This window comes from Cavia porcellus, unplaced genomic scaffold (genome assembly GCF_034190915.1).
Source record: "Cavia porcellus strain 051 isolate PalLab524CR breed Dunkin Hartley unplaced genomic scaffold, mCavPor4.1 scaffold_4, whole genome shotgun sequence".
NCBI lineage: Eukaryota > Metazoa > Chordata > Mammalia > Rodentia > Caviidae > Cavia > Cavia porcellus.
Window position 1 is genome coordinate 103,036,634 of NW_026947487.1, and position 576,716 is coordinate 103,613,349.

The 576,716-nt window shown below is 42.6% G+C and overlaps 1 protein-coding gene, 4 long non-coding RNA genes and 1 pseudogene across 13 annotated transcripts; 2 read left to right on the top strand and 4 right to left on the bottom strand.

Annotated features, from left to right (window-relative positions):
* Positions 1-79,876: 79,876 nt before the first annotated feature.
* On the bottom strand, positions 79,877-88,614 carry LOC111757427 (uncharacterized). Its single transcript, XR_010047020.1, has 2 exons — positions 88,477-88,614; positions 79,877-85,551 (listed from the first exon to the last, which is right to left on the bottom strand). It is a non-coding gene; the product is annotated as an uncharacterized LOC111757427 (long non-coding RNA).
* On the top strand, positions 87,584-90,265 carry LOC111757426 (uncharacterized). Its single transcript, XR_002791774.2, has 2 exons — positions 87,584-87,968; positions 88,528-90,265. It is a non-coding gene; the product is annotated as an uncharacterized LOC111757426 (long non-coding RNA).
* Positions 90,266-229,688: 139,423 nt separating this feature from the next.
* On the bottom strand, positions 229,689-236,158 carry LOC134475782 (uncharacterized). Its single transcript, XR_010047024.1, has 2 exons — positions 233,971-236,158; positions 229,689-229,994 (listed from the first exon to the last, which is right to left on the bottom strand). It is a non-coding gene; the product is annotated as an uncharacterized LOC134475782 (long non-coding RNA).
* Positions 236,159-236,651: 493 nt separating this feature from the next.
* On the top strand, positions 236,652-478,712 carry Zfhx3 (zinc finger homeobox 3). Of its 8 annotated transcripts, none has more exons than XM_063247592.1 (11): positions 247,374-247,716; positions 266,803-266,864; positions 321,845-324,639; positions 329,949-330,445; positions 382,587-382,818; positions 435,347-435,454; positions 451,850-451,983; positions 452,126-452,326; positions 462,242-462,344; positions 463,650-469,121; positions 472,789-478,712. In XM_063247592.1, exons 3-11 carry the CDS (start codon positions 321,891-321,893, stop codon positions 474,468-474,470), a joined length of 11,178 nt encoding a protein of 3,725 aa, XP_063103662.1. In that variant the 5' UTR covers positions 247,374-247,716; positions 266,803-266,864; positions 321,845-321,890; the 3' UTR covers positions 474,471-478,712. The 8 variants fall into 8 exon arrangements, 7 of the variants coding, with proteins under 7 accessions (XP_063103660.1, XP_063103666.1, XP_063103664.1 ...); XR_010047021.1 differs by lacking the exon at positions 266,803-266,864 and adding an exon at positions 470,379-470,515 and having other exon boundaries at positions 247,375-247,716; positions 472,789-473,051; XM_063247590.1 differs by lacking the exons at positions 247,374-247,716; positions 266,803-266,864 and adding an exon at positions 236,652-237,034.
* LOC134475781 (uncharacterized) lies at positions 316,275-323,358 on the bottom strand. Of its 2 annotated transcripts, none has more exons than XR_010047023.1 (3): positions 323,171-323,358; positions 322,656-322,847; positions 316,275-319,649 (listed from the first exon to the last, which is right to left on the bottom strand). It is a non-coding gene; the product is annotated as an uncharacterized LOC134475781 (long non-coding RNA). The 2 variants fall into 2 exon arrangements; XR_010047022.1 differs by having other exon boundaries at positions 316,275-319,652.
* A 90,758-nt stretch (positions 478,713-569,470) lies between the features above and the next one.
* LOC100722549 (large ribosomal subunit protein eL43-like) lies at positions 569,471-569,768 on the bottom strand (annotated as a pseudogene).
* Between the last annotated feature and the right edge of the window lie 6,948 nt (positions 569,769-576,716).

The following is a 576,716-nucleotide window of genomic DNA, read 5'->3' on the forward strand; positions in this document are numbered from 1 at the left end:
TTGAGTTAATCCATGCCAAATCCATAACACATATTGTAGACTCTTAAAAATGGTGGCAGCTATTACCGTTTTGTGGAACATGCTCTTAAGTGGTGATGTTTTACTAACCAAACACAGGGAACACTATCTCTTGTAATTGACCAGATTTACATACATATACATTCCATTAGACATACAAGGAAGACTTTTTAAAGTGGGTTACTACGCAACCACTAGCTCTCCTGTTTCTGCTGTTTCTACACTCCCCATCAAAGATCCGTACCGTCAATTACTAATAATATGCACTACAGATGAACCTGAGGCTCTATTTTCTGTTTTAAATAATTTATTAAGGTACCATTGTTAAAAAGACCCTGAGGCACTCTGCCTTTAAAAATAAAAAAAGAGCACAGGAAAACGGTAACATGGGCTCAACATTCCAGTGAGTTCTGAGCTGAGAGGTTGATGATGGGTAGAGGAACTTAGATGCTGTGTCTGTGCTCATCCTCGCCCTGCACAGACTGTTTCTTTGGAGTTTATAAACCTGTGGAGAGTTAGGGCATTCTGTTCTAGCCAGTCGGGTCCTGAAAGTCCCCCAGGGGAAAATCACAGAAAGGAAACTGTCCATCCTGCACAAAATTCAGCTAAATTTCACATGGAAAATATGTGAGATTGCACTGGTAATCAACCATGAAGATTCTATTCCAGGGCAACTCAGCATTTGACACACCAGACATAAAGGCAGCGTTCTTGCATAATAAGGCAAGACCCTTGCTGAATCCTGTTACTCTTTTTGAGGTGTTCTGAAAGAGGAAGTCCGATGTAGGTGCCCTTTGGAGCATCATTGATTCATCTGCCAGGTGGCACCCTCAGAAGGCACTGTGATGATAAACTTGGCTGTCATAGAAGGAATAGGAAGCCTGTGGTTTGATCTATCCATGGGTCATCAATGTTTTCAAATAGGTGGGTTCAGGGCTACATCTGGGGAAGCTGAGAGGAAATAGGAGAGGGTTGGTTGGCTGGTTGAACACTGAGTTTTGGAGGTACGGGGGTGTACCTAGGGAGTGAACCACTGTATGTGGTATCAGGGGTAGTTGGGACAGTAGATAGCAATCACTGGAGTGGACAGTGGAATGTATCAGTGGAGACCAGGCTACCTGGACCCTCAGTTGAGCTGCAAGCCATTTTTGTTTCCCTACACCAACCAGGTAAGAGGAACACAGAGCACGCAAGAACAAGTAATCCAAAGTCTTATTAAAACATGACCCGGGCAAGAAATGAAAACCAAGCATCATTTAAGCATCAAGACCCCAAGGAGACAAGGGCATACTATAACACGGAAGAGCCTTGAAAACATTGTTAAGGGAAAGGATCCAGTTGTAAATGACCATGTTTTGTCCAGGTTTCTTGCCAAATGTTCTGTTTTATATTATTTAAACAAAACCTTTTCCAAGCCTTGATAAGACAGGATTTCCTCAGGAGTGGGACTTCTCTTTTCCCTTACAAATCTCACTACAGCTCTTCAGAACCACAAATATATGGTAATAAACTAAGATCTCAAAATATAGACTTGTTAGCTAGACAAAGGCATCAGTTGCATCATTACCAAAGTCTATTGGATTTAGGGGTTTCAATATGTTCATTAACATGCTACAATCACAGGTGATTCCATATACCTTTAGTTTTTGTTAATAACTGTTAAAATATAATTCCTATACCATAAAATTGACTCAACTAAAGTATGTAATTCAAGAGTGTTGAATATATTCACAGGTATGTGATTATCACCGTATCTAAGTTAAAAATATTTTTGTCACTCCAGAATGAAACCCTATATTTATTAGCAGTCTTTCTCCATTCTCACCCCCTAATTCTGTCTAAATAGATCTGTCTTTTCTGGGCATTTTACATAAATGGAATCAAACAACATGCGGTCTCTTGTACCTGGCTTATTTCACATAACAGTGTTTCCGATCTCCAATTACCTCCATAGCCTCAAGAATCAAATGCAAGGTTCTTACCATAATTGTATGACGTTCTCACAATATGGTCTCAGGTCAGCTCTTCAGCGCCCTGTCCCCTAGGTATTTGTTGTATGGAGCAAGCTCCCTAATTCTGTGACATACGCATCTGTCTAAGCTGTTCCTTCTGCCTCGTGTGTCCCCCTCATTTTCTTTTTCATCTTTTCAGCCCTTGCTCACATGTCTACTCCCCTGTGGAAGGCTTCTCTAGATTCCCCAGGCAGAGTCACAAGATTCACTTCCAGCTCGGAGAACATCCAGTTCATATTTTAGTGAAAGCCATTATCCCGTTTGCCACAGTTATTTGCTTACACACTGGCTCAGCACTGCCCACACCACAGTTTGACAATATTAATAGACAGCATTCCTAAGCATGCAAAGCCTAACACCACAGTAAATCCAAATAAGTTTGCTATACTTATAAATTAACTAGTTTGGTGACCTGACATCAAAATAACCTTCCATGTCTCCCCATCCTAGATAGAGCCGCCCTGGTATATCTCCCCTGGCCTGTCCCTCACTCCCTGTCCTATTTTCTCCTACACTTAATCTATTCATTCTCCACCCAGCAGCCAGAGAGGTTGGGAAAAAGTCAAATGAGACCTACTAAAAATGAAGGAGATTTACAAATTCCAAAAGCACTACACAAATATAAATTTTTAGTTGTTTAACTTTGTGCCTTTCTGATTTTGATTTTGGAATAAAAGTGATCAAGATAAAGAGAAAACGTGGCATTCATTGAGATCATTGGAAGCACTCTGAGCTGTCACAGAACTGAGGCTGAGAAGCACAGGACTCATGATTGCTTTCTCAAGCCAACGCTCCACACCCAGTGTCTGAGACTGTAACTGCCGCGCTCCAGTCCTTGTGAGTGTCTGCTCCAGAAAGCCCATGATTCTGTCCAGAATCTGAAATCATGGAGTTCAGGTAAAGCTACACAGACCTCTGTATTCCTGAATCCTCAAACTCTCTACCAATAGCCTCCTCCACAGTACATAATGTTGATAATAGTGACCGATGGCACACCCACCCTGAAGCCACTGGGCCAGCTTCTTTCCACCCATCACTGCCCACCCATCTCTCCTCTTCCATATGCCACAAGAAGGCTCATAGGACCTTTTTAATTTGTCCAGTTTCCTTTATGGAAGTGACCATATCATTATCTCCATCCATGACCTTCCCACAGAACTGACCTTATCCTTTCTTCTGCCAAAATTCTGGTGTCTTCTCATGATAAACACTGTAAATAGGAGTATGAAATTGCCAATCTACTTGCCACTCTAACATTTATAGCTGCCCCAGGAAAAAGCTGATGGAATCAAAACACCCAAATCCATTTGCTTCTCTTCAACCTAGATTGAGGAACCAACCTCTCTCTTGCCCACACTTCTGCAAATGTCTCCCTGATTCTTTCCCCCACTCCTGCACCTCACTCTCTACACACAAATTGCAGTGACATCTTAAAAACAAATTCAGTCTGATTTTATAATTCCCTTGCTGAAAATTGCATGTTCCCGTGCCTTATAAAAAGGAGTCAAGAATCTTGAACCCAGCCTATGACACTATGTGACTTGCCTTTAGCCTGAGCGCCTACTCATTTTCATCCCTCCCCCAGGCCAAGCTCCCCCAAGATTCTGTGCTGGTCCTTACATCTTTTCCTTCCAGACTGCCCAACTCCCAGTGCCTGCTTGCTCTTCAACTCCCAAATGTCATCACTTCAGAGAGCTCATCTGTGTCACCTGCCTCAATGATTCTACTATATTGGTTAGGATGAGTAAGTTTGTGCTGTGGCAACAAGCAAGCCAAACAGCCTGGTGGCTTAAAGGAAAAAAGTTTGTTCCCTGTGTGATTTTACTAGGGTTATCATAAAATAATACCCCAAGCTGGGGACTTCACAATACAAACCTGGAGAACAATAGTTCTGGAGGCTGGAAATCTAAGACTAAGGTGCCAGCAAATTTGAATTCTCCTAAGGCCTGTGCCCCTGGCTTGAAGATGGTGTCTCTCAAATGTCCTCACATGTGGTTTGCACACAATCATAGTATCTCTTTGTGTACAGGGATCTTCTTACCATATGGACACCCATCACACCGGATTAGGGTCTATTTTGACTGGTTTTTAACATAATCACCTTTTTAAAGGCTCTATCTATGAAGGTTTAGGCCTTCAATAAATGAATCAGAATGAGGGAAGCAGTTCAGTTAATAGCATCTTCCTCCCTCTGCTGAGGGTCCAGGTAGCTGGGCTATTTTCCTCTGTACTTAGCAATCCTGGCTGATGCATTCAACATAGGCCTCCATGACTGCCGCAGCAGGATCAGAGACCTCCAGAGGGTCTCACGTTGAAAATTAAACAATGCAACATGAAAGGGATGTGGTCTGCATCCATTTTTAATTTGACCAATCAAATCACACCTTCCTTCAGGAGAGGAGGCAACGTATCTGGAAGTATAAGAGAATGCATAGTGGCGAATTATGACAATGCCTGCCACTCTTTAAGATCAATGCAGCAAGCCTATGATGAAAACAGAACACTGTTTTGTTCTGTTTTGATCCATGATCAAAAATAAGCCAAGTGTTTTGACCTCCAAGAATGATACTGATATGGAAAAAAAACAAAACAAGCTTATCAACCCCTAATGCTTCAGTGAATTTCAACAAGCCCCCTGACTCACTGGCTGCCATGAGTGTTAGTTCCCTCCTTCCTACCGGCCTGTTAAGTCCAGTCTGGCCCCATGCAGCTCTTGACAGCCACGTCAGTCTTTGCACAGTTTAGGTGCTCCTGTCTGTGGGAATTCCTGCTGGGTCAGCATCAACCTGAGCCACCTCTATCACACACAGGCCCTCCCTGTAGAGGAAGTCACCAAGGTAAACACACATGGCCTTCCACAAACGGATGCTGTGACACTCAAAGAGCCTGTGTATTTACTTACTTATCCTCTGATCTTTGGACTGGCCTATCACATCTGCTGTGAGCTGATGACCTTGATGAGATGAAGGGGACTTTTCAGGACACACTCCCTGGCTCACCTGTTTCTCTGCCCAAAACGTCTCCTTGGTCTCTGAGTCTTCGCTGGGATTAGATGCACAAGATGAACCTCCTTCCTCATATCCTGGTTCCCTCGATCCTCTGTCCCTCTCTATCAATCCTTTTTCATCCTAAGACATACTCCATAATACGAACCTGGCAAACTCTACTCAGCCTAGCTATTTATTCAAATTACCAACCTGTGCCTCTTCTTTTTTTCCCTCAAAGAGATGGTCCATAAGCTACATCCCCAGAATTTTCTATATTTTATTTCAAAATATGGCCTCACTAAATTGCCCAGAATTTATGATCCTCCTGCTTCAGCCTCCCAAGTAGCTGAGATTGTAGATATGTGCCATCATAGCTGGTAGAATTGTATTCTATTTCTTCCTTTACCAACACACTCTTGTTCCACTGAATGATGCCACTGGCCACCTCCTTACGTCTTTACTCCTTGAAAACTGACTTCTTCCTTGGCTTTAGGAATCTCGCACTTAAATTTGCCTCCTGCCTCTCTGACATTCTTTCCGTCACTGGTATGGGATGAAAGGGGCTGTGCTCACCAGGTGGCTCATCTGGTCTTAACCAGCAGAAAGACTATCTCTCTCTTGTCAGAGCTACTTCTCCAACCAAGAATGTCTCCTCCACTCCTCCAAGTGTGTCCACTTCCCTCCAGGCCCTGCTGAATGGCCACATTTTCCATTGTCTTGTTATGGTCACTCCCAGCCACCACACCCACTTTCCTTCTGTACTGAGAACAACCAGAAGAGGATTTTGCAAACCCTACTGGTCTAGGGCTAAAGGGCAACTATTCTCAGCAGGACACACAGTCTCACTTGCAACTACACATGCCTGTCCTTACAGGGAGAAGGCATCCTAGGCAATGAAAGTGTCCCAATATACTGTTTATAAAACCTACTGACAGTGCAGTGTTGGTTCAAGGCTGAGGTTTTCCAGCCTCTGATCTAGACCGTTTGGGGTCTTTTCCTCTTAAATAGATAACTCTTCACATATGGATATCAAATTTTCCAATTAGACTATAAACGCCTTGAAAGTAGAACATCTTTTTCTTCCCTCTTAGTGCTCTGAAATGTGCTTAATGAGATTCTATAGCTATGAGTAGGCATTCAGGAAAGAGAAGGAACGAGTGAGAGACACACTTTATGAGGGTCCACGTAGCAGGATGCTTTGTGATCGGATCTCCCAGGAATGCCCTTGGCACATGTGAAAAGTGTCATATATTATGTTGTGCTTTTTCCTAAAAAGCATGACCCATATTAAAAGCTATTGGGGAAGACTGGAAGCCAGGAAATACTCATGCTCTCGCTATGCGTCAGCCGCAGCAGAGCCTCCTTTTCTAAGTTACCTATTCAGGTCTCAATATCTCAACAGAGTCTCTTTCTGTCATCATGCCACCTGATGGGACCGTGCATCCAGACATGCTGCACAGCCTTATTATTCTGTGGCACATGTAAATGGGAAAGTTTCTTTAAACCAAGCTGCATTCGCCATTAAATGTGTGAAAAGTACATCATAAGCTGCAAAAACTAGTCATGAGGATTCAAATGCCTTCTTTCTCTTCAGCGTGTTCTGGCTGGTTTCAGCTGCGCCCGGGCTCCTCCATACCCCATGTCTTTATTATGCCTACTAGGCTGGTGGCCATGCCAGGCAGGGCTCAGAGCTGTGTGTGTAGGACTAATACTGCCTGCTTACCTAGTAGTGTCATTGCTAGTGGAGGGAAGCAAATGAACTGTGAGGGCTGAGCTTTGATGCCTTTTGGTTGGGAAATCATGGGTTTTATTCTCAGCCTCTACCTCCGGGATTTTTATGTGCTTAATGATTTTGTACACTTTGTAGTTATTTTGGTCCTCAGGAGGAAACAGGAGTGCTACTGTCATGGAAAGTGGAGAGATACCAGGAATTTCTCTCTCTCTCTCTCTCTCTCTCTCTCTCTCTCTCTCTCTCTCTCTCTCTTTCTCTCTCTCTCTCTCTCTCTCCTTATATAGTTTACCATAGCTAGGAGGAGAAGCTCACCCACTACAGGAGAGACAAGGACAAAACATTGTCAGAAGTCAAAATATATATATAAAGGATAAGCACATAGCAGAAGAAGGTAACTTGAACTGTATGCCAAGCTTGTATCTCCGCAGCATCTAGGAAAGAAATTTTAGAATAAACGCATTCGAGCTGTGTCCTGCCCTGAACTCTTTAAACATAAGGACAAAGACCATTGGCCTGTTGTTGAAGAGCTTATTATCAGAAGATGATGCTTTTCCCTATGGCTAAAATTGCCATGGAAGTTACTTTGCCTGTCACTGAATGGCAATGTCCATGGGGAATAACAATTAATAAAATGTAAATATTCTGGATTGAGTATATACATTTCCAATGATTACTTCATTTATTTCTCCCAATAGTCCAATGAGATAAGATACCGCTATACCCTCACTTTGCACATCAGAAAATAGTCTCAACGAGTCACCCAGCTAACCCTGACAAAGCCAGTCTCTATGTCAAAGGTCAGCTGTCCTGCCTCTCCTCACTGGGTTTTATAAGGCAGACAAAGCTTGTGAATTTTGAAGATACCAGAGATCCATGCTCTACAGCCTCAGACTTAAAAGAAACATGAGGTTGGAGTGGAGCAAAGATGATTTACTAGTGGTGTTTGGCCTTGCTCTCTGCCTTGGTCTTCCATCCCTTCTCCTGGTCTCAGTACTTGGTGTCCCATCTTCTGTGCCAGTACAGGGGCTGCAGGAATGCAGATCCTTCTGCTAACACCTGTGCATTTGGAGCGGTCAGCATGTAGAATGGAACCCTCTGATGCTGAGTAATTGTCATCAAAAGCCAAACTGATGCCAAACTCATCTTCTACTATGTCTCGGCCAGGAGACATTGGTAGCTTGCATGGGCTTCCCTTTGCTTTATGGTAATGAGATTTTCCAATAAAGCACAGCCAGCCATAGAGAGGTGGGAGGGGGAGAGGGCAGAAAGTTGGGGTAAGCAGGAACTTTAAGGGTGGGGTATCCCCCAGATGGTTTGCAGTATCGATTGGAGCCTATGGTAGGATCATATAGCCCTGTAATTCCCAGCTGTCTCTTATGTATGCCACAGGAGTGCCTAAACAACAGAAAGAAATCTGGCATGGGTAGAAAGGGAGGGGTGTTGGGATAATATCTGCAGAATTATCACCAGCCTCTCAATGTCAGGAGGAGGAAAAATTGTCACTATATTAAAGGAAACATGAAACCAGATTGCCAAAGGAAATGCTCCCCACCGGCTCTAATGTGATATGATGTGCCTCTGTGGCTGTCAGTGGACTTTTATATTCAATAAATAAATGCTGTGTAATTTGCCACCCTCTTTGTTATTAGAGTATTTTATTTAAGTGGCGGTCATTCGGTTATTTGTTACAGCGGCAGCTCATAGGTTGGGTTTACTGTGGATGCTTTCTAAAGCTAAGATATAACAAGTTCCCTTGGAATATGTTTTTTAAGCAAAGAGTCATTAGCCCACTGGACTGATTTGGATAGTGAATCCCATAGCAAACAAAACTCTTTGCCCATATTCTGAATCTCAGGCCCCAGATTGAGATATAGAGCAGAGGATCTTTCTTTTCAGAGTTACTGTATCCTTGTGATTTTTCCCGCAGACCTCCAACCTTTTCCTCCTCCTCCTTTACTCCCTCATTTGTACTGTATGCTAGTCTCTGTCCAGTGCTCTCTGGAGATAAAGACTCGCTTTAGCATACAGCACACTCTCCTTAATGCAACCGAGTTCACTCTCATCATTTTAATAGTGGACCTAAGGTATGTTGCCATGTGAACAAGCCATCATGTCACCATAGCAACCAGCCAGATTACAGCACACCAGTCTGAGGACTGGACCTCCCCCCAACCTCTCTCTCTCTCTCTCTCTCTCTCTCTCTCTCCTCTCGTCCTCGCTTGGGCTCTTTCTTTTGTTAAATTTACTGAAGTGCTCACAATAGGAAGATTCGCTCTGCTTTTTCAAGCGAGGTTTCATTTAAACCTGTAAATTGTTGTATAAACAGAAAGGCCAGCATGGCACTAGACTTACTTTCAAAGACGACTTGATGAGGACTTTGAATGTGGACCCCACCCCCACTCTCTGCCATGCCTTACAGTTTGATCAAAAAGGAGACGATCACACGTATTGGTGGCATTTGGACTTAGCCAGCCCCCCGCCCCTGAGTTTCTTCTTAGCTTCCCCCAGCGGGACTCCGTGACTCTCCCATCTGGGCCTGGTGACCACAGCTAGCCCTCAATGATGCTCAGAGGCCCTTTACAGTTTCTGAGCTCTGTAGGACCCGAATTAGACCCAATTAAAGATGTGGCTTCTTCTTCTCCATTTCCTATTGCCAAGTACCCTGCGCTGGTTCCAATTCCAACCGCTTGGGGAGAGTAGGATGTTGAAAGGACGAATGATAAAGGGACATGTATCGTGTCCGCCTGCCCATATTCATCAACGATGCTTGGCCTTTGATGCTCCTAACCTTCTCATCTTTGTTCAGGGAAGCATAAAGAATCATTCTTCCAGGCCCTCACATCTTTTCCCATTTGATTCCCTGCTCTCTTGCACATGGTGCATCTATTACCTGCTCTGGTCCATGTGTGTCCCCTGCCCCCACCTGCCCCAACTCTCGTCGCCGTCAGCTCATGGCCCTTCCGTGCCACTTACTGCTGAGCTGGTCCTAACAAGTGCACAGCCGGGCCACGTTGCGTGCAGGCTCAGCTGCAGGCATGCACTGGGTGGGGTGAAGTGCCCTCCACGGGCAGGAAGGACCAGTTCAGCTTTGTGCATAAAATTACAGCAAACAAGCTTCAAACAATGCAGGACACTTTCATAATTGATTTATGCAGGGGCGCTGAAAGTTCTATTACCTTTTGTTTAGCTCAGGGGGCCTGACTCCGTGCAATCCATTGCTGAAACTAATTACAAGATATAATTAAACTGTGACACAAAGATATTATACCGTTAGTTTACTAATGACACCGCAAAGCTGTACCACCAGCACAGGACAGTGATTACGCTTCATTTATTATTTATCCTTTTGCTAAATGAGACGCTGACATTTTCAAAAATTACTTTGAGGTTTCTTAATTGTCGGCAGCAGGATGGACCAGAAGGAGATCTCCTTCCTCTTAGTTACTTATCCAAACCTCAAAAGCATTATTAGCCAAAAGAAAAAAGAATAAAGAAAAAAAACAGTCACCCAATAGTAATAAGTAAAGCATAATTGCATCTTTGGACATTTTTGAATTTTTTCAAACTGCACTCAATAGCCAAATGGGTCAACTGACCTGGGGTTTAGGTGTAAGAGAGAGAAGCTACGTCATGAGATTAAAGGTGACTCTTACTCTGTCACTTGGACAAGCGCAGTTGGCCCTGGATATGTGTGGGAAGAGGCTGAGGCTGTGAATGGCTGGAAGGCAGCTGACCCCAAGGTTCCAGCTTTTCCCAGGAGCCCATTTCCACAAGCAGAAAACAGGTAGGGCTCTGATCTTCTCCTCTTACTGGGCCTTTGCATCTTTCGCTGTTATCCATTTCCCCAAACAAAAAGAACTTGCTAGCAGTAGCGATACGGAAAGTTTTGCATGCAAGATGAGTGCAGGCTGTGTTGGTAGTGAACAGGGCTGGACTGTGCCTCGGGGTTGGCCTTCTCATGTACATCTCCTGTAGACAGGCAGATTCCCGGTAAAGACTCGCAAACTCCCGATGGATGCATTTACTTTGCTGTAAAGATTTCCTTCTGCTTTTCCTTAATTGTCACTACCATTCAGGCTACTGGCAGAAGTGCTCTGGAAAAAACTTGGGGATGGGAATACCCCCTATCCAGCTTTTAGAACCAGAATCTTCTAGGTCCATTCATTTACTACCCTGACATCTCCATGCATGAACCTTGCTTTATTACCCATTCATTTATCACATTCTCAGAACAATAAAAGATTCATTTACTGGCTGCCGTTTGATGAGTTCTTGATGCTGTGAATGTGTGTGCGCACGAGTGGGTCTCCTTACAGCTCATCTGGGTCAGGCATCTTACATGGTACCACTGGCCCCAAATGGCCACTAACCTCCCCGTAACCCCAGCAGTGATGCAATCACAACAACCGCTGGTTGGCTTGAGACAGGGTTTAATTTCTTCTGAGTGTAATGGCATCCGGCATCTATAATTATGCTATTTTCTCTCCTGTGCTGATTAAATACGATTTACCCAGAGAGCTAAATGATGAATATTTGAGTGGAGTGTGTTGAGCCAATAGCTGGTAAAATAGCCACAATAAATAAACTTGGAGGGAGGAGGGGCTTGGCCATGGCTGCCAGGTAGCATTAGCAGGTGCAAGTGGAAAAAAAGCAAGATTAACACTGAAGCAGAACAATACCCCCCAGCTTCTGTGGAAAGGAAAATCTATGCTGACACCTAAGAGTTTCTTCTGGGAACTTATCAAACCTCGGCAGTAGTAATTCAACCAGACTCCGCCCCCTTGTCAATATCACCGGTGGGTGTTCTCTCCAGACCCACCCACCCCAAACCTAACCTCCTAACGTACAGCTGAGAAATGAAATTCTGTATCAACTCTTCCCATCCTCTGGTCCTGCTCATCTCATGTCTCCTGCGTTTATTAAAAAGAGTCCTGTTTCATCTCAGTGTTCTCCTGCCTTTAGGTAAGATTCTCACTGCTCGAGTAAAATGTCTTTGCACATCTCATGAAAGAGCCAGGTACCAAAACCAGCCAGGGAACTCTAGCACTCATTTCTGTATCTTAGTTCAAGAAAATGAATCAAGGATTTTGAGCAATAACAATTTCTGGGTCCCTCATAGCATAATGTTTATGCAGGATGATGCCTTGGGTATTTGTGTTGTCTGATCAGGAATGCATATCCCCAAGTATGGTACCTTTTGGGGAGTGGAGGCGGGGACGTGACAAAGATCAGGCAGTTTCATCAGTAAGAACTTGTGGAGATCACCAAAGTTCTAGATCCTAGTGAGGATAAAGCATCTCCAACAAGGCTATGACAACATACTTTCTTTCAAGGCACAGAGCATTATTTTGTAGAAAAGAGCTAGATACATAAAGCCACTGAAAAAGAATGCCACATAGTTCTCTAGTAAGTACTGGGCAGAGTACCTAAGCCATGGGAGGTCAGAGAAGGAACAGGGCATTGAGAGTTTGATGCGACAGACAAGAGCCGCTACAGGGAATAACTTCAAGGTGAATAGTCAAGAATGTGGAGGTTATGGGCAGAAGCAGATCTAGGGAGAAAGAATGAAGGACCTGGACCTCAAGCCAGGGAGACAACCAGTGCATGTAAGCAAAGTCCAGTGTTCTGTTGCCTTCAGCTTTATCCCTCGAGACCTGTCTTTTTTTTTTTTTTTTTTTTTTCATATCCAGCTCACTGTTCATCAATGGCATTCACTGACCTCAGGGTTTCACTGCAAGAAATGGGTCTGCAATGGCAGGTATCCCTGAGCTGGAAGACCTACTGTCTTTTATAGAGCAGCTTGGATTTGCTTAGACCAAAAGCCTAAGGACTTGTTTTTCCCTTGAAACATGTCTTGTTTGTCATGAAACAACCAAGAAATGAGGAGGCTGTGCTCTGAGAGTTTCTCACAGTGAACTGATGATCACTGTGGCCAGCTGTTCGTGCCCTCTGTAGGAGGTCAGGGAAGGCCAGAGCAGGCAGAGGTGTGGATGGTGGCTGAGGCCGAGCTTGAGGCTGTGTCTTGTGCACCCTTGACTTTGAGGCCAAGCATCTCCCTTAACAGCAACACCTTCCTCCTTGCCCCTCCCAACAGGGCTGCAAATGGATTTAAAAGCTTCTCTTATCCAGAAGTGTAAGCAGGAAGTGGGTGGGCTGTGACACCCTCGCAGGGAAATATCCTTTGAGCACATATTGATGCATACAAAGGAAACATCATTTCCTTAGGCACTCTGCGTTTGTTAGGCATTTTGCTTACTTCCCTGTCTTGCTAACCTTGTTTTCTTCCTTTCTTTTCTTTTCTTTTCTTTTTTTTTTTTCTTTGCAACTGAAAGCTCATATAATAAAACCATTGTGTTTCTGTTTGGGTCTGTTTCAATGCCTTTTTTTTTTCAATACCTGGTCCCATGGCATGTTTTTGTGCTGCTTTTGTCTGTGTTGTCATTTTGTTTGGAAATTATGTGAGAGATGAACCACCAAAAGTGAATATACTGTGGATGGTCCAAAGAGATACTGGCATTCAAAGAAATCTGGTGAAAGTGAAATTAGATAGAGAGGAAGAAGACTTTTCCTATCAGGGAAAGGTTTAGTCATTTAAAAGGGAGAAAGTTTACCATAGGAATTGCTGAAATCAGAGCAGGACTTCAAACCTTTGGAAAAACAACAATGCGTGTTACTTATGCACTTTTACCAGGTAAGAAAAGCCCAGAAGAGACTTCATGTAGTTCAGTTACTTTCAACATTTTATATTTGAAGCACAAATTATCTGATGCGGGTAGAGCACAGGGGTGGTTCAAGAGCGGCCTCTAACTTATGGGAACGTGAAAAGTGCTTGATAAACCCTTTGCAGTCAAATTGAATGTTATTGGGAAGAAGAAAAGGTGTCAGATCTTCTTGCCTTTGATCTGTGAAATATTAAGAAATGTCTTCTATTTGGGAAGAAAAGTAAATGGCCATTTGATATGGGGAGGAGACCAGAGATGGCACTCGTTGTCTGCAGCTGGTAATTTCTGCCTCGCAAGTATATCTCTGTTAGTTCCCTAATTTTGGATCTCTGAACTATAAGATATGCAGCAGGGGAAAACCCTAAGAGCTCTAAATAACGTCATGTAAGAGAACAGCCTATAAAGCCAGATGGTTGAACTTGTCATCCTAACCCCTTACTAGCTGTGTGGCATTGAACCACCCATCTGGTTTTTTTTTTCCTGTTTAAGGTGATGATAATTATCATACCTACCTGTATGCATCAGGGTTCTCCAGAAAAATGGAGCCAATATCTTGTGCATAGAGAGAGGAGATTTATTACAAGGAATTGGTTTGTGCGATTACAGAAGGTGGCAAGTCCAAACTTAGCAAGGTCGGCTGGCAGGCTTTATTCCCAGGAGAGCCAGTGGTGCAAATAGAGACCAAAATACGGTCTAATGGGAAATTCTCTCTTGCTCAGGAAAACTGATCTTTCTATTCTGTTCATGCCTTCAACTGGTTAGATGAAGCCCACCTACACTTGGAAGAGTAATGTGCTAACTCAGAGTTCATCAATTTAAATACTAATCTCATCCAAAACTATATTCCACACTGACACTTAAAATTAATCTCATACAAACTTAGAGAGCTGTGATGCTTGCCTGACACATAGTATGGGCATCATAAGGATCTGTGTCATTAGTATGACTCTGAAAATAACAATAATGACAGTAAGGACTATTAGTACCACTATGGAATCTGAAACAAAGTTTCAAACCCAATTCTACCACTTTCTTAGCTATGTGACCTTGATCAGGGTCTTCAAGTTCCCTGAGTTCACATTTCCTCATCTGTAAAATAGGTAACAAGTAGCTATAATTATAATGGTGATGATGATGACTACTGTCATTGGCGTCACTATAGAATTTAACACAATTTTGGCCTTGGGAACATCCCCAAATCTTACGTGTTAAACGGAGATATGTGTTCGATTTTATTTGACACATAGGAGGCATTATGCAATCCTTTGCTGCTACAGTCATGGTGATGATGATGACTACTATTACTAACATTACAGAACCTGATATGTTTCCTAGCTATTGACCTTGTACTTCTGCACCAGCCTCAGTGTCTGCATTTCCTCATCTGACAAATGGGGCCAAGGCACAATAGTAGCTTCTTTACAAAGTGACTGTGAGGAATAAGTTAGACCCAGCTTGTGAAGCCTGAGCACCATTCCCGGCCCAGGGCCTATGAACAGTGCTGGGTCAATGTTGATTGCTTGCAATTGTTCTCAAGCTGAGCACTTGGGACCACGGGTGCCCAACAGCAGGAACATTTCTTTTTCCCCTGCCCATCCACTGTCCTTTCCATCCCGGCCATGACATGCTGTCAGTGATAGGAACCCTACGACTTCCCGAGTTAGACACCAACTTTTGGCCAACTCTTTGATTCAGACAAGTTTTCTCTTTTTGTTTGGTAATGATGTGAAAGCAGATGAGTTCTCAGTTGATATCAGTGATTGGTGCTAGCTCTGTGGTCTGGGCCCGTGCAGAACACATCTGTCCCTCTCCCACGGGACAGCCTGCAAAAATCTGAAGTCAGCTCTCACGTTTCTCCTAAGCATTTTTCTCATCAGACTAAACATCTCCAGCTCCTTCACCCTCTGTCACACAGCACGATTCCCAGACCCCTCACCGCCTGGGTTGCTCTCATCTGGACCGATTCCAAGTTGTCAGTAGCCTTCCTTTAAACTGTGTCACACAGTTTAGCAGTCCAGATGGATGAACTGGTCCCCCAGAAGACTGCTGTATACCTCATCCTGGTACCATTATTGATTCAGGGATCCTAAGATCCCAGTAGCAGCGCCTGCTGGTGTCTTCAGTTTCATTTGGAGCTTCAGATGACTCATGCCCTTTGCACATTAATTGCTCATAAGCAAAACCATCTTCCTCCTGCCTTTGACAACTAAAAGCCTCTTAGTCCAGTTATGTTACATTTTAGGTGTATGCTATGTTTCAAATCATGGAGGGCTTTTGAAAAACACATTTTTAATGTTTTTATTAGAAAATTAATTCATGCTTAGAGTGAAAGTATTTCAGAAATATAGAAAAGTCCAGAGATAACTATTGTTAGCATTTTGGTGAGTTCTTCCCAGTCCTGTTTCTTTTGGGATAGTTTGTGATATGCTGTATGTTTGCAAGGTTTCATTGTTACAAAACTGGAGTTGAGTTCTATCTACAGTTTTGATTTTTTAACTTAATATTATCCTACAAGCAATTGCCTATATTATTAAATTATATTGGAAAACATGACTGCAGAGTGCATCCTATGGTCATAAGGATAGTCCATAATTTAACTATTTCTCTTTTGCTGGAAATGAAGATTACTGTATTTCTAAAATTTTGCTATCAGAAATAATGCAAATAAGCATCTTTGTCTACGCCAGAGTTTCTCAACCTCAATACTATTGACATTTTGGCTGGATAACCCTTGGTGGGGGGCTGCCCAGTGTATTGTTAGATACTTACAGCATGCCTGGCCTCTATCCACAAGATGCCAGGAGCATCATCCCCACCCCAGTTATGATAAACAAACAACTTTTGAGATACCACTGTTCTTCATCTCTTTGGTTATATATGTGGGAAGACATTAGTGGCAGTCACCCCAAATGCAGAGAATAAGGGAATCCATTGTTGGTAGTGAATTTTAAAACAATAATGTAACCAACTATAATGGTAGATTTTCGGTATCATTATGAGTCAATAATAAAATTCTCCTTCCTGTTCTGATAGAATGTCCCCATTCCACCATCACGACAACTGCTCCTCCAGTGGTTGCTCTTGTCTCTTTCAGAAAGAATTCCACAGCGTGCTCTGTATGTCCTCCAAACTTTCATAGAATTTTGGCAAAACAGCTCTCTTGGTAAGTTTTGTCTATTTTTTATTTTTTCTTAGTGTCCTGATCCTCACAGGGGACAAGGCCAGGAGACCACTGCAATTTTTCCTCTATTAAACCTTATTTTCCTATGGGCCACGTGCACAGGGTGTAGTTCCTGCAGCCCAGGTTCTTGGATCACGTGCTTGCGGGTGCAGGACCCCTTCCCTTGTTGGCTGAAACTTATTCTCATTATATTACTTCTCTGCTTGACAAGTCATAGTGTCTTCACTCACTGCTAATAAAGTGGCAACACCACCCTAACCCACCCCTCCTAGACCATCATACTTGACCTCCAGCAATTCCAATAGGCACAGTCCAGTGCTCTGGGCCATCTCCTTGAAAGCCCAAGACCACGCACTGAAATTCATGGCTTCACAGATACTGTCCTGCCTCCTCAGAATGCCCTTCCTAAATTTCTATACAATTTCTGGCAGTGAGAAGCATTTTTTGAGTTTTAGGCCCTATATCCCTAGTCTGCTTCTCTGAAGTCTTGATGCTGTGATCTGGATCATGTCATGTCGCATCACTTTCCACCTACCTGTCTGTGTATTTCTAATTGTTTTAGTAACGTAATCCCATCTATCTGTGTATCTCTGATTGTTTTAGTAACATAGTTCCATCTTGACAATTAAAACATAAATTTCCTGCAGGCAGAGATATCTCATACTTGTATACCTTCCCAGAAATGAATCTATAAATAATTTCTGTACCATTACTTACTTGCCTCAATTCCTAGTTTATCTCTGTAAAATTTAGTACAAGAAATAAAAAATATGTCTGTGTGCAGTTAATATAGCTTAAAATTAACCAGCTACACATCCAAACCTAAATCTCAAAAAAATATAGCAGATTTTTCCATGACTCATTTATCTAGGAAGTATTTTCTGCAGGAATCAAATATCAGTAACTTTCTCGAACAGTTGCCCCTGGTTAGTTATTTCTATACCTCAGTATTCCAGCTGAGCCACCATTTATGGGTCACAGGAGTCCTGGGAGCTGGCAGATGTAGAAGTGGGTGCTGATTCTACAGAACCCAGGAGCCTCCTGAACTTTCTGTTCCGTGTGCCTCTAAAGGTAATCGCTAATCTTCAAAGTACCTAGTGCTCGCTTCCAAATGTCACCCCACCATTCACTTAAGCTGAAAATAATGTCTAAGACTTTTGTGCTATCCTCCAATTTTTCAAATTCTGAACTTTTAGGAAATTATCCTAATCACGCTGTAGGTACAAAATCTGACATAAAATTTAAATCATGAATCTTTAACAACCAAGGATACTATGAATTCCAGAAGATGTCATAAGTGGAAGAAAGATGGCCAAGAGTGAGAAAGGAAAGGAAGGAAAACCCCGCAGCTAGGTTTCCCTTGAGCATCCGCAGATGGCCCTTAGGTCTCCAGCATGGTCAGAGGAGAGCTCAAGAAAGACACCAAAACAAAACGAAGTTAACTTTGACCAGGCTACTGGCACGAGGGAATCAAAGGGCTGTCCTACAATGAACCAGATTCTCTTCCGAGAATATAGTTTGCAGAAAGAAGCAGTTTTTTTTTCCCAGTTTCAGGGAAACAAGAGAGTTCTTTCAAGCCCGGCCTCCAAAAGCTCCTTGACCAACAACCTTCGATGCTCACTGTCCTCATGGGGTCAGCCCAGATTGATTTAGTGATTAACTCCAACATTTTTCTGGCTCTTCCACTCCACCAGCACATTTCAGGTTGCTAAATATAGGTCAGCCCAGGCAATTAGGAGAGAGCTTCTGTTTTTGAAAGGTATTCAGCAGGCAGAGAGCCCAGTTTACAAACGAGTGATCATGTTTGGCCTCCAACAGCTTGACTGATAGGAACTGCTGTATACTCAGCTGCTTTATTTCAACATGTTGAGATATAACTAGAAGCTTCTGCTCCCTTTACTTCAAAGATTATATTAACCGTGAATAACTGTAATTTGTCATCAAAAAATACATTTGTCAATGACCTTATTGATTGCCCCCATTTGGGTTGCCATTGTTATGGTCTGGGCCATTCTTGTATTGAGATGAGCTGGCTTGGATATGTTGAATCATCCCATGTTTCTACTTATGGGGATCCCTACCTGGCCATCAGTGATGGTTTCCACTTTGTCTTCACCTAGCATCACCCCCTTTTCTCGGGAAGGTCGGCATGGGTCACATTGCCCCGGAAGGCTAGAAATGGTGATATGGCATTGACTGTGAGTAGGACCTTATTTAGGAGGCCACCACTCAAGGCTGACATTCTGCATAAGCAACCTGATTCCCTTTGGGTGGAGCCTCACAATTTATCACCGCTGGACCGAAAGGTCAGTTGTTCCAGATTGTACACTCACAGGGAATCTCAAATACAGACTCTTCCTGTGGCCTCTAAATTAGATGTGGGGGCCATATGTTGAAACTACCACAGTTTTTAGAAGTGTTTGTTTTTTGGTACCAGGGATTGAACTCACAATCTCATGCTTGCCAGGCAGGCACTTATACCACTAAGCTAAATCCCCAGCCCTAAGTGTTTTGATATTTATTGTCTTTATAATCTGTAAATAATTGGAGATGCAAGATATAGGGCAAAGGAACAGACTAGCCCCCATATCCACTTTAGAGCAAAGAAGTATCATGCACATTAGGACCTTAGGAGAACCTGAAACCTTGTTCCTCCACATCTGGACCAATAACTCTAGCAGCATCCGCTGCCCCTGGGATCTTGTGAGAGATGAAACCTTGCAGGCCACACCCTAGGCCAGCTGAACCAAGATCTGCATCGTAAGATCCCCTGTGCCCTTGATTCCAATGCACATCACAATGAGGCTTTAATTTAGAAGTCTGCTAAATTTCTGGGCTCAGTTATCAGTCTAAGCTTGTGTGAATCTCAGTGCACACAGAAACCAGGCCTGGGCATTGTTCCTGGCAGGCTGCTGAATTTTATTCTGTCCAAAGAGGAAGTCGCATATAAAATGAAATCATCTACCATCGTGCAATCTTAACATATCAAAGCCATCTTTGCGTTCTTCCTTTCCTGCACTCTCTCCTACTGTAATGGATATAGCTGGCAAGTTATTAATGCAGAAACTTCCCGGGACTTGGAGAATTTCAAAGAAGCGGAAATTCTTGGGCATCACAGTGGTGAATGTTGTCTTCCGCACTACTAGGCGATCTCGAGTTCCAGAGATGGTAACTAGGAAAACATACACGACCTTTTGGATTTTCATTTTAGCTCAGCAGACACATGCAAGTCAGTAAAATCTGGGAAGAAACTTGATTGCTATTCCTAAACTATAGTACTGTTTTTCCTCCTCACCTCCAGCTTCCAGAACACATGACTCACCTTGGACGTCACCTCCAGGCTATTTCTGAATTCATTGTCTTCTTTTTATGGGCCAATTGCCTAACTGTAATTGTGAACCTTTTAGAGCTTTCAGTGATACGAACTGCCACTGCAGCACATGTGCCAGAGGTTTGCCTAGAATCTTCCCAGAATAATGATAACTTAACTGATGTTTGAAAATATTTCTCTTGTTCTCTTTTATAATGGGTTCTTGACCCCCAACTTGAGCTTTCCTGTTACCCAACAACTTTACCTGATAGAAAATCCCTTTCCCCATCTTTCCCTGATGAATTGCCCATGCCCAGCCTTCTTGTCACCCAACCAGTGCCATCAGATTGGTGGCTCACTCTCTGTTACAAGGTGAATGTAATTCTCTTCCTCTGGTCTTGGGCCATTTTTCCTAGGCTGATTTTTAAAAATATTTTATATTTTATTTTATTTTATTTTATTTTATTTTATTTTATTTGTGGTCTCAGTCATTCTGTCAGGGCAAAGGGGGTAAAGAGATCTGACACTAAGTGCAGGGAAATGCTGAATCTGGAATCTATCTTCCAGACGGCACAAGAATAAAAATTCATGGCAGGACAGCCACTGCTGACACATCCCAAAGACATATTGCAGGTAGCATTATTTATTGTGGCAAGGAGTTCATAGAAGTGCTACCTCAAAGCACCCTGAGAGATCCTAAAAAGCCCATCTCCCATCAGGTGAGGCAGATTTATGGAGGCTGCTCTGGAGAGGTCAGGCAGCGCAGCTCAGGAAGCAGGCTCCTTACAGAAAGCCTGGATTCCCTTAACATATTCAGTGCAATGTGATTGGTTCAAAGGAGGGCTTGAGTCTGTAATGTTGACCATAAAATTGCAGTGACACGCTGCTTTAGATAAGAGGGCTGGAGGAAGGGGGCAGGGATGCTGCAGGCGCAGAAGCAGCCAACACATTCAAGACCAGAGCATGCGCTCATATTTTAGGTTAATGTGCAGGGAGAGGATGGGGGATGGGACCAGGCAGACAAATGTTCACACAAAGGAAAGCTGAACCCACCAGCCTAGATGCCACAGACACACTGTGCCGCATCTGTGCATGTAAAGCCAGGTGCACATAAACACACGGAGACATGCAGGGACCTGGAGATGCACGCAGAACATCCAGATAGAAAAGCATACTAAAGCCAGGCCCCCTGTGTGACCTCGCCTTTGTCTTGGAGTCACTCAGAAAAAGGACTACTTTCCTGCATGATTCCTGCCAATTCAATCAGGTGTCTCCCGGGCTCTTCATCAGCCCCATTTATATGATGTCATTCCCTGCTTGGATGACTCACTAGCCTTAGATGCAAAAGTTCCAACTCCACAACCATCACCCACGCGTGGCCCAGTGAGGCTCTTCTTTGGGAGCCAAGGCAATCAGATACGATATTGAATGCCTTGCCCACCTTGGCCCTCAACAACACAGGCGGTCTAGGATGTATCCATAGGACCATGACCTTCATACTGGGTCCAGAGTTTCTGAACCTTGGTCAGATGGAGGAGGGCGTCACTAACCAAGTCAGACCTGTGTCTTCTGTGTGAATTTCGCCTGGCCAGTTTCCACTGACCACATTTCTGGGGACATGTCGTTTGTCCTGCAAATTGGTGGCCTCCTGTGTGTGGCTTGGTTGAGAGACTTAATGGCTGTCAACTTTCTACGTCTGAGTTAGAGAGATGGAATAAATGAGGGGATGAGATGGTCATCTAAATAATTGAGGTGATTATCTTTTTCTGAATTATTCAGCTAGGACCTAAATTGTCCTATGAATTTAGAGAAAGGTAGGTTTTTGGTTTGAATTATACAGATAATAGCTTTAATTCTTCACTTCACTCAGGCTGTGGGTCCAGCTTTAAATTGACTCCTTTTTTGTGGAAACTGACATCATTTAGCTCTTTGGCTCCACCTGGTTTTAAAGACCCATCCCAGTCAGGTCGCTAGTATGTGAGGTATTGCAATGGCTCCTCGGATGTGAGACAGGAGGTGAGAATGAGGGGGCGTGTGAACCCACTGCAGTGAACTCTCGAGCTACACTTGTCGAGGTGAAGACGCCTCCACTGCTTCTTGCTTCTTCAGAAGTCTGTCCATTTAGAGTGTCTCCTGAATTTATTTGTATATTCTTATTATCTCTCATAGTCATGGATTTCTAAAATATAAATACCTGCTGCTGTTTAATGCTACCAACCACCACAGAGAGTCCGAGGCACAATTGTTTCTGTTTCACGTCCAGATCTCCCCTCCCTGCTGGCTCCATCCTGAGGGATGTAGTCACTGTCCGCCAAACCCAGAAAGATGCTCAGAGCTCTGAGTACCACTGTTCAGATGGTCATTCTTGCCCGTTGGCCTCCTCAGTCGTTCCTCTGAGTACCACTGTTGACCCCCTGAGGTCCACCGCTTGACCTCATTAATACAAAAGGGGACTGAGCTAAGTGAATGTTTTCCCCTTCTCCCTTTTCTCCAGGCCACCTGGAGGTGAGCCGGGCCAGAGGCTGCTCTCCAGTTCATAAACCTGTTAGGGTATTCGGAGTCATGATTCCCTTATTCAACTGTCTGTGCTTTTCCTTGGGACAACTAATCCCTCAGCGTGACTGGTGGAAGCCGCGGTATTGATTTCTGTGTCTCTCTAAACCTCAGTTGTGTTCAACGCTTGTTAGACATCTGAAGGAGTATCCAGTGGGCTCTGGGGGCAATTTGAGAGAGTGGCTCAATAGGCTCCTCTCGAGAGAAGTTTCTGTAAGGTTGCCAGGCAAGCCAATCGAATAGATTTTAAAATGAGGGAGAGAGAGGAGAAAGCAAAGGGAAGGAGGAAATGGAGAAGTGAGAGAGAAGGAAATGATCAAAGAATGAGAGAAGCAGGAGAGGGGGAATAATAACAAAGGAAAGAAAGGAAAAGAGAAAGGTAACTTTCTTTTCTGCTAATGACAATCTTGAATATTTTCATCCTTATGCTTCTTCAGTCTCTAATTTCCCTTTGTTAATAAAGGAGCATTTTTTTTTAATTTTCTGGTCGATAATGACTGACCTGAGCAAAGGGCATCCGTGCGTGTGTCTGGGGAACAGGTCGGGGGTGCCTGTGGGATTCTGTGGGTCATGCGGACTCTCCTGAGCCTGCTGGCACACATCAGATTCAAAACAGGTGTCGCACATTGCTCTCTGCCTCAGACTGAAGCCATGAAAATGGTCAATGCAAACTGTAACTGTTCAGAGTCTTCCTTATCACAACAACAAAAATAACACGCTGAAATAAAGGTGTTTTTTTCCCCACAGAATAGAATAGCGAGGTGTAAGACAACTCATTGCAATAATCCATCAGGGAGTTGGCAGTGACTTTTCTCTGTTTCTGTGCAACCCTTTGAGATGCTCAGGCCTCTACACCTGTCTAAACTAGCAGTTCTCAACTGTGGGCAAATTGGGACCCCACCCTAAGGATCTTTGGCAGTATCTGGAAATATTTCTGATTGCCATGACTAACAGAGGTGCTACTGGCGATTCGGTGGGTAGAAGCCAGGGAAGCTGCCGCACATCCTATGATACAAAGAGCAGCTCCCGCGACAAAGAAAGATCAGATCTGAAATGTCAGCAGGGCCAGGGTTGAGTAACCCTGCTCTAGGCTATAAAAAAATGTATTATTTCCCATTTTTTCTGTCTTATTTTCTTTCCATTTGCACGGAAAACCCTCAGTCACAAGTATGTGATAGCCCCTCTAGGGCATTTTTTAAAAAATAAAAGGAAAGATAAAGACATGTTTATGTCCAAGCCACACTAGGTCATCACTCTAGCCTCTCTAAGGGTGAGCCCTACAATGTATATTTTGAAGTTTTCAGGTGTCTCCTGCACCATCGGATTTGTGACTCCTAGAGAAATATGTGGTCCTTTCAACATGTTGACAGTATAAAGTGCATGTCCAGATGTTTTCTACCAGAGGAATCTATTTCCCAGGTTCTAGAACTGAGGACGGGGTCACCAGTCTGGACAGGGAATGCAGTTCCATCCTAGACGCTCTGGTATTATGGCTCATTTCTCCATTAAAGAGTGGATACTCTGCTCCAGCATGAGTGCATCAAACTCTTCCCAACATCATACTTTCCTGGATAAGCCCAAACATTGGTCTGCAAACTCAAAGAGAACACTTGACTGTTAGAACTCTTGTGCCATGGAGTCACCCAAAGGCCATAGCTACAAGGACATCACTGACCTTCATGTCCTCCAGGTAGAGTCCAGAGAGACCTGCTCAGATCCCCTGTGCTATTTGGAGAAATCACCATGGGTGGCCTCCTGAAGTCTTTGTTTCTTTTTCTACAGTGGGGCATCTTGAGGAATCTTTTACCAAATGACCTTTGAGACTTATTTAGGAAAGGATCATAGTCAAGGAACCACACCAAACTGGACTGGAAAAAGGCAGAACACACTGTGATAGTATGAGTCACAGTCAAAATCAAACAGAGCAGGTTTGTGAAATCTCTCTTTTTTATTCCTGCTAAGACAGAACAGATGGATGGAAGTTGGTAGATGATGAGGATTTTGAGACCACCCCGATTGCTTTTGAAAATGTCATAGTTCTGTGTTGTGCTAGCCCTGTGGAGAGCTGATTCAGAGCATAGATGCTTCTCAGCGCTCCTCTTTCCTTCCTGCAGATTCTGCAGACATGGTTGGCCCTACAGCATGCTCAGTGGAAGACAGGACATCCTGTAAGGGTAGGAGCACATGGTCGGCCCTTTCTGTGCCCAGGCCTCAGACTGCTCCTCCCAAGCTGGGCATCCTATTGATTTTCCTCTTCATCTGCGGCATGAGCTCTTGCCCCTCCTCATTATCATTACCTTTCCTGAGACTCTAGTTTGCCCCTCATCAAGATTTATAGTGCCACATTCATTAGGTGATGCAATACTGTCAACAGAATCAGCAGTGGCAGCGGTGGCCTCATTATCTCCGTGGTTAACCCCTGCCTCCCCAGTGCTGGTCCCTGTCAGAGATTTTAAATTCAAATTAAATTTTAATGCAGTGGCTTTGATGTTCGAGGTAGAACTGCCTAGTCAAGAGGTGACGGGGGATAGAGATTCTATTGTTAGGTTACTTTATCCTCTTATGAACTCCAAGCAGAATGTCCCCAGAAAACACTTTTCCTCTTCCAAGGACTGAACAGCAGCATTCTCATACTGTAACTTATTTCATTTTCTGGTTGGATTAATAAGTTAAGGGACATATATTTCAAATGTGTACATCATACCAGATTATTTAAGGAATGAAGCATTTGGGTCCACATGCTGTATGTGACCCTAGGGGCTCACTGAGAGATTCTGGATCACAAAATAATCATCACCATAATTTATATTTAGAGAAGAAATTAGTCACTTTAGAGACTTTTTGACATTAAAAAAAAATGTATCCTTTTGTGTACCTTTATCTCTTTGTAGCTCTCCCTGTGGGGATGGATGTTGATGTTTGAAATATTAAAAAATGCATCGTTTTCATTTTATGCATTTATAAACTTCAGTAAAATTTTCTCAGCCCTATTCAGAGGTCTGCAAAGTAGAGACCTTGTCCTATTTCAAGCATCACTGCAAAGTAATGGAATAAATTTCAGCTACATAATTGGCACCCAATAGATACTTACTAAGAGTGAGTTTCTCCTCACTTACATCTCCTTCACCTGCCCACATCTTATCAGACATGATCCATCATAAAACTTGTCCACCAATACAGCTTAGCCTTTTTCAATCCTTTGACCTTGGCAGCTAATTGCATCACAGTTGACCACTTCAATCCCACACAAAGGCCCAGAAGCTTAAAATATATTCTGTGAGCTTTCTACCTAATTACCCTCTGCAACAATCAACATCAGACTCTTAAAACTACAAGAGGAGAAAATAACATAAGTAAAACACAGCCTAATATTAATTGTGCTCTCATTCTGCACCAGGTTTTGTGCTAAATGCTGTCTCATCTCTGCTACCAACAAGATAATGTTGTTATCACCAAGACATTTTTCAGAGGAAAAAATGGAGGATCATAGAGATGCTGTTGTAACTTACCCAAGGTCACATAGTAAAAGAACAAGTTTTGAACTTGGTCTCCCCAACCCCAAAGCCTGCATGCATTCTCCCTCTATTGTGGCTCATTTCTCTTTGAAAATGAGAAATACTCAAAGTATCAAAGCTACATCTGCCCTATTTGACTCCTCCATGCTAAATGAAGCAGGTTACAGAAGTTAAAGAAGTTACAGAAGGTAGTTTACCTCCACTTTTAATAGTTTATCTTCTATTTACCTGATTCTACTTACAACACGTTATAAATAAGGACAAAAGAGGGGTCATTTCCATATAAAAGGACGCGGTTACCAGTGTCTGGTATGGATGAGGAGAATGGGGAAATGATGGTGCCCCTGAATGCAAACAGAATTGTCCCAAGGTTGGTACCCACATCACCAGGACCCTGAAAGCATTCTTTGTCAAACATATAAACTCAGATAGTTAGATTTGCATTCTGATTCCACTGCTTGCTAGCTCAGTGATGTTAGGCAATTATTTAACCTTTCTTAAGCTCAGTTTCCATATCTAAAAAATAGCTAGTAATTCCATGTTTCATGTGACCTTTGTAAAATTACATGAGATGATGCATAGAAAGTATTTTGAACAGTACATGATAGATGTTTATTATCATTATCATCATATCAGTAGTAGTAGTAGTATTTTGTTTTAGACAAGTCAACACCAAGAATCTACCCATAATCAAGATCTAATACTGATATTCCCCAATTTACAATGGGATTATGTCCCAATAAAACCGCCATAAGACAGAAATGCATCTGATCTACCTGAACTACTGGAGATCATAGCCTACCCTGATTTAAACATGCTCAGAATTCTTACATCAGCCTACAGTTGGGCAAAATCATCTCTCACAAAGTCTATTTTATATTAAAGTGCTGGCATCTTGTTTAGTTTACAGTACTGAAGGTAAAAAATAAATTGGCTGTCTGGATATGTTTTCACAATATTATAAAGTCAAAAAAAATTCAAAGTGGAGCCATGATTAAGTTGTGGACCATCAGTATAAAACTGTCTGTCTTGGGTAACTGATAACTGATCCAGGGCATGAATTCTATTTCTACAGCTTTCTGAATATGGGATTGGGGAATAGAGAAGTGGAAAGCAGGAAGGAAACAATTAACAGAATAGTTGTCTGGTAAATTTGTTATTGCTTTCTAATGTACCAGTCGATCTTGAACATGCTAAATGAAAGTAATTTCCAATTGGACTCATCTATATTGTCTTCACATTAGGACTGTACTGTCTGTCCTTGGGTATGTTTTTGAAATGAAGTCTAGAAATATAGATGCGTAGTGTTAATTTCCCACATTGAAAGCATGGGAGGCCCATTAAAGATCTCTCATCTTTGCTTCCCAGGTTTTATTTCCACAATCTTCATAATTCAGTTGTAACATTGCACTTACACATTATCATACAAGGCCTTTGCTTGTAGTGATGTTTTTAAATGAGAGAGTTTGGACATTTTTATGTCATTTTCAGTTATGTCTCTTAAAATGAAATTTCCTAAGCATTTAACGGGTAATAGGAACCAGTTGCCTCAGTTATTTCCAAAGGTTGGGGTCCAATGGCTTGAAACATACACACACACACACACACACACACACACACACACACACACACGGAGAGAGAGGGGATTGTAAAGAAAGGGCTGGAACTGCAAGCCCCTCTGAGGATGATGAATGAACCATGGCTGAACCATACAACCCCATTCCAGGTGGCCAGGGTGCCATTCTTGCTGCCAGTGCGATTACAAATGGGGAGGGAACAATGGGTGACAATGTCCTGCCATGTTTGAAGAAAGTTACTTCCTGCCAAGGAGGTCCCTGCGGGGAAGCGTCCAGGCACAGCATTGTGCCTCTTCCTCTCCACACATCTTGCTCGTGCATTTCTCCCTCCCAACAGCCCCTCCCAGGCCCCGGCCAAGGTGCAAAGAGGCAGCTTCTGCCTTAGTCCCGCAGATCTCTTACGAACCCAGTCTAGCCCCTCACTGGCTCTCAGTAACCCCCTCCACCCCTCTGCAGAACTCCTGTCTCTGTCATTAATAAAATTTGCCAAAAGCAAATGGATTTGCTGACATCCTAAATGTTATCAACTTCTTCTGGAAATGGTAGCCCTAAGAACATTACAGACTGTTCAGAAAGAATTTCTAACACTGTGAGGCGAAAAATGGTTGCAGAAGTTTGAAAACTGTACTGAAACTCAATTATATAGTCAGAGCTTAATTCTTTTTTTAATTTTTTATTAGAGAAGTACATAATGATTACATGTATTGTGGGGAATTTATACATGTACATAACACATCTTAGTTCTTTTTTTCTGTCCCCTTCCCCTCTCATGCTTTCCTGCTTCCTCTAACTCTTCCCCTTCCCATTTGTAAAAGATAGATAACAGGAAATAGGGAGATCTTTTTCAAGTGGGAAGGAAAGAGAAGGGGAAAGGAGGTGGGGGGAAGGAAGGGAAAAGGAATTTTGAGAGAGAGAGAGAGAACAAATGGAAATAGAGTTTTTGCAAATCAGAGCTTAATTCTCAAAGCCAATAAGAAAGACTTAATAAATACACTACTTAGACCTATTGGAAAATTCACACCTTTCTCCAGATGCTTCCATCAAACCAGCAGGCACGCAGACAAAACCAAGTTTTGTTTTCTGTTGTTTCCTCAATCACTGGTTAGCTTAAGTGCTAAACAGCCAGGAAACAATAGAAGAAGAGAGCCCTTCCCTACCCTCAAATTGAAAGTAAGATACACAGAAGACTGTGGCTGTGGATGCCAAGATGAATACCCATCCACAAGGCCACTCGTAGGAACACATCCCTGCCCTTTGCGTGGTGACTGTGAGATCTGATCTCTTGTATGGGTTCCTTGGTCCCGAGCCTGCTCTCTGTCTGCCCAGCCCAAAGCAAAGAGCACATTGCCCAACCCCTGGCCTTCGAGTTTTAAGGGTGCTTGCTGTTATTTGTAGAAAGTGAAGTCTGAGAACACCTCAACACCAGGAGAGGAAAGACTGCTTAACTGGGAAAGGCTTTGAGGCTCATGGTATGACATTTGTCACCTGAATGATTTTCAGCCTTCTGAGGTAGCAAGACTGATGATGACAGTGACTCCCACATTCCAGGAATGAGCCCACCTCTTTTGAAGGATAAACTCCCTTAGTCAAATTTGTGAAATAAAATAAAGGTAGCATACAAATTTACAACTTAAAAAAGAAGATAATTCATTGTAATAAATACCAACACATCACATCTAGCTCTTTCTGCCATTTAAAGAATGCTACATGGAAACCCAAATCATTATCAAACTGTAAATATATTCATCAACACTAAGTCACAGCTATTCCAGAAACTTGAATTTTGCCAAATTTTTAACAACAGACTTTATTCTTCTAGGCATATTTACTTAGAAAATCGAGGAGTAATCCAGGTTTTCTAGAGAACATTGAATCTGATTAAAATAAAGACTATGAAGCAAATATATAATGCATAGTCTTACCAATGGTTGCAAATCCTCAAAATCTCTTGGCCAGCACTTAGTGATCCATATTCACAATAGCTTTGCCAAAACAAAAAAAAGCAAACAAATAAACTCCAATAATGTTCTAGCTCTAATGAATAATTTCTACTAGGCATTGCCAAGTTGGCCTCCATAAGCCACCCTTCTCTGCTGCTGTGGACTGGCCACTTTTTTCCTGATGGACGTGTTTTCCTGCTGTATATGTTGGCACACCCAGTAACCATGGCCATGCTAGCTAGCACATCAGTCTGTGTCTTTGGATTGACTCTATGCACAAAGAGTTAAACTTGAGAATCAACACTTTAATTCCTTTCCTTTACTCCAATGTCCTCTAGGGAATATTCTCACCATCACTTTCATGTGCCAATAACAAAAAATAGAAAATGAGATATAGTTAGTTAAACTATAGGGACATGAAAGGCACCAAAACCTTAAAAGTACCATGTTGGGGGCTGGGGATTTAGCTCAGCGGCATAAGCACCTGCCTTGCAAGCAAGCAGTCATGAGTGCAATCCCTGGTACCGATAAAAACGAAAAAGACCAAAAAAAAAAAAAAAAAAGTACTATGTGGGATCATTCTTGCCTTTTCTTTAAGTTCATAATATGCTTCCTGAAAAATTCCAGTGGAAATTCCTGCTTCTACTCCTGAAAATCCATCCATCTTTACCTGTTTGGTGTTAGACCTTTGCTACACATGTAGATAAAACATTATGAAAACTAAGCAAAAAGCCTGAAGATTATCAGCACCATAAACTTTTCCCAAAGTAGATGGCATACTCAAAGCCAGCACAGAACCAGGCTAAGGCCATGTAGACCATCCATGAGAAATGATCAAAATCATCTTCAAAAGTACCTCCACAGAAGCCTGTTGTGCTCTCTTAAAATGGCCATGAAGGCTGGTAATGGGTTCTGCTCAGAACAAATGGTTAAATGTACCCATCTATTCCTTTGAGTCCAACATACCTGTCCCCCAGGTACACAGGCCTCTTTGGGTGACTGTCCATTACAGAGACGAGATTAGTAGATGCCATCCCCATTTTGAGCCTTCCAGTCAGGAGTAAACAGATGTTTTCCTGAACGACTCCGTGTTGAGATGTCACTAATGTAAAAATTAGTGTTTTTCTCCTTTTGCCAGGATGCAGGATTTACATGATCCCTCACACATCTCTTTGGAGGCCTGCAGTATAATCTCATAATCGCAAAGGGCCAATAAACCTTCATTCCAGAGAAAATTCAAGTGCCAGAAAATTCAGAACACTTTATTTCACCGGTAGCTTCTCAAAGGCCTCCACCTGCCCTGAGGAGCCCCATTCCTTTTTGAGGTGTGTCTCTCACTCCAGCCTGCAGTCTCTTATCTTCCCCTCTGAGGGAAGTTGTGGGGACAGCTGTGCACCTGGTATGTTGTGATGGCAGGAGAGACAGTCCTGGGGTTAGGCCTGGTCTAAGTGGACATATGCAGAGCTGTGTAGGACCATCAAGGAGAATGGACTAATCCAACAGCACCCTATCGGGCAGCTGGACATCCAGTGGATGTGCTGTATGTGTTGTGGGTGTGTTGTGGCCAGAGAGATCAACCAGATGGACTGGGCAATCCTTCCAATGGCCTTGCAGTTTCCAAACTCTTAGTAGAAGTCACCGGTCTTGATCAGCCAGTTATTCAGGTGCTATTTCCACATTTCTCTTCTTACCCTCCACATTCAGAGTTTTTCATTGATGGTTCTCCTGGGTTTTCTTTGAATGGGCATTTATTCCACTAATTAGAGGTCCTTAACTCTGCTCCCAGGCACACAGCTAAGTCCCAGGTTTGTCTGGTAACTTGGAAAGCAGAGGCTGAGAGCCTGGTGACTCTGTAAAAACCCTTTGTACTTCCTTCCTCTTCTAGCCACCCTGACCTACTCCCTAGTCCCCAAAACAGGCAAGGGGTAGGCCACTGTCATAGAGCAATGAAGCATGCCCCTGGTAAGAGGCCAGTACCTAAGGAAAGCCAGCCACCCTCATAGTGATGTGTAATATGAATATGATGGGGAAAGCCTGTCTCGCCATCAGTCCCATGCTGAGTGCAGGGCCAGATGAAACTTCTTTCCTAAACGGACAAGTGAAATTCCAAGCCTGGAACATTTGTAAATGACATAAAGCCCTATGTTGTCCTTGTTCCCTTGTATGCATCTCCTGGCCTCTGCAGGGCTTTTGCATGAGCTCTCCCTTCTGCCTGGAATTGCTTTTCATCTGCATCATTCCAACTCATCTTTTCCCCTCTCAGCTTCTCCATGCTTCCTTAGAGAACTCTTCTTAACTGCTCAGAAGAGCTCCAATCTCCTGTCAGATTCTCACATGGTTTTATACTCACTCCATTGTGTGATTGGAGGCTTCCCTCTACTGTAATCTCCTTAGAGTAGACTCAGAGTGCAGTTGGGTGGGCATACAATAAATACATGCCAAACCCTTGTGCTTTACAGGAATGAGTTTTCCTTAGTTTATATAGAAGTATGCATATGTCCTTTGGTATCTGCAGGGGATTTGTTCCAGGACCCTCTACAAATACCAAATACCTGTGAGAGCCTGGTGACTCAAGTCACCAGGAAACTCAAGTCCCTTATGGAAAGTGGTGTAGCTTTTGCTTATAACCTACACACATCCTCCAATAGAAATCACCTCGAGGTTATTTATAATCCCTAACATGGTGCAAATGTTATGGGGTTAGTTATACTGTATTTTGTTTTTACTTCTTATTTATTTTTATTTTAATATTTTTGTTGAATTTTTTTCCAAATATTTTTGATCCATGGGTAGTAGAATCCACCAATGAGGAACCCACAGTCATGGAGAGCAACGTGTATCCGGGTTTGTGTGCGTGTGTGTGTGTGTTTACACTGTTTTAAATGTATGGCTCTTTTTTATCACTTCCATCCTATAATTAGTGATCATAGTAGTCATGAGCCAAGGACAGAGTATCCCAAAGTATCCTGGGTAATGTGATGGGATGGTGAGACTTTCTAAAAAGCCTCTCTCCATCAGACTCCCCATTATATTCCCGGTTCACATCCGTATCTGGATTCATCTGGGAGGGCTTGTGCTCCTTCTGATGCTCCCTACGATGGCAAGTGAGTGGCTGGTTGCCCCTTCAGTCTCCACCAACAGGAGATGGACTGGCCTGGTTTTAAGAGAGAATATAGAAAAAGATGTCTGTGACTTCTGCCTCAGGATGGTCTTCGAGGTGACAGGACCTTGCTAACCAGCCTTAGACCGCACTGTGGATACAAGAGCAGCACATGCAAGCCACTGAATAGTGCTTCCTGTGTCCAATACCCTTCCTGCCACCACCTTGGTTAGAGACAAATATCTGGAGCATACAAGGGAGCCACATGCCTCCCCCTCTTGGCCCTCTCTCTGAAGATCTTCAGTGGGAACATACCCATAATCGGGACAGAGGAGCTTTCAGTCACCAACTCAAACTTCACACTTCATTTGTTTCCCCTTTGCAGGGGTGTTCAACCAGACACCCCAGTCTTCCTCCTGACCACATGGCCCTTTGAATATACCACTTCAAAGGGGACCAGGCCAGCAGTCAGACACCTCTCTCCCTCCCATTGTAGGAGAGGAGCCCCTATTCAGTCCTTCCTTCTGTTCATCCCCCGTGTGCTTCCTTTTTGAAGGAGTAGGGTTGATTCAGTACTTTTGGGACTTGGTGACATTAATGTATCTGTTTTATGTAACACAAAGTAGTTATTAACAGCATCCTAGATCATAAAAAAGGTATAACAAGAGACAAGGAGGATTTTTTCCCCCTTGAAGATAATAGCAGTCGGGCTGAATAAGAGAGGGGTCGCGGAGCTGTGCTCTGATTGGTGGCTCTCACCCCGCATTGACATTTCTGCAGTTTCATCAGAAATTCTAAATAATCCATGTGAAAACGGGCGGTTATTTACTGAAGATATACGCACTGCATGGGCCCATAATGCACTGAAGACATAATCTTGGCTCTGGCGCTGCCTTTTGTGCATGGTGGAGGCAGCAGCTACTATAAAAGCTTCGGAGGAGGCAGTCCAACACATTTGCGGGGAAAACTGAGTTAGTGGGTGACAAAGTATGAGCGTTTGATAACACGAACGCTGAAGAAATCCATCTCCTCTGCCGACAGCAGGCTGAGTAACTACGTACACACATCTGGTCAGCAGCTTCCACAAGACCAGGCACAGAGCCTACACCCAGTGCTTTTTTTGTGTTTTCAAGCTGGTTCCCATTTTCCATAGGTGAGGAAAAGCAGCTTCAGCCGTCAGTGCAGGTGTGGATCGATGGGATTTTGTCAGTGCACATCAGCAGGGGCTTGGCACCTGGGTTCATTTTTCCTTCTTATGCTAATAGGCAGGATGAAGGAACTGGATCCCACCGTGGGCTGCTGAATCCAGCTTCTGTCTGGGACCGGGAGCTCTGCATTCCTCTCAATGATTCACACTGGGGAAATAATCTGGGATGCTCCCCCAGGCTGCTCTTCTGTCTCCCTGCCTCTCCACCTGGCCAGCATGGCTGCCCATCTCCTGCTCCTTCTGTGATGTGGCATGCTGGAGAGCTGATAGCCATGCATAAAAAAGCCAGACCCCTGGACCTCCTCCTCCTCATCTCCCCACTGAGACTGAAAGTCTAAGAACAAATGTGCAGGGTCAGAGCCTTAATGGGGGCACAGGCAGTCCATCTCTGCCAGCGCAGAGGCTCCGTGGACCATTCTGGGTCCTGAGAAAGCAAGGGAGAGAACTGCAAGGCTACTCAGAACAGGACTTGTGGTGAATGAGGACGTCTGTTTCCCCAGGATGTGTGTAAGCAGAGCCGGGTGCACTTACACACCCAAACACCAACCCACCCAGCTGTATGAAGGTGATGTCTGGAACACCCCTGCTGGGCACTGAATGCACAGTTTGATTTCACATGCAACTCTTGTCCTCGGGGTCACAATCTGGGGAACGGGAACTCATCTCACAAGGGTTCAGGGTCATTTCCTAATTTTTGGTAACCCAATATGTAGAGTTCTGAATTGCTGTTTTGAACAGGTTTATTTGGTCTAATGATTACTGTGTGGCTTTAAAAATAAGATTTATTCCTAACAGGGTATTCTTCTGGGGCTGTGATTTCATGACGTGTTTTTATTATATTTCCATGGGTGTGACACACAGGAGGGAAAGAGAAAAAAGGGGATGTGTGAGAGAAAGAGAGAGAGAGAAAGAGAAAGAAAGAAAGAAAGAAAGAAAGAAAGAAAGAAAGAAAGAAAGAAAGAAAGATGAAGCCATTCGACCATGGGGGCTGCAAAGGAACAACTGGTTGGCTCCATCTAAAGAATTTGTCCCTTCCAGAAATGTGCTCTCATGACAGACTGTCTCAGACCCAGCAAGACAGAGGCGGCTTTTCCAGTACATATTATGAATTCCAAAATGTATAATAAATACACATTTTACAAAAGCAATATGTGTTTTAAAATATAATATATGCAAACAATCTTATAAATCACTAGGCTTGACACGAGTCAGCCGAAGAGGCTTCTGGGGAAATGGAGTCGTGAGTGTGCGTGTGTTTTTAATAATGTAAAAATATGTGTAATATGTTTGAAAAACAACAGCCAAAAACCCCTTCTACCTGCCAACTTTACAATACTTATTTCCCCAGAGCCTGCTGTATTCTACATACTCAGGAAAATAGCAGGGGGCTTACACAAAAAGTATAAATATGAATAAGATGTGAGAGCCCCACCCTTCTCTGTATATATTTCCCTGATGGACTTGACCAGCCCAGGTCATGCGTCAAAATATATGAATTTTATGGTCTCCATGCAAAGGTTTCTGTAATATTAGTGCATGAGGCAGAGCCACAGACAGCAAAGGAGCATTCTTCAGGGTCCCTGATCTGACACACCCCATGGAGCCTGGTGCTGTCATGGTGTGTTAAGGGCTAAATGTCAACCCGCACTATGAATGTTGTGCCCTTTGTTGGCTGGCGACACACTGTGGATTTTTTTTCAGGCCCATTTTTAATATTTAGTGGTTTAATGGAGCTCTCCTGATGTTAGGTGTGATGATCACAAGGGAATTGCTGGCTCTCACAATTACCCTTCACTGGATACCTTAATCTCTTCTAGGAGCTACGTGGGTCTCATCTCCTAGTGATACTGTATCCCAAAGCATCCAAGTCCTAATTCTAATCCAGACCTGATGCCTCCATCACCTTCCACACAACCCAAACTAGCAAAAGGAACCAGAATTTCTTGTGTGGCAACCTAATTTTCAATATAAAAATTCTACAAATGCCAAGACAAAGTCAAATATATTTATAAAGAACAATTCTATGACAAAGAGCACAGAAAAAAAAGAGAATGTACACCAGCATTTAATTGAAAGGATAGTCAGGTCAGTGTTGTTCATAATGACCAGAAAAATAGAAGTAAATTCTCAATACTTAGAGATTCAATAATTATGGTACATCTGTGCAATGGAATACTATGCAACCACTACAAAACAAAAACAAAAACACTTAGAGATCTGAGAAAGTTTCCATAATATATTAGTAAACACAAAAAGCAGGTTGCAATTTAAGAACATTCCTATCTGGTATGTTTGTATTATGTAATACTTTCTGAGGGCTGTGGTATGCTAGATATTCAAAATGAGACCATTTTAATGTTTTATTACATAATAATACACTTAATGTATGTTAATATTTGAAATAGACTTGTATTTATAGGAAATTATTTGGGAGAGTGTAACTCAAAATGTTAATAATGGTTATCTCAGAAGGAAGGATTAAGAACCATTTTTATTTTCTTCCCTTTGTCTATCTGCCTTTGTTTCTGCATTGAATAAGAACCAGCTGTTTAGTAAGAGTTTTAAAACGTGTTTTTCAAGCGTTTCGTGGCCTAAGAAAATAAGCAGACACTTCGCTAACTGAAATTGTGCCTTGTGTGGAAAAGAAACCAGGAAATAGAAGAAATACCAAGTCAGCAAGTATCATTACAGCGCCTCTGGCCTCCTACTCCTCAGGGGAATGTTTTTGGTGTGTGGATTCTCTCTTTCTCTGGGCCTCCCATTAATTGCTAAGGCACCCTCCGTAGCAGGCCTGGTGAATTACAGGAAGAGTCCTGTACTGAATTCCAATCTTTAAGCCCTTTTACATGGACAACCAGAAATAAATCATGACCAGAAGTATCTAAAATGTCCTCTGCTCCTTGGTCTCCAAATAATTCTGAGTGAAGGGCAAGGACTCTGTACATGTGGAACCCACCTATTGTATGTTTGTTTTGTTTTGTTTTTGTTTTTGTTCTTGTTTTTGCTTTCCAGCCTTTCTTGCAGGTTGATTATCAGTTTCTCTTTTCTTCCCTCAGCCACTCATGACCTTAGGCCTCCTTGTGATTTAGCTACGCAAAACACCCTCAGGAAGCGATCCCAAAGAGAGGGCAAGGTTGACATCAGAAAATAATTGTCTTAACCAGATTCTGGCAAGGTTTTATTGGAACACAGCAGCACTTACTCATTTATTTTTATTTATGGCCACTTTTGTATGACAAGGGCAGAGCTGTGTAGTTGAGACAAGAAACCATACCATTGACAAGCCCAAAATATTTACTACCTGACTCTTAAGGGAGTCAGTTTTGCTTGACTTGTGATTATGTATTTGTTTAGTTGTTGTCTGACTTCTATCTCTGGGATGTAACACTTATGAATGCAAGAATTTGGTTTCCCTACTGGATCTTACCTTAGCATTAACAATAGGATTCAGCCCATGGTAGATACTCACTAAATTTATGTTACATGAATGGGACTGAAGAGAAAAATGACCAATGAAGGATGATTGGAAGAAAACACAAGCCAAGGGAAAGAAGACAATCCTATGTAACTATACTGCATTTCTGAAGGAATGACATATTTTAAAGAGTAAATATCATAGAACAATAAAAAAGATTAAAAGGAGATTATAAAGTTAAAGCGAGAAACTGAAGATTAAATCAATACTGTTAGAACTCAGAATAAGGGGGCTCATCAGCATAAGTGCCTGCCTTGCAAGCATGCAGTCATGAGTTCTATCTCTGGTACCGATTTAAAAAAAAAACTCAGAATATGTGGACTCAAAAAAGATGGCAGATAGATAACAGCAAGCTACAGAGGCTCCCTGAGATAGTCAACTTAGATTCCAAAAATAATATAGTGTGGGGAGTCCCAAACAGAGGTAGATAGACCCTCCCGACCCAGGAACAAACTAAGCTGAGAGAAACCAATTAAAAATATAGTCCCAGTGCTACTATTTGAACAGCTACAGTCTCGGTACTGCCACTTGAACTTGCTGCCACTGCTGTGCTTGAACCTGTGCAGCGGAAACTTACCAAGCTACTAGAAAGCCTGCCAGTTTCAACTCACTGGAGACACATTCGCACTAAGGACAGGAATCAGTGAACCGAACTGAGAGCCAAGCTAGTGGGGAACCCTGCATCAACCTGTGGTGAGTGACAGGAATAAACACCCTTCTATAGACAAAGAGGCTCCAACAGATGACATTCTGGGACAGGGCAGACTGGACAGAACAAGGGGCTGCAGTGACTTCAGTCAGCTACTCCCTTCTCAAGCAGGATTGGTGGGGAGCACTTGACCTGGCTCATGTCCCGGACTGAGACCCAATAGGCTAGCCCAACCCAAGTCCCTACACCTGGCAGTGCACCCTAACACAATGAAGCCCTCAGCAGTTTGACTGACCCAGAGGGGCAGGCCCAGCATAGGCTGCCCTGGTCTGTAACTCCTAGTACATTGCAGTGAGTGGGAACACCTAGTCAGCACCCTTCAGACAAACTGTAACCAACAAAGAAAGAAGCTGGGCCTCCTATATACACACCTGTATGGAAGGAACAAAAAATATGAGAAGAGGAAGCAACAAGAAAGGGTCCCCAAGAAAGGGTCCTGAGAACACTGGTCCAAGAAAGGTAATGCAATATCAGACACAGCACCAGTAAACATAAAGCAATATATTCAGGATTCATAGACGATTTCAAAAGTGAAGTATGTAACCAAGTAAAGCAAGATATAAATAGAATAATTAAAGAAATACTAAGCACATCTCAAGAAAAAAACAGATGGAAGAAGGGAAGAACACAAAAAAGAGGAGAACTGTTTGATGAAGAAAATAGAGAAAACAGAATCTCTTCAAAGAGATTACCAGGAAGTTAAAAACTCCATTTAAAGCTGGCAAAACTGCTTGAAAGAAACTAAGGATAGATTATCTGAACTAGAGGACAAGTTTGCAATGTGGGATCATGAAAGGAAAAATTTCTTAAAAATAACGAGGAAACAAGCAGTACCAATACAAAGGCTAGGAGACGACAAGAGGATCTATAACTTAAGAATAAAGAATGTGAATGAAGAAGCAGGGGTGCAAACAAAGGTACTAAAAAGGCTATTCACAGAAGTAATTAAGGAAAACTTCCCAAACATAGGGAAAGGAAAAGATATTCAGATGTATGAGGCATACAGAACTCCAGCCACCTACAACCAAAACAGAACTACACTCAGGCATATAATAACCAAAATCCCAGAAATCCAATATAAGAACAGAATATTAAAAGCTGTCAGAGACAAGAAACTGATTACCTAAAAGGGAAAGCCCATCAGAATTAAGGCAGACTTCTCAGCACAAATCATCAAATCGAGAAGAGAGTGGAGCAAAGTATTCTAAGTCCTGAAAGAAAATAAGCTTCAACCAAGATTGATATACCCTGCTAAACTGTCTCTAGAAATTAATGGAGAAACAAGATGCTTCCAAGACAAAGAGGAACTGGGGGAATTCGTTATCACCAATCCAGCTCTACAGAGAATACTGCAGGACATTCTAAAGAAAGAGAGAAAAGCACCAGGATTTCAGGAATAGTGGCAGAGAGGTCCCAGTGAATGTAGCAAAAAGTGAAATGAAGAAGACAAACAACTAATGATGGAAAAAGAGCACAACTTAGAAATGAGGCAGAGAAGGTTGGGTATAATTTCTAATATAGATGGCCTAGATACACTAACTTAGGGGGAAAAGAGAGAAAATCACAGGCAGAGTGGATCAAGTGGTAGGATCCACTGAGATGTTCTTTATAGGAAATATAATTAACCTGAAGAAGGGTACATGGACCAAAATCAAATATGAGAAAACAGAACTCTATGTGATAGGGAACCAGAGAGTAATAGGGGCAACTGGACCAGTATTTATGGATAGGTTGGAAAGACAGGCTTTAATAAGTAAAGAAATACAACTAGAGATCAAGTCCAGGAATGAGAAAGTTTGGAAACACTTAGGTAAATAGCAGGTTGTCCCCCAATATAAAACTGAGGGTGTTGAGGAGACCCAAAAATACTCAGTACAGGCTGGGGGAGTGGATGGGGAGGAATAGTCTTTAAAAAGACAGCAGAAGATATTGCTAATAGTGTATCATGAATTAAAACCCATATTACTCGCCCCATTCTGCTTAGATAGAACTTATTCTGTCCCAGTTTATATATAAGCACTAGATCTGAGGGCACAGACAGCTATCCCAGAATTATCAGGATATAGCACAGTAATCATCTTTAATTTCCTATTAACTTAATCTGGACCCCTGTATAACTTATACTGTTATATCATGATTGATCTTAGTTAAATCTGATTTGTTTGATTGTTGCTTGTTATTGACAGGTTTTATTCAAAACTGTTAGGTTGATAGTATCAAGTCAGAGAGTATAGACAACTATACTGAAAATGACAATGATGCACTACGATACTCATTCTGATTTGATTACTACCTATTTTTGTAGTTCTACACTATCTACAAAGTTGTATTTCTATTAATACTGTTATGTACTGATATATTCAATTATTATTTATCTGATGATATAGCCAAGTCTATTGATAATAACAGACAACACAGTAACCATGATAGAATGCCTTATACAGCAGTTTTATATGTCTTTTTAGTTTTAAGTGTCAATAGGAATATGTTTTGTTCTGTCCTGCTTTGTTCTGTTTCTCCCTCTAATTTAGAAAGGATAGAAATACATGTTAAAACTAATGCTTGCATAAAACCTATCAACAGTTTACAAGAACTGATCTGATGACACATGATGAAATGAATAAATGCTTTGAAGGAAAAAAAAAGGCACTACAGTACCCAGTGCTGATTCCAGAGTGTCATGATGTGAAATCCAGCAATACTATTAATCTTTGTTCAGAGCGATTTTAGTCTGCTTTAGTTTATTTAATCTCAACATAAATGAAGATATGGATAAATGCATACATGTTTAAGTGTATAGGACTAATAGCCATATTACTAAGTTTTTATTAGATAGTTGAACAGAACTATTTGCCGTCTCCCTGCTTGATTTTCCATTTATATATTCCACTTTTGTATCTTGAACAATTATTTGTAAGAGGACAATATGTAAACATCAACAAATGATTTATTACTGTTTATTTTTTTCTTTGAAAGTATATACTATTTCTACCCATTTTCCATTTTGTTTTGTCTTTCTTTAATAAAACAAAGAACTCATAGAATTGTAAAGACCAAAATGTGACCAGTTACAATAAAATTCTAATATTTTATAAGAGGCTTAATCTAATGGAGGTGAGCACAGAAAAGAAGAGATAGAAGAGGAAAGGTAATCGTTGTGTAAGAAAGTCAAAAAGGAACCCAACAGAGGTTTGCTGAGGTTTCTGAAGTAGAGAACCCACCATTAAAAGTGTTTCAAACATAGATTAGTCAGCAGAATTCCCTATAATAAATAACAGATTATAAATTAAATCTTGACTATTAGAGAAACATTAATTTTGAACTGTAGTTTAGTTAAAAATATTTAACCTTAAAAGCCAATGAAAAATTATTTAGATTTAGAGATAGAATGTGCAGGTTGCCAGCAAGGGAGATAAGGTGGGAACCAGGAAGCCTTTTGGCTTTGCCAAAGTAGCACACACTGGCAGATCTGGGAGTGAAAGAATTGGTACGGAAGAAAGAAATGTGATTTGGGGATAGGGAGAAAAAATGCAAATGGAAAAAATTACAGCTTCATAAGCAAACATCTAGAAAAAATAAAAGAGGCACACAGAGTCTGTGGACTTCAGAATTGTCTTTTAGAGCTGGTTTCATGTTAGATGTTCATTTTGTTGTATCTGCTGGGTTTTCTTAAGGTACTACTGTGTCAGGTATGGCCTGGAGTCTCATCTGTTTGTCTCTGTAGTGCACTTCTCCAACTCTGACCCCAAATCAGGCCAAGTAATCAGCACCTCTCCAACTCTCTCATGGTTATGGCTTGAGTCTAGATGTCCCCCCAAAACTTCATGTGGTTATACATGGGACTTTTTGGAGATGGTTGGGTCCACAATGTTTGATGCTGGGGTTAAAGTATACTGCTAGGATTGATTCACAGTACAATGCTAAGGTTAAGGGTGTGAATATCACCCTCCCTAAAGGCAGGTAGCCTGATAAAACATAAGGTACAAAAAGAGGGCTGCTGTTGTTGTTGCTTGTTGCTTGTCACTTGTTTGCTGTTTCATCAGCTTCTGCCTGCCAGGAACTATTTCTCCTCTACATGGTCCCTTTGTCATGCCACCTTCTTTGCAGCCAGCCAACTATAAACTGAAACCTCTACAAACTGTGAGCCAAATAAACCTTTCCTCTTTTAACTTTGGTGTTGGGTATTTTGTCTCAGCGATGAGAAAACTAAGACACTCATGCTGTGATAGTTTTTGATTAGTGTATGTTCCACAAGCTTTTCTTTTTATTTTAAAATCAAGTTGATATGTTGTGCATATACAATAATTGTTTCTCAACGAGTTTGGAGATGAGTATACACACATGAGACCATCACCACCAAGTCCATAAACATAGCTGTCACGTCCTGGTTTCTTTTTGCCCCCTTAGCATTATTGCTGTTTTGTTTTGTTTTGTTTTGTTAAGAGTACTCAACATAAGACGTACCCTCTTAGCAACTTTATGTAAGCACAATATTGCTAGTTTTCTCTCAGCAACTGTAAGTACATAATACAGTGTTGTTGGCAATAGGCTCTATGCTGAAACTTTGTTCCCTTAAACCATCACCTCCACATTTCCCTCTCACCCCTGGCAAACACTGCTCTACTCTCCACTTCTATGAGTTTGAAATTGGATTCCAAATAGAAATTAAATCATACAGCATTTGTCTTTCTGTGTCTGTTTAGCATAATTCTCACAAAAAAACAGAATTTCCTTCTTTTGTATGGCTGAGTAAAACTCTGCTGTATGTATGTACCACAAATTTCTCTGCTTATTTATCTGTAGATATCTGAGTTGCATCCATACTATAGCTATTGAGAGTGATGCCACAATGAATTTAGGAATGCAAACGTCTCTCCCATGTGTTGATTTCAAATTCTTTGAATATATACTGAGAAATAAGTAGCCCAGATCACAGCTCTATCTTTAACTTCTTGAGAACCTTCCATGTGTAGTTTATATTCCCCCCAGTGGTGAAGAGGGGTTCCTTTATCTTCTTATCTTTACCAAGACTTTTTCTTTTGAATGTGAGTCAACCTAAGATGTGACTTCTCATTGTGGTTTCGATTTGAACTTCACTGATGACTAGTGATGTTGAGCTCCTTTTCAGGTATTCCTTGAGCCTCTCGGCATGGCCAATGTAAAAGTGTCTACTCACATCCCTTGGCTATTTTTTAAATTTGATTATTCAGGGTTTTAAAATTTTCAGTTGCAGGAACTGTGTGTTTTGAATGTTAATCCTTTATCAGATATAACATTTGCAAATATTTCTTCTGATTCCATAGGTTACTTGGTCATTTCCTTTGCTATACAGAAGTTTTTAGTTTAATATAGTCTTGCTTGTTTACATTTAGGCCTTATGCCTGGTGTGTGTGTGTGTGTGTGTGTGTGTGTGTGTGTGTGTGTGTGTGCACGTGCGCACACACATGTGTGTTTTAAAAATCATTGCTAAACTTGTTTTCCTAATTTTTCTTCTAGGAGTTTTATGGCTTCAGGCTTTGCATGTAAATCTTTAACCCATTTATGTGTATAGCACACGGGTCCCACTTTTTATGCAGAGATAACCAGTTTTCCCAGCATCAGTAATTCAAAAATCCATCCTTTCACATTTGAATTCTTGATGCCCTTGTTGGAACTTGGCTGATCTTTATACACAGGATCAAGTCTGGTCTCCTGATGCTGTCCTATTGGTCTGAATGTATTTCTCTAACATGCCAGTTCTTATCATCAGATTACAGGAGCATTTAGATACTTTTTAATTTGTTGCCCTATCTCACTGGTGGATGTAGTGATTGCTGTCTTAGCTCAGCTGTAGGAGGAGTAGGTTAGGGTCACATGGAACTTTTTCCAAGCTGTCACTGTCATGTCCTAGAGCCTGTTCTGTTTGAGAGATAGTTTCTAGAAGTTGCCAAGCTTCTAAGTACAAGGAATCACACCATTGTTGAGAAAATTGAAAACTACATAAATGAAAAGAACTTTGTTGTTTTTACTGTCCCATGTGTGATCATAGACGCATAACACCAAAGGAGACCGTAGTACTACCTTAGAGAGAGAGCTCACTTGCAATTTCCACTGAGTCACTGATTTTAACTGAAGATTGAACGAAGACCCTTTGCACTGAACCATCTCTTGATCCCCCCACTTTTTTTGAGACACTTTTTTTTTAGTGACCCACTAAGTCCCTAAATTGCCTCAAATGGACTTAAACTTACAATTCTTCTGCCTCTGCCTCCCAGAGTGCTGGAATTACAGGCATGTACCATCATGCCTGGCTACCTTAAAAGTAATTTAAAATTTTAAAAATTAAGGCTCTCCATGAGTTCAAGGCAGCCTAGGCTGCATAGTGAGTTCAAGGTCAACCTGAATATAAAGCAAGAGCCCTAAGACCAAATACAGACAGACAGATGTAAATTTAAAATTATAATTTTAAATTTATTTCTTCAATATGAAAATCTTTTTCCTCATAATCATAACATGATATATCACTTTGAGATCCCTAATACATGCAACTCTAACTACAGTACATTTAATAGGCTGACCTCTAGTAGAATAAAATACTGAGTGGATTTATTTATGGCAGATATATGTCTGGTAGTAAAAACCTGATTACTGTCTGATATTTTCATTTAAGGAAAAAACCAATACCTTTGGCTGCATTGTTGGAGTCTCTTATCTTAAATCATACAAAATAAATTAATAATCAATCAATCAATTAATTAATTAATTCTAAGATGAGAAATATCTGTAAGGTAAGATCATCTTAACTTGTAAAGGTTTTAGTTAGGATGCACAGACAAGGAAGTTAGGACTTCAAAGAATATTGTATTATGCTCTCGTGAGCTGAAAAGTGTGAGTTTTGCCCTCAACTTCGGAGGAGAAGAGCGAAATTCTTTGGAACTGCCCCTTGAGCAAGCAATTGAGACTCTTTTCTCCATCATTACAAGTATATTGCCCAAACAAAACAAGCTACTGGGGTCAGCTCACTCTACTGACTGTTTTAGATAATAATTCTAACATGATAATGAAAAAGATGCTTAGCAGGAGATTCACTAACCACCACCAGCAGCAACTACAACTTTATGTCACGAGTACAATATCAAGGTCCACGTTTTTATAATTGAATGGTTTGAGAAACTGCTTCCTAAGGCTTAAATGATCATTCCCTAGATTAATACAAAAGAACGAGAGACCCAAGAATGTTTCCTTTTAGACACACAAAAAAATTGAAGGATATCTCTCTTTCCACTGTAAGCAAGACAGATGAATTAATTCAAAGGCAGTGAATCAAAAAATTACCAGTGACTTAGCCCCCAGCTTTTATGAGGTGCACTGGTGACCTACAGACAGAAATGTTTTCACTACGAAGTCATAAAAATTTAATTCATCCTACAATTTGGGAACTTATTCTCTTCCAGAAATAATGGATTGTAAGGAAAACACTTTGATAGTTTGGGTTTTCATAAAGGTTTCCTGTGCTTGATAAGAAAGACAAATAAACTGATATCTAGAGTGAAAATCCAGAGCAAGTGGCCTTACTCTGGGACTCTGGGGCCACAGTGCTGCCCTTGAGGATAATTCATCATCCTAGGCAAGGTTGGTATTAAGCAAAGCTGGGATGACATTCAGTTCATTCTGAAAATTAAATATTTTCATTAGCTAGAAAACAAGGACATCAACATGCACTTTGTCAGCCTTGAGATTTGTCATGATTAAAAGGCTGAGATTGTGCCAACGGTGTTTTGTAAATCAATTTAGCAAGTGTTTGTCAAACCCTTTGCAAGTCCTTGCAAGAAAAAGCAAAAATTGTGAAGCATAAGCACCCATCTGAAGGCACTTGCTGTTAGAGTCAATAAAAGCAATTCAAGATACCAAAAGACATTATTAATTTAACCAGCTTCTCAGTTTTTAGAGAACACATCCTTTTAGAACCTCAGTAGTTTGTGCATTTTGGACCCATTTTAATGACCTAGAAATTTACTGATTTGAAACTTACTTGAAATCTTATGTGGAAGAAAGGAAGACAGCAGCTCACAGCTCTAAGAACTTCCCATTTTCTGAGGTAGATTTCTTTAGCCCTCCTAACAGGGTGACCTGCTAGACCCAAAATATCCTTTCCCCTCAAAGAAACAAAGACTTTCTATGTTCATGGGAATTTGGCATGTGCCTTAAATGATTCCCCTGTGAGGATATAAAAAAATTCTTTTGAAAAAAAAATAGCCATACCAGGAATATGACAAGATTACTTCATATTTAAGAACTAAAGAAACCATTTTACTCTGAATCAGTACATCAAAACCTTACGTTGCACATCTTAAAATATATATCAAAAAGGGAAAATATGCAACAAAAAGAATCAAAGAAATGGGAGTATAATTTCTTTTCATTTTATTGATTTCAATATTAAGCAAACCTGCATCATGTGAATAATAAGAATATAAGAAATACAATATGGAAAAACAATTACTACTCCAGTTCCTGATTTCTTAAATCAAACAGTACAACTAAATAGGTCGGAGAATATATATTACACAATCTGCTACATTAGACCAAAAAAAAAAAAATCACTTAACAAATATGACCCGGAAGCTCCATCATCTAAGCCTCCAGTATAATCTTTCCCTGTCCCCAATCCTTCCTCTCTGCCATCACTAACTCCAGTGCTAGGTATGGAGCAAAGAATATTGCCTACAAATTAAAGGCTCCCAAAGTCTCACTATATTGCTGAGCAAAAGCATGAAGGAAAAGTCTTGAGTACACATTGGGAGTTTAACAAATCGAAGTTTCTAGAGATGACCAGGTGAACTTGTTTCTGAAAACCAACAAACCATAACCACCTGAAACTTTGACGAATGATAAGGGTTTTTTAAAATTCTGAGAATCGCCCTTTAAAAACATAATTGGGAGCTACACACACACACACACACACACACACACACACACACACAGATTTCCTATGAAGATGTCATAACCTGGGAAATTCACACACTGACTTAGCCTCTTCTGCTTCAATATATAAAATATCAGAAGAGACAGCATTTAATGTATAGCTGGTTTTAAAGCATGATAGATAAACCCCATGGAAATACAAAGTAACAGGTGAAACGAAAGCCATGGACCTACAAGACTCTCCTTTCAGAAGCAGTGACAGCCTGGAATTGAGCTCCCATGGGGCACTGGAGACAAAACGTGCTTCCTGCGGGACGGGAAAGTAATAGGTACTTCATTTCCGTGGGCTTGAATCCAGAGAGTACAACACAGTTGAAAAGAAGGGGAAATTGCCCAGCCAGGTGCAGGGGTATACACCTGAATCCTAGCACTTCAGGAGACACAGGCAGGAGGACAGTAGGCTCGAGTCCAGCCCAGAAAACTTAATAAATTAGCAAGACCCTGTTTCAAAAAATACAAAGGGCTGGGGATGTAGCTCAAGGCCACCACACCAAAAAATGGAGGAGGCAGGTTACAAATCAAAGCCCTGCCTGCATACTACCTGGAAATACAGCTTCGTAGGGAATTAGTAGAGGATAAAGCAAAGCTTCAAAAGAAGCAGTGTCCGCAGTGTATGCCTGCAGTTGTGGTATTCCCAGGATTGCAATGGGGCAAAAGCCCTGACTGCCATTACTGTGACATCTTGTATGTGGCCTGATGGCCCCAGGCCTTTCTCAATAGAAAGTTATAAGATTAAATAGAAAGGTAACGTTAAAGTGATAGGAAATCCCAAACCTTGTATTCAAAATGAACCTGCAGACCAAATTCCTCAGACCATGAAAAAATATGAAATAATAAAGATAGGAAACAAAATCTACAAGGGCAGTATAGGAATGCACTCTGAAGTTAATATTCTGAAAGAGTCTGAAGAATTTTAGTGTGTTTAAGGTGTTCGAAAATTAACAAAGGATCACAGCCATTAAAAATGAATAAGAAAAAATATTGTAAGCTGAATCTAAACTATTATTTGGAAATAGGCATAATGTGGGAAACAGTTGAATATGAACAAAAACAGAAATCTTGAAAATTAAAAGTCAAGAAGTCATTATCAGCATCTCTACACTTGATGTGGATAGTACACACCCATTAATGATTTCTAAAGATAGTGTGAGATACTAATCTACATGAATTTCATAAAAAGAAAATAGATCAATGATGAATTTTATAGAATTAAAATTTTAATTTCTTTGCAAATTAAAACAACACTGAGTTTCCATCTTATCCCAGAAAGAATGACTATCATCAAGAAATCAACCAGGTGATAAGTGTTGGAAGTGTTGGAAGGACTATGGAGAAAAAGGAACCCTTCTCCATTATCCGTGGGTGTGTAGACTGGTACAACCCCTGAGGAAATCAGTGTGAAGAGTTCTTAAAAAGCTAGGATTAACGGTCCCATTTGATTCAGCTATTCCCTGTCTGGATATTTTCCCAGAATAATTAAAAACATCATACCACAGTGATATATGTGCATCTTATGTTTATAGCAGCACAATTTGTAATAGCTAAGTCTTGGAAACAATCCAAATGCTCAAATCAACTGCAGAGTGGATAAAAAAGATGTGGTATTTTTATGCAATGAAATACTACTCAGCTATAAAGAAGGATAAACTCAAGGCTTTTATAGGTAAATGGATGCAACCAGAGACCATACTCATAAGTGAAATAAATCAGATTTACATGTGTAAACATCATATTGTCTCCCTCATATAAAAAAACTGAAGGATTAAATAAGGTCCAGTAGGTACCACAAACCTTGTGGAAGACAATGAGACTGTGCAAAAGAAAGAACAACTGGGATGGGGAAATACAGAAAAGAATAAAGGGAAATACATACATATACATATATATATATGTATATTCATACACAAGATAGTTAAGATAGTTGTACTGTTGATCCTATTAGTTCTGGGAAAGGAGCTGTGATTGCTTGTATTGCTTGATCTATTTTGCATGCCTGTATCTTGCAATCTGAGCAACTATTTGAAGATAACAGTGTATAATAAAATGATTATTGTTAATTTCCTACCAACTTGTTTTGAAATCCTATATAAGTTCTATTGTTTTGTTTTGTTTTCTTTTCTTAATCACTTTTTAAAAAAATTTTAGAGACAACCAGGGGCTAGCTTCACGTGAGTCCTGGACAGGCCCAGGCACCTTCCCCAGGTGTGTTCAAAAATAAAAAAATTTTTAACTTTTATTTCTTATATCCAAACACTTTAAATATAAAGGAAGCTGGATAAAATAGCTTTCCAATAGTGATAATAATGAAATCACCAAAAAATGCAAAGCTGTTGGAGAACAAGACAAATCATTTTTAAAGAAAAAATAACAATAGCTGCCCAAGACAAATGATCACAGGACTAAAAAAAATAACTGTCAACATATTTCTAATACCCAGTGAAGCTATTGTGTTTTTTTTGAGACAGGGTCTTATTTGTAGTTCAGGCTGGCCTTGAACTCAGTCCCCCGTCTCAGTCTCCTAAATAGTGGGATTACAGTCCTGTGTCAAGATGAGAAAAATAAAGTTATTTAAAGATATATATGTGTATATATATATTTAATGGTCTCAGAGTCACTAAAAACTGTTATAACTAAAGGGTGTCAAAAACCTACTAAGAAAAAAAAGTAAAATATGTCAATAAATTTAGTTAACCATTTACATTTCAAAATAATTTTGTGCTTTAAAATAAAAATGCTAAGCAAATAATGTCAATATGGAAAAATGAAGATTTCTAAGGATGAAATATGTATTGTTCCAAGCTCAGAAACATGATAGAAATACTATATATTTAGTTTTTAAAAATCTGTAAATAGTTTGCATACTTAAGAAGGAAGGATCATCTCTAAAATAATAAACATATAATCTACTGTTTGAAACCAGTGCAAATCAAGACAGCCAAAAGCTATTGTTTGAAAACTAGGAAAGGTGGGCACGAAGACACAGGCCTGTAATCCCACTATTCGGGAGGCTGAGATGGGGGATTGAGTTCAAGGCCAGCCTGAACTACAAATAAGACCGTGTCTCAAAAAAAATAAATAAATAAATAAAAGGAAAGCAAGAAAACTAGGAAATAAAAAGATAAATCTTTATATAAATCTTATATTTATATAAAATATAAATCTTTATATAACCAGGAGTAAAAATTTGAAAAAAAAGTTAGAAACAAAAAAGAACTTATCTATAAATAAATTTAATACTTTAATGGTTATAATTTTTTGTCCAAAATTGTGAAACATGGTAGAAATTCTTGGTGATCTAGGAAGATGTACAGTCTTCAGAGGGGGGGGAAATGTTAACTATTTAAAAGTCAAATACAGAATCAAACTTCCCACCACAAAAGACAATACTTTAGAAAGTATTACACATGTCTGTGAAACTGTAGGGAACTGAAATCTCTTAACAACTTATTTCAGAGAACAAAAAAAGAGAAATGTTGCCCAATTCATGTTATGAGGATCCAGTATCGTTCCCCCAATCTGACAAGACTAAAATAGAAAAGAAACGTAGAACTCAAACTCATTTACTGATCTAGATGCAAGAGACCAGAACAAACAAACACAAGACTGGTAAGTCAAATTCAGTGGAGAGCAGAATGTACAAATGTGTATTAAGAAGGAAAAATTAAGGAGCTGGGGGTTTAGCTCAGCGGCATAAGCACCTGCCTTGAAAGCAGGCAGTCGTGAGTTCGATCCCCGGTACCGATAAAAAGGAAAAAGACAAAAAAAAAAAAAGAAGGAAAAATTAATTTCAGGAACCCAGAACTGGTTCAAATTCAGAAGCTGAATATTATATGCTATCACATTAACAGATAAAAATAATAATATAATATGGCCATCTCAAGTGATGAAGAAAAAGTATTCAATTAAGTAAATTCTTACTCGATGTAAAGCAACCTAGAAACCTAGAAAAAGGAAGAGGCTTAAACCAATAAAGGAAATTTCTTGAAACCATAAAGGATAATGTATCAAAAAGATTCAGCAGCATCATACTTACAGCATTACATTACAGACATTTTTAGTGGAGAAAATTAAGAAAATGATATTGGTAATTATTGTGACATAAATATGTAATTGCTAGGAAATTCCAGGGGAGGGAGGAGAGAAGAGGAATGGGGTGAATTATCCCTATCGGATTATCAAAACAGATTAAGAAGCAACAATAATTAAGACAGTTTGGTTCTGCTGAAGAAACAGACAGAGAAATAGCATCAAGACAAATTCCAGAAATAGACCTAAATGTGAAATAAAGATACTATTCCAGGTAAATAAAGACAAGATGGATTACTTAATGAATAGTGTGAAACACCTGGCTAAACCTTTAAAAAGAAACAATAATGTGGTGTCAATAAACTCAAATAAATCCCAGATGGATTAAAGACTTTAAAAGAACAAAAGCATTAAAGTTACAGGAAATATGAACTTAGACTTCTGAAGTGAGCATACTTTCTAAAATGTATATAAAGACCAGAGCCCAAAGCAAAAGACTGATACATTTGATTTTATACAAACCAATAAACCTGAACAACCTCACTACAGAAATTAAGCAATGTAATATCAAAAGTCAATGCTAAATTGGCAAGAAATGCAAACATTTGTGTGTATAAATTCTTGCCAAGGTATTACACCATCATTCTTTATAGAAGTATAAATAACAATATTTTGAAAGACAATTTCCTAATAACTAAAAAAATTTAATTTTTTGTCAGTGTTGGGGTTCAAGCTCAGGGCATTGCAGATGACAGACAGTGTTCTACCACTGAGCTATCCCAGCAGCCCGTACATATGTATATCCTTTTATACAGCACTTCATGGACAGAAATTTATACTCATGACTCAAAACTACATCACTACATATATGCATTAAAGTCTTGAATAGCTGGCAAATTAGGCACTGCTTTAAAAAGTATAGTGTGTCCTCTGATGGAATACTAAGTGGCTTTTAAAAAGAAGGGGAGAAATGTGGATGAACGATTAAAAATCATGCTCAGGATGTGTGATTAAGGGGAACGCTGCCGAAAAGTGCACTTTACCAGGGCTGCTTTGAGGAAATGAAGAAAAACATGGGTGGATTATGTACAGTGTATGAACTGTAGTTTATATATCAATTTTCAGGTGTATACATGGAATGCGTTTCTGAGCAGATACGTGGAGATGGCCTACAGACAATATTAGGATTTATTTTCATTTTTGGCTTCTGTTTTTAAGTTCAAGTTTGTTTGTTTTCAGGTTTGTTTATTTCATTAAGACAAAGTCTTGCTACTTATTTTAGACCAATATTGAACTCACTGTGTAGCCCTGGCTGGCCTTGAACTTGTAGCAAGCATTTTTTTCAAAGAAAATAATTTTTATTGGTACGTTTTAGTTATGCATAGTGATCACACTCATCATTGGGAATCTGTACCTGTACCTGATTAACTTGATTTACCCTACCCTCCTGCAACCCCTCTTCTACTCCTAATTTACAAAAACTTTGTTTCCATATTTTCCTTTTGTTCTCATCTTTTTTAAATATTCCCTTTCTTCTCCCCACCACCCTGTTCCCCTTCCCAAACATTTTCACAGTATCTATTATACATTTTGGTCTTTATTACACTTTTGGTTTCTCACACCAAAGAAACAAGGCAGTATTTACACAGATGCGTGTGATTTATTTCACCTAAGAGTATGGTCTCAAGGTGCACCCGCGTATCTGGGAACATCTCAAGCTTATCCTTCTTTATGGCAGAGAAGTACTCCATTCTATAAAAATCCACATCTTCATCCATTCATCAGCTGATGGGCATTTGGGCTGTTTCCAAGATTTGTCTATTACAAACTGTGCCATTATAAACATGGCTGTGCATACATCGCTGAGGTATGATGCTTTTAATTCTTTTAGGAAATATCAAGAAGAGAAATATCTGGATTGAATGGGACCTCTAATCCTAGTTTTTTTTTAACAACCTCCAAGTGATTTCCATTCTGGTTTCACCAGTCTATACTCTAATCATTAGTGGAAAGGGCTCCTTTTCCCCCACAGCCCCACTAGTATTTGTTATTGGTTGATTTCTTGACAATTCCTTTCTTTGTGGGATGAGATGGAATCTCAACATTGTTTTTATATGCATTTCACAAACGATGAATGATTTGAATTTGCCATTTGTATTTCTTCATCTGAGAAGTGTCTATTCATTTCAGATGCTCATTTTGGATTGGATCTTTAAATTTAGGGGACTCTGTTTTGTTTTGTTTTGTCTTGATTTCTTCATATATTCTAGACAGTAATCCTTTGTCTGAGAAACAGCTGTCAAACATTTTTCCCAGGGTGTGGGTTGTCTCTTCACTCTGTTGGTGGTTTTTCTTGCTGTGCAAAAGCTTTTTAGTAAGATGAGATTCCAGTACTTGATTGTTTGTGACAGTTCCTGTACAGTCAGGGTTTCGTTCATAAAGTCTTTGCCTACAACATCCTCAAGAGTTCTATTTATTCTATCTTCCAGCAGATTTAATGTTTCTGTTTTAATATTTAGATCTTTGATTCATTTTGATTTTAGTTAAGTGCGTGGTGAAAGATCTGAGTCTAATTTTAATCTTTGACAGGTGGAAAGCCAGTTTTTCCAGCACCATTTATTACAGAGGCCATCTTTATTCTAATGACTGTGTTTGGTATCTTTGTCAAAGGTAAGGTGGCTATGTATGTCTGGAACTGTTTCTGCGTCTTCTAATTGGTTCCATTGATCCTCGGGTCTGCTTTTCTTGTTTTTTTGTTTGTTTTCGGTTTTGGGGGGGGGTTGTTTGTTTGCCAGTACCATGCTGTTTTTATCACAGTAGCTTTGTAGTATAATTTCAAGTCAGGAATTGTGATGCCCAGTAAATTGCCTTTATTGCCCTGAATTACCTTTGCTAGTTCTAGGTCTCTTCTTGTTCCAAATGAATTTTAGGATTGTTTTCTCTAATCCTGTGAACTATGCTGTTGGAATTTAGATAAGGATTGCATTAAATCTGTATAACATTTTTTAAAGTGTTGCCATTTTCTCTAGATTGGTTCTTCTTACCCGAGAACAAGGGATGTCTTTCCATTTCTGTTGTCCTCTTCGATCTCTTTTTTCAGAGTACTGTAGTTTTCAATGTAGAGGTCTTTTACTCCCTTCATGAGATTGATTCCTAGGTATTTCATTGTTGTGGATGCTATATTGAAAGGTGTCATTTCCCTAATTTCTCTCTCAATGGGGTTATTATTTGGGTGCAGTAATGTGTTTGATTTTTGAGTGTTAACTTTGTAGCCAGGTATGCTACTGGAATAGGTTATTAAATCTAGAAGTTTTTTGGTGGAGTATTTGGGATCCTCTATGTAGAGTATCATTTCATCTTTGAATAATGATAATTTAACTTTTTTTTCCTATTCTTATTTCTTTTATATTGTTCTCTTATCTAGTTTCTCTGGCTTATGTTTCCAGAATTATACTAAATATGAGTGGTGACGATGGACATCCTTGTCTTGTTCCTCATTTTAGAGTGAAAGCTTTCACTTTTTGTCCAGTCAGTGTAATGTTTTGGCTGTTGGTTAGTCATAGATGACTTTTTATCAGATTGAGATAAAGATCATCTATTCCTATTTTATGTAAGTTTTTTATCATGAATGGTGTTGGATTTTGTCAAATGTTTTTTATGCATCTATTGAGATAATCATATGGTTTTTGTCCCTGACTCTGTTAGTATGGTATATTACATTTATAGATTTGCATATGTTGGACCATTCCTATATCCCTGGAATAAAACTTATTTGGTTATGGTGCATAATCTTATTGATAATTTGCTGCATTCTGTTTACTAGTAGCTTATGAGGATTTTCATCTTTCTGCTCATTAGGGAGATGGGCCTGTAGTTCTCTTTCTTAGCTGGGTCTTTCTGTGACTTTGGTATCAGGGTAATGCTTGCATCTAGGAATGAATTTGGTATTGAATCTCTTTCAACTTCATTGAAGAGTTTGAGAAGTAGTGGTCTTAGGTCTTCTCGAAATTTCTTATAGAATTCAGCAGAGAATTCATCAGAGCTCAGGCTTTTATTTGTTGGTAGGTTTTTAAATACATCTTCAATTTCATTGACTAATATTGGTTTATTTAGGGGTTTTTTGGTAATTCTTATTTTAAAAAGAATAAAGCCAAGCAAAATAAAACAGTGTAAGTGATACAGGACTTCAAAACAACATAATAGGAAATCAACAATAGTTATAATGCCTCTTATTATCTTCAAAATAGCTGCCCATAACTGCAGAGACAGTAAAAATCAAACAAAACAGAATAGAATAGAACTTTAAAAAGCAAAACAATGAACACAATAAAGGACTTCAAAACAAGGTAATAGTAAATCCAAGATGGCTACCATAATATATCTTGTTGTCTTTGAAATAACTGCCCATGCCATTGGTTATAATAAAATCAAACATGACAAAACAGAATAAAATCCAACCCATTAAAACAATGAAAATAATACAGACTTCAAAATGAGATAATAGGGAACTACCAGTGGCTACCACCTTCAGAAGGAGATCCCCATAGATGCTACATTGCATATTGTTATCCTCTGAATAGATGATCAGACTACCAGTTTTAGACCTGCAAAGTCAGCAAAACACTAAACACTATAAGCATTTAGTTGTATTTTACCTCAATAGCTATTATCACAGCCTGTGTTTCTCCATATCAGCTTGGTGGCTTTGGGGGGAAAGGGGAGGATGTTGGCTCTTCTTGTCTCCCAGCCCATGTGCTAGAAGGAGCTGGCATCTGGTTCTCCCCCCACCAGCCTGCATATATTCCTGACTCACAGCGAGGGCTTGGCTTCTTGTTGGCTTCTTGTTCTCCTCCCCACAGTCAGTAAATGGCATCATCTCATGGGAAAAGGCTGACATCGGGCTCTCCTTGTGTCCCACACATAGTGCCAACTCACAGGGAGAGCTTGGCTTCTTATTGGCTTCTCTATTTAGATTGTTATATCTTCTTGATATAAAAGTTTATATGTAACCAGGAATCTGTCCATTTGCTCTGTATTTTCCTCATTATTATAAAGTTTCTCAAAGTAAGTATAGATGATCTTTGGATTTCTATAGGATCTCTTCATTCCATCTTTTTTTTGTATCCTGGAACTCAAACTCAGGACCTCATGCTTGCCACGCAGGTGCTGTGCTGCTGAACTGTATTCCTGACCATTTCCATTTCCATCGATTTGAGTCTCTTTCTTTCTTTTTTTCTTTCTTTCTTTCTTTTTCTGTTTTCATAAGGTTGGCTAAGGATTTGTTGATTTTATTTATTCTTTCAAAGAACAAACTCTTTGATTCATTAATTCATTGTACTGTTTTCTTAGTCTCCATTGCATTAATTTCTGCTCTATTCTTTATAATTTCTTTCTTTGTGTGAGCATGGGGTTCGATTTGCTCTTCTTTTTCTAGAAGCTTGAAGTTCAGCACTAAGTTGTGTATTTAAACTCACTCTGTTTTCCTGATTTGAGTATTCAGTGCTATAAATTTCCCTTGTAGGGCTGCTTTCATTGTGTCATATAAGTTCTTGTATGTTGTATTGGGCTTATCACATAATTGTAGAAACTGCCTGAGTTCTTTAATTTTACCTATGACCCACTTGATGTTCAGGAAGTCATTATTTAATGTCCATGTGTTTATAAAGTTCTTATGGTTTCTTTCTCCATGGATTTGCAATTTCAATGCACTATGGTCTGATAATATGCATGGGATAATTTCATTTCCTTTGCATTTATTTAAGCATGTTCTATGAGCTAGTATGTAGTTTATTTTGGAGAACGTCTAATGTGCCAGTAAGAAGTTATATGTTTTGGTTTAGAACACTCTGTAGACATTTATTAAGTCCATTTGTTCAAAAGTTTGGTTCAGTTCTCATATTTCATTGTTGATTTTTTTTTGTCTTGTTGATCAGTCTATGTGTGACAATGGGGTATTCTGATCCCCAACACAATTGTTAGTGCTTATTTGATTCTTCATATCCATTAATATTTGTTTTATTTAGTTGGGTGCCCTGGTATTTGGTGCATATTATTTATGTTTGTTATCTCTTCTTCTTGGATTGTTTTCTTTACAAGGATGTAGTGATCTTTGTTGTCTCTCTTAATCAGTCTTGGCTTGAAATCTACTTTGTCTGCAAATAGAATAGCTACTTTTGCTTTTTTCCAGGTTCCTGTTCTATGGAATATTGTTTTCCATCTTTTGACTTTCAGTCTATGAATTTCTTTTTGAATTAAATGTGTTTCTTAGTGCTCTAAACATTATAACTGCATGTATATTTAAGTGTATAAGATAGACAATGATATTACTGAGTTTTGTTGGATCATTGAACAGAACTGTTTGCAGTCACTGTTTGAATGTCCACTTCATATGCTTTAATTTTGTAACTTGAATAAATATTTCTAAGATGACAATATATAATCCATTAACTAGTGATTCCTACTGTTTATTTTTTTTCTGAAATTCTGTATAACTTGTACCCTTTTTCTGCTTTTTTTCCCTTTTTCTCCTTAAATAAAATTTAAAAAATAAAATAAAATAAATGTGTTTCTTATACTGTTGGACCTTGTTTCTTGATCCATTCTGTCAGTTTGTTTCTTTCAATTGGTGAATTGAGACCATTAACATTGATGATTACAATGATATACATTGATTTATTTTTGTCCTGCTATTTTCCTGTTGTTAATTCCCTTTACTCCACTCTATTTACTTGTTTGCCTTGTCTGGTAGGTTCATTTTGGTGGACTTCATGGAGTTTTAGTCCTTGTTATCTCTTTCTAGAATGTCCTTCAGATTGTTTTTATGTCTGGTTTGGTGTTCATGAATTTTCTCCAATGTTCTTTGTCATGGGAGTATCTTATTTCTCAGTCAACTTTGAAAGATAATTTTTCAAGGTATATCAATCTGGGTTGGAGGTTGTTTCCTTTTTTTAAGGTTTGAAATACTTCACTCCAAGCTCTCCTTGATGTGAAGGTTTGTATTGAGAAGTCAGCTGGGATTCTGATGGGCTTTCCTTTATAGACAATTTGCTAAGTTGAATTTTCTAACCATAAAATACTTTTTATTTTTATATCTAACTGAGATAATTTAGATAGTAGGTTTGTATAGTATACATAGTCTTCATATATCAATGAATGCTTTTCACATGGTCCATAACCTTTATATATTTGGTGGCTTTTTGTGAGAAATTCTGACTTTCTGTACTTTCTCATTTTCATATATGAACACCACCCCTAATTATGACCAGGTGAGGATTAGAGCACCCTGTGAGCTGCAATAGATAAATGGATCCATTGCAAGGGTATTATACCCTTTCTAGTGACATTTTTTTCCTCCAGGTATCAAAAGACACTAGGAGCAAATATTGGTATTGTTTGAGTATTTTGATCATAAACCACTAAATTAATGTTGTCAGCAGACATGTTTCTATTTTTCCCAAACTGGCTGTTGAAAATGATGTTAAACTCCTTGAGGACAATGGCTGCATTTTATTTGTTTCATGCCCTCAAATGCCAGCACATGCTGAGCACCAACTGGATACTCAATAAATATTGGAAGAAATTTAATTAAAAGAAGAAGAAGGATGTTATATTCCTTTCTTCGGTTGCAGAATATTTGCATCAGAAGCTGAAGTGCCATATATATCAATTAACAAATACAGAGTATCATTTCATATGGAACTGCTTTGGTTACAGACCCTAGAGGTTTTTCACCTTAAAACCAATAAAATGCCACCAAAAAAATAGGAGAGACTATTACAGGATACTCCATATTTTATTTCTGCAATCTACATTTAACCTTCCCCCAGATAGAAAGGTTATAGTCTCAGAATAAATGCTATCCCTTTAAGTGGATTAGCTTGCTCACTGTTCTCATTTTGCCTTAGACTGGTTAAGACTTTATCACAAAGGAACGTTATCCCATGGGCTCTGTATCTCTGGCTGGTTGCTCATCATTTCTGAGATGCAAGTTGATTGTCTGTAAAACAGACACTCATAAATGTTGGGTATCGTTATTTTTGTGGATTATAATATTGTTGTTGCCTTGGAACTGTAATTTACAGACCAAAGGGAAGTAAGAAAAGAAGACAGGGATGAGAAAAGGACTCAAGCCATGTGGTCAGTTGAAGGGCAGTGGGAGTGAGGCCAGGAGGAGGGGAGAGGAGAAGGACAAAGGGACCCACGGAGATGCTGGTCTGAATCAGCCATGCTGGAATTCCACTTTCGTCAGGCACTTATAGTGCATCTGCTCTACATCCGGCACCTCAAAATCATTGCAATCCATCTTTATTTAAAAACTATGTTCCTCTTGTCCTTCTCTTGTTAGAGATGAAAGAAACTGAGGCCCAGGAAGTTATCTAATATGCCAAGGTCACAAAGCTGCTGGTCAGTGGCAGAGGAGGAACTGTGATCTGGTTCTCTCTGACTCAAAAACCATGCTGCAGTATAGACTCAGGCATCTGCCCTGTGCCCTTTCCAGCTGTCCACACTGCTCCTACCGAGCAGTCTGGGCTGAGCCAGTTAACCTGGAGAAGGCACCAAGGAGCAGTGAATAGGTGTGACCTACTGTGGAGGTGGCATAGGATGTGACAGGCATATGCAAACACTGAGCTAAAAGCAAGATGGCTGATTTAGAGGGGAAAAAAGGAGGTCTATCTGGTTGAAGGGTTGATGCTTAAAATGACAAGAGCTCACAGGTACCTGATTCCTGGCTTAGAGCCCATGTCTGATCATTAAGTTACACTCCATAGTTGTGTGGCTCAAGCCTGGGGACACTCCACTCAATGCCAAGGTCTACAAAATGCCAGAACCTGGACCACACCCCAGACAAATTAAATCACAGCCTCTAGGGTGAAGGCCAGTGGGAACGGATCCAGATTTTGAGAGACCTTTTTAATGAAAAACAGAACAACAAAAAAAATCACCACCGACAAGAAATGAAAAAAATCTCATGTTTAGTATTTCTTAAAATGAGAAATCAGATTACCAAAATCCAGGTCCCTTGCTTCTGAGACATCACTGAGTATCTTCATTGCAGCCTGGCTTCCTGTGCCTCCCACCTGGAACTCCCAATCCTTCCCAGCACTCAGGGCACCCTGCAAGCTGGAGTCTGATTAGTTTCCAGGTAAACTCTCCTCTAGTCCTGAGCATGTACATTTTATAAACTCCTATCTGGTTCTAATGAGGAGCATTTTGAGGGTCGTTGGTATCTATGTGGCTTTCATGACCTCCACTAGGTAAAAACTTTTAAGTAATCTATCAACCCTCTCTGTGTTTGACATCTTACACCACACATGCATATTCTCTAGTCATGTTGTCTTGGAACACAGGTGGCCTTCTTGCTTCAGTCAATGATCAAATATCTAAACACCATCTGCGATGTGTTTGACCTTGAGCTGGCTGCTATGGGATCTGTGAAGAATCAGTTCCTGCCCCGAGCTGAGTCCCACATGGAATAAAGGTAGCTGAGCGCATTTCCTCTGCACATCCCTGACTGCTGCCGCTTTTAGGCACAGAGCAGGGATTTGGCAAATCCCTATTAAAATAAGTTGAATGAGAACCTTGTTCTCAAGTTCAACAAGAACTTGAACAAGAGGAGATTCAAAGTGACTTTGAGTAAACTGTAACATGAAAAAATGAAATCTAACACAAAAAAATCCATGAAATCCTTGTAGAGACTTAGAAGGACTAAAATTTCACAACTCACAATATCAAATGTTGGCGAGGTAGTGGCACTGCTGTCATTTACATGCTTGCTGATGGCATGCAAAATGGCATGCCCACTTCAGACAGTATTTGAGTAGCTTCTAATGGAGCCAAACACACGACCAAGGACCAAGCAATCCCACACCTAGAAATCTACTCAAGAAAACTAAAAATATATTCCCAAAAGACAGGTGTAAATGAACGCTTGTCACAGTATTATCTGTATTAGGAACACAGTAGAAGTAAAAAGCTGTGTCCAGGCTTGCCAGGAACTTGCTGCTAGTACTCAGGACATCGTGGCTGGATTTGTCTCAGTGACGGAAGCAATGACAACAAATACTTAATGACTGGTTCATTTATGTGACATTCTAGAAAAAGCAGAATCACAGAGATGAAAGTCAGAGCAGTCATTTCCTGGGCTAGAGGAGAAGGAAAGGGCCAGGAGGAAGGGTTAGAGACCGTAGTGTTGCTCTGTACCTTGATGGCGGTGATGGTTATGTGACACCTGTTACAAGACCCTGAACCATACACCTCAAAGCGAGAACTGGGCTGACTGTAAATGATACCTTAACCAGTCTGGCTTTAAAACATTCAAATGAATAAACAATAAATACCCCACTAGGACAAATGAGTGCTTTCTTGGAATCAGAGCAGGTGCCAGGCTTAAAAGAACAGTAAGAAAAGAAGCTTTCAGCCCACTGGTGGGGCAGGCCTAGTTCTTCTTCTCCCACACATGGTGTCCATGATGGCTCTTGGAGGGTGCTGCTGTAGATGGGCTTCTGCACGTCAGTAGAGGATCCCCCAGGCTCACCTTGTGTGCCAGTACCCCACTGTGAGTAGCTGCTTTGGTTGCCTGCTGCCCGTAGTCCTCCTTGGCAGCCAGCTTGTCTTCAGGGATAGCAACCAGGCACCTGTCCAGGCCTCCCCTGGGTCTCCATGGTTATCCCTAACCAAGAGGAGAATTTCAGTGTTTCAGGTTGCACCAACCCTCATTTTAAAACAAAAGCCTGATGAAAGGGCAGGTGTGCCCAGAGCCCTCTGTGATTAGCTGTAATTCTGGCCGAGTGCGACATGCTTATTCTTCTGAATTAGCACAAGCACAAGACATTTACCACGGTGCTAATTGCTATTGGATGAAAACAAGCAGTCCCAGTATGTGGGCATGAGGCTCGACAAAAACAGATGCCAAAGCCATTCAGAGCTATACATACCCTGTGTCTGGAGCTACGCTGGTGGCTGGGAGCAAGTTTGTCTAAATGTCAGTCTCCCATAGTAGGGTCCGGGGAGTGATTCTAGTTGTGTAAGTGAGCAACCATACACCTCCTGCACTACGCTGGTACCCCATTCCCTACTGTTCTCTATACCTATGTAGAGTTGGACAAGGAAATACTATGCTGCATCTTAAAGCTGCGGCCCTAGAATTCTCCTATGCAGAGCATCCCCTGGGGGAATGAATATGCTCCAGCAAAGCCATCCATAGGCCAAGTTTAGCTCAGACCACCGTACTTTCTAAGACACACAAATCTAGAGCCAGACACAGTGATGCTTGCCTATAATCCCAGCACCCAAGAGGCTTAGATAGAGAATCACAAGTTCAAGGCCAGCCTGGACTACATAGCAAGATCTGTCTCAAAACTCCAGGACAGGAAGGGAAGAAGGAAAGACAGAAGGGAAGCAGGGAAAAAGAAAGGAAGAAAGCACAATTCTATAGGAAAAAAATAAGATTCCATTCATTCACTGTGGCAAAAAAAAAAAAAAAGATTTATCTACTTCTTACTTTGTTTCTTCTCTCTTCAAACCATCAGCATAGACCACACATAAAGACCTAGCAAATGCCAAGTCTTTGGAACTGTGCAAGTATAATAAAGAGGGCCATAATAGTGCTGGTATTTAATAGTGATAATAGTACTAGTAACTGTACATTTTTATAACAGATACACTCGGGGTGGTGACGAGAGGGTTTCAGAAAATGAAAAAAAATAAATACATACCCTTCCTCGGGGATTTTAATTCTCCTTGCATTCAAAATAAAATTACAGAAACAAAATGAGGGAAAGGTCTGCTTGTTAGTGTAAAGACAGGAAACAGCGATGCCGAGTCTCCCAAACCTGGTGGGGAACCCGAGTGTGCTCGTAGGAGTCCAGGCTCACTGCTGCTCAAGGCCAGTTCAGGCTGGACCACGTCTGCTGATGGGGGCTTTGGCAGGCAAAGGGGTTGTAGGGATGGAAAGTTTTCATGGTAGGAAGTCATGGCTCAAAAGGAAACGGTATCCTGCAGCAATGAGTCCATCACCTGATGTTATCTAGATGTGTCCCCTTTGTCTAACTTTCCCCATGACCCACTGACTGTTTCTCTTTAAGTCCGGGTTACCAAATAAATATAGATTTGAGCCTGGTTAGTCATCACCAGAGACCGCCCAAATCATTTCTCCCAGACTTAGACATAGTCTCCCCACCGACACCCAGCTGCCCCATCACAGATGAAGTGGTTGTGTGAAAGCAGTGTTGACCCCCAAGACTCTGTGTCCCAGACTCATGATGGAGTCACAAAGAGAGCAGATATTTTCCCAAGAACCAAAGAGTGAGATAATTAAAGTATTTGCTTGATTTCAGCTGGAGTATGCTGGAGGTTAGAATTCACTGGTGTCAAGACAACATGGACTCAACTCTCTTTTCAGCCACTTATAAACCAAGTAATCATGCCCCAACCCCTTAAATGTTTGGGGTCTGCTTCCAATCTTTGAAATGGGTACATGCTGATGAGTTTGTTATCCCTTCATAAAAGCACCATGAAGATTCTTGGTCACCATACTTTTTATGGTATTTGGCAATGTAGTTGTTGATTTATTTCTTGATTCTAGAAGGCGAAGTATAGTTATTATCTTGTATGTAAGTTTGCTTCCAAATATGTAATTTGTAGTTACACTCTAAAATCTATACCAGTCACCCACCTCCAAAAAATAATGCAAAATTTGTTGTGCTATGTCTTTGTCAATTTTTTTCATTGCTGAGACAAAATATTCAACGCCCAGCAACAAAAGGGAAAGATTTATTTGGCATACAGTTTGTAGAGGTTGCAGTCCATAACCAACTGGCTCTGAAGCAATGTGACGTGGCAGACAGGCATCACAAAGGAGAAACACTTTATGGTCAGTAGGAGGTAGCAAAGCAAACAAAAAGGGGGACTTAACCGCATCTTTCTGCCCCTTTTTATTGTATCCAGGCTACCAATCAGTGGACTAATTTAGTAATCACTCATCCTTAATTCTAGCACCTTTAATCCTAGCATTGCTCCATGAATCAATCACACATTCTAGACCAAGTCACCCCTGAAAAGGCCTCACCTAGAATTGCATGAGGCTTTGGGGATATATCTAGACACAAGCCATAACATGCTAGGTTTTCAAAATGTTGGAACTCAGAAAAGAATTCAACCCAAACAGCCTACTGTGTTTGGGGCTAGGAGCCCCAGCTATGTCCCTGGAGCCTAAAAGTCACATTTGCATTCAGAATCAGTGTCCTGCTACATATTGATGAAGCATAGAGCAGCTAGATCCTTCCCTTGAAAATCTTCAGTTCCTTTGCTATAAAGAGTAAGTGGTTTGTTTTCAAAGTTAACTACTTAATTGCCACATTGCTTCTCCTCTCTATTAGCAATGGAAAAAGACAACAGGTCTGGGAAATTCCAGCAGGAAGATGGAATGGCTCATGTGACACCCACACCCAGCAGCTGTTTATAACTTCATTATTGTGCTTGGGAATTGTAGCTTTTCCCCCCAGAACACTTTGCACTTTGGTCAGCAAACTTCAATGGCCCTGTCAGGAGAACCTAAACAATCTTCCTCCTCAATCACCAGTTATAGTGCTACCAATTGCTGTCGCCATTTTTATATAAATGCCCAGAAACTTCAATGAAGTGGATGAACACCACTGGGAACAATATAGAGACCAGGGAAATTCCAGAGGGACTGTTGAGGTCATGGGCCAGAGTTTCCAGGTGATGACACAGACTTCCTCATCCCCCTCCTAAAGCACCTCTTGAAAGTACCAAATAATACCCAGTGGCTCATGGAGATGGTCAAAGCTGCTTTCCTCTGAACCGTGTGGTCAGAGTCCCTTACCTTATTTCAAGAATCCTATGACAAAACTTGACATCAAATTCATTTTGAAGTTTAAGGATGATGAATTCTAAAAACTGAGTCCAACATAAAGTTAGGCAGGAATGGAGGTAGTCATGGGGGAAAGGAAACAACCAAAGAACTAATCCCAGCTCACTTCCACCCATCATTAGCCCTGCATGCCCTGCTGACCATCTGAACTTCTGCATGCCCAGCCAACTCCACTCTTGTCTCCAAAGTCAGGTTGTCCCTTTGCCCATGTGCCCTTGGCCGCCAAGCAATAGAGGTCCCGGAACATACAGAGATTTGGATTGAGAGAGTTTGGGGAGTTCTTTCAGGGGCCTGCCATTTCTAGAATCACCTATGTGAGTGTAATTAGGAATAAAGCATAAAGGAGAAACATGAACAAAACCTAATCTTGAGGGGAAGAATTAGTAGAGGATACAAGAGGATGAAGTTTGATGGGAACCAAGAAAGCATTTATTTCTGGAAATGGCTATAGGTACCCTGAAGGGACAGGAGGGGAGCCATTAATGAAAGCCAAGAAAAAGGCAAACCCACAGAGAGAGGGAGGACAGGAGTGAAAAACTGGGACTCTGGGACTCAGGAAACTCAATCCCTGATGTCATTTTATAAGATGTGTATATTGGTCTGTGTTTGTTGATGGCACCAAATGCTTGACACCCACAGTTTAAAAGATGATATGATTTATTTAGCTCACAGTTTCAGGGGACTCAGTTCAGAGCCAGCTGGCAGGAACAGAAGAACGCTGCCCACCTCATGGTAGCTGGGAAACAGAGCAGAGACGGCACCCAAGAGTTAGGACCAGCTAATCAACTGACTGTTCTTCTTCATTGTTCTTCCCCTGTTCCCCAGCACCTTCCACTCGGTACCAGACAAGCACATTCCCTTTGGGTCCCACAGAAATAATTTAACAACAATAACTGAACACAACAAATTTGTGTGATCCGTTCCAGGGATCTAGGGACTGGGAAGTAAGAGGTGGGGTAGAGGGCTTCTAACCAAGCCCTGCACAAATCTCTCTTGCTGCTCCTCAGCTGCTGAAAAACCCTGATGTGGGACTCTGAAAGACATGGATCGCTCCTCCCCTCCCCTCCCCTCTCCTCTCCGCTCCTCTCTTCTCTTCTCCTTCCCCTTCTCCTCCTCCTATTTTTCTTCCTCTTCCCCCTAACCTTCTGCATTTGTGGGATCCTAGGCAGAGGCAAGGAATGTTTCTCAGAGCACAGGGATTGGAAATAGGCAGTACGTGGACAGAAGAAACTGTCAGTCCAAGAGAAGAATTGGTCAATCACCACAATTTCTTAGAGATAAACTGTAAATATGGTCTCATTGAAGCAAGGCCAACATTAAATTTGTCACCAACCTTCCTTTGCTACTGAACATCTCCAAAATTTGGGCAACACTTTGTCTCCTCAGGCTCTCTTTACCTCTTTCATCATCTGCAAAGTAAAATACATGGGTTAGATAATCTCTGAAAACCTCCTCAGTCTAAAATTTAATGAATTTAGACCACGTATTTGTTGAGTGATTGTCCCGGCCAGCACAATTCTAAATACTTCCCATGACATCCTTACAACCATCCTTAAAATAGCGTTTTACAGGAGAGAAAACTAAGCAACTTGGCCATAAATCACTTGACCCAGATCATGTGACTAGTTTAGCAAGACCAAAATACAAACGTAAGATCCTAGACTCCAAAACGCATGGTCTCAACTGCAAGGCTGTTTTGTTGCCTTATAGTATTACAATTTATACACAAAATTTAGATATTAAATAAGAAAATGCACTAATTATGAACCGTCCACATTCAGGCTATTCTTTCTATTTATTCCTGTACTTTTGAGGTTCTTTTCCTGACACTCAAATGACAAAATATAGTTCTTCTATCTTACTTTCTCATAATTTACCCATCCAACCACCCATCCATTCTTTCACTCTAAAATATTTATTCCATTGCTACAAAGGTGAAGATATAGCATTTTTAACAGTCCCAGTAGTCTGACACTTTGTATTTTCAGATGGTGTCACTCACTACCCGTAGTCAATTTAATTTTTCTCTGGCTTATAATAGGTCAGTGATTATGGTCAGTCAACAAAACTCAAGAGACTGTGTGTCATTATGCCGAGGGGAAGTGACTGCCACCTTGGGTGCAGTTCATCCTCTAAAGGTTCTTGTGTGGCCATTTGAGAGGTACGGTGGAGCCACTAAGAGCCAGGGCCTAGAGAGAGGCCTCTGGGCCATCATGGTCACTGCCCTGGAAGAATTAAGGGACCTCATAACCTCTGAGAGAGTGAGTTGTTACGAAACCCAACTGCCCACTGCCCAGGATCTCTCTGGCTTCCTGTCGCTCGGTGTGATCTCACCCTGCCACGCATGCTGATGCCACTCCCCGTGTGCCCCTCACTGGAGCCAAGCCAATGGCAGCCCCATGGCCTCGAACCTCCAGAACTGTGAGCTACAAAACTTTTCTGTCAAAATACTTAGCTCCAGTATTTCATTATAGTAGCAGAAAATGGAAAAATACCGTGACCAAATCTCAGTTATTTTTAGTAAGCCAACTGTCTCAGAAAACAAGCTTATATATATATATATATATATATATATATATATATATATATATTTTATTAGTGTGTATTAATTTTACAAAATATTGGGCTTGATTATGATATTTTAATACATGAATTTCACATACTTGGAATTTATCAATTCCTCCTCAGAAAATAGATTTTTTCTTCTGATATTTTAATTAACAGTTAATATCTTAGATTAAAGATTATTTTGTTTTGTAGAATTTTAATATTTGTTATTTCATATAGTTCCCAGTTTAGGTATTATACAAAATTTGATGCACTAAATAAAAGTCTTTTCCCCTCTGCTCCTCTGGTCTCCCAATTCTCCACCCCACACATAATTAGTACTTTTGGTTTCTTTTGCATTTTTCCAGAGATATTGTACAAATTTTATCAAACAACATAACTTTTTGTATATTTCTAACTTTTATTCTTATTATAAACAATAACATACCAGACCCACAGTTGTATATTTTTATTTTTAACAGCATGATTTGCAAAATAATTTTTAATCTTTTATAGATGTTTGGCATTCTACCATATGAATTTCAAAATTTATTTAGTCTGCCACTGATGGATCTATAGCCTATGTCTAATCTGTCAGTCTACATAATTCTGCAGTTAATAACATTGTACATAATTCTTTGTTTTATAAATTGTGAGTATATCTATTGAAGGGAAATTGCTGCTGAAAGAGAAATTGCTAGGTGAAACCTTAGGTGTACCAGTATCAAAGAACATATGTAATACCTAAATCATGGTTTCCAAATACCATTTTCTGCTTAAAGAACCCAGGGGTCCTTGGAAAATGGCTGATTTCAGCATGGGTGTGAGAATGTCAGAAGATGAACCTAGAAGACTCCACTGTGCCAGAAAGTAAGAAAGTAAGAAAGTGCTTATAGAAAAATGGGAACACATCCAACAACTGCAAAGAGCTTCTGCTGTAACGTGTGGGCAAATGTGTGTACAAAAATAAATAATGATAGTCACACAGTGTAACCCATGAAATCCCTAAGTCCATACTCATGTGAAAAGACATTTCCATAGTCTCAGTGTATTTCTCCCCAAAGATACTTACCAATTACAAGAGAAAAAGTGAAACCTGGCAGAGAACTCCATAACCAAGCGATGGAAGTAGCACCAGCAGTCATAGGATACACGATGTACTAAGAAGGACACAAAGGTCCTGCTGTGGTATTTTTGCCAAAAATGCAAACGCTGAGTCTAATCCTGAGGACATCAAACAAAACAAAAATGAGAGCTATTCTACCAAATAATCTAGTCAATTCTCTTCAAAAGCACCAGATCCTAAAAGACTGAAAAATTATCCCATAATAAAAGATTAAAGATATGGCAAACCAAGTGCATGGAATTATTGGATTCAATCCCGGTAGAGAAAAACTTTTAGTTTGCTATGAAAGGCATTAGGAGGACAATAGATAAGTTTGAATTAGATAAGTAGGCTATAATGTTAGACTGGTGGCAATTTACTGGTTTGAGCAAATTTTCTGTGTTTATATAGCAGAATGCCTGATTTTTAGAACATTTTCAGAGATAAAATCATTGAACAACTAATGTGTGTGCACACATACATGTGTATAAATGCAGATTACAGAAGAGGAGGGAGAGGGAGAATTCTAGTGCAAATGCAATAAAAATAACATTTAGGCAATCTGAATGTACAGGATTTATTTTCACTACTTTTGAAATTATTTTGAAGTTCAAAGAAAATACATGTACATTTGAAATTTTAATAGATTGCCTGCTACAGAAACTGCATGTATCCATTTTCTCTCCCAACACCAGCAGCATACAGAAGTGGCACTTCATATTTACAAAATGCATTGCACTTTATACAGAAGACTTTATTACTGCTCCAAGAAATAGACAAAGGTATCTTCTCCATTTTACATAAATGAAGCTCCAAGAAATGTAGACAGGAGGAGTAGTGGTTAAGAACACAGTCTTTTGAAAGAGTAATTATACGCTGTTTCACCCCAGTCAGACTGGCAAACGTTATAAAGTTTGAAAATACTTAGCGTTGGCAAAGATGTGAAGAAACGAATGATCTTATAGTGTGTTGGAGGGAGTATAATTTAGCACAGTCATTTTGGAGGGCAATTTGGCAATAGCTAATACAAGTTGAAGATGTGCCTGTCTTACAACCTGGGAATCCCACATAGGGCTCTGCTTCCTGGAGAAATGCTTGTGCGTGTGAGCAGACTCCCAACACACGGTGCCACCTTTCCTGCCATGCAACCTGTGACACTGAAAAATGGGAGACACTCTATGTGTCCACCGGAAGGAAAATGGTTGAATACATTGTGGTCAATTTGTTGAGCACAGCAATTGAAGTAAAAGAACCAAGACTGTGGTTCTGACATTGAAAAAACTCAAAGATTTAATATTGAATAAAGAAAGCGAATCACTGAAGGATGTGTTCTCAGGGCTCAGGGTGGGGCTTGGCTCTTGGTGTACAGGGAACTAGGGGTAGAAGCCAGGGATGCTGCTGAATATTCTACAACACACAAGACAGCCCCAGTGCACATGCAAACACACACACACACACACACACACACACACACACCCCAAAGAATTATTTGCCCCCAAATCTCAATAGTGTTGAAGTTGAGAAGCTGACCTACAGTCCAAGATCACAGAAACCTGGCCCTGAGCTCCTGAGTCCCACAGAAGTGCTCATGCCCTTAAAGCGTATCAGATTATTAGACTCTGGCCTTTCTACAAAGCAGCTAGGTAACTTTTGTGTCATTTAACTTTCTTCCCAACAGTCAGCTTCATGCTTGGTAACACTTAATGTCATACTGAATCGAACAGCTACCAAGCACATAGCATTTTCATAAATCTTTCTTGCATAAAGGAATGAATTATCAACCAACCAATGAGTGCCAACTCTTAGATCGCAAAGATCTCGTCTTTATTCCTGGCGTGACCTCTCTGAATTTTCACTCATCTGACACGAAGGCCTGTTTGGTTTTCACTGTCTTGTCCAAACAGCCCATAAGGGCCACATCTGGAAATTATAAATACACAAACATCTTTGGGTTAAACCGACAATGGTCACACAATGTTAAATGAGTTATTGTCCTAAAAATAATGACATTTTCAGCTGATCTGATTCTAGCACAACTTGTGGAAAACATTCCCTATTCTTTTAGTGTGGTGTTGGGAATATGCACATTTACTTTTGTTTTGTTTTATTATAGACACTGATTTGGTGAAGGCAGCATCGCACATTCAGAGAACGACTTTGAATCTCTGCTATTATCTTCTTCGCTGTTGGGAGAAGGTAGGAAGAGCTCCTTTCTGGACTCTCTTTTTCTAATGTTTGTTTTGGCAACACAGGTTCTCACCATTTGTCTCGAGGGATATAAAAATGATAAAAATTATTGTAATTATAATTTGTATTATAGTTATTATACCATTAGATTTAATCCATACAAGTTCTAGTTTGCACTTATACGTATATATTGTCCAGCAGGATCAAGGAGAGGAAAGCCACCAAACAAAACAGTCTAAGAAGTGCAAAAGCCAGGGTGACTACCTGCAGCTTCTAGTTCTAACTTGCACTTGTAACTGAGCAAATGACCGTGAGAGTTACTGGCCTCTCAGTTTCACATGCAAAATGAGGAATTTGGGCTGGATTATTTTAAAGGCATTTTCCTGAACTTTCTAAAATTGTCACCCTTGTGAAAGTTAAAACACACTGATTTAAAAGCAATGATTTCCAAAATATGGTGGACTCACTCAGTGGGATGACAGAGGGAGAGTTCATCAGACTTCTCAAAGGGTGATTCATTTTTATCACTGTAGGGCTTGCTAAAACTATAATCTCCCAGTCCTCATTCCAGACCCATCCCGTTGAAATCCCTGAGGTTGGAACGCATAAATGTGCCTTTTTAATGCACTCCTGCAGGTGTTTGGGATACCTAATTGTGTTTGCAAACTCCCTTCTTAACCATAGGCAGCACCATTCTGCTCTCAGGAGCACTCAGTGCTATCAGATATGATGAGCTAGGTCTGTATCAAACAGAAACCATCCGGACTTGCCTCACACTCGTAGAAGAATTATCAAGATCAGCATCTGTTTTATCTTTTGGTTCATGTCTCTGCCTGTCCCCTTCAGTATATTATTCCACTCAATACTTTATTTGCCAGATCTGGGTGTCTAATGTAGGCTTCTTGGCTCTCTTCCCTTTGGCTGCCATTGAATGAGAGTGAAATTCTTTTGGAAATAACTATAAAAGGATGGCATCTCTTCGATGTCACTTCCGAATGTGGATCATGTCAGTCCATGTCACTCCCTGCAATGTCTTAGTCACCACCCTTAACCTGCAGTCTACTCCGCTGTCAGTCTTTTTGGTTTGGAGGCTCTGGTTTTGCTCCCAAAGTCATCACTATGAAATGACTCTGAGGATATGGAATCAGGTAAATCATGTTTGTATAGACAGAGCCAAGATGGTAGATTCCTAGAGAAAAGGAACCATGTACAGAGATCCCAAAACATGCAGCACCAAACCACGGCCAGAGTTCTGGACTGAAAACCAGAAAACCACTCAGACTGTACTGTTATATATTTATGTTGCCAATTCAGGATTATGTGGCATTTCAGGCTTTCTAGGTTGTGTGCCCTAAACCCTTAAGGAATCACAAGGACCCCCAAAGAGACTTACATCTTACAGGAAAACTAAATGCTGGCTTTGAAATACAAACAGTGATTCCCAGTACTGCCTACAGAGCCCCCCTGCCAGGATCAGGCTAATTGCTCTGTGGGGTGACTGTTACTCTTCTCCAGAGCTTCAGCAGATACGATTTTCTGGCATCAAATAAAGGGAAATGGAGCCTTAAGAATATAGTGTCACTGTTGTCTGCTTGTGGATTGGATATAAAACTGTTCTCCCAAATCACAGGCAAGGCATTATGTGTGATCTGTCAAGTAAAATACTAACAAGTGCCCCTTCATGAAAGAGCCACTCACCCTTAAAGAGCATTCCAGACACCACCCAGTGCTGGCTAGAGACGGATGTGGGCTTTATTTGATTTGGAGTTGATTTATTTGTTTGTCTTGCATCTAGAACAGCATAACTTGGATTTAATGTCTCGAATACTGAATCCAATACTTCTGGGTTCACTGACTTGTTTATTATTTAGCATTTATGAAGTATATGTCAATGCACTTGGCACTTTACAATGACTCATAAAAGGCAGGATGCTGGCCGTTGAACATAAGGCTGCTATCAGTTGAATTACTGCCAGTGTGGAAGTGAGCACAGGACAGATCAAGATATCTTTTTCTCCCCAAAAGCAACTCTACATCCCAGTTCCTTCTTGCATTTGACCCCAAAAAGAGATGTGGGAGCTGCCACTGCCATCTGGACATCAATATTTCAAAGTTATATATTTAGTGCATATTTCCTGGCACTTAGGAAAAGCTGAGCAAGCAGGGATGGATAGAGGATGAATGGATGGATAACTCTCTCTTCAGTGAACATCACCCATTTTCTATTTGATCTGCACTCAAAGCTTTATTTATGTACCTTACAAACCATGTGATTATGGAGCTGGCTGACTTAGAAAAGGATTGATACTTAAGTGGCTTTTTGCAATGAATGTGAGATCAATATATCTATGAGGTGGACAGAGACATAATGAGAAACTGCACATATCAGCAATATTGTATCAATGTCCATTTCTTAGTTTTAACATTGTCCTAGAATTATGTAAGATGTTACCATTGGAGGAAGCTGGATGAAGGGTCCAGAAGACGGACTCTTTGCACTATTATTTTTATTTTTGTGAATCTGTAATTATTGCAGAAAAAAATCTCATGAACTTTAGCTTCACATATTCATAATCACATCTCACTGCCGACGCCTTCCAATCCCCAGCCCCTCTACAGATAATAGCAATACAGGCCACATCAGTTCAGGACCCCCAACACAGCAAGGGCCAAAACAGAGCTAAATGTACAAGGGGCTTATGTGAGGAAAACGCTTGTAAAGTCTAAAGTGAGAGAGAGGGAACAGGGGTGCCTGAAAAGTGCCATGCATTCCAACACCAATAAAAAGAACCCAGGAAGAAAGGATTATACAGAAGGAAGAGCCTCAGACCATACATAGTGAGAGAAATTCCAGCCAAAGCCAATAAGGAATCCCCAGCAAATGTCCCACGGCGGAGGAGTCTCACAGTGGACTAGGGGATCAATAGCTCAGTCATCGGTTGGAGCATCTTGGCTGATGTTCCAGATCCTGCATGAATTCAAAAATGGGAAGACAACTGGAAAATGTCAGCAGCCATGCTTCTAGAGTAGGTTCTCTTAAGAGAGACCTGAATAGACACCTCCAGGTCCACCGCACTGAGCACGTTTTCAGCCCTTTCACTGCTCATCCAGTCTTCCAGTGACGTTAACTCCTTGTCCCGCGTATTAACAGCTCTCAAACCAGAGTGAGCTCCATCTCTGCTTCCTCTACGTGTCTACTCCCTGCCTACCCAGAGCAGCATAAAGAAAGTCATTGAACCACGACAGGTGGTCAATCATCAGTGTATGTCGCTCAATTTCTGGTGGCCCTCACTCCGCCTCCATACGTTTCACACTTTGTCTCCTCTTGATTCTGTCTTACTTCTCACTGTGTTCATTGCAATCTGTTCTCTCATCAAGTTTCCACACTGTGCACACTCTGGCTGTTTTCTGCAGTCTTCCTGGCCTCATGGGTCCCCAAGTATTCCTCATCTGTCCTGCACATCTGTAGCTGTGCTCATCTCCTCTCCTTCCTTCTTTAAATGTTGGAGAACAGTCATCCTCCCCTCAGTCCTCCTGCTGGTCTCTCGGTTGCCTCCTGCCAGCCCGCATTGATTACACTGGTCATTCCTTTTCCATGCACGCTCTTCCTCTCTCTGCTCTCCTGGATTCTTCTCCTAGCTTCTGAATATTAGCTCCTCTATGGAAAGCTAAAGTTTCTCTTTGTGCTTCCTCCCCTTTGAGCTATCCTTACATATCTCTCTTTCCTCTTCAACACATCATTTGACACATTTTTGCGCTTGCTGCTTGCTCTCCTGTCTCACCCAACATTTGCCCCTTGCCTGTCTTTCCCTCCACGCTACTGAAGCCCCTTCCTCATGGTCCCTATGGCTGAATCCTGCTCCTCCCCTCGAGTCTCATCTTCTGTGACCCCTCATCTCATCTCTCACCTCCCTCACTCTCCAAATCCTGTTCTTCCTCAGCTTCCAGGCCATGCTGCTCTTGGCTCTCCACCTGTCTCTCTCCCCTTATCTTTTCTGACTTCTTAGCTTTGTGTCTAAATATACATGTCTGTCCAGGTTCTGTGTTCCCCACTCTTTGATTCGGCTACATTCCCATTCTCATCCGTCTTCATGATGGTGACTTTTGGTGCTCTGCAAGACATCTTCATCCCAACTTTGATTTCCCCTTTAAATTCCCAGACAATGCCCTAGTGCACTTTACCAGAGAGTCATCTTCTGGGCTTCACCCCTTCCATAGTGTCTTCTCCACCTAGTATTTCTGCTTGTCTTAATGAGACTCCTCAGCCTGTCATTGAGGCTGGCATCTTGCAGCCAGTGTGAATGCCGTATCCATTGTCCTGGTCATCCTTCTCCTCTCCAGCATCTCTCCCAGTTTCTGTTGCCAGGGCCACTACCCCAGCCCCAGCCCTCACCACCTGACCTATGGCTTCCTTTAGACACTTCTCCATTAGACTCCTTCCAGACATCATACTCGGTGGTGGCAGTTTTACTTAACCTAAAAGCATAAGCATTCAGTAACATCCATTTTATGTTGAAAACTTTTGATGGATCTACATTGTATATTCAACTCCTTCCTGCCCAGCAGCTAAAAATAATCTCCAAGCTAAATGGACATTTTTTCCTAAATGTTTTCTGTTAGCATTTATTACCAACGGGCTAATTTTCCTAGCCCTGTCCCTACTCTATCCGTCACTGACCCTCAAATAAAGATGAGGGTTTAGGTGTGTTTCCCTCTTGCTACTGACCTGCTCCTATCTGTTTTCACTTGAGATAATCATCTCCTCAGAAGGACGCAGAAGTACAACATCCTGCTGAGTTCTATTCTTAAACACAGGTCATGGTGTAACAACTACGAGTGAGGGTCTGAGATTACCCCGCCTGGATTCCAATGTCAGAGGCTTAGACACATAATTTCCTTCTCCGAACCTTAGTTTGTTTGTCTAATTTTAGAGACTAACTGTATGTATGCCATTATGTCGACTAAATGAGGTACTAGGCGTAACACATGTGGAGACAAGCAGGGTGTCTAAGTGCGCCATGCTGGCCGTGGTTATCACCATCATCAACACTGCTTTTTCACACTTGCAGCATGACATATCCACATCTTTGTGATTCACTCTTTGGCAGGAGAGACTAACTTGGGAATTCTACACAACTAGTGAATTAATATCCTGAGTACTTCCACTAAGACTTCAGGCCAATAATTTTTGGTACGTTAGATGGCCTATGAGAGATCCCAGAGGATTCTGAAGCCAAGAGTCTCTAATTTCCTAGTATAAAAAGACTTTTTAAAAACCTTTAGCTGTCTACAATTAAGCACAGTAGTTTCTACTAGTGGATTAAAGAGAGCCAAAATGAAGGAAAGAAAGTCTTGTTGACTCGGAAATGGCCCCCCCATGCACATGTGATATTATATGCAACTCAGATTATAAATGACACCAAAGATCTGTCAAAGATAGTAAAAGGTAAAATATAGAGAGGAGGAAGAGATTAAAAATGGACATAGAAAAGGAAACAAAATTTGGAATTAAAAAATTGATTCCAACAAAAACATTAAAATAAGAGTTAAAACTGGACATCTAGATGACATTTAATTTAATCAATATCAAATTGTACATTTAAAATAAAGTGGAATTTTGTGTCATATAAATTTTACGTGAAAAATAAACACATGTACCCAAAACATGGACAGCTAGAAGTAAAAAACTGCACTATTTTATTTCAGAAATGTTTTATGATGTGAAAGATATGCTTGTGTCAATGTAACATCTATTGAGCACCTACTGTATACAAGTATTATGCCCGTACATCATACATGATATGTAGCTACGTATGATTTTCCTGTTCATCAGTACTCAGTTGGTCATCACTGCTGAGGAAAGAATGATACTACATGTGAAAGGGAATGTGACTGTCAGTGTATTCATCCCACAGGCTTGTGGAAAAAGTAGGATTGTCTTATTAAAAGCAAGCACAGATAACACTGCAGTACAAGCCAGCTCGCATCAGCAGTGTATGAAATTCCAATATTCTGTTCCATCCATGCCAACACTTGCTACTGTCAAATTGTAATATTTGCCAAGTTGTTGGTTATGGAAGTGATTTCTCATTATGCTTGAATTTGAGCACTAATTATTGGCCATTTAGGTTTTTTTTACTAACATGCCTGTTCAAGTTTTTTGCCCATTTTTCTGATTGAATCATCTTTCTTTTTTATATATTAGTACCATTTATTTAAAAGGCCATAAAAGAATTTTAATTAAATCTAAATAAATCTTAACATAGTTGGGCAGCATCTCCATGAAGAGAGCAAGAGAAAAGTACAAAGACAATTCTTTACATAGCCTCTCTTTGCAAATGGCTCCAAAGAAAATTAGTTAAAGTTTTTTTCTCTGAACAAGTCAATAACTGCAGAGAGAAATGCATGTAGGAAAATCTCTGCATTCCTCGTGCATTCACTGAAAATGTGACTGCAAGCCCAAGTCCATCTTTAAATGGCAATAATGTACCTGAAATAGATCATTTAGGGAGTGGAAACTCATTATTGGAGCCAACGTGGCCATCGACACTTGTTAGCTTGTCTTTGAAGAACAAAATACTGAGAAACAAGTGCTTAAAATGAATGAAATTGTATCAAATTCTTGATGTAATGAAAATGCTTGGGGCTCTGGGCCAGAGCATAGATTTGGACCATGCATTGGACTTCTTTCCAGGGTCTTAAATTTAAACGACTAGAATTATTTTTAAAGCACCATCCTACACAGCCTTTTGGAATAAAAGCATGATTTTTAACTTTTACAAAACTTAATACTACATAAAGAAATACACCTTCTTTGACCTCATTCATGTGATACAGAAAAGAAGACAGCACATCGTAGTGTATACACAGCATGTAGTAAAGACATCTCTTACAGCCTCCTTGATCCACAACACACATATGCACACACTCCAGGCACATGTGCAGAGACACATTATATATACACGTACAATATACACATATACACACAGGCGCATATACATAAATACACATATATGCACTATACATGCATTCATACACAATACATATGCACGTATATAGAAATATAATATATACATGATATATATAATGTATACAAATATATATTTGTATATATATGCACAGAAAATATACACACTATACATACATGCACACAAATATACATATATACAGGCATATGCACACATGTGTATAGACATATTACATGTACATACATACACACACAACTGACACTTGCCTAAAAAACCCAAAGGAAATATACATATTTATCAAGTACTATAAAGGTATTTACCTTCACCTCTAAAGACACTAAATATACTATGAAACTTCTAAACCTTTAGTTTCTCCACCAAAGTACCTACACCCTATGATGAATAAAATCATTATGTATAGCAAACATATACTAACAAAAAGGGCTTAGAAAATAAAAGAACAAAGGAACCATTTTAGAACTACTAGTATGTGTAAAATTTAATTATCTAGAAATTGAAGTCAGTTGCAGTTTTCAAAGTATAAAAGTAGACTTCAAATTATTATTTATTTTAAGAACATCACACATCTAAAAATAGACTTATATCAAGATAAAAGCATTTAGGAGGAAAATATGTCAGGACTCTCGCTGGTTTTAAATAAACAAATGTCACTAACAGTAAGAGAGTCACTATGAGATCCATACAACTAGGAAAGACTCCTTTCCAAAGAAGCAGAATTAAGTTGCCTTCAAAGCCCAGCCCAGTCAGCTCCTCAGGGCTCCATGAATGTCAGTGACCAGCTGCTTAGGGATGCAGCCACTCTGGAGTCTGCATTTCTAGACATTTACCCATAAGCCCTGTGCCCACAGCTCCAAATCTGAATGGGGAGGTAACACCTGCAAATACAGACTTCTCAGTTCTGTGACCAAGTCCCATCATCATTGGCCAAGCCCCATTGGTCCAAGATCCTGGTCATGAGGAAGAACCCAGCACCAGCAATCATCAGTCACTGCCAGGAGCACCTGGTGTTTAGGATACTTGCTTTCGGGGGATCACTTTTATTTCTGTGTTACTCTCCTTGCATCAGCCTGTATGACAAACCTTCTCTTGTGATTTTGATTTAGAATATCCCATCATTTGCCAACAGTACACAAAAATACTCCCAGCAGATCTTCCCCATGGCATGGAAATCCTTGAAGATGCTGCTATTACATTCTCAGGCTCTGCTCTTGTGACAGTGTTGTTGTAGACAATGTTTCCCAGAATTCTTTGGGTCTCTTCCATGCTTGTCCTCCGTTTCTCAATTCAGATATTCTTGTGGAGCCTCTAATAAGCAGCAACTGACAAAGGGGAGTCTCTAGTGACCAAGAAGAATTGTAGATCCCAAAGTACCTTCTACTGGAGCCATGTTACCATTTGCAAGCACAGTGTAACCTCCGGAGTATCCCAGACAAATAGAGATCAAAGAGCCCAAATCCTGCTTTCACAACTCTTGCTTTCAAGGGAAGGAAGCCTAGAATGGGGCAATTACCTTGCAACAGCTTCTGGCCACCAGCGAACAATTTAAAGCTTATGGTTATAATGAGCCTGGATCCAACTGGGAGTGCATGTGTGGGGCATTCTCTGCTGTCTCTGAACTTCAGTGATGTCACATCAGTGACCACTTTGCTAGTTTTTTAGAGGGCTTTTATCATCATCATCATGATCTCCAAATAAGTGATATAACTGCTGAGTACAAACCCAAATTAATTAAGCATTAAACAAACTACAAAAAAAGTTAGTTGCTTGTGTGCATTTCTTAGGATATTTTTCTGTACCTATAGGATAATGACACAATTGAAGCAAAACCATAATGAAAGATATTCACAATTTAGCAGTTAGTGTTACACGGGAATGTTCATTCCATCTACCAAGAAGAGCATTCCACATATGTTCAGTGTAAATTGTGACTATGAGGTTAGTGGGTTTAGCTGAATCCCATTAGCTTATGTGGATCATCAATCTCACTATGAGTTGGATGAAAACAACAGTGTGGGGGGAAGACACAGCCCCAGAGAAACAGGATTTGACTAGCACCTCCTAAACTATCTAGTACCCACTGAGAAATAAGATTAATTGCTCATGCATGAGCTATTTGTAGCCAAGATTTTTCTGTCTGATAAGATAGACAAAGGTCTACCTATCCCACCAGGCCTGAAAGCCATTTCCACGGCTTTATCCCTGCTCTTATAACCTAACCCAACTGAGCAGAAATGGGCCCCACCTGAGCCATGGGCTTACTCCCAATTTTGGTGCTTCCCCAGCACTCAGCTCTCTTTGTTACAGTCCATAGCACAGACTACTCTCTCGTTTGACCTCTGCCCAGACTCTGACCCGTGCTTCAGCCTGCTATGAACATCTTACTTGACTTGCTAGCACCCGTCTTTATGGATACAACTTCTTGCCTGAAGTCCACATGATCCATCATCCCATGGCACCACCTGTTTCTTAAAAAGGTTCCCCCAGGACTGCCTTTCTCATCCATCACCCCAAACTCATAACTGAAAACAACAGCACTGGCATCTTGGAACAGCCCACTTTAAGCCTGTACTGCACTCTATAGAAGCTTGGTGGAAGTTAACCAGCCTCACCTCAGTTTGTGCGGCACAATCCTCTGGTCCCTTTATTGTATGACAGCTCGTAAGCTCTGGGAAGGATGTTATATAGCCAGCAGCATTTTCCTTTGGGCTTTTCCAAGACAGCATCTTGTAAATAGCTACAGAGAACTGCAGAAATAGTTGATCCCTTTTTAAAAAATAAAAAAGAGCATTCCTAGCAAGCACAGTAGCACACCCCAATGGTCCCAGCACTCTAGGGGACTGAGGCAGAAGGACTGCAACTTTGAGTCCAGCCCCGGCAACTCAGCAATTTAATAAGATCCTGTCTCACAATTTAAAAGACGTTTTTTAAAGACTGATAATATAACTTATTACAAAGGTCTTGGGTTCAATAACTAGCCCCTCAAAAATTAAATAGGCATTTTTCTGTGGCTTCCATGATCCTTCTGGATTTGTCCAACATTTATATGGTATGAATATTATCTGCCCATAGCTATTTATATGTACAGTCAAGAGGTATGAAGATGCTGTGCTCAGTGGATCCTGCTCTTAAAAGTTCTACTTGGCAGATGCAATTAGCACCAAGTCTTCCTGCCAATGTGATAGTGACCCACTGAGCAGAGGTCACCTGGCTGTTGAGGTGGGCGTGCAATTAACGGGCAGTTAATAGTTGTGGACAGAGGATCTGAAAGGGAATTCTAATTGCACAGCAGTTTTATAGTTATGAACTGGCCACAGGGAGCTGGGCTCCCCTTTTGCTCCTGCCCTAACTTACATGATGTCACACTGCCTGGATCCTATGCAGTTTATTTTTTCCCCAACATAAGGAGAAAGTTAACCCTGCAGTCTCTTCTCTCTTCACCCCAAATCTTCCATGTTTTCATAAATGTGCATGACTCAGAAATCAGATAGCTGCTTAGGAATTGGAAAAATTCTAACACAGGCAACAATTACCAACTGCTGCTTCCATAGAATTTTCTGCTGGACTTAGACATGCATTATCTCAGCATCTGAATTCACTATGTCATTCAGTCATCACAGTCTTTCCAAGAACTTGATATATTGGTCTCATTTCACAGAGGAGGGGAAAGTTCTCAGAGAAGTTAACTGACTTTGTTAGGATCATAGCACTAATAAATAACAGAGCAGAGACTTCATTCCAAACAGGACAGAACCAAACGTACTCCAACAAAAACAAAATAAGAAGCTTTGGAACCTCCTCTTATAATCCTCAGTATCCAAATCTTTGCATGTGTCCCCTCCCTGCTCACTCTCCTTTCCCAATTTGCCCCCTTTTCTGTTTTTTAAAATCCATGTGGCACTGTGCCTTTGGCTTGTATGAGAGGTCAGTGTCTTGTTTTATAGTTCCGCATCCAGCCTTTGCAACAAGATGAGAGTCAATAATTTTTAAAAAGCACATATGCATTACTTAGCAGCTGCTCACAACATGAAAGGTAAGTGAAGAAATGACTCAAAGAGGGCAAGATTTGGCTTAAAAGAGTGACTTTGTAAGACAATCATATATAATCCTCCGTACCCAGACACACACACCTAATGTGAGTCATCTATAATTTTGCTGAGGTCACCTTTGTGTCCCAAGGGCTTCTTCTGGCTTGCAGCAGTATCTACCTCATCACTCAGCCTTTGGGTGATGCTCTCATGGAAGCAAAACAGTTTTATTTCTTTGAGAAAAAAAAAGTGCTATTACTACCCAATAGATAACTTCAAATGAGTGGCAGTTATATATGTGGCAAGTTCTAAGAAAGTAGATTTTTTTTACAAATTAGAGAATGTTCCAGTTCAGAATCATTCCATGAGCATGGCCATCATATTCTGTGTTTGAAAATAATACAGGTAGTACACTCAATCCTCATCACTCGCATATTCCATAATTGTGAAATAGTCTACTCATGAAATTCAGTTGTAACTCCAAATCAGTACTTGTGACACTTTTGTGGCTATTCACCAACACCTGTGTAGAGAAGAGTTTGAGTGCCTGACATGCACGTTCCCAGCTGAGGTTGAATAAGGCGATTCTCGCTTCTTGTTTGATTTCTCATGCTATAAGTAAGTGTTCCTTCCACAGTGCCACAGTTTTCATATTGTGTGCTTTGGGTTGGTGAAGTTATCACTTAATATTCCACAGCAGCAAAACACTTTCTTGTGTTTCTAAGTACAAGACTGCTCTGATGGGCCTTTCTTCAGGGTTGAGTTATAGTGCTGTTGGCCACGAGTTCGATGTTAAGGAAATAACAATATACTTAATAAGGAGTCTTTAAACAAGAACACATATAAAACAAGGCTGTGTATTGATCAGTTGAGGAAAATGGTAAGAGGCTTGCAGGAACCTATGGCCCTATTTCTTCTAGGACCAGTGGCTCAGTGTTCACTAATTTGGTGTCCGTAGTGACTTTATGAAGCATAACTACTGCGACAATGAAAACCAATGTACTTCCAAATATAACAATTCCTAATAATGCCTTGAGACATTTCTTGGGACTTCCAGGGAGGTCTGGCACTGCTGACCTCAGGCCATTTTCTGCATGAAAGATGAGAACTTACAAAACCATCCTCATCCCTGTGCTGTCATGGGCAGATTTTCCCTATATTTAGTTCCACTGGGTAATCATGGAGCTTCCAAGGTCTCCTCCTGCTGGGAGATGGTCGGAGAAGATCTCCTTGATCTCAAGAGTGTCCACCTTTATTGAAATGACCCACCTTAAGGTAACAAGTGTGCCCAGATCAAAAGGAAAACACCTTAGAATTGGCAGAGAGGAGAACAAGCTCCCTATGGCATAGCTTAAGGGAAACAGGCCACTTTTCTAATAACAACCTTGAACTGTTAATTTTGTGTTTCCTCCCAGAAATTCCACAAAGGAAGTTCAGCTTTAGCCAGAGCTGCTAATTAACTCTAAAGTTTCTACCGCATCAGCAAACACCTAAAGACCACCCTAGTGCTTGTCTCTCTCCTGACAGAAGTCAAAAACTGATGTAGGTGAGAATTGCACCATAGGAAATCCCTTGTTCTCTATGGGAAATGGTTGCTATATTTCCCTCAGCTTGATTATTTTGGAGACCTTGTGATCTTACACCTGAAAAAACATTATTTATGATAGTATAAAAATAGTAATGTTAATTTATTAAGGACCCAATTCATGTCAGGACTTTGCTGGATACCAGGAACACAGGTATAAAAGGCACTCTCCCTCTGAGCATCTCAAGTTCAAATGGGAAAATTTGGTCATTGTAAAAGAGGGATAAAAACTGTGAGGAAAGGAAAGGGGAGAAGGTTTGTGGCCACACAGAATACAGAGTGGAGGCTGGGAAGAGGGTGTGCTTTTTGCTTGAACAGAATGCTGAAGGTGGAGAGGAATTCCCAGAATGATGTAAGTAAACCAGGCATGATGGCTCACACCTACAATCCCATCATTTGGAAGGCTGAGGCATGAGAACTGCAAGGTCAGGACCTGCCTGGGCTGCACAGCAAGTTCAAGTCTGGTCTGGACTACATCGTAAGACCTGTGTGGAAAAAAACAAATGAAGGAAGTAGAGTTGAACAGCCTTCAAGTTGGGACCATGGTATGAAACCTTAGAGCACTGGTGGCAAACCTATGGAATGGGTGCGTCAGCGGGCTGTTTGCTATCACTGAATGCTCTAAAAGGTTTCCTACAGATATGGATGAGTTCCAAGACATCTGTGATGCAGAGCATAGAGTGGAAAGTGCAAGTTACGAGAAGGAAGACTAGAGAGCGGCAAGAGCAACTGCAAGTATCCTGGAAGGCCAAGCAGGAAAGTGGACTCCTCTGAAGGATCTAACAGGGGCCAGCAGGGCAGGCCATCATATCTAGATCAGTTAAAGTAGTACAGTGAATGCATCCCAGGCCAGGCACCTCTGAGAATGAAGATAACCAGTAAGCTTTTGGAAAAGCCACCAGGAAAATAAACCAAGGGAGGAGAAGAAAGAACACAAATCATGTATAATCCTCTGTATCTAGATACAGAACCTAATGGGAATCATCTATAATTTTGCTGAGTCACCTTTAAATCCTAGGCTCTGGAGGCCTGGCAATTTGACTTACTCCAGCTTCCAGCAGCATCTAACTCATCACCAGCCAGTACAAACTCCTGGGTTGAGTTCAGGAGAGTGGTTTGGGCTAGAGGTGATGACTTGATGACTTGATAATACATGTTTTGATGACCATGGACGCCAATGGCTTGTGTTACACAAAGCAAAGTGTGTACAATTGAGAAGAGAAGACAGCCACAGAAATCCTGTGCAGGAACACTAACATTTGAGGGATTAAGAGAGGAAGAGCGGTCTGAGATGAAGCCTGAATACAAGTAGCCAGAAATGGATAGAGAATGCAATAGTGTCAGGTAAAGCCAAGATGAGTTTTATGAAGGAGGATGAGATCAACAAAACACAATGATGCATCAGGGAAGGGAAGCCCAGTTTAATGGAGTACGCCATGCCTTGTGGAGTTTTTAGAGGGGAAGCAGGAAAGAAAGCAGATTGCCTGGAGCAGAGATACAATGAGGAATGAAGAAGTAAATGTAGGCAGCATATGAGTAAGTTTGAGCTTCAGAGGAGCAGAGAGGAGAAGCAAGTGGAGGAGGATGGAAAGGTGGGAAGAGTTACCTCTGCACTGCTGGGGGGAACAAGCTCAGCTGCTGCCAGGACACAAGGAGCATGTTCAAATGGTACAAGCTACAAATGGAAAAGGTCACATGATGGGAAACTCCTCGTGAGGAAGTGAGGGGTATGAAAGAGACTCAAGACTCAAGGAGGCTTTGGGTGAGGACTTCTAAAAAGGATCTCTCTGGTAAGGACCTAGGGAGAATAATAACATGGCATCAGATTAAGATCCAGACCACCTATGACTTCCTCTCACTAGCTTTTCACCTGAGGCAGGGCCTCTCTCAGAGCCTGAGTATTCTCATCTGTAAAGTAAGGCAAATACTGTCTGTATCCCCCGTATCGCTGGCTATAGTGAGAATTAAACAGCATAATACGTGTGAAGAGCACCTTGGAAATTTGAAAGCTCGTACGGCTGTGAGACGTTGCTGGGTGAGAAGAGGGGCCTTCTAGCTGCCCCTGCCACTGGCTGAAGTGCCATTTTCTGTTGAAGTTATTTCAGGCACCACGGAAAGCCTTTCTTCCAAACTGCAGGCAGGATCTCTTCCGGGGACTCCTATCTTTCCCTTTATCCGCTCAAGAGGGAGAGTTCTGTGGATGCAGAAAAGACAGTAAAAAAAAACTTAAAATAGCTCCAGTTGCTAATCACTTTTACAATGACAGAAATATGCATGAAAACTGGACAAACATTATTTTCTAGATATTTACTCTTCCCTATTATAACCCTTTGGCAAAAAATCTTTGTAAGGTCACTATCTTAGAGAAAAGATGATGTGACACCATATCTGCTGACATGGCAGTATCACAGAGTAAACAAGTTATATAGATATCTATGTTCCTCCTTTTTATTATTTTAAATTAATACTTCCCTCCTAGCCCAATAAAATGTATACTTTCATGATGTTTCCATGTTGTTGCTAGCATCTCTATTTTTAATTAAAACACCTGTACTAGATAATTTAGACTAAAAACAGATATTGCAAACTGGCATTTTGCAGGTCAAGACTGTCTTTGCAAATTTGTTTTATTTAACCCATAGATTTTTTTAAGTTGATGCTTTATATTTAAACACACCACTCTCTACCACCTATTAAAATGTTGGAAGCTCAGAAAACACAAGATAGGGAGCCTATTCCCAAAACCCCAGGTGACCAGAGCTGAGGGGCTCTGTTCTCAAGACCCCCACTCCTCCTCTACAGACTCCTCAAGCTGGTTCCCACAGTTCCTAGAGATTTCCAAGGACCCAACCCTAATTTGAAACCAAACCAGTAAAGCACAATGGAAGGGAAGCAGTGTGTTTCTGAGTATAGAGTGGTTAAAATAAAGAAAAAGCAAGAAAAATTTCACCAGCCCAAATACTTCATGTACAGTGCTTGGCTCTCAGCTCCAAGACATCATTCTGCCCACCCCAGTAAGGGACGCTACAGGAGTGGAAGTCAGATAGTTTCCACTGTGTGCTTCCTCGTGTGATAGAGATCAAAACAAATGAAGCTATTGCCTTTGCAGAAGACCTGATGCATAGCCCAAAAAGACAGATTTTTTTTAATTACTTCAAAGGCAGAGGCAGTTTACCCAAAGATTCCAGAATGCTCTTCCTACCCTTACAGGGTCAAGAAACTGATAACCTGTGCCTGAGTGGCAAGACATCTGGTAGACCACACTTCTCTTTTGGAGTTAGGAAAATAAAGCTCATTCCAGGTTTATTGATACAGACCTACTGGTCACGGCCGGCCTGTGCCACAGAGAAGAAATATTCCCAAGCAGTGCATTCTTTGGCTCTTGTCAAGTGGTCTGTTGTCTGTGGAATTTCCTATTCTCCGGTCTCAAAGCAGAAAGCAGTCTGCCCCCACCCCTCCCGTTTTGGCCGTCATGAGGCTTAAAGAGGATCATTTGTTTTCATTACAGCCCTTGAAACCCTTCCTTCCCTCCTCATTAATGAATTTCCAGTCTTTCATCAAAAAACAAAAACAAAAAAACAAACACAAAAAAGGATCTGGCAGAGGACGCAGTTAAGTGGCTGGCGCGCATGGCTGTGCCGGCTGTAGGAGAGGAGACGGCCATTTACTGATCGCAAGGAGGGGTTGACATCCTTGGTTAGTATGCTAATTTCATCTCCTGCATTTAACATTCAGATCAGGTCTGTACAGGCCCTCCAGAGCCGCAGAGTCCAGGGATGGGTGGCTGTCTGCCTTGCAGCATTGAACATGCTCTGCATGAATTACCTAAATACCCAAACATTCTGTCTGTGCGGGCTTCGCTCTTTCCCTCCCTCTCGGAGAGACACACAGATGACACAGAGCGGCGCACATGCAAGCACACACTCCACATCATGCCAACACATGCATGCACAGATGCTACAGACACAGGTCTCTGTGTCTGCATGACTGATGACTGAATGTAGTCACCCTCGTCTGGCTTAATTTCCCCTCCTTTGGGTCTCCTAGGCTTGCTTCTGCAGGATGAATTTCTCCTGCTCAGGAAACTTGGACTGTACTGGGGACTCCAAACTAAGAAAGGAACATGAAGATAAAAACCCATTCAGAAGAAAGATATCTTATCTATTTGACCTTCCAGTTCCAGAAATTCTAAAACAGCCCAGTTCCACTCATGAGAAAGAGATCCACAGAGTTCAGTTAACTGAACACCCAAAAGAAGGAGAATCCAGTTCGCTCGATTCCTTAGGGGCTCCACTTGTGTGGGACAGTACTAAAAGAGTCCTTTTGTGGTTAGTTTTGGACTCACCAAGCCACGGCTGGGTGACAACAGAAGAGGAATCACAAATATTATCCAAATGGCAAAGACGATTGCCTGGCACACTTGCCAGCAGCCCAGCCAATGGAAATCTGAATTTCCTTAACCTCCTTTTCTCCAACCTATTTCTGTAACATCGCGGCAGCTTCCTGGAGACAGCCAGAGAATCCACAGCTCCTAGTATCAGAAGGCACAGGTAGGGGTGGCTTTGAGCAATTTTGAGCAAGCCGAAGGCTCCAATTAAAAGGAAAGGACAGGTTGGTTTTTACTGTTTTGGTTTGGCTGGCTTGGGGGCTCGGGTTTTATTTGTTTATTTTTTCTCAATGTATGCTATAACATGTAAGCTGGCATGCTGTGACTCCTTCCCCTGGATACTCCGCGGGTCCTGTCCTCTTGTGCCCACACAATATCCCATGTTCATCTGAGGAACTCCGGGCAATCCCTATCAGAGCCTCCCACCTCAGCGATGGGTGTTTTTTTCTGAGCTACAGACTTGATTTGCCTTGATTTTTTTTTTTTTTTGGCTCTGGTCCAAGATGTTTTCCAGTCATCATTTCACTGTCTTTTCCCGTAATCCCTTTTTTAAACATTGCCAACAATTAGTCGATTTATCTCCACCACCAACCACCACCTCCCACCCCCATATGCACGCAAACACACACTCCACTGAGCCCCCATCACTGTCTTGTTTTGCCTTGAAGTATAAGAAATTACAGCTTCTCATTAGCTGGAGAGCACGTTTGGAAGGGCTTTGTGTTTACTCACTTAGTAAGTGATGCTGGCCTTTTTAATTATTCTCCCTCCGCGTGCCATCAGAGAGCGGCAAGCTGTTCAAGTCAAACCGAATGACTGCATATCCTCCGCGAGGCAGTTGGAAGGAATCGTGTTTTACCTCACTACTGCTGCGCTCCTCCTCGCCTGTCAGCCAGCCAAGGGATCCCCCAAAGCTCTTACGTAGGAGATACCAAATCTGTGAGTCACTTTGCAATCCCAGAGCAGAGCAAGTCCACTGTATTTTGCACGCAACCACAGAGCCAAGATGGGGGTTTCCTCGGAGTCATCAAGATGAGGTCTCGGGACCCAGATGCCCAGCCAGCCCTGGCTTCTTGTTTCTTGCTGTTGCTCCCTCTTTCTCTTCCTCCTTGACCATGCCTTCACCTGGAAGCGTTCTGCTGTGTTCCTCTTCCTCTCTGTGCTGCTGACAGCCACAGACCCAGCCAGAGCTGGGTCCCTCTCGCCTTCTGTTAGTTTTCTTCCCCTGCAGCAGCCTTTGGCTGCTACCTCTGCGAGCTGGATCACCAAAGACACACGACTCACTCACAATGAATAATCAATACGGATATTGATCTGGGGAAAATGTTTGTAAATTCCTGAAAGGGAATCAGGAGCAGGGGCCAGGGAGGCTCGTGGGGGACGACGCTGCAGTGCTCAGGGCGCCAGGAGGCAGAACCGCTCTTGGATCCCCAGGTTTTGCTGGCTCCAAGGTGACGGTACCGGAATGCGTGCGGATGGACGAGGGCGCGCGCGTGTGAGCACAGTGCTGCCTTCTCATTTCTCTACAGCTGCTTCCCCCGAAGAATCAAGAGCCAAATGGTCGGGAGCCCCCGTCAGCGCCATGTCTTGGCTGCGGGCCAGCACTGTTTTGTTTTCATTATCACACGCTACTTTGCAATTTGCATAAATACAGGGTTATTTTTTATCGTGTCGCCCAAAAGATAGGAAAAAAAAAAAAAAATAGAAGTCTTTGTTGTGTGCAAGGGGGGCTTGCTGCCTACTCATCGGGACTGAAGATTTACCTCCCAGGCAGGGCTTTGGAGCCGGTGTAGAGGGCTTCAGGAGAAATAGGGCAAAAAAGTGATAATCACAGAGAAAATGAATGCAGGAGAGAAAGAAAGAATTTAATGAAAGCTGCAGGGCACTCAGCTCGGTCGGGGAAACCAAGTGTTAAGGACCCACTTTCCTTGGTGGAGAAGTGGTAGGGTCTTAGACAAGGAGGGAGAGGTCTCTGGCCAGGGGCCTGGTGAGAGGCACTACGGATTGTGTGGGAATGAACCGTGGTGCATGAGGCGAGAGCCACGTACCCCAGAGAGCACGCGCTGGCTTTAGCCCCATGGCCATCCAAGATGCGGAAACCTGAGCACAGATGGAGCCGGGTCTCTCAGCTGATGGCTTTCCCGTAGCTCAGAGCTTTTACTCCTGGTCATTTTCTTTACCTTCCCTGCAGTAGTTCAGTTACACTCCCTGAATTGTACCCAGCCAAGCTTTGAATGGAATTTGCCACCTCCCCTTAGCTCTCTTGCCCTCAGAAGAGTGGGCACAGCGCATGATAAGCCGTGGCTTTGTCCTGCATACTCCTCTTGGCTGTGGCCATGAGGCCTCAGACTCCCGAAGTCGTGCCCCAAAGCAGTACAGGACGTGCTCACCGCAGGAAAACCTTCCGGCTCTCTTGGCCTTTGGGTGATCGGCATCCCCCCGACTGTGCCCTCTGGTCCTTTCTTCTCTCCCTCCTCACTCTGTTTTTGCAATCTGGTAATAAAATGTCTCTTTGGAATCATTCTACCTTTTCTCCAATTGCTCTATCTCCTCCTGACCCGGGACAGAAGGGATGTGTCACCTTTGAGATAACCGTCTGGTGTAAGACCTCCACATGGAGATTCAATGCCAATACCTTGTCCTAAAAGCCAGTACCAGCAGCAGGAGCACTAGGGGGTTTCCCTCCTTTCTGGCTTCTGATTAGCTCCTGCAATCCAATTAGCAGACAAATTTATAGCACCCAGGCTGAGGTGCCCCTGCTCATCACAGCAGCTCAAACTGGCCCCTAAATTCTGCGGGTACTGTAATTACAGCGGCAGGCCTTCTTGAAGAGCTCTCCCATGAAGGTATAATTGAATATCAAAATTAAAGAAGAGGCCAACCAAGGTGTCACTTGTGTATTATCAGGGAGGCGGGAAACAGGCCGAGGACAGTCCCTGTCAGCTCCCTCTCTGCATTCACACATGGTTCTAGTGGCGTCCATGAGGCCAGGTAGGCTAGAACTGAGCCTCACGGAGAACTCAGAAATGGCCAAATCATGGCACACCCATGAATTTTTTTTCATATCCCTGAATCATTTATTGTGAACTTCCAGGCTCTCAGAGACTAATTTCATGGCTCTACTCCATATGCCCCCCAAATAATTAAAATGTTTTAAAATCTCCATGAAGAGAAATGTCATTATCTTCTTGGCGTTCCATTCCAGTTGGGCACAGCCATGATACTGTCATATCTTTGCATCTATCTACAATTTCATTCTAAATTTACCCTTACATTCATCAATCTCTAGTGACTATCTCTCCATTCATTTAGCCACATTCATTTATATATCAACTATTTATTCTGCTTCCCAGTTGTCTATTCATCCATGTGCATTTCAGTATCCATTTTCTAACCATGTATTGATCTATGAATATCTTTCTATTATCTGTCATCTACTTGTCTATCCATTTGTGTCTCTTTTAATTCATTCGTCTCTATTACCCATCTATCTGTTTTTCTATCTATTCATTAATCTACTCATGTATCTATCCATTCAATCATCTATCATTTGCTGATCAGTTACCAATCTCTTTTCATTTTGTGCCTTTTGTTAGCTGTGATCTTAACAGAATTTCAAATTCACATTCTCAACCATTTTTTAAGCTTAAACAACACCCAATTTCCAAATGAAGTCTGTAAGAGCTATATACCTGGCCATCTCGTCTCTGGCTTAAAAGAATGAGCCAAAGAAGTAACTCAGTAAAGCCACATGATTTTAAATGAGTTAGAAATTACAAAAACAATATTTTATCCTAGAATCCTGGAGCATTTTTCTTGTTTAATAGAAATATACATTTCTACTCTCTTTTAACATACCTTTAGAAGAGGGGCATTTTAGATAATATGTACACATTAATCTCAGTCTGCGATATCTAACACTGAGCGACCTTCATGCAAATGATCCATTCCAATCAGAGGTAACTTGAGATTACTTTTATCATAAATAAAACGCATTCATCTAAGATGGCAGAGAAGATACGTTTTTTGGGGTTTCTCCTGTATCCAGATAATGAGTCAAGAAGCAATTGAGAAATAAAAATAGGTTTTCCTCTCATTATTTTTATCCAAAATATATTTAAAAGTCTGGGATGAAACTGATGATTGAGAACCTCAGAATGACACCTACTCTTTTAGCTCCAAAAAAGATGTCCAGCAAAGCATCACTGCTTGAGGAAAGATGTGAATGAATGAACCTCACGTATGTTTATAATAGAAACTCCAGCTTCTTGCTGTGATCCAGGAGGACTGAGTGCAGGCCATGGCTCAGTTTTATCTGTATTTCTAAGAAATCATTTCCCAAACTGTACTCCAGGTCAGAATCCTAATTGTGCCACAAATCTTTTCACCATCACTAATATTCTTAGTTTTCAGGCAGTATTATCACTTAAGGAATCAAGGTTTTTGGTCTTTGTTTGTTTCGAATTAAAGCTTTGGAAGTACAGGCAATACTTTATACCAAAGGGCTTCGTGTCCCTGGATTCAACTACCCTCCGATTAAAAACATTTCAAAAAGAAATTTTGCAACTGTACTGATATGTACGGACGTTTTTGCCATTATTTCCTGTGCAATATCACAACTATTTACATAGAATCTACACTGAAATGACATTATAAATAAGCTAGAAATGATTTAAATATATGCAAGGATGTACATAGGTTATATTCAAACAGCTACACCATTGTATATCGGAGGCCTGAGCATCCTTGGATTTTGGTGGTTGAGGGGATCCTGGAACTAACCCTTTGCAGGCAACCAGAAAAAGACTATAACCAATAAGGCTTAGAGTTGTAAGGAAAAAGCAAGGACCCAAACTATGATATCCTAAAGGGAAAAAAAAAAAAGAAGAAAAAGGGGTAGATGAAAAACTACCTGATTCTTCTTCTTACGTTATTTTCAAGGAGTCTGTTGTAATCATAAATGAGATTGCATGGACTCATGTAGGTATAATAGACACAATGCCTAGAACCCACACACTTTTAGGAGCCCAGGGAAGTATTTTAATTTCCTTTCAAAACATTTTTTTAAAAAAATAAACCTTTGGGTCAGAAAAATTTTCTAACATACAAGAGTAATATTGTTCACATTCATCTTTATACTAACATGATCCTAAAATATGCCTTAATAATTTTCACAGAAAGAGAGAGGCCCTTATAGGCAAAAGCACACAGGCCCCATTAAAGCCACACATAATGTGGCTCTGACATCACCCAGATTACCTACAATTTAGTTGCTGTGCCCAAAAGAGCGTCTTTGGTTAAAGATCCATTCAAGAGCCAGGGTCCAAACCCTGATGCCACTGCTTGCCAAAGTCACTGAACTTGATTCTCACTTTGCCTCCCTATAATAACTTGGAGGTAATAACAGTAACAGAAGCATAGGGATATTGTGAAGATTAAGTCAAAGTATGCATGTCAGGTCCTTAGCATCGAGCTCACACATAATGAGGGCTCAAAAAAATTTGTTACAATAATTGCCCTTATTGTTATTGTTTTAACTTTGATGTGTTGGCTACAAATACCTAGCTCTTTGTGATCCAGCAAGTATGACTACATCAATTTTTCACTTTAAAAAATTATATTATGTTTTAGTCACCAAGGAAGTAAGAAAAAGGTGGTAGCTGAAGTTTTGCTCTACTCTAGAAATCTGAAAATTTTCTCTCCAAAAAGTAATAAATTCTGTACTCTCCACCTGGAGTCAGGTCTTTATTCCATATTGTAAAACTCCTTTAATAAATCAGCATCATCTCTCTTGATCAAATATTTGATTGTTCCCTCACCTAAAACAATTCTGCAAAAACCTTATTAAGAACCACAGGTTAAAAAGAGTATTGTCAAAACTTTCTCTCTCCTTTTCTCTCTTTACTTTATTATCTCCTCATTTTTTTTCTCATTTAACTCCAATTATGAGATGCTAAGTGCTTTTGGAAATTTCATTGTTAATATCTTCTTACAGTGCTATTAACGTAAATCAAGTTTAATAGTGTCCCAGCAAGTGTAAAAGCAATCAAAAATTCAGTACTCACGAATCATTCTGTAATTTCAGCATAAAATGTTAATAGAAATAATATCTAATACCATAAAATATCGGTAAATTCAACTTTAAATATAGGTGATGAATTACTTCACTATCCTATAGCATTTGTAGAATATTCTAGTATGAAGTCCTTAATTGGTGGAGCCAGACCTCAGTCATTCTCGGGCTGCCAAAGTCTCCTCTTACCAGCCAATCCCAACAGAGTTCACAGTTAACACAAGGTATTTCTTCATCCCTAACACCCTGAGTTCTTTGGTGATCAGGAAAAATGACTCAGGATCAAAGTGGGAAGTACAATTTGAAGGGATTGAAATGAATGCAAAACATTGTGGTTCAATTCTAAGAACACTGATCACTTGCTGCAAGGCCTTGTGTCCCATGCCACCACCAAAAATGACTAAGAGACAGGCTAGTTCTGTGGATCTCATGTCTCATGGGACAAACCAAGGCCAAGACTGTACAGTTAACAATATTACAAGCAGAGTGATGAAAATACAGTTAGTTTTACATGTGCCCATAGGAAACTTCCTAGCTAGGAGTTGGCCACTTAATTTTTAAAACTGACCAAAATAGGGACACACACAGAAGAAAGTTGTTTTAAATATTTTAACTTTAAACAACATGTTCATTCATTTGCCAACCCATAGGGCAAAGCCATTTCGTTGAGCAAGCTCCTTAGAGAGATCATACTGTCTTTCAGTATGAACCACTGTCATATTGCTTGTCTATAGTTTCTAGTTTCTGTCACTTCGAAGTGGAGGGAGAAGGGAAGACACTCAGGAAGCAAACAGAGTGCAGAATTTTCCAGGTGTAGTTGTCCTTCCTGTGTGGCAATTTTTAGTGACTTACCTGTGTTTATAGAAGTAGAACAGTTGTCATAGCTACATCTCTTTTTTTAGCCATACATTCCCCCAGAGTAATATTTTATTTAATTAAACCATGAGCATCACGGTATTGTGGGAAGCAGAAGCAGAAATTTCACAAGTTTGAGCCTCATTTGGACAACTTAGTGACTTAGTAAGATTCTGTCTCAAAATACAGAAAGGGCTGGGAATGCAGGTAACTCAGTGAAAAGGCCCTGGGTTCAATCCGCAGTACCGTCACCACCAAAAAAATAGATACATAAACTTCAACAAGAATAACTTCCCCTAAGAGGTAGATGAAGAAATACAATTGATTCCTACGAAGGAATTGATTCAATTGTATTGAAATACAATTGATTCCTACAGCTCACATGGTAGGGCCAGGATTACTCAGGTGCTGGAGACCTGGACCAACTGCAGTACAATAGGCATCCATCAGTGTTCAAAGGGAACAGAAAATGACCATCAGTCCAGATAACTAGTTGGAGTGGAAGTTGTATAAGGAGCCAGAAATAAATGAAGTAATATTGAGTCAGAACAAGAACCCACTGGAATCAATATTCAGCCCATGCTTAGATCTTACTACGAAGAACTCAGTTTGCATGGGCCAGGACAACAGGAAATCAGAGAGTACCTCCCATACCGCTAACTGAACACGTTACCATGGATCTGACCTCCAGATATTTATTCAAATCTTCTTAAACTTGGCTTTATTTATAACCTAAAGGCTATTAAAAAAAAAAGCCCACTTCTTATCTATTGTAGCTATACTTTCTGTTTTTGTCCAAAAAAGAGCTTTTGTTAAACCAGTACTTCTGCAATTGTGTAATGCATGTCCATGATGATGTGGAAGACTGGTTTAATAATACATTAATAATTTTTTAATTTTAACATTTATCTATATTTCAATATATGTAACCAATATATAATGTCATGATTTCACAGATGTTATATCTAAGGATGAGGTCAAATCTTTTTTTTCCTTTCATTACTGAGAAATAAACTTGAGACCTTTACACTGAGCTACATCCATGGCCTGTTTGTTTGCTTTTAAGACAGGGTCTCACCAAATCACTAAATTGCGTAAGGTTGGCCCAAACTTACAGTCTTCCTGCCTCAGCCTTCCAGAATGCTGGGATTATAGGTGTACACCACCACACTCACCTAAATCTATTTTAGTGAATTGTGTGAGTCCATCAAAAAAAATAGTAAATCACAACAGTGGTGGTATAGATTAAAAAAAAACTCATAAAGATGATTGCAGTAAAATTATTGAAGTTTGAAGAAACAACAGTTTAAGCTTTCAGAGATATCTCCAATTTAGAATATTCTGCAGGGGCTGGGGATTTAGCATAAATGCCTGCCTTGCAAGCGCGCAGTCGTGAGTTCAATCTCCGGGTACAAAAAAAAAAAAAAAATATTCTGCAATTAAGCTACCACAATCAGGCTTTTCAAACAGAAAGTCCTGGAAGGTAGTCTGTGTTCACTTTTTGATTTTATGTCACTTTCTGTTGTGCCCTTACTATCTTCGTCCATCTGGTTGAAATTTTCAAGCTTCTATTCATAGGCTTGTGTTTTAAAAAGACTCCTGAGAGAACCTCTTTTTAGTGCTTGAAGGTGGCTGGTGTAGCTTTTCATCAATCTGGTGACAATGGAGTCCTTTATCGTACAAATGAAACTCTCTTGGCCACGTTTCTGTGAAATCTCTTCTTTACAGGCTGCAGCTAGACAGATGATAGCAAGCCCTAGGAAACAGTCCTTGAGGAATCCTGACTTGTTCGGCTTGACTTCTCCTGGTTAAGTGAGCCCCATCTGCTCTCCAGAATGCTGTCCTTGGAAGTTCCTTGTCAAACACATCAGTGCAACCACAGAGGAGTGCCCCTACTGTACGGCTGGCTGCAACAAGAAAAATTTTCAACTGTTACATGTACACTGTGCTGTTAAATTCACCTTTTTAAGTAGGCTTTATTTTTTAGGACAGGTTATCTCTGCCCCTACACATACACAGCCTGCCCTGTTGTCACCTTCCCATTCTAGAGTGGTACATTTCTTCCAATTGATGAACCTCTGTTGACCTAACAATATCACCCAAAGTCCATTGTTTACATTGGGGTTCCTTCTTGGTATTATATCTTCCATGTGCTAAAACAAGTTCCTAAAGAGATATATCTACCATTGTAGTATCAAACCACCCTAGAACACCCCCATATTTTGCCTCTTCAATCCTCCCCTACCAATCCCTGGCAACCACCAATCTTTTTACTATCTGAATTTTTGTTTTACTTTGTTTTTTCTTTTTTTCCAGAATGTTACATAGTTGAAATCATACAATATATAACCTTTTCACTGTCCTCTTTCACTTAGTAATATACATTTAAGATTCATCCCTGTCTTTTCATGGCTTGACAGTTCGTTTCCTTTTACCATTGAATAGAATTTCTTTCTCTGATTGTACCACATTTTATTCATCCACCTACTGAAAGACATATCATTGGTTTACAAATTTTGGCAATTGTATATAAAGTTTCCTTAAAAATATGTCTGCAAATATTTGTATGGACATATTTTCAACTCATTTTGAGTAAATACCAATGAGGAAGTCTGCTGGCTTATCTGGAAGAACAGTTTTGTAACAAACTGTCAAACTTTCTTCCAAACGTGTCTGCACTATTTTGCATTCCACCTGCAATGAATGGGAGTTCGTCTTGCTCCAAATCTTCACAACATCTGATTTGATTTTGTCACTCTCCCAGATTTGGGCTATTCTGATATGCTGGTAGTGGAATCCTACTGATGTTTTAATTTGAGTTTGCGTACCAACATGGTGAAAAACAGTTTCTCATATACTTATTTGACATCTGTATGTTTTCCTCACTGAGCTATCTGTTAAGGTCTTTGGTGACTTTTTAATTAGATTGCTTGTTTTCTTATTGTTGAACTTTGAGAGTTCTTTATATAATTTGAGCAACAATCCTAAATGAGTTATGTCATTTACAAATATTTCTCCTATTTTGTGGGTTGTTTTTTATCTTCTTGAGAGTATCTTTCACAAAGCAAAGATTTTTTTTTTATTTTAGTCACATTCAACTTACCAATTTTATCTATGGAACTTACCTTTCATGTTGGATCTTAAAAAGTCATCCCCAAACCCTAAGTCTTCTAGATTTTCTCCTATGTTTTCTTCTAGGAGTTTTATAGTTTTTGTTTAACTAAGACTGCAATTTATTTTGAGTTAACTATTGTGAAGGGCATGATGTCTGTGTCTAGATTCAGTTTTGCATTAGATGTCCAGCTGTTCTGGCTCCAGTTGTTGAAGAGACTATTCTTTTCTCCACTGTAGTCTTTGCTTCTTTTTTCAAACATCTGTTGACTATCCTCATGTGAGTCTACTTCAGGCTGTCTGTTCTGTTCCATTTATCCATTTGTCACGCTTCTCACCCATAGTACACAGCTTCAATCACTGTAGCTCTAGAGTAAGTCTTGAAGTCAAGTAGTGTTAATCCTCCAACTTTATTCTTCTCATTTAATCTTATGTTGAGCATTTGGGATTCTTTGTATCTCCATATAAGCTTTGGAACCAGCTTGCCAATAACCACAAAATAACTTTGTGAAGTTTCAACTGAGATTTCATTGAATCTATAAATCAAGTTGAGAAGAACTGACATCTTGCTAATAGTGCGCCTTCCAATCCATGAACATGCAATATCTCTCCATTTATTTCTTTGATTTCTTGCATCAAAGTTTTCCATATATATTCTGCACATAATTAGTTAGATTTATACACATATATTTCATTTTTGATGGCTCTATTGTAAATAGCATTGTATTTTCAACTTTACATTCTACTTTTTTGTTGCTGGTATGTAGGAAAGCTGTTGACTTTGATATAATTCCCTTGAAGTCTATAATCTTACTATGATCACTTAATTCCAGGAAGTTTTTCATCATTTCTTTCATATTTTCTACGTAGACCATTATGGCTTCTGGGAATAAAAATTTATGATTAAAGAGAAAGTAGTAATACTTTAAAGCCAAGAAGTTTAAACATGTATTTTTGTAGTATATGAACCTTACTATATAAGGAGAGATTATTCAGTAAGTATATTGTTCATCCTTTGGAAATAACTATAGCCAGCAGTGAATATTTTAGATAATGAACTATTATAAAAGTGTAAGAAAATGGAACAAGAGATTACTAGGAAACAATTAGAGATGTGTAAAAAGTAAAGTTCATCACTGACTTATGGGTAATAGGTAAACATTTTCAGTATCCTAAGTATCCAAAACTAAGGGATATGTTAAAGAAAACATAGCATTTCATACAGTAATATATGTGTTGCTATGCTGTAAAGTGATACTTAAGATATGGAAAGTATATATAGCACATCAAAAAGGGATTTTACAAAATAATGTAGATAAGAGGTACCAATTTTATTTTTAAATCTATAAAAGTATACATCTTTTAAAATAAAATATATTCATATATAAATAATCTATAAAAATATATTTATATATATAAGTATATAAAATATATATACCAAAATTGTCACTGTGAATAGAGGTATTATACAGTGGTTTTCATATTCTTTTTTGTATTTTTTACATTTTCCAAATTTTCTACAATGGGTCTATACAGCATTTGTAAGCAAAAATATATGTAAGTATAGATATGTATATTTATTACAAAGCATGACACAACAGTTTGACATACAGATTTAGTTTTATTTATGAACCATTTGGCTTTAATGCTACCAATTTTTTAATTCTAGAAGCAGATTTATTTAGTAAACCCTGTTTTCTATTATGATCATGGCCATAGATTGAGAAGTTATGATTAGCCGCATTCTCCTCTTGGAAGTATCCCATATGGAGTTGGGTCTTCCCAGAATCTGAATATAAATATACAAGACTAAGACAGTATCAAAATAATTTAATCATCCTGAGTTGATTTAGAAGGAATCTCATAATCCCTTAATGCTCCAGTGTTTTCATTTCCAACAACAATGACCCTGCACAGAAAAAGCACAGAGGTGAGAGTGAACAGATGTGTCCACATCACTGCCCAGCTGAGCTCTCCCGAGCACTTCCTGACCCTATCCTCTCTCTAATACCCCTCTCTCTTCAAATTTGGGGGCATTTAGAGTATGTACCTCATCCTTTGAAATTCACCAGCTCCTTCCCCTTCCTCCAGTCTTCCAGAAGTTCATTCTGAATTTCCTAAGTCCTTCCCACAGTCCTGACCAAAGAAGAAAGTTCGTGCTCAAGCTCAGTCTTCGAGGAAACAAGTTCAGTGCAGGCATTCAAATATGCAACAATCGGGTTCTCTTGCATTTTCCAAGAGTTTTTGTCCCTAAGGAACTCCATGGTGCATCACCCACAGGGATGAACATGGGGTTCCCTTGCTCTCATCACAGGGCTTCTGCCTAGGTTTAGAGCTTGCCCCATACAGGATATGTCTAAAAATCCCCTGGGGTGATGTTATCCTGAATATACCTTCTCTCACACACACACAAACACATCCATCACCAGTGTGCCACCAAAGAGAATTCAGGGACTGCATATCATACAGAGCATCTTTGTGAAAATTATAAAATAGGGACTGTTTTTGGGGAAAAAAAACTTGAAATCACAACCCTCCTCAGCACACTTGGCCCCACAGACCTTTGTCTTGGCAAGCAGAGTGCAGTGAACATACATTTTGCCTCCCACTGACCTTCTTGACCAAGTACCTCTTTGTAGCAAAGGATTGATTCTATACTCAAAGAATTTTAGAAAATTCTGCATACCAATCTGTCCTTACATATCATAATATTGGGGTATTAAAGGCTCTGAGACTATCTGTCTACCAAGATCCATGTGATTTCCTTTAATCTAGCAATCCTCTTGGAAATCATTCCTTTTTTTTTAATTGATTTATACTTTACCTAGGTTTCCCCAGTCATATTTATAAAAGAAGTCTTGCCCCAGTTTTTTGGGATTCTAACTTCCTGGAAGAGGCAGCCTTGGACTTTCACCAACCTGGATTCCTAGACAGGATCAATCCAGCAGTAGCTATCACAGCATTCCACTCACTGCCTTGAAGGCCATCCCCTTATTTCAGGACCTCTCACTGCCAATTATTTGTCAAAACAGTGACGATGAATTGCAAAATTTCCTCATCGACTGTCTAGGCATGTGTCAGAATCTAGCCTTCCCTGGTCAGCAGCTCTTACACAGAGTCTCAGCCCCCTCCTGCCCTGCTATTTGATTCATTCGTAGACTGCCTTCCATAACTATTCACCCTAATTCTTTGTTTCTAGTCTGTTTAACTGGAGCTTTTGGAGGATAGGATATGGACACATCAAATGGTATTGATCAAGAGTTTTGCTCTTGCCTATTGATGGGTAATTGAAAGTATATACTGTTAATAACATGCCTTGTAAAAACAACCACAATGCTAGGTTAATATGATGTTTATATGAATTTTGGTTACCATGAAGAGAATCCAAAACTATACAAAGAGTAATCACACTATACAATGTTTAAGTTTTTAAAAATCAATTATAGTAGAAAACACACTGCCATTAATCACTCTAAAAATACTTCCCTTCAAACACATTTATCCGATCATTACTGCCACTTTCTGAAACAGTTCTGGAAATTCTCTTTCATGAGTGTCTTTAGGAGTTATGATTTTTTAAAATATGGTAAAACTATTGCTAGCCACCATCCAATTAAAGGTAGTCTTGTAAAAATATGACAGTGTCCTCATCTGTCTTATTCAGCAGATCTGGAACCATATGATGTTTGACTTTTCCCCAAAGTCAAAAGGACCATGAAAAATAAATGTTTTTGATCAATTTGGGAACACTGAGGGAGTCACAACAGCACAATTGAAGACACTTATGAAAGAGGACTTACAGAACTTCTTCAGAAAGTGGCAAAAATGTTGGGATAAATGTGTACAAAGCAAGAGGGAATTTTTGAAGGGGGTTAATTTCAACGTTTCTTTTCCTGTAATCAATTTTTAAATAGTCACCATATTTTTGTATTATACCTCATATCTGAGAAAGTAAATGTCCATCAACAGATGAATGGATTAACAAATGTGATATATCTGTACGATAGAATACTAGCCATAAATTAGGAATGAGTTTCTAGTATATTCTACCACATGAAAGAACTTTGGAGACATGAAGTGAAAGGAGCCAGACACTAAGGCCACATATCAGATGATTCTATTTATATGAAATATCCAGAAGAAAGCAAATCCAGACACAAACAGCAGATCTGTGGTTCTAGGAGGTAGGAAGAGGAAGGATTCTGGCAATGACTCCTAACAGCTATGAGTTTTCCATTTGAGTAATGAAAAGGTTTCATAATTTGATGGTAGTATTTATAGAATATCATGAATGTACTTAATGCCACTGAATTATACACTTTAAAGTGGTAAATTTTATGTTGCACGTATTTATTATGAGTTTTTTAAAGATCAAACATCCTGCAGAAGCTATAGGCTACACAAAAGTGTTTGAAAAAGCTAGTTGATTTATCCCTGTACTCAGTTGATGATTATCCTCATTGTACTGTTTCTTCACCCAAAATGTCACTGGACAGACTAATCATGCCATCTGTGTTGTCAGACCTGAAAACCAGAATTCCTTTGCATCACACAAGCAAAGCCATCACCTTCTTCCTTGGGCATGATATTTCATCCTCTTGTTCAGGCATGATAAGAGCAAGCTTCAGAATCTCTTGGTCTGCTATCTCTGGCCTCCTAAAGTGTGTAAGTATGGGAAAGGCCACACAAGTGTCGTGCTCCATCCTAGCTACCCATTTCAGGATGGGCAGTCTTGTTCTGTTCTAAATAAGGAGGGGCAGAAGGCCAGGTGGGTTGGTGGAAGAGGAAGAACTGAGATGTAAAAGCTTTCACTCCCAGAATAAAACTAAAAGAAATGATAATCTCTACACTCTAGAAATAACATGTGGATGATATGTCTTATCTTTTTGTTGTTGTTGTTGTTTAAATCCTAACTTTGACAGGCAGGTTAAAAGATTTCATTTTTTAGATTAAATAGCCACCAGCAGGAGGTAGTATGCAAAGGGAAGTCTGGACCATCCTTGGGGCCCCAAAATGTCCTGGGTGCCTCTGTATACAGGAAGCTTCTTTTATGCCTTCAGTAAGGGAGAAAAAATAGCCCTATTGTGAGGCTGTGAGAGAAACAACCTTTAATCCTTGCAAAGCCCAATAATATTATGTATATTGACTGAAACCCCGTGGAGTGGGCCTGGCGGGGTTTTTTCATTACCAGGGTACATTGTAACCTAGCTACCTTTGAAAAGTAACCAACATCGAGAGGCACTTGACATTTGCAAAGTATTATGGGTGTCCTCTCTATGTCTTCTCAAGTTCCCAAATTTACAATGGTCTTAATTTAAAAGTTAAGCCAGGGGATCAATTGCTTAGTGTAGGGCCAGGCTGCCCTTTTTAAAACAAAACAAAAAATACCAAACCCCTGTGGGCCAGTGTGACCTGACTGGCTCATTCAGCTCAGGTTTTGGTGAGTCTCACGTTGTCCTGTGTTTAATTTCAAAGGAAGGTGTCTGTGCTCAAATCTGACGGTCAAGTTCCACTACTCCAGGTGTTTCTGTGACATACGAAGGCCGCAGCAGCTGGTAATGAGTTGGTGAAAATGAGAAAGGAACATAAGTAGCTTCTTTAGCAAATCCCCTGGAAATGACACAGAGCCTTGAGGATCGATACCATCGATCCATCCTGGGGCGACCGCCCCGCTCCATCTGACTCATCCACAACAGTCACAGCCCAGAGAAAACAGCAACGTTATTTCAGGCAAAACTGTGACCAAATCAGGTCCAGCCTGCTTTCAGCTCCTTCTATTTGGGCAATGGCCATGGGTCAACATTAGAGCAAGGATCAGGCTGAAATCCCAAAGGAGAACTTAAGTGGGCTGCAGTCTTGTTGTCGAACATAGCGTTGTGACCTTCAGTGGTGTTAGTGCCTCTGTCTAGCTCCTACTGAAATTCAGGTCACTGTGCAAACCAAGACTCCTGAATTAGGAAACTGGAGAGTCTGCAGAATTTTCTGGAAAATTCTCAGGTAGTATTCATCACTGTTGTGGTCAAATGGTCAATCAGTGTCTCCTATCAAAATCAGGCTGGCCATAGTCATCACTAAGTAAATTCCAGCTGCTTACCAGAGGCTGGTACTGAGACTTCAAAGACAAATGAGCTGACTCCTGACCCTGGAGTTCAAAGTCTTCACAGACATAATACTGATCATAGCCAATGTGATAGTTATGGTTACAGCATACCAGTGGGATCAAATAGGTTCAACTGGGGGAAGTTTTGCAGAGAAATTGATCCTTAAACTAGATCTGGGTTGTGAAAGCTTTCGGTGACATGGCAAAGAGTTTGGATTTGTCCTGTAAGCCCTAGAAGGGCTCCAGGTTTCAGGAAGCATTCCAGTCAGATATAAATGTTCTCCTAATCTTTCCAAACTAGTCACCATCCAGCACCCACAGCGTGTAAGCACAGCATATAAGCATGAACAGACAAATGTATTCTTGGTTATATTCTTGGTCTCAGTCTAGAACCAGCAAATGCATTCTATTGGCCAAATGAAGTCATACAACTCAGCCACACACCAATGCGATGAGGAAATTCACTACCCCTTTAATGGGAAGGACCACAAAAGCACAAGCCCAAGGCTGTAGACTTGTAATTCTCATGTGCAGAGGGCATGAAGAATTGTGAATAGTGATTCATTCTACCACACCAGGGAGAGGACAAGCTGGAGGTGGAGAAACCACAGGCAGCCTATGATATGTTGAGCATGGATCCATGTTAAACAGAAGGAAACAATCCGTTGCACAACACATAGAGCTCCTCTGAAACTGCAGAGGCCAACCAAGCTGGCCTCGCTCATATATTTAGAACAGGGAGAAAACTCCAGCTAGAACATTATTAAATGGCTGGTTGAAACATTTAGGAATTCCCGGTTGAGTTATAGCCCTGGCAGCAGCTGCTTTCCAGATCCATCTGGTTTGAATTGGCAAAAGTGCAGCTGTGCTTGTTGGTATGGGTGAGCCTTTCCCTTGAGTAACGGGCCTGCATGCAAGGGGTGGAGAAAGGATGGAACTGTTGTCATGAAAAATGGGTAGAGAAAACTACAGAGCTACTACTGTTTCACTTGGCCGAGCAGAAGTGGGCCTGTGCTTCTGGGCTGAGGACAGATTCTCGCAGCATTACTGGGTCCTCCCTGCTTCTCCCGAGTTGTCATACCCAGCAGATGCTGTCACATCACATACTTGGGTTATGAATTGATTGTTTTGCTTTTATGGGACTGGTATAATTAGTTTCACATTTTTAATTTATAGCATCAGCTAAGCTTTTTAATCCGTTATTTATGGCAAAGAACTAAGAACTAAATTGCCTCCTGCCCCTTAACAGAAAGCACTTCAGTTCCATAGTTTGTGATCAGTTGTTTGGCTAAGCCTGTGGCCTTCATAAAGGAGAACTTTTCTCACACAGGACTTGCTGCAGATTCTCTGGATTTCCTCCTCCATGAATCCTGGAAACTCTGTAAAAAAAAAAAAATAGTAAAATAAAAAAACTCAAACATTCATATAAAGTTTCTGGGAAGCTCTGCTTTACAAGAAAACGAAGCTAGTGGGGATGAGAAACTCATGTCAGAAAATTTCCATTTAAATAAAGGCCCTGTGTTTGTTGTACTTTCTTACTTTGGCCTCACTCTGAAGTATTCTGGTGTATCATTATTGTCCTGAAACAATTTAGAGATCTTTAGCGTTTGAGATGCGATGTCCAGGAACTCAAATATATGCACAGAGATTTGTGTTGTGAACCAAGGGTGTTGGAAATGGGACACGTTCAAGGGCAATGCAGAATGACAGACTCCGAAAGTATCCTGACAGACATCTAGGTAAAGTTAACAGGTTCAGGATGCCTCTGATCTGGCCTGATCAACAGCAGCTGAGAGGTTTTTGGAATCTTCCTTCTTTCAATGAATTGCACCGACAGCTGCATCCTAAGTCACTGACAGAAATCCCAGTCACACTGACAGGTCTGCAAAGACAGGATGCCCCATGCCTCTCGCTGAGGCACTGTTGCTGAGGTGGCACAAGGAAAGTGGGGCCCGCATCCAGAATGGTAGCCCCAGTGGCAGCACGAGCTGTAAGCCGCGGTTGGGGCTTCAATCCAACTTTGATTCTTTGCCCAAGGCCATTTGAGCTGGAGTGTTGAAGGTTAAAGATGCAGCACATGGCATGCAGGAGCACTTCCCAAAGGACAAAGAGGACACTGGTGCTGAGCTGGGGTCCTGCCCCTTCCTCACCCCATCTCTGCTGAGACATCTCGGTGTTTAGTGCATGTTAAGTAAATACCAACTGAATCGTATGTTAAATGAGGTGTATCCAACATGTAATAAGATACATATCTATTAAATAGTTATGAAATCTCAGTAAATATGTTCTTAATAATAAAGGGCGCAGATGGCTTACAGATTGGACCAAAGAACAAAGACTAAAGGAGCTTATGGAGGGAATAGAAGAGGCATCTTCTGAAAGCTGAGAAGACAGCTGATTTCCAGCCAGAATCTGATACACGTATCTGCATTTGCCTAAGGCCAAAACGAGACCCAGGTCTATAATGAAGACCCTATAAACTTCAAAACCCAAAGAGGAGGAGAAATAGCGACCAAAATGAAAGACAGAAAAATGGTTCCTCACAGAATATGTCGCCAATGCTATAAACAGACTTTCCAGTTTTAGTGAGTACAATTCTCACTAGGCATATCACTTCTTGAGTGTCCCCAAACTGCAGGGATTCACCAAGCTTTAGAAAACAAGAGTCACATGATATGTAGACAAGGATTTTTAACTTGTTTTCCTGTCTCCAAAAAGTGATAATTATCATATTATATTGCAATACGCTGTTGAAGTTACCTCTGACAACCACCACTGAAAACCGATCCCTTTCTCTTGGCCTTTGGAGATTGAGCTCAGAATCTGGTTAGACATGATTGTTTGCTAGGTAAGTAGGTGGCACTCAGGGTTGATGACAAAGAAGGAGAAAGCAAAATTTGCAGAGGACAAAATGTCTTAGAGTGAAATCTGAAGGAAGCACAAGCAAAGCTCAGGACAGTGCTTCCCAGCCTTGTTCAAATCATGGCAAAGAAAATGATTCTTTTTGTCCAGCACACTGGGATAATCAAAGGCCAGGTGCTCCTGGCCCATCTTGAGGGCAAAAGAATCCCTCTTTCATCACAGTCTTTGGGGAGCACATCCTGTCCCACTCAGAGAGATGCAGAGCTTTGGAAACTCAAAGGTCATATTCCATCCTTCAGATCACAAGCCACCCCAGCTTAAACACTGTCAAAAAGCACAAAGATGTGATTTACATTTTTATTACCTCTCAGGTACCTGACATTGTCCTAAGCCTTGATACGTATTAACTTACTTAAACAGCACTGCAACTATGAGGTAGATATTACTCCTACCTCCACTTAAGGCATGGGGACACTGAGGGGCCCCAGGACCCCTCAGCTGTCAGATGGTGGCACTGAGATTCAAAGTCAGCTGGTCTGGCTGCCAGGGCGTATGTGTACCTCCCACTCCATATTAATGCTCTGCAAGAATTTTAGAGTCATGAGTCACATAGAGAAGCACACTTTTAGAGTATATCAGGATAGACACTGGGGGCAACTCACAGCCCCATGTGACAAGGATATAAGTTGGGAACAGATCCGTAGATGATTGGGGAGGCTCCATGTAGCCAAATGCCTGCCTCTCACCTGCATTCTAGCAGCACGTCAGAGTGTAGCAGTTCACCAGTGCCGCTCTGTAGATTCAGGATATTCATAGCACAGTTGTCTATAACAGCGGGACAGATGCCTTACAACAGGCACTAGACAAGCTAGATGTGTGGTAGCTACGGATGAAGTTCTAGACAGTTGCTTCCCAGGGAGCCTTTATAATATATGATGTGAAGATATGTTCATTGGCATGGAAAAATGTTCTTAATATAATGTATTTTAAAAAATCAAGTAACAGAACAGTATGTAGATGTTCCGATCTCATTTTTTAAAAAATAACAAAAAAAAGCCAGGTGTGGTGGTGCATACCTGTAGTACCAGAACTTTGGAGGGTGAGGAGGGAGGATAATAGGTATGAGTCTCATGTGGGAAACTTAGCATGACTCTGGCTCAAAAAAACGTTCTAGGTATATAGCTCAGTACAGAGGCCCTGGGTTCAATCCCAAAGAGAGACAGAGAGAAAGACCATAAAGAGACCATTCAAGGCTAGACTGAACTGCATAGTGAAACCTTGTCTCAAACAGAGAAGAAAGGAAAGTCACACTAATAGAATAACAGAATAGTCACCAAATAGTTGTAACTATGATCTCAGAGCAATGGAATTACAGACTGTTATGTTTTATTTTTGTTTGTTTTTGCTATATTTTTATATAATGAGAACAGATAACTTGAAACTTTTTAAAAGGAGAAGTTACCTGCTGAATTCCTATAGAAGAATTCTTAATGTTCAGAGTCCATTTCAGTCTAAATATAGTTTCCCCAGCCTGGTGACTTGCAACCTTTCATTGTTATTGTTTTTAGCAACCGAATTCTTTCCTAATAAAATCTTACTCATAGCCTCAATATATAAAAACAGATCACATAGGGTTTGTGATGGAAGCCAGGTGTGAAGCCCAGAGCCCTCCACCCAGTTATGGCCCCAATCACCATCCTATTCCCAAGCTCCTGGGTCACAGAGCACACCCCCACACCCAATATTACCTACAGAGGAATCACTGTACCCCAGAAACACTCTAAAGGAGTAAATTATTTAAATAAAATAATGACAATCAAGAGAAATAGAAGAAAACTCAATTGTTTTTAAAAAGCAGATTCTCTTGGATTTGAATGTAAGTGCAGGGACTTCCCTAGGTTCTGCTCTGGGGTGCACAGCAGGCATCTCCAGATAGTTTCCTGGTTTATTTCTAACATGGTGCCTCTAACAGGGACACAGGTAAACTTCCTCTTGCTTTCTACATTTATTTATCTGTTTCATTTCAGCTCATTGCTTTGTTGCCCTATATTTTTTATTGGACAAATTTCTCTTGATAAATGAGGGTGTGTAATGACTTAATAACTACTCTTCAGCGTCTTTGGTCATTGACTTCAAGAACAGTCCAAAAGGGGCTGGGGATTTAGCTCAGCAGCATAAGCACCTGCTTTGCAAGCAGGCGGTCATGAGTTTGATCCCCGGTACCAATAAAAAGAAAAAACAAAACAAACAAACAAAAAAAGAACAGTCCAGAAGAAGCCCAGTTCACAGAAATGTTTTTACTGAAGCTAGCTTTCCTAATGTTTACTTACCTCACAAAAAGGCAAGTCAGTTATAATCAGTAGAAAATTATTCTGAGGAAACTGGTTTTTCCCTCTGCAAACTGATCCCCATCAACCAATATTTGTAGCTGACAATGTATGACAGATTGAATTCTTTCTGGTGTGGTCTTTGAATCTAAAGCCAGGGACCAGGGGCTCCTGCCTATATTTCCCTAGAATGAACCTGATGGTCAACCAAAGAGATGCCTTTCTGCTTATATTTATTATTTAGTCTCAAGGAGAAAGCTGAATAGAGTCATAATAAAGTAATACATCAATTCATGAAAGCTTCTGTTGATAAACAATTCACTTCATCAACAGAAGTATTTGGAAAATTTTGATTCCAGTGCTGAACTTGACATCAGTGATGAACACAGCAGCCGCCATCTTCCCCAGCTCTGACATGTGGTCATAACTTCCTGTAGTTAAGATGGCGGTTGCAGACAGAACTGCGCATACTTGCTCTGAACCAATTTCATGTGTGTTTTAGCACCTATAGTACCGTACAGTGTTATTCAGTCTAGCACAGCTCCAAAGAAGGTGCAAAGCAAGCATGGTGGTTAAAAGAAAGTGCAGAGTGGTAATGCAGGTGACAAGAATGTGCAGGGCCATAAGCAAGGTTAGTGTTCTCTCTCTTCCTACCATTCTGTACTGTGCTTCGTTCCATATTTTTGGAGTTCAAAAAAACACATATGCTTCAAAACATATTACCTTATTTACACTGAATCTTATGCCGAAATTTGACTCTGCAACCAAATTCTGTTTGTGACCAGAACCCTAGAACAGAGATCCGGCTGTAAATAAGAATTTGGTGCATCATCATCCCATCCTTAGACGGCTATGGTTTATCTGTGCCTCCCAGCTGCTTAGTAAACAACTATGATACTTGGGAAAATCCTTCAGAACAGAAGCTCAGATGTTCCTCCCTCTTTCTTCTTTCCAGGGTTTTCTTGATTTTCTTGCCTACATCTGTGTTGTTCCCCAGCGTGAGAGTAGCCTCCTGGCTTTTAGAAAGGATTAATTGTGACACTGTAAGCTCAGCTTTACTGAGCTGAAACCTTGTTCTGTATGCTACAGGTTATTAGGGTTAGCTGAAAGAATGTGCATTTATTTACTGAAGGTACTTTATAAATCAATACCTTGTTTTTGAATTCAGGTCAATAGGAATAACTCTGAAACACAACCAACAACTCCAGCAACCCTAAAACAGCACTTTCAACTTATTGATTTTTAGAAAAGTATCTTTTCCTGGCATTATTCACACACCCTTGATAAGCAACTCAATGCAATCAAAAAATTTAATGGATTTTTTATCCCCAAAATATATTTTTATATTTTTTCAACATGTCTTTGAATTGTAGCCAGTTAAGTTCTTTGGAAAAGGTAAGTTTGGCCAAAAAAAAAAAAAAAAGTGAAAGAGAGAATTTGTACTTATTCTTTGCTCTCAGTGTTAGAACTCAGTTAACCAGATGCAACAACTACATACCATTTAATTTTATTCAGCATTTTGGTGACGTTAGGTACAGCATTTCTCTAATTTTGCTGGAATTCAGTTTTTTTTCCATGCAGCAGTAATTATCAAGCTCCTTAGCAAAGCATAGTTTTGACCTAGGGACTTCAGAATTCATCATCAGACTAATTCTTAGTTTCCTTTTAGACCACATATCCCTAGACTTCAATTAGTGAACCATTGAAGTTATACAAATTCACTTCTGTGTGTATACATATGTGTACATGCTCATCTGTTACAGAAGGGAGACCATGCATGGCTTTTGGAGGAAACGTGACCCTGAAAAGGTACCCATTACTGTAGAACATTGGTTCTCAGAGTATACTCTGGGTAGCCCGGGGTTTCCTAAGGTCAAAACAACTGACGTATTGATATAAGGAGGTCGTTTGCCTTTTTCACTTTCATTCTGTCACAAGTGTACTGTAGAGTTCATAGGATGTAGCGGTTTCAGTCCATAATCAGCTGGCTCCGAGGAAGAGAGACATGGCGGAGGGGCAGCCATTCATAGGGATGGAAGACAACAATTATGCCCATTTTATACTCTTTCCAGGCTGCTAGGAGTAGGGCAGTGCCAAAATAACCAGGGCACTAGTTAATATTCCATCCTTTAATTCCACCATCACACACTCACCTCTGAAACCCCCCCACACACACACTGTGACTGCATGAGGCCTTGGGGTGACATCAAAATGCAAACCATAACACTTGGAAGAAGAGACTGGGCTCTCACTTGGCACCAGACCAGCCAGCATCTCACTCGTTGGTGTCTGAGCCTCCAGAACTATGCAAAATAGATTTCTATTGTTTATAAATTACCCAGTTTGTGATTCTCTATTACAGCATCACCAAGAGATCCAAGGTAATGCCACCCTTTTCACTAAATTATTTCAGTTTGGGAAATATGATTTATCTTCATTAAAATGTGCTGATTATATTAATTAGTACTGTGTACTAATTAATTAGTAATTAACACTGAGTAATGGGTCAATTATTTTATTTTCAAATGAACTGATAAATGTATTCTAATTTTTCCATTTTCATCTCTAGTATTATCAATAACCCTGACAAACAAAAGCTTGTTGGCATCCTTTATAAGTTTTGGACAGGCCCAGCGGGACCAAAAAAATGAGAATTGTCACTCTAGAAAACATAGGGCTTTTTTCTGAACAACACAAGCAGTCAAAAGTAAAAATAAAAATAGTAAAGTAAAAGAGAAAAAAATAAAAATAGTAAAATAAAGGTAAATATAAAAATAGACCATGTGGTAATTAATTTATAAGCAGAAGTATAGTAATTAATTTTGCAGTCGATGATTGTGTTGTTCTGCATAGACTGCTATGAACCATATGACATTGTCAATACTTGACCATAACTCACTTATGAAATGATCATTTCATTTGTAAAACCCAATGCAAAGATACTGGTATGGCTTGTATCTAGATGTTCACCCAAAGCTTCACGCCGTCATAGGTGGCGAGTTTGGAAGGTGGCTGGATTCTGATGTGTGGATATAGATTAAACGTGTGATACTGAGATTAAGGCTGTGGACAACGGAAGCCCCATCCTGGATATGGGTGGCAATAGGCTGATAGCCTGCAGGCTTGCTGCTTCTGCTTGTTGCTGGCTGCCTTCGGCCTGCTGTGCCATCAAATGTTTCTCCTCAGTGATGCCCCTCTACCAGGCAGACTCTGGGCTGAAATCTCTGCAAACTGTGAGCTGAAGTAACCCTTCCCTCCTTAACTTGTGGGTACTGGGTATTTTATCTCAGCAGCAAGAAAAGTAACTAAGACAGATGCTATTCATCCTCCAGATGAATTGCTTTTACTTTGGTATATTGCAAAACTATTTGTTGATGTATTGGTAAGAGTTTCACCCACCATTTTATCTACATTTTTATGCTGATTCTTTTTGTATAACAATGTTTTCTTTCCCAAGTATTTTATTCACTATTTTTTAATTATAAAAGTAGTCTGTGATTTAAAGAAAATACAGAAAAGCAGTGTATTGGCATTTATAGCCCCACAATCCAGAGATAGCTAACTCTGTAAGATTCTCAGCAATATATTTCTTTCACTCCATGTTCTAGGCAAATTTTATCTCGATGAGCATACTGTACTTTTTAATCTTGAGTCCCACTTTTGTCACTTAACAGTATTATATAGATATTTTTCATTGTATTTAAATTGCCTTCTGAAACCTATGTAAATATTTTTCTAATTATAAAAATTAATGTTTTTTTAATCTTTGAAAATACAGAGAACTATGAATAATTAAATCCTTCTTAATGTCAGCATCTAGAATAATCGTGCCTATGATTTCAGGATAAATTTCTTTGTCTGTACATACTGTTTGATACCATTTATATATTGTTATGAACATCTTTAGACAAACAAAACTCTCTTCCTCTACCAGATGATTTTCTTACCCAGTCTCTCATAGAGAATCACCTCACTCACTCTCTGAGGCATCTGTCACACAAACATGCCACCAACAGTGGTAAAATACAGGAAATAGTGGGAAGAACACTGTGGAGGAAAGAAGCTGTCTCCAGGATTCTGTAGGATAGATTCCTCCAAGTAGAGCTAATAAGACAAGGAGCACAGGGTTGGGCTCTTTATTGCCAAATTGTTTTCCAAAGAGTTGTCCCAACTTACATCACTACCTGCTATGTCATGTTTCCATGACAGGTTCTCTGTCTCTCATTCTCTCTTATCTCTTACAACTTCTCTTCTATTTTCCAAACTGACTTAACACGCAAATCGTTACTCGGTTTCAGTTTCTGTAACTTTGATTTTTCCTGATGTGGAAATTGTTTCCCCAGATATTCTTTGCCGGCCACTGGCCTAGCCTCTGTAGTGACTCACTTCCGTTTTCAAGATGGCTGACTCACATTGGCACCAAACTTAATATCCAGTCTGTAGTTATGAAACTGGTAAAGCCAACTGGCCCACAGGGTACTGAACTCCCTCTTTTGGCTTCATTATTACCTATTTGCTAACCAGATGAACTATCCAGCCACTGTTAGAAATTTTCTGGCTAGAAATACAAAATGTCAAAACCACAAGTAACCTTCTTATTATACCCTACACTGGTAAACACTCTCCTACAGTCTAATTTTGTGCCCTATAATTTAAAAAGGAAAGTGAATAACTTATACTTCAAAAAATAACAGAAACAGAAGAATAAACTTGAAATCGGCCTTATTTACTTGGTTAGGAAGCCTTAAACTTGAGAAACACAGTGACTAAAGCCTAAACTTATGAGCTATGCTGGCTCTTTCCTTTGGGTTAAGTTTCTTGCACGTTCTCAACTGATTTTCTCGGTCTGTATGCACCAACATATTGAGACAGTAAATCCTGGAAGACAGAGACCGTGTCTAATTTTCTTTTTACAGTTTGTACCAATAAAAACTTTTAAAGCATTCTGTTTGGTTGCTTGGTTTCCAAGGAGGACTGGTTCTAGGCGTCCTGCAGCTGCCAAAATCTGAGAATGTTTAAGGCCTTTATCTAACATGGTATCTGCATAGAACTTACGCATATCCTTGTCTACACTTTAAATCATCTCTACATTGCTTATAATACCTAATATAATGCAAATAGTATTTTAATAGTTGTTATACTTTATTGTTGAGGAAATAATGTCAACAAAAAGTTTGTACACATTCAGTACAGATGCAATTATACATATCTGGTTGATATGTACAATTGTGAAACCTCAGTTGTGAAACCTGTCGATATACGGATCTTCTGACTGTGAGATTAGTGCTTGTGTTACGGCAGGGAGGGAAAATTGTGGTAAACATACTTAATAAAGAAACATGGAATATATGATAATGAAAGAGAAGGTTACAGATGGCCGTGAGAGTCTCTGAGTGAAAAACATCATAATACGCTCCTATGACATAACCAAGCTCTGGCCTGGATAAGAAAGGAATAGGGAGTATAGGCTTCCCCAGGGAAAGAAGGGATCAAATTGAAAGGGAAATACCCTGACATAAAAGTCTAAAAACAGCAGGCTCCTTGTTTTTCCTGTGTTCTGCTGACCAGATCTCTTCATTAGCTATCTCCCAAGCCTCACCAATGTCAATAGTGGCTCATAATAATGACCTGAGGGCACAGCAAGATCTCGAAGTGCCCTCTGATTCATCAAAGAAATATTAAATTAAATGTATTTTGTTGTGGCCTAATTCTTTTAAAATTGGTAATCCATGTGTGGTATGTATGATAATTCCCTATTAATCCAATATTTGATTCAGCCAGAGCTATATTTGAGTAATCCATTTCCCAACCAGAGTGAGGAGTTGAGGTTCATTTTGGAAATGTCATGGAGCGCGCATCAATTGCGCCTCTATGGTATGTTGCTCCAGGAATTTACATAAGCACAGCTGAACATCGGTTGTTTTCTTGCTCTGTGATAAAAGTTCATTTTTAAAGCCTCAAATTGCAATTTGTCAAAGTCCATTTGCCACTTCTTTAACAATTTCAGCCAAATTGTAAATTGTATAACTGTCTTTGTCATTTGCATACATAATCATGTCAGAGTGATGGCATAATCTAGGCACATCATTTATGAGAACAGAGAACAATAACAGCCAGCTTCCAAGTCTTGGGATACGCAGAGTAATTTATTACATGGCTGTTTTCTTTCTAATTTTCATGAAATGATCTCTTTTAGGATGATGAGCAGTAAGGACTATTGTCCCCTGAGCATTATCTTTAACTGCTTTCCTAATCTTGAGAGCCAACATGGGTAGTGTGTTACCTATCTGCATCTCACACACACACACACACACACACACACACAGTAATTTCAGTCCAAATCATAGCACAATAGTTCAGTGAAACCTCCTCTTCAGACAATGCCCCTGTGTTAAATTAATTTAATCTCTGGATCTAGTTATTGAGTATTCTTTTCTGTGCATTGACAATTTGCCAATTGCTCGCTTCCTATTTCTAATCAATCTTGCAGATAATTTACCAGCCAACTAAATCGTTTTACTGGCCTATCATACTCTTCTACCCGACAGAGAGCAAAAGTAAATACAATCAGTCTTGTGTTGCACCATCAGAAATTTATGATGACCCCAGGCAAGTAGCTTTCTGCAAGACTAATTTATATATAGTCACATCTGTCACTGTGTCACTTGGACATATTGTGGGCTTTTTTATTAGTTATTCCTGGTAACAACTCAGTGAGATCACAAGGTGGGTCAGATAAAGCCCCGCTCAAGAGGCCTCTGAAATTGCATTATAGGCCTATGTTTTAGGCTTCAGACCTCTACACAGGAGTATGATCTACACTCAAGACCATAGGGCACTATCACCTCAAGTCCCAGGACTCAGAACCCCAGTGACACCCGAATTTGCATCCCACTCATTAACTTCTTTTCCCACAATAAACGCTGCTGTCCAAAAGAGGAAATCACTTTCTTGGCATCATAAAACAATTGAGTAGTAGTAAGATTAGGCTGACCTTTATGTTGACGAGTAACAGACTCAGACACACCTGGGTTCCTATTCTGGCTCAGCCATTTACTTACAGTCCAGCTTTGGGAGCATTACCTGCCTTTTTTTTTTTTTTTTTTTTTTTTGCAGCCCTATCAACCTCTTTAAGATGAGGAGAACAATACCTACTCTCTTGAAGTTTTTGTGAGGACTGGACCTGTATAATAGCTCCTGTGTAATTAATTGTTCACTGGGCTACATTCTCTCTGTATTTACTCTGTATTATGGCCTTGGAAGGTAGGGGATGGAGGGGGTACCTACTGTGAGGGGCATAGAGTTCCTGGTGCAGAATCTATATGCATCCTTTGGGAAACACTAGCACTGCTATTAGGGTACCCTGCAGAAGACAAAATATTCTTAGTTATTATCTTTTCCTTTCTAAAAGCATACTGTTTATTTATTGAAAACATCTTAAAACTCAAAGAGGAATTTTTTTCAGTTCAAGGTGTAAAACTCACAGGTTAATGGAATTTAAAATAATTTTGGTTTAAATTCTCAAGTGTGGGCAGAGAGCAATTGATGAGGCTCTCTGCTAACCCTCAGAACAAATCCATATAATCTCAGCTTTCATATTCAAGCCCAAAATACCAGAACCAACTCTCTCCCCTGAGTTTCAGGTGTGCAGTTATTACTGCAGAAGTGGAAGCTGTGCTGAGGTCCACTGAGTGCTAGCAAATGGTAGTCTGAGGCAAAAAAAAAGATGCCCAAAACAGCCCATGTCCTGTAGTAAGCCCTCCTGGGCCTTAGCAAGTATTACTACTCTGAGCTTCCTCCACACCCACTCTACTTTCTAGTTAGGTTTGTAGCTCAGCTGTTTTAATTTCCAAAACCAGGAAGGTTCTCCTGTCCAGGTCAAGTTTTGTTTAAGTGGCTTTCATATTATTCTGACCTCATAAGATCATATAAATTTCCTGAAATGTTTATGGAACAGAAACAAATGGGCACCCACTATGGACATGGCATCTCTAGAGCTATAAAGATGAAAGATGAAACCCTGACCTCAGAGAGCTTATACTCTGTAGCAGGAGAGGGCTAGGGCCTTTCCATAAAGCAAACCAAACTGTGGGAATGTTTAAATCATATGTATCATAATACAAAAGGTCTGGAGGGATCATAGAACTTTCCAGAAGAAGTGACATGAGGGCAGGGCCTTGAAGGATTAAATCATCCTTCCAGCCATTTATTTGCCCACCTACACTTCCTGCTGAGCACCACACTGTGCAACAGAAATACACAGCCAGCTGCTTTGTGGCCTCCACCCTCAAGGCCATTGCAAGCATATGGAAGAGATCTGCAGGCGGGTCCCTGAGGCTGGGCGGGGGAGCAGTCATGAGAGCTCCAGGAGCATGGACAAGGATCATCTATGCTTGGATGAGACACCAGGGAAGGCTTTCAGGAGGAGGTGATTAGAAAAAGAGATTAGGGGGGCTGGAGGTTTAGCTCAGTGGCATAAGCGCCTGCCTTGCAAACAGGCAGTCGTGAGTTCGATCCCCGGTACCGATAAAAAGGAAAAAGACAAAAAAAAAAAAGAAAGAAAGAAAAAGAGATTAGGAAGATCCAGGAGAAGGTACAAGACAGGGAAAAAGAAAGAAAAAATAAAAACTCTGTGAAAGCATGGAAGTGAAAAAAATAAAAAAGCAGGCTGGTGTGTGACGGCACCCAGGTAGCTGAGAGCACGCATGAGGGCTGGGAATGAAAGCACAGAGAAGTGGGTGGGATGCTGAGGGCTTTGATGGGGTGAAGGAGAGCAAAGGAGGTGGTCATGCCAGACAGAAGGACCAGCATAATCAAAGGCACGGAGTTGTGAGGAGCACAGTGCATGAAAGCAAGACTGGCAAGCAACCACCATAGCTGGAACGCAGGGGCACAGACAGATGAGTCTGGAAAGGTAAAATGGGGCGGAAGTCCCTCTTCCTGCTGTGGGATTCCTGTCTGGTCCCCCACAGCACCTGGCTGGCCCACTTCTCAGAACGACTGTGCAGTCTTTCTAAGCCCAGCAGCCCACCCGTCTTCCCCTGCCATAGCCATGGTTTTACGACTTTGATTTTGACGCGGAGCCACGCTGCCATATGGACGAGCTGCCATAGTAGAGAAACTCTTTGAGCCTTTTGCCTGTGCAGTGTTTGCGCTTTCTCCTCTGGCTTCTGATCTCTCTCGCCCATGTGGCTTTCGAGTGGGCTTCCTATTTGGGCCAACAGTTAGTGTCAGAAAAAGACAGTTAGAAATACATACCTAAGAGATAGTCCATTCAGAATGAATGTGCTCTTTTAATGGTGCTCATCCTAGAGGATTCCAACAGTGGAGAAATCCTGGGTGTAGCCCAACTTTTGGCCACATCTGTGAATTCAAACAAGGTTAGTATTCTCACATGTTGTCTGAGGGAAGAAATAGGTAGTTGACTCCTGCAGCCTTAGAGTGAATAAAGTGAGCTTAGATCTTTGCATTTAAATGCCTTTTTGTAGAAGGTGATTATGTCAGTCACACATTAAAAAGAAGACTGTTCCCGCTGATTTATGTTCTTGGTGTTTTCTGGGAATTTTGTCAATCTTCAGAGAACAGTCTGATCATTTTTAGATTGCTTTAAATTTCTCAGAAACAGTGGCATGCCATAAGTGCCTTTCATTCCCTAATATATAAATAAGCATTAATAACTGACAGCAATTCTTTCTAACAAGCTTAGTCAAATAAGTTCCTACAGCACACTCAGATCTTTGTTTGGTATTGTAGACGCCAGTGAAACACAGTGCTTAAGGAGATCTCATATAATTCCTATACCTAAAACAAACAAAACAAACGTAGCAAACCTTCTTCTCTTATTTGTTATTCTCATTGTTATTTTTAAGAAAAAAATTTTTTTTGACATCTCCTTTCTTGCTGTCATCTGAAGATGGTTTCTAGCTCAGTTCGAAGATGTTTTAGCTGCAGCTTCTTCTCAGGTGGACAACAAAATCATTAAATTTCTTTTAATTATGTGAACCTGCCTAAACATGCCAGATGCATTTCAGAACAAAAGAAATCCACTGGAAACATGCAGATTGTTCAAACACAAAATTACCCTGCATAGTCAGGGTACTTTTGATTGAAACTAACTGGAACCAAATTCAGAGCAGCACAAGTTGAGTGAGAATGTACTAATTCATATACTAAAAAACCTGGGGTAGAAATCTTCAGCTGGCTTCAGCATCTCAAACAGCAAAACATGGCATACTCTTCAGTTTTGTCCACACTGACTCTGGCTTTATTTTCCTCTCTATTTGCCTCATTTTCAGTGGACTACTTGCCCAAAATAGCTTCTGGCAACTGCAGGCTCACATTCAATCCTCATTCTCCACAAGGGGAGAGACATCCCCTCTCCCCATAACCGATGGTTTTAGCAAGAGTCCTGGGATGCGCTCTCATTGTCTCGGCCTGGACCCATTACTGTGGACAAAGTAAGGAGGTGTTCAGTTTAATTCTAGCCAGGACTAGAGGATAGGTCTGCCCTCATCAAACCAAGAAAACTGAGAGGAGCCTCCCAAGAAAAAGGAAACACAGAGCACATTTTGCAAAAGAGATACAAGGCAGGTGACAGCCACCACTGATTACAATTCCCTCGCTAAATCCCCATGTACCGGAAAATTGAGTGGTCCAAGTCAGGTGATGTACATGTGACAATATTACTAATAATAAATGGAATAAGTAATAGATAATCAAGAAGTAGAGCGTCATATTTTACAATAGGTTGTTTCTTTTTACCTTCAAGGGCCAAATAGCTCCTTTAATTGGATTGTTTAACTGATTGCAGCAAATTAAACAGTAATTAAAGCACATGCTTCCTAAACTCACTTCAAGAAAATATGCAAGAAAAATTCTCTGGCTGGGGGTTTAGCTCAGCAGTGTAAGTGCCTTCCTGGCAAGCACAAGGTGGTAAGTTCAGTACCCAGCACCAGAAAAAAAAAAGGGAAAAGAAAAATTCTCTGATTAGTTAGGTTCATTCTTTTGGAACCATCAGGGCATAGAGTTAGATAAGCTACCTTACCCAAGACTGTGTAAACAGTCTGATATGTACCAGTTTTTTCAACCAATGTCTTCTCCACAAGGCCAATGCAAAAGCCTCCCCTTCAAAGGAATTTGTAATCATTTTATAGAAGCAGCAAAGAGAGAATCCAACCCTACCTTTAGATAAAAACAATCACATCATTTTTCTGAAGATTATTTAACAATATTAATTTTTACTTTCACATTCATCAATCCCATTGTCACCCCAACTACTACATAAACTAAATATTCATCAAGGGATTTTATGGGTTAAACAAACAGATCTTCTAGAAGTATATAACAAAATAGCTGAATAGATTTTTAAATGTTTATTCTTCATTAAATTTACTTGTTAAGTTATACATAAAAACACAAAAACTGTATCTATTAATGGACTACCTGAGACCTTTTTTTTCCAGTGATAGGGATGGAACCCAGGGCCTCATGTAAGCTAGGCAAGCACTGTACCATTGAGCTATATCCCCAGCTCTGTGATATTTTGATCCAGATATACACTGTGTAACCAAGTTAAACTTATCTGTCTCTTCGAATATATATCACTTCTTTATGGCAAGGCGTTTTTAAAACATTAAAAATCTTTTCTTCTAGCTTTTTGGGATACACAGTGCCCAGTCACTATCTGTAGTGGCCCTACTATGTAATAATAGCATCAAGAACTCCTTACCCCTTTGCCCTGCAACTTAGCATCTATGGATCTTCATCCCTTCCTCCTGGCTACTCTTCCCCAGTCATGTAAAAAATGAGTGTACTTTTAAAATTATAAACTTTTAAAAGCAAAAAAGAATGAAGTCTGGCTATGAGACTTGGTAAACAGACCAGTTTAATTTATTACTATAAATCTAAATTATAGGTTTCTGAAATATACATATAATTCCTAGATTATTTTCCTCTTTATGACACTATGGTTTTATCCAAACAAGAGCTCTCCAGAAGACATTTAAAACTTTATTCTATTTGTTTCCAATCATGCCAACATTTTCCTTTCCTTCCACTTATTTTTTCCATTTGGAACCTCAATTACAACAAAGGCAAACATATATTTTGCAAAATTGATGACAGTGGTGATTAATTTTTTGAGAGATCATAATAAACCAGCCTTACCAGCTTTAGTCTCATTCCTTAGGCTTTCTTCCCTTCTTTCTTTCTTCTTTCATTGCTGTCAGCCTACAAAACCCTCCTGATTTCCATGCGGAAGCAGAAGTCCCATGACGCTCTGTGCACAGAGGAAGTAACAACCTCTGGTCTGGGGCGAGCCCCGAATGTCCACTCACAGCAGCTGAACTGAACCATAGCGATGTTCCCCTTGTCCACCATGGCCTCCCAAAGGTACTTATTTGAGCAATGAGATTCACCAGTTTTTCATCATTGCAGGAAAGCTAGCAGCCGATTCTCTCTGCAGTGGACTCAGTGATCTTACCTGGAGGTGTTAAGGATTGCTAAGGGCTGTAAGGACCTGTGTAAATTACAGCCATGCAGAGAGGCGTTCAAAAATCAATAAGTAATGAAATAGTACTGCAGTGAAGTAGCCAAGAGAGCAATGGGTGGGAAACTCCCAAGGATGCAGTTTCATTTTGTCAAAAGGTAAAAGAAGATGTTCTGATGTGTTTCTATAAAACGGGTTTCCTGAGAACTAAGAAGCTTGTGGCACAGGGAGCAGAGTGTCACTCCAGTGTGCTGCAAGAACGCAATGGACTAAGCACTTCTGGGTATTCTGGTTTTATTTTAAATTATTGAAAGTTTCTATCCCAGGAAAGTGAGCACGTTGGCCTTTTCTTCAGCGCTGCAGGTATTTCTCCTTACCTGGCTTCCTGGATTCTTGTTGCTCACTATATCCTAGAAAGGGCCACCCATACTGCCCACACAAACCTCCTCCAGTCTTTCTGGTCATATGTTAGCAGTGCTCCCCAAGAGCGGGATGGGCGGTTGAACCTGGGTGTCTCCCAAGGGCCCCCAGTGGTTCACAGATGCCTCTGGGAATGTGCACCCTGCTGGCTGCAACTCTGAACCCAGTAGCCAAAAGGCTTCGTGTTTACGGCAGCATTCATGACCACGAGAGTCCCTGGGCTGATAGGTAAATCTGCTAATTTTTTTATTTGAAATTACAACCAAGGTCCAGATGTTCAGGATTTGTTCTAACACTGTGGAATGGATTTTTATACATATTGTGGAATATTTGAATATAACCATGAATTTGGTAGGGGAGAGAAATTCAGTGATTTGGACAACCTGCTTCCCTCCTGCTTCTGGGCAAAGGTCTCCCTTTGTCACCTGCCCGGTGGCTGCTGATGGCTTTTGCTCCTTTTTTATGGAAAATTTTAAAAAATTTTATAACAAATTATTAAGAGAATAACAACAATTAATACACTGTGCATCATTATCTTTTTTTTTTTTTTTTTTTTTTTGTCTTTTTCCTTTTTATCGGTACCAGGGATCGAACTCATGACTGCCTGCTTACAAGGCAGGCGCGTATGCCACTGAGCTAAATCCCCAGCCCCGCATCATTATCTTTAAAGGAGTCACTCAGGGCCAGGAGTTTAGCTCAGTGGCATAAGCACCTGCCTGGCAAGCACAAGGTTCAGTCCCCAATACCAAAAAAAAAAAAGTCACTCAGATCTTGGCTGTTCACGTGTTCATTTGAAGCACACATGAAGCTTCTACATGAAGGATGGGCCACGTCCTAAACACAGAGGTCTGGATCAAAAGTAGGGGAACCACAAAGATTTGGAAATACATTTGCCTCTGTGTATGTGTGTGTGTGTAGTGTCTGATCTTTCTCAATAGACCAATAAAGACCAGAGAATGTCCCAAGCTTTCTTTTGTTTCAGATGGTATTTCTCCAACTGTAGGAGGTTGCAACTTAAAAAAAAAAAATACCAACGTGGAGAGGAAGAAAATAATCACTGCTGTTTGTGCAATTAAAAGACTTTATAGTCTTTGTGAGACTGTGATTTGAGTCTTAAAACACCAACTAACGCACTCTATCTCCACTGCGTTACTGACACCCAAGTACATTTGGCACACTGACAAGAAAAATCTTTTATACTTGATAAAACAGGGTAATAACCATAAACTGGAGAGCATTGGGATTTGAACCAACTGCCGGCCCATTTAGTCTATGTCAAGTATGTTTCCTGATAATTAATGAACTAGCTTTAATTATTGTTTTTGACTCTCCGGCTGTGTCTTCCTGTATTGGAAATGAAGACAGGTGTGTACGATTCAAATCCTCCTCCTACCAAAAAAAGCAACTTTTTTCCTGATATATCTAGATAGATAACAGGGGAGGGTTTAGGGAGCTTGAATCATCTGTTTAATTGGACTTTCCTTACTCGAATTGCTTAGAGATCTAATTGCTTGCTTTGTTTGTATCCCTTATAAGCACTAGTTTCTGGACAAGGGTACCCAGGTGAAAACTCTGACAGATGACAGGCGTGGTACCTGTGCCCTCATCCTACCACTGGGCTTGCTTGTTCTCTACTCAGTGTGCTCCTCGTTCCGTGCTGCCCATGGATACAGCAATACCTGCCTCCTCCACCACCCATCCTCTGATGCCATTATCCATTGTTTATGACATCCCAACCACAGTAATAAATTGATATGTCTTGATCTTTGAAATGCTTAGACGAGAGGCCACACATTATAAGAAAAAACCCATGTCAAGACTCAGTTGTATTCGGCAGGAGTTGGAAATGGATATTGTGCAGAAATGCATTAAAGTTGAAGAGGGTTTTGCTTAACATGATGGTTTTAATGACGTAAATAATCATGATGGTCAATAACTCCTTCAGTCAGAAGACTGTGGGGAGGCCCTACTTAGGACAGGGTGCTGGTGTGATTCCAAGTCGTGCTACCACCACGAAACACTAGGGGTCACCATATTAATACCAGTGCCCCAGTTCCACTACCCTCCAGGAAAACCTACCATCATTACCATTGGGGAGGTCTTAGCTCCTTGTTTATTCAAGAAATGTTACTCCAGGCCTATTGTTCAAGATGTGTGGCCATTTGCAATTATGTCAAACACCACTGAAATAGTAGGGCAGAATTCTCTCTAAGCCTCTTTCTGGTGCATGAAATATTTTAAGGGCCACCTACACGTATCAATCCATTTCTTTGGATTAGATGTAATTATTAGGGTATACAAACCAGTTACCCAAATGCGGGCCATTTTCATTCAAAAGCTATGTGGAATTCCAACTCAGTATTCTACTAATGTCTGATTCCATCACACCAGGATAACACTTTTTCTCTAGCCAGAAATAATACTTCTGTTGAGTGTTGATTTTAAAAATTAATGTATTTTCTTTCTTTCACAACTCCATGTTCTCATTCTCCCAATTCAGAATTATTTTCCAAAGAAGTTTAAGTAATTATCTATAATTCACAAGTATATAGTCTAAAGGCTCTATTCATGGCTCCAAACATCAAGATGGTAACTGGGGACCGAGGTCTACAGAGGCTCCGAACCCCTAAAGGATAGGATTGTACATAGTCCTGTTAGAATCTTAAGGGTACTCATCCCCACACCCACACTGACACCCCAAGCAGAGAGTTTTAGTTATCTCATTTGGGGAAGAACTTCTGAAGCCCAAGATTAAAGCAGATGAAGATTTGTACAACAAAAAGCTTTTAAAAAGCAGTCCTTCAAGGAATCCGATAGCAGCTGATAATAATAAGATTACAGCCTACATAAAGTATGTTTCTAAATCCAAATTAATTTCAAAGCCTCTGGTACTTTACACATTCTCTTTGTTTCTGTTTCATTGATCTGTTGAGTGCCTAATATGTTTAAGTCATATGTGTTGGGTAGTGAGGGACATGCAAAGAAATATAAGTGGAAAGAAAACAGTAATTACTGTGTTTTCTTCCCTCTCCTCCACATGTGCCCCGTGCCTTCCCCAAACATCCCTCCTCCACCCACCGCCTTCCTGCCACAGAGAAAAGATCTTGTCTTCCTCCCTCCTGTCCTGGACCATTTTTCTCTTAGCTCTTCCATTCTGTTTTCTCTTTCGAACTCTTTTTACAGAATATAATGGTAAAGACACTCAACTATATTTTGCAGTTTTGTGATCTTCTCTGTACTTAATTTTTTAAAGAAGTATTTCTCCCCCCCCCCCAAGAAAATACTAAATCACTTTGACTTTTGTCTATAGCCTTACCCAGGTTTTCCTATGAGTTAACAGGCCTTGATAGGAAAAAAAAAAAACCAAAAAAAAGGCATCCCTTCTTTCTTCCTCTCCCAAACCATACCCCTGGCTTGGTAGAAAAGTGATTTAAGGTGTTGCTGTGTAGCAAATTAATTTTGCAAAGCCAATGGTATACAGAAGTAGAGAAATAAATCAAGAAGGTGGAAAAGGTGGTATTTGTTAACTAGGTATATCAGAAGGCTTGAAATATGCTTCTGTCTAACCTGAAAATTAAACTCTTATGGGCCCAACCCTTACTTCCTACCAAATACCAATGAAGTTATCCAGGGTATAATCATATCAAAGGGTATATTTGCTATTATTTGTTTGTTAAATTCTCCCAAACCCCAGATTTAAACACTAGTTTCATATAACTTGAAATTTAAAAAAAAAAAAAGTTGTTAATTGAGGTTCATGACTTTGGCCTTCTGTTTCTCCAGAATAGGGGATTCTTAACAAGGTAACCCTTGACTATTTTTGTAGTTGCCATGGGAAAAAGGGCAGAGAAAACATTTCTTCAAGGTTCTTTTTGAGCAGGTTGCATTGGGTGCAGACAAAAATTGCAATGGCGTGCATCAAGGGCATCAAGAGATTTATAGAGTCTGCTTGGGTTCAATTACACCATACATTTTCTTTTCTTTGTGGACCTCTACTTGATAACCATAATAAAATTTTCTGGTCAGATATTTATCCTTACTACATCCAAAGCTGCACCTGAATCGTTCTAGTGATCTAGGAAATAAGAAGACAGTAACATTAAAGTTCCTCATCAGGTTCCAAGGACTCTGCTGCACATGATAGCACGTCTGTAATCCCAGCACTCGGGAGAATGAGGCAGGAGGACTTCAGCAAGTTTGAGACCAGCCTGGGCTACATAATGAGTTCAAGGTCAGCCTGAACTACACAGTGAGGCCCTGTCTAAAAAAAAAAAAAAAAAAAAAAAAAAAAAAAAAAAAACAACTAAAAAATCTAGCACTCTGATGATTCTATAAATGCCCTGAAAATATAAGTGAAATTTGGGGCATATGTTAACATTGCTGCAGAGGTTCGACCACATTAATTATCTCTTTCAGCAAGTCGTGAACCCTAGAAACTTAAGACCCCAGTGAACAAGAGGATTTTCAAGACTGAATCAGGAATCCCTTGGTCGGGCTTCCTGACTGAATGGATCAGAAAATTCTGACTAGTAATAATAATATTTGCTGAGTATTTTGCTTTGTTCCAGGGCTCTCTTCTAATTATATGATGTGTGTTCACTTAATCCTCCTTAGATGGGGACTCTTATCATCACCATTGGACAAATGAGAATGCTGAGGCAAAGAGGCAGGCAGCTTCCCAAGCACACAGGTGCAAATGTAAATGTGACACAGTTTGGGTGTGACTGGGGTCTGGTCCCGCATGCCACGGCTTTAACTAACCATTTGCTCTCAATGCTATGCTGTCCCTTGACTAAAGAATAGGATTTGTTCCTTTCAAAATAAAAAAGACCAGACAGTCCAAGGAAATGTGAACTAAAGACTGAATGAGAAAATAAATGTGAGCTTGGCCCACTCCCATCTCACTCCCAGGATGCTGGGAGGTGGGGGGATTCCCAGGTGCTCCTTGGAGCCAGGACAGCAGACGTGCTCCAAGGGCACAAGTGGTGAGTTGGTCTTGAGACCTCAGGATCTTCACACCTCACATTTTCCACTCAGCAGTTCCCAGCCTTTCCTCTCCTTTCACTTGGTGCTCCCCAAAGGACAGCGATGCAGGAATCACAGAGATTACTGTACAGATGAGAACACGGAGGGAGGCCCAGGGAACTTGCTTTGCTTGGGTGTGCCTTGGGTGTCTTCCAAAAGCCCATCAATGGGGCAGGCTTGATCCCCTGGGAGGTGCTGCTGAGAGATGGTGGAAGCTAAATTTAGAGGCAGGGTCTAGAATTTCATGTGCAGCCAACTCTGCATGCAGGGGGCATTTTTTTTTTTTTTTTTTTTTGGACTGCAGTATGACACCCTGAGCTTCTCAGATGCTAGGTAAGCATTCTAGCACTGAGATACATCCCCAGCACTTGCTATTTTTTATTTTGCAACACAGTCTTACTAAGTTGCCCAAACTGGCCTTGAACTTGTGGCCTACTGTTTTAGCTTTCTTCCTGAATATCTGGGATTATGGGCATATACCACTAGAGCCAGCTAGGGGGTTTCTTTCCATTCAGGGACCTATCATAGGCATGACCCCAGGACTACCCTGAGCAAGTACAAAACACTTTCTTTCCATTATCTCACTTTATCCTCAAAAGAACCCAACAAAGCAGCTATTACTTCTTATTGGCACAGTGAGGGGAACCGGTCTCATAGCATTGTTAATTTCAGAATACGGACTTCAGCCCGAGATGAGTCTGCTCCCCCAACATTTTCTTGTTGCCACTGGGCGATGCTACCATCCAAGGAGACAGGAAAAAGCAGAGGAGGAGGAAATGAGTAGCCCTGTTCCTATGATGAGCAATGCTTTCTACCTTCAGGACGGGCACAAACGGAAATCTGCTGTTTGAAGTACTCGCGCATGAGGTTAAAATTAAAGAGGACAATTAGGAACGATTAGTCACTGGAGCGGGCTCCATGGGCGTCTTCAAAAATAGGATCAGCTCTCACTCCTTGGACCTGGTACAGAGGAGCTGTCAAAGAGCTCTTTTCTGGGCCTGAGATTGTGCGATTAACTCTTCTAAAGGAGCCAGACTGCGCAAACTCATTAGAAACAATGACCCATTTCTCAAGGGATGTGGAGTCAAGCAGGTCCCAGGGAAATTTCTTTGGCACCCAGCGATCAGATCATGAAATTAACACCCCCACGACTGGCATTGGATCAGTCTTCTCTGTTGGGTCCTCTGAAAAGGAGTAGTCACTCAATCTTTTTTGTATTGAATGCCCAGGAAGCCAGGCATCGGGTGGTTTGAGTTTCAACACCTTTGAATGCATCATTTCAAAAAGTCACTACTGATAAATTTTAATTCATTTTGAGGTCCTAAGAGAAGCCCTGTGAGTAGACACAGAGGGGCTGCAAAGGTTTTGAAAGAGTGGCGGAATAAGGTGTTTGGGGAGCAGATCCGGGAGATCTGAGCCCAGGGAGCAGCATACTCCAAGCTGAAGGGAAGGTAACACGGTGGCTCATGCAGCCGAGTGGAGCGGGGCTGGGTGTAAGGGGCCCCGTCTCTTTCCAAGCCCCCGGGAACAAGAAGGAAGGCGACCCGAGTGAAAACTATGAGGGGTTTTGCATGGATCCCTATCACTAAGAGCCAGCCATTTCAACTGAGTCTCAGCCAGCAGCACCCTCGAAGGAGAAGGAGCGCCCAGGGGTGCTGCCGCTTTAATGTGCTCAGTGGGTAAGAGTCCTCTTTGAAAAACCTTCCCTCTGTGTCCATAATGTGACATCTGCTAAAGAGCATTTCATGGTGAAAGAAGACCTAGCCCCAGCATGGCTTCAAGCCAGGGAGGCCATCAGACTTCTCCCCTTCCTGACATTCAAGGGTCCCCTGGGGTCCTCTCTGTAGCCCTACGCAGATATCTGACCTCAGACCCCAGAGAATTTGGGTTTCTCCTCCAGCTGCAAAAAAAAAAAAAAAAAAAAAAATATATATATATATATATATATATATATATATCCACGGTTGTCTCTGAAAGAGCCATGGGTGGGAGAGTGGGAGAGAGCAAAAGATCTGGCTTCTGGCCACTGGAAAAGAAAAGCCGAGAAGCTGGGATCTCAAGGAATCAAGTAGGGTGGAGGCGGCTAAAGGAAGGAAGTTTTCTTATTTTCTTCTGCAGCCGTCTCTTTTGGAGATCTAAAATCTGCAAGTGTTACGTCAAAGCTTCCTCCAGATGATTTGATGAGGGCTTTTTGTTGTTGGGTTGCTGCACTCCCGGGACTCATTGGGATGGCAGGATAAAAATTAATTAGAGGCTGTTTGGAGGGGGCTTTGCAAGACAGCCCGAGGCTACGCTTCAGTCTGGTTGTTAGAAGCAATATCATCACCGCCTCCTCGCCCAGCAAACAGGCCTGCACCAGGGCGGCCGAGGGGAGCCACGGATCGTTCAACACAGACATCAGAGCCAAGACTTCCTCCCAGAGAGATTACTTACCATGAACCAGTGGATCTACCTGCTGACAACCTCAGAAATATGTCTTGTTTCATTTTCCGATTTTTAAGAGGGGATTCATACGAGGCTTGCAGAATCCTGATGAAACTGTTTGCGCAGGAGGGGGTCCTTGCCTCTCCACACCTCTGACTATGACATTCAGGCTGGGTTGGAGCCACCAGGCAGCCATGAAGGAGACTGGATTCTTTCCCAGCCATGGATCGAGCTCCCTTGGAAGGATGACAGGCTAAAACTAGGGCTCTAGGAAAGTGGCACCACTTGTGCTGGACAGTGATTATTTCAACTCAAACCCTTCACAAAAAGTCCAAATCCAGATCGTCTTCACTACAGTCTTTATCTTGCTCTGTCCTTAGCTCCTCATCCCTCTTGCATCCCTCTAATCCTTCTTTACCTGTTACACTAGTTCCATGAGTGACCATGGTATTTGATTCATTAGGAACTGGCCCCTTATGTCTGGATAAAACAGTTCAAAGCAAGCTGTTAGTCCTGGAGTTTTGTCAGCAACAAGTAACTTTTCTGTCTCTTTCACCCTGGGAATGGAGAATGCAAAGTAGACAGACACCTGGGTCTCCTTCTTAGGTGTACTTTTAACCGTTGTGAAAGATTCTTTGCACTGCTATAATATGGTTTGTCTCCAGACCGCCATAAAATCTTAGCTGGTTCATTCTCATAACATTTTCTGTGATGCAAGCAGTAACTAAGATCCCTGTTTTATAGATGGAAAAACTGAGATTGTTCTTATTTCCCACATCCAAAAAAAGGCAATCAATGGGTAAACTCAAAGAAAACTTGGAAACTCCTAGGATCCATCCCCTGTCTCTAAATAAAGCTGTGTCTTTTTTATTGCCTATAATCGTCTCCTTGCGTCATGATGGGAGTGGGAGTTGGGGGGACCGATGGGAACAATTACCAAAAGAAAAGCAGTGAGTTCCCCCAAAGAGCCATTTCCAAAATGAACTCAACAGTTGTGTGATACGAAATCACATCATCACACAAGAGGTCAACAACTTCGTGGGGAGGGCACAGGTGAATTCTTTGAGGTGAACCTCATTTCCTTGACCTCAGATCTACCTGGTGATGGTCATGAATGCTTTTCACATCTTATCAAGAAGTAGAAAGATTTCTTCCCATAATGAGTTTCCACTGATCCAAATGCCAGGCTTATTTCAGAGAAGACACAAGATGGTAGTGAGCCCACTTCCATCCTTCCATGCCTCTTTAATTCATCCCACACCAGGGGCCCAGCAAGATCCCCCAGAGCATGGGGACAAGCGTATACAGTACCTAGTTAGAGCGCTTAGGGAAGAAGCCCAATACAGCCATTTATTCATCCACTTTCTGCCTTGAGGAGGTGAAAGGAAACATTGGAGGGTTGCTCCCAGAAATTGGGTACCTCCTGAAGTGTAAGTCAAGGCACACAGCTATAGGAAGCAAAATCTTCTCCCATTACACACTTTCAACGCTAACTAGTTTGCCTGAGAATCAACCTGACACTTTATAAGGAGCCAGCATATTTAGAACCATGAAAATTAATGATAGAAAAGACTTATTAAAACTTCTAGATCATTCCCTAGGGCCCAGTATAGGTTCATTCCCTGTAGTCTATCTGTTAGTGCTATGTCAGACTTAATTTCAAGTTTCTCAATGAATATAAGGGAAGTAGAGTCTGGGGCATCTACCCACCCCATTGAACAGCAATCATGTGATTAGAACTCCTCTAGCTGCTCACTGGCCTTTACTATGGCCAGAAAGCTTTGGAGCCCCCAGCTGGCCCAGAAGAAACCAGAAACTTCTAGAAGATACAGACATTTGAGAATATCTTCTTCCCTGTTTCATATATGACCTCCAAACTTCAAATTACAGGACACTTGATTGTTTGTTTATTTGTTTGTTTGTTTTACTGAGACAGGGTCTGACTATGTAGTCTAGGTTGGCCTTGAACTCACTGTGTAACCCAGGCTGGCCCCCGAACTCTCAGGGCTCCTCCCTAGCACTGGGATTATGGCATCCACCACCGCACCTGGCTCCCTTGGCTCCCTTTCTATTCAGCAGAGTAATACACTGCCTTCTGGAAGCTTCCAGGGACTGCACTTCTCTGTAAAGAGATAGCCATTGAGAAGAGAAGAGGAGGGGAGGGGAGGGGAGGGGAGAGGACAGGAGAGGAGAGGAGAGGAGAGGAGAGGAGAGGAGAGGAGAGGAGAGGAGAGGAGAGGAGAGGAGAGGAGAGGAGAAGGGAGGAGAGAAAGGAGAGGAGAGGAGAGGAGAAAAACCAGGTGTTTAGGAACTCATTTTGAAGCTTAATAAACCTTACTCTCAGGGGTCCAACAATTTCTCTTTAAAATTTTCTTCTGGGTTGGCTAGAAATCAACGAACCATGTTTCCAACCAGCAGCAAAATGGTGGAAACGTGTTCAAAGATGTCAGGACTTCATTCAAGAACATGCAGGACCAAATGATACAAAAATAAAGACTGATAGCTTCACAATAGTGTAGACCAAGTTTTCTAGAAAACTATCTTTATCTCTGTTCCCAACTATACGAGAGGCAAGACAAATTCATAGTTTCAGGTGGGAGAGTCCCTTCATGAGGATAAAGAGAAGTTAAAACTCATAGAATTCAGAAAGTAAAGGGGCCCTCCACAGTGCAGGCAGTGTGTTTTTCTTTTTTCTACCTGTAAATGATGGGGAAAGTCCTGCTAGATAGTCCTGATAAAACTTCCAGATACAGGCATCGTAAAATCTGCTTGGTTGCACCACATGGATGAGGCAAAAACAGACTTTGTGGGCCAACGCAGAAAACACACAACCATTTTTCTATACCAAGAATCATGAAAACATCCCAACTTCATATTCACAGGATCATCCAAAGAGGACAGATAGCTGTCACCCAAACAGAATCACACTGTCTGTTACTGGTCTAAAGGAAGAGGCCTATTTTCTTTATTGGATCCTTTAAACAAAACTGAACTTTTAAAAGCCTGAAGTTTGACTCACAGGCCAACAATACATCCACTGCTGAAGCCCCCCAGCCCCCACACTTCCCATCATAGCCTTTTTCTCTCCCTCTAAAACATTATCTCATCTCAACATTGAAGCGTTTTTAAGTTCAATGTCAATAGCTAGTTAGGAGAGGGCAGTGGGTCAGGGATTAGGACTCCAAACTGTCCTTGACGTTTCTCTGTAGGCTGGTTTGCTGTTTGCATCTGCCCAATAAAAAAAAGAAAAAAAGAAAAAAAATCCCTCTTTACTATCTGAGAAAAGATCAGCACAGGAAAATGTCAGTTTGAGAGCTGACAGAATTCAGATAAGAATGAACTAGAAATGAGAGAGAAAAAGGAAGAAATGCTGTCACTCTAAGAAGTTTGTAATTTAATGTTTTTAGACAAATGCATTTCCCACTGAGTGTGTACGTGTTTTTCACACACAACATGGCCATCCCTCCCCGTCTTTTCCAAACGTGCTTCCTGAGAGAAAGGCTGTCTGTTTTGACTTGATTTGATCTGATGTCTACGGTCTCTCCACACCAGGCAGAGATCTGGAAGGGTCAGCCCGGCTGGCCTGAAAGCTGTGAGCACATTCACGCCCATAGAATTTCTTCTAAGCCCTGAAATAGTTTCCACTTTCAAAAGTATCTATACATATTTTTAGAGTTAGAGAGATAATTTAAATTCTCAGGCTTAATTGAACCGACAGACTGGAGAATCGCTACAGATGGAAATATTTTCCAAGTGTGACGACCTTTGAGTTCACATTTAATACCTACATAATACAGGCTTGAAGATAATATAATGGGCATTGTTCCTCACATTTTTTTTAACTTATGTAGCAACTCTGTCACCAGAGGAAATGGCTGGTGTTTTGAAATACAGGCTACATGGAACATCAAAAAGTAATCCCTATTAAATGATATCTTTTTCATGAAGAAAAGACAAACTCTTTGAATCAAATACTCAATAGGAGTTAAGTGTTCTTCTAAATTTTTTTTAAATTTTTCTGGAAACAAAGCATTTATTGAGCACTTATCGTATGCTTAGCACTTTTATCAGGCGCTTATATCATTTCAGTTAATCTTGTAATAAGTGTACAAAGACATATTATTGTCCACCAATTGCAATCAAGAAGAGACAGGATACGAGGGAGGGGCGATTGCCCAGGGCTGCATCACCGTGGTGTGAAGACCTGATGTGCTCAACAGGTGGGGCCGATGGACACACTGTGTGCCTGTCATGTCCCACCTTAAGGGTTTTGTCCTGTGTGCTTGTTTATCTTGTTAGGATGCTTTAAATACCCCGTACTTAGCTACTTTCAATGTTACAAAAATTCATTAGAGCAGCTTTTCTAGTTTAACTGGACTTTGCTCATGACACTTGCTTAATAATCCTTGATGAAACATAGCTATTATGGGCTGGGGATTTAGCTCAGTAGCATAAGCACCTGCCTTGCAAATGTGCGGTCATGAGTTTGATCCCCAATACCGATTAAAAAAAATTTTTTTTAAAACATAGCTATTGGGGCTGGGGATTTAGCTCAGCGGCATAAGTGCCTGCTTTGCAAGCAGGCAGTCGTGAGTTCAATCCCTGGTACCGATAAAAACGAAAAAGACAAAAAATAAAATTAAAAAAAAAAAACATAGCTATTGGGTTCACTCTAGTTACAAGTGTGGGCTCTTGAGTCAGTTCAGTGTGGGTTCAAATCCTTGCTCTGCTCCTTGCAGGCTCTGTGACCTGGGCAAGTATCTCAACCTCTCTGAGCCCCATCTACAAAATGAGGATGAGATTTATTAATCGTAGAGAATGATCCATAGGGTTGTGTGGAGATTCTAAAGGTGACTAAGTGTATTGAAACAATCAGCCTCATTTCCGGCACATAGAAGATGTTCAAAATGTGTCAGCAATCAGCTCTGCCCTCAATTTCATTTGAATATGGTCTCTCTAAAGCACAGGTCTCCCAGGTTACTCCCTTGCCACCAAACAGTAACCGGCTATGAGAGATAGTATAAATTCCTTAATTTTGTATCTGAGTACTAACCCTGACAAACTTGCCAGCCTTGTTTCCTGCAACTACACATAGCAGATAATCAAACAGTGCTTGTCAAGAAAACCTGTTGAATATCTGAATGTGATTCAAAAAGCAGCAATATGTTTAGCTTGAATTCTTTTTCTCCCAAGAATGATTCACAGATGTTGAATCCTTGGGCTTCCTCATCCTTACAAGTGGATTTCCCTTTTTAATAAAAATATCAGATAGTTTGGGGTGTTTGGGGGTCCTACAAGAAAGGACTCCCTCACCTGAGTGGCCAGAAAGCTAGGAAAAGTATCCCCTATAGAGTCCTGTGTAGACTCTGCCCCACCAGCCCCCAGGCTCAGCCTCTGCTCCTCCCTTCCACCGAGTCCATTTGAGCTCCATCTTCCTCTGAAGAGAAGAGAAGGCACCACCTAGTCAAGAAGTAGCAGGGTCATAACACGAGAAGGAATTTTACTTGGTTCTTCCTTCGCTTGCTTTTGGATTGTTTGGTATTTCCACTATCTCCTCCTGTTAGTGCAAAAGCCATGGGTTCAATTCCTAGTAACACAAAAAAAAAAGAAAGAACAGGTATATAGAACTGATACTTGGTTCTTTAGGCTTGGATTCTTAGTATCTGCAAAGATCTTATTGTTCACTCTTCTTGCTGATGAGACTTGTTGATCACTCTGAAAGTTTTGGCCACTGACCTTAAATGTCCATTGCTGGCCAGGAAGAACACCAGGCTCTTGCTGGTGGCCCTGCTGAGCATGCAGCAAATCCAAGACTCCTAGGAGGTGAGACAAGGCCTAGGTTCAGCCACAAGAAGAGCCCACGTTCCACCAAGAGAAACAAAAAGCCATAGGCCAAAGGCCCTGTGGTCGCAGCCACAAACACAAACCAGGCCTCTTCACAGACACATGGCCTGCATCCCCAAGGCCCTGCTGCTTATGGACTTGTGTGCTGGCATCAAGTCTAAATTGCTGCCAGTTTCATAACTGGTTTTCATCGGAAAGTTCCAGGCCACGATAGTCCAGGGCAAAGAAAGACTTTTCAGTAAGGGAAGAACAACATAGCATCAGTAGTTTGCAGGAGCCATCCTCACCTTCCCAGCTCTGGAAATTGTGACAAATGTCTCCTACCCACAATGGGGACTTCCACTGGGAGATCAGGGCACACTCTGGAAATCACTCAGAGGAGGTTCACGACAGGCAGAGAGGCAAGTACAGCTATAAACATAACATTCTTTAAGGAACAAATAATAAAAGGACAGCGCAGAGTTTTCCAGAACTTAAAATGGTATGTGACATCTGCCCTGTCATCTCCACTATCTCTAGGGTATGATAGCAAGAGATGGGCTCAGTGACATCTTGCACAAGGAATTCACCCAGGCAGGGAATTCATGATGTGCTCCTTCATGGAGGAAAAACAAAGGCCCACACCTCACTTCGCAGGTAACCCAGTGGAAAGAACCAAGAGCAAACCAGGGTAATTATGCAGGCACTTTGTTACGCACAGCTGCCTTTCAACAGGCAAAGTGTGAACTTCTAGATGCTCTTGGAATCTTCTTCTTCTTCTTCTTCTTCCCCTGTTTGTCCCAACTCCTAGGAAAAGGTCAGTTTATCCCATGCCATGGTGCCATTGAAAAATAGACACTGTGCTGGGGTGTAGCTCAGAGGCAGAGTACTTGGTATTTTTGTTCAATTGCTGTCAGATGATGATTCCATTATTCTTAGCCAAGAGCATAAAAGGAGAGAAAAAAGAATTTAGATTACAAAGGTAAAAACGTAACTCCAAGACCACTCCTTGGTAACAGAGTTGGTAGTAATGTGACACAGCCTACTGCAGGCGGAACTCTGCCACACTTAAGCTCATTCTGTTCCTTATCCGAGTGGCGTAATGGTCCCAGTCCTCCAGGCAGATCTGGCAAAAGGAAATTCCCAGGGCTTCAAGAACTATAACTGCAACCTTGCTTCTAATGCCTTCCACATACAAATTCTTGTAGACATGCCCCAAAAGTCTTTCTCTTGCTCAAGAAAAATTCTATATAACAAAGCAGAAGGATAGTAACCATGCAGTGCCCCTGAAGAGACCAGGATGGCAGGGCATCCATCTTTGGTTCCCCCAGGAACACCAATGTGAGCATGCCAAAAGGCTGGACAAGGCGGGATGGCATGCAAAGCTTGTGGGGAATAGTTACAAACCCCCAACCTCACACAAGGTGGAAACTTCATGCCCGCTCAGGACACCTATATCTAGCCTTCAGCATCTGCTGTCTCAGGCCAGGTATGAAGAGGAGGCATTCTGGATCCTTCAACTGAGTCTAGATCAGGCTTGAGAGGAAAAAGAAGAGGAACAAGAAGAATGAAATAAGAGGTTCCCCTGTGAATGGATCTGGGTCCTGAATTTCTTCCCAACGTGCCTTTAAATTTTCCCTACAAATGTTTGGATCAGTGTCTAGCAAGTCTGAATTCTATGCAGAAACTTGCGCTCTCTGTGACCCCTGGGTCCACCAGTTGGCTGGAAACAGAAAAAACTGGCCAGAGTCTGGATAGATTCGGCTGGGCTCAGTCCCTGCAGGCTTTGTTCTTCAATCTGTTTATACGGTTTCCCGTAGGAGTCTGTAATTTTAATCAGTAAATATCTACCTTGATTTATCACCTTCTATTGACATAGTGGTAATTCAAGCAGTGGAACTAACTCTGGGCCGGCTGTGTTTTTTCCCCTCATTGTGCCGGGCTTCTATTTGATTTTTCTCAGCCCTCTTAGGTAATTGGGCCGCCTCTGACACCGTCTGTATGACAAGACTGTGGTCAGGGGTCAGTGGGTTCCCCCTTCTGAAGGCAGAATGCTCTAACCAATCACAAAACAATCCCATCTCGAGTTTGCTAAAACCAGAGCAGACAAACCACAGACTGATAGGACCCAGTGGATTTCATTTAAAAAGTAGAAATCCAAGATGCTTATAAAGGACACTGGAATGTTCTCTAACCTCAAAGACAGACTGGAGACTTAATCCACTGATTTAGTGTCTCTGTGCTGAGCAGGGAGACCCTCCCTAAACCTTCTAGTGTGGCCGGTTCCATTTCATGTTAGTAGATGGAGTCCTCTGCAAACACGGTTTGGATAAGGCCTGGTACTCGGTTCTGATTTCTATTAATGCACTTTAATATTGATACCAGTAAACTGATAACATCCTTTGGGCTACCCATTTGGCCAAAAACTTTTATGAGCTCTGTATCCCCGGTTCTGTGCTAGCTACCTGTGTTACTTGCAAGTTCAGAATTTAAAAAAAGAATGGCTTGATGTTGCAGGACAGGGTCTAGATGCTCACATCTCAATGAACTCAAATAATAGACCGAAACTTCAGAAGATAAAGTCCATGTAAGTACCAAGATTTGATTCCAAAATTCAAATACCTCTAGCCATCAAACCAGGGCAATCTGTACATTCTATGAGAATATGTTAGAAGTTTAGGTGTTCAAAAGTTTAGTACATGATTATAGTATAACCCATGGCTGCTAAAAATATTAATGAAACCTTGGTCTATATTGCTGTGAGGATGATTCTCTCCAACCATTACCTCAGTAGACCTCCGTCTCACAGAAATTTTTCATTGTTTTATCCCCTATTTTTTTTTTTTTGTCTTTTTCCTTTTTATTGGTACCAGGGATCGAACTCATGACTGCCCGCTTACAAGGCAGGCACTTATGCCGCTGAGCTAAATCCCCAGTCCCCAATTAGAACAGTGCCTCGTATCACAGAAGCTTATTTAAGTAACGGAAGGATGGATGAATGGGTGGATGGATAGATGGATGAATGGATGAATAGACAAGCAGATAGAAAAATAAACAATGAATGAATGGACAACAAAGGAAAAACCTGACTTGCTGACCAACATATACTTAGTATATTGTGTTGAATTTTCAACATCAGACTTAAGGAGGAGCTTGAGTAAGGCGGATTCTGTCAAAAGAACACCCTCAGAGTGAAGGATTTCAGACTCATACCATGGGTGAACGAGTTAAAGGAAGTGATCCTTCGACTCTGACATAGGAGATGGCAAAGGAGTCTTTTGCGGAGGGACACTGGGAAAGGGGGGAGATTCCACCTAGACTTAGAATTGTAGAGGTTGGTATATGTGGAGGGATTAATACTGACATTGATTCAGAGGGTGAAGCTAGATGCACAAGGTAGCAGCTACAGATGGCAGAATGGCCCTCTGAATAAGAAAGAAGTTCCCATCATTAAGAAGAGTTTCCTGGTGCCTCAAGGGAAGACCCTACTTCTGCCCATGGTTCTTTCCCTTTCTCACCTAAGGCTGTCGTGGGTATCTGCCCTCCATAGCAGCTCTTCTCGTGCCTCTGTAAGTAGCTGCCAACACATCTCACTCAGGACTATATTTAATAGTGCTTTACATTAAAGTTGGTTTATACGTCTGTCTCCTCCACTAAGTTGTAAATTCCTTGAGAACAAGGCCCCAGCTTTTCTTATTCTTTATATACACTAGACACTCAATCAACGTTTGCTTTGCTTGCTGTGTAAGATAGAATTTGGCTGCCTCTTTGATTCAAGTCTAACAACAAAAAATTAGTTTGGTCTAGTCTGAGACCTGTGGAGACAAGGGAACGCTGGCATGGTCATGCAGCAGGGTTGGCACTATGCCACTGTTTTGGAGGGGAAGATCACATCTGTGAATCCATTCTTTCCATCTTTAAAGCAAGGGTGCCTGCACTCTTGATGTTCACCATGTTGTATACTGAGTATGTCACATGTTTTCAAACAAAGGTAATCTCCAAATGGAAGGTGCCATAATGATGATATATATATCACATTAAAGAAACACTTTTTCCTTCACCTTTAAAATTGGCACTCTCTTTCTTACCCTGACTTTCCACTATGAAATTTTAGAAAATTCATTTCAATAAAACCCACTGAAATGCCACCCACTTAATATCTACAAACCAGAAGAGTCTCTTTTGTGTTAGTGATGGATAAGATCTTTTCTTCTTTTTGAAGGAATTAATGATTAATTGGACTTTTCCTAAAAACTCAAATCATTGAACACTGTAACCAGGGAGATACACAGATCTCACCTTCCGATCACATTATGGGACCTAGGGCCTCAAATGTGCCATGAGATAGATTTGCTTCCATGACTTAGTCACGTTGATGGCACAAATCCAGGTGGGCACAAAAATGAAATGACAAAGGCAGCTGTCTTTATGCTTGTTCTGTGGCTGAAAGGAATTGCTCTGCCACCGGCCTCTTGCCATTACCCATCACCTCCAGAGTGATTTGGGGTGGCAGGGAGGGGCTGACCCAGCCTGTCAGTGTGAAGCCCTTTCTAGATGCTCAGTGGCTGTCAGGCCCACGTTCTAGCACACTGCCACATTCCTTCCCAGAGGTGGCAGCATTCTGGTGAATGGGAAAGCGAAATGATTTCCAGAGAAGTAATTAGCAAAGTGCATGGAGGCTTAAGGGGGAAAAAAGGGCTATCAATCAATAAATAATAAAAAATTCAGTCGAGGGCATTTTCCATCTTGGTGTTCTTGGCTATGAGACTGAGGAAGAGAACAGGAGCAAAAGATTCATGAGGACAGGACCAATTATCCTTCCTCGCGCACTCTGCTCAGCTTCAGCGTAATACAAATGAGCACACATAATGGGTGGTGATATGGATAAAAAGTGGGGACTGTGATTTCCTCTTCCACCTGAGTTCCTACATCACTTTAGTCTTTCGGGGAGAGCTGTAAGATACCTGTTCTTGGATATTCACAGAGTAATTGCATAGACATTGATCTCTTAATGGGAGATGATGAGTTAATTCATCCCCAAACTCTTCTAACTTGGCAGATGAGGAATTATTAGTCATTGAGCTCACTCTGGACTTTACATATTCTATTATTTATCATTTACATATAAATGAAAGTGTGAGCCTCTCAAAGGAGAAGCTGGCATATGAGCAAGAAAGCAGAATAGAGGAGTAGGCAAGTGATAGGGACAGCGCCTGGATGATTTAGATTTTCCATTGCCAGGAGATCAGGGTCAATAATGGCAAAAGGATGAGAGAATAAATAAACACAGGATCTGGCGAAAAGCAAATGACGTAGACAAGGTGGGTTAGGGAAAGAGGGGAGGTAAGGAATTATAGTCCCTCTTGCATGCAATCATTCCATAAATATTTCTTGTGCTAGATGAGGACATTAGATGCAGCCCTGCTCCCAGGTTAACAAATAATATGTCATCACTGGATGGAAAAACTGCTATGGAAGAAATAAATAGGTCATTATAGAAGAAAATAATGGGACTGAGCATTAAAAGGTTAGGGATCTGTTTGATAGACTAGTCAGAGGAGAATTCAAATGGGTTACCGTTTAAACTTGAAGGAAAAGAAAGAGACAGTCATACAGAAAGGCAAAGAGAACTGACAGGGGCCTTTGTGAGACCTTGAAGCAAGAAAGTCCTTGTGAAATTCAAGGAAGTTAATGTTAGTGGCACTTTCATTTATTGAGGGCCTATCACAGGTAGATGCTGGTCAAGGTACCTCATGTGTGTTTATGCATTGACCTCTCCCACCCCCGTGGAAGACACTGTTACCATCCGCACTCTCATGATTAGGCAAATGAGGCTAGCACGGCTGGAATAGAAAAGGCAGGAAAAAAGTGACTCAGTATCAAGTGGGAGAAACAGCCAAGCTTTCAGCAGGGACGTGGGCTTAATCTGATTTGGGTGTTTGAAGAGTCTCTGTGGCCACACATTTACTGGTAGACTACATGCAGTGGGATCAGAGGAAGTGGAGAGGCCACAGGGAAGGAAGGCATCGTGGGTCCCTAAGAAGAGCCTTGGTGACTGGGCCAGGAAGGTTAAGGCAGAAAAGATAGCAGAAATGGTGAGTGAGCAGCCTGTTTTGCCTAGGCTGAGATTTGAATAGCAGCCAGTGCATGAGGACACAGACAAAAAACACGTGGACTTCTACCTAATCCTGGTTCTCACCTGCCATTAAAGAGAGGAAAAGAGGAGAGATTTGTGAACTTGTCTCTTTGAAATGGGAAGATTTGCAGACACCTCACCCAGATCCTCCTACCCTGTCAATATGAGCCTCACATACCCAATGCCTGTGTTTTATGGTCCAGCTCCCTTTGTTCTCCTGTATTTTTTGTTGTTGTTAAGTGGATGGACACACACACACACACACACACACACACACACACACGCAGCCCTCTGCTGATCTGCTAAGCACTTTGACTCAATAGTTGTAGATTCTTCCTATGACCAGAGAAGTCTCCATGCAAGGAAAACAGCCCTGCTGCCCTACAGTTAGACAAAAGAAACAACAGACCCACATGTATAAGGACAAAGAAGCAAATCACCTGAGCAACACAGGTCCAGCCAGCCTCAAACCAACCAACCACCCTTCCCAAGGTCTTGAGGACACTCGCACACAGCCCAGAAACAAAAAGAAAAGTTTATTTTCAGAACAAGACCCAAAGAAGGAAGCAAAAACTAAAGAGGGTGCTCATGTTTGCATTATTTAAATAATAAAATTATTTAAATAACATCGCCCCAACGCCATTCTCAAATCTTAAAGGAGTGAAGGTCAGGGAGGAGTTTTGCAGGAGCAAAACTTTCCTTATGACTAGAAGTGTAACCACGTACCCCCACTTCCTTACTGGGTACATCTGGGCATACCTGTGGCCATTTTATGGCTTTGGCCAAACCTAGGCATTGGGGCCTGGTGAGTTTTCCGGGCTGCTGTGGTCGGTTTCAGAACAGTAGCCACAGCGTGCTCCTTGGGGACTGCCTCTGCGTTTCATGAATACAGTTGTTCATCTGGGCTTTAGAGAGAACAGGGGTCTTGGCCTTGCAGTGAAGAGAGCAGAGCCTTGTTGGTAAAGTGTCCAGGAAAAACTTTAAGGAAAAGGAATGTGGTGGGGAAAGAGAAGCTGGGATGGGCCAATGGAATACGGGCGGGCGGCCGTCATCACATCTAGGACCAAACACACTCCCTGGGTGTGGCCTTTAGAGGAGCAAAATCAACTCCAGATATCTCGGGGAGGGCACACAGAGAGGCAAACGTGTCGAGGGGAAAAATAACTGCTAATATGATCAAATGCAAGTGGATACGACAAGCCGTGGCCCATCAAAGATCTCAGGAGACGAAGCTCAAAAAGTACAAAAGTCCTTCAGTGTGAGGTAATGAGGCGCATCTAATTATATTTCAGAAAGAACCAGTGAGAACTACTCCAAAAGCCTTCCCCCTTTCCTTCCTTCAAACTGAAGCCAAATCCCAAACAGAGAGACAACCATTATTTCAGAGAAAGCGAGGGGTTTTAGAGAGCATCGCAGGAAACAAGGTTGTCATTTTCCCAGAACTGAGAAAAACTATCACAGGAACCCTTCTCTGCCTCTTGTCTCTTGTCTCCCCACTCCCCAGAAAAAAGTCCCACCAGGAAACAGTGGAAGGGGAGCGAAAAAAAAGTCACACAGGCAGCCCCACCATGAGAAATAAAGGCATTCAAAATGACATTTGACACCACCAGGCCACAGCTGAAGAACAAGGGAAAAGTTTTAGGGCGACTGTCATTGACCCATAGTCCTTCACTCCTAACCTTGCTCTCCAACATATGTTTCTCATTTCCTTGCTTATAGCTGGTCCAAGCTAATGATATGTGTTTTGGCCGGGATCCCGTGCTCGGCATACAGCCGGTCTTGTTCTCATTGTCCGGGCTACTTACAGAAACCTCTTTCTCTGTCTCTTTCTCTCTCTCAAAAAAACTGGCTTTAAAGAACAGTAAATATGCAAAACAGCCCCCGCACTCTATACAGCTACCATTTTGAACATGGCCCCCGCCACCCTAACACACCCCATCAATAAAGGCCTGAAGAGACTGCCCACGGGTGAGGGGTAAGTTCAACACAAAAGCAGTGGAAATTCAAACAAATTGGCCCATTAGAGTCTCACACGGCTATAAATACAACCCGGCGCAGGCTATTTTGAGGGACGGTGGCATGGGAAAGTTCGGCCTGGAATCTTGAGTCTGTCAGAGGAGATAGATCTCTCCCAAGACATGGGAAGAGGATGAAGCAGGCAGGAGGAAAGCAGGCAGGAGGAAAGCACGCAGGGCAAGGTGAAAAGTGGGCGAGGAGATGCATTCAGGCCTCAGCCCTGTGCTCCATGGTGGCTGGCCTTCCTCGCAGTGAGAGGCTCTCCTTGCTGTGGTGTCACTCAGGGAGAGCGCAACCTCTAAAAAAGCTGGACATGCCCTTTTGCCCCTCAAAGGTCAGTGGACCATTTCACTCTTCCTGAAGCACCCATCAGGCAAAGGAGGAGGGGTGGGAACCAGCATGGCCTGAGGAGTCCAGTCAGGGCAGGCCCCAGTCTGCAGCCAGCCTCTCTGACTGACCCAGAATGGAATTCTGAGGAGACCATTTTCGCCTGTCAGATCCTAAAGAATAGTGACCATATATGTATAAGTTATGAAATGTGGGGCGCTACCGCAGGAGCTTGAGGAAGTGGGGGAACCATAAATGAGAGGCAGCAAAATTTGTTGCCAAAGAATGCATATGCAAATGTGGCGAAGTGCTCAACATTTCCCTGGGGGGCATGTCAACAGATGGCAATTAACTGCTAACAGTTGGGAATGAGTAAGCACAGAATACACACACACTTGGGCACTGTGTACCTGCCTGCTTTCCTTTGTCTGGTAAGGGAATTGAACCCAGGGCCTTTGCAATGAGTTACATCTCCTTCCTTTATTTATTTATTTGTTCATTCATTCATTTTTATTTTTGAGACAGGATCTCACTTAGTTGCTTACATACACAAAGTGGTTCCAAACTTGTGATCCTCCTGTCTCAGCTTCCCAGAATGGTGGGATTACAAATATATGCCTCCAAGACCAGTTCCTGCCTACCTTTTACAATTCCTCAATGTATTTCCATGCTGTCTGTAAAGATGTTTGTTCTGCCTTCCCTGTTTTCTGTTCAGAAAATTTACCCAGGACAACCCCAGATTTCACTCAGGGATTAAGTTTGAGCATTTACTGTCTACCAAGCACTGTCTGAAGTATGAGGGTTTCTCAGCCCTAGTCCTGGCCTCCTAGGACACACAGCCCAGTAGATGCATTTGATCTGCCCTGACCTCACAACTTTCCTGACTGTGCATCCCAATTTGCTGGGAACAGCCCCGTTTATATCTTTTGTCCTAGTGTAATTATTAATAGCCTTTCTTTTCACTCTCCAATGTGTCCCAGTTTGGATGATAAATTATATTGCTACTGTATCTAAAGTCCCTTTTTTTAAACTCCTTTTTTGTTATAAAAATCTAATACCAAGAGATAAAAAGTACAAAACTATAACATCCTCTATTTTAGAGGCTCTTTGTAACTTGCCAAAGTCAAGAGAGGGCTCCCAAATTATCAAGAAAATGGCTTTAGCAGATTAAATTTTAATTAGTTCAGGAACAGGCTTCACTGCATTCTGGGCTGGAGTCCTTGCCGCATGCTGTAGTTGGTTCTGTAATCGCAGACATTTTCCATGATGCATCTGACTGCTCTGTTCCACCAGCGGGGGCACATGAGGGCACTTGTCCCAGTACAGCCTGGAGGGAGAAGAGCCAACTCAGGTTACCATGACAACACCCTTTCCTGAAAATCTCTGACTGACACTTCCTGGGGAGACAGGAAGTGAAGACAGGAAGACACCGAGGTCACTCTCTGCCCAAATCCAGCTTTTCCCACCTCCCAGACTCATCTAATATTGACCTCTTCTAGCTCAGCATTTCTTCTCCCATTCCCACCAGCAAAGCTATCCTGGGGGCAAAAGCAACCAGCTGCTTCTGCCCCCTCTCTTTCTAGCAGTCCAGTAGAAAACAAAAATTATTCTAGTCAGAAGCTATATAGACACAGTTAATGAGGGACTGAACCTTCAAAGAACTACACAGCTGATTCCAAAGTAAAAATAAATGCTTAACAGATCTTCAGCACTTTTGCAATCAACATCGCAACACTGAAAATCCTTCAGCAAATGTTACTGAGTGCTGATAATGTGCCCGGCACCGTGCTGGCGACTGGGTACGGAGTGTTGAACAAAATGAACATGGTGGTCCCTGCTTTCGTGGAGCTTACCATGTCCCAAGGGAAAGAGACATTCAAGAGATACTTTTGCAAAATAAATAAGTAAAAAGTGTACCATTATCAATTGTAGTAAGTGCTATAAAGGAAAAGCCCAGGGTATAAATGGAGCTGCCGAGTGGAGTTCTTTGTGCAGTGCTTCAGTAGAGGAAATGTTCAGAGCTTGCTGTGCATCTTCCTGTGACTATTTTAGCCAACACAATCTCTCATTGTCTGAATTCTCAGCACCTAAAATACTTCCAAATATCATTACCATGTCATCGCTTTACGTATTAAGTGCTCACTGTACATTGAATGAATGAAAGAGTTGGGGAACAAATGAACTTTTGTCATCTTCTGTGGACCCCATTCTGTGCTAGTTATGTTTGCAAATATCCTCCAAATTCAACAGCGTGAAATCGTCACATCTTCATCAAGGCTGGCACTCTAGTGTGCTGAACTAAACAGTGGCTCGGAAAATAAGTATAAAATATAATTCAAGTGAACTTTGGCATAGCCAATACGGGCAAAAATACATGTTTTTGGAGCATTTCTGAATAGAAAGGGAAGATGTGCATGAACAGAATGAAAGGGTTCAGACACTCTATAGAGTCGTAGAAGTAGGACAAAGAACAGGCTTTGAGAGGAGGAGGGTGAGGAGAAAGATGGGCAGCGTTTCTAAAGCCCAGAGGAGCATTCGGAGAACATGAAACGATCCACAGAATGGTTTTGTGGACGGAATGATGCAGTTGGTTTCTATCATCCTTGGGGCAAGTACTAGATACAGCCTGAAATTCTTGAGGGGCTGGGTCCAAGGCTGGAGAAGAGAATTTGGGCTTAGTGAGATGTTTAAGTACAAAACTACTTCCAAAACAGTGATGTTTGAAGGCTGGCATTTATAGGGTAAGTGGTTATAGGGAAGTTTTTCTAAAATGTAATGGAAAGAAGTATGAATTCAAAAGTAGTTCCAAAGCTCATTGGTTTAAGAAAGAATATGAGATAAGGAAGGAAACTAAGAGGATGACTTTTTTAACAAGAGGTTCCTTGTTGTGAACAATTTAGAGAAAAGAAAGTTTAACACAGGAGTTTTATTTCATTAAAGATGGCGGTGGGAAGCATCACACTATGTTAGGGTCAGAAATCGCTACGTTTTAAAACCATTCATGTTAGGCTGAGGATAAATAGAAAAGAGAAATGTCTGAAAAGGTTCAAGGGAATAGGGAAAAAATACCCTGAAAGCAAAAATTATTGTCCCTGGTAAGGAGCGCTGATATACAGGATTTTCTTCAGAAACAGACATGGGTATAAATTCACTGCTCCTTGGTTGAATCCCTGGAGTTTCCTAAGATGGCGACAAGTCCCATAATTGTCCTACGTTTATTGTTTTTCTCCACAAACCTATTTGTGAAAGTGCCATAAAATTGTCTTACCCAACCCTCTCAGTTTTAAGAAATATGATACGCAGCAGATTGGGAGAAAAAAGACTTTTTTTCCCCTTATTTTACAGCCTCTTGGCACAAGTTCAGCCCTGAAATGGTTAAAATATCAGCACATTTCACTGGTCTTGAGTTACTCATAAACATTCAGCAAAGCAATTTCAGTCAATCGCACATATTAACTGCTTAAGTTCTTCTCTCTGAGGATGTGGACTGTTATTTTATGCCAAAAGTCCCGTAATTAAGTTTGACATAAGCGCATGGATTAAATATGTGGTTGGGGCAGGGGGATGGGTGCAGAATGGAAGATTTTTTGTCCCCTTGCGTTCTTGCCATATGGAGACTGTAACCAAATCATGTGCCAAAAATTGTAAGAGATTTTCCAATCTTATTACTCAGTGTTGTTTATCAGGTAAGACTCAAGGCCAATATAATTACAAAACCGGTTTTTCTTTTCCCCAATTTAGCATTAAGAACAACAAAACAGTAGGCCTAAGACCTCCCGGTGCAATCTTTATAAAGCAGAGTATGGAACAGGTATTGAACGCCCTTCCGATGGGCATGGGACTGTGGTTACAGTTCGGAGCTAATTTATTAAACTGTTCTGATTCATGGACTTTTTTTTAAACACTGAAATCGCGATGAGGGTATTGTACCTTGTGTTTGTTTGTCAGTTTCATTAGGATACCTGGCACCCTAACGCCTGGCCTTCTGATGCCACTTTGATCTCATGGAGATTTCACTCCTCTGAAGGCTTCTCAGGTGACCCCAAAAGGCCCAGATCACTTAAGCAGCAAATTTACTTTCAATTTCTGGCCATATTTATGAAGGTTTCTTGTGGTTTGAGAGAGGAATGCTCTTGTTCCTCCCTTCCTAAAAAACAGCTGAAAATAGCTTTTTCAAATATTTCAAAGAGAAAACATCTTTGACTTTCCCCCTAGTCAGAGGAACCCTCAGGAAATTAACTCTAAAAAGAAAGTCAGGCACCATAGCACCATCCGTGGACACCCCCCCCAACCCACCCACTTCATAGTGCTCCAATCCAAGCCCAGAGCTTTGTGGCTCCTCTCTGGTTTAGCTGAGATGACAATTCTCTTGGGTGTCTGCCCCCTTCTCCCTGTAACTTCCTGAGGGCATCAAGAAAGCTTACCCCGATTCAGCCAGCCTTGAGTTTGTTACACTTAGCCATCAATCTACAAATGCTCAATACAACGACTCCCCGACACCTTCTGCTGTGTCTCTTTCTCTGGGCTCAACTCTGAAGCGTTTCCTTCAAGGGCCATGCAGCAGGCTGCTCCCAGCACGGGCTAGGAAGCCCCGTACGCATCCATGTCACACTGACTTCTGGCATGGGTTTCTGACCATTTAAACCGTGCTGACCTTCGTTTTCTAACAGGAGGCTCAAAACAGAGTGTAATGTTGAGATACAGCCTTAAAATTTGCTACCTGGGAGTGAGAATAACTCATTTAGGCTCAATGAAACCTTCTCCATTCCCCATAATTTGGGGGTGTATCTGCCAAATCTCTGAAAATATCATCCTGAGCCCTGCAGGAATAGTCCTGTTTCTTAGTTTATCTTCCTGGCTTTATAATTTATATTTGTGCTCATTAAATTACATAAGCCTGTTATTAGGCCCACGGTCTTAATGTATTCCAGGCATTCTGAATTGAACTGTACTCGTCTATATTATTTCTCAATTTAGTACAAAATACAATTACCTCCAACTCCACTATCCACGTTATTGTTGGGAATTGGCTGGTTCTCTTGTGTGGCTTTCCCTTACTCATAGCTTCATTTTCTTTGATATCTCAAGTAGGTTTTTTAATTTTCAAGACTTCCTCTTAGGATTGGAGATCTTGCTCAGTTATAGAGCACTTGCCTTACATATCTAAGATTGTGGGTTCCAGGACCATCACCACTAAAAACAAAAAAAAAAAGAACAAACAAAAACTTAACTCTTTAGAGAAGCTGATTAGGAAAATTTTCCCAAATGAGATTATTAAATTCATATGGCTACCCCATATGAATGGCAGGGTTCTTGCTCTGGTCATTGAGGAGCGAGGGAAAACTCAGTGTTTCCCATTCTCTGAGTGACTTAAAAATAATGCGCTGAGTCGTGCCACTCTGGGAGAGGTGCTTCACCCCTGTACAGTTGCTTCAACTTGCACTTTTCATGGACCCATGTCTGCCATTTTTTCTGTCAAAGTCCAATCTTTACAACTCCAGAAAGAAGCCAAAGCAAAGATACGTGTTGCCGCAGGTTAGGCGCCAGGAGAGTGCGACTGGGTTTGCATGTTGCTCATGAAAGTAGGGTAAAGTGTGGTATGCTGGGAATCCAGAGGCTTCAGCATAGTTGTGCAGACCTTCCTGGAGGCCTCTGGAGACCTTTCTGCATTTAAGCCTTCCCACCTTTGTCCCCAGATAAGAATTTAGATCCATTTGTCATCTGAGATGTTACCACGTCTTGCCTCTAGGCTGGGGTAATTCCAGTTTGGACCTTGCATTCCTCCTCCTTTTCCTGTCTTCCCTCAGAGATATCTGCAGGACAGAGAAACTGTTAGGCTCTTTTGAGGTCTGTGTTCACAGTCTTCTAAATCTGCCACTAGCCACACTGAAAAGTATGGTCATTTTCCATGCTATTCCTTGGGTCCAATCTTCTTGAGTATGATTCAGTTTCATAAATTCCTGCTTATCAGTAGTATAGTGGACAAAAATCCATGCTCTGAAGACTAACTATCTAGATTCAAATCCAGACTCAGTTATCTGACCTCCAGCATTTTTACTTAACCCCTGTTATGGTTTATACATTGTGTCAACTCGAGAAGTCTAGAAGCTTAACTAAGTGATTTAGTGACTGATTTGCCTCATCGGCACAATAGAGATACAATAGTACTTACCTCTTGGGGACATTGTAGATTTCAGTAAATGTGGGCCAAGTAGATAGTAAATCTTCTACAGAGTGTCAGCCATATTGTTTTTGAGATGAACTGGTCCCTCAAAGATCTAAGATATACAATCTCTCAAGATGATTATAAGCACATCCACATCTTCAGCTTGAACTTCAGTTGGCAGGATTTAAACAAAACCAACTTCAAAACTAATAGTCTATTCACATATTACACAACCTCTCACAGTCTACTATTATTTAAGGACATGGAAATTCAGGTAGCATTGGTGTAAAAGTTAATTAAAAATGTTTAAATTCAGAATTGTTATTCTTTCTTTTTGGCATATAAAAATGACAGTATTCTAGGGGCTGGGGATTTAGCTCAGCGGCATACGCACCTGCCTTGCAAGCAGGCAGTCGTGAGTTTGATGCCCGGTACCGATAAAAAGGAAAAAAACAAACAAACAAAAAAAATTACAGCATTCTCATGAGCTCCCTGTAAAAGCCAGAACTTTGCTAGAGGTGCAGGGTGGGCTCAGCAGTTCTAAAACCTCCAACAATGCCCTCCTATGACCTCTTTGACCTTTATCACCAAATTGGAGTAATTCACCACCGTGCTGAATTTATAAGACTGTGGCGAGCAAGAAAGTAAAAGTGGGGCCAAGCGTGGTAGTGCTTATCACTTCAGCACGTGGGCGGCTGGGGCAGGAGGATGGAGAGTCCGAGGCCAGCCTCAGCTACGTGGCAAATTCAATGCTGGTCTGGACTACACCGTAAGACTCTATCTGAAATATTGATTGTGAATATATGAACTCTGGCAATCAAGCCAGGCACAATCTCCTAAAGAGTTAAATCAGGAAAAAAGTTGTGCTGTCCCCATTAAATGAGAGACAGCCATCTGTGTGTCAAAGACTTGAGTGCAGAAGAACATTGCCCACCAATCACTGTCAAATCCTGGGGGGAAGCTATGGAAAACACCTGAAGACCACATGTTCCTGGAATCTGAGCTCTGAGCATGAGTCACACCAAGTAAGTTCAGGAACATGGGTAGCCTGACTTCTTCCTAAGCACACCACTACAACTCTGAATTCACAAAGAACCTTTATTTTTTTAGAGGCAACTCTTTCATCATTATCCATGAATTTAGAATATTATTTCCCAGTTAGATTAATCTGAAAATGAATAGTTTTATCAATAGAAAATGACATTCAAGGGGCAGATAGAATAATATCTAAGAGCAGCAAGGCCTGGAGTTAAATGTAAATTCCAAATTTGGCACTCTCTTTAAGCCTCAGCCTTCACTTCTATGAAATGGGAATTTTATGAGGGATAAATGAGACCGTGTGTGTGTGTGTGTGTGTGTGTGTGTGTATGAATAACTCAGTCTAAGGCTCAAGATAAAATGTCCCACAGTTATTAGCATACAATATTAGCAGTAGTAGTCAAGTCATAGAAGTAAAAGCTATGGCCTTAATCATAGACGTAACATATGCCTCAGAATTCTACTATTAGATATATATCAACAAAACACGGAAATCTACATTTACACAGAAGCTTATATACAGAAGTTCATAGCAACATTATTCATAATAACCAAAAATAGAAACAAACCAAATATCCAACAAATTTGGAATATGAACAAGCAAACTATAGTACATGGTCACACAGCGGAATATTGTTCAGCCATAAAAAGCAGTGAAATACTCGTGTGTGCTATAACATGGGTTATACGTGAAAGAAGGCAGACACACAAAACTGTATTATATTAGACCATTTATAGGAAATTTCTAGAATAGGTAAATACATAGATTTAGACAGTAAAATTAATGCTTGCGGGCAGCTGAAAAGACGTAGAAAAAAATGAGGAATTATTGTTCATATCCACAGAGTTTCTTTGGGAGGTGATAAAAATGTTCTGATAGTTGATAATAGTTGCCCAACTCTATGAAATATTAGAATCCACTGAGTTGTATATTTTTAAAGAATAAATTTTCTGGTACTGAAACTATTATTTTTTATAACATTTCCTTTTTAAAAAAGCAAATTAACTCAACCATCCCTATCAAAACTTAACCTATCATATATGTGTGTTTTTAGGTTGATATGAACTAGAAATGTATAGTTTAGGAATTACACAAAATGTGCAGATGGCCCTTGAGAGCAGATTAGTTATCAGTTAAATTCATGTGTCCATAAAGTTTAAGTCTATTTACTGGGATTATGCATATATAACCTTATTTTAGAAACTCCAAATAATTGTAAGAGTTATTCTGATTTAAAAATACATGTTGAGGCCCAAACATATGCTTGAAGGTCTACCGTGTACTGCACTTTGCCTCGTGTGTGAGGTATATAGGAAAGAATAAGGTCACCCAGTTGTGAGGCCCGTCATTCATCAGTTCTTTGGACTTCACATCAACTGAGATTTGGTCATGCTTGACTTTTTTATAGTATGTATATTTTAGTTTGCACTCTGTAAATTTGTATATTGTAGTTTGATTTATATTTGGGAATAGTCCCCATAAGAACAATGTGAGGCTGTTCTCAAACATGAACCATATTATTATTATCTTAAATCTGCCTTTTCAAACCCTTCTCCCCAGAAGCACATTGACAGTTGAAAATCACAGCTCTGGATTCTAGAAGCTTCCATATCTAGGATCTCAAGGTTTTGCATGAAAGAGTTCTGCCCAGCCAGTTAAGGTTTCATTTAATCTCTTGAGGACCTGTAGTAAAAGGGGGACTCTCAAATTTTTACTAACCTAAGAGTCAACTGGGGTGCTGGTCTACTGTGCAGATTCCAGAGTCTTCCCAGAAGAAAGGCAGATTCAGTAGATCTAAGGAACAGCTCGGGGAAAGGTGGTTAACAAGCACCCCAGGTGATGCTCATACAGGAACTAGAGAAGCACACTGAGAAACATGGCTCTCAAAGATTGGAGACCAAGGCTCTGCCAGGTGTTCATTAAGTACCACCCTGATACATGACACTCTGCTAGGCACTTTGGGTAATGTGAAGGGAAGTTCCTCCTGTAAGGAGTACATTATCAAGTCTGGAAGACTTGCAAAGCATGACAATAACTGACCATGTGGGCAAGATTTGACCAATAACAAAAGGGCAACTGAGAGTGCAGGGGATTCAGAAAACCAGAACAACCTCCTGAGAGGTGATTGGGGAAGAGTTCATGAAATACGGGGGTAGCCTAGGCCTAACCTTAGACGATGACTATGCCACAAAATAGAAGACTCTGGAGCAGTGAAGAAGATCTGTCTGACAGTAGCTGGCTATGGTCTGTGTTCTGGGAAATAAGAAACCCAACTGGAGAAGCAGAATCTGGCCAAATTGTGGGCAGTCCTCAATGGCTGACAAGAGACTAAAACTTTCTAGATATGGGGAGCCACTGAGAACTTTTGAGCATGGTAGGTCAGAGGTCAGAGCTGCAAACAGATTAATCTGGTAATAAGTCACAGTGAGCATTTTCGTAATGAGGTGACACATACATAATGGGATAAGAACATAACAGAAGTAGAATCAAGAGTAGTCTGGAAGACCAGAGTTATGGTTAACATTTGATAGGCCTAGAATTGTCCCTCTCAAAAGCCTTCCCTCCAAAGGAATAAGCCTTTCAGGACAACGCAATCCTAATAACTCTTCTTTCTTACACTCATGATAAAAGAGACGCTAACTTAAAAGAAGGCATTAAGGAAGGAGATTGTGATAGCAGGAATAGAGGACATGCAGATGAAAGAAAGGATTTACTCGGGCTCAGAGATGAGAAGAAAGACTCTGGAGTAGGGAAGAGAGAAAGAGGGTAGAAAGCCACACCTGCCAATCTCTGTTTGTAGTCTCTTCCGGAGGACTATCCCCAGGACAGTTGGAATGGAGCACTGCTTCCTGGGAACTTACAGCCACAGATACATCAGAAGCAGTATTTGCAAATGACCACACTGACTACTCAGGATGCTTGGTAACATTCCCAACCAGAAAGGGGTGGTTGCGATTGTACAACACTTTATAATCAGATATCCAAAGATAACACTGGTCATCGAGTTAAAGGAGAAAAACAGTAAGTTTTGGTTATGGTTTGTTATGCAACTTTTGCCACATCACGAACCACCCCAAAATGTAGTCACTTAAAACAATAAATCAGTTTTCGCAGTCTTGTGGAGGAAGCTGCACGATTCCGTTGAGTTAGCCAGGCTGAGCCGGGTAAACAAGAATGGCGTCACTTTCTTAGCTCACATCGTGTTCCAGGTCAGCTGAGGTGGTTGTCATCCTTCACGTGGTGGCTCAGGGTTCCGAAGGACTGTAAGCCACAAAGCCAGAACACCTTTCCAATTTTGGCTTGTGTCACATACGCTATTGTTCCACTGGCCAAAGAAAATCCCATGGCCAGATCAGTGTCCCTGAGAAGACACTGGCCAAGAGTAGAGATAAAAAGAGGGGGAAACGGGTGACCATTTTTCATCCCTCAGCCGTGTATACCTGAAGTAGTGTGTCCCTTCAAAGGAACTGGCAATTTTTTGCTCAGTTCTGCTTAAAGCATTTAGAAGGACAGGGTTAGTGTTGGGCTTCTGTCATACATGTCTGAATGTGAACGCTGGAAGAACATTGCGAGAAATCCACAAATGTATTTAACTGATGGAAATTTTTTCAAAGAAGGAGAGAGATGGAAGAAGAGAAAGAAGGGAAGGAGACACGGCAAGAAGCTTTTCTTGGCATATCCAGTTTGGTCGTCACAACGGCAGAACACTACCAGCCTTATTAAGATCCTGAACTATTTGGTTGTCATTATTTGACTTATAAAGTAGCACCCTATCTCCTGGGCTCCTGCCTGGGACAGATTTGAACTCTGCAGAGGGGCTCACAGTGTGTGTCCAGGAGCCCAAGTTTCCAGTCCACAGGGCAGGGAAATGCTTGGATGACTAGCCAGCACTGGAAAGACCCAAGATGCAATCCTGCAACGCCCCATTCTTGGGACGTAATTAATGTGCTGTTAATTTTTTTTCATCAACAAAGGATTACCGAAATACCGCATGATTTCCTTAAAAAATGTGACCCTCCCTTTCCTGTCTCACTTTTCTTTTCCTGGATCTGGACATGATTTCCATTGGCCTCACAAAAACAGTTATTTCTGCTCATTTTCCTCAACTCGTCTCAGTTGCTTGATCTCCAGGAGTCCAGAAAGACTGATGTGAGTTATTAGGGGGAATTTAAGGGGCTGCTTCTCCCATTCTGGGGCAGCTCTGCTCTAAAACACTTCCCCTCCTTGTGAGGCCAGTGGCTTCCTCTGCAGCCCACAGCAAACCTCATGGAGTTATAAAAACCCAACTAACTAAATAATGCCATAGGAATCTTAATGACTAGGGTCATTTGGACAACAACATTACACAGTTTTTTCCTCTCTGAATTCAAAATTACAAATATCCCATCCAAATCAGATTTAATTACCACTGTTCAAATTTTGAGAGCTTTCTCCATTTCAATTATGTAAAAATGGGAAACAAAGATCTCCTGCTAAGGGATGGTGAATCAACTCCTTTTTTTAAAGAGGAGCAGGAAAGTGGTGTAATTGTTATCTCTTCCTGATAAAATCTCTGTTGTGGACTGGCCGTTTCTTTACCAAACATTCCTAAATCACCCAGGACAGTTTGTCCACATTTATCATCACCAAGAATAAAATTAACCTGTGATGAGTGCTGGCGTCTAAGCCAGTCAGACCCCAGTTCCCACGGCGAAAGTCCTTCCTTGTCTGATAGCTGGGCAGATGCAAGGGACAACTATCACGGAAACCCAGGACTTAACAATCTTCAGGCTAATCTGTATCATCTGTCAAATGGGGAAAGAGAACAAGAAGGACCCCGCACACATCTTGGGACTTCCAAGTGCTCCCTCTCACAACTTACCCCGGGACACAGGGCACATCTGACCCCATTAGGACCTAACCACTGAGAAGCAGGGCCAGAAATGGAGGTTCCTTCCAGAAAGCCTTACTTATTTGGGAGATGTCTCCTTAAAAGAATGGCAGACTTATGGTAGCAGTTCTCTAAAAATCCATTTCAGGGTACCTTGCTATCTAGTCTATCTTTAATTTAAAAAAAAAAATACAATTTTCCTTTAGTGCCCCCAAATCATTTTGTTGATGAGGAATTACTCACCTTCCTACGTGGTAGCCCTTATAATGAGCCAAAATTTTGTGTTGCCAAAAACAAGCTTAGCACCAGAAGGGTTTTGGATTTCAGATTTTTTTTTTTTTACCAATTTTAGAATATCTGTATAAACATAATGAGATATGTCGAGGGTGAAATTCAGGTCTAAATATGAACCTTTTTAATGTTTTATATACACATTATACACATTATACACATAGCCTAAAGGTGCTTTTATACAATATTTTTGGCATACCTGCATTTTTGACTGCAACCTATCCCATAAGATCAGGTGTGGAATTTTCTGCCCACAGCATCAGGTTGGTGCTCAGAAAGCTTTGGAATGGAGATGCAGCTAAGTGGTAGTGTTTGCCTAGCATGTGTAAGGCCCTGTGTTCTATTCTCAATGCTGAAAATAAATAATAATAATAAGGCTTTGGATTTCAAATTTCAGATATTTGATTAGAAATGTTCAGTGTGTGTCTGTGTGTCTGTGCTTGTGCAGTATCTGAGATTGATTCTAAGACTCCATTCAGATACTAAATCTAGAGATGCTCAATCCCTTCATATAAAATGGCATAGCATTTGCATATAACCTAGGTATATCCTCCTATGTGTTTAAATCATCTCTTGATTACATATAATATATAATATAGTGTTGTTATACTAAAGCTTTTAGGGAATAATAATAAGAAAAAAGACTTCACATATTCAGTGCAAATGCAATTTTATTTTAATATTTTTATACTCCACTTTTTTTGGAGGTGGAGCTACCAGGAATCAAACTTACAACCTTGCGCTTGCCAGGCAGATGCTTTTATGCCACTAAGTTATATCTCCAGCCCCTTTGAATATTTTTAATGTACTGTTGGTTGACTCTACCGAATGAGGAAACCACAGACAGGGAAGACTCATCTATATAATTGTGTGTCTATAGCTACACACATGTACATAAGCATGTGTACTATATAACATGAAATATTCCTAAAATATGTTTGTGAATAGTGATATAAATTGCATTAGACTACTGATATCCAGTTCAAATGTGCTGAGTCTTGTCACCACGGACAGCTTTGTTTGCATGGAAAGCTGAGACCCTGTAAAGGGCTTCCTCTTTGATAACAAAAGCGGTGGTGTCTGGGAGATGCCCCCAGTTTTATGTAGAACAACATCCTTTAGTTTGACCATGAATGCCTAGCATCTTGACTGTATTTACTGTTAATTATATACTATTTTGGCTTTGTGGATGACATAGAACAGTTTTTAAGGATATATGCGACAACTTAAGAAAAAAATCCTTTATTTTCATGTTGGAATCCAATTCATGCTTCATAATGTCTATAGTCTTAGGTTTTGCTTTTAACAAATATGGGGATTTAGCTCAGTGGCACCAGTGCCTACCTGGCAAGCATGAAATCATGAGTTTAATCTCTGATGCTAAAAATATAAATAAATAAAATAATAGCCTTAGTATGCACATCTGCCCCATTCTTCACCCATTATTACTAGTGCTGTGAGGTTTCCTGGAAGTTGAATATTTTATGTCTGACCTACAGCTGTACATATTTCTATTTGCCAAAATCTCAATCAAGAGTCCCTAAAATGTATGTAGATTTTTCTGTACCCCACCTACTTCAGAGTCATCACAAATGGCCCCAGAGATTATAAAAGCATCACATCCTGAAAAAGAGTCACCAACCCCCAGCCATTCGGTTCTTTGCATTCTTGGGCATCTTGGGGGCAACCTACCAGGGTCACTCAGTCATCAGTACAGACTCATGTTATTTTGCTGGCAGTATCTGTCCAGGGGCTGTGTGAGCCTGGTCAGTGGCGCAGGAGGGAGAAGAGGAAGTGCTGAAAAACGGAACAGGAAACAGATGGGAGACAGGATCTTTCTCGACTCCAAAATTCTCAAAAACCTCAGACCAGCCTGGTTGCTGGAAGATTAGGACAAAACTGAGATCTGTGTATTTACCAAATAGAGACCAGCTGAGAAATCATGTCACATGGATGCCAGGCCCTAGCGTGGGCTGTAGGTCAGCACAGCCGAAGGGAAGTGAAAACATACGACAGTCACTAAGTAGGTTCAGGGCCAAAATAAGAGAATGATGACATCCACGCTGTGATTGCCGCAGTGCTAAAGTCACAGCTGAAATCTCTAAGGTCATGTGAGTCTGGGTGGAGAATGCTTCTTTCTTTGCTAAGAACTGAGAGGTCTTCAGGGTCTCTATTCACAAAGACTCACACTCATAATGGTGAGCAAGGAAAAAGACTCAACTTCCTCATCTGCAGCCTTTAGGGCTCATGTAAGGGAAAAGAAGGGGACAGAATCTGGAATCAATGTACTGGGGCCATTTTCGATGACCTCCAACCCAGACACATCAAAGAATCCAAATGGCTTCATTAAAATTCACCCCAGAGTAAATAAAAATTATTCTTCTGCCTGAATTCAGAGCTCTGGGAGAAACTTTGCAGGTGGAATGAAATCCAGGCTTGATTTTCCCCACCACCACTGCTTTGCAGGTTTGGCTTGTGGGGAGGAGGGTGGAATGATTCCCTAACAACCAGAACATTGAACCTACTTCCTGAGGAGATGCTAAAATCTGACCATCCAGCTGACCTCCCCCTAACAAAGCCAGATAGCAAAGCCATCCAAAAATCTCAAGACACCCCTCCCCCTTCCCAGCAACTGCATTTCACTTGTGACCTTGCTCAGCCTGTGGTCAGGAAAGAGCCTTTGAACACATCTCCAGAGCTGCAGCGATTAGAAGGGCTTTGATTACCCAGCTCAGCTGGCCCTCCCTTCTCTCTCCTGCTCTTGTCCCCTCCCCCAGGCCCTTCACGTGCCTCCTCTTCTGGTAGCTCAAGCAGTTTAAAAAAAATTTTTTTTCTCCCTCTCTTTTCATTTTCGTATAGCATCCTAAACCCCAAGATACGGTTAACACTAATCCTGATTTGTTTAGGGTTTATCTACATTATTAATTCCAATCATGCGAAGGAAAAAAAAAGAAGTGCACAGGATCCAGTTTGTATACAAAGTTTGGGTGTCTGTGAAAGGAGCCAGCAATCCCTGAGAAACATATTTTCTTTAGCTATCTTTTAAATCCAAACAACTTTCTTCTCCTCTAAGTCTGAAAATATTCCTCGAGATGAGACCCATCCTTAACCATTTCATTTATTATTACTTCTCCCCAGTCAATATCCTTTGAAGCTGCTTCCTGCATTAATCTGGACTTAATATGGATTTAAACATTTACAATGGAAAATAATTTGGGTTAAAAAATAATCTTCCTTGATAAAACTAGACACCCCCCCCAAACTGTCACCATCTCTGACAGCTAGGAATGGAATGAGATTCTTGAATATGCATATTGAAGAAAACCAAAAGCAAAGCCCAGCAGCATAGATGTTATATTTTATATTTGTCAGCTGTTATGACTGACTGGAGTTGAGTGATATTCCAGGGTCTTGACTTGTTGTTTGAACGAATTCATCATCATTCGGGACATATGAATAGTTACTTGGGGCCCAGGGTGTACTAAAAATACCTTCTCTTGGGGTGAGGGAAAGCTGTCTTTCAGGGGGAGCAGCCTGTATCTATCCCTCACAGAGGGGCTTTTCAGTAACTAACAGGGCTGAAGAAGGCTGAGGTTCCGGCCCCCTTCCCTTCTCTCTATTCTGCCCCTCTCCCTTTTTGCATTCTTCTGTCTCCTAACTGGCATAATGCTGGAAATAGAAAGTTCACATTTCTTTGGTTTGGCCCCCCGGGCAAGGCCAGCGTTATCAAATGAACTGGAGCATGTGGGGATTGGAATACATTCATGGGAATTTAGAAGAATTTAGATTAGACTTTCAAGTCTACTTTGTCAAACCTCAGCATGAAAACCAGACCTAAATATGTTTTGATTTCTTGGTGATTTAGAGAATGGAACCAGGCTGAACACAAGTAAAGCCCCTCCCAGGGTGAAAAGTATGTGGTATGATGTCGTCTCCCCACCCTTATGCTCCATGGCAGACATCACTAATCAATTGCCACATTCCTTCCCATTGAGCAGGAGGCAGTCTGTATCTTAATATAAGACTCCATGGTTCCCACATTGCCTCCAGGTTTTCTTCCAGCCTGCCTGTAATTGATTCACCTTGTGCATCCTTCCAAAAGTGATGTGTGAGCGCCCTGCTTTTTGGGCCATTGGACATTCTCCACATGTGACTTTTTTTCTCCACCAGGAAGATCTTCCTAGTCATTTCCCCTCTGAGATACCTACTCTAATTAACCGTCTCCTACCTTCACTTTTTGTTGGTGCTGTGCATTTTATTTTAATACCATTTATCTCTTTCCTAAGTAATATTAATTCACTGTGAAATTTTATCAAATACAGATATACAAAAAATAGAAAATTTAAAAATCACTTTTGGTCTCCTTAGGATATACACATTGATATACACCTTCCCCACTCTTTTAATGAAATATTTCTAGTTTTTTATTGTAAGATATATATGTATATAAATACACTTAAAGTGAGTAAAATATTAAGTTTTTGTGTGTAAATTATACCTCAAAATAATCATCTCTCTATAGACTTTTTAGAAAAGAGGATTAGAGGGGCTGGGGATTTAGCTCAGGGGCATAAGCACCTGCCTTGCAAGCAGGTGGCCGTGAGTTTGATCCCCGGTACCGATAAAAAGCAAAAAGACAAAAAAAGAAAGAGGATTAGAGTATGAACTTCAACTTTATATGTATTTTTAAGCGAAAGTACAAATTTCATATTTTATATACTTTCTAAAATGTCTGAAAACTTCACAGTCAGTAAAATTGTAGATCGTAAAGTATGTGTTTGAATAGTCTTGGAGCATTTACCTGTACTTCCATTGTTACAAAGAAATCTTAATGTGTTTGCCTTTTGTAATATAAATTATTAATAGCTTTACTGAGATATAATTTACCTACCAAGGAATCCATCCATTTAGAGTGTACAATTCAATAGTTTATTTACAGAATTCTGCAACCATCCTCCTATCAATAGTCAAATGTTTATATCACCACAAACAGAAATCCCAATCTCATCTCCTTCCAAAGCCCCTCAGCTCTGGGCAATCACTAATCTACTTTAAGTCTACAAATTTTTGTGGTGAGAATTTCATAGAAATGGACTGTTCAATATGTGTTCTTTTGTGACTAGCTTCCTTCAGTTAGCCTATAGTTTTCAAAGTCATCCACATTTTAGCATTATTTCATTCCTTTTTATTGCCAAATAATACTTCATTGCTTTTGTCTATTTTATGTCAACATTTCTGTTTATTTTTGTAATGTTGATTGCATTACTTTACTGGTTTGGGCAGCACACATGTCTCCCATCTGTGTACACTTTAGTTGTCCCAAGGATTATTTTTGTAGAATCGTGCTGAATTTATGAAGACATCCAGGTTAGTTCATCAGACACGTACTGAATGTTGAAATGTGTAGTCTCTGTCATCCAGGAGTTTACAATCTATTTACATCAAGTCACGAAAGCAAATCACAGCGATGACTCACTTTGATATCTTAGCTTTTAATTAATCTTTTCACTTACCTTATCTAGGTGTAGATGGATAGATAACTTTCAAGTTTGCTTCATGTATTTTTATGTTATGCTATTCCTTGAGCCAGCCAAAAACAGGAAATGTGAGTTCTACTTCTTTTCTAGTATGATAATACAGGGAAAATTACAGCAACTATCATTTAGTATGCATTTTATTTTTTGATATACAAAACTGTAAGGCAGTTACTCTTATTTTCACTTATTGATGAGGAAACTGGGACACCTTGTGAGGTATAATGTGAACCCAGGGATGTTTTGTTTTAAAGCTCACATAGGTACTTGACCACTGGGCCATAGCAGCCCCCAACTATGAGGGGGACATTCTTAACAGACAGTAATGATCTTGTCCATCTGTCACTCTGGCTAGTAGCTTGGCATCTTAGTCTGACCTGAACCAGTCTTTGGGGCAGGAAGATGAACTCAAAGAGACCTCAAGCCTTCATCAGTGGCATTTATGGCTGTGTTCATTGTGATAGGACATTGACAATGATAGAAAACATAACTTCCTAAAAAGCTTCCTCCACTTGGTCCAAAAAAATTACAAGACATCATCTTTGAAAGCACCACCACTCTGGCATCAAATATAGAAAATACACTTAGAGATGACAAATTAGGAATCACTTGACCAAAATGTGCCATCTGACAGCAACATATCAGAGGGCAGCCTTTGAGAACTTGGGCTCCTAAAACTGTCCAACCACTTTCCTAAGACTTACTTGACTATTCTATGCTGTCACTTTCAACAATAGGGCAGGTTGCATCTGCAAATCTACCTATCACAATGAAGACATTTAATAAATATTAAATGATAATTATTGTTTCTTTCACATTCACTGACAGGATAAAAATACTGGCAAAGAGCCTTTAAAGTCTAATTACCTCGTAGGCACTGAAACCAAGCTGATAGTTGAAATTTTAATTGTGGAGCAGCCTCAGATGGAGCACTGGGAAGTTGTTTTGAGCAGAGGTGTCACTCTGAACTCAGTAAAAGACATAGAGCAATAAACACCAATGCAAACTACCAAAAGGACTGCACCAGGGGAGGTCAGCTGTACAGCTGCTGGCCAACGGGCTTCTGCTCAGTGACCTGTGCATTGAATGAGTGACCAACTGAAGTTAGTGACTAATAAGCATAAACATTGCCAGGGATGTTTAGAACAATTCACAGATGATCTCTGCAATGCAAATGAAGGTTCAAAATATTAATAATAGTTACAAGATTATCAATATCTATATTAATATTAATGTGTTGTATTAATGTAATTAGTATGAAATAGTATTGATATTAATATTCTTAATGAAATTTTATAATAATTTATGGTACTAATAGCTGTGTGGGTAATGTATTAATGTAAGTATCGCCATTACCAATATTTCCTGAGCGCTATGAACCAGGCCTTATACTGAGAGAGATATATAAAGATATAGACATCTCATTTAATCTTTTCAATAAATTGTAAAATAAATACTACTACCCTCATTTCCATAAATGAGGAGATAGGAACATAGGAAGGTTAAGAAACCTACTCAACTTCTATACTTAGTAGAGATAAAAACCTTGAGATTTTCCAGGAGTAGGTAGGTTTGCTATGTCATTTATGTAATCTCTTAAGAGATCACTGAGTTTCTGGCACCTTGAAGAAGTAGCCGAAGGTGATCCAGTCTTGCTATGGTTGGTATACTGTGTCAACTTGAGAAGTTTAGCAGTTTAACTGAGAGACTCAGCAGGGAGCCAGGGTTCTTACTTTGTAAATATCCTCACTCTGTTCAAAGGAGGGCAAGGAAATTTTGTGAGTGCTACACCTGCCCCAAAGGAAGAATATAAGAGAATATATTGTAGAATATAAGAGAATTTGTAGAATATAAGAGAAGAGGCTTGTTCCTCACACCCCTTTTTGTTCTGGCTACTGCCTCGAAGTGTTGACCCAGTGCTATGCCACCCTGCCTTGGAGCCAGCTAAATATGAACTGAAACTTCCACAAACTATAAGCTAAATACACCTATTCTTCTCTAATTTTGGGCATCAGGTATTTTATCTGAGCAAAGAGAGAAAACCAAGACAAGACTATAGTTCTCAAGTTTCTCTCTGGAACTGTGGAAGTTGATTCAGAAGTTCTCCCATTCATAAAAATATTTGTGCCAACCAGGGAAAAATTTGCATCCCTGGGAAAGTATTTGTCGTTCTTACCTGCTTTACATATTGGATTTTCTTGTAAGATTTTACTTTTAAATAAAGGGGAGAAAGTGTTTGGCTGGCCTAGGCCCAAAGTGGCAAATGTTTTTATAAAGATAGTAAATATTTGAGGTCTTGCGGGCCATACTGTCTGTCATAACTTAACAGTGCTGATGTGATACAAAAGGAGGTGTGGAAAATAGGCATGAATGAATGTGGCTGTGTTCCAACAAAGCTTTATTTATAAAACTAAGAAATAAACAGATTTAACCTGCAGGCCCAGACCTAGTGCTTGCTCACCAAGAGAAAACATATCATCCCCATATTTATTAGCACCCCTCATCAGAAAACCCATGCCATGGTTTAGGGGAAAAGGAGACAAATGTGTATTTTGAATGTAAACTTTGAACCAGGTACTTCGCTAACAAATAGTGCTACACCTGAATTAATCCCCATTGCAACAGCATTGAATAAATGGCATGAAACAAAGGATTAAAGAGGGGAAGTGGTATCTAGAGTAAAGAAGTAAAACCAAAGTCTCACCACGTGCTATCATACTGTCCTGACATGGCCAAAGCCACCTTGCTTGTCCTACCAATAGTCTGAAGGATGATCATTGACATCACCCTTAGTCTATTCTTCTCTAGGACAAAAACAAGTTCACTGCATAGTCTCCCTTTTCTCCTCCAGGATGCTTCATTTGCTCTGTTAAACTGGAGGAGTTAAGCCCTAGTACTACCATTTCTACATAAGAGTTCCAAGTTATAACACAAGAGGCAGTAACCTTGCAATTTCAATAAACTATTTTCTCCTTTATGATTTCTAGGTATTTCTTGTTTGTCTTAGTAGGCTGCTCTAGGGGGTCGTGTTTATTGGTGATCCACCATGATCCATATGACTTTTATAAATATCATTTTTCTCTCTATACATTGTCTTCTATCTACTGCTTTTCAGTTCGGTTTGGTTTGGTTTGGTTTGGTTTGGTTTGGTTTGGTTTAGACAGGGTCTTACTATGCAGCTTAGGCTGATCTTGAACTCACTGTGTAGACCAAGCTAGCTTCAAACTCACAGCAATGCTCCTGCCTCAGCCTCCTGAGTATTGGGACTATAGGTATGCATTACCATGCCCAGCTCTAACCTCTTGTTTTTTGTCTTTCTTGAATTCATACTATGTTTGAAAACTGTAGAATTCTAAGTCTTCGGTAACCTCCTTTTCTTCAAATATTTAATGTTACCCCTGGCCTGGTTATATGCCACTAATGGACAGAGAAATCTGATTTCTTTCTCCTGCATCAGATAGGCTAGAAACTCAAGGTTGGGACATTGATCATCAGGATACTAAGTCTTTTCTAGAGTGCACTGCTTTCTTTCATGTTCATACAAATGCCTTGAACTTGATGGACATCTTACATCTATTTTCAATTCACTTTAGACTGGCTTTCTTTTAAGAACCAATGAGCCCCATTTGACTGGCAACAGGAAATTGGTGCCATCCCAGGAGTCAGTGACAACATCACCTTAGCAGCTGTCAATTCCGGAATAATCTATGTCCCAGAGCCACCACAGTCCACCTCTACAACTGAGTGGTAATCCAGCTGTGTGTGACTCAGAAGACAAATCCATCATATGTGGAAAACTCAGCCATCAATAAGCAGCTCCACAGGCCTTGCCGTTGAAGACCAACCACAGAACTGGCTCTCCATCAACAATCAAACAGTCTTTAGCTGTGATCAGCCACTTCTATCACCTCTGGAGACTGGCAGTTTTCCAATAAAGCCAATAGCCCCCTCCCCCAGGGTAAGGTCATCAGCAGGAGGCAGCCATTGTCTTTTAGCCCAGCAATTTGACAACAGCGTTAGCTTACACTCTATTAGCCAGCCGCTACACCCTGACCCCTGACCCTGACATTGACCTCCCATGGCCCTCTCCCGAGGTAGACTCTGATCTTTTGAGGTGGCCCACCCTGTTGGTTAGCACAAGAGAAGGCCTGTCAGGACTGCACAGGGATCTCTGGTCACCCCTGCTCCCAACAAGATGCTTAAGGCTCAAAGTACAGAAACAAGCCAGAGGTGAACCCATGATGCCAGAGGTGAAAGTTCAGGAGCACATCCATCAGCAGCCTGTCACAAAGGACGATGTAAGAACTATGGAAGCTTTCAGCGCAGGGATAGCCATTGTCTCCAGACAGTTCTGTGACTTAATGGAAAAGACATATCAAAATATGGCTTGCAAAATACAAAATAATGGACTGAGATGTATATTATATGAGGGTGTTAGATTGCAATGTACTTTACAGTGGGGGAATTAGATTGAAGTGTTATGCCAGGGTAGTTAGGTTGAAATATGGATAATCCTAGGAATGTTAGCTTGAGATGTGCTTTATAACACAGTTGTTAAATTAAGATGTGCTCTGCAATACAGACATTAGCCTGAGATGGGCATTATAGCAAAGTTGTTAGTGGAAGATGTGGATTCCACTTGGGAAAGGGGGTGGGTAGGAGAGAGGAAAAACACCTTGGGTTGGATATTATTCAGGGTTATGGGACGTCTCCTACATTAGATGGATTTCAGGGTTTTAAATGTAGGGAGTAGAAAAGAATATGGAGTATAATGTTTTTCCCTTCTTTCTTTCCAGCCAAACAATCTGCCACTTTCCCCACTTTTCCTGTTAGGGCCTTAAAGGCCTCCCCCCATCAATAAAAACATTAGCTCACTAAACAGCCTGATGGCTTTTCCTTCCCTGGCTTAACCCTTCGGGAGCTGGGGTTTCCTTTGGATTTGTAAAGATATTGATTCCAGATAATGTTTGCCTTTCTAACTCTCTCTTCCTTAGACTTGATGGATAGGTTCAGGGCTCCATCTCGGCAGCCAACTCACCGCAGCTACCCAGGGAAAGGGGATAGAGAGTGAGCAAACGTTCAGTAGTTAACGCTGTTTGAATCCTTTTGCTGGGATGGACAGGCAGAGATGTCGTGGCTGGGGAGAAATGTGGAGGCTACAGTCACTTTAAATCAACACTGGATTTCACTTTCAGGCTGCCTCATTCTTCTCTTGATTCTTCTACCAATATTTCTTCAGTTCATCTTAGAGCATTCTATAATTTCTAATCAATAACAGATGCCATCTTGGAGCTGGCTGCCCTGAGTTGCATCCTTAAAAACTCCTTTTCTGGTTGAAGATTGTGCTTTTCTACAGTGTTAGTAGCACACATGACTACAGGTAACTGTGGCAACTTGCTGGCGATACAGGCCAACATGGGAAGGACTTGAATAAATTCTCACCCTAGATAGAAATCTTACCCAAGGAAAATAAGGAGAATGGGACGATCATCTCCCACTCAGCCTACAAATGTCCACCAAACACCTTCCCAATAGTGTTTTTGTCCTTTCTATTCTTCCTTAGCTTGGAAGATACAATTTACAGCCTCTAGAAGTCTAGCCTTGCATGACTGGATGGTGTCCAGATTCACCAGAATCAGAGAGGTGAGTTCCAGCTCTTTTGTTTCTCAATGAAAGAAAATGTTATACCAGGTGAGTTAACATAGCCAAAAAGACTAACCTACCAGACAAGGATACCAGGCAAAATCCAATAGTTCAAAGGAAATTGCAGTTACTAGACACCTCCACATTATGCCTGAGGTACCCAGCAAGAGCAAACAGGTGTTTCTGTGCTTGTGGGGCCATATTTCCTTGGTTAGAAAGGTGAGTTTGCTGTAGGACCTATGCCTTTTCCTTTTGTGGCTGAGCTTTCTGTGGGAAAAACACAGTGGATGTGACAAGAAGATGCCATCCAGGTTAGAACAAAACAGCAGATCTACCTCGCCTCATCTGTCCAGTGTTACCTCTATTCACACTCCTCATCTTTGAGCATTTCCTGCTATACGTTCTCTTCTCTTCGTGGTGTCCATTTCTGCCTCATTTTCTGACATCACATTTTCCTTAAAAATAGGCTAGGCGAGCTATTTCTAATCTCCATCAAGGGATCTGTCTGACCAGACTCCCACGGGACGTGGGAATGAACTTAAAATCAATCCTGGAAGAAAAAAAAAAAGGTTGGCTTGTTCCCAGACTGTTTTTAAACAAATCTACTGTTGGGTCAAGGGAATTCTTTGGGACCCCTCCCTGGGAGAGGAATTACATTGTGGTTCTCTTTAAACATCACCCCAAACCTCTTTGCTAACAGAATCATGGCACAATCATGGCAGCCTTATGGTTCCAAGCAAATTTGGAGTCTGTACCAGCCCCATCCCTTTGTGAATGTGAGACCTCTCCCAACCTCCATCAATGGAATTAACCATAGTACCTGCCCTACAGCTTATTATGAATATCAAACTAGCTAATTCATACACCGTGTTTAGTTTGGAGTACTACCCAAACTACCCATGGAGTACTCATTGGACTGTCACTATTAACTTTTTGATTTTGTCACCGTACCAACAACTAGCAGGGAAAATGTTTCAACTCACCATGAGCTCTTGCAATATTTATTCATTACACACCCATGCACAATTAACACATCTGGTTTTAGGAACTTCTGTATCTCTCAGCCTTGCTCCTTATCCTTGTTTATAGGGACTTTTCTCTGCACAGGAAAAAGGACGGCCCTGCTAATGAGGGGAGAGAGATTACAAGGGCCTCACTGATAGAATATAATCCCCTCTCTATACTCACTGGGAACTAGTCATGATTGTATTTCAAAGATAACATTTCATCTCCATCATGAGTATTGGTGTGCAGTCCATAAATAGACCCTAATGTGACCCGACAGGCCTGATTTCTCTAGATATGTATTAAAACAACATAGCCAGTGCTGTGGCTCAAAGGTCCTGACCTTTAACAAGGACTTGTGACGTAAGGCAACCTGCCCAGGAGGACAAGCAGGCAGAGGCCAGAGGGACAAGGTCATTGGCTAATGAAGTGGTCAGCATTGAGTTTCTGTCACTCCACTGGTTAAGACGAAGCTGAGAGGGAAGTTTTCAAAAACTGGGAACATTTAAGCAATGCAGGGAAGGACTGCATTTGAGCCAATACTCCAGACACAAATTGATATTGTCTGAGCCCTCGCTGTAGCCTTGTGCAGTGTGACAAGCTGAGCACTGGCTGGTCGAAAGAGCATTTGCAAGACGCTAACTCAGTATAAATTCTAAGTTAGAATAAAAATAAGCAGGTACTCAACCACCCTCCCCTTTGGTTGAATTCTGCTCCAGACTACCTCCAAGACAGAGTCAAGAGCACAGGCACAAAAGTGGATTCCAGACCAACTTTCTCTATGCGTGGGCTAACTCCCTCCTGAACCACGGAGCCATCACCTAGAAAACTGGAATGATAACAGGATCTGACTCTAAGGGGGCTGGTAGAATTAAATGAGAAAATTTATCTGGGTGGATTATCATAGTGCTTGGCACAAAATGATAGTGCAAATGTCACTGATTATTATTGTTATACTACATACTCTAACCATTTTAGAAAGTGTGAGGGGCTTTAAGATGCATAATAAATTATGTATTATAGAGTAAGAACACATTTCTAATTGATGGATGGTTTCACCATGGCCATCTCTAATGTTTTTTGTTGGTAGGGTAATTTGAATTTTTGACCCATCAGCAAACATTCAATCAAGAAACATTGAAAGCTACTGTGTTAGGTACTGCACATGGCACTGGGTTAAACCAGAATCATTTTTAATTTTGTTCTTCACAGCTTTGCTAGAGAAATAGAAACATGGAGACAGAACAGGAGTAATAAGTTTAACTCAGCAGCGTAAGTGCTTGCCCCACAAGCACACGAGATTGCCTGTTCAATCCCTGGTACCAAAAAAAAGAACAGGAGTAACAGAATGTTATAAGAATACGTTCTAATTGGAGTAACCAAGCCTTCTTGAAAGATCAGGAAGATTTGTAGCACTGATGCTACAAATGTGCTGGGACAGGTAAAGCTGAGGTTTCTCCCCTGTGCATGTTATGTATAAAAAGATGGAGGCCCATCTGGGTAGCCCATGCCTCTGTTTGTAGCAGTTAACAATAGAGCTGAGACCGTGTCCCAACCTGCCAGCTTCACCAGGGACCTTCTCAGCTGCAGCACCAGGAGGAACCTAGACCACTGGTGACCTTCCTAGTCCAAAAACTTTCCTCTTGGTGAGCGCTTTCTTCAGATGTGGATTAGAAACCAACTCTTAAATATCCCAAATCACAAAAATGAGAAGGCTTTATATTCATTTCTTGAGTTATTACCATGGTTCTTCTTAACTCTTCTCTGTCTTACTTCTACAAAAGAAGCACTATGGGTGAGTAGAAGAGGAACTGAGGAGGGATCAAGGTCCAGCACACGGGTCTCAGCAGTACGGTGTCTCTCTTGAGTTCCACAGTCTCTCATCTCTGGTGCCCTGATAAGCAATCTTGGCTCCATATTCTATCTCTGCCTTACAAAAGTGATATGAGAATACACTGAAAGCATTGATCCGAAGGAAAGTGTGCCAGTGGAGACAGCTATCAAATTGCACTGCTGCCACCTGGGAAATGAGCATGAGTGGGGCAGCCCGTTCCCTATTCCCACCATGACCTCACCAAACTGCTCTCCGGGATTCAGTGCCTTGTGACATTGTGGGGCTGAAAGGCTCCAAAAATACAGCACAACTTAAATACCATTGCCCAAGACTGTTCTTTTTGCTTTCAAATATAAACCTAGCTTTAAGCTTTTATTCTGATTGCAAAGATAACACACAATGTCTTGAAGAATGTAAGCAGTTTATGAAAGTATAAAGATAATTAAAATCACTCAAGATTCTACCACCCAGAAGGAAATACTGTGAACCTGGACTTCATCCTATCAGACGCCTTTCATCTATACAAACCCATGTAAGTGTCTTATTTGATGTCAGCAGTACACATGTTATCCACAACTTGCACTGTCAGCGAATCGTAGAATTCCATGTCCTTTTTCTGTGACTGCCTTGCATTCCAGTGTTGGTTGTACCACATTTATTTAACCCCCTATTGGTGGGCAGTAATAGCACAGACAATGCTCCAGGGAACATCTTGGCATGAGACACAGTTGTCCAGTTGTCTTCTTCAAATAAATTCCTGTTAGAATTGCTGAAGACACCGCCCCCTTCAATCAATGGAGTACTAAAAGAATAAAAGGGCAATTAGCAGTCAAGCCGAAGAGTCCCAACAAATCTAGAGACCTGGGACAGTTTCAGGAAATCTTATCTATTCATCAATGGAGTAGAGGGGAGAAGAGGGATTTTATATACGGAGATTAACCCACCACCCTGATGTAGTAGAACTAGATGTTAGTTTTCTCTCACTTCCCCTCCCCATCCATCTACTGCCCTACTCTATAAAGCCCAAGCCCTCGCACCACATACAGGCCACTCTGCAGCTAAAGAAGGCACGCCTCATGCCATGACCCACAGCCCACAGGCAGATGCATTCTGCCTTCTCTTGAATGACTTTTCTTCCTGGTTGCTTACCTCAGTATGGGGCCCAAAGGTTGATGGATTCCTTTGGGTAAATGTAGGCACTGGGGCCAGCCAAGCAGCGAGTTGAATTGGGTGATTACATCGCAACGTTTTAATTTGTCTTTGGACAAATTCTCATAAGCTTTCACGAGAAAATCTCCCATTAGATGTAGTCATTTAATTTAAGAACAGTTGGGAGAGGACGATGAGCTAAGATGACAGATGGAGGAATGCAGATATACGTCTTAGAGGGACTTGAGAGCACTCTGAGGATTTTGCATCAGGGGAACACAATATCAGCTGCCACTGCTTGTGTCTATGGACATGAGAAATTATCAAGAAAATAAAAGGATATGCTCAGGTGACAGATTTCATTCATTTTGCCTGTCTGTAAAATCATAGCAAGGTCAGCTGAATAACGGGATACTTCCACATATCCCAAATCCAGTAACCACAAAATTTGAGCAACCTTATAGGAAGGCAAAACAAAGCCAAAAAATAATAACAAGGCTGTTGTTAGAAATTTCCTTTGTTCATATTGCCACAAAGATAACTTTTTAACTTTCATGCTCACTCTGGCTTCCTTCACACAGATGTTCTGGACATCCTAATTTGGCGTTTGTATAATTAAACATCTATTATTGTTTTAGTACCATGGTTATTATTTTAATTATAATTTAGGGCTGCCTAATATACCCAAAGGTCACCGGGCTCCTAAAAGAAATAAATACAAACAACTTGCCATTTTTAAAAGGAGCATGTTTATTTGGGAGTCCCAAGAGCCACTCAACCAAGACATCATAAAACCTTCAAATAAACTGAAACGGAAACAAAATAAAATGCCTGTTCTTAATTCCTTAGAAGGCAAGTACAGTGAACCGAGTGCTGGCATGAGAACCCTGGGGATGATTCATTGCTGAGCTCGGGAACCACACTGTATATCTCAGTGGCCTTACTCCACAATGCAACTTGCCCCTTTTCTGGCTTTCCAGTCCCTGTGCCTTGGTGGGAAGCTTTAGTCAATGAGGGAATAGTGTAATAATGAGTTTAGTATAGAAAAACGGGAAGGCAGACTGGTGCCTTGGAAATGCCTATCTGCTGCCTTACAGTTTCTGGCAGGCTTTGGCTGGCTCTCTCCTGAGAGGGTGTCAGCAAGGCGTACATAGGTCTCATTAGCTCTGGTATTTTAGGATGTACAATTGCTGAGCTATCTAGTGATTTTACATTTAGAAAGACAAAGGAATTTCAAAACAGTTCCATAATTTTCCTACATGTGAATTTCTGTAAGAGAAAACAATAAAATCATTTTCAAATCATTTACAGCTAGGACTCTCCATATAATCAAAGATGTTATGGTTTGTTAAGCAACAGAATTATCTAGTGGGCAGGAGGCTTATGCAGCTCCAAGACCTTCTAGCTACACAAGGATGCAAATTTGTCTCATTGAATCCATTGGACAAACATAGATAAGATTCTCAAAGGAAAGCATCTATTTCCTCCAGTCTCAGACTATCACAGTTTACAGTTGCTCTCTTTGGAACCTGAAGAACTAGCTTGTCAAATTAGGGTCACTCCAAATACTAAGAACAAGGCTGAGTGATGTTCCCAGAGTGGCAAAGAGTTGGCTCCAAAGAAAATGCCTTCCTTCTATGGGATAAATAAGGAGACAAAGAGAAGGAGAGGAGAAGAATGTTGAGAAATGGGGCACAAGGGAGGAAGAGGAGGAGGAGGAGAAAGGGAAAGAAGGAAAGCAGGTTAGAAAGACAGAAGTTACTAAATCCCAGGCTGGCAAACTCATACAGCTACGTGGATTAAACAAAGAATATAAGTAAGTGAGGCGGGCCGAGCAGGGAGAGACAGATCTATGGCAAACATGCCCAGTTTAGGGGCAGCTGCTGCTCAACTCAGTTGATGATCCCCAAGCCCAGAATAATCAAGACTTGCAATTTCACAAGAAAAGACTAAAATACTCATTTTTTATGTGAAATAGCTCAAAATTCAACATTGACAGTTAATTTGATCTAAACACCTGTACTAAGAATAGTGTTACGGGGCTGGGGATTTAGCTCAGCGGCATAAGCGCCTGCCTTGCAAGCAGGTAGTCGTGAGTTCGATCCCTGGTACCGATAAAAACGAAAAAGACCAAAAAAAAATTTTTTTTTAAATTAAAAAAAAAAAAAAAAAGAATAGTGTTACGTTTAGAATAGACCAAATGACAGTCTTCAACAAGCCACATTAAACTCATAGGGAATGAGTTTCAAACCTTTAGGAGACACAAATGAGTATCTGGGAACTAAAAGTACCCACATGGAAAAAAGCATGGAATAGATAATATGCATTGTTACTTTTCTCCTCGTGGAGACAAAATATTCAACACAAGGTTAGAAAAGAAAGGTTTATTGTAGCTCACAGTTTGTAGAGATTTCAATTCATAGTTGGTTGGCTCCAAGGCAGGAATGCAATTCATAGGTGGGAATTGCAGAGGAAAAACAGTTTCTGGCAGGCAGAAGGCAGAAAAGTAGGTAGCAAGCAGTGATAAGCAACAACCCTCTTTCTGTCCCTTACATCCTTCCCAGGTTAACCACCCTTGGGTAGCACTCAAATCAGGGTGGGGGCAGCCTTAATCCCAGCATTACCCCTGGATCAATCCCAGCATCACATCCTTGATTCCAGCATTATATCCTACATCCAGCCATGTCTAAAAAGTTCTACCTATGACCACATGACCCTTTGGGGGATATCTAAACACAAGCCATAACACTGCGAAGGTCTAATCCAACCTGAACAACACATTCTTTTTCCTGTTCCAGACTATCCAGTCTCTCAAACCCTAAAATAAATTTTAGTATGCTCCAGCCTTTTTTACTGGTTTTCTGTTTAAGTATTGGCCTGATGAGCAAACTCTGGGGATACTGAGCTAGGCAAATACTTGCATTCTCTGGGGGATGGATAGATACATAAAATGTATTTGCAGAAGGTAGAAATCTGTTTTGAAAGATTGGTTGGATTAAACTATATGGTAGTTGATGGGTTATTTAGGATGTTCTTATTAATTATTTAAAGACATTATCCTTACAGTATTCCTGGTATTTCAGATTAAATATATTGACATCCAAAGAGAATGTCAGTCAGTTTTTACTAAGTAATGATGCAATACCAAACAACTGTTAAATCTCAACGGCTTTCAACAAAGATATACTTTCCATTAGCGGGTTGCTTATATCTCTCTTCCACTTTATCTCTACAGTTTCTGAGACCTGGACAGGGGAACACCCAGCAGTGCCTTCAAAATATTCTCACACTGGAAGGGTGAAGAGAATACACACAATGGTTTTTCAAGCTCCTACTCAAAAATAGTGTACATCACTTCCTCTCTCATTCTATTGGCAGCCAGAGCAAGTCACACAGCTATGTCTGACACTGATGAGCAACATAATAAGCCCTCTATGGGGGCCTCCTCATCTGCAGATTTAACCAATCACGGATTAAAAATATTCAGGGAAAAAAGGCATCTGAACTAAATACATGCAGAAGTAGTTCCTAAACAATATAGTGTAGCAATTGTTTGTAGACCATTTGCATTCTATTCAGTATTATACGTGATTTACAAATGATTTAAAGTGTACGGGAGGATTTCCTAGGTTATATGCAAAATACTACACTATTTTCTGTGAAACTTCTATCGAGGGATGACTATATTTAGGAACAGTAAAATGTTGTGCAGAAGGCACTGTGTTGGGGATGTGAACAACAAAAATTGCTGAAAAGTGGTCCCAATAGCTACTGTTAGAAAAACAAAGCTACCTCTAAGCTGTTCTGATCTTAGCAGGTACCACTGAGGCTTTTTGAGTGGTAAACAGATAATCACATAGTGTCTGGATTCAGATTTCCTGAGTTCAAATTCTAGCTCTAACATTTACTGTCTGTAAGGTCTTGGACATGATACTCAACTCTTCTGTGCCTCAGTTTCCTCGTATAAGCACACCTCCTAAAGATGTTGAGAAGAGTCAGGAAATGAAAATAGGAACAGAGATAGCAACAACACACTACTTAGAACAGAGTTTGGCACATAATAAATAGTGACTCTTACTACAATGATGGTGTTTAGAAGTGCATTTCATTTACGTTCTCAGTGGGAAAAATCTAGCTTTAAAAATTCCACTGAAAACACAGGTCCTTCTGAAAAGACCAAAACTGTATGTCCTCATCAGTTCATATTTTAAAAATAAACTCCAGCAGGAACAGATGCAGGAGAAGATTGTGAAGAGAAAGAATGCAGAAACTGGAAGAGATGGGTCCCCCAAATAAACCTCTCACAGCTAAAGCTTTTGCCATTAGCTACTTCATGGCCGACCAACGATTCCCATCCTGGATGTGTCATTTGTTCACACTGTCATAACAAAGCACCACAGACTCAGTGAATTAATAACAAAGTTTATTTTCTCATGGTTCTGGAGGCTGAAAATCCAACGTGTCCACATTGGCAGGGTTGGTTTCTTTTAAGAAACCTCTCTCCTTGGCTTATAGATGACTGTCTTCTTCCAATGCCATCACTTGGTTTTCATATGTGACAATTTCCTTTTAGGGACACCAGTCATATTGGATTAGGGTCCACCCATATGATCTCATTTTACTTTAATTTACCTCTTTAATTCCCATCTCCAAAAATAGTCACATTCTGAGCTATAGGGGCTTAGGACTTCAACATATGAATTTGGGGCAGCCATAACACAACACAAAAATACTTGACTTCATAGTAAAATCCTCAGGCACCCAGACCTTGCTCACACCAATGGCATCTGAGTCTCTCTGCGTGAGATGCAGAATTGGAGTCTCTTTAATGTCCTTCCACCCTACAATGGCCAAGCTTGATCAGCATCAGAGTAGCCTGACCACCACTTGGAGCACCAAAGGTTCTCTTTCTTGATACCAGTTTTGCTCCACCATGAGTCTTCCTGAGCCCTGGGATGACCACAACAGCAACACACTTGCTGACAAAAAAAGAGGAGATATGGCCAACACGGAGCATTTGTCTTTTCTCTCTCCCTGATTGATCACTTTATACAATAATAAAACTTTTAAAAGGTTGAACCTGAACTGAGGCTGTGACTATGACACAATTAATCAAACTCTTGAAGAATCATGTTACACTATGTGCTTCAAGCATTGATCCACTTCACTAAAAGTTGGCCTAAAATACAACCGAGACACAGGATATTGGATCCATAAGAAAGGGCCAGGATGCTGGCGATTGCTTTGTGTCTCCATGTGGTATGTGGCCCTGTAGCAGACTGGACCATAAAGCAAGACAAACACCGTCTCTTGAGAGAGGACACCAACCAGCCCCGAAGTTGCCCCAAATTGCTAGGAGTGGAAGTAGGGAGAAGACAAGGCTGATTACGGTGTGTTCCTCAAACCTGCTATCATGAACCTAGATAATGATATACTGCTCATCCACACAGCTCCCAAGCTCTTCACCTGTTCTTGAATTGATTACAGACAATACTAGGATCCCTGGCACCATGAACTCTTCCCTAGGGAGGCACATTATGGGGTCATCACTAAATCTGCTTTATGGAATCCAGTGTACACCCCTGTAACTCACAGATACACAGCAAGTCAACAATATGTTGCATCTCTGTGTGAGGTGTTCCGGTTAACCAAGCACTTAAAACATCCTCAGACTAATCCAATTGAGCTTCACAACAGCCCCATGAGGCTGTGAGCCAGGATTTACGATCCCCATTTTAAAGAAGGGGAAACCTGCTTCCAAAGTAACATGAGTTGCCAAAGTTGTGGAATTCAAGGTAGAACTGGAATACCTGGTTTTAGGACTGGGTCCTGTGGCTTCCAGCAACTCTGCCCCAGGCAACTGGGAGGCCACAAAGGAAATCAGATCTTGTGCTGGCTTTATACAAAAATCCCACTAGGGACAGAGCTCCCTTGATGCTTTTTCTCACCCCACTGCCAGTCTTCCTCCTCCCTGCCAGGCATCCACCGAACCTGTGCCTCCCATTACCTAGTCAGCCTACACTTTGACTACATCTCTAGGACTGGGAGTCTCTGCACTCCACTCATAACTGTGCTGGTATAGCTGGCTCAGTAGAAAGAATGGGACTCACATGCCCTCAAAGTCCAGCTGACCTGTGAGACATACTTGCATGACTTTTAGCAGGTTCCATTGTTCTTTTGAGTTTTTGCCTCTGTAAAATGGATCCTTTTTACTAGAACCTACTTCTTTTTTTTTTTCTTTTTTTTTTTTTTTTTTTTTTTTTTTTTTTTTTTTTTTGTCTTTTTCCTTTTTGTCAGTACCAGGGATCGAACTCACGACTGCCTGCTTGCAAGGCAGGTGCTTATGCTGCTGAGCTAAATCCCTAGGCCTAGAACCTACTTCTTAGGAGTGTATGAAAGCTTATTATGAGTCAAGGTACAAAAAGCAGTTGGACAGACCAAGTTTGACATTTATTAGGTTGTTTTAAAAATCATTTCTATTTAGTCATAATGACATATTACAGATATAATAGCTACATTTTTCAAGACCTACTCTGTGATGCCTTGTTCTCAACACTTCTTGTGTATTCTTTCACTCATGACAATCATGGGGAATAAGCACTATTATTACTCCTACTTTCCAGATGGAAAAACCGAGGCAAAGAGGTTCATTAGAGAGAAGGGGCCAGAACCTCTATTGGAACCTAGATAGTCTAACTTCAGAACTGGCACTTTTAGCTCAGGCACAAAGCTCCAGTTAGAGAAGGAAGGCTAACAAGCATTTAATACTACACCCTGCCATTTGCATTTTTAAATAAGAATCTCTTTGAAAGAAATATCTGAAGCATAAAATACTTATAATGTCCAGATCTACAACAGTGAAAAATCAAGCGTTAAGCAAACAGCACAAGCAATGTGTAACTCCAAATGCCTCTAAGATTAGATCACAAATGTATTTTTTAAATTTATGCGGGGAATGATCAAAAAATGTTAGCAGTAATAATTTTGGAGAGGACAAAAAACTATTATACACTAGATAAAGATAGTACGATTTTTCATTTTGCATTTTTCTGTGTTATAGTAGACCCCCGCCTGCAATCAAGGTCCCACCAGTTGCCCAGCCTGGGTTCAAACTTGCAATCCACCTACCTCAACTTCCCAAAGTGCTGGGAGTCCAGGCATGTGCCACCGTACCCAGCCACTGTGCCTGATTTATAAGTCAAACTTTATCAGAAGTATTTATGTCTAGGAAAACACATAATGGAAATGCAGTTTGTACTATCCAAGTTTTAGGGAAGTCTCGGAACATACCTCTCCCCTCAGATGGAGGGGACCTACCTTAATTAACTTTTCAAAACCACCTCCAATCTGAAGTATAAAACTCTATTGTTTTAATTGGTATTTTCTTTTGTTTTGGGGTTTTGGTTTGTTTTGTTTTGTTTTGTTTTTGTATTTTCTTCCTTACATGGTTTGCACTAAAATGAATGACCATAATGTTTAAAAATGACACTATAAAGCCAACTTTTCAGTCTATTCCAACATCACAGTCCCTGCCCGCAAGTTGCTTATCATCTTGATGCACAGTTAAGCTCAAAAAGATAAAAGAAGCCGAGTGCAGAGCAAGATAGAATATAATTAAGTACCCAGGAACACAGACTGTCTCTGGAGACTGCAGGAGTCCAGCTCTCTTCCCAAACATGGTATTTTCCCTGAAGGTTTTTTCCCCTTCCACCAGGAATTTTCCACTTTAATTATGTGGGTTAAGTTTGAGGAGCTCACCTTCAGAAGTTACACGCACTAACAGCTAATCCATTCCATAAGAAACATTTCTGGAACTGTCCGAGATAAATGTTTACAGCCTGTGCGGGAAGAAGACAACCTGTGAAATACAAAGGGATTGAAGCACGACATGTCCATGGCCTGAGAAACAGCGGAGGGAGAGCCCTCGCTCTGGGTCCTGGAATCCTGGCCTTTGTCCTTAGAAACGCTGGAGCTGCTGGCACTGCTCATAGGTTAGATGTTTTGCTTTCTTCTCCTGGTTTTGCCTTAAACATGAAGAGGACAGTAATTAAAACCATACTTAAAATATTAAGCCTACTACCTAAAAGAATGAGGTTTATTAAAGTTGCCAAGCGTTAAGCACAAAACCTCAAAATAGTCTGAGAACTGCCCTCAGCACATACCCAGAATATTGGCTGAGGAAAGCCTGAGCATAGAGATGTGTCCACACACATGTGTGCATGTGTACTGACATCAATACATCAACATATCAATAAATAGGATGCATTTCTTATTAACGAGCATTCAACAAGCAGAGCGCACCAAGGGCTCCCTAGGAAGGGACTTTGAAGAAGGGCTGTTACTCAGCACAACTGTGCATTGGTCTCAAAAGGGCTCAGAGGAAACCTGGATCAACACTAGATGTCACTTAAGGCCTCAGTTTCCTCATCTGTCAGCTGGGTCCATGATAACCGCTTTGGAAGTAGTAGGTGGGGAAGATGTGAGAGGGTACCTAGCACAGTGCAGGCATGAACAGGTGTTTTGCCAGCACCACACCCTTTTATTTCCTAAAGATCTCACAGAGGTTCCAGGGATGAGCACCCTTTCTCCTCCCCAGAGGGCCGGATGGAAGCTACAAGACAGGCCCAGGTAAATTCTAATCATGGTCAAGGAGAAACATCTTCCTCCCATACCTAAGGTCATAAGGAATACACAGCAAGGTACAGAGCCCAAAAGCTCAGTCTTAGGTCTAAGCCAGCTTTCAACATGGAACAACTCATGTCCCATGCACCAACCCACCCTGAGGGTCCTTAGGAAGACTCGATGTGATTATGACTGATCCCCCTGCTCCAAGGGTTCCTGTCACACAGAGGATGCTCCCAGATGTCCAGGTCACCAGCAGCTGATGTGGGGCTAAGGTGCCTTTCAGGAGGACTGAGACTCTGCTAGCAAACTCCCAGCACAGTGAGCTGAGAGCAGTTCCCTACACCCTCCCTGAATTCAGTCTAAGATTCCCTAGCTAGGTGCTTTCTAAGGATTCAGCACTGCAGGCAGTCCACAAATATCTTAAAAAGCAGCATGGACAAGATACGATTTCCTTCTGTGTTTGTTTTCCAGCGTCCCTAAAGAATTCCTTAAAGAATCCTTGGAAAACACCCCTTCTGCATTGTAGATGCTCAATCCACGTTTATAAATGAATTAAAACAAGTATTCTCATTTACTGAGCCACTGTTTACTATTATGTGCCAGGTTGTGCTGCAAAAAAAAAAAAATCTTAAGTTTGCTATTCAGGAGGAACAGAATCGGATAGATAAGAAAAAAATTTTTGAAGTCATAGTTTGAACTACTTCCCACCATTTTTTCTAGCTGGGTGACTTACAGAAATATGTTTAAATTCTCTGAGCTTCAGTTTTCTCTTTCATATTATCTGTCTACATCTGTACATAAAAATCACAAATCATCATGCCTAGATCCTAGCAAGTGCTGCTTTAAAAAATGTAAAATATCCACTATAACAAGCCAGTGAGGTGGGTGTTATTATGCCCATTTTGTACTCGAAAAATTCCTCAAAACAATTTCTCTGACAACCTCTTCCAGTAACAAGGAAGCCCCTTGCTTGGATCACAATGAATTGAAAATCAATCTGAAACATTAGAAATAACCGGGATTAGGAGACTACTTAGAGAAGAACAGTCCAGATAGGCTCATACTCTACAGAGGATGGTAAGGGGTGGAGGGAGTACAAAATGGTAAAACGTCCAAAGGAATTCTAGCCACATTTCTCTTTTCCTCCCTTATAATGCGTTTGGGTGTGAGCCCTCTAGAGAATTTATTCTCAATGCAATACTAGAACACTAGAAGAACTGTTATTTATGAAGTATCTAAGTGGAACCAATATGGGAAAATGGTTAAGAAAAATACTCTAAATTTGATTGGTCTGCGTTTTAATTCCTGCTTGTCATGTAAATGCTGTGTGACTGAGGGAAATGCTTTCGAATTCTCTGAACTTCAAGTTCCACTTTTATAGAATGGACATAATAAGGTCTTTGTAGGGTTGCTTTGAGAATTACACATTAATGTGTAAAGAGCCATTGCAATGCCTACACATTATAAGCTTTCAATATAAGGTAATTTTTACTGTTGTTGCTGTTTTTATATGCTTTATGTATATTAGATGATAAAAAATGGTTAGTGATGGGACTGGGGATTTAGCTCAACGGCATAAGTGCCTGCCTTATAAGCAGGCAGTCGTGAGTTCAATCCCTGGTACTGATTTAAAAAAAATGGTTAGTGTTTAAATAAAAATTTTAAATTTACTACAAATATATATAGATACATATGCCTCTATTAATCTCCCTCAAAATGCTCTTCCTTGCTTCAAAAAAAGTTATCCCACCACTCTTGCAACTTTCTGAAGCATTTCTAGAAGTTCTCTTTAGTGAGTGTCTTTTTGTAGCTACCTCAGTATCCTGAATTAATTCAAAATGGTTACAGAAAGTTCTTTCAAATAAAAACATTACAGTATGTCCTCATCCATCTTATTCACTGAATATGGCACCATGTGACTTCTGGGTCTTACCCAGAGTCAAAATGACCATGAGGGGCTGGGGATTTAGCTCAGCGGCATAAGCGCCGGCCTTGCAAGCAGGCAGTCATGAGTTTGATTCCCGGTACCGATAAAAAGGAAAAAGACAAAAAAAATGACCATGAAAGGTAGATGTTTTGAATAGATGCAAAACATTGTGGCAGCCACAACAGTGCACCTAAAGACACAAAAGATCTTCAGAACTGCTTCAGGAAATAGCAAGAACTACGGGATATGGGCATTCAAAGCATGGGGGACTGTTTTGAAAGACATTAATGACAATGTGTGTTTTACTGCACTTTTTAAAAATGTGAGCATTCACCATGGTTAATTATACATCATAGATAACCAAGATGTGCATGTATTGAGCAATGGGATAAATTACCCAAGTACTAGTAACTGATGCAGACAAGATTCTAAAACCCAGTCCCCTTGTATCAGTCCACAAAATTTCCATTATTCTGATTAACAAATAAGCCCCAAAAGGCAGAAATGTCACACCATAAAAGTTTATTCACCACTCACACAAAATTCACTTCTTTGCATAAACATAATATTCCAGAAGATTTCACTCCTCTTTATTAGCACAAGTACCATGAGCAATGGTACACACTTGTGATCCCAGCACTCAGGAGCCTAAGGCAAGAGGATCACCATGAGCTCAAGCCAACGTGGCTACATAGTGAGTTCAAGCCTTGCCTGATCTATGTGGTGAGACTATCTCAAAAGAAATTTCGTTGAGATCAGTAAATTTGTACACCAGCAATGAAATGCACCTATCCAAAAGGCACACTATTGTAGATGGGTTTACAAGGGAAAAGATTTAATACAGAACACATAATTTATAGAATTATTTTATAACATTCACCCAAAAAGTCAAATGTGGAAGAGTGCAGGAGATCTGTCCACACTCTAGAGACCCAAAGAATCCAGCTGAGGGCCTGGATCCCACAGCAATGTCTTGCATGAGTCCAGCTGAAGACCTGTAGCCCATGGCAACATCCTCCACGAGTCCCACTGGAGGCCTAGAGCCACAACAATGGCTCATGCAAGTCTGAATCAAGGATCTGCACTGGGAAGGCCCAAAGGTCAGTATTGGAAGCTAGAAAAATCTGTGCCAGAAGAATGAAGGGTCTGCACCAGCAAGCTGAGGATCTGCACTGGAGCCAGGAAATGACATTTAAGATAAGGACCAGAACTCTCTCAAAGAGAACCACAGCCATCCTCAGCAGCAGCAGCAACGTCCCGAGCTCAATGATGAGAACAGCTGAGTTCATATCAGGAAAGCCAGCGTGACAGACTTCTCCAGGAGAACCAACAGCACACCATCTTTCCCTCAATTGTACTTTTATGCCATTGGCAACAACCCTCCTTCAGATGGGCCTTCCACACTCAGCACCAGGCTGATTCAGGTCAGCTGAGTGTTCCAAGGTGACCATTAGTTAATCTGCCACACACCTCCCTTCTTAAATTTCACTGATCAGCAAAATTACCTGGCCATACTTAATTCAAGAAAGAGAATTCCAGTCCTGACAAATGCATAGAAATTCAGGAAATAAACTGTGATGAAGCTGAAGCTGACATCACAATTTTATACTCTGGTATGTAGCATGTGGGTAAGTTTCACAGAGGTTTAGAGGTAGGGTTAGGGTTAGGGTTACCCCCAAAGCCAGTCCCTTAATATCCTTGTATGGCATTTGTTCAGCTTCTCTGTGTATGATAAATCCACTGTGCTAGTCAAAATCTATAACTGTAAAAAGTACTTGAGCTAAAACAACTTCAAATGAAGACAAAAAAAGGCTTGTTTTGGAGGTTTTAGCCCACCGGTCACTTGCTTTCTTTGCTTTGGGGTCTGCGGCCAGGCAGCATATTATGGCAGGATCATATGGGAAAGAAAGCTATTCACCTTATAGTGGCCAGGATGCAAACAGAGACAGGAGGCCAAGGTACCTAAACGCCCTTCAAGGACACACCCCCAGTGGCCTAACTTCCTTCCACTAGTCCCCACCTCCCAGAGATGTTACAGGCTGGGAAAGAAGCTTTTAATACATGGGCCTCTGGAAGACATTCAAGATCCGATCTACAGCATCTCCATCATTCAGTTTTCCATGCAGAAGTTCATTTCAACAGTGCTTACTTACAAATGGAAGTTTGGAAAGAACTAATTAATCAGAGACTGTGTCATGGATTCCAGCCTATTCCTTGTCTCTTGCCTGCACTCCATGGTCACAGATTGCCCTCGTCAGCCCAGCTGAGGCCAGAGCCACCTACTCCTCCAGCCAGGATTCCCCTTTTCCTGCAGCCATGGCTGAGGCCTGAGATCTCACCTGTCAATGCCCCATGCTGGCTTGATGTCTCAGTTCCGGAACAGAGATGCTCCAGCTGCTACCTGGGAAGGCTCTGGCCCCAAAATATTTAGTTAGCAGCCATTCAGTTAAGTGGAATTGACTTTTTATCGGCTTTCCTCTGTACGGCTGCCACCAGCGAAGGCTGTTTCCTCCTTCCCTCTTCTCTGCCTGTCAGTTCACTCCACATTCCTATCGGCAGCCCTTGGCTCTGATCAATACTAACCGCTGTGTAACAGCTCACGCACGGCTGTTCTGGTTTGCATCGATCAGACCCTTCTTCCAACAGGTAGTCAGCTATTTGAGGCAATGACTTGAGATAAACACCTACTTTTACTTCAGGCTAATTCATTTCAGGTGGGTTTCAAGGCGTCTCACACCCCCATCTCTTAGACAAGCTGAAAACCGTGTGTCAAGATCAACTCCTCCTGTGCTTAAGATCCAGAGATCTTTCTTCTTCCCCCACCTTTTTTGCCTTGTATTTTGGAAGTGCCACTTATAAATAAGCTACCAGGACTTAAGACACTGAAAACGCCACTTCAGAAACTGTGTCAGCCATCCATCTGCTTTCCTTTTAATGAGATGCACCCAGGATTGTGGGAAACCCCAGGCTGCTGTGGAGGCAGCACTGTCACCGGGCAACCAAACATCCTTCCAGCTCTTCCAGAACTAAGCTCGCAGGATCCTCAACACTTGTCCTCTCAGCACCCTGGGGGACAGTCCTTGAATTCGCCCCATCCTGTTCCAGACTCACAAGTGAATCTGCCAGGAGCAGATTGTGAAATGTGTTGTTATTTTGCAACTGATTCTAGTATACGGAGGTGATGCAACTTCATGGTATTTGTGCTGTAACTGGAACGCACACACCTTTCTGTTTTACAACACGCACATTAAGCGTGGCTGAATGTATATCTGATGCAATTACTCACCTGTCACCGGGACCCTATATTACTTGTCAAGTTTCTCTTTGTCCAGCCACCCTTGACAGCCCACCTGATCAGTCCCCAAGTCCTGTGGAGCATCCCCTAATAGTGCAATTCCGGCGCCCCTCACCTCCATCTCAGTTGCTGTCATCGTCACCGAAGCCTTTATTGCATGGTGCTTGGACCCCTGCAGTATCCTCTAGCTGGTTGCCTGGCTTCCACCTGTTCCCTGCTTTGTCAGTCTCATCCTGCACACAGATTAATTTCCTGGCACTCTGCTGTGACTGCTTTTGTCTTCTCTGAAATCCTCAGTAGCACCCCATTGCTTGTCAGAATTGGGGCCAAATTCCTCAGCCTATCATTCTGGGCTTCAAATATCTTGTCTTCAGCTTTCAAGACTGTCTCCTGTTGCTCTCAAGCTAAAATCCCACACTCTAGCCCATCTAGATGATTCACCTCTTCCTCTACGTGTTTGTTTCAGCTCTGTACCTAAAAAATAAATACAGGTACCCATGGCCCCTTAAAAAAGATCACAAGTGTGAGCCCCTGCTGGGCAACCTAGGGACTTGACAAAGCCCTGTCTCAAAAGAAAAAATTAAAAAGCATGTGAATGTAGCTCAGTGTGACAGCCAGTTCAATCCCCAATACTTCCAAGAAAAAATTAGCTCAAATTTTGATTATTTTACTTATAACCTGCTTTACTTCAGCTGAATTATCTTCTTTCTATCTCAATTTCTTACATATAAAATGGAAAAATAATTGTATCTACTCTTAGTAAGTATGAGAATTAACCAAATATATATATATATGGCAGTCAGAATGGTACCTGCACATTGTAAACCCCATGTCAGTATTTGTTCTTACTGATATTATTTCCCCCCCACTGCTCCAAGCCACACTCAAAGCACACCTTCTCTATGAATATTCTGAAGTTCACCCTGCCAAAAATATTAATGTCCTCTCCTGCCACCTCCAGCCATTGGTGTCTTCCACTACTAATAATTTTAGCAAGTAATTACTGGATGTTATGTACCTGCACAGTGTTTTCTTCTGCATGACAGTCCTTTGGCTGGATGCTTTCCATTACCCCCTCTGCTCTCCTCTTTCTCCACATTGCTTTTTTTTTTTTTTTTTTTTTTTTTTTTTTGTCTTTTTCGTTTTTATTGGTACCAGGGAGCGAACTCTCGACCTCACACTTGCAAGGCAGGCGCTTATGCCGCTGAGCTAAATCCCCAGCCCCTCTCCACGTTGCTTTTTACCATAGGAGGTTAATCTACCTGTCCAGTGGTTTCCAATCGATTTAGGCTGGTGATGAGCACTGGCGAGAACTAGGTGAAAAGAAGTCGTTAGGTCAGAGTTTTGCTCCTTCCCAGCCACATCTCTATGGAACAGCTTCTTTTCTCCATGCAAGGTCTTGGCTCCTGTCAAGCAGCCTTCTGGACCACACCTGCTCCATGTCCCCTTGTCCCATGTCCCCTTGCTTCTTCACACCTGGCAGTCACATGGCCCCAGGGCACTGCACTCTCCCTGTGGTTCCCGGAACCCTGGCCACAGCTTTGAAAATTCAGTAGTCTCTAGATAAATACCTCCAGCATCCTAATTCAGGTGTGCTTTCCTAGCAGATGTAGTTCTCACTGCAAAACATATCATGTCATGTGACCAAAAATGCCCAAGATCACTCCAAGTGAGTGGTGGGATTTCATCCAGCTGGCTCCAAAGCCCGTACTCAGGATCCCTCAGTGGTGTGGTTTGAATGTTGAGACTTAATCCTCAACATGATGACAGTAGAAGATGAAACTTTTGGGAGGTGATTGGATCCCTATAAATGGGATTAGTGCCCTTTTAAAACCAGAGAACTAACCCCGTCCTTCTGCCACATGGAGACACAGCAAAGAGGCACCATCTATGAACTAGAAAGCAGCCTCTCATCAGAGACCAAATCTGCCAAATTCTGAAAAGATAGACTAGAACAGTCAACGACTGTAGCTCTCCTCTTTTAAATTGTAAAGTGACTCTGTCTACGTAGATTCCTTTACTTCTTAGACTGTATGAGTGGAAGGATTTTGCCCATCTCTTAGTCCATCCAAGGATGCTACAAAAATATTATAAAATAAGTACTTAAGAGCAACAGAAAGTTGCTTTTTGGGGGGCTGGAAAACCCAAGATCAAGGCATCAATAAATTCAATATCTGGCAAGGCCCATTTCTCGTACACAGCATCGTCTTGCTTGTCCTCACCTGGTCAAAAGGGCAAACAAGCTCTTTCGGGTTTCTTTTATAAATGCATTACAGTCCTTGTGCCAGATGCCTTCCATTGGCCCTTTCCAGCTCCCTCCAGGAGTGCAAAGCTCTCCTGAGCTAACTACTTCCCAGAATCCCTCTCTCTTAATATCACCATGTGAGGAAATTCCTTTTTGATATATAAATTCTAGGGGGAACAATCAAACCACAATGCCACATTAAGAATATACTCCAAAGGAGGTTTATGTTTTGTGATTTTTTTATTGTCGTTGTTGTTGTTTGTTTGTTTTTTAGTGAAAGCACTTGCTTATTTAAAACTGCCAAAGAATATGTTTAGCAATACGCCCAGTTTTCTTTGTTGTTGTAATTTTTGTTTGTTTTTGTTTTTGGTATGGAAGATCGAACTCACAATCTTGCACTTGCCAGGCAGGCACTTACACCACTGAGCTAACTCCCCCGCCCAAACAATTCAAATACCTCTTTTTTGCTTTGTTTTGTTTTGTTTGTTTGTTTGTTTTAGTACCAGGGATTGAATTCAAACTTTCAAAGCAGGTGCTTATGCCACTGAGCTAAATCCCCAGCCTCTTAGTATGCCCAGTTTTAAAGGTGTAAGCAAGACAAAATAAATTATGAAAGGAAGTGTAACTGAAAACTACAGTGATAAGTCTTCCACTTTTTATAGAACTTTTGAGCATACAACTATGCAAATATTTTAATTTTTATTAATGTGCACAGTAGAACTGTGATAAGTTTTCAGTGGACTATCACCCTTGGCCAAAAATATCTTCTTTTTTTATGTAATATCAGAATTTTTATTTTGTGGAAAAAATGAAATATGGGGGCTGGGGATTTAGCTCAGCAGCATAACTACCTGCCTTGCAAGCATGCAGTTGTGAGTTCGATCCCGGTACTGATAAAAAAAAATTAAATATGTAACAATGAAGCTTTTTAGCAAGACTTCAAAATCTGAAATTTTTGTGTGAAATAAGGTTAAAAAAATTTTTAAAGAAAATATATATACCTGAAAACATAGATACTTAAGACAATGATCATTTATTAGCTCCCCTTCCTGGAGGCTGGCAAATTGGGTTGGGCTCAGCTGAGAAGTTCTGTTAGGCTCACCAACCTTGTAACTACAGTCAGCTACAGGTTTAGCTTAAGCCTGGAGATCCTGACTGATGTCACTTAAAGGTCTAGCAGCTGAAGGGACTCTCAAGGGTGACCAGACCAGCCTTTTCTAGCAAGTTAACCTAGCCTGGCTGGATCCCAAAGTCAGCAAAAGAAAGCAAACCCAGTATCTAAGGACTTTTCAAGCTTTGCCAGTGTTTTATAGGTATAACTAGATTCAGGAGCTGCCAAAATGGACCCACATCTCTTGATGGCAGAAGCTGCAAAAGACGGTAGCCATTTTTTAAATCTACTCCATAGTGCATATCTTTCCAGAAAGATCTGTGCCTTGGCAGCTTCACATCCTGTATTCTCGTAAGCCAGGACAGGAAGGCAAGATGGGTCACTCCTGTGTTTTAGGGGCTGGGGACTATCCTCTTTTAGCATAGTGAGTTCCTGCCTGCTACCATGAGAGTGAAAATAATTCTGACAGGGTAGTCTCTTAAAATTTAGCATGAGGGAGTGGAATTTTTTTTAATTAGGCTTCAGCAGGATTTTTAAAAGAAACTTGCTTTTCTTCAGCTGCCTCTCCCTTGTTATAAATTTTAACTCCACCCAGTGGCACACCGCAGAGAGCCAGCTTGCCCTTCCCACTCTTCCGCAGCACTGTTTGCTTGGCTGCCATGCTGGGTTCACATTGCTCAGAAGCTGAGGGAGAAGTCTTGCTTCCCTTTCTCCTCACTTCCTCCCTTCTCCCTCCCACTCCTCCTAGAGCTTACCTTCGTCTGCTCGCTCCCGATCTGTGACCCTCTGGTGGTCTTCTGGGGGCAGAATGTGAGAAAGAACTGAAAGGTTTACCTGGAGGGTTGCATTGCACAACACTGGAGGTTGGGTACTGCACATGACAGTCTAGAGATATAGCTAGGAGACTGGACTTCCAGGAACCCATAAGGCCAAAAATTAATCTAGAAAATAATTGTATGTGAAATTATATTTAAAAAGCGTTGTGAACTTATGTGACTAGCCACTGATTAATTCATTTCACAAGCGTTTATGAAGTACTATGTGCCATGCCCAGTGAGAAATTTGTGGCCTAGTGGGAGAGACACACAAGAAGAGAATGTCAGTTAATTATGTAAGGTATTAGGAAGCCACTATGTGTAGCCTCAATGACTCAGAAAGACTTTCTCAAGAAAATATTAAGCCTAATAGTGTATTTCACTCAACCCAATAAGCTCAAGATATTACTATTTCACTATGCAATCAATATAAAAATTATTAATGAGATATTCGACATTCTTTTTATTGTACTAAGTCTTTGAAATCCAGTAACATATTTTACACTTACAGCACATCTCAATTTGGATGCCAAATTTTTAACAATTAAAGTAAAATGTAGTCCCATCAAAGCAATTAAGTTGTGTTTAACGGAAACATATTTTATATTACTCCAGTTTAAAATTCATAATTGAAATTAAATAAAGTAGAAAATCCAGGTGCTTACCAGCACTAGTCACATTGCAAGTGCTCAATATCTTTGTGTGGCTAGTGCCCACTATATTTGGGAGCAGAGATACAAAAGGATGAATAGATACAAATCAAAGAAAGTAGAGGGGATAGGACAGAGAAATAAAACCCCAATAAGGCACATAAATTTGCAGGGTTTAGAATTCGAAGCAGTTTAATATTCCTGAAGTATAGTGGCCAAAACTAGTGATGTAAAAGGAATCAAAGGTAGGCAAGGGACAGCCCTTGAGAAACTTAAGTGCTCTAGAAGAACCAAAAGTCATATATAAGTCTTCCCATGAATGAATGAATGAATGAATGTAATCAGGAAAATAAAATCTGCTGCCTGGCTGAAGACTTTCAGGGATATAGCTGGAACAGCCCACAAGGCCCATGGGTTACATGGAGATACAATTACTTGAAGGAAAATCCAGACATGCTACAATGGGGGAAGGGAACCTGGGTATTGGTTGAAACCAACGAATATCAACTACAGTCCACCCCTTTGGCTACTCAGCATTCATTCATGCTTATCTTCCATAGAAACACTTTCACAAATGCCCATGACCCCATAAAAATGCATGCAATTCAAATGGAAAAAACCTAAAGGCTTGTGTAATTACAACATTCTGTGAAATCCTTCTTGAAATCCAGGGGTAATTCCTCATGGCCCACTAACCTGAGATTAAATGATGTTATCTATCCCAGTACACCCAATGCAGCAGATAAAGCACAGGTTGTGTACAATAAAAACTGGGAAAATGGAAAATAGAACACATCAAACCCTAGAGATCAAGGATACTGTAATTAAGACTCCTGGCAGTAAAAAGAATTCTCAGCATCCAATAAAGACCATGAAAAATCACCCTTATCCATTGTACTCTCCAGAATATCTTAAAGAAGCACTGGAAGGATGTGATGTGCTCTCTGAAACCTTGGTACTCTAGCTGATTGCCACTGTCTGGTGAAAGTTTGGGGGGTTCTCAGTCTGTTCAAGCTGCTGATTGAGTGGCTTATAAACAGCAGGGATTTATTTCACAATTTTGGAGCAAAAACTGCCAGGAGATTTGGTGTCTGGCAGAGCCTGACTTCTGGTTTACAGGTGACCACTGTTTCACTGTGTACTCATATGGCAGAAGAGGCAAGGCATTCTCTCAGGCCTCCTTTATAGAAGCATTAATTCAATTCATGGAAGTCTTTGTCATCCACTAATCATCCCTGAAAGGCCCCGCCTCCTAACACCCTCACATGAGGGATTAGGATTTCAACATATGAATTTTAGCAGGACGCGTCCAGTCTATAGAAAATCTGATCTAATATTTGGGCAATCTCAGACTGTCCTCGCTCTTTCTTGGAGTTTCTTTGGCAATAAACATCTTACAAAATGTTAATTAATTTTTCGTCTTCTTGCTTCTAGGCAGTTCTATTGAGGAGTAACCTAAACCAGAGATTTTGCTTGGCTATTCCTTTTAAAACTGGCCCTAAACGTCTAAGCTTTGTTATCTGCTTAGACTACTACCTTCAAATGTTTTGGCCATGACCCATAATGAGAAATTAATTTTATTTCATGATCCAGTATGTAATTATTCATGTGTATGTATTAACATATACTTATGTATAACCAAATCTCACATAATTAGCATTTACCCTCAGTGCATGTGGTACATGCTGTTATTTTCTGTTTTATTGCATTTTCTAAAAAGAATTAAAGAAAGTAACGGAAAAACAAAGCAGTCACAATCCACTAAATTGACTTACAACCCTCTAATGGGTCACACCCAGACTTTGAAAGCACTATCCTGAATTTAGGCCTCTCCCTTCCTTTTAGCCTCTCCTTGAAGGGAATAAAGACAATTGCCTTGAGTGGAGAGAATTTTATAATTTCGTATCACCCTTAGACTGCTCCCAGATCCAACTTCACCAAGCACATACATATCCCATAATTGTATAATTTCACATACAATTATTTCTTAGAGAATGTTTAACAAGACAAGAGAGCTGAAGAGGAAGTGGGTCTATCTTTTTCCGTGTTCCAATCTTATCTTTGTATTAATTTTGGTTTGAAACAGAAAATGTGGCTTTCCCAGCCCTGCAGGTCCTTGGATCAGGACTTCCATCCTGATCACAGGTCACAGTGAAGAGAACATGTCTTATCAAAGCCTTGGTTCCTTCTCTTAATGCTAGAACACAGGCCACCTTCAGCCTGCCTCTGATAGCACTTTATTGAAGACTGCCAGAAGGACCCAGCCCATACCAGCATCCTGAATTCTTCCTTCCAAATTAATCTTTGATAGGCACTTGGTCTGCATCCCTAGGTACAGAAGGTCACAGTTGTAGCCTCTGCAAGAGGTGGCTAGCACCTTCCCAGTCTGGGCCTGGCACCATTGTTGACCACTCCAGAAATTCCACATTTCAACAAATATTTCTTACAACTCTTTCAGGTCCAAACTTTCATTTCTCATTCTGAGATTTAGCTTCACTTCTCTGAGCTTTTATTGTCAAATTCATGAAAGTGTAATCACCAAGACTCTCAGAACATCAGGAGTGAAGTACAATAGTGAAGAGGAGGGCAAAAACAAATCTTTTGAAGCCAGGCAGCCCTGGATTTGAGAACTAGCTTTATCTCAAATGCTATGAACTTAAAGAAGTTATCTCTGTAAGCTTTGGTTTCCTCATCTGTAAAATTATATGCAAAAATGCCCCCTATGCTTGTGAGGACTAAATGAAAGATACAATGCATCTGGCACTCTATTTGACACAGGAAGGTTCCCTCCCCATAAAACTGTACATATTCCATTCTAGCTGAAAGGAAGTGGCAGGAATTGGGAGTTGCTAAAGGAAACCAGGTATGGCTAATGGGCTCTCTGGAGGTGTGGCAGGGGTAGACCTTAGGTCCTGGAGTCACATCCAGTTGTCTCCCTCAGAGAGACTTAGAGATAAGGGGAAGCCAAGATCAAGGCCTGGTTCCTTCAGCGGTTGGCCCTGATCCTCTAGGTCTTGGCTACCTGAAGGAAAAGACCCACTCCAAACTTAAGGTCAACAAAAAGGGCCTAGAGAGAGAGGCTGAAGGCATCTCCTTCTGTGAGATGGGACTCTTCTGGAATAGTTAGAGCAGGACCTAGAATCCCAGAACAGAAACAGCAGTGACCCTTTGCCTGTGAGTTGTCCCATGACCAAAGACAGGTCATCCATTCATCACGTGAGTTGTCAAAACTTAGATCCTTACAGAAAATCACCAGATAAGCCTCTCTAATAAGCCTCTATAATATCTTAGAGATGATTAATGAAGAATACCAAAAATGCAACTTTGACTAATTAAATCTTAACTTTCCTTTCACCACAGTATGAAACCATCACCCAAATAGCCTCAGAAAATGAATATCACATGTAAAATCTATTGCTCTGAAAGTATCTAAAAAAGAGTCCTGGTTATAGAGACAATTACTTGCTTTAAAACATCTACCCTTAAAATACAAAAAGGCACACATTCTACTCCATGAAGAGGAACTAAGACTTCCCTTTCTTGTTTGAGTCCACTTCCTGTTATCTCTTCTAGAACATTCTTTCCTGTGCATTTGTGGCAGTGCTCACCTCCTTGCCTCTTCCAGTTATTTCATGTAGTGGGTGTATGTGATTATAGCCTGTGGTGGTTCTTGCTTAATTATAATTACTCACATTAAAGCAACGCCTCATTCTACAGGCTATCATGTGAACATGGGTGTGGGTAGATGTCGGCCATGTATATCATGGCTTGTGATTTTTAATTTCTGAGAGGCAGCTTGTTGGAAACTGGCAGAAGATTTTGTACTTCCTCAGGCCTATTGCTAACCCTCAATTAGACCTTGTTCTTAATTTCCCAGCCTCGTTCATTGACCTTCAGGATATGGTGAAATAGTGTATGTTATTTCTCCCTTGGAGTACAAAATGCTTTGGTCTGCCCTTCCTTCTTGTCTTTCCACCAGCTCCCTGGCCTCCTGGCCTTGCTTCTTCTCCCCTCTTTCTTGTCACCTTTGCTCTCCTCCCTTGCTACCCTCCTCCTTTGTGCTCTTCTCTTTCTCTCTTTTCTTTTTCCCTGCTTCTTGCTCCGTCCTTCCTTCCTCTCTTCTTGCTCATCTCCTCTCCCTCCTCCCCTCACCCTTGCTCCTGTACTGCTGCGGCTGGTTGCTCCTCCCATTGTACACATTTGTTTAATTCTTTGGAACATGAACCCAGGGACTTTCAGATGACGAGCTAAATGATAAACCCTGAGATAGTGCTAGCCAAGGTGCAGGGTCACAGTGGGAGCCTATGTCTGAGTATGCAGGTGGGCCTAGCTCAAGGGGGGCTGTAGACCCCTCGCCTGGTCAGTCGGGCCCTCTGGCAGCAGCTAAGGAACCTCCACCAGTACCCCCAGTGCACAGGAAAGTGAGTGATGTCTGGGAGCTTCTCCTCTATCCATCCTTCCCTGATCACTCTTCTTCCCACACCACTGGGAAAAATACTTATTTAAAAATAAAAGTAGTGGGGCTGGGGATTTAGCTCAGCGGCATAAGCGCCTGCCTTGCAAGCAGCCAGTCGTGAGTTCGATCCCCGGTACCGATAAAAACGAAAAAGACCAAAAAAAAAAATAATAATAAAAAATAAATAAATAAATAAAAGTAGTAGATCTGGAGATGGTTGGAAGGAAGAAAGGATGCGAGGCAGAGGAAAAACAAATCTTTCCTGAATGCTTCATTGTCATCTTTTTACTGAGATGAAAACTCCCATAGCTCACTGGCTCACAGCCCTCCCCTTCCCTTTCTTCTCCCCACCTTTTCTGTCTCTTCCTATTTTATGGGCCCCTCTGTGGTCCCCACTTGAGGGGACCTCCTCTCCTTCTCTTCTTCCCTGGCACTATTCCTTATTTTCTTCTCTCTTATCTCTCTTAAGATGGGAAAGAATGGAACACACTGGGGAGAAGTCAAACATGTCCAGCACATTTTCCCAGGTTGTTTTTCTACAGTGCTCCTAAAAATGTGGGGGAAAGATAACGAGGCATCCAGGCACACATTTGAGATATTGCAACTGGAAGTCTATTCTCCAGCCCCTCCCAAGTGAGTTCTCGGACAGTCAGTGGGCTTGTCAGTCAGGCAGGACCATGTCTGGATCCAGACTCCTTGAGACAGTACATTGCACAAGTATGTTAAACGTATTTCTGAGTCTTGGTTTTCCTTCTGCTTCAATGGGTGATGGTAACTGCTGTGGCTTAGTTATGATTTAATTTACCTTTGGAGGTTCTACATGCTACAGGCTTGGTCCCTGGTGTGGCAGGATCAAAGAGCCAGGGAGGGCCTGGTGGAAGATGATTCCTTCATGAGGACACCATCCTTGGGAATCTATTTTCCAAGAGTAGATTCATTGTCTTGAGAAAGAATGGTTATACAGCAAGTTTGGCTGACTCAGCTTGCTTGCTCTCTCTATCTATCTATCTCTGTCTCTCTGTGTGACTCTCTGTCTGTCTCTGTCTCTCTGTCTCTGCCTCTCTCTCTCTCTCTTTCTCTCAATGTAATTCTCATACATGCACTCCTCCCATCATGATGTTGTCCACCACAGGGCCCTCACCAAAGCCAAGCATCTTAGATACTGGTACTTGCCCTTGAACTTCTGAGCTAAATAAACCTCTTTTCTTTATAAGTTACTCACCCTTAGGTATTTTCTTCTAGCAACACAAAATGAACTAATACATTAACACTTTTTAGAAACTACAGAACTAAATGAAGTAGCAAGTGTGACACATATTTGGAATGTGTTAGACACACGGTGAATATTAACTTCCTCTTCCTCCCAGAGAATCTGTGAAGATTTAGGATAAATAACCAAGCTTGGCAGGCAACGCTTATGAAAGCATAATATTTCATACATTGGTTTCTGTATAGGTTGGTGCTGTGGATGGCAAGAACCCCAGGTCAATTTTCATTCTGGATGTGCTGTAGTAACTGCATTTGATTCTTTAATGTTTAAATAGTGCCTGCTTTCTCTTAGCTGGCGTGATTGTTAGACTTCCCATTAGTGTGCTTATTTATTTATTTTTAATTTCACTAGCAATGCATGAAAGCATTCCCAGGAGGGGAAAAAGCAAAATCAAACAAGATAACATAAAACGAAAATGCCCTTGACCACCCCCAGAAACCCTAACCCTTCCCAGAGGTAAGGATTTGATGTGTCCTTTTCACATCTTCATTCACATGCATATGAATGTGTAGATTAATTTTGTGATTTTTAAACATAAAATGCACCCCTACTGTTCCTGTGGTACAACTTGGCCATTTGTTTCTTTAGTAGTTTAAAAAGCTCTGGAGGTCTTTTCTTGTCATAATGACAAGTGCTCCATCTTTTCGTGTCATTATGAAAATGCTCCATCTCATTTTTTCTGTCTGTATCCGTATAATCCGTAACCCTCCCACTACACCATAAACCCAGGGACGATAGGGATGTTATCTTTTTCATGTCTTTATCCTTCGAGCCTCTACCATAACATGTTAGGTGCCTTCTTACTAAGTTATCAGTTATAAATGTCCCTTAAATGTTAAATATGGATATTCACATGTATTTTTAATCATTCCCCGATTTATGGACAACTAGATTATTTCTTCCCCTATTCACCCACTACAATAACTTGCAGTCAGCATCCTATGCCTGTCTGGTTGTGCACACGCGCATGCATGTCTCTAGTGAAACTCCTCAGAAGCGAATTGCTGGGGCAAAGAGGACTCCTTTATCTAAATAATCTTCAACATCGCCAAAATGTCTTCCAAAGACTGGGGCACCAGCTCACTAACAATAATACCTCTCTTATGTGTCTTTTTGACAGTATGTTCCCAAAATAATCATATATAGCTTTTGTTTTCTTTTCTTTTGATTTCAAGGAAAGAGAAGCAAAGGTGATAATTACAGAGAAATAAAGGGAGGTGCAAAAACTCATTCATTGATTCATACTTCATTCATTCATTTCTCCAGTCATTCTGTGCCTTACTCTAAGTGCTGGGCATATGGAGACAAATGGCACATGCTATAAACCCTGGAAAATTTCATGGTCTAGATGTAATACCTAAACTCCTTATGGATGTACATATGCGGCACTGGGGATTGAATCCTGGGCACTCTACCACTGGATTACATCTCCACCCTTTTCTTTTTTCATGTTGGGACAAGGATTTTACTATTCTTCCTAGGCTGGCCTCAAACTTTCCATCCTTCTGCCTCATCTCCTGAGTAATTGGGGCTGCCAACATGTGCCACCATGTCTGGCTTTAAACCTAAAGTCTTAATTCTTATATTGCAATATTGTAAAGAGACTAATTGTAAGGTTGGAGCCTAGATTTAATCCTGGACTAGAAAAAGCAATAGCTATAAAAGAAATTTTTGAGTTATTTAATGAAATTCAAATGTGGTCTGTGGGTTACATGAAATATTGAGGTTAAATTTCCTGATCTAGATTATTTTTCTGTGATTATGCAAGGGAATGTTTTTATTCTTAGGAAGTATGCACTGAAGCATTTGTGAGCACATGGACACATTTTCTCCAAGTGACTCTTAAATGGTTCAAAAACTGTGCATCTGTATAACTCAGAGTTGTTCAGGGAACTTTCTGAGATTGTGGACTTGTCCTCTAACTGCCCTGACAATATGGCAGCCAGTCACCACAAATGACAGCTAAGCACTTGAAATAATGGAAAATGTGACTGAGGAACTGAATTATTCACTGTACCCTATTTTAATTTAAATAACCACAGATGGCTGGGGGCCACCAGGTTGGACCGCACAAATGTAAACACAATAAGAGGGAAAAGATAATGAAAAATGTGATGACATATAAAGAACCAGTGAACTTATATAAAAGTGAACTTATATATGGAAAGTGTTTGGGTTGTTACAATTTTAAGTTTTAATTATATATTTTTTAAAATTATATAATAAGTGCAATATCATGACAGGGAAATTCAAAATAAAGTAGTGCTAAAATATCTTTCATTACAATTAAATTATCACAAATAAATAAATTATACTTCCTCCTGGGGTTTGGCTCAGTATTAGAGCTCATGCCTACCATGCACTAGTCTCTGGGTTCAATCTCCAACACCACAATTAATCAGTCAACAAACAATCCAGGGACTAAGGAAAGGGTCTATTTAGACCCTACTCTTGCTGTGCAAATAGGCATAATCTTCTTGCATGTGACCCCTTGCAGAAATACTTTGCCAAAGTACATGAGGAAATGTATCAGGCCATGCACTGCACATTTACTTGTAACACCAAGACATTGAAGATGTTCAAAAACAGTACAACAGGAGAATGGTTAAATGTATTTTGCTTTGTTCTTATTCCGGATTACTATAAAGCTCTTCAACAGATTGAGGTAAATATACACTGACATGGAAAGATGTCCAAGATAGATTGTCAGGTGAAAGAAAAAGAGCAGTTTGCAGAACAAAATGTTTACAGATGTCCTCTGATTTAAAGATGGTTAAACAATGCTTTTCCAGCTTCACGGCCGTGCAAACACGGACCCTTACAGCCATTCTGTTTTTCACATGTAGTACATTGTTCATTAATTTACATGAGCTATTCAGCACTTTACTAAAAAATAGGCTTTGTGTTAGATGATTTTGCCCAACTGCAGCTAATGTGTTTGGAGCATGTTTAATGTAGATTACACTAAGTGATATTCGTAGCTTGAGTGTATTAAATGAACCTTCAACTTACAATATTTTCCATTTTCAATGGGTTTATTGGGATATAGCTCCACAGCAAGTCAAGGGGCATTTGCAGCATGATTGTAATAAACAGACTAAAATTGCACACACCCATGGTCACACATTTGTACATGCAGAGGAAATAGCTTTAAAAAGTACACATGAAACAGCATACTCTTGTCTAGAAATTCCTGGTGTCTTACAGGAAGACCGTCGGCTCCATCCCTCCATGGTCAGGCTAGCTGTGGAGGGTCCACCTGGAGGCGCCTAGTGCTGGAACGGCAGAGCCTCTGGCCAGCCCCAATCCCCAACTGGTGCCCAGAAGCTTACTTGCTGCACCTTGGCGCCTACGCCACCAAGTCTTGGGAAATGCTCCTCATGTGGCCTGCTCTCTCTAGTCCCATGTAATGGCCAGTACCCCTCTCCGTGGCCACCAGATCTACCGGGCAGCCAGGGTCATTACGGACTTCCATTGTAGGGAGTGTTTATTATTGTTGTTGGTTTGATACCGATCCCAAAAGGACCTAATCAACAGGTAATAAGACCTCCTGGGAGTGATTAGAAACCTCAGCTTTAACTGTGTTATAACCACAGCAGAGCAGGCAAGCATTGCTACAGTGTGCCAGCCGGAATTCTGCAGGGGCTGTGGGGTGGAGAGAGCTAGAGAGTTACTGGGGGGTGAGGGGAGCGGGCTGAGGAAGGAGTCTGCAGGGGGGCTAGGGAGGGGGGTCCAAAATTCACCTTAACCATTTATAATCATCTTCCTCATCCTCATCCTTTTCCTCCTTTTCATCATGCTTAATTGAAACCCATGCTAGGCATATGGGGTTCAAAAATACACAAGCCTTGAGCTCAAGAGGTTCACAACCTGGCAATAAAGAGACTCACATTGCAGCAGGAGTAGAACAGGGCATCTAGGGAAGAGAATGGGCACCCCTGTTAGGTCAGTCAGGGAAAGGAAACCCACCCCAGGGAAGTGCCCACTTACAGTATGTAGATGTAACGACATATGAAACATGGCCATAAAGGGTTGCATTTCAATGGCTCCCTCTTGTCTTTGAAGCTGCCTTGATCTTTTATTCCTTTTTTAGTAAGGTTGGATACAAATATGTGAAATGAAAGAGTAACTAATTTTTTAAAAATACTAAAATACTTGCTTTTTATGGTACTACAAGTGACTCACCTTCCAACCAGTTTGATGGAAAGTTAGTCTCATCCATTAACAAAACTTAATAATGCCTGGTAAGATAACAGTGTCACGACCCATTTCTCATTACCCACACTGCAACCAAGTGTGTTATTACATAATTACTGCATGAGAACACTGTTGGGCCTGGACCTATTAACTCTGCACAGGCATACAGTCATTGTTGTGGATGGAGAGTTGATAAATACTTTGATTACTTAAACTTTCCAAGGCAGGGCAATGTGACAAATGGCGGGAACTGGGAGACAAAGTCACATCTACCCTGGCCAACTTCGCCCTTCCTTTTTTCTGCCTTGCAGAGAATTGCAACAGCCTCTCTAGTTGTTGTTGTGCAACACTTTGCATCTTGCATAAAAGTAGTTGCAAATGTCATGTCAGCTGGGTCAACTGATTTAATCAGACCCAAGAGCACAATAAAGATAGTGAAATTGGATGGCGACACTGCAGTCATCTCGTGGGTCCGCCTTTTATATGCTTTGAAGAACATTGCCCTGAGAGGAGGAGAGAGTACATTTCCAACTTGCTTCATCCTTGGTTCTCATCTTTCTAGAACAAAAGTCCTGGAAATCAAAACTGACACTGTACAAAAACCAGAGCTAATAAAGAGCTTCAACTTCATTAAATTAAAATTAAAAATCAAATTTAAAAGGAATGTTAAATGCTACATGTCTTTATTTCATCCAGCCACCTAGAACCTGCCACTACGCTAAGCAGGGGAGGGGTGGTGTCAAGACAAGATACTTGACCCTCATAGATTATTCTCTTGTTGGAGAAAAATAAAAACCACTGGATATCCCAGCATGCTAGGAGACTGAGACTGGAGGGTCACAAGTTAAAGCCTAACCTGGGCAATTTAGTGAGACCTTGTGAAAAGAAAAAAAGAAAAGAACTAAACAGAGAAGAGAAAAAGGAAAAGCCAGCCAGACAGGTATGGTGGCACATGTCTGTGAACCCACCACTTGGGAGGCTGTGGTAGGAGGGATCACTGTAAGTTCAAGACCAGCCTAGACTATGTAGCAAGACCCTGTCTCAAAAAACACTAAAAAGGAAGGAAAGAATGAACAAGAAAGGAAGGAACAAAGGAAAGCAGGAGGAAGGAATGAAGGAAAGAACAAAGGAGAAAGGGAGGGAAGGACCACTGGAACACCATGAGAACGATCAGGCAGTAGCAAAGACTTAGGGGGCTAAGAGGAAAAGCCCCAACGCATGATAGGGTCAGGGGCTGAGGAGGCTTCTGTGTGACATCGGAGCTTATTTTTATGATGAACAAGATTACCTGGACCTGGGCCTGGTGTTCAAAGCTAAAGCATTGAGGTGGGAGATGGTAGGTCTGTATGCCTCTGTGGGAAGTTAGGGATGTAGAGGCAGAGAAAAGGCTGACTCTAGAGATGTCTCAATCATAAAGACCTTGAAGGCCATGAAACAAATCTTGACTATAGAAATGTAAATTTTTAAATTAACAACAAAAAAAAGTGACTGTTGAAAAAGAAAAAGGATATATTTGAGTAAGAGTATATTTGAGTAAGTATTTGCCCAAGGATATATTTGAGTAAGAGTTCACGTCATGGAACACAATGAATAGCTAGGAATAATGACAGATACTTCACACTCCCATTCCTTCCGAGGATGCTTGTATCATCTCATGCCCTCTCAGAATGGTCCAGTGACAGGCGGTGTGACAGCTCCCCACCTGCAGGGAGTTCATGGTCAAGTAAGGGACAGGCTTGTGTTTGACCACTCAACCATACAATGATGGAAGCAAACACAATGCATTGTGGGAGTACATGGAGGTCGGGGGGTGGGGGCACAGATGGATGAGGCTGAACTGGTAGCCAAAGAAGCTTTCTAAAGTAAGTGACAACTGAGCTGTACACTGACAGCCAGGTGAAGAGGACACACAGTCAGGTCTACCCCTGAAGTCAGCGGAGGCCCAGGAGTTTTCTCTAGAGACCTTTTATTTTGTTCCCATTATTTTTATATAGCTAAGCCTGTGACCTCTGAGTTGGCATTGCCTTAATTAGTGAGTATTCTTCCAGTTCTCTCGAAAAGAAAGTGTTCTCAGTCTTTCCCTGAGTGATTTATTCAAATGACCCTATTTGTGTCAATAGGTGACACCCAGTTCCAAACATGAAAACTAAACTATTGTGTTGCCTAGTTATTATGACAGTGGTCTCAATCTTGTTCTTCTGGAGGTCTTCTAACACAACAGATGGGGACAGATGCATTTCATAACCTAATATACCATTTATTTTGCTGCAAGGGGTCTTGGCCAGTTCTTTCTCCAAGACCACCATCCCTAGTCTTCCATGGGAAGCCTTGAGCCATGAGCCAAGGAGACGGATATGAGGAATCGGGATTCTTCAGTTAGCTTGGAACTTTGGCCAAATCACTCAACTCCTTGCTTTGGTTTCTACATTTTTTTTCACAGTATCTGCCAAAAGCAACCCTACTTTCTTCAGAAGATCCAGAAAGATGATCAGTGCACAAAAATATCCCTGTAGAGAGGTCTACATATAGCAGGAGTTGTTATTTTATTAAGCCCAGAAAACATTCATTGAAATCAGAGTTTTCCAGACAATATGATTGGCACAGAAAGAAACATGAGGCATAATCCACACCCTGAGGAGTTTGTGGACTCACAGAGGAGTTTGGATAAAAAAACAAATTAACTGTAATACAATATGAAAAGTGCTATAACCAAGGGAGGCTCAAAGAGCTATGAAATGTGGAAGAGGAAGTGATTAATTCTCAGCAAGTATCTTTGTGTGGACCATTAAGGAGCAGAGGCACTCCAGGGCCAGGGAACACCCAAAGAACAGGCCCAGGAATCTGAGGGCACAAGTTTTATGTGACCAGAAGAAAGAGTCTGGTTGGGGGTGCTTGATTGTGGGTAGTGCTGGGAAATGGGGCTAGGCACCTGTCACACTCTCAGCCCAGGATTCTAAATCTCATCTAGACCCAGCAGAGATCTTCACAAAGACATCAGTGTAGCAACACCAAGGCCCTACAGTTATCATTTATTGAGTATCTAACCGGTTCTTGGAACCACATTCAGTATTTACATGCGTTTTCTCTCTTGAACTTTGAAACAACCAGTGAGAGAAATACTATCATCAGTCACCTCTTACGGCACATGAAAACGAGACATGGAGTGGTTGGAAATTTGCCCAAGAACCTCCAGTAACTGATAGAGCTGGAGTCTGACCTCAAACTTAGGCTGTCTTTTGTTTTATTTATTTATTTCAGTTTGACAAAACAGATAAATTGAAAGGCAGAAATACCAAGCAGAGAAAGGTTAGCTGTGCTTACAATTGCAAAAGTGCTTTGGAAGATTGAAAAATGTATATAAACATCACAACATGTCAGCAGTTGGCCTATGATGAAGAAATTCACCTGTTCAATTCAACAAACATTTGGAAGCACCAACATTATGCAAGATTCTAGGTTAGAGAAAAGCATAGGTGACTTAAAACAAAGATACACACTCCTGAGAGCTTCAAGTTCAGTGGAAGAAATGTTTAGATTTATTCCAAAAACTAGACTGAAAGTAAGAGCTGGAAAGCAAAAGGTGGAGAAGAGCAGCATTGGAGATGAACCTCAAGGTGAGCTCAATGGATGACTTGGAATTCAGGACTAGAGGTGTGGAAGTAAGAATGGAAGAGGCCCACTGGAGAGGCAGCACCCCACTAATGAGGGGCACATCGAGAGAGTGAGAACAGCTGGAGGGGTGAGGGGTGAGGGGTGAAGCCTGGGGACTGTGAAGCAGCAGTGTCATGAAAAAGGTTGAGAATGTCAGGAAGCCAACCTGAACTTGAAATTGCATTTGGAAGACTATTCACCGCTGAGATGGAAGTAGGGGAATAGTTCTCGGTCAGGGAAGATTTTACCCGCTGGATCACATTTGGCAATGTCTGAAGACTTCCTTTGTTTTCTACTTTTTTGGTTGTCACATCTAGGGCCAGAGATGCTAGTGGTCCCTGGTAGGGTAAAGGCCACAGGCAGCCCTATGGTGCATGGGAGAGGCCTCACAACAAAGGAATATCTGGTGAACATGTCTGTAGTGCCAACATTGATAGACCCTGACCAAGAGCATCTCCCAAACATCCCAGAGAACTTTGTTAAAGGACTCCAGAATGCTCATCTACAATGACTACAGTCTAGGTGCCCAGTTTTCTAATACCACTTTGCCTAAATTCTTTCTCCTGTCAACACGAAGGGGAGGGAGCTGTCGTCTTCCAAGTCCCCCCATTTTTGTGCCTTGACTTCACACACTTCAGGAAAGAAGTCTCTCAGAATTGCACTCATAATAGCCATACAATAGAACACTTTCCTATTAACACTGTAAACATCTTACTCATGCCAAAAGTCGATGTTGTGAGTGCTTCTGCAGAGTCCAGACCCCCAGAGAAATTCTGATCCAGTAGATCTTGGACAAGTCCCATACATTAATATTTTTAACTAATACTCTCAGAAATCCTGGACCATGTTGAGAAAGCCTTGCTGTAATGGCACACACGGAAAAGAAGAAGCAGAGCACACAGAGCAGAGGAGCTCATATCAGATTGGCCATGGGGAGGGGCAGGCGGGGTTCTGAGTGATGGGATTCAGAACAGATGGAATTTGATGGATAGGAAGTTAATATAGGGGTAAGAAAGGTCAAAAGTGCTGGAGGACGGACAAGGTGGATCCTAAGAATGGATAAAGAGCAACAGGCAGATGCTATGAGCCAGCTGTTTGCTGGTATTTTCTCTCCCACATCCTTGAGTCCTGGAAATTAATCTATAAGCTGGAAATGTGGGAGATGTTTTAAATGGAACGAAAGAACTCTGTCCCACTCTACTGCTTCTTCATACTTTTGAAGACAAAATTCTGCCAAAGTTAATCAAACTCAACAAACTTAGACAAGACCAAAGAGAAAGAAGAATGCACACACATTAGTCAAATTATGTCAGCTCATGAGTATCTAGTGGCTGATGTTGACTTGTTCATTTGATAAATATTTGGGGGATACCTACCATGGGCTATAGACTTTCCTAGAATGTAAATGATATGCAACAGTCATCCATTCTATCCTTTCCTTCTCTGCTCACCAACACAACTCTCAGAAAAAAACAGAAAGGAAAAAAGGAAATGGACAGAGACAAAAAAAAAACTGAGCAAAACTCAGTTTGGCCACGTGCTAATGGTCTATGTGAGCAGTTACATGGCGGAGACCTAGAGATGGTCAAAGTGAAAACTGCAGCTTCTCCTGGAGCATTCTGTGCCTAAGTTCCCCTGGTCCCCACCCTCAGATGGCTTCTGTGATGAGATGGTGAACATATAAAGGCATCCCAAGTCCTCAAAACGGTGTTCCAGGAATGGGATTGCACCAAGAGGGCCCAGGTAGCCAGAAACAGAAGGTCCACTGGGATAATACCAAGGCATGGTAGACACTAATGGAGGAGTGGATGCCTTCCTTACACAATTCCATCTGTCATTGCTGATAGCAGGACACACAAAGTTCATCTTTTTGTTGTGGTTGTTCACTTGTTCTTGTTCTTCTCATTCTCATTCTCATTCTTGTCTGAGCACTGAGGATCAAACCCAGGGCCTTCTATGTTCTAGCCAAGTGCTCTACCACACAGCTACCTCCTCAGCGCCCCAAGTTCACCTTTTAATATTTCCAAATATTGCTGTGTTAAAAGCTTCATTGTCTGGTATGTAACCAAAAAAAAAAAAAAAAAAAAAAACTTTGACAACAAAAATTACTATTCAAAGTAATGTATTATTTTAGGATGACATTATTTTTTAAATTCACATTTTTCATTTGTTATAACTTGTAGCGTTCTGTGAACACACAGATAAGAGGCTACAATAGATATTTGACAGTGTAGTTCTCAGAATATTTGCATATCCAAGAGATTATTTCAGCAAGTATACTTAGACTGACCCTATTAACCATTCACAATATTTTGTCTTGAATCCAATTCACACTCTATAGACATGTCCAATTCGCATTTCAGCTCTTACACTGTTTTCCCTTTTAGACTTTATATTAGGAAATAAATCCATGACATCAAATTTCATGACAACTTCTGCTCTGGCTGACATGATTGAAAAGGAATTTCACTCACCCTTGGTTTTTCTGTTTCCTAATTTGTTCTTTAGCATACCTGAGAAACAGCCTGCCTTTATCAAGTCCAGTGTAGAGAGTGGAGGCTACAGGTGCAGAATTCACAACAGGGATCAGCCTTGGCAATGCTGAAGGGTGAATGCAAGAATTTCTCAGGTGAGATGGTGTGGACAGGATGGCTGGAGAGGAATTCCCAGGCAAAAAATAGCTTTGCCACTGTGTCCATATCAGCTTTGCCAAGTGAGCAAGTGGAGCACTCAAGATACATTATATAATGTGCAATGACCTTTTTTGAAAAAAAATATGATGGTCAAAATACAAGAGGGACTCATCTCCTTGTACATCCATGTTTATAAGCACCATTATTTAGCTAGAAATAATACAAGTGCCCGTCAACAAATGAATGGATAAATAATGTATATACACATAGTGGAATACTATTTAGTATAAAGAAACCAAGGTCTGATATATGCGTTAACATGAATGAATGTCAAAAACATTGTGATAAGTGAAGCAAACCAGACACCAAAGGACATGAAATGTCCAGAATGGCAAATACGTAGAGACAGAAAGTAGATCAGAGATTTTTAGGGGCTGGGACCTGAGGGATTGAGGAAGAAGGAAGAACTTATTACTTAATGACTGTACAGTTCCTCTTAGAATGATGAAAACTTTTGGAAACAGTCATCCCAGAGGCTGACTGCACAACATTGCAAATGTGATTATTGCCACCAAATTGTACACATAAAAATGGTTTAAATGATTAATTTTATGTTGTAAATATTTTCCCACAGTGAATAATTAAAGAATTTTAAATAGACCTATAAACCCAGGCAAAATGTGAAACCAGATAATCCAATTAAAATCAGTCATGAAGGTCAGCCGCGGTAGTACATATCTGTAATCCCAGCTGTTCAAGAGGCTGAGGCAGGAGGTCTGTAAGTTAGCAAGACGGTGTCTCAAAATAAAACATAAAATAAAATAAAAAGTACTGGGGATATAGCTCAGTGCTCCCTGGGCTCAATCTCTAATACTGGGATGGGAAAAAGAGAGAGAAAAAAAAACTATAAATAGGAAATCTAAAAAGAGGAAAGTAGACAAGACCAAGACCATTAGTGGGAATTCCAGACCGACTCTGTTCTAATCATCCCAGAAAGAAACAGATCTCTGCTGTTGCTTTTGCCTGGAAGCCCCTATAGATGTGGGTGTTTGTTTATAGCGCATACTTGTGGCTGCATTTCAAGATCTATGTCCGGGACAAAGGTACCATTCTTCTTTGGCTGAGTCTCCCTTCTGCCAAGGGGCATGCTTGCAATGAGCTTCCGGAGGCAAGCTTGCTCCCGGGCACACCTCTACCTCCAGGGACAGTTTAACCTGGTGACATGTTTCCTGCTTTCTCCTGCCCTTCCCTCCCACCGCCAGAATATTGTCTTCCACTACTACAGACTAGGAATCCCATGTTTTCATTGGTTAAAAAACATGAAAGGATCCTGGGAGAGAGCCTATGGGACATAAGAAGGTCGCCTGAGGCTGAGGGCCATAAAGGACTGGTTCACTTCTCCATTTCCAGCTCCTACTCCTTGCCCTAGGAGAAAAAGCGACTTTCTGGAACCGTTTTGGGGAACCCAAAGCCAGCACACGCAGCAGGAGCCGGCAGGCAGGCAGTAAAGAGTTTCCAGGTCCCCAGGGGACTGTAATCACATTCCCCATCCAGGTGCTGGGACTAAGGCTAGTGAAGTCCAAACTGCTTGGCCCAGGGCCAGTGTTTCCAGGCCTCCCTCCACCCCTCAGCTCCTTCCCATCATCTTTCCAACCAGAAGCTTGTTAACTGTTTTCCTGTGCTTTTATTCAGATTTCAAGGCACCCTCTGTGTGTTAAACTTCAAAGCAAGTTTGCTGCCGTAAGTGCAACGCTTAACAAGTGGGCGCTCCAAATGGCTGTTGAAAATGGTTCGTTCAAATGAAGGGGCCAGGATACTCTTTTATTCCCTGCCCCCCCGCTTCTACTTTCAAATGAAATTTCATTTGTGTCTAGAATTAAGTTGCCCAGTATCAATCCTGAAATTTTTAAAGATGAAAAGCAGAGACGCAGCACAATATTGCAAATGTAAAGTGATTACAAATGGCACCCGGCCAATGTTTATGAATCATTGAATATGATCATAAAATCATAAAAAATAATCACCAAAAGGTAAATAAATTACCCAGCTTACTGCTTATTTTCACGTAGGGTCTGACACAAAAGCTGCAGCCATGAATGATTTATACCTGTTTTAACAATAATACTCATTTTACTGAAAGATGGTCAGTACTTGTGCTGCTGTGGGCAACATGCCAGTTGTCAAAAGGTTAATGTTTCAGCAGCAATACATTAAATTATGAATAATACTGGTCCCAAAATGGAAGGTTATTAGCTCAGTATGCTTAATTAGCCCAGCTAGAACTTTGCCATCAAGTAGCAGTGCCCATTACTTGGCAGTAGCTCTGATGGGGGATGGCATCTTTGGGATTCTAATGTCAGCACCAGTTCGGGGAGAGGTAGGAGGTATGTGGGCGTGTATTTGACTTCCTTTTCTTTCCATGTAACATTATGAGAGGCACCTCAGAAGCTGGCTTTCAGGATTTTGAACTTCCCTCTGGTTAATTTGTGAACCCTTTCCAGAAAAAAAAGAGCAAACATTGTTTGGGAGGAGCTTGGTGTTCAGTATCTCAAACCCATCTCAGCCTGGTTCCATACCTCTCTAAGTTGCTGGTAGGCTTGGGCCCTACCAAAGTAAGATACGGTACATGTACAGGCCAGCAGACCATCAGCCTCCCACTGCACTGGTATTCATTGAACGGCGACTAGGTGTCCACCATTTACAAAGTAGGTAACAAGACAGAGTCATTTCTTGGTCCAACCAAGGGAATGACAACCAAGTGAATAAACTATGTGGTTATTGCATTGGTTGCAGTTATATGTGTGACTGCCGTGAAGAAAGGTTTAGAACGGGCTGGGGATTTAGCTCAGCGGCATAAGCAATTGCCTTGCAAGCAGGCGGTCATGAGTTCGATCCCCGGTACTGATTAAAACAAAAAAAAAGGTTTAGAAGGTCAGCACACAGACTGGAGTCAGGGCAGGAGCAAGCCTCCATTTGCTCTTTATCTCAAGCATGCAGATGTGAATTTTAAAGAAAAATTCTTGCAGGGAGACAACACCTAAACTACACCATGTCTGTAAGAAGAATCGCACTTGAGAAAATCAGGCATTGCTAAAGGAACCATTGGAAGAGCACTGGCTTGCCAGGGATGTAAGAAAGCTACTGAGAACCTAGCTCTGTGTGCATGTGCATGTGTGAGTGTGAACTCACTCCTATGCTCACACTCAAACCCACAACTCTCTCCCCTTTCACCCCATCCCGGCACTACCCTGCCAGGTGCCCATTTTAAACTGGAAGTTTACAGCCAGGTGGAGCAGGGGGACTCACCCATGCCAGCTCCATCCTCTAGAGCTGAGCTGACTACACTGCCACCCAGCCCTACTTAGTACTATTAGTAGCTTGTTTTTCTAAGGCCTAAAATTCATTTTCTTTTCCCGCCTCACTTCCAGAAAAATAAATAAAAGTGAACACATCACTCATTTAAGACGAGGAATGGAATTTAGGTTGCGTTTTTCTTTCTATTTTTATGATTAGTTAGAATTTTCCTGGGAACACGGCCAGGAGGGCATTATGGTGAGATAATGTCCTGTATTTAATCAGTGCTGCAATGGCGAACTACGTTCTATGGGAAGAGGCTGAGTTAACGCATCCTTCTCTGTCTTGTCTGTTTTCAGGAGATGGTGAGTGCTTGGCCCAAGATGAAGAAAAGACTGAGATGTGGCAGGGTTCCAGGCCGGTGCGATGGCCCACAAAGGGATGGGGTGTGGCTGTGACTCCATCTCTTCTCGCAAGACCTTTCAGCCCTGAAAACCCCAAAGAAGCTGAGTGAAAAGGGCCTGCAAATTGACCCAGGTGGTCAGCTTTAGTTCCACTGGACCCTCGCAGTGGCTTCCTCTGCAGCTCTCCGACACCTGCTGGTTGAGCCTCAGTCCTGGCTTCCCTGTGTGCGTCTTCCCCCTGGGCAACCCCAGCACAATGGGCGAGGGGAAGCCCAAGGCCTTTAAGTGAACCTGGAAGTCAGCACCAGGTAGGACCGGATGACCTCCTGCACTCTGTGTGTGCCTGCATCCAGTTTCCAGACAGTCGCTGCTGGAGGCCCGAGCTGCTGGTTCTACAGCCTTTGGAGTTGTTCTTGTTTCCAGAATTGTTTCATTCATTGCTGGCTGCTGGAGGAGGATCCCTGGGAGTGGTAAAATAGAATAGGGTGTCTCAGAGAGATGTCCTAGAGAGATGTCTAGAAGAAAGGAAGAAGACAGGGTCCAGGGAAAAAGGAGAAGGGCTTTAACATAGAGGAAAGGAGCACAGAGAATAGGCAGACGGTGAAGACTGACCTTTCCCTGCAAACAGCAGGGTGGTCAGGAAAGCACGAGCGTGTGGGGCAGATTTACTGTTGTCCCCATTAACTCTGGGTCTGCGGGAGCCGTCTGTTCAGGTAAGGGCAACAGAGAGAACAGGATGCCCCAAGCAACCCATAAATAGCAGGGTGAAGACAAAGTGTTTATTACTTAGCCTCATGAAGCCCATATAAGTGCTCTCCCAGGGCGCGCAGGAGCAGGAGTGCGTGTGAGCCGGCCCACGTGTGTGTCCCGGGAGTGGGAGCCCCAGACACAGCGTTCGCGCTTGGCTTGACTCTGTGAAGGCGTCTATTTGATGGAACCGTTCATAGCCAGCCCAGCAAACCTTGTGTGGAGACAGAGCTCGCTTTTTCTCTTTCCTTTTCCTGTTTGCAGTGAGAATAAGGCCTTTCTCTTCTCGGCCCTTTGCTTTCCCCAAAGTTGTCTCACGAGGTCATTGCCAGATGACAGGCTTCCTTTCAGTACAAGGTTGGGATGGAAACAATACTCTGTTTTCTGGGGGGCTAGTGAAGCTCTGGCCCTGACCAGCCTGCCCTAAATTTAAATAGGATATTGTTTTAGTAGGATGCAATGGTTTCTTCAGACAACTCAGTTCAATGGTTTGCAAGACTTTATTTTACCATCAATACAGAGCAGCAGAAAGGTGGCCTAAGATTATCAAGCTTGTTTTTAAATCAAGTTGGATGCTTACTACCTGTGTACCCAAGTTCACAAGTTGCTAAGTAATTCAGACTGGTGTGTCTCTAAGATACCTTCTGTTTCAAACACTCTTTGACTCTGTGATTGTAAGATACTGCGTTACCAAATTCACCAATGAGTTTAAAAACACCTTCTTTGAATAGTTCGTCTATTGGTGAACCAATTTATGAGAACAGTTAAGATTATGTGCTGAATGTTTTACTGAGTATCTTGAAGTCTGAATTTATTGGTTTGTTAAGGCAGGCGGAAAGTAGAAGAGATTTGGGTCGTCAAGTTTGTTGTTGTTGTTTTGTTTTGTTTTCAAGTCTTTGCATCTTGTAAAGTATTCATGGATCTTCTCGTGGTTTTCAGCTACAGCAATCTTTGCTGCCACTGGATAGTATTTTGAAAATGAAGCAGAATTTTGAAAAGCTATATATTGGAATTTCCAAATGAAGAACCTTTCTCTGTAGGCTCTTTTGTCTGATGAGGATCATCAAATAGATAAAAGCAATTCACCAAAACTAACATTAACTATTTGGGGTCATTAGTAGTAATTATCAAATATCACCCTATCACAGCTCAAAGCCACAGAGGAAACTGACAGGGCTCTAACAGGACTAAGCAAGGCCCAGGTCTGGGATGCTAGCAGCCCTCTGGCGTGGCCTCCCTCAGGCTGGTGCTAGCTGGCTCTGTAGAAGCATGGCCCTCACAACCATGTGATGACATTCCAAGAAGGTTTGATACTGACTGGTCCAAGAAAGCGGGATTCCCTAGGGTTCCACCAATAAGTGCAGGAAGGGTCAGCCCTGAAGCCATTGGATGACCATTGCCAACTCCTTTGTAGATCTCCAGAGCTGGCTGCCCAGACTGGCTGGCCAATGACTTTTTTGAAAAGCTTGACTCTAAAAACAAAAAAAAGGAAAAAAAAAAAAAGCCTGACTCTGCTATCTGCCTGGTTAGTGGTCTTCACTGCCTCTCTCCCCTCCTATTATATTCCTCCTTCCACAAACACATATTGAAGATATACTGTGTGGCAGGTACTTTGCTAGACACAAAGTACTTGTCTCCCTAAACAGATAATCCCTGAGCTCAAAGCACCTTCTACCTCCTAAGAAAGCCAATCAAAAAGACAAACAACCACAACCACAAGCATTATTTAAATAGAGTTATTACACCGAGGAGGAAGAAAATAACTGGCCTTCAATGGAATTTCAGAAGAGGAGTTTCAGGATATTGATGGAGAGGGGATGAGGCATTCCCAGCAGAGAAGACACAGCCTATTTGAGAAACTCAGCTAGGCATTTTGTGTATTGCATGTAGATTGAGGGAGGAATCAAGGCTGGAGATGAGATTGGGGACCACCTGCCTCCATGCAAGCACAGCTTGAGTTTAGGACTATGTACCCATCTCTATATGCTGAATACAATAGCCCAGGCCTGGACAATGGCATGTGGGGAAGGGAGGCTCCCTCTCCAAATCTTGCCAGTCAGTATAAAGATGTTCGGTGGCTGGGTGTGATGGCGTGTGCCTGTAATCCTGGCACCCTGGGAAACTGAGGCAGTTTGAGCCCAGCCTGAGCAATTTAGTGACTTAGTGAAACCCCGTCAAAAAATATAAAATAAAAAGGGTTGGGAATGTAACTCAGTGTGAAGGCTCTGGGTTCAATCCCTCATACTGGAGGAGAAAAAAAAAGAAAAGAAAAACCTTAGTGACCACTGTTAAAGCCTGCAAGTCAATCTCCCACCACACATGGGGCCTCCGGCTCTGTGTGGGTGAAGATGAGAACCCTGTCTAGTCCATCCACCTTATCAAGGAATGAATCCCGAATCCCAGGCCTTCTGCTGTCAGTACTGCCCAAATTCATGCCATCAATGGAGAAGGTTCAATGGAGAGTTCTGACACCACTCTCACACAGAGAAGTCCCTGATGTGACTTGCATTAGACCCTGGTTAGTGATACAGTTGACTTCGTGTTGGTCCAGCCCTCTCCTGTTTGATTTCTTTTGGTAAAAGATATGCCTAGATTAGAGGATGCATTATCTGAGGATGTAGCACTGTCCTTGCCTTTGGATATGGATGTTTGTCTAGGCACAGGGCTACACAGCCTCCGACTACAGGAGCACGGTCCAATTCTAAGGCCTTCACAGAGGTATGCTCTTCTGCTTCCTGGTCTCTCTGGCCCCATCCTGCCCCTGATCCCCTACCATGGATATGATGTAACGCATCTTCATTTTCAGGCCCTAAGTAGGACCAAGACTCTCCAGTGGGTAGCCAGCAAGGCAGCAGTGCAGAAACGGAACAACTAGCCTCTCTGAGACCCACTGAGTTCCTATTACTGTTTATGCCTTCTGATACCAGTGACTCAGTCTCCTAGATCTCCTAAGTGTGCGCATGTGACTGCCTTAAACTTCAGCACCTACCTAATGGTGTTTTTGGAGACCACCCTTATCATTTGGCTACTCCAACTATTTATTCTGACCTGCCATACTGACCTGATCCCCAAGCCTTGTCTGAGTATGGCTTCCAAATCCTCATTTTACCCCACTCATTCCTGCCTAATTCTCCATACCTATATTTGACACCGAGATTGAATTTGTTTAGGTGACTCCTCTTAGGCTATATATTATCATGAAGAGGATAAGTATGGCATATTTATTGAAATGAAAATCTGACTTAGCTTATAAATATTTTTGACCTTCAGGAATAGTGGTGCATACCTGTAATCCTAACAATTGGGAAGCTGAGGCAGGAGGATTTGCTGTGAGTTTGAGGTCAGGCATGGCTTCACAGTGAGTTCAAGGTCAGCCTGAACTGCATAGTAAAACCCTGTCTCAAAAAATTTTTTTTTCTGTCTCTTACAATTTAAAACATTTTCTGATTGCTGAATCACATTAAAACTCATAATAAATTAGAGTTTGGAAACACCAGTCTTTACTACCAAAAGAGCCCAAACCAACATGAACAAAGGAATCTTCTCCAGGATGGAAGATGTACAAATGCCACTTACTTATAGAAGCCCATGGGGTTCTCTTCTGTCATCCCCCATTTTTAATTAGAGCTATAATCATGTCTCGGGGGTGTCTGGGGGCTTCATTAAATTTATTTCACTCTGACATAGAAAACTGTTCATATTTAAAATCTTGGTCATATCAAAAATGACAACAATTGGGAGGAAATAGATCTGTCATCCAGGGGTTTCACCTAGAGTGAGACCTTGCTCCTCCTTTAGGATGAACTCTCTGGGATCAGCAGAAAAGCAGCACCCATTCCAGTTGGTACATTTATTTCATGCCTGAACCCTTACATTCCTGAGTCCTCACAGTCTCAAGTTACATCTTAGAAGCTGTCACTCAGGGCCCATTCATGACCAAGAGCATGGGTCACTGATGCTTCTTACAAGACACTACCAGATTCCTCCTTCTGTGGAGTAGGAGACTGCCCCTCCACTGGAGCTCACCAAGTGCCTATCCAATCAGCCTGTATGATACAAGCATATACATGTTATGGGCATTCCAGAACTTTCTATTTCCATTCATGCTGCCATCCTATGGTCCACTGGTTGAGCTTTCGGGCTTGGTACTCCCACCTCACCTCACCATAGAACCGCAAAGTATCCTATAATGCTTGTCACCTGAGAGTTATGTTACAGACTCACAACAGATAGTTACATGACTTTTTGAGACAAACCAGAATTTCTAGGTGGAGCTAGAACCATAGTCCTAGGCCAGGGATTATCAGTAGTTCCAGTACTTGATACTTTTTAATTAAAAATATTTATTGAGATAATTACTATTGGTAATATGAGCCAGATAATGCTTTTGGGGGGGAAGGAGTATGACTTGCGTACTGTAGGATATTTATTAGCACCTCTGGCTTTCACCAACTAGATGCCACTTGAATATGTCACCAGACTTCCAAGCCACCCACAGTTGAGAACACTGCCTTAGACCTCATGTGAAACGGGTAATATGAAGTTGTAGTGGCATGGCTTTTCTACTAAGTCATGTTCTGGAGTATTTGTGGAATATTTTCTGGCCTAAGAGAAATAAGAAAAATGTGATCATAAAGGACATTTTTGACCCATGGAAACCGCAGTCTTTTCTACCATTCCTTTTTGGTTGCTCATTCTTTCTATCGTCTATATCAGAGTATTACTCAGATGTGTTAGCAGTTGTAATTTGGAAGCAGCAGTGAGGCAGAGGGATGCTAGATTTCCTCATCTGGCTATCTCACACCCTACTGTTACACTTTGTCTGTATCACCACAAAGTCTCTCATTAGAACAAAGCCCATAAAAAAAACTTACTCGCATGTTGTGCTGACTCCATTTGCCCCACTGAGGCAGATTTTTGGTGTTTGTTTTGAAATGCCTTCTGTCTGTCTATCTTGGCCTTTACCATGGATCGAGCAAAGTCATCATGTTTCCAGGACTGTGTCATCATTTCTCAGCGTTTTCATCACACTGCATTTCAAAGAATGCTTTGATTTTAATGAGCTCATTTATATGAGCAGTGACTAAGAGAAATCATCAGAACAGGGGAGATCTGTCCAGGCACACCACTTCCCTCCTGCCTGAGTAGCACAGTCTTCCAGTTTTCATTGCAGAACCCACTTTCATCTTATACCAAATAATAATAATAATAATAATAATAGGAATAAAATGTAAAATTCATTCAAAAAGGGTTGTTCAGTAGGATACTATGCTACTTACCAGGTACCATTTAAAGGTACCTAAGACAGGACCTGGGGAGAGCTCTTTTTCTAGTGAGTAGTAAACTCAATGTGGGGACAAGAACACTTATAATGATGAGTGGAGGGCTCCTGTCACCTACATTCCATAGGTATTCAAAACAAAGTCACTAAAAAGTTGAGGTATGCATACTATTGTCCATTTCCTGATCACAAATTGTAGACTACATGTGGAAATGACCTGTAAGAACACTTAATTTCCTTCTTGGACAAGATTGGCAAAAGCCATTAGATCGAGGAAATGTCAAAGACAAAGAATAGCTAAGCTTTAGGGAAGTATTTGATAATATAACAAATGGGAATTTGCCCATTTCTCTCATAGGAAAGAAGACAGAAGTATGGGTTCATTAGTAATTAGCTAAACATAATTGGTCTCGACACAGAGGACTTTCCTAGTTCTGTGACACTAAGGTGTTTGGTCTTAAGCTATGGGTGATTGCCATGAACTCCTATTTTGCAGTATAAATACCTCAGAAGAAATACCTGGTAGACCAAGGCAGTACACCCAATCCAATGAGATGAAATATACCAAGAAAATGGAAGCTCTTGTTCTTAGACTTTAAAACTATTTGCAGGGCTGGAGGTGTAACTCAGTGGTTGAATGGTTGCCTAGCATGAGTGAGGCCTTGGGTTCCATCACACATGCTACAGTAAACAAACAAATCCACAAACACAAGCAGAAAGGACCAAGTGTGGAAACAGGTACTGGGAAAATCTCCGAGTATATCTGTTTTTAGACTTTATGTGCATTTAAGAAATGCCTACTATATTGTTTAAAGTGTGAACTCCCAGATACTACTCCAGATTGTCAGATTCAACAAACTTAAGAATATGCATTTGTTAAAGAATCTTAGCTTGGGATGCTATAACAAAATATCAAACTAGATGACTACACAAAGATATTCCTTCATAGTTCCGAAGACTGGGAAGTTCAAGGTTAAAATGCTTAGAGAAAAAAATAAATAAATAAAAAGTTAAAAAAAAGGGCTGGGGATTTAGCTCAGCGGCATAAGCACCTGCCTGGCAACTTTTGCAAGGTTGTGAGTTCAATCCTCGGTACCAATAAAATAAAATAAAATAAAATAAAATGCTTAGGGAACTGGGTCCTGGTGCAGTTCCTTGATTTGGGGCATGCAAAACATTTATTCCAAGGCCTAAAGCTTCCTGGGTCTTTCTGAAGTAAAAGTCCAATCAACTACACTTTATTGACTGCTGTTTTAAAGGTTCAAGGGAGGTGTATTCCACAATTGTATTAAGCAAAGTATAATGGAAGAAAAGATGTGAGAATCCCACTGTCCTGAGGTAGATAATTTAGTTTAACCTTGGGTCATGACTCTTGCAGAAGAGTCAAAATAGGAACAGGAAGGTGAAGGAACTTAGAACGAGGTCACGTGGAGAACAGTTAAAGGAAGTGGCAGTTCTTTGTTCGGAAAGATCAGAGAGAAGGACAGGACAAGAGAGAGTCATCTACATCAGGGAATTCAATGTGCTCTGTGTAACCTCACAAGACGACACTGGGATCGCTGGATGGAAGCAACAGAGGAATCAGTTTGGGTTCAAAAAATCACCATCCTTCTCCAATAGAGACATTTCTAGCACCAGAGGTCTTAGGAGTGGAGAACATGTTTAACTGATTCTTCATCGGGCTCAGTGTGTGGTTCATCCCCCGGACCAAAACCCTGAACAAAATAAAAATAAATGGTTGTTCAGTAATTTGGGCGACGAAGCAGAGGGGGATGGTAGAATAGAGGGAGGGGTTGTTGCTTGCAGTGCTGAGGGTTGACCCAGGCTTTCAGGCGTGCTATGCAAGCACTGTACCACTAAGTTACATCCCCAGAAATGTTGTTGTGTAATAGAACAAAATACAGTGTATGTAGGTTTCCAAGTAGAAATAAGTTAAAGAAAAATATGAATGATGAACATAGGTGTTCCTAGCAAAGGAGCAGGACAACAAAGGTATAGGAGCAGGGATTAAAAAGATCTGGAAGGGTTGGTTCTGTAGCCTAGGAAAGGTCCACAATGGAATTGAGACAAAATAGGAGAAAGAAAGTAACTGTTAAGGATTCAAAGATATGTGTGGCAGACAGGAGGGTCCAATACAAGGTAGTTTAAAGCAGTGTGATGAGGAAGTTAATGACCTCTAGTCCAACTATGGTATTAAGTAGCAAGGAGTTAAAATCTTCTCCTCAGAGCTCAGAAAAGGTGCAGTTAGTGGAGGCTTGCATAGTGGAGAAAAGGTAAGCAGTCGCAGGTCTAGTGAATCTCTTAAGGACTCAAAGACCATCCATGACTAGATGTTGCTTTGTAGAAGTGTGTTTAGAGGTCAGTCAACTCCCATTCTTTATATATCCAGTGCAGATGAGCAATTCAGATGGCAAGCCAGAGAGCATGTGGCTTGGAGTAAAGTGGGGTGGGGCTTGTCATGGTGGACCCAAGAAAGATTAAAGGAACACATTTCAGGTTTACAAAGACTGATCAATACATTACTAAACTGTCACCTGCAAGTGCAATGTGTGTTGTTTGCTCCGTCATCTGTATTTTAATTTTTCTAGTTTAATCCTTCTATATCTTGAGACAAGGCCTCAATGGATTGCCTAGGCTGGCGTTAAACTCTTGGGCTCAAATTATCTTCCAACCCAGACCCTGAGGACCTGGGACTACTGTCATGTACCACCTTATCTGGTTTGTTCCAGAACCTTTAAATAAGTATCTATCCATTAAAACTAGAAACTTCAAACTTAGAGATATCCAAAAGTACCCAAGATACCAGAGATGTCACTTCAAGGATGTCCTTGTAGGTTGGGCTCTCTTGATTGTTTTAGTTACCTTCTGTCATTGCTGAGATAAAATGCCTGATGCCCAAAATTATAGGAGGAAAGGTTTAATTTGGTTCACAGTTTGTGGAGATGTCACTCCATAGTTAGCTGGTTCCAAGGCAGGATGGCACAGAGGAGGGGCATCACAGAGGAAAAACAGTCCATGGCAGATCAGGCAAGCAACAGCAAACAGTGAACCTACCTTCTTTTCTGTCCCTTTATATTCTATTCAGGCTATGAGCCTATTGGTTGGTGCCACTCACACTCAGAGTGGGCCTTCCATTATCCACATCCAGAACTATGTTAAACCAATTTAGTTATCACACACCCATAATCCCAATATCACACACTCAAGATCTAGTCAACTCACAAAACCGCCGCCTACAGCACATGAAGCTTTGGGGAGATATCTAAATACCATGCAAACCAGAGCAGTGATCATCACAGAGTTGGGTCTTTTCTGACCTTGAAGTTATCTGTATTTAGTGTATGTTGTGGAAATTTGAGAGTTGTATAAAGCCCTGAGATTTCAGGAACTGTGTAGCTCCTATAGCCACCGTAATTTATGTTAAAAGATAAAAGCTCTGAGATTTTTCATATATTCTCATTTTTCTCATCTATTTTCTAGTGAGTTTTCAATATGTGTATGGAAAACAATGACTTTGACCTGCATGAACTTTAAAAGATTGATACAATCTGAAAGTTCACCATATCTGTCTTTGACCTTGAACCCATTTAATTCAGAAATCTCTTCAGATAATATAAATTTATGGGAGATATCTGGAAATAAGGTTTCTAAAATAGCTCTCATATACTTTGGCCATTTGCTTTCTTACTGTTTTTGCATGACCAACTCTTAAAATAATCTTTTTAAAAAATGTTATTTTTGGGGCTGGGGATTTAGCTCAGCGGCATAAGTACCTGCCTTGTAAGCAGGCAGTCGTGAGTTCGATCCCCGGTACCAATAAAAAGGAAAAAGACAAAAAAAAAATGTTATTGTTACATTTTAGATATGAATAATGATAACATTCATTATATGGAATTTATATCTGCACATGACATATCTTGCTTCTTCTTTTCCCTCATCCCTCCTTTAATCCCTCCTCCCTTAAGTAATTCTTAAACACCAGTAGAAAGACTTCTATAAAGCAAAACATTTTCAGGGTGGATCTATTTATAAGACAATCCTTTATTATTGGCTAAAATCATAGGAGAGCTGCTTCATATTAAGAACTTGGAAAGTCTGAAAGAAGGAAAATCTTAGGCTTCTCTTTGTAAAAAAGAAAAAGGAAAATCTGTAATGTCCTAGTCTTGAACTTTACCTGGAAAAAAATGATCACCAAATCATTTCCAGAATAATTTGTAGTGAATGTAGGGTTGGGAACTTTTATCACTTGACAGAGCAAGTCCTTTCAAACTGATTCATTTCCCTCCATGAAAGAGTAACAAGATTTTAGTAGATTGAAAGGGAATGATAAATGTAATCTGTGTTTTATTTAGCAAGATGCTTGAACCTACACCATCTAGCATTTTGGTCAATAAGTTCTGAAAATTTGGAGATTGGCTTGAGATGTGCAGAGGGCATTTGGCCACTTCTCTCTGAAGTTTAGATTTAATAACATCTTTTTTGAGAGGCCCAACATCAGAGGACAAGTTAACTGACCTGCCATAAGAAGAATAAATAGTGGTGGCTTCCTTCGGAGGAGCCTGTGAGACCCAACAAATGTATGCAATGTGTTTGTCATTTTATGATTTTGATTATTCAGTTATGCTTGGAAGATCAGTTATGAATGTATATTTTACAAAACAAAATAAATGCTGGCTGCTCACAGTCATTCACATACTGTGCTTGCACATCCTTCTGAAAATTCCCCAAGAAATTTCCTGACAGGATTGGTTCTCAGGCTTCTCTATCACCAAAGAGAGGAGGCAAATAAAAGGAAACAATAACACTGAAAGCAACTGAGATGTGTGGAAATAAATCTGTCACACTCTGTAATTCCAAAAGGGAAAAATACTTCTGGAAATTCTATTCTGGTTTAGGAAAGGGTCTGTTGCTAGTACCAGCGATGGTATTGCTTTATGATTATTCCTTGGATTTACATATCCCTCTGTTCAATAACTCTTGCATCTTTCTAAACTATTAATCTTCACAGCACCCCTGCTGAGGATATCTGGTAGGTACCTACTTGCATTCCTCATATTTCAGTAACTTTATGGCTGAAATTATGTATGTATGGAAGGGAGGAAGCGTGTCCTTGATTACAATCTTTATCTCATTGCCCCATATCCCAGTACTAACAGATTTAACCCAGAGCCCAATAATACCTACAAAGAACATCTTCTATTTGTTTAGACTTTGTCTTCACATTCCCACCCTACAGTGCCGGCAGCTAAGTGCTATCATGACTTTACCAATCACTATCAAACACCTGCTCTGTGCCAGGCACTGTGCTGGACACCTTATATATGCCATCTCATTTAACCCTCAGACGACACAGTGGGATATGTACTGTTATCCCCATTTTACAAGGAGAAAACATGCTCTCAGGATTAAATGGCTTGCTGGGGTCCACCCAGCTTTTAGTGGTAGAGTTGGGGCTAGACCCCAAGGTTTTGATGATTTTTTTCCTAACTCCTTTAAGTTTTGTTTTTTTTTTAAAAAAAAGAAAATGGACTTAGGGGATATGATGGTAGACACCTGAAATCCCAAAACTTGGGAAGTTGAGATAGAAGAATTGTAAGTTCAAGGCCAGCTTTGGCTATGTAACGAGTTCAAGAGCCACCTGAATGTGCATAGTGAGACCTAAAAAGAAAAAAATAAAAGACCAGGCCAGACTTTGATTCTTCCAGGGAGTGCTTTCCACTTCTGGCTTCTTAGTCCTCTATGCAATGTTTTGGTTTTTTTCTTCAGTACTGGGGATTGAATCCAGGACCTGTGCATGCCAAACTACAGCCCCAGCCCTTTTAAAATATTGTTTTGAAGGCCGGAGGATTAGCTTAGTAGCACAAGTGCCTGCCTGGCAAGTGCAAGGTTGTGAGTTCAATTCCTGCTACCAAATTAATAAATATAAATAAATTTTGTTTTGAAACAAGATCTTGCTAATTGCTAAAGCTAGCCTTGAACTTGTCCTCCTGCCCCAGACTTCCAATAACTGGGGTCACAGACATGTGCCACTGTGCCTGGCTACTTTCTTAGTGCTCTAACTGTAAGGTGCATATATCCTAAGGTGCCACACAGACTTTCTGGTGTAGCCATTTACCTTGAGAAAGAGAGAGAGAGTAGTGGGTAAGAAAATCAAATTTTAAAAAATACACCCATGATGAAAATGATTATTGAGCCATTTTGTGTTATAGTTATTTTTAGCAGCTGACATTTTTTTTTTTTCAGTAAGAGGTAATAAAGGGGTTTTTGTTTGTTTTCAGTACTAGGGATCGAACTCAGTACCCTCACCCTTAGCTAAATCCCTAGCATTTTTTTTTTCCTTTGAGACAGGATCTTGCTAAGTCTCTGAGTTGCCCAGACTGTATTTGAACTTGCAATCCTACTGCTTTAGCCTCCCGGAATGCTGGGATTAAAGGTTTATGCCACTATAGCCATCTTAACAATGAGTAATTATGCTTTTAAAGAATAAAGAACCAGATCTCAAATACTCAACAGAGATCCTAAACTTTATTCATCTGTTCATTCATTCTTTGTTAAGCACCTCTCCATGCCCAGAACTGTCTTGATCCTAGAATCATTATTTGCAATTCAGTGTCATCATCATCATCATCATCATTGTCATTATCATTATCCTGAGTACCAATTAGCACTGTGGACATTTATGGAGACGTGTACTGTGTATACTCCATATGGTGCCTGTCCTTGGGGAAGCGGGTGGGGTTAACCATAACATGAATACAAATCCATTCACAAATGCATGTGCATTTCCATATCATCACGGGTATTGAGTAGTGAAGCCAATGGATATTGTTGCCAGTATTCTGGCGCTATATAATTATAAACTAATCCAGGAAGCCCTCCCCCTCTGGCTCAAGAGCTAAACATGAGAAGCTTGGTGAAGTCTACTCTAATACTAGGCTGGAACGGGATAAGGAAGTATCCCAGATTCCAGGATAGGAAAAGAGCTCCCTCCAGGATGGGGAAAGAGCTCCCTGCAGGACTCCCCCAGGTCCCTCTAAAGTTGAAAGGTACCAGAGTAAAAGACTCAGAACTATTTTTACCCTGTTTTCACTTTGCATAATTCCCTCGACCCCCTAGCATATTTTTCTAACTTCCGTTTCACAACAAATGATGAGTACTGGATAGTGCAGGATCCATCTCACACCCACAGCGTGAGTTTGGAATTTGTGCTCCCCTTCATTGTCTATTTTTCTGATCTAGCTACAGGATCCGTCCTACCCCACAAATGATGAGAAAGAAATGACAGCAATGATATAATACTCTCCAACACCACTCTTCTTTGGGCTTCAAAACCTGCAAAAATCATTTAACTGACCATCAGAGCTAAACGGAAAAGAACATGTCCTTGGCCTGTAACAGACATTTGAAAGTTTAAAGTTAGAGCTTCTATAAAATATTTAAAGTTTGTAGAAAGTTCTAGATTCCTGGCACATCTGAAGAGGGTTAGATCCTGACAAGTTTGATCACATCAATGGCTGACCTCCTCAGTCAGACTATCTCTTAAGAGGCAGCCTCATCATACTCAAATCTCAGTATTACTGTCTCCTGACTGACTGCCAGGGCCACCTAACTGGAACAGTACTGGAAATGTCTCTTGAGAAACCAGTGCCCCAAGACTCCAAAACACACTCCTATCATCCCAACAGCTTGGGAGGTTGAAGCAGGAGAACTGAAAATTTGAGCCTAGGCTGGGCAACAAAGCAATACAATTTCTCAAGATAAAAAATTTTAAAAGGCTGAGATATAGCTCAGAGCAAAGTTCCTGGGTTCAATCTCCAGTATACCCAAACGAAAGCAAACAAACCAGAAAGGCGCCCAAACATAGTGATGACTACTACGTGGAGTTCCATCTCTAGAACTTTCTAGGGTTTTCAAAAGGATGCTGTATTTATGAATTGTTTTTAACAACTCATGGGTAAATGTGTCCATTAAAATACTTATGCCCTCCTAGTAGAATCCCACCTTTACAAGTGCTAGGGATTAAGAGCTCACACTTAAGCAGTAATTACTTGACAATCTCACTCTTCCGTGTGACTTTCCCAGGCCTCCCTTTCCCACTCCCAACCTAAGAGGTAGAGGAACCCAGGAAACAGCCAGGGAAGGAAGCCGAAAGCAAAAAAAATCAGAACACCGTTGGCAGTGTGCCCTGGCCTGGAAGAGTTGGTCCTTTTGATTTCTCCTCTTGCTTTACCCTCCGGCCTCACTACCTTGCTGTCTGCTTTCAAAGCAGTTTTCAGGGCCACCCTATCTCCATGTTTCCATGAGAACAAACACACTGAGGTTCCCGTACCTTTATTAAACATTTCCTTCAAACTACATTCTTTTTTTGGTGCCCATCACACACCAAAAACGCTCTCAGGGAGCAGCTGTGGCCTAGTCCTGCCACACAGGTGCTCTTCTAAGTGGCCTTTTGAATAAGGGGGCACCTGCATTGATCACTGTCACCTCTCCTCCCTGGCCCCCTGGGGTTGCTCTCTAGCTCCCTGCATCCCCAAGCTGGGAGGTTGCTGGAGAATCCTTCTTGGCCCATCCCAGAAAGGACCAGCAGCCACAGCAGCACAGAACAGACTGGCTCTTGCTCGCCCTGCCTCTGGGACCAATGGTCTGGCTGGGGGAAGGAAGGGCGCCCCTGGCTGCCAGCAGGGATGAAAATGTGCAACTGCAGTCTACAAGAGGAAAGGCTGACTATAAATAAATAAATAGGGCACGTTCGACCAAATCCCCATCCTCTAAATCTTGAAGACCACTGGAGCAGGAAATTGAGTGGCTGGACCTAGAACCCTTGCTTTGCCCTCCCCCCACCCTGGGCTTGGAAGGTTTGCTAGGCCCTGTAATTTTTTTTTTTAATTTAGAAATTTCGAATCTATATAGAAGAAATGTTCTTAAGCTGGAGTGAAGACTCACTGGTCCCAGATCTGAAAGACAGAGACAGCGACAGAGACAGCAACAGAGACAAGGCTTCTTGGAGAAGAGACAGGAAGAAGGTCCCCAAATGCGCGTGTGCACCTATGTGCGCATGCAAGACAGAGAGAAAGCCGAAGAGGAAAAGGAAAACAAAGGAAAGTGTGGCACGAGAAAGGCTGAGAAACGAGTGGTAGAGGCAGGCGTGCGAGCTGGGGGAGGAGAGGGGAGGGGAGGGGCGGGGCGGGAGGGACCCGGAGGATGGATGCCGGAATGCAGGCAGAGCCGGCTGGAGGCGGGCACACATGTGTGTGAGAGACAATGATGTCAGCATTTCCTTCTGGGGTGGTCACGTGGTGCTTGCCAGGTAAACAGACTGGAAATAGACTCCATAAAGGCAGCGCCTGCTGGGGGAGGCGGCAGGCCGAGGCGATCAGCTTCACCCTTTCCTCTCTGCAGAGGCCTCCTGAAGCAGGTTTTCCCCCCAGTCTTTGACAATGGCGGTCTCCGAGTGGAACTGCGTTTTTACAAGCCAAGGAATATGAGTCAAGGAGGAAGAGCCATTTGCTTTTATAATTAGCTCAAGGAGTTTACAGATATTTTGCTTTAAAAAAAAAAAAGAAAAGAGAGGGATGAGTGTAAATCTAAGCCCAGGGACTGCTTATCCTGCTGAGTCTCCTCGGAAAGGCCGTCAGATGGATCTAGATTAAGGATGGATTGGAAGCTGCAGTTTAGAGTGAAAGGATCAGATGCTGGCATTATCAACATTAGGAAAGAGAAATTGCTATCAGACCCAGAGAGACCTGACTAAAGGAATATAAGATTGTCCAGCATTTGGCCACTGTCAAGGGGAGGGACTGAGGCCCTAGGAAAGGGACAAAGTGAGACAAATTGCAATGACTTCTAAGCAGAATATGAATTTTATATATATATATATATATATATATATATATATGTTCAGGTCATTTTAAAATGAGAAGAGCATAGACTGAAGCTTTACCCAAAAAGCGAAGAAGCTGGAGTGGGTTATGTTTCTACCTGGAAAGTTGTAGGATTCAGAATGGTGGTCAGGAGAGAGAGGTTCCAAATGTATGACAGTTTCCTCAAATTCCTGGAAATAAGGCCTTTGCATCTTAGATCATTCTTTAAATAATTTTGGATTGAAAGGATACACCTTATTTTGGTTATAATTTTCTGCCCTCGTGGAAATTTGGCAAAGCCCTTAAGAAAGAGAATCACCAACTGGCTCCACTTTCCAAGACTGAGTAGCTCCTGGCATGCAATTGTAAATCTGGGAGAGTATTAAGCAAATTGGGACTAGAGAGTATCCCTAGAGAGAGGACAAGAGGCTTGGTCTTACAGTTAGAGAGATAAGATAATTCATTGCTTCTGGTTCTACCAAAAAGCAAAACATAAAAGCCTGTCACTATTTCTCTCATTTCTTTCTCTCTCTCTCTATCCCTCATTTCCCCCTCTAACCCTCCCAGATCAGTTTATGGCAGGGAGCACTGCAGGACTAATTTGGGCACATGTGTCTCTGTAGATGGAATATAGATAAATCGAACAGCTGGCTTTAGTTGTACCTGGGAAGAATAAGAGGGGAGGGAAAAATGCATCCCTATAGCTTGTCCTGCCCAACCCCAAGCCCCATTAACTTCTTATACTGGGGAGAGTGTCCAATCAGTGCACACAAGTGCATTTTGAGCCGTTGGGTTAAAAGACAGACATTTGATACCTGTCTCTGTTAACAACATACGTCACCCTGACCCGGCTCCCAGGCCAGAGTTATTTTTGCAGCATTATGTAATTAGATTGCCAAGTCAGAAGTACTTTCTTAACAAGCCTTTCAGCAACCCCTCGGTGTAGGCCTGGCCAGTCCTGTCCAGTCACACATGCTCACACTTGCGTAGTTACAGGCCAAGTCAGCCCGGCTAAAGCCAGTGAAAGGAGACCAGCCCACGAGATCACACATTCTGCTGAACCACCCGGGGGTGATCCTGGGCCTGGTGGTACAGGACACCAGAGTTGGCAGAAGACTCTCATGTGGCCAAAACTCAGTATGGGCAAAGCAGGATTTGCAGGACTGCTGCCTGTCTACTTTTCTCTGCCCTGGGGCCTGCAAAAACTGAGCACTCATGTGCCCAAGAGGCCTGCCGTTTGGATGCTGCTGCCCTCTCTCTTTCCCAGTTTACTGGATCTCCTAATATTTTTATATGAGCGGTTGGTCATTTGATCATCCCTTCCTGTTAGCCCTGCTGACTCACAGAAGTAAGGAACATGTCTCAGCTTCAGACAGAGTGAGAACATTTACAAAGAAAAACAAGAAGCTGAGTAGGAGGTGCAGTGGGCAGTCATTTCGGGTTGTGCCACATGGATGTCATCCTGAGATTTTGTTCATTCTCTTTCCTTTCAGTGAACATCTTTAGTGCTGGTCAGTGACTTGTGTCCTAGCCTTGACTGTCATCCTGAAACCATAGGAAACCAGACAGTCCTTCCTGAATACTTCTGTCTCCCTCCCCTCAGCCAATCTGTACTGCACAGCTATCATTTCTCTTTTGTATTTCCTTGTTTTCTTGACCTGGCAAGAGGCAGCAAGTGTATCAGAAATAACTGTAAAGCTTCACTGACCTGGGTTCCATTTGAAGCTAAGCCTCCTAAAAGCTGTGTGACCTTAAGTGAGTGGCTGAATCTCTCTGAATATAATAATACCAGTTTCCCTGGGCTGCTGGGAAAACCGAATGCACAGGTGAAGTGCCTGTTAAGGGAGCTAACACATAGTAGGTGCTCAACAAATATGAGGTCTGGGCTGGGGATTTAGCTCAGCAGCATAAGCACCTGCCTTGCAAGCAGGCTGTTGTGAGTTCAATCCCTGGTAACCAAAAAAACAAACAAACAAACAAACAAATATGAGGTCTGCAGGGAGGGACAGCAAATACAGCCCTTGCCTGGCTTCTGAGAGCAAAGCCCCACCCCTACTGATCTCCTACTGGAACAGACATTTTAAGAAACCTAAATGGAATCTCATTGTCATTGGGGGTGGGGTCACCAAGGGAAGGAGGAGAGATGTCTTTGCTTCTAAGCTGCCAGCACAGGGTCCCTGGGATATAGACCCCCCTGAGAAAGCTTCTCACCTGAAACTAGCCCCTCACCTGTCATTTTAGTTTCTTTGCTGACCCTCCAAAGACCAGGCATTAAGTTCAATGTGTTAGCTTTGGTTTTACCTGTGCAGAGTTGTAAGGGTCACTGAGTGCCCAGAACAAAGGGGACAGGGGATGACTGTGGTTTCTCCCAAAGTGTGCGACTGTGAGCCCTCCACACCAGGAATTGGTAGGAACCCGCTGGGCAGAGATCTCAAGGGTAAAGCCAGATACAAACAGCCACAGGTGAAACCTTGGCCTGGAGGAGAACCAGGAAGGAGAGGTTCCCTGGAGATGGAGATGTGGGCAAGAGCCAGCGCTCTGGGCTCTTGTACCTGAAATACACAAACACCAAAGATCTGTGAGGCTGGCTGTACCTGCAGGGGGCCTGGGTGGGGTGGCAAGGGCCTGTGGCAGTGCCCACCACTATTCCAGCTGCAGGAAGCCCTTCCCGAAGATTGTAAGTTTAACCTTTAGCATTCAAGTGTCGTTATGAGCAATTCTTCCTGCCGCAGCGTTCCCAGACTGCGGAAAGAGGGGCCAGGGCAAATCCGCCTGCTTTCCTTTTCTTCCCAGACAAAACGAGAGGGAGGGAGATGTGCAGAAGCAAACACGCAGACACAGGCTCCCGTCGAGTTGGCCTTTCGCTAACCTAAACATCCTCTCCCACCTCCGTGGCCAGTCGGGCTTCTGGTCAGCCTCAGTGGTGAGCAGGGCCCCAGGGGTTCTGCACTTGCAGCTGGGCTCCTGGGGCCGAGGGGTACAAAGCCGCCCCCCTTCCCCGGGCCTCGGCTAGGAGGGGCTGCTGGACTCCCGCCCCGGGGCCCAGTGTCCTGCAGCACTCAGATCCCGCCACATCTGGGCACCTCCACCTCCACGTCCTGCGGGGCAGGGGGTGGAGCACTTGTAGCCAGAAAGTCGACTGGGAAATCGGGCTGCAAGGGTCTCAGAAAAGCAACGGAACAAGCGGCCGAGCTGGGGAGTCGGAGAGAAGGGGAGCCAGGCGCGGGCCGGGGCGAACGTGCGCCCGCTGCTGCGCGCTGTCCTTCCCGGGCTGCTGCTGGGACCCGGGCCCGGGCCTAGTGGCTTTTCTGGGGGCCCAGAGGGGAGCAGAAGGGTGGGCCAGTTGCTCCTTCCCGGCGCGTGCGCCAGGGTCCTGCGTGGGGCGCCACGGTCCCCAGCCCAGGTTCTGCGCCGGCCTCTGCGCACCAGCGGTGTCCCCTGGGGTCAGGGCGCCCCGGCTTCTTCTCGGGATCCCACGCCGGTAGGAGGAAAGGGGTCCTGAAATGGGGCTAGGTGTGTCACACATCAGGGATGCGCGGTCTGACCCAGTGAAGTGGGCTCCGCACCTTAAGAAACTGTCGGGATTCTTAAGTTTTGGTTCTTGGGGACCGGGAAGGGAGAAATGGACTGCGCCAGGACTCTAGTTCGCCCAGCCGGGGGGAGCCTGACAGCAGATGAAAAGGGTGCGTCCTGCACCTGGGCCACGGGAAACTGGCGTCCAGCGCCCCTGCTACCCTGCTGAGCTCCGGAGTTTAACAAGGAGGCGGCTGCCAGGGCGCGCCCCAAGCCCACAGGCTCCAGAGCCCTGCCCGGTGCCTTGACACTGGCTGGGCCTGAAGGTTGCCCGTGGGGAGCAAGCTGGCCCCAGCTCTGGACTCCTCCGGGACCGCGGGATGACACCCTACCCTCCACCCCTCAGACTCAACCAAGCGCGGCCCCAAATTTCGTGCCATCCGCGCGAGAAGATTGGTTTTGCCTTTTTTCTATTTCTAAGAACGGGAAACAAACGAATCGGAAAAATTTTGTGTTGGAAAAGTATCTGTTCGATGTCATTTGATGTTGAAATTGTCCTTAGAATTTTTTTTCAACTTCATTTGAAAAAGAGAAAGTTGATGCGCTCCCAAACCTTGTTTCCCATTAAACCGTCCCCTTAGACGTGCAGTCCCTTACGCAGAGGTTTTCTGGGGCGAAGAGAGTGAAATGCAATGAGAGAGAGGACGAGGACTGGGAATCTCTCATTTTAAATCCCATTACTGGCTTAGAGGAGAGGCACTAAAAAAAAAAAAAAAATTAGGAAAAGCTAGTTCGTCCCCCACAGATTTCCTTCACTTCAAAGATTTTCCTCGCCCCTTAAATCAGAAATATTATGGTGCTAGGTATTTCTCAAGAAAAAAAAACTCACATTTTTTCAGAATATATACAAAATATATGTTCCTTTTTACATGTCTCAAGGAAAAAAAAGGGGGTGTGTGTTATGAGGCACTCAATTCCCTGGCCATTAAACAAGCCAAGCCTGCATCTTTTTTTTTTTTTTTTTTTTTTTTCAGGCATGGGGGAGATTGCTGAGCCCCGTATCCCTCCCTTAGCGCAAGCCTGCGTGTCTGCCTGTCAACAATGCACGTGCACCAAGGGCACTGTCTCCCCAGGCCAGCGCTGGTCAGCTAAGTGCAGGGAGCCAGGTCTCAGTTGCCCACTCCCAGCCCTGCCCCCCAGCCTGCCCCCCTGCACTCTTTGCAGGGCTGTCTTTTTTGTGCCTCCGGCTGGCAAGCATGGATCATTCCCCATGTTATGCCTCTGGAAATCCCTAAAGTGAACACAGCCCAACCGAGGGTCTCTTGCCCTCCAGTAGTTCACTTTGTTGCATTGCGATGAGGTTGGTTCTTTCTCTTCCTCTCCGCCCTAGGCTTCAGAGGTGGTGCAAACTTCTAGTAAGCAGGGCACCAAAAACGGAAGCCGTGCGTGCAGAACCTGGGAGAGCCACTGGCTCTGCGCCTCCCAGCCCCAGGTTGGATTTCAGATTTCCCTTGCAAAGGACTGGAGGAAGCTGGGAATCTGAGTCAAACCCTGGAACTAACTAATTGCCCTGCATTTCCACAATGCGCTATGTATTGGAAATGAAGGACAGGCTTTATCATTTGGAACTCTTTCAAGGACCCGGGCACTCCAAGTTTGGGGCTAATTCTTTAAAGGTTTTACTTCTGAGAAATAGGAAAAAAAGAAAGAAAGAATGAAACATACCCACAATCCGTGTACTGGGGATGACACTCCAGAGTGGGTTGTGGTCTCTTTTGAATCGAGAGTTCAAAAGAAAATGAAGCAGGGAAAAAAAGCTTGTTCCCTCCCCCTTGCCCCAGGGATGAAACCTCTCTAGATTGGAGCGGCCAATTTGGTTTGATTTCCGTGGTTTGGAGGCTCTGGCAAGGTTAGGGGCAGCAGCGGGGCTGGACAGACGGACCTCAGCTGCCTTCTGGACCAGCTGGTCTGCTCTTGGCCCTCTGCGCAGAGGCTGAAATCGGGGTGATTCACCCTCACCCTGGTAGCTGGAGGGAGCATTGGTGGAGCATGTCCTGCAGTACCCTTGGCTGTGCTCTACACAGTCTGTCCCTGGACTTTGTCACTCAGCCTCCTTATCTTCCCTCTGCACCCCCACCTGCCTCTTGCCCCCTCCCCCATCTAGTTCTCCTTTCTCTGTCATTTTGGGATGGTTCTTTCTCCCACCAAAAGGTCCTCTTTCTTGCAGTAACTTTCCAAAACAGCTGTACTTTGTACTAAATACCCAGCCTTACAGAGATGGATTTGGGGAGCTCAGTGAAAGCCCCTTTTGTGGGCACCACTGGTTGGCACTCTTAGATACCCCAAGACATCACCTGCAGCACTGAGACCCACAACCTGGCAGTCCCAACACTGTACCAAGACAAAAGACAACTTCAGACAGTTAGGAGGGTCCCCCCCCCTTTAGTAAAACCCCTCAGAAACAAATCTGAATTTGGTTTTTGGTTATTTTTAAGCGGTGGAAGAATTTTGCCAAAAGTATCCTCCAGACTGCCTGAGCTCTTGATGGAGAATGTGGGCAGAGCAAGAAGCCTGCATGTGATGGACACCACTGTGTACCTCTGCCCAGCGCCGTGGGAGGGGAGCGTGAGTGGAGTAGTGGGGGCCGGTGCACTATCCCAATTCTTTCACCTTGCCAGGGGCACCCTGGGTTTGACTTTATTTTATTTTATTTTATTTTTGCCATCAGGGAGCAATGTTTACCCACAGGCAGCTGCTTACTCCCTGGCACACTGAGAGCAAACTTCCTGATTTGGTGGTTGAGGCTCCGGGCACAGTGGTTTAAAGATAGGGCAGAGCCGAGCCTGGAATAATTCGGGAAGTTCAGAAGCACCCCACCCAGCACCCCTAGTAGAAAAGGGAACTGTCTCATTTGTCTGGGGGTCAAGGGGTGGGTTGGGACAAGGGCGGTGGGGTGGATGGAGCGCCACGTGCTGCGCCTGGCTGCAGCCCTGTAGCCTGTTCCTCCCTCCCTGCCTCATCTTCTGCCATTTCCAGAGGCAGGAGAAAGGTGATCTCGGACGTGACCCCTAAATCACAGCTGCCGGTGGCTGCACCTCGCTCCAGGATGAGCGCAGCCCCTTCGCCCGGCTCAAGCAGCTTAACCCTTTCCTCCCTGCGAGCTTGGAGGCCGCCGGCGGCTGCGCCTCCGACCACCGCACTGCCAGCAGCCTGCCTCTTAGCGCCTAGGCAGTAACTTGGATCCTGGGCAGGGGCCACAAAAGGGCAAGAATGCAGGGCGCTGTCAGCCTGGGGCGCAGGCCGTCCAGCCCAGAGCGCTGCCGAGGTGCCCAAGAAAGCCGGAGTTAGCGGAACAAGGAGGGATGTTTGGATCGTGTTAACTACCCAGACAGATGCACTTCGGCATGTCTGCATTTATGGAATCCATATGTCGTCGTGGCAAATGAAAGGACAGCAACACGTACATACAATAGACTTAGAATAACAATACACATTCAAAAAGGGACCCGTGCATTCTTCACCCTCCAACCTTTCTCTTAGATCTAGCGCTTGAGTTGTACAGAGAGACGTCCTTTCAACCTCCCCTGCCTCCAGTCGAGGTTTTCTTTTTTCTTCTCTTTCCTCTTTTTTTTCTCTTTCCCCCTCTTTTCTGTGTCCCAAGTTCCCTGTAGAAGAAAACCTAGGGCCCAGAGCTAGGCTTTCTCGAAGTGCGATCTCCTAATACCCCCTTCACCTTTTCTTTCCCCTTAAGCCTGGCCCATCACATCTTTAGCCCTTGGACCAAAGAACAGCTGCTCACATTACAGCCCTATATTCTGAAAATTGCAGGGGAGCAGATTCTTACTCAAATTCACCATCCACATCTTCATCATTAAACCAACACTGCCATGGTATATTTGCAAAGAAGTGGCTTCAAACAGATCTGGAAACACAACCCCCCAGCGAGAGAGCACTTGAATAGCTCTGTACAGTACCTCCATTTATGTACACCTCGTACATTTGTGTGCAGACATAGATGCATGCACAGTCACAGATGCAAAGGCATCTGAAGTTATTCAAATGTATATTTATGTACCCTATATGCATTTATCTTTGTGTTTATATATCTATAGATCCATTCATTTGAGTGAGAGGCACAGGAAGGTATATATCAAGGCAGTATTGCCGCTCTACTCCACTTTCTCTTCCCATTGTAAATGCCTGGAGAACAAGATGGTCTAAAATTCTTACCCGCTTGCCAGCTAACTGAAGGATTCAGAATCTGAATTTCTTGGCTCTTTTTTTTTTCCATTTTGAACATAAAATAATCCATATAGATGTTGGATTACCGTCTAAGCATTATTCAATCATATAAGCTTGGTACCTCTCCTCCTTATAACGAATTCACTCAGTAAAATTAGCATAAGTATTTACCAGATTAAGCTGACATTTTCCTATATTGCAACATGAAATACATTTATATCCAGAATTTCTCTCAATAGCTTATACCATTGGAGGTATTACTTGCTCCGCATAGTTTTATGTAAGAAACAAGCCACAAGTTCACTTCTACTACTATTTACATTTTAAAAGAAAATAAATACATAGTATTTAAGTGATTTTTAAAAAGGTTTACAAGGAGAAATTGAATTCTACTATATCTTTTAAAAAGAAACTAACTGATTTATGAAGATTCATGAAGACAGATAAAATAGGAGGCAAATATACTCCTGAGGGTCTGAACAATTTTCCTTACCTGCTGTATTATGGAAAAATTCAGAATTTACCAGTCTTCTTTCAGCCAGCTACATTTTACACTGACCTGCACTTTGGACTGAAAGGGAAAAAAAAAAAAAGATTAATTGTTGCCAATAAAAATTTAAAATAATAATCAGAAACCGGACAACCTGAAGGTAAAAATATACAATGCCTACAATAAAGATAAATATTTATTTAATCAAAGTAGAGGTTGTATTTGGACTGTAGGAATGTTTCATCCTTTCCTTAAAAAAAAAAAAAAAAAAAAAAAAAAGGCAAGAAAGAAAAAAGCCAGAGTCTTTGCAAGCTCCTGGAGGGTTCCCATTGTCCAGGGCTATCGAGAGCCTAGAATGGCATTAACCTCACAAAAGACACATTGTGCAGGGGACAAAAAAAGCCCCTTCTTCTACAATAACTTTTAGCTTTTTTATTTTTAGAAAATGACAAAGGTTTTGCAAGCACTGACTGGTGAAACCTGTAGCAAGCCAGGCTGGACTTGGCTTTATTGATCAGCTGTCCCGCATGGAAAAGCAGCCAGGAAAAGTTTGAATGGCAATCCAGATTTGGCTCAGAGAGAGGAAACCCCCGATTTTGCTAAATGTATTTTCTTTTTCTTTTTTCCTCTAAATAAAACAGCATTATTTCCAGAGTGAATTCAGAAGGATTAGATGAGGTAACTCTGCAAAATCCTAAACCGGTTTTCTCCCCCTGGTCTTGACTAAGAAGCTGCATGCTCTTAAGAGCATTGGAAAATCTCTCAAAATGAAGAATTACTTTCTAATCAAACAGATTTTCTGATTAATCCCCAAATTCCTTCTCTGATAAATAATCTTGGTTGGCTGGGGCAAGAATTTTTTTTTTTTTAGAAAAAATAAGTTTTAGCGCTCTGTCTCTTCTTGATGTTACAGGGTTTACTAATAATGCCTTGAAAAACAAGTTTTAAATTTGTTTGCAGATCAGTTAAAGTACAGATTGCGTTTTATTTCAGACATTGCAATTTCAATGGTAGCAGCTCATACTTATAACTTATATAAATACATACTTGTCATTAAAAAATCTATTCAGTAGCAGTGATGCTGAGGCTAGGAGAGAGAGAGAGAGAGAGAGAGAGAGAGAGAGAGAGAGAGAGAGAGAAAGAGAGAGAGAGAGACTTGTTCTTCCTGCGATTGTTTGCTTGATTTTTGGAGGTACCTTGCACCAGCCTAAGTGCTGGCTTTGATGTACTGGGTACCCTTACAGTAGCAGGGTCCCTGGCTGCTGTCTTTGATTCCAGGGATCTCCTTTGGGCTCTGGTGGGATGTACTGCTCCCAGTCTTTATCTGAAATCCATCCTCTCATTTCAAGCCCTTTGGCTTCGAGACTGCTCCAAACTCTTGGAGGTAGCTGTTAAGACTTTTTTTTTTTTTTTTGGCATTAGGGAAGGGGTATGTAATCTCCCCCCCTTTCTACACTCTAGATCTTTCCTCGCTATTTAAATATATTGGATTTCTTTCTTACGAATTCAGTGTGAAATTATTTTTCACTGCCTTTATTACATCCCTGCTTTTGATGGCAAAGCAGCTTCCTGTGTTTTGAAAACATCTGCTTTCCAGGTTTTACACGAGAAAACTGATTTTACTTTTTCTCTTAAGTCCAAAAAGGTAGAAAGTTGGACTTGTTTCCAAATGCAACTTTTCCTTTTCTTGTCTCTCCTAAAGTTGCTCTTTCAGTTCTGATTCAGTTTCCCCCTTTATTTCTTCTAGTCATTGCTCCCCTCTTCCCCTCTCCTTCTAAAGAACCAGAGATGATTGATTGCATCTGATTTCAGAAGACAAAATTAACACATTATTTTTTTTTTTTTTGCCTAGTCTATGGTACGTGTTAAAGTTTTCTCAATATTGTTCTTCAATCGTTCGTGATTTGGGGGGAGGTCATTTTCCTCCGTTCAAAATTCTCAGATTTGCAATTTAAAGTGGCCTCTATTCTACGCCTCTGGTCTTTCACTTAAACCTTGGCTTTAAGCTGTCCCCCTCCATTAGTGCCCCCCTCGCTTTGAAGATGTTCTTTTCCTATTTAAGCATAGTTGCATTTGTTTAAAAAAAGAAAGGGAAGAAAAAGAAAAGGAAAAAGAAATTACAAGAAAGAAAGAAAAGAGAAAAAAGAAGAAAGGAAAGAAAAAAATCTTTAAAAATTCTTAGCCAGGTCTCTATTGTTGCTTCTCTGCATTTTACTTCGCGGTGCATGTGTGCGTGCGTGTGTGTGGTGTGTGTGTGTGTGTGTGTGTGTGTGTGGTGTGTATGTGTTTTTAATACATGCATAAACTTTTGGTGCCTCTCTCCCTCTTCCTAGGCTCTTCTCCTATCCTCTCTTCCTGCTCTCCTTGCCCTGCTCATCACTTTCCCCTGGTTTTTTTTTTTTTTCCTCCCTTCCTCCCCTCTGCCTCCCTCCACCTCCCCCTTTTCTTTTTTGCTGAATCTTATTGATCCAGAAGGTGGCTAATTAGCCCTTCCCGTCGTGCCTGGGTAATGAAGCACATGCGCACTGAATTAATCACAGCCATTTTTTGCAGGAAACTAATTAGCAGAATAAAGATCCAAAGACTTTTTTTTCTTTTCACTCATCAGCTCCCACTTCCAGCGCGTCCCCTCCGACCGCTGCAGCCGCCGTCGCCGCCGCCTCCTCCTCCTCCTCCTCCCGGCCGCCGCCGCCGCCGCCGCCGCCTGCTTTGCATCCCAATTACAGCCTAGAGCCGCTGCCGCCGCCGCCGCCGCTTCTCCTCCGTGGCCCCTGCCCGCTCCGGGGGCTGTAAACTCCCCGCCAACCATGCTGCTCGGCGGCAGCAGCGGCGGCGGCGGCTCCCCGGCTGCGGCCGCCTCCCGCCCCGGGCTCCGCCGCGCGCGCTCCAGCTCCACCGCCGCCGCCGCCGCCGCCGCCGCCGCCCGCCGCGCGTCCTCCGCCGCCGCCCCCCGCCAGCCGCCGCTGCTGCCTTGATGGGCTCCGCGGCCCGAGCGCCTCTTTTCGGGATTAAAAGCGCCGCCAGCTCCCGCCGCTGCAGCAGCCGCCGCCGCCGGAGAAGCAACCGCGTAAGTGGCAACTTTTCCCTCTTTTTTTTTCCCGCCGCCGCCGCCGCTGCCGCCGCTGCCGCCGCCGCCTGCTCCTCCTCCTTCTCCTCCCGCCGCCGCCGCCGCCGCCGCCGCCCGGACGCGGGGCTCCTCGGGGCGCCCGGGCTGCTTTGCATGGGGCTCATCCTGCCCCCTCCCGGCTCCCGCGCCCGGCCGCCGCCCGCGCTCCCCGCGCCCGCGCCCTGCTCGCTCGCTCGCTGGCTGCGTCCCGCTCGCCTTCCCCCTGCGCCAAACTTTCTCTTTCTCTTTTTCTTCCTCCTCCTCCTCCTCCTCCCGCTGCTGCCGCCGCCGCCGCCGCCGCCGTCGCCGCCGAGCCCGGGCCGCCCCCTCCTCCCCGGCCCCCGCGCCGCCCTCCGCCGCCGCCGCCGCCGCCGGCGACCCCCGGGAGGGTGGAGGCGCCCGGGGCGAGGCCCGCGCGGCGAGTTTGCAGACGCCGCCGGGCAGGGCCGGCCGGGGCGCGGGCCGAGGGCGGGAGGGCGGCCGGGGTCCCCGCGCCGAGACAAAGGCGGCGACCGGCGGGGAGGGGGGTCCGCGGGGCCGAGCGCCCCCGCCCTCGCCACCCCGGCCCCCAACTTTGCCCCACCCCGAGCGGCGCCGGGGCTCCGGGCTGAGCCGCCGCGCGGGGCGCGCACCCGGCCGGGAGCAGCTGCTGCCGCCGCCGCCGCCGCCGCCGCCGAGCGGACGGGCGGGCGGACGAGCGCCTTCCGCGCCGGGGCCGGACTTGCCGGGGCTGCGGGAGCTCGATCGCAGCTCCGGAGCCCGGAAGGGGGCGAGGCGGCCGCGCCGTCCTCCACCTGAGCGCTCCCCCCCGGCCCCACTGGCAGCGGCGCGAGCGCGCAGAGGGGTCTTTGCCCTGGACACTAGGGGCTCCCAGGGGCTCGGGCTGCGCAGCTGGCCAGGGCCAGAGCTAGCCTGGCCGGCCTTTCCTGACCAGCTGAGTTGAGAGACACCAGATCGGAGGATTCTTTCTCTCTTTTTCTTTTCTCTCTCTCTCTCTCTTTTTTTTTTTTTTCTTTTGCTCATGCGAGCCTGGGATTGTTTACGTTGGGTTCCCCACTCTAACCTCTCTCCAGGCTTCAGTAGATACTAAAAACCACGTTCCTGCGTTTTATATTATGCATTTTAAAGTACATCCTTTTGCCTATCTATTGGAAAGTAGACCTAGTGTATTTTATGCAGCGTATTTAGGTTGTGTATGGACTCAATGCTCCTCGGTTTCTCATGGAGCTATTAAAATATATATCTGAATCTGTATTTTACTCCATGAGTTAGTCTGTTGCTCAGAATCTGACTTTTGTGAAATGTGTGCAATTCCTTCGACTGTGGCAAATTCTTTGATTGCAAGTGCTTTAAAAAATCACGCACTCTTAACTTTTTCCCCTCGTCGCTTTGAAGTAGGGTAAATATGACAATTTTTATTGGTCTCAATTATTGAAACTTGATCTAAGGACTGTGTTGAAGAAGGAGGCTGATTGCCTTTTTCTGGCCTCCAGTAGTAGTGACTTCTAAAAGGGGGTTTGTTAAGTACCTTTGAAGAATATGACAATCGGTGATCGCTTGGCTGTAATGCAAATTACAGAGCATAAATTCACTTTGGAATTAAAAGAAGACTCTTAGTGAGGACAATTGAGGGTTTATTATGTTTTTTTTTAATATTAGTTTTTTTTCCCCATTACTTTGGGCAAATAGCTAGTTACAGATCAACTTATTTGGAGGTCCTTGGAAAGAAGCTTGGGAAATAGGAGAGAGAAGATTGATCACAATCTGCATAATCAATAGAGCATCGTGCTGCAATCCTGTACCTACATTTACTGTAAATTTCTACGATATCTGCAGCGTGAGTGTTCCAGTGCCTCACTCGTCTTCTTCCAGCAGACTTAGAGGCAGAACAACCAGAATTTACTGCCCAGCCTTCCGGAACAATATGGGGGAAGTCCACTGCCTTGTAGCTCATTTTTAAAACTCTTTCATTTTATTGAACTGTGTGTGTGTGTGTGTGAATCTGTTTACATATGAGGTCTTCGGATGCTGAACCCTAAAGTGTAGGTATCTTAGGAGCTGGAGGAGAGTGGGAAGTATTCCGGGGCTCTAGGAGGGTGGGAATTCGCTTATTCAATTACTACTTCGGAGGCCTTCTTTTCATGGTATTGTGTTAGATTACTTTGACTAGTGCAAGAAAATTAGAGATAGGGTTATAAGAAAGTAATACAATTACTTGATTGAAGCAATGTTAAAAGTAAGAGTTGAGGTTTGTGTGTGTAAGAAAGAGAGAATACTGAGAGTTGTCCTATAGTCAGTGTTGAGAGCTTGGTGGTGGGTGAATCCATATTTGGAGATGATTTTGGAATAGTCTAGCAAATGGTGTACAACAGTATTTCATAAAAAGTGTACACGGAGTCAGTTTTGAAAGGACTGCGGTTTGGGAAGATGAGGTGTGGGCAGGAAATCCCACTGGAGGCCAGCAGCCTTCCCTGTGTCTGTCTCCTCCCTTCCCCCTCCCTGGGTTTTAGTTTTTAATTACTTAATGCTGAAACGCACAGGGCTTATATAAATATTTGCAAATGCTCTTTCCTATTGATTTCTCTGAATAAACTGCCCCGCTCTGGTGCAGAGAGGAGGCGATTCAGATCTGTGGACTTTTTAAACATATAAAGTCTCTGGAGGAGTGTTTGTGCATGTGTATGTTCACGGGCAGAGTTGTAGGCATTAAGATTGTGAGGGGCGCACAAGGAGAGTTGGGGCTCTTAGTGGTGTGGCTGAGAAAGCTGGGCTGGAGCTGCCCCCATGGCCTGGCAGTCCTGACAGATGTGTGTGTGTCCATGTGCATACATCCACACTGTGTGGGTGTCTACACTGGGGGAGACTAAGTGCATATGTGTCATTCCCCCCATTAAATATGGAACAGTTTCCCAGACTCAGGGACTGCCTTCTCCTCAGGGTCACATTGAGTTCGAATCTGACCCAAGGTGCAGGAATCCTGCATGGGGAAATAAAAGAATCTACAGAATGGGGTCAGGTCAGCTGTTCAGAGGCCAAAACCCCTACAGCTGCTTTGATTTTATTTGTGTGTGTGTGTGTGTGTGTGTGTGTGTGTGTGTATTTTAGGCTCCTCCTGCCATGTTACAAATTGTGCCTCCCCCTCTCAAGTGTTTGCTCAGTAGCTTAAAGGCATCAGAACCTCTGCCTACATAGACCTGTGCTCCCAGCAACAACAGAAAACCCACAATACAGAACCCAAAACAAAACAAGGGAGGAGGGGGAGAAAAAGCCCCTATTGAGTTCAGGCAAATAAGGTTGGGTCTACAGATCCGATTACAAAGCAGCCTTGAATATGCAAGACAGTGCACAAGACCAGTTATTCCAGTTACAACAAACTTAAAAAAAGAGAGAGAGAAAAAAGAAAAGGCATGTTTAGGTCGTAATTTGTTAGTACAAGGAAAAGAATCCCACATAAAGCTGCCTTTTTTTTTTTCCCCTCCCCTTTGCTGGCTTCACACAATTCACTTATCCTTTTCCGATTGCCTGCTCTATAGGTTCTTTTATTACAATCTTTTGGGTTTAGGAAGATCGCTGCAAGCAACACATTTTCTGTATTTTTCCTCCCTTTATCTTAGAGGAGAGTTGGCAGGGGTTCTGTGGTTTGCAGTTACACAATATGTTATCATGTTTTTAATCACTAAATCATTGCAGTGGTTATAGATTTACAGTCTTGGGGTATTACAGAGAGGAGCAACGGCGGCTATATATATGCTTTTAAATTACACCAATGTAAACTGAGTGAAGCAGCTATGAATATGGTCTGCAGACTTCAACCCCCCCTCCACCCAATTTCTTTCTCCCTCTGAGATTTTTTTCCCCTCAAATTGCTTGGTTAACTCAACATAAGCCATCTCCTCTCCTCTCCTGTATTCTTTGTCTTTTCAGCCTCTTTCTTTTAAAAAAGAAATTTTTTTTTTTTCATTTTAGACCTCTAACCCTAGACAAGGCAAAATTCAAACTCTTGAAATGGACCTTTGGATCAGAGTATAACAATAATAACAATGAAGTGTGGATTTCCTAGGAAATCCTCTTGATTTCCACACTGGCCTGTATAGGGATGGTTGACTGCAAGTCAGAAGGTGAGAGTGGGTACAGTGAGAGGAAGCTTATGGCGCTCAGAAGGTCCTGTCACTGGAACCCCACTTTCAGCTTCTGTTTTTCATATTATTATGTAACAGAATCCTTGGCAGCATTAAAAATTCAGTATTACAAGCTGATTGTAATACTGCCTCATTAGACAATGTTGTCTGGCCTTGTATTAAGTGAAACACAGTGCATGGCTTTTAGATTATAAACACCAATAAATATTAAGGCTCAGCAGAGAGGAGAAGCTGTAACTGGGTTGTTGGCCCAGTCTAGCTTGATTCCCCCCAGTCATCTTCCCATCACCCCCCTCCCCCATGGTAACTGTCATGTGATTGTTGGTGTTTTTTTTTTCTTTTTTGATAATGATGTGTGGACCCTGCTGACATTTTAGGAAGGCTTTTTATAGAGTTATCTTGTGTACACAAAAGGTTTGGAAGTTTGTTTTGTTTTGATCTGCAGTAAACAGGTCCTTCACTTTGCTGATGTCATTTCCGTCCATATTTGAGTTGTTTATTGTGCTTCTTTGCAGGGCCCTCTCAGTCCCTCCCCCGACCTTGCTTGTCAGCCAGAGCCTGTGGAAGGGGAGATGTGAGCTGCCATGTCTGGGGTTCAAAGGCTGAGAGTCTTGTCTTTGCCTAGTCTGAGGGTTTACCCTCTGGGGAGAAGGCTTCCAGCTTCAAATCTGGTTAAATACTCCAGTGTCCACTTGCCCTGGTATTTTCATGGCACCCGGGTTCATCTCAGCTTCCTTTCCTTAGGATCCCCTGCCATACCTTGTCTGGGTCTTCAATATGTCCTTTATTGTCTAATTCTTCAGCCCCTCCAACCCCCACCTTGTAATGATGACTTTGAGACTTTGATTCAGTTGCACATCTGAAGCTGGCATTAGTGACTTCATGCTGTGAAAAAAAGAAACTATTTCAAGGTCTTGGCCCCCGAAGCACCCCCTCACCCCAGCACCTCCTTCTGTCCCTGTTCTTTGCAGTTTCTTTTTTCATCCTGTTCTTTGGCTTTTTGGAAATATAAAGGCCATTCTGGTGTTACTAAAAGTGACCATAATGTCTACTGCCTCTTATTTCCATGTAATCTACAATTGGAACCCCTTTTAAGAAAATAAAATAGGAAGGTAGGGAAAAAGAGGAAAAGCTGACTCTGTAGGCCCTGGAGGCTTTCCTCTAATAGGATGGTGGGTTTTAGGTTTAAAAAAATATTATTGTTTTGTTCTTTTAGGTTTAGAAATAATAGGGAGAGAGAGAAAAGCAGTCATTAGGAAGTTCCCTGAGCTGCTTTCCAACTAAGACGGGTGAAAAATGAACCAGCATTGACACTTGGCTCCCTGTGAAAGCCCGGTAACCTCTCCCCCCTTCCATGGCCCTGGCCTTTTGTTCCTGGAGAACGGAGCTAAGGTACTTTTTCTCCCAGACCAAAGGCAGCAGGCAAGGAGTCCCCTTGTGAGCACATCGCCTTTAGATGGCCTTCTCATGGTTATTGTCAATGCAGACTTCCCCAAACAATTGCTCCAGGGAGACACAAAAGCAAAAACATTTGTCCTATTTTTTTAACCTCTTTGTTTTAGATTTTTTTTCATCCATTCTTTAAATTTCACAGTTTCTATTTGTCTGCAGAGAGACAAACGGAACAGCATGAAGCACATTTTACCGTAGGCCTCACTGACGATTGGAACAGCCTCAATAGAAATCCAAATTCTAAAACACTGGCTGACTTGGAGGATATGTGAAATTTCAGCTCAGGGCTCTGAAGTCAGATTAGCACAGATTTTGAACAAAAATGCACTACAATGAGAAGATAAGAAAATGGGATTGGAGAATTATTTGGGGAGAAGCGTGAAAGAGTCATCTTTTGTTTATCTTGTAGTATCCTGCCCCTATTTGGAAGTGGCCTCTTGATAGGGAAGCATTGCAAACCTACATGAAATTCTTCATTAAAAAAAAAAAAAATCTGTGCTTGTGATCCACCACTAAATGGACTGTTACAGCTGAGGCGTAGAGAACTGTTGGAATACGCTGTGGAGCTGATACTGTGTGCAGAATTTTTTTTAGACTAGGGTTTATTAAAAGAAAAACCTAGGATTTATGTAAACAGGCAATATCCCCTCCCCCCTTTTCTTTTCCTCCCCTGTTTCCTGTTTCCTTTCTTCTGCCTCCAACCTGCTTCCCCTCCAAGAATGCAGTGGTTTGCGTCAGGCCAGTGTAAAGGGATGTTTCAGACAGTTGGGGATAGCCCAGGAACAAAATAGGAATCCACCTCCTTTTTTTTTCTCCCTTGGATCCAAACAAAGCGCCACTCTCTCCTGTAATGTATGGACCTGATTGCAATGATGTCCTTAAGCATCTGCCTGCCTTTTCATTAAAATTCTCAATTTCAAGGTTTAGAAACACAAATGTAAGAATCCCCTTGGGTATAAAAGTCTTGCATGGCAAATTCTCTTTGCCCTTTCAAAAATAATATTTTTGTTTTTTTTTTTTTTTTTAAAGATATAAAGAGCAGTCTGTTAACATTTAAAGCTATTTTCAAGGCAACTTCTGTATTTTTGCTTCCTCTAGATTTGAGCTTTGCAACTTACAATTATTAGGGGAAAACTCTTTCCAATCACAGCTTTTTAAAAATGGTTATTCCTTTGTGGCTTCCTTGTGTATGTCAGTGATAGTTTAGGATTCAAGCAAGGGAAGGTGGGTGAGTAAACTAGATAACTACTGTCCACTTATGATTTGGAGGTAAAAATTAATCTGTTCAGTTAGCAGCACTATATGGAGGCCTGAGGTTTGTGTCAGAGAAATGTGAGTCCAAACATCTATGTGTAGGTAGTCTTGGTGCTCTGGCCTCCACTGGCTTGCAGGCCCAGAAAGCCTGTCTCTGGAAAGCCTACTTTCTGTGCCATTTCCAGCAGGGCCTGGCCACCCAGCAGGTATCAGGCCCCTAAATAAAACTGCCTCAAAATCATGGGGTAAACTTAGGCCATGGAGCACGATTCAGCTCCAAATGGGTCTTTATTTATTTCAGAGATACATGTATAGTTTATTTTTCCCCTCTTCAGGGTTTTCTTTTTTAAAGCCTCTAGATTATTTAAGCACAAGTTTTAAAATCAAGGTGGATGTATAATTGAGTAAAAATAGAAGTATCTGGAAGAATGCGTGAAGGTACCTAAACCCAAGTGTGCTGTGAAGAGCCCAGAATGCTGACAGGCACTGTATTTTCTCCCAGAGATCATATTTAACTTTGCTGAAGTGAAAGGAGAGACAGAGAGAGAGACAGAGAGAGAGAGAGAGAGAGAGAGAGAGAGAAGAGCAGGTTTGACTGGGTTGGATCAGTATAATTTAGCAGCCAGCTAAGCATTGGGGGCAGGCCTCTGATTTGGGGAGTGAGTAAAGGGAGGAGTTGGGTAGGGGCTAGCTAGCTGTCCCTGATTTATTTTAAAATATTTACCCTTTTGGCTGTCGCCAATTACAGTTTCCAGATGAGACTAGACGGAGAGACAGGGTATAGAGAATTCTGAGGGAAGAATGACCTGTTCTGAGGGTGGGTTTATTTGTCAACAGTGGTCAGGATGCAGTGCCATCAGGCCATCACTGCTGGGTAGTTCCTGGGTTTCCTGTCCGGCAGATGCTCTGGGCAGAAGAGCTGGGTGGGAAGGCTAGAATTTGCAGCATGTATTTCAGAAAAACTGGGCTGTTTATTCTGTATGTCATTACGAAAGTTGCAGATTCCCTCTGAAGAAGTCTTGTTTTTGTTGATGATGAAAAGTTTCATCAAGGGAGCTACTGGCTTTTGTGTAGTCCTCTATATTCATAAATGGTACACAGGCCATAGATTACCTGACTGTGACTTACCTGTTAATTTTTGCCAGGAACAAAGGCAAGCCAGGGTAGGCCTCATCAGGCCTGTAGCAGTTGCAGGACTAAGATAAAGAAAAGGGACCCAGGTCACTCTCAGTCCCACCTGTCAGACCTCTGAGTCCAGGAGTCCAGTCACCTATGGTTTAGGACAGAGGCTGATTTGGGGCAGTTGTCCTTAGGGCTGTGCCAGAACCTCTTCATCTTCCCAGATCACTAAGACCTTGTTCTTTGGGTTTTCTAGCTTTTATTTTATTGAAGGTATTTTATCTGTGGCCCTCATTGGTTTATGATGTCACTAGATTCCGAGGCCGTCCCCTGTTAATAAAAGTTAAGACAAAGCAACAGAATTAGATTTTCTGGGAGTATAAAGATTTTCTTGTTGTCTTTATCAGACAGCCTGTGGGTTGCTTCCAGGTGAGGAGCAGGGTATCTGGAGTCCTTCATTTTCCTGAAGAGATTTCCAGGGGTATCTCTGCTGGGTGGGCCACACTGCCTGTGTTATTGCTAGCATCATCGTCTTCATGTATTATTCATAATCTCCTTTTCAATTAAATTATTAATTGGTTTTCTTTAAGGTGTTCCTGACTCATGTGGCTAACATAAATAACAGTGTGTTTTGAAAACACACCACCTGTTCTAGGGCCCGAGGTCAGTCGGCCTGGAAACAGCTCTGCAGTCCTGCACTCTGGGTTATAGAAATCATCCACCACTTTCCTTTTGGGCCTTCCACTCCCCCTGTCTGGCCCCCACTCTCTCACATGTGACTGAATTTGGCTTGTGCCCTCCTTTGTCCCTAATCGGACATGATTCTCTTGAGGCAATCTTTTTTCTCCCAGGGCCCTAGCTGGAAAAAAAAAATTTTTTTTTTTCAGTCTGTTTTCTGTGCTAAAATGTAGAGAGGGGTTGTCTGTAGCCAACAGGTTAGATATTTACATTAATTTAAATCCAAATTGTGCAAAATGCCTTTTTCATGGGGGCACGGTGGTTTTCATCAGCCAAGCATCCCTTTCTGTCTCTGTTAGTGTGTGCTTAATGCTAATACGATTCCATACATACTGCTCTTCGCCTGGTGAGCTTATTATATTTCTAACACTTGCATGGTTCATTATTGTGCAGTAGGAAAAGACTCTCCAGGCTGTAAGGCCAGCCTGGGTGGGTGGCTTTCAGAAAGGGAAAAAGCAGGTGTCTTTCTTTCTATGCTGAGAGAATCGCGTGTAGACTCAAGCTGAGGGTGGGATTCTGACGGAGGGGACAGGGGACTTCCGGTGAGATTTCTGTGGTGCTGCCTTTGCACGTTGGAGTGGGAAAGGTGAACTTTGGGGGTGTATAAGTGTGCAGCAATTGCTTTGACCAACTGGGGCGGCCACATTAAGTTTGACCCTGGTGGTGGATTTTCCCAGGGAAGGGCATGATCCCTGCCATCGCTGAAATGATATGGCTTTATAAGACCACTCTCCTTAAAGCACCTAATGGTAAACTGTTGGCTCTTTTGCTTATTACTTTTTCTCCTACGGCTCTTCTCTAGCACTCTTTTCTTTTTCCTCTCCCGTTCAAAAACTAGCCTTAAACTCTGAATGGAAAGCAGGGATGTTTTTTGCAAGTTTCTGCAGCTGAAAAACAGAAGTGCTCTGTAAAGCAGTTAATAGGATGGGTGTGTGTTTCAAATAAAATTCCTGTCCACATTGGCTAATGTCCCTATGCTAGAGTGGCCTGGCTCTGACGTGGACGGCCCCGAGACCCGGTGGTTCCGGTTCTGAGGCCCCAGGCCGCTTTTTGTGGCCGAGGGCGAGTTCCTTTCTTCTCACCCGATGATTCTAGGCCGGCCCCTGACTTTTGAAGAGCCGAGGGGTCACTGCCTCCGGGAGGACAGGGCTTTGTTCCCGCCAGCCTGGTTCCTCGGGTGGTGCAGGCCGGGCCGCCAGGGTGTCCCCGGTCCCCGGCTGTGCGAGTGCGGGCCCGGCCTGCCCCGAGGCCGTGTCCTCCGGAGCAAGTGCCGGGGGGCCTCGCGTGCCCCGAGTGTGTCCCCGGGTCCCCGCGGGCGGGCGCGGCCACCGTGAGCAGCCCGGCCTGCGCCCGGCACGACTGTAGATGTCAGGCTTTGCCCGGGGAGCCGAGCAGCGGCGGGGCTGTGAGTTTCAAATTAACCTTCCGCTTTGTTGCTGTGTAATGTGGATCCCCGAAGGCCCCCCGCCCCGCCCGCCCCCCTTCCCCGGGCGGTGCGCGCTGCAAACTGCGAGTTGAGCTTCATTTACATAAAGCGATTCCGGCGGGCGGGCGGGCGGGCGGCCGCGGAGGAGGCGGAGGCGGCGGGCAGGCCGGGCCGGGGCCGGGGCCGGGGCCGGGCCGGGCCGGGGCCGGGGACGCCGCGCCCCGTGGGTGAATCCCCGCCGCGCCCCGGGGACCTCCCTCCCGGGCGCCGCCGACCTCCAGCCCGGCCGGGCCCGGCACCATGCGCCCCCCTCCCCTGACTCCGGGTCCCCTGCTCCTGGCCGGCAGCACCGCGGAGCCCCGGGGGCAGCGGGAGGTGGGGAGAATGCCGCCGGGGGCGGGTGAGCTCGGGGCTCGGGTGCCGCTGGAATTTCCCATTGTCGCGCACGGTGGCGCGGCCCCTGGACCTGCGAGTGCCTCCTCCCTCCGGAGGTGTGCGGAGGCTTTGTGTGCCAGGTGAGTGCAGCCGCCCTCCCCCGCCGCCCGCCCGCCCGCGGTCCGCACCGCCGGCCCAGCAGCGCTGCAGGCAGGTGCCGCGCGAGTCTTGGCTGAACTTCTCCTTCTCCCGGGGCGTGTGGGGGAAGGGCAGGCTGGAGGTACTTGAACTCCTCGACTCCAACTGCAGCCTACCTGGGCTGAGGACGTCTGAGTTCTGCCGGGCGAGGAGTGCAGTCCTTCCTTCCGCTTTCCCTCCCTCCCTTCTTTCCTCCTCTGCCTCCTCCTCTCCTTATTCTTACCCTGGATTAGTTCCTGCTTTTTTGAGTACTTTGGCTACTGATGCCATTTAGAAGTTTGGGTTCCTTCACCTAAAAATACACCCTTTTCAGCAGGGGAGAAGTCCCCGGTCAGTTCAAAACAATGTGAAGAATGCGCCTGTTGTGCAGTAATTAAAGGGAGAATCAGAGTGTTGGAGCTGGAGGGCACCTCTGGCGATCATCCTGTCCACCCTCTAATTTTAGTTTGTTCTTACTGTGGAAAAACCAGAGCAGCTTTATTTCTCAGGGGAGGGAGTGCAAAGGGAAAGCTAGGATTTTGTCCTGTTAAAGGGGAGGAATGCCCAAGTATATCAGTGGCAGGAAAAAAATAAAGGCAAAAGTCATCTTTGTAGGCTGGAAGAGAAAAGAGCTCTCTGGAAAGTGGTCCTTTCCACATATGCTAGGATGGGGAAATGCCTCCAGGGCTAAGGCTCCAGCCTCTTGCTAGCTCGGTGTATTCTAAGATGCTATTGCCCTGCACAGTGGCCAACAATGTGTTAAACTGGCATAAAGGGAACTTCGGAGCAGGTGGATCCCGAGGGTCATTCCTCTTCCTCCCCTTCACCTGTATCATTTAACAGGCCTAGGAGGCTCTTTAAAGGGCACTGATAGATAACCTCAGAGGGGATGGACAGACGCCCCATCTGGGCATCCAGGGAAGGCCTTCCCTTAAGCTGGGACCTGTTGGGTGGAATGCATCAGGGCAAAGGAAGGAAAACAAACCTAGGTCTTGAAGAGAGATAGCCAGAAAGTTGCCCATCATCTTATTTCATCCCATTCTTGGAGATCCTTGGAGACAAGTCACTAAATAAATAGAGTATAATTTAAAGCGCACCCTAGCTGGGGAAGCTGTGTCTTTCCCATCAAGAAGCAGGTGCAGGTTTCTAGAGTTGGCCCCTCGAGTCCCCTCATTCCTAAATTCAGGAGGTGTCAAACCTTCATGTTCTTTTAATGGCTGTGGTTTCTGGATAGGTTTCAAGGGAAACCCAGAAAAAAAAGTCATGAGTTCCAGGAGGCTGGGCTGGAGAGGGGAGGCCCAGTGCTATGGCCGAGACTGCCTTTGATAGGAAAACATACACCTTCAAGGTAACCTGATCGAGAAGGGCTGTGGCAGGGAATAGGTTCTGTTTCTTGTTATCAGAGCAGCCAGTGGCAGCCTGAGATTCTGGCTGCCTCATATTACCCAATCACAAAAAGCTGGGAACCCAGGCAGGGAGTAGAGTGTGTCAGGAGACCAAGGTTCTCCACCATTTAAGGATTTCAAGAATGGGGTCTTTGGGAAGTGGTGCGTACTGATGTTTGCACACCTGTATTTGTATTCATTCTGTTTTGAGGGGGACCTTTCAGAGGTTGTATGGCCGTGAAGGCCAAAAACAACTTCTCCTCTTTCCTTTTCCTAAATTATAGTACTAAGGAGATTGTCTGCTTTCCCAGCGTAGTTTTTAGAAAGCATGTAAAGTGCCTCTCAGAAAGGGCTGGGGTCACACTTGGTCTTTTATTTAATTACACGAGTGTTATTTAACAACATGGGGCGGATGCAGAAGCAAGCACTTTATACTTTAAAAGCAGTCTTTTTGGAATCGCAAGGAATCAAGTAACTTGAAGACCTTCTGTCTTTATGACAGGAGTCTCTTTCCTTTCCTAATTTAAAAGAAATTTTTTTAATGGCCACACTTTCTATGGGATAGAGGACTCTTGTTTTTCCATTTCTCCTGAAAACAGTTTTAATTGACACAGAATCCATTGAGAACTATTTCAGAATAACAATGACAACAGAAATGCTGAATTGCTTCTCCATCCACCTGAAACTTTCATTTCGGATTCTTCACTTTGGCCTTTTATTTGTAGGGATGAATGCTAAGGGAGGGTAGAAAGGGCCCACGCGAAACCATACTCAGCTGAGCAGGCCTCTGGCTCATCCCAAGCGGACAGAGAGGTGCCTCCCATCTTACTGCTTTGGGATTGAATTTAACTGCTGTGTAAACTCAGTGCCAATTGGACTGCCCAGTGGCAAAAGCTAAAATAAGCAGGATTTCAGTTTTCATCATTATGACTTTCAGTGATGGCTCCTCAACACTCCCAGGATAGGCCTGGCTCACCTTGGGTGACCCAGAGGTGGTTAGTTCATTAGAACAGATCTGGGGCTGCAAGCTGCTAGAAAAGTATCACCTGAGGCTGGTGGCAATTTGGCTTAGTTCCCTGAGTTCTGGTCACAAGTGGTATCCAGGGAACATCTCCTTATTGTTCCTGTGTCCTTTTTATTTACCTTTAAGGGGCTGGAGCTTTTTGGCTTCTAATATGTTAGTGTGAGAGCCTGCAAATAAATATTGGAGGGCCCAAAGCAAACTCTTACTTAGGAAATTATTTTTAGTACAGGATTGCAGATGTCTTATTTTAAAGAAATAAATATTTAAGTGACTAAGCAACATTTTATAAAAGTAGAAGGAATTGGTTCTGTTTACTTGAGGACAAAGCCAGTTTTCTCTGCACCTACTTTTGAAGAATAAGTAAGTGTTTTTCTTAGCCCATGGGGTTCAGCCTTGATCTGCAGGGAGCAGATCCCAAAGAAGCTTGTGCTAGCTCTTGTCTTGTATGCACCAGCACTGGAGGAATAATGGACCTGATGCTCCACTGGGCCCAACCTCAACAAGCACAGCCTGTGCTGTGGTTTATACTTTCATTTGTTATTAAAATAGTCGTCAGTCGTCAGTTGTCCTCGCTGTTAGCCTGGCAGATTGCTGTCTGTTTGGGCCTGTTGGCCTACTCTGGTTCCCAAGGCTGGTGTAATTAACCAGGGTGGGGGTGTTGCCATAAAACACAACAGGAAGGCAGATTCCATTACAGTGAACTTCATAGGGTTATCCAAATGGCCTGGGATGAAAATTTGGTTGTAATGGTTATTGTTAGAAATTCCAGCACAGCTCCAAATCAGCATCCTCTGCCCCAGTTAAAAACTGTGGCTGGGGAAATGGGAAACCAGTTTTAATAGAACCCAGGCAAGGAAATTCCTTTGCAAGCGTGACACATAGATCTTAGAGCTGCTTGTTTTTGTCCAAAGCACAGTGTCCTGAATCCTTACGCCACTCAAATTGAGAAACAAACATACAGAAGTTAAGGTTTCCTCAAATTGCCCCAAGGGAGAGACCCATGCAGAAATCTTGGCTCATTGGCAAGCTGCTTTCAAAATCCAGATTAAGGAGAAAAACTACCAAATCAACAACTGTCAGATTTGTTTTCTATATGATTTAAAGTTGGCTGCCAGACTGTTCTCTTTGAACATGTGGGAAGTGACAATCAGATGTTAGAGGGCTTTTTTCCCCTTTTTTTTCCTGCTAATATGGTAAATGACTCCTCTATGGACAGGGAACTGGGGACAGGGAAAGCAAAGCTTAGCTCCGATTGACAGCAGCATTGTGTCACTGCTTCAGATGCAGTGACAGAAGGGGCATTTTTTTTTTTTTTTCTGATTTTCATTCACTGGGTCAGGGGACAGGGTGGTGAGGACAAGGTAGTAGTCTGGCAGTGACAAGTGTGTTTCTAGAGAGTTCTTTGCCTAAGGAAGTTGCCCTGCTTGTAACACTTGAAGGTTAAGATTTTTTTCTTTGATGTCTCTGCCTTCTTTTGCCCTTAATTCCTAGTGTTTCTTGCTTTTGCAAGGAAAAGGTTGCAAATAAAAATGGGGAAGGAAACAAAGTTTAGGAGGTGATAAATTTGATCATGTCAGTGCAAATCTACTGTTTTGTTAGTTTTTAACCCCAGCCAGGGCCTTGTTTTTAGCAAAATGCCTGGACTTTACAGCTTTCTGGGCTGTCTTACCGCTAGAGGGTTACCACACTGCCTTGTCACTGTGAGGATTAAAGGGGTGTCGGTGGTGATGTTACCCTTCCAGAGGGGTCTTAGCTGGCCTCTGTCCTGGCTCAGCTGCCTGCTGTTTGAATTTTGCCTCTCAGAGGCGCCCCCTCCCATTCCTCTCCCTGGAGTCAGGTCTCTAACTTCCAGGGAAGGGAAGGGTGGAGTGAGATGGGCCAACCCTGTACTACCCTCCCACCCCCTGCCGGTTCTGGCTGTTGCTGGTTTTGGACTGAAGTCATTGAATCCTCTCTTAAATGATTATCTTGAGTTTAATCTCAAGTAGACTTTTTGGGACAACGGTTAGGAATGTATGGAGTATCTTCAGGCATCAAGGAGACGCCGACTGGAACTGGGGAAACTGGCTCTGTGGGGCCTAGTGAAAAGACTTCGGAATTTTCATCTGAAGCTGATTTCATGCACTGTCCTGAAAGTGATTTCGGTCACCAACCTTTGATCTGGAGTGCGACCCCTGCTCCTATACTTTTGGAGGCAGCAGTTGGTAACTGCTTTGTAAATTGGGGAGAGGGGTGTTAAAGAGTAGGTTGAGTACCTGGGGGGATCAGTTGAGCACCTGGGGGGATCAGTTGAGCATGGGGGGGGAGGGGAGTAGGGGACTGGGAAGGAGCAATGGGGCTCCTTAATTGGTAAGAAGGACTGAACCTTGGGGTTAAGGCAGGAGAGGAGTTTTGCTTGTTTCTTGGTTGTTCTCAACTCTATCCAGGAATGTGACATATTCTGAGAGTACTGGTTGAGCTAGATTTTGATAATCTGTCCCTGTGCGTGTCCATCATAGGCTCTGCATTCTACTGTTGTTTCATCCAGAGTGGACATGTGTCTTCTCGTTTGAACTCCCTCCTGATCAGAGAATGGGTTGGAGTCAGATTAGCTGAGTGTAGAAAAGGCTTCGGGGCTTAATTCAATACTGATTTCAGCCTTGAAGCCCCCCAAGTCCTGTAAGTGCCTGTTCAGATATGACCGTCTCCTTTTGCTGTCTAAAAAGCTCTTTTTAAGAAAGAGTATATGCTCCAGATTAAAAAAAAAAAAAAGTGCGTGTGTGTAGACATGAACTTACTTGCTTTCCACACTTACGGTCTCTGAGTGGCCTATTTTGGACCTCCTTTGCTCTTCCTGACAACTTTGTCCAGTGGAAATATGCTAAAGAACACGTGGGTGCTTTTTTCTGCTCCTCAGCAACTTTTTTTTTTTAAACAATTTTTCTTAACTGCTCAAGAAACAATGCAAGCCTCTTCCACCGTTTCAGACGCTGCTTCCTAAAATGCTCTTTGGCTCAGGGCCTTGGTTCTTAATGTACATTTGGCTGGTCGGGGGAGTGGTTTTTGCTTTCCTTGTAACAGCTCCACTATTTCTCTGTGGAATATCTGCATCCTTGTTAAAGTGTCAAGGCAACTTCTGAACTCATAAGGTAGAGGCCCATAGATTTCAGCATGTGTGTTGATGTCACTCCTAAAGCAGCAGCTTTTAACTGCCACCTCTGTTCTGCCAGGTTCTCAAATGGTGTCACTTCATTTTATTTGATGAACAGTCATTGCTGGGAGACAGGCATTCAGGAAGACCTTCAGTCTGAGCACCTGACTGGCCCAGGTCGCTTACCTTTTCCTGAGAGGGTATTTTACCCGCTTTGGAAGGGCAGTTCCAGGATGGCAAAAGTGAAAATGGTAGGGTGTCCCCCCCCACCCCCACTGCTGCCTCATTCCTTCAACAGGTATCACTCGCGGAAAGTGCGGAACTTTTACACCATTTAGGAAAAGACCATCAATTTACTTTGCCCTTGCTGTGGGAAACTAAGCATTGTCCAGACAGTGGAGAAACTGGGTGACCGGAAGTCCTGGTGAAAGCTTCCCAATGGCTAAGTGGGGGTGGGTGCTGTGGGTTTTCCTCAGGGAAGACCCTGGTGCAGGGACCTCGTGTCCTTAGTGAATTATCCTTTGAAATAGGGACTTGGTGGTTCACACTCAGCTTTGTGGGAGCAGCAGAGGTGAATCTAATTAGCTCATTTTTTGGGAAGCCTGCCTCCATGGGCTATCAGAGTGAGACCCAGCACTGCTGAGCCTAGACTGCGTGACTTTGAACCAGTCATTTAATATCGCCCAGCTTCATTTATTTCATCCATAAAATGGGCATGCTATGCATTTTTATGTCTGTAGTGGGAACACAGTGAAATAGGGACCTAAGATTTTTGGGTGGCTCTCCACAGAATTAGTTAGTTCTCACCCTGTATCTTTTTTCCCTTTTGTCTGGTTCCTGTTGATATTGTCTGCTACCTTCCATTTCCCAACAGCTGTTAGAATCCTTGCAAAGGTCCAGTGTTTCTTCTGCTTTTCCCTTTTGGGCTAGAAATACAGTCAACTCTTCTTGGTATCTTGCAACTGTGTTCCAGGGGTGCAAGGGTCTGCAGTAGTTGCGGTGTCCTCTGTTCTCCCCACTGCTCCCCAGCCCTCCCCACATGCTCCCCACAGCTGGCAGGCAGCCTCTAAGTGAGCAGCCCCCTCAATGACCCACCTAGAGAGGCCTTCCCAGGCTGGCTTGTATATGCTAATAGGCCTGACTTGTCCTGGCTTGTTTGTAGTGATTTGTGGAAGCATTTATATGCAAATACTATCAACTTGCTGAGTTAATTATCATGTGCCTCCCCCTACCCCCTCCTGCATTGCCTCCCAGTCTGGTTGGCCTGTTCGCCCAGCCCTGCGCTTTTCCAGTCTTTGCCTCCCCTGTCAGTTGCCCTATCCCCTTCCTGTACCTGTAGGCCTGATCACAGCCCCTTCACTGCTCGGTTGACTGTTGACTGTCACAGGAACTCAGGCCCTGCCGTGTGGTCAGACATTGGTGTGATCTGGGTGTGCCAGGGGCTGACCAGTTCCAATCCTGCAGGAGAGGCACCTGGCGCATGCAAGTGCACCTAGCTCCTATGCTCTGAGCTTCGAACCCCATTTTTACCAGCTGCTGTGACAAACAGCTGCCCAGACATATCAGTCCTTGACACTCAGTCCCTCATCTTTTTTTTGTCTTTTTCATTTTATCGGTACCGGGGATCGAACTCACGACCGCCTGCTTGCAAGGCAGGTGCTTATGCCGCTGAGCTAAATCCCCAGCCCCCAGTCCCTCATCTTTTGAGAAAGTAGAAATAGTTTTTAAATTAACATTATTTCCCTGCATTGTTGAGGCCACTTACATGTATTACCAGTTTTGAGTCCTGGAGGCTGTCCCTTCCCTGCTCTACCCTGAAAATCTAAGTGGACCTCAGACCTAGTTTCCTGGTTGAACTGACATTTATGGGGGTGGGCAGTTCCCTATGGGGGAGTGGGCCTTGTGTGTGGTGTCTCTGGCTCCTCCTCTCCACCCCAGTCACACCGCCCTTCCTTGTGAGAATCAGAACTGCCTCTAGGAGTCCCCTGGGGAGGTGAACTCGCCTGGCTGAGAAGCACTGGGATAAAGGTTGCACCTGTTTCTCCTGGAGGAAAAGATGACAGGTTCCCAGCCCCTCCTTCGAGTCAGCTCTCCTTTCTGCAGCGTGAGTCTCTGTGAGTTGAGCAACCTCGGAGTTTCTGATTTGATCCATCTGATAATCAGATGTTACAGTTTGCTTAGTTTTATGGTGGTCTTCTTAGGAATAAAGATGGGGACTCTTTCCTTTCAGGGCACCTTACCGTGGGCCAGTGTTTGGGGTGGTAACCCCCCCACTCTAGCCTGCTGCCCTATAGAGTGCAAGCCCCATGTGTAAGTGTATATTTGCTGGTAGATATTCATTTAAAAAATAAAGAAACAGGTGGAGCTAAGTTTAAAACTTTCTTTTTTGTTTCTGTGTGTGGGGGAGTGCTTACTGGGACTCAAACTCTCGACCTTGCACTTGCTAGGCAGGAGCTCTGCCACTGAGCTATATCCTAGGCTCCTAAAACACAAATTTTATATATAGTTTTACTGTGACATTATTCTGTCAACACTTGGAGTTGGCCACTCAGCAGCCATTAGGGGATGGTGACTACTATATTGGACATTTCTCCTCTAGGATGACTCCGGTCCTTTCCAGCGTGAAGTCAAGTCATTTTCTACAGTTACTGAGCCAGTGGTTAGTGTTCTTTCTCTCTCTCTCTGTCTCTCTCCCTTTCTCACAAGAAAGGCCTTTGTATTCATTCTCTCAATGGTAGGGCCTTGGCTGCACAGTTGTGGCCTGGTGCTGAGGCCCAGGGAGCTGGGGCTCTAATCTCTGGGGAAGCTCCCCCGCCTCCATGGAGGAGGCCCTCTGGGCAGCACCCTGGGCCCAGCCTGGAAAACGGTAAATATCCCTAGGACTCCACAGACATTTTAATACTGCACGGAATAATGGTTCAGGTTAATTTTGTGTACAAGGTCTCTCTTGTTGGACAAGGGGGGGCGCGGTGAAAGTCCACAACTGTGACCGGAAATAGGGGAAGGGCCCACTGGGATGACCTTGTTTTGGAAAGTCTAAAATGGAATACTGATGGTTGAGATCTAAGAGGGAGATGTATGTGTGTGTTTGACTGGGCATACAGATAAGGTGAAGAGTATTTTAAAAGTTACTTTAGTGCAACCTCCCAGATAACCGCATGCCTGGGGCCAGTTACAATTTATGGCCAGCTGGTAGTCACTGCTATGTGCTGGCCTCACTTTATCTTTGGAGTCCAGGCTCTGTAGCTTAACTGGTAGTACTCTGTTGTTTATTTTATCTTTTTGGAGGGAGGGGTTAGAATGGGGGTTTTGATCAGGTTTTGTTAGTGAAACGTAACAGCATTTTGTAATACATAAGAGCTGTTCACATATTTCTGCTCCTGGGTGTTCGGGGATGCGTCAGTTTTTACTGTTTTAACAATGAGATACACTAGGGTTCTACACTCTAGAGTTGCCAGGAACTTGGGGTGCAGGTCCCCATCCTGAATAGTACTGTAAGCCTGCCCAAACTCCATGCTGGGGGGATAGTGGGGAGGCCTGAATGTAGATGTGAACCCGGGATTTCTTTCCTCTCCGAGGTCAGGCCTTTTCCGTGGCCTCTTTACTTACTGCAATTTCATGGCTGCCTGGCCAGCATACCCAATTCACTGTCCTAGGAAGAGGCATGGCTTTGGAGGGTGAATTGCTAGTTATTTTCTGGACAAGAGATGAGCAGTGGCATCTCATGGCACCCACTGGGATCTTTATTCCTACACTGCTTTCTAAGTAGGAGAGGTCCAGAATTTTACCAAACCAGTGCGGAATTTCGTTAATGCCTTTGTGTAGTGATTGGATGGATAATCATCTCCGTACCCCAATATTCCTGGGAGGGACTTTACACTTTACACTGAAAATACACTCTTAGACTTCACTTTTAGAAAAAAAAAATAGCATGATTTTGAGCTTGCGTGGACTTTGGATGTGGCATATGGTGTCACATCTTATGGTGTTGTTTCTTATTTGTAGTTTGACACAGAATAATTGTTGGGAGTCTTTTACCTGTGAGACACTAGGGTAACATGAAAGTTCTTCTGATCTTTGGATTTAATCTATAGAAATAACTTATTGATAGATTGGAGCAGAAAGTTTGTGGCTATTTATTTATTTAGAGAATGGAGGATGTAGCCTGTAGTAGGTTATTTCAGATCCTTCACACTGTTCCGTAAGCCACTGCCATCTGCTTTGAAAAAAAATTATTTTTTCATTTTAAATCCTCTAAGACAAAGGGACCTGGAAGCTCAGACCTGTCCTGCCACATTCCTGAGTAATTTGGTTTTGATTAACCCAAGGAGAGAAGTTGGTTTCTCCTAGCGACCAACAGACCAAGGAAGGGCTAGGACGCAGGGGATCAAAGCGCCTGGAGGAGCAGTTCACCTAATACACAAGCCCCCCCACCCTGGCCTGGCCCCTCGCCCTCTCCTTTCCCTCCTCCTCTTCTCCCTCTCTAGCCTCTGCTCTCTCTGCCTTTCAACCTCTCCCTCTTTAGAAAGCTCAGGCAGGAGTTATTTCCACTTTCCAACTCTCCACGTGGAAGTGTCTCCTAGACCTTGGGGTGGACCGACCAGGGTGGACCCCACCCCCCCTTCTTCTTAAACTCTTTTCCCCCCCTACAAAGCTGCAGAGCACATTCCTGTGCTAATCCTGCCGGTGGAGGAATGCAAATGGCTGTAATTGTGTGCCCCAGGATGGGCTGAACGCATCTGTGCAGCTTTTCTTCTTTGAGGAGGTGGCTAAAAAGTTCATTTACATAGAGAAATGAGACTGGCCTGTGATCCCTTGTGGTAGAATAGGCACTTTCTAATAGGAAAGGGGCCCCACTCGTCTGTGGTGGCTGGGCCTCCCTCCACCTTCCCTTTCCACTTGGTGTGCCTCTGTGTGTGTGTGTGTGTGTGTGTGTGTGTGTGTGTGTGTGTGTACACACCAAGCTTCTGCTGGGCACACATTAGGGAAAGGGTAGTTAAACGGGGTGCTGTGCTGTAGATAGTACAAAATCAAGCTGCAGTAGAGAATAGGCCTTGTCTTGGGGTGTCCTCCTCTTAAACCATAATAACAACGTTTCATTGTGTTTTTTAAAAGCATGCCATGGGGCTCAGAAGCAGTTGATATTTTAGAATTGCTGCTTCATTTTTGAGCTAGTCCAGTTGTGTTGCACATCTGACCCTCCTTTTATTTTTCTGCATTTACGTAATACAGTCTGGGTACTAAGATTACTGAGCCAATTAGAAGTATCGTTTGGGAGTCAGTACATCGTAGCTTTAGGGTGATATTCATGACAGTCAAGAAAAATCTCTTAGACACATCCAAAAACATTTTCTCCTCCCTGGTTCTGAAGTTGAAAGACTGTAGGGGTTCTAGGACCCAACTGTCCAGTTGAAATACAGAGCAAATCATTTAGGTAATAGCAGATTTTCCAGTAGCCACATTCACGAGTTAAACAGAAGCAGGTACAATTAACTTTAATAATATATTTTATTTAGTTCAGTTTGTTTCAGATGTTAATTAGACAAAGAATCAGCATATTGAAAACTGCTCATGAGTTCTTTGTATTGGCATCAGAGTTTTGCAATCCTGTGTGTATTTTATTCTTACACACTAGCCACAATGGGTTGGTAGCTGCCTACTGGACCATTGCTGCTCTGGACTTAGAGACTTACCCTGGCCCTTTTAGTGGATGAAGACATCCCACCACCTGCTGCTTCTAGTTACTGGGGTTCGGTTGTACCTCTTGAGTCTGTAACACAGCTCCCATCCCATCCGCTTGGGATTGTTAGAAGGCAGGAATGGGATGCTGGTGTGGGCAGGTGTCCCTCAGCTGCCTCCTGGCCGTGCAGGTGGACCGTGGAGAAGTTCATCTGGCTTCCAAAGCTCGTCCCTAGTCAGAGCATCACAGCAGCAGCAGGGAAGAAAGCTCATGTGTGCGAGTTCTGGTGTGTTTGTCTCCACGGGCTTACTGCCTTAGACGCATTGCAGAAATCACAGATGAACAGAACTGCAAGAAGCTGCTAGAAGCTGTCCTTTGACCCTCCCTCAGCAACCTGTGTGGCAGGATTGGGATGGGAACAGAGCCGAAACAGTCAGTGAGGTCCCTTCCCCACACTGTGCTGACATAGCTTCTGTCCGAGCTGGTGGCCTAGGATCTGCAGAGTGTGCTGCCTGGAGGGGACTTCTTTGGGGGCTCCAGGGCTGAGAGCTGCTGTTGGTGAGGTAGCCAGTCCCAATGGGAACCTGCTTCTTTCTCCTGTGTTTATTTGGATTTCTGATATCTCTCATCATTCTGATGCCATGGGATGGAAACCTCTTTCCCTTGTCTAGGGCTGGTGGAGGAGAACAGAAGGGACAAAGGTGATAAGGATAAATCAAGCATAGCTTTGCCAGTGAGGGTGAGGGATGACATCAGAGTCTAGTCTAGAGTTTGTGTGTATGGGTGTGTGTGTGTGTGTGTGTGTGTGCATGTGCACACCTATATGGGGCTAGGAATTGAACCCAGGGCCTCTTGCATGCTAGGCAAATGATCAGTTACTGAGCTGTGTTGCTTCTGAGCCCAACTTTTATTTGTATTTTTTTTATCGGTACCAGGGATCGAACTCACAACTGCCTGCTTGCAAGGCAGACGCTTATGCCGCCGAGCTAAATCCCCAGCCCCTAACTTTTATTTCTTTAAGAGATTGTTAATATGTTGTCGATATTTTTTTTTCCGACTTATTCACCCAAGAAGGGATTTCTTCCAAAGTGAGGTGACTTAAATCCTCTGATACCATAGTTCTTACCAAAACAGAGTCCCTGGCTTCTAGCAGAAAGAGCAGCTGTGAACTGTGTCCTACGGAGCGTGCTTCCCTCAGAGTGACGTTAAGTGCTGGTGTCTCCTCACTATTGATCCTCACATTCCTTAGTCCATGCTTGTGATCAGAGCAGTTTCCCTGGTCCTTGCTGTTCCCGGGCACCCAGCCAGCCTCTGTCTATCCACCCAGCCAGCCTCTGTCTATCCGAGGGCCTGGTTTAGGAGGCTGGTGGGATTTGTACCCTTGGTAAACTGAGAAGTGGGTGTGGATTGGGGTTGTTAAGGAGGGAGGTTTCTAATTCCTTTAACAGGCTGGCTTCCTGGGCTGGCAGGGGGGAAAAAAAACCGTGAAAGTGTGAGGTGGAAACCCCACCCCCCCACCCCCTCCGCTGGGGACAGGCGTCACAGCTGTCTGACCCTGGGTGAAAAGTTCAAATCTGCATTTAAAAGGAGATCCACAACCCACCCCTTTCCTCCCCAGTCAAGTTGAAACTGTTCTCTGCGGAGGGGAAAGGACCAGGCCTCGCAGGGACATATCAAGCAGCTCTGGTTCCCTTGGGCTGAGACCTGATGGTGCTGAGGGTCTTTGGGAAGGAAGGAGAGGGAGAGGGAACTTTTGTAATAAGGAGCTCTTGAATAACAATAGTTGTTGAGGACCAACTCCTGGAAGTGCCTGGGGTGGGTGTGGATTTCTTCCTCTGTCAGACAGGGTTGATTTAACCCCTTTCCTTACTGTTCTTGGAGAGGCTGTCTAGGCTCTTTATGGGTTGTGCAAAGGTGCTGTCATGTCTAGAAGGGACCCTGGGTAGGTGAAGCCGGGTGGCATCTGGTGGCATTTAGGCCTAGAGAGATCGCTGTCTGTCTTGTGGTTTGGAACGCATGCATGCGTGGCTGAGCCCCCTGAGAAGCCCGCCCATCCCTCCTCAGTACCCTCCTGCTGGCCCCCAGAGAGGTCTGCAGCTTTCTGTGGCTCTCTTGCATAGGAATGAAGATGGGCCCCAGGAGTCCAGGAGATCTTAAGTGAGGGAAACAGAGTGGGTATCGAAGGAGAGCACAGCTTGCGTGGCCCACACTGAAAAGGGACGGACTGCCCACCTTCCCCACTCCTCTGTCCCACACTCCGTACCTCTTCCCTGAGGCGGGGCTGTCACAGCCCTGCCCCAGCCCTGCCCGGAAACCCCTCAGCGCAGTCTCTGATTTGTTTACTTGAGCATTAGGTGAATGTAAACAGTTCAACCTCTCCGATTTTACATCCCTAAAGGGTCAGAGTGTGAATACAAATGGGTATTAGGCCCCTGTGGTTTCAATGACTTTCCTCCACTCCCTCCGGGTGCTAACTAGCAGGTCTTTAACCTGCCAGAGGAGGACGAGAGAGACCTCAGCAAGTTTCGGGATTTCCAAGGCTTTTTCTTTTTCTTTTCTAACTTTTTTTTTTAAACCTTAGCTTTTGACAGTGGTGTTGCAAGGCTCCCTCTCTGTAGGACTCACAGTTTTAGGGTGTAGAAGAAGACATTTTCTGTCCAGGGGAGAAGTCAACTATTTTGATCTCTTGTTTGAGGAGGAAGAGTTTTCTAGGTTCCCAGGTCTTGGTCCAGCGCACTTGCCCTGGGGAAGTTGCCTGTTGTGTTGGTGGCATCCTCCAGTGTGCCTAGGCTTTGGGGCGCTCTGGACTCTGCAGTCCCCACACAGTGTGATCTCCAGGAGAGGGTGTCAGTTCGGCAATTTTTAACACTTTACATTGTCTCCCACTGGTGCAAGGCACCTTTTTTTTCTCCTTTAGTGGATCTTAGGAACTGAGTCTAGAGGGCCACGCCAGGCCTCTTTCCTGCAAGCTTCTAGAGTGTGCATTCTCTGCGACTGTGGGTGATCTCTGAAGGTTCAGTGCCTTCACTCCCTCTGGATGCCACACCCCTGTCCTCAGTTCCTGCAAGGGCCACCCCTCTTTTCAGCCAGAGGGCCACTGTGACCTGCAGAGGAAGGAGCAGTGTGTCTCCCTCCCTGTACTGTTGTGTTCTGGTTCCTGCGTTCAAGGCCCTTGCAGTCTGTTTGCTGCTCTGAGTCCCGTCACGCCATCACAGGGGCATTTTAATTAGCAGTGCCTTAGTCATTAGTGAGTTATTGTTTTTGTCTGGAAACACTTAAGTACTGTTTACTCGATGTCTCAATGAAATGCAAAACAGCAATTTAGCAGAAATTTGTTGTATGAGGCAGGGACCAAAATGGATCCTCAAAAGCCAGTTGTGGTTCCTCCATACCAAGGAAAATCTCTTTCCTCTTTGGCCTTCTGATAACTGGAATGCTCCAGATCCTCAATTTCTTCTCCGACCTGCCCCCTAGAGTTATCTGACAGAAATACTTGGGAGCTTGTGGCAGCTTGCTGTCTTTTCCTTCATTGACAGGAACATTTAGATTTGACACAGTGTTAATGTTTACTTTTTTACCTCATTTTTTCTGGTTGTTGGTGACCTGGAATATTTCAACATTCTTTCGATTGAAGGTTGTTTGTGAAAAGTGTTGCATACCCTTATGTGATGATGTTTTCTTCATCCATTCTTGAGACATTGTTAGTCGGATAGACCCTTTGTGACCACTTGGGAGTGTTGAGATGATGGGATAATATCCCTTTTACTTAAAAAAAAAAATCTTTTTATCGATCAGTGAAAAAGAAGTTGAAGATAAAGAATTCTGGCTGAGGTTGAGTGGAGAGCCAGTGGGAAGCAAAAATAAATAAAAGAATGTTCATGCGACCCTCGAGCAACCGGGGTAAGTCAAGACTGAACCCAGTGGAAGGAATTGCTGTAAAAAGAACAAAACAAACAGCTCCCTCCAAGCACCTCCTGCTTTGCTAGCCCGTCTCCCCCTACAAGTTTTACGGGAAATGGGAGTCCTGCAGAGAAGCCGAGGGGCCATGTCAGGGGGCACAGTAAACTCTGAACCTGGACTCACACATTGGCCTAACACTTCTTTGCACCAAGTTCATCACTGGGACCCAGTTTCTCATCGCTGTGGCTCTTACCTTGTGCTTCCTGTTTCTTTTTTTACCCCCTCGTTCCCTTCAAACAGTATCTTCTGACTTCCAGATTTCTGATAAATTGATAAGAGGCATTGCGTGAGTCAATAGAGCTGTAGACACTTTGCCAATATAACCCCGGCTGTATTGATCTGCCAGTAAATTAAACTCTTACTTAGAGGTTGCCAATATTTCTAATCTCCTGCCTCACCAATTACATCCTCCCAGCTACCTGGAAGGAGGAGTTGAGTCTTTGAACCTTTGTGTTGCTATTGGAAGGGGGCTGATGGCCTTCCATGGAGTAGGGGCGGCTTGCCTTGCCTATCTTGTAGGAGAAGGGGGAGTGTGGAGGAAAATGAGCCAGCTTACGTCCTTGTGTGCAATCTGTTTTCATGCTACAAGGTTCATTAGGCAAAATTGCTGGAAAACAAATTCCATCATGGTGGTCACGTACATTTTATACCAAGTCCGCAGACTGCTCTTGCCCTTGGATGGATTCCAAGTTTGGAGGTGGAGAGAGTTGACAGTAGCTAGTATTGAGTAACTTGGACATGTTTTATGACTTTCACTTTCTTCAAAAAATGTGGAAATGTGGACAGCCTTTCTGTTGCACTGGGAGGGAAATGGGGATTTGATTAAAAGCTAGGTTGCTGGTGTCTGTTTCTCAACAAACTAAACCATGCCCAAGAATTTGTGAAAAAGAAGAAATATGTCAAGAATTAGGATGCACGGAAGTGGGTGTATGTGCATGATTTTTTTTTTTTTTTTGGTATGTTGAGGGAAGGAGAGTGAATCTCTGTGTCCGTGTAACTTTTGCCCATGGTATCCTCTGTGGTGGTCCTCTCTCTCATTTGTCTGAAGCGGAGTCATAACAGCTTCCCCAGGTTCACACAGGAACGGTGGGGCTTGCCAAGTTCCCTGCCCCTGCCGGGATTCCCACTTCTGCACTGTTGGTGTGAGCAAGTTGTTCCTCTGATAAGCTCTTCAAGTCCTGTTTATGTGATTGGCTTTGGGACTAAAGCTCCAGATAAATGCTGTAGTCTCTCTGTAATACTCCAGAGCAATAATAATAATAATAATAATGGGAAGGATAATTCTTCTCTTGCCCAACACTCACACTTCTCAGGTCTTTCTACCTTTGTTATCACTCAAAAAATATTTTCTTTAATGGAGAATCCAGTCCTGGAGTCCTGTCACTTCTCCAGCTCTCTGAAGAAGGTAGTGTCAGGAGGCGCCTGTGTCCTCTGTAGAAGAAAGAACAGCTTGGAGCCTGTGTCCAGGAGGAAGATGCTGGTGTTTTTCTCACTCTTTTCTTCCTCTTCTTACCTCTCAAGTGGGAGGAGTGGCAAGTGAGTTCAGGTCAGGTTAAGTGGGAAGCGTGCCAGTGGGGTACATCCCGTGGCAGAGTCACGGAGTGTGTGGAACCAGGAAGAGGTGTGAGGCACTGGCTGAGGCAGAGAAGGAAGCCTGCCCGGGGTTGCCAAGGTCTCCCCTGGCTGGCCAGAGGACAGCTTCTCCACGTGCTTCCTTGGCTCCCTTGGGCTGCCAGTGAAGAAGATGTCAGACAAGGAGAAACCCCAGGAGGTTGGGATTGACTTTCTCCTTTGTTTGCGCTGCATTGTATTGGAGGAGGTATTTAAATCTTGTTCACACCTGTTGAGGCTGAAGCCTGGCTTTGAGAGCCGTTTGTAACAAGACTTCTGTTGTTGTTGCCACCCCGAAAGGTTTCTAGCTCACAACAGAGGAACTTTATTGTAGTAACTTGTTAATGTTCAATTAGGCAAATTCTGGGTGCCCTGAGGGCAATGGAAGGGCTTTCTGACTTTTCCTGGGTGGCCTACTGCCCTGTTCCCAGGGGTGGGGAACCTTGGCCCTGGCTACTGGGTCGGGGGCACAGCTGGGCTATTACCTGAGCCTGAGAGGCGGGGTGAGGTTGGTAAGGATGGAGGGAGCGGCCGCTCTGCTCCCCGAGTTGAAACAATCACCCAGCTGTTAGCACTTGTTGCAGCTCCCCACCCCTGGGTGTGGCAGATGCGGTGCCCCAGGCCTAGTGTGCTTCTGGCTGGGTTGGGAAACCTGTGTGTGGCAGTCTCAGCATCACATCCAGGCAGTGGAACCCTGTTATCTTCGGGAATCAAGCCTTACTGGCCACACCTGGGTATGTTCTGGCATTCTTCCTGGCATGAGTGTTCTTGAATGACTGTCCAGCTTTCTGAGGGGCAGTGCTTTCCACCTCGTGCTGGACTGAGGTCTTGAGATCTTGTGAAGGCAAAAACAGGAAGTGCATTGCTCTAAATAGGAGTTCAGACTTAGGGGTGCTTAGGTATGCCCACGTGGACACGGTTGTCTTATAGTTCTTTCTATGGTGGGGGGGGGCGGAGAAAAAGGGGAACCCTTAGGACTGGACCTCTGCTTAAAAAAAAAACATTAACAAGATAATGGAGCATTTCAGGGAGACTGTGTTGCAGCCTGGCCTCCCTACGCCAGCTGTCACCCTGGCTGCCCGGAAGAAGCTGGGAGGTGGGTGTTCACTCCCCTGTCTCTAGGAGGCAGCGAGCTGGCAAGGCCTGGCTGTAAAATATTGCCCCCGTGGCAGCCTTGCTCCACAGTGTTGAGCGATGAGGAGGGCGAGGCACCCGGCAGTGTATTAAACACTAGTTGAGCACAGGAGGGGCAGTATATCACAGGAGAGAGATAAGCAAAGTTCTCTGATAGTGGATCAATAAAGGTTAGTGACATCATATCTCAAAGTGAGGGAACCTGCTTTCTGCACAGCCATTTATCAGATCCCAGCCTGGAAGGGCATTAACCCCTTTCTGGCCAGGTTTCTTCTTACAGAGCATAGACCCAAATTCTTTCTTAGTGGGAGGAGTGTAGGGAAGGAGGGAGAGTGTTGGTCTACTCTCCCCTACACTGTATTTAAGGGAACTACACATGCTGGTTTTGGAAATACCTTCTGCAGTTAGTGCATTAAACCAGCAGTAGCTGGGTCATGCATCGTGTGTTTATGGAAGGTTTCTTTACTTTGAAATTTGTGCAGAAATTCCCATTAAAAGGGCATTCTTTCTTTTGAAGTTTTAACACTATGCCTGTGTGTTACGGGCATGCAGCTGTATTGACTGTCAAATACCTTGGGCCTAGGTTTTATGTTTGGTGTTTGAGAATCAAGCACTTTTGATTGGACTGGAAAGTTAAAATTGGGTAAGCCTGAGAATGAGCACGATTGATCTTTTTTGGCTCTGTAGTGGTCTAGATATTTGGATGTTTTCCAGTGGAATTGGCAAACTATAACCTGCAGACCAGATTTGGCCCAACTTTGTTATTGTGTTTCCTAGGAATTCAGGGTGGTTTTTACATTTTGGGGGAGGAGTACCAAGAATTGAACTCAGGACCTTGTGCTTGCCTGGCAGGTGCTGTGCCACTGAACTATGTCCCCAGCCCCCTACATTTTTAAATGATGGGGGAAAAGAAAAAGTATTATTTCATAGTGCATGAACATGTGCACAATTTGTGTTTGCATCCATAAATATTTATTGGCAAAAAGTCTCCCTTGGCTACTTGTTTTGTTTTTTTTTTTTTTTTTTTGTCTCTGGCTGGTTTCACACAGCAACACCCAGAGTTGAACAGTTGCAGTGCAAAGACACAGCCAGCAAAGCCTCCAATGGGTACTTCTTTCTTTACAGAAAACATCTGGCCCCATAATCTGCTGTAATCACAACTCTACTAACTGACTGTGTGACCTTGGGTAAGTCACATAACTTCTTCATGTCAGTTTTATTGGTCTCTGTAACACTGTCTCTTCTCCTGCCTATTCCGGGCATTCTGAACATCAAGTGAAAATGGATGAGAAATGGTTTTGAAAAACAGCTTACATTTGCAAATGCCCTGTGTTAGATTAGCAGAGCATGCTCTGTCAACTCACGCGAGATTGCTAGGCCCTGGGGATGTTCCTTCTTGGGAATGTAACCCCTGGTGTAAGAGTGTGAGCCCTGTTGAAGTGGTGTAACTATTTTGAGTTGAGCAAAGTTTGAGGTTCTTTGTGAAAACTTGAAGGCATGCATCTTCCTGGAGTGAACATCTTTTGCTTTGCAAGGAACATCAATTTTCCTCTGTGACTGCTGAGATTTTTATCCTTAAAGAGTTGAATCACCTCTTTCCTTCCCATCAGTGATTTATAGATGGGGAGAGGAGGCCTTTTCCTGTAGGTCTCTGACTGTTTATCTTTTTGGTTGGGCTCTGACAATCTGCTGGCTGGGATGTTCCCTTTGGCCAGGGTGTTTGGGGGCCAGATGCCAGTTGTACGACTGGGGGCGGGTGGGGGAGGGGTGAGGCTAGAGATTCCAGCCCAAAGCTAATGGGCTGATGTCCAAGTAGAAAGTGTATTTTCATTGAGGAAGTGTAGGTATTAGAGAAGCCTGGATTACTGTGTGATTGTGCTGTCAATACTGCCGTATTGAGTCCGGGAGAGCCTGCACAATACGGGGAAACACTTAACTCACTACTGCTGCTTATTGAGAAGCCAATAGCAATTTACTTGCTGACACTTGACATCAAATCCATTCCCAGAGGTAGAGCTCCTGCAAACCACCATAGGGTTCCCTCTCCTGCCCGGGCCCCCTCTCCTGCTTTGGGGACCCTCCCAGAGTGTGCATCCTGGGGTGGTGGTTGCCCCCAGTCAGGGAGGATGTTTCTGTTTCACTTTCGTGACTGACAAGACATTGTCTTCTCTTAATCACTCTCCATCTTGTCTTCTTTCAACATGTGCTAAATGACCCTCTGCTGGCTCCTCCCTGGGGCATGTGTTTTCTGCACGTGGGAACTTTCTCCTTCTCTCTTCATAAAAAGTTAGTTCCTTAAAGCAGATACATGAGGAAATCATATGTGGAAGACCCTGAAGAGTGTCTTGTCTCCAGGAGGTGGGTGCATGTCTGGGGGAACAGTCAAGGCTGGAAGAGGCTTGTGTTGGGGAGTAAAGAGCCTCCTGTGGCACCTCATTGAATGAAGAGTCTCGCTGTGCCCGGCTTGGGGTGATATGTGACTGCCCTGTTCATCCTGTTACTCCAGATGTGGACTCTGTCTGCAAAGCATCTGGCTGCTGGATGCCTAGTGTTTTTACATAGCCAAGTGCTTTAGACGCCTTCAGACCCTGGGTTCTTTTCTCAATAATTAGCTCACAAATCACAACCTGTGTCTGAGAGGTGAAACCTAATTAACACATCGTGATCTAGGAGTGACCAGCCCAAGGCGACCATTGGCTCCTCTCTAGCCCCAGTGAATGCTGCTGGTGCGGTTTAGTTTTTTTTCTTCATCTGTGCTTTGGGACCCCAGTCGTTCGTTCTTTTAGTCTGCCCTCCATGGGCCGATTTGTAGCCACCACTTGTTGATCGGGTGAAGGAAGAATTAGATTTAAGTTGTCACAGTTTGGATGGCATCGAAACTAGCCTTGTGGGGGTGTGAAAAACACTTTGCCTGTGGTATCTGAAGGCTTTAGGGAGACTGCCATCAATTTAATGGAGTCTGCTTCCAATCTGGAAGTTTCTCCTCCCCTGGGAGACTGGCCAGCCTCCTCTTCTTCCCTTCCCCCATCTTTCCCAGCTCACCTGCCTCTCATTTCCTCTGCCAAAGCACCTTGCTTATTTCCTTCCTATCAAGAAAGGCAAAGCTGTGTGGAAGTGAGATTAGGCAGTTCTGTGGGTTTTACCTCTTTGCCAGTAATCTTGATTGGGTGCCAGAATGTAGAGCAAACCCGTTTATTTTAGCACCTTCCTGGTGATGATGTGCTCTGGGACTATGTGATATTTAATTATGATATATACACGTTTTGCTCACAGGTTAACTTTCTCTGGGAAGACACGAGCACTCAAAGGAAGGTGCTCTGCCCAGTTTACAGAAGGGGAAACAGAAGCTGGCTCATGCCCCATCTGACCCCCCAAGTCTTGTCCAGACACAGAAGCCTGACTCCTTTGCTTTTTATCAAGGTATAATGTACGTGGACCCGTGTTACTTTGGATGACATCGTGGTGTGTGTTGGCAAAGTGTCTTTCTCTTGGTTACAACATGGCTTAAGGCTTGGTGGGGGTAGTGGCAAGGTGATGCAATATGTGGTGGGTCATGGACCAGAGTCCTGATTCTGTCAGGCTTCAGTATGCACACTGTAACCCTTTTCTATTTTTCTTTTTTCTTTTCTTTTCTTTCTTTCTTTTTTTTTTTTTAAATGAAACAACCAGCTTGAAGGGTGGCTTAAGGGTTATTCCAGCTTCTAGGTCTGTGATTGGCCCAGCTGCTGTCCTTCTGCCTGGGTGGGAGGGAATCCCTGGGCCTGCTGGCCCTGCTGTTTGGGACAACAAGAGGTACTCATGTTCAGAGCAGTGATGCTGCCTGATTCCTTGGGGAGGTTGGTTATATCTGCGCTGTTCCACACTGGCTGTCTGGGTGAAGTGGGTAGCAAGAGACCCTGGTTTGAGCTACTCACTGACTAATATAAAGATGAGGAAACCTTGGCTTTATCCAGGATGAACTTCAGGCCTAGGATCATGCAGGTGCAAGCTCCTGCACCTTCTGCAATTGTATTTACTTTGGTTTTAAAGAGACTCTCCAAAGCCTGTAACTGTTACTTTGGCATTGTGGCTTATAGGGGAAAGTTGGGGGAATTACCTGATAGACTTATCCCATCTTTGGCGTTTCTGGAGTTCAGCTTTGTTTTTTTATCCTCATCCTTCAGGGGCCTTTGTGCCTGAATTATTACAACACAATGCTAGTGGGTTTCTACCTCCAGGCGGCTTTTGTACTGGAGATTGAGAAGTCCATGGTCTATAGGCAGAACCTGGCCTGTAGATATGTTTTTATCAGTGTGTGTGTGTGTGTGTGTGTGTGTGTGTGTGTGTGTGTATAAATTTTTTAAAAATTTTGTTTTGTTTTTGGTACCAGGGATCAAACTCATAACCTTGTACTTGCAGGCAAGCACTTGTGCCACTGGGCTAAAGCCCTGGTCCCTGACCAGCACATTCTATATCTTTCTTTTTTGGTATTAGGGAGTGAATTCAGGACATGGTGCCTGCTAGGCAGGCACTTATGCCGCTGAGCTAAATCCCTAGCCCCATAAACTATAATAGGCGTACTTTACACCAAAATTTGGATTAAACCATTTTCTTAAAAAAAAAAAATCAGGAAATTTTGCTACTTCAGGCCTTCATGGCAAAGGCTGATTAGGACAGTGTGGTTGCTCCTCTCGGTTGGGACATGGATTATTTTAGGTCACCAGAGCCCGCTCCTTTTCTTTTTAATGTTCCAGTTATTACCTTGCCACCTCCTGTTGGCCAGCTTGGCTTCTGGATGTCACCTGCCTGGCTCTGTCGGCAGATGCTGTCTGTGCATGCCGTGTGTGCACTGCCACTGAACTAAAACTGTTTCAGTGGCTCTCAGCCGGGTGATTTTGTCTCCTATTACCCAGGTTAAGGTGGCAATATTGGAATACTGGAAATATTGGTGGTGGTTACAAGCGGGAGGAAAGTACGACTGGCACCCAGTGGGTAGAGAACAGGATCTTGTGCCAGGCAGTGGGTGGACTCTTCCCATTCCCTCTCACTGAACCATTATCTAGTTGAGGGCAGGGTTGTAGCTCAGAGGGGGATTGTGTGCTGGGTCTATGCAAGACCTCAGGTTGCTTTTTTTTTTTTTTTTTTTAGCCTTGGGTTTTATTCCCAGCAAAACAAACACATGAACACACATACCCACTGCTTTCTAAGAAATAGACTCTGGGTTTCATTTCCAACGCCTCTTCAAAGAAGAACGGAAGGAAGGAATTCAGCTGAATTGTCAGTTGTGCTGCAGTTTGGCTTGTTAGGGCTCCCTGCACCTTGATCCTGTTATAGCTCAAGTTGCAATCTTGCCCCCAGCAGCTTGCAGACCCTCCTGGTGTCAGATCTCCCTTTCTGCCGCTCCTGCTTACTCTTAACTTTTGGTTTGAGAGCTTCTCCTTTTCCAGGCACTGGATTAGGTGCTAGAGGTATGCAGTGGGAGCAAAAGGAGAAGACTCCCTGACTTCATGAAGTCCACACTATCTAGCCTCCCTCCATCCACATAGTGAAATGGGTATTCGGGACAGTGGGAAGGAGCCCTGGGACTTATAGGGTAAGTAGGAGGGAGCATTGAGGAAGGACCTTTGGGATGCTCCATCTGATAAAAACATGAGGGAGAACGAGTGGTCTGCACAGAGGGAACCCTCCTTTGAAAGCCCCTAGATGGAGCATACCTGATGTGGCTGAGGGCATATGTGTGCAGAGGAAGGGCACAGTGGGTAGGACCTCAGAGGCTACTCCGTGGATTTCCTCTCTGCTCTCAGTGAGCTCAGTGCTTTGGGGACAGAGTTTTATCTGCAGGAGTGACTGACTCAGGTTTAGGCAGGTGCTGCTGGCTGCTGTGCTGGGACAAAGGGGCAGAATTAAGGAGACCCCAGGGAGATGATTGTAGCCAGATAGGTGAAAAGTGGCACAGGCCAGGCTGGCGGAGGTACAGGGCTGAGAAGTGGTGTCTTCATTTCCTGGGACTGCTGTCACGTAGCATCACAAATGGAGTGGCTTGAAACAACAGAGACCTGTTCTCAGGGCAGTTCTGGAGGCCAGGAGTCCAGGCTCAGTGGTTCAGCAGGGCATGTGTCCTCCAGGGGCTCCAGGTGAGGATCCCTCCTCGTCCCTTCTGGCTCACCGTGGCTGCTGCCAGTCCTTGGCTCAGGGTTGTGTCCATGACATCTGCCCTGTTTTCCCCAAGCCTTCTTTCTTGCTTGTGTCTCTGTGCCCTGTCCCTTTTCTAAGGCACCAGTTGTCGACCATAATTGATGCCCTCAAAGGACTCCGTTTCCAAATAAAGTCATATTCTGGTGCTCCCAGTAGACATGACTTTTGGGAAGATGCTATTTAGTTCAGCCTGCTTCAGATCTGCTGGATGTCTTTTTGAAGGGGGATATGGGACAGGAGGGAACGAGGAGTCAAAGGCAACCATGGGAGTTTTGCTTGAGTAACTGAAAGGGTGCGATCTCTGAGACCTTGGTTGGGCTGGTCCTGTCCCTGAACCTCAGCCCCTGTGCCCTTCATTGTCTTTTTTTTTTTTTGCGGTACTGGGGATTGAACTCACAACCTCGTGCTTGCCAGGCAGGCACTTACACCATTGAGCTAAATGCCTAGCCCCCTTCATTGTCTTTGCTTACTGTGCTCAGCCCTGTTTATCTTTCCTTTTACTAAGCTACTACATACATGTCTGCTCAGTTTCACATGACTTAGGCCTCTGAGTTAGCTTCTCAGAAATTTAACTATTTAATTCCTAATGTCAGGGAAAGGTGCCAAGTCCATCTGAGGAGACAAGAAAGTAATGCAGGAGTTCATTTTTCAAAGATCCTGAGCTTGTATCCTTGCAATTAATCATTGCAGTTGCCCTGGTTAGGACATGTGATGATCTTGCAATTAATCATTGCAGGGTGGGGACATGTGATGATTTTTAGATGAGAATATCTCCTAAGTGTCTTAGGTGGAATCACTTAGCTGTTACATTTTTGAACCCAAATATGCAGGAGGGACACTGATATGGAAGAGTATCAGGAATGGGAGGGTATGTATTATAGGGAGACCTTCTACTATGTGATGTTTCTTCTGTTTTAGTTCATTTGGAATAGGATGAGACAAAAAAGGACCATGCCTGACCTTACGCTTGTACCAATAAAAATTTGAATGAGAAATGTCCAGAGAATACAGGACATTGAAGAGAGTTTGAGTAGGATTCGGCATTGGAAGCCTAAACTAATCAGTTCTTCTTGACTTCAGTTTCAGTAACTTTTGCTGAATCATAGTAAACAACAGTGCCATAGTCAGTATGATGGGTCTGGCCAGGGCACTGGGTTACACAGTGGTTTACTCCATGGGTCCCCCATTTCCCGTCACTGTGTCTTTCAGAAGCCGTCTCACAGGATTAGGGTGTTCCTGGCCCTTGCACACAAGGGGATGTTTTTCTTTCAGAATTTAAGTTGAAGACCTTTTGTTTTAAAATTTCTTTTAGGAAGTCAGAACCAGGTCTTTATTCCTTTATAGATTGATAACCATTCAGCCCTCTTGATGGTGCCCCTGGACAGTCCCTTGTTTGACATGGCCCATAATTTGCTCATGATCGTCAAGGGAGTGTCCTACCAATGTAGTTTTGTATGTGTCTCATTATATTCATTAAACAAAACATTTAAATCAGATATCCTGGTGCCCCCGTGAGTGTAGGACACTGTTGGTGCGTCTCATGATAGTGACAGTGGCTTTCTCACGTCGCTGGTGTTCCTTTTTCATTCTCTTACATGCTCAGCTTTCAGACCACGAATGTGAAAGATGTATGTGAGAAGTTGCAGGGTAAAATGGATTTTTCTTTCAGCGATGAGAAGGCATGGTGATGGTCAGTTCCCACGGAATGGACATGTATAGAGATATATATTATATTCTATTTTAATGGATTTACGCCTTGCCGGGAATGTCAGACAACTGTCTGTCAGTTTTCTTAGCAATGGGCTAAACAAATAAGCCGTCTCAGAAGTGGGTGGATGGAAGGAAAGCTTTTGAGGAGGAGGGTGCTCCCCGAGTGCCCTGTGTGAGATGAGGAGAGGGAGACCTGAGAAATCACTCCAGGAACTCACCCAGGCTTTGATCAAAAACTGCTTCCTGTGAGTAATGGTGACTCACGAGCTCCAGTTCACGCCCTCCAAGTAGGAAGGTCTTGGAAAGGAAGAACGTTCATTTGAGAGTAGAGATGGGTGCAAAGCAGGGTCGCCCAGTAGGCAGGGGTGGTTTGGGCAGATTGTGGAGGGTCTAGGTTGTGTCTCCAAGTGGGCATCTTGTTTTCCTTCCCAGTGAGGAAGGGTGTGTTTGAGCAGACTGGCTGGGAGAGTGGGAAGCCTTGTATTTGTGGGCACACACATACGTATGTGTCAGTGCATGCACACAGAATTACACTGATGCTGTTGGAAGGTTTTGAGTTCCCTCTGGGGCTTAATGCTGTGTCCTGGGGCCATTTGCTTGAGCCTGTGAAGCAGGAGTGAGGCACCGATGGCGGCGTTAGGCCATTTCCTGGCCACTCTTCTTATCTCCCAGGGTCAGCTTTGTAGTCATAGTGGCTTTCATCTCAGCAAGATTCCAGGTGTTCTCACCTTGAGGACCCTTGGAAGGTTGCGTCTAAGGGAACACGAGGACAAGAGTGGCACAGAGCAGCGTGAGGCCTCTGAGGTCCACGTTGCCGTGGAACTGGAAAGTTGGCGCAAGCACTGGGGTGCAAACAAAGCTGGGTAGTGAGCTTTTCTGGGGTTATTTAGGAAGGAAGATAATTTGTGAACAAGAACTGTGGCTTTCAAAATACAGTCATACTGGGTGAGCGCAGGAGAAATTGTCAGACAGCTGACTTTGTGGAAAGGAGGGAGGCCAGCTTCAGTCTCCAGGGGAGAGAGGTCAGCCTCTTGAGGAGGAGGATAATATAACAAGATGCAACCAGACATGATAGGTTTAATGCAGAAGCCCTTTCCCCAAATCTCAATTGATGAAAAGTGTAGTCCTTTGTACCTAAAGTTAATGCTATGATACTGGGGATTGAACCCAGAGCCTTTGCATTGAGTATATATCCCTGGCCTTTTTCCTTTTATTTTGAGACAGGGTCTAGCTAAAGTTGCTAAGTTGCCCAGACAGGGCTCAAACTTGCAGTTGTCCTGGCCTCAGCCTCCCAGAGTGCTAGGATTATAGGCATGTGGTACCATGCCAAGTTTAGAGTTATATAAGATAAAAACCATGAGACCCTAGACCCCCACTGCTTAATCCAAAAAATGAGAAAATCTAAATCATGGCTTTGGATTGCATGTTAGTTTCTGGTGCTGCCTTTAGTATCTCCTCCTTTTTTTTTTTTTATGGTGCATTTAAGTATAAGGAATGGTCAGTTACTGCCTAGGGACATGCGTTTACACTGTGGTGGACAGATTCTGCCCAAGAATCACCCTGCTCTTGCAGGGCATGATTCTATACCCATGGAAGGCATGGAGAACATTCTTGGTTCATACAGAGGTTAGAGTGTCTGTCAGTGGTCATTCTATAGAGGAGGAGGAAATTACCAGTCGGCTCTCGCACAAGGGCTTTAAACGAAGACTATAAATTAGTCATATGGTAGGTTCTAAGGAAAACAGGATTCTGTTCTGAGGCTGGTTTATTTGGGGGGCATTAGGAGAAGCCAGAGGTAAAGAGAAACCAGTTATGTAGCATAAAGACTTTGAATCAAGGCAAATTAGAAGGCTGGTATTAATCTTGTTTTGGACTTTCAAAATCCAGAGTCATGTCTTTCACAAGCCGGAAACTGACCAAGAACCCTTTGTGGAAAGTGGTTAATATCTGTCTGTCTGTCTGTCTTGTCTGTCTTTTTTTTTTTTTTTTAACTACTTTATCTTGCCTAAAGTTGGGCCTCCTACAGCTGCACTAAAATTGAATGTTTAGATCCTATAGAGTAACCCTAGTTCCCTCGACCTTAAGAACCATAATATAATGCTTCATGTTCATTTTTTTTGTTTTGTTTTGTCTTGTTTTTTTTTTTTTTTTTGTCTTTTTTGTTTTTTATCGGTACCAGGGATCGAACTCACGACTGCCTGCTTGCAAGGCAGGGGCTTATGCTGCTGAGCTAAATCCCCAGCCCCACATGTTCATTGTTAACATAATAGTTTTTGTTGGTTATTAACAAAAAGGCAGACAGTGTTGGCAGCTGGTAGAATTGAGAAGGAGTCTATGGGGAGGGTTACATGGTCTGGCCCGTGAGTGAGGAGAGCTGGAAGACTGGCATGGGAATGGATCTGGTGTGCTCCTCCTTTGCATGTAAGTGAGAACGGTCTTACAGAAGAGGGGTTGAAGGGAAGAGAGGGGAATGGGAAAGACAGAAGAAGCAAGATTTATCATGTACAGGTACAACTTTCCTATGATGAATGTTATCATTATGTATACCTACCCAATAAAAAGAAAAAAATGAATAAATGTCTCTGTAGCAAGGCATTTTCTGTCTGGTGTTTGTGTGGGCTGTGCTTCAAGGAACCGTGCTTTGATTTGGTCAGTAGTGGTCTGTACGTGTGTGGTGTATGAAACCCAGTCCTGGAAAGCTGGCTCCTCCAGAGGTGTTGGGCAATTGGGACAGGCCAGCAGCCAGCTTCTGATGTGGTTGGCTGCCTGGCTCACACCTCTCAGGTGCTGGGGAGATGGTGAGATCCAGTGGCCCCGGGCTACCACCTTCCAGAGCTGCCGCCTCCCTTTGTCTTCAGGAGCCCAATGGCCTGGGCCCTGGCTTTCCAGTTCTTCAGGCTGGCGGCTTGGCATCACGGCCCACCTGTGGGCGAGGTTGGCTGGGCCTGCTGTCTGCCCATTTGATAAAAGCAACCATGGATCTGGGGACGCTTCCTGGTAGATTTCTTAGGCCAGTGTCTCCTTTTAGATAAAATAAAAATGGAGCACACATATATTCTTTGTTTTAGCTACTGTATGTTTTATTGTTTCCTTGGTTTGTTGTCAGTATTTATGAATCTCAAATGCCGCAGGCTAGTGTGGCAATTTTTTTCTGTCTGATGTTATTTTGTTAAGCATTTATTTTGGCGCTTATTTGTGGCATCAAAAGCCTTAGGGCTAAGTTTTTGGTGATAGGAAAAAAGATTCTGGCCTGTGGGGTCCAGAGAGGAAGGTTGTGTGGACCCTAAATAAGCTGAATCACTCTAAAACTCCAGGGACATCCCTGTGACTTGTGTTTTTTGGCACACCCCTCCCCAGGAGGAATTGTATTCATTTTTTTATTGATGTTGAAGCAAATTACCACAAACTTGTTGGTTTAAATCAACACTAATTCATTGCCTTGCAAGCTTAAAACCCGAAAGTCCAAAATCAGTTTCATTAGGCTAAAGTCAGAGTGTTGACAGCCTGAGTCCTTCCGAAGGAATCTGTGTCCTGGTCTTTTCTAGATTCTGGAGGCTGCCCTCATTCCTTGACCCTTTCCTCACATCCCTGTACCTTTCTTTCTGTCATTATGTGTCCTTTTGTCTGTCTCTATCTTCCCCTTTGTCCTTGTTTTAAGGGCTCCTGTGATTACATCAGGCCTACCTGGAAAATCCAGGGTAATCTCCTCATCTCAAGATTGTTAACTCGGTTCCATCTGCGAAGTCTCTTTTGCCATATGAGATGGTACATTCCTGGATTCAGGTGTTGAGATGTGGGCATGTTGTAGGGCTGCTAGTGAGCCCCTTCCCCCAGCCCAGAAGGGTCCTGAGGAGGAACCAGTGCAGGGAAGACAAGCCCTGGAGGGACCTGGAGCAGGGAGCTCAGGTGGGTAAAGCTAGACCCGATGTTGAACTGAGAACTTGTGCCGCTCTATTTATCCTAGCAAACAGTGCTTTCTTGGAAATGGGGGAGGAGGCTTTGCAATGATCTTTGGTAACCTCTTTCCTCCAAATAATGGTGGCATTGTTTTGTTAAGTTGTATTTTGGAGAAGCCCTCTGCACTTGAGAGAGAACCAGAGGAGAGGCTTGTGAAGGATTCCCCCATGAGTCTCCCCAGGGAAGTGAGCAGAGGTTCACTGATACGGGGTTAGGGGTCACTTGAAGGACACAGGCAGGCAGCCTGTGATATGGGCAGGATGGTGGCTGCCTCTCTGCCCTCCTCGGACAGCCTGTTGGCCTGGGCACCATCTTTATGTATGTGTGGCAGATTCTGAAATGGTGCCCAGGTGATTGGTCTTGTTTCTGGACTGTAATTTTTGGGCTTGTTTTGTTTTTGGCAGCTTCCGAGGGAGCAAGGAGTCCTGAGGAAAGTGAATTTGTAGAATGTAGATGTGTTTCTAGAATCACTGTGGATGCCATTTCTAGTAGAAGTGATCCTGTCATGGCAGTTCATTCCTTTGGCCATCCTCTTGGTAATATTAATTTGAACTAAATGAAATTGACATTTTTGGATTAAGTTAGAATTATTAAATTAAATAACATTACAGGGGAATGCATTAAATTCTGGGTAAGGATCATATTTTCTAGATGTGGGGGACTGAGCCCCGGGCTGTATGCGTGCTAAGCACTTGTTTTACCTCGAGCTGTGCCCCCAGTCCCTAGGGTAAGGCACACTGTTGGAACGGGTGTAGGTAGTATTGGATGTCTACATTATGCTATCACTCAAAATTGATGATCAAATTATTTCTGTCAGATTCTTATTTCTTATATCCAGTGGCCAAGATTAAAAACTAAGTGGTTTCAGTGATATTCAAGGGAGAAGTTAAGGGGTGAAGGCCAGTGGTTGCCATGGTGCGTGGCTGCCATTGGACGTCAGCCGTGGTGCAGGGTAGAGCTGAGACGGTAAGGCACACATGTAATAGACCTGAATGGGAGTTTGAGGCTCTTGCCCACTGTGAGATGGGCCTGTGTGTGATTTGATCTTGGAAAACTGACGCCAAGTTCCCAGTACTTGAAGCATTGTTGAGAAGACTGCCTTTTCCAAAGCCCCTGGCTTTAAGTAGCTCTGATCCATAATATTTAGTGTGGCTGTGCTCGTGGTCTATGAGCTAACAGCCCACTGTCCTCTAAAGGCAGTATTTCAGGATTGTGGAAGAGGCTTCCTCTTTGGTCCTGAAACTTCCATGATAAAAACTCACATGGTGCTTCAGGCTTTGGAAGAAACAAAATATCCAGAAAAGAGTGTCCCACTGAATTGAGTTCAGGAACAGCAGGTTAATTCTGCTTGTATTTATGGTCTTGTCATTGTTTTTTGTGCAGGCAGGTATTATGTTAAATCTTAAGGAAATACCTGGGCACATGTTCGGTATTAGCCAGAGAGTGGAAGTCGATTTGAGGGGCTTCTTACTTTGAGTAGAGCTGGTCTGTCTGCTTGACTGCCTGGCCATGGAGAGCGTGGTTTCTGAAAGACCCACATTGCGTACCAGGCAACTGGACACTTCTGGCTGCCAGCTCAGTCCTTTTAGGAGGTGTCTAGAGTCAGCTCCCTGGAGAAGAGGAGGCTGAGATGAGGTCGCCTGGGTCTGCAGGTCAGCAGGGGCGATCCTGCCCTGGGGCTGTGTGCCAGAGTGCTCTGATAAAGGCAGCATTTTGACTTTAATGGATCTGAAATGTGGATTATACTATTAACTACTGTTGGACCAAAAGGGATCAGTCCAGCTGGTCTGCTTCCCCTCTGCACTGTTACACTTCCCCTTTTCCAGGGATCAGTCAGCAGGGAGGTTGGTCTTCCTGACTGTCGTTGGCCTTTTGTTTTAGTGCAGTGGCTGCTAAATGTCCTACACTCAGAAGATGGAGAACATGAATGGGGCACCGCGCAGAGTCTTGAACGTCATTTGGCACATTGGTGACAGAGGCGGGGCAGCTTCCTTCCTCAGTGGTGGGCATTCTTTGTCTGGCTCTCAAGTTATCTTCTGGGTGGCGTTTCCACAGCCTGAGCGCCACGTTCCCTGTGGTCTCTGAGCTGTCAAAGGCCTTGCACTGTGGTGGGGGCCAAGGGCGTCTTGGGCATGGGGCATCATGACTCTGTAGGTGTGTTCTTCTGTGAAGGGAAGCTCTAGGTACCGGATGCCTTAAAGAATTTCTTTTAGGGTCAAGCGAAGTTCGAAAGGAAGGTCCTGACTTCCGCAGTGGCTTGTCTCCTCCAGCCTGGTGAGGGTGGAGATTTTGGTAGCTGGCAGTGAGCTAATGCCTTTGTATTCTGAAACATTCTGAATCTCAAAGTTTTGGTCCTACTAGCTTATCTTTGCATAAGATGTTACAGATCTTAAGGAATATAGGATTCCATTTTCTGTTTTTCCCATATTTAGGGTAGTGTACTCATTTTTCTTCCATATGGAATGAATTTTTTTGAATAGATGAGGCATTAAATAACCACATCGTACTAATAATACTCCCAAGAGTACATAACTTGGTAGTGTTTGCAATTACGTACAGTGTAATCTGTTGTGTGTGCAGGCATGTGGATTTCTGTTTACTGGCATCCTTCATTACAGGGTAACATAATATACAGAATTTCCCAGTTGCAGAAATTAGAAAGTAGGAAACAGATTTCTTCAGCATAAATTGAAAAACTGATTTATGGAGTTTGTTTTATTTCCTTTTTTTTTTTTTAAACTTGGCATCACAGTTTGTGGGAAGGGAGTTGATGTGGCATAGCACTTATAATCATAACTTAATTCAATTAATTTGGGATTGAAATTCATTTTAAGTAATAATGGAGAAGTCTGCAGCAACCAAAATGCACAATGCAGCATTGTAAAAGGAGAAAGCTTAACAAGGAGGTTGAGGATGCTGGGAATTGGATCATCCTTTCAGCTCTGTCTTCACAAATTTCAGATTTCAAAATGGCAGGCTGGCGGAAACTGTTTAAACCTTTTAAAAATTTTTTGTAAAATTCATTTTCTTTAAAGTTCTTAATTCTGGGGGCTGGAGATTTAGCTCAGCGGCATAAGCGCCTGCCCTGCAAGCAGGCAGTTGTGAGTTTGATCCCTGGTACCGATAAAAACGAAAAAGACAAAAAAAAAAAATTCTTAATTCTGAGCGTGGAGCTTACAGAGAATTTTTTTTTTCTTTCTTCTTGAGCCACAGATGTAATCATTTTGGGGCCATGTCTTGCTCAAAAAATTTAATCTTTAAATTTCATCAATGAGCATTTATTTATTTAGTTATATACTGTACCTTGCATATCTGGGATGGCTTTATTCCATTCATTCAGAGATGACTTTGCTCTTTAGATTAATTTTTAAAGGGGCAATATATGCCCATGATAAAATACTTTTTCTCCCTGTGCTGTTGATTTTTCAATTTCTCATACCCCAGAATTCACTTTATTGTATAACCAGTATAAAGGATATGGCTGTACAGCATTAAACACTGCGTGTTTTCTTTTCTTAAAAAATGTGTTTTCTACTTATTTTTTTCTTTACCAGAGTTTTTTCATCTTCTTTCAAAGACATTTTACCCTCCATAGAACATTTAGTGTTAATCATGTTAATGAAATACAGTTCCTTGAAAATTTAAAAAAAAAACCCTCCAGAATCAAGAGTGGGTCAGAGGAGCTGGAGATTTAGCTCAGCAGCATAAGCGCCTGCCTTGCAAGCATGCAGTCGTGAGTTCGATCCCCAGTACCAAAAAGAAGAGTGGATCAAAGAGGAAATGAAATTACTGTTACAGAACCATTTGGCAATATTGAAAACTCTATATCTCTAAATGTATGGGTTATTGCCAAAGTTATATTTAGGGGCACATTCGTAGCTTGAAATCCTTTCATTATTAATTAATAAAAAATGAAAATAATTGAATTAAGTGTTCAACTCAGAGTTGGAAAGAATAAAACAAACCTAGAGACAGCTGGAGTAAAGAATTTTAAGGTACAAGTGATATTAATAAATTAGAAAAACAGACAAAGATGTTGAACAGATAAATCTAAGAGCTGTTTGATTGAGAACAAAAATTTAGGGAAATAGACTCACTCACTGTCATGAGTAATTTAGAAAAAAGAGAAACTACATATCCAAAGCTAAAAATGAGTTGATGGGATAGAAAAGTCTAGCAAATTACAAATTATACTTGAAATAATTATTTTGTAGTATAAAATATAGTAACCTAAAATATAATAACTTTGAAAACCTCAGTGTTGTAACTGTTTTAGGGAAATGATTCAGAGGTCTGAAACTTTAAACCAGGACTAGGGAAGAAGCTAGACATTAAAAAAAAAAAGGACCCAGATGCAGTAAGTTTAATGGGTAAGTTCTTTTAACATTTGAGGAACAAAATAATTGCCTGCTGAGTTCACTTTCCCAGAGATTAGGAAGAGAGCCCAAACATCCCCGCTGATTTTACAGTGCTGTGGAAACCAGCCCCGTTACAAAGATCATACAGCAAGAAGGCCAAAGATTGAGCTCTGCCATGAGTACAAAAAATGCCAGATAAAGTCATCAAAGATTGAATTTAGCAGCACTAAACAGTGACCACACAGGCTTTGTGCCTGATACATAAGAGCTAAATATCAGAATATCTTCTCTCGAAATGATTGTGTAAATAAAGAAGTAAAACATAGTATTTATTAATAAAGTCACTCGGCATTTACTTACTCGTAGTTTGCTTAAGCCTTTTTTTGATAGTCAAGCTACAACTGGGTTTAGTGACACATGCTTGTAATCCCAGGACACTGGGAGACTGAGGCAGGATGATCACAAGCTCGACCCCACCCTGAGTACAGTACTTAGCAACTTAGTGAGACCTTATCTCAAAATTAAATACGTAAGAAATGAGTATTTTTAAAAAAAGGAGGTGGGGATGTAGCTCAGTGTGAAAGTGCTGGGTTAAGTCCCCAGTACTGGGAAAAGATAATCAAACTACAAAAAGTGTAAATGCTTGATTAAGAAATCAACAGCCAGTAACTTTGGACTTACTGCTGAGCCTTGAGAGACAGCATTATGAGACCGGGAAATGGACAGATTTGTTTCTTTTTTCCTGCCTTATTGAGTTGGCTAGAGCATACAAACCAAAGTCAAGTAATAATGATTAAAAAGAAATAAGACTGAGGATGTAGCTCAATCGTAGAGCACTTGCCTCACAAGCCTGAGGCCCCAGGTTCAGTATGAAATATTGCAAAGAAGAAGAAAAAGAAAAAAGATTATTTGCAGATGTTACTGTCTTTCTGGAACACTCAACATATATTTAAATTTATAAGGAGTTGAGTTACAAAATGAAAAATAAGTAGAGTTCCCCCATGGACTAGGGAAAAATTAGTTGGAAAATATAGAGACTGCTGAATGGGATGGAATCTAAGGGAAACACGCCTGAAAAGGAGCTTTTCAAGTAAGTGGGAGGAGTTAGCTTAACAGCTCACATTTTTCAGTAGTTTGAGTGCCACACATTATTTTAAACACTTTTGCATGAACTTATCTCATTTAGTCCTCATAAACACTTGTGATAGTTTACAGATGAGGAACCTGAAATCCAGAGTTTAAGTAACTGGCCTGGTTACCTAGACTTGAACACTGGTCTCGTTCATACAGTAGTCTATATCGTGGTACTTTATTGCCTCTGGTATGGTACTATGCAGCACTGCATGTAATGTAATTATGCAGGAAATGGTATAAGACAGTTTTACGTAACCAAATGGGAGAAGAATTAAGTTAGAGCCATTATCATAGCGTATGTTACTATAAATTCCAGATAAGTTAGCAGGGGAAAAGTAAAACAAATCACAAATGGGCTAGAAGAAAGTATAGGTTAGTATTAATCTGAATATGTGACAGGGAAGAGTTCTAGGCTTAAGAATTCTAATGAAAAGAATCTTAACCAAAGACATTGATGTATTATACTTAAAAACAATTCTGCACACTGGGCATTAATAGCAAAATTTAAAGGCCAATGAAGAGTGGAGAAAAATGTTTATAGCCCACATAATTGACAGTTTATCCTAAGTATTCTTAATATATAAAGAGCTCTTAAATAAGTCAATGATCAATAAAGATAGTAGAGAATAGGCCAAGACCATGAACGACAGCTCATACAAGAATACCCAAGCGACATTTTTTTTTTCCTGAGACAAGTTCTCACTATGTAGCCCAGGCTGACCTCGAACTCACAGCTGCCTTGTGTCCTGAGTACTGGGATTACAGGCATTTTTTTTTTTAACCATACTATATGTCACCTAGGAAATTACCATATAGTTTTTAGATTTGTTATCCTTTGTGTGTGTGCATGAGTACAGTTCTGGGTTTTGAACCCAGGGCTTTGTGTATGCAGGCAAGCACTCTACCACTGAGCCACATCCCTACCCTAGGTTTATTATTCTGGTCCCTGCTGGAATGTAAGCCTCACTAGGGCAGGAATCTTTGTTTGTTTCTTCACTCGTTTATCTTTAATATCTGGAACAGGATTGGTGACTCATTAACTCCATTAGTAATAAGGAAATCATTAGAGTTATGGAAAAGACATTTACAAATTCAGATTTTCATTGCAGACATTTATAATAGTGAAAAATGGAAACAATCTAAAAACCTCACAGGGGATTGATTTAAACTGTGGTGCATCCATATGGCAGATTCCTATGTGTTTATTTAAAACTCCTGCCTCATGGTTATAAATGTGGGAAAATGGTGATGTAAATTAAATGAAAGGAGGCTGTGTGTATTATAGGACTTAAGTTTAATTTTAAAAGTATGCATAAAGGAAAGGCTTAAAGAATACAGTACGTATAAAAGAGTTTGCTGAGTGTTTGTTTCCAAGTGATAGAAATTTAAGCTACTTTTAATATTTTGTTTTCTGAATTCTGAACAGTGAATATCTATTACTTTTATAATAAGAAAGAATATATTTGAAACTTGGCAAGCGTGCAGAATCCCTTGAATAGCACTGGTCTGTGGTTGTGTCTGGAAGCCTTTTGGAGGTTGTTCAATCTTGTGAATTAGAACCTAATTTACAAAAGGAAAAAGAACACTAAAACATCAAGAAAGGCTTCACAAAATGTTCTGAGGCTACTTAGCCTTAATTATTTATATTTACTGTAAGCCTTTATGGTATGTGTGTAAAAATAACGAAAGTCTTAGTGATGAGCACGCTTGTGGAATCCTCCTGGAGATTCCAGAACACCTTTGCATAGTGTAGATCTCTTGGTGGAAATGTTTGTCTGGTTCCCTGGATGTGTTACAGAGTTTTAAAGTAACCATAAGTTTCAGTGTCAGCTGGATAGAGGGTAACGGTTTTGCAAATGAAGACCCCTCCCCTGCCCTGCCAACTCTCCTGTTTACCACCACATGCATGAATTTAGGGGGACAGTTATAGGAGAAGTTATAGGACATGCTGTAAGGGACATGTCAAGGTGGAGGAGTGTTAGCCTGATGCCACAGAATGTTAACTTTAATGGGTCAAAAGGGAAGATAGGGGTTATTGATAGGATTTTCCTGGCTGACAAATCAAAAATGTGTTCAGCATGTTTGGCCTGAAGCTTCCCTTATGACTGGGGTTCGGTTTCATCTCTGTTCCTTTATCACTGTGGGTCTCAGTTTTTTAACTTGTAAAAAAGAGAAAGTAAGATTGCATTGCTTCTTTCCTCTTCTTTCAGCCCTAACATTCTAAAGGAATCTGATATCTTTTTATTTTAAGGTATTTGTAGGTATCTTTGGGTCATCTGTGAGAATGGAAAGGTCCAGTAAATTTTGTTAGTTAACAGCTCCATGGGCTAAATTGTGACGGGAAAATAGCTATCATGGATCAGCCTAGTCTAAGTGAGAACCTCAGGGCTGCCATTTATTGGCCAAAATTTTATCTTTTCATTTGTAAAATGGAGGGATGCATTAGTTATCCCTTGCTGTGTAACATATTAGCCCTACACTTTATGGCTTAAACATCTATTATGTCTTAATTTCTGTGGCTAACCTAGCTGGGTCCACTGTGTTAAGCTTTCTCATGAGGATGGAATCAGTGTTGGCTGGGACTGTGGTATTCTCTGAAGTTTTGACTGGGGGAGAACCTGATTCCAAACGCATCCTGTGTGGGTTGACAGGACGCAGTTCCTCCTAGGCTTCCAGATGCAGAGCCTCTGGTCCTTGCTCAGTAGGCGCTGGCTTTAGTTCTTTGCCATGTGTCCCTCTCTACAGAACAGCTTCTGACATGGCATTTGGCTTCGTTAGGGAGAAACTACAGAAGACAGAAACCTCAGTCTCTGCAACCTCATCTCAGAAGTGGTTTCCTATCACTTTTGCCCTGTTCTGTTTGTGTTGTACTGTTGGTTAGAAGTGAGTCACTGTGTACATACCGCTCATGCCTGAGAGGAGGAGATTACCCAAGGGTGTAGATGCCAGGAGGGGGGTCAGGGAGCTGCCGGTAGAGGCTGCCTGCCAGGGTTTCTAAGGGGTGAGTGAGGCAGTGGTTGCAACCGTCAGGAATGTCTCAGATGCTTAGCGTTGGCTCCTACACCGATTCCCAACCCCAGTTTAAAAGATGCCTTTGCTGGAGTTTGTGGGTTTTAGCAGAGACTCCAGGAATGGGCTGGAATATGGAAGAGATCGCATCATAGAATTTGATATCTATTCAGCTGTCTTTTTCCAGCTCAGCTTTGAAGCATCTGCTGGCTGGACTGTTAGACCCATGACTCCTCACACTGCGTCTACCGGGTGTGGCTCATCTAGCATAATTTGAGAGGGAAATCGGCGTTTGGCTGCTGAAAATGTCCAGTGTGTGTTTCTGCGGGTTAGGCAGCTACTCAGGGAAACACCCAGGAGCTCTTGAGAGTCATGAGTTGATCAAAACAGCTTCCTGCAGTTGCCCCTTCTTGTGTCTGAATGTTGCCACTTAAGAAGGCAAGGAGGAGGCCTGCCTGGCACGTCCTTTGGTTAAGGGATACTCCAGTGGGTTGAGCTGGGTGCCAGACGTTGCCACAACCCTAGGAAATGAGTAAGAAGAAGAAGAAGGAAAAAAAAGGAAAGCACAGTCCTCCCCCTAGAACAAGCTGGGCTTTGTGCAGAGCAGGCTCCAAATATGAAAAGACCATTGTTCCCAGATGGCTTTTTAATTAATGCTCACCACTCACACCCATCAGCTCGCCAAGAAGAGCCGCCTCCTTCCTTCCTTTCTCTGTGCTCTTTGTCCCTCGCTCCCCTCCCTGGTGCTTTGGGAACAGGTCAAGGGACCCTCAAAAATGGGAGATGACAATAACAATGTTGACAGATAGTGTTCTCAGTCTTCGTTCCTGTCCCAGGATATGTGGTTGGTGAGCTCTCACCTGTTGGAGAGCAATGCCTTGCATTTCTAGGTTTGGGAGTCATCCCTGTCCCCTGTGGGGCTCCGGGAACAAAGCCCAGCCTCAAACCGTTCCAGTCCTTTCCTCCACAACTCTACACACACCTTCTCTTGCCTGCAGCTGGAACAGAGAGCCAGAAATGAACCATTTTCTGTATGTTCCGCTTCTCCCTGGTTGCCCTGTTCTTGAAGCTGGCTCTGGATTGAGGAGCCTTTAGCTTGCCCGCATTGCTTTCTAGATAAATTCCTGTGCTCTGCTCCTTTGGATGGGGCCTGTCTAGATGCAGAGAAGAGAGAGGGTGAAGCACATAAGTCTAGTATGGAGAAAATGGGCGGGTTCCAGAGTTGCTGTGTAATACTGTGTATCAACTGGCTCTTATGGGATCCCCCCGCTACCTGATGCTAGAAGGTATTGCCTGTCTGCCTCATGCACTGTATGAGATTCTGTTACCTACACAGGACAGAGGGGCCCAAGCCAGTTCCGCCTAGACCTGGATTGAGCCTATATGGTTTGCTTGATAATAGTTGCTGTGAGCCTTGCCTCAAAACTGTATCTCATAGAAACTTTTCTTGTTATACTCCCACATCTGAGGATTTGCCCTGTGTCTGTGTCTTAAACTTGTGCTAAACTTTAGCACAACCTCAGCAGATTATGCGTTTTTTTTTTCTTTTCTTTTTTTTTTTTTTTTATCTTTTTATCGGTACCGGGGATCAAACTCACGACTGCCTGCTTAAAGGCAGGTGCTTATGCCGCTGAGCTAAATCCCCAGCCCCAGATTATGCGTTTTATAATTTTGTGTGCAAAGTGCCCACCGTGTGTAGGATAGAATAATTCAGGAAGATCTTGAGTCAGATCACTGGGAGAATGTCTCTTTATTATCACCCACATACTAACATAGAGATGGTGATGTAGCCATTGTGGAGTTAACTCTGTGTTGTTGCAGAGATGGCAGATTTTCAAGTTACAGGGTCATGAGCATTTTAAATCAAGAAACCCCGTGGTCTGGTTTAGTGATGAAAAACCTTGGAGAAGAGATCTGACCAGCAGATAAGGTCTACATGGTTCTTTGCAAATCTGCTAACTCCGGGCCCATCCAGCCTAACTTCTTGATATCTCACACAAATATAATTGTAAATGCCGTGGGAAAGAATCCCGAGTAGGAGTGCATTTTGCGGAGTCTGTGAGTCAGAAAACAAGAATGAATGACAGCACCGAGGCCAGATTAGAGTGACAGTCCAGGTTCTCAGTAGCGGAGGCTTTTAGTCGCTGCGTTATGGGAGCTACCAGCCATGTGTGGCCCCCGAGCCCGTGAGGTGTGGCCAGTCTGCGTCAACTTGTGCTGTGAGTATACAATACAGCCAGACTTCTCAGGCTTAGTCTGAAAACAAGAGGGACATACCTTAATAAAATGTGGATTGGTCACATTTGAAATAATATGTTAGACATGTTGAGTTAAATACTATTGATTTCAGTTACATCTTTTTTTCCTTTTAAATTGTGCGTTCTAAGAAATTTGAAATTATATATGTTTATTTATTTATTTATTTGAGACGGTTTCATTATGTAGTCTAGGCTGGCTTTGAACTCGCTGTGTTGCCCCTGCTGGCCTCAAACTCATAATCCTGTTGCAGCCTCCCAGGTGCTGGGATTACTGTCATTGACCACCACACCCCGCTGATGGTTCTCCTTGCAGATGAAGGATGGTTCAACTCGGGACTTCCAAAGATGCGCGGGGTTGTTGGTTAGTGAACTTCATGGGAAGTCAAGTTTTACTACAACAAGGCATTCTGTGAATGATTCTGGGAGAGACCACCTCTGTCTGTTTTTTTGGACTAATCTACCTTAGACGTTTGTGTCCCTTCCAGCTGCCATTGGATTTTGAAGTGATGAGACAGACATTGTGGACAGGAGCAGGAGCTGCCCCAACATTCGTGAGGGCTGAGTGCTATGGAAGGTAGGGGGCCTGAGGCCAAATCTTGGGAAGCACCAGAGGGGTTACTCAAGAGCCAGAGCAGCCCTCAAGGGTAAAGGACACTGTTACTCAACTTGTGAGATTTTTTAAAGGAAGACAGTGATTTCTTAAACAGACCTCTGGACCCTCTGAATCTTACACAGGTTACACAGACTTTGGCACTTTATTGGTGATATTAGGGTCATGGTGGGATAATACTTGGCATGTACAAGGCCCTGGGGTTCAAGCCTCAGAACCAACCAAACAAACACCTCATCAGAGTAAGGCTTCTGTGATGTGTAACACAAAGAACTTAACTTCGCAGACTTCAGTGGGCTGAGTGGTTTCACAGGAAGGGTGTTTGTAGAGGTCAAGAACATTTGTGTGTGTTGTGAGTGTATGTGTGTGTGTGTGTGTTGGATGGGAGTGTCTTTGTATAAGGCCAAGTTAAGAGTTCTGTTTGTGATTTCCTTTTTCCAAGGTGACTTGGAAGGGTCAGTTTTTGAGCAAATCCCAATGATTCTCTTTCAGGAACACCGAGATCTTGTCCCCTGCACTGCAGGAGGTAGCCTCTTAACTACAGTGAACCCTCCAGCCTTACTCTTGGCTTTTACTGTGAAGGGGTTGAGAGTTCACCATTGTAGTTGTCAGTAGCAATATCTTGAGGGCTAGCAAAAAAGATGGACCTTCAGCTTCTTTTTATTTTCCTTTTGTGGTGATCCTGTGTCCAGAGGACTGGTCAGACCAGTTCATATCTGGCTGATTATTATCAATTATATCAGAAATAGTCTCTTGTATCTGGCAGGTTAGGGTTACCAGGTGAAACAGCCATAGTGACAGTGGTAAGCCTTTCATTGGAGTGCATGGGGGAAGTCAGGGCTTTTTCTGCAGAGAGGGGAATCTAAGCCTCTGCCCTCCTCTCACAGCCTCTTGTGAATCTTAGCTTGCTGTGAGGTTTGAGGTTCTGCTTGTTTAGTAGGGAGTTATGGATCGCTGTTAGCATATTGGTTCTTGAGAATGTCTGGGTAGCTGCATGAGTTACAGATTTCAACCCTTCACGGAGGAACTACTTGGAACGCTGGGCACACTGGTTTACAGAATATGAAAGCACACCCTTCAGGAAATTGTTGTCTAGTTGGCCTAATAATTATTCACACAAATAATTACCTATATTTAGAGGCTTAGAAAAAGTAGAAGTTATAAGTAAATAGTAGTGAAGAGGAAAGCCGGAATGGGACAGTGCCATTGGAGAGGAACATTGAGGAATTCTGGAGCCTCAGGGCCAGGGCAGCTGGGAGGATACCAGTGTTTGTGTTTTCAGCTTGCATTATTCTCATAGTGCTCATTTGACTCTCTTTACAGCCTTAACAGCAGTCGTTTGGTCAGACTCGGACTTTCCCTGTGTCTTAGTGAGGAGCTGAGGCCCCATGAAGTTATGCCATCTGTCCAAGCGCCTGCAGCTAGGAAGCAGCGAGACTCCTTGAGGGGTTGTGGGCTGATTTCTGGGTTCTTGCTGCACACCATGCAGCATCCTTGGCTCAGTCCCTGCAGTAGCTTGGAGACTTCTGAGGACTGACTGACAACCTTTGTGTGTTTTCATATTAGAGGAATTTGGGGGCTGGTCCTGGAGAGAATATGACAGCTGTTAACTGTGGATGGTGATTGGAGGAACAAAAAAGGTGTCCATCAGAGAGGATTGTGCCAGCGATTTAATTTCCTTTATTTCAGGACTGGAAGTTATTTAAATTACTTTATAGACTTCCTGTTTCCTTACAAGAGCTCATTAAGTTCAGGCTGCCCTAATGGAGCGCCTGGACCTGCAGTTCCCATTCCGTCCTCCAGAGAACCTGGATCAGAGAGGGCTGTGCTGAGAGCGGAGGAGTTTAGAGATAGCTCAGACTCGAGGATCTTTTAATAGATGAATGATTATGGCTTCATACTGATGTGCTTCCTCAAGGTAAAAGTCTCGCCAGTACTGTGAGCTCTCAGGACTATTTCCTGAAACTTGTTAATTTCACTAGGGTGTTCAGAAGGTGCGGGTACATCTCTTCCGGCTTTAGGAATGGGAATGCTGTCACTGTTTTTGGTGATTGGAGTGCAGCCTTGTAACTGAGTGCATCCCTAGGAAAAATAGAAACATGAAAATTCCTCTGGTGATCAGGAAAACACTGCATGTCTGCAGACTAGTTAGCCTTCTGTTTTGCTTGATGGAAAGGCTTTCAATTGAATTCTGGGATTGTGCTACAGCTTTTGAACCCTGCCCAAAGGCAGATCTTGAAGAGATGTATTTTTGGCTAGATAATTTACCTTGAAACCTGCCAAGAAAAAATAATTTTTAGACTACCAGGAAGCACCCCCACCCCTTGTGCAACTTTAATTATTCCATCAGGGGGAAACAGTGCCCCAGAGCTCAGGACTGAGTCGGCTGCAGAGTGCTAATTAGAACTAATAGCTCCAACAAACAGGTGTTCAGAGGGCAAAGAGATGGTGTCAACATCACTAAGCTGTGGCTGGCTCCTGCAGATGTGCGACCAGCTGCTTACCTGCCATCCACCTGGGGAAAAGTAGAGAAAGTGGCTGCCACATCCAGGCCTTCATTGACTGAATGACTTTTATTCCATGAACTGAGGTTCTTGTTAACGCCCTGTGGGTCCCACTGATGCTCAGGCTCAGCACGTACTCAGTTTTACTTGATCTGGAAATTCCTGGGGAACCCCAGGAATATACCTGGGGCTTGAGGAGAGGCATCATGTCTTCCTAGTAGGCAGACAAGAATCTAAAGATGCAAGTAATACAGCCACTTAAGTATAACCCAAGTCAGACTTGCACGTCTAAGTGAGTGCCGAGTCTTAAATATTCATTTACAATGTTAAAGTCTGTAATTTCTTCATAAAGAATTCTAAAATAATAAAGATGACCTGGTAGGCAAAATTCCCTTGTATTTTCTAAAAGCTTTTGATAAGGTCCCTCATAAAAGATTGAGAGAGAACAAAACCACAGTGTGGCGCAAAGTCCTTGTTGTGGATTAAAAAGTGATTAAGTGATAGGGAACAGAGGAAGGCTGGGAGAGACCCACTGCTCATAGTGGGGAGAGGTTAATCGAGGGGCGTCTGAGGACTCCGTCATGGGGGCTGGAGTTATTAAGTATATTAATTGTCTGGAGAAGGAAATGGAGGGTGAATTAGTGCAGTTGACTGCTGCCACCCTGGATTCTGTAACTGGCTTCAACCCAGAGAGGCTGTGAATGCTTTGGGAGACCAGACGGTGCAGTGGTGGAGAAAAAGGACTGTGAAGGTGTGGAGTCAGTCAGACGGGCAGAAAGTCCTGCTCACATTGGAGAGCTTCCCTGTTCCTGAACGTGCTGGGAAAAGAGCTTCTGGCTCGTGGGCATCAGCGCTGCCATGAATTGGCTTTTCCACCAGAAAGCAGAGGAAGGACATTGGGGTGGGAGGTGGGCTTGCTTGGGAAGGATGACCCAGATGCTGCTGTGCTGTTGGGTGTCTTTGTATTGTCCTGTTAGGGGTGAGCAGAATTTATTTTGAGGCTGTCTGCTGTACGTGGAATGTTTGCTTCTTTATTTCTCAGTGGGGCCTTTGTGCGTTATCCTTAAGCCATGCCATACACACGTAGGTGACTTGTAGAGGTGGCCTGTTGGGTAAATCTGGGATTACTAAGTCATAGCAGATTATACTGAAGATGCGTTAGATTTGGCCGGCATCTTCTAAAATTGAGGCATCCTACTGTTTTGGGGGGAAAAGTCTAGATTTGAGTTGAGTGGGCTAGACTGGAGGAGGAAGAGCAGGCCAGCCAAGTAGTGCTGCCAATGGACATCTAGCCTTTTTACAGCTTTTTTTCCGTGCTTCTCCAAGGACACTTGCTGCATGTCTTCCAAGACTGAGATGAAAGTTTCCTGTGCATCGCTGGCTACTTGAGAGCTTGTGCTTTCCTGAATTGGCTCCTCCAGGCAAAAGTTACACTTCTTCCTCAGCCACCCTCCTTTATTTACCAATTTTCTTTTGTAGCTGTCGAACTCCTTACCCAAGTCCCACTTTAATTAAAACCTGGAAAAGTGCTGGCCTCCCTCAGAAATGTTGCTGAGTCCTTCCTTTTGGCCGTGAGCAGATGCCTCTGTGTGGGTTGGGGTCCCTGGCAGGGCCCCCCAGGGAATTTTTGCAATCTTGGTCCAGCATAGTTAGAAGCTGCAATTATTACTTGGTCGCTAATTACCCCTCCTAGCATTAGATCAGTGTACAGAGGGAGCTTGGCGCCTGTCAGCAGAGGTCAGCCAGAGGTCCTCTCACTCAACAGCCCTCCTGTGATAGCTGGATAGGGGAAGGCATTAACAGGAGGAGGCTGGGGGGCCAGCTCCGCTGTAAGGTCCTTGCTGGGGGAAGGGGAGAAGCAGAAGCGCTATTGATGACTGAAGAGGTCACAGTGCTGATAACCCCTCATATAACCCTTCTCAGGAAGCCTGCAGAAGGCAGAAAAGCTCTTGCATTGAGAGGAGGAGCTGAGCAGAGAGCAAGACAGACAGAGAGGAAACCAGGACAGGATGCTGGATGACTCAGTGGTTGCCTCTGTTAGGAAGATCAGTTCTGCCCCAGCCTCTTTGAAGGGGAAAGAGAGCTCCCCCAGTTTGAGGCATTACTTCTGTGTATCTCTGTTTCCTGTACTGTTTGCTTTTCATTTCTCTTGTGGTAGCCATAAATGTTCTGAAATGGTAAAGCCATGCATACCTGGTTTTGCATCATGCCAAGCAGTGCTATCTGAGGAATCACAGATGTGTGCCAGTTCTGTTGGATCAAATAAACATTGAATAGATAGTGATTAGAATTATAACACTCACCCACCTATCACCCAGAACCATCTAGCCTGTGGCCAGTGATGTGTATGTGATAGACTGGAAAATAACGATGGAAAAGGCACTGAGAACAGAATTCTCTCTTGTCTGTGGTTTCTCTTTCCATGGTTTCCGTTATCCCAGATCAACTAAGGACTGCAAATATGAAATGGAAAATTCCAGAAACAAACAGTTCATAAGTTTTAAATAACTTGGATTACAGCATTTTGTTATCATTGTTCTATTTTACTATTAGTCATTGTGGCTAATCTCTTACAGTGTCCAGTTTTAAATTGAACTTTATCAGGCGTATGTATATGTAAGAGGAAGCAGTGGAGGATTTAGTACCAAGAACACCGTGCCCTGCAGATAATGGGGAGGGGCGACTCCTCTTTCCAAGGCCAGCTCGCTGTCTTTCAGGCATCTCTGTATAAACACATCTCTGCTTTTCTGAGCCTTAAAGATACGCATAAGTCTTTGCTGGATTTTTAAGCAAATGAAATGAGGATATGTTCTTTATATGTGTATGTATGTATTAATGTTCATAGCTAACACTTATGAAGTATCTACTGTGTTCTAAATACCTGATGCCTTCAGTAATCCACATCCTGTGGGACAAATAGGATCTCTATACCTATTACATTTTTAATGAACTTAAGACTCAAAGTAACTTAACAACTCAGTGTAGAGCACTTGCCTGGCATGTTCAAGGTTCTGGGTTCAATTCCCAGGGCTACCAAGACAAAATGAACTAAAACAAAAAAGCTCATTCCTGTACCTTTTAAATTATCCTCTTAATTGGAATAGCAGCTTGGAGTATACTGTCTTAATCATAAATGTGGTATTACTACATATTCTTATGTACACTGTATATTATGCCAATACTATAGTATACTGATACTATCTACTATACATAGTGTGTATAGGGTTTATTATTGACCCCTACTTCAGGGTTTATTGTAGTGCCTCTCTCATATCTGCCTGTTGAGTGTATTATTGTTTAAAGCAGGAAGGGCTGGAAAGAAAAGACTGTACAGCTCTTCCTGGCTAGGTCTCTTCTCAGATCCCTGAGCAGCTACACCAAAGTCCTGAGTGCTCACATTCTGTCTCATCTGTTTGGTCCTGCACTGGTCAGGACAGGCTTGGACTCCCCTGTATCTCTTCCCCATCAAATCAGGGCAGGATCAGTGCACCCTACTGAAGCAGGCCTCTTTGGAGACAGTGAACGATGTGTCACTTTGATAACATTCTTGCAGTCTGAGACACAGGCTTTTGGAGCAGTTTCAGAACCCCGAGTACGATTTCTTCACAGGTATGATGTGTTTTCCTGGCTCCACAGGCCAGGACCCTCTAGAACCTAGTGCCTACCTAAACATCAGAAGTTGCCGAGGCCCAGTGCTAGGAGGTCAGTGTGCCCCACTTGTACTCATTCAGTAGAACTGCTCCTCCCTGTATTTTGAGCATCTGACTCTGGGCAGGGCTGAGATGTGACACCATTTGATCTGTGTAATAAATGCACAGAAAAGAAAAGCACCTGAGTCCTAAGCCAGGGAAGTGCAACTAGCAAGGCCTGGAGACCAGGCTGCAGTGCCCAGGAGGGGAAGATGTACGGTGATAACTTGGGCCTCTCATTCTGAATTCCTCATTTTCCTGAGCCAGAGGAACCCCAGACCCGTGCATAAAACATGCTTCCCAAAACTCAAGTTTTACTGGACTTCTACCTCCTTGGTGCTGACTAACACCACTTCCCCTCATATAACTTCACATTTGTGTAATTAACATATAATTTGATACCTGGAAATTCATGTTGGGTGGAGCTGGAACGGATTACTCAGCTTTTAGCAATTCAGACTCTTGAGTTAGAGAACGCTATGTGCTGCGTCCCACTTCGCTTCTCTTATTACTGCTAACTTGTTTTGTCATTAGTTTTGCTACTTTTTTCTTCCTTGTGTAAAAGACAAGTGGCTTGATTATACAGTGTGTTTTTCTTTATCCTTTAAACAAAGGAAGGACTTTTGATGTACGCATGCTGACTGCCGGCTTGTGTAGCATGCTTGTAGTGAGCTTTCTTTTTCCATCGACTGGTGGAATTGGATGGTGCTATCGTTCATTTTACTTCCGGTTTCTTCATCAGGGCAGTGCCATCAGCATTAAAAAATGCAGTAAGTAATTATCAGTGGAGAACAAAGATGGAAATTTATGACGATTTTGCAATTTAAATTTATAGCGTATGCCGAGGGTTATAAGTTTTGTTGGAGAATTTATTTATTATGTTGACACCTGTATTAATGTGGGGCATCAAGATTCTTAATGTAAATGATACCTGCCCATTTGAAGATGGAAAAGTTGGGTGAATGCAGACTGGTTGCTGAGAACCACCCCTGTTGAAAGCCAGTCAGGATATCTTGGAAATAAATCCAGATATCTATGTTCTTCAACAACAGATGTTCATAGCAATACAGATAGGAAATGTAAATGCTTTGAACTTGGAGAAGGGAATAGGGTGAACCTCAAACTTGCAATGGCAAATGTGTTCCAGCTTGCATGCTTTCTCTCAGTGGCCACAGCTTTGTGACCAGTGGGTTGGGAAGATCCTGAGTCCATGGCCCAGTTATGTCTGCTCTGTTCATTTGGTTGCAGGGAAGGTGAAAGCTGAGAATAGCTCCAGAGCTGCCCATTTGTTCCCTGCCCTGCATTGTACTTGTGAGCCTTTCAAGGGTTTGAGAACTTGACTTTGGAAAGCTTCTAAATTTGTTCCTAGCAGGTTGATTTATTTTGTTGAGGTCAAATTAGAGCTAATGGCTCTAATGGTTTACAATGCTCCTAAATGGTTCTTAGCACTTAGGCAGGCTCAGCTGGCCATTGCGGGCGTGTTTCCAAGTGTGGACCATATCATTCTTAGGATATATTTTTTGTTGAAGTTATTGTTCACAGTACAACTAATATGTGCAAGTAAGGTTAAAAGGTAACGGCAGAATTATTCATACTTAATAGTAAACTTTCTCTTGATATCAAATCCAGGAAGGTGTTCGTTAACGTGGATCCTGGGGTACCTGTGAATAAGTGCCGTGTCCAGCCTAGAATTCTGTAGGTGGTGATTCTTTGTCCTTTGCCTTTTTCCTGGGACTGTACTGTTCATGAAATGCGATAACAGGGAAGCCTCCAATTTCCTCCGGCCATTCCTGGTTGCCAAATAGTTCCTGTGAGAGCAGGTAACCAGGTTAAACTAATCCCTAGTGCATCCCTTCCAGCTGTGGTGTAGTATCTGTGAGTTCATGGCAAGGTCTTTGGCAAAGGGATTACACTTCACATAAAACTGTGTGATTGAGAGTGTGGGTGGGGCAGAACCAGGTGTCTACAAAAGAGCTGCGTGTCTCCACTAGCCGAAGATATTAAACTGTGCATGTGTGTGCACAGGCATACTCCGGGCAGTGCCCTTCCAGGCTGCCTGGTCCAACTGAGAGGGGAGAGACTTGGCCAGGTAGAGGCTTCTCTTCCTAAGCCAAGCAGAAGTTTTCGTGAACCAATTTCTCCATGCTTTGATAAGGGAAAGTTGTTGCCACCTGCCCCCTAAGTTGTGGTTTTGAAGGCCTAGTCCAGGCAAACTCTCTTCTGGATAAATCCTCTTGGCTGCTGTGGAAGGAGCTTTGCTCTGCAGGGCTGGAGGCAGTGCAGGGCAGGGACAGCTCATTTTCCAGTTGCTAACCAAATGGCTTCTGGATTTTCCTGAATACCTGAGTTCCTTTTCAACTTCTTTCATACTCTGGAAACATACTCAAGGACCTCAAGGCTTCTGTACTTCATCTCAGGACTTGATATACTGTTTTCCCCTGTGCAGTTTGAGGAACATCATGCTGCCTGTGAGATGCCTGAATTCCAGGTCTTCTTGGACTTAGTAGCACAGTGTGAGTGACCATGCTGTCCATGTCGAGGCTGATGGCTACTGGTGACCAAGAAGAAATTAATTTCCACTGTTAATAGAGCTAAGCTGGTACACTGGGCATGATAGACCGCAAGCCCTGTGCTCGGTCCAGCAGCCAAACTCACCCTTGAGTTGTGCTGTTGGAAATGCATTCTGGAAACCATGTTTGACCCTGTTCAGTTAGTTCCACGGCCACCAAGTTCTCCAGAGAAGTTTTAATTACCAACCAAGGTGGTGCGGTTTCTTAAATGTGTTATAACAAATGGATGTCAGCCCAAAGAGCGCTGAGCAGCCCCCCTCCATCGATAAAACCCCGTAATTATGACATGGCAGGTTCCGAGGAGGAAATCTGAACACACTAAGTGTCTGACGGCTGAGCTTCCGTCTTCTTTGGTGAAGTTGGGGGCAGGGAAGGGTGGAGGAGGACAGACGGATGCTCCACCCAGGATAAACTGACATTGCTTTTCTTGATAGTCCAGGGTTGAAGGCTGCTTTTTTGGTGGTGGGCAATGTGTAGGGGTGAGAGCTTGCAGAGAGGGGGTTGGTTAAAAGGAAAGTCCTTGAAATGGCGAATCTTTATTAGTTTTGTAAACAGCTTTAGGAAGCACTAGGAGCATCTTGCAGGGACCCTGCAATTATCATAATAAACAGTTTTATCATCTGCTTGGCAATCAATATTGTGGCTTATGCTGCTTTAGTATCTCAGTGGTATTGATTACCTTAACAACTGTGCTGCGGTCAACTTCCATTAACCCCTGCTCTGCCAGTGGGGACTGTGCCTTCCATGGTTGGGTGGAAGACTGCTCTGGTCATATCCCAGGCGAGTGCCGGAATTTGACAGCTGGCCAGTGAAGTGAATGCAGCTTTTATCTCAAAACGCTGAGGAGAAGGAAGGATTTTAAACAGTGGACCTGGAAGCTAAATTAAACAGTGGATCTGGAAGCTAAAGCAGCTTCTGAAAGGTGTCTTTGTGTGTGTGTGTGTGCATGTGCAGAGACAGTGTATAAAACGATTACAGTAGTGGATTTCCAGATGTGTCTCAGGAATTTGAATGTTAAGGGTGACAATTCTGTTTTTTCCTGCCTTGGACCTGGCCACTGTCCTTCCAGTTCTGCTTCTGCCCTCCCTGGGGGACAGGTCGCGTGTGAGGAATTCACTTGAGGCCTGTAGCTCTCAACATCCTTGTGCAACAGGCATTCTTGGGACTCTTCTCACACTTGTTCTGTGGGGTCTGCATTTTATGAGTAGAGAGAAAGCATTTTGGGGGGACATTTAGTTCTAGTTCAAGCTGCCCTGGACCAGTGAGTGTCTGAAATCAGGCGATCATCAGATGACAGAATGTTGGAGATGGATTGTGGTGCCATCTGAGATTATATCACTACCACTGGCCGACCTGTCTCCGGGCTGGTTAATGTTTATATTCTCCTTTCCTCCTGTTGAAGTGAAGGCAGTAAGGACAGTTTTCTGTAGGAAAGAAGCTGGAGAGAAAGAAGCTCTGCCGATCAAGTCAGTAGGCAGTCCGTCCGTCACTTAGGGGTTCAATAGTATTAAGTGACAGTCATCCAGGAAGTTTTGGGACAAGATCTTGCCAGTGGGTTTTGGTGGTAGTGTGTGGGGAGTTTTTCATGTTTTTTTTTTTTCTTCTTCTTTTAAGTGCCATATTTTGTTTTAAATGAAAGAAATGCATGTATGTGGGTAGGTTTATATACATTTGTTTATGTATATAGATATACACATATGCATGTGCATATATAAATACATAACATGTATACATATAGAAAAATACATATTCTGTTGAATCCCAGAGCTAAGCTTGTACCCCATGGAAAGGCTTACCCTTTTGAGCCAGCCTTACTGAAGACTGTCATGGGGTCCTCAACTTTGCAGTTCCAACAATATGAGTGCAGTTCAACTTGAATGACATTGATCTCTACCAGGAAGCTATCTCCCACATCTCAAGAGTACATGTTTAAAGTTTATGAACACAGATTTCATGGAGTCACAGGGGAATGGAGGAGGAAGGAGGAGTTGTCTTAGGAGGTGAGTAAATTTGGTAGCAGATATTACCTTCTTGCCTTTCTTGTGAAGCTGCAACCTGTGGGTCTTTATCCTTGTGGTTGCCCCGTCAGGCACTGAGAACCAGGCGTGAAACTTTATCAGCTGGAAGCCAGCAGGAATGAGATTATGGTGAGGACCTGGGTCTGATTTTGGAGAAGTGGAGTCAGGCATATGCAAGAGGTTGCAGCTCTCTGGGATTTCTGCTCATCAAGCTCAGGCTCGAAGCAGTCCAGGACCCATGCTAGAGAGAATGAGGAAGCCAGAGCATAGACTCTGGGTAGAAGACAGAAGGCTCTAAGGCAGAGGTGGAGAACTCTTCAGTGCTTTCAGTGCTAACAGCCTGCTGTGGGATGCGTGCCATAGGTTTGCCACTGCTGCTCTAAGCTATCATTGGCATGGTCAGGGTAGTGATGGCAAGATAAGACCTTGGCTGTGGGCCTGACAAACAGGGTTTTCCTCTCCACTCCAGCAGCGCCCAGGCACACTAGCAGTAAGGAAATAGAATTTGCTGAGGAGGGGAGGCTCCAGGGACTCGTGGCCTCTTCCTTCCCACTTTGCACAGGGCCATGGCTTAAACAGGTCTTCCCTCTGAGCCTCTTCTCCGTGAGGTCACCTTCCCTTTGAGAAGAAGTCAAAGGATCCTGGTCATGTTTTTGTCTACTGGACCCACTTACTCTTGTCACTTACCTTTCTTCTGCCCAGAATGCCTTCATTCCCTAACTCAGAAAGTTTCATTTTGAGAATGGTCTTCCTAAAAATGTCACTCCCATCAGTCAGAGGATAATCACTGGATATCAGGTTACTAGCAAAGTCTCATTTTCCATCATGATGGGAACTGGGACCCTGCGGGCACCACTGTGGTATCAGAGAGCACACCAAAGAACCTGCCCATGCCTGTAGAAGACAAGATACTCACACAGATGTATGCACATGGACTGCTGTGCTCCAGATCCCCTTTACCCTCTGGTCTTCACTCAAACTCTGTGTTCCAGGAGCTCTTCTAGGTTAACCCTCATTCATGAGCATCACCTCCATGCTGGCAGCTTATTATGCGGTCTTGTAAATAAGTTTTGAGCCGAGTGGATGTTTCAGGCAGCAGTGTTGTCTGTGAAGCAGAAGGTATCATAGGAGTTGGGTTTTGTTGTTGTTGTTGTTTTTTAATTTGGTGCTTTCCTGGATTTGTTTTCTAGGCCCTGATCTACATAACACTCTACAATATCTTCCTACTAAGATTCTTGCCTGTTTGGAACAAGTCAGTATTTGGTGTTACCCATTGAGTAACCCATTATCCCTTATCAAAATACTGGGGACCAAAACAGTCTTAGGTTTTAGATAGTGTCAGGGATATTTGCATAGACAGAATAAGATCTTTGGGATTGGGACCCAAGTCTAAGGCAAAATTCATTTTTTATATGCCGCTTATACACATAGTCTGAAGGTAATTTTATATGGAGTTGTTAATAATTTTGTTTCATGATATACAGAGATTTCCAGTTGGGGTTTTGTTTTTTCGGAATAGTGAGGCTCAACTTACATTCATAACTCTGCCTGTGTTCTTTCCCAGGTCTGTGGTATACTGTCTTTGTTTAGGTGCAAGGTGTTTTTGTAGAATGCTTAGAGTTTTCTCTGTACAGCAGGTGGACCTCTGTTTTCATCCTTCCCATGTGTCTGAGAGCTGGTGACTTTCTTGGAGGAAGAGCTGATTCCACAGAGAGAAAAGCAGAGAGCCTGGAGACTGGTCCTCACTTTGGTACTTAACCAGCTGTGTGACCTATGTGACTCGTAGTAGTCAGTCTGATGTTTGAATTTATTTTAGCCTGTCAAATCTGAAGTTTGATTCTTATTGTATTTAAAAAGATTGTTGGAGGTCAAAGCAGAAGTGCCTATAAGAATGTTTGAACATGGGCAAAACGTCGTGAATGTTAGAGGAGCACTGTGATTTGTTCTGGAGAGGTTGGTGCTGGGTGTGACTATGCCCTTGGTCAGGTCATGAGGCGAATATGAAAAAGTCCACTGTGGAGTATTTGCCAGGAGTTTCCAGCAAGTTGTGGACACACTGAAGTTGGAAGGGGAGGAGCTGGTGATGAGGGAGTGTTGGAGACCAGTATGGCTGGAAGCCCACTTCCCACTGGGCCATTTACCAGCAGATCAACTACAAAACCAGCCCAGTAGGAGGGAAGCAACTCAGTTCAGCCATTGCCAGGGTGTTAGGTGACTCATGGAACATTCACGCTGAGACAGGGAACTTCCAAACAATGGTTGGTCAACATCTCATTTTTTAAACCTAGTGAAAGTGTTACAAATACTTTTTAACCCATTAAATCGGCAAGTGGAAGCTTCTGCCTTATTTTTTCCTTAATGACATGTGGGCTTCAAGCTCTAAATCCAACATGTTGTATAATCTTAGGTAGTTAATGTTTGTGAGTAGGCCAACTTTTGTCAATGCATGTAATGATGCAGCCGTTTCCCATTTACTTACTTATTTATTTATTTTCTATTGTTAAGTTTATTGGTACAGTTTAGGTCTACATATTGGTAGTTTCCCCTTTTAAATGTTTTGGGTGCATTGCTTTGTATTCTAACATGGTGGCACTGAGGTAGAGTCACAGATGATGATTTTCTTTAAGCAGTTTTTAGAGGTAGCTGGGATTTGTTCAGGACAGAAAGCTCTTTCCAAGAAAGGAGAAACCCATATTTCTTCAAAAAAGGCTTAGCTTGCCTTAAACTTGTCAACTTAAGATGGAACAGTGTGGTTCTGGACAGTGCCGTTACCTCGGTTCACAAACTTAATTTTTTTCCACATTTCTGTTCACAAACTGAATTGGGTGAGAACCAACTCACATTTCCCCATTAGGTCAATAGTGAACCTAACCATTGAATTTGATCTGGAAACATAGAAAGGATTAAGTTCGAGAACCAGAGTATTTCACATCACTGGTAGCTGAGGGTGACTTTGCTTTCTTTTTGTTTTTAAGTGCTAGAGTTTGTACCTTGAGCATGCGAGGCAACTATCCCCTCATTGAACTATACTCCTGGCCCTTTTCTAGGACAGGATCTCACTGTATTGCCCAGGCTGTCCTCAAATTCATGGTCCTTCTTCCTCAGGCTTTCAAGAAACTAGGATGACAGGCATGTACCATCATGCTCTGACAATTTCTTAATATCATCTAATCCTAAATTACGGTTCTGATTTACCCAATTGTCCCCAACATGGCTTTTTATAGAGTTGGTTAGAATCGGTCTGTCTGCATAAGGCATTTAGATGTTTGGTTTTTAGGTCTCCTCGTCTGGAACATTCCTTCCTGTCGCCCACCACTGACCCCCATCGCCTCCTCTCCTTAGTTGAGCCCTTGCACTTTGAGGGATAATGGAGAGCAGCTACATGTGGGAGGAAGAGCACCGCTAGTGTAGTGTGAGATACCCAGGCCCTCACTCTCACTGCCACTGACCAGCTGCCTGACCTTCTGCAAACCACCGCACCCTCTGGGGTCATTACTCCTGTCTGTCCAAGGAAGTAGTGAGATTGGACGGCTTCACACTCAAGCACTCTCATTATTGCTTCCCCAAAGAGACCAGAGAGACAAGGCTGCAGGCACCCTTCTGCCTCCTTTTCTCCCTCTTCTGAGAAACTACTGGAGCTCAGTAATCTTGACCATCTGGCTTCTTTTTCTCTGGGACTCATGAACAGTGTACCTCAAACTAAATATGCTTTTGTTTTTGACTTTTTAAAAATACCTTAGAGCCAAATTTATGGCTTGATGGATTGTATACATTGAATCATGTTTTGCTCAAATTTCCTTCCTCTTTTGTGTCTTCTTTCTGATTTTGCCCTAGCCTCCATTTGTATTTTTGCGTTCTCCATCTTTGTCAACAGTACATAACTATGTGCTGGATGTTCTTAGTTCCAACCTGCTCTGTAAGCTTACTGAGGCCAGATCCAGGCCTTATATTTTCTCAGCTTTCTTGAGTCACAGATTAGGTGCTCAGTAAAAGCCTAGTGATATTTTTTGCTCCTCACATTTATCACTTACACACTTAAACTTTTTCATTTTGGTGGTGTGGGGTTGTTGGGAGCAGTATTGATTTTGCAGCAATAGCCTGGCTTTTTCTGATTTACCTTTTATGTGGCAAAATGGCCATGTGAGTATTTTTTTTTTGACAGAATTGGTCTTTTTGCGTAGCTCCTTGCCGTTTTCTCCATAGGCCTTTGGTGAAGGAAGCAATATTTGCTGGGAAACAGTTGGAAGAGCTCTCAGCTGATGAAACAGTAGCCGTTCTATACATTCCAAAGAGAAGTTCACCTGTGGTTCCAGGCCTGGACACAAGGAGTGCTGATGTTGGGGTGCCGAGGGTGACAGGGGTGAATGAATCAGAATTGCTCATGTGCTTCTCCTGGAAAAAACCAGACGGGTTGATCAGATGTGTTTCATCTGCTTTTGGTATGAGCTTTCTTGCCTGCGTGCTTGCTTCCTTTCTTGAACTACACCCCCAGAACTTTTTTATTCTTTTAAAGTTTAAGACAGACTCTAGCCCAGGCTGGCTTGAACTCTCAGTTCTCCTGCCTCTGCTTTCCAAGTGGCAGAGAGTACAGAAGTAGGCCACTGCTCCTGGCTCAGAAAGGAATCCTTTAAGCCTGGATTTTTCAGAGCTCTGGGGCCTGGTTGTAAGGAATCCTGTTCTGGGTCCCTGGAAAATGTCTGTGTAATCCTCCCAGATAAGCTGAGTTGTCTTCGCTGGTTCAAGGAGTCCTGATGATTTTCCTCTCGTACTCAGCCAGACATTGTACCAAGTCAGTGGCAGTGTGGCCTTTGTCTTTCCGCTGCCATTTTGAGGAGAGGGCTTCTGCTGGGCCCCAAGTGTGACCTTAGTCCTCTCTCTGGGGGGTCCTGGGTGTGGCTAGGAAGTTGAGGCTCATGGATTGCGAATTTTCTTCTAATGGAATTTCCCATCACTTACTGCCCTGCTGATTTCTGATCAATGAAAATGAAATTGCATCACCTCCTCAGAGGCTCCACGTATGCCTGCTGCTTCCAGCTGTGTCAGTTCCGGTAAAATAATCTCATCAGGCGTGTGAGAGGGTAATAGGAAATAAAAATAAAAACCCACAATTAGCAAGAGGTCTTGCAGCTGAGTAACACTTTCCATCCCAGAGGCAGAAAGGCCGGGAGTGAGTCTGTAGGGAAGAGTCCCTTACAAAAAGAAAATTCTTGACCTTTATCCTTTCTGTCATTTCTTCCTCAACCCATTGAGTGGCTGGTTTGAGAGCGTGCATAAGATTTTAATGCCCTTCTTCTGGGATTAGTAGAATTCCCATGTGAGGAGCACATGCCAGCATGGGCTACTAGATTTCCTCATCCTAACTCTCCTGCAAATGGACACCAAGTGAAATCCCACAGTTTCCACTTGACCTGTATGGAGAGGGGTTTGTCTCAGGAATCTGTGACGGGGAATCCTATTGGAGGAGGATGGGACAACTTGAAACTGAGCTCAGGTTGCTCAGTAGATTCCTCAGAGCTGGTTCATTTTGGTTCGTAGACTTTATGCTTCAATTAGAAGTCCATTAAGAACCACACTCCACTCTGCATTATTCCCCGTAACTCCTAGTACGTGTCACAAGCATGAGTCTCTATAAGAAGGACACAAAGGACATTGTTTGATGATGTGAAAGGTAGGTGGAGAGCATTGAACGTGTTCACAGGGCAGCCTCAGCACCTCAGAGGGGCCATCTGCTGTACTTATGTCTGTCTGTGGAGCCTGAGGGCACGTGAGGGCCAGGCTTAAATAAGGAGGAACCAAGGCCAGAAAAACCAAGATGGAATAAAAAGGGCAAATAAGGATATGAGAAACTTGTTGGTTCACCTAAGAGGAGCCACTGGAAATGAAATCCTATCCTCCCTTGTCAACCTGGCGGCACTAAAGGACAGCAGAAATGCTGCTGAAGGCTGCTACTGCAGTGGCTCTGGCATTTGCAGGACAACCTGCCCTTCATCCGAGGGGAAAAGATCTTGAGTTGTCAAGCAGTCGTCAATCTCAGACCTCACTGACATTCCTTTACTTGGTGCCCATGGAGGTGGAGGACAAGACCCCAAGAAAGGAATTAGCACTTCTGGTGGGCTGACGGAAGTAAACTACAGCTTTAGGCCTGTGATGTTCTCAGAGCAATTGTCAGCAGCCACTCTGTGGCTGAACCACAGTTTTAAAACTTGGTGGATGTCAGATCACTGTGATCACATCTGATTGGTAAAGGACAAGTCCCAACACTGGCACAGGAAGGCGCTGGGGTGGGGAGAGTGCTACCTCAGATAAGCACACTGTCGTGTGGACCACAGCAGCCATGTGCACGGTGGAGCTGCTTCCTGGTGCGTGCCTGGACCCTGGGTGAGAGCAGACTGGCAGGAATCTGTATTGACCGAAAGGATACTGTGTCTGTGGTAGTCACTCAATAAATATTCGTGGTGTATATGAATGAAGATCATTAGAGCTTTTGGATAAACCTTATACACAAGGACTGAAAACTCAAGACCAATAGGGCCAGAGGCCCAGTAGCCTCTGTATTTATTGAAGCTAAAGCAGTGGGCCCCCTTAACCAGCCAAGTTTGATTTCCCCGCGTCTTACCATGGTCTAATATGTGAGTTAGGAGCCACAGAAATAATTTCTGAAAGCTTTCCTCATTTTGGCTCCTTCCATTTGAACTGTTGGCTGAACATTTTGGTGGGATGAACAGGGCTCTAGCACTGAAAAGAGGGAGGATACAGCTTCAGGAAGGAAGCTGAAGTTCTTCACGTGAACACACGTTTTCTTCTATGTATGTTTGCACAAATACATTTCTCCTCTCTCCTCTTAGACACTTAGCTCGGGGTCTTGATCTACATTGATCACATTTTATGACTTGAACTGGCAATTTCGCCCCTGGGATCAGACCTAACCAGGGTGTTCAGGAAGCCATTAAGGAAAAATATGTAACCACATTCACTCCCAAACTCAATTGTTCAGGCTTAGCAGGGCTCAGATAAGAGACTTTCAAGCATAATTAATCCAAGTACTATTTAACGTGGCCTTGGTGATTCTTCACAGCAGCTGATGGCCTGAACGCATTTGGAGCAGCAGGAGGAGCAAGGCCACCAGTGCCATCTTTGCTGGGTCCGACAGGCTGTTTTCTGTACCTTCCTGGTTCTTGGCAAACCAAGTGTGAACTCTTGGATCCTTTCACTTTAAGAAAGTGCTGTTTTGCCTAATTACCAAGGCCATTCTTTGAAATCTGCATGCACCAACAGTACAGATAGTGGGCTTTGGAATTAGCTTGTGGGATGGGAACAGGGCACAGAAGAACAGGATGCAGGCTTTCACTCTCCACACTCCAGTTGGGCTTAAACTTTGGAATTTGAAGTCTCTCAAACACACTCAGAGGCCAGACAGAATGTGTGTCCTGTCAGTCTGTCTTTAAGTGCTCTCCTGCTTTGCCCTAGAGAGCAGCACTGGAATTGGAGGTAGCTCCCCAGCCTTTAGGATATGAGGAATATGCAGTAGGGAATACTCCCCTCACATCTTCCATGTAGTCAAGTGAGTCACTTAGGAGGGAACTGTGTGATGGCATCACTGTCTACATCATGTCCTTGGAACAGGAAGCCAGAAGGAAGCTTAGTACACACACCCTGAAGGGGGCTCGGAGGGTGCCCAGCCTTCCTGGGCCCTGTGGAAGACTTGTGCGTGTGTGTGTGCACGTGCGCGTGCATATGCTCATGTTTCCATCTTGGAAGTGGCCGTGCTCTCACGCTGTTTCCGACAGCTCCACCTTCGTGCTCTGTTCCTCCTTCATTGAGAGATCCTTCTTGTTCTCTGTGCTTGAGAAGCTGCACATGCGGAGGATTGTCTGTGCCTGTGCTAGTGAGGTGTGTGAGCGAGTGTGAGAGTGAGAGAGCACATGCATGTGAGCGTGTGTGGTGCCCAGTAAAAAGTCTCGTAAGGTCAGCCTTTGTTTGTTTGGTCATGGGGACAGTTCCGGAGCCTTGTGCCAGAGGGAGCTGCTGGTGGTGAGCTCACCATGCAACTTTCTTCCTGCTGAGAGGAAAACACACAAGTCTTTTTCTAAGGGTCATTTATGTGGTGGCTGCTGAAGGAGACTTTCCTTTTGTCAAGAGTACCTGGCCCTTCGCCCCTCTTCCCCTGATAACCAGACTTCCCTGTCGTCCTGGGAATATCCTCTGTCCAGGAAAGTGGAGGTATTTCCCAGGTGCTGCCACAGGACTGGAAAGAAGCTGCTGTGATGTGTGTGCGCTTGTATTCCTGTTGGTCAGATCACTATGCCACTATGCCTGCTTCTGGCAAATTCTTGAAGCTACAAGTGCAAATGAAGCCGCATCTCAGGTTCACTGTCTTGGGTTTGTGCAGCCTTGTACTACAGCAGTTACCTGTGCTAATTCAGGTTCATGTGCTGAGGCCCAGGTCCACCCAATAAACCTTCAGGCTCCCCGCCAGACTCATCTTCCTCTGACACTCATGTGCGTGGCTGTGGTAGCCCTTTCTCAAGGGGCAGGAATGCTAGTTCTCTCGAATGTATGTAGTCCCCTGCTTGATCTGCTATCTCTGCAAAACAGAATTGTATTTAGGATTTGCTCGACTTTTTCTGGATTTCTGTTTTATTGACCAGCTATTTAAAATGGCTGGTGTGAGGGCTGCCTCTATATCAGGCTGCAGTAACTGTGGAATGGGAAATAGTAAATTTAATACTGTAAACCACAAAATACTGAAATACTCTGGAGTGTTCAGGCTTTGGATTATTGGTGGTGGTTGTTGTTGTTATTGGCACATTCTTGCAAATGTTACTTAAAATGACTCCTAGAATTGCAGTCAGTCCCCTGTCCCCCACTATATGCTCAGCTCTGTGCTGGGAGATAGACATACAAGCCAGTTTTTGCCCTCAGGCAGCTTATAGTCAAGTTGAAGAGCTGAGATCTGTCAAGATGAAATAGGAGAGATTTATAGTTACAAAAATTATGCTGGAGGTTGTAAGGACTATGGAGAGGAGACAGATCTTTGTGAGCTGGGAGGCTTAGTGGTAGTGTTTGCCTAGCATGCACAAGGCCTTGGATTCTATCCCAGCAGAAGATTTTATTGCCTACATGAAACTTAAGCTTATGCTTCTTAAAGGAGGAAGAGGAAGGACATTCAGAGAGCCTGGGGCTGCAGAAGAAGAGACCAGAACACAGGAGAGCGGGGTATTCGAGGAGAGAAGTGAGACAGATGATTGACTAGCACATTAAGCCATGTCACTTAGCCATAGTTTTTCTTTGCAGTTGCAGTTACCTGATACCAACAGTGACCTGAAACAGTGAATAGATAATTCCAGAAGTAAAGAACTTACAAGTTGTAAATTGTATGCTATTCTGAATAGTGTGCAATCTCGTGCTGTATCAGTCCATCCCATCTGGAATGTGAGTCATCCCTTAGTTGCGTGCATTATCTGCCTGTTCACCACCCAGAGCATTCCCACCTATCTAATCGATTATCAAGGTATTGCAGTGCTTGTGTGTAACCCTTATTTTACTTAATAATAGCCCCAGAGCACAAGAGCAGTAATGCTGGCGACTCGAACATGCCAGAGAAAAGCTTGACAGTACTTCCTTTAAATAAAAAGGTGAACGTTCTGAAGTTAAAGGAGAGAAAACACATATGTGTAGGTTAAAGTTGCTAAGATCTGTGGTGAGAATGAAATTTCCAACCCATGAGAGTATGAGGACAAGAAAAGAAATCCATGCAAGTTTTGCTGTCACACCTCGGACTGCAAAAGTGACAGTCACGATGTGAGAGTAAGTGCTTTGTTAAGATGGAAAAGGCGTTAAATTGTAGGGTTTGGTACTACCCTCAGTGTTCAGGCCCCCACTGGTTATGGGGATTTGGGGATTAATATTCCACGAATAAAAGAGACTGCTATCCTGCGGGCGAGAGTCTATTTGGCAGTTGGTTCTTGGATAGGGAAGTTCCTGATGAACATTTGTCCTTGCGAAGTCTAAATTGCCCTTTCCTTTGTTTCCTACAGTCCAAAGTTTCTTCCAGAGAGATTAAAGCAGTGAGGGGCAGTTCCCTTCGGACGCTGAGCCAGGCCGCGTTTTGAGTGATGGAAAGCTAGCCACTTACAGACATCTTGTGGTCTGCTGAAAGCAGGGAAATGTATATTCAAGTGATAAGTCTGGAATGGAAATTTTTGTTTTGGGAGTCAACTCATAATTTCAGTAATTGAAACCACAGAAGTAGTTAAGGTAGTTGATGCACAGAGATAAGAGCAGAGAGCCAAGGGGAGAAAGTATGATGATACTTAAATACTATAGGCGAAGGAGGATTTCTGTGGGCTGCAGTGATAGTGAGTTTTATCAAGCACAGTAGTGGGGAAGTGTATCCTGGAGAGCCGGAGGAATGGGAAGGGGGTAGGCAGTGTGGGGATCAGAGAAATAGGAGGCAAAACGGAAAAGTATGCCAAAGAAAAGGAGAGATTTTGAGGGGTGGTGGTCAGCAGTTCCTTTTATGCTGGAGAAGGCAGGAGCTCATGTATGCTAGGCAAATGCTCTACCCCTTCCCAGCCCTGGTCAGCAGTTTCAAGTGCGGAGTATGAGATGAACACAGAAGAGGAGAAGCCATTGACCAAGTCTAGGAGGACACAGAGCGTGTTGGAGAAAAGACTGCATTCTAGGGTAGGGTCTTCAGTGCACCTGAAGTAGATGCCCAGCCTGTGCCTCAGGACCACCTGATCCATCCTCAGGGGCTGGGCCTGACAGCTCTGTGTGTTTTTATTAAGCTCCACCGTTGGTTTTACTGCCACAGAGAAGCATAAAACTATTGATGCACCATGTTCTCCTCTAGCATCACACCAGGGAAGAGGAACTCTCCAGGGATTGGAAACGGTGGTGTTGTGTGAGGGAGGCAGTGAGTGGAGTCCACTGTTGGAAGGAGTTGACATTTGAGAGAAGGATGGATGGGGCTGTAATGTGAGTAGGTGGGACTCTGTCTGGTCCAAGAGCTTGTGGGAGAGTGGCCGTGGCAGGGTGTCAGCGGGGAGAGGTTGCCAGTAAAATCCCATAAAGCAGTCTGATTCGTCACTCAGGAAAGGACTGTAGTCTCCTGCCATAGAAATCCCAGGCAGTTCAGACAGCTGCAGAGGGATTCTGTCTTCCTAGCCGACGACGTAAGTTAAAAGGAGATGCCATTTCCTGTCTGCCAAATGGACGTATAAAAATAAAAATCATCACAAATAAATATCCACTGCTGATGAAGGTACAGGAAAATTGATGCTTATGTACTGTTGCAAATGGGAGTTGGAAGGGCTTTCTTGGAGGACGGGTTGGCACATGCCACGGTCGTAAATGTTCTTCACTTTCGAGCCAGCAGTTCTGCTCCCAGAAACGTATCCTGAGGAAACAGAGACGAAACATGTTGTGTAAGAGCTAGGGTTCACGGGAGAGAGGGAGGCTTACTTGGCCTCAGAGGCTGACTAAACCCGTGTACAGCTTGTACTTAACCTCTAAGTCTGTGTCTTCATTTGCAGCACGGACTGTTGCAAGGATCCAATGAGATGACATACTAAAAAAAAAGTGCTTAGAGTTAGCGAGGTCTAGTCCTACTTAGTGGACGGTAAAGGAGGAGCTGTTATTTTTTATTGTTTTGTTGGTTTGTGCATACAGAAATTCATGGGCATGTGTCATGGGCAAAAGTTAACGTCTAGTAAAATTATGCTATGTCCATAGGATGTGGCGTCTGTGTAGCCACTGATTCTAACTTGAGAATATTTAAAGCCCTAAGAAAAAATTGTTTGATAAGTTAAAAGGTCAGCCCACAGAAGAAATGGGTATAATCAGAGCCTGGCAAAGAAAATCTGTATTTTACACATGCAGAGGAAAAAACTCTGAGAAGGTATCTTCTGCTAGTGGTTCTGTAGCTCTCAACTTGGTGGACTTTTAAGTGATTTTTGCTTTAGTTTTTGGGTTTCCTTGTACAGATCTAAATTTTTTAAATAATAAACTCATATTACTTTAATCAAGAGAAGTTATTTAAAATAAATTCAACATCAGGAGATGCCAGATTGAAACTGTAATGGGCCAGATGGCGTGTTTACACTGGCTCCTAGCTTTTGCCCAATTGTAAGAAAGGAGAGATCAGAAGTGGAATCTTTTGAGAGGGACTTGTGAGGAAATAGAGAGGAGATAGACAAGTTTTGGGTACTACCAAAGAAGCATTTTAAAAAGTGTTTTAAAGCATTTTTAAAGTTTGCAGTATTTGAAAGCAGTTAGTATGAGGAACTGTGTGGTTTAACCAGGAATATCCCAGGGGGTATGTGAGAGGCTAGGGCTAGGGCCAGGGTAGGAGATAGGTGATAGGGATAAAGATGCTCCAGGGTGTGTGGGCTGCCTATCTCTCCAGTAGGATGTGATGAGGATTTGAAGCTATTGTGCTTGGTGACAAGAGGGGCTGCTTTGCATCTGGGAAGGAGCAGTGCTTTCTGGTGTTAAACCCAGGAGCACCATTCAGGCCAGTGGCAGGCAGAGGTCCTGTGACTTAGGTATCTCTATGTGACCTCGGCTAGATGCCTAAGTAAGTACTTAAGTATTAGGAAACAAATCCTGGAGAGTTGACTAGATGGCCCCAAATCTGTGTTTAGAACTAGACAAAGAATAAGTAATAGCTGGTTTTGTCTCTTTAAAAAATCTATGTATATAGTGTGAATTTCTTTTTAAATTCCTTGAAATACCAGCTGTCTCTTGCAGCACACACAGGCTGAGTTGTGCATCTGGCCCTGCCTTCTCTCCCCAGCAAGACCTGCTGTAGCCAGAATATCACAGTGTTTGTGGGTTCCCAGCAGAATGGACCGAACAAGCAGTTTGCACTTGCAGGCTGATTTATTTTCACTCTGGAAATAGCACGGTGCACTTATTAGCAACCGTGAAGCCCAGGACCTGGATGGTTCTCTGGGCGTTTCAGGCAATGGACCTCCTGCTGCAGGAGGGACCTATTCCAGCACGTGTGTTCCCTGACCTGGCCACAGTTACAGAATCGTTCTTCAGGCTACTGGGAAAACGCAACCAAGCAGATGTAATCTCACCTATTTATGGCTTAACACTTATTGACTTATATACAGCAGCTATATACAAACACTGTTATTGTATAAAGCATGAAATGGAATTGGATAAGGTTCTGTGGATTCTAAGCTAAATAGATGTTGGTATTATTTTGTTGCCCCTTGAATGAGGTTTTTACTTATCTTAGAATCTGGGTTTGTTTGTTTTTGAGAGGAAGAGCTACTGAGGGTATAGTGTATTCATTGGTGTATATATTCTTTCTACTGTGTTTTAGTCTGCTGCTGGGGTGCTCCTGGTGGCTGCCCTCGTCCATTTATTTAGAACTCCTCTCACTAAGTTAGGGAAATGTATCTGAGCTGGGACCATGGGTGTTTTGAGCATATGGCTCAGTATGTATTACTTGAAATTCTGCTCAAGTTAGAATGACCATCTAATTGTCTTCTCCAACCAGGGAGCTTTGCCTAGAAACCTCTCAACGGCAGGAAGGAGAGACTGCTTTTCTTGTCCATCCACACCTCCCTTTCCAGCCTCACAGCCTCCTCCTAATGCAGCTGTGCCAGGAATGAATTTCCCATAAAGATAGGGACATGCGTAAGAGGGCGGTTGACTGTTCCTAAGTATTTTTGGAAGCTTACTATGTGGAATTCTATTCTGGATGGAATTTTTTTCTTTCCTTTGACACTATTTCAGGTATACAGGAAAGTTGTGAAAATAGAGCAAAGAATTCTCCCATTCAGATCCTCCTATATTAATATTATCTCATATTAACTTCTCCATATATGTGGTATTTGTATTTACACATCATATGTACATATTGATACATACTTTCACATGTTTTCCCCTTAAGCCATTTGAGAATAAGGCATCATGACCTTTCACCTGTAAATATTCTGGAGCATCTCAAGAAACAAGGACACTGCTGGGCGTGGTGGCTCACACTATAATCCTAGCACTCAGGAAACTGAGGCAGGAGGATCTCTATGAGTTCAGGCTAGCCTGAACTACGTAGTGCGACACTGTCTCAAAAAATAAACACCTCAAAGACATTCTATTATGTGATGACAACATACTTACCAAAATTAGGAAATTAATATTCATATGTTAGTTTTAGTCCATCTGTGGATCCTATTAAGATTTTTCCAGTTGTCTCAGTTACTTCCTTTATAGGAAAAGGAAATCCCAGATTATGTGTTAGGATTACACATCAGGTCTCCCTCATCCTCTTTACAGTTTTTCAGTCTGTCCTGTTTCATGATGCTGACATTTCTGCAAAGCATAGGACATTTTGTAGACTTTGTTCAGTTTGGATTTGTCTGATGTTCTTTCTTGATTAGATTCAGGCTTTGCTTTTTTTTTTTTTTCCAGGAATGCCCAGCAAGGGATGTTGTGTTCTCAGCGTATCCTATCAGGAGGCACATGGTGTCTCTTTGTCTCACTGCTGCTCTTGTGAACTTTGATCACTTATTAAGGTGGTTTTTGCCAAGATTCTCTGCTGAAAAGTTATTGTTTTTCCTCCTGTAATTAATGTGTCAGTGGGGGATTGAGACTGTAAAAACTTGCGTGTATTCATCATCCATTGGCTCTAACCTAAGTGAATTATGATTACTGTGATGATGGGTACCAAAGTGACTAATTCTATAATTTATTCTACATCTAGTCTTTGAGTTTTAGCTTAAGGAAAACTTTTTCCTTGTCACACACCTTTCCTTTTCTTACCTTTCTCTTTTTCTTTCTTTCCTCTCTTCCTTCCTTCTTTCCTTTCCTTTTTCTCTTTCTTTCTTTCTTTCTTTCTTTCTTTCTTTCTTTCTTTCTTTCTTTCTTTCTTTCTTTCTTTCCTCTCTCCCCCGTCTTCCTTCAGTTTTCCATCCTGTCTTCCTCTTCTTGCCCTCCTCCCTCCCTTCTTTTCTTTCTTTCTTGTACCGGGGATTGAACTCGGGGCTTTTCATGTGCTAGGCCAGAGCTCTACTTCTAAGCATGTTCCCAGCCTGTACTTTTTTCCTTTATAGAACTGTGGTATTACAGATTACTTTATGTATTGGGTTGTAATTTTTTCCTACTATTCTTGCTTGAATGTTGCCCAGTGTGGCCAGTGGGACCCCACCAGGCTCCCTCCTTTGAACACACAATCCTCCAAGCTCATCTTGCACTCTTTCTGCTCTACTGCAAGAGTCGGCCATTCCTTCAGGACCTCGGGTTCCGCTGACTGCAGACGGTTACACCGGGCCTTTGCTAAAAGGGGAGAGATTCAAGGATGTCTTTTTCCTTCTTCAAGGGCTAGCTCTTCTTTCTCTCATGACCGTAGTTTCCTCCATTGTTTTATTAAGCATCCGTTACATCTTGGATGCAGAGGGTGCAGAGATGAATGACACATGGAACCTGTCCTCACGTTGCTCACAGCCTACACGGTCAGGTCAACAGCCGACCAACCACAGCCAGACGGTGACCTCCACACTGCAGTCCGCGGTCATGTGTGAAAGATAGAGAGGGTTCAAACTGGCAGAGTAGCCGGATCGATTACTGAGGAATGAAAAGAATCTCCAGTGTTCAAAGGCTGCTTGATGGAACGTCCTGACCATGGTAAAACACCCTTCTCCATTTGCAAATCCAGAGAGCAGAGTATTTCACAGTGGAAACTTTCTATTTGGAGACTTTGATAATCTTGAGAAAGATTTTCATTTATATTGAATTAAACCTTAATGCCTTACAGATCCCCCTCCTTCCTCCTAGTTTCACCCTGAAGTAAGGTAGACACACGGATCCTCTTCGCAGGTGGCAGGCAGGGTTTTATACAGTACAAGGGAGCTGTCTTGCTGTACAATGGGACTTCTCTGTGCCCTCGACCTTTGCGTGCTCAGCCTCTCTGACCGTGCTCCAGGTTACCAGTATCCCTCCTCCATGAGTCCAGAGTGGACCAGAATGTTCTTCATGCAGCCAGAGTGAGCAGATGACAGTGCTGCACACCTGCTGATGGATCCTGAGCACTCCTGCGGCTGCATCATCTGGGGGTCCCCACTGAATTTATAGTCAAGTGAAACCTCTAGGTTGTTTGTGTTTGTTTTTTGGCATGAACTGCTATTAATTCAGAGCTCTTAAATGTAGCGCTTCATCCTTCTTTCTAAAATTTTGTCTTGTTTGTTTGAAACAGAATCTCACTAGGCATTTTAGGCTGGCCTTGAGCTTACTTTGCAGCCCAGGCTGGTCTTGAACTCACAGTGATCCCCCGCCTCAGCCTCCTGAATGCTGGGATTTCAGGCATGTGCCACCCCACCCAATTTAAAATTTTGTCTTGTTTGGACTGTTTATTGTAACTGGCTGAGAGTCTTTCCCCCTCCCAGTCCTGAGTCCACCATTTACCATATTAGCTGTTCCTGTTAATTTTATGTACTGTGCACATTGACGTGGGTGCTTGTTCTCATTCCTCAGGTTATTGGTTTCAGTGAACAGAACAGAGACAAGACAGAGCCCTGTGGTGGTGTGCGACACTGACCTCTTCAGTTGATACTTCAGGCAGTGGCATCGACCAGCTATAAAATTGGCCAGACTTCTTTATTTGAAACAAATTTCCTATTCACAATATAAAGAAATGACAAATTTTGGCACACTTTAATTTTCTTTAAAAAAAAAGTCTTTACTATTTTTCCTTTTATTTTATGTGGGTTTTCTTCATGGAGCTATAGTTCCTCAGGATCATTCCACTAAAACACTCTCCCATCAGTGGCCACATCTGTTCTAAACTTAGAGAATACTCACAGTATATAATCTGAGTATATTCCTTTAATAACATTACTTACCCCCAAGGATGTGTCTACACAATCACTGTCTCCCTTTCTGACTTTGCATTACTTGTGGGTGTCTTTGCCACTTAATATTGATACACACGTTTGCCCACAGGCTGTAAGATGTGCCCTGGTTACCACTGTAGTCGCTAGCTGCTGACACATAGTAGGTTCACAGCACATCCTCTATCAAATGAATGAGTGAATGCATTTCCTGATCTTTAGTTTCTAGAATTTGCCTTTCTTCCTTTTTTTTTAAATCCACGATGTAGGACCCATTTTGTAGTTTGTTGCTACAGCTTCCCCTACCTGCTTTGTCTGCTTCCACCTCGCTGAAGACATTTAAGTGAAGAAGACCACTTTGAACTGTCCCCCAGTGTTGCTCCCAAGAAAGGAAAGGGCATTTGTGGGGGGGGGGTAGGACAGGGTATAGGATTCTTTTACACTAACATTCTGGTAGCCCTTGATCTTAGGACAGCTCCTGGGTGCAGAGAGATTGAATATGGAGGCTGGTAGCTTCATGGTTTAATCCCTAACACTGGGTAGGATGGGGGTTGAATGCAAATGTTGGGTAGTCTATTGTTTTCTTTGCAAAATAGACGTTAAAGAAAAGCCTAGTGGAGTGGCTAAGAGCACAGCCTCCAAAGCCACACTGCCTGTCTTTGTTATTTAGAATGTTGCAACCTCAGTTTTCCCATCTTTAAAATGGGGATAAAAATAATACCTACCTCCTAGAGTGGTTATGAGGTTCAAAGTGAAGTTGCACCCATCTGCCGTTATGCAGTGCCTGGTTCATTAATCGATGGCATCTGGAAATTGAAGCCTTCAACTTTAAAAAGCTTTGGAGGGAACAAGATGGCCCCTGTAGCCTGAGCTCCTAGAAATTACCATCATAAAAATTTTAACCTAAAAGTCTTATGTATGTGCCTATATGTGCTTCATATTCATTTGAAATCTGGTCATCTCCCCATGCCTGTAAATCATTTCCATAAGGGAAGCATTTGGGTAGACCTGTATGTACTATGAGTTGTTCCAAGTCTGTTTCTGGCCCAATGATTTCTAAGTTTTTTTTTCCTGTTATAAATTTTGTGATGAATGATCTTTTATCTCCATGCATCGTCTGGTTGCTTCCTAGGGGTGAATTCCTGGAATGGAGAAATGTGCTGAGTCAAAGGGCCTCCAGCGCTGCCTGAGAGCCGCAGTGAGAAGGCGCTTGTTGCTTCTCCCAGGGGTGGCGGGAGCACCCTGAGAGCGGGCGGCCCTGCCTGCTGGCTGACATCTCATGATGCCTGCCCTCTGGGTTATTCACGGAGGCAGCAGTTTCTCTGGCTGTCTCTATTCTCTCTTTGTTTTTCTTTCCTTCCCCTTTGTTTCCTTTCTTGGTTTTCTGCCAAACAGCCCCTTGTGAAAGGACCGCCTAATTAACCCTGTGCTAATTAACAGTTTAAAATTACACAGTGCGACTGTTCATGTTTAACTCTCTGGGAGCTGGAGCAGCAGCAGGAGCCCCTCCCCTTCCCTTCCTCATAACTGCACCCCCCCCATCCTTCCCGGATCTGTTGGGTTTTACCCAGCCCTGTCTCCTTCAAGGAATACCACTGAACTTTTGTAGCACATCTGTTTAGTTTACACGGGGAGACAAGCCTTTCCTGATGGGGCCCCACAGGACAACAGAGGGAAGCTTTGTGTGTGTGTGTGTTTTGAGGGTTTCCCAATGTAGCCCAGATAGGTCTTGAACTCGAGATCCTCCCGACTCAGCCTCCCAAGTATTAAGATTACAGATGTGTGCCACTATGCCTAACTAACATGGCGGATTTTTACCCTTCTAAACGATATTTGAAAAGTAGAGGCTGATATTTATAAAGATTCAATGGCCTAAAAGGAGTGAGACTCTAACTTGGAAGATGAAAATGGATAGGAGGTTCTTGATAGTGACAGAATTTTTTTGTACATGACTGCTTAATTCTAAGGACAGCATGCACAGGAATGAATGTTAGTACCAAACTTTTTTTTTTTTTTTAAATCTATACCTGGGATCAAACTTAACGACCACATATTTGCAAGGCAGGTGCTTATGCCGCTGAGCTAAATCCCCAGCCCCAAGAATGAATGCTAGTAAGATCACTCTTGTATCATCACTTGAACTTTGTCATTGGTGAGATGTGCTCTATTAAAATCTAGCTGAAGTCTTAAAATAATAGCATGCTGGAGAAAAATAGTGGAGGTTGCAAGTTGTACACCAGGACGTTGAAGGGAGTTCGTGGGTGTAAGCAGCGGAAGGCATGCAGGTTGCAGGAGGGGTCCAGGGTGTTTGAGGGATAGAGACCAGGCATGCGGCTGGGGGCTGGGAGAGGTGCGTGAATACCAGCTGGAGGGCTGCCTGTGAAAGCGCGGGGACCCACTCGGTTCCCAGGCTGCCCTCTGTAACTGAAGATCATTGATTTTACGGGAAACCGTGTTTACAGACAGAGTGCTGATCGACCTGCCAAGTTGACTTCTGCCTCTTCAAGTAAGAACTACCTTTTTCTTATTGACTGGCTGATAAACAGAGTGAGCTCAACCGCCGGCTGGGTGGGAGAGTGGTGGATGCCCTGAGGTCCTTGAGCTACAGGATGAGGCAGGATGAAGAGATTTCTGCATGTCACCGCTCCAGTCCCCCGTCCATCGTTATCCCCACACCTCCCGGGGGCCGCTCGGGGTAGGGATGAAGTCATCTTTCCCTGGTTACCTAGGGATACAGGTGCCAACACAGACTAGCTGGCCACTTGGTGAAGATGGGAAGCAGAGAGTGTCTCAGGCTGTAATTCCAGTTACCAGGGGCTGGTGTGGAAAGGCAGATTGTGATGGAGTGGAGAGTTGCTGGGAATGTGCATTTCTCACAAGCTCTGTGGCGAGGACAAGGCTGTTAGTCTGTGAACCACACTTCGCTTATTAGCAAAGTTGTCCAAGATTCTGCTGTCATCATGGCCAGCGTGTGTGGAAAGGATGTCCAGGGCAGGCAGTGTGCATCCAGAAGTGGGGTCCTTCTTTTCCACCTGTATCTTAACAGGTGATTTCCTGCTGTGAATAAGTGGCCCTTGGTGTCACCTTCACAGAGTTGTCTGTCTCCCACAAGTAGTCACAGTATCATTTCTTGACACCTGCTTTGGTGTAAAAAAATAAAGTTAGGGAGTTTTTTTTAAAAAGACCTAGCCATTTAGCCGGATAGTTTGCAGAAGAGGAGGAGGAGGAAGAAGAGAGCAGAGCAAGAAAAGCCCACCAATTAATTGGTAAACACTTGCAGCTTTCTCTGGCCCAGCCCAGGCTGGAGAGGAGATTGGCTTTGCTGTCGATAAACAAGTCCCTGGTGCGGCATCAAAGCTGTTCTCCTTTATCAATCGTGGCCTCCCCTTCCTGCATGTTCCTGTAACTTACCAAGCATTTATGACATTGATTTTACAATCGGGCTGTTAACCCTCCCGCCCCTTCAGGCCTGCCAACCTTTGTGGCCTGTGCTGTCAATCAGATGGCATTTAGCCAATCAGAGGCATCTTTTAAGAGCCATCCTGGCTTCTCACCTGTATCCCAGCTAAGCCTTGCAAGAAGGCCTATTGCATCTGTTCGTGGGTTTGGGTTAGCATAGTCATGTCTGTTTCAAATGAACACGTCTTTTCTAATGTACACAGAAGGTTGTTGTCATGGAGTCTGAGATTACAAATTGAAAGATGATTGTGTGTGCGTGTGCATTTTAAACAAATCACAGCACATTCTTCCAAAAAAGTTATTTCTTCGGAGACTTCTGGTAAACCTGCCTTCTTCATCTTTTCCCGAGGGGGAGCTCTTGGCTCACTGTGTAGTCAAGAATGGAGAAAGGAAAAAAAAAAAAAAGAATGAGAAGATGAGGGATGTAGGGGGTGGGGAGAGACCAAACACAGCCAAAACCTTCATGTGCTGAGTATGAATGAGTGGTGGGTGGAGGCGCCGCCAAGTGTTCTCCAGGAAGGAGAAGCCCAGGAAAGATGGCCAGGGATCTGCAGAGAGAAAAATCAGGGCTGCAGAGGTGCTGAGTTGCCTGTAGGAGCAGCGCTGAGACAGAAAGAAGGCCCCTGCAATGATGTTGCCACAGGAACCAGGTGGCTGGTGATCTGATGCTGCCTTCCTCAGGGATACAAGGTCTCAGAGGGCGAGTTCAGCTCAGTGGCACTTTGGAGTCGGAAACGGAAAAGCCCCAGGGCTACAGGACAGCTGCTTGGGTAGCGACTAATAACTAAGAGGCAGGTGCGGAACCGGGGCTCCCTGAGCCCAGCTGCTGTCTCAGCTTGCACTAAGATCCTTGATAGCAAACCCACCAAGCACGTGGTGAATGGGCTCCTCCAGACGGGGTGAGGTGGAGCTGCTGGAGGGGGAGTTGGCAGGATGCGAGTCTGGTCTGTTCTTACTGGAAATATCAAGCTCATGCTTTTGTACTTGCATAATTTTAGTCTGCAGTCAGCCGAGTCCCAGGCAAGGGGTTTCTTCAGATTGGGGCAGAGTACATGGGAATTCAGGGGCCTGTTTTCTCTTGGTGATCAGGGTGGTATTAGGCTCATTTTGAGGTTTAACTCCTCAATTTTACTGCTTGGTAGATGTGATTGATGCTTCTGGCACCTGGAGAGAAGGGTTGCTACCTTTGGCCCCCTCGGGGAGTTTGGAAGGGGTCTTCAGGTCTGTATTCTTGTCCTCTGAGCCTCTCAGGCCCTCTGAGACCTTTGAACTTTTCAGGCTAGACGTGTGGCCAATCAGAGCAGTAACAGTGAATTCTCAAATCAGTGAGCATATCCCAGTTTTACATCCTTTTCCTGAGAGTGCTAAACTTTCTTCCTCTAGTGGCTTCCTGGTGTTGCTCTGTGCCATAGACAGCATGATGAGCCAGGGTTGACTGTGTGTGCTGTAGGGCCTCCATGCCGTGACTTCCTTGAGGGCTGAAGAGGTGACAGCCCTGCTCCCTGTGGTTCACTGCCTGAGGACTGCCGGACAGCACTGGCAGAGAATGGATATTTGGACTGGTCTCCCGGGTGGAAGAGCCAGCAGTCTGAAGTCAGAGAGGCAGGCTCCCGATTCCCTTTCTCCACGCCCCCTGCTTGTGTTCGGACCCGGCCGTGATGCCCACGGGCACTGCCACCCTCTGTGCTGGTCGGCTGGGGCCATGTCCCCAGGCCTGCCTGCCCTCTGCCCTGTGGGCTCTGCGTTGTGGGTGTGGACAGAAGCCTCTTAGAGCGCTCCTTGCGCGGGACCTTAGCCTCGGCCCTCCTAACCTCTTTCCTTTCTCTCTCTCTTTTCCCTCTCTCCCTCCTCCCCCCTTGCCTCCGCCCTTCAGGTCCGATCCGTACTGGGTGCAATGAAAGCTCCACGCAGGCCTTACCATGGAAGGCTGTGACTCGCCCGTCGTCTCGGGGAAGGACAATGGGTGCGGTATCCCTCAGCACCGGCAATGGACTGAACTCAACAGCACCCACCTCCCCGACAAACCCAGTAGCATGGAGCAGCCCACAGGCGAGAGCCACGGGCCCCTGGACAGCCTGAGGGCCCCCTTCAATGAGCGCCTGGCGGAGAGCAGCGCCCCCTCGGCCGGGCCCCCCGCCGAGCCCGCCGCCGCTAGCAAGGAGGTCAGCTGCAACGAGTGCTCGGCCTCCTTCGCCAGCCTGCAGACCTACATGGAGCACCCCTGCCCCGGCGCTCGCGCCCCGCCGCCCCCGCCCCCGCCCCTGTCCCTGCCCCTGCCCGAGGAGAGCGCCAGCGACACCAGCGAGGAGGGCGAGGAGGAGAGCGACGTGGAGAACCTGGCTGGCGAGATCGTGTACCAGCCCGACGGCTCCGCGTACATCGTGGAGAGCCTGAGCCAGCTGACGCCGCCGAGCGGGGGCGCCTGCGCCGGGGGCAGCGGCGGGCCTGTCCCCTCGCTCTTCCTGAACTCAGTCCCCGGGGCGGGGGGCAAGCAGGGGGACCCTTCGTGTGCTGCACCCGTGTACCCGCAGATCATCAACACTTTCCACATAGCCTCATCCTTCGGGAAATGGTTTGAGGGCTCAGACCAGGCGTTCCCGAATACCTCAGCCCTGGCGGGGCTCAGCCCAGTCCTGCACAGCTTCCGCGTTTTCGACGTGCGACACAAAAGCAACAAGGATTACCTGAACAGCGACGGTTCTGCCAAAAGCTCCTGTGTATCCAAAGATGTTCCCAACAATGTGGACCTGTCCAAATTCGATGGCTTTGTGCTCTACGGCAAGAGGAAGCCCATCCTGATGTGTTTCTTGTGCAAACTCTCCTTCGGGTACGTCCGTTCGTTTGTGACCCACGCGGTACACGACCATCGAATGACCCTGAGTGAAGACGAGCGGAAAATTCTTAGCAATAAGAACATCTCCGCTATCATCCAAGGGATTGGCAAAGACAAAGAACCCCTTGTAAGTTTTCTGGAACCAAAAAACAAAAACTTTCAACACCCTTTAGTTTCCACAGCTAACCTCATAGGCCCCGGACACAGTTTTTATGGTAAATTTAGTGGCATTCGAATGGAAGGGGAGGAGGCTCTCCCAGCCGGCTCTGCTGCTGGCCCTGAGCAGCCCCAGGCTGGTCTCTTGACCCCCAGCACCCTCTTGAACCTTGGCGGGCTCACCAGCTCGGTCCTGAAGACCCCCATTACCTCAGTCCCCCTGGGGCCTCTGGCTTCCAGTCCTACCAAATCCTCAGAGGGCAAGGACTCTGGGGCAGCTGACGGAGAGAAGCGAGAAGCCGGTGATCCGGACTGCTTCTCCGAGAAAGCGGAGCCAGCCGAGGAGGAGGAGGCGGAGGAGGAAGAAGAGGAAGAAGAGGAGGAGGAGGAAGAAGAGGAGGAGGAAGAGGAGGAGGAGGAAGATGAGGGTTGCAAAGGACTCTTTCCAAGTGAGTTGGATGAGGAGCTGGAGGACAGGCCCTCTGAGGAGTCTGGGGCAGCCGCAGGTGGCAGCAGCAAAAAGGACCTTGCTCTCTCAAACCAAAGCATTTCTAACTCCCCCTTAATGCCTAATGTGCTCCAGACCTTGTCGAGGGGCACAGCTTCTACTAGTTCTAATTCTGCTTCTTCCTTTGTTGTCTTTGATGGTGCGAACAGGAGGAATCGTTTAAGCTTTAACAGTGAGGGCGTCAGGGCCAATGTGGCAGAGGGCGGCAGGAGGCTGGACTTCACTGATGAAAGTGCCAATAAAGACAATGCCACAGCACCAGAACCAAATGAAAGCACAGAGGGCGATGATGGGGGCTTCGTCCCACATCACCAGCACGCTGGCTCCCTCTGCGAGCTTGGGGTTGGGGAGTGCCCCTCGGGGAGTGGTGTAGAGTGCCCCAAATGTGACACGGTCCTGGGCTCCTCCCGCTCACTGGGCGGTCACATGACCATGATGCATTCTCGTAACTCGTGTAAGACACTCAAGTGCCCCAAGTGCAACTGGCACTATAAATACCAGCAGACACTGGAGGCACACATGAAGGAGAAGCACCCGGAGCCGGGGGGCTCCTGTGTCTACTGCAAAAGCGGGCAGCCCCACCCCCGGTTGGCACGAGGCGAGAGCTACACTTGTGGTTACAAGCCTTTCCGCTGCGAGGTGTGTAACTACTCCACAACTACCAAAGGCAACCTCAGTATTCATATGCAGTCCGACAAGCATCTCAACAACATGCAGAACCTGCAGAACGGAGGGGGGGAGCAGGTCTTCAGCCACACTGCTGGGGCGGCGGCGGCAGCCGCAGCAGCAGCGGCCGCGGCAGCCAATATCAGTAGTTCTTGTGGGGCCCCCTCGCCCACCAAACCAAAAACCAAACCTACGTGGCGGTGTGAGGTATGCGATTATGAGACCAACGTGGCTAGGAACCTCCGGATCCACATGACCAGCGAGAAGCACATGCATAACATGATGCTGCTACAGCAGAACATGACCCAAATCCAACACAACCGCCACCTGGGGCTCGGCAGCCTGCCCTCACCCGCTGAGGCCGAGCTCTACCAATACTACCTGGCCCAGAACATGAACCTGCCCAACCTGAAGATGGACAGTGCCGCCTCGGACGCCCAGTTCATGATGAGTGGATTCCAGCTGGATCCCGCTGGGCCCATGGCCGCCATGACACCTGCTCTAGGTGAGGCTTTCCTCGTGTTTGTTTGCTCTAGTGAAAGGAGTGTCATTGGGGAAAATGGAGAGTAGGCTGAGGGTTGACCTGTTGATGCGCTTGGTTTTTCTCTGTGTGAGTTGATTGGTGTGAGACACTGGAGCATCTTACAGTTGAATGTTTTCCCTCAAGAATCTCTTGAATTGTGTGCTTACATATGGAAGATTTTACGTATGCAACAGAGCTCTGATTGTATTCTGACTATGTAGGACCGGGATTAAAATTTTAAGTGTTTCCTCCTAGTTTTTGGCTTACAGTCAGCCGTCCTTTCTGTTCCCATTCTTTCCTTTTTCTGTCTCTTTCTCAGTTTGAAAAATCACCGTAATCACTCAAAACTTTGGGTTCCATTCAATATTTATTGAAACTTACAGGAAACTGTAGCTGGGACAATTATGTCAATAATTTAAAGAAGGACAATCATCTCAATAAGAGGAATTTGAAACTATAGCATACCTTATTCATATAACCGAAGGCTGCCTCTATGCTGAGCCGGGAACCACCCAGAGAGATTTCCCAGTGTTCTCTGTGTATTTATGAGGATCTTGATGAAAGAGATGTGGTCTTTTTCTTTCTTAGTTTGCATTAGTTGTTGGTTATTAGTGTAGTTGGGAATTAATTGGGAATTAAATTGCCCTGGGGACATTGTAATGAGTGGTGTGATAGATGAAAAATGAATAAATTGTAAAATTGTCTATCAAAGAAAGCCAAGTTTTAATGGTAGTTAGATGTTGGCTAATGAAGCCTTTGTTGCCATGAGACACAACTGTTGAGTTGGCTGTTTCCGGTCTTTATTTGGATGGTGGTTTAGTGCTAATTGTTGCGGCTGAGTTATGTTTTAAGGGTGTCAGTTGGCTTTCTTTTACTCTAACAAATACCTGCATTAATCAGTTTATAAAGCGAAAAGGCTTATTGTGGCTCACAGTTTTGGAGGTTTTAGTCCTAGTCAGTTGCTTTCGTTGCTTTACACCTGTAGTAAGGCTGTGTGTCATGGTGGGAGCACATGGTGGGGGAAGTTGCTCATCTCCTGGTGGCCAGGAAGTGAAAAGGATACGAAGAACCAGCACCTCATATCCCTTTCAAGGGTACATCCCCATACAACCAGAAGATTTCCAACCAGGTCCCTCATCTTTTAAGGTTCCATCACCTTCCAGTGGTGCCACAAGCTAGGGACTGTGTCTTTAACAAACAGGTCTTTGGGGAACACATTTGAACCGTAGCACCAAGTCTTAGCAATTGGTTTTATAGTATCTGAACTAGGACTAAGAGTATGTAGGATTTAAATGCTGAAAACTGTGAATCTGTAGGCTAAGTCATAACCACTTTTATGAGAGCTGCTTTTTAGCCTGATAGTCTGCAAAGCAGATTCATGAGAACCAGCACGAAGATTGGGCTCCTCCTGACCCCAAACTCTTGTGACCTGGAAGGATGACACTACCTGAGCTCTCATGTGACTCTGCTAACTTAGGACCTGTGGCAGTGGCCTGAATTGAACAGTATCTCACAACTAACATGGAGATAAGCTGTTGCTGGCAACAAACTGTAAGCAAGTACCTTTATTCTGGAAATGGTTCTAGGATACCCAAGCTTTTGCCTTTCCTAGGCTGCACTGAGTGAAAGTGACTTGTCTTGGCCTGCATGTGACATTTATAATGTAGTTTAAAATATAAGGAACATAACTTCTTTTTTTTATTATAACATTTAATAAAAAGGTAAGTGTCCCAATGAGCTGCAGGTTGGACACCTCAGTGCCAAGGAGGCTTGTAGGTCTTTACTCATGTGGTGTTTTGGTGCTAATGGTGCTGATGAGGCACATTTCAAAGCGTTTGGTTTATTTTTCTGGATACATATTTCACTTTGAATTCATTTTAATCTTGTTTTCCATTTTGAAACATTAACGTGTTGATCTTTTATTACCAAGTGATCTGAAGATGTTTTGCTGACTGGTTAATCATGGAGGCATAGGGGTCCATCCTCTTAATTGTCCCAATGAGGCATGCACACTGAGGGATGGGCATCACTGCTGTCAGAAGTTTTGTTTTTTTTAAGCCAAAAGGAGTTAGAATAGTCTCATCTAGAGATACGAGAAACAGACCTTAGGAGTAAACTAGCCATAGTGTGAGTGGACAAAGATGCAGAAAATGAAAGGGTTCATATGAGGGGGTGAAAGGTCTTTTTAATTGCCTTGAAAATGGTAACTAAGGCTTGAATTGAGAAGTGGAGAAACGTTTTGCTTTTGCACTTAGTGTGTGTCCCGCACTGTCCTGGGTATTAAGTTAGGTGCAAAAGAAGCACAAGAATGGCTCCCTGTGTTCTAGAAGAGACATACTCTATTTCTTAAGGAGAATGAACTCTTCCTTATAAGGCCCTCTGGCTCTGTCCAGAAAGGCCAGTCTTCACTGTCACTGCTAGTCATACAAGGTGAGCCTTTGGAGACACTCTGTGCCTTCCTTAGGCCATGAGATCTGTTGAGGTGATGAAGTTACAGGCATTTTCTGCTAGAAACCTTAGTGGCTGTGGGGACAAGAAGTGTCCAAAGGGCTTAAAATTAAAGTTGGATGACAGCAGGAGAAGGTGACATATGCAAATGAAAGGAGCGATAGCTCTCTGTTCTCTCTGCAGCTCTGGTGTTTTTCTTTGGGTCATTTGTAAGGTGACTGTAGGTGTTTTTTTGCAGAAAGAGAAAATGGTTTTTGCAAAATATATTCCTGCTTGTAAAGGTATTGTCTTTATACTTCCTTTGACAGAACTTCCTCTTGAGTTCTGTCAAATAGGTACTGAGTGTGGACATTCTTCCTTTCTGGAAGACTTCAAGGAGAGGGTTGGCACCCCTTGGCTTGGTATGATATGGTCAGATTCACTGCTACTTATAGACCAGATGTTAGTCTGGAGGCCCTATGAGCATCCTCCCCAAATCCTTCATTCTCTAAAGGTTAGCACAGCACTGAGGGAGGGTTCCCTTGTGGGGTCACATCTGTGTTTCTCAAGTAGCCAGGCAGCCACAGGGAACTGTGTCAGGCTTACCGGTGGCCCTGCTTCTGCCTGTGTTCTAGAATGTACCACTTAATCAAAATGCCTCTCCCTGGATGTGCTTCTGGGTGGGCTCACATGCCAGCTTGTGATTCCAAGCTCACATGTCTGGTAGAGTGCAACACTAGAGCCTGTTGATTTAGTACTTAGAGAAGCTTCCTTGCTGACTGCCTGTGCATCAGCTGCGGTTCCCGCACTTGGGCTTGGGGGGTTCCAGAGTCCTGGAGTCCAGGGTCCTGGAGGTGTTTCTCTGAGGTGTGGTTCTTGATGGGAGTTTTGGTTTCCTTGTCATCCTGTTTTCTCACCCCTCCTGTTTTGTCCTGTTTTGCATTTCATGTTGAAAGCTTGGAGTAGGAGCAGGACTGTCTTCCTCTGCTTGTTCTGGAGACTTCTAATTTTCACTCAGGCATCCAGCAAGTGACAGTTGAATTTCTCTTTAGAGCAGTATTGATGCACTGAGGTTAAATTTAAAAAGTGGGGAAGATTTGATGCTTCAGGTGGTTAGCATCAGAAACAAATATATGTTTTCTCCTTGTCTTGCCCTCCAGGCAGTTTCTGCTTTGACTGAACACTGTGTGTTTTGTGAATGTTGCCTGCCCTTCATCCCCATTAAGGGATGGAATTTGGGTGCCCCCTCCCTTTCTCTTTTTCTCTCTTGTCCTAAAAAGAATGTCATAGTTATGACTCTTCTCACCAGGGGAGATGGCAAGAGAGACAAGCAGGAAGCCTCCTAAGCCTTCTGGAATGCATGCACGGGAGATTTCTGTGACTTGCTAGACTGTCCACAGACTTCAGATGTAGCCTGTCTTTTCACTCAGGGTGCCTCAGTGTAAATAAGGAAATCATTACAAAAAAATTCTTTCTTTGATGAGCCACTAACCTGGATTCTAATCAGTCATTAAAAAAAGAAAGAAAGAAAAAAATCGCCCAACCATATGTAAAAGGTCAAGCTTAAATATCAGCTAAGGGATGGGAGCAGCCCTAATAGCTCAAGAGTGCATGTCTGAAGGGGAAGGACAGAGGAGAGAAGCTGCCACTCAGCTTTCTGTGTGACCATGTGCCTCTAGGTTATGGAGGGAAGCCTACTTCTTCTAAAGCTTCCCACCTTATAGAGAGCTTGCTGTCTTAATGTCCCGCAGTGAAGGCGAGCCCATTCCTGGTTTATGTAGGTCAGTGATGGACTGAAAAAGGGCAGGGTGGAAAGAATGGGACACCGTTTCTCAGACTCTTTTTTTTTAGGGACTGTGAGCTGACGCACATGGGTCATTGCCCAACTCAGTCTGCTTCCCTAAAGTGTACCATGTTGGTTCTTTCTGACCTTTGTCACAGACAGCTAACCTTTGAGTATCTGTGCAGTGGGCTGGACACTTACTTGGCTCAGCAAGAGTAAGGCTGGACTGATGTCCCAGAGATGTTGCTCCCTAATAGGGCCACCAGTTCCGATGTGGCTTTGCGTGTGGTTAGCCATGACTGGCCTAGAGAATGTGATCTGGCCAGTAGTAGATCCTCATTTCACGTGGTGTGGAGGCTCAGAAAAAGGAGCCAGGGAGACAGAATTTTGATGAGGGTAGGTGTGGTGAGAAATAGAGAGCTCATCATTGACATTTTTGCTTTAGAGCTGCACAGTCCAAAACACCAGTTGCACATGGCTATTTAATTATAATTGAAATTGATAGTAATTATATTTAGAAATTTTGTTCCTTAGTTGCCCCTTTTTGAGTGTTCCTTAGCCACATGTGGCTGGTGACTGCTGCTATTTATTTGGACAGCGCAGCTATAGAACATTCCCATGATTGCAGAAAGTTCTCTTAGTTCTTAGTTGGATCTTGGGCCCAATCTGGATTTGCCATAAAGGCTTTGTGTTTAGATTATAACTCTGATTTCCAATTTTGGAGTGGTTTGGAGTTTTAGTTTGTGTCTTATCAGTGAGTGATACTGGCTTCTAACTTTTCTCAAATCCTGAGAAAGGGGATGAACTGAGATAATGCAAAAGACTGTTCATTAATTTTCCTATGTGCTTTTTTTTTTTTCCTAAAGAGGGAAAACACAAAGTCTTCCAGAAATCTCAGAATGTTCACAAGAGTCAAACACCTCAAGTGGACTTTGTGTGTTTTCCAGCTAGCAGATCCTTGTGATTCCTGCAGCGTGACCTTGTTCTTCTTGGAAGCCAGTTGAGGGTGGCGGAGGGCTGGGTGGGTCTGAGCCTGTGAGCCTGGCCTCTGATTGTTGTCACCTTCTGTCCTTCCCCACAGTGGGCGGTGAGATCCCCCTAGACATGCGGCTTGGGGGCGGGCAGCTGGTATCGGAGGAGCTGATGAATCTGGGCGAGAGCTTCATCCAGACCAACGACCCGTCCCTGAAGCTCTTCCAGTGCGCTGTCTGCAACAAGTTCACGACGGACAACCTGGACATGCTGGGGTTGCACATGAATGTGGAGCGCAGCCTCGCGGAGGACGAGTGGAAGGCCGTGATGGGGGACTCGTACCAATGCAAGCTCTGCCGCTACAACACCCAGCTCAAGGCCAACTTCCAGCTGCACTGCAAGACAGACAAGCACGTGCAGAAGTACCAGCTGGTGGCCCACATCAAGGAGGGCGGCAAGGCCAATGAGTGGAGGCTCAAGTGTGTGGCCATCGGCAACCCCGTGCACCTGAAGTGCAATGCCTGCGACTACTACACCAACAGCCTGGAGAAGCTGCGGCTGCACACAGTCAACTCCAGGCACGAGGCCAGTCTGAAGTTGTACAAGGTAAGGGCTGGCTCTTCGGTGCCATGCGCTGTCTGCACCGAGTTGTTTGGGTAGCTGGGAGGTCGGGGAGGACGGGGAAGGGGACCATTAGTCTCTGTCATTTTTCCGTTGGCTGCTGTGTGGCAGCCCAGAGCTGGAAGGGGTGTTGCTATCACTTCCTATGCAGTAGAGATGTGGCGGTGGCTTCACCTGGTGGCTGATGTTCTTGTTTGGGGTGCCCCATTTTAAGGGTCAGGTTTACTTTATAGCAGCCAGGCATCATCCTCCTTCCACCTTGACTGTTTCTAGAGTTGGCTTTTTCCTAACGCACTACCAGCTTCTGTGACTCTCTGTCTTCACGCTCTTCTTGTTCTCCTTTTCTTTCCTCTGGATGCCCCGGTGTGGCTCATCCAGCCAGCATGGTGCATCTCTTGCACACCAGCACTCTTCTAGGTATGCACTTTCATGGGTGCACAACATAGAGCCAGTACCCACCCATCCCCGACAGTATCCCTACCTCAGGGAGCTTCCTTCCTTTCGGGGGTCAGTGGCTGGCATCAGAGGAGCTGATGAACCAGAATGAGAGCTTCATCCACACCAACGACCTGTCCCTGCATCTCATCATGATGCGCATCGTGAATAAATTATATGGCAGGCTGCATGGGCTTCCCTGCTATGGGGAAAAAACAGGGTTACAGAAGAGGGCCCTTTGTTTTGTGTTTTTTCTCTGGGCCTTTTATGTTTCCGTCCCCTTTATCTTCCTTCTGCTGATCTTTTTCTGTTTCCGGGCTTCTCTCATCCTCCTCTCTCTCTGTCCCCTGTCCCCCTCTTTCCTTTCCCTTCCTCTCTCCACCCGTCTCCCCCAATCCTCCTCCGAACTTCGTAGGTGGTGGCGGAGGGGAGGGGCTCCGGATACTGTAAATAGTCCTTTCCCTTGCACGCCAGGATCGCTCCAGACGTTTCTATTGATTTTCACTGGACTTAAAGCCTCACCTTTTTCTCTAATCATCCCATAATGGCTTTAGTATGAACAATCAGGTACAAATCGCCATAAATCTCCCCAGCCTCGTTCCACATACCTTCCACTCCCTTGCTTTCTCTTTCCATCTCCTCGATGTTATTATTTGTGCTCTCTCTCCCTTCACACCCTTTCTACCGTCTTCTGTCTTCCCCTGACCAGTGTTTAGTGTCTGCTAACCCGAGCTCACAAAATCCCCTCCCTACTCGTAGTGATTTTAGATGGAGACTCCGCCCAAGGAAGAATTCTGATCCATTGCCCGTGTTTGTCTCTGCCAGGCGACTGTAATTCATTTTACAGTTGCTTGTTCACAGGGTGGTGGAGGCCTGTGTGCCAGGGATGAGAAAACATTTTAGGGAGAGGAGGAGGAAGCAAGTGTTGAGGACAGAATGTTCTGGAAGTGACTGCTCACGCCAGTTACAATGCACTGGACACCGAGCAGCCAGCTCCTGTGTTTCAAGGGAACAAGAGTCTTACGGGAGTGGCTCAGCTTTGTGCCACCATGGAAGGAAAATTTTCTTTGCAGTTGGAAGTCTGAGCTGGCCACAGGATGGTGTCCATGTGATCAAGAAAACCTGATAGAAAAACCAGTGGAAAAAGAATTTCCAAAGGACCCAACTGAGTAAAATTTGCACAAAGGACTCAGGGTGGCCATTGAAGGTCGCATGCCACTTTGATGAAGAGTCCTTTGGAGGTGGCTCGAAGCTGGGCTGCTTCCATCTCTGGGAAAAATTGGCATTTAGATTATAAAGTGCCCGTGATGGTAACTGACTCCGCATCTAGTGCCCCCAGTGGAGGTCTTGACTGTGAGTGAGCCAGGCATTGGCCTGGCTTCTAAAGGGCCCGGCACCAGGCAGATTCACCCATAGTTACTTTCCACTCTGCTCCCAAAGCCACATCCTCGGATCACACCTGAGAGTTAGGGTGAAGTGTTTTCAGGGCACCGGGTGTGTATGAAGGAAGCAATTTCTTTGTGTGTTTCTCTTTCACCAATTCTAGTTGCTTATCCTCCTGGACGCATTTGTATATGTATGTACATACGATTCTGGGGTTGAACTCAGGGACTTTCTACCCAGCCTTTTAAAAAAATTATTATTTTTGAGATAGAGTCTTACTAAAGTGCTATTACCCAGGATGAGCTCCAATTTGTGATTCTTGTGCCACAGCCTCTCAGAGTTCTGCGATTACTTTTTGTTGTCATTGTTGTTAAGGTGGAGGGCAGGACACTTCTGTTCAAAAAGTGCAACGTGGTCCTAAGTGTTGGGATACAGGATAAAGGTGAGAGGCGTCTGTCCGAGTGACACATTTAGCTGGCACGTCCCTGGGGGTGAGCAGCTCCTGACTGAGTTTCAGGACAGAATTCCCGGCATCAGGAGCCAAAGGTCATTAGCACGGCTCGTTAGTCCTTAGGTAATGAATGTCCCTCTCTTGCTGAGGCTCTGCCAGGGGTGGGGAGCTCTCCCACCCATTCCTGGATGACACGGGATTATCATTCCAGTGCTGGTCCTGAGCTCTTTGTCCCTCAGTGTGACTAAGATAAACCTCTTTTGCCAGCTTTCCTCGGTCTGTGGACTCGGGGTGGGGTTTCCAGGTGGCTTGAGAGTCACTTTTTCTCGAGGCCCTGGTGTGGCCTGTAGTAAATGGAGATTGATTGCATGTTATTTTTCCTCTTGCTAATGTAATCCATTAGCCCGGCACATGCATAATCAGTTTAGAGCACAGTTAACTGGATGTAATCGAGTTCTTTACTGTCTGCTAGAGAAACCGTTCCAGATGCAGCTGACCCGGGGAGGGCACGGGGCTTCTCACTCACAGCCCGCCTCGCGCACCCCTACCCGCCCCCCATCCCTCTACACCCTGTCCCCACTCTCTGGTTATTTATTTGTGATCAGCTAGGGAGACCCCCCAAAGAAGCTGCTCTCTACTGTGGAAGAAGCCTCCTGTCCTCCCCCTTTTGGCAGAGACTTTTCCTCCCCTTCTCTCCTTTCCCCTTCATGTTAGAGAAGATAGAGCCTTGGTCTCGGGAGACAGAGCAGTGATGTGGCTTTCCAGTTTGTCATTTGACCACACTCCAGTGCAGTGTCACTGCCCTTGGTACCACAAAAGCTCATACAGGATGTACATCCCAAATCTGCAAGTCCAGAATCTGTAGTGCTGCAGTATCTGAAACTTAAGAGTACCAACATGATCCCGCAGGTGAAAAACGCCACCCAATGCAACTTAGTCTAAGCACAGGTTCACCAGCCATAGTACAGGTGCATGTGTGCATAATCCCAGCTGCGCTGGAGGCTGGGGCAGGAAGGTTGCATTTAAGGCCAGCATGGGCAATTTAGTGACCACCCTGTTTCAAAATAAAAAAATAAAAAGGGCTGGGGCTGCAGCTCAGTGGTAGAGCCTTCTTGGGTTCCACCTCTAGTACTTCAAAAACAAAACAGAAATGCACTAACAGTATTTCCTAAAATTATCTTCAGACTACGTGTATAAAGGTATATGTGAAACATAAAAAAATCCCAAATGCTGCTGGGTCCCGCACATTTTAGATCAGGGACACCTGTATACATTACATGTTACGACTGAACTTTCTGGAAGACTAGGCAGTTTTAACCAGACAGGAGATGGTTAGCTAATCTGCAAAAGCCTGTTGATATTTACTTATGTTGCCTAAAATTGAAAGCTTTTGATTATTATGTGATGCTAGTCTTCAAAGCGGGTAATGGTCACATATTTTTCCCACCTCCTGAGAGAAGAGGGCCGAGGCAGGAGAGCCAGAGGGACCTCCATGTGACTTGTGCAGCGTGCTCTTGGCGGGATTCCTTGGGGACTGTTTTGGCTGCGGTCCAGCTCGTTGGGGTCACAGGTCCACCAAGTCCTGCCCTCATGGGCATTCTGATCTCCAGGGCTCCAGGGCAGCTTCAAAACTGGGTTGTCGGTTTCTGCCCTGAAGGATGTTGCTGGGCTGGAAAGGTGGCATGTCGTGGAAAAGATGCATTCGCTTCCCCAGCTTTCTGCCATTGCACTTAGCACTCCTCTTCCCAACTGCCCATCTTGCACCTGTCCACCCAGAGATGCAGGTGTCCCTGCCCGTCCTGATTAGGGGTGTAGCTGGTACCCACCGACGCTTCCCTACCCCCACGGTCTTCCCTACTCTTCTGAGACCAGCTTCTGAGAGAGAACCTGAGTCTGGGCTCTGGGGCAGGGCTGGTGCAGGCCGCCCCTGTTTACTGTGCCTTGCTGGCTATGTGGCATCAGTCATGAGCTCTCCGAGGTTTGTGGTCTTTGCAGCTTGGAGGAGGGGTGCAGAAAGGCCATTGGCAATCTGTGCACACCTGTCAACAATCAGAATCTGTTTTTTCCTTTGATGTCTTTCTTCACCTGTGAGTCATTGGAATGGAAATCCATCACCTTTAGCAGATAGATTAAGACCCCACCAGAATCCATTACTCAAACAGTTCCTAGCTGAGGTGTCTTTGATTAGGCCAAGACCCAAGGTTGCATGGTCCTCTTAAATTATACACCAAGAGGGTTGTCGACCACACGGAGGGGCTGGCGGTGTGTGAGCTGCATTAGGCCAGTAAGGCACACAGATGAGGAGCCGGTGTCTAAGCCACCTTTACTTGGCTTAGAATAGGAAACAGAATAAGGCACCGGTGTATTAAAATACACACAGAGCCAAATTCTGCAGATGGCGGCCTTTTACTCTGCTGTCCTCTGAAGAGTCTGCTCTGCAGAAGGATGTAAGAGCTCGCCAGGGGACTCAGCATTACCTATTTAAACACCTTCTCACTTCTTCCCCTGATGCATCAGAAGCTCATTGGAGCCCAGTCTCCCAGCAGGGCCATAAAATTGTTGTATGCTAGATGGACAAATCAAGACAGAGAACAATGCAGAAGATGATTTGGTTTGAAATCTGCATTCTTCATCTGCCTAATGTGTGCGCTGGGGAGCGGAGGGGGCTCAGAAGACAGCTGCACGCTTCATGCCTGTAGGTGGTGACCGCGGCCTTTGTCCTGTCCTGACAGGAAAGCGCGTAAATCCTCTGGGAGTCTCTCCTCCTCCGTCCCCTCCTCCCTCCCATGCCCTTCACCCCGGGGTGGCTGCACAGTTGAAGCAGGGGTGCAGGTGTCACCTGGTTTCCATTGTGACTCTGGGGCAGGGTTTCCTCCAGTCTTGTTTTCTCATTAGGTAGGCGTTTTTCTTTTGGTTTCAAGTGCACACTTCTGCTGCTTTCTTTCCCTGCTTTGGTGCCTTCCACTAAAAATGAAAAGAGGGGACAGCTTTTCCCAAGGTGATTTAGAAGGTGTGAAAGGCCAGATGTGCCGGTCCATTTTAACTTTTCTGAGCAGCTGGGGCTCTGAAGTTTATTTCCCTCCCTGGATGGCTGGGGCCAGCAGGAAGCAGGGCTCCTTGCCAAGTGTGGAAGGCTGTGCGTCCTGTGGAGGTGCCTGGCCTTTCCTCCTGCCGAAAGCATCCCGCCCACCTTCTGCGGAACCCGCCCAGCACAGGTGTCACACAGGACATCCAGCTAAAGGCCGTGCCTACAAGCCTTGGCCATGTAGCTCTGGCTGTGGCACGGTGCACACCCTCAGGTCATGAAGGCAGCACCTTAGCACAGAATGGACGCGAAGTTGTGTGTGTGTGTGTTTTTTTAAGAGTTCTGTACTTAATATGCCACTTGTTGAAAAACCAGTTCTACAACCATTAACCAGAGCCCTTTCTTCTCTCTCTTTTTCTAAATGCAACGTTTGTTTGTTTTCTGTCTTTCCTTCCCCTCCCTTCAATCCTTTCATAAATAGTAAAACACACATCAGACCTGGTTAGCTATGATTGTGTTCTCAGATACTGCGTAGTTGGTTAGCAGTCCACGTTTACCTAAGTGTAAAATGTAGGGTTGTTTTTGCTGGTCAGAGTACTGTGAATAGTACATGTTCCCCGTGAAAACACTTGAAAAATCAAGAAGAGAAAAATGACTTACCACGCTAAGTGTACTGCACAGTGGTGTGTTTTTATTTCATTTTTTTATACGTGACATAAACATTTCATAAAACTGGAATGATACCGAGTATAATTATACCCAAGACCCCTTTAAAAGTATCTTTGTGTGCCTTTTTTAGGGACTGTTAAATTGACTTTTTCTATTCTGCCTTCACTTTCCAAAAGCAAACCACTGTTATGTTTAGTTTGTGTTCCTCTGGGCTTTTTTTTCTGTGCTGCTGTACAAATGTGTGTGCATGTGTGCGTGCACATACAGACTTCAAACTCTAAATATGTATGCATGCTGTGCATTCAGCTTTTTCATGTAACCTTTTATCATGAGAGTCATTTTATGTCAGCACATCCAGTAGCGTTCTGGATCATTCTTTTTTAATGGCTGTGTAGTATTCTACATATTAACTTATTGATGTACACAGAAGTTATTTGCCCTGTTCTGATATTACTTATAAAGAATTAGGAAACAGTATCTTGCTGTTCCAGGAAGGAAGATTATACTTGATCCTTCAGGACAGTGGTGGCTGTTTCATCCCCCCCAGACAGATGATGCGCAACCCCCCACAGTAACTAGCACCCTACTGTTATTTTCTGTCTTTGTGTCAGATCGACAGCATTGAGCCGATGTGAATCTTTGTGATTATTAGATTCAGTGAGCATTTTTCAAGTATTTATTTGCCATGTGCTTCTGTGCGTGTGGCTTTCTGAGCCTTTGCCTGTTAATTTTCGTGGTTCGTTCTTCTTTTAATCCTCATGTATCTGAGAGCCTGCCATCCTTGATGTCCTATACATGCAGCAATAGCTTCTCCCAGTCTGTTTATCGTCTTTAATTTTGCTTATGGCACATTTTGATAAACAGGTACTTCACATGTTTATGAAGTCTAGTTTGTCCATCTGTGTGGTTCTAATTTTTCTTTTTTTCCCCACAGGGAGGCCTTTTCTCTTTGCTAAGATTTACCTATCACTTCCTAGCTGCTTTGTGTGTATTAACTGATTCAGACTCTTACCGGGCTTCATTGAAGTGGAGACCTTGAGGCACACAGGGCCACGGGCCACAAGCTCGGGAACATTGCAGTCCTCTGTTCGTGCTCGGCAGATGACTCTCCTTCACTGATCTCTTCAGCAGCCTCCCCCATGCCTTTTACCCGTGAGGAGTGTATTTTTTGTATGGGAGGCTGATGCAGGAGGATTGTCAAGTTCAAGAGCAGCCTAGGCAACTTAGCAAGACTTTATCTATGAATAAAATTTAGAACAAATCTTAGTATGTGGTTTGTATAGCATCAGTGAGGGCCTGAATTCAGTCTCGAGCACTGCAAAACACACACGCAGCTGTCTTTATCACAAGGATGGAGAGGAAGAAGGAGCAAAAAGGCCCATTCTCTTTTCAGACATTTAAAGTCTTAAGGTATTAATGTCAGCCTCTCCCTTTTCTTGTTCCTCTGGGCCGTATTCCCCCCGGGGGAGTTTCTTGAACTCATTGCCTTCATTAAACCCTGTGGGACCAAGCTGCGTTTCAGTGCCATAATGGAACTGTAGATCTCACTGTTAACCTTTCAGAAAAGGCCTGGAAGCAGATCCCAAGCTCCCTTCCCTGAAGCTCGCATGGAGGCAGCGTGTGGCGAGCACCGAGTGTGTCTGCTGTTTCCAGGACAGTTTTCAGGGGCTGCCATGTGCCTCCTCCTGGCTTGTAAAGCTGTAGCCGGGGCCCTGAGCTGAGTAGCAAGGGGGTCTAACTGCAGAAGTTCTGCCAACTGCTGCTCTGTTAGACTGCCCGAGAGCCACCTCCCCAGATCCTCGGACTAAAGGCCCTGGAGCTCATGAGAGAGAAGTCTCAGTCTTTCTGCATCCTCCTCCACTCCACTCCCACCTGGGGATGCTTTGTGCCCATGACACGGGCTCCTTAGAGGTGGCCCCTGACCCTTAGGGAAACTTCACTGTGGACAGTTGGTTGCACTGGAGAATGACTCTGCGTTGGGCTGGTTCTCAGCATACCCAGGCTGGCGGGAGAACCTGGGTGGCAGGTGCTACACAGGGGCAGAGGCATGCACCCAATTTTGAATCCTTTCAACTTGTTGATGACTCGGACTCAAAGGGCAAATTTGAATACATACAGTTCCAACAGGTGTTTCTGGTTCTTTGTTTTGAAAGGGAAATTGTAAGGGAACAATTAGGCATTGTCAAGAACATTGTCAAGAAAAGGCAAGAGTTTTTAAATAATTACATAATACACCTGAACCATATTCTTTATTCTGTTTTAAACATAACTTGAAACTATAAATACTGTTTAAGTGTAGGTTGGAAAAGGCTGTTCATATGAAAACCATTTTGGCATAGCGTTAAGTAATTTTATACTTCAATAAAATTAATTTCCAGCACTGTGTGTGTGTGTGTGTGTGTGTGTGTCTGTGTGTGTCTGTGTGCCACCAGGATGTAAGATGAGGGTTTAAGATGTTTAATGACCCAGATTCTGTTGCTTGCTGCAGAGGTGACTGCAGCCAGCAGGATGAGGGTGGTGACTCCTGAGTACTCCCTGCCGTGGCCTCCAGGTCAGGTTGCCAACTATAGCAACCAACAGCATGGAACGTGGAACATGCAGTTAAATGTAGATTTTAGATGAACAGAAAGTGGTTTTCTAGTGTAAGTGTGACCATCGTGTGGGTACGTTCTAGTGTAAGTGTGACCCATCGTGTGGGTACGTTCTAGTGTAAGTGTGGCCCATCTTTTTAAGTGGGCATCTTGTATTTTATTCAGCAATTCTACCCCTGGAAGGTGAAGAGATTCTTTGAAAGTGGCCTGCAGTCAGGGTCTGCAGGTGTTCAAAGAAAGATAAGTGACTCTTTTGTTTGAAAAACTTCTGCCTCCACCCCACTGGTTCCCACCAAAGGGAAAAAAATTTGCAAAAACCTCTAATGCTTTCCAGTTTTTGTTATTTTAGAAAGCTGTCATATCAAATCTTTACATTTTCTACATAGAATAAAATGCTTTTTCCTATCTCGAAAACTAAATGTTTCTCCGAACTATTCAGTTTTACATTTCAACCCCCCCCCCATTATTTCCTTTACTGGGATGGTTTTGGGGTGGTGCATAGCAGGATGCTCAGTTTCATCTTGCCCAGCTTTGCCAACCACATTACTGCTTCTTGGGCACACCAGGCTCCTCTCGGCTCCCCCTGAAACTGTTTAGGTGTTAAAAACCCATCACTCTTGGGCACCGGTCCTTGTCCATAGGGGATGCCGGTGTCTGCAATGAGTATTTCTTTAAGAGGAAGTGCTGAGTCAGTTTGAACTAGGGTTGCTCATCAGGAGTGACTAGAACCTTCTCTAGGGCCTGCATCCTCAGCCTGTAAGAGGCAAACTCTTGTTAGAAGGTTAGAAGTGTTTATCTACCAGTGATGTTTGATTTGTAACTGTTAATGAGCAGGGCAGGTTCCCAGACTCGGGATGGGGCCTCCGAAGCCTTCCTGGTCTCTTAGGTCAACAGTTGCGCTGATGTTTTCTTTGCCAGAACAGCTTGTGCATTGGAATTATGGGAGGGACTGCTCGTCCTTTGCTGGCCCTTTGGCGTCTGTCTGCTTCCTCTCTTTGGCTGTAGGCTCCTGCTCAGGGATTGTCAGGCATTTGTAGCCACTTTGAGCTGCCTTCTGTGGCTTCCCCAGGGTGACACCAGTCCCTCGGATTCTCCGGGATCTCCGACAAAAGAGCCCTCACCTGCACCCTGATCTGCCTTTCTACTGGTCCACACCTCCACCCTGGGGACCTAAGCTTGTCAGACACCAGGTCTCCTTGACTGTTCCCCGGTAGAGCCTCTAGTAAACAAGTAAATGGGAAAGGAATTTCTTCCCATGTGGCATCTTTGTGCCAAGACTGGAGTAGGATTTGTGCAGGTCGGGGCACCTGGGTCTGAATGCTGTTGCCTGAGGCCTCTGTGTTTGGGGACTCTGTGTTAGCAGCTTGCATTGGGAGGATGAGTTGCTCCAGCCCTGCACACTCTGCTCCCCACCTTCCTTTCCATTCATGAGAACCCTCATTTGGTCGAAAGAGCAGGGCTGAGCAGGAATCAGGTATGCAAGCTTCTGAGTTAGGTGTGCTTTTCCCAGGGTGGGGGACGACAAATCAAACATGAGGGGACTGGAACCTTCTCTCGCACCTTCTTCCATCCAAAAGCTAGAAAGATCACACAGATAATCACAGCACAGAGGTGGTGATTGCTGTGGTCCTCTGACCTGGAGGGAGAGGGGATCGTGAATGGCCTCAGGACTTTTCAGACTTGGTCCTTTCCACTGTGGTTGTCACGAAAGTATTGGTTTCACCCGACCGTGGTTGGCTTCAGGACCTTGCTGCACACACGTAGAGCTTACCCAGCTCCCTCTCTGCTTTTACCTAGTAGATGTATCTTTGGAACTCGGGCACAAAGGACTGACAAGATCAGGTGTTGCTGTTTGTTCCTTGTCTCCTTTAGTTCTTGCAAAGGGCTTGAGAGGGAGCCTGCGGCACTGTGGTGGCCCTGCAGGACGATGCTGGTGCTCCTGAGGATCTAGAGGAGCTCTGGCTTTGTTTATGGTGGAGGTCGTTCTAGCAGAAAGGGCTCATCTTGCTTCAGACATGTGCTGCTGATTGTAACAGGACTCATTTGAGTTGAATGCTTTATGTCCAGTCCCTGTGTAAACTGCTGATTGTCACAGGCCCAGGAAGCTTCTCCGAGCAGCATCAGATGGTTTCCCTCTGTTGAGAACGCTCTGTGCTTTGTCATAGGATGGGGACAAGTGTGCCCCCAGAGGCTCACATCTAGCCATGAGTCTGCTCCTCCTCAGACAGTTTCCAGTGTAATCTTCCCAGAATGCGCTGCTCTTTCCTAGTGTGTTTCCCCTCCCCTCCCATCCCCCTTATTTTCTAAAATAATTGAAGATAGAGGAGCTCAGGGAGCATTCCTTGGCTCTTCTAGCTGGCCCAGCCAAGTGGCATTGGTCCCGGGACTGTGATTTCCTCGCTGTCCTAGACATTAGTCAGTCAGTGTGACTCCGTTCCGCAGCCAGCTGTGGTTTAGGAAGCACCGTGGGAGTGATTTGGCTGGAAACCTCTGTTTGTGTATGTTTGTTCGGTTTCTGGTTCTCGGATTAGGCTCTGGCCATTTTTATTATTATTTCTTTACCCAGATTTGGTTCCCATTAGTGATGGCTGCAGCTGTCTGCATCGGAAAACCAAAGGGCTTCTCCAGGAACCAGAGTCCTGACCTCTGTCCAGTCTCATTGTACAGTGTCCTGCTTGGACTCTGACCCTGCACTCCCCGCCTGCATCCTGCTGCCATACTTGTGGCTCTGGGCCTCCGGCACTTTGACTCAGGCATCTGCGGGTTCACCCAAAGTCTTTCCTCTGTCAATAACTCTCCTCTCGGACATCCCAGCTCCCAAAAGACCCTGCAAGTTTTTCGGAAACTGCCCCTCCCTCCTCACCGTCTCCCCACACACAGCCAGATGCTGGTCTTCTGTGCCAGCCTGCTTTTTATTCCTCCTCGAGTGTGGCCTTTGGAATAAAGTCTCACCTGGGGAGGTTTCTGACAGCAGCAACAAAGCCCCGGTCCACGGGGGGAGAGACTAATTACACAGCTAATTAAGCCAACAGCTGTCATTTTAAGTGCTCATTTCTTTTGTGATTTGGTGGCACGTGCCCCACGTTGCTGAGATAGGCTCTAGGTCCTGTTGGAAAATGTCTTTTTGATCAAACTTTCAGAAAGAGCGTATTATACCCTGCTCCTTCTTTGGCCCCACTAATCTATCCATGCTTTTCCAGTAAGTTCTCTCCAGGGCTGTGCCCACAGCCAATTTCTGGGCTCTGAACACGCGTCGTACCATTTGTCTTGGGCTGGTTTCTGCCTCAGGACCACTGTGTGTCACCCCATGACTTGTTGATAAGCCTCTGAAGATTCTGGGGTGCCTCTGGAGGTGAGGGGTACCACTAGCACTGTGGGAATATATGAAGGGTACAGTGCAGGTGGACACGAGTGAGGGCCTTCTGGTTTCTTGCTGTCTTGTCTGTACTGGAAGCAGATTTACTTGTGAGGAGAGTAGCTAGGCTGTGTTTCAAAGGTGCCTTTTCACAGTTAAGAGGAACAGGATGGCGGTGATGCATTAGTGACGCCAGGCAGCTCCCACCTGGGATAGAAAGGTTCTTGGAGACAGAGGAGGCGGTTAGGAAGCAGGAAGGAGGTGGCGGATCAGTTGCTTCCTCTTTCAGTGCCAGGACTGGAATGGGAGGGATGCGTGGGCACCGCGTCCTGCAGGTGGCGTAAGCGTGGCTCAGGTAGACGGTGGCCGTGGGCCTGAAGCACTTCAGCATCCGGTGCCTGCAGAGGTCAGCTGTCCTCTGGGCTGGCAGCCCCTGCCCACGGCTGCAGTGATCAGGTTCTCCCTGGCTGAGGACTCGGCCCTGAAAGTGAACTTATGATCTCTCAGTCACTGGATGTGTAAAGTTTCGACACTGAGGGAACAGGTCACCAATGGCCTCAGCACTGCCAAATCCACTGTCCACATTCCAGGCCTGGTGACCATCGTCCAGGGCTCCTTCTTGTCTCTGCTGGTTTCCTTTCTGTTACTGGATGGTAGTAGGCAGCAGGAAGCCCTCGGGCTTGGCCACTCTCCCCCCCCCCCCCCAGCGTCCCAAGTCTTTCAGTGGTTTTAAACAACATCTACCTTCTGATGACACCTGAGTCTTTGTCCCCGGCCTTGACTGCTCCCTGTATCCAGCTGCCTACTGGACGTTTGCATTGTAATTGTCTCATAATGGATTTCTCAGGTTAGCGTGGCCTGGAGACGACCCTGAGTGACCATGGCCATTAAACTACTTTCTCTCCCAGACTCCCCCATCTCTGTCTACCATTTGCAGAAACCCAGAAGCTGTGGACACTCTGTGGGCCACTCTTCTGTTCCTCTGCAGCCAATCTGTGAGCTCCACCTTCTCCACTGGTTTCCACCACCCTCTCCTGCAAGCCCTCATCACCCCGCACTGCCTTGGCTCCCTCCCTGCTTTTATTCTTCTTGCTCCTTACAACTCAACCTCCGCTGAGTGATTTGATGGAGAAGAAAATGAGGCCATACCACACCCTTGCAAAGACCCTACGATGGCTTTCTGCCCCACTTATGATAAAAGCTGTGGTTTACAAACCGCTCTGTGATCTACACTCATCCTACCATGCTGACCTCATGTGATAATGCTCTTGCCTTTAGCTGCTACACGATAGCCATACTGGATTCCTTACGTTTCAGTGTGTCAAGCTTATGCCTGCCACAGGGCCTTTGCACCTGCTGTCCTGCTGTCTGGAATGTACTTCTCTGACCTTGACATTTAGCTCAAATTATGGCCAGTTCTTAAAGAGGCATTCTCTGACCATTCGCTCTCAAGTAGCTACACCATCACTTACTAGAATTTACTTCTTTGCATCAATAGTGACTTGTTTTCTTCTTCATTCATTTATTTTTTGATCTGTCAAGATTGCTGAGTCCACAGTTACCCTTTAATCTTTGGGCCCTAGTGCTGACCTGGTGCCTGAATGACGAAGCACCAGCAGAATGTGCCCCGGCTTTCTCCCCTACCCTCGAGTCTGGTCCAGCAGCCCTGTCTCCGACTTGGCTTTTCATAATTCAGTGTCCAAGAGCAGATGTTGGAATAAGCTGGATGCTGTGTGTACATCCCAGAGCTGTCTGCTGCATGTCTTTATCATGAGTTTACACACAGCTCTACTCCTGTACCGACTGCTGAGAAGCAGCCCCGCAAGGCGACAGCTTGTGTCAAAGCGCTTTGAAAATGCCCATGTGCGACTGACCTCGGCTCGCTCTCCTAAAATTCTGCCAGCCCAAATCATTTTGTTCTCCTCACAACTGTTCCCATCCCTTCCTCTCCCTTCAGCGCTCCCTTAGGGACATTTTGCCCCTTTCCTTTCATGCGATCATTCCCGTTTTAGTGGTCCTTCTCCGCGGCTCAGCGTGAAACCCTTAACAACAGGAGCCGTTTATTCTCATTTAGCTTTGCATGCCTGCATCTTGCGGATGTTAGTAGATTTGTCAGCAAGTGTCACCTGCTGATTTGATTTTAAAAGAAGGGACTTTGTATTTGTGTTCGTACTGGAGATTGAACCCGGGGCCTTCACACTGAGCTACATCCCCAGCCCTTTTCTGTTTTATTTTGAGACAAGATCTGGCTCGATTGCCCAAGCTTGGCTGCACTTGTCACTGCCTGCCTCAGCTTCCCAGAGTGCAAAGATTATAGTGTATGCACTGTGCCTGGCCAGAAGATGGAATCGTAAACCTAGAAAGTTAAAGTTAGCATCATTCCCTGTGAAAGCTCTTCTATGTATTCCTGTAGAGTAGCGTTGAACCTTTTAGAACTTCTAATGATACAAACAGCCCACCATGGCCCACAAGCTGTAGGTTCTCCAGCACTGCCATCGTCTCCTCTGCGCTGTCCATTGCCTCCTCCCGGGCAAGTAATCTGCGTCTTAGTGATGCTTACTTAGTCCCAAATCTGGCTGTTCACCTACCCTCAGAACCAAGCTCTTGGGAACAGGACAGAATCCAGTAACAGAGAAGTCCCTTTCTGTTTTTCTCTGTGCTGTCCCATATTCAGGCCACACCTCTTTCTGTGAGCAGAAGGATGTACTGGTTCTTTGGGCAGTGGCTTTTAAACTGTGTTGCCTTTGATGCAAAATGAAATACTATTTACACTGGCCAGGAAGCACATACATATGCATAGATATTTTGTATATATGATTGAAACAAATGGGATACAAAATGACTTCATGTCTTTCCCTGTGCGCTACAGTTGGGTACTTTGTGTTCTACCCAGTCTGTTGTGTTTTACAGTGGATTACAGGATCCCCACAGGTGGGGAGTTTAACAGAAATGTGCATGCCCAGCCCAGCCCCCCAAGGTCTCAATTTGTTTTCTGAGAGAGCCTTACTGGGAGCTACTGCACTCATGGGTCATGATGCTATTTGCACAAAACCTTGATACGTAGGCTGTGAAGAGTTCCCACTGAGTACGAGCCATGCTCTGAGCGCACTTGCTGCCCTGGCGGACAGGAGGTGGAGGGAGGGAACACTGCACCCAGTTGTTACATCACAAGAGGGCGGGGGAGGCTGGAGTTGGAGGAGCTTTGAAAAGCGCAATCCCATGGCTGAGTGAGCTGTGCAGAGGACAAAGACTCGTTTGTCCTTCTGTGTGGAACCTGAGGCCATCTCCCTAATCTGATGGCAGTAGCCAGTGCTTCCTCTTCTGCCTCTGTGGTTAACAGAACTTTCAAATGAAAGTCAGTGGTGAGCTAAACATTTCACTGGTGTTTAGGCCTTTTTACTGTTTTCGTAGTGAGGAAGCCTGGTCAGATGTCCTGTTAAAGTGATAAAAATGCTACCCAATAAACTGTGGCGCATGCTGGACCTGCTGAAGCCTTTGAAGCAGGGTAGAGGGCCCCGATGGCTGCAGTTGACCTGGCGCCAACGGGCAGCTGGATAGGTCACTGGTGTGGATAACCAGTACAGCATGACTTTGATTTCTGGATGGTGGAGCTATACGGTACAATTTTCTCTTCAACACATGTGTACTTCTGTTTTTTTGTCTTTTTTATTTTTATGAATACTGGGATCGAACTCACGACTGCCTGCTTGCAAGGCAGGTGCTTATGCCGCTGAGCTAAATCCCCAGCCCCAACACATGTGTACTTTTGAACATTTTCATAATACAGTGTAGGAATAAAATACCCAAATCTAACGGTTGGGTATCTCCCCCTGCTCCACCATGTGGGGACTTTATATTTTAAATGAGGTCTCCCCCACCTCTCTTGTCATCCCCTCCCCTGCCTTCCCAGCCCACAGACTGAGCAGTATCCATCAACACAGGGCTCAGATGAGTTATTCCTGGTTTTGCAAACAAGGGCATATGTTTCTTTTTTTCTTTTTTGTCTTTTTCGTTTTTATCGGTACCAGGGATCGAACTCACGACTGCCTGCTTGCAAGGTAGGTGCTTATGCCGCTGAGCTAAATCCTCAGCCCCAAGGGCATATGTTTCACTGGTAGCAGAAACACCCCAAATAGGAACCCTCAAACTACTGCTGGTAAGGCAGTGGAAGGCTGACTGCTTTTAGCTCTTGAGGAGGTAATTGGGTGCCCACTAGATGCCAGCTTCCCAGCCTAAATTCTCACTTGTGTCTAATTTTGGTCACATAAGGGCAATATGGGTGTGTTGATGCTTGCCAAGAGTTTCTGTCTTATTGATACTTTGTGTTCAGTACATAGCAAAAGTATTTTGTCACTTGAAAGGTATCTGGATGTCTGCTCCGTGCTAGCCATTTAGGAAGTAGAACACAGGGTAGAAAACTTCAGGACAGGTTGCTTACGCACCATCTCACGGGGAACCTGCATAGTTCCCCGGGTTTTATAGAGGGAGAAATTCCCAAGTATCGGGCTATCTGGGACACACAGAACCTAGTCCCTCCATGTTTATCATCTGTAGAACTGCCTGCCCGACTATGGAACGAGTTAAATGAGACAATATGCAACGTGTCTACAGTGGAGTCGTCACATAGGCTAGAGCATGCTTTTCTTTAGAGCACCAGGCTCCTGCATTCAATTTTCTATTGTCTTATATAGACCACATAGCTGATGCTACGTTATGATTTGGTTTTCATTAACTTTGAACTTGTCATCTGTTGGTCTGGAGGACAAACAGGCAAGTGGGGATTTGTTTTTGGCCAGAGAGAAGGAATTTCCCTGAGAAACTGGTGTTTTCTGAAACAACTTTGAGCAGGTTATTTAACCTTGGCCGGACTGTGGTGGCCTTGTGTGAAGGACGGGGAGTTCGGACTCATCACTGTCTTTTAAGCATTTAGAGTTTATCTTTGCAGGACTTTTTTTTTTTCCCTTTAGTAAAAAGATACTGTTGTCTCTTCCCTGAGTCATAGAGCAAGAAATAAAGTGCACATGAAATGTAGAAAGCCATCTAAGTCCCGCTTTATTTTTGCTACTACTTGTTCAGCCCTCTCTGAGAAGTACCTGCCACCACGAAATTAGTTTTATACTCATCGTTTTATAATATTGCCCTGCATAACCTGGAGTATCAGTGTTTTATTTTTAAACCAACTTGTGGCAAGGGTCACCCTAGCCATATTTCCCTTACTTGATCAAAATTAGTTGCAAATGGGAATTCAGACTCAGAAATACGTATAGTGTGTACTGCACAGAGAGCTATGTTCCCTTTTTAAAAGTCCTTCTGATTAAAGCTAATGCATATTCACTTTAAAAAATAAAACGAGACAAAATTGAAAAAGCATCAAACCTATAATCCAGACATGCATAATATGGACAGCAAAGACCGAAGGAAACAAAATTAAGCTCTAGTTAAAACCAGAGCGTGTCTGACACTAGCGTCTTCTTACATTTTGTGTGCGTGTCTTGTCCCTGTCTTTATGGCAGAGCAGCGTCAAGGTGGGGGCAGCCTCTGGACACCCAGCAGAGTGTTGGCTGGCGCTGCAAAGCTGCTGTCCCCACCTTGCCAGAGCGAGTTCATTTACATGAAAACCACGGTGTCAGTGACATGGGTGACTTAACATGGCTTTAGGAGCCTTCCACTAATGTTTACATGTGTGTCCCTGCTTGTGGCTGTGCCATCTCGGGCTCTGATCACCTTAGCAAGCACCTGCAGTCAAGTATGCAAAGTGGTTTCCATGGCAACCTTCAGTGCTCTATCACTTTCAAATATTCCAAAATTTTTTCTTCAGCTGAAACTTCCTCTCCTCTCCATCTGTTCCCCTCGCCTTCTTTTTCCTTTTCTGTGTTCCCCTTCCCTTCCCCTTCGTTTTTCTTTTCTATTTTAAACTTGCATCCTCTTCTCCCCTATTTGTACACTGGGAGTGAATCTCCTTGGCTGCTTAAATCACGGCCCTCCTCCTGCCTCCTTTTTGAAAGGCGGTGTCTTTCCCCTTCTCTTGTTTCAATGAAATAATGGCGAATGTGGGATCTCTGGTTACAGCTCTGAGTCGACAAGTGGCCGGAGATGCCGCCCCTCTTGATGTAAAAGACACTGAAGTGGCTATGGAGCAATCACTTTAACATCTGTAACTATGTACGAAGTAGGTGCAACGGGGGGCTCTCACCAAGGTCCCTGCCTGCCTGATGATGAGATCATTACCACAGATTTGGAAAGTGAGCTTGAACAGCAGAGCCGCTCTGTGCAATTTGAATGGCGTGTTACCTGGGCGGGAGGAGGACGAGTTTTGGCAGCCTGTGCTTCCTGCTGGTGTAAAGAGCTGTAGAGAGTGTGTGCCCACCGTGTGTGCTGGAGACACCTCTGAAATGCAATGCAAATGAAGGGCAATAACAACATATTAAGGTTGCAAATTTGAACACAAATGAAGAAATGCAAAAGAAAGTTTTGCATAGCAACACTCATTTTCCTTGTGGTAATTATTACTATCAAATATGATATTGTAATATCCAGGATGGAGAGGATGGCTCCTCATTACTCCTTACACCCCATTTTACATTTTATTGCTATTATATGCAAGTCTTTTGCATTCCATACTCTCCTGTAAGTAATGAGTCTGTCAGTCATTTATTCTCTCTCTCTCTCTCTCTCCCTCTCTCTCCCTCTCTCTCCCTCTCTCCCCCTCTCTCCCTCCTTCCCTCTCTCCTACTCTCTTTTTGTACCAAGAATCAAACACAGGGCCTCATGCTTGCCGGGCGGGCCCTGTGCCACTGTCCTGTACCCCGGGCCCCTGTCACTCATTCTTGATGTAACCATAATCATTCTTATTTTGGCAATGTGCAGACCTTATTTTTTGTTTTCTTCTCTGTTAGGTCTTGTCTTTTTCTAAATGTGTCTGCTCTGATTTGTTATTCCTGCTGATCATGGCTGAAAAAGTCACCTGTAAGTTTTGTTTCACAGACAGACAGCTCTGAGTTACCTCTGTCTTCTCCTTAGCCTTTCCTTTTGAGGCACTCTTGACATCCTGCAAACAGCTTGTGTCCTGGTCATTTTGGCTCTTAGATCTTTTGGCCTTGAACCTCTCTTCGGCTTCACCACGTGCATGTCCTCTTATTCTTTAAAATCCTACTTTCATGTCTTTTTTTCTTCCAAGTCTTTTGGTCTGGATGTGTTTTGTTTTGTTTTGTCATTGATGTTGGTTTTTTTGAGACAGGATCTCACTATGTAGCCCAGGCTGACCTCAAATTCATGGTAATCCTCCTGCCTCAGCCTCCCAAGTGCTGGGATTACAGGTGAGCACTATCATGCCCAGCTTCTTTCCAATTCTTAATAGCTTGGCAGAGATTTTTTTAATGTGCAGAAGAATTTTTGAAGGAATATTGTATTTTAAAATCAGCACTTCTCTCCCTTGGGAAACTCTTCTTGTAAGGTGTAAATTTGTTATTTCTCCCTCTTTTCCTCCTTTCTCGTTTCTTTCCTTCCTTCCTACCTTCCTTCTCCTGTGTAGTCTCCCTTCCCTTTGGGGGGTCTGGGAGCCCAGTGCATCCCCACCGCTGCAGTTGCTGCCTCCAAATAGCTCAGGCGCTGGTCTTGGTTCCCGCAGCTGACGGGGATTATATCAGCTTGGCTTAGCAGTCTGGTTTTCTGCTGCCGGTGCACACTCGTTTTAATGTGTTTCAGTTAATGAGGTAGAAGAGAGAATGAGGTGTCACTGTTTATACCCAGACAGCTTGTGTGGAGGCCCTGTCACAGCCACATGGCCTCGGGCATCCTTGGGGAAGAAGTCCCACAGAGCAAAGCCACCTTTTCAGAACATGGTTTTTCACGGCTAAGGCAAATTAATGTTTATTTCCTGTAAGATGATTACAAAGCCATCATACTTATATCCTTTCTGTTTGCTAGCTGTGTCTTTCTTGTGTAATGATAACAAAGATGACTTGACTTAGAGCTTGGGGTGCAGTCAAGAGTTAATCAAACCACCCACCCCCAATTTTTTTTTCAAACTTGCCCCTAGAAGGACCCTTTTTGAGCAAGGGTCGGTTAATTTGAAGTAGCACAAGTGACACCAGGTGGAAAAGTCCAAAGAGAGTCATGCCTCTGTGTGAGCTACTGAGTCTGAAGCAGGCATAAGAATTTATATTTTATGAAGGTAGGTATAGGGTGCAAGCCTCTGATGCTGGTACTCTGGAAGGCTGAGGCAGGAGGATGATAAATTTGAGCCCAGTTTGGACAATTTAACAACCTAGCAAGACCCTATGTGGAAAATGATAGGCTTGAGATGTAGCTCAGTGTGAAGACCATGGTCCAATCCCTAGTACCCCACTACCACCAAAAAACTCCAAACAAATAATAATAATAATAATAATAATAACAATAGCAAAACACCAAAGGGATTTGTATTTTATGTTCCACGGATCAGAACAGCTTTCCTCCTGAGAGAGGCAGAAGAGACTTCAAGAGTCTGGGTGGGTCATGACAAGATGGTTCCTGCTCATGTTGGAGTCAGGGCCCAGAGCTTGGGGACCTGTATCCTGGAGATGGAGACACTGCTATCCCGGGCTCCTGAGTGAGCTGACTGCTTCTCAGAGCAATCAGGGAAGTGGGAGTGGGTGTGTGGCATGGAAGGCATGTGTCAGGAACTTGTCCCTCTGTGGGTCACTGCTGAGCCATTTGGTTAACTGCACCTGCACTGGAGGAGGACATGTGCCTGTGCCTCCTCTCCTTCCGTCTTTCCCCCAACCCTTCCCCCCTTTGCTGGCACCAGCTCGCTCTCTGTCTCTGCACCAAGCGCCCTAAACAGTTAAACCTGTTGCCTGGCCTTGGCGCCGTGCCAGCCCCACAGGGCGCAGCAGGCTGGAGGCCCCCAGCGCATCCCGGCTTCCCAAAGGCACAGCAGCCCGTGGGTTGCAGCAGGAATTAAACAATTACTAAGTCTTAGTCCTCCCCACCTTCCGTGGATTGACTCTATAAATTGTCAGCCTGTTGACATTTTAATGCGAATTATGTCATGTGGTATCCCCTTTGATTTCGACATGCCTCAGTTTGTAAATACATGAGCCACTCAAAGGCTTGTGGTTAGTGTACACTCCGGAGGCCTCGGGGTTTTTGGTGGGGGAGAGAGCTCTGGAGAGAGCACAATGCTGGGAGCGTGCCTGGCGTGGAGAGCCTTTCCCAGTCACTGGGGTGGCTCGGAGGGGTGTGAGGGGCAGGGACTGCTGCCAGCCTGCACTGCGCCTCAAAGCTCACAGCCAGTCCCAGGGTCCTGGGAATGCCACCGTCTTGGGGGTTTGTTTGTTTGTTTTTTAATTGGGTGCACTGATGTCTGAACATTTCCCCAAGTCACAGTGTGGCCCTGTTCCTCTTTTTGTAACATATTATGTCACCTCCCATGTCACCAGCACCTGGAGGAGAACAGCTCATTCTAGATTCCAGGCCATACCAGGAGGCAAGGGGGCACTGACTGGAGCAGGGGTTCCTCTGGAAAAACTTGGTTGTCCCCGTGAGACAGTGAACAGAGGAGGATTACCAGGCAGAAGCTGAGGAAGAAGGAAGGGGCAAGGAAGGCTTGAAATGCACGGAGGAGTCGGGCGTGGCATTGCGTGCATCCAGCCCTGCAAGGCTGAGGCAGGGGGATTTAGAGTTGGAGCCCAACCTGGACAGCTTAGCAGCTTAGTGAGACTCTGTCTTTTAAGTGTGTGTGTGCTGAGGATAGAGCTCATTGTAAGTCTTGAGGTTCAATTCTCAGTACAAATGGTGGGGAAAGATTTATAGGAGGAAATAGAAGACTTGTTAGATTTTTTGAAGCATGAATGGCAACTTGGAGACGCTGAATGTTCAGGTGTTAAAAGTTAAATTCAAGGGAAGAAATACTTGAATAGATGTTGTGAGAGCTGTTTTAGTGAGAACAGTTGAGAAACTCTTGTGCCAGGCCTCTCCTGCAGCTCACTGCTCTAAGTCTGCTGTTGCTGCCTCCTGACCTCCATATTTAAGACTTGCCTTTAACATACACACCCTGGAGGGGCTGGTTGGTGTTTCAGCAGTCCTTTGTGTGTAGGATCAGTGCTCAGGGAGATGGAAGGGAGAGGGACGGACGCCGGGCTTGGTGGCACACACCTGTAACCCCAGCACTCAGGAGGCTGAGGCAGAAGGACCACTGTGAGTTCAAGGCCAGCCTGGGATACAAAGGGAGTTGAAGGCCAGCGTGAACTGCATAGCGAGACCCTGTCTCAAAAAGACCAAAAAAAGAAAAAGGAGACCGATCCATTTTGAGGTCTGCTGGGTTGTGCCAAAGGAGGTCAGCCGGGGTGGACATAAGAATAAGTAGCCCCCACGGATGCATCAGAAGTTGGGAAGTTACACTCTGCCTTGCCCACAAGGGGCTGGGGCGTGTAATCTTCCCTCATCTGAATGCGGCAACTGCTGGGCCTGTTGTCGGTGCTGGAATTTGGCTGACTTACAAAAATGTCATGGGATCTTTAATGGCCATGGGTGGTCAAGACCTATTTCCCACGTGCTGAGTAATTCCAGTTTCATGTGTGAATAATGACCATGTTACAGCAATTAGAGCTATACATACTAGGAGAAGCAAGAAGGGACCCAAGTTCTGGTGATCAGAGAGACGTCTAGTGAGAAAGTGCTGGTAACTTCCACAGGGGTCGAAAACATTTTTCAGTGGATTTAACACATTTTTAAGAAGTTCTAAGATAAACCGTGTTTGAGAAGTGAAATTGCTACATATCCCTTCTTTGACCCTTTCAATCCATTTATGTGACCTGTATTAGGAAGGAAGGGATAGAGAGAGAGAGAGAGAGAGAGTGTGTGTGTGTGTGTGTGTGTGTGTGTGTGTGTGTCTGTCTGTCTGTCTGTCTGTCTGTGACTTACAGAGAGAGGCTGAGGCAGGAATGGGAAAATATCCATGCCAAGGAGCGCCATGTAGTTGGGTACTGTGAAAATTGTGTTTTGTCTTTCTGTGTCATCTAGTGGGAGTTTAGCTGTAAGGGCTTATGTGAAATAAAATGACAAAATCTTAGAATAATCATGGCCCATAAGAACATTACTCTTTGCTAATTAAAAAAATTGCAATTGATAGATGTGTTTCTAAATTAAAACAGCCACTTCCAAGGTATAAAGCAAGCCCTTTACTTTTCTTAAAAAGAAGATCGTAAAATGTCACTGCAGCCTGTAAATAGGTCTCAGTTACCTACTTCCTCTTTGCTCTGTAGACTCTGTTGACTCCTGGAAGCGTGCTGTCAGACAGATCTAGGGGCTTTTTCAGCAAGTATGATTCGTGTTCTGTAGCTTGTTGGGGACAGGGGAGTAGCAGTCTGTGCCTCTTATTCAGGTCTTCCACAGGATGTGAACGTGCGGTCATTGTCTGCCCGTGGCTAGTAACAGGTCCAGTCCTCCTGGGACTGAAAAAATGACACTTTCTGTGTGTTTCCAGCACTGTTAAATAAGACAAATTTTAGATGATTAGAAAAGTCACCGGTGTTGGTCAGCTCATTTGCCTCCACTCTTTCCTTCTCTCGTATTTCATTGTTTCCAAGACACAGGAATGGGCGAAGTGGATGCATAGGTTGGGTTGCATTTTAACAAAGCTGGAAAACGTGGTTTCCAGGAAAAGGTCATCCTTTCTTGACCAGATAGCATGAATACATGGCATTGCTGCTGTCATCAGGTGGGGCCCGTAGCCTCTGAAATGTTCTGGCATCCAGGGAACAGAGCTATAGAATTGTTCTGCTGTTTATAGAGTTAAAGGCCTCATGATTCTTCTTTTTGGGGGGCTTTAGTTTAAAAAAAAAAAGTATGGTTAGCCAGTGAGGTGATAGAATAATTGACAGCCCATGGCTCACAATAGCCAAGCTGAATTTGAAGAGGCATTGATGGCAAGGGAAGAGTATTCCAAAGGAAAAAGCCTGCCGTCTCTGGGCAGCCAGGAAAAATAGGTAGCAAATCACCCATTTCTGTCACACAGCTATGGCTTTGTATTAGCTCCACGTTCCAGCCTGTCCCAGCACCGTAGGTCATTTGCATAGCACCCAAGGCGCAGAATGTACAGTGGATACAGGTATCCGGGTGTTGACAGCTGACACTGAGTGTGAATGGAAGCTGTGTGTCCCTGTCCTCAGACCTTCCCTAACCACCCCCATGGCTGCCTGGACAGAGGTCAGACTTGTCGGTGGGGGCGCCTGGGTAAGATCCATCTGCATTTGCACTTCTTGGGTGTAAAAATGCGTTTCCATAAAGGGTAGGAGGAGGTGGGTTTAAAATCTGAGAGGAAAGAAGTGCCCCAAGGAAGAAAACCCAGGAGGTTAGTTTAATAAGAAGAGGAAAAAGGGGGAAGTTAGAGGGAGGCGGGGGATGCCTGAGAGTGAATGAGAAGGGTTTCTGACAATTAACTAATTCTCCTTGCTCTAACCCATGACAGAATTAATCACACATTAACACACTGACAGCAAAATTAATGTCATATGCAAATTAATAGTGCAGGCTTGGCATTCAACAGCCTGTTGGCTTTGTAAGGCTGGTGTTGTAGTTACACCCACCCTGCCCATCAGCTCGCATGGTACCACCCCACCCTCATGCTGCCTAAGGGACCCAGGGGCAGCTTTATAAACAAAGTGGCTGCCATCCCACTGGCCTGAAGTGACGCAGGTGGAAACCCACGACTACCGTGGAGTCAGAAATAACCCCGGCCTTGGTTGGAAACACTGATGGCCCTAATAGGTCTGTTTTGAATCACCACCACTCTTGTGCCATCAGTCACTTGTATGAATCCAAGGTGTATTTTCTTGAAATACTTCTAGGAAGCTACTGAAGTACTCCAAAGATGCCATAGTAAGAAAGGGAGTTGAGTTGGGCAGGAGCAAGGGACCGTCAACATGTAACACGGTCAAATCCAAAGTCATTCCAGTGTTAGTTACAGACTACAAAGAGAATTGTTTTATGTGGCTTCAAAGGGGTGTAACCTATTGAAGCCAACTCTTAGCAGGGAAAACATGAGCCTCTCCTCAATGCTAATAAATAAGTGAATAACAAGAAGAAAGAACAGTGTGTTTTATAGCATTGTGACTGCTAAACTCTTGTGCCCTGGGGCAAGTGTGGGCTAACCTGTTACAGCCAGCTACAAACGGGCTTGTGAATTCACCATCTGTGATAATTATTATGTCGACACTCTAATGAGTAATAGCATCATGAACCAGGCATGGTACAAGATGCGATCCTGCCTGGGTGCTGCGCCCTGTAAGTGTTGGGATGAAGCAGTTCAGAGCAGGATAAAAACCGTCAACTGTGGATGTTGATGGAGAATGAGTATTGGCATTTCCTTAGTGGTGCTGATTTCCTTCGCTTTTTCATTAGCTCCCACTTCATCTGCTACCAAGGAGACTTGAGATTGATGAGGTCACGACACGGATCTGGGAAGCACCGTTGTGGACGGTGGGTTAGTCTTAATTCCTGGGTGTGCCTGGCGCCTCCTTTGTGTTACACACCTCAGGCAGTCCGCATGGGGTGGGGAGCCATGGGCTAAAGAAACTGGAACCCTGGGGAAATGTAGTTAAGATTTGGGTTTTATGGGTAAAGTGGGGATTTGAATACATCAAGGGTAGGAGGTGCGTGTACTCATGTATTCTGTCCTTGTAGCAGGTGACTATGTGTATATGAAACATACATAGACATATACATGCATACCTGTAGGTATGTGTTAATATGTATCTGCTATAATTTTTATGTATAGTATAGTGCCTTGGATACTTCTGATTTTGCCAGTAGATAGCAAATTTACTGCTCTTTGTGGAACAGAGGTGTTTGCCTCTCAGAGAGTTTTAAGATTGAATGTTTTGATGGATGGGGAAGAATTCTAGAAATAGTGTAGCATATAGCAATCTCAGGCTGGACGTGGTGGCACATGTCTGTAATCTGAGCACTTGGGAGGCTGAGACAGGAGGATTACTGTAAGTTCAAGGCCAGCCTGAACTGCAGAGTGAAACCCTGTCTCAAAAAAGACAAAAAACAAGCAAATGAAACATAAGCAATCTGAAGGAAATATCTGATGTTAATGTTTGATCAATAAGACGGTTTCATGGGAAAGAAGAGAGTGCTTAAAGTGACTAGCACACTGCATAGGGCCACAACATGTGGGGACCATGTGTAGGTGTGTCTGGCAATCACATCCCCCATCTCTGTGTTTGAGGTGGCAAAATGTACCACCTCCGATGCCAGCCTCTATTCTGGCCCTCCGCTCTGTGCCCTGGGGCCAGGGTAAGTCCTCGTGCCAGTTGGCCACGCCTTCCATTTGGTATTGGTTGGCCTAGTGGGTTGAATAGGATGAGATGGACTTAGAAGCCACAAGGGACAGAGGCCAGAGGAAGGTGGTTCATTCTGGGGCAGCGGGGCCTGTGGTCCTGTGGGTTGGTGGGGTTTTTTTTTGTCTTTTTCCTTTTTTTTTTTTATCAGTACTGGGGATCAAACTCATGACTGCCTGCTTGCAAGGCAGGCGCTTATGCTGCTGAGCTAAATCCCCAGCCCAGGGGTTGGTGGTTGGAATGATGTGGTACCAAAGCCAAGTTTGCCACAGATAATGCCAGCCGAGGGCTGGCTAGTGAGGTGACTGCAGAAGGAAGAATTGGGTACAAAGAGAACAGTCAAGATGCAGTGTTCAGGTACCAAGGGGTGATCAAACCTTTGGGTTCCTGTAGGGGGACAACAGGGAATGAAGAAAGATAGAGACAAATTTCAGGACCCAGGGGGACCGGGAGGAGTTGGTCTCTTGTGGACTGGCTCAGCTACCTCCACGGATGGGTGGGTAAGGATAAGTCAGTGAGGAACCAGATTTTCTCCAAACCCAAATGCCTGTATTCTGAGGACCACCCTAAGCAGGTGCTTGTCTTGCCTTGGAAGTGCCTGGTTACTAGCATTCTGCCCCAGAGCCCGGGGTCACATGGCCTTCCTCTTCCTCCCGCTTCCTGAAGCAAGGTCACACTGACCTCAGGACTGCAGGGGACACAGAGTTTAAGTCATATAGTCGGGTCCCTCCTGATCTATCAATATCCTGGTCCTCAACATTCGGGTGTCACTGCTGGTGATGAAAGTTCTCAGAAAGACAGTCAGAGCCAAGCATGGCAGTGCACGCCTGTCCTACCAGCTGCTTGGTGGTAGGAATGGGGCTGAGATAGGAGGATCTCGAGTTTGTGGCCAGCCTGGGCAATTTAGTTGACAGTCTGTCTCCAAATAAAAAAGGTCGGGAGCTAGCTCAGTAGTAAAGCACTCCTGGTTCAATTTTCAGTACCTCAAAAAAAGTGAGATGTACCCCAAAATGTGGTGATGTGGCTTATCAGAGAGAGTGGGCTGGGGGTGTGGCTGCTCAGGTGCTGCAGGGTTGACAGGAATCCAGTGAGCCCCTGTGTAACTCTCCTCACCTGCCATGCTATGCAGTGGGACCTGATTTGGGGAACGGGTGGCAAGGGCCACTATGCACCTCCTGCCATGCCCAACTGCCAGGCAGGTCTGTGTGTGTGGCCATTTTAATTTCCCGTCCGCCAGCCTTGCCTAGCCTACAGCCTGCAGCCTGCAGCCTGCACGGTTGCTAGGAAACCGGCGAGCCCTGGCTCCTCCCCTCAGGACAAGGCCCTAGCTGGTTTCCTGGACTGAGCCAGCATGCGTCATGGTGAGGCCTGTCCACATGTGCTCTGTGCCCTGATGCTTTCCCTCCAGATCCCTGGACTTCTTTCAGTGTTTAAATCGGCCACGTGCCACATAGAAGTACTTAGCAGAGGCCTTCATTTTGTGCCTTTCATGGGCAATGAGAACAACCCCACATCCAGATTTTGTTTAGTGTCTCTCTTGGGTTCCACTGAGCAGACCACACCTTGAGGCGCCATGGAAGACTCAGGGGAGAAGGGTATGCAGGGTCTGTAGCTCTGTACAGGTAGGCTACAGCTGGCTTCTGCAGTTAAGTGGTAGAAAATACCGTGTATTTTGTAAAGCTTTTTTTTTTTTTTTTTTTTTTTTTTTTTTATCGGTACCAGGGATCGAACTCACAACTGTCTGCTTGCAAGGCAGGCGCTTATGCTGCTGAACTAAATCCCCAGCCCCCATTGTAAAGCTTTTTTAAAGTTTGAGACAGAGTCTGTCTAAGGCACTGAGTTTCTCACCCTAGGCTCAAATTTGTAATACTACTGCCTTAAAACCTAAGAAAGTTATCTGGGCTTGGTGGTGCATGCACATGAGCCCAAGCCCTGTAACAGGTGGAAGCAGGAGGATTGCAAACAGCAGCCCCGCTGGGGTAATTTACCAGGTCAGTGAGACCTTATTCAAAAAATAAAAAGGACTGGGAAGTCTAGTGTGATGGCACCTACCTGTGGTCCCACCACTTGGAAGACTAAGGCAGCAGTGTTACATTGAGTTCAAGGCCAGCCTGGCTACATAGTGAAACCTTGTCACAAACAACACCACCCGAAAGAAGCTGTTGTCTTCTCCTTGAAGAAGCCACTCACCAGTTTCATACCAAAGAGCGATTTTTCCCTTCATTGTTTACATTGATTATAGTCTTAATCCTGGTGGAATCCTGTGGTTCTTGGACCCAGCTGGGACTGTGTAAATTGGTTGTTTTTCTGCTGATGTCTATCACCATGTAAAGTGAAGTGCGCTTGTTTTCCAGTGAGGGACTGTGGCTTCTTTTCATCCATATGTGTGGGTGTTCTTCCCGGTATTGTTTATTTCAGTTATTTATTTATTTTCTAGCTTGATGAACATTTGGACTGGTTAAAATAATTGCAGCATGCCCTCATGGTGGCTTACTATGTAAATGTTGAACACAATGGTGCATAAGTAGTTTTTCTTTAACGTGGAAATGTTACATATACACATCACTCCACTTATGTGCAATTATGGTATATGTGTAGATCAGACATGCCAAGACAGCTTCTGATGAAAGACACTCCGTGATGGAATTTGATGGCTCGAACTTTATTATTACCTTTCTGTATTGCCTTAAAATAGGAACCAGCTATCATTTCTTAAAAACTATTAAGGGTATCATTTGGCAAAAGGATTCCCAAGTCTGTCTGTACATCAGAATCAGACAGTGAATCTTTTTAAAGTATAGATTCTGGGGTCCCTCTGAGAGACCTATTGTGTGAGCTTGAAATATACAGTCTGTGTTTTTAATATGCTTTTGATGCATCTATCCCTTGAAGGTCATTTATGAACTGTTGGGCTCGGTAAAGGAATATCCTCTCAGCAGTGGTCATGGGGTCTCTCAGTGTTCCCAGTTCTTCACACAGTTGGGTCCGGGGGCACCGTTAATTGTTAGAAAGCCCTTTAGGTGAAAAGCAGCGTGCTTTATTACCAGCAGGGTAGAAACAGTTGTCTTGTTCCTCTTCCATAAGATAAAATCTCCCTTGTGATGTGATTGTTCTCCAGAACTTTAATGATACTGGGTGCAGTTGGTCGCTGGTTTTTTAAAACTTAGCAAGGTATAACTTTTTTGGGTGTTGCTCAGTATTTTCCTCCTTAATTTTAATAGCAGCCGTGTGTACCACTGTGTTTTGGCGCTGTAGGCAGCTAACTGCCTCTGTGTCAGCTGCCCCTGTGCACGCATCTCCTCCCTTCTCCTGTGTGCACTCGGCTCACATGCACGACTGTTTTCACACCACGCCCCGTCCCCATCAGCCGCCTCCAGCATTACATTTCTGTTGCTGAGGCTCTGGAATGACAGTGCTGTGCCAGAATGGTCTTCGTTGTGAGGTCTTGCTGGTGTCGGTCACCAGGGTCTGTCCCCGTCCTTGGTATAAACATGGAATCATTAACTTCTTCCTTGATTCAGCAACTACTGCAGACCCTTAGCTCCTGTATTCATAGCTTTTGTTACTGCCCCTGTTTTCCTGGTCTGACAATTAAACCCGGACCTCCTGTCCGCTGAGGCAGGAACCAGACATTTATTGCTATCTACTTTTATCCTATTTATCCCATTGTTTCAGGGGGCTGCCCTCTCAAATTGATAATATATGGAATTTGACAGCATTATGTGTATATATTATTATTATTATTGTAGCTCTAAAGTGCTTCATGTTTACTGTGAAAAACAAAACGGACTTGGGAATGCAGAGGAAAAAGAGTTATCCTTAATCTCACCATCCAAAGAGGTTTTTGATCGAAAATATGTACCTATAATTTTAGCCTTTTCTGTAGCGCTGTGATACTGTTGTTTCATCGAGTTGAAATGATACTGTGCATAATTTGCAATTGGCTTTTTTTTTTAAGTTTTATGATGCCCGACTTTTTTTGGTGTTGCCAATATTTTTCTTCAGCATGATTTTTAATGGCCTCAGAGTGTACCACTGTATACAGTCGCTGTGATTTATGTGGCTGCCTCTCCATTTGACATCCAGATTGTTTTACGTTTTTTACTATTATAAATAAAATTTCAATAAATATATAATATAAATAAACACGTTCAAAGAGGTCTTTTACTTTCCAAGATGTTAGTGTTTGCTCTGTGGTCCAGCTTCCCTGCAGCAGTTCATCATTGTCTTTTACTGCTGCTGATGTGTTTTGAGATACTCGAGTTTAACATTTTTATATGGTGAAATCTTCACATTTTTGTTTCCTTCCCCCTTGTTCAGCTTGGAAACGCCTTTCTCTTGCCAAGACTGTATTCCCTCTAGATTCCCTTGTAGTTAGTTTCGTGTTTCCACACGTAAGTTGGTAGTCCAGCTGGAGTTTATTTGGGTATGTGTCGTGAGGCAGGGATCCCTCTGTGTTTACTGCTCCTTGGTTAGTTATCAGCCCCAGCCCCCTTTACTAGGCAGTGCCTAGAAACATCACCCTGGCACACACTAAGTTCTCTCTCCTGGGAGGCCTTTTCCTATACTTTCTGTAGTTTGATTAATTTTCCTTGCTATGGCCTGTATGCTAAGTACAAAGCTACCTTGTCATACCATACTCAGATCCTCCTATTTCCAGATTGCTCATAAGGATATCCTGAGAGACAAATCAAACGTTATTCATCTTTAGCAGTCTTGATCTACCTGTTCAGTATTGATCAGAGCAGTAGTCATTTCATTTGGAAAAAAGGGGAAAGATTAAAAAAAAATTAGGGAAAATGGAAGAAAGTCTCCCATTTTGCATTTGGTTAACATACTTACTTCTCATGAATTACTACTTTCTTTTCTAAGTGCTTAACAATTTTGAATTTTCAAATGGTTATGGTACTCTGCACCTGTAATCCTGGCATTCTGGAGGCTTAGCCAGGAGTCTGAAGACAGCCTGAGCTACATAACCAAATTCAAAGCCAACCTGGGACACGGTGAAAACCTGTCTCAACCAAAAACAGCAACAAAAATTTTTTGAAACATTTTTGCTACATGTAATATTTGAGTTCAGGATTTCCAGGTTCTGATACAATTAAACACCAGAAGATGTGCCTCTTGTCAGTGTTATTATATTTTTTCTACATTAAAAGAAACATCAGAAATGCGTGAGAAGGAACGCATTGACATGTTAAGCATTACCTCTAGGGTAGTTAATTTTTAGAACAGGCTTTAGGTCTGTCTCAAACATAGTGAGCACTAAAATTTTCTCTACTACTAATAAAAATCCTTTGCTTTTTGTTGTTGTTTGGTATTGAGGGTTAAACCCAGAACCTTCACACTGGGCTATATCCCCAGCATTTTTAAAAAGTTTTTTAAATGCTAAATTGCTCTGGCTAGGCTGGACCTTGCTGTCCTCTTGTGTCCATCTCCAGAGTGGGATTACAGGTATTTGCCATCACCACACCTGACTTCTTGTGCATTTCATAAAACAGTTATACAGATTGACCATCCTTTATCCAGAATGCTAGGGACCTAGAAGTGATTTATATTTTGAATTTTTTCAGAACACATCTTGGGGAGGAGGCCCAGGTCAAAACATGAAACTCATTTGTAGACCGTATGTGTATAACCTAAAGATAATTGTGTACAGTATTTTTAGTGTGCATGCATCTTAATTGTGATCTGTCACCGGAATTCAGGTGTGGAAGATCAATTGGAGATCCATGCCAAGAATTCAGGTGTGGAAGTTTCCATTTGTGATGTCATGTTAGTGCTCAGTAAATTTCAAGATTTTGGAGCATTTTGATCTCTGATTTTTGCATTAGAGCTGTTCAGCCTCCTTATACCTTTAAAATTAACACTGAGGCTGGGTCTGAGGGCCTATAATCCCACCACTTGAGGAGGCAGAGGCAGGAGGATCACAGTGAGTTTGAGACCATCCTGGGCTACAAAGTGAGTTCAAGGCCAGCCTGAACTGTATCACAAAACCCTATCTCAAAAGGAAAAATAATCACACTGAGGTTCTATCTTGGGAGGGGGCGTTACTGTTTTCCTGTTAAGACCTCATTCATTAGATGTGATTGGGCAGAGGCCAACCATTCTGATCGGGGACAGTTCCATTGAGAGGAGAACCAAGTGTGCCCCTTCTATTTCTTGCATTCTGTGGCTCTAGGTGTTTATAAAAGAGCTCTGTGTCCATTCATGTGATGTGATCAGTGCGGCATTTGAAGAATTTGTATGATGAAGTTCTTTATTAACTTCAAAGGCAAATTTTTGCAGTTAAAATAATTAGAGATCGATGCCAGGCAGAGTCAAATGGGCAAGTATGTGCCAGATATTCAAAGATAGTGTGGTGGCTTCCCGGGTAGGGGAATCGGGTTGCTTCCTGAACACTTGTTCATCGTCCTGTGTCCATGGCAAAGGGTGATGGTAAAGATTGGGTTTGGAATTTTGAGTATCATAGACTATGTGGAGAAGCACGACACTTCCTACCCAAGCCTCTCTGGTTCCTTTCTTGTTTTTCAGGAGCAGCTCATTCTCACATTTCTTTTTTAATGTTATACTATCGGACACTGAACATGTGGGATTAAGTAAGCCTGCATCTAGATATTTGTAGGTTGTAGATCATGGATGAAGATTCTCCTCTCTGTTGTGCCCACTCCCATGAAACCCTCAGACTGATAGCAAAAGTCAGTGTTCCTAGTGGAGATGTTCCCAGGTTTGTCTCTGTGACCCGTGCTGAGAGAACTTTGTGGATCTCCTCCACTGTTAATGGAGGTCTCTTTTCTGTCTTCCTGGCCAGTCTGGAAAGGTCAAGGAGGACACCCTTCTCCCCTGCTTCAAGTCTCTTGTCTTTGTGGGGCCTCCATCGCCCTGTGACACTGATGCTCGTCGGGAATTCTTGGCGCTTTCACGTTTTGACTGTCCTGAAATTCTGCAATTGTGTACAGAGCTGCACAATAACAAACTAGAACCCGGTGCCCTGAGTTTAATTCCCAACTCTGTTTCTTCATAGTTGTGTTAAAGTAAGCAAGTGATTTAACCTTTGTGTCACATTTCCCTGTGTGTCATTTGGAATGAATTGTAATGTTTTGACATCACATTCATTAAGCTATCATGAGGATCAAATAAGTTTATTTATACAAGTTTCCAGGTCCCTGGCTGGTGTACAGTGACAGTTTCCCAGCTCTGAGAACCCAAGTATTCAAAATAAAGACGATAAAGTTTCTGGCTTTCTAAGTAGACCTATTAGCTATATCTAGGCAGACTTTTTCAACAATTTGCATGAAGAGCTTATACCTTTTATAAGATATTTTTATTGTCAATATAATAACCAGCAACTGGAATTCCATTCCCCTTCCCTGGAGCCTGCACTGGACCAGTGACTCATTTTCTAATGAGTAAAGTTTGGAAAAGGAAAGAGTACCTTGTCAGTGGAGAAACCTGGTAGGTACTACTTTAAGGAATTCAGTTAACATCAAAAGTGATAAGTCATGCTGCTGTCACCTACCTCCCAAAGTGGTGTGACAGGAAGGATACTTTCCTTTCTGGTATCCTCTCTAAAAACCCTTAACCTCAGTCTGGCTGGGAGAACACATCCGAGAAACCCAGGGTTGCTCCACCAGTGGAGGCCTGCTCTACAAACACCTGACCAGCTCCCTTCAAACCCTTCCTGGTCACATGAGACCTGGAAAGATGGAGTTACCTATCACGGGTTGGAGGACACAAAGGAGATATGATAACCAAACTCTAGGTGGGGTCCTGATACAGATCCAGAACAGAGAACAGGGACATGGAGAAGCTGGTGACATCTGAATGGTAAGAGCAGGGTAGGGATCTTAACTTCTCAGGACAGATGTTCAGGCAGAAGCCATGTGAAGGTCATAGGGGACGTTGAATTGTCTTTGCAACTGTTCTGTAAATGTAAAGTGATTTCACATTGAAAGGTTAAAAGTGGACAACACCTTGCCATATGGGCTTGTTTTAAAAAACATTCAGCCAGTTTAGAAGAGATCGAAAGGGGAAGCTGTCAGTGGCCACCTCCCATGGAAAGGGACTGGTAAATGCTGGCATTCCTCTGGGGCTTCATCCCAGGTACATGTAAACATTTATACTAAATGTTTTCAAATCCCTTTTTAAAAAAAACTCCCATTCTTGATTATACACCTTCGAAGTTGCAAGCCTTTTAATTATGGTACTCTTCTCCAAAAAAAAGTTTCTTTTTGGATACACTTTGGCTCTTCCCTGAGACTTATTTAAAGTGGTGTTTGTTTAGCCGGTGTTTAATTTTATTTTCCACTTACGCTTCTAACCCATCCAGTTCCATTTATATTGCCTCTGCCCTTGCCAGTCTTTCTAAAGCCTCCCAAATTAGCATCATCTGAGAATTTAATTAACTTGCTGTTTACTAACCCTCTCCTTTCAAGATAATTAATGAGGATGTTAAGTGACACTGGGCTGACACCGCTCCCAGTGGCACCTGAGCAGGCACCTACTGGAGCGGAGCCTGGCACGGCTGAGACCTCCCCCTGACCTGCCCTTGAGCCAGCGTCCAGGCTGGGCAACCACTCAAGGGGCAGGTAGTGACAGCAGATGTCTGCACAGAGTCAGCTCCCCCTGCCTTTTATCCACTCATTTTCTGCTTTGTTAATTAAAAAGCCTCATTTTACTTAGAGTGGAATGCTTATTTTTGTGTTATTCCCTAGACAGAGTCTACATTACTGGGTTTGAAATTAAACTAGCTGAGAACGTCCAGTGTCACAATTCCCTTTTGTTTCTGGGAAAGTGGCAACATAGCATCTCCTGGATCTCTTTACGCCCTTGCTTTCTACTTAATCTAGGTAACTGGAGTCAGCCCTGGCCACTAGAATGTTCTGTGTTGCTGGAAGTGCCCTGCAGCGTGGCAGCCACTAGCCACGTGTGGCTGTGGGATGCTTAAAATGTGGCTGGTGTGACTGTAGAAAGAAGCTTTTAATTATGTTCGAGCCGTTTTAAGTTTCGGTAGTCGCACACGGCTGGTGGGAACGCCACTGGCTGACCACGCGAGAGTACCCTACAGCAGGGCTGAAACGCCAGGCTGTCTCTGTGCCCTCCCTGGCAGCGTTATTCTCTCACTGAGAAGGTAAACTGGTGGCACCATCACATTCAGCAAGCTGTAATTAGGAAGGTACGGTTTTCCGAAGGAAAAAGATGTTACTTTCTAAATCCAAATGTAAATGACTTGGATTATCCGTGTCACCGAGCGCTTCATTCATGCAGATAATTGAGAATTGACAGTGTCCTTTTCCCTCAATTACGTCCTGATAGTCCCATGTGTTACAATGGTGGAAACATGGAGCTGTTTTTAAATAGCTATGTTAATGTCCTCATTAATTTTACCTTTTTCTACCAATTAACAAATATTAACTCCTGTGGCAGAATTCAGTTGCCTCCCGTAGGAAGCCATGCGCATTCCCTCTTACCTTGAGACCGAGACTGAGGCCAGCGAAGCTTAGCCTTTCGCTTTCCGTTCTGCAGGAGCAGGGTTTCTCAGGGGAATCTTTGTACCGTGCTAGTTGCAGCATCGCACAGCACAGGGAGGCAAAACATTGAACTGAGACCAAGAGACCTGGACTGGTCTCCCTGACTCAGGTCCGAGCCTGGTTGTCTTTGACAGATGGCGCAGTTGAGGGGCTGTACACCCCACGTAGGGACCATGTGGGTGTCACCAGTGAGTGCTGTGCTGGGCAGGAGGATACCTGCCCCGTCTTGTCTAGATTATTGTTGTTGTGGGAACGTGAAGCCAGTTCAGCCAGAGATTCCTTTCTTCCTACTTTTTTCTCTAAAAAAGAAAATCGATTATGATTGCATGGAAAAGGGGTAGATTTTAAAATGCTGACCCTTAATTAAAGATTAGAGAGGAGAAAAAGCCCTCACAGGGTTCCATAGCCGGTACTCACAGGATTCCCAATTGCCCATCACTGATGTCGCCTTTCCTCTGCCCATTAAACTGTGAAAAAAGGCACATGCCTCTTTCCTGTCCTCCACCCCTGTTGTCACAAGGTGGTTGTGAGATTCCATTGACACTGGAATGGCCAAAGCCTTTGAAACCTATGGAGAGACGTTACTTTTCTAACTCAAGACTTGCTGGCTGCTCATTCCTGGCTGGCAGGTTGTCTCCTCGAATTCTGCTCTCAGGAGCTGCTTAGAGCGTGGTGTGGAGGAAGACACAGAGACATCGTAGTACCTTCCTTGTGCTCTAGGCTGTGTAAAATCTGGGTTGTTTTCAGCTCCTGGAGGACGTCAGATGTGGCTACATGTTTATTGTTCATGTTAGAAATTCCAGAAGAGTGGGATCAGTTACAGCTATCGTGAAGCTCAGGATAAATGTGTAACCTCCTACATTCCCGTGCATTGCTCACCTTGGTTAGAAAAATCCGGAGCTCGAGCCCAGGGCCTTGACTGAGCACATGTTCACTCCAGGGCTCTTGTGTTGGAGGCAAGAGAACAAGGAGTGAAGTCACTCTATTATTCAGAGTTCAGTGATTTGTGAATGGGCGTTGACCTTCAGTTTAAGATAGCTAAGTTTTATGAAGTTTTCAAGGCTTTTACTGAATTTTGGAAATTGTAAAAAACTTACTTTGCTTAGCAAAATGTGTGTGTGTGTGTGTGTGTGTGTGTGTGTGTGTATGTGTGTGTGTGTGTTTATTTGCACTCTTCAAGGCCAGGCATGTGGTATTCCAAATGACTGAGTAAATTTTTGGCATCAGCACTTTATGCACAGTGGGAAGGAATCCAGCCAGCCCCCTCTTCTTCCAAATAAAGTTTTATTGGAACACAGCCGCGCTTACTCTCTCCTGTGCCCATCGCAGGTTTTGTGCTGTGATGGCAGCCTGGAGCAGTTGTGACGTAGCTGGTGTTGCCCTCAGGCCTGAGATGACTCCCAGCTGGGCCTTTACAGAAAAAGTTTGCTGACCCCTGATCTAGACATTAGAAATGTGTCTTCTAAGAAGCGATGTCTTAATGAGTTCTGGAGAAACTATGGACTGAGCCCTTATTCTACCCACACCGTCTTTCAAAATGCATTTGTTGTCAGCTTGGCTGCCTCTGGTTTATTTCTGTGATCTGAAGAATTTGCTTATTAGATGCTGAATGCAGTGACCTTGGTTTCATGGTAACTAACCCTGCCTCGGCCCCTCGCTAATGTACTGCTAGTCATTTTATTCAGGAGACTGAGTAGCTTTCAGTGTTCTGTGGGAAGGGCACTGCTCATTAGTGGATGTGTGCAGCCTTCGGTTTAGCTAAAATCTGAATGTTTTCTCAACCCGAAAGAGTGAGTATTATTCTAAATGTTAAGTAATACAGCTCTCTACAAAGACAGAGTGCTTCCCAGTCATTATGAGCTGCGCCCCATCCTCATTCCTCATGATAACGCCGCCAAAGTAGGTTCTTAATATTACCATCCAGATTTCAGGGCTGGAGCGGGGACGGAGGGTGACTTGCTGAAGGTCACGTAATAACAAAGCCCGTTGGCAATTTGTGTCATCTCATGAGTCATGTTGTCGCTGGGGAATGCAGCTGGCACCAGTGGAACTTAGAGCCAGAGGCAAGCCAGTCCTCCTATCAGGTTCTTCCCCGGAGAAACTGATGATTTCATTAGCAAGGTAAGGGAATGGGCGACCCAGTAATTAATTCGTCTTTGTGTACACCTAGGTCCCCAGTGACACCAGAGGGTGGTGCAGTCTCTCTGCATCTTCAGGTTCCCTTTTGGAGCAATCGTCGTCACCTGACAGCTCTTTTCTTTCCATTTGGCTTTGCCTTCTATGAAGCATCTTCACTCTGCCTTACTCCCTCCTCTCTGTGGCTTGAAGGTGACTTCATGTCAGCTTCCCTGCTTTCTGCATGGCCCCTCACTCCTGTCCCCTTATTCTTGCCGTGGGATGACCTAGATCTTGTGTGTTGGGCACCAAGTTACAGGGTACACAGTTCCTGGCTTCAGGAATCTTCCCGTCTCTATGGGGAACGTGCTGTGTACACAAATCCAATAGGCAGCACTGTGAGCAGGAAAGCGCACTACTGCATAGGCTGAAATGGGGAGGTGGGCGGGACTTAGAAGGCAGGCTGGGATTTAGATGAGGTGGCGTGGAGATGTGCCTGGGAGGGAAGGACCCGAGCCAGGGCGCACGCTGTGCACACACATGCACAGGTGGCCCATCAAAGGACAGAGGTCGCCCAGCTGGCAGGAGACGATGGTTGTGCAGGGCAGAAGTGGGTGATGATGTCCTGTAGCAGAGCGTTTCTCAGGTACACACAGAGAATGACGTCAGTACTCTTTAGGGAAGACAAATGTTTTCTGCGATTATTTTGAGTGATTAAAGTAGGATGCAATAGGAAGCTGGAACATAGGTGGGGAATGAATGAATCAAAGCCAGAAGAATGACTATAAAAACACAGGTGCTACCGGAAGCTGGGAGTGGCTGTTGGGCTTTCTGGCCTTGTGTTATTATCATACTGAAAGGTCACTGAAAGGTTTAGGATTTAAGCCTTAAAATACTTTGGGGGAAAAAAAAAAAGACGTCCACAGATTGTAGTAATACTAGCAGGCTACAGACTTAGATTCCAGAATGATGTCACCTGCTAGGTGGTGGGGTCCTGAGCAGTTTGTTACATCCCGCCACTGACCTGCACGCCTGTCCGTTTTTATTTTGAGACAAGGTCTTGCTGTAGCCCAGGCTAACTTTGAACTTGCAGTTCTACTGCTTCATCCTCCCAGGTAGCTGGGATTTTAGGTGTACAACACCTTGCTGCGTTTTAATAATGTAGCTCAGGAAGGTGCGGGGTAATTTTCTGTCCGAATATCGTCACATAGGATCCTATGACGTGTGCAACTTGTGCCATAGCTATCTGTGCTTTGTGATGGCAGCAGTCCCCTCGCTGGTCCCACCTTCCCCTTTTTCTGCTCCTTCTCAGACCCCACCATTTCGCTCAAATAAACTTTTCTCTAGTTGCCAGTTCTTTAAATTAAGATTTCTGAAACCTGGATTTCACTGAAGAAAGTCAGCCATGATGTTCCAGCAGGTTTTAGGAATCATTGTTTGGCATGAATTTGATGCCTCCTTGTATCCCCAAACATCCTCTGGGCTCACCCATGTTTCTTGCCTATTAGAACAGTGAATTTAGATTCATAAGGAGAGGGCTGGAGGTTTAGCTCAGTGGCATAAGCGCCTGCCTTGCAAGCAAGCAGTCATGAGTTCAATCCCCGGTACTGATAAAAAGGAAAAAGACCAAAAAAAAAAAAAAAGATTCATAAGGAGAGGATATTTTAATTGGTATAGACTATATGCAGTAGACTATATGAAGAAAAACTTCCCTGTATTTCACCATTTAAAAATAAGATGCTCAGTGTGGTGGCACATATCTGTAATCCAGGCACTTGGGAGGCTGAGGCAGGAAGATTGCTGTGAGTTGGAGGCCAGCTTGGGCTACACAGTTGAGTCCACAACCAGCCTGGACAACATAGTGATACCCTGTGTCAAAATTAAAACAGAACAATTTAAAAAAAGCTTTAACTGACCGAACCTGCAGTACATTGTAATGGGGGCTCAAGGCCAGAACCAGGGGTCTTCTGGGACATCCCTGGGAGAGGTACATCATCAGTGGAACTGGCCTGCTGGGCAGAAGGCCAGGGAGACCTGGAATTGGGCGAAATCGGAGAAGAGAGGATGAACATAACTGTGTGCAGCCTGGAGCCCTTGTGTGCAGGGTCCCTTCCTGGTAGCGCTGGGGATTTGAACACAGGAAGGTAGACACCCAGGCAGCTGTTCTTAGAATCAGAGGTCAGGCAGCAGCAGTTGTCAGCAGCACGCAGTCACATAGGAACACAGGAATTCTGAGAAAATTAATACCGTTCATATGCAATGTATGTATATAGGTTTGAAAACAACACCCTACCCTGCTGCCTTGTCAAAACTGGGGATAAGTGAGCTTTTGTTCATACCTTCCAGGAGTGGACGGCCTGGCTCCTGTGCATTCAGATATCTGCACTTCTACACCCTTCTGTTGGCCTCGGTGGGTCTTCCATGTTTGGCATTAACATAAAGGTGTGGCCGCTGCCAATGTTCTGACAGCTTGAGTTGCTGTCCCTGAGACACAGCTGAGGAGGCTGCCTTCTCTTCCTGTTCACTGATGTTCTCCTGTTCTAAATGATTTCAGTGTATAGCAAAATATTGCCGTTACTTGTCCATTATTAGTAAAAGAGCGTGATAGGAAACTTTACATGAAGAGCAAAGCCAGTTGTACAAAAGAAATGGAAGAGTAACTGAGTGTGGTAGTGTGCACCTGCGATCCCAGCACTCAAGGCTGAAGTCAAAGGGTTGCAAGTTTGAGACCAGCCTGGGCTACATAGTGAGAAACTGTCTAAATACCAAACCACCAGAAGTGAAAGAATGGATGATGGATGATCACTAAGTTGTCCTCTGGCCAGGGAACATTTTGAAGAGAGGGAGGGAAGCTCTTTGTGATGGCATCCTTAAAACTGTCACCAAGTACAGGCATTTATAGTAATTATCTCCTGCCATAAAATCTTATTTAAACGAGTAGATACTAGCAAATATACTTACTGTCTGTAGTTGCCAACCTCTCATCTCAGTCATGAGGGAACAGACAGCCCTGTGTGGAAGTCATGTGACCCATAGGTGCCAAGAAACAATTTTGGTGGACACTGACAGGGGTCACCTTGTGCTCTGGGACCAGGGTGCTGGGACAGTTTTAGATCAGATGGGATGGGGAAAGGCTTCCAGGTGGAGGTGCTGTCAGCCTGCCTTGGGAGTTACATCACATTTCAGCACAAGCTGAAGGGAAACAGGCTGAAAGGCTGAGGGCTGGTGGGTCAGCGCATGTGGAGTGGATGGGGCACCAAAGGTTGGAGGTGGGGAGGTGGGTCTCGGCAAGCTAAAGACCAGCAAGCTATTGACCAGGAGTAAAATGGAGTAAGAGAGGATTTTCCTCATTTGTTCAGGGTCTTAACAATGGTTAAGTACCTGCCGAGATCCAGGAGCTCTGTGCCCAGGCTGGGGTGTGTTGTGCACAGTGTGCTGGAGAAACAGTGCCGGTTTGCAGTCTCCTGTCATCAGTACAGCAAGGAAGCTGCTTCTGGAGGGCTGCGGGGGTGAGAGGCAGAGTGGGCCCCGAACTCGGAAGGCTTTGACGCCCCAATGGCCTGTGAGCCAGGCCTTTACCCAGTGGGGGATCTGACTAAATTTTCTAGCTGAAAATTTAGTGTCTTCTTCAAAACCAGCTTCAGACCCAGCCATTGTCACTTTATTTCAGTCACAATAGGAGGTCGTTGACTTTCAAAATTTAGCAGTCCGACCCGCTGGATCTTTCCAGTTAATAAAGTGGAATTTCCTCATGGGCCTCCATATTCTTTGAGTTTGCATTCTGGCGTAGTTAGTGGTGAGCTAGAATAAATAATTCCTCCTCTGAGCCAAACTTCAGTGAAAGTACAATTTCCCAGATAGATTTTGGGCACTGAACTATTTTGGTTTGAGAAAGAACCAATTGGCCAACTCTCTAAACATCCTAGAAGACCACCCCTTCTGGAAGCCTGCCTTGTCTGCCATACCAGCTAGGACAGTGGTCACCAATGAGGTTGCCTCAGAATCACCTGGAGGGCTTGTCTGAAGCTGAATTTCTGGGCTCCACCCCCACAGCTTCCGTGCATCTGGGCAGAGCCTAGGAATTTGCATGTCTAATACGTCTCAGGACTGGTGATGCTGGTGGTCCGGGGTTGCCCTTTGCAAAGTTCTGGTGTAAGCTAAGCACCCCCTGCAAAGGAACTGCTGGGTTCCTGTGGCTCTGTCCTTTAGTGTGGCTCCAGGACTTCCACAGTGGACTCCCTTCCCACTCACCACAGCAGGCACAAGTGTGAAGACACAGGGTGGTCCTAGAGAAGGAAGGTAGCTCTCCAGATTCCCCAGGGAGCCTTCCTGTTACCCTCAGAAGGATTCAGAGGTCTCCAGGGCCTGTGCAGGGGGCTGGGCCCTGACCCTTGATTCCCCTCAGCTCAAGAGGGAGCCCTCAGTTCTCACCCAAAGTGGAGGGAGACCATCCATCTTCAGTCTCCAGCCACCTGTGTGGACATCGGAAGGGCGCAGCTGTGTCCTCCTTCACGCTAGTTTCTGCTGGGCCCTTCGATGAGAAACCTGGTGCTCTCCTTGTGATCTGGAAAGAAGGTTGCTGGTCTTCAGAGATAGCCTGAGGAAGCGAGCAGGCACCCAGAGATTCCCCCAGCCCCAGGGATGCTCCTGGTCTTTGAGCCCATGGCCATTGGAATGATTAATGGATGTCCTCCACTGTGTTGGACAATTAAGGAAAGCAGGAGAATGAGGGAAACATCTTCAGTGAGACCTAATTTGGCACCATATTGTTTTCTGTTAATCTATTTTGTTTTCTGTCCGTCTGTCCCAAGGGACGGGTGCCTTACTGCTTGCTGAAGCATGCATAACTAATGTCCTCATTAAGCGCTGATCTGTTTATCAGGGCCATGCGAGGAAGCCAGCCTGCCAAACCTAGGCACAAGCTGGGGCTGTTACCTCCCTCTGGGCCTTAGCCCCACCTCATTAAGCTGGTCCGGGCTATTGATTGGGAGCCTGTGTTTGGAAGAGTCTTACTTACTCCATGCATTATCTTGACAGATTGATCAGACCTGATTGAGAACCTCTTAAAGGAACGAACAGCTGTAATGGGAAAGTTGGACTCTGTCATCCGTTAGGATGATTCTGGGAGCAAGAAGAACAAGGCTGACATCTTGGAGCAATTGTATTTACAATTAACATGGCTGAAAACGATTGCCTCTATTGATCCCCCCTTCCTGCAATTACAGCCCCATTGTTTACATTCCAGCACTTCAGTTATAAAAAGGAAATTCAATAATTATTGCATTATTTAAAGTTAAAGTGCCACAGAGTTTGCTGGCTGCGCTTGCTGGTTGATTTAACGTTCAGTAAAATCCATGCTGAGCTCTCCATCTTGAGGCCGAACAATATCGGCTTTTAATGAGACTTAAAAAGGGGGGAAGGAGAGCAAAACTCAGTGCACAGGGTGTTTGTCTGAGTTATTTATGGGGGGAGCCAGAGAAAGCAGCCGTGTCATCATTCGCAAAACCGCGTCCCTCTCGCCCATGTGGCTGTCCGCCCTGCAGACGGCCACATCCTGGCCTCTAGGCTCAGACGTCTTCAAAGAAGCATTTTCCTCTTTCTCCCCCTGTTGGTGCCTTGTCCCCCTCCCGCAAGTACAACTGTCCTCTCCAACTTTGAGCAAGACCCAAGGAATTTAAGGATAAAGAATGAAAGGTCAACAGTAGCCAGCATGATCGCTGCTGAAGGCATTTATTGAGAGGAAATTTCCTTCTTCGCCCCTTCTCGTTCCCATTTTCTCTTTCAAGGGAGAAATAAAATAAAATTTGAAAATCAAGCATCGCTTAGGAGAAACAAGCCAGCCCTGTGGGTGCTCCGCAGCCTCCCCCGTCACACTGGCCGCCCCTGTCTTCTCTCATAATGAAGGTGATGAGGGTATTTGTCAGCAAATCATGGGAACTCAGGAGGAGCCTCTGAGTTTGAGCACCAAATCATGCTGTCCGCAGCAGTAACCAGAAAGTTCAAGTGCGTGGCAGGAATTTTAAAGACCATTTTATTTTTCTCGTGTCTGGTTGAGTCTTGCACAGGCTCCGTTCCAGCACAGCGTCTGGACAGGTGCGCCCAACAGGGTGCAGGACAAGGGGGAAAGGGATGCCCCACGCTTTGCCATCAAGAGTCACGCTTCCCACCACAGCCTCAGGAAATTGTAGACTGCAGGTGTGAAAGGGGAGAGGAAGATGAATAGAGCCAATTCTGACTTTTATGAAGTATCTGGAGCAGGCCAGTAGCAGGCAGCTGCTTCCATGTGACTTTTTCATTAAGGAGGTGAATTCTTGTGTGCAGGCATTGCATGATTTATCTAGCACACTTTGCTAGAATCTGAAATACTGTTTGGGAAAAGGCAAGGGCAGAGATTTTAGGTCTTGGAGGCTTTCCTCCCCATAATGGGACATCTCCATGCACTTTGTTGTGAGTCTCTTCTCCATGGCAGCTGCTTTCTAAGCCACTACAGCTGTGTCAGTCTCACCTGGGAGAGTTAGAAATGTGCATTCTTGGGCTCCACCAGACCTGCTGAATCAGATATCCCTGGGGTTTGGCAACCCATGATGTAACAGGCCCCGTGGGGCTTCTGAGATGTGCTCAAGGTAGAGACCTCCTGAGCTGGGACACCCTTTGCATCATAGACTGCCATGCCATGGTATTGTAACCCCTTTCGGAATGACCAAGCCAGATCTGGCACACCAGCAGGGAGACTATGACAGTGCCGAGTATTTGGATTTGTTCATTCATTCTTTCTTTTTATTTTTCTTTTTTTTCTTTCTCTTTTTTGGTATCAGGAATCGAACTCAGGATCTTGTGCTCACCAGGCAGGCCCTGCACCACTGAGCTGTAGCCCTGACCCTCAATACATATTTGAAAGGATTTTCATGTATGATTTCTCTTGTAGTTTTAAAAGTGGCTCTTTTTGTCTTTCAAAAAAAGCCAGGACTAGTCCTGCATTTAGCAGGTGAAATGATACACCTGTTTGGACCACCAGGGAGCCATTTTTTCCTTGTCTGTGGATTAGCATGGGGTTAGAGATACAAATAAGCAAATTCTTCAGAGCAGATTGGGAAAATCAGGCGAGTACCTGCCAGCCATGTCAGCTGACTACTCCTCTGTCCTCTGGTCCTCTTCTGGGATGCAGACAGATGTGATGAACAACATGGTTCTTGGTTTATATCCCCTTCCCCCCACATGAGCAAGGGGATACAGTAAACATTAATTTTGGGGTAAAGGCATGGTCTTAAGGTTCAGTATATCGGTTCTATACTAGCAGTAAGACTTTGGTTCAATTACTTAAAATTCAGGGCTGGGGAAGTAGCTCAGTGGCACAGGGCCTGCCTGGCAAGTGCAAGGCCCTGAGTTCAATTTCCAGTATCGAAAATAACCAGCACTTTTTATAAGAAAGAAGTTGACTTTGTGTGTGCTCTATACCCTCTGCCCATATCTTAATTTCTGTGTATCATGTTTCTTTACTGTCAATCACAACTTCCTTTTGGAGTCTAGGGAAGGAGAGGCACTGGTTGTAATGAGAAAAAAGTCAAATGGGTGTGTTTCATGGATGCTTATTTCCATCCCTAATCCTGTAGGGTTACTAATTTGACAAATAACAAAAGTGCCACCAATACCTTCATTTCTTATAAAGGGCTCCCATGTATCAGGTAGCCCGTGTTAGGCGTTTCTTATGAATTACTCCTTCAGCTCCTCCCAGCAGTGCTGTGTGGAGGTTCTGTTATCTTCTCGTTTTGCCCACGAGGAAACTGAGCATTGTATATGGCTCTCCTGAGATCGTGCATCTAGTGAGATTCAAAGTGAAGGTCGTCTAGCTGGCTGTCCTCATGCAGGAGACTCCTTAGGCCACTGTGATTGACAACAATTTCATGTGAGTGGAGTGGGTTCATGCGAGCATTGCATGTCTAAACAGTCCCTGTTTTTGTTTAGGAATTTACATTTGTGAAAGCCGGAGAGTAGCACTAGGGAAAAACTGCAGCTCAGTGAAAGACAAAGTCTCTCTCCCTGTCCTGGCGAAGTGGGTCATTTCAGGTCCTGGGAAGTTGAGGTTGCTTCTAGAGGGTGCTCAGCTCTGTGTGGGTCTTGTCCACCTACGTACCATATTGGACTTTCAGCTCTGTAGAGACTCAGCTGACCTTGGTAGAAACCTACCCTCACTGTGCTTGTCCCCAGGGAGGACTCGCACATGCCTGGAAATCCTCTTCCCACGTGCACACAGTGACTCCGCACTCCTTACCGGGGTTTTCCTAGCACAGAGAAGTGAAATCTGTTATGCACAAGGATTGACATTCCCCAAGGGCCTGTATTTGTGTTTTTCCAGAAGACATACAGAGCCAAGGCAGGTTTGGGCTAGAGAAGGTTTCAGACTCAGACTGTTATTTTCCTTCTAGGATCTACTGTGTGGCTCACGGCCACCAATGTTGTGAGTTTTGAGTCAGGCAGTGTCATCCATACAGGAGTGGTAGGCTCAGCAACTGGTCCGGGAGCTCAGGGACTGAGCAGGAAGGAATGTGGCTTGTTCCAGGGTGTGAGGAGTCTGACCTAGAAACCAGAAATAGGGCAGAGCCACCCAAACGGATTGATCTAGGGAGCGTTTTTACTTCCTTTGGCTTTTTTCTTGTAAATCATGGTTAGAACTTACATCTTATGGTGTCTGCAGAACTCCTACTGTGAAATAGGACTAAATTAGCATGTGCCAAGGACAAGGGCATGAAGGGATGAAAAGCTAAGATTAAACAGGAAAAAAAATATACGTATATTTAGATTGACCTTTCACGCATATTCCTAAAAATGTGACATTAAATCTGAAAGTAACTCAACCTCACTGATTAAAAAATTAACCGCCTTCATCCCTGGTTGCACCTCTGAAAGGATTCTTTTTTAGACATTCAAGGTGAATACCTGGACCTGGGAAGTCTCTGGTCACTGTTACAGTTTCACAGCAGTGGGCGTGGAGTTGAAACCCAGGATCCAGTCCAGCCACTCTCGCTCTCTGGGTGACCTTGGGGTAATCCCGTGGCCTCTGAGCTTTGGGTCCCTTCAACTATGAGTCAAGCGCTGCCCATCCCAGGAGGCTGTAAAGGGGAAAGAGGAAGTTTGCAGAGGGGCTGCAGGGTAAATGGTGGTACACAGGCCTGCTGCCCGCTGACGACTTCCTCGTCCTCTTATGATGCTGGGGAGTTCCGCAAGCTAACTGTGAATTTCCGGTCTTTCCCCAGTCCCATCTTACTGGATTTATTGGTAATATTGTATACCCTCTCCCCATGAAGCGAGCCTGAAACCCATGCCATGCTGTGCTTGGCAGTCTTTCCCTCCAGTGGGGCGCCTGATGTGGCCTCTTCTGTTTTGAGATGTCCAGATTTATGGCCCAAGGACAATTGCAGGCCCCGCTGCCTGCCTCTGCCTAGCTGCGCCCCAGAGCTCAACAGGTTCCTGAGGGGCCTTTCAAGACATCTTGTAATTGAGGTTTCTTCTGGTATCCCCCAGGTACCCCACTGCTTGAGGGGGTTGCCAGGAGGCTGCCTCCCTACATCAAAGAGCTTTGCCTCTTTCGCTTGCTGTCAGCATGGGGTCACATGGCGGCACCCTGCCAGAAGGTGGGTGTGGGCCTGTAGGTGGTAGCAGGTATTACTCCCCCAGGAAGCAGCTTTGGTGAATCACGGGTGTGTGTGCACTTGTGTCGGAGCGCACCGTGTCCACTTCGACTTTAAAGAGGCGGCCGTGTCAAAACCTGATCAATATTTGCATTCCATGCATGAAGAGCCAGATGTTAGAAGTTTCCTAGTGTTGGGAGGAGGAGGGAGCTGGGGCCCCTCCAGATTTATACAAATCAATGTTCTCTGACAGCAGTTGGTTCGTTTTCCTGGGAAACAAGTAACAGGAACACGTTTTTTTGATTTTCACGATGAATTATTTTCTAACAAGAGCCCTCTTTGACTTGCAGTATTTGGCCAGGGCGAACGAGCCCAACATATTAATGGGGTAGAATCCCATGAAGCTGCGCAGCCTCGCCCCTCTTCCTTCCGTTCTATTTTAATTATTAATTTGCTTTTTGCACTCACTTTCCGTGCCGGGCTCGTCCTCGAGTGCCTCTGACTGCAGGCAGGGTTTTTCTTTTTCTGGGTTCTTCCCTGTGAACCAGACGGAAAAGGGACATCACCAAGACAGATGTGGCCCCTCAGCTGTTTCCATGTGGGAAGCACGGGAGGATCATCTTCATTTTCGGACAGAACTAGCTGTGAAAGACAGAAGGGTGCAGGCGCACACAGAGGGTTTAGCATGTTGTAGACTCTTAGAATTAGACCAAAAGGAGCCCCACTTAGTTCTGCACCCAGCCTCCTGGGGACTGTGTGCTGCAGTACTAACCACAGCTGAAGTTGTTTTGTTTTGTTTTCTAACCACACTGCTGACCTGATGGAGGAATCACAAACACAGAGTAAAGAGAGAAAAAGCAAAGTAAGAGCTGGGTCCCCTCCTCCCAGATGGGAGAGCCCCACTACGGAGGCAGGACATCGGAGAATTCAGGATTTGTGTGGGAGAAAAATTTGCTGCCTGGTCAAGAGAGCAAAAACTCTGCTAGGAGGCAACTCTGTTATTGAGTATACCGCTGGGATTTGTGCCTTGGTGGATTCTTCATATATTACAGTGAATTTAATTAAATACATTGTGATCCCAATTGAGGGTATTCTAATTAGCCGGGTCAGGAACAAATTATTCTCCCTCCTTCTCCAGATGAAAACATCTCTGCTCTTCAGCGAGGAAGGCGTGTCCTTGACTGTCTGACTTGCCCCATGGAGTCTTCTTCCTGGCAGCCCAGCCTCGCCTGCAGCTTCGTGTTTAGGCTGTTCTCAGGGCGCATTCTGGGGAGAGGCCAGTGCCACTCGGGAAGGAGACAGATCTGGCCAGCAGGGTCAAGGGGTTGGGGAATGGAGAGGGGCACAGATGCCAGGCCCCTGCTGCTGGCAGTGGGTCCTCTTTACTGCAGCATGGACAGCCGAGAAGTAACAAGAGCAGGAGCTGTCACACGTAGGGAGGCACAGTAGGCTCAGGTTGTGAGCTGCAACCTTTCTAAGCAAGAGCTTCTTAGAAAACAAGATGTGGGGCTGGAGGTTTAGCTCAGCGGCATAAGCGCCTGCCTTGAAAGCAGGCAGTCGTGAGTTTGATCCCTGGTACCGATAAAAAGGAAAAAGACAAAAAAAAAAAAAAAAAAAAAAAAGAAAACAAGATGTAGTTTATTCCGAAATTTTTCCAGTGAATGGGTCATTGAAGTTGGAGAATAGAACAAGCTTGGAAGTTTGAATTAAGCTTTCATGTAAGTCGCTAAGAAATGGCTTTAAGTGTTTCCTATATCAACATCAGCAAAAGAGATCATGGTTGTGGTTTCCTAATTTCCTTTCCTTCTTTTCTCCATGATTTGCAGTCTGTGACATTTCTTTCTCTAAAATGGCTCTCAGGTGACAGAAAACAAGATTTGTGGCTGTCCAAGAGACTGCATTTACCAACATGAGCTTGAAAGAGTGGTTTTGGGATATTCTCACCATACCCAGTCCCCCCCCCCCCCCCCAGGAGTTTCTAGTGTGATGTTTATTTCAATTCAGATTTGTACAGCTCTGTCCCCTAAGAGCCTTTGGGTTTGAAGACCAAAGACATTTGATGCCTCAATTCCCACTCACTTCTCTTTGGCTGCCTTATCCCTGTCCTCTGGCTCAGACATTGGAAACCCCACCATTTGGAATACAACCCTTGCATCCGTATTACAATTTTATGTTTAAAATTCCATGCCTTAACTGCAAGGAAATCATGTTTCCTGGGGAGGTAAGGGGGAGGTAAGACTGTAGCGATCCTTGCTCTGATTTCATAGTTTAAGACACTTGGACTCGTGGTGATTGTCCTTAGCTTTTATTCATTTATTTCAATAGAAGCTTTAATAAGTATCATCGTTTTGGTCTTAGTAGGCCCAAAGCAGCAGTTCCTGGCTCCTGCATCTCTCCTCTCCTCCCAACCCCAAATGGTTCCCAAGACCACAGGATTGTCCTGCTGGGGCTTTTGCCTTTTGAATGGCCTATGGAAAAGCAGAAGGACATGTCCCTGGGCAAGCTTGACCTTTCCTTCACATCTGCCGCCGCGTACCCTCCTCCCAGGGTGTGGCCTCGGAACACAGTGTCTTGGTGCATCCCATCCTGCCCAAGTCCCCTGCAGGGAGCCTTGTCTCTGAGGAGGAATGCTGGAGACAGACCATTAAAAAAGTTCAAATTTATTTCAAGAAAAATAGCTTCGTACTGTCAGTTGCAGTTTCTCTAACATTTAAGTTTAAGGTCTCCCTGGTTCTTCCAGCTCCTGGTTGTGAAACTCTTTAGGACAGCTGTTACTTGTAAGGATTTTATCTCTGTGGTTCCAAGTACTTGTGGCTATTGACTCACCACTTTGGGCGACTGGGACTGTTCCCTCTTGGTGCCTGTGAAACCTTTTGCATCCACACCTGCAGGTGAGCCCGGTTTCTTCTGGAATGTGAAAGCCAGCTTGAGGGCCCTAAGCTCCCTGGTAAATTTGCTGTGACACCTCACTGGTACATTCCTGTTTCTTCTTCCAATAAAGTGCACGTGTACTCCTGGGGTTTTTAGGCTTTGTGAGCACAGGTCAGGTGTAGGCCTGTGTGTGTGAATCTCAGCAGTGTCATCCACTAGGAAGTGCTTCTAGGGACAGTCTCACCAGAAGTACAGGACATTCCAGGTGCTCTGGTTTCTCAGCACCTGATATGATAGCTTGAGCAAGGGAGAGACCTGAGCAGTAGCTGAAACTGTGATCAAGGCGTGAGCATCCTGGGGAGTCCTCTGTGGGCCAGAAAGAAGGTGAGAGACCCTCTACATGCTTGGCCTCACGCCTCAGGCCACACTTGAGTGACTGGGGTGGAGGTGGGATGGTGGGGAGAAACAGTGAAGGAAGAATCGCACATTATCCAGGTTCCCTCCTCTAGGAAGATCCTGGGTCTGTGGTGTGGGGCGGTAAGCCCCAGCTTGTACTTCCTTCCCACTGGTCGGTCACTTGGCTCAGTCATCTAAGCCTTGTAGGTTTTCCCTGCTTCATGGACGGCCAGGAGACAAGCTCCTTTCCCTCCCCTGGGTCATTTGGAATGATGGAGTGTGTCACTCCCTGACGGCTAGAAGAAATGGTCCATAGCTTTCATCACATCCCCAAGAGGCCCCAAAATGTTGTCAATTTGGCTCTTGGGTGACCTTTAATTCTCTTAAGCACAGAAGTCTAGGATCTGCTGACTCTCTGTGACAGCGACCTTTCTTGCATCTTAAACTTTAATCCTGTGTGAGCCTGCTTCCTGCTGGCTCTCAGTCTTGCGTGCTCCAGACTTGGCACCATGTCTGGTGCACACACAGAGAATGTCATTATGATTGTATGATACACCAGATGACCGATGGTGCTGACCAATGATGAGCCAGGTGACCTCGAACCCTTGATGAAGACCTAGTCTGGAGAAATGTATTTATCTGTCACTTTTTAATCTAGAGAAAAGTCTCATTTTGTTCTCCCAGTAGACTATAATTATAAAACAAACCTTTGAGTTGTGCTTCATGTAGAAGGCTCTGTGTGGCATAGCTGTGACTCTGTGTTGCAGACCAGCATGCTTGCTGTACAGGTGGGAGGCCCATTGGCTGTCACCAAAGCAGGGGGTGGCTGACTTTGTCTGTAAAGAACTGGAGAATATTAGGCTGCACTGTCTCTGTCACAGCTGTTCAACTGCGATGCCTCAAAAGCAGCCATAGATTGTACATAAGTCAATGGACAAGGCTGTGTTCCAGTAGAACTTTATTTACCGTAGCAGGCAGTGGGGTGGATTTGGCAGAAAGGCTGCAGTGTGCTGACCCCCAGTCTAAGTGAAGCAGGATGCTTTGGCAAGTGAAAGACACCTTTAATAATTGTGACCCTGGGAGGACCCCATCAATGAGCGGTGTTACTGGGATAAAGGCATCCAGGAATGGGCCTTTAGGGAAGACCCGGATGTGAGTCAGCTTGCTGCTTGTATTCAGAGAGCTGCGAGAAAAGGGGTGTGGGGGAGACAACACCCCCTCTAGGAATCTAATCATTAGCTACAGCCCTTTTGGTGGCATGCCTCTGTCCACAGCCAGTCAGGGTGGGCTCCGGGCAGTGGCAGGCTTCCGGTGACTGACCCAGGGCACGTCCCCCTCCTTTGTTCCCGCAGCACCTGCAGCAGCATGAGAGTGGCGTGGAGGGTGAGAGCTGCTACTACCACTGCGTCCTGTGCAATTACTCCACCAAGGCCAAGCTCAACCTCATCCAGCATGTGCGCTCCATGAAGCACCAGCGCAGTGAGAGCCTGCGCAAGCTGCAGCGGCTGCAGAAAGGCCTTCCGGAAGAGGACGAGGACCTGGGGCAGATCTTCACCATCCGCAAGTGTCCCTCGACCGACCCAGGTGAGGCATCCGCGGACGTGCTGGACCACGAGGCCTCCTGGGGGCTTTTGTTGGAGGAAGACATGCCTGTCGCTGGCCTCTCTGGTGGTGGCCGGTGTGTTCTAGGAAGGTCATGGTGCCTTTGATGTATTTTTTTTTAAGCAGCCTGGTGCTGCTCGACTTGAGGGTTGTGCTCAGCTAGAAACCACTGCCCAGGGGGAGACCCACGAAGACCTTCTGTCTCCTACCCTCAATGTTCTTCCAGCGCATACTCTGGATTCCACTATTGTACATTGTGATCCAGCAGATGCTGCACTGCGTGCCTTGTTTAGTATTAAGAGTAGACAGTTTGCGGCCTCAGAGTCTGGCCAGTAAAAGTGGACTTCAAGGAAGATCAAACCTAGAACTTCTTAGAAAACTCTTACTTGCATTTGAGAGAGATTCTTGTCATTCTGTGAGCTCACGCTCCTTGCTGCCCTCCTGGAATCAATATTTTCTGGTGGAACTCACCTTATTTTTCCCTTTTCTTCTGTCATCTTCTCTATAGTCAACTTTTTCTCACTTCCTTCCTTTTCTGTGACTCTTGTTCTCATTTAGAGCTCATTTAGTAGAATTACCTCTTTTTTTTTTTTTTTCAATCTTCGAGTCTTTTCTATGACTTGGAAGCACATGACAATTCTTTGCAACTTTAAAAGCATAGTGTGAAAGCCCTTCCTTACTCCTGGATTCCCGCTGGAAGAATGGTCTGTGTGACTCATCTCTAGTCCACACCTCAGCCACCTGTTTCCTCCTGTCCCCAAACCACTCCACACAGGGTACCAGTGGCCTGGTACTGGTGGCTGTGCTGGCCTCATTCTTTGTTTCTGTAGTGTCTGCAAGGCCTTCCTGGCCCTTCTGGAAGCTCCTTTCCCCTGGCTTCTAGGGCTCACTTCTCTCTCATTTCCCTTGACAGTTGTCCCTGCCCGTCCCAGACTCTGGGTCCTCAGCTTGACGCACATGCCAGTGTCCCTGGGCAGCAGCCCCGGTCCTCGTGAAGCTCTGATCTCCAGGTGTTGCCAGATGCCCTGTCTGCTCCCCTAATGTCTTGCCCCCCACTGCTCTTGGACACTGGGCTCATGACTCTCCCCAGCGGACCTCCTTTTCTTCTGATTTTACTTTGTCCATTGACCTGGCCGGTCTGGCCTCAAGGCCCCTTCTCAGCCCTCTGTCTCCTGTATCACATTCTTAGCCACAGACCGCTGTGGCTGTGTGAGGTTTTAATCTTAGTGCTACCAAATTATACATTTTTCTAGTCTTTAGAGGTAAAACATTTTTTATGAAGAATGGCATAACTTCTCCCTCATCTCATTCTTCAGGGTTTTCAACTTTTAGATATTTCCTTTGTGACTTTTTTGCAGCAGCTTCTGTTCCTGTTTCTCAATTCTTTTTCAGTCGTAGGCATCTCTTGGCTTTCTAGTCCAGAAGATGAGGACTTCACAGGCGCACTATCCTATAAACTCTCTTCACCCTACCCACCGACACAGACCCATCCGCAAGCTCAGGCACATGTCACGGGCACCAGCACCTCCTTCCTCCCCCGCCTCTCCCACCTCCCTGCAAACATGCTCCGCCACATGCAACACACCGTGCCCCTCACCTCCTGTATCTGTATCACGAATCTCCCCACAAACAGCCACGGCACCCACTCATACTCCACACATGCATACTCCACAGATGCTTCTCAAATGCTGTACCCTGGTCCTCCATGTCCCACACACGCATCACAAACATATAGACACTGCAGCCCTAAACACCCTGCGTGCACTTACATACTTCATAAACAGAATGGTAACACTCCGTACGTACATATATACATACATACACCAACAGACACTGCACCCCACACCCCGTGTGCATTTACACACCTCACAGACATGACACGTATCCCGCACACTTATCACCAACAGACGCCGTGCCTCACACTTTGCCTCCCACACTCCCCAACCCTCTCCACACTCTTTATCTTTCCCTCCCTCCGTCTTCCAATGATTTGGGGTTGTATTAGTATTCAGTGTTTTCATTATTAGAACTCTATAAATATTAATCACAGCTGAGCCATGTAGAGTTTTATAATTTCATTTACCTTCTTGTACAACTTTTTGTTTTCCCTGGTTTTCTAGGTAGCTATGATTAATTCATGGCTCACCTTGCTCTGCCAGAGTAGATGTTCCCTAATCTCCCAGTGCTCTGTGCTGTCAGGTTTTCCATCGGCTTTGTTTCCTCCTGGTGGTGTCTCTGTGTCTCTTGACCCTCCTGGAGTCTTCTGCCCACCAGCCCCTGTCCGCACTGTCCAGCGCCTCCGTGGCTGTCTGCTCTCTAGACATGAAATTGCAGCCCCATGGGACAGGATACTCTGTACTTTAGGAATTTCCCTCCCTGCTAGGATAGTTGAGGTTTCATATTGTGGCAGTCCATTCTCCTGACAGCCGGTACAAATCATCTCTTCAGGAAAGTGTCGATGGGGACCAAAATAATATCTGTCACTTCCAGGTCACTGCAAGACTATCCTTTCCTGTGTGTTTTCACGTGGATTTTCTGGTTAAACTGTAAGTATTTACTCTGCCGCTCCTGCCTGTCCCTATCATAGGTCCCCCTGTGCAAGTGTCCTCAGGGGCACAATGAGAACAGGCACCCACAGACCCTCTTCTGTCCCTAGAGCCTGAGGTTATTGTGCCCCTGGCTGTGGGGAACCCAGGCCTCCACTTCAGTGTTTCGGCCTCTGCTCCTTCCCCTTATTCCGCGGTTATTTCACAGGAGTCTCCTGCCTTCTGCTGGCATACATGTAGACCCCTTTCTTTCAGTACCTGTGTCTTCTTATTCTTTTTTTTTGTCCTTGTTTTACTCTTCAGTTAGAAGCTGGTCCCTTTCACCCCTCAGTTCTTTCACTCTGCTCAGAATTCCCTTTTTATTAATGAGATGCCCCAAACTAAATAGTGCACAGCTGCCATTTCCACCAGGTTTGTGGACCAGGAAAACGATTCCCTATTTTATAGCGCAGTACTTCCGTTTGAGCAGTCCACTCTGGAACGGCTTTCCACAGACTTCTGTGTTACTCCCACATACTGTACATTAGCATCCTCTTCGCCCCAGATATTTGAGCAACTTCTGTGAGCATAGTCAGCTTCCTCTCTGCATTTCCAAATCCTTTTATATTGTCTTTGGCCCCCAGTCCTGTTGTTCTACCCACCCCCTCCCACTCACGCCCCACTGAAGCTTGTCCTCCGCTGATGACAGAGGGACAGATTCTTAGGTAATACTCATGCTGACATTAACAGGAACTTGGTTCTGTTTTAGAAATCCCTGTGAGAAAACACATCTTAAAACATATCCTCCCTGTCCTCAGGGATTGGCTTTTAAAAAGTGGAAAGAATGTCTTCAGGAACAGGGACATCTCGGGCCTGACATTTAAGATCATCGGTTTCACATTGGTAAACACAGACTTTGTAAAGTACTCGTGGTTCTCGACACTTTAGCAGAAGGGTCAGGACGTGATCCTGCAGCTGGAAGCGTCATTCATGTGGTACTTGGAGCCTGAGAAGCCTTCTGACTTCTCTGCCCTGCCTATCTGACCCAGTGGCCGTGCTTGTCTGAAGTTCATGATACCAGCATCCTGTCATCAAGTTCAATGATGACAGTGATCTTTCTCTTTTTTTCTTTTCCTTTCGTTTGCTTATTTTTCTCTCGTCCATATACCACAAAGTTTTATGCAGAGGTCATTAGAAACCACTTTTCTTTTTTCCCTTTCCGAGCCCTAGTTGGAATCTTTGGAAGGTACCAAGAATGGAATGAATTCTGTTCTCTAGACAACAAAAAGATCTCTCCCAATTTTACCTATCTTAACTCCCCTGTGTGCCAGCCAGCCAGGCTCATCACAGAGCCCGCCAGCCCACACAAACCTGTTGGTCTGGAGGAAGGAGTTGAGAAAGAGGAACTTGGGGAGACCTTGTCTCTCCTTCAGAACTTTCTGCTGATGGCCAGGATGGATGGATGTTGCTTGCAACTGTGGACCTGTGACCAGAGGGTCCTGCCTTGGACTGGACAGGGAACCCTTGGCATGCCACACCCTCATTGTGGTCCTGCTTGTGGTGGCGTGTCACTGTTAGGTCAGCAGGCAGCCTGAGTTCCACATTGTGGTGGTGTTAGCCTAGTGTGACGCTCTTCTTTCCACCCCCTGTCTACAGTAGACACACGGCCGCATACACACATGCACACGGGCACGGTTGGTCTTCCTAGTTTAAAAATGACTTGGAGGGCTGGGGTATAGCTCAGCTAGAGTACTTGCCTAATGTGCCTAACGTCTACATGGCCCCTAGAACTGATCCTCAGAACCACAAGAACAAAACAAAAAAATATCAAAAAGATGAAAGCAACTTGGAATCACACATCTGTGAGTAAAGACAAAGCTCTTATTTCATCCTCACTTAGCATTTTTAAGTTTCTACATGGATTTTTGATTGATTAGTTTGAATACTTTTTTTCTGCAAAATGAAATAGTCTCTATGTTGAGGTCTGTTCTTTGTGCTCCATCCCTCCCTATAGGCAGATATAGGGGACCCATCCCCATCCCCATCCCCATCCCCGTGGGCTACTACAGTAGGTTCTCTCAGTTGCAGTGTCCACTATCTGCTTCCCTTTAGTGGGCCAAAAGCTCTAGAAAGATGGAAAACTCTCATGTGGGTGGGTCACGTGTAAGATCAGCTTCTCTGTTTGCCTATTAAAAAGGCATTTCTGGCTCCTGGCTGAAACTGTCATTAATTTCACTGTATCCTGCCCTGGACTTGGAGGAACAAGGGACCCTTTGTGTTTCTGCTGTTGGCTCTTCTCTTCCTCCTCCTCCTTCTCCTTCCCCTCTTCCTCTTATCTCTTTTCTTGCTCTTCTTGCCTTACCACTTTTTCTTTCCTGTAGACATAGATCTTCAAACTTTGCAGAAGTGTAATTAAACTGAAAATTCCTTGAGGGCCTGCTGTGTTTGGGGGACACAGCTGGTGTGTGCTGTCCCCTGTGGCATGACACACTGGCTAGTCCACCAGCTGAGGCACTGGGGGAAGCAGATGAAGACTCAGTTTACAGAGGGCGTGGTCATTCAGAGTTTGACGCTTTTGCCTGGAGCAAGAGCTGGCATCCCTTGAGTCACACATCTTTGACTTTTCCAAGGCAGTGAATTTCTGGGGTTAGAGAGGTAGACACAACTTGTCAAGGGATGATGTGGTTTTAGTGACAGCTTTTACTGAAACGTTCCCTGACTTTGTTTAGTGGATCTTTTTTGTTCAACCAAGTTTCAGGGGGCTTTACTTAACTCAAAGTAGCTCAAGAGGATAAGAAAACACACTATTTTCAGATATTCCATTTGGCTTTGTTTTTATTTTTCAAAATTGGCAGAAGTTTACCCTCTAAGCACAAAGTACATCTTTTTTTATAAATAGCTAAATTATATGCAATTTCAGTATAATTTTTCTCATAGCACAAAATTATGTTGTGGTCAGTTTTGTAGTTCTGAAGTTTGTGCGTGTGTGCGAAACTAGACAGTTATGAATTTTGTTTTCCATTTTTACTTTTTTGTGCTCTTGGGGAAAGCATGGGGCTAAAGTATATGAAACTTGAGAAATTCAATGTGAAAGTACACCGAAAAAGTTGGGGTGATTGAAATTTTAAGTATTTATGGAAGAATAGAGGAAATAGGGATTTATCTATGTCAAGTATATTAACTAGACAAGAATGGTATATTTTTGAGTGCTTTTTAGAAAGATACTTTGCCACGTAGGTACAGAGATCATTATGCATCAATATGAAAGGAGACTATAATGTTCAGTGAAAAATGGAGTTTATAGAATAATACATCTTGATTTTCTTTTCTTTTTTTTCTTGAAAATCACTTCCTTTACATCTTTAAAAATAACTATGCTAACCAAAGAGTTTGTACTTGGTGTATCTGGTGTATCTTGGTGTTTCATGCGTGGGAATGTATATGGAATCAGAGTGTCAGGCACATGACAAAGACTCCTATATTGGCAGTAGTTCTTGAAATAACTACTACTTGAAATAGTAAAATCACTAACAATGTGCCAAGAAGTAAACCTTGACTGTCTTTTGTTCGTAGAGATAATTTTCCATTTGTCCATGTAAAGCATTCATGGTTTGGTTACAGCCTGATTCTTTTGCATTTTGCATCTACATAGAGAGGCTGGGAACAGTTCTCAGGGTGTACACTATCTTGTTTTTCTGTTGGAACAGAGTTCTTGATTTGCCTTAATTAGTCCTCTAACAATCTACAAAGGTCAGTGCCAATTGCCTGTTCATTTACATTTGTAATTGTGATGGCTTCTGATTACATATTCCCCATCTCAGTCCTTCCTCTAAGTGCATGCTAGAGGATCCTTCCCTCCCCCTCCTCCAACAGTGCACACACGCATGCACATGCACACAAACGTGCACACCAGAATGGTGTGAAAGCTGGGGGTCTGACTCCTCATACAAGAACCCTTTGTAGTGACAGCCCAGCCTTCCCTGGAGTGTCAGAGTGCTATGGAAAGCCATCTTGGGAAGGCTTTTGTCTCTAAGTTAGGGCTATAATGAAGCCAGAGTCAAGGAAATTGCATGGATACCAGGCAAGAAATCTGAGAGCCATTATCCAGGAGCCTTCTTGAACGGGGTAATTAAGGGCAATTAAACTTTTCTGCTGGCTCTCTGCAGAATATGCTGATGAGCTGGTCTGTTGAGGTGGACATTTGCAGAGTGTTGCTTCACTGCCGTCACAAGCTGTGGGCCTGGAAGGGTCTCTGGAGAGCAGGTGACATCACGGGATGTCGCCTGGGCAGTGGATCCAGGGTCTACAGCTCCCACCTAACCTGTATTTCCTCTCTGTGCTTCAGAAAGATGAGCACCATGCAGGATGCTGCCCTCTTTAAAGCTGTTCTGGCTGCAGTAGCCCAAGGTACAATGGTTCTCACTGTTCATCTGCTTATTCCACATCGCCCTTTGCTAGTTGCTTTATTGTATGGGATGATCAAAGCTACCCAGACCTTTGTGTTATTTCAGCTCTCACCTTGGAGCACAGCTGTGTACTTCCCTGCCAGGTAGCATCACTCACAGCCAGGGCTCTGCCATGTCCTCCTTGCCAATCCCTTGAATGGGCACCAGTGTGTGTTCCTGTAGCCACTCAGCGCTGACCACTCTGGGAGACACAGCACTGTGGCTGCATCTTACTGGGGTGGGTGATAACAAGTGACAGCAAGAAGAGGAAAAAAGGTTCCCTTTTAGTGGTTACTGGAGTTAGAAGAGACATTGTGTATGTGTGTTTGTGTCTGTGTGTGTGTGTGTGTGTGTTTGGGGGTGGCCTGAACACTGGGGGCCCCCTCTTTAAGTATCCACACATGCCAAAGACCCTAGCTGGCTCATCAGAGACACAGGGACCCTCCACTGGAACCACAGAACATTATGTATAGCAACTGTTACTTTATGAGGTCTTTGCTTTGCAATATTCTAAGTGCTTGGAAAGGGATATTTAAGAAACCTGAAAGCTTGAAACTTGACCCTAAAGTGAATATGGATAACTAGCAGGTGGGAGGCATTTCAGTGGCTTGGGAATTGGTGGTCCTGTCCCTGGATTTCACTAGCAGGGGGCTGTTATAACTGCCTCTCATGTCCACTAGTGTGGAGATCCCTCCCATACGGCTCCCCATCCCAGCCTCTGAGCTTAATACCTCCTTCATTGCCCCCTCCCAATGTATTTTTTGAGAAGTGATAATTTGCACTAGGGAACGTCCAAGAACCGTTTCTGAGGCTACTTACATCCTATAGGAAGCTTGTTCCTGACCTTGGTAGGGGGCCGGGGAGGAAATAGAACATGCATCTCTCCGCTAACAGAAATAGCTCAAAGGTTTCTTCTCAGACATATAGATGTTAAGGAACCCCCTTCAAACTGTGACCCAATTATAAGAATTATAGTTTCAAATGATTTTATTTCAAACACTGACTGGCAGTGGAAAGTTTTATGGCCTTGTAAAGCAGTACAAGCTTTGCTTGTATCTTTGTTGGTCCCAGGACTTCCAGATCCCTTGAAAGCCCCAAAGGAACTTCTCTGGATCCTCTATTAAAGTTAACTTAAGTTTCAATTTCTTTGTAATATTAGCCAGATTTCCAGTGCTTCGCAATGATATGTAATCATGGCTATTTCCGTAGATAGCATGGGTATATGGAACAGTCTAGAGTGTTGGACCAGGCAGTGCTATGTTCCTGCCGGGAACCCTTGGATTTCCCATAGGCCCACGCAAGGAGTGTGCTGTATCCTCCATAGACTCTTTGGCTTGAGTTTTAAAGAAGTAGAGAACCTGCCGGCCACCCATTTCTGTCGGCCTTGGTAGGGCCTTTCCATCTTTTTTTGTGTACTGCTTGCTCAGTTTGGGGCAAGTATACCTCCAATAGGCACTTACTTTTTTGGCCATTTTAAAACATTTTCCATTAGCAGTTTTGAGGAGCTTTGAAAGGACTTTGTAAAAATATGTTTTCAGAGTTAGATGTGAGAGGGTTCTTTTCATAGTTTTATACCTAAAGACTGTCTTGAGACCTTTTATGCATATGCTAATAAATGGAGCTATTTATTGCTTTTTAAAGGCCCTTGACCTCTGTTCTAATTAGAATATTAGAAATTCGGCAGTATGTGATTTTCTTGGAACAGGCCTATCTATTGTTTTAACCCAAAATTTGGTTCAAAGTGGTCATTTTCTGACAAAAGCTGGTTCATTTTTTTCTCTCACTGTTTTCACTGGCTTCAGTTTTTCCTTACAGATTATATTAGTTTGCTAAGCAGATGGCTTGAGTGAAAGAAATTTATTTTCTCTTGGTTCTGGAGCTGGGAGTTTGAGATCAGGGTGTCGGCTGCCTTGGTTTCAGCTGAAGCCCCTCTGGCTTGCAGATGGCAGCCTTTCCTTGTCTCCCCGTGGCTTTTGTCCATGTGTGAGCTCCCCTGGTGCCTCCTGTGTGTTCTGACCCTTCTTCTAATGTGGATTTAATAGGGCCCACCCTGAATGTCTCATTTTAACTTAATTACCTCTGAAAAGGCCCTATCTCTAAATACAGTCATATGCTACTGGGGTTAGGACCTCAGCATGCGAATTGGGGAGGAACACAATCTAGTTGGCACTGTGAACTTTCTAATATCTGAAACTGCTCTGGGTTACTTTTGGGTGGCAGGGATGTAAATGGTAAAGGTGACGTAGAGGTGAAGGGAGATGGCGAGGACCCTGGATGCAGCCTCCAGTGGTGCTGTGAGTGCCCACCAGGCCTCCCCTGGCTTTTGGTACTCAGCACTCACTTCTCGGTGACCTCCTTGAGAAGGCTCTTCCCATGAAGCTGTAAGTGCCCAGAGCAGTCCATTAAGACAGAGCAGGGCAGAGCCCTATCTGCTGAGCTATCATACGGGACTCTCCCGCCGCTGTCCTGACGCAGCCCTTGTTCAAACCTCCCTTCTGGTGAGTCCAAGGGGGCTGACAGCCAGCTCCATGTGGGGATCCTCTTGTTCCTATCAGACTTGACAGCCTAGCATCAATAAAATCTGCCCTCGCTGAGGCTGCTCCAGCAGGCCCGCCCTATCCGGCTTGAGTGGGAGGATTTATGGAAATAGTGTCTCTTCTCTGCTGCCCACAGTGCTTTCTAGGACTGAGCGGCACATACGGGATTTGTGTAGTGTTTGCTCACCCTGGTTTTTTTCCCTCTGATTGTGGTATGCCCCAAGATCCTTGCCCCATTCGATGGTCTGTTAACAGAATAGATTTAAATGTAGTGTAAATTGGTGGAGCTCCCATCCAAAGGATATTAGTTGCTGAGAGTACCTGAAGGACTGATTTTTCCCTTGATTCACAGATTCTACATCCTGTACTCTGAGTTAGTCATTCTACATAGGCACCAGTGTGTAAATTTTGACTCTGAATAGTGTTCGTTTGGGGCCTGTCTCCCGCTTGTATCCACAGAGATGTTGTATGCATCTCATTCCCAATACTGGTCATTTTCAGATTCAAGCTGGGATATAGGTATAGAAGCTGATCTTCACCTGGGCCTTCCTTTACCTCAAGGTGTGTTTATCCCTGTGTGGTCATCAGGTGTGCTTCATGTCTTCAGGTTCCCATTGTTCTAGACCGCTGGCCTCCATGGCATGTGTGTGGGGGGCTCCTGTCCTGGGCAGTACAGGTGAGGTCACTTCCTTCACTGCAGGAGACTCTCATGGGTGGCACTTCTATAGACAGTGGTGCAGCCAGGACTTGGGACAGAAGCCTGCGGTCCATCACATTGCTTCTGTCTATGGTCCTACCTCCTTGCTGTGTACTCTGCAAGAGACATTTGCACTTTGCCCTAGGGATGGGGTTCTTCATCTCTGGAAACCAGTCAGATCTATTGCTGAATCTATAAGGGTAGAAAGGAAGGAATTCCGAGACTGAGGCAAAGAATGAGTTATGCATGACTCTGCCTGCATCAGAGTGCGACCCCCGGGCTTCCTGAGAATCACAGATGGTTTGCATGGTTTTCTAGACAGCAGAAGCCCTTGTGTGATTGCAAGTTCATTCCAGAAGCACGGAGAACTCCACAGAGTAGGCACAGCTTCAGGGTGGCTAGCTCAGGCAGGGCCTGAGTGGCATCCAGCCTGTCTGTCACCAGTACCGGAAACTTGTGAGAGGCTTATGTGATGGAAACATGGCCTGGCCAGCAGCCATGCAAACTGGAACCTACTCTGTGCATTTTTACGCAAGTGAGCGAGATTTTGTAGTAAATACGAGCTGAACGCTAGAATGGTAGGCTTTGAATTATTAAGAGAATAATAACAAAAGTAGGCAATAAAAAGGATGAAAAAAGGGGGAAAAAGATTTCAGGAGGCTAAGGCAATGGTGAAGAGTTTGGAACTAAAGAGGTAAAGATAGACGAGAAAGGGAAAATAGTGTGTTTATTTATTTTGGAGGCATATTTGTATACTTTATGGTATGCAGTATGGCAGTTTCATACTTGAATACAATATATAATTAAATCAGGACAGTAAGTACTGTCATCTCCTCAGATGTTAATCATTTTATGTGCAAGACCATCCATGCTCTGCTCTTCTACTTATTTTGAAGTATGCTGCAGATTACCCTACTATTGAAAACCACTGATAATGCTTCCTCTCTTACTTGGTTTTTGTGTCCCTTATCTAACCTTTCTGTCACCCCGCATGCTGCCTATCCCAGTCTGTAGTCACCCCTGCTCCGTTCTCTTCTGCTCTGAGGTTGAGGGAAATGGTTGAAATTTGACTTTACTTGCTCCTCTAGGAAGGAACTTGGCCATGGAAAACGTGTCCAGAGCCCAGGAGTAAAATTCTTCCATCTTGCAAACACTGACATTGTCCTCAGGATAGCCAGCTGCTACTTTAGGGCCTGGGGAATCAGCCAGCAGAGAGAAAGCAGTCTGGACTTATCCCTCTTTTATGGGCAGCAGGCAAACACCAAATAAATGTAGGATTCCAAGTGCACTGTACCATAAATGTCCAGCCTGGTGGGCTGCAGGCAGGTGGGAACTGTTTTATGTACAGAAGCCAGCAATGATCTCTCTTTGGAAGGTGACGCTGGAGCTGGGCTGGGGAAGGGAGGTGGGGCATAGGAACAGGGCTGGCTGGAGGAACAGGAAGGCTGACATTGGCCAGAGAGTGTGCTAGGAGGTTCAGCCCAGTGATTGGTCTCATGGACCCTAGCAGGGTGTGAGGGAATTTGGAATCTGCTCACAGTTGGAGGTCACTGGAAGGCTGTGATCAGGGCAGGGCAGGGTTGTGACTTACCTTCAAGCTACTGTGGCAGCGTGGCTCACATGTCCACCGTCATTCAGACGTGAGTTGTCTAAACCCCCTACCCTAGAAAAAAATCTCTTCAGGCAGGGAGAGGAGGTGGTACCACCATGTGCTGACTTCCACATAGCCTGGAGTACAGGACAGCTGCGTGGGGAGGGGAACTGGCGTGGATCTGGACAGTGAGGAGGATGTTTATTGTCGTCATGGTGAAGCTCTGGGAGCCTCTCCACGTGGCTCCAGGGATGGCAGTTTTGTTCCACATACAGAATCCATGCTGGGTGACTCTGCCCAGTGCGCAACACAGGGAGGACTTTTGTCCTTTTGCCTAAGTGAATCATCGCTACCACAGTGAAAACACCAGACACAAAAAATGAAAGAGACAGGATGTGCTATGACATCTGATGTCCATTAAGATGTCCCCTTTCCACGCCCCAGCTGATGCATGGTTTCTTTTGCAGAACACTTTGGGGTATAAGATGGTGATGTTTATTTCGAGGACAAGGATTTCATCTCATCATTAGATACTGTAATCCAAAAAAAGCACAGTGCCTTCAACACATTTGTTTTCTTGGTGTCCCCAGTACTTTGTGACTGGAGGCCATTATCCCGTCCTAGGAGATCGGGGAGCTGCTTGTGATCCATCTCTGACTTCCATGTCTAGCTGTCCTTTGACAGACAGCCTGATCTAATTCCTCAGCCGTTTTATTCTCTGTGGACACGTGCCCAGACCCTGGGCAGATCTGAAGACTTCCTTAGAACACATAAGACCAGGCAGATTTGTGCCGTGCTGTAGCGTTTTCTCTGGGCTTTTCTTTAATCAGGACTGTAGACTAGCTTTTGTTTTAGGGTTTGGGGCAGGGGGGAATATGTGGTGGGCAGGGGAAGGGCTTCTGGTCTTCAGGAAGGCCCAGTTACAGGGTTAATTGGAAAATCGTGATTCTTTTTCAGTAGCTACTTTGGAGTGACTCCTCGGATTCCCACCCAGGCAGGGCCCCTGTCCCTTTGGGATTGTCTCACTTACCCGAAAAGGCCCCAGGAGAGAGGGATTTTTTGGCACATATCATGAATATTTGGAAAGAGTATTTCAACCACACCTGGCTGCCGTGTGTAAGGACAAATTTAATTTACTTTAAAAATCTGGCCACAGGCAGCTTTTTCTGTTTGTTTCTTTAGGGGGAGAAAATTGAAAAGCAGCAGCAAGCTATGGTTTGCATTTGTTTTCTTCCAGATTTGACCAGCCAGCAGAAGAGAGATTATCTCTAAAGGATATGAAAGGTTTAATCATTTTAATTTTGTTTTTATTAAAGTTTATCATAACTTTTTTTCCAATGTGCCCCAGTAGAACAGGAGAAAAAGGAGGTAATATAAATATACAGAAACCCCCAAGCATTTGGTTAATAAAACTCTCCAGTGGGCAGTGCCTTGTGGGAAGGAAGTGGCTGGGGAGCTGGGGATGACAGGCTGATCAGGGCAGGCTGTGACAACACTGATTCATGGCCAGCATCTCATGAACTTCCTCTCCACCTCCAGCTCTCCCTTGTCATCGGAGCCCAGAGCTTTCTTTAAACTAAGAGAGAAGAAACTCAACTGTTGACTCACTCTATTCTGGCTCTCAAGCAAGCCTGATTCTCAAGCCTTTTCTTGCTGAAGGAATTGAAATCCACAAAGAACAGTGAAATTTTCTCCTATTAGACTCTTCCGTCTGTATCATCACCGAGAAATAGTTGAACCTAGGTTTTTTGAAGATTTGCTTGAGGTCAAGAACTCTGAAGTTACATAAGCATACTTTTTTTTTTTTTTTTTAATGAACCAGCTAGTTGGGATAAAGATAGGCTTTTAGTTTTAGGATAGAAAAACTGTCTTATAAATTATGAGACAGTAAAACTGAGTAACAAGGACGCTAGATTAATAGGACTTACGGCTTTTGTTTCCCTTTAGGTCAGAAAAACAGGCTCATTCCCAAAATTAACCCAGTTTTTCACATCAGCTGGGGCGGATGAGCTGTACAGATTCAGCACAGTCGCCCTCACCTGTGCAGCCCTAAAACCCTGCAAAGGCCTCACTGTTGTGGTCCGGCGCCCAGACCAGGCAGGTCGTATCTCCTGGCAGCAATGCCATAGTCTTCACTCTTCTGGTCTTACCAAGACTAGAAACTTGACTTGCACATTTTGAGCAGGAGTAGTGAAGCCCTGCTTTCTCATTAAACCTGACTTAAGGTGGACGTTCACTTAACTCTTAAGGTTTTGGCTACACTAGAGCTTTAGAGTGCTTTGTGTGCTGCTTTTATGGAGAGAAGACTTGTTCATCAGCAAAGCAACTTATCTACTGGCAGCTGCCACTTCAGTTCCTTGACTAGTGAAAGCTGCACTGAGCCTTCAACCCAGCAGCTGCAAGCGTAGGTAACCTGGCTCTTGGCAGACCACGTGGACAGTCGCATACTCCTTCCTGGGTCATTTGAGGCTTGTGCCTGAGAATACCCAAAGCTTTTTCACTGGATCCAAGGCCTCCTTACAGAACTGAGCTTAGAACCAAACCAGATCTCCTTGCTGAGAAAGGGGCCCAGAGCTCAAGGGCTGCCACAGGTTTTAAGCATCTGCTGCTCCCAGTTGGCCATGTTCCGAACAGGAGAGTGTGCCAGGCAGCCCCTGTGGCCTGAAGTTTTGGAATTCTTTTATGGGAGTTACCTGAGTCAGCCAGGAGTAGTTTTCCTGGTTACTTTGAGCTTGGGTTATAGAAACGCTGACAGTGAACAAATGCAGATCCTAACCATTCTCTGTGAAGTCCTTGGGGGAGCCCAGCATCAGTAGGTGTGGCAGTTGTCACTGACAGAAAGACAGGTACCACAGCTATCCTGTCTGGGACTTCCGTCTTACGTGGACTAGAGAACCACAGAAATGCTAAGACACAGTGTGAAGGCTTGGTGCTTTATATAGATTATCAAGACAGGAGAATGTATTTGAACACCTTCTACTATTTCCTGGCATTCAGCTGTAGACTACAGAGACACCCCCAGAGTGGCTTTGCATGAGCGAGGAGCTTTGTTTTTCCTCATATAAGCAGCCTTGGGAGCTGGGCAGTTAGGCTTAGGATGGAAAGGTTCCACTGCAAATTTCCATCCTCCCATGAAGCCCTTCTCACCAAGCTGCTAATCTCCGTGTGATCTCAGAATGGCTGCTGCATCTGAGCTCTGGGCAGGAGGAGGTGGGACAGCCCAGCTGTAGGGCATGTACTCCTGAGTTGGCTTTAAAGAGTTCTCAAAGCTCCACTCACTTATTCTCTAACTCATTGACTGGAACTCAGCACACAGTTCATATAGTTCTTAACCAATGGTGGTGTACCCTGAATAAAACAAGTGTTCTAGTTATTAGGAAGGCAATTAGAGGTCTCAGCATATGTCTTAGAAGATGAGGAGATTAAGTAAACTATGCTATGATTATGTGATGGCAATCTTGGTAGCCATTAAGAATAACGTTATTAATATTTAAGGATATGGAAGAAAGCACATAGACTGAGGGGAAGCAAGACAAAACCATATATAATTGTCATAATTTCCTTTAAAATATATATAAATATACAGAGGTGTTGTTATAACTGATTATGGATGATTTTTTGTTTCCTTAGCACCTTTTTCTCTCTTTAAGGTTTTCAACAGGAGGCACTTACTCCTTTTATGATTAAAAAAATTGGCAAACTTTAAGTGTAAGAAGTAGAGAACTTGGTAATTACTACCTTATATAAGAAATATACTTGGTGGAAAAAATAAAATGAGTAATAAAGGGGAAAATCTATAAACATGTAGGGTAATGGAATGATGACAAGTAGCTCTAGTGCCACAGATTCATCAAGAACAAATCTCATCATACTAGTAAGATAAAAGGAAATAATGCACATGGATTCCCATTGAAGACAGAAGTTACACAAATGCAAGTTTATATTCTGGGGCTCTAAATGTACACATCTACCATTTTCTCTGGTGTCCTTTTGAGGTTATTCATTGGCAATTTCCCCTCACTTTTTGCACTGAAAATACTGGGGCATAGTGAGCTTTACAGGTGTTTACTAAACCTATGTTAGTGGTAAACACTCGTTGCAGAGAGGGAAGATGAGGGGATAGAAGAATGATCCTCTTTGCCTGCAGTCGCTGCAGGGCTGGCTGGCACACGCATGCAGTGTTAGCGGGGTTTAAGGTAATCAGTGGTAAATTCCAGAAAGTGGAGCAGGACCTTCCCAGCTGGGAGGAGTTGTTGGGTTGAGAGGAGGCTCCAAGGAAAGGGTGAGCCTGTACCTGGAAGGATGGATAGGTCCCAGCAGACACAGGAAGATAGTATAGAAGTGTAATGGGAACACAGGCCTTTGGCAGGTACCAGCAAGCAAGTCAAGCTAGAAAGATGAAAAATTCTTCCGTGTTTTCCATCTTTCCAACCTAGTTCCTTCCATTTCCCTCTTTACTGTCTAAAAGAAAAAGAAATTACAAATGTGGCTCTCGTGGGTTTATTAAAGACAAAATCCTAAAGACACTCATCTTCCCCATCATCTCCTAAATAAACCCATAATCTAGGAAATTTTCACATGCGTTTGATCCCTGACTGAAAGAAAGACTAGGAAATAGGAATAATATGTTGATTTGGGGGCTGGTTGTCTGGAGGAAACTGCAAGTGTGGATAAAAGCTCTATTTCTATTTAACATTTCCATTAATAACATGGAAACTATAGTAAGTATCACTGGTATAAAATATATGTAATGTATATAATTACAAATACTTAAAACTACAGAAATTCCATAATTGGTCTAAAGATGTTAGGAATCTCATTCTGAATTTGCACTTCTTTTAAAATGTTAAAAATTTTGATAGATTTTCAGACTTTCAGAAAAATAGTGTACTACTACAACGGAATGTCCTGGACTTTTACCCAGAGTGCCTAAATGTAGGCATGGTACATTTGCTTTATGACGTTTTCTCTCGTACATTTTCTTTCTCTGCACGTATGTGTATAAGACACACATACACCAAATGATATGCACTTTCTTACATTTTTTTCTGAGCCATTTCAGAATACACTCCAGACATGGTACCCTTTTATGTCTCAATGTGTTTGTGCATATTTACAGATCTTAGCCATGTTTTCTTAACAATATCCTTTATATGAGAAGAATATCTCAGATCACAAATTATATGCAGTCTCTAGTCTTTTTAATGTCTTTGCCTCTAGACTAGTTCCACAGTCTTTCTGTGGTCTTTTAGGATCCTGATATATTTGAAAACTTATTTGTTTGGTAGGATTCAATTTTGGTTTGCTTTGTGTTTCCTTATGATGAGACTGTGTGTTTTAGTAGAAGTTCTTAAAAGGTCACATTGTGTTCTTCCTAGTTTGTGTTCTCGGGGGGGGGGGGAGGGGGGGAGGTCCATGATACTGATTTGTCTTTATTGATGGTATTAACTTTGGCTACTTGGCTTTGATGGTTTCTTCATTGGATTGTCCATTGTAAAATTACTATTTTTCATTTTTCTGAGAATTTATGGAAGAGATACTTTGAGACTATTTAATAAGAAACTGAAATTTTAAATGGGATTATTTTGAGAAAATAGAAGTTAATAAAAGTCAACCGAGAAATATTTGATGAGTAGAGGAGGTGGTCACAAAGGCTTTTTTTAAGCTTGTATACTATTTTTTAGCTTCTATACTAGTTTTTCTGGGGTTAATGTTATGGTTTAGATCTAAAATGACCCCTGCTTAGAGGTGATTGGATTATGGGATTGCAGTAGCTGGCTTGAGGTTGGGAAGTGGGCGTGGTCAGAAGGGGCGGGTCCCCGAGGGTGTGACCTGGAAGTGTGTATCTCTCTTCCTGGCTGCTCCCTTGAATGTGTCCACTTCCTGGATGCCCAACAGAAGCAGCTTTCCTCTGCCCAGGCCCTTCCTCCTTTGGAGCTGGCCAACTATGGATTAAAAACAAGAGCCAAAATAAACCTCTCCTTTAAGTTTGAGTGTCAGGTATCATATCTCAGTGACGAGAGAAGTGACTGAGACAGGTTAGGAAATTCAGCAGCCAGCACATCAAGAGCCTAAGTACAATTTTCCAAAATGCCGTCGGTCACTGATCATACAGATGAAGAATGGTGAACCTCGGAAATGATCAAAGACACTAGTCTAGCTTAAGAAGGAAGGTCAGGCCGTCGCTTGGCCAGAGGTCAAAAGAGACCAGAAGTCTTAGGGTTTTGAAACTTGGTGCTGTGGTAAGTCGTCATCTTTAATTCCTTTAAAAATAAGGTACTAGTTGTCGTTGGTGCACTCGGTTTTCCTTGAGTGTCCAGGTGGCAAAGGCTGGGGCAGGCTGGCTTCAGCAGAGGCCAGGGTAAGTTGGTCGCCACTGTGTGCAGGGAGGGGCAGTGTGTGTAGTCCTGGGCAGCTGGGGCTGGAAGCCACGCAACTGGTTTCCTCCAGTCTCCCAACTATTTTGTTTTTTATTTTTTTTTAGCTTATTATTTTCCCTGCGAAGTTTAATACACATTCACAGTCCATATTTATTTTCATACTTTGCATCATCCCCCCTTTCTCTGAAGAGCTCAAATGAGAGACAGATCTTCTTGCCCTGGGATGGCTCAGAAAGTATTATTTCAGCTTCATCCTCTGCTGTTTTCTCTTATTGGCTCTTTTGGAAATACAGCCTTTTGCTTTTCTTCCTCTTGTATCAAATCATCATCATCTTTTTATTTCCATCCTGCCCCCCAATGTATTTTATTTTTTGTATTTATGCTTACAGTACACAATGGTGAATCCATTGTACAAGAGTCTTAATATTTCCTGCCCAGCCCCTTCTTACATTTTCTCATTTCTGGAGGTAATTATCCCTCTTTTCATCTTCAAGGCTTACAGACACAGAGGACAGATCTCGACTTTGTAGGTGAGCAGAGGCCTATTGTGTCCCTGAGCTTGGTGAAGCCATTGAGGCTGAGGAGCTAGAGGTGAAGCGGACCCATCTGTGCCTAAGGGGTCCCGTTAGCAGGAGGAGATTCCTAACAGGGGCATTGGTGTGGACCCTGAAAACGGCTGATTTGCTCTTGTGTAAAACTTATGAGTGTCACGGCCAAAATACAAACAGGTGGAGGGGGCGGAAGTGAGAGTGGGTAATGTGAAGGGTGGATGCTGTTCTGTGGGAGGAGAGCTCAGAGTCACCCCAAAGGAACAGTGGTCATCAAAAGATGCTCTTACCTAGCAGTGGCTCGCCATCTCTCCTTTGTTAGGTGGAGCTTCCCAGCAAAGATGGAAGCTTCTGAAGGTGAAGCTCCTATGAGGTGAGAGATAAGAAAGCATCTGCGCTAGGAAAGTAGGGGAGAACGCTGCTAACGACAACTGTGAGGTGCAGGGCTCTGGCCCTTAGGGGTGCGAAGGTCCCTGTTGTGGGCAGGTATTATAAGCAAGGAGGAAATGCTATTCTCACTGAAACGGCTATTATTTCTCTCGTTCCGCACTTTTCTAAATGAATATAGCGTTTAATCTGTACCGGTGTCGTGCACATGATTATAATTATGTTGTGTTTGTTTATCTCATATTGTTCCAAAAAGATTTGACAGCCTTGTTTGGCTGATTATTTAATATCTGCTTACTATTCATCCCTAAAATTGTAAACCACTGCGGGGCATGGACCATGTCTTATGCTAACTCCTGTAAGTTCCTTGTTCAGAATCTGTCCCTGTGATTAGTAGCTTGCTCAAGTCTTTTCTTCCTGGCTGCCATCTTGCTTGATTTCTGTGGCTTTCTTAGTTGGCCTTAAGAGCTCTTTTCTGTCTCCATCTCCATCTCTGCCTCTGCCTCTGTCTCCCTTCCACCCATATAGCAGCACTATTCATAGTAAGTACATCTTACAATAGTTCATGTCTGTCAATAGATGAGTAGATGAAGAAGATATGGCATATGTGCACAGTGCACCAATCCCCTGCCTTCAAGGAGGATAAATTTGAGCCATTTATGTTAAGTGAAGTAATTCAGGTACACAAGTTTAAATATTCCATGGTTTCTCTTATTAGAGCAAGGAGGAAAAGATATAAATAGTTGAAAGAGCAAAGTAAGAGAAAATAGGAAACAGAAAGATCTTTTGCAAATAGGAAGGGACCAAGGAATGAAGCAGAGGGAAAGGATGACCAAAGAATTACAGTGTGTCATGTACACGTCCCAGCTCCCATGATGAACGTGGTCTCTGTGTACTGACGGGATGTATCAGAGCAGAGTCTGGTCGTACAGGCGTTACACTGTCATTTCTGTAAGACAGTTCTCTCCCTTCGTCACTACTTGAATTTTGACAGGAAATGACCGCATGAGCAATACCAGACAATCCAACCAAAATAAATGTGGATTACTTGCTTAAACCAACATCAACAGCAAATGGAAGATGAGTTTAGCTGCTCCTTGGCTGTACAGGGCACCAGCTCCTGGATTATGTTGTCGCTGCTTGCAGCCTTTCAATTAGGGCATGTTTTGTCTTCTAAATGTGTTTTATCTGTCTTTCCATTCCCCAAATGGAGGGGAGACACAGTTAAGAAACCACTCTGCTCTTCCTAAGCAATTTTGGACAGAACATACCTTTCTGTTTTGGAAAACCCCATTTTCCAGTGTTTGTTAGCTGGGTGTCAGCAGTGAAGACTTTTCCCTACCCTGCTTAAAAAGTGCTGTTTTCCCCAAATTTTGTGTAACTGCTCAGAGTAATCACATAATACATCACATTGTCATTATCGACTCTTTGCAGAGCAAAATCAGGGGTGAGCTTCTCTCCAGACAGCTGACAGGTTTCTGACGCACTGGGGCCTGGGGCTGAGGATGCGGACTGTAGAGCCCCTGATGCTGGGCTGTGAGACAGGGCGCTGGACTCCGGGTCATGTTTGCTCAGCCCATTGTGGGAAACAGTTGTGCCAATGGGATGAATTCTTAATTGTTATATAAGCAAAACACACCTCCAAAATAAAAGTTGTTCGTTAATTTAAAATTGCAGTGTGTGTACTACAGGGGAGAATTGACCCCTAAGGATGACTCTCCCCTTCTCTGAAGATAATGACTATTTAACTTAGGGAATCTGGGTATTTATCACTTATCCTGTTCTCAGGTCATTTTCTGACTTCCGGTAAAGTTGGAACCTGCAGATTGGTGGGGCTCGGCCTCTATGGAAGAGGAACTGGGGTGGTGGCGCTGACTCCATGGAATGGCATTATTCTTGTATATTGAATGTATTCAGGGGTGCAATTGCTTTGAAGAACTTCCGGGGTTGAATGAAAAGGCCTTTAAGAGTCCCCAGATTCTTGCCCTGACCCAGCACATACCCCATTTCCTTTCCCATCTCCCCTGCTTTGAGGAAACCCCTCTGTGGGTCTTTTCCTCCCTCAGGCAGCAAATTCAGTGGGTGGGTTGGGGGATGCTTTTGGGTTAGACTTGGTTGTGAGTGATTTTAAAAGCCACACAGCACAGGAGTTTAGATTCTAGCCTAAGCTCAGCGACCTCAGTCAGGTTGCATAACCTGAGGATTCTTGATCTTTTCAGATAATCTGATGACAGAAATGACCCTTCACCATGAAAAATGCACACACACACACACACACACACATGCACACACACAATGTGCATGTCCTTTCAGACTTGCAGCTGCACACCTTCAAGGTTTCCTGCGAAGTGGTGCAAATGTGCCTTTCGATGGTCTACCTGGTTAAGTCTCACATGACAAAGAAGGGAGTTTACATGAAACTTTCATGCTTGGCATGGAGTGTGGCACGTCACAGACACACATTCTTTCTGGCTTTGCTCTCCGCTCCTGTTCTGCCTCCCTCCCTCTCTCGGTTCGTCTGTCAAGAGAGAAAAGTTAGGCCCATTTCATTTTTTGGATCACTTGTTAGGACAGAGTGCCGCCAGATTTCCATCTTATCTGACCACAATCGTTTCTTTGTTCCTTTTCACCTCCCTCTGCTTTGGGCATCTGAAGGCCACATCACCTTATCTTTCTGGTTTTCAGCTTCCCTACACCCATGTCCTTCCTGTGGGAGGCGTTTGGGGTGGGACGAGCTCAGAGAAGCAATGGGTCCTTCCTCTCTCCAGCAGCGGTCCTGGTGTCACTCAGAATCTTCCGTGTGGCATTTTCTCTACCCATGAGGGAGAGAAGAGCTTTTTCCTGGGTTTCACGCTGCAGACAAATCTGAGTGGTGTAACCGTGTCCTCAGCCTGCGGGACACTCAGCCCCACAGGGCTTGGTGCCTGTAGTAGAGTGCAGGGAGGCCCATTTGTTCCGATGGGAGAAGACCCCGCCTGCCTCTAACTTAAACCCACCTCTATGCCCAGATATGTGTGACGGGAGGCCCTCTCGTGCTCAGCCCCACAACCTTTTCCTCCTGTTTCCTGTCCTGTCGCATTAATGTGGATCTTGGCCTCCGGCCTTGGGCTGGCACATTAAGTGGGGATGAGGTTCATCTTCATTCTGGAGCTCACTAGAGCCTCAACAGAGCACTGGCATTTGCAAGGTTGATAGTCCAGTCAGAGGCTCCTGGGTAGACATGTTGGCCTCATCTCCCAACTGGAAACACACCCGCCACATCTTTATTTGCATTCTCCTGGACTGAGAGGCTCTGTTGTTTTTCATTTGGCATGATAATGACTTGTGATTGAATATAGCCCAGCACCAGGCCACCATGAAGATGAAAGCTCATCTCTTAGCACTCAGAGTCCAACTGGGGATTGACTGGACTGGCTTGTGCTTACCTTGGTCCAGGGATGGGCTGTTAGGGGGTTCCCAGTCCTGAGCACCTTTCCTACTGAAAACTGAAAATGGGAAAATTCCTGTTTCCCTTCAACCTGCATGGTTCTCAGCCAGGTCTTTGGTCTTGTCATTTGACTTTAGCTTGGCCTGCGTGTATGAGTGTCACCCAGGAATACTGTTGATTGGGACTCTTCAAATCATAGCTTCATTTGCAGACTGTAACAGTGTTCTTCTCAGGTTGTAATGCTAATGTTTCTGTTTAAAATAATCCATTAAGGTGTATCAGCTGGCTATCAGTAGCCTGAGGGTAGGAAGGAATGCCAAATCCACTTTGTAAGGGTCTTGTAGAGGGGCTGGGGATATAGCTCAGTGGTAGAGCACCTGCCTAGCATGTGCAAGACCTTGAGTTTAATCCGTAGTACAAAAATAAACAAACAAAACAACACCCCTGAATCTCATGAGATGAGTAGATAAATATTTCCTTCACCCAAGGCCTATTCAGGTTCGCCTTGCTGGAATGGCACTAGTCTGCATCTTTATTTGAATCCTCCAGGATTCCAGGAGGGTCTATCATTTTTCACTTGGCATTGTCATGACCTGCAAATTGAACTCACTTCCACAGGATTGCCCAAGGCTCTGTCTTCAGAACTAACATCTGGATATTTCCAAATAGCCTGCCATGTAGATGATTGATGGCTTTCATTCTTGGCTCAAATTTGGACTTAAGGCCACATTGTTGGAGCTGGAGTTGGTGGCTCTGATGTGTACCATCCATTAACTCAGTGGCACTGGTGGCTAGGCATCAAGGCCCAAGGACATGGTCCACCTGAGAGGTAAACTGCGTCTCTGCCAACATGACTTGGTGTACTTCATTCATAAGTTTCTGGATAGGTCTCCGAGCTTTATACATGCACCCTTTGATACATGACAATCTGTTGTCAGGGCACTACGAGAACACTTTTATATCTTCTGAAGATGCAGGATGAACAGTTCCTCCAAACTAGTGACAAATGCAAGGCAGCACAGTGTGTCAGGGTGCTGCTGGGTGATTGATGTGGTCTTGTTTGGACATGTGCCCATATGTCTTCTGAGGTGTTTTCAGCGAAGCTTCCTGTGTGCCAGGCAGTTTCAAAGCCTTGGGGCTGTAGTGGTAAATGTGGGTGGCCAGGCCCCAGCTCTCAAGGAGCATACCTTCTAGACAGGCTTGTGGGTAGTAAACAGAACAAAAAAAAAAAGCATCAGGCAAATAATTAAAGGTACAACAGGATTCCTAGTGGATCCCTGTTGTAGAGAGGTAGTTAAGAAAGGACGTTTTGAATTTTTCTTCAAAACTTTTGGTGTTGAATAATCTCAAGCACATTCACAAGTAGAAAAAAAGATTAAAAGAGACCTATGAATCCACCACCCACCCTCAGCAGATAGCAACTCATGGCCAATCCCGTTTCATCTACATACCCCTCTCCTCTTTTCCCTTTATTAATTAAATTTGAAGCAAATCCCATTTGTATCATTTCATCCATAAACACTTTATATATTTTGTATTTCTCCTTTTAAGGTGACTACAATATCATTATCAAATCCTTGAAGATTATCAGTCCATGAAATGATCAAATACTGAACTGGAATTCCCTAATACATGTTTTAAAAAATGGTCGATTTGTTTAAATTCAGATGCAAACCTTGTTTTCATGTTTTCACTGCTCTGTCTCTGGAACCTTTTTATCTGCAAGCTTCTCTTCCGGCTCTTCCCCCACCCACCATACAATTTTTGTTGGAGTAACTGAGTCTTGTGTAGAATTTCCCGCTGTATGGACTGCAGCGTCTGCATCCCCACAGAGAAGCCGGATGTGCACTTCTGTCCCACGTCCACCCTGTGGACACCATGGTACACACTCATGTCTGGAGTCAGCATCTGATTTAGGGCAAACCATCCTTTTCCCTTCAGGGCAGCTTCATGACCTCCAAGGCTGGTCATGTGTTTTATTAGGAACACGTATGGCCTTTGTGATCATTGTCCAAATCTCCTTTCTCACATGGAGTTGGCAAAATGGTGATATTCTCATTGTCACCCTTTCACTTATTAGCTGGGCAATACAGTCTAGGGAAAGTGTTTCTCATTACCTAAGTTTTGGTCACTGTGAATACTGCAGAGACAGAGGTTATTTTACATGCTTGATCCATTGCTTCTATTTTGCAACATGTTGAAACCTGACTTGACCTTATTAAGAAGGAGAGGAGCCCTGCAAGCTGAGAGCCCTACTGTGCAAAGGCCCGGGGGCAGAAGGAAGGCCAGTGCAGCCAGCGTGTCCTGGGAGGAGCACATTGGACACAATATAGATCCCTAGCCCCATGTTTGTTAAGCCAGAGTCTGAACTTGGGGGTTTGAATGCTGTGGGAAACTCCTGCAAGGGGTCAGAAATGGCCTACCATAACTGCACTTGTAACAGGGTCTCACTAAGTTATCAGGCTAGCCTCGCAATCCTCCTGCCTCAGCTTCCTAAGTAGCTGGAATTACAGGTGTATACCACCACCTGGTTCATAGTTCAGAGTATTGGGTATATGGATTTCCCACGTCCTGTGGAAACAGGGGCATTAAGTGGATACCTGATGAAACAGGAAGGGCGTGTGTGACCAGGGATGGCCAGTCAGCATGGCCTCCTCCTCTCTTTTGGCTTGCAGCAGAAAATAGATTTTCTGGGAGGGAATCTAAATGCGTTAAAACACAATGGCGGACAGGACCATGTTATTTATGTAAGGGTAGGACACTCTGGGTTGACCTGGACTAGAAAGAGGGTAACAAAATGCTCCAGGCACTGGGAATGTTGTTACACACAGCCACGTGAGGAGCTGCAAACATCCGTTTTGCTGGAGAGGCACGGGAGTGACTTGCCATCCCTTCAGAGATGTCCAGATGTCATCTTTTAACATAAGCTTCTCTTCTCCAAGTTTTATTGCTGTTATTTATCATCTATTTCTGGAAAGCAGCCTCTGAGTCTCTCGTGGCCAGAAGGCCCCGTGTCTGGCAGTAGCACCACGTGAATCCTCCTTTGCTTAAGTCTGAGGAATAGGAGCAAGGAGTGGCAGGGTCCTGTTCTTGTGTCCAGAACTATAATGACCGTGGTCAAGCTGGCTCCTGTAGCCTACTTCTCACCTAGCTGCACAGTTCTTTGTAGGAAAGGGAATGGTCTTTAAATGACCCGTGCTGCTCTGAATTTTCCCCATATTCCAGGGGGGACAGTGAGCTTTTGTCTGTGGTTCTTGCTGTGGGAATTAACGTGAAGTCAAAGCTGTGTTTTAATTTGCCATTGTCTTCAGTTCTCTCCACGGGACATATAAAAGCGGGGCCTTTAATGGACCACCAGACTGCCGGAGATTGTTGCCCAGGTGTGAAAGTGAACGTGGGGACAGAAAGCCTAAGCGGTGCTGAGGGTTGGGATTCTCTCTCTTGCCCCCATGTGGCCTCCCTGAGAAGATAATGGTTGTCATAGAGATCCAAACCCACAGGCAGCCCTTTGCCCCATTTCCTCCCACAAAGACTGGAATCCCGAGAACTTTCCTGCCTTCTGGACATGAAGAGAAAGGCTGAGTTGGTGAGAGGGGAAAATAAAGAGGACTGGCCCAACTGTTTGTTTATCTGGGCTGGATATTTCTGGAGAGAGTAAGTAAGCATCATCCTTTGGGTAGAAATGCCCTTCTGTGGATTGCTTTTTAAAAAGAACCACGTAGAAAGGGGAAAGTTCAGCTCTCTTTTGTGAAGTGTGGAGTTGTGCTGCCTGACTGGAGTAGCCCTGTTAGCATGGGGCGGGGTGGGGGCTCTCACAGTGCTGAAGGCCCCAGGGGGAGTGGGGAGGGGAACATGGAAGCCTGGAACCATCCGGGTGGCCCCCAGCATGTGCCAGCACCATGCACCAGCGCGGGGGCGCAGGAGTAGAGCATTAGAAGCCGCGGAGGCGCAGTGAAGCTGAGCATGGCTTCCCAGATGAGCTGTCTGCAGCTGCTGAGGTTGGATTGGCCTGAAGCGGAACAGGAGGCCTACTGGCTTTTGAAAGGGAGGCCAGGCCACTAGGGCCTGGGGCTGTGGCCTCTGTGTCACCCAGGTTGTGGCAGCTCGTGCGTAAATGGGGCAGCCGGGTCTACATCTCTCCTTCCCTCTGCGCAAATTGGAAACGACTAACCTTGCCATATTTAGTGCAGCGCTAACGGCTGCTCGCCTCCAAGGGGTAATCATGCAGGCATAAATTCGGAAAGTTGCTAAGCTATGAGCAGTCTTATGAGCATTAAAAGTGTCCTCTTTGCCAGAAAGGTCATTCATAACTTGGCTACCCTGCTGATGTACAGTCAGTGATATTGATTGATTAATGTATAAAAGCACCAGATCCATTTGCTTCTATGAAAGAGAATAAAGTGCAGTGGACTCTCTTTATTTTCACCTCATCCTTTTGTTTGAAGGACATTTTTCCCCCTCTTTTTGTTTTGCCGGCTATGTTTAAGGGGGTTACAAAAAGCCAGTTTCTGCCAAGTAATGTGTTCACAAAGGGAACATTGATTCACATCAGTGTCGCTTGAATTACCCTTAAAGGTTTGCCAAGGAGTTGCTCTTATATTAACCTTCTGTCCGTGAAGAAAGAAAGAAATAAATAAGTCATAAAGTCAGCCTTGCTGCTTTGGATTCTACTTTTGCACTTGATCTAAAATAATTTCCTCCATGGCTGATCGCAGTCAAAGGCATTGACCAGAAAGGGCCTTGTAAGTTTTGGGGTGTGGGATGGGGGTCATCGAGGGAATCGAGCCCACATCCTGCCCCCACTCCCACCCCGCCCTGCGCTAGATCTGGGAACAGAATAGTGAATCTACTTCCCGTGCAGAGATTAGTTCTGATTGGCTGGCTGCCTTTCAAGCTGAGGAGCTGCATCCCTTTCCATGCTCTGTAGAGAGGCAGCTCACAGATCAGGTGGCAGAAACCCTTCCTTTGTGTGCGCAATGAAGCATTTCCGTGTGGCAACAACTTTGCTTTTCAGCAGTGATGGAATGAATTGGTGATACAATCTTCAGGGTCATCCTTAAACTTCCGGTTCCTTTGCGAGCATAGCAGGACAGTGGCCTGACATTGGAGGACAGGGTGGGGAGGAGGATGACTGTGGTTAGCTTCAAATGAAGTTTGTTTTGCTGTTTGCTTTTATGATTTTTTTCTATTATCCAGGTAGTCTGAGGAATTTCCTGTTCTTGAAAAACCAAAATGCGGTTGATGGTCTTGCAACCGAAAGCATCGGGTGAGCCTTGGGATTAGATGGGATAGAGTATCTTACTAATCATGAGCTGCGGCTAAGGTTTTCTTTTGGTAGCTTGATCAGAAATGCCCAGGAAGATAGCCCAGTGCTAGAGCTTCAGTCAGTGTCAGTGGGCTGGGCGCTGGATTTCTTGCTATTTGACACTGCTGTTGGAAGAGCTTCAGGCTCACCTGAAGTTCTCCCTGCGGGTGTCAGTGTGGAGTTCTCCCTCTTGGCCACCCCCGTGGGAGAATGGGTGCCAGTGTTCTTTTGATGGGAACCATGAAATGAAACCTGGTCATCTGACTTGACTGTTTTTATGGGTCAAGACCCACCCAGCAAGTCTTCAGGAGGTACAAAAGCTGTTCTTTTGACATGGTCCAGCAGAAGGTGGCCCCTGACTTCTACTAGGGCTGAGTGAATAGGGAAGAGCCAGTTGCACATAAGCACGCAGCTCTTGAACAGTGAGGATGCTCGTGGCCGGAAGCCTGTAAAAGTTTTCTCCGTGCTTAAAAAGAGTGATATGTAAGTCTTCCCCGGAAGCCTGGATCCCAGGACCCATGTGTCTGTCTGCCCTGGACAGTGACTATCTGGATGGTGTAAAAGCAGCAAATGAAAAAGTAGCTCCCTTTATCCCCTCCTGGAAGTGCTTTAGCAGTTTGAGGATGTCTAAGCCTGAGTGAATCCCCCTTAGTTAAAGAGGTGTGGAGTGAGCTTGCTACTCCTGGCCTGTGCTTTGATAGAGACACAGCTTTCACTCAGAGCCTTGAGAGCCACCCCTGCAGCCTCCTGGGTTTTGTATGACACTTTGAATAATCTCTGCTGTTCAGCCCCAAGGAGTGCAGTGTTACCGAGGGCTTAGGGGCTGACCGCAGTGCAGGTGCGGCTGTCAGTCTCGCTGGCTTCTCCTGTGTTGGAGAACGTGGCCTGGGAACCACAGACAGACAGGTACAGCGTCGAGCTGGAGAGTTACACACATGCTGTCATCACTTCCTTTCCCTTCTTAACAGCTGGCACTCTCAGTGCTTATTGCTAAGCTAACCCCAAGACCCTGGTGAAGTGCTGGACTGTACAGGGAGCTGAACTAACTTTATGTAATTGTTTAATTAAAACCTTGGTTTTTCTAATTGCAATCTAAACACAAGCGCCTTTTGTTAATGAAAGGCAACCTCTGTGCCTGGAGTTCTTATGCACAGTATTTTTTTTCTCCCTTTTCCAACTTGAAAAAGAAATCAACATTTATGTTCCCACCACAGGAAAGGCGGCAGGTGGAGTTTCCTGCCATTGGAGGAGATGTTCCACGGTTCTTGTTGTCAGTCCTTAGCAGCACCTAGCCAGGCATCAGATGCCTATCTGACTTCATATTCCAGTGAGTCAAATCTTTCAGCTGCTGGAATAACCAGAAAGCCAGAGAAACCAGAGGAACATCCCACAGCAACCACCCTGAATATTTTTGAAGTGAGCTTTCTTTCCTATATTCTTCACACAGGAGTTGAAACAGACAGATGTTAATTCTTGGCTTTTTTTTTTTTTTTTAAAGAGGGAGACTTTCCCTTGGTTTTCACATGAATCTTGGAACCTTTTTTTCCCTTCCCCGCTCAGCCGAGATGGTACAGCTAGCTTATGGGATATACTGAGAAAGAATCCATTTTCTTTCCTTTGTCTCTGCAGAATACATGAGAATTTGCCTGATTTAATAAAATGATTTCCTCTCCCTGTTGTCATTCCCATCTTCAGAGTATTTCTTCCTTTGTGGCTAGCTCTTTGGTTTTGGGAATCGAACTCATGACCCCACGTTTGCCAGGCAGGCACTGTGCCACTGAGCTGTATCCCTGAGTGGCCTGCTCTTCCGTAATGGATCCCAGCTTCACACCTCTGTATTACAGGCTAGTGGTTGCACATGTAACGCGTCCTCCCGTGCTCTCCCACACAGACTGTTTCGCATGCACACATGCAGTCCAGCAGTGGGGATCCTCATGGTTGAAATTTGTCACCAGACCTCATTTTCCCTATTGTCAGGTGAGATGGTTATAATTGATGCCGAGGTTTGTACAGTTTGCCATCCATCTGCCATTAACCCACCCTCCTCTAGAGTTGATGTGCCCACGGTGTGGAATATATTTTGGGGGAAGGGGAGAGGTTGAAGATGGAGAATTGAAGCATAAATCTCTCACTGTGGTCCAGCCCTTTCCCTGCGTAATTGGAACATATTTATCTGTGTGTACCACAGAGGGCTTTGCTGTCTCCTGGTTGCCTCACATGGACTGATGGGTGCTTTTTGCTTGAATTTAGAATGGTTTTTCCATTTGAACCTCTCCCCCTCCCAAATTTGTGTTTTAATTTCTATTTCCTAGGTTGATTTTTTTCCTTTCCGTTCTGACACTAATTATGCCAGCCGTATTGGGAGCACTCACTGCTGGGAGGTACCCAGCTAAGTGTTAAGAAGGGTTTTAAAAACAGGCTGAACTCTTCCTTAATGAGCCTCAATCGGGCTCTCCTCCGGGTGGTTTTGTTTTGCTGATCTGTCAGTTTTTCAAGGATTTAATTGCACTTTTTTTCGTATTAGTCTTTGAAATTGGCCTATACAATCTTGCCATAAAATATTCTTTTAAAAAAAGTTAGTAGTTGTTGCCCCTCCCCCTGTCGTTGGTGGGAATTTTTGTTTTTCACCCTTATGGCTCCGGGGAACCAGCAGTAGTGAGGAACGTAGAGTAGAGGGGCGGAGGGGCCTGAGATCCTGCCTCCGTGTGTAGCCTCAGAGGCAGCCTCCTGTTTTTTAAGCCTGCCTTCTGGGAGGAGTCAGTGCACCCCAGCTGATGCCTCCTCTCCCAGGTTCATTTGATGGAGAACAGAGGGCCTGGGCCACCAAAGCTATTTCTTTAGGCATGTAAGTGACAGATTCCATCACGTAGTGCCAGTCTAGCTAGTCAGCATGTTAAGTCCTCAAACATGGAGGCAAGGAAAAGACAGAGTCCCAAAGACAGAAGGCAGAAGTCCTCAGGCAGGGAGGGGAGAGAAGCAAGACCATATCCTTTATGCTATTATCTTTATGGCATAGAAAAACATGCTTGAAGCAATCAGCATGAAATTCTTAATTGCTTCGCTTACTTCTGCTCTCCTCATGGGACAGATTGTGCAAATGCTGGAGCTGCCAGGCCCCGCATTGTTAGCACACTGTCCTTGCTGCACACACTATTTTTAACCAGTGCTTTGTTTTGCAAAGATGCACAAAGCTTGCTCTCTCTCTCTCTCTCTCTCTCTCTCTCTCTCTCTCTCTCTGTGTCTCTCTCTGTGTGTCTCTCTCCCTCCCTCCCCCTTCCTCTTCCTCTTCCTCTTCCTCTTCCTCTTCCCAGCTATGTAATAACAGCCAAGGCAGTAAAGAGCTGCTCCAGCCAGGCTGGCAGTGGCTGCGCTTTGTTGGGCTGGGCACCTAGCTCTCCCTCTGCTGCCCTGCGTTCTGCTTTCTCTTGCATTTCTCCATCCCCTCCCTCTAGCATCAGTTTGGCAGTAGTCCTCCCACCTCTGAATTTATCCTGCGAACAAACCAGTTTCCTTGCCCCCTTGCCCACTCTCTTGAATCTGATTTGCATCCCACCACTCCTCTCTCTTCTGATGTGTATCTTCCTCTTTGAGATTCCCAGTTCCCTCTCATGAGGATGTAAAATCCAAGAACCAGATCTCAGAGATTTCAAAATAAAATAAAAGTAAACTCTGCTTAAAAAACACTTTAGCAGGAAAGCCAGGCTAATTGTAAATCAATGGGTCTTAAAATGCAGCATTGATCTCCAGTTAGAAGTTTGAAGGGGAAAGCAGTAATTACCGCACCAGAAGGTAGTTTTTCCTCTTAGTAAGTTCTGGGCAGAAAGAAGGCTCATTAGGGCAGCACTTCGGAATCTGAGTAATTAGTTTAAAAAGTACTTTTGTGGTGTTATTCCCTTGGCTGGAAATTATTGGAGTCTCCGGATGTATAGCTCAATTTTGATAAGATTTGATTTATTATTGTGTTTGGTATGGAAGAACCTTGATACGTAATCACGTGGGCAAAGATTCAGGGAAGTATGGATCAGAGTCTTGGGAATGAAGAAGTTTTTTTAGACCAGGTGGAACTTGATTCTCTAATGTCTTCTGCTGTTGGCTGGTAGTATTGAGTTGGGGGACCCTCAGAGCCCTAGTGGCCATCCCGCTAGACCACCAGAGGCCAGTGGTGAGCAGAGCTCCAGTGAAGAGGTAGTTCTTATCTCCTACCTGTTGGCTCATTCAGTGACTCAGGTGGGTTTAACTCGTGAGGTACTACAAGAGGGTGAGTTCCTATCCTGTGTAACGGTAGGAACATACCCATCTTGCCGAGTTGGGCCCACAGTGGCTGGAACCTTGTAGGCACCCACTGGTACACATGTTTAACTAATGACTTAGTGAAGAAATAGCCAACTCCTATTTTTTGTTTCCTAGATGCTCTTGAGAAAACCCACCACAGAAGTTTTCTGTCTGATTAGGACACCAAAGCAAGGAGAGCTGCTACTCTGAGTGTTCATCTTCACAGAGAAAGCAAGCAGCCATTTTTAACGGAGGGCTTGCTTCCATGAGAAGCCATTAAAAGATCATTCTCCTTACTCAGTTTTGGTTAAAAAGACAGCATACAATCTAAAGCAGTACATTTCAGTCCACTGTCGTGTTCCCACCGCGGCACAGCCCTCTCCATTTTTGTGTACCATCTTTTGTGTGCTGTGTGGGATTAATAGCCGGTGAAGTATGTATGAGGGTGTTTTGTCAGCCTCGGGCTGGGACGGTTTTAAACTCTTACTAGAAACTTGAAGTCATCTCTCTTGTTCCTCAAAGGAGGCCCTTCAAGAGAATTTCAATCCAGAACTGTACCTCAGGTGATGCAATGCTTTGTAGTCTTTTATTAATGGAGTGCTCTTTAAAAAAAAGAGAGAAAAGAAAAACAAAATCTCACTGGAACCCAGTGTATAAACAGTTTTTTGAAAAGCTTTATAACTGTAGTTACCTTAACAGTTCAGATTCGTAACATTTACTTATGAAGTAAAAAATATGAGAACAAAGCAGAGTTGATCGACATTTTGATCAAAAGTAAGAATTATGGAAGGTAGTTAAATAGTATTGACTAAGCTTCTGGGTTTTTTATGCATTCCATTTTAGTTTTTTATTATATAAATCTTCATTCAAACAGAGATAGTTCCAAACAGTAGTGATTTTTAATAGTGTGCTGCCTTGTATCTGCCATTAGGCAAAAGCAGCAGACATTTTATGCTAATGTCTACATATAAATTGGTTATCTTGGCCACATAACTAGTTGACCTGGCCTCCGGTGTTAAATTTTGGCATCTGCCATGTCTGATTGAGCTCTATTATTACAGCCTTTACAGTGAAAGTGGAATCAAAATTTGCCAAAACCTGCAGTATTTTGGGTTGGCCAGAGGGCAGCTCAGGGAGCACTGCATTTGAAGTGCACCAGGACTCTGTCATGAGAAGGACCCAAGGCTGCTGTTGCTGGAAAATTCGCTGTGGTGTTGAGATGCTGGTGAAAGAATCCTTGTCTGGATATCTCCCTGTTGCCCACACTGGGGACCCCTGCGTAGAAAGTGCGGCCTTCTGTGTCAGGTAAAGGGTGACTGCGGGTTGAGAGGCCTTGGCCTCCCCTTGAGACCGCCTGCCCTCTTTGTCCGGTATCTGTTAGTCTCGCCCCCGGAAGGAGACACCTGGCTGGGGCATGGCTACCTTCTCTTGGTTTGTTCAGGGCTCTCTTCTGTGAATATGGAAGTGCTGATGTTCTGCTTGGAAAAATGTCACTTTATTTATAAATGAAAGGAAATGTTTCCACTGTTTATCCTAGAAGCTATGAGCTGTGCTTTCAAATGCTAAAAATTATGTCCCTGATCACAGCCTCGGTGGGGCTCCTGTGCTCTGTCACTGCTTGGGCAAAAGCTGCTTTCTTCCCCCACAGGATTCATTTTCCACCCATCTGTGTGGTTTCTAACTCTCTCCTTGAATTAAGTGTTCCTGCTTGCAAAGTTTATTAATAATATTAGCACCACTGAGTAGGATAGTGATTTTCTTCCTTTTTTAATTAAAAAAAGTTTTTGTTGGCTTTTAGACAGAAGCCTGGAAATAATATTTCAAACTACTCCCTTTGGGGACAAACTCCAATCAGTCCTTTGAAAGCCTGTCTTGGGAGGTAGGTGTTCTTTACCTTCACATTCTTTCCCAAACTCAGGGCCTGCCTGAGCTCATCCTTTTCATTCTCATGGTAACACCTGGTGTTTCCTGATCATCTGTCATCTATCCCTAAACACATTTTCTGGACCCAACCCCTGTGCTTTTCCTCAACCCACCTGCTTAAAGATTCATTGTTGCCAACACAACTGTTCTCCCCACTTTGGGCTGCATTGTTGATACAGGTACTGTCAGAGTGATTTGTTCTATGCATGTCACATTAGACTATCACTTGTATGCACAGATTTACGGGACACTTGGTGGCTGCCCCTAACATGCTAAGTCTTTTTCCATACTGGAGCTTGGGACTTCAAATGGGTAGATGATGTTTTCATGCAGGGCCTGTGTTGGGAGTGACCGAGTGAGGCAAGTGCCGTTGAGTGTGACCAGCATGTGTGACCGTGGTTGGGGGACCTTCAGGGCCTGGGAATGCACCCCAGAGTGGGCTGACGGATGATGCTGGAGTTCTCTCCAGAGTCCAGCCTGGGACTAAACTGTTCCCATCAGTGCCTCACCTAGAAGCATCTCACTTCGCCAGGCCTGTTCACCGTGACAGTCTCCTTCCTTCTTTCTTCTGGTTCATGTACCCTGACTGTTGTCAACACCAGAGTATGAAAAAATGGCTTTCAAATGGGAAGGTGGGTAGAATTGTTTTTGATACATGAGCCCCAAGCAGCAGATAGATCAGGGGCCTTCAGTTGAGAGCTGGGAACCCTAGGTAAAGGCATGCCTGACATGGCTCTGTCTCCTACCCAGAACAACCAGCAAACAGAATGGCAGCCGCTGGCCAGGAATTGATTGCATTAATTGATATGCCAATAAGAGAGCTTGTTACATCCACCATTGGTTAGGAGGCCAGCTAACAAGTCCACTGATCAATGGCACCAATAAAGATTTCATCCATTAATGAGCAACATGGTAATTAATGTTATCCATAAACCAATTAGCTTGCCTAGCTAATGTGCCGGTTAGTACAGTGAGTGGCAGCACCGAAAGTGGGCAGGCGACCACCCCATGTGGCGGGACTTGGGCTTTTAGGCAGCAACAGAAGAGAACCTGACACTCTGGAGAGAGTAAAGAAAACATGGGTTTGGAGCCCCTGGCAGAGAGAAACAAGGAGTGGAATACAGTGAAGCCCTGCCCGTGGCCTGTACCTGCTGGGCGGGAACCGGCCGTGCTTTTCTCTTCCAGCTGTTTGGGTTGCACAGCTTTCCCACGAAAGTCTCTGAGGGGCTGTTAGAGGCTTGATGGAATGACTGAGTCCCAGGGTCACTCTGGTCCCAGCTGGGCACGCTGTCCCCAAGGACACGCCCAACTGGTAGCTTGCACGCATGCACTGCCCTGCACTCCTGGAGGGTGGGAACCAGGAGTGAGTGGTAAAGTAATTAAGTTTCCCCACCCCCATGTTTCATTAGGAAGAAAAATTTTGCTAGAAGAGAGAGAAAGGAGGAGAAACAGACGATTTGAAGCTGTGCCTTTTCCCTTCCCCTGGCTTTTTGAAATGACATCAGTGGGTTGTTTGCCAAGCATAACCTGGCAGCCCGGCAGCTCTGCCTGACTGCCTGAGATTTCTGGGGACCGTGCAGCTTGCCAGCTCCAGCCGTGGCTGCGTGCCAAGGTGACGTTCCGTGACTAAGCAGAAACAAGGGAGAGGGAGAGAGGGAGGAAGAAGGTATGTGTGGTTGGGGAGCTGGGGGAAAGTGGTCCCGGGCAGGGTGTGGCATGGGGAAAGGAGGAGGCATGTCTGGGGGCATCCGATCAGCAGGGCGGGTGTCCGAGTAGCGCAGTGGCGGGTCAGGAAGGCATCCTGTGGCGCAGGAGAGAGGAGTGTCTGTGAGGGGGATGCACAGGGCAGCAGCCACTGCTCCAGCCTGGGAAGAGGCTGAAGGGGTTTGACTTAGGAGGGAACCAAATGAGCCAAAGTGAAGGTGACAGCCCAGAGGGCCTGCAACCGTTGAGAAGGAGGCTTGGGGAAGCTTTTATCAGCATCGGGCCCAACATTCTCTGCAGTGGAGTTTCCTTCGCATTGTTAGGTATTGACCCTCAGAGACCCCTTGTGGATTCCCTAATTGAAAATTAATACGAGATCAATGCCATGGGCGATTTGCATATTGATCATAAACAACTTTGAAGGCACCGAGTGTGCGGTGGATCAATAGGGCTCCTGAATAGGCTATAGAGGGAGCACCTCCCAGTACAATGCACTCCGAGAAAGGTTAATGATTTGGGAAGTTCCTAACTGCTTGGCGCAGGATCACCCCCACACCACACAGCATCCACAAAAGCAATTAGTACCAGGCCTGCACTGCCTCCTTGGTCCCCCTCTGGTCTCTCCTCCAACCCCCCAAGATGGAGAGGAGGATGACTATGTCGGTAGGAGAGATGGGGCTGGCAAAGAGTCTTTTTATACTTGCCTTTTTTGGAGATGGCTGGAGTCTTCAGGCAGTTTACTGTGGGAAGTGTACTGTAAAAGGCAGCAGCCAAGTGAGGCTCCAGTAATTGTCCTTCCCCAAAACACAAGGTGCCTGGTGAATGGGATGGATGGAAGAGGGAGGAGTCTCGCCCTAGCCAGCCTCTCCCTTTCCCTTCTCTTGCGCTTCTGACCAATGCAGAACCCACATTATTGTTTCCTTGAAGCTGGGATGGCTTTGGCCCCATTTTACCTCCTGTTCCATTCAGCTCCCATTTTCTGGCTTTTACCTCCTTGCCCTCGGCCGTCACTTACACACCCCTGGGTTGTGCCTTCTTGGCCCTGCTCTGACTTTAGGTCTTGCCTGGCTGACCCTGACAGGTCTGGTCCCTTTTACCATTTGCCTGATCATTACCTGTGTAGTCCTTTGCCAGCTCCCACTCCCCACGCATGTCTGGCCTAGATCCAGCTTCTTCCCTATCTGGGCCAGTAAAACAGCATACGGGGCCAGCTGCCCCATGGGTACCCCAAGATCACCCATCAAGGCCCAGGACACAAAGCCCAGGACACTCAGGAACGTACCTTGTCAGTCTGTCCGGGAGCTCCCAGCACACCTTGACACACTTGGTCCTAGATTAAGGACCAAGTGTAGTGATGCTGTATTGTCCTGGACAGAGCCACACAGCTGTCATCCCCAGGACACAGAGGGTGACTGCACCTGCAGCAGAGAGGGATGCATGTCACTAGGGGGAGACACTACTTCTGTAGCCATGAGCCAAACAGAGGTTTCTGTAACAACAGTTTAAGAAAAAGAAGGCCTCTCATTCTTAACTCCAGAGTTACATTGTCCTTGGAAGAGCCAGTCTTAAGGTGGCCCCACCCTGCTCCCATAGTTTTATGTGGTTCTTTGAGTTGACAGAGTCCACTGAGACGCCTGGGGGTGGGGAGCAGTGCACCTGAGGAGGGGCCCTGCAGAAGGCTCAGTCATTGACTGCTGGCTTCACGCTACTGCCATCCTTCTTGCCCAAGTCCTTCCTGCCAGGGGCAGTGCTGCCCTCAGTCTCTCGAGTGGACACTCAGGAAGCTGAAGGTCCCATGGCTGTTTCTGTCCACATGCTGCATGTGGCAAAGGATGACTGATGACCCCTTCCTCTTAAGCCCCGCTCCCTCAGGAGAGGGAAAGAAAGGCTCAAGGAGATTTTATCTTCATTTGCACCTTTCCCTAACTGTTGATATACTGTACACAAACATAGCCAGAGCAATACAGTAGTCTTTCTGTGGGAGCCCCCCACTGGGCCAGTGCACCAATAGGTGCAGATCGTCCCCTACCCAAATAGCTCTCTGCAAAGGGGGTGAGTCAGGACCACAACCAAGGCCACATGCTAATTACTGGGAAGAGTGGTGTGCCCAGAGCCATATCTGCCTGGAGGAGGAGGTGCTGGGAAGAGCCCACTCAGGAGCCACCAGGGCCCACAGGACTCCCCCCCAGCCCTGCCTGGGCCCCTGTTTTCCCTACCCGTCTTTCCACTCACTGCTCCTCCAGCAGGCCACCCCTCTTCCTCAGGGGGCCTTTGCTCCTGCCCTTACTCTGCCAGGAACACCCCCACCCCACCACCTTCTGTGGTTTACACCTGCCGACCCCTCCACATTTATACCAGCTGCTTTGTCCTTCTCCACCAGCATCTGACTTACTCCAAGCTCCCTTGTGGCGCTGCTTGCTGTGGGCCTTCCGGTGCCACCTCCTGCCTGCCTCTGCGGATGAGCACAGCAGCTTTCCTGTTGACACCTGTACTGTCAGTGTCTAGAATAGTGCTCCATGCAGCTACATGGACAGACTGCAGAGGCAGGAGTCTGTGGGCTCTCCAGAAGCCCGCCGTGGCAACATGAAGGTAGACATTAAGAGCACTCGACCTGATACACCCTTTGTCATCTCTTAGCTCTGTGACTCTTACCAGTTATCCAACGTCTCTGAGCCTCAGTTTCCTCATCCGAGAATTGGGAGTACTAATGGCATCCTTGTCCATTGAGTGATGGTTGTGTGATTACCTTTCTTATTAGTAGATGCTTAGTAATGCAGATCCGCACTGGGCTCACTGGGCCCACGGTGTTGATTTTCTGCGCTGAGGGACCTGCACTGCCAGGCAGAGAGGAGAATAGCCTCACTCTTTTGATTCCTTCCTTCATTTTTCACTTTGCCATTAAGCGGGAGTCCAGGGTGCTGGAGAAGAATGTGGCGATGTGACAGGGGCAGGGTGGGGAGCTCAAGGGGCTTGATTCAGACCGGGCGTGGCTGCAGCCCTGCCGGCCAGCAGATGGCCCCGTGCAGGGATGACTTCATCATGGAGCTTTTCATTGACTTAGCTGAGCTGTGCTGATGAACTGAGACTAGGGACAAGAGCACATAATTGAGGGAAATAAATTCCCCTCACAGGCGTGGGGCGGCCAGGAGTACACACTTACTTCCTCTGGGTGTGTGCCTGGGGGTGAGGGGAGTCTGGGTCTTCTGCTTCCTCGCTCTGTCTTTCAGACCCTCAGCGGCAGTGTTGCGGGATCAGGAGGGAAGGGAATGGCGTCTCTCCAGTGCTGCCTCTGTCTCCCTTACTTGTCACAGATATTACAGACCCAGGTCTCCTGTGTTTGCAGGTTGCACCCTTTGCGTCAGCCTGCGGGCATGGAACCTTCTAGGGCTTCCCTTGTTCCCCTCACACACCTGTTCTTTCTTTCCCTCCTGCTCCCCTTTCCTCTGATCTCACCTTCAGTTCTGTCCCCACCCGCTTAGATCTGACCACGCAGAAGGGGAGGCATTTGCTGCCCTTCCTTCGTAATTGAAATTGCATTTCATTCATCTGGACATGAGGCAGGGAGGAGGCGGGGCAGAATTTTCCAGGGCAGTCGTCCATTTGCAGCTGATTCAACACAGAGCCAGGCCTGAAGACACTAACCTACAAACCATCAGAGGGAGAGCTGAAGAAGAGGTTCTAGGAATCAGACTCATTTACATAAATGAAACCAAGAAATCACACCACCACCCACGGCATGTACCACCTCTCACACGCGCGCACACATGCACACACACATGCTCCTGCAATGCATTTCTGAAAACTGGGAAATTAGCAGCTCAGGTCACCAGGGCATCTGAAGTTGGTCAGCACTAATCAGTTGTTTACAGCAGAAGTCTCCCCCACCCCCAGTATTTTCTAAACCTTAAAAAACCTTTCCCGGAATGTGGCGTTTGCAGGCCGTGGGCTGGTGGTGCACACAATGGCCGGACCGGGGAAGCAGGTTGCCTCAGTTACAAAGGAGCATGGGTGGCTCGAGGCAGAGTAGAAGAGAAATGGAGAGCCCTCACTTGACACCCTCTGACCTCAGCTGGTGGAGCTGAATGCTGGAGAGCAGGACTGAAATTGCAGTCACTTTAGATTATTTGGAGCTAGGAGAGGCAGGGAAAAAAGGGTCTGTTGACTACAGGAAGCTGAATTCTTCCTCTGCTGAAAAGCTTATTAGTGGAAGGGGAAAAAGCAATTACTAGGCTTTTGCTAGTTCTCTGCACTGGGATTCGGGGCTGTGACAGCAGCCCCATCACCAGTGCCGCGGACCTCACCCTGAATTCAGCATATCTGTGCTGGGCACTGTCCCAGGCCATTTGTGCTTCTGGGATCCCCCTTCCAGAAAAAGAGCCCAGAGGGGAGGCCCATGTGAGGGAATGTAAGAGGAGGAGGAAGAGAGAAAGAGCTGTCACTTGGCCTGTCGTCAGCTGTGATGCTTGTGTCTGGGCAATCTCATTACTTCTGGGAAGGAAGTTAACAGGGAGTGTTTGCTTGGAAGCATGGATACCTGTGTGTTAGTGGCCAGTTTTGTCTTGGAATGTGAGTTGTTTTGTTTTGGTTTGGTTTGGGTAGTCATATTTTTTTACCCTTGCTATGCTTTTTGTCTCAAAATGTTAAAAAAGAAAAATTGCTTTGAGTAACCATTAGTACCACTGTTTGAATCAATCACCTCAATGTCTCAGCTTTCGCGGAGAGAAGTTCCCAAGGTGGCAGCAGGTGCCAGCTGCTCTGCACAGACAGTCCTTGCTTCTGTGACAGGCAGCACCACCTTGAGCGCTTGCTCCCCCTCTGCTTCCGTCCTTCATCTTCTTAGGGCCTCTCTTTTTGGGTGCCTCGCTGTGCCCTTCCCTTCTCTGATCCCTGTCTCTCGCCTGCAGACCTGAGGTGCTTAGGATCACTTCCTGCAAAGGATTTTGTACTCAGACATGGTTATTTCTCCTTTATAAATGTGTTGTACTCGTGTATGCTTGTGTGTCTTCTCCTTATTTGGAATGACCTGCGTATTTATCCTTTTTGTATGTTTATACATAAAAAGATGTTTTGTACTTTTCTCCCTTAATTGGTCAAGCTAATTTTACACTGCTAGATTTTTAAATCATTGACCTGTTTCTTTTTTTGTTGCATTTGTCTCCACTTTTCACATGATTTCTCTCTCTCTCTCTCTCCATTTCAAAAATTTTATTGGTATATCATAGATAGATAACATTCATCATAGGGAATTTGTACATGTACATGCTATATCTTGCTTGTTCTTTTTTTCCCATTATCCACTCCTCCCTTCAACTCCTCTTCCCCTCCTTACAAACAAAAGCTTTATTTGCATTTTTTCCCCTTTTGATTCTCTTTTTTTCTTGTCCTTTTTCCCCTCCCCTGCCCTTGCAAAGGGGAACAAATGATTTCTCTTGAAGGCTCAGTTTTCTGTCATTTATAGTCTCCTGGAAAATTTTTTGTTCTTTGTAAACTTTCCCCAAAGTTTAGTAGATGAGGGAATTATAAGACTTTCTTTCGGATAGAAATTGACCTGTTTTGTCTATCATAATTTATAAGATCGGGTCTTACCTAGCATTATTTCTTTCAACTTCCTCATAGATTACTCTTTAAGACCTTCTTCTGTTTAATGATGTTGCTTGGTAAATGGGGAATCACTTTAGTCTTCTATAATCTCAGGTTCAACGGTGCCTTGTTCTTCACACCTTAGCTTGTTTCATTTCCTTCCTTTATAGAAAGCTAGGCCTAACAAAGTAAAGCAAGACTTTGCATTTGTTTGATGTTTCTTTTCCTAAATCTCTATCTATTTATGATCAAGTTTATTTCACTTGAAAAAAGTTGGGAAGGATATTCAAAGATTTCCTTATCAGAGAATTTCAAGTACTTTCTCCAGTTGCAAAGTGCACACAAAAGAATTAAACATCCATCTGTACTGTGTTCTTTAAAATGTAATTGTATACTACACATTTTATAGATTCCTTCCTTGTCTCAAGTACGAACTCTGTCACTAAACTATACTGTTCTGCCGAGATCTTTAATGAATGTCTCATCTTATGGCCACATTTCTTTTGTTTTTAGTTTCATGAATTTGGTTTCTAGTGTCCCTAGCATAAGAGAATATGGGTGTAAACCTAGAATTTCAATTACTTTGCTTGAGATGTTTGCCTTGATGATCACTGCTATGTGTTTTTGTGCCTTGAGATGATTTGCTATATAAATTTGGGGATATACAATGGAATGTGTTGCTTCTCAAAGGTCATTAGCCTGCTTTTAGGTCTCAGAAACTCCTTACAAAAAGCTAAAAAGATGCACACAGAATCCTGAGGCTCTGGGTAGCTCTGAGAGATTTAGAGAGGAGCTGCTATGACCAAAATCATTGTGAAAGGGCCATGGTGGGTGGCATTTTATTAAACCCTAGCAGACCATTTCGTTACTTAGGGTCCAAATTTTTAGGTAATACAGACTGTGGGTTCAACTATTAGCATTACTTTTAAGTTTTCACAAAGGAGGAAGAGGACCCAACAATTTCCCTTCTCCCTTTCAGCACAGAACTGTACAAGGTACCTGTAAAAAAGGACAACTATTTTGTAATTCCGTATGCTTCGTCTCCCCACCAGTACAGGAAGGCTCTTGAAGGTCAACCTTTGGATTTTCTCTGTACCTCGGCTTCCTGCTTTTCTTTCTTTGCAGTTTCCTAGGAACTGTCAACCGAAGCATGTTGCTACTGCTGCCTGTTTCAGACTGCAGTGCATTTGGAGACTTGGTGGTTTTGTAGAATGGCCTTTTGACTTTGCACGTGTAGATGCATCTTTAAATGTCTCAGGTCTGACCATAAAAGCTACTGACAGAGGCAGGCCCTGCTCTGCTTGCACCAGGAAATGTGTGGGAGGCACCCAAGGACTCCTCAGCATGCTCGAGCTGGAAGACTGTGTTTCTGGCCTCTCCAGGATTTATACATGTTTCTAGCATTCCTAAACAGATGCGGTGACCTTTGTGCTCGTTAGTGTATGGCCAAGGGAGAACAGGTTTAGCCAATGTTTTTCTGTGATTTGAAGTTGGCCTGATTTTTATTCCTCAGATTTGATATGGAAAGTTTAAGCCTTTGTTTGTGCTTTGTTTTTATGAATCAGCTTGTTTTAACAGCTGTGCACATAAGTGGCTTCTGATCATGCAAAATGAAGCTCATTGATAGTCATTCCCTCGCTCTGCCCCATCCTCTGGTAGGAGTAAACTATTATTTCTTCCTGACTTCTGTACTTCACAGGGGTAAAGATGCTTTCTGAATAGGTGAGGGACTTTGCAGACACTGTGGGCTTAAGAGTAAGGAACAAACAACCTCTCCTTTGTACGTCGCTTGAGACATGGTATTATTTTTCTTGGTTGTTTTGATGGGCATAAACTGTTTATCTCTTTCACTTTTAATTTGGTTCTTTGCACCTTTTCACACACAGAAAAATCTGTACTGTAATTCCCTTCGTCATTGTTAGATTTTTCTCTCCTCAGCACAAGAAGCGCCCTGCATCTGCACCACTGCCCCTCCACCTCTCCTTGCCTCGCTGTGGTTCTTGTATAGATTGCATCCATCACCACTGACGTTCCCGTTACAAGAGCCATCCCACAAGGTTTCGCTCATAGCCATTAGGTTCCAATCACCATCATTTAATATCACTTCTGGTACATCCTGTTCATTTCCCACACACCTTCATTTGTACACAGTTGCTTAAGTACTCTTACAGGCCCTCCCTTCTTCACTTTTTTCACCATCTATTGCAAACATTTTACAATTAAAAACATAAACATCATAGATTTTTTTCTTCCTCTTTTTTTTTTTTCATTAAGCATAAGATCCCTCTCTGATAAGCCAAGTTGGTTTGGGTTTGAGGTACCACTTTTCTTCAATGAAAGCTGTTAACTCTTTTTTTTAAAAAATGTACCAATTCCATCACTCAAGTATGTATATCTGTCTTGTCCCTTCTCTCCCCAGCTGTAGGAGCCTGACTGTGTTTATTTCAAGCGCAGTGTTATTAAAAGACAGACGCTCATAGGGACTGCTCAGGCCTTACACCTCGGGTGTTGTGAAGGTTTCAGGCAGATCTCTTCTGTTGAGAAATGTCCATTTCTACATAGGAGGCAGGAGAAGGGGGAACTGGTGCCCATCAGAGAGACTCCCCCTTTTTTGCATATCCTCATGCTCACCCAGTTGTGACCATGCACACACCCAGGATGATTCCTTCAAACCCACAAAGTGGTTTCTTCTGAGAAGCAATGTTTGGAGCCCCTTCTTCATCTGTGAGACCCTCCTCTTTCTACTAACTCCAGCAGTTTTTCCCTTTATCTATCAAATATTCCATTCCCTCTTTCCTGCCCTCGATTTCCCAGTATTAGAATCATTATCTCTCAAAACTACTTGTGTGTAACCAGCTGGAGAGGGGCGCCCTCCTTGGTACCAAGGACTTTCTTATTTTGCACGCCTCTTCTTTCCAGAATATTCCAGTTTGGTGTGAGGTTAAACTGTGCAAAATACTGTTTGAAAGAAAGGAGAAAAAGAGAAAAGAACTTGTCAAAATGCATTTGTTAGATCACGTTTTAAACGAAGTACAATTGAAGGTAGTTTTTGTCCAAAGAAAGGAAAAACCCTGCAAATCCACTGAGCTCCCAGAGAGCGCGCCTCCTTTGTGGCTGCGCTGACATTGAAGTGTAATTTTTCATGGTTATTTGGACTGGAAAATGGGGGGGAAAGGGAGAGATGGGTCTGCGATTATTTCCCATAAATGACAACGCAATCACATCACGCTCGGCTACAAACATGCTCAGGGAATTTGCCTTTTTTACATTTCATGTGTGAAAGCAACAGCAACAATCATGGCTCTGTAGAAATCCAAGGGAACTAATCCCTGCTGAATTTAGCTTACTTCAGAGTTCTGGGACATAGCTGGGTTTCTTATTTACTGTGGATTCCGAGACCATTTCAGGGTTGGGTTTTTATTTTACAAACTGGAACTCACACCTTTCAGTTATTTTTTTTTTTAATCTTCCTGTGAATAGCCACCAGGCGAGTCAGCGACATATTTAGTTCTGTTGTGCTTTGTCACTGCACATGTGCTTTTATCCTTTCTGGATTTCTGCAGGGGGCAGCCCAGGTGCTTTTGCTAAGAACACAGATAAATGGAACTTGTTGCAATGCTGGCTTTAGGCGTTTCCTCCCTTTTTCTCCTCTCTTGACCCCCACCCACCCCCTTAATTCTAGTGTGGTTTTGACAAACAGTTCAAATGACCAGGTGGCCTTGCCTGGGAGAGGAAAAATGGCAGGACTTGTCCCTCACCACACAATGGCAGCATTTTTCACTCCACGCTCTGGTGTTCTGTGCCGTTCCCACAGGAGGGACAGCTCAGAGCAAAGCGGAGACATTTTCTCCGGGAGGACCTGGCTGCTTTGGACCCACAGCCCGCTGTCTTCTGTCAGTGTTGGAGTTGGAGGTGAGGTCAGGTACAAAGGGAAATGGAGAGGATCCTGGACTTGTGTTCTCGTGGAGCTAGACTTCGCTGTACCCGGCGGGGGCCAGACACACAAGCTTCAGCTTGGGCCCGGCCTTCCCGAGTTGCCTCTGGCTGCACAATCCCCATTTTTCTTGTTTCTGTAAACAGTGGCAAGATCTTCAAATATACAAAAGCATAAATGGCCTCTATTCTCCAATTAGTCATTTTTAATAATACCCAGAGTTGCCTTCAGAGTGTTGATTTTTGCAGCCCAATGCCAAAAGAGAGGGTCTGCAGGGTGGGGGACAGGAAAGAAGACCAAGGCAGGGCAGCGAGGAGGGCAGATGCCTTCAGTGTGGGTTTTCCCATGGGCAGAGCCATCCTGGGCGGCCGGCAGCTTCCACTTGGGCTCTTCCAGCTCCACGCAGAAACGCCAGGCACAGCGGCCCAGGTGCATCCAGTAAGTGGGCACCTGGCAGCAGGCAGAATTCTTACGATCGCTTACAGGACTTTCGTGGGAAGCAGTTCTTTGCTGGAGGAAGAGCTTGTGTCTGACCTTTTCCACGTCCCTCAGTCTTTCTTTTGCCCGTGTCCCCTTCACTTTTGGTGGGCCAAGTTTGTTTATAAATGCCATCTTTGAGAAGATGATTTTGTTTAAACAACTGGTTAGGAGTTTGACCTTTTTTTTTTTCAAGCTACCACAGTGGGAAAATTACCTGTAGGAGCAGTAGGCTAAGTCCTGATCCTTCTCCCTACTGAGGAGAGCTTTTAAACAGGCAAGGAAGTGTAAAATGGTCAAGGCAGCAGCCAGAGGGACCTGGAGAGGCCCGGCAAGCAGGAGCAGAAGAGACCATTTTTCCTGTCATCCTGGGCAGAACGTGCTTCCCACTGAATGCCCGGGGCTCTGCTATGCTCTGCAGTTCTGATGTCTACTGGAAAAGAAATGACATCTTCTCCCGAGAAGGTGGGAAAATATTACACTCCTGATGAATAAATGAGCACTCCTGCTGCGGAGCCCTGCCTGCTTCACCCGCCCTTGCGTGCACACGTACACCCACTTACCTTCTGCCTTTGATGCTTCCTGCCTGGACGCTGACAGTTGTCTCTCAAGATAACCTACTTGCCAGTGTCGATAGGGATCCCAGGTTCTTCCTTTTGGGACTTGGCATTTCTTGGTGAATCTATAACTTACTGCAAGGGGGAAAGTCAAATGAATAAAGTTGAAGAACAGTTTAAGAAACATTCAAATGATTGTCCACCCATGACTTCTAGATAGATTTATAAATTCTCTGTTATATGTGCATGTATATGGATATGCCATCACTTTTACTAAGGTGCTTCGTGTAAGGTGTGTTAAGAGAACAGTTTGTATTTGTGGCAAATACTGTAAAGCACCTTCATTTAAGGGAACATTCCTGAGCTATGATCATCATCCAGAAAATGGTGGAGGTGAAGTCTCAGGTAGCTGCAAGACACCATGGAATTAAACCAGGGAGTAAGCATTTGAGATTTTGGAAGTGTTGCTGTGTGGCTTACTGTATTTGGATCTGGGTGGCTGTACAGTTAGTATACAGAGCCCCAGATTCTCCGGTCACTATTCAGTAAGATCTCACTTGCCAAAATGTCCCAAAGAGAGAATGGCATAGTTAGTGGTCTACAATAGCTATCAGAGTCACCGCCAGTAGCCTCTTCACTTCTGGCTGAGAGAAGACTGGACTAGAATCAACACACTGGGTACAGCATGGTTGTGTGTCCTTCAGAATTGCCAGTCACACCCTGTTATAAGTTTCTGTTGTAGCAGGACTTCAATGCATTTGAAATAAGCGATATAGACCTCCGACTCATTGATATTACAGGGTTTGCTTTGACTTCTGTTTGCAAAATGAAGCATGCATACTCTTTAGAATACGTATAACTAGTAGAAATTTCCCAGTGATATCAAAATACCAGAGAGACGGGACACACCTCAGGCTTCTGCCCTTGCTTTCTGGTTGCCAGCCCAGGCTGAACGAGGACAGCTGATTGGCCAGTGCACACAGGGAGGCTCAGAGTCCAGCGCCTACACAGGAGGTAGAGGGACGGAAGACAAAGCCCGGTCCCCGAGTTCCTCCTCCTCCCCACCGCAGAGACACCAGCAAACACCACTTGTAGCCGCTACCCTCTGTGTCCCTCTTGCTGGTCAGAGCATGTCGAGTCTTGAGTCTTTCCTGCCTGCTTCGGTGGTCGTCCTTGGGTTAATTGGGTTGAAAATGGAGAAAGGAAGAGCTTTAACCCTATCTTCAAAGTAAGCAGATTGGTTATTTTGTTTTTCAAAGAAGAGGTCCTATCTACAATTAAAACTTGTTTCTGGTAAACCTCATTCCAGGAAGGATGAGCTTTTAACAAAAGGCTTTTGACAGCTGCAGGCTATTTCATTTTTTTTAATGCCGAATGAAAAATCAATACATTTTTCTGGGTTATACATATTCAGAACAGGCGTGATATTTCCATTATAATGGAAAGTGGGTGTCTGTGCACATCTCGGCTGTCAGAGCTGCACCACCGCATTTTCCAAGCCACTGCTAAATATTTCAAACCTGATTTGATTGTGGTTCATGACAGCTAATGTTTCTCAGCTCTTGAGCCTGCCGACAGCCAAGCGTACTTTATCCACCCCTCCCCAAGCATTACTCCCCATACAGAAAGAGGAAAGAACAATTTCATTCTTTGGGGATCACAGATTGGTGTATTATTTAAGTTACACGTTCGTGGGAGAGCCTTGGGTACAAACACGCTGATTCTTAGGAGAATCTCCAAATTTCTGTCACATTGAGGCACTGTGGGGGCTTTGTCAAATCTGAATTAATCTACATTATCCTGTTAAGAATTAGGGGCCGAGGGACTAATCTTGATCATTGATTGACTCCCCTTTCTTTCAAGCCTGTAAGCGATTTGCAAAGTACCCCCAGTGGACACATTGCTTGGCCCCCGTTATTTTGGGGAGCTATGCCATTTTTTAACAACTGGACCATTTTCGTGGGTGATGCTCTCGGGGAGTGTACACAGTGGGTCGAAAGCTGACTTCGTGACAATACCACTTCTATTTTGGGCCTCTGCCTTGCACTCCGTCACAAACAAATTTCCAGGTGGTTCATAAAATGGTTACAAATTCCCATGGGGTTGCTAGTTGCCACACGCACCTCCTTTGGGAACAGACGTCACTATGGGTAAGGAAGTCACACGGTCACCTTTACAGGATGCTAAGTATGATATCTATGAAGAGAACAATGTCCATTGCCGCCTCAGTTGAAGGGGAATTTTCTGGGACTGTGGTCTCATCCTCTCACAAACCTAAGCTGCCTTAGGAGCTTTCCACTGGGATGCTTCCACCGGAGGGCTCTGCCCTTCATGGGAAACGTGAGTGAGGGGAGCAGGCCAGGTTTGGCCTGGTGCTGGAAGTACTGTCTGGGAGTTTTAAGAGGAGGTGGTGATAGAGATTGATTTGGTAGAGGCCTTCAGTTACTGTTTTGCATGGACATGAAAAGCAGAAAGGAACCCGAAAGACCTCCCTGTTTTTCAAGATTCGAATCTATTTCCCTGGGCCTTTCACATCAAAGCAAGACAGACCAGAGGAGGTGACCTAGCGTGAGAGCTGTTGTGGGATGCAGCCATTCAAGTTGGCTTCTGCCGGGGCACTTCCTCGGGGTCGGGTAAAGCTCAGGCCTGCCTGCTGCCAAGGATGAGGGTGGGGCTGGGAGTCAAAGATGACCTCCTTGCCCATCCAGGTCCTGGCCACAGCCTGGAAAAATCAATCGTGGTGTTCTCAGAAATGGTTGGGATTTAAAATACTACTAACCACTTTCTGGGGAAGTGGTTTTGATGTGTCTGTTTTGGCCTTGTACATGATATGGTGGCTGTTGGGTATTTTAGTGAAGGATAGCAGCCCCTTCCTCAGCATGAAAGACTTCTTCCAGATAAAACCTATCATCAGTCCAAGTCTTCACTAGGGCCTACCTTTTGTTTGTAGTTGATATTATGGTGGGAAAAAAAAAAAAAGAAAAAGAAAAAGAAAAAAGAGTGTGGCTTCCATAAATGACCCAGTGAAGGCTGCTCACTTCAGGGAGGATGGGCCATCAGTGAGCTGTGGGAAGAACTTCCTCCATTCTGGGCCCTGTCAGCGTATTTCCCCTAAAGGGAACAAGAGCTTGATAGCAGCCCCGGCCGCTTGGCCGGTACTACACTTGATCTTAGCCAAAAGGCTGGGAAGGGACCGCTTGGCGTGTAGATAAGGCTGTGTTTAGAACTGGATGTCCTTGCGTCCCCAGTGATGGAGACCAAGCTCTTCCACGGATGCCCGAGGTCTGGTTCTTGGTGAGAGGACTTGCTTTACAGTTTTGGGACCAATAAAACACACACATTGTCCACAGTGCATCATGAGCTTGAGCCATCCAGGCAAATTTGCAGTTAGTATCCCTGCTTTTAAATGATTTCTCTACCTTTATTGGTATTCCGAGCTCACAGTTTTCCAGTTACTGTCAGCCTGGGCTTTCATCCATTTTAAAGAACATTTTTCCCCCTCTCATCGTTGATGATGATGGTATAAAGACAGATGGTGTAACTGCTTATGAATGTCCTATTTTATTTCTCCAGGACCAGACAGTTCACTTGGAGATGTATATTATTTCCACATGCTTAGGTTAGGCGGCCCAGACTTGTCTGCCTCCTGCAGCCTGCTGCCCTCCCGGCCTTGCCATGCAGAGGGCGACACCTGTAGGTGATAGGTGGAACTGCAGGCAAGCTCAGGCTTGGAATGGAACCTGGTTTTTAGCTGGGATAAAGACACTGACCCCTTGCAAAGGGAACTGACTAGTCTAGAAGTTTCTTAACCATTTCTTCCATCTTGCATATAGCAGCCTTGTAGTGACTTATCCACAAATAAAGGTAGGGCTAGGAATCCAAGAAGGCTTGATTTATAAATCTCAAAGGAGAAAAAAAAGGAGCAAAAAGGAATAATCTCTATGGTTTACCTTCTCACTAAAATTCAGCCGCCTTCATTTTCTGCTTGCACTGGGGCAGAGAGGGGATAAAGCAAGAGCCCCGGTGGAGCCCCGGAATGGAGTGCTCCGCGGTGTGCACAGAGCACGGTCCCGGTGGAGCCCCGGAATGGAGTGCTCCGCGGTGTGCACAGAGCACGGTGCGGTTTCCTTGCTCGTTGCACCAGTGATCTGGTTATTCTTCAGTCTCAGTCCTCTGAAGAGATTATTTTGGCGGGGCGGCGGGGTGGGAGAAGACTCAATGAACTGGAGTGGGTGCTAGGGATCCGTGAGTTTTTAATTCTCTGTCCTGCCAGCTGCATGCCACATGATGAGCAGGACAGCGGAGATGACCGCTCAGTGGGTAAATCTCCTCCTCTGCGGAGTAGTGAGTCAGGCACTGTTCATCACCACAATGGGGTGTTCTCTAATTTGTAGGTATCAGACTGTCTCCACCTAAGCTGATTGTGCGCGTGCACACTAGGAAAGGACCATTGAGCCATCTCTTTGTGTAAATTTGTTTAACGTATCACTACTACAGATGTTTCATGTCACATCATGTATTTGGACAAATGAGTCTATTTTAAGAGACCTGGATAATTTGGGTAGACACAATTTAATAATATTGATTGACTATATGCCAGTATCACCATTCAAAAATAAATTTCATAATTATAGTGTTGAACCGTTTTATCAAAAGCCTAAAAATATGCGTGGATCATCCTACCTGAGCATATTCAAGATGGTATATATATCATGCTGTGTAACTTGCTTCTTACCATTCGGCTAACATACATATTTTCTCTCTAGTAAACGGTGTATGGTATTAATATTGGGCTGTACAATGGATTAACTTCAAGCCATGGTTGCCTGGTTTTTCTCTGTGTGAACTAAGGGTAGGGCAGGGAGACTTGATGCTAACTTTACTATGTAACGAGACAGAAAGTAGTCATCGAAATTTTATGTGGAGCCTTTGGTTGGAGACTAAAATAAGCAGCAGCTTATTTCATCTGTGTTTCTCGTGACCACCACATAAACTGCTTCCTGTTGGTAATGAAGAAAGAACATTCTCTGACTCCTAGCTAAGGTATTCTAGTTGTTGGTCTCCATCACTCTGGAACAGTTAGGAAAATCTGATTCTTTGAGTGTTTTAGAAACTCTGTAAGGTCAATTATTTTAACTCCTCTTTATTTCCTCTGTCTGATAAAATTTAGAGGCTGTTTTCTAGAGTGGCAGAGGGAGGGCATAACACCCGACTGATTTAAAAGTAGGGTTGGAGAGATCCATTGTGGTATCAGGCAGAACCGTAGCCAGCATTCTAGATTATAGCCTCACCCCTGGGCCTTCTTGGGTCTTATCTGGTACTTAACTCAGGTGACAGATACAAATGTCCTTGCTCTTATGGCTGTAAACCCAGAAAGGTGTGTTCTTAAGAGTCTTCTGATAATTTTATCATTATGAAAATGATTTTCTTGGTCTGTTTCATTTATTTGTGCACTCAAATTGAATGTCCCCCCATTTGGGAAAATGATATTTACTTTATAATCAGCCTAATTTGGAAGTAGCCATACTTCTTACCTTCTCTAAAACACTATTTGCTGAACCAGAGACATTTCATGCATTAGTTTTAAAACAGGAGGGACTGTTCAAATTTCTACTCTTTTGCCTCTCATCACTGACTCAAACATGTCCATAAGATGCTTTTGTGTTTCTAGAATTCTTTATGTTGCTGAAATCATATCACTGGTAATGCCATGCCCCTTCATGATATGAATGACTTGTGAAAACGTCTCACTACAATCTGGCATGTGCACAGGCATCGGGTAGGCCACCTGAGAGCCAGTGACTGGACCTGGTCTGGTCCAGGACGGGGATGCTCTGAGGATGGAGCTAGACGAGAAGTGAACTCATGGCTACGTTTTTGCATTTTCAAATGTAAAAGATTTGTCTGCACCTTTGAGGTGGAAATGGAATTATGGTTTCACCAGGATTGGTTTTCTAGTTAGAAAAGCACAAGTGTGGCTTCAGAATCTATCTAGGAATACCAAATGGCCACACATCTGGAGCAAGTTACCGCCTCATATCGACTGCTTTTGCAGACCTGGATATACCGTTGGCAGAGTCAATCTCTCAGGGAGCCCTGGGAAGAGAGAGGAGGGACACACTCATTGGCATCTGTGTTTTGTGCTTGCTAATTCATTACAAAAGGGGCATAAAAGTCCTTCACTGTGTTTCTTATCTTTGACATTCTTGCTTCTATTGCAGAAGAAGCCATTGAAGATGTTGAAGGACCCAGTGAAACAGCTGCTGATCCAGAGGAGATTGCTAAAGAGCAGGAGAGTGCAGGCGAAAAAGACCAGAGCAAGTGGACAGGTGTGTACATGGCTGCCCTTGAGTCCTACAGTGCTTCTCCCCTGGAGGAGTGAGGCCAACAGGTCAGGGACTGGATGCTTCCATAATCAACCCTGAGAAACTATGTTGGCTCGACAAGGAGGAGAGCAATTTTGTTTTGCTTTTATGAGTGCTCACTTTCAGTTTTCTTTATTAAAGAGTTTTAAAAGTTATTTTGGTGCTAAAGCCAACTTGTATATGGAGCATCCTGGTACATCAAGCTCTGTGCTAGGGACTTCTGGGTTTTTTAGGTCGTATTTCTTGGGTAGCTCTTCAGTGTTGTTTTACTCTTTATTTTCTTCTCCCTCTACCAAAAGTCCAGCAGAGAGATTTGTCATGAGGAGCTTTGTTAAAGTCATCTGATTCTCAGCCTCAGGGTTCGCTAGTAGAGTCAGCAGTGAAGGGTGAGCTTTGTCCTGCATTTGGAGGTCTGGGCAGGGCTAGCATGTTCTTCACGGGCTGCTCCGTCCCCCAGGGCCAGCACCCACATGCTGCAGTGCACCTCCAGGGCAGATGGCCAGTGCAGCCAGGCAGGAGGACGTCTTACCAAAGGCAGAAGAAACTGAAGAGCCCAAGATAGGAAGTGCTATTTTTGGAAAAACTGGTGTTCAGAGAAGGGGAACAGCCATTTCGCAAGATGATAAGATTTCTGTATTGAGGGAAAGAAGAGCTGAGACAAAGAAAAAAGCTCAGATTTTCTGGGGAGGAGCAAAGGCATTTCTGAGAAGACAGATAAGTCTCCCAGGAACCCACAATAATAAGAGGAAATGATATGACAGACAACAGAAATTATTTTATTTGGTCAACCTAATTATTACTGTCATTGTTAACATTGCAATACTTGCATGTTTTTTTTTTTTTTTTTTTTTTTTTTTTTTTTTTTTTTTTTTTTTTTTGAGAAAATATTTACTTTCTAAGGTCCGTATTGGTTGGGCCTTTGTTACTTTTCCAGGCAAGACTGTTCTTAAATCATGTTCAGTGTTGGCCTTCACTATTTAAACAAGATACTGAATCTTGGAGAGAGGCCAGAGGAGAGCAATGAAAGTGACTGAAGGCTGAGAAATACTGCCTATGAGGAGGGGCTGAAGAAACTGGGGCTGTTCAGCCTGGAAAAGACAGAGTCAAGAGGCAGATAAAGGCTCCCAAATACCAGGAGGGATCCAGCAGAGGCTGCGACCCGCTGCTGTTCAATGTTTCCTGGCAGACAGTGATGGGCCAGAGCCACAGCTGAATGAATGGAGAGGGTCCCAACCACATTTCACCTTCCATGCTGCTTGCTGGCCCTTCTGAACGAGGCTCTGTGGGGCCCAGAGGCCTCTCCTTGAGATAACTCTGAAGTACAGGGTCAGGCATACTGGGGAGGATTTGTATGGTAGGAGCAAGGTGGACACTGGACATCTGTGCTTAGTGAGCCCTTGGATGTAGTAGGGAGTATTTCTGTCCATGTTGCTCTGCATGCACCAACATCTGAGTTTTTGCTATAGCATTAAGGTAACTAAACACATGGTTGTGCTGGCAATCAAATATTTGACTGGAGGAGGTAAACACAGGAGAGGATTTCACTAACAGTTTAAAGACTGAGTGACCTTCTGGGCCATCTGTTTGTTGTCACAGTTTAGGAGGTTGGTTTCAAATCATGACTTTTCCACATACTACGCGTGTGACTTTGCTTAAGGTCCCTTTACCTTTCTATACCTCTGTTTCATCACATGAGGTAAGGATTAAAAAATAGTACCTATTGCCATAAAATTGCTGCAAGGAATATTTGAATGTGGGAAACGTATGTGCAGCATATAGTAAGCTCTGTGGTAAGGACTTTGTTTAACAGCTTAGTTGAATCAGATGAAGAAAACTAAATAGTCATTTTCTCTTTGGTCCTCCACTTGAATGTAAGACTGAGTCTAACAGCATGTGGCTTCTGGGGATCTTGAAAAGCTTGCAGAAACAACATACAGGGGTTTAGTAGGATCATGTAAATAATATATGGTGCATATATTTCCTGTATTCTGTGTGCTGATTGCTATGAAAACAATGAAAAGTAGCCACTGCTTACAAAGCTACTATGTGTTGTCCCCTATATCAGCATCATAAAGATGTGCTTCCCAGTCCTTACAACCAGTATACGACAGGCTTTGTTGAGGGCAATTCAGTGCAATCTTATTCACAGTGTTTGTAATTCAGTGGGAATATGTCTTCATAGTGCTAGTGGACGCAATCAGGAGACTACTAAAAGACATAAAATGAGTACCATAAAACTGAATATCTTTAATAAGGCTTCCCTTTCTCATGCATTTATTCAAGCAATGGGCTGACTTAATCTTTACCTCCAAAAGACAGAGAGAAAGAATGAATACGGATGAATGAATAACACATAGAGGCGCACCTTGCCAGCTATACAGTAGTGGGAAGAGAAGGGAAAGTTCTTCCCTGATTCCTGCAAATGGTCCTCTTTTGACCTGAAGCATAATTTTGTCTATAGCATCTGAGTACATAATGACAGGCTTTATTAAGGTACTTGGGCCAATTTGATCCTGGAATCAACACAGATGCCAGCAACCTCTTCTGAGCTTTCTTTTGGATCCTTAGTATTTTATATAAAATATCTATGTTTGTTCCATTTACTCCCTAAATTGAGCTGTTCCTAGCTGATTAAATGTGATGGGAAGTGCTTCCTTGTGGCAAATAAATAGTGATTTCACAATTTGTTCTGTTGATTAGTGGCTGCTCATGATGCAGATTAATAATATTTCAGATGGGCCTGGATAATTGGCATTTTCTCAGCTATTGATTTTGTTTGTGGGGTTTGGGGGTTTGTGCAGGAATGGGTAATCCTTACTAAAACTTTTTAGTTATTTATTTTTTATTGGAGTGGGACTCCTGGCTGCCTTTCCAGATATCCCTGTTCGAGATTCTTTTATTTAGGTGTGTATCACCTGGGGTGGCAGCAGGATAGTGATCTGAATCACAGCAGGGTCAATTCTGTGATCCAGGACGAGTCCCTATTTGGTACAGGGCACTGGGCAAAGTTCCACTGGTAGCAAATTCGGTGAGACTATTCCTTCAGGAAGTACAGCACTGTGCCAGGGACTTCAGGAACACCTATCATCATAAGATCAGGATTACTATAGACCAGCAGTGCCCAGTGGAACTTCTTGTGCTTGGGACTTCGGCATCTGAGTGAACAATACAGTGGCCACTCACCACATTTGGCTATTGAGTGGCTGAAAGATAGAAGAATTGAATTTTAAATGTTATTTAATTTTAATGAATTCCAGTTTAGAGCCACACATGCAGCTGTAGATACTCAAAAAGAACAAAACAAGCCTGGAAAGACTGCATCACAAGTGTAACATTATAGGTCTTAAGGGGGCATCAAGCTCTGACTTCATCCTAGGCACCATTTGATGCCTGTTCTTCCTGGCAAGCGGGCCATGATGGCTCACAGGTGCACAGGTATTGCTTCCTACAGCCTTGGGTCAGCCAGGTGGGCTGAGGGCTTCTGATGCAGGGTCAGTTGCAGCTTAATCTGTTTATCCCAATTTCCCATCAATTTCTGTTTGTACCATGATGTGAAACAAAGCTAGGAAGCCCTGCTTCCTCCGCATTACTGTATCTCATTTGCGTCTCACCCCTACTCTGTGATCTAGGCATTGTACTCCTCCTCCTTCCCACCTTTGCTGTTCTGCAGGTACGGAAACTGAGCTCTAGAAAACTCAAGCAAGTTGCCAGGTGGTATACAAATAGGTTCAGACTTGCATACTGCTTTGCCACCTACTCAAACCTAGGACACTGCACAAGCGCTAACCAGCATGCTGGACCATGCTCTGAGAATGAGTGTTCAGTCTCATCATCTGATCTAGCTTTCCTATTTTAGCCTGAGGAGTTTGCACTTTCCCAAAGCTGTGCAATGAGAAGAGTCTACAACAGCCATTTATGTGTTCAAAACAAACTGGATTGGCAGCCAGCTACGTGCCATTTCATGAGTCAGTACCATACTCAGTCTGACAGCAGGCTAGTGTCACAGGAAAGATCTCATAAGTTTGTAGTTAGGAAACCCACCAGCTAGTGAATGATCTTAGTTGAGGGACTTGGAATTCTGGTAGCCTTGGATAGCCAATAGTGAGACGCTTCCTAACCTAGCCACCTGCAGGTTCTGTGGTGATGAGTGGTGGCACAGTGGCAAGCCCTTGGTAAACAAGGGTGCATTTAGCCAAGGTAACAGTGACGCTGGCTCCTGGGCCAGTGGTGGGGGAAGGGGCGAGGAAGCAGAGGAATGTTCTTTGAAGCAAAGAATGTTCCCTAATGCACAGTTATTTTCACTGTCCAACTTTGTGGTTTTCCCTTTCGAAATGGAAAAGTGACCCCTTGTTGTCTTTTACCAGAGTGGATTTGAATGTGTGTGTTCTAGATTGAAGAGCCCCCAGTGCCAGCCACTAAACAATGATTAATGCAGTGATTAGTCAATCAATCATTAATTGCTGTAAATTAAGTGATATACAATTAATGTGATACTTTATCACCAATAATTAGGGGGAAAAATTGAACTCTTGGCAAAGAATCATAGCAAGATGGTTATTTAAACGCTGTAGCTGCCATGGTTTTTAGCCACAGAGCACCACACTGGGTGTAGTTAAGGCAATTTGAGACATGATGACTGGGGGGTATTGGTGCTTTTTTAAAGAGGCGCAGGGGTGGAGAACTAGCTTGGCTTAAAATGACACCGTGATAAAGTTTCAAAATTCCCTAACTGATGTTCATGTGTATATCTCTGTAAAATTTTCAGTTAGAAATGTAGTTTGAGTGTTTTCTAGAAGGGCCTGCAGGGATTTTTATTTCTTTTTAAAGCCAAGATGCTCACCCAACACACAGCAATTAGTGCAGTGGAGCGTCCCTGATTTGAATCTATGGAAGATTGCTATTAAGGGAGGTATTAATGGGCCGGCAAGGTCTGGGCGACTGTTAGGGAAGAGTGTGTTTATGGAATATGGTGCTGGCAGGCATGATTTCAATCGGATTTGACATGTTTAACATAAATGTATAGTGTACAGCTCTTCCTGCATATGAATAATTCCTACAGGACCCACTCCCTTTCTAATTACTGAGGCTGAAAAAAAAAAGCAGGTCAGGCACATCCTGGTGGAAATCTATTACCAGCCCTCCCTGTACTCTCCTTGTTGTTTACAACTCTGTATAAATAGAGATGCCATTGTATGAGGAACTTAGTGCCTGAAATGTAATCTGTGACAGAATGGAAAGGGACTGGAAAAAAGAATACTGCCTCTTCCCACCCCACGTTAGTCAGGTCTACCAAGATAAAAGAAGGTATTTGCTAAGAGGAAGCACTGTATTAGGAAAAGCACTGGTCTGGAATGAATTAGAAGCCCTGAGTTTAAGGCCTGATTTTGCCACTGTGATTACCTCCATAACTTCAGCCTCTGGACCTCAGTTTCCAAATCTGTAAAATGACAAGATGGACTTAATGGGTTCTTACAATTCCAAAACTTCAGAAGTATATAATTGGAAGAGGGGCAGCAGCAGAATAATTTAAACCTCAAAGAATATTATTAGAGTTACAACACTGGTAACTTTCAAAGATTTTTCTAGTCTGTGGCTAGTTAATAAGCTTGGATTCAAAGGCTAAGTAGAGGGTTCAAATAGACTTTATCCACAGAGATCAAACAGCAATCACCAAACTGCTGGTTTTCCGTGGAGTAGCATAGCATTACATGTGCTCATCTCATTCTTGGTTACTGTGACCCTCACACTGCTGGCGGAGATGGTATGATGTGGACATCGGTGGAGGGGTTTCTAGATTCTCATGTGGGTGCCACCGGTGTACAACCTCGTGTGGCTGGAAGCCAGGCCATTCACTACCGCCACTCAGCTGCAGTGGTCATGTGGTCTAACTGTAACCTTCAGACACACGTGCCATTTCTGTCTCTCCAAGTAAATTCGTCTTCTCCGAGGGCGTCGTAAGGGAGTGCTGGGAGCCCAGCTTGCACAGCCCCTCTGTCATTTGCATTCCTGCCAGTGGAAACTGTTCTTGGTTTTATGCTCTCACACACACGCGAATTGTGTGGCTGGGTCAGCTTTTCCAGAGCACACTCGTTCCCTGCTCTCCACTCTCTTTTTTTTCCAGATCACTTTAAGTATAACTTGGCTATGTAAAGTCACTGCAGGCAGAAGTCTGTCTCACAATGGAAAACAAACCATGAACTATTTTTATGTGGGAAGTAAAAATAGATAGAGGGTGTGGTATATAGCTAGACTTGCTTAAATTCCAGTAATTCAGAGGCTTTAGCTTTGAGGAGTTCTAGAAGTATCATATGGAATCACGTACTTACGGCACAATGTAATGAAAGTTATCAAGATATAGATAAGGGGCAGTAAAAATGTAAATTAAGGAGCAAATCATGTTATCCTTATAGAAAAGATAGATTTGCCTATGATTCTTTAAAAGGTGGCTATGTGATAATCTTTCCTGTTTTGTTCTAGTGTTAGCTTTGTGCTGACAGAAAAGCACCTCCAGGATTAGAATCATAATCAAGACTTTAAAATATACCATAGTCCTTTCTCAGGAGTGTCAGAGTACTGGGCTCCCCTGTTTTTCTTAGGTGCCGTGTTATCTTTATTTTGTAGGCTACAGAACTAGTGAAACCCATAGTTATGAACTCCTGGGTATCAGAGCTGTGATCAAAAACCAATTTGTAATGAAAGAAAGAAAGACAGACAGACAGATGGTAACAACAAATCCGTTTGCCATTTGGGTCAGAGGTACGCATGATATCTTTTATACATATTATAAAGCCAAAGGGCATATGACAAAGGTTTTTTTTCCATATATAAAGACTAGAAGAGAGAATTTGTAAATACTGTACTTCTCTAGATGTCAAACAACTATCGGCTGTTTATGATCAGGGATGATGTGACATTTGTTGGATTTTGTAATCGCTAGCACTTAGCAGGTGTTTAGTTATCTTTCAGATGTCGCATTAGCAATCAGGTGGTAAAATCAGATGACATAAATACTTTCCAGCCCAGATGTTTCTGCTGTGTAAACAGCAAATCCATAGGTTAGTAGGATTGTTCTATGTTGCTGAATGGAAATGGTAAATTTAGAGTGCTCATATTTATCCTGAAAAGCTTCTACATGGATCTGTATTATTTCCCTGATATTTCTCAGAATGAAACCATAGCAACAGATGTTCGAGTTCTCACTAGACTTTGAGGTAGGCTGCTTGTTGTCTGCTCTTCCACAAGCCTCATGGATCCCTCAGTGTAGATACTGTGATCCTACCGATAGATGAGGAAACCGAAAATTCAGTGTAGTCAAATCACATGGTTGGAGTTACACAGCCAGCATCTGAGCCAGGGTACAACCAGCACTGCAAACCACTGGACTTTATTACCTAACGGGGAGCACTAACACTTTCATGTTAAGAAAATTCAACCACAGGAAAGAAAATGTGAGAAACATCCTAAGGATGTCTCATTCCTAAGGAATCTCTAAAGGTGTAGGGGAGCCACCTCCTCGCCCCTCACACAGATTGCTTACCCCTGGCTTTTGGAGTGTTATGAATAAGCCAAATGTGGGGACTCTGGAGATTGGGAGAAACATTGGTAAATAGTGTAAACCTCTGTGCTGTACAAAATACCACGGGAAGCTGATTTGAGATTCTTGATGCTTTAAGCCATTCGGGGAGAGTGAAGAAATATTCCTTTTTTCCAGTCTCCTCAAGGGTCTGAGAAAAAACTCTTTAGTAGGTCTTGGGGAAAATTGATTCATCAGAATAATAAGAAGTTATATCCAATACTTCTTTGAGTCTGTCACCGTACCAAACACACACCCAGATCTTAGGTGTTTGTTTTCACAAGTTTGATTTTCTTAAAATTTAGCAACTTGGGAAGGTAAGTTTGGAATGGAGAAAGAGCTTGGAGCATTGTCATATTCTACTCTGAAAGTCTGTGCCTGTTGGGGCCCAGAGAGCTTACCTAACCTAATTAATGTTTAATTCAATGGTGACTTAATGAGCTTCTATTAATTACTTTTGGCCTGGTCCCATGACTGGCAGTACCACTGGTTTTGACGTGTCTTACACCTCTGGGTGTTTTCCTGATTCAGTGTAACGATCTCTAAGGTCTTTCCTGCTCTCATTATCTCCAGGTCTATGGTCACTCCAAGTCAGAGAGCAGTGGGGTAAGTGTGGAACTCAATGTATCCTCCAAATATAGTCACAGCTGCCGATGGCATCTGGGCAAAACCCAGGAGAAGACAGGTCCTTTGGGGGAACTTATGAGAGGCCAGAGGCAGACAGGCTGACCTAAGTACTGCAGAGTCAGGAATCAGAAATATTTATCAGGTTCCCCATTCCTGGCATGAGCTGGGCTTGTGGGGTGGTAGCTTGTGTCTGGAAGTTACTAAATAGACCAGCAGCTAACATTGGTTGAAATGATGTGGTGCCTGTGTTTTAACTGGTAGCTCATTCGCAAACCTGACACAGAGGGAGCAAAGTATCTTGAAACTGCAATGCAAGATGTCCTTTTGGGAGCTCAAATCAGTGGAGTTAAGCAGCCTTATGCATATTTCAACAAGGAATTAGCACAACAGATTGATGTCTGTGATGTAGGGCTTAGTACTGTTTTCTCCCCAGTGATGTACAGCAAGCCGCAGCATCCACCAGTCAGCATGGGCCCACCCTTCTACCTCAAGGCTTCAGGAGCGTACCAGAGAGGCAGCTTGCTGGGAAAGCGGTTGGCCCCACAGCTTGGCGCCTGACCCCCCACTCCCAAAGTGCCGGCTTGTGCACACAGGCGCTAAATATGATCTACACATTCGTCTAGGGCTGAAGCAAAGGTACTAGTAAGCTGGTGAGGCCTACGTGTGCCTAGATCAGGGTAACCTGCACTAAAAAAGCTGCTTCCTGTTGTGCAAGGTGGAAAGAGCCCACAGCTGTTTGCCCTCTTTTCTTCCTGTAGAGGTTCTGCAGGGCACATGGGAAGAATGGGGTTTCTGTAAACAAAGCAGCCTGTCTTTATGCTGGATTATATTGCTGACAGTACATAGAGATTATTCCTTCTGAATTTCTGGCTTTGAAAATGTGCCTGATTTGTTTGTAGAGTGAGCACATGTTCCCTGAGCCATATTTAATCCTTCACTTTTGGCCTGAGGGAGAAGACACCTAGGCTTTGAGACCAGGCCTGCCTTCCTTCCAGTGTACGTGAGAGGGTCATGTGGTCAGATTCATTTGAAAGTGGACTCACAGATCTGCGTTGCTTGCTGGGTCCTCTCGTTTAATGCTAGTCAGACCACAAAGCATGTGGCTCCCACGGCCACAGAAAGCTTTGGCTCTGGCAGCTATTCTCAAAGTTTGGTTCCTGGACCGTCAGCATTACCTGGGAACTTACTGGAAATATAAATTCTGTGACTCAGACCCACTAATCAGAAACTCTGGGGTGGGGCCTGTGGTCATTGTGGTAATGAGCCCTCCAGGACTTTCTGATGCATTTGCGGAGTTTGAGAACCCAGGGCTACAGTCTCATTGACAAATAGAAGCTTGTGAGACCTGTTTCTTCCTGTAACTGGACAGCAAGACAGAAGAGGGCCCTGGAAGACTTCCTGAGTCTTGGCATATGTAGGCAGGAGTGGCAAGATTGGGGATGAGAGGGAGGAATGGCCAGAGAGGCAGGTCACAATGACAAATGATTGAAAACTAGAGCTCTTTAACTAGACTGGTTACTAATTAACATCTAGGTAAAGGGTACATGGACCCTCTCTATACCTACACTGTTCTTGCCAAATTCTTGTGAAACTATAATTTATTTCCAGACAAAATAATAATACCCAAGAGCTACTGGATTTTATCAAAGCACTGCCCTATTTCATTCACATTTAAATTGGATAATTCAAATTTTATAAATACAAAGTAATTCAAGTATAATTCAAATTTTCTTTGAGGTCCTTTCTAGAAACAAAAGTCTAATGTGATCAATAGGTCCTGCCATACCTGTGTCAACATAATGTTCCTCTTTCTTGGGTAGGTGGCTGTACCTCTCTAAATGTTTTCTAGAAATGTGCAGAGCAACCTGGCTTGCAGCTCCATTCCTAGGCCTGGGACTGTGTTTTGATAGAATGTTCTCAATCTCAGTACTGGCTTTGGGACAAAGAAAAGAAGCCCCAAGTTCCTTTCAGCCGAGGCAGATGCATCAGCACCTGCTAAGTGTTCACATGCATGCCTCTGCTTCCCCTAAGGTCTCCTCAATTTCTCTTTTGAAACATCATTCAGTGCCTGGTTGGAGGCAGCATGAGACCCAAGTTGGCAGCAAAGCAGAGGAAGAAACTCTTGTTGTCTGTATTAGGAGAGGAAGAGAATTTAGCCAGATCTCTGGTCATTTATCAAGTGCAGTAGCTCCACAGAAGATGCGAGGAAGAAAGCCCAGTCTGTCCTCTGGGGAAGGAATTGCAAGCAAATGCCAAGCTTAGCTCCACTTTCATTAACAGTATGAAGATCACAAAGTCCAGAAGCACAGACGACCTTCTGGATACACGGCTTTTCTGGTGTTGAGAGGGAATGTGAGGTCAGTGAGAAGCTGAGGAGAAGGGCTATGAAAAGAACTCACTAAATCTTTCATTTAACTGTAATTACCTGAATGATCATTTTCAGATCGGGTGAAATGTCTGTGTACCATGTTCAGTGGTAGCTATTCCAACTCAAACACTGATTATGGGGTCGTGTGGAAAAAATGTTTTCCCCTAGTCAATGGAGATAGATAAAACATTGCTGTAAATTTCTGGGGCAGGTGGCAAGCTGGTTTACGGAATGCAAGGCGATGAGAACTTCTGGCTTACGGAAAGTAGCATGAATTAATAATCATTTAATTGGCTCCTCCATTATGTTGCTGGTTTGGGAGATGGAAGTTTAGATGGAGGTGCTGTCAGTGCTACTTTAGCTAAGAGTCTGATGGTTGAGAAGTGGGGGTGGTGGCTGCCTTTGGACTTTTTGCAAAGATCAAATGTCAGGTAGTGTCCCACATACTCAGTGGGCTCACCTTAGGACCCTCAAAGGGAAGAGGATCAGCACTTTGGTGAATGCCACCTCCAATGTCACCACGAACAGAGGAAATGCAGAAGAAACCTCAGAGCAGCAAGGACAGCTCAATGTCTGCCTCTGATCTTCCCAAGGGATGTGTCTGGCCAGAGGCCTGTAGCCCAGAATGTACTACATGCCAGTAGCCCCACTGGTGTGCCAAGTGAGTAGATGTGTTTTGCTCAGGAAACACAGCAACTAATTCTATCCATACTTTGGTTTTCTTGGAGGGCAGGTAGATGTTTTGGCTAATAATTAGAGGAGACTGGGTAGGTACCTTAAAGTTCTATTTTTACTTCATTTCCAATTTTTCTTCAGGTTTTCTCATGAGGTAGCTAGTCTGTGTTTTCCCTGGCTTCAGAATCTAGCTCAGGTCACCAGTCAAGAAATAAGGCATGCATGTGTTGGCATTAATTCTACTGGAATCACAAGTGCAACTCTTTTATGTTTTTCTGTGACCAAACTTCAGTGATTCCAATTTGGATTTTGTTAGTGAAGATTGGGATTGGCTGAGACTTTGTTCTGGAAAAATGTGTTTATCAGGTAAAGTGTTAGGGGACCAGGAGTGTTTACTGTGTTTCTAACATATTTGGCCTCTTTTAAGCCCTCTGAGTGATGCTACTGATACATATTCTTGAAAGCATGCCACTTGCTAAGTAAAGTTTTGCTGCCCTTGTTTTAATTATTCTTTTGTATAAAGCCATTTCTTTAAAATTACAAATAAAACTTACATGAATTTAACTATGTCCTTTCTTCTATTCCCTAATGATTAGTATGAGGGGTTACTTTTTAAATAATTATTTTTAGAGGTTAAATACTTCCCAGATATGATAACTGTCAAAGAATATATGAAAGCTTATGTCTCCGTGCATAAATAACCCCCCTCAGGAAGTTATGCATTGAAGGCTGTTTCCTTTTGAATTTTTTTTCCCTAAAATATAGAAAAACCTAGGAAAATACAATGGAGAATCATGAATCATGCTGGGGTTTTTCAGTATTTTTCTCTGTCAGTCTTAGTGGCTCACTCATCACAGTTTCAAGGGAAATGTTGACTCTTGGCCTAGAAAACTTAAATTACAATTTTGTGAACAGGGATATATATATGTCTGTCCTATGCAGGTTGGTTAGGACAACCATAAGTCCTGATGACCAAGCAGGTGCCTTTCTTTTTATTCCTTTGATGGTGTTTGTGGCAGGGAATTTGCAGTTCATGTCATGCTAAGTTTCATTTAGGGTCTGACCCAGCATTTCATTGTCACAATATCCAATTTACCTTGCTTTCTAAAATATGTCATCTACGGCACACTCATGTGATTCCTTACCACATTTTGATCCCCTTTGAAATGCCAGAAGCCCAGCATGTTGCCTATGAAAGATTCGTAAAGATTTAGCACATTTTCATATGACATAACTGCCAAAATGAGAAAAATTGCTTTAACTGTCAAAGTAAAAATATGCCGCCCGATGTTTTGCTCAGGACGGATCCAAGATTAGACAAGATCGGGTCTGTTCAGGGTGGTGTACTATGGTGTGGGTCCAACTGCCAACTTTTCCATGGACAGCAGAATTTAAATAACCCATCTAATTGTAATATTAAAATAATGTAAATAATAAACTTAGAAAATGAGCCATCATGCTATCAGCTGAATACTACCATCATTTTATTTTTAATGTAATTGTAACCTGGTACGATTCATATTTTATCTTTTCTGATTTACATTTGCAGTGATTTTTCCACACCACTTCACAGCCTCATTTTAATGTCTTCTAATGTGCAATAGCGTGGATATACATTATTTACTTATACTGTGCCCTGTTAGGAGATGAGCTACACTGTTTTCAACTCCTTTTATCATTATAAAAACTACTACGGGTTGTGACCCTTCAAGTTGTTCGGGTTTTTGTCCCCCATAGTTTGTTGCCAAAGATTTCACGTACTGATTGTTTCAACCCTGTCTTGTCTCTGGAGCACATCTATTTCCTTTTCACTAATGTGACATCATAGCAGACTTAGAGTGACCAGTAATTGATTTTTTAATGGTGTTTTCTATATTGTGACATCTCTTCTGAAGTTTAAGTTAAAGTTTAGAGAAGTCTTCAAAGCAGAAAACCACAGTACTTTCTTTGTTGTTATTCATGCAACCTCATTTCCTTTATGCCTACCATGTATGGTAGTGATAGAAGTAGAATAGAAATTGATTTTGAAACTACGGCCCTTTTGAAGTTGTTCAGAGAGAAGCTGGAGAAAATCTCTGACTGTCTGTGGCCTGTAATAAACCCGCATCTAACATGTTGATGGAGAACTTGTGCAACTCTTTGCCTATCTGCAGAGACTGTACAAACATGTCCTTAGTGAGTCTTGATAGGGATTGATGTTTTAATGTCTGCGGTCAAGCTAGGGAGTGGCCTGTGTCAGCTACATTTAACCTAAATCTGGGGAACAGTGCCCATATCTCCTGGGGAAATACCATGAGATCCTAACTGGGTGTTGTTTATAGTCTGTTATAAGAATGGCATTAGTTTGTTTTAAGACAAGGAGCTAGTGAGCTGCAGGTGGCTAATGTCCACTTTCAGATAGATTTAGACAGATCTGATCTAATAAAGATGCAGTTTGTCTTGGAGAAGAGATAAAACCCCAAGTTTGTGCACCAGTGGATACAGTATTTTATGTTATGGCAGGGCTGTTATGTTACTGGGAAGAAAGAGGAATGTGTGAATGAGTGCTGATTTTATTTTCTAAAATACTCTATAATGTCTCCTTAGCTCAGGCTTACAAAAGAAGCTTTAGATTTCCAAAGCAGTGTGAAAAGGGGTGTTAAATAAAGGTTTCCCTTTCAAGAGGGGCAGACAGTGGCTTCTAAAGCTGGAATTAGCTCACCTCTGCAACCTCACCACAATTCATGCACTCAGGATTGAAGGAAGAGGATGGACTCTGGTTCTGTATGTAAACTAACACAGCACAGAACTACTGCGTTCGCTTTTCAGCTCCAAAATAGTGAGATGATTTGGGTGATGTCAGTCTCAGTGCCCATTCAGTGACACTGCTGAGCCAGCAGTGGGGTGTGGTGGCAGGCAGGAAGCATTTATAAGGAGGTATCATAGTCCTGTAAAAGCAGATGTCCTTTGGTTCTAGATAGACTAACAGAAGCATGGTGGAGGGAGACAGATATAGACTCTTATTGCTTGGTTGGTCTTATTGGAAGAAGTGCAGATAAATGAGTTTTTTGCAACCATAACCATGCAGCCCAGCCTAATGCTTACCAGTTAGAGGTGGAAGTAGCAAAGTGAGGGGTTGATCATGACAAACATCTAAGAAAGTGTCCTTTTATACCCCCCACCACCCGCCATCTTTAGAATGGATTTGAAAAGTTAATATACAGAAGGTAAGCTCTGAGCAAAAATAAAAATGATGGAGAACCTTCTGGAGGCAGAGGAAATTTAAGTCCCTGGAAATATTAAGGCCTGAAATTGTGAGAGAGTTTAGGCAGGAACCCACCATACTGCAAGGTCTAAAACCTGCAGTGCAAGGTTCTGTAGGATCAGGAGGTCTAAGGGGCCCAGGAGATGAGAAGTGGGCCATGGGGGAACTGGTCTAGAATGTTACAGCACCTAGTTAATCGGCAGCCAGTCCATCACATTAAATTTCCAGCCGTCATGTATTACCTTTCAAGTGAAAATGAATAACTCCCATTAAGAGCAAAATGGGTTTGAAGTCGATTCGAGACAGATTAAAGTACTGTTATGAATCTGTGTGTTGGGAGGAGGAGGGGTCTATGTGTAATATGCTTGTCCTTGTACTTTTTAAATAATAGATGTCCTCCAAACTTCGGTAGACCAGATTACCAAGACACAGGGGTTAAAAGTCAAAAGATGTGCATTCTGGGAAGAGCATCAACTTCCTGGAATAGTTCCTATATTTGGCTATTGTTTTTCAAAATTATTTTGTAGTCTTATTATTCTGATGAATGAGATTGATTTTGGAAAATTATTTACTATTAAAGTGCACATCTATAGTGACACCACCTTAATGTCCATGACAGAACAAATTTTAAAGTTGAACATCAGACAACAGTACATGCTAGACAACTACCCAGGGCGAGACAGGAAGCAATTTCATCAACAATAAAAATTAGGCTTTCTAAACTAGTGATCTAAATGCTGACTCACATTTTTAGTCAATGACACCATTGGGTATGTGTGTGTGTATGTATGTATGTATGTATAATATATATATATAATCTTCTCACAACCATTTTCAGGATTTCATTTTTCCTTATTGCTTTAACCAAAATCTGAAAGATGGAAGTTCCATGTCCAAAATAAATGAAAGAGAACCCTTGGAGACTGACTGGGCTTTAGAATAACCAAATCTAACCATGTTGGGCTTTGGGTTTACACTGAAGGAGCCCTGCTTATCCTATCAAACCCAATAACCTGGCTGTTTCCTCCTCATAATCTTCTGGGGCCCTTTCTTGTGCTTCAAAGAACTCCCACCAACATCTCCTTGCCTACTGTTCGTTACTCAAACCTCATGTGCCTCTCCTCGTTAATGGCTGTTTTCATTTTTTTGATGGCGTGGGCAGAAGGGGTGCAGAGCCATGGTTGTACAAGGAGATAGGAAACTGCTTCGTACCACCCACTCTGCATAAATTCTTACATATGAAGCATTGGCTGGATTATAACTTGGATTCTCGCCCTGTCTAGTTCCACTCCTCAATCGTTTCTTCCCTGAAAGCAAATCTTGATTTTTTTTTTCTGTGTATTGGTATGCAGCTATCCCTTGAACCCTTCTTAAGTTCTACAGGCTGCCTGTAATATGCTCTGCTGTGATTCTCAAAGGTGGGACGATAAAGTTGCAAACGTAGTTTCTTACATCTCTGAAGCAAAGTGTGTCTCATACTCAGATTGGCTAAACAGTTGGAGAGATTTTGCCACCCACCCTCAGTTCTGTTGCCCCTCACAGAGAGAAGCCAGCAGACTGTGCTTGGAGGGGGAAGATTAGACAAGACTGGATTTAGATTAATCCAACTCCAGAGCCTTTTATTCCATTTTCTAAAACCTTTCCCCAATGCTGCTGTTAAGATAGTGACAGAAATTCATGGAGACAAAAGAAACACTTGCTGCTTTACCAGTGTGTTTGATAAGTCAGTCCGGATGTTCATCCGTTCTGAATTTTTGTGTTGTAAGAAAATCCTGTGCTATAAATGAATGTTGATTTTCACCCAAAACAAACCCTCTGGGAGCTGGCCTGGTCTGGCTAGTACTGTATCGCATCTTCCACTTTTTCTCCTAGCCTCATCCAGCCAAGCAGAGAAGGAGCTGACGGATTCTCCTGCTGCCTCCAAACGCATCTCCTTCCCAGGTAGTTCGGAGTCTCTGCTCTCTTCGAAACGACCAAAAACATCTGAGGAGGTCAAACCGGAGCAGGTGAGACCAGAAGGCACTTTGTTGATGGGGTAGTGTTTTTACACCGGTGGGGAGTGAACCTGCGTATGGGTGGTCTTGGGGCAGAAACAGTTGGTGGTGGGAAGGACAGATTCAGCCAGAGCGGTCGGTGTGTCCCCCACAGATGTACCAGTGTCCCTATTGCAAGTACAGCAACGCCGACGTGAACCGGCTCCGGGTGCATGCCATGACACAGCACTCAGTGCAGCCCATGCTCCGCTGCCCCCTGTGCCAGGACATGCTCAACAACAAGATCCACCTTCAGCTGCACCTCACCCACCTCCACAGCGTGGCACCAGACTGTGTGGAGAAGCTCATTATGACGGTAAGGTGGCCAAGAGCAGGATCCCACGGTCTTTCTTCCTGCAGGGGTCCAAGGTGATGCAACGAGATGAACAAGGTCTATGCTGTCGTGTAAAGTTGGAAGCGTGAGGAAGTCCTCTGAGTTCTAGACTTGCACGACCATTGCCTGATGATCACTGAGTGCTGTGTGTGTTTCTCGTTGCTCCTTCTCAGGCTAACCATGTACAGGAAGAAATCATACCCAGGTCCTCCAAAATGTTACGGAACAGGTCATGATCTGGGTTGCTCTTATGTTCATTATCTCTCATTTCATCTACATGACAAACCTGTCTTAAAAATATGTCTGACATGTTCCCATTGACGGATCAGGAAACTGAGGCTCAAAGAAGTCAACTGACCTGATATCCTTTGTATGTGGTAGAGCCAAAATTCGAACCCACATTTTCCAATTCTAGGCATAGCCCTATATAACATAGGAGTTTCTCAGATGGATACTTGTTCTCAAAGTGGGAAAGTTGTCAAATATAACACATTGACTCATCCGTTTTTGGCTTTGCACTTAAATATAATGCTGACATGCAGGTTTTGAAAGAATGACTAAATGGCCACTACAAATATGGCCCAAAAGGCTAGTATAAAGATGTAATTCTATTCCCGGGTATGTTGCTGCATGCCACTAATCCCAGCGCTTGGGAGGCTGAGGCCAAGAGATCACTGCAAATTCAAGCCAGCGTACATTACATAGTGAGTTCAAGGCCAGTCTGAACTATGTAGCTGTCTCAACTCTCAGCCCTACCGAGTTTAATTCTAATCATAATGTGAAAACTTTTCAGAATACTATAGGTAGTGATGGTGTTCTGCTTTTGACTATTGTTGAGCTACTAGGAAAGTCTTTTTGTGATCACAAGAGAGAAAACTGCCAAAGAGAATGATTATCTCCCTAACTTAGTATTATTTCAACAGTGGGGTAATATGAAATTAATTTGATCGCCTTTTCATGTGAAGATTCCCAGAGAGGTAGCTTGTTCAGAATCCTGCATTGTAATGTGCAGGTCACAGACATATCACCTCTAGGCATTTTCTATTCCATCTGGTTAGGTGCAGTTAATGAATAATGTAAGTGGTATTTAGTCGTGAGGAACATATAATTGATAATGTATCAAGAGAACTTTATCACCCAATGGGAAACTCAAAGGTGACTACCATGAGCTTCCTTGTAGGTGGTTTTCAAATATGTATTAGCTTTCCATGAGCATTTTCACACAGGCAGAGTGAACTCTGTGGAAATATTCTCCTGTGGATGGATATTTCCACGTTGCAAGTTTCCCAGGCATTCTTAGTAGTCCTGGAAATACCAAAGGGGTTTTTCCAGGCCATGTCTGAGATTCTAGCTAATGGTCTAGAACCCCAAGAGCCTAAAGGAACAGAAAGAGGTGTGAAGAGGGAAGCATTTCAATATGTAATGATATTTTTCTTTAGTCAAGTGCTTATTTTTGCTGTTTAATTTTGCTGTTTAGTTCAATCTGGTGTAAGAACTGTGGGCTTATAGTAATCTGCACAACTGGTTTACATTAGACAGTAAAAATTTATTTTTACATCCTTAGGGATCAGCATAGCATGTAAATTATATTTCAAATATCCACTGTCTTATTTCCATAACAGCAATAGCAAGGTACATTTCAAGTGGTAAGTCTGGTGATCATTATGAATCTTCTTCATTTACCAACAGAGTCTTTAAGGGCAGGATATTACTGCTATGTTTGCTTGGGAACCAATCTCATTTCTGAGAATTACCCACTAACCAGCACCTTTGCAAGCAGTGATTCTTAACCTTTTTCCAGACTGATGAAAACAGTACAATAGCCATCCTGGGCTATTCTATACCCACTAAAAGTTAATAAGCACTGTTTCAGGTCCTCCATTGAGTATTCTGCAAATAACAAAATTGCATGTACAATGCCAGGGACCATAAGGATACATTCAGGGAGCTGGCTAATAAACCCCATTCTTGAGCCCTTTGCAACATAGTTATATAGAAGAAACTTTTCGCTAAAAAGACTGTGCTTGGTATGTCTTATAGAAAGCCCTGTTTCCTCATCTATCACAGTAGGCAATGTAGATGCTTTCTAGACATTTCAGAAAAGTGTGCAAATTGTAGAGAATGTGCTAGTTATAAGAAGTCAGGAACAAGAGAAAGTTAGTGAATTCTTAAAATTGATGCTTAGAGAAATGTGGGAAATATAGCCATGTAGTGTTTTCCTTTTTACTTAAAAGTGAAGGATAATTTTGTACAAATCCTTACATGGGGAGATGGAGTTATGGCTGCTGGTGTTGAATTGCTTTTTCTAGTCCCGAAAGTGGTTTGTGTTGGGCCCGATGATGCATTGGCACGTCAGTCCTTCAGTTCAGCAGGAAAAGAAGAACACCTAATCCCAGAGGGGAGTTCGTGGCCATATGCCAGGGGAACCTGGGGTCCCATTTGAAGACCAATGCCTGTGCCCTTCCTCTGAAAAGTTTGATGTTAAAATGTAATTTGCAGTGGTTTTACAATAAGTGATTATAATAAACCTGTGGTAAAAATCATGCTCGTGGTGGGTATTTTAACTCTTATTTTATTAGAAAATTGGCCCTTGGAAAGTATTGGTTAGGCTTTCTGATGATCTATCTGTTTGTTCCCAGCCAACTATAGAGGAAGAAACTGTGAAAACAGTCTGATGAGAAATGCCCCTCAAATCAAAGCTCCATTTTCTAAGCCATTAAGGAGCAACCAGTTTCTGGTCATTCATCCTTCAAGAGAAGAAAGTAGTGCTTGCTTTTTCTCTAAATGGCAGTGTGAGGAGTGAATCTTCTTTTTTACCTAGTAGGTTTGGCTGAGTTGGATATCTTTGACTGCAAAACAGGAAAAGCTGGCAAAATCTCCCAGATGGATAATTCTTGGCAGACATGGAATGTGTCCAGGGTATCTAAAACTAATAAATTCTGGTAATTTTTTTTCCTTTCTAAGTCCAAGGTCTCAGGATCTAGCTTGAATTGGGTTTCAGTCCTTCTAAAAGTAAATTCCAACCTGATAAATAGAAATAGATTACTTTCTACACAATGTCTTCCCGCTCAGTTGTAAATGGAGAACGTTTTGAGGAGGCTTCATTTAATAATACCTTATCAGACAGCTTTCAGGAACCTGCAGCGTCTAATATGTCTGTTGCTATGGTAACAGCTGCTTGCTTATGCTCTGCATCTCATATCTATGTCATCCATGGGCCCCTTCTTTTTACTGATGAGGGGGCTTGAAAAATATAATCCAGTAGGAACAATTGCAGGGCTGGCCTTCCACTATGGAAACTGCACCCACAGCACTTTGTTTTCCTTGTCCTGTTGGAACCAAGAGCTCCAAATAGTAGCTTTGCACATATCACAGGAAAGAAGGAAATCTATAAAGCTTAGAGGAGATGAGTTAAGTATCCCTCCACACCAGGCTAGGCAGCGCCTCCCTACCCCCATATCATTTTCACAAATAATATAAATCTCATGAGTATTTGCAGAGAATACAATGATGGAGATTTCAGATTGGTGTAAGAGATACAGGAGGTTCTGTTCTCTTATTTTTCCAGTCTTTTAGGGAAGGCATTGAGGGCACAGGGCACATGTTTCTGGCCCCTAAAAGAGAATGAGAAAGACCACCTACCATGCGTTTCAATACTCTTAAATTATTCTAATTGATCACTGTCTTTCTAAGTGACAGGACATACCACTGGGATCTTGGATCATTAATATGGGGAAATTTTCTTTGTTCCTTAATCACTTAACAAAATAGGATCTTACAGTAGAGATGAGGATTGGCTCTGAATCCACAAACCCTTTTTTCTGTCTTTCTAGTTCTTATTCCTAAATTTTTGTACATGCACAGATTTCCTTTCTGTGCTCCTGGCCCTGCCCTGCCTGCTGTGCTCTCTGCATCCCTCTTTTGGGAGCAGTGGTTTGCCTCCTGTGATCTTCAGTCAGTGTCTGTGACTTTCTCTGCTCCATGTGTGACTGTGCTCTGTGAATCTCTGGGACAGGCAGGCCACCTGCCCCCCCACCCCCACCCCATGGGGACTCTCGGATGGCCCTGGCCCTAGGGCTGTCACACCCACCTGGGTATCAGCTCTTTCACTTTGTCTCCATCTCAGAGGAAAGTAATGAAAATAATCGGGCTTCATTAATTCCAAGCCCTGTGAGATGATAGCCATTTGGAGCCTGTTTGCCAATTAGATGGTCTAAATTAGAAGTGACCTTGGTATACTGCCACTGCTTGCCTCTCTGAGTCTAATGAAGCTTTTCTCTCGAATTCATTCTCTTCCTCAGCTCCCTTCTCTGTGTGTGTGCACACACGTGTGTATAACTATTATGTGTTCCCTGTCTACGCCCCCTCCCCAGTTGCTCCCGTTTTCAGTTTTTAAAAATTTCTGGCCATATTTCTGCAGTTTTTTCCCTATGAATTTTCTGTATGAAAAACAACTGCAGAAATTACACAGAAGCCTTTTTAGAAAGAGGAGGGACAGGAGAAGTTTGTCAATGGGTACAAAGTTAGTTAGATACCAGGGATACATCCTTGTGTTCTGTTACACAGTATGGTGACTACAGTCCATGATATTGTGTATTTCAACAAAGTAGAAAACATTTTTAGTGTTTCCCTACAAAGAAATATTTGAGGTTATACACATGGTAGTTAAAAGTACACATGTATGGAAACATGTACAATTGTGTATCAACTTAAAAATGAAGAAATAATTTTTCACAAACGAGATGAGACAAAGGAGAAATCTAGGCCTTCCAGACTTGGAGGCCCAGTGCCCAGCTTGCACACACTGTAGGCAGTAAAAGGCGGGCAAATCTCAAACTGCTGCCAAGAAGAGGTGCCCTGTTTGCTGGCTGCATGAGTGCAGAACCAGCTGCTGGGCGAGCAGCTGTCTAGGAATCTAGGAACAGGAGAGGAGCTGAGCACCTAGGCTCTCACTGGAGCAGACGGCTTCGGATATAACACTAGCCTGACCACTCAGCCCTGGAAGGAGTTTTAATTTCATGCTTAAATCTTTTTGTATGGAACCAATACCTCATGATATGGAGACTGGCTAGGTCTGTGCCAGCGATGGCTGTGCCTCTTTTTCCCCCTCTCTCTGAGGTGGTTTGTTCAATTGATTTTCCCTGAAAAATCCTTGACAAACTTACTTTCATTGGAAGAGGGGGCCTTCACAAGGACACCCTCCCTCAGGAAGCTGTGCCAAGTCTGAGGTGCTAACTGGGCTCAATACTTGTCCTTAAAAACAGAACAAAACAAAACAACAAAAACTCTGCCTTCTAGCACGTAGGATATTTATTGTTGGCTGCACTGATCTAACCTGGGCCAGCTAGCCTTGAGACATGAATTTACATGAATAAGCCCATCAGAAGTCAGCGGAGTGTGATCCTGGGTACACAAAATTAAATTTGGATGTTGCACAGGGAGTGGGATGGCATTGTATTCTTTCTAATTCCACCTTCCCTCGAGAAAGAATAAACAGCTGCAGCCTCTCCCAGATGTTGGGGAGGGCACCAGAACCACATCTAAGACTCTGGATTCTGTACATGTCCTTGGGACTTTGGGGCTCTATTTACCTCATAGAATCTTGAAGGGTAGTAAATTATAATCCAAAATAGTGCTGAAACAAACTAGCAGAGGTTGGAGCTAGGTATTTATGAACCCATAGTTGCCTCTCAGTTGATGAAGGGTAAATTCATTTCAATCCATGGAGATTTCCCTCCTACAAGTCCCTGAAATTGTCTGCAGTATTGTGTGGGAAAGCATTTTTCTAGGAGTTTGGCAACTTTCATCAAATTTCCTAAGGGGTTCTTGACCTCAAAAGGTTATTCTGGATGGTGAGCTTCTTGAGGGGCAGGGACCTTCTCTCTTGCTTGCTCTCTGTATCTTACAAGCATCCAGCACAGGAACTCTGTCCAGTGTTTAGGAAATGGAGGTCAAATGAGTGGATGAACAGTGTTACTTACAGCCCTTCCTTCTCAAACTGCTTAAGCCTGAAGATTTTGAGCATCAGTGTAAGACTCCTTTGTTTCTATTAGTATATATGAGAATTGCTTAAACTGGAAGAGTTTCTCCTATATTACATGAGAGCTTTTTACTTGTTGGGAAGATGTTGGATCCACCTCAGCTGATGGTTTCTTCTTGTGTTCTCCCATTACCTCTGTATACTCTGCGGGGAAACAGACTGACATGGTTCAAAAAAGGTGGCAAGAAAACATGGTATCTACATCATCCTTTGCTCAGCTGAGACCAGTCTTGAGACCTAAATACTGAAACAGTAATGATACTAATCGACCGCATTTTCTTAACTTAAAGGACTTGTTAAATCTATTTTAATAGTCTCATGCCCAGTGGTGAATAGAGTATGGGTGACATAATTGCATGTGTTCAGTGTTTACAGTTGTGCTGATTATGAGGATAATTCTGTTCTGTGGACAGTACAGGCAGTGTGTAGGTGTTTGAACTGATTGTGGATCAGCCAAACCTCAGAATTTTTTCTCTTTGGCTTTGAGTCCACAGCTGGGGAAGTGGGTGGAGGCAAATAGAGAAAAGGCAGGGAAGAGCAGAGAACGGCACATGTGTGTGCTCCCTGTGTGGGAACATTGGTGGTAGGATCAGTTATTTGAGGACCTCTGAAAGGAGGTCCATTTAGAGTCATCCTGATTGTGTTGTTTCCAGATTTCGCCCTGTCCTAAACATACATGCTTCAGTCTCCTAGTGAAAGGAAAATGCGTTACAGAATGCATTTAGCCCAGCTGAGTGAGTGACTTTCCCATTTTCATCTGGCCATCAGAGACCAAGACAGTATGAACCTTCCATGCAGTCTGGTAGCCAGATATTAGAAAACAAAGGCAGCGTCAAGGCAAGTGTTGAGCGAACTCTCTCTGGGGATCTGTTTCCTCATGTGAGCTCTGTTGGCAGGGTAACATTTAGGGCTCTTTAGGAAAAAGCTTTCAAGCTTGGAGGGACAAGTTTTAGAAGCTGGTAGGAGAGGAAGGGACGGGCACAACCCTGGGACCATTAGTGTCTGGGAACTGATGGGAGGTCCTCCAGTGGCCTGCAGGGCAGGGCAGGACAGTCCCCACTGTCAGTCTCTGTTCAGACACACATGCAGATGGACCCCACCAGAATTTCTAAGACTTCCTCTAGGGATGCTTCCTTTTTTGCCTGCTAGGGATTTCTTGCCTGTTAAAATTTCATACACCAAACCATTTTCTTTCTTTCTTTCTTTCTTTTTTTTTTTTTTTTTTTTTTTTTGCAGTGAGAGGTTGGGTATACTATAGATGAGAAGAGGCAGGTGGATAAAAGTAGTTACTTAAACACATATGGGGCAAGACTTCCAGGTTTGGAGCCCAGATTAAGATGCAGAGGAGCATGTGAGGTTGATGATTATATTTCGGGGAGAGTTAATTGATGGAAGGTGAAGGCAGACAAAGAACCGCTGCTTACTGCCTTCTTGAATCCCAATCAGGAATTATGATTAAAGTCGCAGCGAGACAACAGAGGGCTGATGAATTGGTGTCTTTTTTTTTTCTTTTTTGCCGTCATTCACACTTGATTGACTTCAACCTTTCAAGTGCAAAAGTCTCTCTTTTCCATTATTATTCATAGCCATCTGAGTTTTTCTAATTAAAGTGTATGAAAACAATTACTGATCCGTCTTACTGAGTCTGTTAGAGGGGATGTCTGCCTTACTGTAATGCGTATAAAAAGCCCACAGTTTTCTATAATGATGTGCAGCTGAGGTGTTAGATAATTTTATTCTTTTTTACTCTGTAGGGCTTTTTTTTTTTTTAAATTTCTCATGATTCATTTTTCATAATTCCTAAAGATCCCAGGAAAGGACTGATCCTGCAGCTACAACCAAGAAAGGAGGGTGGGTGGGTAGGGGAGTCTTTTTTCCTTTTCCTTTCTCCCTCTCTTACCCCCAACCTCGTGCTCCCCCTTGGCTCAAGACTATAAATTAATCGGTGACCTTTCACTTCTCAGATTCCCGCTGGACTCCCCAACCACACTGGTCAGAAATGCTTTCTATTAAAGAGAAAATAGATGGAATGAGTTTGGCAATCTCCACTCCATTCCTAACGATTCATCAGCAGCTAGCCCTAACCAGCTGCCAGAGAGCTTTGTGTGCGGGTGCAGATGTCTGTGGGAGCTGGAGCGCTGTCCCTCACACTCACCTGCCACACACCTGCTCTCAGAAAACATGCCGTTTCTCACATCTCTGCTCTTGAGTGCCTGTTGCTTAATTTCTGTACCTACTGGCCTACTAATTGCTAAAAAAAAAATTCTGCTACCCCTAAATGTGAATGGGGAGTCTCTTTTTAGTGTTGATGCGTTTAGTCATCTGGGTTTCCTCTAGTTGTTTTCCTGTTGCTGGTGATCTTTGTGAACTTACCAGTGGCTATTTTGAGCAAGGCCAAGTTCTTCAAGCCATTAAAAATTAGCATTTAAAAATACATGTAATTGGAGGTAAAAATGTAGATGTTCCAGTTTTTGCGACAGAAACTGAAAATGTTGTATCCCTAAAGTCACGTGTGGGGAAACAGTGGCTCCAAGAAGGGCTGGGTACCATGTAGAAAAGGTGGTGATGGCTGCTGCTTCCGTTCAAATATCCTCTAGGTCAGTCTGTTTTTTAGACTGTCATAAATTGGAGACAGTTTCTAATTTAAACTATCATTGGTACCTAGCCTTCCTACTTCATGGCAGACAAAGGGATGTTGCTTTTTTTTCTTTTTTCTTTTTCTTTTTCCAGTACAGGGATCCAAACCAGGGCACTCCATCACTGAGCTATGTGGCTGTTCCTCTTTATTTTGAGACTGGGTCACACTAAGTTGCCCAAGTGGGATTCGAACTTGTGATCATTTTGTCTCAGCCTCCCTTGGTGCTGGGATTCTAGGTGTGCACTACCACACCTGGCTAATATTGCTCCCTTGAGAACAACTATTTATCCTTATATTGGATATTGAGGGCTGCTTATTATCTTAAAGGGAAAATGCTAAGTGGTTGGGTCAAGTTTCTGGCCATGCAACAGGGAAGCATAGAGAAAAAACTGAAGATCTGACTTAAAATTATAGTTATTTGGATCCGGGGTAATGATGGAACTAATTTATTAGGGAATAATCGTTGTGATCAAGGTGGAGCTGCCCCATTATCAAACGCTGTGCAGGCCACCTTTGATGCTGGACACTCGGTAGATGTTGTCTGTGATGCGTGCCATAGTAAAAGATGCCAGAAGAAACCCTGACTTAAGGGGTTCACAGAAAAGTGCTTGTTTGTGCTTGATATATCAGATTGTAAAGGGTTACGAAATGTTGTTTCCTGGAAATTCTGCCAGAATGTCTGCATGTCCTTAGCCTCCCCTTTGTTCTCCTCTCTCCTTCTTACCCTTTTCTTCACTCTTCCTCCCCTCCTCTTCTTGCCCGAATACATTTTGAAAACAGTACTACAATGCTCCCTGCTTCAAGATTACAGTGTACTTTACTAGGTATGATTTAATTAGGGCCCTTATTATGTTTTCAGCAGCTTAAGGTGGGCCTTTCAACTTATCTACCTAATTGGTTGCACAAGAAGTTTCACAGCCCATGACAAAACATTGTCAGTGATCAAAGTCAAAATTCTGCATAAAGGAAAAATATTAATAATAAGATTATTCTTCAAGTGTGCTCTGCTAATTATGTCCAGAATGTAACCGTAGAAACACTTTTGACTGATGTGAGCTTTGTCTAATAAACATAAATCTTCAGTGAGCTATGAAAAGTGACACCTCCAGCTTTATCCTGGCGAAGGCTAATTTTGCTTATTAAATAATTTTTAAACCCTTCTGATTTTGTATCTTTCCTTTCCATTTGACTCCTTGTCTCTCTGCCTCTTGCTCCTCAGGTGACCACCCCTGAGATGGTGATGCCCAGCAGCATGTTCCTCCCAGCAGCTGTTCCAGATCGAGACGGGAATTCCAATTTGGAAGAGGCAGGGAAGCAGCCTGGTTGGTATCATTCATCTTGACTTCCACATACTAAAACAAGATGAAATCCTGGGCCAAGATTTTCATGGGGCCAGGGTCTAGAATTCTTTAAGCTGAATGTGACTCACTGGGAGATGAGGTCACTGTCAACTACTTCCTACTCTGGTTCTTGGCATGTGTTTGTATATTTTTATGGTTTAAAGTGAGAAATTGGGCTGGAGATTTAGCTCAGTGGCATGAGCACTTGCCTGGCAAGCACAAGGTTGGGAGTTTGGTCCCTGGTACCAAATGGGGGGAAAAGTGGAGAAATCTATTTGAGAATCAGTGGGATGTGGGTTTGGATTCATGTCCACTTAAGACTATGCAGTCAGGAAGTAACTGGAGAGACAGGCAGGAGGCTCATACATCCCTCATCTTAGGCCATTAAATATTTCATCTCTTGAAGATTTAGTTATTAGGAACTTGTGGAACATGTAGGTTGATTTGGGGGCACCAGATGAGTTGTCTTTTTAGTTCTCCCTTGGCAGAGTTCATTGAATCTTTTGGGATGCCTTAAAATGAAGCACAGAAGTGTCTGCAGAAACTATTATTGTTGACATATGTGCTGCAAATTACTGTTGACACATAACTGTTTCTAACTTGGTGGATTGTTAGACAGTTTTGAAGCTGTCCTACACCTTTGTACCTCTCACAAGCACCTAAGGTTTAAGTTAGAGAGTTTTCAAGCACACTACTGCCCAGCCTCTCCCTTGAGATTTTTCCATATAAATCAGTAAACAGGTGACCTGAAAAGGGTCAAAGTATTTTATGAATATAATGATCTCATATTTTTAATGTTTTAGTAATTGGACATATGAATGTGCATTTTTGAGTGAGTAGAGATGACAGTCAAAAGTAATGTTATAACAAGAATTAAATGCTTATAAATTATGATCCAAAATTTCTTATTTTATAAATCTCCCTACAACTAAGCGTAGCATTAAAATTCAGATCTGCTGTGCTGTAACATATGAAGGGAATCCTGCAGAGTCTAATTCATGTAAATAAATAGTAGTTTTAAAAAGTAAATACTATTTAGAAGACTGAGATCTGGTATGACATAGGTCTGTTATGAATCAAAACTTTTTCTGTCCTGTTTATATTTATCTCTGTCAAGTGTGCACCTTGCTTATAATGTGTACTGTACTAATACAGTGAAAAGATGCTGTTGTTTAGGTTGAAAACTTCTGTGTTCATGAAGCCTAGCTAGGTAGATGGCACGGGGTGTCATCCTAGAAAAAAGACTTCTTTATCTTTGGGCTTGATTTTTTTTCTTCTTCTTCATAGATACCTCAGAGGATCTGGGAAAAAACATCTTGCCATCTGCGAGCACAGAACACAGTGGAGATTTGAAACCCTCTTCTGCTGATCCAGGCTCTGTGAGAGAAGACTCAGGCTTTCTGTGCTGGAAAAAGGGGTGCAACCAGGTTTTCAAAACCTCTGCTGCCCTTCAGACACATTTTAATGAGGTGCATGCCAAGAGGCCTCAGTTGCCTGTGTCAGATCGCCACGTGTACAAGTACCGCTGTAATCAGTGCAGCCTGGCATTCAAAACAATTGAAAAGTTGCAGCTCCATTCTCAGTACCATGTGATCAGAGCTGCTACCATGTGCTGTCTTTGCCAACGCAGTTTCCGAACTTTCCAGGCTTTAAAAAAGCACCTTGAGACAAGCCACCTGGAGTTAAGTGAGGCTGACATCCAGCAACTTTATGGTGGCCTTTTGGCCAATGGGGACCTCCTGGCAATGGGAGATCCAACCCTGGCTGAAGACCACACCATAATTGTGGAAGAAGATAAGGAGGAAGAAAGTGACTTGGAAGACAAACAAAGCCCAACGGGCAGTGACTCTGGGTCGGTACAAGAAGATTCAGGCTCAGAGCCAAAGAGAGCTCTACCTTTCAGAAAAGGCCCCAACTTCACCATGGAGAAATTTCTAGACCCTTCTCGCCCTTATAAGTGTACTGTCTGTAAGGAGTCTTTCACGCAAAAGAATATCCTGCTAGTGCATTACAATTCTGTCTCCCACCTCCATAAGTTAAAAAGAGCTCTCCAAGAATCTGCAACTGGTCAACCAGAACCCACCAGCAGCCCAGATAATAAACCTTTTAAGTGTAACACTTGTAATGTGGCCTATAGCCAGAGTTCTACTTTGGAGATCCACATGCGGTCTGTGTTGCATCAAACCAAAGCCAGGGCAGCCAAGCTGGAGGCTGCAAGTGGCAGCAGCAATGGGACTGGGAACAGTAGCGGTGTCTCCCTGAGCTCCTCCACACCGAGTCCTGTGAGCACCAGTGGCAGCAACACCTTTACCACCACCAATCCAAGCAGTGCTGGCATTGCACCAAGCTCCAATTTACTGAGCCAAGTGCCCACTGACAGTGTTGGGATGCCACCTCTAGGGAATCCTATTGCTGCCAACATTGCTTCCCCTTCAGAGCCCAAGGAGGCCAATCGGAAGAAGCTGGCAGATATGATTGCATCCAGGCAGCAGCAACAGCAGCAGCAGCAGCAGCAACAGCAACAGCAACAGCAACAGCAGCAGCAACAAGCACAGACACTGGCTCAGGCCCAGGCTCAAGTTCAGGCTCATTTACAACAGGAGCTGCAGCAGCAGGCTGCCCTTATCCAGTCACAGCTGTTTAACCCCACCCTCCTGCCTCACTTCCCCATGACCACTGAGACCCTACTGCAGCTGCAACAGCAGCAGCACCTCCTCTTCCCTTTCTATATCCCCAGTGCTGAGTTCCAGCTCAACCCTGAGGTGAGCCTGCCAGTGACCAGTGGGGCACTGACGCTGACGGGGACTGGTCCAGGCCTGCTGGAAGATCTAAAGGCGCAGGTTCAGATCCCACAGCAGAGTCACCAACAGATGCTACAGCAGCAACAGCAGCAGCAACAGCAAAGTCAACTCTCTCTGTCCCAGAGCCACTCTGCTCTACTGCAGCCAGGCCAGCACCCCGAAAAGAAAAACAAATTGGTCATTAAAGAGAAGGAAAAAGAAAGCCAGAGAGAGAGGGAGGGTGTTGAGGGGGGAGAGAGCAACACGGGCCCGAAGGAATTGTTGCCAGATGCCTTGAAGGCCAAAGAGAAGAAGGAGTTGGCACCAGTGGGCGGTTCTGAGCCTTCTATGCTTCCTCCACGCATCGCCTCAGATGCCAGAGGGAATGCCACCAAGGCCTTGCTAGAGAACTTTGGATTTGAGCTGGTCATTCAGTACAATGAGAACAAGCAGAAGGTGCAGAAGAAGAATGGGAAGACAGAACAGGGAGAGAACCTGGAAAAGCTTGAGTGCGACTCCTGTGGCAAGTTATTTTCCAACATCTTGATCTTAAAGAGTCATCAAGAGCATGTTCATCAGAATTACTTTCCCTTTAAACAGCTCGAGAGATTTGCCAAACAGTACCGAGAGCACTATGACAAACTGTACCCCTTGCGGCCCCAGACCCCTGAGCCACCGCCCCCTCCCCCGCCACCTCCGCCACCCCCGCTTCCTGCGGCACCCCCTCAGCCAGCTTCTGCACCAGCCATCCCTGCATCAGCCCCCCCTATCACTTCACCAACAATTGCGCCAGCCCAGCCATCTGTGCCACTCACCCAGCTCTCTATGCCCATGGAGCTTCCCATCTTCTCACCATTGATGATGCAAACCATGCCACTGCAGACCTTGCCAGCTCAGCTGCCCCCTCAGCTTGGCCCTGTGGAGCCTCTACCTGCAGACCTGGCCCAGCTGTATCAGCATCAGCTCAATCCAACCCTGCTCCAGCAGCAGAACAAGAGGCCTCGCACCAGAATCACAGATGACCAGCTCCGAGTGCTCCGGCAATATTTTGACATTAACAATTCCCCCAGTGAAGAGCAGATCAAAGAGATGGCTGACAAGTCTGGGTTGCCCCAGAAAGTGATCAAGCACTGGTTCAGGAACACTCTCTTCAAAGAGCGGCAGCGTAACAAGGACTCCCCTTACAATTTCAGCAATCCTCCCATCACTAGCCTGGAGGAGCTCAAGATTGACTCTCGGCCCCCTTCCCCAGAACCTCAGAAGCAGGAGTACTGGGGAAGCAAGAGATCTTCAAGAACAAGATTTACGGACTACCAACTCCGAGTCCTCCAGGACTTCTTTGATGCCAATGCTTACCCAAAGGATGATGAATTTGAGCAACTCTCTAATTTACTGAACCTTCCAACTCGAGTCATTGTGGTATGGTTCCAGAATGCCCGGCAGAAGGCCAGGAAAAATTATGAGAATCAGGGAGAGGGCAAAGATGGAGAGCGGCGTGAACTTACAAATGATAGATATATTCGAACAAGCAACTTGAACTACCAGTGCAAAAAATGTAGCCTGGTGTTTCAGCGTATCTTTGATCTCATCAAGCACCAGAAGAAGCTGTGTTATAAGGATGAGGATGAGGAGGGGCAGGATGACAGCCAAAATGAGGATTCCATGGATGCCATGGAAATCCTCACACCAACAAGTTCCTCTTGCAGTACCCCGATGCCCTCTCAGGCTTATAGTGCCCCGGCACCATCAGCCAATCCAGCTCCCTCTGCTTTCCTGCAGCTTACCCCAGAGGCCGATGAGCTGGCCACCTTTAACTCAAAAACAGAAAGCAGTGATGAGAAACCAAAGCAAGCTGAACCTCCCAGTGCACAGCCAAACCAAACCCAAGAAAAGCAAGGACAACCAAAGCCAGAGCTTCAGCAGCAAGACCAACCTGAGCAGAAGACAAACGTGCCCCAGCAGAAGCTCCCCCAGTTGGCTGCCCCACCTTCTTTACCGCAGCCTCCTCCACAGGCGCCTCCTCCTCAGTGCCCCTTACCTCAGTCAAGCCCCAGTCCCTCTCAGCTCTCCCATCTGCCCCTCAAACCTCTGCACACATCAACGCCTCAACAGCTGGCCAACCTACCTCCTCAGCTCATCCCCTACCAGTGTGACCAGTGTAAGTTGGCATTTCCATCGTTTGAGCACTGGCAAGAGCATCAGCAGCTTCACTTCTTGAGTGCACAGAACCAGTTCATCCACCCCCAGTTCCTGGATCGGTCCCTGGACATGCCTTTCATGCTGTTTGATCCCAGTAACCCACTCTTGGCCAGCCAGCTGCTCTCTGGAGCCATACCTCAGATTCCAGCCAGCTCCGCCACCTCTCCTTCCACGCCAACCTCCACAATGAACACTCTGAAGAGGAAGCTGGAGGAAAAGGCCAGTGCAAGTCCTGGTGAAAATGACAGTGGGACAGGAGGAGAAGAGCCTCAGAGAGACAAGCGTTTGAGGACAACCATTACACCAGAGCAGCTGGAAATTCTCTACCAAAAGTACCTACTGGACTCCAATCCAACTCGAAAGATGTTGGATCATATTGCGCATGAGGTGGGTTTGAAGAAACGTGTGGTGCAAGTCTGGTTTCAGAACACTAGAGCTCGAGAACGGAAAGGACAGTTCCGGGCTGTGGGCCCAGCCCAGGCCCACAGGAGATGCCCTTTTTGCAGAGCGCTCTTCAAAGCCAAGACTGCCCTTGAGGCTCATATCCGTTCTCGTCACTGGCATGAAGCCAAAAGAGCTGGCTATAACCTAACTCTGTCTGCGATGCTCTTAGACTGCGATGGGGGACTCCAGATGAAAGGAGATATTTTTGATGGAACTAGCTTTTCCCACCTACCCCCAAGCAGTAGTGATGGTCAGGGTGTCCCCTTGTCGCCTGTGAGTAAAACCATGGAGTTGTCTCCTAGAACTCTTCTCAGCCCTTCCTCCATCAAAGTGGAAGGAATTGAAGACTTTGAAAGCCCCTCCATGTCCTCAGTTAATCTAAACTTTGACCAGACTAAGCTGGACAACGATGACTGTTCCTCTGTCAACACGGCAATCACAGACACCACGACAGGAGATGAGGGCAATGCAGATAATGACAGTGCAACGGGAATAGCAACTGAAACCAAATCTTCTGCACCCAATGAAGGGTTGACCAAAGCGGCTATGATGGCAATGTCCGAGTATGAAGATCGGTTGTCATCTGGTCTGGTCAGCCCAGCCCCGAGCTTTTATAGCAAGGAATATGATAACGAAGGTACAGTGGACTACAGTGAAACCTCAAGTCTTGCAGACCCCTGCTCCCCAAGTCCTGGTGCAAGTGGGTCTGCAGGCAAATCTGGTGACAGTGGGGATCGGCCTGGGCAGAAACGTTTTCGCACTCAGATGACCAATCTGCAGCTGAAGGTCCTCAAGTCATGCTTTAATGACTATAGGACACCCACTATGCTAGAGTGTGAGGTCCTGGGCAATGACATTGGACTGCCAAAGAGAGTTGTTCAGGTCTGGTTCCAGAATGCCCGGGCGAAAGAAAAGAAGTCCAAGTTAAGCATGGCCAAGCATTTTGGTATAAACCAAACAAGTTATGAGGGACCCAAAACAGAGTGCACTTTGTGTGGCATCAAGTACAGCGCTCGGCTGTCTGTACGTGACCATATCTTTTCCCAACAGCATATCTCCAAAGTTAAAGACACCATTGGAAGCCAGTTGGACAAGGAGAAAGAATACTTTGACCCAGCCACTGTACGTCAGTTAATGGCTCAACAAGAGCTAGACCGGATTAAAAAGGCCAACGAGGTCCTTGGACTGGCAGCTCAGCAGCAAGGGATGTTTGACAACGCCCCTCTTCAGGCTCTGAACCTTCCTACAGCATATCCTGCGCTCCAGGGGATTCCTCCTGTGTTGCTCCCAGGCCTCAACAGCCCCTCCTTGCCAGGCTTTACTCCATCCAACACAGGTGGGTTCTGCTCTAAGTGATTGTTTTCAGTTGAAGCATATGCTACATGGTTACCATCAAACTCACCAAGTGCTGGACAGATAGAAAGCATCCCTTTCTAGTTCTGTAAAAACAAGACTGCCGTTCCCTTCTACCCAGCCTTTCCAGTGCCAGTGTGTATGTTTTTTGGTTTTTATTTTTTATTTTGTCTTTCTAGCCCAGAGATGGGAGCTCCTGATTGAAGCAATCTCCTCTGAAACCACTCTTGTGCCCCGTATTCAGTAGCACAACCCGGGTATGTGGTATAGGGAAGAACTTGGCAGACTAATTTCGAGACAATTTTTAAGAAGTTTCCTTTGTAGACCCTATGGAAACTGGTTCAAAGAGAATTTAAATCAGTTCTTTGTTGTCACCTGGGGTCCATGCCATCTTTTTTTAGAGAGCTACTGTAACAGATCTGCTATCAGAAAGTTCTTATGTAGGTCCTTATTCCTGGGATTCTCTTCTAGCCAGAACTGTGGCTGTGTTTCTAAAGAAACTGCCTTTCTTTAGAAACTTGAATGCATTGACCAGAAATTATGTATCAGGCGAGGTGGTTCTTATATAGTTTTGATATAGTCTTCCAGAAGAAAAAGTAATGTGTGCTTTGAGGGTCCTGAGTTACCCCTTCGGTTTCCTTTTGGCCATCTCCTGCCCATCTAGAATCATAAATACATGGCACTTGTATGTTCCATCTTAATAAGGAGTTTTGTAATCCTTCCTGTATACCTCTTGTTTTTCCTCTGAACTCATTCATCTTCTTTGGATCCAGCCATCATTCCTAAATTGGAACTTCTCTTCCAGGGTCCCATGAGGGTTAGTCACAAGCCAGCAAGTAACCCCCCAAAACAGTCAGTGCTCACCAGTACCCCTCAGCATACCCCTTTGCCTGCAGAATATGTCCTCGTTCCCAGGGACTGAAACTGCTCCTAGTTTCTGGGTGAATTAATTCCAAGTTTCACAGTCTTGGTGAAGGTGAACAGAACATAAGGCTACTGAATTCCTGGTTTCAGTTTCTTATCCAAAGAGAGAATTTAAAAATATTAAGGTGTAGAAGTCAGTATATACGTATTGGCAAATAACGTCACAGAATGATGCAAGAGCCAGCTAGACATAAGCCAAGAAATCCACCATGGAGAGTGGCTAGACACAGCCCAGGGCCTTAGAAGTCCCAACATATCATAATAATGTGGGAAACAGTAGAATCAGAATGTCTGATCTATTCCCCTTGTTTTACAGATGAGAAAACTGAGGCCCAGAGAGGTCAAGACCATTCAGCAAGCTAGGGTGGGAGCCAAAGCTCCTGCCCAGGCCTCCGGGCTCCCAGTGCTATGTGCTCCTTCCACAACACCCAATATGAGCCAGTCAGTCAACAGGTATATGTTTAGTGCTACTCAGGTTCTGACCACTTAGAGTGGACTCAAGATAGAAATCTGCTCTTAAATCATTCAAGGCAGCCAGGTGTGCCCCACTTAATACCACCTTACTGTACCATGGATCTCAAGAGTACTGGATCTGGACTGGGAGGGAAGGAACTTGTATTTATTTAGCATTTTATTATATGTCAGGTCCATGTTAGGGTCTTTCAGTATGCCCTTGGATTTAATCCCAACAAATATCTATTGTGGAAAGCTGAGGCTTCAAGAGGCCAATCAATGGACCCAAGGTCACATATTTGGTTTTTGTCAGCCATAATCCACACAGGGGCAGTCTGACTCCAGAGTGCAGAGGGAGTGTCAAGAGGATAAAGTATCTTGCTTGGTTCTGCTCTTACCAATCAGAAAAGCAAGATCACAGAACTACTGTGAAAGTGTATTAAGCTACTGTTTCTGGTGTGGCTCATGTAGCACTTGCTAAATAGTGGAGGTTTAGTGAATTTTAAGATCTGAGCCTCTTCTATAGACCTCAGTTCAACATGTACCAAGTCAGTTCAAGACTGTCTCACCTGAATTTTTCTCTTAAAAGCTCAAAGAAACAGGTTTGGGGAAAGATCTTTTGGCTCTAGCCCCAAACACAAAATCCACGCCAGCTCATTCATTGTCTGGTGGCAGACAGAAAGAGCCATGTTCCATGTTCAGGATTTATAGTCCTTTCTGTCTCTGCCTCATTTGAGCCAATTTAACCAAGCTGTTTAATTTTTCTAATACAGTCAGTTACATTTTCTCCTCTGGCTTCAGTCTTTTATGTGCATTCAGGAAATTGGCTGAGGTACTCTGAGCAGTCCCTTTCTGCTGCTTTAGAAGGGTATTCTGGGATGCTGAGTGAAGCTGCTTCCTTGGCTACCCAGTGTTAACAGGTGTTTTCTTGGGATTGGTAGCTGGAAGCAACCTTTTACCTGCAATATAAAGGTTTTGATAATGCAGGGAATATAGTACTGACTGTAAATAGATGTAATCTTCACTCAGGTCTGGGCTTCTGGGTTTATTTTTTTCTTCTCATGAGGAGAGTGTCATGCTGTGGAACCCTCTTATCCCAGCTTTCTGATCTGATGAAATACTGAGGGGCTATGCAATTCAGATTTTATTTTACATTTTAGTATCCTCTGAACTGCCTAGTGTTTCGGATGTGGAGGGGCCTGAGGGCTGTTGCTTGTGTGGTCCCCCACTCATCCTTTCATCCTCCAGCACACGTTGCCTCTCACCGCCCCATCCTTAACACTGTGCCAACCCTAACTCATATGAAGCTTGGTGTAACTGAAGACTTGATCCAGAAGATGCATGTGTGCCAGGAAGTATATTAGGCTCTGGGGCGCAGGAACACTCTGCCCCTAATCTGTGGATTAGGGATGAGCATGGTTGAGGATGGGGCCATATTCCATGTGGACCTGGTGACATGCTCAGAGACCTCTAGCACACATATACAATGGTGCCTAGGAGAGACGGATATCTTAGGAACTGACAGTGTCAGCATCTTGGGCTGTTCTATTTCTCCTCTCCCTGTGGCTGGTTTCTCAAGCATCTGTAGCCCTTGGTCCTCCTATGTATCATTCACAGGCGCAGGAGAAAAGTGGTGTAGTGTTCAGCAGATTCTTTGGAGCAGAGCAGCTGAGAAGAGGCACGGGATCAGTTTTCTTTGAATGGGTTTTTAAATTTTTTCCAGGCCTATGTTCCACACTTCTCCGTTTATCCTCTTTGCTCTGCCCTCCAAAAGCATCTTCAGCTGCAGCAAAGGAGGTCAGAGAGGAAGAACTCATACAGAGCCCATTTTGTTTGTTCCTATGGCCTTGGGGCCTTAACAGGTTTCTTGCTTTGGCTTTGTTTTCCAGACAACTTCTGGTGGGCTCTCAAGACTGTATTATTTGTGGCACTTTGATGAAAGCCTTTGGTTCAAAAGTGTTTGAGCCGGTTTAGGGAACCCCAGACTAACTGCACTGGGCAGAGTGAAAAGTATCTGGGAATGTGTGGCAAGGAGAATGTGTACTAATGAGTGTGACACGCTGGGTAGGAAGGTATTGGAAGCTATTTTAGCAAAGGGTAGTCCGGGAGCTGACCCAGGACTGGTTCTTGATTTAAAGACATTGATTTTGAGAAGATCCTTCAGGTGTAAACCTTGGTACTTAAGACGTTATGCCAATGACACAGGTAAAGCGTTTTGAGCTTCAGCCTCACCACCTTAGACTGATTTCTCTTTGTATCTCTTTTCCTTTTAGCTTTAACGTCTCCTAAACCGAACTTGATGGGTCTGCCCAGCACAACAGTTCCTTCCCCTGGCCTCCCCACATCTGGATTACCAAATAAACCGTCCTCAGCGTCACTGAGCTCCCCAACCCCAGCACAAGCCACCATGGCGTTGGCCCCTCAGCAACATCCCCAACCCCAGCAGCAGCAGCAGCAGCCACAGGTGCAGCAGCCTCCCCCACCGCCAGCAGCCCAGCCGCCACCCACGCCGCAGCTCCCACAACAGCAACGCAAAGACAGTGAGAAAGTAAAGGAGAAGGAAAAGGCACACAAAGGAAAAGGTGAACCCCTGCCTGTCCCCAAGAAGGAAAAAGGAGAGGCCCCCACAGCGGCTGCAGCCACCATATCAGCCCCACTGCCCTCCATGGAGTATGCAGTGGATCCTGCCCAGCTGCAGGCCCTGCAGGCAGCCTTGACTTCAGATCCTACAGCACTGCTCACGAGCCAGTTCCTTCCTTACTTTGTTCCAGGCTTTTCTCCTTATTATGCCCCCCAGATCCCTGGCGCCCTGCAGAGCGGGTACCTGCAGCCCATGTATGGCATGGAAGGCCTGTTCCCCTACAGCCCTGCACTGTCGCAGGCCCTGATGGGGCTGTCCCCGGGCTCCCTACTGCAGCAGTACCAGCAATACCAGCAGAGTCTGCAGGAGGCGATCCAGCAGCAGCAGCAGCGGCAACTACAGCAGCAGCAGCAGCAGCAGCAGCAGCAGCAGCAGCAGCAGCAGCAAAAAGTGCAGCAGCCCAAAGCAAGCCAAACCCCAGTCCCCCAGGGGGCTGCTTCCCCAGACAAAGACCCTGCCAAAGAATCCCCCAAACCAGAAGAGCAGAAAAACGCCCCCCGTGAGGTGTCCCCCCTCCTGCCGAAACCCCCAGAAGAGCCAGAAGCAGAAAGCAAAAGTGCGGACTCCCTCTACGACCCCTTCATTGTTCCAAAGGTGCAGTACAAGTTGGTCTGCCGCAAGTGCCAGGCGGGCTTCGGCGACGAGGAGGCGGCGAGGAGCCACCTGAAGTCCCTCTGCTTCTTCGGCCAGTCTGTGGCGAACCTGCAAGAGATGGTGCTTCACGTCCCCACGGGCGGCGGCGGCGGCGGCGGCGGCGGCGGCGGCGGCGGCGGCAGCGGCTCGTACCACTGCCTGGCGTGCGAGAGCGCGCTCTGTGGGGAGGAAGCTCTGAGTCAACATCTCGAGTCGGCCTTGCACAAACACAGAACAATCACGAGAGCAGCAAGAAACGCCAAAGAGCACCCTAGTTTATTACCTCACTCTGCCTGCTTCCCCGATCCTAGCACCGCATCTACCTCGCAGTCTGCCGCGCACTCAAACGACAGCCCCCCTCCCCCCGCCCCGCCGGCCGCGCCCCCCGCGCCCCCCCACGCCGCCTCCAGGAAGTCTTGGCCGCCTGCGGCCCCCCGGGCTCCGGCCGCGAAGCCCCCTTCTTTTCCTCCTCTCTCCTCATCTTCAACGGTTACCTCAAGTTCATGCAGCACCTCAGGGGTTCAGCCCTCGATGCCAACAGACGACTATTCGGAGGAGTCTGACACGGATCTCAGCCAAAAGTCCGACGGACCGGCGAGCCCGGTAGAGGGTCCCAAAGACCCCAGCTGCCCCAAGGACAGTGGTCTGACCAGTGTAGGAACGGACACCTTCAGATTGTAAGCTTTGAAGATGAACAATACAGACAAATGAATTTTAAAAGAGTTAATAACAAACCAATTTCAAAAAAAAAAAATAGACTAACTGCAATTCCAAAGCTTCTAACCAAAAAATCAAAAAACAAACAAAAAACAAAAAAGAAAAAAAAAGAAAAAAAAAGAAAAAGCGTGGGTTGTTTTCCCATATACCTATCTATGCCGGTGATTTTACATTGTCTTTTTTTTTTTCTTTTAATATTTAAAAAAAAAAAAAACAAAAAACAAAAACCCTAACCCTGTTACATTGTGTCCTTTTGAAGGTACTATTGGTCTGGGAAACACAAGTCCACAGGGCCTCCCTCATGTCTTTGGAGCTTAAACCCCTTGTATATTTGCCCCTTTTCAATAAATGCCCCACCTTGATAGCACAGAGGAGCCCGGCATGCGCTGTATGGGAAAGCAGTCCACCTTGTTACAGTTTTAAATTTCTTGCTATCTTAGCATTCAGATACCAATGGCTTGCTAAAAGAAAAAAAGAAATGTAATGTCTTTTTATTCTCAGGTCAATCGCTCACACTTTGTTCTGTTTTCAGAATCATTGTTTTATGTATATTTTTTTCAGGTTGGTTTTTTTTTTTTTGTTATTGTTGTTCCAGAAAAGATTTTTTTTTTGTTGTTTTAATTTAAAAACGGGCAGAAAGTATTCGACAAAAACAATGTGAACTGCTTTAGCTTTCTGGGGATTTTTAAGGATAGCTTTTCTGCTGAAGCCAATTTCAAGGGGAAAAGTTAAAACACTCCCACTTTCAGAAAGAAAAAAAAAAACCCACATACACAAAGAGTGTTGAGGACTTGTAGCTTAAAAAATAAGTTTTAAAAACTGACTTTCTGTATTTATGATAGATATAACCATTTTTGGTGTTGAGTAGATTGTTGCATTGGAAATGAACTGAAGCAGTATGGTAGATTTAAAAGGAAAAAAAACCTTTTGTGTACATTTAGCTTTTTGTATGGTCCAGCTGACAGCTCCTCATTTGATGTTGTCTTGTTCATTCCTAGCAGATAGATTGCGATCTGTTGATTTGCCTAAGCTTTTCTCCCTTTGTCCCTTAATTCCACTTTCTCTTCCTCTTCCCAACTCCCATCCTATAATCTCCCATTTGAGGTAGCTGCCTTCATTTCTTAGAGGGTGGCTGCAGGATTATTTTATAAAACTAGAGAAAATTTCAAAGGATTCTAGGGGTCATTAGGATCCTCAGATTATTTTTGGTTAGGGAGTTGAAACTTTTTAAAGGCATATAATTCTAGTGACCTATGTCTGGTAGCCTTGTGCGTTTATTTTTTATCCTTCTTTTGGCTCTTCTCTGTATCCCTTTTCCTTCTTTTTTGGTAGATGCTTCAAATATTCTTTTCCTGACCTGAAGTGTTGGTTTCAGTTTGTGTGACTGGGCTATGTGCTTTTCTTTCTCAAGTTTTTGGTTAAGGGTTTGGTTTTTTGTTTTTGTGTTTTTTCTTTCCTCTCTCAGAAAAAGAAATTTCATGCTTTAAATAAAATCCAAAGACACACCCTTTCACTGCTGATGCAGAAAAAAGGGAAAGGGTTCTTGTTACTTGAGAATTTGTTTCTGATTTAAACAAACAAGACTTAGTTTAATAAAAGAAAGAATAAAGCAAAAGATTCCCAGGTTGTTATGTGCTTCGTCTGCAAGCAGAGAGGCAACTGTTAATGACAATTCCATATACCAAAAGACACGTTTTTTACTTCAAAGTTTTGTCCTTGTGTTAGGCAGTCTTAGCAGCGAGTGATCCAGAGCGCAGCCAACAAAGCAGATAGCAATGAACAGAACGCAAAAAAAAAAAAAGGAAACCGTATGTGAGGCACTTGTATTTATGTTAATATCCATATTCCTGTAGCACACAACACAATGTAACACCCTTTTTATCTTTAAAACACACACTCACCCTTTTTTATCATTTAAAAAAAGGTCTGAACTTTGTGCTGCTAAAATGTAGGTTTTGGAGACAAAAACTTTGCCGTTTCACTTTCATAGCTAAACATCAACAGACACAATCTCCCTGTATCCCCGAAGTGTGAAATCTTTCTCCCCTTCATTCTCTTCCTTATGTTTCAAAAGGGAACTTTGAAGACTGTGAATACAGGTTCCATTGGTCACCTTTCAGGCTTCTTTCCCCAGTGCTGAAGCCACACATCGACTTTGCAAAAGACTGGAGCATTCCAAGATCTGAAAATGGAGGGTTTTCTTTCTTTTTTCCTTTTTTTCTTTTTTAGCCAAGACTATTTTTATGAATTTGTTTTTAGTTAAAGAGTAGATCCTGAACTGTTGTACATATTTCTAACTAGGCTGATGCACAGTGCAAATTCCTTTTTAATTTTTTTAAGTAGAAATACTAAAGAATACCATCTTAACTATTCATATCAGTATCCAGTTGTAGCATAAGGTGTCAAAAACAAGTACACAAATCATTTACTGTTTTAACAAGCTACTTCCTTTTAAGAAGAATTCTTGTATTTCTCCCTGTGTTTGAGATGAACATTTTTAAATTTTAAAGTTGTACAGTTTTTTGTTTTCCATTATTTTATCTTGTTTATAACTCTATGAAATATATATATATTTTTTGCCATTTAACTGTTGTATGTTACTCTGTCTGTATCATAGAAAAAAGTTTTTGTTTTTGGTTCTCTATGTGATACCATAATTAACAATTTAACACTAGCTTTACCTGTCACATTCTGCTAGGTCTTCTCTGAAAACTGTTTTTAAAAATGATATTGCTTGGTAATAGTGCAATTTCTAACCCTTTCCCTCCCCCTCAACTTCAAGTTCCTTTGTAATTTTGTCACCCCTTTCCTTTCCTTTTTTTTTTTGGAGCTACTATGGCCTCCTCCCTCTGTGAGGCAGAGTGACTGTCAGTGTTTCCTGCTGCCATGCCTTGACTTGTGGGTGTGTTTGGCAACAGTACCGTGGAGGGTAGATTGGCTAAGCATGCTTCCACCCACCAGTATTCCTCACAGGGGTTGTGTGATTGTTTCAACCTGGAGTGGGTTGCACACTTAATGCTTTCCTCTACGACTACACCGCCCACGAACATGTTCATTCAAAAAAGAAAAAAAGCGGTTCTCAGCACTAACCCAGAAGCAGCAAAGCAGTCAGTGATGGTGAAAATTAAAAGTCAGACATGACCCAGTCACGTTTTGGGGCTGAAATCCACAGTGGCTATGCCTGTATCATTTACAAAGCATGAATTCAGTGTAACACTCAACTGTTTAGATTGACCTCGTTTGGGGATTTACACCTGTCTGCAGTATAGTAGGTAGCTGAGTAGGATATCTCAACTTACTTCTTAAATTAGTTCTTAACCTCCATTGGCACTTCATATTTTGGTGGGTTTTTGTTTTGTTTTTGTCAAATAACCCTAGTGTGGGTTGGTGCTAGACACTATTCAGTCATAGCACCAGATTGACCCACAGAATTGGGGTAACTTCATCTGTCCTTTTAAAAAAAAAAACAGAAAAAAGTTTAATACATCTAGGAAGTTTTTTTTAAATTAAAAGCTATTTAAAGAGATGAATGTGGCCAAAGTTTTACACAATTGAAAAAGAAGTAAAACAGATGGCATGTGTTTAAACCTGAGTTTATCAGGCATGGCAGGAAGTTGCAGGAGACTGAGGCAATGACCCAAGCCAGTGCACTTGATGTTCATGGACATATATTTTTTTTAAATAAATTAAATTAAAACATTTTAAATAGAAGCATAAATTGAGTTGGTTGTTTGTTGGCGCTGAGATACTGCCCACTGTGAAACAAAGCTTTGACTAGTTTTTCGTTTACTTTCTTCAGGGGGGAGGGGGGACAAGTTTGGGTAGGAAAGAAAGCATAAATGAACGTGACCCTGAGGTGAAGAGGTATATGAACAGCCTTTGCAATGTATAAAAAAACAAAAAAACACAAAAAACAAAAAAAATAGAGCAAGTGAAACCAAAAATGATGTTCTTGGTGTTTTTCTATAATGTAGTCTTGTTAGCTTTTTTGTTACTGTAACAATGCTGATCTCGAACTGTACCAAAATACATGGAGACTAACAAACAGAACCACATGGAACTTTCAAACTGAAAAAAGAAATTTGTCACAAAAACTTTGTTGTCATAGTTAAGTTGATTGTAGATGGTAATTGAATATACTCCTTTGAAATATTTCATCAAGTATGTTTCCTGCTCATTGTGATACATTAAAAAAATATGAGCAAATGTTCTCGTCTCTGTTACCAGACTTTGTGTGCACGAGAGAAAGGTTAATGGATGGTGAAGTGTAAAACTGAACAACATCTCTTGTTGTGTATGCAGGGGGTACTTATTCCAAGGTACATGGATACGCTTGTGAATTCTGTTTTTTAAGTACCTGTGTATTTCACCTCCTGGCATTCATATAACTGCCACAAGTTTGGGTCATGACTGATAGTGTATGTCTGACCTCTTGGACAATTACCCTCTAGAACCTTAAAAGCTACTAAATTTTTAACTTAAATGTTTATATGAAAAATTTTACACACTTGCTCCAACTACAAAGCAAAAATTTAAAACATTTGCTCATGGCCAGGAGAGGGGCATGTTCAACTTTTCTGAACTGGGAGTTGGATCTAGTATCTATAGTGGAATATCAAAGGTAAGTTGGATTAAGCAGATGACTGACTGTAGTTACCTATCCTAGCAAATAGGTTTTGTAAACCTCTGTTAGAGCAGAATCTGAGATGAGATAGTCTGTACAAAACAGTAAGTAGCAGGAGTAAGTTCTGCATTCCCTTTGAGAGTGGAAAAAGTGTTTGAAATTCATTAATAAGTGCATCCAACATCAGGCCCAAAGGGCTTTCACCCACCTCTAATTTATAGCTGTAGCTAATCAATAATTTATAAAACTAGAGGCTAGGCTTGGATGGCATTGCTGACTGGCTATGTCCTTACAAGGTATGCAGCATCTGTCCTTGGTCAATGGGATCTTTTCTTTCCCAGGCATTAAGCTATGACATTCCATTCTGTTGGCTGAGATGGTTATTGTCAACCAAGTCTTTTTTTTCATAGTTCCTGTAGTCATTTATGAAGCAGTGGTGACCCTATTAACTCAAAATCTCATACAGTTCTATAATTAGCAGAGGTATTACTAGTACTCAGGAAAGCTGGATCTCTGGCCAGTGCCTGAACTGCTGAGCCTTTCTTTGGGGTGTTCCTGAAGAAGCAGATGACTTCTGTCTCAGTATGTTTTCTTGACATGTACTTAAGTCACTGATCTTCCTTTCCACCCCATGAAAAGGTACAGGATGATAAGACTTGTTCAGAACCAAAGCCACATCTGCCTTTTGGAGCTGTAATTATTTTAGGATCTGGCAGATCACATAGAGACATTTTAAATGGAACCAGTTTTGCACAGAGGTTTTGCTGCTTCAGCTCTTTGGAAGACAGTGAATACAATTCAAATTCTTCCACAGATAAATTTTCAACAAAAAATGACAAAACGTTAGTGATGTGTAAGCCTTTGTATCAGCAAATCTTTTAACACCTAAATTACATTGGGTGAGAGTTGGTAAGAAACCTAAAGTGGTTCTATTATTGAAAAGGCTTTTTTTTCTTATGGGAAAAGAATTCTTCCAATCTGGCTTCAACATCATGCTTATGTGGATATTAATCTTGGAATTAATTCCCCACCCCAGTGAAATGGCAGCATCTTAGAACAGCTAGTATGGATTTGCTAGGTGGTTGTTTCTAATTTTGCCTTTAAAAACTGTATAGCACCTAGTGCATGTTATAGGCTAATTATTGCAAATCTTACTATAAATAGGTTTAGACTTTAGAAGAGTACAAGCAGTTTAAGAGTCCAACTTGAAGGATGAGAAGCGTGCACCTGCTGCTCCGTAGTCTTCATGGCAGCAGGACAGATGTGCCCCCTTAGCCTCCACCTTACTGCTGGGGTGGACCAGCCAAGGCTTTGGCAAAACTTGCAAAGAAATTAGTGCTGTTAGCATCATTAAGTACAGGCCATTTTTAAGATGTACCCAGTTAGTTTAGGTTCCTCTCAATCTGTCTTAAGTTTTTAAAATACAGGCAACAAAAATAAATTCCGTTTCCCCCCTTTGTTTATAACTATTTCACTATGTGTGGAACAGATGGACGAAGAGACAGTTTAAGTAGGAGTCCCATATTAACATAAGATGAAAACTTTCAGATGAGCCCTTACCCCTGGGCCAGGAGATGAGTGCTGAAAAGCAACGAGGAAGAGTAGCAAAAAGGCATCTGTGACCCTTCTCTGCCTGTGTCATACTCAGAGCTTGCTCATGCTCATTGTTCTTGGCGTTCCTGCTCCCCAAGTGCTATTCCCTAAGCTCTCTGACACATTGCCTTTCTTTCAATCCCCTTCTGTTTGTATGCCTTGTAAAAATATTTTGTAGAATTATGTACTTATTTGCTTATTCCTCCAGTGGCATAAGAGGGACAGACTGGGTAGCATTTATCCCTAGGTTTCAGGATAGTGAGATGAGGCGTGAGGGGCAAAGGTGCACCTTCTCCCCATCCGCTGTGTCCTGAGAGACACTAGACGGGCCGGGCGAATAGCTCCAGGGTGGGGTTCAGAGTCTGGTTCTACACTTACCATGACCATGATTGTTACTTATGTTTCTTGTGCTATAAAATGAGGGTAAAAGTACCTGCTTTATAGGGTTCTTGTGACAACACGGACTAGTATGCACTAAATGCTAAATAACTATTGCTATGTTATCAGCATAAATTTTCCGTTTTTCCCTTCTGTGGGCCCCTTGGGAATGCAGTTTTCTAACACTTGCCATACTTTACAGAGGGTTCGGGAGCAGCGGCTGTATAATTGTCTCATCAAGTCTCTGTTGTACAATTATTTCTGATGCTTCCCCTCCTGTACATATCTCAGAGGCTGTAGAAATGCTGTAGTAGTTCCTGCTTGTGAGTTATACCAGAGTTCAGTACAAATGTTTGGATTTTAGTATCTTAGTGTCTGGTCCAGTGATGGCAAGTCTTTTAGAGCTTTCACTGATAACAAAGAGCCCACTGCAGTACACATGCCATAGGTTCACTACTGCTGGCTAGCCTTTAGTGATGAATTTGGTCCTGAGGAAAGGATGAGCTATTGCTTGTTTCTGTTTTTACCGTAGACATATCTGATTCATCATACTATCCTAAAAGGTGAGCAATTAAAAGCATGGGGTTGTAGGGGCCGGGGGTTTAGCTCAGCAGCATAAGCGCCTGCCTTGCAAGCAGGCAGTCGTGAGTTCAATCCCCGGTACCGAAAAAAAGGGAAAAGACAAAAAAAAAAAAAAAAAAAAGTATGGGGTTGTAAAGAAAATGAAATAAGTTGTGACATTTTGGCTGCTGCTTGTTTTAAAATGTCTCAGTGCACAAGCTGAGAGCCATAGTATCTGAAAATGAGACCATGGGAGTGAAGGAAATATAGGTGAACCAAAATTGAAGAGGGATACACACAAAGGAACGAGAGAACTTCTACCTCTAAACACAAGAAGTTTTTTAAAATACTATCATTCTAACAAGCTGCAAAATAAATGTGGAAAAGGCAAGGGAAAGAGAGTAAGCATTAGCACACAAAAGTCATAGAGCAATTGTTTGCATATAAGAAATCAGTGATACCTTTTAGGAAGCGATGGTCCTATGTGGATTTTGTCCACTTTAATCAGATACAATCTTGGCAATAAAGTTGCTGCTATTGGAATCAGAGGGCTAACAAGGCTAAGGAGAATGACTTGCAACTGAGTTTTCCTTTTCTCTGAGGATAACAACTCACAGCTTTGCTTTATCATACAACCTAGAGATAAAATGTCATCATGCAGTGTCTTTGGTTCTCAGTTTGACCCTGTTTGAATAGTGACAAAAGTATGTTTTGCATTCAGGTATTTTTTCTGTCAGTGCTTAAAAGATAGTGCTCCCCGTGGCCATGCATTGTTTCCAATGACATATCTAATGTCACCTTTATGCTTTAATGTAGTTTTCACTAGTTTTAAGATGTTTATTTTGTCAGTAGTTTTATCACATCACTATTTTATTATGACGTGCTTTGTGTGTAGTTTTATTTATGTTTCTTGTGTTTATGGTTTGTTGAGATCTTGGATCTGTGAGGTATGACTTTAAATACAAAATTTGCAATTATTCAGTCATTTTTTTCTTCAAATATATTTGTGCCCCCTAGTTTCCTTAGCTTACTTACCCTTTCCTACCCAGAGAGTCCACTTACGTAGGTATTAGTCCACTTAAGTCCACTCACAGCTTACTAATGCTCTGTCTGGGCTTTTATTTGTTTGGCTGGCATTGGTGGGTTTTTGTTTGTTTTTACTGTTTTCTCTTGAACTGTTTCCAGTTCTATGTCTTTAAGTCCACTAATAATCTAGGCTATCATTAATCATAAGCAATGTATTTTAAATCTTAAATATAGTTTTCATCTCTGGAAGCTTAATTTTTAAAAAATACATTCTAGGTTCGTACTTAACTCTTTAACACAGGGAAAACAGTTACAATAACTTTTATTGCAATCCTTTGCAAATTCTAACATATGTGTATGTTGTGAGTTGGTTCAGTTGACCAGTTATTCTTCTTGGTTGTGTTTTCTTATCTCTTTGTATGCCTGGTTATCTTTGATTGAATACCAAATGTGAATTTTACCATGTTGGATGTTTGATACTTTTGCATTCCTGGACATTTCTTAAATTACTTGGAAATTGTTTTATTTCTTCAAGTTTTGTTGCATAGGGTTAGGTTAGGGTCAGGTACTAGCGCACTATTTAGTAGAGCTAATTATTCCTCACTTTACTGAAGAATGACTCTTTTGACAACTCTATTCAGATGTCCCATGAACAGTTCCCCATCATGTGTAAACCTGAGGTATGGTAATCTCTTACCCTTCTGGCAGGTTCTTTCTTGGGCACCCAATAGTTTCCTCATATACTTTTCTGAATACCTACGTGGAACTCTATGGAGATCTCCAGATTTCTCTCCCTTACTTGGTACTGTCGTTCTACAAGGCCCTGCTGCTCTGGTCTCCCCAGACTCAGCTTTATCTCCTTAGCTGAAGGACTCTACAGGTTCCTCACCAGGTGCAATGACCTGGGAACTCTCAAGACAATAAAGTGGGATAATGAGAGGCCTCACTTTGTTTATTTCTCATCTCAGTGTTCATTGTCTTTCACTCTGTGAAGGTATAAAGTACCTTAAAAACGTTTCCTGCACATATCTTTTTTCTTGTACTTTTAGTTGTTTCCGCTGGGAAAGTCCCTCTGGTTTTTATTACTCTCTCAGCTGGAAGCAGATGTCAAATTTATTTTTTAGATAGATATGGTACGAATCCTGCATACCTTTGCAAAGTAATACCAACACTTATGAAGGTTTCAATTAACACGGGAGCCTGACTTCCCAGCAGACCTCCTTGGACATGATACAGTGCTGATTGATACCCTAAGATTAAGGGTTGCAACAAAGCCATTCTTTTGCTCACGCTGCACAGAGTAATAGAAATGAGTAAATGCATGAATTCCTGTAGCCACTTTTCTGCTCTGTGTAGCCACAATGCCACATGGAGTGGGGGAAAAGCATTTCGTAGGCTTTGAATAAAGTCAGCCCAAGGAAGCTGACACTAAAACACTAACTGGCACTAAAACACTATTTTAAATCCTCCGCTTAACTACAAGAGTTTTCACTATTCATGTTATTCACACCTTTTCATTTAAACAATTTCATTTCAGTGTCTTCATACAGATGATTTTTCAGACTAAATGTGGCTTAAAGAAAGTCATGGATTTGAGATGAATTCATGCACTAATAAAGGAGAATGATTAAAAAAAAAAAAGCTAGGGCCAGTCATTTTTGCTAAACCTAAATTGTGTCATGTTTATTTTGGTGAAACTCTGTTCCTACTTATATTCTGCAAGAAGAGGAGTCAAGTGAATTAGAAAAGAGGGAAACCCTAAAATAACTAACAAATACTAATGAGAACTCTCAGAAACAACGGGAGAGTTTACATTTTTCATTTGTAGGGCGAGGGACCAAACAAACAATTTCTAGTAAGATCTGAAAGGCATGGAAGTAAAATTCCCTTTCAGGATAAAACCCTACAATAAGGGAAAACAGCAGACAATAGAATTCAAAGTCAGTAAGTCAGGAACAATAGGGACCAAAGGAGGAGACAGAGTACACAGTGTGTGTGTGTGTGTGTGTGTGTGTGTGTGTGTGTGTAGATAAAACTGAGGGAAGGGAACAGACCAAGCATTCTACGTATCAGGTTATATTTTTAACACTTCATAAAAGACTTGCAGCCAGAGGATCACTGGAGTCTTGAGGTTAAGTCATTGCAATTCATCCATTTCTCCTAAAAGTTCAGGAAAGCTAATTTCATATGAAAATGATCAAGGGATCAAGGGAAAATGAAAGGACTGCGGTCAAATTCCATACAATGGTTATTATTTTAAAAAGTGGTAAAGAGCAAAATAATATTCCTACAAATAATGAAAGAAAAGTCATGCCCATAAAATAGATAGGTTTTATAGCTTAATATTTCAAAATGAGCCAAAAGAAAAAAAAGATTTTAAACATACAAAAGAAAAGCAACAGCATCAGAGAAATCTGCTAATCATCATTTTTTCTTAAATCCATTAAAGAGACAAAGTGACATAACAGTGAAGAGAAACCTAAACTTTAAAAGGAACAAGCCCTTCATCCAAGCCTTTAGGAAGAAATCAGCTACCAATTTTAACAGGATGTTAGGGGCCAAATGAGGGCTAGCACATCTTTGGAAAAACTGAGGCAGGGGTAGGGACACTCAGAACTCCATGGGCCTGACAAGCTGTTGTGAGAGGAGCAGTACAAACCTGCTAGGTGCAGTCAGCTGCTCTGGGACACAGGCTTAAAGCACTACCCAATTTTCCAGCCCCCTTTTCCTACACAGCATCAGAGGGAGGGCCTAGCTCCACTGCTCCCAAGTCACAGTGTAAAACACTTTGTACCTTGTAAAGAGGGACAAAACAAAACATCCTACAGTCTTGAGGGAGGAGCAGGAAAAGTTGTTAGGCCCAGGACCCTACATCTTAGCCAGCAGACAGCATGTTGCCACTGAGGGAGGACCAAAAACTGGCTAAGATCAACTAGGACCCAGGTAAGACGGTTTGCTGCCGTAGGAAGGAGGCACAGGAGTGCTAAGAAAGCCTTTTCCCTAAGGTCAAAGCACACAGAGCCTACCTAAGACTGAGGCTGGACTCAGACATTGGAGAACCGAGCCTAGTACCAGAGTAAAAATCTATCCAATAGTCAAACTTCTACTCTAAACACAGCAACAGTAGCCCACCATTAAGGAATGTGAAATCTGAGGTATAACTAAAGTCAACTCTGGACTATGCCAATTTTTACACATGTGTATGATCTATACTCTACAGTTCTACATAGTGTCCTCTAAACAACAACCAAACATTGTGTTATTACATGTGGAAAAATACAGTGTTATTTATGAAGTTGCTTTAGCAGCAACTAATTAAGTGTCTACATATGACTATCAATTTTCAAAGTCTTATGGGCCAAATTGTTTCCACTAAAATTCATTCTGAAGTCCTAATTCCAGGTACCTCAAAATGTAACTGCATTTGGAACTAGGGTTTTAAAAGTGACAAATAAGGTCACTGGGGGAGACCCCAACTAACTGTGGTTTACAAGAGGAAATCAGGAAGGACATGAACACACACATGGAAAGACTACAAGAGGACAGGAAAAGGTGACAGCCATCTACAAGCCAAGGACAGAGGTCCATGAGTGTGCACATGGCCAGGGGTGGGGGTGAAAGGCTGACATCTTGATCTTAGACTTCAAACCTCCAAAACTGTTAAGAAATAAATTTTGTTAGTTAAGCTCTCCATTCGCGGGTATTTGATTTGAGAACCTTGGCAAAACTAATACAGAAGGTATATATAGAAGAAATAAAGGGACACATTAAATATAACATGGGGATACAGTAGACAAAAAGTAGACACAGGAAACTCTAAACAGATTTCTTTATCAAATAAACTGTAAGGAGAGTGAAGGAGCTGGAAAAACTACACATTAAAAAAATACTCAAAAAATGTCAAAGTCAGTGTATTTGGATCCTGATTCAAACTAAAAGTTTTAAAAGATTTCAAAATTTGAGTCAGCGCCAAGTCTGATGTCCTGAAATTTCATAATATTAGTAAATTATCATTGCACCATTAAAAGCTAACGTTTAAAAAAGAACTCATCATTAGGCAAAAAGGGACAGGGAAATTAATGTCCAGGGCTCCTCTATACATTACAATCCTAACAGGAAACGTATACAATAATAGGACCACAAGAGGCTGTACCCTGTAAGTTGCGATCATCTACAGGTGCAACAGGCCTCTCACAGACTTGGGTTCACATTCACTAGGAAGCTCATGAAATCCCAAGCTTTAAACTTGGTCCTCTGGACTCCGGTAGCCACAGTTACCTGACACAGCAAATGTAAGTCATCTTGAGAAGTGCATTCAGCATATCCTTAAAATTACCCTTATATATAATTTTCAGATATTGCGCCTCGTTCACAAGGATGCAGACGAAATTAGACTCCAGGAGTGAGAAACACTAGAGAGCAGACATACAACCTCAATGCTTTAGAAAATGAAATTATCAAATTCTGGTCATACAACAACGGTGCTAAATACTTTGGAAGAAATAAAGAAAATCTTGATAATAACATCATTGGCCAAAACAGTAGCATAAAAATGATAAAATCACAATAACCAAAATTAAGAACCAAGTAACAGCAGATTGGACCTGAATAATTAGAAAACAGACAACGAGGCCTAGTGGCACAGCCCTGTAATACCTGTACCCAGAGGCTGAGGCAGGAGAATCAGCATGATTTTGAGGCTAGTCTGGGTTATGTACGTAATAGTGTGTTTAATTTAAGGCCAGCCTGGGCTACCAGTGAGTTCAAGGCCAGCCTGGTTTATATAGCGAGACCCTGCCTCAAAAACAAAATCAGATCAGTTTACCCAAAACTCAAAATCGAGAAAGTACAGATGAAAGTGTAAGAAATACAAAGTATACAGAGAGAAAACCTGACACATAGTATCTCAGTGTCTTAAGGAAGGAGGAAGCAAATGCTGAGAGAGGGTATATCTGAAGAGCAGTGGAGAATTTTCTAGAAATAATGAAACACATAAATCTAGAGATTCAAAGTGTCATGGAAAGTAAAGGAAAAGGACTGTACTGACACTGTAAGAATGCAGGAAATAGGCAGAGAAAGCAATCTGTTAACCTCAAAGTAGACTTTAGTCAAATGACTATACAAAGGCAACAATGGAATCCAAAAGATAGTAGAATGGTATTTTGAACCTGCTGAAAGAAAATAACTATCAATTATTTTGTTACCAAGAAAATGTGTAATTTTAGAATGAAGGCAAACAAAGATACTTTCAAATTAACAAATACAAGTTTGTTTATAGACTGATTAAAACAATGTACTACAATGAGAAGGAACATGGTCCTAGAGAGATCTGACACAAGACGACGGAAGAATTTAAAAAATACTGAAACTGTGCTTGGATAAAACTAAATGAGTATCAATGGAAAATAAGTGTGCATTTTAAAAAATATAATATACAACAACATTAGCATCTAGGTTAAGAGAGAATAAATGAAGTTATTCATTATTTTTAAAAGGGTTTTCTATTTGTGGTACTAGGGATTGAACCCAGGGCCTTTGTACTATGCTACCTGGTGTGCCCTTTCTTGGTGTGATTTTTGGTGTGTGTGGTTTTTGTTTGTGTGGCCTTTTGTTTGTTTTGACAGGATCTTGCTAAGTTGCACAGGCTGGGCTCAAACTTGTGACTCTCCTGACTCAGCCTGTCAGAGGGCTGGGATGACAGGCATGTGCCACCACACCCTGCAACATTCATATACTGCCCGACAAACAAGCAGCAACATAGGTTACCATTAGGCTTTTATATGTTAATCATGAAGGGCTCACTTTAAGTGTTATGCATTTATTTATTTGAATTCTATATTTAAAATTTTTACAAGGCAAAAGAAAAACTAATCAGTTTCATGAATGATCTATAGATTGAGGAGGCAATCTTACTATGTAGAGGAGAAATCTGCATTTAGAAAAGAGATAAATATAAGGTTTTAGTTTTCAACATTTCATTAACAAAAATATACTGTATCCAATTGTCAAATTGTATTGCCTTTAACAACTCCAATATCCTTGAGTGCGAATGTTTTTTCTTGCTTTTCTTAAAACAAACTTACTGAGGAATAATCTACATACAGTAAAAACCATTTTTTTAAGGTTATAGTTCTATGAGTTTTGACAAGTATATACACTGGGTAATCGCCACTAAATTTAATATATAGGCTATTAACATCAAAAGGCACCTTCTGTTGTTAATCTCCCTTCAGCTCCCAGCCCAAGCAACTGCTGATATGTTTTCTTTCCCTATAGCTTTGCCTTTTATAACATAAGCAGAATTATGCAGTATGTGGTCTCTTGTGTCTGGCTTCTTTCAGTAAATGTAAGACTTGGGAGATTCCTTCATGCTGTTTCACGTATCAGTAGTTGCTTTTTATTACAGATAGTGTTTCATTGTGTGGCTATAACACATTTAGCTAACAATTCACAAAATGATAGCTATTCAGATTGCTTCTAGTTTGGGGCAATTTTTTTTTATAGGTATCGGGGATCAAACTCAGGACTACACGCTTGCAAGGCAGGCGCGTATGCTGCTGAGCTAAATCCCCAGCCCTGGGGCAATTTTTAATAAAGTTGTTATAAATATTCATGTATATATCCAAGTGAATGGGACATATGTTTTCATTACTCTTGAGTAAATGTATAGGTGTGGATTGCTGGTTCATACAGTGTATGTAATATATAACTTTAAACAAAGTGGACAAGTCTGAGGATAAGCCCAGATTATCCCAGCCGTCAGGTATGTATGCCCTGTGTAATACTCTCCTCGACTGTATGTGTGGGACCTGTACCTTGCTTCTAACCAATAAAATACAGCAAAGGCATAACTTGTCACTTCCACGATCACACCACAGAAGCTTCTCACTCCCCTTGCTAACAGACTCTATTCTCTTTCTTGGCTCTGATGAAGTAAGCTGTTATATGGCATAGTCCACTGGCAAGACACAGAGAGCAATCAACAGGCAGCAGTGAACAGAGGCTTTCAATCCAGTAGCTGCAAGCGACAGAATCTTTTGTCAATAATATATAAACTTCAAAGAGGGTCTTTCCCCATTTGTGCTCTGGTGAGACCCCAAGTGTAACTGACATTTTTATTTCACCCTTGTTAGCCTGATGCAGAGGACCTAATAAAGTTCTCTCAAGATTCCTGACTCATAAAAACTGTGAGATAGTAAATGTATGTATGTTGTTTTAAGCTGCCAAATATATACTGCAGCAACTGATAATTAGTACAGTGCCTAATTGTTTCCAAAATGACTGTACCATTTTGCACTCCCACTAGAAATGCGTGAGAACTGCCGTTTTTCCACACACCACTTGAGTTTAGTACTGTCAGTTTTTGTAAATTATAACAATGCTAAAAAGGTTTGTGCTGGTATTTCCTTGTGACTTTAATTTTTTTCCTTATGACTAACAGCTTAAAATATCTTTTCAATTTATTAACATTGGATTTTGAAGGGGAGAAGTCTTTAACTCTCAAGTCCAATTTGTCCAGTCTTCTTCTATGTCAGCAACTTAGGCAAGTAATCTGTGCTAACTTTAAGTTCCAAAGATTTTCTCCTATCTTTTTTGTGTAAGTATTAAGAGTTTTAGGTTTTACAGTTAGAAATATGATTCATTTTGAGTTTCTCTGCTTTGTTTTGTCTTGTCTTTGTATGTGATATGAAACATTGGTTGGGTGGTTATAGATGCTTCTTTTTTTCATCTTCTTTACTTTAAAAACTACATATATTGCTCTCCCACCACTTGTGGAAAAGATTTTGAATCCTACAGTGAATTTTCTTGGCATCTTTGTGGAAAATCAACTGACCATATACATGCGATACTCTTTCTGTACCATTGTTTCCCACATTTCCATTCAAATTGACACGTATTACTTTATTAATATAACTTTCTATTAAGTCTTGAGATCAAGTTACTACAAGTCCTCTAACTCTTCTTTTACAAAATTGTCTATTATTCCTCATTTGATATGTAAGATTCAATTTCTTATCAATCAAAATATCAAGAAGCTAATTCTAAAATGTATACAGAAATATAGAAGACCCAAGGGAACCATACTACTCTTGAAGAAACAAATTTATAATATCTTGTTTTACCACATATAAAACTTGTTACGGAGGTACAGCAAAGTAGAATAAATAAGTGCTTACACAGACAAGAGAACAAAGTGACAAAGGGACAGATAGGCTGGAGAGCTCAAAATCAGGCACACACACACAGAGTGGTACTTGGTTCATGAACTTGATTCCTTCCACAATTCTGGTCATAAACCAAGTTGGGTGAGAACCAAATCAAAATTAAATGGTTAGGTTCAGTGTTGACCTCATGGGGAAATTTGATAAGGTTCTCATCCAGGTCCTTCTGCATTCTGAATCATGGGCAGAATTCAGTTCACGGAGTCTGGGAACCAACGCCATGCGTGGGCCACTGCCAGACAGGAACAGATAGATGCCAGCCGCTCCCCATGAGTCAGCACCATTCATGGACTGGGGACACAAAGAACAAAGCCATACCAACAAGCAAACCCAGTCTGGGAAGCAGCATCATGTGTGGGCTACTGCCAGACTGGAACAGACAGACAGACCCCAAACCCTTCTGGTGCAAGGGCTGGCAAACAAGAAGTACCAACTCCTCCTCCCTTTCGCTGTCCCCACCACGCCATGAGTGACAGGCTTATCCAGAGAAACACAGGCTGTGATGACAGTCATAGAGGTGAAATGCAATTGGACGCCTGTGGTGCTTTGGTGTTTCGCTGACATTGCAGGTCTACGGCCAGTGGTCTGATCATAGGTTCAGAGGATAGTGGTATGCAGTGTGACATCTGGGGGCTCTCCTTCTGAGGCTCACAGTCATTGCTGATTCCGTATGGTGGAAGTTCTATATCATTTCCATTGTTTTGTTGGGTTGGATTTTATCGTCTTTTGTTTTGTTTGATTAGGTCAAATCCAATGGCAGGAGCAGCTATTTCAAAGATAGCAAGATATATTATGGATTTACTATTGGCTTGTTTTGAAGTCCTTTATTGCATTCATTGTTTTGTATTTACTGTTTCTATTCTATTCTGTTCTGTTTGAATTTTACTATGTCCAAAGTTACCTGCAGCTATTGTGAAGACATCAATAGGCATTATGGTAACTATTGTTGATTTTGTAATGTTTTGAAGTCCTGTATCTATTACACTAGCTTGTTTTTATTGGTTTGTTTTACCCTATTTAAAATGAAGAAGATTAGAAAAAAATTGAATTCATGAACCATATACCACTAAGATATATTTATATACAGTAAAACTTCAGATTGTAAGTAACTTGATCCATGAGTCTTTTTATGACAAGCAAACACTCCTAATGAATTTTAACTGGATCAGTGAGTAATGTCTTATAATAGGAGCAGTACATGACACTGAATGTCACATGATCACAACCGAGAAAATGGTTCTTTTCTCTCTCTGCTCTCTCCCTCTCCTGTCTCCTGCCCTTTCTTTTTCTCCCCTTTTCTCTCTCTTCCTTTCTCCTTCTTCCTCCTCTAGGCTGTCTCCCTCATACCAGACAGGAAGGTATGCAAAAGTAAGTACAGTTAATTTGCTTATTTTTCTTATAATTTGCATTATAATACAGTATTATAATAATTTTTATGTGAATATTTTAGGGATGTGAGACAAATCATCTGAGTTTCCATTATTTCTTATGGGAAAATTCACTTTAATATATACGAACATGTTTCTGGAATGAATTATGCTCACAAACTAAGATTTTAATATACATATAGATAAAATTTTTAATATACATACATATATATATATATAAATAAAGTTTATGACAAAGGTTAAGAGCAGTGGAAAAACAATGGTTCAGTAGTACAGAAAAAAACTGCATGTGTGTGAAAAACATATAAAACAGGACCCCTAGATGGCATCAGTCTCAGGTGGTCCATTGGTCTCAAATCTCTTTTAGAAAATATTAAAATCTTGAGACGATAAAACATTTTCATGATCTTGAGGTAGGGGGGAATTTCTCTTTTAAAAACTATTTTATAAGAAAAAGATATACTGCTAAACTTGATTATACTAAGAATTTATTCAGGGCTGGGGATGTAGCTCAGTGGTAGAGTACTTGCCTAGCATGAGGCCCTGGGTTTGAACCCTAGCATTGGGTGGGGAGAAGGACTTCTGTAGCATATCAAAAGAACAGAAAATACAAGTGTTACAGAGGAGGAGGAAGCCCTCCATACATGAATAACTAGCGAAGTACTAGTATTCAGGATATACAAGAACTCTTAAAAGTCATTAAGTGTCGGTGTCGCTCCCGGCCGGCAGGAACAGCACGCAACAATATCTGGCGGTGGTCAGGCTTTTCTTTATTCTCTCCTTATACAGTCTGCCCCGAAGCCTCTACTGGTCCGCTCTCCGCGGCTCCTTCCGTGCTTCTTCTCTACAGTCTGTCCCGAAGCCTCTACCGGTCCGCTCTCCGCGGCTCCTTCCGTGCTTCTTCTCTACAGTCTGTCCCGAAGCCTCTACCGGTCCGCTCTCCGCGGCTCCTTCCGTGCTTCTTTCTCTCGTGGCGGGAGAGGCACTCACTTTTATAGGGTTACAGTGGCCAATCAGTTCAAAGCGCGCGATGCGGGCTGATTGGCTAACATCAGTTGTTGCTAGGCAGACTATCTTACAGGGCGGGTTGTTTACCAAGCAGGAAGCAGGAGATAAGCGCCATCTTAGCACACTCGATGGGAGGGGTAATCTAGGTCAGGCTTTGCTCTTTCTTACAGGCCTCACGTCCGCCAAGTAAGGCGACCGGGCTCGGCCGCGGCTCCCAACAATTAAGGAAACCTGTGATGGAGTAGAATACATGCATTCATGAGATCCATGTTCAGTTCCCCAGCACAAAACACCTCAAAGCAGAAAAAAATGTACACATAAGCAAAAAAAAAAATTTTTTTTTTGAGCAGGCATTACACAGAAGAAGAAATGTAAAGGGACAATTCACCTGTCTGTAATCTCATCAGTAGTCAGGGAAACACAAATTTTAAAAAAGTACAATGTGATACTACCGCATATCCACAGGTGAGTTAAAAGTAAGAATACCAAGTCCTGCTATGGATGAAGAGCAGTAAGCATCCATGTAAACTAATGGTGGACTTATAAATTAGAGACCACTTCAGCAATGTAAAAAGAAGATGAAGATATGTGTGCCATGTGGTCCCACAGTTCTGCTTCTATCTGTACACCCTACAGAAATTCATCAGGAGGTGTATAGCATACAGTACAAAAATATTCTTCCTAGAAACACTTTTTCTAATGGCCTCAGACTGAAAACTATTTTACTTAGGAATCAATATGTATAAAGTAAATATTTATTTATTTATTGTGGTATTGGGGATCGAACTTGTGACCCTGTGTGCTTGCCAAGCAGGCTCTTATGCCACTGAGCTAAATTCCCAGCTCTAAAGTAAAACTTTAAAGAAAATTTTAAAATGTAATTTTTTTTTGATACCAGAGATAGAACTCATGACCTAATGCTTGCCAGGCAGGCAAGCGCTTATGCCGCTGAGCTAAATCCTCTGCCCCAAAAAATGTAATTTTCATAAAAGCCAGAAGATTGCTTATTTCTAAGGGAAAAAGTATGCTGATCACACAGGGACATACAGAAAAATGAAGGTGCTTCTGGAATCCTGAGGTTGCTTTTTTAACTGAAGTAATGGTATTTGCTTTATATGGTTCAGTTAAACTATAAGTTTTAAGTCCTTTATTGTGCATGTATGCATTTTCCACAATAAGTGACATTTAAAAAATATAACATGCAGGAAAAAGTTGTATAATGTGCTAACATTTGCATGAAGAAATAACATGTATTTTATATGTATGTAGTAGATGTATATGTTGTGTGGCAGACTCACAAATCACAAGTAAACCTGGATATTTCAGAGAAACTGAGGGTCAAGGATAGGGAGAAGGTTTAATTTTCATTGTATTCTACTTTTACTGCCTGAATTTTACACCAAGTATGCTGCTTTTACAAAATGTGTTTTAAATGTTACTTAAAGCATAACAAAGAATCATATTATACCAGATGAGTCTGATAATGTAATGGGACAGAAAATGTTCATCTCAGGTTTACTCTAATGAAAAAGAGATTTAGATTAAAATGGTACTTCCTAAACCCACAACTGGCCTTGAGCCATGTTTTGTATCAGGTCGTAACTCTGATTTTGAACGTTTTAATACAGTGATGCCATAGTAAGCATTTACACACTAGTGATGAAAAGTTACTCTAGGTATGGATGCAACAGAATCCAACAGATTGCTTGACAAGGCTCTAGTGACATACTTTGAATTCACCTTTGATTGGAAAAAAGGCATTTTTCTCCCGCAATCCTAGATGTTAATTCCCACTCATACCACTGAAATACAATGATAACACAAATCCACTAAAACAAATGTGTAGAATTATGAGGGGGCTAGCACACTTGTAGAGCTTAAAGAATGCCAGGAGCTTTCTTAAAATTTTTCTTTTGAATCACTTTAAGGGAATTACTATGGGCTTTTAAAATACTCGCAAAATCTTTTTGGGTGGTAAAATCACAGGAAGAAAAATTGAGACAGAAAGAAATTCGCATTTGTGTTTAGCCATTTAGTGAAATGTTAGTAATGTTTTCTTTCGTTTTTTTTTTTTTAATTTTATTTAAGGAGAAAAAAAAAACAGAAAAAGGGTACAAGTTATACAGACTTTCAGAAAAAATAAACAATAGAAAATCACTAGTTAATTACATATTGTCATCTTAGAAATAGTTGTTGAAGTTACAGAATTAAAGCATATAGGGGAAACTTTCAAACAGTGAGACTGCAAACAGTTTTAGTTCAATGATCCAACAAAACTCAGTAATATGGTTATCTATCTTATACACTTAAATATATATGCAGTTATATCTTTTAGAGAACTTTCTTTTCCTTTCTTTTGTACAATGACAATTCCACATTTTGGGTATTACTCCCACAGTTATTATTACTTTTTTTTTTTTTTTGAAGAAAGTAAAACCAAATGTGACATACCAGGACAGAGTCAGTCAAATCAAAAGGATGGACATAATACATAATGTAAAAACAAAATACAAGATGATCAACAATGGTTACCATAATGCCTCTTGCTATCTTAAGAATTGCCTAAATCATCAGTTATAATAAAATTGAACAAAATAGTAAAGAATAAGACCAATAAAACCAAAACATTGGAGACATTAGAGGACTTCAAAAGAAGATAATAGTCAACCAGAATGGGCATCACAATGAATTTTATTGTCTTCATAGTTGTTGTCTATACTTTCAAACTTGTTACTATCAAGCATAACAGAATAGAGGAAAATCAGTCAAAAAAAGATGGTGAGAGCAATAGAGAGTTTCAAATCAAGTTAATAGGAAATCAAAGTGGGTTACTATAATATATCCTGCTATTTTTTATTTTTCCCTTAATTAAAAGGATAAAAATGAAAAAGTAGATAATAAAAAAGAGATTGAGATAAAAAAGAGGGCATAACAACAAAACAGCGCAGGTCAAAACATAGCCATTTAAGCAAAATAGTGTTTCACCACAAGATAATCTCGACATAATAGTAGTTACCATAGTGTCCCTTCCCTTAAAATCTTTGGATATAACTTTGTATACTGTAGCATCAAACGTTTATCAAGACAATGTAAAACCGTTTAAGAGAATGACAGTATTACAGGGTATTTAGAATCAACTAACAGAAAATGAACAATGGTTTCTGTATAATCTCCTTGTCTATAAAAGTTTTTGTTTATATTATCACATATAATAAAATCCAATAAGATATAACACATTAAAACCAATGGAGACAGAAGAATAAAAGCTTGACGGGACTTCAAAACAAGAGGATATTAAATCAGCACTATCTATTATGATGTCTTGTTTTCTCCAAAATGGCTGTTCCTACCATCCAACCTTCTCTGCCTCATTTCTGTTGAGCTCTTTTTCTGTCATTAGTTGTCAGTTTGTCCTCTACATTTCACTTTCTGCTCCACTCATTGTGGCCACTCTGCCACTGTTTCTGGAATCTTGGTATTTTTCATTTTTAGAATATCCTGTAATATTCTCTGTAGAGTTGAATTGGTGGTTGCAAATTCCCCTAGTTCCTCTTTATCCTGGAAGTACCTTGTTTTTCCATCAATTTCTAGGGACAGTTGTGCAGGATATGTCAATCTTGGCTGACGGTTATTATCTTTCAAAGCTTGAATTATTTCCCCCCACGCTCTTTGTGATTTGATGGTTTGTGCCGAGAAGTCTGCTGTAATTCTGATGGGTGTTCCTTTGTAAGTGATCTGTTTTTTGTCTCTGACAGCTTTTAATATTCTGTTCTTATATTGGATTTCTGAAATTTTGATTATTATATACCTGGGTGTAGCTCTGTTTGGGTTGTAGGTGGCTGGGGTCCTGTATGCCTCATACATCTGAGTATCTTTACCTTTTCTTAAATTAGGGAAATTCTCCTGGATTATTTCTGTGAATAGCTTTTGTAGTTCATTTGTTTGAATCCCTACTTCTTAACTCTTAAGTTATAGATCCTCTTATCATCTTCTAGTTTTTATATTATTGCTGTTTGTTTTCTTGTTATTTTTAAGAAGTTTTCCATTTCATGCTCCCACCTTACAAATCTGTCCTCCAGTTCTGATAATCTATCCTTAGTTTCTTTCAAGCTGTTATGCCAGCTTTCAATAGAGTTTTTAGTTTCCTGGTAATCTCTTTGAACCTGCTTTATGTATTCTATGTTTTCTCTATTTTCTCCATCAAACAATTCTCCCCTTTTTTTCTGTTCTTCCATTCCACCATCTGTTTTTTCTTGGGCGGTGCTTAGCATTTCTCTAACTATTCTACTTATTTCTTGCTTTATTTCATTAAATACTTCATTTTTGAACTCGTCTATGAGGCTCTGGAGATACCGCTTTATGTCTATAGGTGCCGTGTTTGATATTGCATGTTTTCTGTCTTCGTTCTCTTTTGCATTTACCTTTCCTGCATCAGTGTTCTCAGGATTGGGGACTGAGGACCCTTTCTTGTTGCTCCCTTTTCCCATACTTTTTGTTCTTTCCATACAAGTGTACGTAGGAGGCCGAGGTTTTTTTTTTTTTTTTTTTTTTTCTCTTTGTCTGTTCCAGTTTGTTTGAATCTGCCGGCTAGGTGTTCCCACCCACTGCAGTGTACTAGGGAGACACAGACCTGGGCAGCCTCTGCTGGGCCCGCCCCTCCAGGTCAACCTACTGAATGCTTCACTGCTAGGGTGCACCTCCAGGCGCAGGGACCTGATTTGGGCTAGCCTACTGGATCTTAGTCCGCAGCGTCACCAGGCCAAATGCTCCCCACCACTCCTGCTTGAGAGGGGAATATGCAACTAAAGTCACTGCAGGGCCCTGTTCTGGCTAGTCTGCTCCTTCCCAGAATGTCCTCTGTTGGAGCCTCCTAGTCTATGAAAGGGTCCCCGTTTCTCTCACTCACAGCAGGTTGATGCAGGACTCCCTGCCAGTTCCACTCTCAACACTGTTTGGTTAGCCGATGCGTGCCTCTCTCCCTGCCGTGCGGATTGGGACGCAGTATCAGCAGCAGGAAATTCAAATCCCAGCTTCCAATGGCGCGGGATCCAGCTTCCGCACTGAGATTTTATCTGTTCCTGTTATAGCATCAGGATTGCACTTCCAGTTGGTTTCTCTTAGCTTAGTTCATTCCTGGGTCGGTAGGGCACATCTCCCCTCGCATAGGACTCCTCACACAGCACCGTTCCTGGATTCTAAACTGGTAATCTCAGAGAGCCTCCGTGGCTGCTGTTATTTGTCTGCCATGTTCTCCCAGAAGTCTTAGTAATGTTTTCATGCAAGGAAAATTCTATTCAATATTTAAAACTGATTTTAGCAGAAAACACTTCATGTAATTCTCCTTCCTAAAGGCCCATTATGTATAGTGTTTGTTCCCATCACTAGTGTGTCTTCCCCTTTCTCATCCTCATCTTGAATAAGGGTATCCATGTGAGATTCAGTTTGCTTGCTTGCTGACTTTCCTTCCGTCTTTCCTCTGTGTGTGTGTGTGTGTGTGTGTGTGTGTGTGTGTGTGTGTGTATGTTCCGTGAGATCTCACTTCCAGTGACCGATTACATACATGCCCTCCCTTACTACATTCTAAGGGGACTCACAGGACATCTTTTCCTCTTCTCTGAAATTTTATAGCCAAAATCTCGAGTATGGTAACCTTGCTGCTCCAGTTTCATTTTTTATTTTGCTCAAATATTTAGTAAAATATACAGTAACATAGTATGATAAAGATAAATGAAAGAAATTTACTGATGGAAATGAAATCCTTTCTGAAACCATGCTTCTTAATTTCTTTTTAAAGAAAGATTTGTCATAATTTCTTTTTGGTTTTGCTTTAATTTAAAGGTCCATCAGATATAAAGGCTTGGCTATATTAAGACAAGAAATTGTGATTTCCAAGCAAGAATTTAAAACTATTTCCTACAGTTTGTTATCTAACTATAGTCATTACAGCTAACACAAAGGTAAGCACTCAAGATCAAAGCACACTATTTTAATTCAATTTTAGGTTTGAACTTAGTACTTGAAAACCATGCATTTCTTTACTGATTGAGAATAAGAAGTGAATTCCCACAGGTTCTTGGCTGGTATGATTGTGAATTCCATCAGTGATCACAGCCCTCTTTAGAGAAGTAAGATTCAAGGCCCAGTATTTTTTTTTTTATAAGTAACTACCTGGATCTTACCTCTTCTACCATTACTGTCACAAATTCTGTACAGTGTCAACTGGAAACATGGCCTTGACTGCTGAAGAAGAATACAATGTTGACCATGACACTAATATGAAATATTCCAATGTATAAGGCAACAAGTTTGTTACTACTCTAGAATAGTACTCTAGAGTTCTAAGGGATATCAAAAGGAGTATCAAACATGGGAAAGACTAGGATATCTAGAAAATCTACTCTGGATTAGTCTGGTAGCTCTCACATAATAGATGAAAATACTTTTTAAAAAAAAATACTTCTTAAAAAAGAAAAACCAAGTCAATAGATATCCTAAGAAAAATGGAACATGAGTACCACATCTAACTATGAGAGACTTTGCTAGTAATATCTTGTGGCTTCCTTTCTTCAGAGAAACACACCCTCCAGTTCTTAATGTGTTTTGACAGGACACTTGCTAAAGTCTTTCAAGACATCACAGAAGATCGTCGTTGGTCCCTAGTAACAAATTACTTTATTAGTTGTCAAATATGAACCGGAAATGGCTACTGCAGATTGTTGCTGCCCTATGTACTTTGTGTTTGTTTGGACCTTGTCTAGGACATATCAGCTGCTTAGAACACTCCAGTTTCTCCAGTGATGAAGACTAGTGCAATAGTGGAAATCATTATGTGGTCACTGGTTTTTGTAGAACAGTATCTCTCTGTGTTTATAATTACAGGTAGAGGAGATAGGAACTTGAGAGACTTAGTTCGCAAGTTGTGTTAGAAGTTCCTACAAAGGCCATTTAGCACACCTAACTCTCCTCCAAAGCGGATGATGTCATTGAGACACTTCATGGACTGTCCTCTAGCTGGGCAACTGCATAGTCCAGATTGTTTGCTATCCTGTCTGGTGACAAAATTTTGTCAGCTCTGAGAAACGAGGTTATTCTGCAAGATAGTAAAATAAAACATAAAACATTTTTTTCTGTTTATCAAGCAGAACAAAATGACACTACTTTCTTTAAACGGGCCTTTTCCATTCCTTTTTTTTCTTTCTTTTCTTCTTCTTCTTCTGTTTTTTTTTTTTTTTTTTTTTTAACTTAACCTGCTTTTCAACCCAGGACTGGAACTGATTGGAACTTTAAAATGCTTTTTACCGTTTGTTCTTTTCTCTAACAAGCACAATGGTTTACTCCCTTTTGAGGCAGGGGCTCCATGTAATGAGTCAGTGCTTCTGTTAACTCCAAGAACCTTAATTATTTCCACCATTTTCTCCATGTGTTTCATTCACTGACTGTGTGAATCAGAGGCAGGCTGCTGGCTGTCAAGAGCCTGAAAAGTCACTGGCCTTCCTTGCTGGCAGGGAACTGGATTCTGCAGCATCTGTATTCGGGGATGGAGTATCCTGTCTCAGGGTTTGTGCAGCACCTTCTGTTTTTAGTTTATTGGTGAACAGGGCACATCACAAAAACTTGGAGTGCAGCTAAAGCCAAATCAGACTTGACAGAAAATTATTAGCAGGGTACAGAAGGAAAAAAGATCCCCCTTCCTTTCTGTAATCAGGTTAATATGTGCATGGAATGTTTCACTTAAAAAGGTAGTGTGTTTTGGCAAAGCTGGTTTCTTAAGTAGAATTTCAGTTCCCATTATGCGAGGCTATCCATTGCTGCTCTGGCAGGGCCTTTGATCAGTGAACTCAGTGGGGGAGAAGGGCATAGGCATATTAATAACTTCAACATGTGGCCCTTCGGCCCAGCTGTACCCTCGTCTTGGAAATAAGCCAACTGAAAAGGGATTTCTTAACATGACCTGTATATGCATATTTTAGAAAGGGGTAAAGAGAAGGTAAGGGTTCAAAGAAGGAAATAAAATTGGATTTTCATGGTAGTTCTTTCTGTTTTCGTTGTTACCTATTTTGGGACATTCTGCTACTACATGTTTGGATCCTGTAGATTGTACTCCACCCTCAACTTTTACTATCTTCATTCCTTTTTCTATGATGTTATAAAGATTAAAGCTGCTGGTTTAATTTACATACCAGTTTGGGACAAGGTTTGGGAGGGTAGGAGGCACTATAAGAACCTAGAAGGGATGAGAGATTAATGGGAACCAGGTGCCTGAAATAGGAGCCCAGGGTCCATTTTGCCAGCACTATATCTTTTGCCCTTTACCCCCTGCGTTGGTATTTTTGACGGGTGTATTTTAACAATCATGGGCTTTGGTCCTCATTATATTGCTCCTGCAATCTCAAGCCTATCCTATTCTTCACATACATATTTTCTTGTATTACTCTATACCATTTTCTCCTCATTTTCTTCTTTTGAAATGTCCATTTTACATGTATCCTTGTCTGGTCCTCAATAAGTTCTTGAGTGGATCGACATCATGGTCGTTGAGTATGCTTTAGGTCCCATAACAAGTAGCTTTGCAATAGTGATCTCAGTTGACAGTCACGTCTTGTTTTCTCTCTCTGTCCTTGTCCTCCTTCAGTTTCACAATATTGTCTTACTATTCTTGATCTAAACTTTCGTGCCTCCAATTCCCTAACTGCTTGATACTGACTTGTCACAAAAGATTAGCAGGGAGCAATCCCAGAAGTGGGATCTGATACCAACAGACACTGTACAAATTAGGACACAGATTTGATTTCTGTAACAAAGGCCAAAATAACTATGGCTTAAACAAGATAGCAGTAAACTCTGTCTCATATGTTCCAGCATTAGCCACAAGGGCCTAAAAAGGTGACCCTATTATTTCTGGTACCTGGCCTCCTCTCCTTTTGCTTTTTTTCTTTCAACACACAACTTATATTTTATAGCTGAGGATTGCTTCTCCAGCTCCTGTGTCCACATTCTCATGTGAGGTGAAAAATGAGAGAGGTTATGCTCCTTCCATTCTAAAGGTGTCAAGTTGTACTTATTACTGCTCATATCTCACAGCCTAGACTCTAATCACTTGGCCACACTTTGCTGCCAGGGAGACTGGGACATGAATTTTTTAGCTACTTATACTTTGTCTTAGACAATTAGGAGGGTAAAATTGTGAGAGATTTATAAAATTTAACCAGCACAGATACGTTATCTTATTAGAAAAAAAGTGAGAATTAGAAGAGCCAAACTGTTCACAGTTTATAAAGCTACTCCTTAACTAAAGCATGCTTTACGACCCCTCAGGAGCTTACTAAGGACCAAACTGGTTATGTATCCTCTTTGTTTCTGAACTACTGTTCTCTGATTTTCTCCGACATATTCATTGAGAAAACTAGGCATGCAAGTACTGTACAGGCTCTAGGTCTACACAAGCAACTTCAATATAGAGTCTACCTTTATGTGTCTCTCACAGGCATGAGAAGCAATCAGACAAGAACGCAGATGTGCATGGACATGCACACAAAAGAATGGTGAGACGTCAGTAGACTCTACTGAAGAGAATGTACAGCAGGTGAAAGCAAAAGACCTGTGCAGGAATCAGGCAATAACAAGCTCTATATGTTATGATAAAGAGAGTCAGATTTATCCTACACAAGGCAATAGTAACATACCAAAGGCAAATTAGCAGGCAATGCATAAATAGATATTGTTTTTAAGGATATGATTCCTCTATAAAAGAAACACTTGATCAATTTGACTAAATGGAAATTTTAAAAATTGGCTGGAAAAAACATGAACAAAATCAAGATATGAATAACAAAATGAGAAAAACGTAATACATGATGTTAACAGAGCCAACAACAAAAATCATATGATCATCCCAATAGATGCAGATAAAGCTTTTGATGAAGTCTAGCACCCATTCATGATAAAAAAAAACCCTACAGATATTTAGAATAGATGGTCTTTATCTCAATCTGATAAAAGTTACTATGACAAACTAACAGTCAACATCATACTAAATGGTCAAAAATGGAAAGTTTTTTCTTTAAAATCAGAAACAAGATAAGGATGTCCATTGTCTCCACTCTTATTCAACATAGTCCTGGAAACTTTAGCCAGAGCAGTTAGATAAGAGAAAGAAATAAAAGGAATAACGATATATAAGAAAGAAATTAAATTATTACTTGCAGGTGATATGATACTCTACATAGAAGACTCCAAAAACTTCACCAAAAAGCTGCTAATTTTAATAAGCAAATTCAGTAGCATAGCTGGATACGAAGTCAACATTCAAAAATCAATAGCCTTCCTGTAAATAACAAACTCAGAGAGAGAAATTAAGGAAACAACACTTTCACAATAACATCCAGAAAATATCCAGGACTCAATCTAATGAAGGTCTTTACATTGAAAACTACAGTACTCTAAAAAGGAGACTGAGGAGGATATCAGAAAATGGAAAGACATCCCTTGCTCCGGGGTAGGAAAACCTATACAGTGAAAATTGTTATACAGTTTTACTTTGAAAACTGTTATACAGATTTAATTCAATTCCTATCAAAATTCCAACAGCATATCTCACAGAATTAGAGAACGCAATCCTAAAATTCATTTGGAACTAGAAAAGACCTGGAGTAGCAAAGGCAATTCCGGGCAACAAAAGTAAGGGAAGAGGCATCACGATCCCTGACATAAAATTATACTAAAATGTTACTGTGACAAAAACATCGTGGTAATGGCAAAACAAAACAAAAAACCCCAAACAAACAGACCTGAAGATCAATGAAACAAATTAGAAGGTGCAAAAACAACTCCAGATATACTAAACCACTTTAGCTTTGACAAAGATGCCAAATACATTCACTGGAAGAAAGATAGCCTTTTTAATAAGTGGTGCTGGAAAAACTGGCTCTGTACATTGTGAAGATTACAAATTGGCCCTATATCTTTTACCATGCATTAAACTAAACTTGAAATGGATCAAAGATCTAAATATGAAAACAAAAACATTAAATCTTCTGGTAGATAGAATAGGTAAAACTCTTGAAGGCATTGGTATAGGCAAAGACTTTATGACCAAAACTCAATTGCACAGGAATTGTCACAAGAATCAAGAACTGGGATCACATCTTATTAAAAAAACTTTTGCACAGCAAGAGAAACCACCAACAGACTGAAGAGACAACCCACAATGTGGGAAAAATTTTTTGCCAACTATTCCTTAAAGGATTACTATTGAGGACATATAAAGAACTCAAAAAAAATCAGACTTCCCAAATTTAAAGACCCAGTCTAAAAATGGATATCTGAGCTGACTATATGCTTCTCAGATGAAGAAATACAAATGGCAAATTAATATATGAAAAAATAGGGCTGGGAATTTAGCTCAGCGGCATAAGCACCTGCCTTGCAAGCAGGCAGTCGTGAGTCCAATCCCCGGTACCGATAAAAAGGAGTAAGACAAAAAAATTAATATATGAAAAATATCCAACATCACTGGTTATTTGAGAGGTGCAAATTAAAACAACACTAAGATCCCATTTCACTCTGGAAAAAATTATTATTATAAAAAAATCAACCAATAACAAATGCTGGAAGGGCTGTAGGGAAGTAGAAATGTAGACTGGTATGCACCTACTGTGGAAATCGGTGTGAAAATTTCTCAAAAAACTAGGATTGGAGGTCTCATTTGACTCAGCTATTTTTCTTGTGGGTATCTTTCCAGAAGAATTAAGAACACTGTGCCACAGCAATATATATGCACCTATATTTGTAGCAGCACAATTGATAATAGCTAGATCTTGGAAACAACCCAAATGCCCATCAACAAAGGTACAGATAAAAAAGAGGTGGTCTTTTTATACAGTGGAGTACTACCCAGCCTTAAAGAAGGATAAACTGGAGACTTTGATAGGTGAGTGGATACAACTCGAGATCATACTAGTAAGCAAAATAAACAAGACACGCATGTATAAACACTGTATTGTCTCCCTAATGTGAGAAGCTGAAAGATCCAAAATGTACAATAGATAGTGTAAAATGGGAAGAAACTTCAAAAGGAAAGAGAAACCAGGGTGGCAGATTAGAGAAAAGAAGGAAGGGAAAAGAAAAAAAAATCTATAGAAGAAAGTTACCATAGTTATACTATGAATTTCTCTTAGTTCAATGACAAGACATTGTGGACAATTAAATGCCAATATCTTATACTCCGAATAACTAATGTAGAGTTAAAGACAATACACAATGTATTAACCATTGTCCTTGTTTTGAAATTTTCTTTCTCTTTAAAATTAAAAAAATTAAAGGAAAAATTATCAATAAACAGAAAAAATTATCATTATTGTTATATGTGTGTGTGGCACTGGGTATTGAACCCAGACTGTTTGCAGTAAACTACATTCTGGCATTTAAAAAAATTTTTTTTACTTGTTTTTGTTTTTTTGGGACAGTGTATTTCTATGTAGTTCACACTAGACTTGAACTTGAGATAATCCTACTGCCTCAGTCTCTCAACTGTTAGGATTACAGTTGTGTGCCTTTCTGTGGGTCTGGCCAAGAAAACAATATTTAAATGTGCTTAAGAGCCAGACACAATGGCAGCACACCTATATCACAGTCACTTGGGAGGCAGGAGCACTGCAAATTTGACACTAGTGTAGGCAACATACTGAGACCATATCTCAAAACAAAAATTAGAAGGTATGATCCTCAGTACCACAAGAATGTATATAAAAATATATGTATTGCATATAAAAATATCAATAGTTAAGATACATTTTTAAATTTCTGAGCTAAAAAGTATAATAACTGAAATAAAAAATTCACTAGAGAGATTCATAGGCATATTTGAGAAGACAAGATAAAGAATCACTAAACCCAAAGATAAATGAAATTATTAAGTCTGAAAAGCAGAAAAGATAAAAGGAAAGTGAACACAGCCTAGGGACATCAAGTAGAACAATGAATATATTACGGCAATTCCAAAAGTAGAGACAGAAAAAGGGATAGAGATTATTTGAAGAAGTAACAGATGAAATTTTGTGAATTTTCATGAAAGACATGAATACAGATATGCAATCATCTTAACAAACTCCAATAGGATGCAGTGAGAGATGCCCATACTAAGACACTACCTGCAAATCATCAAAAGACAAAGATAGAGAATTTGAAAAGCATCAAAAAAGAAGCAATTTATCACAATAAGTGTATCAGTAGATTTCTCATGAGCAACCTTAGAGGCCAGAGAAGGTGGGCTTACATATTAAAAAAGAAAAACTATCAACTAAGAATCCTGTTCAGCAAAGCTATTCTTCAGCTGTGAGGCAGAAAGTAAGACATTCTCAGAAAATCAAAAGCTGAGGGAGTTTTTGTCACTTAGACCTCTCCTCCAAAAAATGGTGAAGGTTGAAATGCAAAAGGCTAAAGAGTAGCAAAATTGATAACAACAGATAAAGATCTTGATAAAGACAAAAAAGGACAATTATAAAAAATATGATTAATATAGTTCTGGTTTGAAAATCTACTTTTTTCCCATAAGAGAATAATAGCTTTTAAAGTTATTAATATAAACCTAAGCTATGTATGCGACATTCATTTTAGACCCAAATACATTAATAAAGGGTTCAATACACAAGAAAATAAAATACGTATTTATGGGCTGGGTGTGGGGGTGTATGCCTGTAACCCCATCTCTCGGGAGGCTGAGGTAAGAGGATTGCTGTGAGTTTGAGGCCAGCTTCAGCTATGTTAGTGAGTTCAGTGCCAGCCGGCACTACATAGTGAGACTCTGCCTCAAAAAGAAAGCAAACATACGTACATACATACATACATATATATAACTAATAACAGACTATCAAGCTATAGGAAGTAAAAATTGACATATTTGGGCCAGGGATATAGCTCAGTGGTACAAGCACCTGCCTGGCAAGTACAAGGTCACAAGTTTGGTATCTGTTGTCAAAAAACAAAACAAAACACAAAAAAAACCCCAAGAAAAAATTGACATAATTAATGGACACCTCATAACTCCACTAATAAAAAAATCTGAAAAAATGTCCCTAAAAACTATACAATATAAGGAAACAGTGGACTTAAGCAAAACATTAAACCAGCAAGATCTAATACAGAACACTCTGCCCAACAAGAGAACACACATTTTTCTCATGTGCAGTGAAATCTCAACAGATTTAAAAATTGACTTCATACAAACTGTCCTCTCTGACCATAAGAGAATGACATTAATGTTAACAACTGAAGGAAAATTCAAAATTTCACAAATTTGTAGAAATTAAATGCCACATTCTTGACCAATGAATGAAAAAATAAATTATAAAATATATATGATGTACATTTTCATTAAAAAAAGAAAAAAGATCTCAAGTCAGCAACTTATTCTTACGATGTGAAGAACTATTAAAAGAAGAATTAAATCCAAGGCTAGCAGAAGAAAAACTATTAAAAATCTGAACAGTGATAAATAAAATTGAAGACAGGCAAACAGTAGACAATGAAACCAACAATTGGTCCTTCAAAAAGTTTAACCCAATTGACAAACCTTTAGTGACACTGACCAAGAAAAAAATAAGATTCAAATTATTAAAATCATATATGAAAGCAGGGACAGTACTGCAATAAAAATTAATATGAGAGCACTAATTGCACAACTGCATGCCAACAAATTGGGTAACTCAAAGAAATGGACTAATTTCTAGAAGCAGAAAACCTACCAAGGATGGCTCACAAAGAAATAGAGCATCTGCATAGATCTATAGCTAATAAGGAGATCTAATTGGTAAAGAAAAATAATCTAACAAAAAGCCCTAGATCTCCTGGCTCTACTACTGTTCAATTTCATCAAACATTTAAAGAAATAACATATATTCTTTTCAAATTTCTAAAAAATATCGAAGGAGCACTTCCAGACTCATTCTATGGCTTGTAATGTCCTGATGACAAGGCAGAAAAAGATACTAAAAGAAAACCACAAACTGATTCATCATGATGAACACTGAAGCAAAAATCCACAACAAATTACTAGTAAACTGAATTGAGTAGCATATAAAAAGATTACAATGAGATTTATTCCAGGAATGTGAAAATAGTTCAGGATATAAAAAAAATTAATAGAATGATAGGAAAAAGAAAAAAAGCAGCAATTTCTATTGACACTGAAAAAAAGTAATTTGACACAATTCAATATCCTTTCATGATAAAGTTCTCACCAGACTAACGAAACTATTCCAACATAATATAATGTATATATGAAAACCCACATCTAACGTCATAATCACTGGTGAAAGACTGAAGCCTTTTTTTCTAAAATTGGGAACAAGGCAAGAATGCCTGATTTTCAGCTTTACTTAACATCTTTCTGGAAATTTAAGCTGGAGGTCAATGTTCCTAGTTTAAGACTTAATATTTTAAAATCACTCAACATGATGTACAGATTCAATGCAATCCCTGTCAAAATCCTAGCAGTGTTTCTGCATACATAGACAAATCCATCCTCAAATAGGAAGAATCTTAAGGGACCTTGAATAGACAAAACAATCTTGAAAAAGAACAAAATCCAAAGACTTATACTTCCTGATTCCAAAACTCACTAGAAAGTTAAAGTAATCAAAACAGTGTAGTGCAGGCATATGGAGAGAAAGAGGATGAAAAAAAATATGTGTATATCCATGTAAAACTCCACACAACAATCATAAACATTATACACTGCAAACATGTACTAATAAAAATGATTTTTTGAAAAAGAAATGCATGGGCCAAATAGAAATAAACCCTTGCATATAATTGCTATAAACTGAAAATTCGTATGTGGAAGCCCTGACCCCTCCTGTGACTGTACTGGAGGTAGAGTGGCTTTAAGGAGGTGACTAATGTTAGACAGAGTCACAAGGATGGAGCCCTGCTCTAACAGAACTGGCACCCTTATAAAAAGAGAAAGTCACGAGAGCTCTTTCTTCACCTTGTGAGGACTCATTATGGTAGATAGTTAGAAATCAGACCCTCCCCAGATCCCCGCCATGCTGGCACTCTGCACTGGGACTTCAAAAGTAAATGCTCTGTTGTTTTGGCCATCCAGTCTATGGTATATTTGTCATGGCATCCTTAACTGTGTAATACAAGGTCAAATGATTTCCCACAGAGATGTCAGGGCTACTCAGTGGAGAAAAGGATAGTTTTCAATAAATGGTGATGGAAAAACTGGGTATCCATATAAAAAATAAAGCTGAATTATTGTCTAACACTATGCACAATAATTAAGAAAAAGTATATCAAAGACCTAAACATAAGAGCTAAAAGTTTAGTAATATTAGTATAGGGCAAAAGTATTATGACATCACACTTGGCAATGATTTCTTGGATACTAAAAGTACAGGACACTAAAAGTACAGGTAACAAAAGCAAAAACAGACACATTAGATGTTATAAAAATTTCAAACTTCCATCTAGGTGTGGTGGTGGTTGTCAGAAACCTCAGCACTTGGGAGCCTGAGGAAGGAGGACCACTGTGAGTTTGAGGCAAGCCAGGGCTGCGAGCAAGGACAGCCTGAACTGCATGGAGAAATCCTTTCTGAAAAACCAAACTCTAGTATGGGGGAAAATATTTGTAACACATATATCTGTTAAGCCTTTAATATCTAGAATACATACAGAACTTCTACAACTCAACAGCAAAAATCCAGTTTAAAAATGGGCAAAGGACTTGACCATACATTTCTCTAAAGAAGATATAAAAATGGTGAATAAGCACATGAAAAGATGCTCAATTCCATTAGTTATTAGGGAAATACAAGCCAAAACCACATACGGTAACATCTAACAACCATTAGGTCTCTTTTTCTTTTAAAAAAAACAAACACAGAAAATTACAAATGTTGGTGAAAATGTGGAAAACTGCAAGCTTTAGACTGTTGTTGAGAATGTAAACTAGTATAGCACATGTGGATACAGAGTGGTGGTTCCTCTAAAACTTCAAAACAATACAGATCAAGAAATTCTGCAAATGAAATGAAAGCACAATCTTGAGGACATATTTATACACTGATGCTCATAGCAGCATTATACACAATTAGCTGAAGAGGAGTAGGAGGTCAAATGTTTACCAACAGGTGAACAGATACGCTCAAGTGGGAAGAGATACCATGGGATACTATTCAGCCTTAAAAAGAAATTCTGACACACACTGCAGCACGGATGAACCTTAAAGACGTTAGGTGAAGTAAACCAGTCAAAGAGAAATAAACATTGTATGATTCCGTTAACATAAGGTCCTAGCAAGAGTCAAATATATAGACAGAAAATAGAGCGACAGCTAGTCAAGGGATAGTGAGAAAACATTTACTGTTTCTGAGATTATGTCTTTTAGTTTTTAACTTTTTATCAGGAATTGCTAATTCAAAATGTTTCCTAAAAGTCACTGTGACTGGCAATCCCTTAAACGAGGCTATGTCCTGTCTTCTCCTCCTGTCCCCTCCCCTACCCTCCTCTTTCTCCTGTCCTTTTCAGCACCCCCCCCCCCCGCACACCCCTTCCCTTTCCTCCCTCCTTTCTTCTCCCTCCCTCTTTCTCTTCTTCTCATGGTCCTGGGGCTCAAACACAGAAGAATCTTGTAGCTGATAAACACTTGTCTCATCCCTGGGCTATACCTCCAGTCCCTAACAGTGTCATTTTAAATATTATTTAAGAGATGCTTTTTGAAAACCTAAAAGAGTACTTTCAAAAAATAAAATTGGATCCCTACCTCAACTCTCTTACTTAAGTATATTCTCAGTAGATTAAAGATTTAAACTTTAAAATTAAGCCTTAGAAATATTAGAAAGGACCTTAGGATAGATGCAGGTCTTTAAAACAGATCACAAACTCGATAAACTTAGAGGAAAAAAATTAATAAGCCTAAATTCAAATTAAGAACTCAGGGGCTGGGCCCTGGAAAGTATGAGGTCCTGAGTTAGATTCCCGGCACCCCCCCCAATGAATAAATAAAATAAAATTAAGAACTTGTGTTTATTATAGTCTATTAAGAAAGTAAAAAAGAAAGCTAGAGTAAAAGATTATATATATATATATATATATATTATCCAGAATAATGCAAGAATAAAAAAATAAAGCCATCAAAAACCTCATTTAAAAAATAGACAAGAAATTTAAACAGTCACATTACAAAATACAATATCCAAGAATCTAAGAAGTAAATGAAAAATGACTACCATAAAATGTGCAAATAGGGCAGACGCACTAAAATGACAGAGAGGAACCACCACACTCTGGGCATAAAAGCGCATACCTGTAATCCCAGCTAATGAGAGGCTGAGGAAGGGAGGTCACAGGTTTGAGGCCAGCTGTGCCACTTACACTCTGTCTCAAAACATGCAAAATTTAGGAGTGCCACAGGAGAGAGGAGGAAAGGGGAGAAGAGAGGCAAGAGAGAGAGAGACAGACAAAAAAAGAGACAGAGAAGGAGACAGAGCAGAAACAGATACAGAGACAGAGAGGCAGAAACAGAGAAAGAGATAGAGAAACCATCATACATTCTTTGAAAATGTATACACAAGAATACAAAAAAAAAAAAAAAAGGTGATAGGAACATAAAATGGTAAAACTGCTTTATTTATTGTTCTGTTTTGAGAGACCCTAAATTGCCCAAGGTGGACTCAAACTGGCTATTTTCCTGCCGCGGGGTCTGAGAGTACTGGGATTACAGATGTGGGCTACTATAGCTGGCTGTAAGGTAAAATCACACTAGAAAACTCTCAGTACCTACTAAACTAACCATAGGCCTATCAAAGTTCATACAGAATAACTCATATGCCTACCTAAACATAAGCCTACCTGAGCCTCACATAACAAAGAATAATACATAATTTCCATCTAATATCAGAGCCTTTTTTCGTTAATGTTACATTGCTCTTCAGGTGATCTACACAAACACACAAATGCCAGAAATGAACTTTATTCTTTCTTAGGCTTATTGTTATTTGCATTAGTTTAAAATGAAAGACTTGCCGAACATGGTGGTGCACATCACAATCCCAGCACTTGGGAGGCTGAGGCAGGAGGATCACTGTGAATTTCAGGCCAGCCTGGGCTCCATAGTGAGTCCAAGACCAGCCTGGACTATACAGTGAGATCTTGTCTCAAGAAACCAAAAATAAATAAATAAATAAACAAACAAATAAAATGAAGACTTGATAAAACCTTTGGTTAACCTCAGCTAATTGACTACTGGGATTGATTGAACCCTAACAGAAATCTAGAACTGAAATACTAAATTATAAACAGAAAAGCATCAAATAAAGTATTAAAAATTATTTTCTGATTTAAAATTCAATAAAATTCTTTCCCAAATATATCAAAAAGTGCCAGGCGAAAAGTGCCAGACCAAAAAGTGCTTACACCACTAAACTAAATCTCTAAATTATTTTTAAATTAAACTGGTTGTCTTGTGTTTATCTTTGTTGAAATCAAGTGTTCAAAAGCCCTACTACCACGACTACCACTACCACTACCACTAATACTACTATTTCCACTTTTTTTTTTGAGGCAGGGTTTCATTGTTCAAGCTGGTCTTAAAGTCACTCATGTAGCCTGGACTGGCCTTGAACTCATGGAGATCCTCCTGACTCAGCCTCCTGAGCACTGGGATTACAAGCATGTACTACCATTCCCAGCAGCCCGTACTCTTTAAAAAAATCTTTTTAAAGAGATTAAGACAAAGTGGACAGAACAAAGCAGATCAGACCAGAACAATGTAAGCAACACAGCCCTTCCAACAAGACAACAGGATATAACAGTAGCTACCATAATGTCTCTTTCTTTGAAACAGTTGAGCATACCTTCACATACAATAGTATCAAAAATAACAAAATAGTATAAAACCATCATACTTCTTGATAATTCAAGACCATGGTCTTGTTTGGTATTTCTTTTTCTGTCATCCATCAACCATCAGAGATTCCTACCAAATCTCAGGTTTGTGAGCCTCCTAAACCTGCAGGTATTTATTAAAGTTCTCATAAGAAATGGTTTCGAGAAATTTACCATAGGCTTTTATTCTAGAAAAATCTTTTTGTCCTTGTTTCTTATGAAGATCTAATAATGCTATATCACTAGATAAACATTTACAATAAATGTAGTTAAAATTCTTTTTAAAGCTTTCCAAATCATATTTTATTAAATTGCTCCGGTACACTGCCACCACATAGGTGGTGTCCAGTCATCAGAAGCACCAAAGCATTCCCCTGACAGTTATACTGCCATGCTGATCTGTTAGTAGGTCTTACTATTATTCTATGCAAGCTTAAAGGGCATGCATGGAATGCTCCATCAAAACATAACAGGTTAGAAATCACAGAGGTTAATTTGTATTTAAAAACAACAATTAGTAGCAGTAGTATATTTATCCTTGAGGTCCCTCAAGAAACCTTTTTAAAACATTGAAACATTTCAGACAGTACCTTTAAAAAGTACTGAAATTCAATAAAAAGCCTAAATATTTCAAATATTTTGCTAGAACAAAGTAAAACAAAGAAATATCCCCAGATGTCAACCTTTCTCCACAGATCAAGAAAGTTGGGCATGGATAGGGGCAAGGAGGAGTGTACTTCTGAGCTCTGAATCTGCAGGAGAGCTTTTTTCTGGCTTGATTAAAGAAGGAGGACATGAATTAAAGCAATCTGGTCAAGTAAGAGAACAGGTTAGTAATGGCTTTTTCCTCCTCCAGAAATTTCACGATGATTCTATACATGTGGGAATGCATGAGCTTCTTTAGCACAATTTCCATTTCAGACTGTAAAAGTGTGAAGAATTCCTCCATATGAACGGACAATAAGGACTTAGCATCTTTAAACACAATGTAAATTATGAACCATAATTTTAAGTATTTAATAATCTGCATATTATATTTTCACTTGACACTGCTTTTCATCAAAGTTTGGTTCATATTTGTTACCTCGAGAGACAGGAAAAGTGACTGCTGCAGGAATAACACTTGAAAGTGGTCCAGCTGGAAATTTCTTTTAAGTGGCCAAAAGTAGAGGCATATGGGTTCTGTGGCATCCCTGGTTACTAATGTTCTATCCTAGCACCAACTATTCACTGGCTTCAATTGGTAGTGAATGACTCAATTAACTTGTTTCCACTTTTAATTAATAAAAAAAAATTCTGAGGTGAAATTGTCTTGCATTTCTGAAACCATTCTGCCTCTTTTGAGGGTCCTGGGTTTTTGTGTCCAAAACTGAGTGCAAGAGTTTACCACAATTGAAGTAATGAGACTGGAGCAGAATAGAAAAGATTAAAGGAAGGCAGTGAATAGTCGGTCCTAGGACAGACAGTAGTAGCCAGGGACACCCAAAACCCATATGCCTCTGAGATATAATATCCCCTACCCAGGTTTAATTTGGTTCATGGCTTCAAGGGGCTCAGCTCACTGCTAGGCAGTTTCAAGGCAGAAATATCACAGCAGAAGGCCATAGAAGGGCAAAGATGTGTATTTCACAGTGGCTGGGGAGCAGAAAACTGCCAGAGAGGAAGGGGCCAAAGACCATGTAGTACCAAAGGTCACGCCTCCATGACCACCCAGGTACACTTAGAAGTCTGTTTTACTAATCCGATGGGTGGCTCCCAAGCCAATCTAGTTCACACAAGCTTATCCACCACAGTCCTAATTCACTGCTACTGAATAATAGACATTAGATCCATTTATAATCTTAGATAAGAAAAAAGGAGATTTCTAAGAAATGCCACTACATTTATGTTATGCTCATTGTTTCTTTTTCTCTTTGGGATCAGAATTCATTTCCAGCCTTCCATAACTGACAAATTTTCTGCAAGAGCTGCCTTATACTTTCCTGGAATTCTATCTGACCACAGGTAATTTGGTCACCTTTTTCTTATAGACAAGTAGAATAGTGAATGACAACAATTCGTAAGAGTCACCAGATAATTGGTAAAAACACAAACACCTGTTTCTACCTCTGACCTATTTTAGAATCCATGGGAAACAATATAGGAATCTTCACTTTTAAAAGAATTTCAAGTGATATTTTGATTAGGTAACTTTAAGACACACTGCAGAAGGTCGTAATACCTCTGGTTATATATAATGATCATCATCCAATCAGGACATTTTGAAAGTCAAAGCAGGATTATTAAAATCCATTGGCCTACCTGGCAAAATCTGCCAATTTTGGGCAATCAGAATATAAGGTCATCTTCCTTATAGATTATCATTCCTCTTGACCTATGTCCTTTATTTTTGCAATAGCTTGAAGATAAAATTTTCATACCATGCAATTAATCCTCTTCAAATGTTCAATTCAATATTTCTAGGGGCTGGGGATTTAGCTCAGCGGCATAAGCGCCTCCCTTGCAAGCAGGCAGTTGTGAGTTCGATCCCTGGTACCGATAAAAAGGAAAAAGACAAAAAAAAAAATATTTCTAGTATATTTGGAATTTTGCAACCATGAACCAATCTGAGAACACTTTCCATTTTCTTAATCTGAGAACATTACCAAAAGAAAAACAACACCCTTCAGCAGTGATCTCATCTCCCCAGACCCTCTCCTCAAGTTCTTTGCAACAATTCTGTTGTGGTCAGGGGTTATGAGGAGAGCAATCAGAATCAGGACACAGAATTTATAGTATTATTTTATGATGGTCACCCCGAGTTAAACATAGAAAATGCAGGAAATCTGTCTACAACACTAAAGACCCAGACCATTCAGCCAGGGTCTGGATCCCACAGCAATGTCCTACATGAGTCCAGATTAAAACCTAGAGCCCATGACAGTGCCTCCCACGAGTCCAATTGGAGGTCTAGAGCCCACAAGAAGGACTCACACCATTCTGTTTTACGGATCCATGCTGTCAAGGCCCAACGGTCAGCAGTGGAAGCTAGAAAGTCTATGCCAGCGGGGTGAAAGAGCTGTGCTGGTAGGTTGAGGATTCTACACTGGAGCCGAGAAGTCACACTCAAATAAGAATCAGGGCTGCCCTGAAAAGCACCACAACCATCCTCAGCAACATGGAGATCCCGAGCTCCTCTGACAATAAGAACAGTGTAATACACGCCAGAAAGCCAGCATGATAAGTTTCTCCTGGAGATTAAATGGCACACATCTTCCCCTCTGGAGCCAGGAAGCGATGCTGGCTGTAAAGACCAGAGCTCTCCCATAGTGAACCGTAGCTACTCTCACCAACAAGGTCCCGAGCTCCTCCAGGGGAACCAAAGGCTCAAACAGCAATACTTGGAGAATCCCACAACGCCTTGCTCATCTTCTTCATGTCTCTATTTACACTGGCAACTTTCCTCAGGTGGAACATTTATGTGCCGTATAATGTTGATTAAATTCAGCTGGTGTTAAGTTGACCACAACAAACTTTTTTTTTTTTTTTTTACTTTATGGATTTGGCCATTCTTGAAATTGCCTATAAATGGAATCATTCAATAAGTGGTCTTTTATTACTGACTTCTTTTATTTAGCACAATGTTTTCAAAGTTCAACCACGTTGTAGTGTGTCAGAACTTTTTCATTGTTGAGTACTTTGCTATAAAGATATATCATAGTATATTTATCCAATAGATGTAGCTATTTTTATTTTTCAATATATTTATGGTCTTTGTAGAAATGACCTAAGTACTTGTTCAGAAATTAGATGGGTTGAGAAAAAGATACGGGTAGGGAAGGAATCAACCTTAAGGATAAGCAGAAATCCCTTCTGGGCTACCAAGGGTCTTTGCCTCAGAACTTAAAAGTCATTTATCTAAGAGCAGATGAACTAATATATCAAAGGTAATATAACACTTGCAAAACACTCCTGGGTCTTAGTTCTTTGATCAAATATTTGCATTCTGTGTCTTGAATTAACAGGTTTTAATTTCTAGTGTTAATAGTTTACTCAATGATGACTTCTTTAATTTGGTCTTTTTCTTTAAAATGTATGACATGCTTAGGCTATGTTTTCAGGAAATGTGTTTAACCTTATAAAGACCTACACATAGTGTGATGCCCTTATGTGAGAAAACATATAGTAAAGTTAGGTGTGTTAAAGTAAAATCAATACCTACACAAGAGAAAATTAGAAAGAAAATTGCTGATTTTCCTTCCCTCCTTTTTTCTTGTCACCAGACTATGCAAGTTTGGAACCCTTAGAAATCATTACATTACGGAATTTTCCAGGTTTCCATTCTAATGGTTTCCAGGTTTTCCTGTTAGGGGGAATAAAACTAACAGTTAGCAAATCCTTATTTATTTGTCCCCAAAGTCAGGCAGTATTCTTTCTTCTCTGGTGCTGGTTTCTATTCATTCGCTACCTCTGCTCAGATTCTTTTGCTGACCATCATTAATCTTTCAAGCTAGAGCTGGGTGGGTTCAGAACAAAACCATCAGAGGAATTGAAAAATGAAATATTTACCTGCACCAATGAGGAAAAAAAGGCCTATGAACTTTATCCTTTCAGTGCAATCACATTTTTATTTTATTCCATTTACTTTCTAGATAAAAGCTAGGATACATATATGCACATACATATATTTACTCTGCATATATATTTAACTATCTATCCTCATTTGTAATGAGGTGTAATATATAGAGCTCAGTTAGTTACCATGGAGACACTGGTCCTCTGTTTCTTATCACAGAGCCACACTATCGTCTGGTGTCAGCCAAGGAGGGATGACAAAGGCCTCTCCAAGAGCCTAGCTATGCAATTACGGAGCAATCAAGTGCCTCTTTTAATAGAGCACATCCAGGTATACATGGCTTCTCACTCATCACTGTCTTCTTTTTTAAACTTATACACAGCAGATTGCAGTAAGCAAGTACAGATATCTTTCTCTGCTGGAGTTCCTGTTCATTCAAGATTTCTGTGATAGTTTTTGGTTTATATTACAGAACTCATTAGCTACTATCCTCTTTATTTTTGCATCTGCCATTTTTTCAAATCACCAAGTATTTTTTTTTCTGAATATATTTAATGATATTTCTTTTATGTATTGATTTGTCTTTATGGTTTGTCATTAACAGGCAACACGAAGTGAATAAATAAAAATCCTAGTCTCTAAATTTCCTCTTGGTTCCAAGATTCCCCTAATTTCTCTAAACAAACCACTAAAGCTATCAACAGAAAGAGAAAAACAATAACTAGAATTCATTGCTAGTCATCTGGTACTGATATAGCCAAGAATCTATATGAACATAGCACATATAATAGGAAAAACAAAAAGCCTAATTTTTCTTTAAGGATTTTTGAGAGCTGACTTGACTGTTTCCAGATTTCCCTTGGATGCTCAGGCTGTGACATTTCAAACATGCTTGGAAATTTGGGGTAAAATGGAGCATGGGCTGAGGCATTTAAATTAGCCGGATGTATTATTAACAAGAGGTTTTCTTTCTCTCTCTCTCTCTTTGAGACAGGGTCTTGTTATATACTTCAGGCTGGCCTTGAACTCACTATGTAGCCCATGCTGGCCTTGAACTCATGGCAAGCTTCCTACCTGTTGTAGTCAGGGGTTGTGCAGAGAACAATTAGAAACAGGACATGGAGTTTATAATATTGTTTTATAATGACCACCCAAAGTTAATATAAGAAACTGCAGGAAATCTATCCACAACACCAGATATAGAATAGTCATTATGAACAATGGGATAATATAGTAACCATTGTTCTTTTTCTGTTATTTGGTGCCCTGTAATACTTTCATTCTCTTTAATGGTTTTATACTATTTTGTTATGTTTGATACTATTGTGTAGGAAGGTATGCTCAACTATTTCAAGGAAAGAGACATTATGGCAGCTAATGTCGTATCCAGTTGTCTTGTGAAATACTGTGTTGCTTAAATTGTTCTGTTCTGATCTGCTTTGTTATGTCCTCTTTTATCTTAATTTCTTTAAAATAATAATAAGAAAGAATAGTCAAGGGCCTAAATCCCACAACAATGTCCCACATGAATCCAGATGAAAACCCAGAGCTCATGACAATACCTCCCATGAGTCCAACTGGACGTCCAGAGCCCACAAGAAGGCATGCCAGTCTCTTTTATGGATCCGTGCTAGGAAGGCCCAAAGGTCAGTGGTGGAAGCAGGAAAATCCATGCCAGTGGGGTGAAGGAGCTGTGCTGGTAGGCTGAGGGTTCTACACTGGTGCCAAGAAGTCACACTCACAACAAAGACCAGGGCTGACACAGAGGCTCTGAGCTCCTCCAATGATAAGCACAGTCGAGCACATGCCAGGAAGCCAGCGTGATGAGTTCATGTGTTAAAAACTCAACCACTAATGTAAGACTGCTCAGAGGTGGCACCTTTGAGAGGTGGCTGGGTTACCTGGTAGGCGAATGGATTAACACTGATATCTAAGAAGAGAGTTACTTATAATGTAAGTTCCTAATAAAAGGATGGGTTCGGCTCCTCCCCCACCCTCTCGTGTCCTTCCACTAGAAGATAGACACCATGAAGTTCCTCACTAGTCTCAACATTCCTAGCCTCCAGAACTGTAAACCAAATAAATTTTTGTTGTTTTAAATTATCCAGCTTCTGGTACTGTTGTAGCAGCATGAAATGGACTAAGATGGATAATAAGATTTAGCAGAAAAGATGAGATTGGTCTTGAATAGGAGGTGGAAAAAGCCTTCTAGGCAAGGAAAATATCAGACGCTAAACTTGAGCAGAGGAATAGTCATGGTCCTCCTTTTTACCAAGCTTGAAAATTCTTCTTTCTTCCTCTAACCAGAGGCAGACAGACAGACAGAGAGACAGAGAGAGACAGAGAGACAGAGAGAGAAGGGAAGAAGAAAGAAGAAAAGGGTGGGAGTAGGGAGAACATTATATTCAAAATGATACAATAGAAACAAGAAAATCAGAGATTGCTTTTTTTTTTTACAGTCTGAGAACAAAGTGTTTCACAGAATATGGACATACCCACAGAATATGGAATATGGACATATGTTAAATGATTCCTAAATGTCAAGAATGTCATTAATTAATAGAAATGAATGACCAGAGACCTGCCAGGTATAGTTCAGAGATCTAGGGGCATATATTTATGTTTTCACCTATGCTCTGGAATCCTTGGGATAGTTACACAAGCATGAACTTTATCATGAGTTTGACAGGACCCTGATTATTACTATGTTTTTAATAGGTAATTGACTCCTGTCATTTTTGCCATCAAAAGAGGTTCTCATAAACATATAGTATCTTGCTGGGAACGGTGGTACATGCCTGTAATCCCAGCAGGAAGATCGCAAGTTCAAATCCAGCCTGGGAAACTTAGCAAGTTAGTGAGACCGTACCTCCAAACTTAAAAAATAAATAAAAAGGGCTGGGGATAAATACATAGCATCTTTTGAGCCGGACACAGGGGAACTTCATTTGATCAGTGATGATGAGGTGGGAAAAAAATCAGCATAAAATTTTATTTGACCAGTATGCAGCAAAGGTTCATTAGGAGAATACTAGAAAGAATAAAAATCTCCATAATCACATGGCAGTGATTCATGTGTGCCCAATATGAATACATGTTCCTACTAGATAAATAGCAGAACCTCCATGTATTATGGAAGAAAAACCTGAGATGCAAGAGAGGTTAAGTGGCCTCCCTAAAGTCACAGGTTAAGAGGTCTGTATCTGATGGACATAATAACTTGAATGTATTGCAACAAAGGCAGAATTTATTTCAAAACACATAATCATCATATGTTTCTTCATTTTTCTTCTAGTTCTTTTGAAAAGGCATAAAAGAAATATCTCTTTTTTTGTACATTTCTTTCAAGAAGGGAAATAAAAATTGGAGAGGATATTTCTAGACAAACAGGAATAATGGTGACAATGTTGTAAGAGACCTCTTAGGCTATCAGAGCAAACTAGTAAAAACAGTCAAGAAATCCTGTCTGTTAAACTGTTTTATCTTGTCTCTTTGGTTGTAAAGAGATGCATGTAAAATGGGGGAAGGGGATTAAAGAAAAAGTAAAATTTAAAAGTACAGAGATTTTAGCTGGGTGTGGTGGCGCATGGCGGTGATTCCAGCACTATGTGAGGTTGAAGGAGGAGGACCACAAATTTGAGTCTAGCACAGGTTGTCTCAGAGTTTAAAATTAAACAGCCTGGGAATATAGGTCAGTACAAAGGCCCTGGGTTCAACCCCCTAATCCCTCTCTCTCTCCTTCTCAAAATTAAAAAAGTAAAGAGATTTTTTTAATGCTTCTTCATTCATTTGCCATTCGATGATGATAAGATTATAAATCCCAAGCCACTTTCCCACCTTCATGAGCTGATCCTCTTGTCATTCCCTTGGCTATATCAAACTGGCTTCTGTCACAGGGTCTTTGTACTGCTTGTCTCCACCACTGGGATTTATGGCTGACTTCTCAATCTGAATCTCAGTTCAGATGTCACTTCCTCAGGCTGACAACCTAAGTACCAAAATGTCTCTCTTTCCTGGCTCACAACCTACCATACTCTACCTAAATATCCTGTGTTTCTCTCCTTATAGCACTTATCACTATGTGAAGTTTTTTTCTTTGTTTTATGTTTTATTTTTAATTTAATTTTAATTTTATTTATATATTTAATCCATGTATTTTATTTATATACCGTAAAAAGACTTTACTACTATATCTCCAGTGTTTAGAAAAGTTGTTGATACATGATATGTGCTCAGTAAGTATTTGTTGAATGAATGAATGTCCACCATGTCAACCAATAGATATAAGACAATATTCTAAGACTGATACATTTAGGAATGCTTCTCAATTTAAAAGTGCTTGCATATATATTCAAGAGTTGATATCCCACTTGGAGCCAATCTAGGCTCCAATCATTTGGTTACATTGAAACACATACAAATCAGAAAATCTTGCTATCATGAGTCTTATTAATATAAAGCCCTTCAGGACAATTTAAATTCATGACATAATTGTGTATATATCTACTGTCCAAGCGCCTTTCAAAATCTTAGTAAGAAGTTACAGTATAATGAGGAAGAACAAAGTTTAAGTCATTGCCTTGTATTCTGAAGTTTGTTTGCTATTTCTAACAAAGTTCCTGCTTTGATTTCCCAGAAATGTCTCTGTAAACACTTTTAAAAAAATTTTTTTAACTAGGGCAAGTTATACTGCTCTGACTAGCTAGAGAAAAGAATGCCATGTTAACAAATGAAAAGCAGCTGGTTGAAGTAGGTAACTTGTATATAATCCAAAATTAATTTCAAGCTACCTGGGTGCTGGAGAAGAAAAAGACACATTCGCCTGAGAATTCAGTCTCTCTCGTGCACGTCCATTTCTTTGTCTTTTTCTCCAGGAACTAGGAACACACATTCAGAGCTTTTATCTCATTCGAGTCACTGGCCTGATGTTATACTGAAGAGTCAGCAGCCTGAATATGCCTGCCTTCTCCCTCAATCTCCTCCTATTGGGTGTGGCAGGAACGGGCATATTTGAATCTGGTAGAAGGGAGAGGAGCAAACGGCTAAGTCTAAACTGATAGTAATACGTTTCAAAAGGATTAAATTATTGCTGTCCACAATGCCAAATGACTTTTCCTTGTTATTTGCAAAATGAGGCTTAGCTAAAAAACATGAACTTAATTAAGAAAATCCTATGCTGAATTTAAGGAGGAGATCCTGGTTCCTTTCAATATTTTTAACAGGAATCTTGACTATTTCCCCCCAACTGATGACTGAAGCTTTTTGCCAGTCTTTTCAACAGAGGCTGAGACTAGAGTTCTTACTAATCTCCATCCAGATTCCTGCTCTTAATTCATCAAGGAGTTGTTTCATTTTTAGAACATTATATATTGTTTTAAACTTCCTTTTGCTGTAAGAAGTGACAATATGTCTAGCTCTTTGATCTAATCTGGTGTAAAAACAGTCCCCCCTGGGTAAGGAGTCCTTCCTAACAGAATGCAAATTACTAACCATTCTCTTTTTGTGGTAGTATTGTGCAAAGGTACAGCCACTATGCATTCATCAACTGATATTTTTAAAAGATCTGTCTATAAACAGCACATTTACTTTGTAAACATTTCTAACAATTTCACCTTTAAAACTTGCAGTGTTGTTCATTTGCTAGGAAAGGACATAAAACACAATGTTCAATGCATCATATAAAATTATTTTAGGAAGGCTTTGGGCTTTTTATCCACATGCCAGAGCAGTTGCAAGGTGATAAGAGAAAACAGATCAGATTAGCACATAGGGCAGTCTTTAGTGATGTAACCACACATGGGTAAACAATACAGTGAGGAGACGCATAATAAACTCAGTGAAATCAGGAAATTGCAACTGAATATAGAAAATAATAATGCAAGACCACATCCTTGAAAAGCTTCATAAAGCCTTTGAGATGACCCAAATGTAAATGAAGTTCCCTTCCTAGCTTTAGTGGTACCTAAAGTTAAATCATGGCTTTTGCTTCCTTTACTCTTTTTATTAACAAGCAGATTTTTAAAATATTGAAAATAAAATTAAATAGCAATAGGAAGAAAGAATATCAACAGAATGTTACAGCATCCAGAAGGTATATATAGCAGCGGGACTTTGAAAGAAAAATGAATAAAAGGCCACATCTAATCCTTAATCTTTAAATATACTTTATCTCCACTTTGTAAGTACCCATTTGAGGGATTATCTTTATATATTAAGGGCTCATTTTTCAATTTTATTAAATTTTCTCATTAAAAAAGTAGTGCAGTACATATGCAATATTACCAATGACTAAGTAAGTACACTAACATTTATCCAACACAGTAATAACCTGGGGAAATTATACATTTACTCCACTGATAAATATTACATATTTTAAAATTTTAAAGTAAATTTGTTTTGAATTGCCTTTAGTATCAATTCAAGAGGCCAGAGAACAAAATCTGTCTCATTCTTTTTTAAAATTCATCTCTTTTATTATTTTTAACCCCAAATCTTCTACCTTGACTACTAGACATATTTCCAAATGACTTTGACTTAAAACAAAGATACCCTCAACTCAAAACCTGGAAAAATTAGTAACTCCATGTCCTGGGGACCTTATAACATCTCTGCCTGTACCTTGTCATTTCCATCCTCACAGTCAATCCCCCAGTCCAAGCCATCATTTCCCCTTTATGAGATCTTTCTTTAAATAAATTGGGGTCTCTCTGACATCAAGTATGCACAGCAGTGCTAGGCAAAGTGTATCTCCCATCTTCCCTCTTGGGCAAAAATTCTCAGGGTTTCCAGAACAATGGTGAAGGCTTTTCCACTCTCATTTTCTAACACATATATATTTCTTGCATTGTACCAAGCATTGTTCTAGACACATTATTTTCTTCCTCTTTAAGTAGGTGCAAATATCATTTGCATTTTACAGGAGAAAAAAAACAAACAAATCACTTGTCAAAGGATACAGTATGTTTCAGCACCATTCTTATACAAGCAATCCAACTCCAGAACCTTATCTCCACCTCTTCCTATCTCATCTACTTTCTGCCACAGCACCAAATGTTTTCAGTGGATGCCTCCATTCAGATTCATCTGAAATTTTGCCTCTTTCTTGAAGCTCAGATAACATGTGTATTCACTGTATACCTCTTTTATAATTATTACAACATTGTATTTTGTACAATTTTAATCTATATGTAAAGTTCTAACTATAACTTTTTGAAGAGTACCACAATTTTTTATGTTTCACTGTATCTTTTCTTGCCAACACAAGATAGATTGGCAGGTAGTTGCTGTAATTGAAAAATAAATCAACTGACAGGTGAAATTATGATTTTAAAAATATACATTATATATTTTTTAACTGACATGAAAAGACAAGTACAGTCTTGTACTTGTGTGCCAAGTGGGCTCTGTAGGTAATATCAGAATTGTTTTTATATAGTACGTAGCATTTCAAGAGAATCACTTTGCAAATGACAAGTTTTTATGCATTCAATTATTATTTATTGAGTACATACTACATGCTAAGCATAAAAGGTGAAAATACAAAAATAAAAGTTCTAGAGTGTTTAATGGACAAAAATGTAATGTTTAATAAAAAATACTTTTAAAGGCAAGAAGTATTCTAAATGGAGAAGCATAATTGCAATTTGTGTGGTATAAAAGTCTCTTAAAACATGCCAACTGGTTATCAGTCTCCTTTCAGTGAGGGTCAATCAGGCAGAAGCCAAAGAAAAAAGCCCTAAAAGCAATGAGAAATGAGCTCTAAAAGCAAGATTTGCAGGAAGAAAATATACACAGTACATTTTATATGTTTAACAATGTAATTACTGCTAGGTATGGAATTTGTGGGAATTTGAGATTCCTGGGTAGAAGATGTTATGCTAGCTCAAAGTATGTACAGAGATGATGGCTCTGCCTGCTATCAAAAAACTGCAGCTTTAATGTATGTATGAAGGGGTATGTTTGAAGCTGTGCTATTTTCCAGATATCTATATGATAATATCTTTAAAAGAGTGTCTAGGTTTTTAAGAATTCCAGATTTTATCTTATTTTATTTTATTTGGTTTTCACAGATGACTGAATTTTGAGCCATTTTCCTACTTTTTCCTATGGAATAAATCTGAAATCAGTTCATTTCCCTTCAGATTCTCACTCTCTAATTTCTACATGACTGATAAAAGGTCATTACTGTCAAATCCTTGTCAAAGTAACAATGTACTATAGCACTTACCAGTGTTAATCTGAAATGATGGGGGGGGGACCTGTGTCAATATGGTATAGTTGAGTTCATTCAGGCTATTTATTTCCAAAAGAAAATTGAGGCTACATTTATTATTTATCATATACTATTACAAAGAGAAATAGTTTATAAGTCTTTATAAATAGTGGAAGCCTGTGCCAAACCAAGAGCTTTCCTCTGACGAGTTTTTACAGGGCACCAAATATTATGTAACTAGGAAAGATACTATGACAACAGAAAAGCATGGCACAAACAAGGAACACTCCAGCAAGTAATGTTTATAGTTAAAATATTTGAAATCAGAAATCAGCCAGGCATGGTGGCAGCATTCGGAGGCGGAGACAGGAGGATCTCTGTGAGTTCAAGGTAGCCTGCTCTACACAGTGAGATCCTGTCATCAGAAAATCATGGGGCTTGAAGGGACCTCACTGGTTCTTTCTTTGTCCTTTCGTGGATAACACCTATTCCAAAATAAGAAACACCTATTCTAAACTAAGAATATTCTTTATTTTTTGCATCTCAGATTTGGAGATTCAGTCACCCTCTCGTTATCCTTGCTGCTTATGCTCTATTTAAGTCCATTTCTGTGCTATCCTGAAGATGGGGCACTGGTAACCCACCTTTCTGCAGCAAGAGCCTTTCTGTACTGGACAGTGTTTAATCACTCATCATATGTATTTATCTCCAGAATAAAAACAAAATAGAGTTTTTTTTTTTTTTAAGAGGATGTTAGAGAAAATAGCTTAATGGTGACCCACATGGCACTCAAAATCCCTATATGCAGCTGGGGTATGTGTATGCTACTCTAGGAGGCTGAGGCAGGAGGATCACAAGTTCAAGCTCACTGTGGGCCTCCTACTATCCTGTCTCAAATAAAAAATATAGAAAGGGCTGAGGAGGTAGCTCGGTCTACAAGGCCTGGGTTTAATCTCAACAGCAACATCAACAACAACAGCAACAAATCCTTACATGCAAGTGAAGGAAGAGACAAACAAACAGAACAAAGGTGCCGTGAGCCAGATATGGAATGGGAAATAGATTTGAAAGGAAAAAATAAGCAAAACAGATTCATGGTGAGTGTTTAGGATACACAAGGCAGTGTGCAGAGCGCTGAATACACTTCTTATCACTATCATTTTATGAGCTAACATTCGCTGAATGTGTGCAGTGGCACCTCAGTTCACAAACACTTCTATTCAAGAACAATCTGGTTCTCAAACAGAAGCATTTGGCAGAATTTTGCTTCTGGCTTTGAATTCTGCTTTGGGAGATGAACACTCGATGACTTGGCCCATCTTCCCCAGAATCATGTAAGTAACTAAATTCCTAGACAGAGGTATAAGTGTACTTTGTGTTCGGTACAAGTGTGTTTCATTTACGAATTCATGGCATCTTCAGACTATCTAAGTACAAGATTATTCCTGTGTTTCAGAAAAGGAAACTAAAATACTTGTTCATAAAGCCTTCATTTATTTGGTGCTTCCTATAGACAGCATGATTTCTATTTGATGGATGAGAACACTGAGGTCCACAGATTAAATATGTCCCTGATTACAGTAATAGGATTTAAACCCAGAACTGTGTGGTTTCAAGCTACTTTTTAACTTGCTTAAAAAACTGAACACAATCATGTGTAACTTGATTGAGAGAATAAAGAAAATAATAACCAGCACTTGCCAATGGTTTACTCCAAGTTAAGTACTATTCAAAATATAAGCATCAGCATATTTAATCCTTATAACTCCTCATGGATACTACTACTGCCTGTGTTTCCATTTTGCAATTGAGAAAAGAGAGGCAAAGAGTAATACACTTGATTATCCAGGTGCCACTTAAGGGACTGGTACTCAAACTCAGGAAGTCCAGTTCCAGAATAATGCTCTTACTGCTTAAGTGACTTAGCACCACTATTATTGCCTCTTATTATTAAAATATATAACAGGAACAACAGTTTTGCCATTGAAAACTGACAATTTTCTTACAGGTAAATATGTCTTAGCACTAATATTTACTGAGGACCTACTTTTGGTGGACACTATGATATGCCACCTACGTCCCTCTTCAGGAACAAAGGATTTATTTCCCACTTAAGGAGAGTGCTAGAAGACTGCCCTCAACTGTCAGCCCTCCAATTTAAAAAGCAAGCAAACAAACAAACAAGCAAAAAACCAAGACAACAACAAAAAATCTGCCTGTGCAGTTGGCTGAGGTCTTTGTTGGAAATGCACTGTAGCTCATTTGCTAGAGGTGTTGATTCCAAAAGTGTCCCCTAATAGATGCTCTGAATGTTAATCTCTGCCTCCCTAGGAACCAATCTGTGAAGGAAAAAAAACACTACATAATCTCATTGAACTCATATAATCCTATGAAGTACATGCTATTTTCCTCATGTAGTAATTGTGCAAATGAAAGCACTAAGAATTTGCTTGCCCAAGTTCATAGAGGTAGTCAAGATGATATAGAGACCATTATAGGGGCAGAGGACAAACAAGCTCCTGGGCCCTTAACACATTACTCATCAAAAGCAAGATCTGTGTTTTTTTCTGAGGCAGTCAGGACCTAGAGGCTCCAGATACTCAAAGGACACCTAAAAGCAGAAAAAACCTTTCCTTTTGGTTTGTAAAACTTGGAGTCAAATCCCTTTTGAGTTCTGCACATAGGCATGTAAGATATTTAGGAAGAGTCTAAAAGCTAACAAAACTAAGTCGATTAGTCATAATTTTTCTATCTGAGTAGCCTTTTCAAGACTAAGGACACTAAAATAAGAGACAGGGACCTTAAACTACACCTAGAAGTCTCCATGGCCCTAAACCTGCAATCGTTTCAGATCTCAGGCAGAGCAGCGCCTCACAGACCACCCCATAAGGTCACACCCTTCTCCATGAAGCAGGAGCGATTACTCCATAGAAACTGAGGCTGCCCATCTCCCAGAGAAAACCATCTCATGGGACCTGAACTGATCCTAAAGCCATAAAGATTCCTCTAGAGCTTACAAAGTCAAGACTGAGATAACGATCAGCCAGACAGCCCCCACCACAGAACCTCATGAACCTGGTCCCAGTTCTTTTATTGGTGAGCCACTCTAATCCTCTGTTCAGATGTGCGCCTAATTTTTTAGTTCCTCCAACTGAAGCTTTAACCCTATTTTCTCTTACTTTGTTTTGGTAGGGAGCCGGCCTGATCTTTGACAGCGCTATACCCCACCTTGCTTTCCTCTTATTTTCCAATGCCTAAAAATCTGTGTCTGTTTTAATTTCCATTATCACTGAGGCAAAGACCCATGTACGGTAGCTGGTGATAAAGGATAGAGCCAGAACCTGAACTGAGATAGTCTGATTCTAGAGGCTGTACTCTCAACATCTGTGAGATTGTAATGACTTCAGAAACTGACACTTACCACTAGTTCAGCATGTATTTAGTACTGAGAAAGAAAAAAGGAACGCTGAAGAGCTCCAATCCTGAGGAAAAAGAATATCTACTGTTTTATGTTTAAAGCATATGTGAGAATAATAGTAGTTGAATAACCTAAAATGTAGCCAAGGTACCCTGAAACAATTCTTTTCTCTAGGCCTCCAACAAATTATTTCTTGGGAAGAAAGAACTGAAATGATCAAGGGGAAGAAAATGTTCAATTAAATATATACTCTTACATAGTAAAGTATCTTAAAGAGAAAAGATTTTATTCAGCATGAGATGTATATCATTTTAATATATCTGTCTAGCATCTTTTCTCCTATTAGAGAAGTTGAAAACATAAAGTGCCAGCCCTGAATTTAATGAGAAGTCATAGGCTATGCTATCTGCCTGCAATATCCTAAGACATACAGAGCAGTGTTAAAAGATGGGGTGGGGAGAGAAGGCTGAGCTGGCATGGAGCCGTGGCTTTTGCCTGAGTTATGGTATACAATTACAGATTTTACCCAGTGTTGTAAATTTCCACATACTTTTATCCATTTTAATTTTATCACTCTTTCCAGGACAGGCAGATTCAAAACAAACAAAATTCTTCATTCATACAGAGGCCTAAATTGTGAAGAATCTAATTTTTAAAATTATATTCTTTTTGTAGGCATAATTTCCTGTATTTCCAATGGAAAAAAGGGAAAAGTGGCAACTAAAAATATCCAAATATTACATTTATCCTCTCTGTACTTGTATATCCTAACTGTATCTTTAATTTCACTTAAAATCCAAAGTAAATCTAAAAATATATCCAGAACATAAAAGAGCCTGAAAAACCAAATTCATAGAAAATGGGATGTAGTTAGCAAAGATTACATGCATCAGTGAACTGGACTAAATTGAACACTTTTAAATGCCAGAGATTTTCTCTGTGAAACTGGGGAGTTTGAAAGAAAAATCAATGATGTTGTGGAAAGGAAACCCTCTTCATACATCTCTAATTAGGCAGAACGCGGTAAATTTCCATATTACAATGGATCAAACTTGTAAAATTGGTTTTGATCCCAGATTCATTGGTACATCTTCCAGGAGAAACTCCATTCCAGATAATCAAAGGCTTTTCAACCTTGAATGACCCTGAAGATCACTCTTTGAGTTTGCACCCATCCTACACTACATTCCTTGTTTGTCGTATGTTGACTACAGCAAATCTCCCTGGAATTACCCTGTAATAGCTTCAGTTATAAGAACAGGCAAAGAATCTTCAAGCTGGTTGGTTTCAAGTTTAACTTGAGCCTTTAAAATCTATAGTAGTAAGTGAAACCAGGCATAAAGAGGCACAGTTCTTCAGATCTTTTATTTTTTAATAAATCAAATAAATATTGGCCATATTGTTTATATTAGGGTATAAACCCTTCTGTAAAGTCACTGCTCAAGTCTAATAGTGGAATAGGTAAAGAGTTTCTATATTTTTCTGAATAATCAATACCAAAGCTGCTGATGCAAATTTATTTGAACTCCAGGGAACACATCCTTTGAAGTTCTGGGAAAATTTTAAATATAGTGTACAAATCAATAAGTGGGCAAAAACATCTTTATAAATGTGTTCGTTTTTATTTGGACAGAAAATATGCCCTTAAATGTAATCTCTCTCACTCTCTCTATAAACCTTTTCCTCCAATCATTTATTTTATAAAAGAAACTCATGATAATCGCTGAATATGAAACATTATTTTCAGTGTAATTAGAAGTGGCATTAGCAGTGCCTCTTAGAACAGGATGATTCTTCAAGCCATACAGAGCCTTTTTCCTTCTGCCCCTTTGTAATACTTTCCTATTTTTTTTATACCCATCAATTCACATCCAAATTTTGGAGCCTAAGATAACTGAGATAGTTTGAGAATATGTTTAGAAGGGATTATACTGGCCTGGTTTGATGGTATGTCCTACTCCGAATGGGATGCATCTATGAGATTAAAAAATATTTTTCATTACTGCCTATTTTCACAGTCCACTAAGCAAAAATACAAAGCAATTTTTCTTACCCCCATTTTCCCTTTCTCCCTTCTCTTTCTTCTCCTGTGGAGTTCAAATTAAAGAAAGGTGAAAATTGAAGCTGTTGTAGGCAAGGCGATTGCAACATGCATATTTGATTTTTATGATGGATCTAAATTGCTGAATAAGGCCATGGAACAAAGGGAGACTGCAGCTTCCTGCCCATCACATGCAGCCACTGAATGCAGAACAAAAGCTTCAGCCATTAGGGGCTCAGCAGGGAGACACATTATATAAATGACTTTGTCTTCTCTGCCCCCTCCCCCCTACTGGGTGCACTGGACAGAGGTGTGTGTGTGTGTGTGTGTGTGTGTGTGTGTGTGTGTGTTCTGAGTTGCTAGGGCAAGCAACAAGAAATCTGGTAGAGCAATGGGAATAGAAATGAACAGGATCATGTGATTCATAAGGCCATGGTTTTCTCATTGGACTAGTGTGACTCCAGTGCTCTGATCAGAGTGCCGTCTAGGACTACTCCCCTGACAAATCTGGTGTGTTTTCAGCATCACCTGTAGCTTTTCTTTATATTATTTTGTTTCTTCATCAAGAGGATGAAGTAGAAAGAAAAATATCAAGAAAAATATGAAACTTTAGTATTCCAAGGTAATTCTCAGACCTGTTTAAAGAACGAACCAACATAGACTTCATTGTGGCACTAGTTTCTTAGGAAACACAATTTTAATTCTTCCTTTCAGACCAAAGAATTTTCTTTTGTCAAGAAGATAAGATGCGGGGCTGGGGATTTAGCTCAGCGGCATAAGCACTTGCCTTGCAAGCAGGCAGTCCTGAGTTCAATAGTTCAATCCCCAGTACCGATAAAAAGATAAAAAAAAAAAAAAAGAAGATAAGATGCATCATTAAAAATCCAAGCTACATAATGGAGTCAACACATTTTTAGAGGGCACCCTGTGGTGATGACCTGAACAGGTACAGTACTGTTTTAGCTGGATTCAAACACCAGCAATCCTGCACATATGGCCAACAGATTGCATAAAATTTGTTTTGTAGTAAGATTCTCAAAGGTGAGTCATTTTACTGCTTCTAGTTATCAGTCAAATGAGTAGGGAATTAAAGAGAATCTCTGCAGACACAGGTTGAAGCACAGAACTAAGTACATTGATAAAGGTGACAGTAAATTGAGGTTAAGATTGGGACTTAAAGCACTAGACAATTTCAACTCGGTCAAATTTCGACTATTAATATATATTCTGTATAAAGAAATAGCTCAATAGTAAATTTCTGCTTCAGCAAGTATACAATGATGTTCCAACAGTCTTCTGATTCCCAAACAGTGAAGAAACCAGTCCAAAGGTGAACCACAGCACAGAAAGTCTTTCTGTCATGTGCTGCGGAACCAGAACTGAGACTCTTGGAGAGAATGAATCCCAAACACAAAGCCAACAGAGGTACACAGATCCTGAAATCACCCAAAAATGACTAATTGTGTAGAGCTAGCTCGTGTAGGAAATGCCATAAGAAAATCGCCATTTGTCTCATTACTCTGTCTCAAGATGGGTAATTCACTGAAAATAAGGTAGAATCTTATGACTTATGAGAGGTCAGAAGAGATAATAGAGGATCGTCACTGTAAACTACTTCTGTTCTGAGTTACAGAGGTCACCAAGCTACCTTTTATACCAGCTTTTTTGATTATCACTTTATGGTGGTTAAATATCTTTCTGCTTATTGGATAGAAAAGGGTTCCTCAACAAAGACTGCTTAATGGATTAAGGTTAGGAGACAAAGACAGACTTATCAATAGTTTTAAGTAACTAGATTGAGTAAGTGGTTATAGGGAGTCCTTAACCCTGCATGGCTAGAGGTGACAGTCAATATAGATAAATAAGCAATCAATACAGATAAATAAGTCATTCATTTCACTAGTCATTCCAGTTGTCAAATATTCAGTAAGGGCCACATGCTGTGAATTCTGTGCAAATAAGACAGATACAATCTCTGTCCTAGGTAATACAATAAAATGTGGTTGGATATTTTAGAAAAGATTTTAAATAGTTATAAAAAAACACACCTAAGTTAATACACAACAAAAGATAAGAGAAAGCACAGTGTTCTGAGAGGATGTTGTCTGGGAGGATCTGCTTCATCCTCTAAAGAAGGAAAAGGAAATCCTCCACATTGTTGGTGAGTATAAACTAGTACAACCACTATGGAAATCAATGTGGAGATTCCTCAAAAAACTAAAACTAGAAATTCCATTTGACCTAGCTACTCCCTTCTAGGCATCCTCCGGAAAGAGTCAGACATAATATCATGGTGATACATGTATATCTATATTTATAGCGCAATTCATAATAGCTCAATGCTGGAAGCAGCCTATGTTCATCAACAGATGAACGGACAAAGAAAACAAGACATTTACACATTACAATAAGTACTACTGTGCATAAAGAAAGATAAACCTGAGTCATTGGCAGGAAAATGGCTATACCTTGAGGTCATAACGTTAAGTGAAATAAATTAGTCATTTATGCTTAAATATCATATGGTTTCTCCTATGAGAAACCCAAATTAAACTAAAGTACAAAATATAAGATAGATAATAGGAAGCAGGGAGATATCTTTCTCAAATGAGATAGGAGATGTAGGGAGTGGGAGAGAGGGAAAGAAAAGGTGATAAAATAGAAATTAAAATGTTTTCTGTACATGTACCAACTCCATACAAGGAATGCAAACATTATGTATTAATGTAAACATGTACTAATAAAAATAAATTTTAAAATTCACTGCATTAAAAAAGAAAAAATGGCAAAAGAATAAATTTCTAAACAAATAGAAAAGAAAGAAAATATATTCTTTAACCATCTACATTTCACCATTTGCAGAAGGAAGAGTCCAAGAAAATGATGTATTTCTTCCAGTTCTTACATACTTTTGCCTCTTTTTTATTCTATCAAAGATGAAAAATTGTTACTTTGCTTAAAGTAAAACAAAAATAGCAGATTGGATACAGGTCTTAGATAATTCAAACTTACTTTAGAATAAACAAGGTTATAAGTCAAATACATAAGATTATAACTGTGCTATCCACACATAGTAGCCACTAGCCATACGTGGTTGTTTACGCTTACCTTTAAATTTAGTAAAAGTAAATACAATTTAAAAGTCAGCTCCTCAACCAGACTAACCATACTTCAAGTGTTCAACAGACACCATGTTAAACACTACAGCTAGAAGCTATCAAAAGTATTAAAATCAGACATTCAGTTCCTCAGTTGAACTGGCTGCAGTCTCCCTCATGCACAGTTCCAAGTGAGCAGTGCCTGCCACAGTGGGCAGTGTAGACAGAAACCATTTCCCTGCTGCAGAAAGCACCCCTGGTCAGCCCTGCGAGCTATCAGTCTTCACTCTGTTCCCTCTCTGGCTTCAGTTTCTGTTCTTCTCTCCCCACTCATGGCACTCTAGCCATGCCAGAATCTTTGCTATTCCTTCAGTGTATCAGTTAAGCTTCTGCCACAGTCAGTGTCTTTGCATCGTTTGGCTCCTCCTACCTCCCTCCCTAGGTTCATCGTACACAAGAGTCCCAGACTGCTTGTCGCTGCATGCCAGGCTTCTTTCTCTACCTTAGTCTCAGATCTTTATTTTCCCCTTTGGTGCTGAGGGTTGAACCTAGGGCCTCACATATACTATACACATTGTCTATCTCTGAACTGTACCTCCAACGACCAGGCTTTAAACATACTGTTAACTTTCCCCAGAAGGCTGTCCCCTACTTTGTCCCTCCTTTGAATATTCACCCACTATTACTTTACCAGGTAGGCTTATCCTGACCAGGTCAAATCGTCCTGTTATAAATTCACATTCCTTTTTCTCAATAGCATTTATTACAGTGGCAGGTTTATATTTATTTAAAATTCATGTCAGATTTTTCAAATACACTGAGAGCTCAGTGAGGACAGGGACTATGTCTGGTTCTGATCACCACTGTATTCTTGAAAGGGAATAGAATGCATGGTAAAATGCAGGACTTTAACGTTTATGATTGGATTATGAATGGATCCATGCTAGAGAAAAAAACAGCCATATATGCTGTGTTGCTTCTTCCAGATATGTCAAGCATCCAAATTTCAAAGTGAGATTAGACGCAGTGAATGAAAATGAACGACAATGACTACAATAATTTGGGAAGTATGAAATATTTCCTTCATGTTGAAAAAAAATATTGTTCCAAGAAAAATACTTATTTGAGTGTGACAGAACTATGTGTATTATATTGTTCTTTGTGCACATCTGAATTTTCTAGTAGTCCCTCATAATCATGTACTAAAATTGTGAAATGTTATTTTTGATTGTAAAATCAAAAATTATTCTGCTCCAGTGCAGCAGAAAGCTGAAACACTTATAAGGGACAGTGATTAAGAATAAGAGCGTTCATTTTCCTCCTTCTAGACAGATCACAGTTAAAATTTTCATTCTGCCTTTTGCTAAGTCTGTGACCTTGAGCATTTACTGCACTTCCTTGAACACCCCATGCCAAATGAAGGTAATAACAGCATACACTGTATAGGGTAGTTGGGAAGATTAAATATGATAATGGATATAAAATATTCAATAAATGATAGATAAATGCACATGCCAAAATGGCCAGATGTAAAGTAATATAGACAGCTCAGGATAAATTTCAATAATCATTCTGATTCTTATGCTGGGTAAATGGTTTTAGTTGCAAGATTTCAAGTTTGGTTTCTGATACTGGGTTTTCTCCCAAGATTATACTATCTTTATTTGATTAGTCTATTATACTCCGGAAAGTGAAGCTAATTCTGTTATTTGAAATGTCCCGCAAAACTCTCATGGGTTTGGAAGGTGATTGGATTATGTGCTGTGTTCTTCAGTGGATTCACCCACTGATAATTTGAGTAGCTGAAAGCAGTTGGGAGGTGCGGCCTGGCTAGAGGACGAAGACTGTTTTCTTGTCCACCCCTTTCCTTCTCTGTCTGCTTCCTGGCTGCCATAGGCTGAGCACATTTTTTCCTCCACTGTGCTCCTTTGCCATCCTTTTTGTCTTGGAATTATCCTACATACACAGCACCCAGGAGTCAAAATAAACCTTTACTCCTTTAAATTGTGGGTACTGAGTATTGTTACAGTTTAGATCTAGAATGTCCCCCAAATGGCTCGAGTGTTCAAAGACCAGCTTTTGAAGGTGACTGGATCATAAAGATCCAATAAATAGCTAGCTTGCTGTTAAAAGGTAGAGCATGACTGCAAGAAAGATAAATCTGCCTCACCCTCTCCTCCTCTTGATTTCTGGTCACTATGATAAACTTTCTTCCACTCTGCTCCTCTGTCATGCTGTTTCTGCCTTGCAGCCTGTCGAGTACGGTCCATAACAAAATAAACTCTTCCTTTAAGTTGTGGGTATTGGATATTGTATACCAGTGATGAGAAAAATGACTAAGACAGATTTTGATGCCAGTAATGAGATCACTGCTGTGACTATACCTAAATATGTAGTTTAGAAGCCTCTGAAACTGGTTTGCGGGAAGAATATGGAAATGTTTGGAGACACCAATTGCAGAGGGGCTAGACTGCTGCAAACTTGATAGGAGATTCTGGTTAGTGTTCAGAGGACAAGGCTACTGATAAAAAACCAGATAGTAAATGAAGGAAGTTTTAGGTGGGAGCAAAGACTCTACATGCTGCAGGCCATGTGTGTTGAGCACTGGCAGAATATGTGTTTACATTTTGTCCATGTCTTGAGACTCTCTGGGAGACAGAGATTAAGGGTGGCAAACCAGTTAATTTGGAGGAAGAAATTTCAAGGTAGCAGAACATTCGGTAATTTGGTACACTATATCATTACCCAATGTTCCTAACTTGTTCTTGAATATATTGTGTACTCTTTGCCACTTGACTGTTACTCTTTCCACTCAAGGCAGACTACTTCCCTGCCTTCTGACTTTGTATTCAGACAAAATCTCATTTTGCCCTAAGATATTACTAGCTAAGTTGCAGACAGAGCCTTGAATTATATTTATTCAATTTAACTTGTCCATGCTTCTGCAATCACTATGAGGACTCTATGCTCTGATTAAATTGTTGTTACAAGGAAGAAGCATAGACCTGAACCTAAACTCCAGTTTGGAACTAAATTAAGGCTAGATCTATTGATCCAAAGACAGAAGAAAAAGTTACAAATTATTTTTAAGTAACTGAAACTGTGAAAATTACTATGGTATAAAAAAGATAATACCATGGATTGGTATTGGCTCTGCATTAAAAATGTAAAATATATAATGTGATAGTAGATTTGAAATCAGAAAGCAGGTGGCACAAAACTGAAATAGGAAGCTAGGAAAATGGTATGAAACTGTTCGTGGGAATTAGAAAAACAATGGAAAATACAACAGCAAAACCTTAGGTGAAAAATAATATATGAAATAATAAGTGAAAATTACATAATCAACTTGTAGAATTCACTTAGTAGGGGCTGGGGATTTAGCTCAGCGGCATAAGCGCCTGCCTTGCAAGCAGGCAATCGTGAGTTCGATCCCTGGTACCGATAAAAATGAAAAAGACAAAAAAAAAAAAAATTCACTTAGTAGAATTTGAGGAAAAATGTTGACTATACGAGTAGTTTAATTTTAGCTGAATTTGATAAAGTACTCCAAGTCAGATATCATCAGAAAAATCCATTTCCAAACAGAAATAAAAGGACCATGAATTGCACAGATATTTTAGGATTAGAAAATAAAATGGTTTTTTCGTTTTAAGGCTATGATCATTAAAAAACAGCTTCAGGGAGAAGTTTCAACCCAGGGCACTGGGTAAAAACTAAATCAAGGATATGGCTATTAAATTCTTTGTTAAGACTGCTGAAAGGAAGTCATGGTTCATAGACCATCTCTGTACTGGAGTAAAGGATGACTCCTAGAAATATCAAAGGCATAGTCAATCTTACAGAAAGGTAACACAGTCCCAAGAATCTGCAGTTGTCTAGACAGAATGACATGCATGAAGAATAACACCAGGGCTGAGGATGTAACAGGGTGGTAGAATGCTTGCCTAGCATGCATGATGTCTTGAGTTTGAGCCTCAGTAATGCAAAACAGCCCAATAAATAAAATACACACAAACATACACACATAGATACTTACATTCATACTGTGATTATGGCTCTGGCACACAAAGTGGATTAGAATCAATATATGAAAACTCAAGGCAGCTTTTGAGAGACAAAATGGTGTTAAGATAAGGTATAAAATACTTTTGGGGTAAAGGATTCTAGGAAGATAGTAGAGTAAAAACCATTGGGAATCTATCTTAACACTTTGACCAAAATTGCATTGGCAGAATCTGTCTAAGACAGGTTCAAACTACAGTTTACTAGCAGTATGTATCCCTGGAAGCTACTAACAAGACTGTAAATTTTCAATATTTTTATGTGATTTTTAGTGATATTTTTACGACACAATTACACAGTGTTCCAGTATGGATTGTATAGATAGCTGACAACTGAATTCTCTAGGGAAGGAAGCACAGTGCTTCCCTCTTGCACCTGTCACACAGTCAGTCCAATCAAAACCCATGCATATCAAACATCACAAGAACTTATGTGACTTGGTAAGTGAAGCAATTAGGATAAAAGGATTTCAACTATTTTCACATGTATTTGCATGGTGTTGAGCAGACACGCAAGTTTTCTTAATGATCAAACTTGGGCTTGGTCTGTTGTTTTAAAAACTAATAAGTTAAAATATTTTTTAAAAAGGGAATTTGGTAATTATATACCTTAACTGTATAATATATTTTATATGTTGCCCAAGACAATTCCTCTTTACTCAGTGTGGCCCAGGCAAGCCAAAAGCTTCAGCACCCATGTTCTAATAAGATAATTCTGGAAATTACTTGAAAGTTTACAACTTCCAGGGGAAGACTTGTAGAGTAAACAGTGATTAATTTCAGGTAGCTCTCAATAAGGTGGTAGCTACCCCTCCCCCAGCTCCCTACTACAAACTCCTTAACAAGCAGTTACGTACATGATCCTAGAGCAGCCTGCACATAGGTGTTGCGACCAAGATGGGGAAAAAGGAACTTGTTCTATACATATCAGGGATGTGTGCTGTGATTACTGATCACTGTTCCTGATAGTGGAAAGGGAAAGCTCAGAGTCATTGCTGAAAAACTTCTCTTGTACCAACTGAAGCGATTTCCAGGGAGATTTAAATGCATTTGTTTCCCTAAAACTATCTGCTTTTCCCTTTCTTAGAGTCACATATTTAAAAACTAGGACATTCAGTGGTAATGTATGTGGCTGACTGAGGGTCAGAAAAAGGGTCAAGCTCAGAAAAGATCAGAGGACACCTCAAGTTTAAACCTCTGACTGATCTCCAGCACTGACACAACCTATGACAGTTTAAAAACAAAAGGCAAAACAAGGAGAAAAATCTGATTTCCAGAGTTAAATTCAGTTTTTCTACCAACAACAACTACAGTCACAGACATACAAAGTAAAAGAAAAGGATTCAAAAAAACTATAAACATTGTCCCTGACAAGACCAGATGCAGACTTATCAAAGATTTTTAAAAACTACCTAAAAGATGCTCAAAGTCCTAAGAGAATTTGTGGAAAAGGGCAAGAAAATATAGTATGAACAAATTAGAAATATCAATATAAACAGAAAACATAAAAAGAAACCAAAGTCTTAACCTGAAAAGTATAATAAGTAAAATTATAAATTCACTAAAAGTACTCAAAAGCAGATTTGGGCAGATAGGAGAATCAGCAAATTTGCAAACAAATGGTTGTCCAGTTTGAGGAACAAAAAGAGAAAAAAAAGTAAAAACAATAGAAATCAAGCAGATAACATGGGCATCGTAAAGAAAGATTATTGTAAAGAAGGAAAAGAGAATATTTGAAGAAAATGGCTACACTCAAATTTAATGAAAATCATGAATACAAATATCCTTGAATCTCAACTAACTGCAAGTAGGATTAAATCAAAACCACAACAATCAAACTATCAGAAGATGAATGTGCAAATCAGCAAGGGAAGTTACTCATCACATACAAGGTTATTCAACAAAAGTATCAGTGAATTTCTAATCAGAAAACTTAACTGCCAAAAGCAGTGGACTCACATACTTAAAATGCTTTTAAAAATTTAAGAATTCTTTATTAAGCACAAGTTTTCAGTATTAATAAGTCCCCTGACCGAGATTTGCCCAGTCATCGTGGCAATGGTCCAATGCTGAGTTATCATGGTGCTTAGTTCCTTCTTCCCAGAAACCCCTGTGGTTTCTTCTTCCCAGCAGTCTTTACCTGAGCATGCCAAAAATAATGCAATCCCCTTCAACCTCACCAAATTAGGCATCTTACCAGCTGCCCAATACCCTTCTCCATCAGAGTACTTATAAGCCAACCCACACCCTTTGTCAGCAGAGCCAGCACAGCCCGTGTTGTGGTGACTCCCTCTGTGCCAGCATCGAACTTTTCTATCTTGCTATCTTCCTCTCATTTTCTCTGTGCCACTTCAGAGTGCCAAAAATACTCAACCAAGTATCAGAGTTACTAAAAGAATAGATTTAATATGTACTATATATCTGTACCTACATATATGATATATAAGGATTTACCAGGTAGGCTTACAATGGCTGCCTGCAGGGTAAGATGTGGAAGAAGGCAAAAAGGAGTCTGTGTACTGGAGAGCTGAAAGAGCCAGTCAAAGTTAAAGGCTTGGAGCTCACTTCAGATTTCCATGTAAATCTGAATGCGGAAGCCAAAAGATATGTATTGGAAGGTTGAAGTCTGTGCTGGAAGCCTGAAAAGCCTGCACTGGAAGTTTGGATGGATGGATGGATGCATGTCCAAAGGTGATGGTGGAGACTGCAGCTTCTTTGAAAAAGCAGAAGCAAGACTTTCCTGTCTTCCCCGTTCTTATTCCATTGAGGCCACAAGCTTATTGGCGAGGGCCATAAACACCCAAGGTGGTTCTTCCTTCTTCAGTAGTCAACCCTCCAGATACACTCAGAACTCTGCTAAACCAATCTGCTTTCTTATTTGACACCATGACTATTACTATCTACCCCTTATCAATTTGATGGATATATTTCCTTAAAGCATACTTATTTCCAGATAAAACAGCAAGATCATAATTATGCCTAACATGATGCAACTATCCTGGACCCAAACAGAAGTGCACTTATTCCCTCCCCAGAAGAGAAGGCAAAGATTTTCTTTTAGTGACAGTTACTCCTAATATTTCATATCTTAAACATTAACATACAAGGAGGAAAATAAAAATAGCTGCTTGATATATGTGCATATATGCATAAGCTTATTAATGAAACAGAAGAGCACAATTATAATTATAGTCCTTTATGTCTGCAACTAGTCACAAAGTTGTAGCTGATCTTTATAACTACATTCTACTGCTACCCATCCTGTGTTCCCTTGGTCTTCAGCAAGCACTTCAGCAGGTCTTAGTTCTTTTCCTGGTGTAGTAACTCATACTTCCATTCTTGAAGGTTTGTGGCCATTTGTCATACAAACCTCGATTGCTTTGTAATTTCCCACTGACCTTAATAACAGGGCATAGCAATACTAGGAGGTACCCTAATGGATCTCCTACACTCCAAATATATCCTTCCTTTCCTTCATTGTGGAGTAGTAATCTAATTTCCCTTTGAAAGTCTGGATTGATCACCCCTGACAACACGTGTCATAGCTCCCTTTTTAGCTTGTTTATTCAGAGGCATGAGGAGCTCAAAATGACCCAGGGTAGGTTTTAGCTTAAAATTCAATGGAATCATTATTCTTGGTAGAATCCTTATCCTGGTAGAAGCTTTTCTTCCTATGAAACTGAGACTTCTAGGCCAGCAGAGCATAGGACTGTGGAAACAGGAAGCAATTTTTTGTTTACCATTCCCACTTCCACCCCTTGACCTGTGAATCTTGGCTGTGTGAGACACAGTACCAAATAGTGGACACGGATTCAATACATACACAGCCTTTTTATTTGTTTGTGTTTGAGATAAGGTCTCTCTATGTAGTTTAGGCTGACCATGAACTCACATATAGCCCAGGCTGGCTTCAAATTCACAGCAGTCCTCCTGCCTTGGCCTCCTAAGTGCTGGGATTACAGGCATGTGCCACCATGGCTGGCTATATACAACCTTTGAGGAACCTTGTCTCGGATCTACCAGGTATTGCTACTCTGCTGGCACTGTAACTGCATCTCCAATAGGCCATTCCATATTTCTATCAATCTAGTTGCTTTGGGATGGTGAGGAGTATAGCCTCATTGCTTTGCTTATAAAATGTGTTCTTTGGTCAGAAGTAATGCTGTGTGGAATACCTTGACAGTGGATAAAGAATTCTGTAAGTCTAAGAATAGTAGTTTTTACAGAAGCATTATGTGCAGAGAAGTCAAATTTATACATGGAATAAATGTCTATGCCATTAAGCACAAGGTACTACCTTTCCATGGTAGAAATGGTTCAAAATAGTGAACCAGGCACTAGATCACAGGCTGATCACCTCAGGGAATGGTACCAAATCAATGATTCAGTGTTGGTTTTTGCTGATGGCTTATTGCGAATTTAGCAGTGGCTGTAGCCAGATAAACCTTGGTGAGTAGAAGTCCAAGTTGCTAAGCCCATGCATAGCTTCCATTCCTGCCATGATGGCCTGTTTCTTTGTAAGTCCCCTTAGCAACAACAGGGATGGCTAAAGAAAAATGCTGGCTGCTATTTACAAAATAGGTCACCCTATTCACTTGATTATTAAAGTCCTCTTCTGCTGAGGACACCCTTTGATGAGCACTTAGTTTGTTTCTTTTTGTTTTTTAAGACAGGGTCTTAATACATAGTTTAGGCTAGTCACTTATGTAGCCCAGGCTGGCCTCAAAATCATGGCAATCCTCCTGCCTCAGCTTACCAAATTCTGGGATTATAGGCATGCACAACCATGCTCAACTCTGGTGAACATTTAGATGGAATACAAACATCTTTACATCCCTTGCCCATATAGTGAGATCTGTCTACATATCTCATCCCTAAATATCTCTGTCACCAATTTTGCAATCATGTTCCTTCCAAGTTCTTGACCATTTGGTCAGACCACTGGTGACAGCTCACGAATCAGTATATAGTCACACGTACAGCCATTTTTTTCTTCCAGGCAAAATGTATGACTAGGTGCACCGCCTAAAGTTCCACACACTGTGAAGATTTCCTTTAATCATGTCCTTCAGGGATGTTCTGAAAGGGGGTACAGCCTGTCACAGTTTAGTTTTCAGTGGTGCCTACATAATGTGCATAACCATTTGGAAACCAGGCCCTAGCCTTTTCTTCTGTCCGCTGATAATATAGTATACCCCATAAGGTAATAGGTGCATGCCAGCGGACAGAAAGCAGTGTATAGCAACAGTAGGAACCATGGGCATTTGGGCACCTTCTTCATGTAATTTACTTATGTCCTCTGGATCTTATTGGGATCAATCACATGCATATTCCAACCATCTAATGATGGGCTATTGCTATGCATGTCCAATTTTATGACTTGCATAGCATAGCATGGTGGATCAGATGATATAGTCAGATCATGACTGGAAGTTCAGATCGTATGGTAAGCTGGTGTTCCATGGTCATGTGTTCAGTCTTCTCTAGGGCATAATAGCAAGCCAGAAGCTGCTTTTCAAAGAGAGTAATTGTCTGTAGATAGTGGCAGACATCTGCTGTGCTTCACCTATAGGGGACTTCCAGAGACTCCAAACAGCATTCCTGTCTGCCACTGAAATCTCAAGTACCACTGGATCTGCTGGATCATATGGCAGAGCAGCCTGCACAGCAGCCTGGACCTGTTGCAGAGCTATTGCTTCTTCTGGGCACCACTCAAAACTAGCAACTTTCTGAATAAGCAGGTATGTGGGTCAGAGTAAAATATCTAAATGAGCAATGTGTTGCCTCCAAAATCCAAATAAGGCCACTAGCCATTGTGCTTCTTTTTTGGTTGTAGAGAAGCCATGTGCAACAACTTATTATTCAACTTATGAGGGATATTTCTACATGTCCCACACCACTGATCTCCAAGAAATTTCACTGAGGTAGAAGAACTTTACATTTTAGTTGAGTTTATTTCTCAGCCTCTGACACGCAAGTGCTTTACTAACAATTCCAGAGTGGTTGCTACTTACTGCTCAATTAATTCAATCAGGATAATGTCATCAATGTGATGGGCCAGTATGCTATCTTGTAAAAGAGAAAGATCTCCCTGTGAACTAAGTTGTGCCACAGGGCTGGAGAGTTAATAAAATCCTGCGGTAGGACAGTGGAGGTGCATTGCTGCCACTGCCAGCTGAAAGCAAATTGCGTCTGATGAGCCTTATGGATACGGAGAAGCCATCTGTTAACCCCAAAAAATACTAGGAATGAGTTAGTCTGCTCAAGCAAGGAAACCGTATCTGGTACAGCAGCTACAACTGGAGCAATCCACAGTCATTCTCCAAGATTCATCTATCTTCTGCACCAGCCAAATAGGAAAATTAAATGAGGATGTGGTAGGAACCATCATCTCTGCATCTATCAAGTCTCTGATAGTGGCACTAATCTCTGCAATCCCTGCAGGGATGCAAAATTGTTTTTGGTTTACTCTAATGACTTCTATTTAGCCTTTTCAAAAATAATAGACCTCATACTATAGGTTAGGGAACCAATGTGAGGATTCTGCCAAGTACTAAGTGTATGTATCTCAATCATGTTTTCTGGAACTCTGGCAATAACTCCAAAATGAATTGAGGGACCTCCTGGACCTACTATGAGGCAGTCAGTGCTTTGCTAAAACTCCATTCATCACATGACCTCCATAGACCCTGTGGTAATCAGGGTTTATAAGGGAAAAGATTTAATACAGGGCACGTAATTTATAGGATTATTTTGTAATATTAACCCAATGAATCAAATGAAAAAGAGTGTGGGAGATCTGTCCACTCACCAGAAACATGAAGAATCCAGCTGAAGGTCTGGATCCCATGGCAGTGTCTTCCACAAGTCAAACTGAAGGTGGAGCCCATAACAATGCCCCGTGTTGGGGTCTGTGCCTGGATCCCCAATCCTCCCAGTGGGTGCAAAGTGAAGGCCCAAAGGAATGAGACAAGCAGCATGATCTTTAGGGTTCTAGGAGGACTAAAATCCTCTGCAGAATTCATAACTCTGCTAGCCGGCCAACCAACTGACCCTGGGCAGACCATGTTTAATCACAACAAGCAAAGAGTTGAGTGGAAAATGCAGGAAACCTGAACAGGATCTTGGGAGGGGTTCTAGGAGCCCTCAGAACAACAGACAATGTTAATTAAGGAAAACTATCCAGAAAGTCTCCAGATAGCCTCAGCTGTGGCCTATCTTGCCCCCTGAGGTGTTTCCTCATTCTCAGTTCAGCTATGCCTGGGCCATGCCACAGCCGTGCACATGTATCCAGCTTCAATGGCTCCAACAGTTTCACGTAAGTGTGTATCAAGGATCTGCACTGAGAAGGCCCAAATGTCAGTGGTAGAAACTAGGAAGTCTGTGTCATCAGACTGAAGGATATGCATTAGAGCCAGAAAGCGATGCTCAAAGTAAGGACCAGAGCTGCCCCAAAGAGAACTACAAGGACCTGAGTTCCTCTGATGAGAACAGCTGAGTTCGTACCAGGAAAACCAGTGCGACAAACTTCTCCAGGAGAACCCACAGTACACCATTTTCCTCCCCAATTCTTTTTTATGCTGTTGACAACAATTCTCAGGTGGGTTTATATACCCAGCACCATGCTGATTCAGTTCAGCAGGGTGTTACAAGTTTACCGTTAGATAATCCACCAAACCCAACCCTGGTCAACTTGATAACCATACACATTTCCTTAAATCATAGTCTTCAGTGGCAGACTCATGAAAAGTTAACATGTCTTGGTCTATTAAGATTTACATTAATATAACAATTACATATATACAATTCTTACTGAACTCATTCCCACACCAAACGCAAAATATTCAAAGGGTGATCAAAAGTCAAGGTTAAAACCATAATACTTTGACTAATTAACCTGATTATAAACATATCTAAAAACTATATTAAAATCATATTAAAAGAGCAGTTACAGTCAGAATCCTTGCTTCCCATTAACTTTTAACAACAGGAGATGGCACACTAAGAAACAGGAATCTCCTGCATTTCAAACATGCTCCCCCCGCAGGTGAAAGGTTTCAGTTCATTTCTCCATTGTCCTGTTCCATCTCAGCAGCCACATGCTCCTCACAATACACAGCTCCACTTGGCCTTCCCTCTGGCCAAATGTTTCAAATCATTCTTCTGGCTCTTTGCTCTTAATTTTAAACATAGATTTGGCCGAACACTCCCAACAGTAAGCATGCAACTGTCCCAACAGTAGACTGCACTGAAAATTTCTGCTATCCAGGGAATATCTCTAAACACAAGAAAAATGCAGACCAACTTCCTGCCAAAGCACAACATATACCACCTGAGACCCAGCAGCCAATGTAGTCCTCAGTAGAAGTCTTCTGAGTCTCATCTTAATCAGCAGCATTTCCATCAGGACTCTAATTTTCCAGCCTCTGACCAGAGTCTCCTAGATAGTCTACAGCATATGGGGACTGCCTCTTAGATCAGTCTCTCAAAACCTCTCCAAATTATACGCCCAAGGCTTTAAAGCCACATGACCAGGCAACATTATAGCAATGACTCCACTCTCAGTACCAAAACCTGTATCAGTGTTTTACTAGTAAAACAGATATCACACAAGATATACAAATGTATAAGAAATTATAGGATTGGCTTGTAATTACCAGTCAAGAGTTACATGAGGGAGCATGCAGGGAGTGTCTGTATCCTGGAGCTCCAAGGTCTGGAGTTCACTGCTGTGTTCCCTTCAAATCATTATCAGGAGGTCGATGAGTATACGACATAAGGCTGGGTACCGTATGGGAGAAGGCTGAAAGATTCAAGGTGGAAGCCAAAGAGTCTGCGCTAGAAGCCAGGAGATGACATCTATATACTGAAGGCAAAGACTAGAGTTCTTCCAAAGAACAGAAGCCAGTCTGTCCTTCATTTTCCTTTTGTACTATCCGGGTGATAGCTGCCCCAGGGTGGGTCCACTACATCCTGGTGTAGAATGCTGAGCCAATTTATTTAAACTTCTAAACTTCTCAAATTGATACAGACCCTTACTCTTACTGTCATTACGGAATGACACAATGATATTTTAAATTCCCTGATGTCAGTGTTAGTTCAGAACCAGTATCCAGTAGTTGCTGAAATGTCTGATGACTTTTCTTTCCACAACTGAGTGACTACAGTCCCTAATATAAAGTCTGGCGTATAGAAAAAAAAAAAAAAATGACAGGGCACTTCAGGGATGTTGGTGCTCCCTTCACAAATCTGTTTCTTAAACTATTAGTGGACAGCATATTTTCTGAATCATTCCAGTGTCAAGGATTAGATTTAACATGACAAATCCACTCCAGCATTCCTGTTTCCCAAAGCCTCTGAATTCCATCATCCATAGTAATCCAAGGAATATCAGACATCTCACATTAGAGCATCTTTTGATCCATATTTCTGCCAACCAGCAAAATAAACTACTGAAACTTTTTTTTTAACTCAATGAAGTATAATATTAGATTCAGAATCTCTACTTAATGGGCTCATATTGAAAAACTCAGCCTGATACAGGTGTATGTTTTCGCTACCATTATCTCACACCCTTAACATTCATTCCCATGTTTGTTTATCTGGCCTCTGCTTATGAGTCAGAAAATTCAGATGGGCACGGTGGTGAATGCTTTAGTGCCCAGCACTAAGGAGGGTAGGAGGATTGCCATGAGTTCAAGGCCAGCCTGGATTACTTAGTGAGTTTAAGGACAGCCTGGACTACATAGTGAGACCCTGACTCATCCCTCCAAAAAAGAGTTAGAAAACAAAAGAAGTTATTTGTGAATATAGAAGACCTTCTCAAGGGTCATATTATGTATGATATTATGTACTTTAGATTTCTGGGATTTGAGCCTATAATCCTAGAGACAAAAGTAGGTAGTGATAAGGGGTTCTAAGGAGAGTTGGCAGTGTCATGCTTGGTAACTTCATCAGACAACACAGCATCAGTTCACTCGGGTATAGAGGGAGAAGTTTCTCTACCCACAGTGGTGAGGCATTCCCACTCCCAACCCCAGTTCATTATAGGGTCAGGTCAATATATACAGTCTGTCAAAAAAAAAAAAAAGTACACACACCAGAAAAAGAAAATAGTATGTTTTTTGAATAGATGATATTGCCCTTGTCTTATAGACAATGGAGGATGCTGTATGTTGCCAAAAATCACTACATTGCTGGTCCTTAAATAGAAATGAAAAATGCATGCACAGCAACCTCAATTATCAATGTTACCCAAGTGGTAGTTTGCTGTGCTAATAAATGTCTGGAAGGTAATGCTCACTACTTTGAGCACCTCTTGCAATTTTACAGGCCAAAGGTAACTTATATTAATCTCATGATGTTGATGAATTTAGTATTAAAATATTTATACAAGTTTTTCTTTTCCCAGTGTGTGGATCTCTTTCTCCCTCTCCCCCCACTATATATATACATATATATTTGTTATATACATATAATAAATTGATCTATCTATGGATTTACAAGGTAGGTTTATAACAGCCACCTGAGGAAGCAAGAATAGAAGAATACAAAAAGGAACATCTGTGTACTGGAAAAACCAGAAGATCCAATCAAAACTCAAAGGCCTTATTTAAACTTCTAAGCTCACCCCAAAGTACTAAGGGAGTTTGTATGAATTACCCAAAAAGTCTGTATCTGAAGATTGAAGAGTCTGTGCAGGAAGCCTGAAGAATCTGCACTGGAAGCCTGAAGATAGACATCCAAAGGTAACAGCAAAGACTGGAGCACTTTCAAAAAAGCACAAGTGAGCCATCCATCTTCTTTTCTTTATTTATTCCATCCAGGTTACAAGCCTTCTGGTTGGTAACACCTACAAGCAGGCTGGGTCTTCCTTCTTCAGTAAGTCAATTATCTGACACACCAGGACTATGATAAACACATGAAACCACAAAAACTAGTAACTTTTAGCTTAATTCCCACTTTTATTTGCTACATGACTCAAAAACTTAATGCAGTACAAAATAATTGTTAAGCTGTATTTCTGAGGATACAACTAGAAATGCAATAATGCCACCCTGAAGTCTCAACAGAAGCAGCATTTTCTAAGAATTCAAGTCTTATTTCAGAAGCAAGTCAAACTCTTAGCTATGAACCTCTGTTTACATAAGAAACGAGTTAGGTAATCCCAGCGTACAATGGCGCAGTGTAAGTATTCCCTTTCCAAAAGGGAGAAAACAGTGGATAGAAAAAGAATTGGAACCAGAGGACTTCTAGGAAGATGGCAGAGTGGTGAGTGCAGAGAAAAAGCCTCCCTGAGATTTGGTGTCCAGACAGTGGACAACAGCAAGGTTAGGGAGAGAAGTAGGGAAATGGGTCCTTGGGACCCAGAGAGCATCTGAAGCAAGAAATGAAGCCCACAGGAAGAACAAGGAGAGAGACTTTCATGAAGAAGGAGGGCTTTCTCCCTGAGGCCTGACTTATTGCACAAGATGGGTGGCTTGAACCTGCCAGATGCACAGTGATCACTGGCAACAGCAGTGGCCTACACAGAGAAATGCATCAGTGGAATGGAGCAGTGGTTGTAGACTGCAGAGGCTGGTGAATTATTCAAATTAAAACATCCCCAGGAGAGGGCAATTAGCCAGTAGCCATCTTGGAGAGAGGACAACTGAGCTCAGAACTCAGAACACTTGTGGCTGGCTCTCTTCAGAAGTCAGACCCAGAATGTGGCATGACCTCCTTCCCGATTCTCCTAGGCCACCAGGGCCACTGCTAGTGCACGGGAGACTGCATAGCTCCCTTCCTGGTTCCAGGCCAGCAGGCCCCCACTAGAATACAGGGGCCTGCATAACTTCTTTCCTGATTCTCACCAGCTGGCAGAGCTGCCACTTGAAAAAGGAGGGTTGCGTAGCTTGCTCCCTGGTTCTCTCTGGCTGGCAGCTGTTTTATTCTTGTTTTCATTTCTTCCTACCCTCTTTCCCTCCAGTCTTTTTCACCAGTTTCTCAGATTTTTCATGATCTTCCTTTGTCCTTAAGCCTTGCTTCTAATATCCTCCTCTTTTTCTGTTTCTTTCTTTTTTATCCCTAGCCCTTTTCAAATTTTCTCACCTGAAGGGTAAAATTGCCTATTTAGGGCTGGTTTTCTATACACAATTTCCTGGTTTTGTTTTAGATTTTTTATATATAAACACAAATCTAGGTCATATGGTTAAAAGAGGCAAATTAATAGTTACCACAATTTATCATTTTCTAGGCTATGCTTGATGCTATTGTTATTTCTGATTTTACCACTTTAGGCAAGGTGACATTCTTCTTCTTCTTCTTTTTTTTTTTTTTTTTTTGTCTTTTTTGTTTTTATCGGTACCAGGGATCGAGCACACGACTACCTGCTTGCAAGGCAGGTGCCCATGCTGATGAGCTAAATCCCCAGCCCAGGTGACATTCTTCTAATCAGTTGTTGCTCCTGCTTAGATAACGGAGATTGTCTAAGTGTCATAAAAAATACTATATGCCAGTGCCAAAGAACCAGGGGCTGGGCCAACTAAGTAGTAACTTACCATCCCCAATCAACTGAAGAAGTACAGTTTCAAAAGAGAATCGAGGCCGGTTCCCTACTGGACCAAAGACCAGGCTGGGCTGGTGAGTGTAACAGCAGCAGCTGGGAGTCCCATCCAGCCTGCAGGAACTTTCTCCCTGACCTGGGGACCAGGCCGGTTCCCTACCAGACCAGAGACCAGTGACTGTAGCAGCAGTGGCTGGGAGTCCCACCCAGCCTGTGGGAACTTTCTCCCTGACCTGGGGACCAGGCCGGTTCCCTACTGGACAGGGGACCAGGCCAGATCAGTGACTGCAGCAGTGGCAGCTGGGAGTTCCACCCAACATGCGGGAACTTTCTTCCTGACCTGGGGACCAGGTCAGTTCCCGACTGACCAGACCTGTGAGAGGAGCAGAGGGGGCTGGGAATCCCGCCCAGCCTGAGGGGCCACTCTTCCTGGCCTGGGGACCAGGCTGTGGTTCCCTGCCGGGTCCAGTGAGTGGGGCCGTCGCAGGGAACCCCATCCCAGGCTGGTGGAACTCTCTCCCACACCTGGAACAACACTTGAAGCTCTAAAATACAGGAAAATGACAACAACGAAAGACCAAAATGCAATCTCAAACATCCAGCCCATCCCAAGAAAGCCTAGGAGCCATGTGCATAGAAGAAAACACATGCCACATAACAGAAATACCTGAAATAATGGTAACTGAAATAAAGAAGCAAGTATGGGAAGCCTTAAAGGAATTCAAACTAGAAATAATCTCTCAGATAAAAGAAGAAATGACAAAAGAAATGAAGCAGATGCTCAACATAGTTAAAGAAGATGCAGTTAAAAAATTGGAGGAACTAAACAAAAGGATAGAATCCCTGGATGAACAATATAAGAAACAAACAGAATACATAAAACAGATGCAAAGAGATATAGAGAAATCAAAAACTCCATTGAAAGTTATAAAAACCGCCTCAATGAATGTGAAGATAGAATCTCAGACCTCGAAGACAAGATTGCAGCCAGTGAACAGGAAAGAAAAGATCTTTTAAAAATAACAAGAAATTAGGAAATAACAATTCAACACCTACAGGATGACCCAAAGAGAAACAACATAAGGTTGATAGGGATAAATGAAAAAGAAGGGGACAACATAAAGAATGTCAAGAGGATATTTAGAGAAGTAATAGCTGAAAATTTCCCAAACATGAGATTGGAAACTGATATCAAGATCAATGAAGCATATAGAACTCCAAATAGTCATAACCAAAATAAATCTACACCCAGACATATAATAATGACCATCCCAGAAATTGAACAAAAGAATAGAATACTAAAGGCAGTCAGAGAGAAAAGACAGATCACCTATAAAGGAAAACCTATCAGAATCAAAGCAGACTTCTCAGCACAAACAATAAAGTCAAGAAGAGCATGGAGTGAAGTATTTCAGATCCTAAAGGAAAATGATTTCCAACTTAGGCTGATGTACCCTGCAAAACTGTCCTTCAAACTCGATGGAGAAATAAGATACTTTCATGACAAAGATCAGCTGAAAAACTTCATGATCACCAAGCCAACTCTGCAAAGAATACTGAAAGATAGCCTAGATACATTTAGGAAAAAACCACTAAACAAAGCAGGCAATTAAAAAGAGCAGAAAGATAAACATGCAACAGCAGAAAGATAATATGTCAACAATAAACCAATATATAACAGTTCTAACTATTAATGTAAATGGTCTCAATAAACCAATTAAAAGAAACAGACTGGCAGAATGGATCAAGAAACAAAATCCAACCATATGCTGCCTACAAGAAACCCATCTAACCCAAAAGGGTACTCACAGACTGAAAGTCAAAGAATGGAAAACAATACTTCATGCCAGCTGACCCCCCCCCCAAAAAAAAGCAGGGGTAGCTATTCTGTTTGCAGACAAAGTCAACTTCAAGTCAATAATGATCAGAAGGGATAAAGAAGGTCACTATATACTGGTTAGGGGAAAATTCCAAGAGGAAGAGATAACTATCTTAAATATATATGCACCAAACTCCAGAGCACCCAGTTATATAAAACAAGTACTAACAGAAATGAAAAACCAAATCAGCAGTAACACAATTCTACCAGGAGATCTTAACACACCATTGACACCAATGGACAGATCAACCAAACAGAAAATCAACAAAGAAATAAAAGAACTGAATTGTACCTGTGAACAAATGGACTTAATAGACATATACAGAGTATTCCACCCAACAACAACAGAATACACATTCTTCTCAGCAGTACATGGGTTCATTCTCTAAAATAGACCATATATTAGCTCACAGAACATATTTAAATAAATGCAAAATGTTGAAATTATCCCTTGCATGCTATCGGACCATAGCGCTATGAAATTAGTAATTAACAATAAAAGATACTGCAAAAATCCCACAAACACATGGAAACTGAATAACACACTCTTAAGTAATCAGTGGGTCACAGAGGCAATTAAAAAAGAAATTAAACAATATCTACAAACAAATGAAAATACAGATACAACTTACCAGAATCTGTGGGATGCAATGAAAGCTGTCCTCAGAGGAAAATTTATTGCACTGAGTTCCCACATCAGGAAAACAGAACGAATATAAATAAGCAACATGATGCTACACATTAAACAGCTAGAAAAAGAAGAGCAAGTCAAGCCCAAAGCCAAAAGAAGAGAGGAAATTATAAAAATCGGAGCAGAAATCAACGCAATAGAGACTAAGAAAACAATCCAAACAATCAACAAATCACAAAGTTGGTTCTTTGAAAGAATAAATAAAATCAATAAGCCCCTAGCCAACCTTATTAAAAAAAGGGAAGAAAGAGCTCAAATTCATGCAATAAGAAATGAAAAAGGTGAAGTCACTAGACTCAATAGAAATACAGAAGATAACACCTATTTCGAAAACCTCTACTCTCAAAGGTTTGATAACACAGAAGAAATAGACAGATTCTTAGAAACATATGAAGTACCAAAGCTAGATCAAGAGGATGTAAAACTGCTGAATAACTCAATCTCTATCAATGAAATTGAACATGTAATTAATTCCTTACCTACAAAGAAGAGCCCAGGCCCAGACGGATTCACTGCAGAAATCTACAGGTAATACAAAGAAGACCTAATATCGACACTCCTCAAACTCTTCAATGAAATTGAAAGAGAAGCAATCCTTCCTAAGTCATTCCTGGAAGCAAATATTACTCTAGTACCAAAACCTGAGAAAGACCCAACTGAAAAAGAGAACTACAGACCAATCTCCCTAATGAACACAGATGCAAAAATCCTCAATAAAATATTGGCAAATAGGATGCAGCAAATCATCAAGAAGATTATACACCATGACCAAGTGGGATTCATCCCAGGCATGCAGGGATGGTTCAACATACGTAAATCAATAAATGTAATTCACCATATCAATAAAGCCAAAAGTAAGAATCACATGATCATTCCATAGATGCAGAAAAAGCCTTCGATAAGGTCCAACATTCATTCAGGATAGGAACTTTATGGAAAATTGGAATAGATGGTCTTTATCTCAATATAATAAAGGCCATCTATGACAAACCAACAGCCAGTATCGTACTAAATGGCCCAAAATTGAAAGCCTTTACTTTAAAATCAGGCACAAGACAAGAATGTCCTTTATCACCACTCCTATTTAATATAGTACTGGAAGTACTAGCCAGAGCAATTAGACAAGAGAGAAAAATAAAAGGGGTTAAAGATAGGAAAAGAAGAAGTTAAATTGTCATTGTTTGCAGATGACATGATACTCTACATAGAAGACTCCCTAAACTCCATTGAAAGACTCTTAGATATAATAAATAAATTCAGTAATGTAGCTGGATACAAAATCAATACTCAGAAATCAATAGCATTCCTATACACTAACAACAAAATCACAGAGAGATAAATAAGAGAAGCCACACTCTTCACACTAGCAAGCAAAAAAAATGAAATATTTAGGAATTACTCTTACGAAAGAAGTGAAAGACCTATACAGGGAAAATTATAATATACTGAAAGAAGAAATTGAAGATGATCTCAGAAAATGGAAAGACATCCCATGTTCATGGATAGGAAGAATAAACATTGTGAAAATGGCCATTCTCCTAAAACCGTTATACAGATTCAATGCAATCCCAATAAAAATACTATCAACATACCTTATAGATCTAGAGAAATCACTCCTAAAATTCATCTGGAACCAGAAGAGACCTAGAATATTAAAAGCAATTCTAAGCAGCACAGGCAAGGTAGAAGGCATAACAATCCCTGACTTGAAGTTATACTACAAAGCAACAGTAGTAAAATCGACATGGTACTGGAATCAAAACAGAGCAGAGGATGAATGGAATAGATTAGAAGATACAACTACAACTACAAACACACTCAACCACCTTACCTTTGATAAAGGAGCCAAGCAGGTTCACTGGAAAAACGACAGTCTTTTTAATAAATGGTGTTGGAAAAACTGGCTCTCCATTTGCCGAAAACTAAAACTCGACCACTATTACCATGTACTAAATTAAAATCTAAATGGATCAAAAATCTGAATATTAAAACAGAAACACTAAATCTATCGGAAGACAAATTAGGTAGAAACCTTGAAGACATAGGGGTAGGTAGAGAATTCATGAACAGGACTCAAACTGCACGGGAAATACTTCAGAATCAATAACTGGGACCACCTCTTATTAAAAGGTTTCTGTAAGTCAAAAAAAAAAATCTCCAGCATAGTGAAAAGAAAACCCACAAACTGGGAAAAGATCTTAGTGAACTCCCCCTCAGACAAAAGACTTTTGTCTAAAACATATAAAGAATTAAAAAAACAAAGACCTCCAAAATTCAAAGACCCAATCCAAAAATGGGCATCTGAGATGAATACACACTTCTCAGAGGAAGAAATACAAACGGCAAATAAATACATGAAAAATGTTCATCATCATTGGTCATTAGGGAAATGCAAATTAAAACCACACTGAGATTCCATCTCACTCCTGAAAGAATGGCTAGGATCAAGAAGAAGAGAGGCTGGAGAGGCTGTGGGGAAAAAGGAACTTTCCTACACTGTTGGTGGGAGTGTAAAATGGTACAACCTTTGTGGAGGTCAGTCTGGAGATTTCTCAAAAAGCTGGGATTGGAAGTCCCATTTGTTCCAGCTATTCCACTTCTAGGCATACTCCCAGAAGAACTGAAAGCATCATACCATAGTGATATATGCGCACCTATGTTTATAGCAGCACAATTTGTAATTGCCAGACCTTGGAAACAACCCAAGTGTCCATCAACTGAGGAATGGATAAAAAAGTTGTGGTATACAATGGAGTACTACTCAGCTATAAAGAAGGATCACATTGAGATATTTATCAATAAATGGGCGCAGCTTGAAACCATACTCATAAGTGAAATAAGTCAAACTCACAAAAAAATAAATAAATCAAACTCACATCTGTGAACACCGAATAGTTTCCCTAGTGTAAGAAATGATTCAAATATATAAAAGTATGTGGTAACCATGATTCCCCATTATGTGGCCTTGAAGTCTTATAAAGTTTTCACTCATTAAGTGGAATGGCTTTATTTTGGGCTATTTGATATTATGGCTTGTGATGCAATGAACAGCTATTTTGAAGAAAACACATCATAATACCTAGTGCTGATTTAATACCATCTTGTTTTGAAGCCGCACCAAACTATGGCTCTTCTGTCTCCATTGATTTTATCATGTTGTATCTTGCTGGATTTTATCGTATGTGGTAGTATAAACAAAAATTGTTCTAGGCAAAGAGACAATATAGAAACCATTGTTCATTTTTCTGTTAGCTGGTTCTAAATACTCTACAATGCTTTCATCCACTTGAATGGTGTTACACTGTCTTGATATGTTTGATGCTATAGCATATGAAGTTATATTCAAATATTTCAAGGAAAAAGACACTATGGTAACTACTATTAAGTCGGGTTATTTGGTGGTGAAGCACTAGGTTGCTGAAAGTGTCATGCTTTAACCTGTATTGTTATGTTGTTATGCCCCCTTTTATCTCAACCTCTCCCTTATTCATTAAAAAATTATTTAATTTTTTAAATTTCTTTTTTAAACTAAGGGGAAAAATTTTAAAAAACTAGCAGGATATATTATAGTAACTTTTTTGATTTCCTATTAACTTGAAGTCCTGTAATACCCCCGTTATCTTGTTTTGACTGATTAGACTCTATTTTGCTCTGTATGAAAGTATCAAGTATCAGAGTATAGGCAACTACTTTGAAGGCAGTAAGATTCACTATGATGCCCATTCTGGTTTGACTATTATCCTCTTTTGAGGTTCTGTAAGATTTACAATGTTTAGGTTTTATTGGTCTTGTTCTCTACTGTTTTGTTCAACTTTATAATAACTAATGAGATAGACAATTCTTCTTAAGGAAGCAAGAGGCATTATGGTAACCATTGTTGATAGCCTTGTACTCTGTTTTTACATCATGTGCTATGTCTATCCTTGGTTTTGACTGACAGCTTTGTTTTATCATGCTTGATTTGTTTTCTTACAAAAAAAAGTAATAAGATCTAAGGGAGCAATAAAACCCAAAATGTGTAAATTTTGTTGTAATAAAGAGAGGGGGAAAAAAGTGCCCTAAAGGATACAACAGCAAGGGTGTTTAGGTGTATTAAATAGATGACCATATTAATATTTTTGATTGGATTCCTGAACACAACTATTTGCAGTCTCACTGTTTGAATGTTCACTTTGTACGCTTTGATCCTGTGACCTGAAACACCGTTTCTAAAATGATAGCATGTAATCTATTAACTGGTGATAACTTAATGTTTTTTTTGTAGTTCTGTATTACTTGTACCCTTATACTGTTTTGTTTTGTTCTGCTTTTTTTTCTCTTTTTCCTTTTAAATAAAAAAAAGAGAATCAAAACCTAAAAGCCACCTATACCTGAAGACACTTCTGAGAAGTAGTCATTTCTTAAGAGTTCTACATGCTAGCAATAAAGCTACTCACCATAGACAATTTGCACACATCAATCCAGGAATTAAGCTGAAGAAAATAGAAAATGAGAAGACATGGAAGCAAGAAGCAACCCCACTCTCCAGCTAATCAAAGGCAAACCTAGGGGGGCAGTGAAATGGAGCCATTCAAAAACCATCTGCCTGAACTCTCTAAAATGGAAACAGCAGAAGTAACAAAGCAAATGAACAGGCTCTAGAAAAAAGTCACATCAGAAATAATTTCTCAGATAATTACAGAGATGTGTGTGACCATAATGAAAGACATGTTTAATAATTTTAGAGCAGATACAGATTTTAAAAAAATAGAGGAGCTTAGGAAAATGATGGAAATTGTGAACAGCCAAAATAGAAAAGAAATGAAATCCATGAAACAAATTCAAACAGAAATCCAGGAGTTCAAAAATTTCATTCAGAGTGTACTCAGCAGAATGAACCAATCTGAGGACAGACATTCACATATAGAGTAAGACTGTGATTAACAATCATGAAAAGAAAGATTTCTTAAAAATAGCAGGGAACCATAAGAAATCAGTCCAGCAGCTGCTAGATGATGCAAATAACAACATAAGATGGAGTTAACGAAAAAGCAGGAGATAGTGTAAATGATATAAAATATCTGTTTACATAAGTCATAGCAGAAAACTTCCCAAGCATGGAAAAGAATTTGACATACAGACAAATAACACATATAAAACTCCAATAAGTCATGATAAAAAATCCACAATAAGTTATATAAGTCAAGATTCCAGAAATTCAACACAAGAAAAGAATATTAAAAGCTGGTACAGAAAAGAAACAATGCATTTATACAAAAAAATCCATTAAAATCACAACAGATTTCTCAACACAAACCCTCAAGTCCAGGAAAGCTTGGATTGAAGATATTTTAAGCTCTAAAAGAAAACCCAGATTTGTGTTCACCACACAATTATATTTCAAGATTGAAGGAGATATGAGATACCTCCATGATAAAGAACCCCTAAGGAAATTCAAGAATACAAAACCAGTGCTCCAAAATGATCAGAAGGATATTCTAGAAAGAGATAATGGGGATTACAACTCCAAGAACTCCAACAGAATAAATCCAGCAGACTAGGCAAACAATGAATGAAAGAGGAAAAGAGAGGGTACCAACAATGGGAAAATAACATGACATGGATAAGTCACTACATATAAGTAACAGACATCAATATAAATGATCTCAATTTACCAATGAAAAGAAACAGACTGGCAGAATGGATCAAGAGGCAACATCCAGGACAGAATGAGGATGCTGCTCAATGGTAAAGCTCTTGCATTGCATGCTTAAGGCCGTGGGTTTGATTCCTAGCACCACAAACACACACAAACACACACACACAAATACAACAATGTGATACATACAAAAACACTTTTAAATCAAAAAGAAATTCATACACTAAAAGTCGAAGGATGAAAAACAATACTCCATGTGTCAGGAACCTCGAAAAAAGCAAGGGTAGCTATTCTATTTGCAGATAAAGTGGATTTCTAGCCAAGACTGACTAAGAGAGATAAAGAAAATCACTACTTGTTCCCACCTAAAGGAGACAATTCAAGACGAGATAACAATCATAAATATATACATGTGCCAAACACCAGTGATTCAACTATATAAAATAAATATCAATAGACATGAAAAATCAATAAGCAGTAATACAATTGTTACAAGGGACCTCAATACCCCATTGTCACAAATAGACACATCAATTGGACAAAATAATCAACAACGAAACATTAGGACTAAACCATTTTCAAAAAATGAATTTAGTAGATGTCTGCAAAGTATTCCACACCACATCAGACAGAATTCACATTTTTCTCAGCTGTGCATGTGATGTTCTTCAAAACGGATCACATACTAGTTCATTCAACATGCCTGAGTAACTGCAAAGGAACTGAAATTATTCCATGCATATATCAGACCATAGTTCAAAGAAATTGGAAATCATTGCAAAATAAATCACAAAAACTGCATAAGCACACAGAAATTAAACAACACCCTCCTCAACCAATCATGAAATTAAAGAAGAAATTTGACAGTTTCTACAATTAAACAATAATGCTAATGTGACATAATCAAACTTATAAACAATAGAAGTAATTGATGAGAGAAATTTAAAGTAGTGAATGCCCATATCTGGAAAACAGAGTGAGTTTAAATAAACAACCTAACATTGAACCTCAACTTTCTAGAAAAAGAAGAGTAAATCAAAGCCAAAGCTTGTACAAGGGAGGAAATGATAAAGATCAGAGTAGAAATTAATGCAATGGATACTAAGAAAATATTCAAAATATCAGTGAATCAATGAATAGAAGAGCTGGTTCTGTGAAAAATTAAATAAAATTGACAAATCATTAGCCAAACTTAGCAACAAAAGGAAAGAAAAGACTCAAATTCAGCAATAAGAAATGAAAAGGGTGATATTACAACAGATACTGCAGAAATTCAGAAGATCCTTAATACCTACTTTGAGAATTGTTTCCTAATAAGACAGAAAATACAGAAGAAATGGACAGATTCCTAGATATATATGAATTCCCAAAGCTGACTCAGGAAGATATAAAAATTTTAAATAACCAAATTCAATGAAATTGAAGATGTAATCAAAAACTTACCAATAAAGAAAAGCCCAGGCTCTGACAGATTCATTTCTGAATTCTCGAAGAAATTTAGAGAAGACTCATGCCACTACTTCCCAAACTTATTAGTAAAATTAAAAGGAAACCAATACATCCTAATTTATTACTGGAAGCAAGCATTACCCTGAGACCAAAGCCAGAGAAGGATACTACCAAAAATTCAAAATACAGGCAAACTGTCCAATGAAGATAGAAGCAATAATCTTCAGTAAGATACTGGCAGGCAGAATGCAGCAAATCATCAAGAAGATTATATACCATAACCAAGTGGGATTACCCCAGGAATGCAGGGATAATTCAATATATGTAAATGAATAAATGTAATACACCATATTGACAGAGCCAAGGACAAAAATCATGTGATCATCTCAATAGATGAAGAAAAAGCATCTGACAGAGGCCAACACCTATCATCATAAACGTTACAGAAAATTGGAGTAGATTCTCTTTATTTCAATCTGACAAAAGCAATTGATGAAAAAAACACTCATTATCATACTAAATGAACAAAAACTGAAAGTTTTTACTCTAATATCAGGAACAAGACAAGCATGTCCACTGTCACCACTCTTATTAATATAGTTCTGGAAATACTAGCCGGAGCAATTAGATAAGAGAAAAATAAAACAATAAGGATACAAAGAAATTAAATTATCATTATTTGTGTATGACATGATACTCAACATAAAAAACTCTAAAAACTCCACCAAAAGACTTCTAGATGCAATAATCAAATTCAGTAGCATAGCTGGATACAGAGTCAACACTGAAAAATCAAGTCTTTCTGTACATGAACATGACATTCACTGAGAGAGAAATTAGGGTCACAACACATTTCACAGTAGATTCCAAAAAGATGAAATATCTAGGAATCAATCTAATGAAGTAAAAAAAATGCTCTATATTGAAAACAGCAATACTCTAAAAACAGAGATTTAAGAGCATATCAGAAAATGGAAAGATATCCCTTGTTGTTCAGTAGGAAGAACCAATATGGTGAAATGGTCATACTTCCAAAATTGCTACAGAGATTTAATTCAATCTAGATCAAAATTTCAATACTGTACTTCACAGAATAAGAGAAAATAATCCTAAAATTCATTTGGAACAAAAAGAGATCGAGAATAATAAAGGCAATTCTAGACAACAAGGGCAAGGCAGGACATCACTATCCCTGACTTGAAATTATGCTACAAACCTACTGTGATAAAAACAGCATAGTACTGCATAGCAAAAATAAATAAATAAATAAAGACCTGAAGATCAGTGGAACAGACTAGAAGATGCAGAAACAACTCCAGCCACATCCAGCCACCTTATGTTTGACAAAAGAGCCAAACCACCCTTTCACTGAAAGAAAGATATCCTATTGAATAAATGGTACTTTGAAAACTGGCTTTCCACATGTCAAAGATTAAAATGAGGCACAAGACTAAAATAAAATGTGTCAAAGATCTAAATATTAAAACAAAAACACTAAATCTTCTGGAAGATAGGATAGGTAGAAATCTTAAGGAGACTTGTTTTGGTTAGTTTTCTCTTGTTCTGGAAACAAAATACCAGACACCTGAAGTTAAGGCAGGAAAGGTTTATTTAGCTCAGTTTGTGGAGGTTTTCAGTCCATAATCAGCTGGCTCCAAGACTCACAGGAGAGGGAAACAGTTCATGGTTTCCATGAAAACAGCAACAAGAGCAAAAGAGAAGGAGCATGGAGAGAAGACTCTTTCTGTCCCTTATATTGTATGCAGGCCACACCCACTTGGGTGTAGCACTCACCCCCATAATCCCAGCCCTGGATCATAAGTCATTCACAAACTCTAGAACCCTGCCTCCATTGCCTGCGTGAGGCTTTGGGGGTGGAGGGAAACATCTACACATAAACCATAGCAAGAGTGTGTAGACAAAGACTTTATAAACAAAACCTGAATCATATGCAAACTACCACAAAGAATCAACAGCCGGAATCTCCTCTTATTCTAAAGCCTTTGCACAGCAAAAGAAACCACCAATAGAGTGAACTGAAAACTCAACATGGGAAGAAATTTTGCCAGCTGTGTCTCAAAGGAATGCTATCTAGAATATATAAAGAATGCAAAATATTAGCTGCTCCAAATTTAAAGACCCAATTCAAAAATGAGCATCTAAAATAAACAGATACTTTTCATCATTAGAGAGAGGCAAATTAAAATGACAGATTTCATCTCACTCCAGAAAAAATGGCTATTATCAAGAAATCAACCAATAACAAATGCTAGTGGGGTTGTGGGGGGAAAAGGAACACTTGTCCATTGTTAATGGAAGTGTAGACTGCAACCAGGGTGGAAATCTGTGTGGCAGTTCCTCGAAAAATTATGACTAAGAGATTCCCCTCAACTCAGCTTTTCCCCTACTAAGTAGGGAAAATAATTAACAGCATCATACCACAGTGATTGATACATGTATTCTCATGTTTATAGCAGCAGATCTTGTAATAGCTCAATCTGAGAAAAGTCTAAACACTCATCAACTGATGAATGGATAAAGAAATGTAGGGTTTTAAAGACTATACTGGAGTACTATTCAGCCACAAAGAAGGATAGGCTTGAAATATTTCTAGGTAAATGATGCACCTTGAGACCATATCCTTAAGTAAAATAAATTAGACACATGTGTAAATATTGCATTGTTTCTCTGATGTGAGAAATTAAATGTGTAAGGACCAAAATGTATAACAGATATTGAGAAATGGGAAGAAAATATTCGAATATGAAGGGGAACTAAGGAAGGAGGAAGGGGAAAGAAAAAAAAGGAGAATAAAGTAAATGATTGAAATAAAGCTTTTGTAAAAAAGGAGGGGGAAACATGTTGAAGGAGGGAGGGGGATAGGAATTTAAAAAGGATCAAGTTGTATCACATATAGGTAAGAATTCCCTATAATGAATGTGATCATTGTGTATACCTAAAATGTGCCAATAAACTTAATAAAATTAAAAAAAAATAACTGGACCAACACAAGACTAAAACCCAGTAGGTAAACAGTAAGTTCTTTAGTTCCATATTTGGCATCTGGGGACATGGCAGTAACATATGAGTTGCAAAGGGCTTGAGTGGCCCCATCCCTATGGCTGCCAGTTCCATACTATTCAACCTCTTTCTTGCACTATTCACAGCCTGCAGCTTTCTGTGGCAGACGTTTCAAAATCCCAGCAATTTCAATTTTCTAGGGTCTTCACTACACCATTAGTTTCATTCAGAAACTTCAGGTTCTTCCCTTTCCAGGGCTCTTGTCAAGGTCTCTCTTGGAAATCTGGGTGAAAGCCTCCCTTATCCCACAACTCTTGGGATTCTATGACTGTAAAACAAGCATCGCATGGACAACACCAAGGTATGCCATCACTGGAAGCAGCAGGCGGGCTCCCTTACACCACGGGGGCATTGACCTCTGGATGGCTGCATGTCTGCACAACATGGAATGAGGCACAGCAGTCAAATACTTAGGAGACTTGTTGAATAAGGGTTCCAGGTTTTATCTTCTCAAATAAAAGGTTTAGTTTTTTGGACCTTTGGGTCTTTCATGAGTGAGGTCTTGCTGATTTCTGAGATGCCCTTGAGGCATCTTCTTACTCCTTTCTGTGCAAAGTACTTTGTTCCTTTTTAATGACTCTTTTCTCTTTAGCTTCCACTCCTCCTTGGCTCTAATTTTATACGTGGTTTGTTTTGGATCAAAATTTAGGTTTTGGAAATTTTTCTGCTCTGACTTTTGCCTCTTGGTTTTCACTATAAATCTGGCTAAAACCTGCCTGCCATACCCATCCCATGGTCTGAATATTAGGCTGTCTTTAAATTTCCTCCACCAAATGAATTAGCCTACTGCTCATTTAGGCTCTTTAAAGTCTCAGTACATGGGCAAAATGAGGACAAATGTTACACTAGAGAGTAACACACATGCCCCTTAGTTCAACTGCCGATGGAATTTTCATCCAGCTCCATCCTTCTGAGCCTGGCATTTTATCTCTGCATTCTGGACTTCTGACCTCTGACAAGAATTATTCATCAGGCTCTGCCTACTGCATTCTAAAGCTTTCCTAGTCTCCAAACTTTGCCAAATTTCTCCCCAAACCAGTTCCAAAAGCTTCTAAACTACATACAGGTACAGTCATAGTAACAATGTCACTTCTGGTAGCAATTTTCCATATTAATCAGCATTCTCATTGCTGAGACACAATCCCTGTGATGCACAACATATAGAAAGAGTGGTTTTGTATAGCTCACAGTTTCAAGGAATTCAGTTCATGGTTGGATGCTTCCAAGGCAGGAATTTCATTGCAGAAGGGTGTGGTGGAGCAAATCTGCTCAGTTCATGGAAGCTGGGAATCACAGGGCCTGAGAAAAGTAAGAGACAGACCATATACAGCAATCCTAAGTGATGGATGAGGGACCATAGATATACCCAGGCACACCAAAAGAGCATGCTTTTCCCATCCGCTAGGTAATTCTTAATTCAGTAAAGTTTACATATAAGGATTAAGCATCACTTGGTTTCAGAGGTGTTAGTCCATGGTTAGCTAGATTCATTGCTTTTGGGCATAGAGCAAGGCAGAAATATCATGGTGGAATGCTATGGTCCAGGAAAGCTGCTCACCTCATGGCAGCCAAAAAGCAGATATAAAGGGAAAGAGTCAGACGAGAAAGATCCAAGGACCAAATATAGTTCCCAGGGTCACATGCCCAAGATCCACTCCCTTCAACTGGGCCACAGCTTCTAGTCCACTGTTTTCTGATAAGGCCAGCATATTATGAGGTCATCAGTGGAACGGTCCACTATGAATTTAGAGTTCTCATGATCCCATTGGTTTCCCCAGACCCATCATCAGCAACCAAACTTTGAAAACAGTAAGTCTTTGGGGGCATAGCATATCTAAAGTATAACATTTACCTACCATCATATTAAAATAGCTCCAAATAGATCAAATAACTAAATATAAGAGCTGAATCTATAAAATTTTCATAAACAAGCATAGGAAAAAATCTCCACTGCTTTGAATTTTACAGTGATTTCTTGAATATTTAGATGAAAGGCATAGAAAATGCTTGAAAACATTTGTAAATCACATTATCCAATAATTGGATTAATATCTAGAATATAGCAAAGTTTTATACTAAGCACAGTTTCTCTCAAAAATCTTATCTGGTAAAAGGCGACCTTCAATTGTGTTGACTCTCCTCATGAGATTTTGAGTCATAGACTTATCCTGTCTGTTAAAACCAATGTGGTGTGTGTGTGTGTGTGTGTGTGTGTGTGTGTGTGTGTGCGCGCGTGCGCGCGCGTGTGTGTATGTGTGTATGTGTATTTCCTGTCCTCTAACTGACCTGCTCTGTAAAACACTGTATGAAATATTTTGCAAAAAATAAATTCTAACTACATATTATTAAGGAGAAACAAAGGCCAAAAAGGCAAACCAAACAAGATTAAAAGAGAACCAGCTAATCATGAAATTTGGGACCAGACTGACTCACAGTCAATCCAAAGTACTCAGTACAAAATAATATTTTGCTTTGGCATGAATTATAGGAATTGGCTATGTGATTCTGAATTCCAATTATAATTGTATCATGTTATGTTTTCTCCCCCTAAAATCCTGCTCTTCAGCCCAGAAATTAACTCTATACTGGTAATCTACAGCACCGAGTTGGATATTGAAAATGTGGGCTTAAATTATAAATTTACATTAACATGCACATTTTATATTATGTACACAATTTTCTTACATGTTCTAATACTCCCATTCAAGCCCAGTTTATCCTTCTTGATATTAAAATCAAGAAATCCGGACTGAGGGTGTGGCGCAGTGGGAGAGCACATACCTAAAATCCACAAGGTCCTGGTTTAATCATGAGTCATGAGGGAGGAAGAGAGGAAGGGAGGGAGAGGACGACTACTGTCAGATCAGAGGATGTGTCCATCCTTCCTTCTCACAGAATGTTTTACTTTCTACCTCAATTATTGTTTCCACTAACATTTCTAATAAAGTCTAATTGTCTTTATGAAAATAGCCTAAAATGTGAAGAACACTAAACTCCTTAACAGAGTTCATGATTAATAATCTCTCCTAATTATGCTGTGAGTTAGGTGAAATGACATACTACTGGGTTAAAGGTTAGCATTCAAATAAACAAAATCATTATGATTAAACGAAAAAATGATTAATACTTAATTTGGTAACATTTCATGCTTTACAAGCAGTTAATTTTTATGTATTTGGTTCATTATCTTATGGAAATACAAACTGAAAAATTTAACAGAATGTTAAAATCAATAAGAGTAAATTTTTGAGGAAAAATTGTCATTTCAGAAACCCAGTGCAACAACCATAAAATCTCAGATGTCTTTTTCTTCAGCTTACGGTTTGAATTAAAGACTTACAAATATTTCTTTCTTTTCTTTTTCTCTCTGTAAAAGTGAGAAAAAGTGGGTAAGAGCAACAGGACTATTCTGTCTCTTCTTTCTATGATACCAACTTCAACATAAAAAAATTGAAACTGTAGTTCACCAAGTGACACATGAATAAAAAATCAAAACATGTCTGCAAAAACACTTTAGGCATTTAAATTACATTTTTTTGTTAGCTGGATATTTTTCTCTTTGTTCAAATATTTGCAGTGGGAAAGGAAGCTATGCCCCTGAGAAACAATTCCCCGGATGCACTACGTGCATTCTGAATTTCTGCTACATTTAAGTCCTCGCTCATTAAGGATACCTATGAATTTCGTCTTTGTTTTTTAAGAGGGCCGGATCCAGTAATAACTCAAATGCCCAGACCTTTCTGCAGACAACATTTTTCTAATGGTTCATGAGGAACTGATCCAGGGTCAGAGGTCACAGGCTGTGTGCCATTTGCCAGCTGGCAGTAAGCTCCAAGGACAGAGGGTGCAAGAAGCGTGACGATTCCTCAAGATCCTATTTTGTAGAGCAATGAGAGTATCGCTGTGGCCACCGCAAAAATACTCATTTTATCTCAGTTTTGTGGGTTCAAGAAGAGGAGAGTGAAACTTTTTGGAGTAGCCTTGCTGAGCGTTACATACTATGATCTCATCTTATTGAGGCTGACTTTATTTTATGTCAACAAGAGAAGGTTTAAGAATAGAAATCTTCCATTATAGACAAACATTCATCCTGTGACTAAGAACAGAGCAATACTAAAAAAAGGCAAACACCTGTAACTTCTTGAGGAGAAACAGTGGCTAGTATACGAACACTATCTGGAGTGAAAGAAAAAAATCTCCAAACAGGGAAATTATAATAAGAAATGATTACATATAGTTATTTAGGGTGAGTTTGTTCCTTGCTTAAACTTCTCTCTCAGACTTTGTGCACTGGTCCCACTCACACCCAGATTTTGACGGTTTTTCCCTTCCTAAATGGCTAAACTGAGATGCTGAGTGTAAGAAATGGAAAGTGACAAGATATGACCGAAGCATTGGAAATCAATCCAAACTAAATGTGCTTCTTAACTATAAGTGAACAGTTGAAAACACTCCTCTTTTATAGCCATGGAGATAAATACTCTGTTTTTATTAGGAAAAAATTGCTTTGGACTGAATAAAGTCATTTGATTAACAAGTCAAAGCAGATGGTTTATTGATGTTTCAGAGAAGAGTTTACAAGGTCTAGTGAAAAAAGAGAGTGGGCTCCGAATTAACAAATTACCCTGTATATGGGACATTGACAGTTCACTGCTAATAAATTTATGGGCTACTGCTGGTGTTTCATCCCCATTTGGTTTATTATGATAAAATATTGTGGCATGAGTAACCTATAGCCTCACTGCAATATACTATATTGACCTTTGACCTTCAGGACCTGACAGCAAAATTATGTATTAGATTCTAAATTTGTCTAAATCTAACAGGATCAACATCAGTGTGGTTTATTTTGAAGAGGTGATGCAGTGTAAGTAACACACAGCATGCTAGCTTGGGATTTGCTAGAACTTACGAAGTTAGCCCTCAGAGGTCACAAGAGTTACATGTTAAGATCCAGAAGTCACTGGCAAAATGACATATGGTTTGAGCAAAGAACGTGTTTGCAATAATCTTATCATTCAACTCTAAGGAAAATAGCTATTGTCTCCTAAAATGTTTCAGGAGTTTGTAGGTTTGAAAATGAATTTTAAAATTTTATTTCTAGAAGTTCCTTCCTTCTCCTTTCAAATATGCCTTATTCTCTTCTCATGTATTTTATGCCTTTTAAGAAATTTTAATTAGTGTATGTTTATAATAGATAAGGCACACATCTTGGGAAGTCGTACATGTACACATCACCTTTGTATTTCCCCTTTTTCTACCTCCATTACCAGATTTTCTTCCCATTTCCAACAGGTCCACCTCCTTATTTCCTCTTATCTGCTTTGGTCTTTAACTCACTTATACTTTGGGTTTCTCATATAAGAGAACTTGTGCAATATTTAAACCTCTGTGTTTGGTTTATTTCACTAAGCATTATGGTGAATCCATTTTCCTACAAATGACTTACATTTATCCTTGTTATGGCTGAGTAGTGTGTGTACTTGGAAGTTTTGGGAATTGAGCCCATGGCTTCACATATACTAGGCAATCACTCTATCACTGAGTAGCTACATACCCTTTAAATCTCTTTCCTAATTTAAAATAAATCAACCTATTTATTATAGACTAGCAATGTCTCAAATAGTAGAGCTTCTCCTGGTCTCTCGAGCCCTTCAGTCTTCTGCCTGTTGACTGGACTGTGACAGCAGAAGTGGTATTGCAGGTCCAGGAACCCCCCAGTCACTGTTTTCATGCAGGAACCACAATGCTAGATCCCTACAGCCCACGTCTTCATTTTGGTTGTGTCACAAAAGGAGCAGGTGTGCTTGACGTGCTGGCTGATTTCAGTTTTCTTCACCATTTTCCAGAGTGAGGCGCCACAGTGGGTCCCGTATCTACCAACAATGCCGAGCTTCTTGTCCATGTGGCTGTGTGTCGAATTCATCTAGGACCACACCCAGCAAGCTTTTTCTTCTTCTTTTTTTTTTTTTTTTTTTTTTTTTTTTTTGAGAGAAAGTCTGCTAAGTTGCCCAGGCTTGGCTTAAACTTGGAATTCTCCTGTCTCAGACTCCCAATTTTCTCTGATTACAGATGTGTATCACTGGGCCCAGCTTCATACTCAGAAATACTCAATTGTGGTCTGAAGGTTAACAGAACTACCAAACTGTGAGGACTGGAAGCCTTTACACATGGCCTCTTCCATGTAAATGAATTAGGCAGAAGGAGAAAGAAAACTTTAGGCTCAGAGAATTTGTACTACCAATTGTATTAACATTTTAATACATTTAACGAATGAGTTGATTCATTGCATTAGCCTAAATATTTCACAACTGCATACTACTACTATTTAGTCTACTCCCTCTGTTCTGCATATGTGTTTCATCTTTGGAGCTATACATTGGATAACACACTAATAGCTCTTTTAAGAATGCTTTGTGCTTAAAGTACTACTTTAAGTGGCTAGTCTTATGTAAAATATCAAATAAATAAACTTCCATGATATTTTAAATACTCAACTTGATATAGTATTTTTAAAGGTATTTTCCATGAATCATTCAACGTATGGAAACACTGTATTAAATCTCACAATTTATCACAGTTCAGAAATCTGCAGGCATTTAAACACTTCCAATTTCCTATAGACTCAACCAATGAATATGACAAATGTGTCATCCTCCTGTGATTTTCATATTCCTGACTAACATAATAGTGGATATGCTTGTGACCTCATGTATATTGACACTATAATGGAGGATCTAACCAAAACACAATCAAAAAGAAGTTATAAAAAGTAAAAGGCAAAATTATAGTTTTAATAGACAATGATACTTCCCCAGATAGAGGAAAGATTAAAGTGAGGATATGAAAAAGTCAGCGTTGAAGAAAATGAGAATAAAAATTGATACATATTCCAAGAAATTACAGACATGTTTCAGAAAATATGTTAATTTAAGCCATTTGGTATAAAGTTTAGAATTATTTTTCTCATTCTGTGCTTTTGGAACTCTATTAGCCAGAGGAAAGAAAAATCACTTATTAATAAAGTAATTGAAGGCCTGCATAAGAACCTTGTCTGAAGTAAAGTCAACAGTTATTGTTACATTGTCTATATAGTGAATGAAAACTATATTGAAGACATTTTTTATCTTTTGTCTCAAACAAAATCTTTCCTTGTTCTTTAAAAAATTTTTTTATTTTAAAGAGAATAAAACAATAAGATCAATCAAAACAAACTAGTGTAATAGATATAGGACTTCAAAACATTACAAAATCAACAATAGTTACCATAATGCCTTTTGATGTCTTCAAAATAGCTCAGATAACTTCAGACATAGTAAAAATAAAATCTTGCTTTGAACATTATACACATAATCAGAGAAGAAGATCCACGTAGAAAAAAAATTACTTTCAATTTTAGTTTTGTAAGCATGGGAGCAAGATTATTCAAACTGAAGAGGAAAATTCGTACATAGCTATTTCTACTCTTGTCCATTTATTATCCCAACAATTTTCATTTTGCTTAGTAACTCAATTTGTTCTTTTCTTTTCTTTTCCTAATGCTAGGAATCAGAATACAGGGCCTTGAGCATGCTAAGAAAATGCTCCATCACTCAGTCAGAACCCTGTTCCCTATTAAGAAACTTTGATTTTATTATTTACTGATTTCTAATACCCCTCAAACTAAAACAGAACACTAAGAATAAAAGAAGTGCAGTTAAAGAACATGTGCAAGATACTGTGACATAATGTTCAGAAGGCAGAAAAACAAAGGATAAGAGTGTAGTTGTTGTCTCTGAAACACTGCACTACAAATTCAGCATTAACTCCAGTATAAGAACTAAAAGTCACCCTTACATTTGGAAAAAATCACCTAAAATGAAATTAACCAGATGACAATTTCTTTAGGAAAAAAAGAAGAAAGAAGGTTGAGTCGTTCTGAAGAGATAGAAGAAAAAAGACCTGAAATCAGGGAATATATGTTAATTTGCATAGAATTTTAGCTTTTCGGCAGTGCTAAGCAATATCTGCATCTGAGGATGACAAGGTGATGAATGGGACAGGAATGCATCTTTTATTGCCTTTTTTTTTCTTCAGTGACTTGGGGACAGCTAGATACAGGAATTCTTATGATTTGTTTCTGCAGTACCCCTGCCAAATACATCTGCAGAAATAATTTAAAAGGCTGAAAGATAATTTACTGTTTTCTCTAAGCTTTCCTTTTATACCCCTTTTACGCTTTCTACAAGCACAATGTACCCCACAAATGAACTAATCCTATTATAAAGTATTTCTGGCCTTTTTATTCTTCTAATCTTTCAACTATCCTGAGTTTTATATACGAGGCCTTAGATTAACTCAGGGAAATTACTGCTCTTGATTTCTGTCTTCTTTTTGGAATTGACTTTGTTTTCTTTTAAAAACTGTTACCTCTGTTCCCCCCACTGCTTCTCTGTTTGCCTATAAGAGAGGTATTACATAAAATAAAATTACAGAATCTCATCATTCTATATCAAAATTTTGTTTTGGAATACTTGATCATTGGAAAAATAAATGCTAATTATCAATATAATGTAAAACATCTGGGTAAACACATTTTTGTAAATGGAAATTTTTAGATCTGAAAATTATTGACATGAGAATGAATCTATAGCATAGGAAAACTGAGAATTGTTAAATGATATAGGTCATCTACAATAAATTATAGTATGCGAGAATGCTCAAACAACTAAGAAACTGGGCATACTGTAGGCGACTCGAGTAGAATCTGCTATGGTTCCAGGACTGAGTACTGATAATGTGATATCAACAGAGTTAGCTTCAAACAATGAAGAGATGAAAACTTAAGCATTTCTGCTTCAGTGAAACCACATCTAACGAGATCATGGACATGTTTCAGAAAGTAGTGCTGTACTTTGACTCATGCGTGTCTTTCAGATCTGAACAGATTTTCATGGCTAGCATTCTTTCACTTCTTTCTCCTTTTGAGCAATCTTTAAAAGCTAAGATGTGCTTACACAGAAATACACAGTGAGCCTCTAAGCCAAAGCAATACAGTTTTAAGAGCACGAATTATGATAAAAGGCATTGGTAAATATAAGTGCCATGCTAAGTGATGTACTGGATAACTGTTTAGTTTAATTGAGTCATCCAAATAGCTCCAGGATGAAATCATAATGATATCCCAATTTCTGCCTTTCCAAATTAACATAAATTTCGTGTATCAGTTGTCTATAGCTTGTCTTTCACCTTCAGTTTTTAACCTATGAAGAGAAATGAGCTGGGCTTGGTGGTGCACCCCGATAATCCAGCACTCTGGAGGCTGAGGCAGAAAGGAGGCTAGCCTGGGCTGTGTACTGAGGTCAAGGCAAACCTGACCTACATAGTGAGACTCTGCCTTAAAAATGAAATGAAATGAAAGCACATTTAAAAGGAGGAAAAGACTGGTAATTTGTAAGTACAAATAAATCAAACTTATATTGTATACAAAAGCTATAGTTACAATTAGACACAGTGGGACATTATATTTTTCTTTTTCTTTTTTTATTTTAAAGAGATTAAGACAAAAGAGGACATAACAAAGCAGATCAGAACAGAACAATTTAAGCAATACAGTACTTTACCACAAGACAACCTGATATAAGAATAGCTACCATAAAGTCTCTTTCTTTGAAATAGTTCAGCGTACCTTCACATACAATAGTATCAAATAAAACAAAATAGTATAAAACCACTCAAGAGAATGACAGGACAGACTATTCATAATGTGATATCAGGGCATTCAGAACCAAATAACAGAAAATTAACAATGGTTACTATATTATCTCACTGTCCATAAAAATTTTGTTTATACTATCACACATAATAAAATGCAACAAGATACAACATGATAGAACCAATGGAAATAGAAAAACAAAAGCATGGTACAACTTCAAAGCAAGATAATATTAAATCAGCACTGGCTATTATAATGTCTTGTTTTCTTCAAAATAGCTGTTCACACCATCACAGATATTAAAATCAAACAAACCAGGATAAACCCATTCCAAATAATGAATGAAATCATTATAAAGCTTCAAAGCAATGTAATTGGGTATCATGATTACCATAAATTCTTAGGTACTCATACCATTTCTTACACTAGGGAGATTATATGGTATTTATACATGTGAGTTTGATATATTTCACTTATGAGTATGGTCTCAAGTTGTATCCACTTATTTATACATATCTCAATGTGATCATTCTTTATAACCGAATAGTACTCCATTGCATTAAAATATCACAACTTTTTTTTATCCATTCCTCAGTTGATGGACACTAGGTTGTTTCCAAGACCTGGCTATTACAAATTGAGCTGCTATAAATATGGTGCAGCACATATATGACTGTGGTATGATGTTTTCAGTTCTTCTGGGAATAAGCCCAGAAGTGGAATAGCTGGGTCAAATCGGACTTCCAATCCCAGCTTTTTGAGGAATCTCCACAGTGGTTGCACCAGTCTACATTCCCACCAACAGAGCAGGAGAGTTTCTTTCCCCAAAGCCTCTCCAGCATTTGTCATTGGTAGTTTTCTTGATCCTGGCCATTCTTTCTGGAGTGAGATGGAATCTCAGTGTTGTTTTAATTTGTTTTTCTCAAATGACTAATGATGATGAGCATTTTTTCATGTATGTATTTGCCATTTGTATTTCTACATCTGAGAACTGTGTATTTATCTCAGATGCCCATTTATGGATTGGGTCTTTGAGTTTCGGGGATCTGATTTTTTAAAATCCTTTATATGTTTTAGACAGAAGTCCTCTGTTTGAGGGGCAGTTCACTAAAATTTTTTCCCAGTTCATGGGTTTTCTTTTCACTATACTGGAGATTTCTTTTGACATGCAGAAACTTTTTAATAAGATGTTTTCTTTTGACATGCAGAAACTTTTTAATAAGATGTGATCCCAGTTATTGATTCTGGGAAGTATTTCTTGTGTGGTTTGATTCCTGCTCATGAATTCTCTACCTATCCCTATGTCTTCAAGATGTTTACCTACTTTGTCTTCCAACAGGTATAGTGTTCCTGTTTTAATATTCAGATCTAGATTTTAGTTTAGTACATGGTGATAGGCATGGGTCTAGTTTAAGTTCTTGGCATATGGAGAGCCAGTTTTTCCAACACCATTTATTAAAGAGACTGTCGTTCTTCCAGTGAACATGTTTGGCCCCTTTATCAAAGATAAAGTGGTTGAGTGTGTTGGTAGTTGTGGTCGTATCTTCTAATCTATTCCATTGATCTTCAGATTTGTTTTTATTTATTTATGTTGATTTTTTTACAGTAGCTTTGTAGTATAACTTCAAGTCGGGGATTGTGATGCCCTCTGCCTTGCCTTTGCTGCTTAGAATTGCTTTTGCTATTCTAGTTCTTTTCTGGTTCCAGATGAATTTTAGGAGTGATTTCTCTAGATCTATGAGGTATGTTGATGTATTTTCATTGGGATTGCATTGAATTTGTATAACAGTTTTGGGAGAATGGCCATTTTCACAATATTTATTCTTCCTATCCATGAACAAGGGATATCTTTCCATTTTTTGAGATCCTCTTCAATTTTTCAGGGCATTATAATGTCCCCTGTATTGATCTTTTACTTCTTTTGTGAGATTAATTCTTAAGTATTTCATTTTTTTGGATGCTAGTGTGAAGGATGTGGCTTTTCTTATTTCACTCTCAGTGATTTTGTTGTTAGTGTATAGAAATGCTATTGATTTTTTGTACTGATTTTGTATTCACCTATATTGCTGAATGTATTTATTTAGGAGTCTTTCAATGGCGTTTTGGGGGTCTTCTATTGTAGAGTATCATGTCATCTGCAAACAATGATAATTCAACTTCCTCTATTCCTATCTTTACCCCTTTTAGTTCTCTCTCTTATCTAATTGCTCTGGCTAGTATTTCCAATGCTGTGTTGAATAAGAGTGGTGATAAGGGACATCCTTGTCTGCTGCCTGATTTTAAGGCAAAGTCCTTGATTTTTGGCCATTTAATATGATGCTGGCTGTTGGTTTGTCATAGATAGCCTTTATAATATTGAGGTAAAGACCATCTATTCCAATTTTCTGTAAGGTTCTTATCATGAATGCATGTTGGACCTCATCAAAAGCTTTTTCTGCATCTATAGAAATGATCCTGTGATTCTTACTTTTGGCTTTATTGATATGGTGGATTACATTTATTGATTTACATATGCTGAAGCATCCCTGCATGCCTGGGATGAATCCCACCTGATTGTGGTATATGATCTTCTTGATGATTAGCTACATTCTGTTTGCCAATCTTTTACTGAGGATTTTTGCATCTGTGTTCATTAGGGAGATTGGCCTGTAGTTCTCTTTTTTAGTTGGGTTTTTCTCAGGCTTTGGCACTAGAGTAATATTTGCTTCCAAGAATGACTTAGGAAGGATTGCTTCCCTTTCAATTTCATTGAATAGTTTGAGGAGAGTCGGCATTAGGTCTTCTTTGTATTTCTTGTAGAATTCTGCAGTGAATCCATTTGGGCCTGGGCTCTTCTTTGTAGGTAAGGACTTAATTACACTTTCAATTTGATTAATAGAAATTGGGTTATTCAGCAGTTTTATATCTTCTTGACCCAGCTTTGGTAGTTCATAAGTTTCTAGGAATCTACTCATTTCTTCTGTGTTATCAAACCTATGACAAGTAGAGGTTTTTGAAATAAGTGTTGATGTTCTTTTGTATTTCCTCAGAGTTTGTAGTAATTTTGTCTTTTTCATTCCTTATTGCATGAATTTGAGTTTTTTCACCCCTTTTTAAAATAAGGTTGCTAGGGGCTTATCAATTTTATTTATTCTTTCAAAGAACCAACTCTTTGATTCA

Excerpts from the sequence above, each read along its gene's own strand:
- Zfhx3 (XM_063247590.1), top strand. The coding sequence starts at position 321,891 with ATGGAAGGCTGTGACTCGCCCGTCGTCTCGGGGAAGGACAATGGGTGC. Across the intron at positions 382,819-435,346 it reads GTGTCCCTCGACCGACCCAG|AAGAAGCCATTGAAGATGTT; the intron begins GTGAGGCATCCG and ends CTTCTATTGCAG. Across the intron at positions 451,984-452,125 it reads AGGAGGTCAAACCGGAGCAG|ATGTACCAGTGTCCCTATTG; the intron begins GTGAGACCAGAA and ends TGTCCCCCACAG.